The sequence below is a fragment of the Acomys minous genome, assembly GCF_964271855.1.
Source record: "Acomys minous genome assembly, chromosome: 14".
Taxonomy (NCBI): Eukaryota; Metazoa; Chordata; class Mammalia; order Rodentia; family Muridae; genus Acomys; species Acomys minous.
In genome coordinates this window covers 34,037,048-34,598,660 of record NC_140496.1, presented here as the reverse complement: position 1 = coordinate 34,598,660, position 561,613 = coordinate 34,037,048, and the positions used below count along the sequence as shown (strand labels likewise).

General features: G+C 43.3%; 19 protein-coding genes and 3 pseudogenes across 23 annotated transcripts in view; 8 read left to right on the top strand and 14 right to left on the bottom strand.

The window, feature by feature from the left end:
- The window catches only part of LOC311583112 (liver carboxylesterase-like), a 34,910-nt pseudogene extending 23,510 nt beyond the window's left edge, over nucleotides 1-11,400 (bottom strand). Inside the window, exon 1 of the transcript in view lies at nucleotides 11,320-11,400. The product of the transcript in view is annotated as a liver carboxylesterase-like (transcript). The remainder of the gene's footprint in view (nucleotides 1-11,319) is intronic.
- A 1,481-nt stretch (nucleotides 11,401-12,881) lies between these two features.
- LOC311583111 (uncharacterized protein) lies at nucleotides 12,882-15,238 on the bottom strand (the record flags this gene model as incomplete). Its single annotated transcript, XM_084756428.1, has 3 exons — nucleotides 12,882-13,790; nucleotides 14,934-14,994; nucleotides 15,205-15,238. 3 exons carry the CDS (start codon nucleotides 15,236-15,238, stop codon nucleotides 12,896-12,898), a joined length of 990 nt encoding a protein of 329 aa, XP_084612554.1. The 3' UTR covers nucleotides 12,882-12,895.
- Nucleotides 15,239-30,980: 15,742 nt separating this feature from the next.
- LOC311583110 (large ribosomal subunit protein eL8-like) lies at nucleotides 30,981-31,737 on the top strand (the record flags this gene model as incomplete). The annotated part of the gene is made up of 1 exon (XM_084756427.1): nucleotides 30,981-31,737. Exon 1 carries the CDS (start codon nucleotides 30,988-30,990, stop codon nucleotides 31,735-31,737), a length of 750 nt encoding a protein of 249 aa, XP_084612553.1. The 5' UTR covers nucleotides 30,981-30,987.
- Nucleotides 31,738-43,234: 11,497 nt separating this feature from the next.
- Nucleotides 43,235-47,062, bottom strand: LOC311583826 (uncharacterized protein). The gene is made up of 3 exons (XM_084757739.1): nucleotides 47,045-47,062; nucleotides 46,774-46,834; nucleotides 43,235-45,633 (listed from the first exon to the last, which is right to left on the bottom strand). Exons 2-3 carry the CDS (start codon nucleotides 46,778-46,780, stop codon nucleotides 43,526-43,528), a joined length of 2,115 nt encoding a protein of 704 aa, XP_084613865.1. The 5' UTR covers nucleotides 46,781-46,834; nucleotides 47,045-47,062; the 3' UTR covers nucleotides 43,235-43,525.
- Nucleotides 47,063-75,760: 28,698 nt separating this feature from the next.
- Nucleotides 75,761-325,714, bottom strand: LOC311583834 (uncharacterized protein). 2 transcript variants are annotated; one of them, XM_084757752.1, is made up of 4 exons: nucleotides 325,585-325,714; nucleotides 106,452-106,578; nucleotides 78,733-78,793; nucleotides 75,761-77,646 (listed from the first exon to the last, which is right to left on the bottom strand). In XM_084757752.1, the coding sequence occupies exons 1-4, from the start codon at nucleotides 325,585-325,587 to the stop codon at nucleotides 76,350-76,352; spliced, it is 1,488 nt and encodes a 495-aa protein (XP_084613878.1). In that variant the 5' UTR covers nucleotides 325,588-325,714; the 3' UTR covers nucleotides 75,761-76,349. The 2 variants fall into 2 exon arrangements, with proteins under 2 accessions (XP_084613878.1, XP_084613877.1); XM_084757751.1 differs by lacking the exons at nucleotides 106,452-106,578; nucleotides 325,585-325,714 and adding exons at nucleotides 79,004-79,130; nucleotides 87,026-87,290.
- Nucleotides 127,314-128,054, top strand: LOC311583856 (large ribosomal subunit protein eL8-like). The gene has a single exon (XM_084757774.1). It carries the CDS (start codon nucleotides 127,326-127,328, stop codon nucleotides 128,028-128,030), a length of 705 nt encoding a protein of 234 aa, XP_084613900.1. The 5' UTR covers nucleotides 127,314-127,325; the 3' UTR covers nucleotides 128,031-128,054.
- LOC311583838 (uncharacterized protein) lies at nucleotides 139,770-188,972 on the bottom strand. The gene is made up of 4 exons (XM_084757756.1): nucleotides 188,824-188,972; nucleotides 178,023-178,149; nucleotides 177,752-177,812; nucleotides 139,770-141,553 (listed from the first exon to the last, which is right to left on the bottom strand). Exons 1-4 carry the CDS (start codon nucleotides 188,824-188,826, stop codon nucleotides 140,341-140,343), a joined length of 1,404 nt encoding a protein of 467 aa, XP_084613882.1. The 5' UTR covers nucleotides 188,827-188,972; the 3' UTR covers nucleotides 139,770-140,340.
- On the top strand, nucleotides 192,951-193,699 carry LOC311583065 (large ribosomal subunit protein eL8-like; annotated as a pseudogene). Its single transcript has one exon. The product of its transcript is annotated as a large ribosomal subunit protein eL8-like (transcript).
- On the top strand, nucleotides 197,673-198,397 carry LOC311583064 (THO complex subunit 4-like; annotated as a pseudogene). Its single transcript has 2 exons — nucleotides 197,673-197,718; nucleotides 197,846-198,397. The product of its transcript is annotated as a THO complex subunit 4-like (transcript).
- On the top strand, nucleotides 216,254-219,347 carry LOC311583063 (large ribosomal subunit protein eL8-like; the record flags this gene model as incomplete). Its single annotated transcript, XM_084756411.1, has 2 exons — nucleotides 216,254-216,323; nucleotides 218,638-219,347. 2 exons carry the CDS (start codon nucleotides 216,254-216,256, stop codon nucleotides 219,345-219,347), a joined length of 780 nt encoding a protein of 259 aa, XP_084612537.1.
- Nucleotides 237,037-251,963, bottom strand: LOC311583844 (uncharacterized protein). The gene is made up of 4 exons (XM_084757762.1): nucleotides 251,682-251,963; nucleotides 240,280-240,406; nucleotides 240,010-240,070; nucleotides 237,037-238,829 (listed from the first exon to the last, which is right to left on the bottom strand). Exons 1-4 carry the CDS (start codon nucleotides 251,682-251,684, stop codon nucleotides 237,797-237,799), a joined length of 1,224 nt encoding a protein of 407 aa, XP_084613888.1. The 5' UTR covers nucleotides 251,685-251,963; the 3' UTR covers nucleotides 237,037-237,796.
- Nucleotides 271,777-286,407, bottom strand: LOC311583839 (uncharacterized protein). Its single transcript, XM_084757757.1, has 4 exons — nucleotides 286,033-286,407; nucleotides 275,358-275,484; nucleotides 275,087-275,147; nucleotides 271,777-273,896 (listed from the first exon to the last, which is right to left on the bottom strand). Exons 1-4 carry the CDS (start codon nucleotides 286,108-286,110, stop codon nucleotides 272,846-272,848), a joined length of 1,317 nt encoding a protein of 438 aa, XP_084613883.1. The 5' UTR covers nucleotides 286,111-286,407; the 3' UTR covers nucleotides 271,777-272,845.
- Nucleotides 290,601-291,352, top strand: LOC311583062 (large ribosomal subunit protein eL8-like; the record flags this gene model as incomplete). Its single annotated transcript, XM_084756410.1, has 1 exon — nucleotides 290,601-291,352. The coding sequence occupies exon 1, from the start codon at nucleotides 290,606-290,608 to the stop codon at nucleotides 291,350-291,352; it is 747 nt and encodes a 248-aa protein (XP_084612536.1). The 5' UTR covers nucleotides 290,601-290,605.
- LOC311583061 (uncharacterized protein) lies at nucleotides 311,854-315,050 on the bottom strand (the record flags this gene model as incomplete). Its single annotated transcript, XM_084756409.1, has 3 exons — nucleotides 311,854-312,513; nucleotides 313,660-313,720; nucleotides 315,020-315,050. The coding sequence occupies 3 exons, from the start codon at nucleotides 315,048-315,050 to the stop codon at nucleotides 311,859-311,861; spliced, it is 747 nt and encodes a 248-aa protein (XP_084612535.1). The 3' UTR covers nucleotides 311,854-311,858.
- Nucleotides 325,715-329,712: 3,998 nt separating the features above from the next.
- On the top strand, nucleotides 329,713-330,540 carry LOC311583853 (large ribosomal subunit protein eL8-like). Its single transcript, XM_084757771.1, has one exon. It carries the CDS (start codon nucleotides 329,733-329,735, stop codon nucleotides 330,531-330,533), a length of 801 nt encoding a protein of 266 aa, XP_084613897.1. The 5' UTR covers nucleotides 329,713-329,732; the 3' UTR covers nucleotides 330,534-330,540.
- A 14,728-nt stretch (nucleotides 330,541-345,268) lies between these two features.
- On the bottom strand, nucleotides 345,269-359,990 carry LOC311583830 (uncharacterized protein). The gene is made up of 4 exons (XM_084757747.1): nucleotides 359,870-359,990; nucleotides 349,150-349,276; nucleotides 348,878-348,938; nucleotides 345,269-347,729 (listed from the first exon to the last, which is right to left on the bottom strand). The coding sequence occupies exons 1-4, from the start codon at nucleotides 359,945-359,947 to the stop codon at nucleotides 346,097-346,099; spliced, it is 1,899 nt and encodes a 632-aa protein (XP_084613873.1). The 5' UTR covers nucleotides 359,948-359,990; the 3' UTR covers nucleotides 345,269-346,096.
- A 45,072-nt stretch (nucleotides 359,991-405,062) lies between these two features.
- On the bottom strand, nucleotides 405,063-527,643 carry LOC311583833 (uncharacterized protein). The gene is made up of 4 exons (XM_084757750.1): nucleotides 527,631-527,643; nucleotides 408,280-408,406; nucleotides 408,011-408,071; nucleotides 405,063-406,697 (listed from the first exon to the last, which is right to left on the bottom strand). Exons 1-4 carry the CDS (start codon nucleotides 527,631-527,633, stop codon nucleotides 405,398-405,400), a joined length of 1,491 nt encoding a protein of 496 aa, XP_084613876.1. The 5' UTR covers nucleotides 527,634-527,643; the 3' UTR covers nucleotides 405,063-405,397.
- On the bottom strand, nucleotides 453,195-456,815 carry LOC311583831 (uncharacterized protein). The gene is made up of 3 exons (XM_084757748.1): nucleotides 456,769-456,815; nucleotides 456,498-456,558; nucleotides 453,195-455,351 (listed from the first exon to the last, which is right to left on the bottom strand). Exons 1-3 carry the CDS (start codon nucleotides 456,800-456,802, stop codon nucleotides 453,749-453,751), a joined length of 1,698 nt encoding a protein of 565 aa, XP_084613874.1. The 5' UTR covers nucleotides 456,803-456,815; the 3' UTR covers nucleotides 453,195-453,748.
- On the bottom strand, nucleotides 480,281-483,164 carry LOC311583859 (uncharacterized protein). The gene is made up of 3 exons (XM_084757779.1): nucleotides 482,782-483,164; nucleotides 482,512-482,572; nucleotides 480,281-481,368 (listed from the first exon to the last, which is right to left on the bottom strand). Exons 1-3 carry the CDS (start codon nucleotides 482,813-482,815, stop codon nucleotides 480,828-480,830), a joined length of 636 nt encoding a protein of 211 aa, XP_084613905.1. The 5' UTR covers nucleotides 482,816-483,164; the 3' UTR covers nucleotides 480,281-480,827.
- Nucleotides 498,501-499,335, top strand: LOC311583852 (large ribosomal subunit protein eL8-like). The gene has a single exon (XM_084757770.1). It carries the CDS (start codon nucleotides 498,507-498,509, stop codon nucleotides 499,305-499,307), a length of 801 nt encoding a protein of 266 aa, XP_084613896.1. The 5' UTR covers nucleotides 498,501-498,506; the 3' UTR covers nucleotides 499,308-499,335.
- Nucleotides 513,653-517,935, bottom strand: LOC311583060 (uncharacterized protein; the record flags this gene model as incomplete). Its single annotated transcript, XM_084756408.1, has 4 exons — nucleotides 513,653-515,413; nucleotides 516,507-516,567; nucleotides 516,777-516,903; nucleotides 517,897-517,935. 4 exons carry the CDS (start codon nucleotides 517,933-517,935, stop codon nucleotides 514,201-514,203), a joined length of 1,440 nt encoding a protein of 479 aa, XP_084612534.1. The 3' UTR covers nucleotides 513,653-514,200.
- An 18,828-nt stretch (nucleotides 527,644-546,471) lies between the features above and the next one.
- On the bottom strand, nucleotides 546,472-561,349 carry LOC311583109 (uncharacterized protein; the record flags this gene model as incomplete). Its single annotated transcript, XM_084756426.1, has 5 exons — nucleotides 546,472-547,841; nucleotides 549,046-549,106; nucleotides 549,317-549,443; nucleotides 559,259-559,317; nucleotides 561,307-561,349. 5 exons carry the CDS (start codon nucleotides 561,347-561,349, stop codon nucleotides 547,049-547,051), a joined length of 1,083 nt encoding a protein of 360 aa, XP_084612552.1. The 3' UTR covers nucleotides 546,472-547,048.
- Between the last annotated feature and the right edge of the window lie 264 nt (nucleotides 561,350-561,613).

Below are 561,613 nucleotides of genomic sequence, written 5' to 3'. Positions count from 1 at the left end.
TAATCTGGCTTCCTCCCAGTGTGAATCCCCAGACACTTGCACTGTATGGATGTCTCTGCTCCAGCTGCTCATTTCTCATGGATGCTGCTGGACCTCTGCTGTGGATGAATCCTCATAGTCCTCTCTTTTCCTTCCCCTCACCAAGCTGGCAGGAAATCCATTCCTATTCCCTGCTTGGCTTAGTGATTGGCTGTTAAGCTGTTTTATTGGTATTATGAGAGGACAATTGGGGGAGGGAAAGTTTAGACAGCCTGAAGACAGTACATTCTCAGAACAAAGATTGAAACCAGCCTGGCAGGGAGAGCACAGAAATAAACATTATAATCTTTACACAGTACACATTGACATAATGTCTATGAGAGAAAGAGAGGGAGAGAGGGAGGGAGGAAAAGACAGAGAGAGAGACATAGAGAGAGACAGAGAGAATGAGAGAGAGAGAGAGAGAAGAGGAAGGGAGAGTAGAGGAGTGGAGGGGAGAGAAGAGCAGAGGAGAGGAGAGGAGAGGAGAGGAGAGGAGAGGACAGGAGAGGAGAGGAGAGAGGGGGCACCCATGGGAACCGCTGTCATTCAAACCATGTCAGTCCTATACTTGAAGCATCTAGAGGCTAGGAAAGGATGACTGCTTCCTCCCAGGTGCTGAGACCACTCTGGGTACCACAGTCAGCATCTGCCTGCAACTCAGCATCAGCAGCTCACCAGCATCTGCACACCCCAGTGCACCCTATGATTATTATAATCTAGGCTACTCAGCTTGGTTCCTGTACTTATTGTTGAGAGTCTTGTTGTATACCCAGCTGCCCTCATGGGAATCCTCCTGCCTGCAACACCACTCCCAGCTTTAATCAATTTTAATAGAAAATATTTAAAAATCAGAGACAGGATCTTATTTCTCTCTCTCTCTCTCTCTCTCTCTCTCTCTCTTTTGGTTTTTCGAGACAGGGTCTCTCTGTGTTAGCCTTGGCTGTCCTGGACTCACTTTGTCGACCAGGCTGGTCTCAAACTAACAGCGATCCGCCTGCCTCTGCCTCCAGAGTGCTGGGATTAAAGGCATGCACCACCACACCCAGCTAGCATCTTATCTATCTTTCATCTCATCATGCTATCTGTGTTACACACTTATCTGGTTGTTCTCATAAGATATCCTGACTAAGGCCATGTGAGAGTCATAGGGTATGTTCTGATGTCCAGTTGGAGAGGAAGTCCATCCTGGAGAAGGCATGACATCAGGAGCCTGATGCATTTGGTCTAGTGTCCAGAGGATCAGAAAGGTGAACATACCTCTGCAGCTTTTGTTTGCTTTTTGTTCGGTCCAGGACCCCAGCATATGGGATACAGCCATACACATAGCTAAGGTGGGTTTCCTCATTCCAATGAACTTAATCTAGAAGATCCTTCACAGGCTTGCTTGCCCTAGGCTTGTGTCCTGAATCCCTCTAGATCACAGCAAGTTGACAGCATCAACTAGCACACTGTCCAATCAGCAGTCACTATAATATGTTGAGTGATCATGGCTTAACATTACTCAGTTTAGTATTAGTATCTACAGTGAGCACTTTACACACATTCCCACAAGAACACAGAAGTTGGGCATTACTGCACTAATAATACCAGCGAAAATCAGAAGACAACATGCTCGGTACCTAAGGTCTAACAAGAAGAATGTGCAAGGCTCATCTTCTTGAATACTTTGGCTTGTGCTATAGCTTCCAGGCAAATACCTCTGGGAATCATGGGGGGTTTTTGTTTTGTTTTGTTTTCTTTGGTGTTTTGTATTTTTATTTGTTTGTTTGGGGACACTGGATTTAAAAAGAAGAGTGGAGACTAGCTTGCCCACACTGAGAGAATGCTGTTTTGTGTGGACAAGGGAGTATTGACTTTACATGGGGAATTCCAGGGGCTTTTAACACATGCAAACAGGATGCTGTAGGTTCTCCTATGGACTCCCAGCCACATTCAGAACCTGCCTTTGCCCAGAGTCTCCCACTGTGGACTGCTTGATGTCTAAAGTTGAGATGACAGATTTGTGTTGTTTAAAATTGTCATCCTTTCAGCAGTTTAAAAATTGCTGCTCTGGAAGTACCAGGAAGTTTTCCTTACATAGACTTAGTTCCTTGTTTCTGCTCTGTAGGACGTGCTTCTGTTCTTTGCCTATTCTCAGAATGACAGGAGGGGATATGTTCCTGTTGCTGTGGACTAGGGGCTGGGCAGCTTCCTTCATTCCTTACCAATGGTAGTATCACCCTGTTCTCTGTCTCCTGAGTGCAACTGTATTATTGCCAGTTTTGCTATTTCAAAGGGACACAGCTCTGGCTCCCTTTATTGTCTCTTCTGTACACAGGGAAGTGTTTCTAGCAGGAGAGTAAGTTGATAACTGGCTGGTATGCAGTCAGGGACCCTCTTGAGGGGAGCAACATTGTAGATTGTAGGGAGCATAGCTCATTTCTATCCTTGCCTGTGTGGAATTGCTCATGGGAGTGGATCTGCAGCTACATAGTCCACAGCAACACAATCAACACAAATTTCTGTCAATACATTTTGTACTTTAATTTTGACTATTTGAGAATTTCATAATGGCACCTTCTTTAATTTTAATATGTGTTTCCCTGTGGGTCCCCCAGAATGCATGTATGTTGTTGATAGTTTGTTTGTTCTTTTCCTTACACAGCCAAGATGATGTGGAACAGTGTGGGAGAGACAGGCCTGATTGCTCAGCACAATGCCTCATGGGAAAGCATCACTGGAGCCTTATAGCATTTGCCTATTAAATATGATTATTAAACTGAATCAACTTGAAGTGCTGTTCACATAGGGATCTACTCAATGAGTCCTTGTGAAGGAGGTACAGATTGTTCTCACTTACATAATTTAAATGTTACTTAAGGCTACAGAAGTGCTCAGACTTGGATGTGACTTTCACAAAGGTCTCCTGCATCGCGCTGTTGTTCATGTGGTAATCACATGTTGATGTCACAGATGTACTTTTCAGTAAGCAACAAACACAGTTTTAACCAGCTCCCCTATGGAGAAAGGAAAGCTAACAAGGAGGATGCCACCACGACCTCCTTTACAAGTACTAAATTTTCAGGAACAAGCATACTGATAGACAATCACTTGTCAGTGGTGGATCCGGCATTCACTCCCAGGGTCCTCAGGTTGAAGAGTGAGATGACACATCACTGGTTAAAGGGCCTGAGTAGGCCGGGCGTGGTGGCGCATGCCTTTAATCCCAACACTCGGGAGGCAGAGGCAGGCGGATCGCTGTGAGTTCGAGGCCAGCCTGGTCTACAAAGTGAGTCCAGGACAGCCAGGGCTACATAGATAAACCCTGTCTCGATAAACCAAAATAAATAAATAAATAAATAAATAAATAAATAAATAAAATAAATAAAATAATAAAGGACCTGTGTAGAGACATTTGTGCTCCTCCTATAGTTCTGGGCTCTGAGATGCTCCTTTGGGCCAAAGTGGAAGGCAGAAAAGACCTGATATACAGCTGTGGTACCTCTGCATCCCTCTAGTGGACTTATCCTGAATTGCATGGGGGAGAAGCACAGCTCCTCAGAACTGCATACATAAAATGCTATAAGAAGTGGCTTTCTTCAGTTCACCTTATAAAGCTTATTGCAGCCCATGCGTTTATTCATATCATGGGGGTGGGACAACTGCTTGCTTTCCCACAACACTCATAGAGGTCAGAGGACATCTTGGGTGACTTGATTCTGGCCTTTTGTCCTGTGGGGCTCAGGGATTTCACTGAGGTTTTGGATTTTCCAGTGACCAGCTCACCAGGCTGAGCCCTGTCATGTGTCCCCTATTTGACTTAAAATTATCAAGTTATAGTGACCAAATAAATGTGCAGCATTGATAAACCACATATGGTATGGATTTTCTGTAGACGCAGTATTGAAAACAGATTGTTGGTAACTGAAAAAAGCAGTTAAAAGCACATTTAAATATCTGGAGTTGCAGCTTTGTTCTCTCTGTCTTGCAGAGTTTACAGAAAGAGCCGTTCCTCTAACTATTTTTAAAGTCTTTTCTCAAATAACAGCTAATTTATTTGGTTTTCTACAATTAAATAATGAGTGTTATTTAGTTCTCTGATACAGTGTAATTGTTAAAGAAAAAGTTTTGACTCAATACAAACCCTTTTTACTTTTCAAAGTGCTTTCAGACTACTGGTACAAAAGATCACAGTGGTTTCCACAGTTTTAGTGTCTACAGAAGTTTGTTGTGCTCTGGAACCATACATCTAACTACAAAGAAAAGTACCTGAACCCATAGGTTTCTATTTCAGTAGGACCAAAGAACTGTAACCTTAAGGAAAAAGCTCAATGGATCCATACACCATACATAAAGTACTCATTGATTCTGTAACCCCCATCTGCCTTCATGTTTTGACTGACCTCAAAGCCAAAAGCAAACCCTACTGATAAAGGGGAAATCTGAGCTCTTCCGCCAGTGGTTTATGGCCTTGGATCAGTGTGGATAAGGTATCTCAAAGTAGACTAAGGGATCCTTCAGCCACCAGGAGGACAACACAAGAGTACCAACCTAGAGTCAGCTGCCACGTAATTACACTTTGATATCAGAAGGCTGGACCAGAAGTGTCAGCAGGCACCTGAGCAGAGGTAACCTAAGTCCTCACTCTGCATGGCAACTTCAACAGCAGCATGGAGCCATTAGCCCTAAGAATCCAGAGGTGAAATGGAAAGATAAAGAGGGAGCCTGTGCTCTCTCTGAAGAGCCAGCAGAGCTTTGGAAGAGGTTGAAACTGGAGCAGAGTGAAATGCAGCTTGGATGTGAAGAATCTAAGAAAGATCAACTATGGAAACCTCAGGAAGAAGATCCAAGACAACTAAAGCAGCAAGTGTGCAAAGACTATCAGGAACTGGGTAGGATGAGGTGAAGTTTGCACATGGGATGAAAGGTCACTAGTGCCCTAGTACAAGGAAAGTGTTCAGTAACACCACGAGAAAAGTCTCTAATGTTGTTGCAACACCTTCAGACTGGTGATCAACTGCACTCTGACAGTCACAGAGATCACACAAGCCCTGTGGACACCTACAGGAAGATGAGATTCTATATTGCAGTTTCATAGATCAGAAACAACACAAGCAAGTGAAAACAGTGCCTGTGCAGGAACAAGGGCAGGACACTAGCCAGTTAAAAGTGAAAAGAGAAGTTCAGTGGAGAAAATTTCTTACACTGAGAAGAGTGAAAACAAGTTTTCTGGGACAAACACAGGTACAATGTGCATACACGGTAGCAGCAACGCCATTCTCAACAACTACATCTCAAGACCAACCCCTGAGGCCGGGAAAAGGATAGTGAGGACCAAGAGATGGGCAGTGGACACCATCAGAGCCCTGATGTCACAGCAGGCATGGAAAAGAATATTAGAAGTGAAGTAGCCCCATGGACACAAGGTGAGATCCTAAGTGCAGCCTCAAACTTCAAATTCCTGGAGGAGACAAGCAGATGCCAAAGGACACCCAGAGCTCAAACATGACATCATCAACTTTTAAATGAGCCTTCTCATGGAAAGAAATGAAAACCAGATACCCAAGAGTTCACACATTTAACACGTGATGTTCTCCTACCATTTCTGGAATGTAATTAAGATAAGGGTCATCCTGAAACAAGGCTTTATGACAAAGACACAGAGAAGGACATTTTCGCTCAATGAACTGCCTGTCTTCCTGAGGAGAGTTGTCAGACCAGGACTTTTCTGATATTGAAGAAAAACAAAGGACAGACTGCCTTTGCTTAAAAATTGTTTATATAATGGTAAAAAGTCTGTACAGTATTTCCAAGGAAAGGATGGTGGTTTTATGTTAAATATAAAAAAGTAAAAGCAAAAAAAAAATTAAACAAGAGACTGAGATTTGGGCTTCCATAGAAAGATGAGGTATTTATAACAGGCTAACTAAATGATGCAGGAAAAGCTTAATAGAACAGGTTGTAGGAAATAACTTCTGACCTATTAACTCTCTGCCAAACTTAAAAAGGGCCAAACTAAACAGAGCCATCTTGTCTAGCACTTCTGTAAACTCAAGGCTTATGGCACCAATCTTTTTGTTTGTTTGATTTTTTATTTAATTAATTTATTCAGATTCCATCTCAATTGGTATCCCCTCACTTGTATCTTCCTGTTCCTCACTCCCTCCTTCTTTCACCCTATTCTACTCCCCTAGGTCTGTGACAGAAGAGGACATCCTTCCTCACCATATGGTCATAGCATATCAAGTCTCACCCTGGTATCCTGTTTATCCTTTCTCTGAGTGCCACCAGGCCTCCCCACCAAGGGACAGTGGTCAAATATGGGGCACCAGAGCTCGTGTCGGATTCATCCCCAATCTCCACACAAATGTGGAGAATGTGCTCTTCATTGGCTAGATCTGAATAGGGGTGCTAGGTTTACTGTATGCATTGTCTTGGTTGGTAGAGTAGCTTGAGCAGACCCTCCTAGGTCCAGATCTCCCAGCCTTGATGGTCCTCTTGTAGGTTTCTAGGACACTCTGGTCCTTCTATTTCCCCATTCTCCCATACTTCTGCTACCCAGAGTCCCAATAGGAAGTCTCCACATCTATCCCAATCTCCTGCTAAGGGAAGACTTTCAACACAGCCCTTTTGGGGTAGTGTCCAATTTTAAATGAGGATATACCATGTGTGTCTCTATGGATCTAGGTTAACTCACTCAGGACAATCATTTCTAGTTCCTTACATTTCCCCACAAATTTCAGAATTTCCTTGTTTTCAATAGCTGAGTAGTATTCCATAGTGTAAATGTGCCACAGTTTCTTTATCCATTCTTCCACAGAGTGACATCCAGGTTGGCATTCCAAATAAGGCAGCTATGAACATGATTGAGCTATGACATCCATCTTAAAGAAAAAAGACACCTAGTTAAAAGAAAACTGATTGTATCATAATGCTAATTTTTAGTTCTTATAAAAGTTGTTGTTTGCTCACTTTGTTTTGGTTAGTTTAATATGCTTATGTAATTAAGGAAGATATTTTTTCACTGTACTATAAAATGTTTGAAATAAATGATCAAAGTTAATGAGGAAATGATTTTGTGTATAAAGACACAGGTGAAAGACACAGGTTGTCAGAGAAGGCTGATGTGCTTCCTCTCTGTCCCTCTCTCATAGAACAATAGTAAAAGGTGTCCCTTGTCTGATTCCTTCATTGCCACTCTTGCAGCCCGGTCCTCACCCTGAGCTGGACTCCAGCACATATGCATAAACCAAGCTGCATTATGAGATCTACAGCTGATTGCTGATTATCCTGCTTCATTACCTCTCTACCAGATAGACAAAATGCTGCCTTGAGTACACATGAGGTACTTAATGTTCCTTTTTTTTTTCAAGACAGGGTCTTTCTGTGTAGCCTTGGCTGTCCTGGACTCGCTTTGTAGACCAGGCTGGCCTCGAACTCACAGCGATCCGCCTGCCTCTGGCTCCCGGATGCTGGGATTAAAGGCGTGCACCACCACGCCTGGCTTTACTTAATGTTTCTTATATTCTCTTCTAATAACCATTTTAACGTTATATTGTTAAATGTGTTGACAAAACAGGACACATTGGGGGTACATCTCCTACTCCTGGTCTTGTAGTAAGGAGGCTGACCCATGAGAATCAAGAGGTCCAATGGAGCCTTGACTAATAACTGACATGCAAACCAGGCTGGATAACAAACAACATCTCAAGGGAATTGTGAAAATATGAAAACTAAAACCAGGACAACTACCCACCACCTTTTCACAGACACCACAACAGCAAAAGTATGATCACAACCTGACTTATATATAAATGAAAAATGGACCACTTAGGTGATGGGATCCCATCCTATACACTGCAGCAGAAAAGTACTTGTCATCACGGGACAGTGCAGTGCAAACAGAAGATGAACAGAAGACACAGGAAGCATGTAAGGATGTCCTAATAAAGTCTGTAAATGGACTTGCCACGTGATATCTAAAGTCTTTCTCTCTCTCTCTCTCTCTCTCTCTCTCTCTCTTTTTTTTGGTTTTTCAAGACAGGGTTTCTCTATGTATCCTAGGCTGTCCTAGACTCGCTTTTGTAGACCAGGCTGGCCTCGAACTCACAGCGATCTGCCTGCCTCTGCCTCCCGAGTGCTGAGATTAAAGGCATGCGCCACCATGCCCGGCCTAAAGTCTTTCTCAAAGCATTCATACAAATAGGGTTTTTCTCATATATGAGTTTTTTCCTACTGCCTGATATCAAAGGTGTTAAAATACTTCAGACCTAGGGACATAGCTGAGCAAGTTCATTCCCAGAACCAAGGTGAGCTTTTTGATAACTTCCTGTTATTCCTGCTACAAGGAGATTAAAAGGATTAATCCTCTTGGAAACCAGCACACAGATGCTCAGTCTCTCTCTCTCTCTGTCTCTCTCTCTCTCTCTGTCTCTCTCTCTCTCTCTGTCTCTCTCTCTCTCTTTCTCTCTTCCTCTCTCTCTCTCCGTCTCTGTCTCTCTCTCCCTCCCCTCTCTAACACACACTTACACTCACATGCACACTGACATTACATAATAAATTAAAACAAGTAGTTAAGCAAATATTTTTACCCATAATTATTTTTCTCATTCGTTCCTGTAACTCAGGTGTTGAGGCACCTAAAGGCTTGTTTACCTACAGAGTTTTCCTCTATCATAAATTGGTTCATGTAACAGAGAGCAAGCATGTAGGCTTGAAGTCAGAGAAATCAATCCTTCTCAGTTGGTGGTATCATTTGGGAACTCTTAAGAAATGCTGCCCTGCTGGAGGAAATACATCACTTGGCATGATTAGCTTTCTCAGTTCCCACTCTCTGCTTCATGCTGCAGGTGCAAGGTGTGAGCTCTGAGCTTCCTGCTTGGATGGCTGATGTGTCACACTTCTTGCATGCTGTTCATGATGATCCCATATCCCACGAAACATAAGCCAAATTAAACTTATAAATGAACCTTACAAGGCAACTTATAAGTTACCTTAGACATTATGTTTGGTCACAGCAACAGAAAAGGCACTAATACACAACCATAAAGTTTTACACCTGCATGCGTTATTTTAGGTAATTGAAGGGAACTGTGAAAGCTAAGTGAGTTACCTTATTGTTTAAATTCACTGGGCGCTGTCCATAGGAGTTTGTAGTCCAAAGATAACAGAGAGGGGCATCATACTGTTTGAATAGGTTGTTGATGCATGTCCCATTCTTTTCTCCAAAATAAATATTCTATGTAATTCAATGAAAGTCTGTACGCGGAAAATCTTACCAAATACTTTTTATTCATAGACTCCTGACAGTAGGAATCTTTTCAGGTCCTGAAAAACATTGTGATATGCAAAGGCTTTAACACACTGATTACACACAAAAGGTTTTGTGTTTGTTTCTGCTTTTGGTTTTTCGAAACAGGGTTTCTCTGTGTAGCCTTGGCTATCGAAGACTCATTTTGTAGTATTGCTTTTTTGTTGTCAGCCTATGTCTTCCCTAGTGTTATTATTGCTGCAAAGAAACATGACCAAAAAACAAGTTGTAAGAAAAGCTTATTCAGGGTACACTTCCAGATTGCATTCTATCACTAGGGCAAGCAGGCATGGAAGTCAAGCAGGACTGGAAACTGGAGGCAGGAGCCGATGCAGAGGACATGGAGGAAAGCTGCTTAGTTTCTTGCTCTCCTTGGCTTGCTGACTCAGCCTTCTTTGAGAAGCCAGGACCACCAGCCCAAAGGGGGCAACACCTACAATAGACCTTCCCCAGGGATCACTAACAGAGAAAATGTCTTATAGCTGGAACTCATGGAGGCATTTTCTCAACTGAGGTTCTCCACGCCTGAAGACTCTAGCTTGTGACAAGGTGCAACAAAAAAAAAACAACCAACACAGCCTCCATTTAATCATAGGTTGAAACTAAGCTCAAGTTCCCAGGTCCTAGGGGAGCTCTGGACTTCACAATAGCGGACCAGATTCTATTAGTCATCTTTGTACGTCAGTGCGTAAAAAAGCGGCTCTGTGGAGGATAGGTCCTTGGGATTGTGAGGTCATGAAGCATTGGTGAACAGAGATAGGCAAGTAACAAACAGAGCAACTCAAAATTGAGTGTATTTTGCAGCTAAGTAGTCTCAGTTGTTAAACATACATCACAAAAGCAGAGGCGCTGTGGTTACATTTTCCCACAGAGCAGGCTCAAGGAAGTCAGTGAGCAATCAGGCACACACAGTTCAGGTGCAGAATGCAAAGTTGTTGTGTTGTCATCTTTTGAACTACAACTTAGAATGAAACAATACAAGGGACAGACACACAGCAAAGACATCATCACTTCTACGTTCCTGGCTTGGGATCAATATGTATGTGTTCCCTTTGTCCAGGGTCAACATTCTACCCCTAACAAAACCTGCGCCTAGCACCTGTGTGCCAAGACAGTTTTTTCCTTTTCTTTAGTTCCATTATCTCACAACTGAGCATCATGATTTGGAATTTTTGAAATCCACTCTTTCTTTGTAAGCCATAATATAACTTATTAACTAATGATTAATTTCTACTTACACCTCTTTCAATAAGAGGAAGTGAAGCAGAACTACTCTGGACCTGGGCAGCACCTGGCTGCAATCCCGAGTCAGGGTCGGGTCGTCTCAAAGGAACGCTCCTGCTAAAATGTCCAGATTTGGGAGTACAGTAGTGGTAAGAAGAAAGAACAGATTCCAGCACAATGAGGGAAAAGAACTTCAGGTTTTCTCCTGGCAGAAACGTTAGTGCCAGTCCAGGACTCTCTCACCTTTTGAGGGGTAGTGGCCTCAGGCCTGTGTAGTATTTGTAATACAGACTCCACTGGAGGGAGGAGTAATGATTCCTCCTAACCACAATTTCTCTTACTCATCTTTTATTCCTCAAAACATAATGCCTCTTGTTAATCACACACACACACACACACACACACACACACACACACACACACACACATACACACACACACAGAACAAAAACCCAAATGGGTATGATTGGTTAGACTGAAAAACCTACATCTGGTTTCCATTGACAAAGATCACCTGCATAAGGAAAGCCCCTATCCCTAAATCCTGATGGGTGGCAAAATGTAGCTGTAACTCCCCTCAGATGATTATGGTTTTCAAGTTTAAAAGCTCTCTAACGTTCTGGCTCAGGGGTGGAGGTCTGTGTGTTGTAGTTCAGGTCCCATGTATGTTCAGTGGTCCTGATCCATCAGTAGTGCCTTGATTACTATACACTCTTGTGTGTTTCAGTGACTTGGGGTGTGAGCTGTGTTGGATCTCAGTAGACCCCATAACACAAAGGCCTTACCTCATTCTTTCCATTCACAGAACTTCTCTCCAGTACAACTTCCTTCATGATGATGAGCATTATAGAAATGTACAGCGGCATCACGATGTAAATACTTTCATTAGGCTGTTCTTCCTTATGAATTCTTTCATGATGGAATGTACAAAAGCCTTATCATATTCATTGCACTCATGTTTCTCTCCTGTATGAATTCCTTCATGTTTTTGAAGATGCCTGCGACATGCAAAGGCTTTACCACATTGGTTACATTCATAGGGTTTCTCTCCAGTGTGTGTTCTTTTATGTACTGAGTGACTACTGTGACATGCAAAGGGTTTACCACTTCGATAGGGCTTTTCTCCAGTATGTATTCTTTTATGCCTTTGAAAATGACAGTTATACACAAACTTTCTACCACATTGGAGATTTTCATTAGGTTTCTCTCTGCTATGAGTTAATTTATGTATTGGGAGACTTTTTTTTTTACTACAAAGACCCTCAATTTGAAACTAAATTAAACATATAAATGGACATTAAAGCTAATGGCATAGCAATTTAGGAGCTTAAGGCAAGATTTAATCTAAAGGAATTTAGAAAAATAATGAAGGCATGTAATTTGAAATATAGATTGTGCAAAAATATGAAATGCATCAATAACTTAAAGTAGTTTTTGAAGCCTACACTACTGGGGAAAAGAGGCTTATGATCTTAATGCCAGTATTAAAACAGACAGAAGCAGTGCAGAGCTAATGAACAACTCACTATTTACAGAAGGATGGCAACAACATTCACACCATGTGATCTTGCTGACTGCCGGACTGAAAGCTCTTGGCTAGAAGCAACAGAGAAAATGCACCAACATGTTACTTTAGAAAATAAAGGGTCACTTTAATAAAGTAATTCTGCCAGAGGAAATAAAGCCCTGAGTGTAAACATGGGCTGAGCTCTACAACACCAAATCCCAACCAATCCATTCATAGTACTAAATATACAAAGTCAGCATGGTCTTTTTAACACAGTACTGTTTATAATAGTTCAAACACAATCCTTACCATGCTCAACTTCAAATATATAACAAATATTTTTTTTTGAGACACAGGGTATTTGTTTATGAATTATAAGACCTATATACAATGAATGACATACCTACACAATCAAGTATTTTAATATGCTTCTTAAATGCAGTGACCTTATTCACACTATTCTGAATTGACCTCGTCAGGTTTCAAAATGTATTTGGAAACTATTATAGTGTGCAATGTCATTACGATATTGGATACGTTCACAGGATTTGCTTCCAGTGTGTGTTCTCTCATGCCATTGAAAATCACTGTGACATAAAAGGCTTTAGCACATTGCTTACATTCATGGAGTTTCTCTCCAGTGTGTGCTCTTTTATGTACGTGGAGACTATGAGATATGGAAAGGATTTACAACACTGCTTATATTAATACGGCTTCGCTCCACTGTGTATTCTTTTATGTATTTGGAAATTACTGCATTGTGTAAAAGCTTTACCACATTGACTACATTCATAGCGTTTCTTTCCACTGTGTGTTCTTTCATGATTTTTTAGACAACTGTGTTGGGCAAAGGCCTAACCACATTGGTTACATTCGTAGGGTTTCTCTCCAGTGTGTGTTCTTTTATGTATGTGAAGACTACTCTGATGTGCAAAGGCTTTACCACATTGCTTACATTCATAGGGTTTCTCTCCAGTATGTGTTCTTTCATGATTTTTAAGATGACTGTTTTTCACAAAGGATTTACTACATTGCTTACATTCATAGGGTTTCTTTCCAGTATGTGTTCTTTCATGAGTTTGAAGAGTACTGTGATGTGCAAAGGCTTTACCACATTGCTTACATTCATAGGGTTTCTCTCCAGTATGTGTTCTTTCATGAATTTGAAGATGTCTACGCTGTGCAAAGGCTTTACCACATTGCTTACATTCATAGGGTTTCTCTCCACTGTGTGTTCTTTCATGAGATTGAAGACTATTGTGATGTGCAAAGGCTTTACCACATTGCTTACATTCATAGGGTTTCTCTCCAGTGTGTGTTCTTTCATGAGTCTTAAAATGACTGTGTTGGGCAAAGGCTTTACCACACTGCTTACATTCATAGGGTTTCTCTCCAGTATGTATTCTTTTATGAGTTTGAAGATTACTGTGCTGTGCAAAGGCTTTACCACATTGCTTACATTCATAGGGTTTCTCTCCACTGTGTGTTCTTTCATGAATTTGAAGATGAATGTGCTGTGCAAAGGCTTTACCACATTGCCTACATTCATAGGGTTTCTCTCCAGTGTGTGTTCTTTTATGCTTTCGGAGATTATTTTGACATGTAAAGGATTTATCACACTGGGTACATTCATAGAGTTTCTCTCCAGTATCAACTCTTTCAACTCTTTTAGGATGACTGTGATATGCAAAGGCTTTATCACATACAGGATATTCGAAGGGTTTTTCTCCCGTTTGCTTTCCCTCGTTTCTGCAAAGATAATGGGCACATTTGAAAATTTATTACTTTCAGTACACTTATGAATCATTTATCTGTATGAACAAATTTTACAGTTTGGTCTAATGATAAAAAATAATCAGATCTTATCACTTTGTTTACGTTTATGGTGCTCCCCTTCTTTGTGGGTTGTTTTGAGACTTTGGGGATAACTGTGATGGTAAGAGCATTTATTACATGGTTCACGTTTATAGCACCCTTTTTCTATAGGCTTTCATGTACTTAAAGAAAACAAGAAGAACTCAGAGCTTTACCACATTGATTCCATTCATAAAATTCCCTAAGGTGTGAGTCATACAGTTACAAGGTGAACCAGAACAAAAAGAATCTCCACATTCTTAGCACTCATAGGGATTTCCTGCATCGTGAGTCTCTGGATGGTTCTAACAAAGGTGGAAAACCAGTGAACTGAAAACTTGCATGACATTCAGAAAGTCTACTCAAAAGTGGGGACTACTACATAGCTTCTCGTTGTTCTGGGCAACAGAGGTATGGTGCTTCTTTTAATACCGCTTTGCTCACATGGCCTGTATCCATTGTGACATAAGATATAGCTATTAAAAGAGGAATAACAAGTGAAAGGGCTCCACATTGCAGTCACACACTTAGATCTTTGTTCCTCATAGACATGTGGTGTAAGGATTAAGGTTTCTCCACAACAACCTTCTTGACTCTCACAAACTGTCCCCTCACTAAACTGCTTTACTATGGACTATGTGCTTATTAGAAAGTGTTGAACATATACTTATCACTTATCCCATAGGTATACCTTCTGTGCACATTGAGATACATGCTACACATATAACACGCTATGACACTAAGGGAGCCAGGTGTGGTGGCACACACCTTTAATCCCAGCACTTGGGAGGCAGAGGCAGCTAGAGTGCTGTGAGTTCCAGGCTAGCTTGGTCTACAAAGTGAGTCTAGGATAGTCAAGGTTACACAAAGGAACCCTGTCTTGAAACACCAAAAAAAAAAAAAGGCCTTCATGGACATGGTTTTGTGAGAATGTATTCATCCCCAATACACATAAAGCAGTGCTTTCCTTTAATATATGCAGGACATGTTACATTTTCTTGGGATGCATATTCATATCAGCTTGCACATGAGAATTACCTTGCATATCTTCTTGATCTTTGACACTGTTCTTCAATAGTGTGGTCTCTCCAATTGTATCCTAAAACATAGTACCAGAAAATATATGATATATCTTTGGAAATTGGGTCAAACTTACTATACTATCTTCAGTGACTCTTAGAACCATGCCTGACTTAATCACCTCATCCCTCCTCACTTTCAATTCAAATTACAAAAAAGCATCAATACTAAAGAAACACTTGCCCTGTATTTTAAAAATGGAAAACAAAAACTTTTGTAACAGTCTTACCTATAGTGGTGAGATTCCAATAGGTCTCCAGCATCACATCTTTGTAGAGATTTTTCTGGGAAAGATCCAGCAAAGCCCACTCTTCCCGAGTGAAGTTCACATGCACATCATCCAAGTTCACTGCACCCTAAAATGTCCCATACATGTGTACAACAGGAAGCATGATAGTGACCACACTGGAAATGTATAATTCTCTGACATAGAATTCATATAATTCTGGGCTTTGTTCACTTATTTCCTGACACAGAAGCTCTAATGTACTCAGCAGTCATGTTAGGTGACTTAGGTCACCTAGGAAATAGAATAAGATTCTTCTGTATCATTTTTGAACTCTTTGAATAGGATATAGCCTTTCAAGAGAAATGAAAATTAACAGATAAGAATAGAGAGAGAGAGAGAGAGAGAGAGAGAGAGAGAGAGAGAGAGAGAGAGAGAGGATTGTGAGAAGCATCAACAGTCCTGAGGCTACATCAGAAAAACTGTGTGAACTATTACTGAAGACGAAAAAGAAAAGGAAAGAAAAGAAAAAAGGACAAGCTGGTTTACTGGATCATCTCTTTAATAAGAGGGCTCAGGAGGCAGAGGCAGGTGCATCTCATTGAGTTGGATGACAGACTGGTCTATGCCATGAGCTCAGGGACACACAGAGGTACTTATTAAGACCTGACTCCTCTACAAAAATCAAGGAATGAAACAGAAATAGCCCAGATGACTTTACTGAAGTTCCTACAAAGAATTACACACTCACTCTAGTTCTGTATTCATCTTACAGATTCCTGAAGTGCCCAGCTTAAACTGTAACACTGATAAGATCGTACTACCAGCAAATGCATGTTACACATGGACAGATTTTTGGGAACCAGGCAAAGAAACTAATTCTCAGTACTCTCATTTTTTCTTTTCAGACTCTACCCATAAGGTTGAGGTGCCTAGAGCATCTCCATGCTGCCCCCATTCTGTTGGAAACCCCCTACTGTAAATTCCTCCTAGTTTCAAGAATAAATGTTTATGGCCCAAACACTTAAGATAAAAATTGCTGCATTGTGAATACAGCCTTGAAGAGAAAGCTCACCTCCCATCCTATGTGTTCCCTCCCTACTATAGCTTCTGCCTACATCCTGACCAAGCCTGGTACTCAAGGACAACTTCTCCATCTTGTTGGCAGGGCCAATCAGGTTCATGTTCCCAGGTCCAGAAGGCCACTCCTATCCTGATTGATGGAAACTTCCTGGCTCAACCCCTGAATCAAAATATGATTGGACAATGTTCTGGTTCCCCTTCCTCCACCTTTTTTTCCCCATCCTTTAAAAATATTGTACAGTCTCTGTTCAAGGATGCAGTTCAGATCCCAATGTGGCCGCATCCCTGTGCTCAGAAAATAAAGGTTTCATTTTCAGTTGTTCTACCTATAGTGAGTGTTTTTTGCTTCCACCTCAAACACAACAAGATAAAATATTAGCAATATAAATGTTGATTTCCTTTTTGATTTTTTTTTGTTTCTTTTTTTTTTTCCGAGACAGGTATTTTCTGTGTAGCTTCACTGTTCTGTTCTTCCTTCTTTAGACCATGCTGGCCTCAAATACATAGCAATCCACCTGCCTCTGCATCCTTGAGGACTGGGATTAAAGGTGTGCTCCACCACACCTGGATGCAAGGGTTAGTATTAAATGAATTACATGGGCAGGAGAGATGTCTCTGCAGTTCAGAGATCTTGATGATCTTGCAAATAATTAGCTTCAATGGCCACTACTTACATGCCTGCTCAAAACGACCCATTATTCCAAGTTCATGAGTTCTGAGGCCACCTACTGACTACTGTGAAGTCCAGGCACACATGGGGTGCACTGTAAACATGTTTTGGTTTTGATCACAAGTGTGGGATGAGAAACTGCCTTGTGTGAGGGTGTTTGGTGTTTGTCTATTACAAAAAGAACTGCCTCATGCGGGGAAATGTTCTTTACCATTTGAAAAACATCCTGTATGGACTATGGGAGAGTAAATATAGTCCAAATACGAAAGATAAATCCCTTTTGCATCGCTTTATATGGCCTGGCTACTCAGAATTGCTCCTGCCTTGAGATGCTCTTCAACAGAAACGCTTCTGAGAAGTCTGCCAGGATTCCGCTGTTGTCACTGCAGTCACATTTGCACTTTGGGTTTGCTATTTAATAGGTCAGCCGGAATCCTGATAGCTAAGAGTGGAACCTCCCTCCAAGGAACTGAGTGTAAGAAGGTGACCTCCATAGTCCCTATCAGCCTTTTTCTCTCCTAATGTGAATTGCTGGGTTGAAAGGGTGAGAGAGGCATTAATGAGCCCCAAATAAAGTAGGATTTTTAAAAAATTATTTATTTACTATTATGAATACATTGTTCTACCTGCATGTACACTTGCAAGACAGAAGAGGGCATTACGGATAGGTGTGAGCCACCATGTTGTTGCTGGAAATTGAACACGGGATGTTTGAAGAGCATGTGGTGCTCTTAACCACTGCTCCATCTTCCCTCCAGCCCTAAAGCAGGTTTTAAAAACATCAAAGCCTACAGTGCATATTCATGCCATAGGCAAAGACTCATATTCAGTCAAAAAAAATTCAAGACAAACACAAAAGGTAGGAAAAATGCCACACACCTGCAATCTAACAATTCAGAAGGCTCATCGAGTATTAATGTCAGGAATACACGCAATTCTGAGAAAGAGAATATATAGAATCTGCCAAATTTCAATATCCAAGATGTGGATGAAGGTCAGCACAACAGCATGTGCTTCACAAGTACAAGACCCTACGTTCCAGGCACATCAGACACTAATATACACGAAAAGAAACCAAAAGCCAGCAATGGTGGCCCATATCTAATCCCAGCACTCTGAAGAGAGTCAGGTAAACCTCTAGCTGGAGGTCAGTTTGGTCTACATAATTACTTTCAGGACAGCCAGAGCTAAACAGTTTGTCTTCAAAAACAAAAACAACAAAACTAACATTAGAACTACATTCGGCTAGCATAATAGCTTAGCACTGAAGAGCACTTGCATCCACTGTATCTCATGTCACTTAGGAAGCCTCTACAATGGTGAGGGCTTGAGCAGGGTACTGAGTGATCAGTTTCAACCACAGCACAGTAAACACAAAGACAGGAAGTAGGTTGAGTCTACAGACACTCAAGTCACATCCTGAAAGCCACAAATCACAATCAAGTGTTCAAAGACATCATCCTTTCTGGGAGTGTTTGTGTTTTTATTCCATCTGACTCTTGTCACCTTGGGCTCATGGTCATCCCATGATGAAAATGCATTTAGTCAACTTCAATGATCTGAATTGTCTGCAACAGCCTGGACACTGTCCAAATGTCCAAAGTCTCTTCTGACTCTCAAGACAATCTCTTGATGGCCACATCTTGTCAATTCAGAAAACAAGCTACAACTTTCTAATCTTCACTGGCATAGGATAGCCCTTCCCTTTTCAAAGAGAGGAATGTGTGCTGAGTGAGGGAAGATAGGACCAAGGCGAGAAACCATGATAGAAGGCAAAGAACAAATCCTCTAAGTCCGTCACAGGGCTTCAGTCTCATGGGGTTTAGATGTCCCTATCCCTAAAACCAATCTCTCAGATTGGTTACTTCCACTCCGTACATGCCTCTTACCATGGCTGACTTCTCATAGCTCAGTTAACTCAACATCTTGTCGTCTCCAAATACAACCCAGGCTTTTTTATCCTATGCCTTCAAGCAATGAACTCTCACAGTCTCCTCACTGGGGCTATGACTGTGGAAATAGAGAGCAGGAATAGTGCTAAACTGAAACCACAGAGGAAGAAGCCTCTTCCTTCCAGGAACAGTATAGCATGGGTGGGTGGTGCTGTAAATTGGGCTTCTATATTGGGATGGCTCATATCTTGCTTAGACCACAGTTAAAGCAGGTTTTGTATGAAGTTGCTTCCTGGGACTAGAAATAACTTGGCCTACCCTTCCCTTAATTCAAGACTTAAGAGGATCAAGTGTCACCCTTAGGGCATCTTCTTAGGCTTCCAATCCAGAGCAAAAGCCTGCCCTGGAATGGTGACCACCTCCTTGAAAGTTCCTGCCTCGGTTTCAGCATTGGACTGCATCTGATACTACCTACTGCGGTTCTTTTTCTACAAACCACAGACTCTGTGTTTATTTCTACACCATTTGTTACTTTTTTTACATTGCAGTCCTTAATGAGCCACTAGTAAAAATCATCCAAAGAGTCAATAGTCCACTTAGGAAATCAGCCCATTATTTAAAAATTCTGCCTTACTCACTTTCTCAGGGTAGGAGAAGATTAACAAAGATTTTGGACCCAAATATCACACAAATGACCACTAGCTGAAGAATTATGGCATCTATTTTCTACTGAAATCCTCTGGCCTGGACTTCCTCTGTCTGCATTGCTCTCAACACTCCTGATCGTCCACGTCCTAAAAGAACAGCTAATTAAACTCTGTATACACATTTCTATGACTTTTCCCATCTCTAGTCCTGATGTTTTCCATATTCGCCCAAAAGAGACCATCACCAGGTTCTGTCCGGCAGCAGCATCACTATTTGTGTACCACTTTTTAAAAAGTAACTTGCTACTCTGCTGCTGTGATTGAATCTTCTAACCTAAAGAAACTCAGGTAGCAAATGAGTTATTTGGATGGTTCTGTACAATCACAGCCCATTGTTTCAGGAGCTTAGGATACAAACTCATGCAAAAAGAAATGAAGTAAATAACTATGGGCAAACACGGCGTCCTCACTTTCTCTCTTGCTTGGCCACTGTCCCATGCTCAGCCAGCTCCCTTATCCAGCCCACGCCCACTTGCTTAGGGACACTGCCATTCTCATTGGAAAAGCCTTGCTATACCAAGGCTCTTCCTAGTTGTCCTCCTAGTTATAGGGTGTGGAGCCCCACTGATGGCTGAGCCTTATCTGCAGGTTGGTCCTGGCTGTAAAGATGTTGGCAGATGCAGTTGTTTGGGTTGCCAGTGGAACCCGCCCCAAGCTGGAGATTAGGTAGGATGTGTAGCCTGTTTGCTTTGAGATTAACATCTGGAGAAGGGGAGGCACAGAAGCTGGACTGACAAAGAAAAAACAGGACTTTGATTCTGCTGCCAAAAGTCCTTCACTGGGGGGCTGGAGAGATGGCTCAGAGGTTGAGAGCACTGACAGCTCTTCCCGAAGTCCTGAGTTCAATTCCCAGCCACCACGTCATGGCTCTCAACCATCTATAATGTGATCTGATGCCCTCTTCTGGCCTGTAGGTGTACATGCAGGCAGAGCACTGTATATGGAATAAATAAATAAATCTAAACAAACAAAGTCCTTCACTGGACAAGTAGAAGTGTCACCTCATGGCTGCACATGCTTTGATTTAGCTGTCTGTAGCCTGGGCTCAGACTCTTAGTTTGTCCCTCTGCTCATGGCTCAGTCTTCAGATTCTTCTTGGAAGTTCTTTGGTCTTGTTCCAAAGATAAGTTACTCACTGTCAGGCCCTGTCAAGAGCCCACAGTGTTTACTGTATGGCGTATTGTTTGCACATTAGGTGATCTCTCTCAAAGGCTGTGTTTACCTCTCCTTTGCCTTTCTGTGTCCCAGCTAGGCACACAACAGGGCCTTAATCAATGTTTACTCAATGAACCAAGACTGCATGATCCCTTCTACTATTTTTTCATACCCTAAAAAAAGGCTATTCCTGAGTCTTCAATAATTTTATTGAGAAACCAATACAATTGTTGACAGACAGAGCAAGCAGCCAGTCCGGTAGGGGCACGCCATCAACTGATGAATGTAGACACAGAAATGTTGTGAAATGAAGCTAATAAGGACACAAAGCAATAATATATCAGAAAGTGTTTAAAAACCTCAAAAAATTTGTTAACCATAGCAATCAATTTTACTACAAATCCAGCAAACACTGATTACTGCAAAAACTAGCAAATACAGATGTGCCACGAAAAGAGGAAAGGGGAGGCTCTGAGATCAAGAAAAGAAAATTAAAACTGTTTCTCCACAGAAATTCTTCAAACCAACAAAAACTCAAGGAACTCATAACATAATATAGTAAATCTTCAGAAGACAAAGATAAGTGAAGGTGCAAAGGAACATTGATTCCCCAGATGCAATTGTGAGGCTTCCTCCCTCTGTTTGTTAACCTAGGCCAACTATGTTTCCTGAGTCTTACTGCTGAATAAGCTCACCTGAAGACACCACATTAAGAGCAGTCAGACTCCATTTTGTGACAAGCATCTACACTTCCTTGTTAGCACATAGACCTCTACCCTGGTCCTGGGAGAATTCCCTGGACAGGGTCAGGCTCACCAAGAACTACTGATCACTAATAACGTTCCTACTCTAGGAAAATGGTTTGTGCCTTCAGTGCTGGGAAAAGTCTCTGTATCGGGTCAGGTTGACCACAAACTATGTTTATGTTCAGCATACTCTGAGACCTTGTTAATCCACAGACATTCCCCAGACCCCGCTCCCCAAGACCAACCCCAGGAACTGCATAGAGGAGAGAAGAGAGGTAGATCTGTAGCAGGGAGAACTGAGCAGGCAGTTTGCTTAAGGGAAACCAAGCGTTGATTGAACAACTAGCTAGAGGAACTAGTTGTTGAGATGGTGAGGAATGGAGGAAAAGGAAATACTCAGGCATAAGCGGTAGAAGCTGAAGGTCTTGAAGCCCAGGAGAACTTTTCTTCTGCCTCTCTATCTGTCTCCATCTCTGTCTCCTTTGCTGTCTGTCTGACTTCTCTCACCTTCCTTGCTTGCTGTCCTGCTATCTTCTTTCTTGCTGTTACCCATCTATCCATCCCTCTTGCCATTCCCTATCTATCCCCCTCTCTTGCTGTTCCCCATCTCACTCTAGCTTACTCTCTCATGTCTCTTACTTGCTTGCCCTCTCCTTGGGCCAACCCCAGATTTTATTGAAATGACGTTCAATTATTATGCTGTTACAGATTACATGATGATTTTTTCCTATCATTAACAATCACTAGGGCAATCAAAAATTAACAGAGTAACAAGGAAATATAAAAGTTCTGCAACCTAGAACAAAACATTTAACAAAAATCAATCAATTTTCAAGCAATGGGCAGCATGACCTCATCTTTATTTTTTAAACAATACACAGGAAAGTTTAATCATACATTTCCCCAGGCTACAGCCAATGTGTTTACAAGGTGCTCAGAGGATCATCATACCTTGAGCTAAATATTATTGAAAGAAAAACTTGACCTACTTCCAGTCTCAGACCAACAGCTGTGCTCTCCTAGGCTAACTGCCAAGGGATCCTCTGTCGTAAAATATCTGTAAAGCATGATGATCCAAACCCCATTCTAGGGCTCTCAAAACATATTCTAACAAATATTTCTACAGGTGACAGTATCTAGCCCGGTACTGTTAGGTCAAGGTCTTAACTTTCGTTCCTGCAGGTTCTGCTTGGGTGCTCACAGTCAGAGCAAGAATCTCTATCATTGTCTCAAGACTTTCGCAAGATGCTTTTTTCAGCATTCTCTGTGGGAAAGTTTTCCCTGTATGAACTTTCTAAGGGAAAAAACAGTTTTAGGAGAAACAGCAGATTTCTAAACAGCTTTACACTTGGACCATGCATAATATTCAGGGACAGTAGTGATCAGCCAGAGATCCTTGGAACTTTGTTGATCCAAGCCTCAACAGCTGTTCTAGATGTCTAGAGATCATGGTGGAGTGTCAGAGGCCTCTGGAATTTTACCAAGCAAATCCTCTATGACCTATCCTCCTGTCTGCGACAAGCAGCTACATATGCTGCTGTCCCTGGCCACAAGCTGGCCAGGACCAATCAAAGATCAGTTAGAAATGCTTTGTCTAGTTACTAAAAGGATCTGGAGTCAGAGCCTACCACCCTGTTGTCCTTACAACCCCCTGACTGAGCTGCTTGTGGTAAATAATTGAACCCTGAGAACATGATGGCTCACTATGAAGACATTGTGCATGGGACTAGGTGGGATGCCTCCAGACCTTCCCCACTCTCTGGTACCTGAGACCCAGTCACTACTCAGTGTTGGCCCTAGAGACGCTTCTTCCTCTCTTCCTGTCATCAGCACAGACCATCCCCATCCGCCCTTCTCCTCCTACCTCATCTCTTTGCCTGAGCCACTAACTATGGGCACACACACCCTGCTCAACCACAAGCCCTGATGGACAGATGACCAGGTAGCCTGCCCAAAGAGAGCCCACTATGTGTTTCTGTACACCCAATTCTCACACACTGTACAGAATACCAGGGAAAGCTTCCTCCCCACTTTCCATGTCTCCTGTGGAGAAAACAGACCATACCAACTGCCTCATATCTGAGTCAAGCCCCTATTTGGGCAGACACATTCCTGATCAACCACATTCCATGCCTGCCCAAAGCATAGGTAGGCTGTCAACAGATCTACAACCTTATCTTCTCAGCCCAGACCTTGATTTTCACAATTGCCCCAAGCACTGGACTGGACACCAGAGGCACCTTCCTCTAGCCCATCCCAGCCACACCTCCTGTGGATCCCTAAAGCCATCTCTCCCTGAACTCCTTTTGCCCAGCCTCTAAGAACAACAAACATTCTCCATGAACACAGCAGCCAAGCAGGACAGTAAAAAATCCAATACTCAGCCAAGACACTCTCAGACTATCCAGGGAGCAAACAGAAACCCGGAAACAATACTCCCACCTCTACAACACAAACCCAGAAATCAACACCTACACCAATAATCATGTCAAACCTAGATACCTAGATCGCAGCACAGGAGCATAATCAATAACAGGCAGGAGCTGTGTCACCAACAAGCACAAGCTATCATGGCACAGCAGGTCCTGAACATCCCAACATAGCTGAAGGCACCAGAAAAATACCTTCATAGAGATCTTTAAAGGAAATGAATACATCCCTTAAAGAGATCCAGGAAAATGCAAACAAGTAGAAAAACCCAATAAACCCCTTAAATAAAACTAAGATACACTAAAGAATGCTTGAATGAAGACATAAAACAGTGAAAATCTAAAAATGGAAATAGAAACAATAAAGAAGGCTGAAAATGGGGGAATCCTGGAAATGAAAGTCTTAGGACTACAAGGAAGGACAGTGGCAGGATTCCCTCTCAGATTGTGTATGAAAGGGAAATCTCAGGCACTGATGATACAATAGAAGAAAATGGAGACATTAGTTGAAAAAAAAGGATACAACCTAAATTTCCTGGCACAAAACATCTGGGGACTCTGGGATCTTATGAGAAGACCAAAACTATGACTAACTGCAATAGAGGAAGGAGAAAAATACCACCTCAGAGGTCCAGAAAATAGTTTCAACAAATCTATAAAAAGAAAAATTTCCTAACTTAAAGAGGATGTCTATCAAGGTACAAGAAGCACGCAAGCTGGGAGGTGCTGACGAACGCCTTTAATCTCAGCACTCGGGAGGCAGAGGCAGGCGAATCGCTTTGAGTTCAAGGCCAGCCTGGTCTACAAAGTGAGACCAGGACAGCCAAGGCTACACAGAGAAACCCTATCTTGAAAAACAAACAAACAAACAAAAAGAAGCATGCAAAATAACAAGATAGATTGGTCCAGGAAAGAAATACCCTATGCCACATAATAATAAAAACACTAGATATGAGAAAGAATATGAAAAGCTGCAACAAAATATAAAACACAACAACCAAGTAAAATATACAGGCTGACTTCTTAGAATTGTATCTGTCTCTCAATGCAGACTCTAAAAGCAGAACTGCTTGGACACATGTGCTTCAACCCGGATTACCATACAAGAAAAGTTTCAATCACCATAAATGGATAAAATAAGATATTCTCTGATAAAGTCAATTTTTAACAATATTTATCTACAAACATGGCCTGATACAACTTGGTAGAAGGAAAAATCCAACTCAAGGAAGTTAACAACGCCCATGAAGACACTGGACATAAATAACCTCACATTAGCAAAACCAAAAGAACAGAAGGTGTACATACATGCCATACACTTGCGACATACACACACACATATATATACACACTAACACACCACAACCAACAACAAAACACCAGGGATTAATAATCATTTTTCATTCATATCTGTCAATATCTACGACCTCAACTTACCAATAAAAAGACTCCGGCTTCCAGAATGGATGCTAAAACAGAATCCATCCTTCTACTGCCTACAACAAATACAGTTCAACAGCAAGGACAGACATCGCCTCAAGGCAAAGGGCGGCAAAAAGGGACTCTGAGCAAATGGACCTAAGAATCAAGCTGCTATGGCCACTTTAATATCTAAAAAATACACTTCAAACAAAAAGTCATCGAGAGATGGGAAGGACATATTCAAAGAAAAGAGTATCATGATATCTTTTAAATTCTTAACATCTGTGTCCCAACACCAGAGCACCCAACACCGTTAAAGAAACAGCCTTAAATCGCCATAGACCTTCATGCACTAATAGTGGGAGACTTCAGTATCTCACTCTTACCAAGAAACGGGTCCTTTAGGGGGAAAAAAAAACCCGATACCTACCCCAGGTAACCAAAGTTAAAAGCTAAAACAACCAAAGTTATATTTACAGAACATTCTACCCAAACACAATTGAATATACCCCCATCTCACAACTCATGCAACACTCTCCAAAATTAATGATACTCAAACGCAGTGCAAGTCTCAACAGATACAAAGACACTGTAAGTGACCTTGCAAACTATCAGAGCACCAAGGATTAAAGGGGCACACCATCACCAACAGACACAAGACAAAGCTTAGAAACTCATGGAAACTGAACAACTCTCCACAGAATGAAAAAAGGGTGAAGATAGCAGTGTGCAGGATGTGGTGGTGCATGCCCGCAATCCCAGCACTCTGGGGGGCAGAGGCAGGAGGATCTCTGTGAGCTCCTGGCCAGCCTGGTCTACAAACTGAGTCCAGGACAGCCAGCGCTAACCAGAGAAACCCTGTCTCAGAAACAGAAAAGAAAAAGAAAAAAGAAGAAATACAGTGTTAGTAAACAGGCTGCAATGGAGCCACCCCTAGAGGCACTGATGACCATGGAAAAACGGAAAATGCAAAGCCGCCCAGGAAGCATGTCTTCTGAAACAAGCCACCACCAGCAGGCAGGATTCAGGTCTATTAAAGCACGTGGGCCCCTTGTGTGCATGCGTGTGCACTTTCTGCACACGAGCGAGATAGACTTGTAGAGGGAATTCCTCCCATCCCCTCCACCACACCTGTACTCCAGCACATGAGCTTGCACCTTCTGCACTAAGAAGAATTGTAGAAGAAATTCCTCCCATTCTCCAAGCCACTTCCTTCTCTAGTCAGTCTCCAAAGACTGTCTCGGTATTCCCTTCCCATTAAAAAAAAAAAAAAACAAAAAAAAAAACAACCAAACAAGCAAACAAAAAACTAGTATGGATCTGCCGCATTGCGGGATTTCTTTTTCAGCGTACAGCCAGGCTGCATACATGCTAATATAAAGACTATAGAAACCAATGACAATGACTCCTCAATCTATGCAAACTAATAGAACACAATGAGCAGTCCCCATTCAGAGGCCACAGTCTGGTCCAAAGACTGACTAGGACCACCCCAGGGAGGACCTGCCGCATCAGCTCCCGCTGCTCAGCTGCCTGCTCCTCCTGGTTGTGGGCAGTGACCCTGTGCTCACCATGTCTCGGCTTCGGAGCTAGCGGGAGCTCCCCTCACAGCACACAGCAGTTGCTTTCACCACATCACTCCAAACCATTAAAGCCTGCTCAGCTAGAGTGGAACCTACAACATGGGACCAGGAATAACTCTCCTCCTCTTCCTGCTGACAATTCTGCCTCATGGCTCTGATTGGCTAGTGAGTCTTGAGTGACATGAGCAGAAAGGAAACAGCACAGTGCGCCCTGGTCCAGGCTTCCAGCCTAGGGCCAGTCCTTTTCCGGATCTGCAGAGCTTTTCATTTCCATAGCGCTTGTGCCTGTCCTCCTATACTCAACCCCTTTGTCTTCTCACCCTGCCCCAGGGAGGACCAGCCACTCCAGCTACTGCTGCTCAGCCGCCTGCTCCTCCCTCGGTGTGCAGTGACCATGCCTTCAACGGCTTGGGACTGTGGAGCTTGTCTCAGCTCCCTTCAAGGCCCTCAGCAGGCACTTGCCCTTCTTCCTCCTGGAAGCAAGGAAGATAACATATATGGCCCATTACTCAGCTGCCATGGACTTAACCCTCTGTATCCCGGCCTGCCGGGGTTCGAGTCACGCTCAGGGGGAGAATTTTCCTGTATGAGGACAGAACACAAGACACGAAGAAGGAGGCAAGTGTAGATTCTGATCAACTCCATTCATTGAAAAATTTCACAGAGTTTATATAGGCACGGAGGCATGGGTTTTCACGTAAGCAAGGGTTGCTATGGATACCTAACTCTGGAGTGCTCCTGCAGGTATCTACTTTTAGCTCTGCTCTAATTGCAGGAGAGAAATTCCAGAGAGAGAAAGAAGTTGGGAAAATCTGGTTAGTCAGGAAAACATTCCCGGAACTGTTGCTCGCAGGCAGCTGTCCTTTAATCTGATCTCACCAGAGTCTTACTGGAAAAGCTAGTTTATAGCCAGAAAGGAGTAGCTCAGGAGTCTTAGAATGACCAGCCCCCACCATAAACCACGACAAGTCTAACTGCCAAACCAGGACAGGGCCAGCTGGCTTCGGGTAAATGGCAGACTGCTGGAGAAATAGGAACTAGACTCCGACAAGATGGCTCAACATTGGCCATATAGCCTGTCCCCTACACGTCTGCCCCATAACTGCCCAGAATGTTAACACTTAAAGAGTTTAGGAAACAAGATTTTTATTTTGTGGCTGCATGCAGGGTTCAGGTAAACTGTAGCTACTTTTCACCTGGTACACATTGGACAATACTGGGGGGATGTGAGAAGCAAGAAACAGATTCTGTGTGTGTATGTCTGTATGTGTGTGTGTAGATACTGTAAGGCTCTCTCTCAGCCAGCCTGAGAACGTGACCCAGACAAGCTTGGAAAAATGACCCAGAGAGAATTAAAGGCCAGCTTAGCTTCAGTTTCTGAGATCAAGGTGGCCAACCGAGATAAACAATTTGAACTAAGATAAACAATTACCATCTGGAAATTCTCTGGAAACTCCTCAACACCCCTCTTTGCCAAGAACAGCTCCCGAGGCCAACGACCCCTGCAATAGCCAATAATAATTAGACAAGCACCCCTAGCGACCACCAGAGCCAATCCTAACATAGGGCAGGCAGCCCCTCCTAACCTTTGCGGTTTTAGCCTTTAAAAATAGTCTGTAACAATGACTCAGGGTGCCTGCCTCCCGAGTGAGTGCTGAGGCCCCCTGACGTGCGTCAACAATAAACCTTGTGCTTTTACATCAACACTGTGGTCCTCCAGTGGTCTCTCGCGACGACCCCCTACTACCCGAGTAAACTCTAGGGTCCAACAATACGTGTATAGGTAGGCAAATGTATCTCCAGCACACACCAAAACAAAAACACAGCTGTATTATGAAGGTTCTCTGCATGAACAGACCTGATATAATGAATCTACATATGTAGAAAGTGGATTTAAGGGCTGGGCAGTGGTGGCAGAAGCCTTTAATCTCAGCACTTGCAAGGCAGAAGTAGGAAGATCTATGTGAGTTCAAGGCCAGCCTGGGCTACAGAGTGAGTTCCAGGACAGCCAGAGCTGTTACACAGAGAAACTCTGTCTATAAAACAAAACAAAAAAACACACCAAAAGTGGATTTAAGCTGTGAGAGACAAGGAGGTACCCTGGTCAAGTTCCAGGAATCGGTGGGAGATGCGAGGCAGCTATAGACACAGGCTCTCATGTCACCACCCTCTCCCTCCTGCACTAATGCTCTGTTTCTCTGTCATTCATGAAGTAGGGGCTGCTAAACTGAGCTCCCCACCCCCACCCCATACTCTGTGCACTGTCTGGGTAAGATAAGAACTCTGAAACCGCCATTAAAGAGGTGGATCAGGAGTCCAAGGGCAGCTTCACCTTTGAGACCAGCTTACAATGTGAGACTGTGTCTCAAATAAGCAAACAGACAAAAATCCAGAAAGATGGTGCTTTAAAGAAAATGATACTTTTATTTCCTGAGCCAGGTGTCAAGGTTCAAATAGTGAACATTGTGGAATACTGAGTTTCCTTGTGGGAGAGACTACAGGAACTTTTAAAACAGAAGGAGGAGGGAGGAGAAGGAGGAAGAGGAGGAGGAAGAGGAGGAGGAGGAAACAACAACATCATAGTCAATCCATTTCTTAGTCCATTTGTGGCTCCAGGCTTCACACCATCATCTTATTTGCCTGGACTAAAGTGAAGGCAGAGGACAATGTCTCTTTCAGATAAAAACCTCAAGACAAATACTACATCTCTGAAGAGCAGTGGAGGCCCAAGTCAATGTGTCCTGAGTGGGACTGGCCTGGCCTCCACAGTCCAGCACTTGCTGTGTCTCTTGCTTCTCTGTCTTCATCCCTCAGCTGGCTTTCTCTCCTCACTGGTGGCTCCTGCTTCTTCCTGCATGGGAGCTTCAGGCAGAAGCAGACCAGTGGCTTGCTCCCTCCATTTTTTATATAAGATTTTTCTTTCATCTTTCAATAGTTAACTGAGTACCAAAGAACACACAGGCAACCACGCAGAGACCTGATGCTCAAGGAATCTTCTTCCTGGAGTGCACAGGTTGGGAACCGGAGCTCATCTGTCCTTGGATGCCCTTACTGACTCCAGCCTTTCAGCCTTGTGCTGGGGATAGGTGATGCTGATCTCAGGTTAGTAAGAATGTAACCTCAGAGCTGTAGGGCTCTGCTGGTTAAGGTTGAAATCTGGTCTTCAATGTATATCCAATTGTAAGCTGGGACTATGAGGAATGAACTCCCTTTCTCAGCTGAGGCCCCTCACTCCACCTGATCTGGTGACCTAAGAAGAATCCAGCTCTTCTCTGTAGTCCCTTAGTTTATTCCTGCCCCAGGATCCCATCAAGGACACAGGATACACTTAATCTTTTCCCTGAGTTCCTCTCTCACAGAGCACTGTACAACAGTTGCTTCCAGGACCAGAGTTCATTAGCTGTGCAAACCAGTCTTATACTCTGTGTACTGAGCCAGCTTGATGGTTAACACTCTATTTCTCACAACAATACTGTACAGTAGGTGTTATTGTCATCATTTGAATGGCAAGGGAAATGAGACAAGAGCAGAGAAGGGACGTTACCCAAGGTTAAACTGCTGCACAGTGGCTGGGCAGGGAGTCTGACTCTAGGAATCCAATTCCCGAGGCTGTGCTCTGAGGTAACAGACTCCACGAAACATGCATAAACCTGGGTCGGTTTCCTTCCTGTAGACGGTCCTACCATACCTGAACATAGCTCCTGCTGAGGGCAGGATGGCAGAGACATCCAGAAGATGAATGGCCACAGAGACCATGAGAGGAACTAGTGTGTGTCACTCTCTGTACATTCCCTCATGGACAACCGAAACTCAAAGAAAATGCTGGCCTAAATATAGAATGGTGCATAATTATTTATGCAGTAGGTGTGTGAGGAGCAGAGATTGCTGTGTATAACTAAAACTCCCCAGGAACAATAAATGCAGTCTGGAAATCCATCCCATCGAGACATTTGCTCACACATTTGGAAACAGCCATGAGCACTTCAAAATCAAGTGCACCAGATGCTCAGGTAATCCTGCAGTGACAGCAGGAAGGCATTTTCCCTCATCCTAGCAGGACAGTATGGAAACTGTCTTTTGAAGAGACACAAAAACACAGATGTGCTCTCTCCTCCAGCCCAGCAAGATGCCCAAGGGAAAGAAAGCCAAGGGGAAGAAGGTGGCCCCGGCCCCCGCCGTGGTGAAGAAACAGGAGGACAAGAAGGTGGTCAACCCTCTGTTTGAAAAGCGGCCCAAGAACTTCGGCATCGGGCAGGACATCCAGCCCAAAAGAGATCTCACTCGCTTCATCAAATGGCCCCGCTACATCAGACTGCAGCGGCAGAGGGCCATCCTCTACAAGCGGCTCAAGGTACCTCCCGCCATTAACCAGTTCACCCAGGCCCTGGACCGGCAGACAGCTGCCCAGCTGCTTAAGCTCGCGCTCAAGTACAGGCCAGACACAAAGCCTGAGAAGAACATAAGGCTGCTGGCGCGAGCGGAGAAGAAAACCGCTGGGAAAGGGGACGTCCCGACTAAGAGACCACCTGTCCTTCGAGCAGGGGTCAATACAGTCACTACCTTGGTGGAGAACAAGAAGGCTCAGCTGGTGGTGATTGCCCATGATGTAGACCCCAATGAGCTGGTGGTCTTCCTGCCTGCCCTATGTCAAAAGATGGGGGTCCCCTACTGCATCATCAAGGGAAAGGCCAGGCTGGGGCGGCTGGTCCACAGGAAGACTTGCACCACTGTTGCCTTCACACAAGATAACACGGAAGACAAGGGTGCTCTGGCTAAGCTGGTGGAAGCTATCAGGACCAATTATAACGACAGATATTTCAAGATTTCCTTGAGGTTGATAGGTGAATAATATTCCAGTGTGTAAATATACCACAGTTTCTTTATCCATTCTTCAGTTGAGGTACATCTAGGTTGTTTCCAGATTCTGGATATTACAAATAAAACTGCTATCAACATAATTGAGCAAATGTCCTTGTTGTGTGATTGGAGAATCATTTGGGCATATGCTCAGGAGTCGTATAGATGGGTCTTGAGGTAGCACTATTCCCAATTTTCTGAGAAAAGACAAGATTGATTATCAAAGTAGTTATGCAAGTTTGTAATCCCACCAACATAGGAGGTGTGTTGCCCTTTCTTCACATCCTTGCCAGCATGTGATGTCACTTGAGTTTTTGATCTTAGCCATTGTAAGATGGAATCTCAAAGTTGCTTGATTTGCATTTCCATGATGACTAGGGACATTGAGCATTTCTTTAACTGTTTCTTGGCCATTCAATATTCCTTTGTTGGGAACTCTCTGTTTAGTTCTGTACCCCAGTTTTAATTGTATTGTTTGACTTGGTAGTTTTTAATTTCTTAAATTCTTTATATATAATTTGGATATTAGGGGATATTAGCCCTCTGTCAGAAAGAGGTCAGGTTAGTTTTTTAAAGTGATGCTGTTATAAAATGGGTCCATTCTCTATTTTTCAAATGTTTTTAAAAATAATATTGGAATCTTCACAGAAAAAAATCTGTGCACTCAGCATTAAAAGTACAATATTTTGAAATTTTTATTTTGGTTATTGGGGCTATATGTAATTCTTGCCAAGACTGCATAAAACCCAGTGCTTGTAACAGAATTTATTAATGTGTCAGGAGAAAAAAAATCCCAGCATGGAAAGCATACGAAGAGTTTGTGCCTTCAAGAAATAGTGGATAAGCCTGCAGTGGTGGCACATGCCTTTAATCTCACCACTTGGGAGGCAGAGGCAGGTGTATCTCTGTGAGTTCAAGGCCAGCCTGGTCTACAGAGCTAGTTCCTGGACAGCCATAGTTGTTACACAGAGAAATTCTGTCTAACCCCCCCCCCCCAAAGGGTGGGATAAACAAAACCATTTACAGTAACAAGAAAGAGTTATAAATTGGGATATTGGAAAGTAACCACAAGCTATGAGACACATGGAGAAAGGAATACAGAGGTAAACAAATATTTTCTTCTAAATGTGGACAAAGTGTCTTGTGATATCCCCAGAAGACCAGATGACCATCTGATGGGGGTCTGAGAGGACAGCCTATCAGTCTCTTTCTGGTAAGTCACTCTTGCCTGGGTCATGGGATTCCATCACTATTACACCTGGGAAGGGTCATCTCTCAGTCAAAAGGCCTTTCTTTCTCTGTACTTTGAGAAAGAAAGATGAATAGAATCCAAATTGGCCATAATGTGGGTCTCTGGGTATCATTTTCTGAATCCCAGCAAAATATCAATAGACTAACAAAATGGCAAAATATGATAGCAAAGAGCAAGCAAGCCTTTCTTTCTTTCTTTATTAAAATATTTATTTATTTATTATGAACACAGTGTTCTGCCTGCATGTACTCCTGCAGGCCAGAAGAGGGCACCACATCTCATTATAGATGGTTGTGAGTCAGTATGTTGTTGCTGGGAACTGAACTCAGGATGTTTGGAAAAGCAGACACTGCTCCTTAACCTCTGAGCCATCTGCCCAACTCCACCTTCCTAGTTTTCGTACCCGGTTGTGAGAAGTCATGATATGGGGTCTTGATACTACTGGTCTATATGACAAATACCAGGCCAGCCAGGGCCACATAATAAGACCCTACCTCAACAACCAAAAGTTAAATAAAAATAATAGTCGCACTTGAACAAATCAAAATAAATTCAGTTTATCAGTCAGTAGTGTATGCTCAATTTTCTTAACCAATATATTTTATTAACAACTTAGTGAGCAAGCATATGTCACTTACAACCCGACTAACCAAAACAATAGCAAATGAGGATTAATGGACACAATAACAAAACTGTAAGGATATCAGTTCCGAGGAACGATACTCCTGGCACAATCTGGAAGATTTCTTCTGCTGAATCCTAGAGTAATCAGAACCTGGAACCTCAGCAGGAGCCGGAGCCCCCAAGCCTTCCCTCAAGCAGTTCTCTCTAGGAGCGTCTTGAACTGCAATGATGAACAGCCAAAACTATCGCAAGTCTCCAAAAAGCCCCGCCTCCAGTTCTGGGCTCATTTATATATCTCCTCCCAGAGTCTGGTCACAGGATCTTTTTTTTTTTTTCGGTTTTTCGAGACAGGGTCTCTCTGTGTTAGCCTGGGCTGTCCTGGACTCTCTTTGTAGACCAGGCTCGCCTCGAACTCACAGCGATCCGCCCGCCTCTGCCTCCCGAGTGCTGGGATTAAAGGCGTGTGCCACCATGCCTGGCCACACAGGATCTTTTCAACTGGCAACAATTAAGGTCCCGCATGAGGTGGCTGGTCTTCTAGTGGATTAACCTCACCTATCTCTCACAAGACCCTTCCAATCCTGCACTTGGGATCCTAAAACACAGGTTTATCTCTCCTTCACAGTAGTATTTTCAAATGTCAAAACAAAGCTCAAATTGCTAGGAAAAGTGGAAGTTCCCTGTGGTGCTTCCATGTCCTGCAACACTCCATATCAGAGAATATTTGGTATACTAATGAAATAATGGCTAATGGTATTAATTAGTTATTGATATGATAAAATTAAGTAAACACTGAAAGTCATAGGAATATATACTGATTATTCCCAGTGCTAGAGATGGAAACTACATTCCTGTCCCTTCTCGACACTTTACCACTATCCTACAGTCTTTGCATTGTTCAACCTCATATTTTGAAAATTATAAATATATATGTGCATATATACATATGCCGCTGTGGTTATGAGTATCCATCGTTAAAATTAACAACCTTTGATAGACATTTACATTTCAAATATTACTAGCCACACACTGCGCTCCTGGAGCACAGCGACAAGCCGACACACAAAAGGACCAAGCAGCTGCTCCCATCCTTACCTTCGACTTGGCTTTGCTTCTTGGCTACGATCTTCTTCTCATTTTTGAATGTGCTCAGTGTGACCCTTCTCCAGCTGCTTCGGACTTGCTTTCAATGGACAATTTCTTTCTGCCAGTCCTCCTTGGAAAGCTAAAGGAATCTCCCTTTGGCCTCTGTTCAGACTCCAGCCAATGCCGGGCTCCTGCCGTGCAGGCCACAGTTGCCTCCAGTCCTGACTGCTAAATGGAAGGGATGCAGCCTTGGGCTGTCGTTCAAAGGGATGGATGGCAGTTACCTTTCGAATTCGCTCAGCGGTTTCGAAGGGCAGCGGGGGTGTTAATGCTCAGAAGCATCTGCTTCAGCACAGTGGAATTACTGTCTAAGGAGGCTACTCAGCATCCTCTGCTTCCCAGGTCTCCAGGCACCTGGGCTCTTTTTCTAGGCTGCCATTTGGCTCCTGCTGCCCCCTAGCGGCCACAATGATACATTCCCTAGAAACCATGCTCCTGCCCTCCAACCAATCAGTGCTGTTTGTGCTGGGACTCTGGCAGGGAGAGAATGGCTCTTTCTGCCTTAGACTACCTAGGCCAGGTGTGGGTCCTGTGGTGGGAGGAGACAGCACTCATGAGCCTAACCCTGGCCTCTGCTCTTGGGTCGTCCTGGAAAATGTCTGCTTTTGTGGCCAAGCCGAACAGGTCCCTGTCATCCTGAGGTTGATGAAAGCATTTAACTGGGGGACTGCGTACACTGTCAGAAGATGAGGCCATGACCATCCTGAAGGTGAGCATGGAAACAGGCAGACATATGGCTGGAATAGCAGCTGGGAGCTTATATCATGAGAAAAAAACAAAGAGGCTGATAGACACACACACACACACACACACACACAGAGAGAGAGAGAGAGAGAGAGAGAGAGAGAAAGAGAGAGAGAGAGAGAGAGAGAGAGACAGAGACAGAGACAGAGACAGAGAGACAGAGAGACAGAGACAGAGACAGAGCGACAGACAGAGAGGCAGAGACAGAGACAGATGTTAATGACTGTTTTACAAATGTGTGTGTTCCCGGGATGGCCGACGAAATGGACATCATTAATGTGAACCTGAGCCAGTTAGGCAGCAGCTTAGGAGGGGCCGGGGTCACAGGGCAGCCACAGTGGCACAGTGCATGCAACCGCGCGGGTGAACCGAGGCTGTGGGCCCTCAAAACCTGCCTGCCATCGCTCTTGGCGCTGTAGACCTTAGCAGAAACCAGCCTGAACCATACAGCACACCTAACAGCTCCCTGACAAGTAGCAGCAGGACCTGTTCCACAGAGGCTTCTGGGATGGAGCCGGCATGGAGATGGGTGAGAAGCTGCTGGTGTCAAACGTCGGAGTGCCAGACGCTGGTATTCAGGAACTCTTTGCTGAATTTGGAACGTTGAAGAGAGCAGCTGTGCACTAAGGTCACTCTGGATGAAGTTTAGGGACAGCAGATGAACGGAAGCCCAACGCCCTGAAGGCTATGAGCAGTATAACGGTGTCCCTCCGGATGGCCATCCTATGACATCCAGCTTGTCACATCATAGCGTGATACACAGGGAAGTCCAGCACGAAAGCATTGATAGAGGTATCATGGCAGGAAAACGTAGATCGGGGGTTTTGGTGGCGGCGACACCAGGAGAGGAACCCGTGGAGGCAGCCAGGGAAGAGGTAGAGGCATTTGCGGGAACTCAAAGCAACATCTTTCTGCTGAGGAGCTGGATGTACAGCTGGATGCTTAGAAGGCAAGGATGGACACCAGCTAAACAGCTGAGCAAATCCGCACGCGTAACTGGACTCAGGAGCCTTGGCCATGATCTCTAGAGGGAAAAATGGCAACTGCACTGTGTGGGCAATGGTGGGTTTGTTTCTCGGTTTTCCCCCCACTCTTTGAAAATAGGGTCTAAAAACTCACGTAAAGGCTTCCTCCTTCCCTTTTAAAATTCTAAAACAGACCTGTTTTGTACAGAGTTATTTTTGAAGTAAGTTTTGCTGATTGCAGTTGGGGAGAATGTGTCACTTTCACTTTTGCCATAATAAAATAGAAATGTGTGCAAAAAAATAAAAAATAATAAAAAATAAAATGTCGGTGTTTGTTGTGCTTTCTCTATTCAACTGGCTAGCACCCAAATAATTGAGTCTGGCCTACTATATTTGTGTAGTAAGCTTGACTGCACATGAACTGAGCAGTGTTAATCTTCTCCTCACACTCTGTGCTAATCTGGCTTCTTCCCAGTGTGAATCCCCAGACACTTGCACTGTATGGATGTCTCTGCTCCAGCTGCTCATTTCTCATGGAGGCTGCTGGACCTCTGCTGTGGATGAATCCTCTAAGTCCTCTCTCTTCCTTCTCCTTCCTGAGCTGCCAGGAAGTCCATTCCTATCCCCTGCTCGGCTTAGTGATTGGCTGTTAAGCTGTTTTAATGGTATTAGGAGAGGACAATTGGGGAACAAAGTTTAGACAGCTTGAAGACAGTACATTCTCAGAACAAAGATTGCACCTAGCTTTGGGGGAGGGAAGCAGAGATATAAACATTTGAATCTTTACACAGTACACATTGACATAATGTCTTTGAGAGAAACAGAAGGTGGTGTCCAATTTGAAGTGAGGATATACCATGTGTGTCTCTATGGATCTGGGTTAACTCACTCAGTATGATCATTTCTAGTTCCATCCATTTGCCCACAAATTTCAGGATTTCCTTGTTTTTAATAGCTGAGTAGTATTCCATAGTGTAAATGTGCCAAGTTTCTTTATCCATTCTTCCACAGAGTGACATCCAGGTTGGCATTCCAAATAAGGCAGCTATGAACATGATTGAGCTATGGCATCCATCTTAAGGAAAAAAGACACCTAGTTAAAAGAAAACTGATTGTATCATAATGCTAATTTTAATTCTTATAAAAGTTGTTGTTTGCGCACATTGTTTGCTCTCTACCAGATAGACGAAAATGCTGCCTTGAGTACACATAAGGTACTTAATGTTCCTTTTTTTTTTGGTTTTTTTTTTGGTTTTTCGAGACAGGGTCTTTCTGTGTAGCCTTGGCTTCCTGGACGTGCTTTGTAGAGCAAGCTGGCCTCGAACTCACAGTGATCTGCCTGCCTCTGCCTCTCGGGTGCTGGGATTAAAGGCGTGCACCACCACGCCCGGCTCTACTTAATGTTTCTTATATTCTCTTCTAATAACCATTTTAACGTTAATATTGTTAAATGTGTTGACAAAACAGGACATATTGGTGGTACATCTCCTACTCCTGGTCTTGTAGTAATGAGGCTGACCCATGAGAATCAAGAGGTCCAATGGAGCCTTGACTAATAACTGACATGCAAACCAGGCTGGATAACAAACAACATCTCAGAGGAATTGTGAAAATATGAAAACTAAAACCAGGACAACAACCCACCACCTTTTCTCAGACATCACTACAGGAAAAGTATGATCACAACCTGACTTATACATAAATGAACAATGGACCACTTAGATGATGGGATCCCATTCTATACACTGCGGCAGGAGAATACCTGTCACCACGGGACAGTGCAGTGCAAACAGAAGATGAACCAAAGGCACAGGAAGCATGTAAGGATGTCCTAATAAAGTCTGTAAATGAATTTGCCACGTGATATCTAAAGTCTTTCTCAAAGCATTCATACAAATGGGGTTTTCTCATATATGAGTTCTTTCCTACTGCCTGACATCAAAGGTGTTAAAATACTTCAGAGCTAGGGACATGGCTGAGCAAGTTCATTCCCAGGGCCAAGGTGAGGTTTTTGATAACTTCCTGTAACTCCTGCTAAAAGAAGATTAAAAGAATTAATCCTCTTGGAAACCAGCACACAGGTACACACATGCTCAGTCTCTCTCTCTCTCTCTCTCTCTCTCTCTCTCTCTCTCTCTCTCTCTCTCTCTCTCTCTCTCTCTCTCTCCCCCCCCTCTCTCTAACACACATATACACACACCTGCACACTGACATTACATAATAAATTAAAACAAGTAGTTAAGCAAATACTTTTACCCATGAATGTTTTTCTCATTCGTTCCTGTAAGTCAGGTGTTGAGGCACCTAAAGGCTTGCTTACCTACAGAGTTTTCCTGTATCATGTATTGGTTCATGTAACAGAGAGCAAGCATGTAGGCTTGATGTCAGAGAAATCAATCCTTCTCAGTTGGTGGTATCATTAGGGAAGACTTAGGAAATGCTGCCCTGCTGGAGGAAATACATCACTTGGCATCCTCAGCTTTCTCAGTTCCCACACTCTGCTTCATGCTGCAGGTGGAAGGTGTGAGCTCTGAGCTTCCTGCTTGGACCCCCAATATGTCACACTTGTTGCATTGCTGCTTTCACAATGATCCCATATCCCACGAACCATAAGCTGAATTAAACTTATAAATTAACCTTACAAGGCAACTTATAAGTTACCTTAGACATTATGTTTGGTCACAGCAACAGAAAAGGCACTAACACACAACATAAAGTTTTACACTTGGATGCGTTATTTTAGGTAATTGAAGGGAACTGTGAAAGCTAAGTGAGTTACCTTATTGTTAAATTCACCGGGCGCTGTCCATAGGAGTTTGTAGTCCAAAGATAACAGAGAGGGGCATCATGCTGTTAGAATAGGTTGTTGATGCATGTCCCATTCTTTTCTCCATAATTAATATTTTATGTAACTCAATGGAAGTCTGTACGCTAAAGATCTTACCAAATACTTTCTAGTCATAGACTCCTGACAGTAGGAATCTTTTCAGGTCCTCAAAAAAACTGTGATATGCAAAGGCTTTAACACACTGATTACACACTAAAGGTTTTGTGTTTGTTTCTGCTTTTGGTTTTTCGAGACAGGGATTCTCTGTGTAGCCTTGGCTATCGGAGACTCATTTTGTAGTCCAGAGTGGCCTCAAATTCACAGTGATCTACCTGATCCTGCCTCCCAAGTGCTGGGATTAAAGGTGTGAGCACACTAAAGACTTTACTATTGTGTACAGAAACCATGATGTGCAAAATATTATCACACCGACTACAATTATGGCTTTTCTCTGCAGCACGACCACTTCTAAATATTGCCAAGACTACTGCTACATGCAAAGACTTTACCACATCGCTTATTCCTATGCACACATCTCCACTACATGTTCTTTCTGCATTAGTAGGTAAGGGTGCTGTGAAGAGACTTTACCGCATGGACTACATTTGTAAGGTTTCTCTCCAATGTATTTTCTTTTATTTATTTGAAGACGACAGTGGTTTACAAATGGTGGCAACAGGAGGGGAAAGCCTGTCTCAAGTATTGCTTTTTTAGCCGGGCATGGTGGCCCACGCCTTTAATCCCAGCACTCGGGAGGCAGAGGCAAGCGTATTGCTGTGAGTTCAAGGCCAGCCTGGTCTACAAAGCGAGTCCAGGACAGCCAAGGCTACACAGAGAAACCCTGTCTCAAAAAAACCAAAAAAAAGTATTGCTTTTTTGTTGTCAGCCTATGTCTTCCCTAGTGTTACTATTCCTGCAAACAAACATGACCAAAAGGCAAGTTGTAAGAAAAGTTTATTCAGGGTACACTTCCAGATTGTATTCTATCACTGGGGCAAGAAGGCATGGAAGTCAAGCAGGGCTGGAAACTGGAGGCAGGAGCTGATGCTGAGGACATGGGGGAAAGCTGATTAGTTTCTTGCTCTCCTTGGCTTGCTCAGTCAGCCTTCTTCGAGAAGCCAGGACCACCAGCCCAAAGGGGGCAACACCCACAATGGACCTTACCCCATGGATCACTAACAGAGAAAATGTCTTACAGCTGGATCTCATGGAGGCATTTTCTCAACTGAGGTTCTTCATGCCTGATGACTCTAGCTTGTGACAAGTTGAAACACAAAACCAACCAACACAGCCTCCATTTAATCCTAGGTTGAAACTAAGCTCAAGTTCCCAGGTCCTAGGAGAGCTGTGGACTTCACAATAGCTGACCAGATTCCATTAGTCATCTTTGTACCTCAGTGCGGTACAAGGCGGCTCTGTTGAGGAGAGGTCCTTGGGATTGGGAGGTCTTGAAGCATTGGTGAACAGAGATGGGCAAGTGACAAACAGAACAACTCAAAATTGAGTGTATTTTGCAGCTAAGTAGTCTCAGTTGTTAAACATACATCTCAAAAGCAGGGGGGCTTGTGGTTACCTTTTCCCACAGAGCAGATTCAAGGAAGTCAGTGAGCAATCAGGCACACACAGTTCAGGTGCAGAATGCAAAGTTGTTGTGTTGTCATCTTTTGAACTACAACTTTGAATGAAACAATACAAGATACAGAACACACAGCAAAGACATCATTACTTCTACCTTACTGGCTTGGGATCAATATGTATGTGTTCCCTTAGTCCAGGGTCAACGTTCTACGCCTAACAAAACCTGTGCCTAGCACCTGTGTGCCAAGACAGATTTTTCCTTTTCTTTAGTTCCATCATCTCACATCTGAGCATCATTATTTGGAATTTTTGAAATACACTTTCTTTGTAAGCCATAATATAACTTATTAACTAATGATTAATTTCTACTTACGCCTCTTTCAATAAAAGGAAGTGAAGCAGAACTACTCTGGACCTGGTCAGCACCTGGCTGCAATCCTGAGTCAGGGTCGGGTCGTCTCAAAGTAACGCTCCTGATAAAATGTCCAGATTGGGAGTGCAGTAGAGGTAAGAAGAAAGAACAGATTCCAGCACAATGAGGGAAAAGAACTTCAGGTTTTCTCCTGGCAGAAACATAAGCGCCAGTCCAGGACACTCTCACCTTTGGAGGGGTCGTGGTCTCAGGCCTGTGTAGTATTTGTAATACAGACTCCACTGGAGGGAGGAGTAATAACTCTTCCTAACCAGAGCTTCTCTTACTCATCTTTTATTCCTCAAGACATAATGCCTCTTCTTAATCACACACATACACACTCTAAATAAATAAAAATAAAAAAACCCAAATGGGTATGATTGTTTAGACTGTAAACTCTATATTTGGTGTCAGTTGACATAGATCACCTGCATAAGGAAAGCCCCTATCCCTAATCCTGATGGGTGGCAAAATGTAGCTGTAACTTGCCTCAGATGATTATGGTTTTCAAGTGTAAAAGCTCTGTAACATTCTGGCTCAGGAGTGGAGGTCTGTGTGTTGTAGTTCAGCTCCCATGTATGTTCAGTGGCCCTGATCAATCAGTAGTGCCTTGATTACTATACACTCTTGTGTGTTTCATTGACTTTGGGAGTGTGAGTTGTGTTGGATCTCAGCAGACCCCATAACACAAAGGCCTTACCTCATTCTTTCCATTCACAGAACTTCTCTCCAGTACAACTTCCTTCATGATGATGAGCACTATAGAAATGTACATTGGCATCACCATGTAAATACTTTCATTAGGTTGTTCTTCCTTATGAATTCTTTCATGATGGAATGTACAAAAGCTTCATCATATTCACTGCACTCATCATGTTTCTCTCCTGTATGAATTCCTTCATGGTTTTGAAGATGCCTGCGACATGCAAAGTCCTTACCACATTGGTTACATTGATAGGGTTTCTCTCCAGTATGTGTCCTTTTATGTATTGAGAGACTACTGTGACATGCAAAGGGTTTACCGCATTGAAAGGCGTTTTCTCCAGTATGTATTCTTTTATGTCTTTGAAAATGACAGTGATATGCACACTTTCTACCACATTGGATATTTTCATTGGGTTTCTCTCTGGTATGAGTTATTTTATGTATTTGGAGACTAATTTTTTTTACTACACAGAACCTGAATTTGAAACTAAGTTAAACATACAAATGGACATTAAAGCTAATGGCAAAGCATTTTGGGAGCTTAAGGCAAGATTTCATCTAAATGAATATAGAAAAGTGCTGAAAAGATGTAATTTCAAATATAGATTATGCAGAAATATGAAATGCATCAGTAACTTAAAGTAGTTTTGAAAGCCTACAATACTGGGGAAAAGAGGCTTATGATCTTAATGCCTGCATTAAGACAGGCGGAAGCCATGCAGAGTTAATGATGAACTCACTATTTACAGAAGGATGGCAAAAAACATTCACACCATGTGATCATGTTGATTGCCGGACTGAAAGCTCTTAGCTAGAAGCAACAGAGAAAATGTACCAACATGTTACTTTAGAAAATAAAGGGTCATTTTAATAAAGTATTTCTGATGGAGGAAATAAGGCCTTAAGTGTAAGCATGTGAGCTCTACAACACCAAATCCCAACCAATCCATTCATAGTACTAAATATACAATGTCAGCATGGACTTTTAACACATTATTCTTTTTAATAGTTCAAACACAATCCTTACCATGCACAACTTCAAATATAACAAATATTTTTATTTTGAGACACAGGGTATTTGTTTATGAATTATAAGACCTATATACAATGAAAGACATACCTACACAATCAAGATTCTTAATATACTTCTTAAATGCAGTGACATTCTTCAGACTTTTTTGAATTGACCACATCAGTTTTCAAAATGTATTTGGAAACTGTTATGATGTCCAAAGTTGGATATGTTCACAGGATTTCCCTCCAGTGTGTGTTCTCTCAGGCCTTTGAAGATCACTGTGACATAAAAAGGCTTTAGCACATTGCTTACATACATAGGGTTTCTCTCCAGTATGTGTTCTTTCATGACACTGAAGATCAAGGTGCTGTGCAAAGGCTTTACCACATTGTTTACATTCATAGGGTTTTCTTCCGGTGTGTGTTCTTTCATGATTTTGAAGATAACTGTACTGTGCAAAGGCTTTATAGCACATTGCTTACATTCATAAGGTTTCTCTTTAGGGTGTGTTCTTATGTAACTTCATTGATAACGGTGCTGTGCAAAGGGTTTACCACATTGCTTACATTCATAGGGTTTCTCTTCAGTATGTGCTCTTTCATTACTTTGAAGATGAATATGCTGTGCAAAGGCTTTACCACATTGCTTATATTAATACGGTTTCTCTCCACTGTGTGTTCTTTTATGTATTTGGAGGTTACTATGATGTGCAAAGGCTTTACCACATTGCTTACATTCGTAGGGTTTCTCTCCACTGTGTGTTCTTTTATGTATTTGGAGATTACTGTAATGTGCAAAGGCTTTACCACATTGCTTACATTCAAAGGGTTTCTCTCCAGTATGTGTTCTTTCATGAGTTTGAAGAGTACTGTGATGTGCAAAGGCTTTACCACATTGCTTACATTCATAGGGTTTCTCTCCAGTATGTGTTCTTTCATGAGTTTGAAGAGTACTGTGATGTGCAAAGGCTTTACCACATTGCTTACATTCATAGGGTTTCTCTCCAGTATGTGTTCTTTCATGAATTTGAAGATGACTAAGCTGTGCAAAGGCTTTATCACATTGCTTACATTCATAGAGTTTCTTTCCAGTATGTGTTCTTTCATGATTTTGAAGATAACTGTACTGTACAAAGGCTTTACCACATTGCTTACATTCATAGGGTTTCTCCCCACTGTGTGTTCTTTTATGTGTTTGGAGATTACTGTGATGTGTAAAGGCTTTACCACATTGCTTACATTCATAGGGTTTCTCTCCAGTGTGTGTTCTTTCGTGACTTTGAAGACTACTGTGATGTGCAAATACTTTACCACATTGCTTACATTCATAGGGTTTCTCTCCAGTATGTGTTCTTTCGTGAGTTTGAAGATGACTGTGCTGTGCAAAGGCTTTACCACACTGCTTACATTCATAGGGTTTCTCTCCAGTATGTGTTCTTTCGTGACATTGAAGATGACTGCGCTGTGCAAAGGTTTTACCACATTGCTTACATTCATAGGGTTTCTCTCCACTGTGTGTTTTTTTATGTGTTTGGAGATTACTGTGCTGTAGAAAGGCTTTACCACATTGCTTACATTCATAGGGTTTCTCTCCAGTGTGTGTTCTTTTATGTATTTGGAGATTACTGTAATATGCAAAGGCTTTACCACATTGCTTACATTCATAGGGTTTCTCTCCAGTGTGTGTTCTTTTATGTACTTGGAGATTACTGTAATATGCAAAGGCTTTACCACATTGCTTACATTCATAGAGTTTCTCTCCAGTATGTGTTCTTTCGTGATTTTTAAGATGACTGTTTTGCATAAAGGCTTTACTACATTGCTTACATTCATAGGGTTTCTCTCCAGTATGTGTTCTTTCATGAGTTTGAAGAGTACTGTGATGTGCAAAGGCTTTACCACATTGCTTACATTCATAGGGTTTCTCTCCAGTATGTGTTCTTTCATGAATTTGAAGATGACTATGCTGTGCAAAGTCTTTATCACATTGCTTACATTCATAGAGTTTCTCTCCAGTATGTGTTCTTTCATGATTTTGAAGATAACTGTACTGTACAAAGGCTTTACCACATTGCTTACATTCATAGGGTTTCTCCCCACTGTGTGTTCTTTTATGTGTTTGGAGATTGCTGTGATGTGCAAAGGCTTTACCACATTGCTTACATTCATAGGGTTTCTCTCCAGTGTGTGTTCTTTCGTGACTTTGAAGACTACTGTGATGTGCAAATACTTTACCACATTGCTTACATTCATAGGGTTTCTCTCCAGTATGTGTTCTTTCATGACTTTGAAGATGACTGTGCTGTGTAAAGGCTTTACCACATTGCTTACATTCATAGGGTTTCTCTCCAGTATGTATTCTTTCGTGACTTTGAAGATGACTGCGCTGTGCAAAGGTTTTACCACATTGCTTACATTTATAGGGTTTCTCTCCACTGTGTGTTTTTTTATGTGTTTGGAGATTACTGTGCTGTAGAAAGGCTTTACCACATTGCTTACATTCATAGAGTTTCTCTCCAGCATCAACTCTTTCAAGTCTTTCACGATGAAGGTGATATGCAAAGGCTTTATCACATACAGGATATTCGAAGGGTTTTTCTCTTGTTTGATTTCTCTTCTTCCTGCAAAGATAATTGGCACATGTGAAAATTTATCACTTTCAGTACACTTATAAATCATTTATCTGTATGAATTAATTTTAAAATATGGTCTAATGATAAAAAAGAATCAGATCTTATCACTTTGTTTCCATTTATGGTGCTCCCCTTCTTTGGGGGTCGTTTTGAGATTTTGAAGATATCTGTGATGTTCAGAGCATTTATTACATGGTTTACATTTGTAGCATTCTTTTTCTATAGGTTTTCATATACTTAAAGAAAACAAGAAGAACTCAGAGCTTTACCACATTGATTCCATTCATAAAACTCTCTAAGGTGTGAGTTATACATTTACAAGGTGAACCAGAACAAAAAGAATCTTCACATTCCTAGTATTCATAGGGATTTCCTGCATCGTGAGTCTGGGATGGTTCCAATGAAGTTGGAAAACCAGTGAACTGAAAACTTGCATCACATTCAGAAAGTCTACTCAAAAGTGGGGACTACAACATAGCTTCTGTTTGTTCTGGGACACAGAGGTACTGTGCTTCTTTTAATACCGCTTTGCTCACATGGCCTGTATCCATTGTGACATAAGATATAGCTATTAAAAGAAGAATAACAAGTGAAAGGGCTCCACATTGCCGTCACACACTTTGATGTTTGTTCCTCATAGACATGTGGTGTAAGAATTAAGGTTTCTCCACAACAACCTTCTTGACTCTCACAAACTGTCCCCTCACTAAACTGCTTTACTATGGACTATGTGCTTATTAGAAAGTGTTGAACATATACTTATCACTTATCCCATAGGTATACCTTCTGTGCACATTGAGATACATGCTACACATATAACACGCTATGACACTAAGGGAGCCAGGTGTGGTGGCACACACCTTTAATCCCAGCACTTGGGAGGCAGAGGCAGGCAGAGTGCTGTGAGTTCCAGGCTAGCTTGGTCTACAAAGTGAGTCTAGGATAGTCAAGGTTACACAAAGAAACCCTGTCTTGAAACAGCAAGAAAAAAAAAGGCCTTCCTGGACATGGTTTGTGAGAATGTATTCATCCCCAATACACATAAAGCAGTGCTTTCCTTTAAAATATGCAGGACATGTTACATTTTCTTGGCATGCATATTCATATCAGCTTGCACATGAGATTTACCTTTCATATCTTCTTGACCTTTGACACTGTTCTTCAATAGTGTGGTCTCTCCAATTGTATCCTAAAACATAGTACCAGAAAATATATGATATATCTTTGGAAATTAGGTCAAAATTACGATACTCCCTTCAGTGAATCAGACAACCATGCCTGACTTAATCACCTCATCCCTCCTCACTTTCAATTCAAATTACAAAACAGCATCAATACCAAAGAAACAGTTTCCCTGTATTTTAAAAATTGAAAACAAAAAATTTTGTCACAGTCTTACCTATAGTGGTGAGATTCCAATAGGTCTCCAGCATCACATCTTTGTAGAGATTTTTCTGGGAAGGATCCAGCAAAGTCCACTCTTCCTGAGTGAAGTTCACATGCACATCATCCAAGTTCACTGCACCCTAAAATGTCCCATACATGTGTCGAACAGGAAGCATGATAGTGACCACACTGGAAATGTATAATTCTCTGACATAGAATTCATATAATTCTGGGCATCTTCCACTTATTTCCTGACACAGAAGCGCTAATGTCCTCAGCAGGTCACGTTAGGTGACTTAGGTCACCTAGGAAATAGAATAAGATTCTTCTGTATTATTTTTGAACTCTTTGAATAGGATATAGCCTTTCAAGAGAAATAAAAATTAACAGATAAGGAGAGAGAGAGAGAGAGAGAGAGAGAGAGAGAGAGAGAGAGAGAGAGGGAGAGAGGATTGTGAGAAGCATCAACAGTCCTGAGGCTACATCAGAATAACTGTATGAACTATTACTGAAGACAAAAAAGAAAAGAAAAAAGGACAAGCTGGTTTACTGGATCATCTCTTTAATAAGAGGGCTCAGGAGGCAGAGGCAGGGTCATCTCATTGAGTTGGATGACAGACTGGTCTATGCCATGAGTTCAGGGACACACAGAGGTAGTTATTAAGACCTTGACTCCTATACAAAACTCAAGGAATGAAACAGAAAGACCCCAGAGGACTTTACTGAAGTTCCTACAAAGAATTGCACACTCACTCTAGTTCTGTATTCATCTTACAGATTCCTGAAGTGCCCAGCTTAAACTGTAACACTGATAAGATCGTACTAACAGGAATTGCATTTTACACATGCACAGATTTTTGGGAACCAGCCAAAGAAACTAATTCTCAGTACTCTCATTTTTGTTTTCAGATTCTAACCATAAGGATGAGAGGCCTAGAGCATCTCCATGCCACCCCCATTCTGTTGGAAGCCCCCTACTGTAGATTTCCCCTAGTTACAAAAAAAACATTTCTTGGTCAAAACACTTAAAATATAAATTGTTGCATTGTGAATACAGCCTTGAAGAAAAAGCTCACTTCCCTTCCCATGTGTTCCCTCCCTACTATAGCTTCTGCCTACATCCTGGCCAAGCCTGTACTCAAGGACAACTTCTCCATCTTGTTGGCAGGGCCAATCAGATTCATATTCCCAGGTCCAGAAGCCATTCCTATCCTGATTGATGGAAACTTCCTGGCTCAACCCTTGAGTCAAAATATGATTGGACAATGTTCCGGCTCCACTTTCTCCAGCTTTTTGTTCCCATCCTTTAAAAATATTGGACAGTCTCTGTTCAAGGATGCGGTAAAGATCCCAATGTGGCCGCCGCCCTGTGCTCAGGAAATAAAGGGTTCATTTTCAGTTGCTCTATCTAAAGTGAGTTTTCTTGGCTTCTATCCCAAACACAACAAGATGAATATATTAGCAATATAAATGTTGACTTCATTTTTGTTCTATTTTTCCCTTTTTTTTCAAGACAGTGTAGGCTTCCCTGTCCTGTTCTTCCTTTTTAGACCAGGCTGACCTTGAGCTCACAACAATCCACCTGCCGCTGCCTCCTTGAAGGATGGGATTAAAGGTGTGCTCCACCACACCTGGCTGCAAGGGTTGGTATTAAATGAGTAACAGGGGCAGGAGAAATGTCTCAGCAGTTCAGAAATCTTGATGATCTTGCAAATAATTAGCTTCAATGGCCATACTTACATGGCTGCTCACAACTACACTTTATTCCAAGTTCATGAGTTCTGAGGCCACCTACTGACTACTGTGAAGTCCAGGCACACATGGGGTGCACTGTAAACATGTTTTGGTTTTGATCCCAAGGGTGGGATGAGAAACTGCCTTGTGTGAGGGTGTTTGGTGTTTGTCTGTTGCAAAAAGAACGGCCTCATGCGGGGAAATGTTCTTTGCCATTTGAAAAACATCCTGTATGGACTATGGGAGAGTAAATACAGTCCAAATCAGAAAGATCAATCCCTTTTGCATCACTTTATATTGCCTGGCTGCTCAGAATTGCTCCTGCCTTGAGATGCTCTTCAACAGAAACGCTTCTGAGAACTCTGCCAGGTTTCCGCTGTTGTCACTGCAGTCACATTTGCTGAACTTTGGGTTTGCTATTTAATAGGTCAGCCGAATCCTGATAGCTAAGAGTGGAACCTCCCTCCAAGGAACTGAGTGTAAGAAGATGACCTCCATAGTCCCTATCAGCCCTTTTCTCTCCTAATGTGAGGTGCTGGGTTGAAAGGGTGAGAGAGGCATTAATGAGTCCCAAATAAAGTAGGATTTTAAAAAAATTATTTACTTACTATTATGAATACATTGTTCTACCTGCATGTACACTTGCAAGACAGAAGAGGGCATTACGGATAGGTGTGATCCACCATGTTGTTGCTGGAAATTGAACACGGGATGTTTGGAAGAGCATGTGGTGCTCTTAACCACTGAGCCATCATCCCTCCAGCCCTAAAGCAGGTTTTAAAAAGATCAAAGCCTACTGTGCATATTCATGCCCATAGCCAAAGACTCATATTCAGTCAAAAAATTTGAAGACAAACACAACAGGTAGGAAAAATGCCACACACCTGCAATCTAACAATTCAGAAGGCTCATCGAGTATTAATGTTAGGAATACACGCTATCCTGAGAAAGAGAATATATAGAATCTGCCAAATTTCAATATCCAAGATGTGGATGAAGGACAGCACAACAGCATGTGCTTGACAAGTACAAGACCCTACGTTCCAGGCACATCAGACACTAATATACATGAAAAGAAACCAAAAGACAGCAAAGTTGGCCCATATCTAATCCCAGAACTCTGGAGAGAGTCAGGTGGACCTCTAGCTGGAGGTCAGCTTGGTCTACATAATTACTTTCAGGACAGCCAGAGCTAAACAGTTTGTCTTCAAAAACAAAAACAACAAAGCTAACATTAGAACTACATTCGGCTAGCAAAATAGCTTAGCACTGAAGAGCACTTGCATCCACTGTATCTCATGTCATTTAGCAAGACTCTACAATGGTGAGGGCTTGAGCAGGGTACTGAGTGATCAGTTTCAACCACAGCACAGTAAACACAAAGACAGGAAGTAGGTTGAGTCTACAGACACTCAGTTCACATCCTGCAAGCCACAAATCACAAACAAGTGCTCAAAGACATCATCCTTTCTGGGAGTGTTTGTGTTTTTATTCCATCTGACTCTTGTCACCTTGGGCTCATGGTCATCCCATGATGAAAATGCATTTAGTCAACTTCAATGATCTGAATAGTCTGCAACAGCCTGGACACTGTCCAAATGTCCAAAGTCTCTTCTGACTCTCAAGACAATCTCTTGATGGCCACATCTTGTCAATTCAGAAAACAAGCTACAACTTTCTAATCTTCACTGGCATAGGATAGCCCTTCCCATTCCAAAGAGAGGAATGCGTGCTGAATGAGGGAAGATAGGACCAAGGCGAGAAACCATGATAGAAGGCAAAGAACAAATCCTCTAAGTCCGTCACAGGCCTTCAGTCTAAAAGGGTTTAGATGTCCCTATCCCTGAAACCGGTCACACATCTCTCAGACTGGTTACTTCCACTCCCTACATGCATCCCTCCATGGCTGACTTCTCATAGCTCAGTTAACTCAACATCTTGTGGTCTCCAAATACAACCCAGGCTTTTTTATCCTATGCCTTCAGGCAATGAACTCTCACAGTCTCCTCACTGGGGCTATGACTCTGGAAATAGAGAGCAGAAATAGCGCTGAACTGAAACCACAGAGGAAGAAGCCTCTTCCTTCCAGGAACAGTATAGCATGGGTGGGTGGTGCTGTCAATTGGGCTTCTATATTGGGATGGATCATACCTTGCTTGGACCACAGTTAAAGCAGGTGTTGTATGAAGTTGCTTCCTGGGACTAGAAATAACTTGGCCCACCCTTCCCTTAATTCAAGACTTAAGAGGATCAAGTGTTACCCTTAGGCATCTTCTTAGGTTTCCAACCAGAGCAAGGGCCTGCCCTGGAATGGTGACCACCTCCTTGAAAGTTCCTGCCTCGGTTTCAGCATTGGACTGCATCTGATACAACCTACTGCTGTTCTTTTTCTACAAACCACAAACTTTGTGTTTATTTCTACACCATTTGTCACTTTTTTACATTGTAGTCCTTATGAGCCACTAGTAAAAATCATCCAAAGAGTCAATAGTCCACTTAGAAAAGTAGCCCATTATTTAAAAATTCTGCCTTACTCACTTTCTCAGGGTAGGAGAAGATTAACAAAGATTTTGGACCCAAATATCACACAAATGACCACTAGCTGAAGAATTATGGAGTCTATTTTCTACTGAAATCCTCTGGCCTGGACTTCCTCTGTCTGCATTACTGTCAACACTCCTGATCATCCAGGTCCTACAAGAACAGCTGATTAAACTCTGTATACACATGTCTATGCCTTTGCCATCTCTAGTCCTGATGTTTTCCATATTCATCCAAAAGAGACCATCACCAGGTTCTGTCCGGCAGCAGCATCACTATTTGTGTACCACTTTTTTTTTTTAAACTTGCTACTCTGCTGCTGTGATTGAATCTTCTAACTTAAAGAAACTCAGGTAGCAAACGAGTTATTTGGATGGTTCTGTGCAATCACAGCCCATTGTTTCAGGAGCTTGGGATACAAACTCATGCAAAAAGAAATGAAGTAAATAACTATGGGCAAACACGGCGTCCTCGCTTTCTCTCTTCCTTGGCCACTGTCCCATGCTCAGCCAGCTCCCTTATCCAGCCCACGCCCACTTGCTTAGGGACATTGCCATTCTCATTGGAAGAGCCTTGCCACATCAAGGCTCTTCCTAGTTGTCCTCCTAGTTATAGGGTGTGGAGCCCCACTGATGGCTGAGCCTTATCTGCAGGTTGGTCCTGGCTGTAAAGATGTTGGCAGATGCAGTTGTTTGGGCTGCCAGTGGAACCCGCCCCAAGCTGGAGATTAGGTAGGATGCACAGCATGTTTGCTTTGAGATTAACACCTGAGAAGGGGAGGCACAGAAGCTGGACTGACAAAGAAAAAACAGGACTTTGATTCTGCAGCCAAAAGGCCTTCACTGGGGGGCTGGAGAGATGGCTCAGAGGTTGAGAGCACTGACTGCTCTTCCCGAGGTCCTGAGTTCAATTCCCAATCACCATGTCGTGGCTCTCAACCATCTATAATGTGATCTGATGCCCTCTTCTGGCCAGTAGGTGTACATGCAGGCAGAGCACTGTATATGGAATAAATAAATAAATCTAAAAAAACAAAGTCCTTCACTGGACAAGTAGAAGTGTCACCTCATGGCTGCACATGCTTTGATTTAGCTGCCTGTAGCCTGGGCTCAGACTCTTAGTCTGTCCCTCTGCTGATGCCTCAGTCTTCAGATTCTTCTTGGAAGTTCTTTGGTCTTGTTCCAAAGAAAAGTTACTCACTGTCAGGCCCTGTCAAGAGCCCACAGTGTTTACTGTATGGCGCATTGTTTGCACATTAGGTGATCTCTCTCAAAGGCTGTGTTTACCTCTCCTTTGCCTTTCTGTGTCCCAGCTAGGCACACAACAGGGCCTTAATCAATGTTTACTCAATGAACGAAGACTGCATGATCCCTTCTACTATTTTTTCATACCCTAAAAAAGGGCTATTCCTGAGTCTTCAACAATTGTATTGATGAATGAATACAATTGTTGACAGACAGAGCAAGCAGCCAGTCTGGTAGGGGCACGCCATCAACTGATGACTGTAGACACTGAAATGCTGAGAAATGCAGCTAATAAGGACACAAAGCAATAATATATCAGAAAGTGTGTAAAAACCTCAAAAAATTTGTTAACCATAGCAATCAATTTTACTACCAATCCAGCAAACACTGATTACTGCAAAAACTAGCAAATACAGATGTGCCACGAAAAGAGGAAAGGGGAGGCTCTGAGATCAAGAAAAGAAAACTAAAACTGTTTCTTCACAGAAATTCTTCAAACCAACAAAAACTCAAGGAACTCATAACATAATATAGTAAATCCTCAGAAGACAAAGATAGGTGAAGGTGCAAAGGAACATTGATTCCCCAGATGCAATTATGAGGCTTCCTCCCTCTGTTTGTTAACCTAGGCCAACTATGTTTCCTGAGTCTTACTGCTGAATAAGCTCACCTGAAGAGACCACATTAAGAGCAGTCAGACTCCATTTTGTGACAAGCAGCTAGACTTCCTTGTTAGCACACAGACCTCTACCCTGATCCTGGGAGAATTCCCTGGACAAGGTCAGGCTCACCAAGAACTACTGATCACAAATAATGTTCCTACTCTAAGAAAATGGTTTGTGCCTTTAGTGCTGGGAGAATTCTCTGTATCGGGTCAGGTTGACCACAAACTATGTTTATGTTCAGCACACTCTGAGACCTTGTTGATCCACAGACATTCCCCAGACCCCGCTCCCCAAGACCAACCCCAGGAACTGCATAGAGGAGAGAAGAGAGGTGGATCTGCAGTAGGGAGAACTGAGCAGGCAGTTTGCTTAGGGGAAACCAAGCGTTTGAACAACTAGCTAGAGGAACTAGTTGTTGAGATGGTGAGGAACGGAGGAAAAGGAAATACTCAGGTATAAGCGGTAGAAGTTGCAGGTCTTGAAGCCCAGGAGAACTTTTCTTCTGCCTCTCTATCTGTCTCCGTCTCTGTCTCCTTTGCTGTCTGTCTGACTTCTCTCTCCTTGCTTGCTTCCTTGCCTTGTGTCCTGCTAACTAACTTCTTTCTTGCTGTTACCCATCTACCTATCCCTCTTGCCATTCCCTATCTATCCCCCTCTCTTGCTGTTCCCCATCTCACTCTAGCTTACTCTCTCATGTCTCTTACTTGCTTGCCCTCTCCTTGGGCCAACCCCAGATTTTATTGAAATGACATTCAATTATTATGCTGTTACAGATTACATGATGATTTTTTCCTATCATTAACAATCACTAGGGTAATCAAAAATTAACAGAGTAACAAGGAAATATAAAAGTTCTGCAACCTAGAACAAAACATTTAACAAAAATCAATCAATTTTCAACCAATGGGCAGAATGACCTCATCTTTATTTTTTAAACAATACACAGGAAAGTTTAATCATACATTTCCCCAGGCTACAGCCAATGTGTTTACAAGGTACTCAGAGGATCATCATACCTTGAGCTAAATATTATTGAAAGAAAAACTTGACCTACTTCCAGTCTCAGACCAACAGCTGTGCTATCCAAGCCTAGGCTAATTGCCAAGGGATCCTCTTTCGTAAAATATCTGTAAAGCATGATGATCCAAACCCCATTCTAGGGCTCTCAAAACATATTCTAACAAATATTTCTACAGGTGACAGTATCTAGCCAGGTACTGTTATGTCAAGGTCTTAACTTTCTTTCCTGCAGGCTCTGCTTGGGTGCTCACAGTCAGAGCAAAAATCTCTATCATTATCTCAAGACTTTTGCAAGATGCCCTTTCAGCATTCTCTGTGGGAAAGTTTTCCCTGTATGAACTTTCTAAGGGAAAAAACAGTTTTAGGAGAAACAGCAGATTTCTAAACAGCTTTACACTTAGACCATGCATAATATTCAGGGACAGTAGTTATCAGCCAGAGATCCTTGGAACTTTGTTAATCCAAGCCTCAACAGCTGTTCTAGAAGTCTAGAGATCATGTTGGATTGTCAGAGGCCTCTGGAATTTTACCAAGCAAATCTTCTATGACCTATCCTCCTGTCTGCGACACCCAGCCACATATGCAGCTGTCCCTGGCCACAAGCTGGCCAGGACCAATCAAAGATCAGTTAGAAATGCTTTGTCTAGTTACTAAAAGGATCTGGAGTCAGAGCCTACTACCCTGTTGTCCTGACAACCCCCTGAGTGAGCTGATTGTGGTAAATAATTGATCCCTGAGAACATGATGGCTCACTATGAAGACATTGTGCATGGGACTAGGTGGGATGCCTCCAGACCTTCACCACTCTCTGGTACCTGAGACCCAGTCACTACTCAGGGTTGGCCCTAGAGACGCTTCTTCCTCTCTTCCTGTCATCACCACAGACCATCCCCATCTGCCCTTCTCCTCCTACCTCATCTCTTTGCCTGAGCCACTAACTATGGGCACACACACCCTGCTCAACCACAAGCCCTGATGGACAGATGACCAGGTAGCCTGCCAAAAGAGAGCCCACTATGTGTTTCTGTATACCCAATTCTCACACACTGTATAGAATACCTGAGAAAGCTTCCTCCCCACTTTCCATGTCTCCTGTGGAGAAAACAGACCATACCAACTGACTCATATCTGAGTCAAGCCCCTATTTGGGCAGACACATTCCTGATCAACCACATTCCATGCCTGACCAAAGCCTAGGTTGGCTGTCAACAGATCTACAACCTTATCTTCTCAACCTAAACCTTGATTTTCACAATTGCCCCAAGCACTGGACTGGACACCAGAGGCACCTTCCTCTAGCCCATCCCATCCACACCTCCTGTGGATCCCTAAAGCCCTCTCTCCCTGAACTCCTTTTGCCCAGCCTCTAAGAACAACAAACATTCTCCATGAACACAGCAGCCAAGCAGGATAGTAAAAAATCCAATACTCAGCCAAGACACTCTTAGACTATCCAGGGAGCAAACAGAAACCCGGAAACAATGCTCCCACCTCTACAAGACAAACCCAGAAATCAACACCTACACCAATAATCATGTCAAACCTAGATACCTAGATAGCAGCACAGGAGCATAATCAATAACAGCCAGGAGCTGTGTCTCCAACAAGCACAAGCTATCATGGCACAGTAGGTCCTGAATATTCCAACATAGCTGAAGGCACCAGAAAAAGACCTTCATAGAGATCTTTAAAGGAAATGAATACATCCCTTAAAGAGACCCAAGAAAATACAAATAACTGGAGAAACCCAATAAACCCCTTAAATAAAACCAAGATACATTAACAATGCTTGAATGAAGCCATAAAACAGTTCAAATATCTAAAACTGGAAATAGAAACAATAAAAAAAGCTGAAAATGGGGGAATCCTGGAAATGAAAGTCTTAGGACTACAAGGAAGGACAGTGGCAGGATTCCCTCTCAGATTGTGTATTAAAGGGAAATCTCAGGCACTGGTGATACAATAGTAAAAAATGGAGACATTAGTTTAAAAAAATTGATACAACCTAAATTTCCTGGCACAAAACATCTGGGGACTCTGGGATCTTATGAGGAGACCAAAACTATGACTAACTGCAATAGAGGAAGGAGAAAAATACCACCTCAGAGGTCCAGAAAATAGTTTCAACAAATCTATAAAAAGAAAAATTTCCTAACTTAAAGAGGATGTCTATAAAGGTACAAGAAGCATGCAAGCTGGGAGGTGGTGACGAACACCTTTAATCTCAGCACTCGGGAGGCAGAGGCAGGCGAATCGCTGTGAGTTCGACGCCAGCCTGGTCTACAAAGTGAGACCAGGACAGCCAAGGCTACACAGAGAAACCCTATCTTGAAAAACAAACAAACAAACAAAAAGAAGCATGCAAAATAACAAAATAGATTGGTCCAGGAAAGAAATACCCTATGCCACATAATAATAAAAACACTAGATATGAGAAAGAATATGAAAAGCTGCAACAAAATATAAAACACAACACCCAAGTACAATATACAGGCTGACTTATTAGAATTGTATCTGTCTCTCAATGCAGACTCTAAAAGCAGAAGGGCTTGGACACATGTGCTGCAAGCCGGATTACTATACAAGAAAAGTTTCAATCACCATAAATGGATAAAATAAGATATTCTCTGATAAATTAAATTTTTAACAATATTTATCTACAAACATAGCCTGACACAACGTGGTAGAAGGAAAAATCAAACTCAATGAAGTTAACAATGCCCATGAACACAGTGGACATAAATAACCTCACATTAGCAAGACCAAAAGAACAGAAGGTGTACATACATGCCATACACTTGCGACATACACACACACATATATATACACACTAACACACCACACCCAACAACAACAACAAAACACCAGGAATTAATGATCATTTTTCATTCCTATCTGTCAATATCACGACCTCAACTTACCAATAAAACGACCCCAGCTTCCAGAATGGATGCTAAAACAGAATCCATCCTTCTACTGCCTACAACAAATACAGTTCAACAGCAAGGACAGACATCGCCTCAAGGCAAAGGGCGGCAAAAAGAGACTCTGAGCAAATGGACCTAAGAATCAAGCTGCTATGGCCACTTTAATATCTAAAAAATACACTTCAAACAAAAAGTCATGGAGAGATAGGAAGGACACTACGTATTCAAAGAAAAGAGTATCATGATATCTTTTAAATTCTTAACATCTATGTCCCAACAGCAGAGCACCCAACACTGTTAAAGAAACTGAGGCTTAAATTGCCATAGACCTTCATGCATTAATAGTGGGAGACTTCAGTATCTCACTCTTACCAAGAAACGGGTCCTTTAGGGGAAAAGAAAAAAAAACCCGATAACTACCCGAGGTAACCAAAGTTAAAAGCTAAAACAACCAAAGTTATATTTACAGAACATTCTACCCAAACACAAAAGAATATACCCCCTTCTCACAACTCATGCAACACTCTCCAAAAGTAATGATACTCAAACGCAGTGCAAGTCTCAACAGATACAAAGACATTGTAGTGACCTTGCAAACTATCAGACCACCAAAATTAAAGGGGCACACCATCACCAACAGACACAAGACAAAGCTAAGAAACTCATGGAAACTGAACAACTCTCCACAGAATGAAAAAAGGGTGAGGATAGCAGTGTGCAGGGTGTGGTGGTGCACGCCTGCAATTCCAGCACTCTGGGGGGCAGAGGCAGGAGGATGTCTGTGAGCTCCAGGCCAGCCTGATCTACAAAGTGAGTCAAGGACAGCCAGCGCTAAAGAGAGAAATCCTGTCTCAGAAACAGAAAAGAAAAAGAAAAAAGAAGAAATACAGTGTTAGTAAACAGGCAGCAATGGAGCCACCCCTAGAGGCACTGATGACCATGGAAAAACGGAAAATGCAAAGCTGCCCAGGAAGCATGTCTTCTGAAACAAGCCACCACCAGCAGGCAGGATTCAGGTCTATTAAAGCACGTGGGCCCCTTGTGTGCATGCGTGTGCACTTTCTACACACGAGCGAGATAGACTTGTAGAGGGAATTCCTCCCATCCCTTCCACCACACCTGTACTCCAGCACATGAGCTTGCACCTTCTGCACTAAGAAGACTTGTAGAAGGAATTCCTCCCATTCCCCAACCATTTCCTTCTCTAGTCAATCTCCAAAGACTGTCTCGGTATTCCCTTCCCATTAAAAAAAATAATAAAACCAACCAAACAAGCAAACAAAAAACTAGTATGGATCTTCACATGGCGGGATTTCTTTTTCAGCGTACAGCCCGGCTGCATACATGCTAACATAAAGACTATAGAAACCAATGACAATGACTCCTCAATCTATGCAAACTAATAGAACACAATGAGCAGTCCCCATTCAGAGGCCACAGTCTGGTCCAAAGAGTGACTAGGACCACCCCAGGGAGGACCCGCTACACCAACTACCACTGCTCAGCTGCCTGCTCCTCCTGGTTGTGGGCAGTGACCCTGTGCTCACCATGTCTCGGCTTCAGAGCTAGCGGGAGCTCCCCTCACAGGACACAGCAGTTGCCTCACCACATCACTCCAAACCATTAAGCCTGCTCAGCTAGAGTGGAACCTGCAGCAGGGGACCAGGAATAACTCTCCTCCTCTTCCTGCTGACAATTCTGCTTCAAGGCTCTGATTGGCTAGTGTGTCTTGAGTGACATGAGCAGAAGGGAACCAGCACAGTGCGCCCTCGCCCAGGCTTCCAGCCCAGGCCCAGTCCTTTTCCGAATCTGCAGAGCTTTTCATTTCCATAGCGCTTGTGCCTGTCCTCCTATACTCAACCCCTTTGTCTTCTCACCCTGCCCCAGGGAGGACCAGCCACTCCAGCTCCTGCTGCTCAGCTGCCTGCTCCTCCCTAGGTGTGCAGTGACCACGCCTTCAACGCCTTGGGACTTTGGAGCTTGTCTCAGCTCCCTTCAAGGCCCCCAGCAGGCACTTGCCCTTCTTCCTCCTGGAAGCAAGGAAGATAACATATATGGCCCATTACTCAGCTGCCATGGACTTAACCCTCTGTGTCCCGGCCCGCCAGTGTTGGACTCACGCTCAGGGGGAGAATTTTCCTGTATGAGGACAGAACACAAGACACGAAGAAGGAGGCAAGTGTAGATTCTGATCAACTCCATTTATTGAAAATTTTCAGAGTTTATATAGGCACAGAGGCATGAGTTTTTGTGTAAGCAAGGGTTGCTATGGATACTTAACTCTGGAGTGCTCCTTCCTTTACCGCTGCTCTAATTGCAGGAGAGAAATTCCAGAGAGAGAAAGAAGTTGGGAAATCTGGTTAGTCAGGAAAATGTTCCCGGAACTGTTGCTCGCAGGCATCTGGCCTTTAATCTGATCTCACCAGAGTCTTACTGGAAAAGCTAGTTTATAGCCAGAAAGGAGTAGCTCGGGAGTCTTAGAATGACCAGCCCCCACCATAAACCACGACAGGTCTAACTGCCAAACCACGACAGGGCCAGCTGGCTTCGGATAAATGGCAGACTGCTGGAGAAATAGGAACCTAGACTCCGACAAGATGGCTCAACATTGGCCATATAGCCTGTCCCCTACAAGTCTGCCCCACAACTGCCCAGAATGTTAACACTTAAAGAGAGAATTTAGGAAACAAGATTTTTATTTTGTGGCTGCATGCAGGGTTCAGGTAAACTGTAGCTACTTTTCACCTGGTACACATTAGACAGTACTGGGGGGGGGGGGTGTGGGAAGCAAGATTCTGTGTATGTATGTCTGTATGTGTGTGTGTAGATACTGTAAGGCTCTCTCTCAGCCAGCCTGAGAACGTGACCCAGACAAGCTTGGAAAAATGACCCAGAGAGAATTAAAGGCCAGCTTAGCTTCAGTTTCTGAGATCAAGGTGGCCAACCGAGATAAACAATTTCAACTAAGGTAAGCAATTACAATCTGGAAATTCTCTGGAAACTCCTCAACACCCTTCTTTGCCAAGAACAGCTCCCGAGGCCAACGACCCCTGCAATAGCCAATAATAATTACACAAGCACCCCTAGCGACCACCAGAGCCAATCCTAACATAGGGCAGGCAGCCCTTTCTAACCTTTGCGGGTTTAGCCTTTAATAGTAGTCTCTGTAACAGTGACTCGGGGTGCCTGCCTCCCGAGTGAGTGCTGAGGCCCCCTGACATGCGTCAACAATGAACCTTGTGCTTTTACATCAACACTGTGGTCCTCGAGTGGTCTCTCGCGACGACCCCCTACTACCCAAGTAAACTCTAGGGTCCAACAATACGTGTATAGGTAGGCAAATGTATCTCTAGGACACAACAAAACAAAAACACAGCTGTATTATGAAGGTTCTCTGCATGAACAGACCTGATATAATGAATCTACATATGTAGAAAGTGGATTTAAGGGCTGGGCAGTGGTGGCACAAGCCTTTAATCTCAGTACTTGCAAGGCAGAAGCAGGAAGATCTATGTGAGTTCAAGGCCAGCCTGGGCTACAGAGTGAGTTCCAGGACAGCCAGAGCTGTTACACAGAGAAACTCTGTCTATAAAACAAAACAAAACAAACACACCAAAAAGTGGATTTAAGCTGTGAGGGACAGGGAGGTCCCCTGGTCAAGTTCCAGGAATCAGGGTGGGAGATGCGAGGCAGCTATAGACACAGGCTCTCATGTCACCACCCTCTCCCTCCTGCACTAATGCTCTGTTTCTCTGTCATTCATGAAGTAGGGGCTGCTAAACTGAGCTCCCCATCCCCACCCCATGCTCTGTGCACTGTCTGGGTAAGATAAGAACTCTGAAACTGCCTTTAAAAAGGTGGATCAGGAGTCCAAGGACAGCTTCACCTTTGAGACCAGGTTACAATGTGAGACTGTGTCTCAAATAAGCAAACAGACAAAAATCCAGAAAGACAGTGCTTTAAAGAAAATGATACTTTTATTTGCTGAGCCAGGTGTCAAGGTTCAAATAGTGCACATTGTGGAATACTGAGTTTCCTTGTGGGAGAGACTACAGGAACTTTTAAAACAGAAGAAGGAGGGAGGAGAAGGAGGAGGAGGAGGAGGAAGAGGAGGAGGAGGAAACAACAACATCATAGTCAATCCATTTCTTAGTCCATTTGTGGCTCCAGGCTTCACACCATCATCTTATTTGCCTGGACTAAAGTGAAGGCAGAGGACAATGTCTCTTTCAGATAAAAACCTCAAGACAAATACTACATCTCTGAAGAGCAGTGGAGGCCCAAGTCAATGTGTCCTGAGTGGGACTGGCCTGGCCTCCACAGTCCAGCAATTGCTGTGTCTCTTGCCTCTGTCTTCATCCCTCAGCTGGCTTTCTCTCCTCACTGGTGGCTCCTGCTTCTTCCTGCATGGGAGCTTCAAGCAGAAGCAGACCAGTGGCCAGCTCCCTCCATTTTTTATAAAAGATTTTTCTTTCATCTTTCAATGGTTAACTGAGTACCAAAGAACACACAGGCAACCACGCAGAGACCTGATGCTCAAGGAATCTTCTTCCTGGAGTGCACAGGTTGGGAACCGGAGCTCATCTGTCCTTGGATGCCCTTAGTGACTCCAGCCTTTCAGCCTTGTGCTGGGGATAGGTGATACTGATCTCAGGTTAGTAAGAATGTAACCTCAGAGCTGTAGGGCTCTGCTGGTTAAGGTTGAAATCTGGTCTTCAATGGACATCCAATTCTAAGCTGGGACTATGAGGAATGAACTCCCTTTCTCAGCTGAGGCCCCTCACTCCACCTGATCTGGTGGCCTAAGAAGAATCCAGCTCTTCTCTGTAGTCCCTTAGTTTATTCCTGCCCCAGGATCCCATCAAGGACACAGAATACACTTAATCTTTTCCCTGAGTTCCTCTCTCATAGAGCACTATACAACAGTTGCTTCCAGGACCAGAGTTCATTAGCTGTGCAAACCATTCTTATACTCTGTGTACTGAGCCAGTTTGATGGTTAACACTCTATTTCTCACAACAATACTGTACAGTAGGTGTTATTGTCATCATTTGAATGGCAAGGGAAATGAGACAAGATCAGAGAAGGGACGTTACCCAAAGTTAAACTGCTGCACAGTGGCCGGGCTGGGAGTCTGACTCTAGGAATCCAATTCCCGAGGCTGTGCTCTGAGGTACCAGACTCCACGAAACATGCATAAACCTGGGTCGGTTTCCTTCCTGTAGATGGTCCTCCCATACCTGAACATAGCTCCTGCTGAGGGCAGGATGGCAGAGACATCCAGAAGATGAATGGCCACAGAGACCATGAGAGGAACTAGTGTGTGTCAGCACACAGCACTCTCTGTACATTCCCTCACGGACAACCGAAACTCAAAGAAAATGCTGGCCTAAATATAGAATGGTGCATAATTATTTATGCATTAGGTGTGTAAGGAGCAGAGATTGCTGTGTATAACTAAAACTCCCCAGGAACAATAAATGCAGTCTGGAAATCCATCCCATCCAGACATTTGCTCACACATTTGGAAACAGCCATGAGCACTTCAAAATCAAGTGCACCAGATGCTCAGGTAATCCTGCAGTGACAGCAGGAAGGCATTTTCCCTCATCCTAGCAGGACAGTATGGAAACTGTCTTTTGAAGGGACACAAAAACACAGATGTTTCTTCTCCACGTCTGCAAACATAGCACTTTCTGTGTCACTTGACTAGGAAGGAGCCCCCAATCTCTGTAATGACTGAAGATTGAAAGGAAGGACCAGTCAAACCTAAGCCTGACAGCAGAGTCAGCACCCATCCTTGCAAGGGAATCCCGTGAGCTCCATGGATGAGGTATAGAAGGCAAGGGTGTCATAGTGTGGCTGTGTGTCTTGCAAAGAAGGCAGAATGGACAAGCTGAGTGGAGTCTTTGAGTGGGGCCTTCCTTGACTTAGTGTCTGAGAGAGGCTTGACAAAAGGGTAAATCATCACGTCTTTCTGCTTTACTGCCTGTCAGTGTGGTTGCTTGTATTACAGACTCTTCTATTCCCAGAGGTTGATGCCTTCCTAGTGAGTTGTACACGGGCTGATATGTTTGAGATTTCACAACTTTGAGAATAGTAAATCTTTTTCTGCATAAAATACCAAGCCTAGCCAGGCATGGTGGCGCACGCCTTTAATCCCAGCACTCGGGAGGCAGAGGCAGGTGGATCGCTGTGAGTTCGAGGCCAGCCTGGTCTACAAAGCGAGTCCAGGACAACCAAGGCTAACACAGAGCGACCCAGTCTTGAAAAAAAACAACAACAACAACAAAAAAAAACAAAAAACAAAAATAAAATAAAATACCAAGCCTGAAACATTTTCTTACAACAACAAAGCATAATACAATTGTGATATTTCTTCAGTTTCGTCTAGTAAGTTTAAATTTTTTAAAAATTTATTATAATTTATCCTCATTCTGTCCCAATCGTTGTCTACTTGCTCTTATCTTCCCGTCCAACTCTCCCTCCCTCTTCCACCATATTCCCCTCCCCTAGGTATCAGATGACTTAGGGGATAGCCCCCACCTTCTGAGCTCAGCCTATCAGTTCTCATGAGGATAGCCTGCATACCCTTTCTCTGTGTCCCCCAAGGCCACCTTGCCAAGGGGCAGTGATCAAATCACCAGCACCTGAGTTCTTGTCAGAGCCAGTTCCTGCTCTTCTCCCCCTGCCAATATGGAGAATGAGCTGTCCATCTGCTAGGGCTGAACAGGGCTTCTGGTTCTCTGTTTGCAATGTCCTTGGTTGGTGTATCAGTTTGTGCAGCCCACACTCACACCCTGGTCCAGATCTGTCGAGACTGATGGCCTCCATGAGGGGCGCCTGAGCTCTCTGGGTCCTTCTATCCCCATTTTCCATACCACTCTCAGAGCTCTGTTCAGAGTCCAGCAGCCAGACCCAGCATCTGTCCCAATCCCCTGCAGGGTGGAGTTTCTCAGAGGACATCTATGTTGGGCTAGTATCTATTTATAAGTGAGCACATACCATTTGGGTCTTTCAGGGTTGAATTACCTCATTCAGGATGACTGTGTCTTGATCCATCCATTTGTCTGCAAATTTCAAGATTTCCTTGAGTTTGATAGGTAAGTAATATTCCAGTGTGTAAGTATACTACAGTTTCTTTATCCATTCTTCAGTTGAGGGACATCTAGGTTGTTTCCAGATTCTGGATATTACAAATGAAACTGCTATCAACATAATTGAGCAAATAAATGTCCTTGCTGTGTGGTTGGAGAATCGTTGGGGCATATGCCCAGGAGTCGTATAGATGGGTCTTGAGGTAGCACTATTCCCAATTTTCTGAGAAAAGACAAGATTGATTATCAAAGTAGTTATACAAGTTTGTAATCCCACCAACATAGGAGGTGTGTTGCCCTTTTTTCACATCCTTGCCAGCATGTGATGTCACTTGAGTTTTTGACCTTAGCCATTCTGATAGATGTAAGATGGAATCTCAAAGTTGCTTGATTTGCATTTCCATGATGACTAGGGACATTGAGCATTTCTTTAACTGTTTCTTGGCCATTCAATATTCCTTTGTTGGGAACTCTCTGTTTAGTTCTGTACCCCATTTTTAATTGTATTGTTTGACTTGGGAGTTTTTAATTTCTAAAATTCTTTATATATAATTTGGATATTAGGGGATATTAGCCCTCTGTCAGAAAGAGATCATGTTAGTTTTTTAAAGTGATGCTATTATAGAAATGGGTCCATTCTCTATTTTTAAATGTTTTTAAAAGTAATATTGGAATCTTCTACACAAAAAAAATCTATGCACTCTGCATTAAAAGTACAATATTTTGAAATTTTTATTTTGGTTATTGGGGCTATATATAATTCTTGCCAAAATTGCATCATACCCAGTCCTTGTAACAGAATTTATTAATGTGTCAGGAGAAAAAAAACCCAGCATGGAAAGTCTACGAAGAGTTTGCGCCTTCAAGAAATAGTGAATAAGCCTGCAGTGGTGGCACGTGCCTTTAATCTCACCACTTGCTATGCAGAGGCAGGTGTATCTGTGTGAGTTCAAGGCCAGCCTGGTCTACAGAGCTAGTTCCTGGACAGCCATAGTTGTTACACAGAGAAACTCTGTCCCCAAAGGTAAGATAAACAAAACCATTTACAGTAACAAGAAAGAGTTATAAATTGTGATATTGGAAAGTAACACAAGCTATGAGACACATGGAGAAAGGAATACAGAGGTGAACAAATATTTTCTTCTCAATGTGGACAAAGTGTCTTGTGATATCCCCAGAAGACCAGATGACCATCTGATGGGGGTCTCAGAGGACAGACTATCAGTCTCTTTCTGGTAAGTCAGTCTTCCCTGGGTCATGGGATTCCATCACTATTACAACTGGGAAGGGTCATCTCTCAGTCAAAAGGCCTTTCTTTCTCTGTACTTTGGGAAAGAAAGATGAATAGAATCCAAACTGGCCATAATGTGGGGCTCTGGGTATCATTTTCTGAATCCCAGCAAAATATCAATAGACTAACAAAATGGCAAAATATGATACCAAAGAGCAAGGAAGCCCTTCTTTCTTTCTTTATTAAAATATTTATCTATTTATTATGTACACAGTGTTCTGCCTGCATGTACTCGTGCAGGCCAGAAGAGGGCACCACATCTCTTGGTGAGATGGTTGTGAGTCAGTATGTTGTTGCTGGGAACTGAACTCAGGACGTTTGGAAAAGCAGACACTGCTCCTTAACCTCTGAGCCATCTGCCCAACTCCACCTTCTTATTTTACGTACCTGGTTGTTAAAAGTCATGATATGGGGTCTTGATACTACTGGTCTATATAGCAAATACCAGGCTAGCCAGGGCCACATAGTAAGACCCTACCTCAACAACCAAAAGTTAAATAAAAATAATGGGCGCACTTGAACAAATCAAAATAAATTCAGTTTATCAGTCAGTAGTGTATGCTCAATTTTCTTAACCAATACATTTTATTAACAACTTAGTGACCAAGCATATGTCACTTATAACCCGACTAACCAAAACAATAGCAAATGAGGATTAATGGACACAATAACAAAACTGTAAGGATATCAGTTCCGAGGAACAATTCTCCTGGCACAATCTGGAAGATTTCTTCTGCTGAATCCTAGAGTAATCAGAACCCAGAACCTCAGCAGGAGCTGGAGCCCCAAAGCCTTCCCTCAAGCAGTTCTCTCTAGGAGCGTCTTGAACTGCAATGATGAACAACCAAAACTATCCCAAGTCTCCAAAAAGCCCCGCCTTCAGTTCGGGTCTCATTTATATATCTCCTCCCAGAGTCTGGTCACAGGATCTTTTTTTGTTTGTTTGTTTGTTTTTTCGAGACAGGGTCTCTCTGTGTTAGCCTGGGCTGTCTTGGACTCACTTTGTAGACCAGGCTGGCCTGGAACTCACAGCAATCCGCCCGCCTCTGCCTCCCGAGTGCTGGGATTAAAGGCGTGTGCCACCCCGCCAGGCCACACAGGATCTTTTCAACTGGCAACAATTAAGCTCCCACATGAGGTGGTTGGTCTTCTAGTGGATTAACCTCACCTGTTCTCTCACAAGACCCTTCCAATCCTGCACTTAGGATCCTAAAACACAGGTTTATCTCTCCTTCACTGTAGTATTTTCAAATGTCAAAACACAGCTCAAATTGCTAGGAAAAGTGGAAGTTCCCTGTGGTGCTTCCATGTCCTGCAATACTACATATCAGAGAATATTTGGTATACTAATGAAATAATGGCTGCTGGTATTAATTAGTTATTGATATGATAAAATTAAGTAAACACTGAAAGTCATAGGAATATATACTGATTATTCCCAGTGCTAGAGATGGAAACTACATTCCTGTCCCTTCCAGACAAACACTTTACCACTATCCTACAGCCTTTGCATTGTTTAACCTCATATTTTGAAAATTACAGATATATATGTGCATATATACATATGCCGCTGTGGTTATGAGTATCCATCGTTAAAATTAACAACCTTTGATAGACATTTACATTTCAAATATTGCTAGCCACACACTGCGCTCCTGGAGCACAGTGACAAGCTGACACACAAAAGGCCCAAGCAGCTGCTCCCATCCTTACCTTCGACTTGGCTTTGCTTCTTGGCTACGATCTTCTTCTCATTTTTGAATGTGCTCAGTGTGACCCTTCTCCAGCTGCTTCGGACTTGCTTTCAATGGACAATTTCTTTCTGCCACTCCTCCTTGGAGAGCTAAAGGAATCTCCTTTTGCCCTCTGCCCAGACTTTAGCCAATTCTTGGCTCCTGCCGTGCAGGCCACAGTTGCCTCCAGTCCTGCCTGCTAAATGGAAGGAATGCAGCCTTGGGCTGTCGTTCAAAGGGAAGGATGGCAGTTACCTTTCGAATTCGCTCAGCAGTTTCGAAGGGCAGCGGGGGTGTTAATGCTCAGAAGCATCTGCTTCAGCACAGTGGAATTACTGTCTAAGGAGCCTACTCAGCATCCTCTGCTTCCCAGGTTTCCAGGCACCTGGGCTCTTTCTAGGCTGCCATTTGGCTCCTGCTGCCCCCTAGCGGCCACAATGATACATTCCCTAGAAACCATGCTCCTGCCCTCCTACCAGGCAGTGCTGTTTGTGCTGGGACTCTGGCAGGGAGAGAATGGCTCTTTCTGGCCTAGACTACCTAGGCCAGGTGTGGGCCCTGTGGTGGGAGGAGACAGCACTCATGAGCCTAACCCTGGCCTCTGCTCTTGGGTCGTCCTGGAAAATGTCTGCCTTTTGTGGCCAAGCCGAACAGGTCCCTGTCATCCTGAGGTTGATGAAAGCATTTAACTGGGGGACTGTGTACACTGTCAGAAGATGAGGCCATGACCATCCTGAAGGTGAGCATGGAAACAGGCAGACATATGGCTGGAATAGCATCTGGGAGCTTATATCATGAGACAAAAACAAAGAGACTGAAAGACACACTCACATACACACACACACACACACACAGAGAGAGAGAGAGAGAGAGAGAGACAGACAGACAGACAGACAGACAGACAGACAGAGACAGAGGGACAGACAAAGAAGCAGAGACAGAGGGACAGACAGAGAGGTAGAGACGGAGTGACAGAGAGGCATAGACAGAGAGAGATGTTAGTGACTGTTTTACAAATGTGTGTGTTCGCGGGATGGCCGACGAAATGGACACCATTAATGTGAACCTGAGCCAGCTAGGCAGCAGCTGAGGAGAGGCTGGGGTAACAGGGCAGCCACAGTGGCACAGCGCACGCAACCGCGCGGGTGAACCGAGGCTGTGGGCCCTTGAAACCTGCCTGCCATCGCTCTTGGTGCTGTAGACCTTAGCAGAAACCAGCCTGCACCATACAGCAGACCTAAACAGCTCCCTGACAAGTGGCAGCAGGACCTGTTCCACAGAGGCTTCTGGGGTGGAGCCGGCATGGAGATGGGTGAGAAGCTGCTGGTGTGAAACGTCGGAGTGCCAGACGCTGGTATTCAGGAACTCTTTGCTGAATTTGGAACGTTGAAGAGAGCAGCTGTGCACTAAGGTCACTCTGGATGAAGTTTAGGGACAGCAGATGAACGGAGCCCAACGCCCTGAAGGCTATGAGCAGTATAACTGTGTCCCTCCGGATGGCCATCCTATGACATCCAGCTTGTCACATCATAACGTGATACACAGAGAAGTCCTGCACAAAAGCATTGACAGAGGTATCATGGCAGGAAACCGTGGAACGGGGGTTTTGGTGGTGGCGACACCAGGAGAGGAACCCGTGGAGGCAGCCAGGGAGGAGGTAGAGGCATTTGCGGGAACTCAAAGCAACATCTTTCTGCTGAGGAGCTGGATGTACAGCCGGATGCTTAGATGGCAAGGATGGACACCAGCTAAATAGCTGAGCAAATCCGCACACGTAACTGGACTCAGGAGCCTTGGCCATGATCCCTAGAGGGAAGGATGGCAACTGCACTGTGTGGGTTTGTTTCTCGGTTTTCCCCCCACTCTTTGAAAATAGAGTCTAAAAACTCACGTAAAGGCTTTCCCCTCCCCCTTTTAAAATTCTGAAACAGACCTGTTATGTACTGAGTTATTTTTGAGGTAAGTTTTACTGATTGCAGTCAGGGAGAAGGTGTCACTTTCACTTTTGCCATAATACAATAGAAATGTGTGCAAAAAATAAAAAAAAAATGTCTGTTGTTTTTGTGCTTTCTCTATTCAACTGGCTAGCACCCAAATAATTGAGTCTGGCCTACTATATTTGTCTAGTAAACTTGTCTGCACATGAACTGAGCAGTGTTAATCTTCTCCTGACACTCTGTGCTAATCTGGCTTCCTCCCAGTGTGAATCCCCAGACACTTGCACTGTATGGATGTCTCTGCTCCAGCTGCTCATTTCTCATGGAGGCTGCTGGACCTCTGCTGTGGATGAATCCTCTAAGTCCTCTCTCTTCCTTCTCCTTCCCAAGCTGGCAGGAAGTCCATTCCTATCCCCTGCTCAGCTTAGTGATTGGCTGTTAAGCTGTTTTAATGGTATTAGGAGAGGACAATTGGGGAACAAAGTTTAGACAGCCTGAAGACAGTACATTCTCAGAACAAAGATTGCACCTAGCTTTGGGGGAGGGAAGCAGAGATATAAACATTTGAATCTTTACACAGTACACATTGACATAATGTCTATGAGAGAAACAGAAGGTGGTGTCCAATTTTAAGTGAGGATATACCATGTGTGTCTCTATGGATCTGGGTTAACTCACTCAGTATGATCATTTCTAGTTCCATCCATTTGCCCACAAATTTCAGGATTTCCTTGTTTTTAATAGCTGAGTAGTATTCCATAGTGTAAATGTGCCAAGTTTCTTTATCCATTCTTCCACAGAGTGACATCCAGGTTGGCATTCCAAATAAGGCAGCTATGAACATGATTGAGCTATGGCATCCATCTTAAGGAAAAAAGACACCTAGTTAAAAGAAAACTGATTGTATCATAATGCTAATTATTAGTTCTTATAAAAGTTATTATTTGCTCACTTTGTTTGCTCTCTATCAGATAGACGAAAATGCTGCCTTGAGTATACATGAGGTACTTAATGTTCCTTTTTTTTTTTTTTTGGTTTTGGTTTTTCGAGACAGGGTCTTTCTGTGTAGCCGTGGCTGTCCTGGACGTGCTTTATAGAACATGCTGGCCTTGAACTCACAGTGAACCGCCTGCCTCTGCCTCCCGGGTGCTTGGATTAAAGGCGTGCGCCACCACGCCCGGCTCTACTTAATGTTTCTTATATTCTCTTCTTATAACCATTTTAACGTTAATATTGTTAAATGTGTTGACACAACAGGACACATTGGGAGTACATCTCCTACTCCTGGTCTTGTAGTAAGGAGGATGACCCATGAGAATCAAGAGGTCCAATGAAGCCTTGACTAATAACTGACATGCAAACCAGGCTGGATAACAAACAACATCTCAAGGGAATTGTGAAAATATGAAAACTAAAACCAGGACAACTACCCACCACCTTTTCACAGACACCACTACAGGAAAAGTATGATCACAACCTGACTTATACATAAATGAACAATGGACCACTTAGATGATGGGATCCCATTCTATACACTGCGGCAGGAGAATACCTGTCACCACGGGACAGTGCAGTGCAAACAGAAGATGAACAGAAGGCACAGGAAGCATGTAAGGATGTCCTAATAAAGTCTGTAAATGGATTTGCCACGTGATATCTAAAGTCATTCTCAAAGCATTCATACAAATAGGGTTTTCTCATAAATGAGTTCTTTCCTACTGCCTGACATCAAAGTTGTTAAAATACTTCAGAGCTAGGGACATGGCTGAGCAAGTTCATTCCCAGGACCAAGGTGAGGTTTTTGATAACTTCTGTAACTCCTGCTACAAGAAGATTAAAAGGTTTAATCCTCTTGGAAACCAGCACACAGGTACACACATGCTCAGTCTCTCTCTCTCTCTCTCTCTCTCTCTCTCTCTCTCTCTCTCTCTCTGTCTCTCTCTGTCTCTCTCTGTCTCTCTCTCTCTCTCTCTCTCTCTCTCTCTCTCTGTCTGTCTCCTTCTCTGTCTCTCTCCCCCTCTCTCTAACACACACATACACTCACATGCACACTGACATAATTAAATTAAAACAAGTAGTAAAGCAAATATTTTTAACCATGAATATTTTTCTCATTCGTTCCTGTAACTCAGGTGTTGAGGCACCTAAAGGCTTGCTTACCTACAGAGTTTTCCTCTATCATGAATTGGTTCATGTAACAGAGAGCAAGCATGTAGGCTTGAAGCCAGAGAAATCAATCCTTCTCAGTTGGTGGTATCATTTGGGAAGACTTAGGAAATGCTGCCCGGCTGGAGGAAATACATCACTTGGCATACACAACTTTCTCAGTTCCCACTCTCTGCTTCATGCTACAGGTGGAAGGTGTGAGCTCTGAGCTTCCTGATTGGACCCCCGATATATCACACTTGTTGTATTGCTGCTTTCATAATGATCCCATATCCCATGAACCATAAGCTGAATTAAACTTATAAATTAACCTTACAAGGCAACTTATAAGTTACCTTAGACATTATGTTTTGTCACAGCAACAGAAAAGGCACTAACACACAACATAAAGTTTTACACCTGCATGTGTTATTTTAGGTAATTGAAGGGAACTGTGAAAGCTAAGTGAGTTATCTTATTGTTAAATTCACCGGGCGCTGTCCATAGGAGTTTGTAGTCCAAAGATAACAGAGAGGGGCATCATGCTGTTAGAATAGGTTGTTGATGCATGTCCCATTCTTTTCTCCAAAATTAATATTCTATGTAACTCAATGGAAGTCTGTACGCTGAAGATCTTACCAAATACTTTCTAGTCATAGACTCCTGACAGTAGGAATCTTTTCAGGTCCTCAAAAACACTGTGATATGCAAAGGCTTTAACACACTGATTACACACTAAAGGTTTTGTGTTTGTTTTTGCTTTTGGTTTTTCGACACAGGGTTTCTCTGTATAGCCTTGGCTATCGGAGACTCATTTGCAGACCAGAGTGGCCTCAAATTCACAATGATCTACCTGCTTCTGCCTCCCAAGTGCTGGGATTAAAGGTGTGAGCACACTAAAGACTTTACTATTGTGTACAGAAACCATGATGTGCAAAATATTATCACACAGACTACAATTACGGGTTTTCTCTGCAGCACGGCCTCTTCTCAATATTGCCAAGACTACTGCTACATGCAAAGACTTTACCACATCGCTTATTCCTATGCACACATCTCCACTACATGTTCTTTCTGCATTAGTAGTAAGGGTGCTGTGAAAAGGCTTTACCATATTGATTACATTTGTAAGGTTTCTCTCCAATGTATGTTCCTTTATTTATTTGCAGACGACAGTGGTTTACAAATGTTGGCAACAAGGAGGGGAAAGCCTGTCTCAAGTATTGCTTTTTTAGCTGGGGGTGGTGGCCCACGCCTTTAATCCCAGTACTCGGACGGCAGAGGCAGGCGGATTGCTGTGAGTTCAAGGCCAGCCTGGTCCACAAAGCGAGTCCAGGACAGCCAAGGCTACACAGAGAAACCCTGTCTCACAAAAACCAAAGAAAAAAGTATTGCTTTTTTGTTGTCAGCCTATGTCTTTCCTAGTGTTACTATTGCTGCAAAGAAACATGACCAAAAGGCAAGTTGTAAGAAAAGTTTATTCAAGTACACTTCCAGATTGTATTCTATCACTGGGGCAAGCAGGCATGGAAGTCAAGCAGTCCTGGAAACTGGAGGCAGGAGCTGATGCAGAGGACATGGAGGAAAGCTGCTTAGTGTCTTGCTCTCCTTGGTTTGCTCAGTCAGCCTTCTTTGAGAAGCCAGGACCACCAGCCCAAAGGGGGCAACACCCACAATGGACCTTCCCCCATGGATCGCTAACAGAGAAAATGTCTTACAGCTGGATCTCATGGAGGCATTTTCTCAGCTGAGGTTCTCCACGCCTGATGACTCTAGCTTGTGACAAGTTGAAACACAAAACCAACCAACACAGCCTCCGTTTAATCCTAGGTTGAAATGAAGCTCAAGTTCCCAGATCCTAGGAGAGCTGTGGACTTCACAATAGCTGACCAGATTCCATTAGTCATCTTTGTGCCTCAGTGCGGTACAAAGCGGCTCTGTTGAGGATAGGTCCTTGGGATTGGCAGGTCTTGAAGCATTGGTGAACAGAGATCGGCAAGTGACAAACAGAGCAACTCAAAATTGAGTGTATTATGCAGCTAAGTAGTCTTAGTTGTTAAACATACATCTCAAAAGCAGGGAGGCTTGTGGTTACCTTTTCCCACAGAGCAGATTCAAGGAAGTCAGTGAGCAATCAGGCACACACAGTTCAGGTGCAGAATGCAAAATTGTTGTGTTGTCATCTTTTGAACTACAACTTTGAATGAAACAATACAAGGTACAGAACACACAGCAAAGACATCATCTCTTCTAAGTTACTGGCTTGGGATCAATATGTATGTGTTCCCTTTGTCCAGGGTCAACGTTCTACGCCTAACAAAACCTGCGCCTAGCACCTGTGTCCCAAGACAGTTTTTTTCTTTTCTTTAGTTCCATTATCTCATATCTGAGCATCATGATTTGGAATTTTTGAAATACACTTTCTTTGTAAGCCATAATATAACTTACTAACTAATGATTAATTTCTACTTACGCCTCTTTCAATAAGAGGAGGTGAAGCAGACCTACTCTGGACCTGGGCAGCACCTGGCTGCAATCCCGAGTCAGGGTTGGGTCGTCTCAAAGTAAAGCTCCTGATAAAATGTCCAGATTTGGGAGTGCAGTAGAGGTAATAAGAAAGAACAGATTCCAGCACAATGAGGGAAAAGAACTTCAGGTTTTCTCCTGGCAGAAACATAAGCGCTAGTCCAGGACTCTCTCACCTTTTGAGGGGTCGTGGCCTCAGGCCTGTGTAGTATTTGTAATACAGACTCCACTGGAGGGAGGAGTAATGACTCTTCCTAACCACAGCTTCTCTTACTCATCTTTTATTCCTCAAAACATAATGCCTCTTGTTAATCACACACACACACACACTAAATAAATAAAAATTAAAAAAAACCAAATGGGTATGATTGTTTAGAGTGTAAACCCTACATTTGGTTTCAGTTGACATAGATAACCTGCATAAGGAAAGCCCCTATCCCTAAATCCTGATGGGTGGCAAAATGTAGCTGTAACTTGCCTCAGATGATTATGGTTTTCAAGTTTAAAAGCTCTCTAACATTCTGGCTCTGGGGAAGAGGTCTGTGTGTTGTAGTTCAGCTCCCATGTATGTTCAGTGGCTTTGATCAATCAGTAGTGCCTTGATTACTATAAACTCTTGTGTGTTTCATTGACTTGGGAATGTGAGCTGTGTTGGATCTCAGTAGACCCTATAACACAAAGGCCTTACCTCATTCTTTCCATTCACAGAACTTCTCTCCAGTACAACTTCCTTCATGATGATGAGCACTATAGAAATGTACAGCGGCATCACCATGTAAATACTTTCATTAGGCTGTTCTTCCTTATGAATTCTTTCATGATGGAATGTACAAAAGCTTCATCATATTCATTGCACTCATCATGTTTCTCTCCTGTATGAATTCCTTCATGGTTTTGAAGATGCCTGCGACATGCAAAGGCTTTACCACACTGCTTACATTCATAGGGTTTCTCTCCAGTGTGTGTTCTTTTATGTATTGAGAGACTACTGTGACATGCAAAGGGTTTACCGCATTGATAGGCGTTTTCTCCAGTATGTATTCTTTTATGCCTTTGAAAATGACAGTGATATGCCCACTTTCTACCACATTGGATACTTTCATTGGGTTTCTCTCTCGTATGAGTTATTTTATGTATTTGGAGACTATTTTTTTTTACTACACAGAACCTGAATTTGAAACTAAGTTAAACATATAAATGGACATTAAAGCTAATGGCAAAGCATTTTGGGAGCTTAAGGCAAGATTTCATCTAAATGAATTTAGAAAAGTGCTGAAAAGATGTAATTTCAAATATAGATTATGCAGAAATATAAAATGCATCAATAACTTAATGTAGTTTTCAAAGCCTACACTACTGGGGAAAAGAGGCTTATGATCTTAATGCCTGCATTAAGACTGGCAGAAGCCATGCAGAGTTAATGATGAACTCACTATTTACAGAAGGATGGCAAAAAACATTTACACCATGTGATCATGCTGATTGCCGGACTGAAAGCTCTTGGCTAGAAGCAACAGAGAAAATGTACCAACATGTTACTTTAGAAAATAAAGGGTCATTTTAATAAAGTAATTCTGCCGGAGGAAATGAGGCCCTGAGTGTAAGCATGTGCGCTCTACAAACCCAAATTCCAACCAATCCATTCATAGTACTAAATATACAAGGTCAGCATGGTCGTTTTAACACATTAATCTTTTTTTTTTTTTTTTGGTTTTTTGAGACAGGGTTTTTCTGTGTAGCCTTGGCTGTCCTGGACTCACTCTGTAGACCAGCACATTATTCTTTATAATAGTTCAAACACAATCCTTACCATGCACAACTTCAAATAAAACAAATATTTTTATTTTGAGACACAGGGTATTTGTTCATGAATTATAAGACCTATATACAATGAAAGACATACCTACACAATCAAGATTCTTAATATGCTTCTTAAATGCAGTGACATTCTTCAGACTTTTTTGTATTGACCACATTAGTTTTCAAAATGTATTTGGAAACTGTTATGATGTCCAAAGTCTTTACGATATTGGATATGTTCACAGGATTTCCCTCCAGTGTGTGTTCTCTCATGCCTTTGAAGATCACTGTGACATAAAAAGGCTTTAGCACATTGCTTACATACATAGGGTTTCTCTCCAGTGTGTGTTCTTCCATGACACTGAAGATCAAGGTGCTGTACAAAGGCTTTACACATTGTTTACATCATAGGGTTTTCTTCCGGTGTGTGTTCTTTCATGATTTTGAAGATAACTGTACTGTGCAAAGGCTTTATAGCACATTGCCTACATTCATAAGGTTTCTCTTTAGGGTGTGTTCTTATGTAAGTTCATTGATAACGGTGCTGTGCAAAGGGTTTACCACATTGCTTATATTCATAGGGTTTCTCTTCAGTATGTGCTCTTTCATTACTTTGAAGATGAATATGCTGTGCAAAGGCTTTACCACATTACTTATATTAATACGGTTTCTCTCCACTGTGTGTTCTTTTATGTATTTGGAGGTTACCATGATGTGCAAAGGCTTTACCACATTGCTTACATTCATAGAGTTTCTCTCCACTGTGTGTTCTTTTATGTATTTGGAGATTACTGTAATGTGCAAAGGCTTTACCACATTGCTTACATTCATAGGGTTTCTCTCCAGTATGTGTTCTTTCATGATTTTTAAGATGACTGTTTTGCACAAAGGCTTTACTACATTGCTTACATTCATAGGGTTTCTCTCCACTGTGTGTTCTTTTATGTATTTGGAGATTACTGTAATGTGCAAAGGCTTTACCACATTGCTTACATTCATAGGGTTTCTCTCCAGTATGTGTTCTTTCATGATTTTTAAGATGACTGTTTTTCACAAAGGCTTTACTACATTGCTTACATTCATAGGGTTTCTCTCCAGTATGTGTTCTTTCATGACTTTGAAGATATCTGTGCTGTGCAAAGGCTTTACCACATTGCTTACATTCATAGGGTTTCTCTCCAGTATGTGTTCTTTCATGAATTTGAAGATGACTACGCTTTGCAAAGGCTTTATCACATTGCTTACATTCATAGAGTTTCTCTCCAGTATGTGTTCTTTCATGATTTTGAAGATAACTGTACTGTGCAAAGGCTTTACCACATTGCTTACATTCATAGGGTTTCTCCCCACTGTGTGTTCTTTCATGTGTTTGGAGATTACTGTAATATGCAAAGGCTTTACCACATTGCTTACATTCATAGGGTTTCTCTCCAGTGTGTGTTCTTTCATGAGTTTGAAGACTACTGTGATGTGCAAAGGCTTTACCACATTGCTTACATTCATAGGGTTTCTCTCCAGTATGTATTCTTTTATGACTTTGAAGATATCTGTGCTGTGCAAAGGCTTTACCACACTGCTTACATGCATAGGGTTTCTCTCCAGTATGTGTTCTTTTGTGACTTTGAAGATGACTGTGCTGTGCAAAGGTTTTACCACATTGCTTACATTCATAGGGTTTCTCTCCACTGTGTGTTTTTTTATGTGTTTGAAGATTACTGTGCTGTGTAAAGGCTTTACCACATTGCTTACATTCATAGGGTTTCTCTCCAGTGTGTGTTCTTTTATGCCTTTGGAGATTATCTTGACGTGTAAAGGATTTACCACACTGGGTACATTCATAGAGTTTCTCTCCAGCATCAACTCTTTCAAGTCTTTCACGATGAAGGTGATATGCAAAGGCTTTATCACATATAGGATATTCGAAGGGTTTTTCTCTTGTTTGATTTATCTCCTTCCTGCAAAGATAATTGACACATGTGAAAATTTATCACTTTTAGTACACTTATGAATCATTTTATCCTTTTGAATTAATTTTACAACTTGGTCTAATGATAGAAAAGTATCAGATCTTCTCACTTTGTTTCCATTTATGGTGCTCCCGTTCTTTGGGGGTTGTTTTGAGAATTTGAAGACCGCTGTGATGTTCAGAGCATTTATTACATGGTTTACATTTGTAGCATCCTTTTTCTATAGGTTTTCATGTACTTAAAGAAAACAAGAACTCAGAGATTTACTACATTGATTCCATTCATAAAATTCCCTTTGATTTACAACATTGATTCCATTCATAAAATTCATTGGATGGTTCCAATGAAGTTGGAAAACCAGTGAACTGAAAACTTGTATCACATTCAGAAAGTCTACTCAAAAGTGGGGACTACAACATAGTTTCTGTTTGTTCTGGGACACAGAGGTATGGTGCTTCCTTTAATACCGCTTTGCTCACATGTCCTGTATCCATTGTGACATAAGATATAGCTATTAAAAGAAGAATAACAAGTGAAAAGGCTCCATATTGCAGTCACACACTTAGATGCTTGTTCCTCATAGACAGGTGGTGTAAGGATTAAGGTTTCTCCACAATCACGTTCTTGACTCTCACAAACTGTCCCCTCACTAAACTGCTTTACTATGGACTATGTGCTTATTAGAAAGTTTTGAACATATACTTATCACTTATCCCATAAGTGTACCTTCTCTGCACATTGAGATACATGCTACACATATAACACGCTATGACACTAAGGGAGCCAGGTGTGGTGGCACACACCTTTAATCCCAGCACTTGGGAGGCAGAGGCAGGCAGAGTGCTGTGAATTCCAGGCTAGCTTGGTCTACAAAGTGAGTCTAGGATAGTCAAGGTTACACAAAGGAACCCTGTCTTGAAACACCAAAAAAAAAAAAAAGACCTTCATGGACATGGTTTTGTGAGAATGTATTTGTCCCCAAAACACATAAAGGAGTGCTTTCCTTTAAAATATGCAGGACATGTTACATTTTCTTTGGAGGTATATATATATCAGCTTCCACATGAGAATTACCTTTCATATCTTCTTGACCTTTGACACTGTTCTTCAATAGTGTGGTCTCTCCAATTGTATCCTAAAACATAGTACCAGAAAATATATGATATATCTTTGGAAATTAGGTCAAACTTACGACACTACCTTCAGTGAATCTGACAACCATGCCTGACTTAATCACCTCATCCCTCCTCAGTTTCAATTCAAATTACAAAACAGCATCAATAGCAAAGAAACAGGTGCCTTGGATTTTAAAAATTGAAAACAAAAAATTTTGTCACAGTCTTACCTATAGTGGTGAGATTCCAATAGGTGTCCAGCATCACATCTTTGTAGAGATTCTTCTGGGAAGGATCCAGCAAAGCCCACTCTTCCCGAGTGAAGTTCACATGCACATCATCCAAGTTCACTGCACCCTAAAATGTCCCAAACATGTGTACAACAGGAAGCATGATAGTGACAACACTGGAAGTGTATAATTCTCTGACATAGAATTCATATAATTCTGGGCTTCTTCCACTTATATCCTGACACAGAAGCTCTAATGTACTCAGCAGGTCACGTTAGGTGACTTAGGTCACCTAGGAAAGTGAATAAGATTCTCCTCTATCATTTCTGAACTCTTTGAATAGGATATAGCCTTTCAAGAGAAATGAAAATTAACAGATAAGGAAACAGAGAGAGAGGAGAGAGAGAGAGAGAGAAAGGTAAGAAACATCAACAGTACTGAGCCCTCATCAGAGAAACTGTATGAACTGTTACTAAAGAATAAAAACAAAACAAAAGAAAAGAAAAAAGGACAAGCTGGTTGTACTGGCTCATCCCTTTAATAAGAGTACTCATGAGGCACAGGCAGGTGCACCTCATTGAGTTGGATGACAGACTGGTCTATGCCATGAGCTCAGGGACACACAGAGGTAGTTATTAAGACCTAACTCCTACAAAAATCAAGGAATGAAACAGAAAGACCCCAGAGGACTTTACTGAAGTTGCTACAAAGAATTGCACACTCACTCTAGTTCTGTATTCATCTTAAAGATTCCTAAAATGCCCAGCTTAAACTGTAACAATGATAAGATCGTACTAACAGCAAATGCATGTTTCACATGGACAGAGTTTTGGGAACCTGGGAAAGAAACTAATTATCAGTACTCTCATTTTTGTTTTCATACTCTACGCATAAGGTTGAGGGGCCTAGAGCATCTCCATGCTGCCCCCATTCTGTTGGAAACCCCCTACTGTAAATTCTTCCTAGTTTCAAGAATAAATGTTTCTTGGCCCAAACACTTAAGATAAAAATTGCTGCATTGTGAATACAGCCTTGAAGAGAAAGCTCACCTCCCTTCCCATGTGTTCCCTCCCTACTATAGCTTCTGCCTACATCCTGACCAACCCTGGTACTCAAGGACAACTTCTCCATCTTGTTGGCAGGGCCAATCAGGTTCATGTTCCCAGGTCCAGAAGGCCACTCCTATCCTCATTGATGGAAACTTCCTGGCTCAACCCCTGAATGAAAATATGATTGGACAATGTTCTGGTTCCCCCTTCCTCCACCTTTTTTTCCACATCCTTTAAAAATATTGTACAGTCTCTGTTCAAGGATGCTGTTCAGATCCCAATGTGGCCGCATCCCTGTGCTCAGGAAATAAAGGTTTCATTTTCAGTTGTTCTACCTATAGTGAGTTTTCTTTGCTTCCACCTCAAACACAACAAGATAAAATATTAGCAATATAAATGTTGATTTCCATTTTGTTTTCCTTTTTTTTACCGAGACAGGTATTTCCTGTGTAGCCTTCACTGTTCTGTTCTTCCTTCTTTAGACCAGGCTGGCCTCAAACACATAGCAATCCACCTGCATCTGCATCCTTGAGAGTGGGATTAAAGGTGTGCTCCACCACGCCTGTGTGCAAGGGTTGATATTAAGTGAATTACATGGGCACAAGAGATGTCTCAGCAGTTCAGAGATCTTGATGATCTTGCAAATAATTAGCTTCAATGGCCAGTACTTACATGGTTGCTCACAACTACCCATTATTCCAAGTTCACGAGTTCTCAGGCCATCTACCGACTACTGTGAAGTCCAGGCACACATGGGGTGCACTGTAAATATGTTTTGGTTTTGATCCCAAGCGTGGAATGTGAAACTGTCTTGTGTGAGGGTATTTGGTGTTTGTCTATTAGAAAAAGAACTGCCTCATGCGGGGAAATGTTCTTTGCCAGTAGAAGAACATCCTGTATGGACTATGGGAGAGAAAATATAGTCCAAATATGAAAGATCAATCCCTTTTGCATCGCTTTATATTGCCTGGCTGCTCAGAGTTGCTCTTGCTTTGAGATGCTCTTAGAGAGATACAGTCCTGGGAACCCTTCCAGGTTTCAGCTGTTGCCATTGCACTCATGTTTGCTGAATGTTGGGTTTGCTGATGAAGGGATCAGCTGGAATCCTGATAACTAAGAGTGGAACCTCCCTCCAAGGAACTGAGTGAAAGAAGGTGACCTCCATAGTCCCTATCAGCCCTTTTCTCTCCTAATGTGAGTTGCTGCATTGAAAGTGTGATAGAGGCATTAATGAGCCCCAAATAAAGTAGGCTTTTAAAAAATTATTTATTTATTATTATGAATACAGTGTTCTGCCTGCATGTACACTTGCAGGACAGAAGAGGGCATTACCTCACATTACAGATGATTTAGAGCCACCATGTGGTTGCTGGAAATTGAACACGGGAAGTTTGGAAGAGCACGTGGTGCTCTTAACCACTGAGCCATCCCTCCAGCTATAAAGCAGGCTTTAAAAAGATCAAAGCCTGCATTGCATAATCATACTCATAGGCAAAGACTCATATTCATCAAAAAAATTTAAGACAAACACAACATGTAGGAAGAATGCCACACACCTGCAATCTAACAACTCAGAGGCTCAGGGAGTATTAATGTCATGAACACATGCCATCCTGAGAAAGAGAATATATAGTCTCTGCCAAATTTCAATATCCAACATGTGGATGAAGGTCAGCAAACAGCATCTGCTTGACAAGTACAAGAACCTACATTCCAGGCACATCAGACACTAACATAACATGAAAAGAAACCAAAAGCCAGCAAAGTTGGCCTACATCTAATCCCAGCACTCTGGAGAGAGTCAGGTGGACCTCTAAGCTGGAGGCCTGCCTGGTCTACGTATAGAGAAACTTTGACTTCAAAAACAACAACAACAAAACTAACATTAGAACAACTTTGGCTAGCAAATTAGCTTAGCACTGAACAGCAATTGCATCTACTGTATTTTATATCATTTAGGAATAGTCTACAATGGTGAGGTCTTGAGAAGGAAACTGATGAGTTTCAACCACAACACAGTAGACAGGAAGACAGGAAGTGGGGTGAGTACACAGACACTCAAGTCACACCCCCAATAAGGAATCTAGAGAGGATCCGACTACAAAAACTTCCATAAGCTTCTCCAATAACCCACAAATCACAAACAAGTGTGCAAAGACATCATCCTTTCTGGGAGTGTTTGTGTTTTTATTCCATCTGACTCTTGTCACCTTGGGCTCATGGTCATCCCATGATGAAAATGCATTTAGTCAACTTCAATGATCCTAGTAGTCTGCAACAGCCTGGACACTATTCAAATGTCCAAAGTCTCTTCTGACTCTCTAGACAATCTCTTGATGGCCACATCTTGTCAATTCAGAAAACAAGCTATAACTTTCTAATCTTCACTGGCATGGAATAGTCCTTCCCATTCCAAATAGAGGAATGTGTGCTGAGTGAGGGAAGATAGGACCAAGGCAAGAAAGCATGATAGAAGGCAAAGCACAAATCCTCTATCTCTGTCTCAGATACATGCGGCTTCAGTCTCAAAGGGTTTAGATGTCCCTATCCCTGAAACCCGTCACACATCTCTCAGATTGGTTACTTCCACTCCCTACATGCATCTCTCCATGGCTGACTTCTCATAGCTCAGTTAACTCAACATCTTGTGGTCTCCAAATACAACCCAGGCTTTCTTATCCTTATGCCTTCAAGCAATGAACTCTCACAGTCTCCTCACTGGGGCTATGACTCTGGAAATAGACAGCGGGAATACTGCTGAACTGAAACCACAGAGGAAGAAGCCTCTTCCTTCCAGGAACAGTATAGCATGGGTGGGTGGTCCTGTCAATTGGGCTTCTATCTTGGAATGGCTCATACCTTGCTTTGCCCACCTAAAGCAGATTTTGTAGGAAGTTCCTTCCTGGGACTAGAAATAACTTGGCCTACCCTTCCCTTAATTCAAGACTTAAAAGGATTAAGTGTCACCCTTAGGGCATCTTCTTAGGCTTCCAATCCAGAGCAAGGGCCTGCCCTGGAATGGTGACCACCTCCTTGAAAGTTCCTGCCTCGGTTTCAGCATTGGACTGCATCTGATACAACCTACTGCTCTTCTTTCCCTACAAACCACAGACATGTGTTTATTTCTACACCATTTGTTACTTTTTTACAGTGTGGTCCTTAATGAGCCACTAGTAAAAATCATCCAAAGGGTCAATAGTCCATTTCGGAGTTCTGTAACCTACATCAAAAGTCAATCAATTTTCAAGCAATGGGTAGCATGACCCGATATTTATTTTTTTAAACAATACACAGGAAAGTTTCATCATACATTTCCCCAGGCTACTGCCAATGTGTTTACAAGATGCTCATAGCATCATCATTCCTTTAGCTAAATATGATTGAAAGAAAAAGTTGACCTACTTCCAGTCTCAGACCAACAGCTATGCTATGCAAGCCTAGGCTAACTGCCAAGGGGGCCTCTGTCATAAAATATCTGTAAAACTCGATGATCCAAGCTCCCTTCTGGGGCTCTCAAAGCATATTCTAACAAATGTTTCTACAAGTAACAGTACCTAGCCAGGTACTGTTGTGTCAAGGTCCTAACTTTCTTTCCTGCAGTTTCTGCTTGGGTGCTCACAGTCAGAGCAAAAAACTCTATTTTCTTAAGACTTTAGCAAGATGTCATTTCAATATTTTCTGTGGGAAAAAGTTTTCCATGTATGAAATTTCTAAGGGCCGAGAAATAAAGAGAAAAAAAAGTTTTAGGAGAAATAGCAGATTTCTAAACAGTTTTACACTTGGACCACACATAATATTTAGGGACAGTAGTGATCAGCCAGAGATCTTTGGAACTTGGTCAATCAAAGACTCATGCTGGAGAGATGGCTCAGAGCTTAAGAGCACAGTCTGTTCTTTCAAAGGTCCTGAGTTCAATTCCCAGCAACCACATGGCTGCTCACAACCATCTACAATGACATCTTGTGCCCTCTTGTGGCAGGCAGGCGCATGTGTGAAGAGAATATGTATAAATAAATAAATAAATATTTGCCGGGCGGGGTGGTGTATGCCTTTAATCCCAGCACTTGGTAGGCAGAGGCAGGCAGATTGCAGTGAGTTCGAGGCCAGCCTGGTCTACAAGGCGAGTCCAGGACAGCCAAGGCTACACAGAGAAACACTGTCTCAAAAATTAAAAATAATTAAAAAAATCAAAGCCTCCACAGTTGTTCTAGATGTCTGGAGATCATGTTGGATTGTCAGAGGCCTCTGGAATTTTGCCAAGAAAAACCTTTATGACCTGTCTTCCTGTCTGTGACACCCAGCTACATATACAGCTGCCCCTGGCCACAAGCTGGCCAGGACCAATCAAAGGTCAGTTGGAACTGGTGTGTCGCCGGGCGTGGTGGCGCACGCCTTTAATCCCAGCACTCGGGAGGCAGAGGCAGGCGGATTGCTGTGAATTCGAGGCCAGCCTGGTCTACAAGGTGAGTCCAGGATGGCCAAGGCTACACAGAGAAACCCTGTCTCAAAAACGCAAAAAAAAAAAAAGAACTACATTGTCTAGTTAGTAAAAGGATCTGGAGTCAGAGCCTACCACCTTGTTCCACTGACAACCCCTGACTGAGCTGATTGTGGTAAATAATTGATCTCTGAGAACATGATGGCTCACTATGAAGACATTGTGCATGGGACTAGGTGGGATGCATCCAGACCTTCACCACTCTCTGGGACCTGAGACCCAGTCACTACTCAGGGTTGGCCCTAGAGACGCTTCTTCCTCTCTTCCTGTCATCACCACAGACCATCCCCATCTGCCCTTCTCCTCCTACCTCATCTCTTTGCCTGAGCCACTAACTATGGGCACACACACCCTGCTCAACCACAAGCCATGATGGACAGATGACCAGGTAGCCTGACCAAAGAGAGCCCACTATGTGTTTCTGTACACTCAATTCTCACACACTGTATAGAATACCTGAGAAAGCTTCCTCCCCACTTTCCATGTCTCCTGTGGAGAATTCAGACCGTACCAACTGCCTCATATCTGAGTCAAGCCCCTATTTGGGCAGACACATTCCTGATCAACCACATTCCATGCCTGCCCAAAGCCTTACACAAGGTGCTAGAAGAAAAATCCGACTCGAGGTTAACTACACCCATGTAGACACAGGGCATGAATAACTTCACATGAGCAAAACCAAAAGAACAGAAGGTGTACACACATGCCATACACTTGGGCCATGCACATATACACAGACACACCACAACCACCACCAACAAAACACCAGGGATTAATAATCACTGTTCATTGATATCTGTCAATACCATGACCTCAACTTACGAATAAAAAGACTCCGGCTTCCAGAATGGAGGCTAAAACACAATCCGTCCTTCTACTGCCTACAACAAATACAGTTCAACAGCAAGGACAGACATCGCCTCAAGGCAAAGGGCGGCAAAAAGAGACTCTGAGCAAATGAAGAGAATCAAGCTGCTATGGCCACTTTAATATCTAAAAATACACTTCAAACAAAAAGTCATTGAGATGGGCAGGACACTGCATCAAAGAAAAGTCTACCACGATATCTTTTAAATTCTTAACATCGGCCGGCTACACAGCCAAGGCTACACAGAGAGACTCTGTCTCGAAAAACCAAAAAAAAAAAAAAAAAAATCTTAACATCTATGTCCCAACACCAGAGCACCCAACATTGTAAAAGAAAGTGCAGCTTGCCGGGCGTGGTGGCACCCACCTTTAATCCCAGCACTTGGGAGGCAGAGGCAGGTAGATCACTGTGAGTTTGAGGCCAGCCTGGTCCACAGAGTGAGTCTAGGACAGCCAAGAGAGACCCTGTCTCAAAGAAAAAAAAAAAACCGAAAAAAAAAAAAAAAAAAGAAAGTGCAGCTTAAATTACCATAGACCTTCATGTACTAATAGTAGAAGACTTCAGTATCTCTCTCTTACCAAAAAACGGGTCCTTTAGGAAAAATAAACAGAGAACTACTCCAGGTAACCAAAGTTAAAAGCCAAAACAACCAAACTGATATTTACAGACCATTCCATCCAAACAGAAAATAATATACCCCCTTCCCAGCAACTCATGCAACGTTTTCCAAAACTGATGATACCCAAACACAGCACAAGTCTCAACAACTACAAAGAAGTTGTAGTGACCCTTGTAAAGTATCAGATCACCAAGGATAAATGGGGCACACCATCACCAACAGACACAAGAGAAAGCTTAGACACTCATGGAAACTGAACAACTCTCCACAGAATGAAAAAAGGGTGAAGATAGCAGTGTGCAGAGTGTGGTGGTGCATGCCTGCATTTCCAGCACTCTGGGAGGCATAGGCTCTGTGAGCTCCAGGCCAGCCTGGTCTACAAAGTGAGTCCGGGACAGTCAGGGCTAAACAGAGAAACTCTGTCTCAGTAAAAGAAAATAAACAAAAAGAAAAAAGAAGAAATACAGTGTTAGTAAACAGGCAGCAATGGAGCCACCCCTAGAGGCACTGATAACCATGGGAAAACGGAAAATAAAAAGCGGCCCAGGAAGCATGTCTTCTGAAACATGCCAGCACCAGCAGGCAGGATTCAGGTCTATTAAGCCACGTGGGCACCTTGTGTGCATGCGTGTGCACTTTCTGCACTAGACGAGGTAGACCCAAGCCATCTCCTAACCATCTCCAAAGACTGTCTTGGTATTCCCTTCCCATTAAAAAAAAAAAAAAAAACCCCTCTAGTATGGATCTGCCACGTGGTGTGATCTCTTTTTCAGCGCAGAGCCCGGCTGCATACATGCTAATATAAAGACTATAGAAACCAATGACAATAGCTACTATGCTAACTAATGGAACACCATGATCAGTCCTCATTCAGAGGCCACAGTCTGGTCCAAAGAGTGACTAGGACCAGCCCAGGGAGGACCCGCTGCACCAGCTCCTGGGGCTCAATTCTCTGCTTCTCCTGGTTGGGCAGTGACCCTGTGCTCACCATGTCTCGGCTTCGAAGCTAGCGGGAGCTCCCCTCACAGCACACAGCAGTTGCCCTCAGCACATCACACCGAAGCATTAAAGCCCGTTCAGCTACAGAGTGGAACCTGCAGCATGGGACCAGGAATAACTCCCCTCCTTTTCCTGCTGACAATTCTGCCTCAAGGCTCTGATTGGCTAGTGTGTCTTGAGTGACATGAGCAGAAGGGAAACAGCACAGTGGGCCTGGCCCAGGCTTCCAGGCCAGGACCAGCCCTTTTCCGGATCTGCAGAGCTTTTCATTTCCATAGAGCTTGTGCCTGTCCTCCTATACTCAACCCCTTTGTCTTCTCATCCTGCCCTAGGGAGGACCAGCCACTCCAGCTCCTGCTGCTCAGCTGCCTGCTCCTCCCTAGGTGTGCAGTGTCCACGCCTTCAACGCCTTGGGACTTTGGAGCTTGTCTCAGCTCCCTTCAAGGCCCTCAGCAGGCACTTGCCCTTCTTCCTCCTGGAATCAAGGAAGAAACCATGTATGGCCATTACTCAGCTGGCCATGGACTTATCCGTCAGCCCCAGAACTGCCCAGAAAATTAACACTTAAAGAGAGAGTTTAGGAAACAAGACTTTTATTTTGTGATTTCATGCAGGGTTCAGGTAGACTGTAGCTACTTTTCGCCTGGTACGCATTGGACAATACTGTGGAGTTGTGAGAAGCAAGAAACAGATTGTTTTGTTTTTGGGTTTTGTGTGTGTGTATGTGTGTGTGTGTGTGTGTGTGTGTGTGTGTGTGTGTGTGTAAATGTATAGATACGTGTATAGGAAGGTATCTATATGTCCAGCACACACTAAAACAAAAACACAGCTGTATTAGAGAAGGTTCTCTGCATGAACAGAACTGATATAATGAATCTACATTTATAGAAAGTGGATTTAAGGGCTGGGCAGTGGTGGCACACGCCTTTAATCCCAGCACTTGCAAGGCAGATGTAGACAGATCTATGTGAGTTCAAGGCGAGCCTGATCTACACAGTTCTGCAGGCTGTACACACTTGCTAGATTTGCTAAGAGGATGGAAAGAAGTAAAGTAACTAAGAGAGGGCTTGCTTGCCCGAGGGGATTAATGGTTGCTACAGGAGCATTGGGAGGGAAATAACCACAGTGCATGTCTTCTTATCTGATCATATGACCTCATCTCATGCTCTCTGGGATGGAGGCACGGCCAATTTCCAAACTATGATTCTACAGTGACAGACCAGTGTGTGGACACCCAGAGAAGAATGTCATGTATAGGACACATAGTTTATCACACATGCCCTCAAGCTTGGAAAAGGGAGGGAAAGGCAAACCTGTGTGAACCGCGTTTGTGTGCACTGAAGTATAGTTGAAGGACTGAGGCCCTGCACATTCTGGGTAAGATTAGAACTCTGAAATCCCCAATCAGGAATCTAAGGACAGCTTCACCTTTGAGACCAGCTTACAATGTGAGACTCTTTCTCAAATAAGCAAACAGACAAAAATCCAGAAAGATAGTGCTTTAACAAAAATGATACTTTATTTCCTGAGCCAAATATGAGGAATCAAGGCTCAAATAGTGAACATTGTGGAATAGTGAGTTTCTTTGTGAGAGGTGCTATGGTAACATTTTAAAACAGAAGAAGAGGAAGAAGAAGAAGAAGAAGAAGAAGAAGAAGAAGAAGAAGAAGAAGAAGAAGAAGCAGAAGAAGAAGAAGAAGAAGGAATAGAAGGACGACAACAACAACATCATAGTCAATCCATTTCATAGTCCATTTGTGGCTCCAGGCTTCATACCATCATCTTATTTGCCTGGACTAAAGTGAAGGCAGAGGACAATGCTTCTTCCAGATAAAAACCTCAAGACAAACACTACATCTCTGAAGAGCAGTGGAGGCCCAAGTCAATTTGCCCTTAGTGGGACTGGCCTGGCCTCCACAGTACAGAAATTGCTGTGTTTTTGCTTCTGTCTTCAGCTCTCAGCTGGCTTTCTCTCCTCACTGGTGGTTCCTGCTGCTTCCTGCATTGGAGCTTCAGGCAGAAGCAGACCAGTGGCCAGCTCCCTCCAATCTTTATAACAGATTTATCTTTCATCTTTCAATGGCAAACTGAGTCCCAACGAATACGCAGGCAACCAAGCACAGATCTGATGCTCAAGGACTCTCCTTCCTGGAGTGCACAGGTTGGGAATCAGGGCTCATCTGTCCCTGTAAGCCCTTACTGACTCCAGCCTTTCAGCCTTGTGCTGGGGTTAGGTGATGCTGATCTCAGGTTAATAAGAATGTAACCTCGGAGCTGTAGAGTTCTGCAGGTTAAGGTTGAAGTCTGGTCTTCTCTGGATATCTGATTGCGAGCTGGCTCTATGAAGAATGGACTCCCTTTCTCAGTGGGGGCCCTCACTCCACCTGATCTGGTGACCTCAGAATTTTGTAAGGAGCATCACATAGGAAATACAGACGTGACCTTGCCTGATATCAAGCCCAGGGAATTCAAGGAAGTACCCTACCCTGTGCTGAGCTCTGAGCCTCCAACAAATGGTCTTTAATTGTATCTAGGCACCAACTCCATCTCCTAACACCCACGATAATTAAATACTGCCTTCCTTCCTGTGATAAAGGCCCATGTTACTAATATACAGTATAGTGCATCACTGTATTCTGGCACACAGAGCTCTAGCGAATCAGATACATTCACCCTCACTGCCCAGGGTTTATAACTTCCTAGTTCACAAGTAAAGTTGCCTTAGTCTCCTCACTTCATATGACTGTCTCAGACTCCTCATTCTGGGAAGAGCTTTTAGCTGTTTGCTGACGCGCAGAGTCACGGGTTCCATTGGGGCAAGGCCAAGGCGAACAGCTGGGAAAGCACTGGAGGAGAGGCAGTCTTGTTCTGACAGCCAGTGGGTCACAGGCATTACAGGTGTCCTTTTGAATCCCCTATCATGCTGTGCAGAGTATGAACGAAAGAGGTGTGACATTTGTGGAGCACCCATGTCCCCAGTCCTTGTTAAGACCAGTGGTCACATTCTAAAGGAACTGGCTCAATTTTCACATACCCCGCCTAGGTGTCTAAGTGACCTGAGTACTTTTTTTTCCCAAGGGAGAGTTTCTCTGTGTTGCCTTGGCTGTCCTGGACAAACTTTGTAGATGAGGCTGGCCTCAAACTCACAGAGATCTGCCTGCCTCTGACTCCTGAGTGCTGGGATTAAAGGCGTGTGCCACCACAACCCCAACAGCTCTTATTTCCTATGCACTTTAAACCTGATATTTTAAGCCAGGCATGGTGGAGCACACCTTCAATCCCAGCACTTGGGAGGTAGAGAAGTTAGGGTCTCTGTGAGTTCCAGGGTGGCCTGGTCTACAAAGCAAGTTCTAGGATACTGGAGAAACCATGCCTCAGGGAAAAATTAAAAAAGAAGAAGATGAAGATGAAGAAGAAGAAGAAGAAGAAGAAGAAGAAGAAGAAGAAGAAGAAGAAGAAGAAGAAGAGAATATTTTGAGTCACTGATGGCATATAGATTTAAACCCAGCACTCAGGAGGCCGAGGCAATTGTAGGAGAGGTTTATGTGTTAGAAGCCAGCCTGGTCTTAGAAGTGAGTTGGAGAAAAGCTAGCAGAGAAAGCCTGTGCCAGGAGAGAGGGAAACAAACAAACAAACAAAAACCTGAAAAAAATCAATAACAACAACCCATAAAAAAAAACAAAACACCACCAAAGTCAATAATGTAGTCAGTTGCCCAAAATGAGTTGGGTCTTGAATCCACTGGGGCTCCAGCCAGCTCTTGCATTCCACCTCCAGCTGAGACACCATCACTTTCCCTGCTCACTCTCACTGTCCCACCCCTACCTCAGGACAATAGGCCTGTAGGGAGCCATGATAAATTCTGTCCTGTTAGAAATCCCTTGCTTAGGCTGCATGCTGTGACTTTCCAGTTGCTGACCTTTGCCAGAGGAGGCCTTGTGTTCTAAGTTATCCTAGGACTATTTACCTTTGGAAGAAGTAGGGAAGTCCCTACTGGGAACCACCAGAGGGTCAAGGAAGTTCTTAGAGTCAGCTACTCAGAGAAGTAGGAAGTTTTTACAGGGAGCTATTCAGGCCATTGTATTCTTGCCTGGGGACTAGGGAGAGTGGGATCAGAATAGATCCTATTGATATATATTCTTGTGTGCATTAAAGAGGGTCTTGATCAGAAATTTCCATATTTGACACATTATGTTTCGCATCTCTGCACCCCACTTTCAATCCCCACTCCCTCTTTTATGTGAACCCTGGTTCAATTTGTCCCATGGGCTGGGACAAGTCATAGACCTACTTAGCACAAGGCTTGTTGTGTCTTTCTTTCTCTAGTCCCCTGTCTCTAGTCTCTGTCTAGGTGCAGGCTGGCACCTCAGTGGATTCAAATCCTACCCTCATCTTGGGTAAGTGACTATGCCTCAGTTTCCGCTTTTCTACTGTGGAGATAATAAATAATCCTTACCTCACTGTAAGCACCTATGAGAGCTCTAACATCATGCCATCACAAGGGACATGCAGTGGGGATGCCACCAGAGGTGACTGTGTCAGCACTAGGATTGGTTTTTGTAACCTGGTCACACTTCCCTTTTAGTTTTCCTGAAAGCAGGGTCTCCAAGCCCAGCTGTCACCACAGGGCAAGCTCTGAGAGCTGTGCATGCTCATGTAAACTGAGCAGGTGGCTGGGGGCTCCATGCTTGGCACCCCTTCTGCACTGGACCCCTAGAACCCAAAGGATCAGGAGGCATGAGTGGGCAGGCTTCCTAGAACTTGTCCCAGACCCCGGAACAGACCCTTTCCTCCCAACCCAGTATGCTCATTCTAAGTTCTGGGAAAAAAGAGGGGTTCCGGGAGAGGGGGCAGGGGAAATCTGTGCTATCTGTGTCCCATGTGTATGTGCAGACTGAGGCTCAGGCTGTTGGACCACTTCAGGTGGTGTGTCATCTGGGCAAACTTTTTGAGCTTCCCCCAATACCTTCCACCTATACAGTCAGCTCTTCACACACTTCAAGCCATCCTGCCTCCTCCTAGCAGTCTACACTGCCTATCTCTTCCTGGTCTTCAACCACCACCTCTACCACCTACTGACTCTCCAGAGATATTCACAGAGCTTGGGTCCCTCCAAAGTGGGCAATGTTGTTCTGGACCCACCTCAGTGAAGCCACCTAGTGCAAGTGACCCCAGTTCTACCTGTTGCGCTCACTTGCTGTGCTGCAAGAAAATAGGGTGAAGTATGAACAGATACGTCTTGGCATGTTCCGAGGACCACAGATTGTCTAGAAGTTCTCCAACCTTTCTGGAATAAGGTTGATTCTGTGTCCCTCACACAGGGACCTAAGTCTTCCTCTCCTCCTTAAGCATCTAAGTGAGGATTCCTCTCCCAGGAAGTGTGTGCTGAGGAGCCATTATGTAAGGAAGAGTGGTCTCGGTTGTGAACCTGTGTGAGTCTAACAAGCCTTACACAAGGATCACATATCAGATATCCGGTATATCAGGTATTTGCATTATGATTTCTAACAGTACCGAAATTACTTATGAATTAGCAATGAAAATAAATTTATAGTTGTGGATCTCTAATTTGGAAAATAACTATTAATAAAGCAACAGTTTTCTTTAACCCCACAAGCTTCCAAAATAATTGGCACCGAGAAACTATGGTTTATTTTACAAGCTTAAAGCATTGGAGCTGGGCAGATTTCAACCCTCTCAGCTAGCTAGCTTTCTCTCAGCTACACAAGTGACTTGCCAAAAACTCATCCTTTCTGGGCTGCATCTGCTCCATCAGGCCATGTGTTCTTAGTTCATCTTCTGTTCCTTCCCTCTCCTCCTCTCCCTGCCTCATGGCCTCCCAACCCAAACCCAGGAACTTAAACTCCTCCTCTCTCTCTTCTGCCAAGTCAGCAGCTTCAGCACTTTTTATTAACCAATCAACTTTAAATTTGTTACAGTAAGCTTTATACAACAAAGTCAGGTGTTTGTGAGACTGTGCTTATCTAGGCAGGAGCAAGATCTTGGGGGGCAGCAATTAGCACTAGAATACACGGCATCAGACAAAGTCCCAACAAAGACAAGTATTAAAGGGTCTCAGCATTAGGTAGGCTGAAAATCAGTGCTCTGGGCTCTTCCTTAAGGGCACTAATGTCACTCACAAGGGCTTGACCCTCCCTAAGCTACAAACCTCCCACAGACTACCTCCTCATGGATTTCAACATTGTAATATGTTTGGGTTTGAGAGTAGTCCAACATTCAGTTCACAACATAGATAGCTCATCTCCAGTGTAAAATCTTCTGTACTGGCTTTAAGTTCATTGTTTAAGGAAGACATCATAATATATTTTTCACCTTTTGTTAGTTATGTTTTCTTTGTTTGAAAACAATACTTCTGTGTGACCACACACCCTCTTGTGTTGGCCATTGGTTCAGTGGTCAGCAGAAGGTGGACTACATAACCTCATTGTCTTATTGAAACACATGTGCCACCTGGAGTTTCCTCAACATTTGTAATGGACACTTGATTGACCAGGCCTACCAGGGTTGGATTATGTCTCCTGCATAGGGACAGAACACAAGACACAAAGAAGGAGAGCAAGTCTTTGATCAAGCTCTCAAATTTTATTGTTCAGGTAGAAGGTTTTATAAGGCAGGGGGCAGGGAAGCATATTGCTATGGCAACCCAGCTGCAGGCTATCTCCAGATTCGAGGAATTCCAACAGGTCACAATGTTTTGCTGACTTTTGCTCTCTTTATCAGACCTAACCTCTAAACTACAATAGGGTGGCTCCGTCTAAATTTTATCTTTAGTCTAACTGCTGAACCACCACAGGGTCAGCTGGTTTCTGGTAAATAAAAGACTGCTGGAGAGATAGAAACCTAGGCTCTGACAAGATGGCTGAACATTGGCCATATGGCCTACTTTCCCCAACACTTGATCACCTTTGCTATCTGCAGCCTCTTTCCTTGATGGCCAAACAAGTTTTAAAGATGTTTAACATAACAGTGTTGAGCAAGGTTTTTTCTTTTCAGCATAGCCTTTCACAGTCGTTTTACTATGCTAGTGGAGATGTGGGTGTACAATGAGGGCATAGAGCATGGGGTTAATTAAATTTCATTGTTATGTGTGGGTGAATCACAGATACTGAGTGTCTAAAAACCTCCAGACATAATCATTGGCATAAAAAAACCCAAACATTTCTTTGTCCAAAACAGAATACTGCTTCATCCTGAGAGTCTTCAGGAACTCAGCATCACTGTGCTCTGAGAGCCCATCCTCCAGCAGCTGATGGGTGGAAGTGCAGCCAAACATTAGGTGAAGCTTAGGGAATCCTCAGAGGAGGGGGAGGGAGGATTAAAGGAGCCAGAGAGGTCAAGGACATTGCAAGAAAAACTACAGAACCAGCTGTCCTAAGCCAATAGGGGCCCAAGAGGCTGAACCAGCAACCAAAGATCATGCATGGAATGGTACTAACTCCCATGCACATGTGTAACATATGTACTTCTTGGTCTTCATGTGGGACCCCTAACCACTGGAGCAGGGACTGTCACTGACGCTATGGCCTGCCTTTGGACCCCTTTCCTCTAAGTGGGGTGCCTTGTCTACCCTCAGTAGGAAAAGATGTGCCTACTCCTACAGTAATTTAATATGCCAGGACACATTAATATCCACAGGAGACTGTCAGGAGCCAACCCAAGGTCACTCAAGGCTAAAAAAATCTACTGGCTATGGAAAAATACTGATGGCCCATTCCAAAGCTACCTTCCTCCTTTCACCCCTTGCAGATGTTGTTCAGCAGGATAGCTCGGGACTTTCCAAGAGATAGTGTTCCGAGATAAACCACAGGATGTTCCCCTGATGGCATCATCCGGAGGCATTCTCAGACCCCACCCCTGCTGCTCAGCCCCTGCCTCCACCCCATATAAGCTTTTGCTCTTGATTCAATAAACAGACCTTGATAGGAACTCTACTTGGTCTTGCCTCCTTTCTTTCTCGTCCCATCTTTCAGGTATGGCTCCCCTCGCGACCCCGTAATTACTGGTCCTGCTGTACGGGACAGGAGACCTGTGCTTCTCAGAGGTCAAGAGGAAGGGAAGTGGGTAGAGGAGAGGATATATATAAAATTTACCACTTATTAGGAACTCTTCAACCTATACAATGACACAAGATACCAATGCATTCTTCTAATGATTCATTTTATCATCAATGTGGGAAACATTAGTACACTGGATTTATTTTTATTTATTTATTTATTTATTTATTTGTTTGTTTGTTTATTTATTTTTTGAGACAGGGTTTCTCTGTGTAGCCTTGGCTGTCCTGGACTCCCTTTGTAGTCCAGGCTGGCCTCAAACTCACAGCGATCCGCCTGCCTCTGCCTCCCGAGTGCTGGGATTACAGTCGTTCACCACCATGCCCGGCTAGTACACTGGATTTAATCTATAAGTTTTTAGTCTGTTTTCAGTATTTGATGTGTTTGCTCACATCACTAGCTAGTTAAGAGTGGTTGTTTTGCAGTGCTTTTGAACCTTTAACTCTAAATTACTGAATTGAACTATGGCTATCCCTCACCAGGAGGATGGACAGAAGAAATGGGGTAGATTAACACAATAGAGCATTACCCAACTGTCCAAAAAATGACATAAATGCAATGTACAGAAAGCAGAGCATCTCCAGCCAGCTGACAGGCTACATTAAGGCAGGAACAACATCTTCATGCTCTACACAAGCTATCAACAGTTTTGTTTCTACAATCATAGCACAGTACACTTAACCTCTAAACACAGTGTTCACCATCCTACTTTGTATATGCTTATGTAGTGTCAGCATGTGTGTGTGTGTGTGTGTGTGTGTGTGTGTGTGTGTACATGCAAGTGTTCACAAAAGAGCCCACAAGTGGAGCACAAGTAGAGTTAACAAGTTTTGATTCTCTCCTTCTTAGATCTCCAGCAATTGAGCTCAGGGTATCAGGCTTAGCAGCAAGCAAGAGACCTGAGTTAGTCTAAAGGGCGTGGTGTTGCCCTGCAAAGGCAACCCAGAGATAGAATCTGGCCTGCCAAAAGGTGTCTGAAGCCGGGCGTGGTGGCGCACGCCTTTAATCCCATCACTCGGGAGGCAGAGGCAGATGGATTGCTGTGTGTTCGAGGCCAGCCTGGTCTACAAAGGGAGTCCAGGACAGCCAAGACTACACAGAGAAACCCTGTCTCAAAAAAACAACAACAAAAAAAAAGAAAGAAAAGGTGTCTGATTGTGGGGGTTCAACTTTAATATTTACCAAACCTTCAAAAGAAAAGCAAAAGTTTAAGGTCTCCCTGCAGAATGTTTTAATAACCATGGAAGTTAAATGACTAGAGCTAAAATTCACAGGGTCGACCAAAGAAAAGGTCGAGACAGGAGAAGCCTAACTCAAGGATATATGTATGTATATGTATATATAGTCAGAGTTATAGTTATGTAGCTAATTATATACTTATGTATGTATATGTATGTATATCATGTTTGGCTCTGAAGGGACTATATCAGAGAAAAAAAAAGGAAAGGAGGAAGGAAGGAAAGATGAAACGTTGGAAAGAAAGAATAAAATGTAAGAAAAGGAGAGAATGAGGGAGAAAGGGAGGAAAATGAGGAAATGAGGCGAAAGGAAGGGAGGAAGACAAAGACAGAGAGGAAGAGGAAAAGGAAAGGAGGGAGAGGGAGGGAAAGAAAAGAGAAAGAGAGAAGAGGGCTGCACACGTGGGACATTTTGGGACAGACACCACATTTCTTCAGTTTACCTGTATGTATCTAAAAGAATCCAGCTCTTCTCTGTAGTCCCTTAGTTTATTCCTGGCCCAGGAATCCATCCAGGATACAGGATACACTTAGTCCTCTTTCTGAGTTCCTCTCTCACAGAGCACTATACAACATTTGCTTCCAGGACCGGAGTTCATTAGCTGCGTATGCCAGTCTTATGCTGTGTGTACTGAGTCAGTTTGATGGTTAACACGCTATTTCTCACAACAATACTCTGCAGTAGGTAGTATTGTCCTCATCTTGTGGATGTCTGCCGTCCTGCCCTCAGCAGGAGCTGTGTTCAGATATGGTAGGACACTCCACAGGAAGGACACCTCACAGGTTTATACAGAACAGTGTGGTGTGTTCTTTTACCGACTCCTCTGCTCCAGACACTGATGCTTTCCTAGTGAGTTCCACACTGACGTAATATGCTTGAGCTTTCCCAACGGTGAGCTTCATAAGTCTTTTTTCTATATAACATACCCAGCATTGGACATTTCCTTACAACAGCAAATAATAATACAATTGTGATATTTCTTCAAGTTAATTAAAAGTTTTTCATTTATTGTACGTTATTCACATGGCATCCCAATTGTTCTTATCTCACTGGTATCTTCCCATTTCCACCCTCCCTCCCTCTTCTGACATATTCCCTAGACCTCTAACAACTGGGGAGTTCGCGCCCACCTTCTGACCTCAGCCTATCAGGTCTCTTCAGGATAGCCTGCATACCCTTCCCCTGTGTTCCCCCAATGCTGTGCTGCCAAAAGTCAGTGATCAAATCACCAGCACCTGAGCTCTTGTCAGAGCCAGTTCCTGATATGGGGTCTTGATACTGGTCTATACAGCAAGTAACAGGCCAGCCAGGCCCACATAGTCAGACCCTGCCTCAACGACAAAAAGTTAAATAAAAATAATGTGTACACTTGAAAAACATCAAAATAAATTCAGTTGTCCAATCAATAGTATTTTCAAACGTCAGAACAGAAGCTATAGATAGAAAAATGTCTGTGGTGTAACAGACAACATACTAACATGAACAACACAGGAAAAATGGAAACTTACAAATCATTAGGCAAAATTATGAGTAAGAACTTTAGTTATGAAAACAAATACCATATTTTTTGGACCACAGGATATACTTTTATCCAACCAAAAATCGGGGGAAATTAGGATGTGCTTTATGGTCCAATGGCTGTTTTTACTGTTTTTCTTGTTTTACTGCTCTGAAAACTGGGTGTGTCTTATGGTCTCAAAAATAGGGTACCCCGGGTTCATGTGCAAAGTTTTCTCTCAGTAGCAATCATTGGCACTCAAATTAATACAAACAGCATTTTACTAGAAGACTGCCTCTCCAAAAAAATGTTTTCATTGCAAGTGAAGGCAGGCACTTAAGTTACCTATCTCTTTGCAGGTCACTGGGGTATGCCTAGGCACAGGGATGGCTAGCAATGAGTGGGACAAAATTTCTCAGTGTCCTTCGCAGCAAGCTGTGACCATGTGACTTCTCATTGTCCTACTAGTTACATCAGTGGAACATCTATGTCCTCTGAGTGCTTGGATTTCAACAGCTTGTACCTGCTTTTCCCTTGGGCAAGCCAGAATACAAACAAATTCAAGACTCAGTTTCAGACAGGAAGCCATGTCACAGCTCTAGACTCTGGTAGTAGTGCAAAGTGGGAGGAGCCTGAGTAAAATGACTGAAGCTAAGGGATCCTAGCAGGGGGGGGCAACACACCTCCATATTTACATGAGCAAGGAAGAGACTTCTCCTGAGGAATGGTGAGAGCACAGTTCTAATCTCAGCCATTCAGGGGCCTAAGGTGGGAGACTGTTATGAGTCCAAGAGCAGCCTGAGCTACTAAGTGAGATCTAGGCTATCCTGAGCTACACTGAGACTGTCTCAAAATAACAATGATAATTAACAATCAACAATCATGATAATGGAAGCATCTATATTTTAGGCCACAGTTTAATATTATTAGTAGTACAATTTATGTTTTTGATTATATATGTAGATACATACATACAAGTACATATGTAATTATGTATGTGTATTTATGTATGTTTTTATGTCTGCATGTATATTAATTGTATGTAGCCCTGGCTGTCCTGAAACTTGCTATGTAGTGCAGGCTGGCTTCAAACTCAGAAATCTGTCTGCCTCTGTCTCCTCAATTCTGTAATTTCATGTATGTACCACTATGTCCAACTTTTTTTCTCTTATGGAAAAATACAGACAGCACCTTAACTAATGTGTAGGTCAATATTTGCTTCTTTTGCATAATCGTGTTGAATTCTCACGCTCCCCTGGTACGAGCATGAATTCCATAAGTGTATCAGACACGTGGAGCGTTGCTATGGGATGGCTACTCAGAGAAGCAAAAGTACAAACAGCTCACACTTCTAGGAAAAGAGGAGAACCCTGTGGTGTTTTCATGCTCTGCACTACTACATATCAGAAAATATTTGGTATACTAATGAAGTAATGGCAGCTTATATTAATTAGGTATCGATATCATAAAATTAAGTACATACGGAAAGTCATAGGAATATATACTGAGGATCTCCAGTTCTAGAGATGGAAATTTCATTCTTGTCCCTTCTAGACAAACACTTTACCACTAACCTACAGCTTTACCAGTTTTAAAATTTCATAATTGGAAAATTACATACACACACACACACACACACACACACACACACACACACATATATATATATATATATATATATATATATACATCTGCAGACTCACAGTTTGAGCACCCAATAATGTTAGCTCTGGTTGTGAATATCCATAATTAAAATTAACAACCTTTGATAGACCTTTACATTTCAAATATTACTAGTTACACACTGCGCTCCTGGAGCACAGCGACAAGCCAACACACAAAAGGACCAAGCAGCTGTTCCCATCCTTACCTTCGACTTGGCTTTGCTTCTTGGCTGTGATCTCCTTCTCATTTTTGAATCTGCGCCGTGTGACCCTTCTCCAGCTGCTCCGGACTTGCTTTCCAAGGACAATTTCTTTCTGCCTGTCCTCCTTGGAGAGGCAAGGCAATCTCCTCTTTGGCCTCTGCGCAGACTCCAGCCAGTGCTGAGATCTTGCCAAGCCTGCCACAGCTGTCTCCCATCCTGCCTGCTGAATGGAAGGGATGCAGCCCTGGGCTGTCGTTCAAAGGGATGGATGGCAGTGACCTTGCGAATTCGCTCAGCGGTTTCGAAGGGCAGCGGGGGTGTTAATGATCAGAAGCACCTGCTTCAGCATAGTGGAGTTAGTGTCTAAGGAGTCTACCTTGCATCCTGTTTCCCAGGTCTCCAGGCACCTGGGCTCTTCCTAGGCAGTCATTTGGCTCCTGCTGCCGCCCTGTGGCCACAAGGATACATGACCCAGGCGCCATGTTCCTGCCCTCCATCCAATAGGGGCTATTTGTGCTAGGATTTTCTGGCAGGGAGGGACTGGCTGTTTCTGGCCAGGCCTACCTAGGCCAGGTGTGGCCCTGTGGTGGGACGAGAGTGCAACCCTGGTCCCTGCTCTTGGGTGGTCCTGGAAAATGTATGCCCTTTGTTGCCAACCCGAACATGTCTCTGCTCATCCAGAGGTTGTCCTGAGCATGGGTCACCTGTACCTTGCTCCTCTGTGGTCTGTAAGAGGCCTACATTGAAAAACCCTCTAAAATCTGGTGACACAGCTCTGTGTGCCATTCATGTGCGCTACGATGAGGCTCTTATTCAGTGGTTGAAGTTCAGACTTAACTGTCACTCAACATTCTAAGATGTGGGGCCACAGGAGGAAAACTGAACACTGTGTTGTTTTGGGCCTCTGGTTTAGGCTTTGTCTTTGTTACTGTTGTATTGCTATGAAGAAACACAAGGGCCAAAGCAAATTATAAAGGAAAGCATGTAATTGCTTGTGTGCACCGTCAGAGGATGAGGCCATGGCCATCATGAAGGTCAGCATGGCAACAGGCACACACATGACTGGGAAAAAGAGTTGGGAGCTTACATCAGGAGACAACAACAAAGAACAAAGACACACACACACACACACACACAGAGAGAGAGAGAGAGAGGGAGAGAGAGAGAGAGAAAGAGAAAGAGAGAGATCTTTAGTGGCTGTTTTAAAAGTGTGTTTGTTGTGTTTTCTCTCTCTCTCTCTCTTTTTTTTTTTTTTTTTTGAGACAGGGTTTCTCTGTGATAGCCTTGGCTGTCCTGGACTCACTTTGTAGACCAGGCTGGCCTCAAACTCACAGCAATCTGCCTGCCTCTGCCTCCTGAGTGCTGGGATTAAAGGCTGTGTTTTCTCTCTTAAACTGACTAGCACTATTCTACTTGTATAATAAGCTTGTCTGCACATGAACTGAGCAGTGTTAATCATCTCCTGACACTCTATGCTAATCTGGCTTCCTCTCAGTGTGAATCCCCAGACACTTGCACTGTATGGATGTCTCTGCTCCAGCTGCTCATTTCTCATGGAGGCTGCTGGACCTCTGCTGTGGATGAATCCTCTAAGTCCTCTCTTTTCTTTCTCCTCACCAAGGTGCCAGGAAGTCCATACCTATTCCCTGCTCGGCTTAGGGATTGGCTGTTAAGCTGTTTTAATGGTATTAGGAGAGGACAAATGGGGAACAAAGTTTAGACAGCCTGAAGACAGTACATTCTCAGAACAAAGATAGCAACTAGCTTGGGGGAGGGAAGCAGAGAAATAAACATTTGAATCTTTACACAGTACACAATGACATAATGTCTATGAGAGAAACAGAGAAAGAAAGGGAAGGAGAAAGAGACAGAGAGAGAAAGAATGAGAGAGAGAGAGAGAGAGAGAGAGAGAGAGAGAGAGAGAGAGAGAGGAGAGGAGAGGAGAGGAGAGAGCATGCATGCATGGGAATCGCTGTCATTCAAACCATATCAGTCATATACTTGAAGCATCTAGAGGCTCTGAAAGGATGACTGCTTCCTCCCAGGTATTGAGGCCACTCAGGGTACCATAGTCACCATCTGCCTGCAACCACAGCAACAGTAGCTCACCAGCTTCTGCACAGCCCAGTGCACACTGTCATTATTATAATCTAGGCTAGTCAGCTTGGCTCTTGTACTTATAGTTGAGAGTCTTGTGTTTACCCAGCTGCCCGCATGGAAATCCTCCTGCCTCCAACACCACTACCAGCTTTAATCAATTTTAACAGAAAATATTTAAAAATCAGAGACAGGATACCTATCTTCATCTCATCATGCTATCTGTGTTACACACTTATCTGGCTGTTATCATAAGATATCCTGACAAAGGCAATGTGAGAGTCATAGGCTTTATTCTGACTTCCATTTGGAGAGGAAGTCCATCCTGGGGAAGGCATGACATCAGGAGCCTGATGTATTTGGTCCAGTGTCCAGAGGTTCAGAAGGTGAACACACCTCTTCAGCTTTTGTTTGCCTTTTGTTCAGTCCAGGACCCCAGCCTATGGGATACAGCCACACATATGGCTAAGATGGGTTTCCTCATTCCAATGAACTTAATTTAGGAGATCCCTCACAGGCATGCTTGCCCTAGGCTTGTGTCCTGAATCCCTCTAGATCCCAGCAAGTTGACAACATCAACTATCACAGTGTTCAATCAACAGTCACTATAATATGTTGACTGATCATGGCTTAACATTACTCATTTTAGTATTAGTATCTACAGTTAGCACTTTACACACATTTCCCCAAGAACACCGAAGTTGGGCATTACTGCAATAATGTTGTGTTGGATCTCAGTAGACCCCATAACACAAAGGCCTTACCTCATTCTTTCCATTCACAGAACTTCTCTCCAGTACAACTTCCTTCATGATGATGAGCACTATAGAAATGTACAGCGGCATCACCATGTAAATACTTTCATTAGGTTGTTCTTCCTTATGAATTCTTTCATGATGGAATGTACAAAAGCTTCATCATATTCACTGCACTCATCATGTTTCTCTCCTGTATGAATTCCTTCATGGTTTTGAAGATGCCTGCGACATGCAAAGGCTTTACCACATTGCTTACATTTATAGGGTTTCTCTCCACTGTGTGTTCTTTTATGTATTGAGAGACTACTGTGACATGCAAAGGGTTTACCACATTGAAAGGCGTTTTCTATCCAGTATGTATTCTTTTATGCCTTTGAAAATGACAATGATATGCAAACTTTCTACCACATTGGATACTTTCATTGGGTTTCTCTCTGGTATGAGTTATTTTATGTATTTGGAGACTATTTTTTTTTCATTACAGAGAACTTGAAAGTGAAACTACATTAAACATACAAATGTACATTAAAGCTAATGGCAAAGCAATCTGGGGGCTTAATGCAAGATTTAATCAAAATGAATTTAGAAAAAATGATGTAAAGATGTAACTATAAGTATAGATTATGCAAAAATATGAAATGCATGAATAACTTAAAGTAGTTTTCAAAGCCTGCACTACTGGAGAAAAGAGGGTATGATCTTAATGCCAGCATTAAGACAGACAGAAGCAGTGCAGAGCTAATGAAGAACTCACTATTTACAGAAAGATGGCAACAATACTAATACCACGTGATCTTGTTAATTGCCAGACTGAAAGCTCTTGGCTAGAAGCAACAGAGAAAATGTACCACCAACATGCTTATTTATTTATTTATTTATTTATTATTTTCAGAGACAGGGTCTCTCTGTGTTAGCCTTGGCTGTCCTGGACTCGCTTTGTAGACCAGGCTGGCCTCGAACTCACAGCGATCCGCCTGCCTCTGCCTCCCAAGTACTGGGATTAAAGGCGTCTGCCACCACGTCCAGCTCAACATGCTTCTTTAAAAAATAAAGGGTCAGCTGGGCGAGAGGGCACATGCCTTTAATCCCTGCACTCGAGAGGCAGAGGCAGGTGGATCACTGTGAGTTCAAGGCCAGCCTGGACTACAAAGTGAGTCCAGGACAGTCAAGGCTACACAGAGAACCCTGTCTCGAAAAACCAAAAAAAAATAATAATAATAATAATAAATAAAGGGTCACTTTAAGAAGTTAATTCCGCCAGAGGAATAGAGCCCTGAGAGTGTAAACAAGTGAGCTATATAACAACAAATCCCAACCAATCCATTCATAATACTAAATATACAAGGTCAGCATGCTCTTTTTTTTTAAACACATTATTGTTTATAATAGTTCAAACACAATCCATACCATGCACAACTTCAAATATATAACAAATGTTTTTATTTTGAGACACAGGGTATTTGTTTATGAATTATAAGACCTATATACAATGAAAGACACACCTACACAGTCAAGTATCTTAATATGCTTTTTAAATGCAATGACCATATTCAGAGTTTTCTGAATTATGATGTGCAAAGTTCTTACCATATTGGATACAGTCACTGGATTCCTCTCCAGTGTGTGTTCTCTCATGCCTTTGAAGACTACTGTGACATAAAAAGGCTTTAACCACATTGGTTACATGCATAGGGTTTCTCTCCAGTGTGTATTATCTTATGCGTTTGAAGATAATGGTGCTGTGCAAATGCTTTACCACATTGCTTACGTTCATACGATTTCTCTCCGATATGTGTTCTTTTATGAATTTGAAGATGACTATGCTGTGCAAAGGCTTTACCACATTGCTTACATTCATAAGGTTTCTCTCCACTGTGTGTTCTTTTATGCATTTGGAGATGACTGTGACATACAAAGGCTTTACCATATTGATTTTATTCATAGGGTTTCTCTCCAATATGTGTTCTTTCATGACTTTGAAGACCACTTTGCTGTGCAAAGGCTTTACCACACTGCTTACATTCATAGGGTTTCTCTCCAGTATGTGTTCTTTCATGACTTTGAAGACCACTTTGCCGTGCAAAGGCTTTACCACACTGCTTACATTCATAGGGTTTCTCTCCACTGTGTGTTCTTTTATGTGTTTGGAGATTACTATGCTGGGCAAAGGCTTTACCACACTGGTTACATTCAAAGGACTTCTCTGGCATATGAACTCTTTCATGTCTTTGTGGATGACTGTGATATGCAAAGGCTTTATCACATACAGGATATTCAAAGGGTTTTTCCCCTGTTTGATTTCTCTCGTTCCTGCAAAGATAATTGACACATGTGAAAATTTAGCACATTCATTACACAGATGAATCGTTTTATCTGTATGAGTTAATTTTACAGTTTGGTCTAATGATAAAGAGGAATCAGATCTTATCACTTTGTTTACATTTCTGGTGCTCCCCTTCTTTGAGGGTTGTTTTGAGTCTTTAAGATAACTATAATGATTAGAGCATTTATTACATGGTTCACGTTTTTAGCATCCTTTTTTTATAGGTTTTCTTATACTTAAAGAAAACAAGAAGAACTCAGAGCTTTACCACATTGATTCCATTCATAAAATTCCCTAAGGTGTGAGTCATACAGTTACAAGGTGAACCAGAACAAAAAGAATCTCCACATTCCTAGTACTCATAGGGATTTGCTGCATCGTGAGTCTCTGGATGGTTCCAATGAAGTTGGAAAACCAGTGAACTGAAAACTTGTATCACATTCAGAAAATCTGCTCAAAAGTGGGGACTACAACATATCTTCTCTTTGTTCTGGGCCACAGAGGTACGGTGCTTCTTTCAATATCGGTGTGCTCATCATGGCCTGTATCCATTGTGACATAAGATATAGCTATTAAAAGAAGAATAACAAGTGAAAGGGCTCCACATAGCAGTCACACACTTTGATGTTTTGTTCCTCATAGACATGTTGTGTAGGGATTAAGGTTTCTCCACAACAACCTTCTTGACTCTCACAAACTGTCCCCTCACTAAACTGATTTACTATGGACTATGTGCTTATTAGAAGTTTTGAACATATACTTATCACTTATCCCATAGGTGTACCTTCTCTGCACATTGAGATACATGCTACACATATAACACGCTATGACACTAAGGGAGCCAAGTGTGGTGGCACACACCTTTAATCCCAGCACTTGGGAGGCAGAGGCAGGCAGAGTGCTGTGATTTCCAGGCTAGCTTGGTCTACAAAGTGAGTCTAGGATAGTCAAGGTTACACAGAGAAATCCTGTCTCAAAAAGCAAAACAATATAGCCGGGCATGGTGGCACATGCCTTTAATCCCAACACTCAGGAGGCAGAGGCAGGGGTATCGCTGTGAGTTCGAGGTCAGCCTGGTCTACAAAGTGAGTCCAGGACATCCAAGGATACACAGAGGATCCCTGTCTCAAAAACTCAAAAACAAAACAAAATAAGACACTGAGGGACATGGTTTTGTGAGAATGTATTCATCCCCAATACATATAAAGCAGTACTTTCCTTTAAAATACGCAGGACATGTCAAATTTTCTTGAGAGTGATATTCATATCAGCTTGCACATGAGAATTACCTTTCATATCTTCTAGATATTAGACAATGTTCTTCAATAGTGTGGGCTTCCCAATTGTATCCTAAAACAAGGTAACAGAAAATATATGATATATCTTTGGAAATTAGGCCAAACTTATGATACTATCTTCAGTGAATCTTAGAACCATGCCTGATTTAATCACCTCATCCCTCCTCAGTTTCAATTCAAATTACAAAACAGCACCAATACTAAAGAAACAGTTGCCTTGTATTTTAAAATTTGAAATAAAATTTGTGTCACAGGCTTACCTATAGTGGTGAGATTCCAATAGGTCTCCAGCATCACATCTTTGTAGAGATTCTTCTGGGAAGGATCCAGCAAAGCCCACTCTTCCCGAGTGAAGTTCACGTGCACATCACTCAAGTTCACTGCACCCTAAAATATCCCATACATGTGTACAACAGGAATCACGAGAGTGACAACACTATAAATATGTTATTCACTGATGTAATTCATATAATTCTGGGCTTCTTACACTTATTTTGTTACACAGAAGTTCGAAAGTAATCACCAAGTCACATTAGGTGACTTAGGTCACCTAGGAAAGTGAATACACTTCTCCTCTATCCTTCCTGAACTCTTTGCATAGGATATAGCCTTTTAAGAGAAAGGCAATTAACACCTAAGGAAAGAGAGAGAGTTAGAGAGAGAGAAAGAGAGAGACAGAGACAGAGACAGACATGAGAATCATCAACCATACTGAGCCCACATCAGGGAAACTGCATGAAATATTACTGAAGACAAAAACAAAACAAAGCAAAACAAAACGAAACAAAAGAAATAAGGACAAGCTGGTTGTACTGGTTCATCCCTTTAATAGGAGTGCTCAGGAGGCAGAGGCAGGTGCATCTCATTGAGTTGGATGACAGACTGGTCTATGCCATGAGTTCAGGGACACACAGAGGTAGTTATTAAGACCAGACTCGTCTACAAAAAACAAGGAACAAAACAGAAAGACCTCAGAGGACATTACTGAAGTTCCTACAAAGAATTGCACACTCACTCTAGTTCTGTTTTCATCTTACAGAATCCTGAAGTACCCAGCTTAAACTGTAACATTGGTAAGATCGTACTAACAGGAAATGCATGTTACACATGAACAGATTTTTGGGAACCAGCCAAAGAAACTAATTATCAGTACTATCATTCTTGTTTTCAGACTCTAATTATAAGGATGAAGGGCCTAGAGCATCTCCATGCCACCCTCATTCTGTTGGAACCCCCCTACAGTAGAGTCCCCCTAGTTACAAGAAAAACGTTTCTAGGCCCAAACACTTAAGATAAAAATTGCTGCATTGTGAATACAGCCTTGAAGAGAAAGCTCACTTCCCTTCCCATGTGTTCCCTCCCTACTATAGCTTCTGCCTACATCCTGACCAAGCCTGGTACTCAAGGACAACTTCTCCATCTCATTGTCAGGGACAATCAGGTTCATGTTCCCAGGTCCAGAAGGCCACTCCTATCCTGATTGATGGAAACTTCCCCTCTCAACCTTTGAGTCAAAATACGATTGGCCAATGTTCCGGCTCCTCTTCCTTCACCTTTTTGGTTCCATCATTTAAAAATATTGTAGAGTCACTGTTAAAGGATGCAGTTAAGATCCCAATGTGGCTGCCTCCCTGTGCTCAGGAAATAAAGGTTTCATTTTCAGTGGCTCTATCTAAAGTGAGTTTTCTTGGCTTCCACCCCAAACACAACAAGAAGAAAATATTAGCAATATAAATGTTGATTTCATTTTTGTTCTTTCTGTTTTTTCCTTTTGGTGTTTTTTTAAGACAGGTATTTTCTGTGTAGCCTTGACTGTCTTTTTCCTTATTAGACCAGGATGGCCTAAAACTCACAGCAATCCACCTGCCTCTGCCTCCTTGAGGGATGGGATTAAAGGTGTGCTCCACCACACCTGGGTGCAAGGGTTGGTCTTAAATGAGTAACAGGGGCAGGAGAGATGTCTCAGCAGTTCAGAGATCTTGATGATCTTGCAGATAATTAGCTTCAATGGCCAGTACGTATATGGCTGCTCACAACTACCCAGTATTCCAAGTTCACGAGTTCTGAGGCCACCTACTGACTACTGTGAAGTCCAGGCACACATGGGGTGCACTGTAAACATGTTTTGGTTTTGATTCCAAGTGTAGGATGAGAAACTAACTTGTGTGAGGGTGTTTGCTGTTTGTCTGTTAGAAAAAGAACTGCCTCATGTGAGGAAATGTACTTTGCCATTTGAAGAACATCCTGTATAGTCTATGGGATAGTAAATATAGTCCAAAATATGAAAGATCAATCCCTTTTGCATCGCTTTATATTGCCTGGCTGCTCAGAGTTGCTCCTGCTTTGAGATGCTCTTAGAGAGATACAGTCCTGAGAACCCTTCCAGGTTTCCGCTGTTGCCATTGCACTCACGTTTGCTGAACTCTGGGTTTACTGTTTAAGGCATCAGCAGGAATCCTGATAACAAAGAGTGTAACCTCCCTCCAAGGAACTGAGTGTAAGAAGGTGACCTCCATAGTCCCTATCAGCCCTTTTCTCTCCTAATGTGAGTTGCTGCGTTGAAAGGGTGATAGAGGCATTAATGAGCCCCAAATAAAGGAGGCTTTTAAAAAATTATTAATTTATTATTATGAATACAGTGTTCTGCCTGCATGTACACCTGCAGGACAGAAGAGAGCATTACATCACATTACAGACGGTTGTGAGCCACCCTGTGGGGCTGTAAATTTCACACGGCATTTTTAGAAGAGCAGGTGGTGCTCTTAACCACTGAGCCATCCCTCCAGCAATAAATCAGGCTTTAAAAAGATCAAAGCCTACAGTTCATATTCATGCTGATAGGCAAATACTCATATTCATCAAAAAATTCAAGACAAACACAACATGTAGGAAGAATGCCACACACCTGCAATCTAACAACTCAAAGGCTCAGGGTGTATTAATGTCGGGAATACATGCCATCCTGAGAAAGAGAATATATAGAATCTGCCAAATTTCAATATACAACATGTGGATGAAGGTCAGCACAACAGCATATGCTTCACAAGTACAAGACCCTACGTTCCAGGCACATCAGCTACTAATATACATGAAAAGAAACCAAAAGCCAGCAAAGTTGGCCTACATCTAATCCCAGCACTCTGGAGAGAGTCAGGTGGACCTCTAAGGTGGAGGCTTGCCAGGTCTATGTATAGAGAAACTTTGTCTTCAAAAACAACAACAACAACAAACTATCATTACAACAACATAAGGCTAGAAAAATAGCTTGGCACTGAGCAGCAATTGCATCTACTGTATTTTATGTCATTTTGGAATACAGTGTACAATGAATGGTGAGGGCTTGAAAAGGAAACTGACTGATCAGTTTCAACCACAACACAGTAGACAGGAAGACAGGAAGTGGGTTGAGTCCACAGACACTCAAGTCACATCCCCAATAAGGAATCTAAAGAGGGTCCGACTACAATAACCTCCATAAACTCTTCCCAAAAGCCTCATATCACAAACAAGTGTGCAAAGACATCATCCTTTCTGGGAGAGTTTGTGTTTTTATTCCATCTGACTCTTGTCACCTTGGGCTCATGGTCATCCCATGATGAAAATGCATTTAGTCAACTTCAATGATCCTAGTAGTCTGCAACAGCCTGGACACTGTTCAAATGTCCAAAGTCTCTTCTGACTCTCAAGACAATCTCTTGATGGCCACATCTTGTCAATTCAGAAAACAAGCTACAACTTTCTAATCTTCACTGGCATAGGATAGCCCTTCCCATTCCAAAGAGAGGAATGTGTGCTGAGTGAGGGAAGATAGGACCAAGGCAAGAAACCATGATAGAAGGCAAAGCATAAATCGTCTATCTCTGCCTCACAGACATCTCAAAGATGTCCCAATCTCTGAAACTTGTCATACATCTCTCAGATTGGTTACTTCCACTCCCTACATGCATCTCTCCATGGCTGACTTTTCATAGCTCAGTTAACTCAATATCTTGTGGTCTCCAAATACAACCCAGGCTTTCTTATCCTTCTGCCTTCAGGCAATGAACTCTCACAGTCTCCTCACTGGGGCTATGACTCTGGAAATAGACAGTGGGAATAGTGCTGAACTGAAACCACAGAGGAAGAAGCCTCTTCCTTCCAGGAACAGTATAGCATGGGTGGGTGGTCCTGTCAATCTGGCTTCTATATTGGGATGGCTCATACCCTGCTTGGACCACAGTTAAAGCAGGTTATGTAGGAAGTTCCTACCTGGGACTAGAAATAACTTGGTCTACCCTTCCCTTAATTCAAGATGTCAGAGGATCAAGTGTCACCCTTAGGGCATCTTCTTAGGCTTCCAATCCAGAGCAAGGGTCTGCCCTGGAATGGTGACCACCTCCTTGAAAGTTCCTGCCTCGGTTTCAGCATTGGACTGCATCTGATACTACCTACTGCTGTTCTTTCCCTACAAACTACAGATATGTGTTTATTTCTACATGATTTGTTACTTTTTTACATTGTGGTCCTTAATGAGCCACTAGTAAAAATCATCCAAAGAGTCAATATTCCATCTAGGAATTCAGTCCATTATTTAAAAATTCTGCCTTAATCACTTTCTCAGGGCAGGAGAACATTAACAAACACTTTGGACCAAAATATCACACAAATGACCACTAGCTGAAGAATTATGGAGTCTATTTTCTACTGAAATCCTCTGGCCTGGACTTCCTCTGTCTGCATTACTCTCAACACTCCTGATTGTCCACGTCCTATAAGAACAGCTGATTAAACTCTGTATATACATTTCCATGCCTTTGCCATCTCAAGTCCTGATGTTTTCCATATTCCTCCAAAAGAGACCATCACCAGGTTCTGTCTGGCAGCAACATCACTATTTGTGTACCACATTTTTTTTTTAAATAACTTGCTACTCTGCTGCTGTGATTGAATCTTCTAACCTAAAGAAAATCAGGTAGCAAACGAATTTTTTGGATGGTTCTGTCCAATTACAGCCCATTGTTTCGGGAGCTTAGGATACAAACTCATGCAAAAAGAAATGAAGTAAATAACTATGGGCAAACATGGCGTCCTAGCTTTCTCTCTTGCTTCGCCTCTGTCCCATGCTCAGCCAGCTCCCTTATCCAGCCCACACTCACTTGCTTAGGGACATTGCCATTCTCATTGGAAGAGCCTTGCCACATCAATTGTGTTGGTGAATCAATACAATTGTTGACTGACAGAGCAACCAGCAGTTCTGGTAAGGGCATGCCCTCAGCTGATGACTATAGACACTGAAATGTTCTGAAATGAACCTAATTAGGACACTCAGCAATAATATATCAGAATGTTTTTTAAAACCTCAAAAAATGTGTTAACCATGTCAATTTTACTACCAATCCAGCAAGCATTGATTATTGCAAAAACTAGAAAACACAGATTTGCCACAAAAAGAGCAAAGGGAGGCTCTAAGATCAAGAAAACTAAAACTGTTTCTCCACAGAAATTCTTCAAACCAACAAAAACTCAAGGAACTCATAACATAATATAGTAAATCTTCAGAAGACAAAGATAGGTGAAGGTGCAAAGGAACATTGATTCCCCAGATGCAATTGTGAGGCTTCCTCCCTCTGTTTGTTAACCTAGGCCAATTATGTTTCCTGAGTCTTACTGCTGAATAAGCTCACCTGAAGACACCACATCAAGAGCAGTCAGACTCCATTTTGTGACAAGCAGCTACACTTCCTTGTTAGCACACAGACCTCCACCCTGGTCCTGGGAGAATTCCCTGGACATAGTCTGGCTCACCAAGAACTACTGATTACAAATAATGTTCCTACTCTAGGAAAAGTGTTTGTACCTTCAGTGCTGGGAGAATTCTCTGTATCGGGTCAGGTTGACCACAAACTATGTTTATGTTCAGCACACTCTGAGGCCTTGCTAATCCACAGACATTCCCCAGCCCCCGCTCCCCAAGACCAACCCCAGGAATTGCATAGAGGAGGAAAGAGAGGTAGATCTGCAGCAGGGAAAACTGAACAGGTGGTGAAGGGCTCATTAAGGAAAACCAACCATTGGTTGAACAACAAGCTAGAGGAACTAGTTGTTGAGATGTTGAGGAACAGAGGAAAAGGAAATACTCAGCCATAAGCGGGAGAAGTTCAAGGTCTTTAAGCCCAGGAGAACTTTTTTTTTTTTTTTGGCTCTCTATCTGTCTCCATCTCTGTCTCGTTTGCTGTCTGTCTGACTTCTCTCTCCTTGCTTTGTGTCCTGCTAACTATCTTCTTTCTTGCTGTTACCCATCTACCTATCCCTCTTGCCATTCCCTATCTATCCCCCTCTCTTGCTGTTCCCCATCTCACTCTAGCTTACTCTCTCATGTCTCTTACTTGCTTGCCCTCTCCTTGGGCCAACCCCAGAATTTTATTGAAATGAAGTCCAATTATTTTGTTGTTACAGATTACATCATGATTTTTTCTCATCATTTAAACTCAGTAGGGTGATCGATAATCAACAGAGTAACATGGAAATACAAAAAAGTTCTGTAACCTATAACAAAAAATCAATCAATTTTCAAGCAAAGGGTAGCATGACCTGATTTTTATTTTTTAAACAACACACAGGAAAGTTTAATCATACATCTTCCCAGGCTACAGCCAATGTGTTTCCAAGGTCATAGCATCATCATACCTTGAACTAAATATGATTGAAAGAAACACTTGACCTACTTCCAGTCTCAGACCAACAGCTGTGCTATCCAAGCCTAGGCTAACTGCCAAGGGGTCCTCTGTCGTAAAATATCTGAAAACAGGATGATCCAAGCTCCTGTCTAGGGCTCTCACAGCATATTCTAACAAATGTTTCTACAGGCAACAGTACCTAGCCAGATACTGTTGTGTCAAGGTCTTAACTTTCTTTCCTGCAGTTTCTGCTTGGGTTCTCATAGTCAGAGCAAAAAACTCTATTTTCTTAAGACTTTAGCAAGATGCCGTTTCAACATTCTCTGTGGGAAAAAGTTTGCCATGTATGAAATTTCTAAGGGCTGAGAAATAAAGAGAAAAAAAGTTTTAGGAGAAATAGCAGATTTCTAAACAGTTTTACACTTGGACCATACATAATATTTAGGGACAGTAGTGATCAGCCAGAGATCTTTGGAACTTTGTCAATTAAAGACTCATGCTGGAGAGATGGCTGAGAGCTTAAGAGCACGGTCTGTTCTTCCAAAGGTCCCGAGTTCAATTCTCAGCAACCACATGGCGGCTCACAACCATCTATAATGAGATCTGGTGTCCTCTTGTGACAGGCAGGTGCACATGTGAAGAGAATATGTACAAATAATAAATAAATAAATATTTGCTGGGCGTGGTGGAGCACGCCTTTAATCCCAGCACTCGGGAGGCAGAGGCAGGAGGACTGCTGTATGTTCGAGGCCAGCCTGGTCTACAAGGAGAGTCCAGGACAGCAAACAGTACACAGAGAAACCCTGTCTCAAAAAACCAAAAATAAATAAATAAATAAATAAATTAATTAATTAATTAATTAATTAATAAAAATCAAAGCCTCCACAGTTGTTCTAAATGTCTGGAGATCATGTTGGATTGTTGGAGGCCTCTGGAATTTTGCCAAGAAAAACATTTATGACCTTTCCTTCTGTCTGTGACACGCAGCTCAAACCCTGTCTTAAAAAAAAAATCAAAGCCTCCACAGTTGTTCTAGATGTCTAAAGATCATGTTGGATTGTTGGAGGCCTCTGGAATTTTGCCAAGAAAAACCTTTATGACCTGTCCTCCTGTCTCTGACACCTAGCTCCATATGCCGCTGCCCCTGGCCAGGACCAATCAAAGGTTAGTTAGATATGCTTTGTCTAGTTAGTAAAAGGATCTGGAGTCAGAGCCTACCACCCTGTTCCTGTGACAACCCCCTGACTGAGCTGATTGTGGTAAATAATTGATCCATGAGAACATGATGGCTCACTATGAAGACATTGTGCATGGGACTAGGTGGGATGCATCCAGACCTTCACCACTCTCTGGTACCTGAGACCCAGTTACTTCAGGATGCCCTTAGAGATGCATCTTCCTCTTCCCCTGTCCATGCTTCCGGTGATCACCACAAACCATCACCATCTGCCCTTCTCCTCCTACCTCATTTCTTTGCCTGAGCCACTAACTATGGGCACACACACCCTGCTCAACCACAAGCCCTGAAGGACAGAAGACCAGGTCTTAGCTCCAAAGATATCCCACAATTGGATACCACAGACTCAATTCTCACACCCTGTACAGAATACCAGGGAAAGCTTACTCCCACTTTCCATGTCTCCTGTAGAGAACACAGACCATACCCAACTGCCTCCTCTCTGTGTCCAAGCCCCTATCTGGGCAGACACATTCCTGATGGATCACATTCCATGATTGCCCAAAGCCCAGGTAGGCTGTCAACAGATCTACAACCTTATCTCCTCAGCACAGACCTTGATTTTCATAATTGAACCAAGCACTAGACTGGACACCAGAGGGACCTTCCTCTAGCCCATCCCATCCACACCTCCTGTGGATCCCTAAAGCCATCTCTCCCTGAACTCCTTTTCCCCAGCATCTAAGAACAGCAAGCATTCTCCATGAACACAGCAGCCAAGCAGGACAGTAAAAAGGCCAATACTCAGCCAAGACACTCTCAGAATATCCAGGGAGGAAACATAAACCCAGAAACAATACTCCCACCTCTACAAGACAAACCCAGAAATCAACACCCACACCAATAATCACATCAAACTCAGATGCCTAGATACCAGCATAGGAGTGTAATCAATAACAGCCAGGAATTATGTCACCAACAAGGACAAGCTATCCTATCACAGCAGGTCCTGAATATCCCAACATAGCTGAAGGCACAAGAAAAAGACCTTCATAGATGTCCTTAAAGGAAATTAACACATCCCTTGAAGAGATCCTGGAAAACACAATCAAACAACTGGAGAAACACAATAAACCCCTTGAATAAAGCCAAGATACACTAAACAACATTTGAATGAAGACATAAAACTCTTCAAAATCCAAAAATGGAAATAGAAACAATAAAGAAAGCTGAAAATGGGGGAATCCTGGAAATGAAAGTTTTAGGACTACAAGGAAGGACAGTGGCAGGATTCCCTCTCAGATTGTATATGGAGAGACGAATCTCACACTGATGATACAATAGAAAAAATGGATACATCATTAAAAAATAAAAAAGGATAAAACCTAGGTTTCCTAGCACAAAACATCCAGGGACTCTGCCATCTTATCAGAAGACCAAAACTGTGACTAATTACAATAGATGAAGGAGTAGAATACCACCTCAGAAGTCCAGAAAATATTTTCAACAAATCCATGAACAGAAAAATTTCCTAACTTAAAGAAGATGTCTCTCAAGATACAAGAAGTATGCAAAATAACAAATAGATTTGTGCAGAAAAGAAAGTCCCCTTGCCATATAATAATAAAAACACTAGACATGAGAAAGAATATGAAAAGCTGCAACAGAAATTAAAACACAACAACAAAGTAACATATACAGGCTGACTTATTAGAATTGCATCTGTCTTTCAATGCAGACTCTAAAGGAGAAGAGCTTGGACACATGTGCTGCAGGCTTTAAGAAACTACAGATGACAACCCGGATTACTATACAAGAAAAGTTTCAATCACCATAAATGGATAAAATAGTATCAGATAAAGTCAAATTTTAACAAAATTTATCTACAAATATTGCTTTACACCAGGTGCAAGAAGGAAAAATCCAACTCGAGGTTAACTACCCCCATGAAGACACAGGACATAAATAACCTCACATTAGCAAAACCAAAAGAACAGAAGGTGTACATACATGCCATACACTTGGGCCATGCACATAGACACACACTCCACAACCACCACCAACAACAAAATACTAGGGATTAATAATCATTTTTCATTGATATCTGTCAATATCACAACTTCAACTTACCAATAAAAAGACTCCAGCTACCAGAATGAAGGCTAAAACAGAATCCGTTCTTCTACTGCCTACAACAAATACAGTTCAACAGCAAGGACAGACATCGCCTCAAGGCAAAGGGCGGCAAAAAGAGAATCTGAGCAAATGGTCCTAAGAATCAAGCTGGTAATGCCAGTTTAATATCTAGAAAATACACTTCAAACAAAAATTCATCAAGGGATAGGGAAGGACACTGTATATTCATCAAAGAAAAGTCTACCACAATATCTTTTACATTCTTAACATCTATGCACCAATACCAGAGCACCCAACATTGTAAAAGAAAGTGCAGCTTAAATCACCATAGACCTTAATGCAATAATAGTGGGAGACTTCAGTATCTTTCTCTTACCAAGAAACGAGTCCTTTAGGAAAAAACAGAGAACTAACCCAGGTAACCAATGTTAAAAGCTAAAACAGCCAAACTGATATTTACAGACCATTTCACCCAAACACAAAAGAATATACCCCCTTCTCAGCAACTCACGCAACTTTCTCCAAAATTAATTATACTCAAACACAGCACAAGTCTCAACAGATACAAAGAAGTTGTCCTGACCCTTGCAAACTATTAGATCACCAAGGATTAAAGGGGCACACCATCACCAAAAGACACAAGAGAAAGCTTAGAAACTCATGGAAACTGAACAACTCTCCACAGAATGAAAAAAGGGTGAAGATAGCAGTGTGCAGGGTGTGGCGGTTCACGCCTGCAATTCCAGCACTCTGGGGGGCAGAGGCAGGAGGAGCTCTGTGAGCTCCAGGCCAGCCAGGTCTACAAAGTGAGTTCAGGACAGCCAGGGCTGAAGAGAGGGAGTCTGTCTCAAAAAAAGAAAATAAAGAAAAAGAAAAAAGAAGAACTACAGTGTTGGTAAAAAGGCAGCAATGGAGCCACCCCTAGAGGCACTGATGACCATGGGAAAACGGAAAATACAAAGCCGCCCAGGAAGCATGTCTTCTGAAACATGCCAGCACCAGCAGGCAGGATTCAGGTCTATTCAACCACGTGGACACCTTGTGTGCATGCGTGTGCACTTTCTGCTCATGACCTAGGTAGATCTGTAAGGATTTTACTCCCACCTCTTCCACACACACCTGTACACCCGCACATGGTCAGACACTTTCTGCACATGCGCTAAGTAGACTTGTAGAAGGAATTCCTCCCATTCCCCAAGCAATTTCCTTCTCTAGTCTGTCTCCAAAGACTGTCTCTGTATTCCTTTCCCATTTGAAAAAAATTCTAGTATGGATCTGCCGCATGGCGTGATCTCTTTTTCAGCGTATAGCCCGGCTGTACACATGCTAACATAAAGACTATAGACCCAATGACAATGACTCCTCAATCTACGCAAACTAATGGAACACAATGAGCAGTCCCCATTCAGAGGCCACAGTCGGGTCCAAAGAGTGACTAGGACCACCCCAGGGAGGACCCACCACACCAGCTCCCGCTGCCCAACTGCCTGCTCCTCCTGGTTGTGGGCAGTGACCCTGTGCTCACCATGTCTCGGCTTCGAAGCTAGCGGGAGCTCCCCTCACAGCACACAGCAGCTGCCCTCAGCACATTACACCCAAGCATTAAAGCCAGCTCAGCTACAGAGTGGAACCTGCAGCATGGGACCAAGAATAACTCCCCTCCTTTTCCTGCTGACAATTCTGCCTCAAGGCTCTGATTGGCTAGTGTGTCTTGAGTAACATGAGCAGACCAGAAATAGCACAGTGGGCCTGGCCCAGGCTTCCAGCCCAGGGCCAGTCCTTTTCCGGATCTGCAGAGCTTTTCATTTCCATAGCGCATGTGCCTGTCCTCCTATACTCAACCCCTTTGTCTTCTCACCCTGCCCCAGGGAGGACCAGCCACTCCAGCTCCTGCTGCTCAGCTGCCTGCTCCTCCCTAGGTGTGCAGTGACCACGCCTTCAATGCCTTGGGACTTTGGAGCTTGGCCCAAGCAGGCACTTGCCCTTCTTCCTCCTGGAAGCAAGGAAGATACCGTGGATGGCCCATTACTCAGCTGGCCATGGACTTATCCGTTGACCCCAATACTGCCCACAATATTAACACTTAAAGAGAGAGTTTAAGAAACAAGATTTTTATTTTGTGGCTTCATGCAGGGTTCAGGTAAACTGTAGCTACTTTTCCCTGGTACACATTGGGGAATACTGGGGGGTGGTTGGAAGCAAGAAACAGATTGTGTGTGTGTGTGTGTGTGTGCGCGTGTGCGTGTGCGTGTGCATGTGTGTCTAGCACAAACCAAAACAGAAACACAGCTGTATTAGTGAATGTTCTTTACATGAACAGAACTGTATAATGAAACTACATATATAGAAAGTGAGGGGAAAAAAAGAAAGTGGATATAAGGGCGTCGCAGTGGTGGCACTAGCCGTTAATCCCAGCAATTGCAAGGCAGAGGCAGGCAGATCTATGTGAGTTCGAGGCCAGCCTGGTCTACACAGTGAGTTCCAGGACAGCCAGAGCTGTTACACAGAGAAACCCTGTCTCTCAAAACAAAACAAAACAAACAAACAAAGAAATCAAAAAGTGGATTTAAGCCTGGCTGTGCTGCCACATGCCTTTAATCACTGCACTCAGGAGGTAGAGGCAGATACATCCTTGAGTTCAAGGCCAGCCTGGTGTACAGTGTGTCTTCAGAGTAGCTAACAACCTGCCCAAGGTTAACAAGTTCTGCAGGCTGTACACACTTGCTAGATTTGCTAAGAGGATGGAAAGAAGTAAAGTAACTAAGAGAGGGCTTGCTTGCCTGCGGGGATTAATGGTTGCTACAGGAGCATCGGGAGGGAAATAACCTCAGTGCCTGTCTTTTTATCTGATCATATGACCTCATCTGAAGCTCTCTGGGATGGAGGCACGGCCAATTTCCAAACTATGATTCTGCAGTGAGTGAGACAGACCAGTGTGTGGACACCCACAGAAGAATGTCATGTATAGGACACATAGTTTTATCATAAATGCCCTCAAGCCTGGAAAATGGAGGGAAAGGCAAACCTGTGTGAACCGTGTTTGTGTGCACTGAAGTGCAGCTGAAGGACCGAGGCAAGAATGAGGACCAGAGAAAGAGGGCAAAGCACTCCATGTTAATCCTTTCTTCAAAGCTCCCTCCTCAGGCTCCTCTCCAGGGAGTACCCAGAACTACAAAGAAACTGCAGGAATTAGCACGCTGACAACCACTCCAGTGTTGGCTGAGACACAGGGAGGTCCCCTGGTCAAGTTCCAGGAATGAGGGTGCGAGATGAGAGGCAGCCATGACACAGGCTCTCATGTCACCACCCTCTCCCTCCTGCACTAATGCTCTGTTTCCCTGTCATTCATGAAGTAGGGGCTGCTAAACTGAGCTCCCCACCCCCACCCCATACTCTGTGCACTGTCTGGGTAAGATAAGAACTCTGAAACCCCCAGTCAGGAGGTGGATCAGGAGTCCAAGGGCAGCTTCACCTTTGAGACCAGCTTACAATGTGAGACTCTTTCTCAAATAAGCAAACAGACAAAAATCCAGAAAGACAGTGCTTAAAGAAAATGATACTTTATTTACTGAGCCAAATATGAAGAATCAAGGCTCAAATAGTGAACACTGTGGAATAGTGAGTTTCATTGTGGGAGATGCTATGGGAACTTTTTAAAACAGAAGTAGGAGGAGGAGGAGGAGAGGAAGAAGGAGGAGGAGTAGGAGGAGGAGAAGAAGCAGAAGAAAAGAAGTAGAAGAAGAAGAAGAAGAAGAAGGAATAGAAGAATGACGACAACAACATCATAGTCAATCCATTTCTTAGTCCATTTGTGGCTCCAGGCTTCACACCATCATCTTATCCTCAGGACAGCCTGCATACCCTTCCCCTGTGTCCCCCCAGTACTGTGGTGCCAACGGTCAGTGATCAAATTACCAGCACCTGAGCTCTTGTCAGAGCCAGTTTCTCATATGGGGTCTTGATACAGGTCTATACAGCAAGTCACAGGCCAGCCAGGCCCACATAGTCAGACCCTGCCTCAACAACAAAAAGTTAAATAAAAATAATGTGTACACTTGAAAAAGCCCAAATAAATTCAGTTTACCATTCAATAGTATTTTCAAATGCCAGAACAGAAACTATAGACACAATTATGTCTCTGGAGTAACAGACAACATATTAACATGAACAACATATGAAAAATGGAAACTCACAAATCATTAAGAGGCAAAAACATCAGAGAAACCCTGTCTCAAAAAACCAAAAAAAAAAAAAAAAAAAAGAGGCAAAAACATGAGTAAGTACTTTAGTTATGAAAACCAATACCATATTTTTTAGACCATAGTATTCACTTTTATCCAACCAAAAGAGAGGGGAAATAAGGATGTGCTTTATGGTCCAATGGCTGTTTTTACTATTTTTCTTGTGTTTTACTGCTCTAAAAACTGGGTGTGTCTTATGGTCTCAAAAATAGGGTATCCCATGTTCATGTGCAAAGTTTTCTCTCAGTTGCAATCAACGGCAAACAAATTAACATGAAAATAGCATTTCACTAGAAGACTGCCTCTCCAAAAAAATGTTTTCATTGCAAGTGAAGGCAGCACTTAAGTTACCTAGCTCCTTGCAGGTCTCTGGGGTATCTTAGTTACAGGGATGGCTAGCAATGAGTGGGACTATATTTCCCAGTGTCCTTTGCAGCAAGCTGTGACCATGGGACTTCTCACTGTCCTACCAGTTACATCAGTGGAACATCTATGTCCTCTGAGTGCTTGGATTTCAACAGCTTGTACCTGCTTTTCCCTTGCATAAGCCAGAATACAAACAAATTCAAGACTCGGTTTCAGACAGGAAGCCATGTCACAGCTCTAGACTCTGGTAGTACTGCAAAGTGGGAGGAGCCAGAATAAATGACTGAAGCTAAGGGATCCTAGCAGGGGGACAACACACCTCCACATTTACATGAGCAAGGAAGAGACTTCTCCTGAGGAATGGTGAGAGCACAGTTCTAATCTCAGCCATTCAGGGGCCTAAGGTGGGAGACTGTTGTGACTCCAAGAGCAGCCTGAGCTACTAAGTGAGATCTAGGCTATCCTGAGCTACACTGAGACTGTCTCAAAATAACAATGATAATTAACAATCAACAATCATGATAATGGAAGCATCTATATTTTAGGCCACAAGTTTAATATTATTAGTAGTACAATTTATGTTTTTTATTTTATATGTATATACATATGTACATACAAATGTATGTATGTATGTATGTGTGTATGTTTATGTATGTTTGTATGTCTACATGTATATTCATTGTATGTAGCCCTGGTTGAACTGCAACTTGCAATGTAGTGCAGGCTGGCTTCAAACTCAGAAATCTGTCTGCCTCTGTCTCCTCAATTCTGTAATTTCATGTATGTACCACTATGTCCAACTTTTTTCTTTTATGGAAAAATATAGACAGCACCTTAACTAATGTGTTGGTCAATATATGTTTCTTTTGCATAATTGTGTTGAATTCTCACGCTCCCCTGGCACGAGCATGAATTCCATAAGTGTATCAGACACGTGGAGCGTTGCTATGGGAAGGCTACTCAGAGAAGCAAAAGTACAAACAGCTCACACTTCTAGGAAAAGAGGAGAACCCTGTGGTGTTTTCATGCTCTGCAATACTACATATCAGAGCATGTTTGGTATACTAATAAAGTAATGGCTGCTGATATTAATGGTATTGATATCATGAAATTAAGTAAATATGGAAAGTCACAGGAATATATATTGATGATCTCCAGTGCTAGAGATGGAAACTACATTTTTGTCCCTTCTAGACAAACACTTTACCACTAACCTAACAGCTTTACCATTTTTAAAATTTCATAATTGGAAAATTACAAAAATATATACATATATGCATATGTACATATGCAGACTCACGTTCTGAGCATCCAAAAATGTTAGCTCTGGTTATGAATATCCATAATTAAAACCTTTGATAGACCTTTACATTTCAAATATTACTAGCTACACACTGCACTCCTAGAGCACAGTGACAAGCCGACACACAAAAGGACCAAGCAGCTGCTCCCATCCTTACCTTCGACTTGGCTTTGCTTCTTGGGTACGATCTCCTTCTCATTTGAATCTGCTCTGTGTGACCCTTCTCCAGTTGCTCCGTACTTGCTTTCAAAGGACAATTTCTTTCTGCCAGTCCTCCTTGGAGAGGCAAGGCAATCTCCTCTTGGGCCTCTGCGCAGACACCAGCCAGTGCTGGGATCTTGCCAAGCCTGACACAGCTGCCTCCCATCCTGCCTGCTGAATGGAAGGGATGCAGCCCTGGGCTGTCGTTCAAAGGGATGGACGGCAGTTACCTTGCGAATTCGCGCAGGGGTTGTGTCAATGCCCAGAAGCACCTGCTTCAGCACAGTGGAGTTAATGTCTAAGGAGTCTACTTTGCATCCTGTTTCCCAGGTCTCCAGGCACCTGGGCTCTTTCTAGGCAGCCATTTGGCTCCTGCTGCCCCCTAGCGGCCACAAGGAAACATGACCCAGGAGCCATGCTCCTGCCCTCCATCCAATCTGGGCTATTTGTGCTAGGACTTTCTGGCAAAGAGAGAATGGCTGTTAGTGGCCAGGCCTGCCTAGGCCAGGTGTGACCCTGTGGTGGGAGGAGAGTCTAACCCTGATTCTTGGTCTTTGGTGGTTTTGGAAAATGTATGCCCTTTGTGGCCAACCCGAACAGGTTGGCCTCTGCTCATCCAGAGATCATCCTGAGCATGGGCCACCTGTGCCTTGCTCCTCTGTGGTCTGTAAGGGGGCTACATTGAAAAACCCTCTAAAATCTGGTGACACAGCTCTTTGTGCCATTCATGTGTACTACGATGAGGCTCTTATTCAGTGGTTGAAGTTCAGATTTAACTGTCACTCATAACATAGGAGGAAAACTTAACACTGTATTGTTTTGGGCCTCTGGTTTAGGCTTTGTCTTTGTTACTGTTGTATTGCTATGAAGAGACACAAGAGCTAAAGCAACTTATAAAAAAAAAGTATTTAACGGGGGGGGGGGGCTTGTGTGCACTGTCAGAGGATGAGGCCATGGCCATCATGAAGGCCAGCATGGCAAGAGGCACACACATGGCTGGGACAAGAGCTGGGAGCTTACATCAAGAGACAACAACAAAGACACACACAAACAGAGAGAGAGAGAGAGAGAGAGAGAGAGAGAGAGAGAGAGAGAGAGAGAGAGAAGAGAGAGGAGGGAGAGAGAGAGAGGGATGTTAGTGACTGTTTTAAAAGTGTGTTTGTTGTGTTTTCTCTCTTAAGCTGGCTAGCACCCAAATAACTGAGTCTGGCCTACTATATTTGTCTAGTAAGCTTGACTGCACAAGAACTGAGCAGTGTTAATCTTCTCCTGACACTCTATGCTAATCTGGCTTCCTCCCAGTGTGAATCCCCAGACACTTGCACTGTATGGATGTCTCTGCTCCAGCTGCTCATTTCTCATGGAGGCTGCTGGACCTCTGCTGTGGATGAATCCTCATAGTCCTCTCTCTTCCTTCTCCTCACCAAGGAGTGTGTGTGTGTGTGTGTGTGTGTGTGAGAGAGAGAGAGAGAGAGAGAGAGAGAGAGAGAGAGAGAGAGAGAGAATAAGAGAGAGAGCAGAGAAGAGGAGAGGAGAGGAGAGGAGAGGAGAGGAGAGGAGAGGAGAGGAGAGAAGAGGAGAGGAGAGGAGAGGAGAGGAGAGGAGAGGAGAGGAGAGGAGAGGAGAGGAGAGGAGAGAGGGGGCACCCATGGGAACCGCTGTTATTCAAACCATGTCAGTCCTATACTTGAAGCATCTACAGGCTAGGAAAGGATGGCTGCTTCCTCCCAGGTGTTGAGACCACTCTGGGTACCACAGTCAGCATCTGCCTGCAACCACAGCAACAGCAGCTCACCAGCTTCTGCACACACCAGTGCACACTATCATTATTATAATCTAGGCTAGTCAGCTTGGCTCTTGTACTTATTGTTGAGAGTCTTGTTGTATACCCAGCTGCCCTCATGGGAATCCTCCTGCCTGCAACACCACTCCCAGCTTTAATCAATTTTAATAGAAAATATTTAAAAATCAGAGACAGGATCTTACCTATCTTTCATCTCATCATGCTATCTGTGTTACACACTTATCTGGCTGTTATCATAAGATATCCTGACAAAGGCAATGTGAGAGTCATAGGGTTTATTCTGACTTCCAGTTGGAGAGGAAGTCCATCCCGGGGAACGCAAGACATTCGGAGCCTGATGTATTTGGTCCAGGGTCCAGAGGTTCAGAAGGTGAACACACCTCTTCAGCTTTTGTTTGCCTTTGTTCAGTCCAGGACCCCAGCCTATGGGATACAGCCACACACATGGCTATGGTGGGTTTCCCCATTCCAATGAACTTAATTTAGGAGATCTCTCACAGGCACGCTTTCCCTAGGCTTGTGTCCTGAATCCTAGGTCCCAGCAAGTTGACAACACCAACTAATACAGTGCCCAATCAACAGTCACTATAATATGTTGACTGATCATGGCTTAACATTACTCATTTTAGTATTAGTATCTACGGTGAGCACTTTACACACATTCCCACAAGAACACAGAAGTTGGGCATTACTGCACTAATAATACCAGCGAGAATCAGAAGACAACATGCTTGGTAACTAAGATCTAACAAGAAGAAATGTGCAAGGCTCATCTTCCTGAATACTTTGGCTTGTGCTATAGCTTCCAGGCAAACACCTGTATTTTTGAATTTAAAGATTTTTTTATTATTATGTATACAGTGCTCTGCCTTCATGTACAGAAGAAGGCATCAGATCACATTATTGATGGTTGTGAGCCTCCATGTGGTTCCTGGGGAATGAACTTATGACCTATGGAAGAACAGTCCGTGTTCTTAACCACTGAGCCATCTCTCTAGCCCATAAACAACTCTTTCAATCTTGAGTTGTTGTTGCTTTTTCTTTCTTTGTTTGTTTGTTTGTCATTTTGTGTTTGTTTGCTTATTTTGGGACACCGGTTTTAAAAAGAAGAGTAGAGAATATCTTACTCTACACTGAGAGAATGTTGTCTTGTGTGGACAGTGGGGTATTGACTTTACATGGGGAATTCCAGGGGCTTTTAACACCTGCAAACAGGATGCTGTAGGTTCTCCTATGGACTCCCAGCCACATTCAGAACCTGCCTTTACCCAGAGTCTCCCACTGTGGACTGCTGATGTCTAAAGTTGAGATGACAGATTTGTGTTGTTTAAAACTGTCATCCTTTCAGCAGTTAAAAAAACTGCTGCTCTGGAAGTACCAGGAAATTTTCCTTACATAGACTTAGTTCCTTGTTTCTGCTCTGTAGGACGTGCTTCTGTTCTTTGCCTATTCTCAGAATGACAGGAGGGGATATGTTCCTGTTGCTGTGGACTAGGGGCTGGGCAGCTTCCTTCATTCCTTACTAATGGTAGTATCACCCTGTTCTCGGTCTCCTCAGTGCGGCTGTATTATTGCAGGTTTTGCTATTTCAAGGGAACCAGCTCTAGTTCCCTTTATTGTGTCCTTCTGTGCACGTGGAAGTGTTTCTAACAAGAGAGTAAGTTGATAACTGGCTGGTATTCACCCAAGGACCCTCTTGAAGGGAGCAACATTGTAGATTGTAGGGAGCATAGCTCATTTCTATCCTTGCCTGTGTGGAATTGCTCATGGGAGTGGATCTGCAGCTACATAGTCCACAGCAACACATATCAACACAAATTTCTGTCAATAAATGTTGTACTTCAATTTTGACTATTTGAGAATTACATAATGGCACCTTCTTTAATTTCAACATGTGTTTCCCTATGGGTCCCCCAGAATGCATGTATGTTGTTGGTAGTTTGTTTGTTCTTTTCCTTACACAGGATGGTGTGGAACAGTGTGGGAGAGACAGGCCTGATTGCTCAGCACAATGCCTCATGGGAAAGCATCACTGGAGTCTTATAGCATTTGCCTATTAAATATGATTATTAAACTGAATCAACTTGAAGTGCTGTTCACATAGGGATCTACTCAATGAGTCCTTGTGAAGGAGGTACAGATTGTTCTCACTTACATAATTTATTTTTTTAAAGATTTATTTATTTTATTTATTGCATATGAGTGCTTTATCTGCAGAAGAGGGTATCAAATTACATTATAGATGGCTGTGAGCCACCATGTGGTTGCTGGGAATTGAACTCAGGACCTCTGGAAGAGCAGACAGTGCTCTTAACCACTGAGCCATCTCTCCAGCCCCTCACTTACATAATTTAAATGTTACTTAAGGCTACAGAAGTGCTCAGACTTGGATGTGACTTTGACAAAGGTCTCCTGCATCGCGTTGTTGTTCATGTGGTAATCACATGTTGATGTCACAGATGCACTTTTCAGTAAGCAGCAAACACAGTTTTACCCAGCTCCCCTATGAGGAAAGGAAAGCTAACAAGGAGGATGCCACCACGACCTCCTTTACAAGTACTAAATCCTCAGAAACAAGCATATTGATAGACAATCACTTGTCAGTGGTGAATCCGGCATTTACTCCCAGGGTGCTCAGCTTGAAGAGTGTGAGATGACGCCTCACTGGTTAAAGGACCTGTGTAGAGGCATTTGTGCTCCTCCTGTAGTTCTGGGCTCTGAGATGCTCCTCTGGGCCAGAGAGCAAGGCAGAAAAGAGCTGATATACAGGCTAGTCACTGTGGTACCTCTGCCTCCCTCTAGTGGACTTATCCTGAATTGCATGGGGGAGAAGCACAGCTCCTCAGAACTGCATACATAAAAGGCTATAAGAAGTGGCTTTCTTCAGTTCACCTTATAAAGCTTATTGCAGTCCATGCGTTTATTCATATCATGGGGGTGGGACAACTGCTTGCTTTCCCAGAACACTCTTGGAGGTCAGAGGACATCTTGGGTGACTTGATTCTGTCCTTTTGTCCTGTGGGGCTCAGGGATTTCACTGAGGTTTTGGATTTTCCAGTGACCAGCTCACCAGGCTGAGCCCTGTCATGTGTCCCCTATTTGATTTGAAATTATCAAATGCGCCAGATTCTCAGGTAATCATGCAGTGACAACAGGAAGGCATTTTCCCTCATCCTAGTAGGATAGTATGGAAACTGTCTTTTGAAGAGACACAAAAACACAGATGTGCTCTCTCCTCCAGCCGAGCAAGATGCCCAAGGGAAAGAAAGCCAAGGGGAAGAAGGTGGCCCCGGCCCCCGCCGTGGTGAAGAAACAGGAGGCCAAGAAGGTGGTCAACCCTCTGTTTGAAAAGCGGCCCAAGAACTTCGGCATCGGGCAGGACATCCAGCCCAAAAGAGATCTCACTCGCTTCATCAAATGGCCCCGCTACATCAGACTGCAGCGGCAGAGGGCCATCCTCTACAAGCGGCTCAAGGTACCTCCCGCCATTAACCAGTTCACCCAGGCCCTGGACCGGCAGACAGCTGCCCAGCTGCTTAAGCTCGCGCACAAGTACAGGCCAGACACAAAGCAGGAGAAGAACATAAGGCTGCTGGCGCGAGCGGAGAAGAAAACCGCTGGGAAAGGGGACGTCCCGACTAAGAGACCACCTGTCCTTCGAGCAGGGGTCAATACAGACACTACCTTGGTGGAGAACAAGAAGGCTCAGCTGGTGGTGATTGCCCATGATGTAGACCCCATTGAGCTGGTGGTCTTCCTGCCTGCCCTATGTCAAAAGATGGGGGTCCCCTACTGCATCATCAAGGGAAAGGCCAGGCTGGGGCGGCTGGTCCACAGGAAGACTTGCACCACTGTTGCCTTCACACAAGTTAACTCAGAAGACAAGGGTGCTCTGGCTAAGCTGGTAGAAGCTATCAGGTCAATTATAACGACAGATATTTCAAGATTTCCTTGAGGTTGATAGGTGAATAATATTCCAGTGTGTAAATATACCACAGTTTCTTTATCCATTCTTCAGTTGAGGGACATCTAGGTTGTTTCCAGATTCTGGATATTACAAATAAAACTGCTATCAACATAACTGAGCAAATGTCCTTGTTGTGTGGTTGGAGAATCATTTGGGCATATGCCCAGGAGTCGTATAGATGGGTCTGGAGGTAGCACTATTCCCAATTTTCTGAGAAAAGATAAGATTGATTATCAAAGTAGTTATACAAGTTTGTAATCCCACCAACATAGGAGGTGTGTTGCCCTTTCTTCACATCCTTGCCAGCATGTGATGTCACTTGAGTTTTTGATTTTAGCCATTGTAAGATGGAATCTCAAAGTTGCTTGATTTGCATTTCCCTGATGACTAGGGACATTGAGCATTTCTTTAACTGTTTTTTGGCCATTCAATATTCCTTTGTTGGGAACTCTCTGTTTAGTTCTGTACCCCAGTTTTAATTGTATTGTTTGACTTGGTAGTTTTTAATTTCTTATATTCTTTATATATAATTTGGATATTAGGGGATATTAGCCCTCTGTCAGAAAGAGGTCAGGTTAGTTTTTTAAAGTGATGCTGTTATAAAATGGGTCCATTCTTTATTTTTCAAATGTTTTTAAAAATAATATTGGAATCTTCTTCACAGAAAAAATCTGTGCACTCAGCATTAAAAGTACAATATTTTGAAATTTTTATTTTGGTTATTGGGGCTATATGTAATTCTTGCCAAGACTGCATAAAACCCAGTGCTTGTAACAGAATTTATTAATGTGTCAGGAGAAAAAAAATCCCAGCATGGAAAGTATACGAAGAGTTTGCGCCTTCAAGAAATAGTGGATAAGCCTGCAGTGGTGGCACGTGCCTTTAATCTCACCACTTGGGAGGCAGAGGCAGGTGTATCTCTGTGAGTTCAAGGCCAGCCTGGTCTACAGAGCTAGTTCCTGGATAGCCATAGTTGTTACACAGAGAAATTCTGTCTAACCCCCCCAAAGGGTAGGATAAACAAAACCATTTACAGTAACAAGAAAGAGTTATAAATTGGGATATTGGAAAGTAACCACAAGCTATGAGACACATGGAAAAAGGAATACAGAGGTGAACAAATATTTTCTTCTAAATGTAGACAAAGTGTCTTGTGATATCCCCAGAAGACCAGATGACCATCTGATGGGGGTCTCAGAGGACAGCCTATCAGTCTCTTTCTGGTAAGTCACTCTTGCCTGGGTCATGGGATTCCATCACTATTACACCTGGGAAGGGTCATCATGTCTCAGTCAAAAGGCCTTTCTTTCTCTGTACTTTTGGAAAGAAAGATGAATAGAAACCAAACTGGCCATAATGTGGGGCTCTGGGTATCATTTTCTGAATCCCAGCAAAATATCAATAGACTAACAAAATGGCAAAATAGGATACCAAAGAGCAAGCCTTTCTTTCTTTCTTTCTTAAAATATTTATTTATTTATTTATTATGAACACAGTGTTCTGCCTGCATGTACTCCTGCAGGCCAGAAGAGGGCACCACATCTCATTATAGATGGTTGTTAGTCAGTATGTTATTGCTGGGAACTGAACTCAGGACGTTTGGAAAAGCAGACACTGCTCCTTAACCTCTGAGCCATCTGCCCAACTCTACCTTCCTAGTTTTCGTACCTGGTTGTGAGAAGTCATGATATGGGGTCTTGATACTACTGGTCTATATAGGAAATACCAGGCCAGCCAGGGCCACATAGTAAGACCCTACCTCAACAACCACAAGTTAAATAAAAATAATGGGCGCACTTGAACAAATCAAAATAAATTCAGTTTATCAGACAGTAGTGTATGCTCAATTTTCTTAACCAATACATTTTATTAACAACTTAGTGACCAAGCATATGTCACTTATAACCCGACTAACCAAAACAATAGGAAATGAGGATTCATGGACCCAATAACAAAACTGTAAGGATATCAGTTCCGAGGAACAATTCTCCTGGCACAATCTGGAAGATTTCTTCTGCTGAATCCTAGAGTAATCAGAACCTGGAACCTCAGCAGGAGCTGGAGCCCCAAACCCTTCCCTCAAGCAGTTCTCTCTAGGAGCGTCTTGAACTGCAACGATGAACAGCCAAAACTATCCCAAGTCTCCAAAAAGCCCCGCCTCAGTTCTGGGCTCATTTATATATCTCCTCCCAGAGTCTGGTCACAGGATCTTTTTTTTTTTTTTTCCGAGACAGGGTCTCTCTGTGTTAGCCTGGGCTGTCCTGGACTCACTTTGTAGACCAGGCTCGCCTCGAACTCACAGCGATCCACCTGCCTCTGCCTCCCGAGTGCTGGGATTAAAGGCGTGGGCCACCACGCCCAGCAACACAGGATCTTTTCAACTGGCAACAATTAAGTTCCCGCATGAGGTGGTTGGTCTTCTAGTGGATTAACCTCACCTGTTCTCTCACAAGACCCTTCCAATCCTGCACTTGGGATCCTAAAACACAGGTTTATCTCTCCTTCACAGTAGTATTTTCAAATGAGAAACACAGCTCAAATTTCTAGGAAAAGTGGAAGTTCCCTGTGGTGCTTCCATGTCCTGCAATACTACATATCAGAGAATATTTGGTGTACTAATGAAATAATGGCTGCTGGTATTAATTAGTTATTGATATGATAAAATTAAGTAAATACTGAAAGTCATTGGAATATATACTGATTACTCCCAGTGCTAGAGATGGAAACTACATTCCTGTCCCTTCTAGACAAACACTTTACCACTATCCTACAGCCTTTGCATTGTTTAACCTCATATTTTGAAAATTACAAATATATATGTGCACATATACATATGCCGCTCTGGTTATGAGTATCCATCGTTAAAATTAACAACCTTTGATAGACATTTACATTTCAAATATTACTAGCCACACACTGCGCTCCTGGAGCACAGTGACAAGCCGACACACAAAAGGACCAAGCAGCTGCTCCCATCCTTACCTTCGACTTGGCTTTGCTTCTTGGCTACGATCTTCTTCTCATTTTTGAATGTGCTCAGTGTGACCCTTCTCCAGCTGCTTCGGACTTGCTTTCAATGGACAATTTCTTTCTGCCAGTCCTCCTTGGAAAGCTAAAGGAATCTCCCTTTGGCCTCTGTTCAGACTCCAGCCAATGCCGGGCTCCTGCCGTGCAGGCCACAGTTGCCTCCAGTCCTGACTGCTAAATGGAAGGGATGCAGCCTTGGGCTGTCGTTCAAAGGGATGGATGGCAGTTACCTTTCGAATTCGCTCAGCGGTTTCGAAGGGCAGCGGGGGTGTTAATGCTCAGAAGCATCTGCTTCAGCACAGTGGAATTACTGTCTAAGGAGGCTACTCAGCATCCTCTGCTTCCCAGGTCTCCAGGCACCTGGGCTCTTTTTCTAGGCTGCCATTTGGCTCCTGCTGCCCCCTAGCGGCCACAATGATACATTCCCTAGAAACCATGCTCCTGCCCTCCAACCAATCAGTGCTGTTTGTGCTGGGACTCTGGCAGGGAGAGAATGGCTCTTTCTGCCCTAGACTACCTAGGCCAGGTAGGGGCCCTGTGGTGGGAGGAGACAGCACTCATGAGCCTAACCCTGGCCTCTGCTCTTGGGTCGTCCTGGAAAATGTCTGCCTTTTGTGGCCAAGCCGAACAGGTCCCTGTCATCCTGAGGTTGATGAAAGCATTTAACTGGGGGACTGTGTACACTGTCAGAAGATGAGGCCATGACCATCCTGAAGGTGAGCATGGAAACAGGCACACATATGGCTGGAATAGCAGCTGGGAGCTTTTATCATGAGACAAAAACAAAGAGACTGAAAGACACACTCACACACACACACACACACACACACACACACACAGAGAGAGACAGACAGAGACAGAGGCACAGGGAGGTAGAGACAGAGTGACAGAGAGGCAGAGACAGAGAGAGATGTTAGTGACTGTTTTACAAATGTGTGTGTTCGCGGGATGGCCGACGAAATGGACATCATTAATGTGAACCTGAGCCAGCTAGGCAGCAGCTGAGGAGGGGCAGGGGTCACAGGGCAGCCACAGTGGAACACTGCATTCAACCGTGCGGGTGAACCGACGTTGTGGGCCCTTGAAACCTGCCTGCCATCGCTCTTTTTTTGGCGCTGTAGACCTTAGCAGAAACCAGCCTGCACCATAGAGCAGACCTAAACAGCTCCCTGACAAGTAGCAGCAGGACCTGTTCCACAGAGGCTTCTGGGGTGGAGCCGGCATGGAGATGGGTGAGAAGCTGCTGGTGTCAAACGTCGGAGTGCCAGACGCTGGTATTCAGGAACTCTTTGCTGAATTTGGAACGTTGAAGAGAGCAGCTGTGCACTAAGATCACTCTGGATGAAGTTTAGGGACAGCAGATGAACGGAAGCCCAACGCCCTGAAGGCTATGAGCAGTATAACGGTGTCCCTCCGGATGGCCATCCTATGACATTCAGCTTGTCACATCATAACGTGATACACAGAGAAGTCCTGCACGAAAGCATTGATAGAAGTATCATGGCAGGAAACCGTGGATCGGGGGTTTTCGTCACAGAGGCAGAAGAAGAGGAACTCGTGGAGGAAGCCAAGGAAGAGGTAGAGGCATTTGCGGGAACTCAAAGCAACATTTTTCTGTTGAGGAGCAGGATGTACAGCTGGATGCTTAGAAGGCAAGGATGGACACCAGCTACACAGCTGAGCAAATCCGCACGCGTAACTGGACTCAGGAGCCTTGGCCATGATCTCTAGAGGGAAGGATGGCAACTGCACTATGTGGGCAATAGTGGGTTTGTTTCTCGGATTTCCCCCCACTCTTTGAAAATAGAGTCTAAAAACTCACGTAAAGGCTTTCCCCTCCCCCTTTTAAAATTCTGAAACAGACCTGTTATGGACTGAGGTATTTCTGAGGTAAGTTTTACTGATTGCAGTTGGGGAGAAGGTGTCACTTGCACTTTTGCCATAATAAAATAGAAATGTGTGCAAAAAAATAAAAAATAATAAAAAATAAAATGTCTGTTTTTGTTGTGCTTTCTCTATTCAACTGGCTAGCATGCAAATAATTGAGTCTGGCCTACTATATTTGTCTAGTAAGCTTGACTGCATAAGAACTGAGCAGTGTTAATCTTCTCCTGACACTCTTTGCTAATCTGGCTTCCTCCCAGTGTGAATCCCCAGACACTTGCACTGTATGGATGTCTCTGCTCCAGCTGCTCATTTCTCATGGAGGCTGCTGGACCTCTGCTGTGGATGAATCCTCTAAGTCCTCTCTCTTCCTTCTCCTTCCCGAGCTGCCAGGAAGTCCATTCCTATTCCCTGCTTGGCTTAGTGATTGGCTGTTAAGCTGTTTTAATGGTATTAGGAGAGGACAATTGGGGAACAAAGTTTAGACACCCTGAAGACAGTATATTCTCAGAACAAAGATTGCACCTAGCTTTGGGGGAGGGAAGCAGAGAAATAAACATTTGAATCTTTACACAGTACACATTGACATAATGTCTATGAGAGAAACAGAAGGTAGTGTCCAATTTTAAGTGAGGATATACCATGTGTGTCTCTATGGATCTGGGTTAACTCACTCAGTATGATCATTTCTAGTTCCATCCATTTGCCCACAAATTTCAGGATTTCCTTGTTTTTAATAGCTGAGTAGTATTCCATAGTGTAAATGTGCCAAGTTTCTTTATCCATTCTTCCACAGAGTGACATCCAGGTTGGCATTCCAAATAAGGCAGCTATGAACATGATTGAGCTATGGCGTCCATCTTAAGGAAAAAAGACACCTAGTTAAAAGAAAACTGATTGTATCATAATGCTAATTTTTAGTTCTTATAAAAGTTGTTGTTTGCTCACTTTGTTTGCTCTCTACCAGATAGACGAAAATGCTGCCTTGAGTACACACGAGGTACTTAATGTTCCTTTTTTTGTTTGTTTTGGTTTTTCGAGACAGGGTCTTTCTGTGTAGCCTTGGCTGTCCTGGACGTGCTTTGTAGAGCAAGCTGGGCTCGAACTCACAGTGATCCGCTTGCCTCTGCCTCCCGGGTGCTGGGATTAAAGGCGTGCGCCACCACGCCCGGCTCTACTTAATGTTTCTTATATTCTCTTCTAATAATCATTTTAACGTTAATATTGTTAAATGTGTTGACAAAACAGGACACATTGGTGGTACATCTCCTACTCCTGGCCTTGTAGTAAGGAGGCTGACCCATGAGAATCAAGAGGTCCAATGGAGCCTTGACTAATAACTGACATGCAAACCAGGCTGGATAACAAACAACATCTCAAGGGAATTGTGAAAATATGAAAACTAAAACCAGCACAACTACCCACCACCTTTTCACAGACACCACTACAGGAAAAGTATGATCACAACCTGACTTATACATAAATGAACAATGGACCACTTAGATGATGGGATCCCGTTCAATACACTGCAGCAGGAAAATATCTGTCACCACGGGACAGTGCAGTGCAAACAGAAGATGAAGAGAAGGCACAGGAAGCATGTAAGGATGTCCTAATAAAGTCTGTAAATGGATTTGCCACGTGATATCTAAAGTCTTTCTCAAAGCATTCATACAAATAGGGTTTTCTCATATATGAGTTCTTTCCTACTGCCTGACATCAAAGGTGTTAAAATACTTCAGAGCTAGGGACATGGCTGAGGAAGTTCATTCCCAGGACCAAGGTGAGGTTCTTGATAACTTCCTGTAACTCCTGCTACAAGATTAAAAGGATTAATCCTCTTGGAAACCAGCAAACAGGTACACACATGCTCAGTCTCTCTCTCTCTCTCTCTCTCTCTCTCTCTCTCTCTCTCTCTCTCTCTCTCTCCCCCTTTCTCCCCTTCTCCTTCTCTGTCTCTCTCCCTCTCTCTGTAACACACACACACACTCACATGCACACTGACATAATTAAATTAAAAGAAGTAGTTAAGCAAATATTTTTACCCATGAATGTTTTTCTCATTCGTTTCTGTAACTCAGGTGTTGAGGCACCTAAAGGCTTGCTTACCTACAGAGTTTTCCTCTATCATAAATTGGTTCATGTAACAGAGAGCAAGCATGTAGGCTTGAAGTCAGAGAAATCAATCCTTCTCAGTTGGTGGTATCATTTGGGAAGACTTAGGAAATGCTGCCCTGCTGGAGGAAATACAGCACTTGGCATACACAACTTTCTCAGTTCCCACTCTCTGCTTCATGCTGCAGGTGCAAGGTGTGAGCTCTGAGCTTCCTGCTTGGACCCCCAATATATCACACTTGTTGCATTGCTGCTTTCATAATAATCCCATATCCCACTAACCATAAGCCAAATTAAACTTATAAATTAACCTTACAAGGCAACTTATAAGTTACCTTAGACATTATGTTTGGTGACAGCAACAGAAAAGTCACTAACACACAACATAAAGTTTTACACCTGGATGCGTTATTTTAGGTAATTGAAGGGAAGTGTGAAAGCTAAGTGAGTTACCTTATTGTTAAATTCACCGGGCGCTGTCCATAGGAGTTTGTAGTCCAAAGATAACAGAGAGGGGCACCATGCTGTTAGAATAGGTTGTTGATGCATGTCCCATTCTTTTCTCCAAAATAAATATTCCATGTAACTCAATGGAAGTCTGTACGCTGTAGATCTTACCAAATACTTTCTAGTGATAGACTCCTGACAGTAGGAATCTTTTCAGGTCCTCAAAAACACTGTGATATGCAAAGGTTTTAACACACTGATTACACACTAAAGGTTTTGTGTTTGTTTTTGCTTTTGGTGTTTCGAGACAGGTTTTCTCTGTGTAGCCTTGGCTATCAGAGACTCATTTTGTAGACCAGAGTGGCCTCAAACTCACAATGACCTACCTGCTTCTGCCTCCCAAGTGCTGGGATTAAAGGTGTGAGCACACTGAAGATTTTAATATTGTGTACAGAAACCATGATGTGCAAAATATTATCACACCGACTACAATTATGGGTTTTCTCTGCAGCACGACTTCTTCTCAATATTGCCAAGACTACTGCTACATGCAAAGACTTTACTACATCGCTTATTCCTATGCACACAGCTCCACTACATGTTCCTTCTGCATTAGTAGGTAAGGGTACTGTGAGAAGGCTTTGCCACATTGATTATGTTTATAGGGTTTCTCTCCAATGTATGTTCTTTTATTTATTCGAAGATGACAGTGGTTTACAAATGTTGGCAACAAGGAGGGGAAAGCCTGTCTTAAGTATTGTTTTTTTGTTGTCAGCCTCTGTCTTCCCTAATGTTACTATTGCTGCAAAGAAACATGACCAAAAGGCAAGTTGTAAGAAGTTTATTCAGGGTACACTTCCAGATTGTATTCTATCACTGGGGCAAGCAGGCATGGAAGTCAAGCAGGGCTGGAAACTGGAGGCAGGAGCTGATGCAGAGGACATGGAGGGAAGCTGCTTAGTTGCTTGCCTTCCTTGGCTTGATCAATCAGCCTTCTTTGAGAAGCTAGGACCACCAGCCCAAAGGGGGCAACACCAACTATAGACCTTCCCCCATGGATCACTAACAGAGAACATGCCTTACAGCTGGATCTCATGGAGGCATTTGCTCACCTGAGGTTCTTCATGCCTGATGACTCTAGCTTGTGACAAATTGCAACACAAAACCCATCAATACAGCTTCCATTTAATCACAGGTTGAAATGAAACTCAAGTTCCCAGGTCCTAGGAGAGCTGTGGACTTCACCATAGCTGACCAGATTTCATTAGTCATCTTTGTACCTCAATGCGGTACAAAGCGGCTCTGTTGAGGAGAGGTCCTTGGGATTGGGAGGTCTTGAAGCATTGGTGAACAGAGATAAGCAAGTGACAAACAGAGCAACACAAAATTGAGTGTATTATGCAGCTAAGTAGTCTCTGTTGTTAAACATACACCTCAAAAGCAGGGGGGCTTGTGGTTACATTTTCCCACAGAACAGATTCAAGGAAGTCAGTGAGCAATCAGGCACACACAGTTCAGGTGCAGAATGCAAAGTTGTTGTGTTGTCATCTTTTGAACTACAACTTAGAATGAAACAATACAAGGTACAGAACACACAGCAAAGACATCGTCACTTGTACGTTATTGGCCTGGGATCAATATGTATGTGTTCCCTTTGTCCAGGGTCAACGTTCTACCCCTAACGAAACCTGAGTCTAGAATGGTGTGCCACGACAGTTTTTTTCCTTTTCTTTAGTTCCATCACCTCACATCTGAGGATCATGATTTGGAATTTTTGAAATCCACTCTTTCTTTGTAAGCCATAATATAACTTATTAACTAATGATTAATTTCTACTTACGCCTCTTTCAATAAGAGGAGGTGAAGCAGAACTACTCTGGACGTGGGCAGGACCTGGTTGCAATCCCGAGTCAGGGTCGGGTCATCTCAAAGGAACGCTCCTGGTAAAATGTCCAGATTTGGGAGTGAAGTAGAGGTAATATGAAAGAATAGATTGGGGGCTGGAGAGTTGGCTCAGTGGTTAAGAGAACCATCTGCCTTTCCAAAGGTCCCCAGTTCAATTCCCATCACCCACATGGCAGCTCACAACTGTCTGTAAATCCAAGATCTAACACCCTCACACAAATGCACGTAAATTTAAAAATAAAAAAAAGAAAAGAAAGAATAGATTCCAGCACAATGAGGAAAAAGAACTTCAGGTTTTCTCCTGGCAGAAACATAAGCGCCAGTCCAGGACACGCTCCCCTTTTGAGAGGTCCTGGCATCAGGCCTGTGTAGTATTTGTAATACAGACTCCACTGGAGGGAGGAGTAATGACTCCTCCTAACCACAGCTTTTACTCATCTTTTATTCCTCAAAACATAATGCCTCTTGTTAATCACACACACACACACACACAGACACACACACACACACACACACACACACACACACAAACACAAACAAATCAAAATAAAACAAATGGGTATGATTGGTTAGAGTGTAAACCCTACATCTGGTTTCCGTTGACATACATCACCTGCATAAGGAAAGGCCCTATCCCTAAATCCTGATGGGTGGCGAAATGTAGCTGTAACTTGCCTCAGATGATTATGGTTTTCAAGTTTAAAAGGTCTCTAACGTTCTAGCTCAGGAGCGGAGGTCTGTGTGTTGTAGTCAGCTCCCATGTATGTTCAGTGGCCCTGATCAATCAGTAGTGCCTTGATTACTATACACTCTTCTGTGTTTCATTGACTTGGGGGTGTGAGTTGTGTTGGATCTCAGTAGACCCCATAACACAAAGGCCTTACCTCATTCTTTCCATTCACAGAACTTCTCTCCAGTACAACTTCCTCCATGATGATGAGCACTATAGAAATGTACAGTGGCATCACCATGTAAATACTCTCATTAGGTTGTTCTTCCTTATGAATTCATTCATGATGGAATGTACAAAAGCTTCATCATATTCATTGCACTCATGATGTTTCTCTCCTGTATGAATTCCTTCATGGTTTTGAAGATGTCTGCGACATGCAAAGGCTTTACCACATTGGTTACATTCATAGGGTTTCTCTCCAGTATGTGTTCTTTTATGTATTGAGAGACTACTATGGCATGCAAAGGGTCATAGGCGCATTGATAGGCGTTTTCTCCAGTATGTATTCTTTTATGCCTTTGAAAATGAGTGATATGCAAACTTTCTACCACATTGGATATTTTCATTGGGTTTCTCTCTGGTATGAGTTATTTTATGTATTTGGAGACTATTTTTTTTTTACTACACAGAACCTGCATTTGAAACTAAATTAAACATATAAATGTACATGAAAGCTAATGGCAAAGCAATTGGGAGCTGAATGCAAGATTGAATCTAAATGAATATAGAAATATGATGAAAAGATGTAATTTTAAATATAGTTAATGCAAAAATATCAAATTCATCACTACTGGAGAAAGAGGTGTATGATCTTATTGCCTGCATTAAGACAGACAGAATCAGGGCTGGAGAAATGGCTCAGTGGTTAAGAGCACCGCCTGCTCTTCCAAAGGTTCTGAGTTCAATTCCCAGCAACCACATGGTGGCTCACAACCATCTATAATGTAATCTGATGCCCTCTTCTGGCCTGCAGGTGTACATGCAGACAGAGCATTGTATACATAATAATAAATAAATAAAATCTTTAAAAAAAAAAAAGCGCCGGGCGTGGTGGTGCACGCCTTTAATCCCAGCACTTGGGAGGCAGACGCAGGCGGATCACTGTGAGTTCCAGGCCAGCCTGGTCTACAAACTGAGTCCAGGATGGCCAATGCTACACAGAGAAACCCTGTCTCGAAAAACCAAAACCAAAAATAAAATAAAATAAAATAAAAGAGACAGACAGAAGCAGTTCCAGAGCTAATGATGAACTCACTATTTACAGAAGGATGGCAACAACATTCACACCATGTGATCTTGCTGACTGCCGACTGCAAGCTCTTGGCTAGAAGCAACAGAGAAAATGCACCAACATGTTACTTTAGAAAATAAAGGGTCACTTTAATAAAGTAATTCTGCCAGAGGAAATAAAGCCCTGAGTGTAAACATGTGAGCTCTACAACACCAAATATCAACCAATCCATTCATAGTACTAAATATACAAAGTCAGCATGGTCTTTTTAACACAGTACTGTTTATAATAGTTCAAACACAATCATTACCATGCACAATTTCAAATATATAACAAATATTTTTATTTTGAGACTCAGGGTATTTGTTTATGAATTATGAGACCTATATACAATGAAAGTCATACCCACACAATCAAGTATTTTAATATGCTTCTTAAATGCAGTGACCTTATTCACACTTTTCTGAATTGGCCACATCAGTTTTCAAAATGTAATTGGAAACTATTATGATGTGCAATGTCATTACGATATTGGATACGTTCACAGGATTTGCTTCCAGTGTGTGTTCTCTCATGCCTTTGAAAATCACTGTGACATAAAAGGCTTTAGCACATTGCTTACATTCATGGAGTTTCTCTCCAGTGTGTGCTCTTTTATGTACGTGGAGACTATGAGATATGCAAAGCATTTACAACACTGCTTATATTAATACGGCTTCGCTCCACTGTGTATTCCTTTATGTATTTGGAAATTACTGTATTGTGCAAAAGCTTTACCACATTGCATACATTCATAGTGTTTCTCTCTAGTACATGTTTTTTTATGCCTTTGAAGATCACGGTGCTGTGCAAAGGCTTTACCACATTGTTTACATTCATATGGTTTTCTTCCAGTGTGTTCTTTCATGATTTTGAAGATAACTCTGCTGTGCAAAGGCTTTAGCACATTGCTTACATTAATAGGGTTTCTCTGCAGTATGTGTTCTTTCATGGTATTTAAGATGACTGTGTTGGGCAAAGGCTTTACCACATTGGTTACATTCATAGGGTTTCTCTCCAGTATGTGTTCTTTTATGTATGTAAAGACTATAGTGATGTGCAAAGGCTTTACCACATTGCTTACATTCATAGGGTTTCTCTCCACTATGTGTTCTTTCATGACTTTGAAGACTGCTGTGCTGTGCAAAGGCTTTACCACACTGCTTACATTCATAGGGTTTTTCTTCACTGTGTGTTCTTTTATGTTTTTGGAGATTACTGAGACATGCAAAGGCTTTACCACATTGCTTACATTCATAGGGTTTCTCTCCACTATGTGTTCTTTGATGAATTTGAAGATTAATGTGCTGTGCAAAGGCTTTACCACATTGCTTACATTCATATGGTTTCTCCCCAGTATGTGTTCTTTCATGAGTTTTAAGATGACTGTGGTGGGCAAAGGCTTTACCACATTCCTTACATTCATAGGGTTTCTCTCCAGTATGCATTCTTTCATGAGTTTGAAGACTCATGTGATGTCTAAAGGCTTTATCACACTGCTTACATTCATAGGGTTTTTCTCCACTGTGTGTTCTTTTATGTTTTTGAAGACTACTCTGATGTGCAAAGGCTTTAGCACATTGCTTACATTCATAGGGTTTCTCTCCAGTATGTGTTCTTTCATGATTTTTAAGATTAATATGTTGGGCAAAGGCTTTACCACATTGCTTACATTCGTAGGGTTTCTCTCCACTATGTGTTCTTTCATGACTTTGAAGTTTATTGTGCTGTGCAAAGGCTTTACCACATTGCTTACATTCATAGGGTTTCTCTCCGTGGTGTGTTCTTTCATGAGTTTGAAGATAAGTGTACTGTACAAAGGCTTTACCACATTGCTTACATTCATAGGGTTTCTCTGCAGTGTGTGTTCTTTTATGTATGTGAAGACTATAGTGCTGTGTAAAGGCTTTACCACATTGCTTACATTCATAGGGTTTCTCTCCAGTGTGTGTTCTTTTATGCTTTTGGAGACTATTTTGACATGTAAAGGATTTATCACACTGGGTACATTCATACAGTTTCTCTCCAGGATCAACTCTTTCAAGTCTTTGAGGATGACTGTGATATTCAAAGGCTTTATCAAATACAGGATATTCGAAGGGTTTTTCTCCCATTTGATTTCCCTCGTTCCTGCAAAGATAATTGGCACATGTGAAAATGTGTCACTTTCATTACACTTATGATTCGTTTTATCTGTATGAATTAATTTTACACTTTGGTCTAATGATAAAAAAAATCAGACCTTATCACTTTGTTTACATTTATGGTGCTCCCCTGTTTTGGGGGTTGTTTTGAGACTTTGAAGATAACTGTGATGGCCAGAGCATTTATTACATGGTTCATGTTTGTAGCATCCTTTTTCTATAGGTTTTCATGTACTTAAAGAAAACAAGAAGAACTCAGAGCTTTCCCACATTGATTCCATTCATAAAATTCCCTAAGGTGTGAGTCATACATTAACAAGGTGAACCAGAACAAAAAGAACCTCCACATTCTTAGTACTCATAGGGATTTGCTGTATCGTGAGTCTCTGGATGGTTCCAATGAAGTTGGAAAACCAGTGAACTGAAAATTTGTATCACATTCAGAATGTCTACTCAAAAGTGGGGACTACTACATAGCTTCTGTTTGTTCTGGGACACAGAGGTACGGTGCTTCTTTTGATACTGTTTGCTCACAAGGCCTGTATCCATTGTGACATAAGATATAGCTATTAAAAGAAGAATAACAAGAGAAAGGGCTCCACATTGCAGTCACACACTTTGATGTTTGTTCCTCATAGACATGTGGTGTAAGGATTAAGGTTTCTCCACAACAACCTTCTTGACTCTCACAAACTGTCCCCTCACTAAACTGCTTTACTCTAGACTATGTGCTTATTAGAAGTTTTGAACATATACTTATCATTTATCCCATAGGTGTACTTTCTGAGCACATTGAGATACATGCTACACATATAACATGCAATGACACTAAGGGAGCCAGGTGTGGTGGCATACACCTTTAATCCCAGCACTTGGGAGGCAGAGGCAGGCAGAGTGCTGTGAGTTCCAGGCTAGTTTGCTTGGTCTACAAAGTGAGTCTAGGACAGCCAAAGTTACACAGAGAAACCATGTCTTGAAACACGAAAAAAAAAAAAAAAAGACGTTGAGTGACATGGTTTTGTGAGAATGTATTCATCCCCAATACACATAAAGCAGTGCTTTCCTTTAAAATACGCAGGACATGTTAAATTTCCTTGGGAGGCATATTCATATCAGCTTGCACATGAGATTTACCTTTCATAGCTCCTAGATCTTTGACACTGTTCTTCAATAGTGTGGTCTCGCCAATTGTATCCTAAAACATAGTAACACAAAATATATGATATATCTTTGGAAATTAGGTCAAAATTACGATACTCCCTTCACTGAATCAGACAACCATGCGTGACTTAATCACCTCATCCCTCCTCATTTTCAATTCAAATTATAAAACAGCATCAATACTAAAGAAACACTTGCCCTGTATTTTAAAAATTGAAAACAAAAAATTTTGTCACAGTCTTACCTATAGTGGTGAGATTCCAATAGGTGTCCAGCATCACATCTTTGTAGAGATTCTTCTGGGAAGGATCCAGCAAAGCCCACTCTTCCCGAGTGAAGTTCACATGCACATCATCCAAGTTCACTGCACCCTAAAATGTCCCGTACATGTGTACAACAGGAAGCATGATAGTGACCACACTGGAAATGTATAATTCTCTGACATAGAATTCATATAATTCTGGGCTTCGTTCACTTATTTCCTGACACAGAAGCTCTAATGTCCTTACCAAGTCATGTTAGGTGACTTAGGTCACCTAGGAAAGTGAATAAGATTCTCCTCTATGATTTCTGAACCCTTTGAATAGAGTATAGCCTTTAAGAGAAATGAAAATTAACAGATAAGGAAACAGAGAAAGAGAGCATGAGAGAGAGAGAGAGAGAGAGGATTGTGAGAAGCATCAACAGTACTGAAGCCACATCGAAAAACTGTATGAACTATTACTGAAGACAAAAAAGAAAAGGAAAGAAAAGAAAAAAGGACAAGCTGGTTTACTGGATCATCTCTTTAATAAGAGGGCTCAGGAGGCAGAGGCAGGGTCATCTCATTGAGTTGGATGACAGACTAGTCTATACCATGAGTTCAGGGACACACAAAGGTAGTTATTAAAACCTTGACTCCTCTACAAAAATCAAGGAATGAAACAGAAAGACCCCAGAGGACTTTACTGAAGTTCCTACAAAGAATTGCACACTCACACTAGTTCTGTATTCATCTGACAGATTCCTGAAGTGCCCAGCTTAAACTGTAACACTGATAAGATCGTACTAACAGCAAATGCATGTTACACATGGACAGATTTTTGGGAACCAAGGAAAGAAACTAATTCTCAGTACTCTCATTTTTGTTTCCGGGCTCTACTCATAAGGTTGAGGGGCCTAGAGCATCTCCATGCTGCCCCCATTCTGTTGGAAACCTGGCTACAAGGGTTGGTATTAAATGAGTGACAGGGGCAGGAGAGATGTCTCTGCAGTTCAGAGATCTTGATGATCTTGCAAATAATTAGCTTCAATGGCCAGACGTACATGGCTGCTCACAACTACCCATTATTCCAAGTTCACGAGTTGTAAGGCCACCTACTGACTACTGTGAAGTCCCGGCACACATGGGGTGCACTGTAAACATGTCTTTGTTTTGATCCCATGCGTGGAATGTGAAACTGTCCTGTGAAGGTGTGCCTCATGTGAGGAAATGTTCTTTGCCATTTGAAAAACATCCTGCATGGACTATGGGAGAGTAAATATAGTCCAAATACGAAAGATCAATCCCTTTTGCATACCTTTATATTGCCTGTCTGCTCAGAGATGCTCTTGCTTTGAGATGCTCTGAGAGATACAGTCCTGAGAACCCTTCCAGGTTTCCGCTGTTGCCATTGCACTCACGTTTGCTGAATGTTGGGTTTGCTGATGAAGGGATCAGCTGGAATCCTGATAGCTAAGAGTGGAACCTCCCTCCAAGGAACTGAGTGTAAGAAGGTGACCTCCATAGTCCCTATCAGCCCTTTTCTCTCCTAATGTGAGTTGCTGCGTTGAAAGGGTGATAGAAGCATTAATGAGCCCCAAATAAAGTAGGCTCTTTAAAAAAGTATTTATTTATTATTATGAATACAATGTTCCGCCTGCATGTACACTTACAGGACAGAAGAGGGCGTTACCTCACATTACAGATGATTTTGAGCCACCATGTGGTTGCTGGAAATTGAACACGGGAAGTTTGGAAGAGCAGGTGGTGCTCTTAACCACTGAGCCATCCCTCCAGCTCTAAAGCAGGCTTTAAAAAGATCAAAGCCTGCATTGCATAATCATGCTCATAGGCAAAGACTCATATTCATCAAAAAAATTCAAGACAAACACAACATGTAGGAAGAATGCCACACACCTGCAATCTAACAACTCAGAAGGCTCAGGGTGTATTAATGTCATGAACACATGCCATCCTGAGAAAGAGAATATATAGTCTCTGCCAAATTTCAATATCCAATATGTGGATGAAGGTCAGCAAACAGCATATGCTTGACAAGTACAAGACCCTACATTCCAGGCACATCAGACACTAACATAACATGAAAAGAAACCAAAAGCCAGCAAAGTTGGCCTACATCTAATCCCAGCACTCTGGACAGAGTCAGGTGGACCTCTAAGCTGGAGGCCTGCCTGGTCTACGTATACAGAAACTTTGTCTTCAAAAACAACAACAACAAAACTAACATTAGAACAACATTCGGCTAGCAAATTAGCTTAGCACTGAACAGCAATTGTATCTACTGTATTTTATGTCATTTAGGAATAGTCTACAATGGTGAGGGCTTGAGAAGGAAACTGATGAGTTTCAACCACAACACAGTAGACAGGAAGACAGGAAGTGTGGTGAGTCCACAGACACTCAAGTCACATCCCCAATAAGGAATCTAGAGAGGGTCCGACTACAAAAACTTCCATAAGCTCCTCCCATAACCCACAAATCATAATCAAGTGTACAAAGACATCATCATCCGTTCTGGGAGTGTTTGTGTTTTTATTCCATCTGACTCTTGTTACCTTGGGCTCATGGTCATCCCATGATGAAAATGCATTTAGTCTAACTTCAATGATACGAATAGTCTGCAACAGCCTGGACACTGTTCAAATGTCCAAAGTCTCTTCTGACTCTCAAGACAATCTCTTGATGGCCACATCTTGTCAATTCAGGAAACAAGCTACAACTTTCTAATCTTCACTGGCATAGGATAGCCCTTCCCATTCCAAAGAGAGGAATGTGTGCTGAGTGAGGGAAGATAGGACCAAGGCAAGAAACCATGATAGAAGGCAAAGAATAAATTCTCTATCTCTGTCTCAGATACATGCAGCTGCAGTCTCAAAGGGTTTAGATGTCCCTATCCCTGAAACCTGTCACACATCTCTCAGATTGGTTACTTCCACTCCCTACATGCATCTCTCCATGGCTGACTTCTCATAGCTCAGTTAACTCAACATCTTATGGTCTCCAAATACAAACCAGGCTTTTTTATCCTCATGCCTTTAGGCAATGAACTCTCACAGTCTCCTCACTGGGGCTATGACTCTGGAAATAGAGAGCAGGAATAGTGCTGAACTGAAACCACAGAGGAAGAAGCTTCTTCCTTCCAGGAACAGTATAGCATGGGTGAGGGCTCCTGTCAATTTGGCTTCTATATTGGGATGGCTCATACCTTCCTTGGACCACAGCTAAAGCAGGTTTTGTAGGAAGTTCCTTCCTGGGACTAGAAATAACTTGGCCTACCCTTCCCTTAATTCAAGACTTAAGAGGATCAAGTGTCACCCTTAGGGCATCTTCTTAGGCTTCCAATCCAGAGCAAGGGCCTGCCCTGGAATAGTGACCACCTCCTTGAAAGTTCCTGCCTCGGTTTCAGCATTGGACTGCATCTGATACTACCTACTGCTCTTCTTTCCCTACAAACCACAGACTTTGTGTTTATTTCTACACCATTTGTTACTTTTTTACATTGTGGTCCTTAATGAGCCACTAGTAAAAATCATCCAAAGAGTCAATAGTCCATCTAGAAAATCAGCTCATTATTTAATTATCCTGCCTTACTCAATTTCTCAAGGCAGGAGAAGAGTAAGAAACATTTTGGACCAAAATATCACACAGATGAGTACTGGCTGCAGAACTATGGAGTCTGTTTTCTACTGAAATTCTATGACCTGGACTTCCTTTGTCTGCATTACTCTCAAAACTCCTTATCTTCCACGTCCTACAAGAACAGCTGATTAAACTCTGTAAACACATTTCTAAGCCTTTTGCCATTTCATGTCCTGACGTTTTCCATATTCCTCCAAAAGAGAGCATCATCAGTTCTGTCCAGCTGCAACATCACTATTTGTGTACCACTATTTTATTTTTAATAACTTGCTACTCTGCTGCTTTGACTGAATTCTCTAACCTAAACCAACTCCGGTAACAAACGAGTTTTTGGATGGTTCTTTCGAATCACAGCCCATTTTTTTCGGGAGCTTAGGATACAAACTCATGTAAAAAGAAATGTAGTAGGGCTGGAGAGATGGCTAGAGTTTAAGACCACTGACTGTTTTTCCTTCCAGAAGTCCAGAGTTCAATTCCCAGCTACCACATGGTGGCTCAGAGCCATCTATAATGTGATCTGACGCCCTCTTCTGGTCTGCAGGTGTACATGCAGGTAGAGCACTGTATGCATAATTAATTAACTATGGGCAAACATGGTGTCCTAGCTTTCTCTCTTGCCTGGCCACTGTCCCATGCTCTGCCAGCTCTCTTATCCAGCCCACGCCCACTTGCTTAGAGACATAGCCATTCTCATCGGAAGAGCCTTGCCACATCGATTGTGTTGATGAATCAATACAATTGTTGACTGACAGAGCAACCAGCCAGTGTGGTAGGGGCAAGCCCTCAACGGATGACTGTAGATACTACAATGTTCTGAAATGAACCTAATAAGGACACACAGGAATAATATATCAGAAAGTGTTTAAAACCTTAAAATATGTGTTAAACATAGCAATCAACATTGATTATTGCAAAAACTAGCAAATACAGATGTGCCACGAAAAGAGCAAAGGGGAGGCTCTAAGATTAAGAAGAGAAAACTCTTTGTCTCACAGAAATTCTTCAACCCAACAAAAACTCAAGGAACTCATAACATATTATAGTAAATCTTCAGAAGACAAAGACAGGTGAAGGTGCAAAGGAACATTGATTCCCCAGATGCAATTGTGAGACTTCCTCCCTCTGTTTGTTAACCTAGGCCAACTATGTTTCCTGAGTCTTACTGCTGAATAAACTCACCTGAAGATACCACATTAAGAGCAGTCAGACTCCATTTTGTGACAAGCAGCTACACTTCCTTGTTAGCACACAGACCTTTACCCTGGTCCGGGAGAATTCCCTGGACAAGATCAGGCTCATCAGGAACTACTGATTACAAATAACGTTCCTACTCTAGGAAAAGTGTTTGTGCCTTCAGTGCTGGGAAAAGTCTCTGTATCGGGTCAGGTTGACCACAAACTATGTTTATGTTCAGCATACTCTGAGGCCTTGTTAATCCACAGACATTCCCCAGCCCCCTGCTCCCCAAGACCAAACCCAGGAACTGCATAGAGGAGAGAAGAGAGGTAGATCTGTAGCAGGGAGAACTGAGCAGGCAGTTTGCTTAAGGGAAACCAAGCGTTGTTTGAACAACTAGCTAGAGGAACTAGTTGTTGAGATGGTGAGGAATGGAGGAAAAGGAAATACTCAGGCATAAGCGGTAGAAGCTGAAGGTCTTGAAGCCCAGGAGAACTTTTCTTCTGCCTCTCTATCTTTCTCCGTCTCTGTCTCCTTTGCTGTCTGTCTGACTTCTCTCACCTTGCTTGCTTGCTGTCCTGCTAACTATCTTCTTTCTTGCTGTTACCCATCTACCTATTCCTCTTGCCATTCCCTATCTATCCCCCTCTCTTGCTGTTCCCCATCTCACTCTAGCTTACTCTCTCATGTCTCTTACTTGCTTGCCCTCTCCTTGGGCCAACCCCAGAATTTTATTGAAATGAAGTTCAATTATTTGTTGTTACTAATTACATCATGATTTTCCCATCATTTACAGTCACTAGGGCAATCAAAAATCAACAGAGTAACAAGGAAATATAAAAGTTCTGTAACCTACAACAAAAAATCATTTTTAAGGCAATGGGCAGCATCACCTGATCTTTATTTTTTAAACGATACAGAGGAAAGTCTAATCATACATTTCCCCAGGCTACAGCCAATGTGTTTACAAGGTCATAGCATCATCATACCTTCAGCTAAATATTATTGAAAGAAACACTTGACCTACTTCCAGTCTCAGACCAACAGCTGTGCTATCCAAGCCTAGGCTAACTGCCAAGTGGTCCTCTGTCGTAAAATATCTGTAAAACATGATGATCCAAGACCCTTCTAGGGTTATAACTTCCTAGTTCACAAGTAAAGTTGCCTTAGTCTCCTCACTTCACATGACTGTTGCAGACTCCTCATTCAGGGAAGGACTTTTAGCTGCTTGCTGATGCTCAGAGTTGGCCCAAGGCCAACAACTTGGAAAACACTGGAGGAGACGATGCCTTGTCCTAACAGCCAGTGAGTCACAGACATTACAGGTGTCCTTCTGAATCGCCTATTGTTGGACCCTGGTCCAAAATGTTGGACCTTGGGAGTCCAATTCTGGAAGGGGGTTGCCGCGAGAGTCCACTCAAGTCACACCAGCTGAGAGATAGGTAAAATTTATTACTGACACACCAGAAGTCCCAATTGTTGATGTGTCAGGGTCCCTCAGCACTGGGGAGGTGAAGGACCTCGAGTAGCTGTTACAGGCTAGTTTTAAAGGCAAAAACCATAAAGCAGATGGGGTTGCTTATCACTGGAAACCATATGGACATTAGGACATCTGGCCTGGGGGAACCTCTTGTGCAGACATCTGATATCTGCAAATTTGCATGTAACTATTCTGGGAATTAGGGTGGAACTCTTGAGGTTAGCACAACTGGGAGAGCACTGGAGGAGAGGCTGTCTTGTCCTGACAGCCAGTGGGTCACAGACATTACAGGTATCCTTCTGAATCCTTTATCATGCCAGCCACAAAATGAACCAAAGAGCTGTGACATTTGTGGAGCACCCGTGTTCCCAGTCCCTCTTAAGACCAGTGGTCACATTCCAAAAGAGCTGGCTCAGTTTTCACATACCCCAGCTAGCTGTATAAGTGACCTGAGTACTTTTTTTTCCAAGGGAGAGTTTCTCTGTGTGGCCTTGGCTGTCCTGGACTTACTTTGTAGACGAGGCTGGCCTCGAACTCACAGAGATCTGACTGCCTCTGCCTCCTGAGTGCTGGGATTAAAGGCATGCACCACCACCACCCCAACAGTTCTTATTTCTATGCACTTTAAACCTGATGTTTTAAGCCAGGCATGGTGGAGCACACCTCCAACCCCAGCACTTGGGAGGTAGAGGAGTGAGGGTTTCTGTGAGCTCCAGGCTGGCCTGGGCTACAAAGCAAGTTCCAGGATACTGGAGAAACCATGCCTCGGGGGAAATTTTTTTTTAAAAAAAGAAGATAAGAAATATTTTGAGGGTCACTGATGGCATATAGCTTTAAACCCAGCATTCAGGAGGCCGAGGCAATTGTAGGAGGATCTCTGTGAGTTTGAAGCCAGCCTAGTCTTAGAAGTGAGTTGGAGAAAAGCTAGCAGAGAAAGCCTGTGCCAGGAGAGAGGGAAACAAACAAACAAACAAAAACCTGAAAAAAATCAATAACAACAGCCCATAAAAAAACAAAACAGCACCAAAGTCAACAATATAGTCACTTGCCCAAAATGAGTTGGGTCTTGAATCCACTGGGGCTCCAGCCAGCTCTTGAATTCCACCTCCAGCTGAGACACCATCACTTTCCCTGCTCACTCTCACTGTCCCACCCCTACCTCAGGACAATAGGCCTGTAGGGAGCCATGCTAAATTCTGTCCTGTTAGAAATCCCTTGCTTAGGCTGCATGCTGTGACCTTCCAGTTGCTGAGCTTTGCCAGAGGAGGCCTTGTGTTCTAGGCTATCCTAGGACTATTTACCTTTGAAAGAAGTAGGGAAGTCCCTACTGGGAACCACCCAAGGGTCAAGGAAGTTCTTAGAGTCAGCTACTCAGGAAGTAGGAAGTTTCACGTGTTGTTAGTTATTTTTTCTTCGTTTGAAAACAATACTTCTGTGTGACCACAAACCCTCTTGTGTTGGCCTTTGGTTCAATGGTCAGCAGAAGGTAGACTATATAACCTCATTGTCTTATTGAAACACATGTGCCACCTGGATTTTCCTCATCATTTGTAATGGACACTTGATTGACCAGGCCTGCCGGGGTTCAATTAACGCTCGGGAGGAGAATTCTCCTATATAGGGACAGAACACAAGACACGAAGAAGGAGAGCAAGTCTTTGATCAAGCTCTCAAATTAGGTGGAAGGTTTTATAAGGCAGGGGTCAGGGAAGCATATTGCTATGGCAACCCAGCTGTAGGCTATCGCCAGATTCGAGGAATTCCAAGCAGGTCACAGTGTTCTGCCACACTGAATATTTTGCTATCTTTATCAAATCTCACAACTAAACTACACCAGGGTGGCTCCGTCTCAATTTTATCTTTTGTCTAACTGCTGAACCATGACAGGGTCAGCTGGTTTCTGGTAAATGACAGACTGCTGGAGATATAGAAACCTAGGCTCTGACAAGATGGCTGAACATTGGCCATATGGCCTACTGTCCCCAACACTTAATCACCTTTGCTATATGTAGTCTCTTCCCTTGATGGCCAAACAAGTTTTTTGTTTGTTTGTTTGTTTGTTTTGAGACAGGGTTCCTCTGTGTAGCCTTGGTTGTTCTGGACTCGCTTTGTAGACCAGGCTGGCCTCGAACTCACAGCGATCCGCCTGCCTCTGCCTCCCGAGTGCTGGGATTAAAGGCATGTGCCACCATGCCCGGTGTTCAAACAAGTTTTAAAGATGTTTAACATAACAGTGTTGAACAAGATTGTTTTTTCAGCATAGGCCTTTCACAGTGGTTTTACTCTGCTAGTGGAAATGTGGGTGTACAATGAGCGCATATACCATGGGTTTGATTAAATTTCATTGTTATGTGTTGGTGAATCATCCTTTGCAGCAAGCTGTGACCATGGGACTTCTCACTTTCCTACCAGTTTCATCAGTGGAATTTCTATGTCTTCTGAGTGCTTGATTTTCAACAGCTTGTACCTGCTTTTCCCTTGCATAAGCGGTTTCGAAAGGCAGCGGGGTGTTTTGTTTTTTGTTTTTCGGCAGCGGGGGTGTTAATGCTGAGAAGCACCTGCTTCTGCACAGTGGAGTTAGTGTCTAAGGAGTCTACCTTGCATCCTGTTTCCCAGGTCTCCAAGCACCTGGGCTTTTTCTTGGCAGCCATTTGGCTCCTGCTGCCCCCTAGCGGCCACAAGGAAACATGACCCAGGAGCCATGCTCCTGCCCTCCATCCAATCTGGGCTATTTGTGCTAGGACTTTCTGGCAAAGAGAGAATGGCTGTTAGTGGACAGGCCTGCCTAAGCCAGGTGTGGCCCTGTGGTGGGAGGAGAGTCTAACCCTGATTCTTGGTCTTCGGTGGTTTTGGAAAATGTATGCCCTTTGTGGCCAACCTGAACAGGTGTCTGCTCATCCAGAGATCATCCTGAGCATGGGCCACCTGTGCCTCCCTCCTCTGTGGTCTGTAAGGGGGCTACACTGAAAAACCCTCTAAAATCTGGTGACACAGCTCTTTGTGCCATTCATGTGCGCTACGATGAGGATCTTATTCAGTGGTTGAAGTTCAGAATTAACTGTCACTCAACATTCTAAGATGTGGGGCCACAGGAGGAAAACTGAACACTGTATTGTTTTGGGCCTCTGCTTTGTCTTTGTTACTGTTGTATTGCTATGAAGAGACACAAGGGCTAAAGCAACTTATAAAAGAAAGCATGTAACTGCTTGTGTGCACAGTCAGAGGATGAGGCCATGGCCATCATGAAGGTCAGCATGGCAACAGGATAACACACATGGCTGGGACAAGAGCTAGGAGCTTACATCAGGAGACAAGAACACACACACAGAGTTGTTAGTGGCTGTTTTAAAAGTGTGTTTGTTGTGTTTTCTCTCTTAAGCTGGCTAGCACCCAAATAATTGAAACTGGACTATTCTACTTGTTTAATAAGCTTGACTGCACAAGAACTGAGCAGTGTTAATCTTCTCCTGACACTCTATGCTAATCTGGCTTCCTCCCAGTGTGAATCCCCAGACACTTGCACTGTATGGATGTCTCTGCTCCAGCTGCTCATTTCTCATGGAGGCTGCTGGACCTCTGCTGTGGATGAATCCTCATAGTCCTCTCTTCTCCTTCCCCTCACCAGGCTGGCAGGAAATCCATTCCTATTCCCTGCTTGGCTTAGTGATTGGCTGTTAAGCTGTTTTATTGGTATTATGAGAGGACAATTGGGGGGGGAAGTTTAGACAGCCTGAAGACAGTACATTCTCAGAACAAAGATTGAAACCAGCCTGGTAGGGAGAGCACAGAAATAAACATTATAATCTTTACACAGTACATATTGACATAATGTCTATGAGAGAAAGAGAGGGAGAGAGGGAGGGAGGAAAAGACAGAGAGAGAGACATAGAGAGAGAGAGACAGAGAGAATGAGAGAGAGAGAGAGAGAGAGAGAGAGACAGAGAGAATGAGAGAGAGAGAAAAGAGGAAGGGAGAGTAGAGGAGTGGAGGGGAGAGAAGAGGAGAGGAGAGGAGAGGACAGGAGAGGACAGGAGAGGAGAGGATGAAAGACCCCATTTCTAAATATTGTTTAGTCAAGTAATTTAAGGCTTGTACAATGCTATTTTGTAAGGCTATTTTGTCAGAGTGGAAAAATACCACCATGTCACAAGGCTTGTGGTCACCCACCATTTCACAAGGCCTGTACAAACGGTTCTGGGAAACTGCCCTGGGGCCAAGTTATTGGAAAAACAGGATGTATGGTCTGTTAGGATGTATGGTCTGTGAGTAGGCTTCTGGTAAAAATAGCCTAACCATTTCCCGATTCCAAAGCCCTGACCAGAGCTAAATCTAGCCGCATTAAATTAGCCAACCAAAACCCTGTAATTATGCCTCTCGCTTCTGTAACCCTGCTTCCTGCTTTCCACCCTATAAAAGGGTCTCCTCCCCTTCACTCGGTGCGCCAGTCATCCGATAGACTGAGTCACCAGGGTACCCGTGTATTCAATAAAGCCTCTTGCGTTTGCAACCGGACTTTGGTTTCGCTGGTTCTTGGGGAGGGTCTCCCTGACGAAGGACAGTCCGTGAGGAGGGTCTTTCATTTGGGGGCTTGTCCGGGATCGAGCCCCCCACCCAGGGACCACCGACCCAAAATCGGGAGGTAAGTTCTCCGCTGCTGGCATTGTGGGTATTGTGTGTCTTGTTTGTCTCCTGGTTGTCCTCCATCTCTGTGCTACTCTGAGACTCAATTGGGTCATTAGTATCTGGTGGAGGCTAGAAGGAGTTGACGAACTCGGACTTCTCCTCCACACCCCTGGGAGACGTCCCACGGGGGTATCCGGGGTCCTTAGGACCCATCTGAGAGGACGATCCGACTCGGCTTGGTTGGGGCTTCGCCCCTGGTCAACGGATACGCTCCTCGTCTGGGAGACGGGGAAACCGGAACCCCAACGCCGTCTCCAATTGGTTTACTTTCATTTTGGTGCCGGCACCGCACAGCGCGATCTATCTCTTTTGGTTTGTTGTTAATCTTTCTTGTCACTCTGTGTACACTCCCTTTCTCTGCAGACATGGGCCAGACAGTTACCACCCCGCTAACCTTAACCCTTAAACATTTCAAGGAAGTCCGGACCATCGCACACAACCAATCTGTGGAGGTCCGTAAGGACCGATGGCAAACGTTCTGTGCATCCGAATGGCCAACCTTCAATGTTAACTGGCCACCGGAGGGCTCTTTTAACCTGACTCTCATTTTACAGGTCAAAACAAAGGTGATGGACCCAGGCCCTCAGGCCACCCTGACCAAGTCCCATACATCATTACTTGGGAGACTCTGGTCCGTGACCCGCCCCCTTGGGTTAAGCCTTTCCTTTCCTCACCACCTGCATCAGCTCCACCGGCCTTACCACTCCCTTTGACTCCTACGCCCGCCCCCCAGACAGGACTATACCCCGCGGTCCTCAGACCCCCTCCCAAGGTCCTTCCCCCCGAGGACAGGACCCTCCTAGACCTCCTGTCCGAGGAACCACTCCCTCCACCTTACCAGGGCCCTCAGCCCCCGGCGAGTGCTGCACCTCCCGCCGCTCCGGAGGCACCTCCCCAATCCCAAGCAGCCGCTTCCTCCCATGTGGTGGGCCGCTTGCGGAACCGCTGGGAACAAACCCCGGAAGCCACCTCCCAGGCTTTTCCCTTGCGAGCAGGCAATGGAGGACAAATTCAATATTGGCCTTTCTCTGCCTCAGACCTCTACAACTGGAAAAATAATAACCCTCCTTTTTCTAAGGATCCCACTAGACTCACTTCCTTGATCGAGTCTATTTTAGTGACTCACCAGCCTACCTGGGACGACTGCCAGCAGCTCCTGCAGACGCTCCTGACCACCGAGGAACACCAGCGAGTCATTCAAGAGGCACGGAAGAGTGTCCCAGGAGAGAACGGGCGGCCAACCCAGCTGCCCAACGAGATCAATAGTGTTTTTCCCTTGGAACGCCCTGAATGGGACTTCAATACGACGGAGGGTAAGAATCACCTGCGCCTCTATCGCCAGTTGCTCATAGCGGGTCTCCAAAAGGCTGCTAGGCGGCCCACGAATTTGGCCCAGGTCAAGATGGTTACACAAAAATCTGATGAAACCCCTTCCGCCTTCTTAGAAAGACTGAAGGAAGCTTATAGGGTCTATACACCATATGACCCTGAGGACCCCCTCCAGGCCACCACTCTGGCCATGTTGTTTGTATGGCAATCAGCACCAGATATAAGGTGGAAGCTAGAGAGACTAGAGGAATTGAAAGAGAGCACAGTGCAGGATTTGCTGAAGGAAGCTGAGAAAGTGTATAATAAGAGAGAGACTCCAGAAGAAAGAGAGGATCGGATCAGGAGAGAGAATGAGGAAAGGGAAGAAAAACTGAGAAAGGAGGCAGAGGAAAGAGAAAATATTCGGGACAGGAAAAGGAACAGGGAAATGAGCAGATTGCTGGCCACCGTTGTAACAGGACAGACACAGGGTAGACAGGAACCTGGAGAGCGGAGGGGGCCACGGGTGGATAAGGACCAATGCGCCTATTGTAAGGAAAAAGGCCATTGGGTCCAAGACTGCCCCAGACGGCCAAAGGGAACCAGAAGACCCCAGACCTCTACCACTCTCTTGAACTTGGAAGATTAGGGCCGTCAGGGCCAGGAGCCTCCCCCTGAGCCCAGGTTAACCCTTAATGTGGGGGGGCAACCAGTGACCTTCTTGGTTGACACGGGGGCACAGCACTCGGTCCTTACATCTGCACCAGGGCCTTTGACCAACAAGACTGCCTGGGTGCAAGGCGCAACCGGCACAAAGACATACCGATGGACCACCGAAAGAAAGATCCAGCTCGTGACCGGTAAGGTCTTGCATTCTTTTCTACATGTCCCTGACTGCCCCTATCCTCTTCTGGGCTTCTGAAGTTAAACCTTCTGACTAAGTTAAAAGCGCAAATTTACTTTGAGGATGGGAAGGCCCATGTAACCGGGCCACAAGGAAAACCAATCCATGTCTTGGCCTTGGATGTGGAAGAAGAATATAGGCTCTACGAAGCTGAATCCGAAAGGCAGCCACCCTTAACATGGCTGGAGCATTTTCCCTCGGCCTGGGCTGAAACTGGTGGAATGGGGCTGGCATCTAACCAGCCCCCCCTGATGGTCACCCTAAAAGCTACGGCAACCCCAGTTTCTATAAAGCAGTATCCCATGTCTCAGGAAGCCTACCAAGGCATACGGCCCCATATTCAGAGATTGCTGGACCAAGGGATACTGGTGCCATGCCAATCCCCCTGGAACACCCCCTTACTTCCTGTCAAGAAGCCCGGGACTAATGACTATCGCCCAGTCCAGGACTTAAGGGAAGTTAATAGGCGGGTTGAGGACATCCACCCAACTGTGCCAAATCCCTATAACCTCCTGACCAGCCTGCCCCCATCACACATCTGGTATACGGTCCTAGATTTAAAGGATGCCTTCTTCAGCCTAAGGCTCCACCCGGACAGCCAACCCATCTTTGCCTTCGAATGGAAGGACCCAGAAAAGGGACTGTCCGGGCAGCTAACTTGGACTAGACTACCCCAAGGATTTAAAAACAGCCCTACCCTGTTCGATGAAGCCTTGCATAGAGACCTGGCGGACTTCCGAGTCCAACACCCAACCTTAATCTTGTTGCAATATGTTGATGACCTTTTATTGGCCGCCCAGACTGAGGATGATTGTTGGGCTGGGACAGAGGCCCTCTTGAAGACTCTTGGACACTTGGGATATCGGGCCTCATTTAAAAAGGCCCAAATCTGTCAGTCCCAGGTAACTTATTTGGGATACCAGATCAGAGAGGGGAAAAGGTGGCCAACTCAGGCAAGAAAGCAAGCAATCCTCCAGATCCCCGTGCCCAAGACCCAGAGACAACTCCGGGAATTCCTGGGTACAGCAGGCTTCTGCCGGCTCTGGATCCCAGGATTCGCAGAGATGGCAGCCCCTTTATACCCCCTGACCAAGCAAAGTACCCTCTTTACCTGGAAAGAACCCCAGCAACAGGCATTCGATGCCATCAAAGAAGCCTTACTTTCCTCCCCAGCTCTGGGACTTTCAGACCTGACAAAACCCTTTGAACTGTACGTTGACGAAAGGTTTGGGTATGCAAAAGGGGTGCTCACGCAAAAGCTCGGGCCATGGCGGCGTCCCATCACGTATCTATCCAAAAAGTTAGATCCAGTGGCCTCAGGGTGGCCACCATGTCTCCGCATGGTGGCAGCAGTGGCCATCTTGGTCAAAGACTCTGGCAAGTTGACAATGGGACAGCCTCTCACCATCCTGGCTCCTCATGCCATGGAAGCCTTAATCAGGCAGCCGCCTGACAGATGGTTGTCTAATGCCCAGATGACCCATTATCAGACTCTTTTGCTGGACTCTGAAAAAGTCACTTTCGGACCCCCTGTGACTCTGAACCCTGCCTCCCTACTTCCCTCGCCCGAGCCCCCTGATAACCATGATTGTCTGCAGATACTGGCTGAGACTCACGGGACCCGCCCTGATCTAACCGACCAGCCCCTCCGGAATGCTGACTGCACCTGGTTTACGGACGGCAGCAGTTTCCTGGAAAATGGAGAACGGCAAGCAGGAGCTGCCGTAACAACCACCAAGGATGTAATTTGGTCCAGCCCTCTCCCCCCGGGGACATCAGCCCAGCGTGCCGAGCTGATAGCTCTGACCAAAGCACTGCAGCTGGCCAGCGGTAAATGCCTCAACGTATACACTGACAGCAGGTATGCCTTTGCCACAGCCCATATCCATGGAGAAATTTACCGGAGGAGGGGCCTACTGACCTCGGAGGGCAAAGAAATTAAAAATAAGACTGAGATACTGGCCCTGCTAAAAGCCCTACACTTGCCCCGTGAACTCAGCATCATACACTGCCCCGGGCACCAGAAAGGAACTTCCCTGGAGGCAGAGGGAAACAGGATGGCCGATAAAGCCGCTCACTTGGCAGCACTCTCCGGGGAAAGGGCTAGCAAACTTCTGGTCACCGCCGACCAAACCTCCGAAGGCTCCCAGTCAGATTCCCAAGCCTGCCGAGGCTGGGAATACACGGAAAAAGACATTCACCTGCTACAGAAAATGGGGGCCACCTGTGATGCCCCTGATCAATGGACCTACCAGGGCAAGGTCGTGGCCCCACTCAAGGCCACTGCCTACTTGATTGACTTTTTCCATAAGCTAACCCATCTGAGTGCACGGAAAATGAACACACTCCTGAAGAGGGAAGAGACTGGATTATTCCTATTAGGAAAGGAGGAGGCCATCAAACGGGCAACAGACTCCTGCGTGGCCTGTGCCCAGGTCAACGCTAGTAAAAACCCTCTTGCGCAAGGGGCTAGTCTGAGGGGGCACCGCCCCGGCACCCATTGGGAGATCGACTTCACTGAGATCAAGCCCGGTATGTATGGCTATAAGTACCTACTAGTTTTTATAGATACCTTCTCCGGATGGATTGAAGCCTTCCCCACCAAGCATGAGACAGCTAAGGTGGTCTCGAAGAAGCTCCTGGATGACATCTTTCCCCAGTACGGAATGCCCCAGGTAATAGGGTCGGACAATGGCCCCGCCTTCGTCTCCCAGGTAAGCCAGTTGGTGGTCCAGCTATTGGGGATCGATTGGAAATTACATTGTGCCTACCGCCCCCAGAGTTCAGGTCAGGTAGAACATGCTAATAGAACCATCAAGGAGACTTTAACTAAATTAACGCTTGCAACTGGCACTAGAGACTGGGTGACCCTCCTCCCCTTAGCATTATATCGTGCCCGTAATACCCCAGGGCCACACGGACTCACACCCTTTGAAATCATGTATGGCTTACCCCCTCCTATTGTTAACTTCCTAGATTCTGACATTGCCTCCTCTGCCAACAGCCCCCTGCAGATGGTCCAGAAAGAGGTATGGAAACCACTAGCAGAGGCTTACAAAGAACAGGCTAACAAACCCTTGGTTCCCCATTCCTACCAGGTTGGCGACTCCGTGTGGGTCAGGCGTCACAACTCCAAGACCCTAGAGCCGCGCTGGAAGGGGCCATACACCATTCTCCTAACCACTCCCACCGCACTCAAAGTAGACGGGATCGCCGCCTGGATCCACGCTTCCCACGTAAAGGCGGCCCAAACCAGCCCGGACAGCCCGGCACTCAGGGAACCAACTGAGAAGAGATGGCATCTCCAGCAGACTCCAAACCCGCTCAAGATAAGACTCACTCGTTCTTAATCCTCCTCTACCTTGCCCTGTTGATCCCAGGGACCTTAGCTGGCCCACACGTGCCCAAGTTCCAAACCTGGGAAGTTCTAAACAACCAGGGAGATGTCATATGGTCCACTACTGGAACTCACGCCCTATGGACCTGGTGGCCGGACTTGACACCAGACCTCTGTAAGTTGGCAGGCGAGTCATCCGCCTGGTTCCCCGGCCCTAATCTCCCTGACCTCGATGAGACTCCATGCTCTAGGGACAGCTCTTCATCAGGCACCCTCCCCATCTGTATACCCTCCGACCAGTATGGATGTGGGAATCAGTACACCCGGGCTAACCTCCGGTCTGCTGAGTTCTATGTATGCCCGGGGCAAGGTCAATCTCGACAGCTTAGACGTCAATGTGGGGGGATCACTAATTTCTATTGTGCTTCATGGGGTTGTGAAACTACAGGCGAGGCCTCCTGGAACCCTTCCTCTAGCTGGGACCTGATTATAGTAAAGAAAAATAACACCAATGACCCTAACTGCCCTCAACCTTGCCGAAATAGCTATTGCAACCCTTTGGTCATTAAGTTTACAGAGAAAGGAAAACAAAATCACCACTGGCTTCAGGGGAACAAGTGGGGGCTGCGATTATATGCTCCGGGAAAAGACCCAGGACTAACTTTTAAGATCAAGTTAACCCTAACTACAGCTTCCACTCTGGCTATAGGCCCAAACCCCGTCCTAACTGAGCCATGTCAGGCCCAGCCAAGACCACAGGTACTACCCCAACCCACGACATCAATGCCATATTCAATACCTGGTTCCTCTCCTATGCCCACACCCTACCCAGGGACAGAAGAGCGCCTCCTACAAATCTTAGAAGGGGCCTTTTTAACCCTGAACTTTTCTGACCCTCGTAAAACCCAGGAATGCTGGCTGTGTTTGAGCTCAGCCCCACCTTATTACGAGGGAATTGCGGTAACAGGAGAGTACTCCAATTACACCTCGGCCCCCTCCAGCTGTTCTCAGAGCAGCAGACACAAGTTAACCCTACCCGAAGTTACTGGGAAAGGGCTCTGCTTAGGAAAGGTGCCCCACTCCCATCAGGCCCTGTGCAACAAAACCCTCACAATCTATCCCGGCAAATATTGGCTCACCGGGCCTAATGGAACTCAATGGGCCTGCAACTTGGGACTAACCCCCTGTGTGTCAACCACAGTACTCAACCAAACCAATGACTTCTGTGTTCTAGTTGAAATCTGGCCCAGAGTTACCTACCACCACCCTAGTTATATATACTCTCATTATGAAGAAATGACCAGGTATCCCAGAGAACCCGTTTCCCTCACTCTAGCCTTGTTGTTAGGCGGTCTCACTGTTGGAGGTATAACTGCAGGGATAGGAACAGGAGCCACCGCCCTAGCTGAAACATACCAGTTTAGACAGCTCCAGCAGGCCATGCACACCGATCTTGTGGCACTAGAAGAATTCATATCGGCCCTAGAAAAATCATTAACCTCACTCTCTGAGGTGGTCCTCCAGAACAGGAGAGGACTGGATATTCTGTTCCTTCAAGAGGGTGGCCTCTGTGCAGCTCTAAAAGAAGAATGCTGTTTCTATGCGGACCATACTGGGCTAGTCAGAGATAGTATGAGCAAATTAAGAGAGAGACTAAAGCAGAGACAGCATCTTTTTGAGTCAGGCCAGTCGTGGTACGAGAGGTGGTTTAATGGGTCCCCCTGGTTTACTACCCTAATCTCCTCCCTGCTGGGACCAATCATTATTATACTCTTAATTCTCCTATTTGGACCCTGCATCCTCAACAGATTAGTCCAGTTCATGAAAGATAGGTTATCCATAATCCAGGCGATGGTCCTCACCCAACAATACCATCGCCTGAGACAGGAAATGGAGACTGAAATAGAATGAAAGATTCCATTCTAGTTCATAGAAGAAGAGGGGAATGAAAGACCCCATTTCTAAATATTGTTTAGTCAAGTAATTTAAGGCTTGTACAATGCTATTTTGTAAGGCTATTTTGTCAGAGTGGAAAAATACCACCATGTCACAAGGCTTGTGGTCACCCACCATTTCACAAGGCCTGTACAAACGGTTCTGGAAAACTGCCCTGGGGCCAAGTTATTGGAAAAACAGGATGTATGGTCTGTTAGGATGTATGGTCTGTGAGTAGGCTTCTGGTAAAAATAGCCTAACCATTTCCCGATTCCAAAGCCCTGACCAGAGCTAAATCTAGCCGCATTAAATTAGCCAACCAAAACCCTGTAATTATGCCTCTCGCTTCTGTAACCCTGCTTCATGCTTTCCACCCTATAAAAGGGTCTCCTCCCCTTCACTCGGTGCGCCAGTCATCCGATAGACTGAGTCACCAGGGTACCCGTGTATTCAATAAAGCCTCTTGCGTTTGCAACCGGACTTTGGTTTCGCTGGTTCTTGGGGAGGGTCTCCCTGACGAAGGACAGTCCGTGAGGAGGGTCTTTCAAGGAGAGGAGAGGACAGGAGATGAGAGGAGAGGAGAGGAGAGGAGAGGAGAGGAGAGGAGAGGAGAGGAGAGGACAGGAGAGGAGAGGAGAGGAGAGGAGAGAGCCCCATGGGAACCACTGTCATTCAAACCATGTCAGTCCTATACTTGAAGTATCTACAGGCTAGGAAAGGATGACTGCTTCCTCCCAGGTGCTGAGACCACCCTGGGTACCACAGTCAGCATCTGCCTGCAACTACAGCATCAGCAGCTCACCAGCATCTGCACACCCCAGTGCACACTATGATTATTATAATCTAGGTTACTCAACTTGGTTCTTGTACTTATTATTGAGAGTCTTGTTGTATACCCAGCTGCCCTCATGGGAATCCTCCTGCCTGCAACACCACTCCCAGCTTTAATCAATTTTAATAGAAAATATTTAAAAATCAGAGACAGGATCTTATATCTCTCTCTCTCTCTCTCTCTCTCTCTCTCTCTCTCTCTCTCTCTCTCTCTTTTTGGTTTTTCGAGACAGGGTCTCTCTGTGTTAGCCTTGGCTGTCCTGGACTCACTTTGTCGACCAGGCTGGTCTCGAACTAACAGCGATCCGCCTGCCTCTGCCTCCAGAGTGCTGGGATTAAAGGCATGCACCACCACACCCAGTTAGCATCTTATCTATCTTTCATCTCATCATGCTATCTGTGTTACACACTTATCTGGTTGTTCTCATAAGATATCCTGACTAAGGCCATGTGAGAGTCATAGGGTATATTCTGATGTCCAGTTGGAGAGGAAGTCCATCCTGGGGAAGGCATGACATCAGGAGCCTGATGCATTTGGTCCAGTGTCCAGAGGGTCAGAAAGGTGAACACACCTCTTCAGCTTTTGTTTGCCTTTTGTTCAGTCCAGGACCCCAGCATATGGGATACAGCCACACACATGGCTAAGGTGGGTTTCCCCATTCCAATGAACTTAATCTAGAAGATCCCTCACAGGCATGCTTTCCCTAGGCTTGTGTCCTGAATCCCTCTAGATCCCAGCAAGTTGACAGCATCAACTAGCACACTGTCCAATCAGCAGTCACTATAATATGTTGACTGATCATGGCTTAACATTACTCAGTTTAGTATTAGTATCTACAGTGAGCACTTTACACACATTCCCACAAGAACACAGAAGTTGGGCATTACTGCACTAATAATACCAGTGAGAATCAGAAGACAACATGCTCGGTACCTAAGGTCTAACAAGAAGAATGTGCAAGGTTCATCTTCCTGAATACTTTGGCTTGTGCTATAGCTTCCAGGCAAATACCTCTTGGAATCATGGGGGGTTTTTGTTTTGTTTTGTTTTCTTTGGTGTTTTGTATTTTTATTTGTTTGTTTTGGGACACTGGATTTAAAAAGAAGAGTGGAGACTAGCTTGCCCACACAGAGAGAATGCTGTTTTGTGTGGACAAGGGAGTATTGACTTTACATGGGGAATTCCAGGGGCTTTTAACACCTGCAAACAGGATGCTGTAGGTTCTCCTATGGACTCCCAGCCACATTCAGAACCTGCCTCTACCCAGAGTCTCCCACTGTGGACTGCTGATGTCTAAAGTTGAGATGACAGATTTGTGTTGTTTAAAACTGTCATCCTTTCAGCAGTTTAAAAATTGCTGCTCTGGAAGTACCAGGAAGTTTTCCTTACATAGACTTAGTTCCTTGTTTCTGCTCTGTAGGACATGCTTCTGTTCTTTGCCTATTCACAGAATGACAGGAGGGGATATGTTCCTGTTGCTGTGGACTAGGGGCTGGGCAGCTTCCTTCATTCCTTACTAATGGTAGTATCACCCTGTTCTCTGTCTCCTGAGTGCAACTGTATTATTGCCAGTTTTGCTATTTCAAAGGGACACAGCTCTGGTTCCCTTTATTGTCTCTTCTGTGCATGTGGAAATGTTTCTAACAGGAGAGTAAGTTGATAACTGGCTGGTATGCAGTCAGGAACCCTCTTGAAGGGAGCAACATTGTAGATTGTAGGGAGCATAGCTCATTTCTATCCTTGCCTGTGTGGAATTGCTCATGGGAGTAGATCTGCAGCTACATAGTCCACAGCAACACAATCAACACAAATTTCTGTCAATACATTTTGTACTTTAATTTTGACTATTTGAGAATTTCATAATGGCACCTTCTTTAATTTTAATATGTGTTTCCCTGTGGGTCCCCCAGAATGCATGTATGTTGTTGATAGTTTGTTTGTTCTTTTCCTTACACAGCCAGGATGATGTGGAACAGTGTGGGAGAGACAGGCCTGATTGCTCAGCACAATGCCTCATGGGAAAGCATCACTGGAGCCTTATAGCATTTGCCTATTAAATATGATTATTAAACTGAATCAACTTGAAGTGCTGTTCACATAGGGATCTACTCAATGAGCCCTTGTGAAGGAGGTACAGATTGTTCTCACTTACATAATTTAAATGTTACTTAAGGCTACAGAAGTGCTCAGACTTGGATGTGACTTTGACAAAGGTCTCCTGCATCGCGCTGTTGTTCATGTGGTAATCACATGTTGATGTCACAGATGTACTTTTCAGTAAGCAGCAAACACAGTTTTAACCAGCTCCCCTATGGAGAAAGGAAAGCTAACAAGGAGGATGCAACCACGACCTCCTTTACAAGTACTAAATTTTCAGTAACAAGCATATTGATAGACAATCACTTGTCAGTGGTGGATCCGGCATTCACTCCCAGGGTCCTCAGGTTGAAGAGTGTGAGATGACACATCACTGGTTAAAGGGCCTGTGTAGGCTGGGCGTGGTGGTGCATGCCTTTAATCCCAGGACTCGAGAGGCAGAGGCAGGCGGATTGCTGTGAGTTCGAGGCCAGCCTGGTCTACAAAGTGAGTCCAGGACAGCCAGGGCTACACAGAGAAACCGTGTCTCGAAAAACCAAAATAAATAAATAAATAAATGAATGAATAAATGACCTGTGTAGAGACATTTGTGCTCCTCCTATAGTTCTGGGCTCAGAGATGCTCCTTTAGGCCAAAGAGGAAGGCAGAAAAGACCTGATATACAGCTGTGGTACCTCTGCATCCCTCTAGTGGACTTATCCTGAATTGCATGGGGGAGAAGCACAGCTCCTCAGAACTGCATACATAAAATGCTATAAGAAGTGGCTTTCTTCAGTTCACCTTATAAAGCTTATTCCAGCCCATGCGTTTATTCATATCATGTGGGTGGGACAACTGCTTGCTTTCCCAAACACTCATGGAGGTCAGAGGACATCTTGGGTGACTTGATTCTGTCCTTTTGTCCTGTGGGGCTCAGGGATTTCACTGAGGTTTTGGATTTTCCAGTGACCAGCTCACCAGGCTGAGCCATGGCATGTGTCCCCTATTTGATTTGAAATTATCAAGTTATATTCACCAAATAAATGTGCAGCATTGATAGACCACATATGGTATGGATTTTCTGTAGACGCGGTATTGAAAACAGATTGTTGGTAACTGAAAAAAGCAGTTAAAAGCACATTTAAATATCTGGAGTTGCAGCTTTGTTCTCTCTGCCTTGCAGAGTTTACAGAAAGAGCCGTTCCTCTAACTATTTTTAAAGTCTTTTCTCAAATAACAGCTAATTAATTTGGTTTTCTACAATTAAATAATGAGTGTTATTTAGTTCTCTGATACAGTGTAATTGTTAAAGAAAAAGTTTTGACTCAAACAAACCCTTTTTACTTTTCAAAGTGCTTTCAGACTACTGGTACAAAAGATCACAGTGGTTTCCACAATTTGAGTGTCTACAGAGGTTTGTTGTGCTCTGGAACCATACATCTAACCACAAAGAAAAGTACCTGAACCCATGGGTTTTTATTTCAGTAGGACCAAAGAACTGTAACCTTAAGGAAAAAGCTCAATGGATCCATACACCATACATAAAGTACTCATTGATTCTGTAACCCCCATCTGCCTTCATGTTTTGACTGACCTCAAAGCCAAAAGCAAACCCTACTGATAAAGGGGAAATATGAGCTCTTCCTCCAGTGGTTTATGGCCTTGGATCAGTGTGGATAAGGTATCTCAAAGTAGACTAAGGGATCCTTCAGCAACCAGGAGGACAACACAAAAGTACCAACCCAGAGTCAGCTGCCACGTAATTACACTTTGATATCAGAAGGCTGGACCAGAAGTGTCAGCAGGCATCTGAGCAGACATAACCTAAGTCCTCACTCTGCATGGCAACCTCAACAGCAGCATGGAGCCATTAGCCCTAAGAATCCAGAGGTGAAATGGGAAGATAAAGAGGGAGCCTGTGCTCTCTCTGAAGAGCCAGCAGAGCTTTGGAAGAGGTTGAAACTGGAGCAGAGTGAAATGTAGCTTGGATGTGAAGAATCTGAGAAAGATCAACTATGGAAACCTCAGGAAGAAGATCCAAGACAACTAAAGCAGCAAGTGGGCAAAGACTATCAGGAACTGGGTAGGATGAGGTGAATTTTGCACATGGGATGAAAGGTCACTAGTGCCCTAGTACAAGGAAAGTTTTCAGTAACACCACGAGAAAAGTCTCTAATGTTGTTGCAAAACCTTCAGACTGGTGATCAAGTGCGCTCTGACCGTCACAGAGATCACACAAGCCCTGTGGACACCTACAGGAAGATCAGATTCTATATTGCAGTTTCATAGATCAGAAACAACAGAAGCAAGTGAAAACAGTGCCTGTGCAGGAATAAGAGCAGGACACTAGCCAGTTAAAAGTGAAAAGAGAAGTTCAGTGGAGAAAATTTCTTACACAGAGAAGAGTGAAAACAAGTTTACTGGGACAAACACAGGTACAATGTGCATACACAGTAGCAGCAACGCCATTCTCAACAACTACATCTCAAGACCAACCCCTGAGGCCGGGAAAAGGATAGTGAGGACCAAGAGATGGGCAGTGGACACCACCAGAGCCCTGATGTCACAGCAGGCATGGAAAAGAATATTAGAAGTGAAGTAGCCCCATGGACACAAGGTGAGATCCTAAGTGCAGCCTCAAACTTCAAATTCCTGGAGGAGACATGCACATGCCAAAGGACACCCAGAGCTCAAACATGACATCATCAACTTTTAAATGAGCCTTCTCATGGAAAGAAATGAAAACCAGATACACAAGAGTTCACACATTTAACATGTGATGTTCTCCTACCATTTCCGGAATGTAATTAAGATAAGGGTCATCCTGAAATAAGGCTTTATGACAAAGACACAGAGAAGGACATTGTGGCTCAATGAACTGCCTGTCTTCCTGAGGAGAGTTGTCAGACCAGGACTTTTCTGATATTGAAGAAAAACAAAGGACAGACTGCCTTTGCTTAAAAATTGTTTATATAATGGTAAAAAGTCTGTACAGTATTTCCAAGGAAAGGATGGTGGTTTTATGTTAAATATAAAAAAGTAAAAGCAAAAAATAAATTAAACAAGAGACTGAGATTTGGGCTTCCATAGAAAGATGAGGTATTTATAACAGGCTAACTAAATGATGCAGGAAAAGCTTGATAGAACAGGTTGTAGGAAATAACTTCTGACCTATTAACTCACTGCCAAACTTAAAAAGGGCCAAAAACACAGAGCCATCTTGTCTAGCACTTCTGTAAACTCAAGGCTTATGGCACCAATCTTTTTGTTTGTTTGATTTTTTTTATTTAATTAATTTATTCAGATTCCATCTCAATTGGTATCCCCTCATTTGTATCTTCCTGTTTCTCACTCCCTCCTTCTTTCACCCTATTCTACTCCCCTAGGTCTGTGACAGAAGGGGACCTCCTTCCTCACCATATGGTCATAGCATATCAAGTCTCATCCTGGTAGCCTGCTTATCCTTTCTCTGAGTGCCACCAGGCCTCCCCACCAAGGGAAAGTGGTCAAATATGGGGCACCAGAGCTCGTGTCGGATTCATCCCCAATCTCCATACAAATGTGGAGAATGTGCTCTTCATTGGCTACATCTGAATAGGGTGCTAGGTTTACTGTATGCATTGTCTTGGTTGGTAGAGTAGTTTGAGCAGACCCTCCTAGGTCCAGATCTCCCAGCCTTGATGGTCCTCTTGTAGGTTTCTAGGACACTCTGGTCCTTCTATTTCCCCATTCTCCCATACTTCTGCTGCCCAGAGTCCCAGTAGAAGTCTCCATATCTATCCCAATCTCCTGCTAAGGGAAGACTTTCAACACAGCCCTTTTGGGGTAGTGTCCAATTTTCAGTGAGGACATACTATGTGTGTCTCTATGGATCTGGGTTAACTCACTCAGGACAATCATTTCTATTTCCTTACATTTGCCCACAAATTTCAGGATTTCCTTGTTTTTAATAGCTGAGTAGTATTCGATAGTGTAATGTGCCACAGTTTCTTTATCCATTCTTCCACAGTGTGACATCCAGGTTGGCATTCCAAATAAGGCAGCTATGAACATGATTGAGCTATGGCATCCATCTTAAGGAAAAAAGACACCTAGTTAAAAGAAAACTGATTGTATCGTAATGCTAATTTTTAGTTCTTATAAAAGTTGTTGTTTGCTCACTTTGTTTTGGTTAGTTTAATATGCTTATGTAATCAAGGAAGATATTTTTTCACTGTACTATAAAATGTTTGAAATAAATGATCAAAGTTAATGAGGAAATGATTTTGTGTATAAAGACACAGGTTGTCAGAGACGGCAGGTGTGCTTCCTCTCTGTCCCTCTCTCATAGAACAATAGTAAAAGGTGTCCCTTGTCTGATTCCTAAATTGCCACTCTTGCAGCCCTGTCCTCACCCTGAGTTGGACTCCAGCACATATGCATAAACCAAGCTGCATTATGAGATCTACAGCTGATTGCTGATTACCCAGCTTCATTACCTCTCTACCAGATAGACGAAATGCTGCCTTGAGTACACATGAGGTACTTAATGTTCCTTTTTTTTTTTTTTTTTTTTTTGGTTTTTGGTTTTTCGAGACAGAGTCATTCTGTGTAGCCTTGGCTGTCCTGGACGGGCTTTGTAGAGCAGGCTGGCCTCGAACTCACAGCGATCCACCTGCGTCTGTCTCCCAGGTGCTGGGATTAAAGGCGTGCACCACCACGCCCGGCTCTACTTATGTTTCTTATATTCTCTTCTAATAACCATTTTAACGTTAATATTGTTAAATGTATTGACAAAACAGGAGACATTGGGGGTACATCTCCTATCTTGGTCTTGTAGTAAGGAGGCTGACCCATGAGAATCAAGAGGTCCAATGGAGCCTTGACTAATAACTGGCATGCAAACCAGGCTGGATAACAAACAACATCTCAAGGGAATTGTGAAAATATGAAAACTAAAACCAGGACAACTACCCACCACCTTTTCACAGATACCACTACAGGAAAAGTATGGTCACAACCTGACTTATACATAAATGAACAATGGATCACTTAGGTGATGGGATCCCATTCTATACACTGCGGCAGAAAAATACCTGTCACCACGGGACAGTACAGTGCAAACAGAAGATGAACAGAAGGCACAGGAAGCATGTAAGGATGTCCTAATAAAATCTGTAAATAGATTTGCCACATGATATCTAAAGTCTTTCTCAAAGCATTCATACAAATAGGGTTTTTCTCATATATGAGTTCTTTCCTACTGCCTGACATCAAAGGTGTTAAAATACTTCAGAGCTAGGGACATGACTGAGCAAGTTCATTCCCTGGACCAAGGTGAGGTTTTTGATAACTTCCTGTAACTCCTGCTACAAGAAGATTAAAAGGATTAATCCTCTTGGAAACCAGAACACAGGTATACACATGCTCAGTCTCTCTGTCTCTCTGTCTGTCTCTGTCTCTCTGTCTCTCTCTGTCTCTCTCTCTCCGTCTCCTTCCCTGTCTCTCTCTTCCCCCTCTCTCTAACACACACATACACTCACATACACACTGACATTACATAATAAATTAAAACAAGTAGTTAAGCAAATATTTTTTACCCATGAATGTTTTTCTCATTCGTTTCTGTAACTCAGGTGTTGAGGCACCTAAAGGCTTGCTTACCTACAGAGTTTTCCTCTATCATGAATTGGTTCTTGTAACAGAGAGCAAGCATGTAGGCTTGAAGCCAGAGAAATCAATCCTTCTCAGTTGGTGGTATCATTTGGGAAGACTTAGGAAATGCTGCCCTGCTGGAGGAAATACATCACTTGGCATGCTCAGCTTTCTCAGTTCCCACACTCTGCTTCATACTGCAGGTGGAAGATGTGAGCTCTGAGCTTCCTGCTTGGACCCCTGATGTGTCACACGTGTTGCATGCTGCTTTCATGATGATCCCATATCCCACGAACCATACGCCAAATTCAACTTATAAATTAACCTTACAAGGCAACTTATAAGTTACCTTAGACATTATGTTTGGTCACAGCAACAGAAAAGGCACTAATACAAAACATAAAGATTTACACCTGGATGCGTTATTTTAGGTAATTGAAGGGAACTGTGAAAGCTAAGTGAGTTACCTTATTGTTAAATTCACCGGGCGCTGTCCATAGGAGTTTGTAGTCCAAAGATGACAGAGAGGGGCATCATGCTGTTAGAATAGGTTGTTGATCCATGTCCCATTCTTTTCTCCAAAATTAATATTCTATGTAACTCAATGGAAGTCTGTACGCTGAAGGTCTTACCAAATACTTTCTAGTCATAGACTCCTGACAGTAGGAATCTTTTCAGGTCCTCAAAAACACTGTGATATGCAAAGGCTTTAACACACTGATTACACACTAAAGGTTTTGTGTTTGTTTCTGCTTTTGGTTTTTCGACACAGGGTTTCTCTGTGTAGCCTTGGCTATGGGAGACTCATTTTGTAGACCAGAGTGGCCTCAAATTCACAATGATCAACCTGCTTCTGACTCCCAAGTGCTGGGATTAAAGGTGTGAGCACAGTAAAGATTTTAATATTGTGTACAGAAACCATGATGTGCAAAATATTATCACACCGACTACAATTATGGGTTTTCTCTGCAGCACAGCCTCTTCTCAATATTGCCAAGACTACTGCTACATGCAAAGACTTTACCACTTCGCTTATTCCTATGCACACATCTCCACTATATGTTCTTTCTGCATTAGTAGGTAAGGGTGCTGTGAAAAGGCTTTACCGCATTGATTATGTTTATAGGGTTTCTCTCCAATATATGTTCTTTTATTTATTTGAAGAATACAATGGCATACAAATGTTGGGAACAAGGAGGGAAAAGCCTGTTTTAAGTATTGCTTTTTTGTTGTCAGCCTCTGTCTTCCCTAATGTTACTATTGCTGCAAAGAAACAACATGACTAAAAAGCAAGTGGTAAGAAAAGAGTTTATTCAGGGTACACCTCCAGATTATATTCTATCACTGGGGCAATCAGGCATGGAACTCAAGCAGGGCTGGACACTGGAGGCAGGAGCTTATGCAGAGGACATGGAGGACAGCTGCTTAGTTGCTTGCTTTCCTCGGCCTGCTCAGCTGCCTTCTTTGAGAAGCCAGGACCACCAGCCCAAAGAGGGCAACATCCACAATGGACTTTCCCCCATTGATCACTAACAGAGAAATTGCCTTACAGCTGGATCCCATGGAGGTATTTTCTCAACTGAGGTTCTTCATGTCTGATGACACTAGCTTGTGACAAGTTGCAACACAATACTAACCAACACAGCCTCCATTTAATCATCGGTTGAAACTAAGCTCAAGTTCCCAGATCCTAGCAGAGCCGTGGACTTCACAATAGCTGAACAGATACCATTAGACATCTTTGTGCCTCACTGAGGCTCTGTCTGGGGTCGGACCATGGGAATGGGAGGTCTTGAAGCATTGGTGAACAGAGATGGGCAAGTGACAAACAGAGCAACTCAAAATTGAGTTTGTGTCTGCAGCTATGTAGTCTAAGTTGTTAAACATGCATCTCAAAAGCAGGGGGGCTAGTGGTTACATTTTCCCACAGAGCAGGTTCAAGGAAGTCAGTGAGCAATCAGGCACACACAGTTCAGGTGCAGAATGCAAAGTTGTTGTGTTGTCATCTTTTGAACTACAACTTTGAATGAACACACAGCAAAGACATCATCACTTCTACTTTATTGGCTTAGGATCAATATGTATGTGTTCCCTTTGTCCAGGGTCAACGTTCTACCCCTAACGAAACCTGTGCCTAGCACCTGTGTGCCAAGACAGTTTTTTCCTTTTCTTTAGTTCCATCATCTCACATCTGAGCATCATGATTTGGAATTTTTGAAATCCACTCTTTCTTTGTAAGCCATAATATAACTTATTAGGTAATGATTAATGTCTACTTATGCCTCTTTCAATACGAGGAAGTAAAGCAGAACTACTCTGGACCTGGGCAGCTCCTGGCTGCAATCGCGAGTCAGAGCCAGGTTGTCTCAAAGTAACGCTGCTGGTAAAATGTCCGGATTTGGGAGTGCAGTAGAGGTAATAAGAAAGAACAGATTCCAGCACAATGAGGGAAAAGAACTTCAGGTTTTCTCCTGGCAGAAACATAAGCGCCAGTCCAGGACTCTCTCACCTTTTGAAGGGTCGTGGCCTCAGGCCTGTGTAGTATTTGTAATACAAACTCCACTGGAGGGAGGAGTAATGACTCCTCCTAATCACAGCTTCTCTTACTCATCTTTTTTTAAAATAAGATTTATTTTTGACATATACAGTGCTCTGCCTGCTTGTACCCCTGCAGGCCAGAAGAGGGCATCAAATCACATTATAGATGGTTGTGAACCACCATGTGGTTGCTGGGAATTGAACTCAGGACCTCTGGAAGAACAGACAGTGCTCTTAACCTCTGAGCCATCTCTCCAGCCCCACTCTTACTCATCTTTTATTCCTCAAAACACAATGCCTCTTGTTAATCACACACACACACACACACACACACACACACACACACACACACACACACCAAACAAACAAACAAAAAACAACAACAAAAAACCCAAATGGGTATGATTGTTTAGACTGTAAAACCTACATCTGGTTTCAGTTGACATAGATCACCCGCATAAGGAAAGCCCCTATCCCTAAATCCTGATGGGTGGGAACTGTAGCTGTAACTTGCCTCAGATGATTATGGTTTTCAAGTTTAAAAGCTCTCTAACGTTCTCACTCAGGGGCAGAGGTCTGTGTGTTGTAGATCAGCTCCCATGTATGTTCAGTGGCCCTGATCAATCAGTAGTGCCTTGATTGCTATACACTCTTGTGTGTTTCATTGACTTGGGGGTGTGAGTTGTGTTGGATCTCAGTAGACCCCATAACACAAAGGCCTTACCTCATTCTTTCCATTCACAGAACTTCTCTCCAGTACAACTTCTTTCATGATGATGAGCACTATAGAAATGTACAGCGGCATCACCATTTAAATACTTTCATTAGGTTGTTCTTCCTTATGAATTCATTCATGATGGAATGTACAAAAGCTTCATCATATTCATTACACTCATGTTTCTCTCCTGTATGAATTCCTTCATGTTTTTGAAGATGCCTGCGACATGCAAAGGCTTTACCACATTGGTTACATTCATAGGGTTTCTCTCTAGTGTGTGTACTTTTATGTATTGAGAGACTACTGTGACATGCAAAGGGTTTACCGCATCGATAGGGCTTTTCTCCAATATGTATCCTTTTATGCCTTTGAAAATGACAGTGATGCCGGGCGTGGTGGCGCACACCTTTAATCCCAGGACTCGGAGGCAGAGGCAGGTGGATCGCTGTGAGTTCGAGGCCAGCCTGGTCTACAAAGTGAGTCCAGGATTGCCAAGCCTACACAGAGAAACTCTGTCTCGAAAAACAAAAACAAAAACAAAAACAAAAAGAAATAGAAAATGACAGTGATATGCAAACTTTCTACCACATTGGAGATTTTCATTAGGTTTCTCTCTGCTATGAGTTAATTTATATATTGGGAGACTTTTTTTTTTACTACACAGAACCTGATTTTGAAACTAAATTAAACATATACATGTACATTAAAGCTAATGGCATCGCAATTTGGGAGTTTAAGGCAAGATTTAATCTAAATGAATTAAGAAAAATGATGAAGGGATGTAATTTGAAATATAGATTGTGCAAAAATATGAAATGCATCAATAACTTAAAGTAGTTTTCAAAGGCTACACTACTGGGGAAAAGAGGCTTATGATCTTAATGCCAGCATTAAGACAGACAGAAGCAGTGCACAGCTAATGAACAACTCACTATTTACAGAAGCATGGCAAGAACATTCACACCATGTGACATTGCCGACGGTCAAACTGATAGAAGCAACAGAGAAAATGCACCAACATGTTACTTTAGAAAATAAAGGGTCACTTTAATAAAGTAATTCTGCCAGAGGAAATAAAGCCCTGAGTGCAAACATGTGAGCTCTACAACACCAAATCCCAACCAATCCATTCATAGTACTAAATATACAAAGTCAGCATGGTCTTTTTAACACAGTACTGTTTATAATAGTTCAAACACAATCCTTACCTTGCTTAACTTCAAATATATAACAAATATTTTTTTTGAGACACAGGGTATTTGTTTATGAATTATAAGACCTATATACAATGAATGACATACCTACACAATCAAGTATTTTAATATGCTTCTTAAATGCAGTGACCTTATTCACACTATTCTGAATTGACCACATCAGTTTTCAAAATGTATTTGGAAACTATTATAGTGTGCAATGTCATTACGATATTGGATACGTTCACAGGATTTGCTTCCAGTGTGTGTTCTCTCATGCCTTTGAAAATCACTGTGACATAAAAGGCTTTAGCACATTGCTTACATTCATGGAGTTTCTCTCCAGTGTGTGCTCTTTTATGTACGTGGAGACTATGAGATATGCAAAGCATTTACAACACTGCTTATATTAATATGGCTTCTCTCCACTGTGTATTCCTTTATGTATTTGGAAATTACTGTATTGTGCAAAGGCTTTACCACATTGATTACATTCATAGGGTTTCTCTGCAGTATGTGTTCTTTCATGACTTTGAAGATGACTTTGTTGAGCAAAGGCTTTACCACATTGCTTACATTCATAGGGTTTCTCTCCAGTACATGTTTTTTTATGCCTTTGAAATCACGGTGCTGTGCAAAGGCTTTACCACATTGTTTACATTCATATGGTTTTCTTCCAGTGTGTTCTTTCATGATTTTGAAGATAACTCTACCGTGCAAAGGCTTTACCACATTGCTTACATTCATAGGGTCTCATTTCACTATGTGTTCTTTCACTACTTAGAAGATAACTGTACTGTGCATAGGCTTTACCACACTGCTTACATTCATAAGGTTTCTCTTCACTGTGTGTTCTTTTATGTTTTTGGAGATTACTGAGATATGCAAAGGCTTTACCACATTGCTTACATTCATAGGGTTTCTCTCAGTATGTGTTCTTTCATGACTTTGAAGATTATTGTGCTGTGCAAAGGCTTTACCACATTGCTTACATTCATATGGTTTCTCCCCAGTATGTGTTCTTTCATGAATTTTAAGAACACTGTATTGGGCAAAGGCTTTACCACATTCCTAATATTCGTAGGGTTTCTCTCCAGTGTGTGTTCTTTCATGACTTTGAAGATAACTGTACTGTGCAAAGGCTTTACCACATTGTTTACATTCATAGGGTTTCTCTCCACTGTGTGTTCTTTTATGTTTTTGAAGACTACACTGATGTGCAAAGGCTTTACCACATTGTTTACATTCATAGGGTTTCTCTCCAGTATGTGTTCTTTCATGAATTTGAAGATGAATGTGCTGTGCAAAGGCTTTACCACATTGCGTACATTCATAGGGTTTCTCTCCAGTATGTGTTCTTTCATGACTTTGAAGATAACTGTACTGTGCAAAGGCTTTACCACATTGTTTACATTCATAGGGTTTCTCTCCACTGTGTGTTCTTTTATGTTTTTGAAGACTACACTGATGTGCAAAGGCTTTACCACATTGCTTACATTCATAGGGTTTCTCTCCAGTATGTGTTCTTTCATGAATTTGAAGATGAATGTGCTGTGCAAAGGCTTTACCACATTGCTTACATTCATAGGGTTTCTCTCCAGTATGTGTTCTTTCATGATTATTAAGATGACTGCATTGGGCAAAGGCTTTACCACATTGTTTACATTCATAGGGTTTCTCTCCACTGTGTGTTCTTTTATGATTTTGAAGACTCCTATGATGTGCAAAGGCTTTACCACATTGCTTACATTCATAGGTTTTCACTCCAGTATGTGTTCTTTCATGACTTTGAAGATTACTGTGCTGTGCAAAGTCTTTACCACACTGCTTACATTCATAGGGTTTCTCTCCAGTATGTGTTCTTTCATGAATTTGAAGATGAATGTGCTGTGCAAAGGCTTTACCACATTGCTTACATTCATAGGGTTTCTCTCCAGTGTGCGTTCTTTTATGCTTTCGGACATTAGTTTGATGTGTAAAGGATTTATCACACTGGGTACATTCATACAGTTTCTCTCCAGTATCAACTCTTTCAACTCTTTGAGGATGACTGTGATATGTAAAGGCTTTATCACATACAGGATATTCGAAGGGTTTTTCTCCCGTTTGATTTCCCTCGTTGATGCAAAGATAATGGGCACATTTGAGAATTTATCACTTTCAGTACACTTATGAATCATTTTATCTGTAAAATAAATTTTAGAGTTTGGTCTAATGATAAAAAAGAATCAGATCTTATCACTTTGTTTACATTTATGGTGCTCCCCTTCTTTGGGGGTTGTTTTGAGACTTTGAAGATAACTGTGATGGTAAGAGCATTTATTACATGGTTCACGTTTGTAGCATCCTTTTTCTATAGGTTTTCATGTACTTAAAGAAAACAAAAAGAACTCAGAGCTTTCCCACATTGATTCCATTCATAGAATTCCCTAAGGTGTGAGTCATACATTAACAAGGTGAACCAGAACAAAAAGAATCTCCACATTCCTAGTACTCATAGGGATTTGCTGCATCGTGAGTCTCTGGATGGTTCTAACGAAGTTGGAAAACCAGTGAACTGAAAACTTGCATCACATTCAGAAAGTCTACTCAAAAGTGGGGACTACTACATAGCTTCTGTTTGTTCTGGGACACAGAGGTACGGTGCTTCTTTTAATACCGCTTTGCTCACATGGCCTGTATCCATTGTGACATAAGATATAGCTATTAGAAAAAGAATAACAAGAGAAAGGGCTCCACATTGCAGTCACACACTTTGATGTTTGTTCCTCATAGACATGTGGTGTAGGTATTAAGGTTTCTCCACAACAACCTTCTTGACTCTCACAAACTGTCCCCTCACTAAACTGCTTTACTCTAGACTATGTGCTCATTAGAAAGTTTTGAACATATACTTATCACTTCTCCCATAGGTGTACTCTCTGTGCACATTGAGATACATGCTACACGTATAACATGGTATGACACTAAGGGGGCCAGATGTGGTTGCACACACCTTTAATCCCAGCACTTGGGAGGCAGAGGCAGGCAGAGTGCTGTGAGTTCCAGGCTAGTTTGCTTGGTCTACAAAGTGAATCTAGAACAGCCAAGGATACACAGAGAAACCCATTCTTGCAACAAATACACACACACACACACACACACACACACACACACACACACACACACACAAAGACGTTGAGGGACATGGTTTTGTGAGAATGTATTCATCCCCAATAGACATAAAGCAGTGCTTTCCTTTAAAATACACAGGACATATTAAATTTTCTTGGGAGGCATATTCATATCAGCTTGCACATGAGATTTACCTTTCATATCTCCTAGATCTTTGACACTGTTCTTCAATAGTGTGGTCTTCCCAATTGTATCCTAAAACATAGTACCAGAAAATATATGATATATCTTTGGAAATTAGGTCAAACTTACGATACTCCCTTCAGTGAATCAGACAACCATGCCTGACTTAATCACCTCATCCCTCCTCAGTTTCAATTCAAATTACAAAACAGCATCAATACTAAGGAAACAGTTGCCCTGTATTTTAAAAATAGAAAACAAAAAATTTTGTCACAGTCTTACCTATAGTGGTGAGATTCCAATAGGTCTCCAGCATCACATCTTTGTAGAGATTCTTCTGGGAAGGATCCAGCAAAGCCCACTCTTCCCGAGTGAAGTTCACATGCACATCATCCAAGTTCACTGCACCCTAAAATGTCCCATACATGTGTACAACAGGAAGCATGATAGTGACCACACTGGAAATGCATAATTCTCTGACATAGAATTCATATCATTCTGGGCTTCGTTCATTTATTTTCTGACACAGAAGCTCTAATGTCCTCACCAAGTCATGTTAGGTGACTTAGGTCACCTAGGAAAGTGAATAAGATTCTCCTCTATCATTTCTGAACTCTTTGAATAGGATATAGCCTTTCAAGAGAAATGAAAATTAACAGATAAGGAGAGAGAGAGAGAGAGAGAGAGAGAGAGAGGTGGGTGGGGGTAAGAAACATCAACAGTACTGAGCCCACATCAGAGAAACTGTATGAACTATTACTAAAGACTAAAAACAAAACAAAAGAAAAGAAAAAAGGACAAGCTGGTTGTACTGGCTCATCCCTTTAATAAGAGTACTCAGGAGGCAGAGGCAGGGTCATCTCATTGAGTTGGATGACAGACTGGTCTATGCCATGAGCTCAGGGACACACAGAGGTAGTTATTAAGACCTGACTCCTACAAAAATCAAGGAATGAAACAGAAAGACCCCAGAGGACTTTACTGAAGTTCCTACAAAGAATTGCACACTCACTCTAGTTCTGTATTCATCTGACAGATTCCTGAAGTGCCCAGCTTAAACTGTAACACTGATAAGATCGTACTAACAACAAATGCATGCTACACATGAACAGATTTTTGGGAACCAGGCAAAGAAACTAATTATCACTACTCTCATTTTTGTTTTCAGACTCTACCCATAAGGTTGAGGGGCCTAGAGCATCTCCATGCTGCCCCCATTCTGTAGGAAACCCCCTACAGTAAATTCCTTCTAGTTTCAAGAATAAATGTTTATGGCCCAAACAGTTAAGGTAAAAATTGCCGCATTGTGAATACAGCCTTCAAGAGAAAGCTCACCTCCGTTCCCATGTGTTCCCTCCCTACTATAGCTTCTGCCTACATCCTGACCAAGCCTGGTACTCAAGGACAACTTCTCCATCTTGAGGGCAGGGCCAATCAGGTTCATGTTCCCAGGTCCAGAAGGCTACTCCTGTCCTGATTGATGGAAACTTCCTGGCTCAACCCCTGAATCAAAATATGATTGGACAATGTTCTGGTTCCCCTCCTCCACCTTTTCCCCCATTCTTTAAAAATATTGTAGAGTCTCTGTTCAAGGATGCAGTTCAGATCCCAATGTGGCCGCATCCCTGTGCTCAGAAAATAAAGGTTTCATTTTCAGTTGTTCTAGCTATAGTGAGTTTTCTTTGCTTCCACCTCAAACACAACAAGATAAAATATTAGCAATATAAATGTTGATTTCCTTTTTCCTTTTTTTTTTCCGAGACAGGTATTTTCTGTGTAGCCTTCACTGTTCTGTTCTTCCTTCTTTAGACCAAGCTGGCCTCAAACACATAGCAATCCACCTGCCTCTGCCTCCTTGAGGGATGGGATTAAAGGTGTGCTCCACCACGATTGGGTGCAAGGGTTGGTATTAAATGAATTATATGAGCAGGAGAGATGTCTCTGCAGTTCAGAGATCTTGATGATCTTGCAAATAATTAGCTTCAATGGCCAGTACTTACATGGCTGCTCACAACTACCCATTATTCCAAGTTCATGAGTTCTGTGGCCACCTACTGACTACTGTGAAGTCCAGGCACACATGGGGTGCACTGTAAACATGTTTTTGTTTTGATCCCAAGCGTGGAATGTGAAACTGTCTTGTGTGAAGGTGTTTGCTGTATGTCTATTAGAAAAAGAACTGCCTCATGTGGGGAAATGTTCTTTGCCATTTGAATAACATCCTTCATGGACTATGGGAGAGAAAATATAGTCCAAATACGAAAGATCAATCCCTTTTGCATACCTTTATATTGCCTGGCTGCTCAGAGTTGCTCCTGCTTTGAGATGCTCTTAGAGAGATACAGTCCTGAGAACCCTTCCAGGCTTCTGTTGTTGCCATTGCACTCACGTTTGCTGAATGTTGGGTTTGCTGTTTCAGGCACCAGCTGAAATCCTGATAGCTAAGGGTGGAACCTCCCTCCAAAGAGCTGAGTGTAAGAAGGTGACCTCCATAGTTCCTATCAGCCCTTTTCTCTCCTAATGTGAGTTGCTGGGTTGAAAGGGTGAGAGAGGCATTAATGAACCCCAAATAAAGTAGAATTTTTTAAAAAATTCTTTATTTATTATTATGAATACAGTGTTCTGCCTGCATGTACACTTGCAGGACAGAAGAGGGCATTACCTCACATTACAGACGGTTGTGAGCTACCATGTGGTTGCTGGAAATTGAACATGGGAAGTTTGGAAGAGCAGGTGGTGCTCTTAACCACTGAGCCATCCCTCCAGCCCTAAAGCAGGCTTTAAAAAGATCAAAGCCTGCATTGCATCATCATGCTCATAGGCAAAGTCTCATATTCATCAAAAAATTTCAAGACAAACACAACATGTAGGAAGAATGCCGCACCCCTGCAATCTAACAACTCAGAAGGGTCAGGGTGTATTAATGTCATGAACACATGCCATCCTGAGAAAGAGAATATATAGTCTCCACCAAACTTCAATATCCAACATATGGATGAAGGTCAGCAAACAGCATATGGTTGACAAGTACAAAACCCTACATTCCTGGCACATCAGACACTAATATAACATGAAAAGAAACCAAAAGCCAGCAAAGTTGGCCTACATCTAATCCCAGCACTCTGGAGAGAGTCAGGTGGACCTCTAAGCTGGAGGCCTGCCTGGTCTATGTATAGAGAAACTTTGTCTTCAAAAACAACAACAAAACTAACATTAGAACAACTTTCGGCTAGCAAATTAGCTTAGCACTGAACAGCAATTGCATCTACTGTATTTTATGTCATTTAGGAATAGTCTACAATGGTGAGGGCTTGAGAAGGAAATGATGAGTTTCAACCACAACACAGTAGACAGGAACACAGGAAGTGTGGTGAGTCCACAGACACTCAAGTCACATCCCCAATAAGGAATCTAGAGAGGGTCCGACTACAAAAACTTCCATAAGCTCCTCCCATAACCCACAAATCACAATCAAGTGTGCAAAGACATCATCCTCTCTGGGAGTGTTTGTGTTTTTATTCCATCTGACTCTTGTCACCTGGGGCTCATGGTCATCCCATGATGAAAATGCATTTAGTCAACTTCAATGATCCGAAGAGTCTGCAACAGCCTGGACACTGTTCAAATGTCCAAAGTCTCTTCTGACTGTCAAGACAATCTCTTGATGGCCACATCTTGTCAATTCAGAAAACAAGCTATAACTTTCTAATATTCGCTGGTATAGAATAGGCCTTCCCATTTCCAAGAGAGGAATGTGTGCTTAGTGAAGGAAGATAAGACCAAGGCGAGAAACCATGATAGAAGGCAAAGAACAAATCATCTATCTCTTTCTCAGATACATGCGGCTTCAGTCTCAAAGGGTTTAGATGTCCCTATCCCTGAAACTTCTCACAAATCTCTCAGATTGGTTACTTCCACTCCCTACATGCAGCTCTCCATGACTGACTTCTCATAGCTCAGTTAACTCAACTCCAATACAACCCAGGCTTTTTTATCCTTATGCCTTCAGGCAATGAACTCTCACAGTCTCCTCACTGGGGCTATGACTCTGGAAATAGGCAGCAGGAATAGTGCTGAACTGAAACCACAGGGGAAGAAGCCTCTTCCTTCCAGGAACAGTATAGCCTGGGTGGGTGGTCCTGTCAATTTGGCTTGGACCACAGTGAAAGTAGGTTTTGTATGAAGTTCCTTCCTGGGACTAGAAATAATTTTGGTTACCCTTCCCTTAATTCAAGATGTCAGAGGATCAAGTCTCACCCTTAGGGCATCATCTTAGGCTTCCAATCCAGAGCAAGGGCCTGCCCTGGAATGGTGACCACCTCCTTGAAAGTTCCTGCCTCGGTTTCAGCATCAGACTGCATCTGATACTACCTACTGATCTTCTTTCCCTACATACCACAGACATATGTTTATTTCTAAACCATTTGTTACTTTTTTACATTGTGGTCCTTAATGAGCCACTACTATCATCCAAAGAGTCAATATTCCATGTACGAAATCAGCCCATTATTTAAAAATTCTGCCTTACACAATTTCTCAGGACAGGAGAAGATTAGGAAACATTTTGGACCAAAATATCGCACAAATGACTACTAGCTGTAGAATTATGGAGTGTATTTTCTACTGAAATCCTATGACCTCAACTTCCTCTGTCTTCATTACTCTCAACAATCCTGATCTTCCAAATCCTACAAGAACAGCTGATTAAGCTCTGTATACACATTTCTATGCCTTTTCCCATCTCAAGTCCTGATGTTTTCCATATTCCCTCAAAAAAGACCATCACCAGGTTCTCTCCGGCAGCAACATCACTATTTGTATATCACTTTTTTTTTTAAATAACTTGCTACTCTGGTGCTGTGATTGAATCCTCTAACCACAAGCAACTCAGGTAACAAACCAGTATTTTGGATGGCTCTGCCCAATCACAATCCATTATTTCGGGAGCTTAGGATACAAACTCATGCAAAAAGAAATGAAGTAAATAACTACACACAAATATGGCATCCTACCTTTCTCTCTTGCTTGACCCCTGTCCCATGCTCAGCCAGCTCCCTTATCCAGCCCACACTCACTTGCTTAGGGACATTGCCATTCTCATTGGAAGAGCCTTGCCACATCAATTGTGTTGGTGAATCAATACAATTGTTGACTGACAGAGCAACCAGCAGTTCTGGTAAGGGCATGCCCTCAGCTGATGACTATAGACACTGAAATGTTCTGAAATGAACCTAATTAGGACACTCAGCAATAATATATCAGAATGTTTTTTAAAACCTCAAAAAATGTGTTAACCATGTCAATTTTACTACCAATCGAGCAAGCATTGATTATTGCAAAAACTAGAAAACACAGATTTGCCACAAAAAGAGCAAAGGGAGGCTCTAAGATCAAGAAAACTAAAACTGTTTCTCCACAGAAATTCTTCAAACCAACAAAAACTCAAGGAACTCATAACATAATATAGTAAATCTTCAGAAGACAAAGATAGGTGAAGGTGCAAAGGAACATTGATTCCCCAGATGAAATTGTGAGGCTTCCTCCCTCTGTTTGTTAACCTAGGCCAACTATGTTTCCTGAGTCTTACTCCTGAATAAGCTCACCTGAAGAGACCACATCAAGAGCAGTCAGACTCCATTTTGTGACAAGCAGCTACACTTCCTTGTTAGCACACAGACCTCTACCCTGGTCTGAGAGAATTCCCTGGACAAAGTCAGGCTCACCAAGAACTACTGATCACAAATAATGTTCCTACTCTAGGAAAAGTGTTTGTGCCTTCAGTGCTGGGAGAATTCTCTGTATCGGGTCAGGTTGACCACAAACTATGTTTATGTTCAGCATACTCTGAGGCCTTGTTAATCCAGAGACATTCCCCAGCCCCTGCTCCCCAAGACCAACCCCAGGAACTGCAGAGAGGACAGAAGAGAGGTAGATCTGCAGCACGGAGAACTGAGCAGGCAGTTTGCTTAAGGGAAACCAAGTGTTGGTTGAACAACTAGCTAGAGGAACTAGTTGTTGAGATGGTGAGGAACGGAGGAAAAAGAAATACTCAGGCATAAGCGGTAGAAGCTGAAGGTCTTGAAGCCCAGGAGAACTTTTCTTCTGCCTCTCTATCTTTCTCCGTCTCTGTCTCCTTTGCTGTCTGTCTGACTTCTCTCACCTTCCTTGCTTGCTGTCCTGCTAACTAACTTCTTTCTTGCTGTTACTCATCTACCTATCCCTCTTGCCATTCCCTATCTATCCCCCTCTCTTGCTGTTCCCCATCTCACTCTAGCTTACTCTCTCATGTCTCTTACTTGCTTGCCCTCTCCTTGGGCCATCACCAGAATTTTATTGAAGTCCTATTATTTGTTGTTAAAGATTACAGCATGATTTTTCCCTTCATTTATAATCACTAGGGCAATCAAAAATCAACAGAGTAACAAGGAAATACAAAAGTTCTGTAACCTACAACGAAAATCAGTTTTCAAGCAATGGGCAGCATGACCTGATCTTTATTTTTTAAACAATACACAAGAAAGTTTAATCATACATTTCCCAAGGCTACAGCCAATGTGTTTACAAGGTGCTCAGAGGATCATCATACCTTGAGCTAAATATTATTGAAAGAAAAACTTGACCTACTTTCAGTCTCAGGACAACAGCTGTGCTATCCAAGCCTAGGCTAACTGCCAAGGGGTCCTCTGTCGTAAAATATCTGTAAAGCATGATGATCCAAGCCCCTTTCTAGGGCTCTCAAAACATATTCTAACAAATATTTCTACAGGTGACAGTATCTAGCCAGGTACTGTTATGTCAGGGTCTTAACTTTCTTTCCTGCAGGTTCTGCTTGGGTGCTGACAGTCAGAGCAAAAAACTCTATCATTATCTCAAAACGTGAGCAAGATGCCGTTTCAACATTCTCTGTGGGAAAAAGTTTTCCCTGTATGAAAATTTTAAGAGCCAAAGAAAAAGGTGAAAAAAATAAACAGTTTTAGGAAAAATAGTATATGTCTAAAACAGCTTTACACTTGGAACATACATGATATTTAGGGACAGTAGTGATCAGCCAGAGATCCTTGGATCTTTGTCAATCAAAGCATCAATAGTTGTTCTACATGTCTAGAGATCATGTTGGATTGTTGGAGTCTCTGGAATTTTGCCAAGAAAAACCTTTACGACCTGTCGTCCTGTCTGTGACACCCAGCTACATATAAAGCTGCCCTTGGCCACAAGCTGGCCAGGACCAATCAAAGATCAGTTAGAACTTCCTTTGTCTAGTTAGTAAAAGGATCTGGAGTAGAGCCTACCACCTTGTTCTCCTGACAACCCCCTGACTGAGGGGATTGTGGTAAATAATTGATCCCTGAGAACATGATGGCTCACTATGAAGACATTGTGCATGGGACTAGGTGAGATGCCTCCAGACCTTCCCCACTCTCTGTTACCTGAGACCCAGTAACTAATCAGGGTTGCCCCTAGAGATGCATCTTCCTCTCCCCTGTCCATGCTTTCTGTCATCACCTCAAACCATCCCCACCTGCCCTTCTCCTCCTACCTCATCTCTTTGCCTGAGCCTCTAACTATGGGCGCAGACACGCTGCTCAACCACAAGCCCTGATGGACAGAAGACTAGGTAGTCTGACCAAAGATATCCCACTATCTGTTACTGCACACTAAATTCTCAAACACTGGACAGAATACCAGGGAAAGCTTCCTCCTCACTTTCCATGTCTCCTGTAGAAAACACAGACCATACAAAACTGCCTCATCTCTGTGCCCAAGCCCCTACTTAGGCAGACACATTCCTGATCAACCACATTCCATGCCTGCCCGAAGCCCAGGTAGGCTGTCAACAGATCTACAACCTTATCTTCTCATCCCAGACCTTGATTTTCACAATTGCCCCAAGCACTGGACTGGACAACAGAGGCATCTTCCCCTCCCCCATCCCATCCCTAAAGCCATCTCTCCCTGACCTTCCTTTTCCCAGCCTCTAAGAACAGCAAGCATTCTCCATGAACACAGCAGCCAAGCACAACAGTAAAAAGTCCAATACTCAGCCAAGACACTCTCAGAATATCCAGGGAGCAAACAGGAACCCAGAAACAATACTCCCACCTTTCCAAGACAAACCCAGAAATCAACACCTACACCAATAATCACATCAAACTTAGATGCATAGATACCAGCATAGGAGCATAATCAATAACAGCCAGGAGCTGGGTCTCCAACAAGGACAAGCTATCCTATCACAGCAGGTCCTGAATATCCCAACATAGCTGAAGGCACTAGAAAAAAACCTTCATAGAGGTCCTCAAAGGAAATGAATACATCCCTTGAAGAGATTCAGGAAAACACAATCAAACAACTGGAGAAACCCAATAAACCCCTTAAATAAGGCCAAGATACACTAAACAACGCTTGAATGAAGACATAAAACTGTTGAAAATGTACAATTGGAAATAGAAACAATAAAGAAAGCTGAAAATGGGGGAATCCTGGAAATGAAAGTCTTAGGACTACAAGGAAGGACAGTGGCAAGATTCCCTCTCAGATTGTGTATGAAAGGGAAATCTCAGGCACTGATGATACAATAGAAAAAAATGGATACATTAGTTTAAAAAAAAGGATACAACCTAAATTTCCTGGCACAAAACATCTGGGGACTCTGAGATCTTAGGAGAAGACCAAAACTATGACTAACTGCAATAGAGGAAGGAAAAGAATACCACTTCAGAGGTCCAGAAAATAGTTTCAACAAATCTATAAAAAGAAAAATTTCCTAACTTAAAGAAGATGTCTATCAAGGTACAAGAAGCATGCAAGCTGGGAGGTGGTGACGAACGCCTTTAATCTCAGCACTCGGGAGGCAGGCGAATTGCTGTGAGTTCAAGGCCAGCCTGGTCTACAAAGTGAGACCAGGACAGCCAAGGCTACACAGAGAAACTTTATCTTGAAAAACAAACAAACAAACAAACAAAAAGAAGCATGCAAAATAACAAAATAGATTGGTCCAGGAAAGAAATTCCCCTTGCCACATCATAATAAAAACACTAGACATGAGAAAGAACATGAAAAACTGCAACAAAATATAAAACACAACAACCAAATAAAATATACAGGCTGACTTCTTAGAATTGTATCTGTCTCTCAATGCAGACTCTAAAAGCAGAAGGGCTTGGACACATGTGCTGCAACCCGGATTACTATACAAGAAAAGTTTCAATCACCATAAATAGATAAAATAAGATATTCTCTGATAAAGTCAATTTTTAACAATATTTATCTACAAACATAGCCTTACACAACGTGGTAGAAGGAAAAATCCAACTCAATGAAGTTAACAATGCCCATGAAAACACTGGACATATAAACTCACATTAGCAAAACCAAAAGAACAGAAGGTATACATACATGCCACACACTTGCGACATACACACACATATATATATACACACTAACACACCACAACCAACAACAACAACAAAACACCAGGAATTAATAATCATTTTTCATTGATATCTGTCAATATCTACGACCTTAACTTAGCAATAAAAAGACTCCGGCTTCCAGAATGGATGCTAAAACAAAATCCATCCTTCTACTGCCTACAACAAATACAGTTCAACAGCAAGGACAGACATTGCCTCAAGGCAAAGGGCGGCAAAAAGAGACTCTAAGCAAATGGACCTAAGAATCAAGATGCTATGGCCACTTTAATATCTAAAAAATACACTTCAAACAAAAAGTCATCGAGAGATGGGAAGGACACTACGTATTCAAAGAAAAGAGTACCATGTTATCTTTTAAATTCTTAACATCTATGTCCCAACACCAGAGCTCCCAACACCGTTAAAGAAACAGGCTTAAATCGCCATAGATCTTCATGCACTAATAGTGGGAGACTTCAGTATCTCTCTCTTACAAAGAAACGGGTCCTTTAGGGGGAAAAAAAACCCGATAACTACCCCAGGTAACCAAAGTTAAAAGCTAAAACAATCAAAGTTATATTTACAGAACATTCTACCCAAACACAAAAGAATATACCCCCGTCTCACAACTCATGCAACACTCTCCAAAATTAATGATACTCAAACGCACCACAAGTCTCAACAGATACAAAGACGCTGTAGTGACCTTGCAAACTATCAGACCACAAAGGATTAAAGGGACACACCATCACCAACAGACACAAGACAAAGCTTAGAAACTCATGGAAACTGAACAACACTCCACAGAATGAAAAAAGGGTGAGGATAGCAGTGTGCGGGGTGTGGTGGTGCACGCCTGTAATTCCAGCACTCTGGGGGGCAGAGGCAGGAGGATCTCTGTGAGCTGCAGGCCAGCCTGATCTACAAGGTGAGTCCAGGACAGCCAGGGCTAAACAGAGAAACCCTGTCTCAGAAACAGAAAAGAAAAAGAAAAAAGAAGAAATACAGTGTTAGTAAACAGGCAGCAATGGAGCCACCCCTAGAGGCACTGATGTCCATGGGAAAACGGAAAATACAAAGCCGCCCAGGAAGCATGTCTTCTGAAACAAGCCACCACCAGCAGGCAGGATTCAGGTCTATTAAAGCACGTGGGCACCTTGTGTGCATGCCTGTGCACTTTCTGCACACGAGCGAGATAGACTTGTAGAGGGAATTCCTCCCATCCCCTCCACCACACCTGTACTCCAGCACATGAGCTTGCACCTTCTGCGCTAAGAAGACTTGTAGAAGGAATTCCTCCCATTCCCCAAGCCATTTCCTTGTCTAGTCAGTCTCAAAAGACTGTCTCGGTATTCAATTCCCATTTAAAAAAAAAAAAAACCAACCAACCAAACAAGCAAACAAAAAACTAGTATGGATCTGCCGCATGGCGGGATTTCTTTTTCAGCGTACAGCCCGGCTGCATACATGCTAATATAAAGACTATAGAAACCAATGACAATAACTCCTCAGTCTATGCAAACTAATGGAATACAATGAGCAGTCCCCATTCAGAGGCCACAGTCTGGTCCAGAGAGTGACTAGGACCACCCCAGGGAGGACCCGCCACACCAGCTCCCCCTGCTCAGCTGCCTGCTCCTCCTGGTTGTGGGCAGTGACCCTGTGCTCACCATGTCTCGGCTTCAGAGCTAGCGGGAGCTCCCCTCACAGCACACAGCAGTTGCCTTCACCACATCACTCCAAATCATTAAAGCCTGCTCAGCTAGAGTGGAACCTGCAACATGGGACCAGGAATAACTCTCCTCCTCTTCCTGCTGACAATTCTGCCACATGGCTCTGATTGGCTAGTGTGTCTTGAGTGACATGAGCAGAAGGGAAGCAGCACAGTGCGCCCTGGCCCAGGCTTCCAGCCCAGGGCCAGTCCTTTTCCGGGTCTGCAGAGCTTTTCATTTCCATAGCGCTTGTGCCTGTCCTCCTATACTCAACCCCTTTGTCTTCTCACCGTGCCCCAGGGAGGACCAGCCACTCCAGCTCCTGCTGCTCAGCTGCCTGCTCCTCCCTAGGTGTGCAGTGACCACGCCTTCAACGCCTTGGGACTGTGGAGCTTGTCTCAGCTGCCCTCAAGGCCCTCAGCAGGCACTTGCCCTTCTTCCTCCTGGAAGCAAGGAAGATAACATATATGGCCCATTACTCAGCTGGCATGGACTTAACCCTCTGTGTCCCGGCCCGCCGGGGTAGGACTCACGCTTAGGGGGAGAACTTTCCTGTATGAGGACAGAACACAAGACACGAAGAAGGAGGCAAGTCTGGATTCTGATCAACTCCATTTATTGAAAATTTTCACAGAGTTTATATAGGCACAGAGGCATGGGTTTTTGCGTAAGCAAGAATTGCTATGGATACCTAACTCTGGAGTGCTCCAGCAGGTATCTATGTTTACCGCTGCTCTAATTGAAGGAGAGAAATTCCAGAGAGGGAAAGAAGTTGGGAAAATCTGGTTAGTCAGGAAAAAGTTCCCGGAACTGTTGCTCGCAGGCAGCTGGCCTTTAATCTGATCTCACCAGAGTCTTACTGGAAAAGCTAGTTTATAGCCAGAAAGGAGTAGCTCAGGAGTCTTAGAATGACCAGCCCCCACCATAAACCACGACAGGTCTAACTGCCAAACCACAACAGGGCCAGCTGGCTTCGGATAAATGGCAGACTGCTGGAGAAATAGGAACTAGACTCAGACAAGATGGCTGAACATTGGCCATATAGCCCATCCCCTACACGTCTGCCCCACAACTGCCCAGAATGTTAACACTTAAAGAGAGAGTTTAGGAAACAAGATTTTTATTTTGTGGCTGCATGCAGGGTTCAGGTAAACTGTAGCTACTTTTCACCTGGTACACATTAGACAATACTGGGGGGATGTGGGAAGCAAGAAACATATTCTGTGTATGTATGTCTGTATGTGTGTGTGTAGATACTGTAAGGCTCTCTCTCAGCCAGCCTGAGTACGTGACCCAGACAAGCTTGGAAAAATGACCCAGAGAGAATTAAAGGCCAGCTTAGCTTCAGTTTCTGAGATCAAGGTGGCCAACCGAGATAAACAATTTCAACTAAGGTAAACAATTACCATCTGGAAATTCTCTGGAAACTCCCCAACACCCCTCTTTGCCAAGAACAGCTCCCGAGGCCAACGACCGATGCAATAGCCAATAATAATTAGACAAGCACCCCTAGCGACCACCAGAGCCAATCCTAACATAGGGCACGCAGCCCCTCCTAACCTTTGTGGTTTTAGCCTTTAAAAATAGTCTCTAACAGTGACTCGGGGTGCCTGCCTCCCGAGTGAGTGCTGAGGCTCCCTGACGTGAGTCAACAATAAACCTTTTGCTTTTACATCAACACTGTGGTCCTCGAGTGGTCTCTCGCGATGACCCCCTACTACCCAAGTAAACTCTAGGGTCCAACAATACGTGTATAGGTAGGCATATGTATCTCCAGCACACACCAAAACAAAAACACAGCTGTATTATGAAGGTTCTCTGCATGAACAGAACTGATATAATGAATCTACATATGTAGAAAGTGGATTTAAGGGCTGGGTAGTGGTGGCACAAGCCTTTAATCCCAGCACTTGCAAGGCAGAAGCAGGCAGATCTATGTGAGTTCAAGGCCAGCCTGGGCTACAGAGTGAGTTCAAGGACAGCCAGAGTTGTTACACAGAGAAACTCTGTCTATAAAAACAAAACAAAACAAACAACCCAAAAAGTGGATTTAAGCTGTGAGACACAGGGAGGTCCCCTGGTCAAGTTCCAGGGATAAGGGTGGGAGATGGGAGGCAGCTATAGACAGAGGCTCTCATGTCACCACCCTCTCCCTCCTGCACTAATGCTCTGTTTCTGTCATTCATGAAGTAGGGGCTGCTAAACTGAGCTCCCCACCCCCACCCCATACTCTGTGCATTGTCTGGGTAAGATAAGAACTCTGAAACCCCCAGTCAGGAGGTGGATGAGGAGTCCAAGGGCAGCTTCACCTTTGAGACCAGGTTACAATGTGAGACTGTGTCACAAATAAGCAAACAGACAAAAATCCAGAAAGATGGTGCTTTAAAGAAAATGATACTTTTATTTCCTGAGCCAGGTATCAAGGTTCAAATAGTGAACATTGTGGAATACTGAGTTTCCTTGTGGGAGAGACTACAGGAACTTTTAAAACAGAAGAAGGAGGGAGGAGAAGGAGGAGGAGGAGGAGGAAGAGGAGGAGGAGGAAACAACAACATCATAGTCAATCCATTTCTTAGTCCATTTGTGGCTCCAGGCTTCACACCATCATCTTATTTGCCTGGACTAAAGTGAAGGCAGAGGACAATGTCTCTTCCAGATAAAAACCTCAAGACAAATACTACATCTCTGAAGAGCAGTGGAGGCCCAAGTCAATGTGTCCTGAGTGGGACTGGCCTGGCCTCTACAGTCCAGCACTTGCTGTGTCTCTTGCCTCTGTCTTCATCCCTCAGCTGGCTTTCTCTCCTCACTGGTGGCTCCTGCTTCTTCCTGCATGGGAGCTTCAGGCAGAAGCAGGCTAGTGGCTAGCTCCCTCCATTTTTTTATAAAAGATTTTTCTTTCATCTTTCAATGGTTAACTGAGTACCAAAGAACACACAGGCAACCAAGCAGAGACCTGATGCTCAAGGACTCTCCTTTCTGGAGTGCACAGGTTGGGAACCGGAGCTCATCTGTCCCTGGATACCCTTACTGACTCTAGCCTTTCAGCCTTGTGCTGGGGATAGGTGATGCTGATCTCAGGTTAGTAAGAATGTAACCTCAGAGCTGTAGGGCTCTGCTGGTTAAGGTTGAAATCTGGTCTTCAATGGATATCCGATTCTAAGCTGGGCCTATGAGGAATGAACTCCCTTTCTCAGCTGAGGCCCCTCATTCCACCTGATCTGGTGACCTAAGAAGAATCCAGCTCTTCTCTGTAGTCCCTTAGTTTATTCCTGCCCCAGGATCCAATGCAGGATACAGGATACACTTAGTCCTCTCACTGAGTTCCTCTCTCACAGAGCACTATACGACATTTGCTTCCAGGACCAGAGTTCATTAGCTGTGTAAACCAGTCTTATACTCTGTGTACTGAGCCAGTGTGATGGTTAACACTCTATTTCTCACAACAATACTCTGCAGTAGGTGTTATTGTCATCATTTGAATAGCAAGGGAAATGAGACAAGATCAGAGAAGGGACGTTACCCAAGGTTAAACTGCTGCACAGTGGCTGGGCTGGGAGTCTGACTCTAGCAGTCCAATTCCAGAGGCTGTGCTCTGAGGTACCAGACTCCACGAAACATGCATAAACCTGGGTCGGTTTCCTTCCTGTAGACGGTCCTACCATACCTGAACATAGCTCCTGCTGAGGGCAGGATGGCAGAGACATCCAGAAAATGAATGGCCACAGAGACCATGCGAGGAACTAGTGTGTGTCAGCACACAGCACTCTCTGTACATTCCCTCATGGACAACCGAAACTCAAAGGAAATGCTGGCCTAAATATAGAATGGTGCATAATTATTTATGCATTAGGTGTGTAAGGAACAGAGATTGCTGTGTATAACTAAAACTCCCCAGGAACAATAAATGCAGTCTGGAAATCCATCCCATCCAGACATTTGCTCACACATTTGGAAACAGCCATGAGCACTTCAAAATCAAGTGCACCAGATGCTCAGGTAATCATGCAGTGACAACAGGAAGGCATTTTCCCTCATCCTAGCAGGACAGTATGGAAACTGTCTTTTGAAAAGACACAAAAACACAGATGTACTCTCTCCTCCAGCCCAGCAAGATTCCCAAGGGAAAGAAAGCCAAGGGGAAGAAGGTGGCCCCGGCCCCGGCCGTGGTGAAGAAACAGGAGGCCAAGAAGGTGGTCAACCCTCTGTTTGAAAAGCGGCCCAAGAACTTCGGCATCGGGCAGGACATCCAGCCCAAAAGAGGTCTCACTCGCTTCATCAAATGGCCCCGCTACATCAGACTGCAGCGGCAGAGGGCCATCCTCTACAAGCGGCTCAAGGTACCTCCCGCCATTAACCAGTTCACCCAGGCCCTGGACCGGCAGACAGCTGCCCAGCTGCTTAAGCTCGCGCACAAGTACAGGCCAGACACAAAGCAGGAGAAGAACATAAGGCTGCTGGCACGAGCGGAGAAGAAAACCGCTGGGAAAGGGGACGTCCCGACTAAGAGACCACCTGTCCTTCGAGCAGGGGTCAATACAGACACTACCTTGGTGGAGAACAAGAAGGCTCAGCTGGTGGTGATTGCCCATGATGTAGACCCCATTGAGCTGGTGGTCTTCCTGCCTGCCCCATGTCAAAAGATGGGGGTCCCCTACTGCATCATCAAGGGAAAGGCCAGGCTGGGGCTGCTGGTCCACAGGAAGACTTGCACCACTGTTGCCTTCACACAAGTTAACTCAGAAGACAAGGGTGCTCTGGCTAAGCTGGTAGAAGCTATCAGGTCAATTATAACGACAGATATTTCAAGATTTCCTTGAGGTTGATAGGTGAATAATATTCCAGTGTGTAAATATACCACAGTTTCTTTATCCATTCTTCAGTTGAGGGACATCTAGGTTGTTTCCAGATTCTGGATATTACAAATAAAACTGCTATCAACATAACTGAGCAAATGTCCTTGTTGTGTGGTTGGAGAATCATTTGGGCATATGCCCAGGAGTCGTATAGATGGGTCTTGAGGTAGCACTATTCCCAATTTTCTGAGAAAAGATAAGATTGATTATCAAAGTAGTTATACAAGTTTGTAATCCCACCAGCATAGGAGGTGTGTTGCCCTTTCTTCACATCCTTGCCAGCATGTGATGTCACTTGAGTTTTTGATCTTAGCCATTGTAAGATGGAATCTCAAAGTTGCTTGATTTGCATTTCCCTGATGACTAGAGACATTGAGCATTTCTTTAACTGTTTCTTGGCCATTCAATATTCCTTTGTTGGGAACTCTCTGTTTAGTTCTGTACCCCAGTTTTAATTGTGTTGTTTGACTTGGTAGTTTTTAATTTCTTAAATTCTTTATATATAATTTGGATATTAGGGGATATTAGCCCTCTGTCAGAAAGAGGTCAGGTTAGTTTTTTGAAGTGATGCTGTTATAAAATGGGTCCATTCTCTATTTTTCAAATGTGTTTAAAAATAATATTGGAATCTTCTTCACAGAAAAAATCTGTGCACTCAGCATTAAAAGTACAATATTTTGAAATTTTTATTTTGGTTATTGGGGCTATATGCAACGCTTGCCAAGACTGCATAAAACCCAGTGCTTGTAACAGAATTTATTAATGTGTCAGGAGAAAAAAAAACCCAGCATGGAAAGTATACGAAGAGTTTGCACCTTCAAGAAATAGTGGATGAGCCTGCAGTGGTGGCACGTGCCTTTAATCTCACCACTTGGGAGGCAGAGGCAGGTGTATCTGTGTGAGTTCAAGGCCAGCCTGGTCTACAGAGCTAGTTCCTGGATAGCCATAGTTGTTACACAGAGAAATTCTGTCTAACCCCCCCCCAAAGGGTAGGATAAACAAAACCATTTACAGTAACAAGAAAGAGTTATAAATTGGGATATTGGAAAGTAACCACAAGCTATGAGACACATGGAAAAAGGAATACAGAGGTGAACAAATATTTTCTTCTAAATGTGGACAAAGTGTCTTGTGATATCCCCAGAAGACCAGATGACCATCTGATGGGGGTCTCAGAGGACAGCCTATCAGTGTCTTTCTGGTAAGTCACTCTTGCCTGGGTCATGGGATTCCATCACTATTACACCTGGGAAGGGTCATCTCTCAGTCAAAAGGCCTTTCTTTCTCTGTACTTTGGGAAAGAAAGATGAATAGAAACCAAACTGGCCATAATGTGGGGCTCTGGGTATCATTTTCTGAATCCCAGCAAAATATCAATAGACTAACAAAATGGCAAAATAGGATACCAAAGAGCAAGCCTTTCTTTCTTTCTTTCTTAAAATATTTATTTATTTATTATGAACACAGTGTTCTGCCTGCATGTACTCCTGCAGGCCAGAAGAGGGCACCACATCTCATTATAGATGCTTGTGAGTCAGTATGTTATTGCTGGGAACTGAACTCAGGACGTTTGGAAAAGCAGACACTGCTCCTTAACCTCTGAGCCATCTGCCCAACTCTACCTTCCTAGTTTTCGTACCTGGTTGTGAGAAGTCATGATATGGGGTCTTGATACTACTGGTCTATATAGCAAATACCAGGCCAGCCAGGGCCACATAGTAAGACCCTACCTCAACAACCAAAAGTTAAATAAAAATAATGGGCGCACTTGAACAAATCAAAATAAATTCAGTTTATCAGACAGTAGTGTATGCTCAATTTTCTTAACCAATATATTTTATTAATAACTTAGTGACCAAGCATATGTCACTTATAACCCGACTAACCAAAACAATAGGAAATGAGGATTAATGGACACAATAACAAAACTGTAAGGATATCAGTTCCGAGGAACAATTCTCCTGGCACAATCTGGAAGATTTCTTCTGCTGAATCCTAGAGTAATCAGAACCTGGAACCTCAGCAGGAGCTGGAGCCCCAAAGCCTTCCCTCAAGCAGTTCTCTCTAGGAGCGTCTTGAACTGCAACGATGAACAGCCAAAACTATCCCAAGTCTCCAAAAAGCCCCGCCTCAGTTCTGGGCTCATTTATATATCTCCTCCCAGAGTCTGGTCACAGGATCTTTTTTTTTTTTTTCCGAGACAGGGTCTCTCTGTGTTAGCCTGGGCTGTCCTGGACTCACTTTGTAGACCAGGCTCGCCTCGAACTCACAGCGATCCACCCGCCTCTGCCTCCCGAGTGCTGGGATTAAAGGCGTGGGCCACCACGCCCGGCAACACAGGATCTTTTCAACTGGCAACAATTAAGCTCCCACATGAGGTGGTTGGTCTTCTAGTGGATTAACCTCACCTGTTCTCTCACAAGACCCTTCCAATCCTGCACTTGGGATCCTAAAACACAGGTTTATCTCTCCTTCACTGTAGTATTTTCAAATGAGAAACACAGCTCAAATTTCTAGAAAAAGTGGAAGTTCCCTGTGGTGCTTCCATGTCCTGCAATACTACATATCAGAGAATATTTGGTGTACTAATGAAATAATGGCTGCTGGTATTAATTAGTTATTGATATGATAAAATTAAGTAAACACTGAAAGTCATAGGAATATATACTGATTATGCCCAGTGCTAGAGATGGAAACTACATTCCTGTCCCTTCTAGACAAACACTTTACCACTATCCTACAGCCTTTGCATTGTTTAACCTCATATTTTGAAAATTACAAATATATATGTGCATATATACATATGCCGCTCTGGTTATGAGTATCCATCGTTAAAATTAACAACCTTTGATAGACATTTACATTTCAAATATTACTAGCCACACACTGCGCTTCTGGAGCACAGTGACAAGCCGACACACAAAAGGACCAAGCAGCTGCTCCCATCCTTACCTTCGACTTGGCTTTGCTTCTTTGCTATGATCTTCTTCTCATTTTTGAATGTGCTCAGTGTGACCCTTCTCCAGCTGCTTCGAACTTGCTCTCCAAGGACAATTTCTTTCTGCCAGTCCTCCTTGGAGAGCTAAAGGAATCTCCTTTTGGCCTCTGCTCAGACTCCAGCCAATGCTGGGCTCCTGCCGTGCAGGCCACAGTTGCCTCCAGTCCTGCCTGCTAAATGGAAGGGATGCAGCCTTGGGCTGTCGTTCAAAGGGATGGATGGCAGTTACCTTTCGAATTCGCTCAGCAGTTTCGAAGGGCAGCGGGGGTGTTAATGCTCAGAAGCATCTGCTTCAGCACAGTGGAATTACTGTCTAAGGAGCCTACTCAACATCCTCTGCTTCCCAGGTTTCCAGGCACCTGGGCTCTTTCTAGGCTGCCATTTGGCTCCTGCTGCCCCCTAGCGGCCACAATGATACATTCCCTAGAAACCATGCTCCTGCCCTCCAACCAATCAGTGCTGTTTGTGCTGGGACTCTGGCAGGGAGAGAATGGCTCTTTCTGCCCTAGACTACCTAGGCCAGGTGTGGTCCTGTGGTGGGAGGAGACAGGACTCATGAGCCTAACCCTGGCCTCTGCTCTTGGGTCGTCCTGGAAAATGTCTGCGTTTTGTGGCCAAGCCGAACAGGTCCCTGTCATCCTGAGGTTGATGAAAGCATTTAACTGGGGGACTGTGTACACTGTCAGAAGATGAAGCCATGACCATCCTGAAGGTGAGCATGGAAACAGGCAGATATATGGCTGGAATAGCAGCTGGGAGCTTATATCATGAGACAAAAACAAAGAGACTGAAAGACACACTCACATACACACACACACACACACACACACAAACACACACACACACACACGGAGACAGACAGAGACAGAGGCACAGAGAGGTAGAGACAGAGTGACAGAGAGGCAGAGACAGAGAGAGATGTTAGTGACTGTTTTACAAATGTGTGTGTTCGCGGGATGGCCGACGAAATGGACATCATTAATGTGAACCTGAGCCAGCTAGGCAGCAGCTGAGGAGGGACCGGGGTCACAGGGCAGCCACAGTGGCACAGTGCATTCAACCGTGCGGGTGAACCGACGTTGTGGGCCCTTGAAACCTGCCTGCCATCGCTCTTTTTTTGGCGCTGTAGACCTTAGCAGAAACCAGCCTGCACCATACAGCAGACCTAAACAGCTCCCTGACAAGTGGCAGCAGGACCTGTTCCACAGAGGCTTCTGGGGTGGAGCCGGCATGGAGATGGGTGAGAAGCTGCTGGTGTCAAACGTCGGAGTGCCAGACGCTGATATTCAGGAACTCTTTGCTGGATTTGGAACGTTGAAGAGAGCAGCTGTGCACTAAGATCACTCTGGATGAAGTTTAGGGACAGCAGATGAACGGAAGCTCAACGCCCTGAAGGCTATGAGCAGTATAACGGTGTCCCTCCGGATGGCCATCCTATGACATCCAGCTTGTCATATCATAACATGATACACAGAGAAGTACTGCACGAAAGCATTGACAGAGGTATCATGGCAGGAAACTGTGGACCGGCGGTTTTGGTGGCGGCGGCACCAGGAGAGGAACCCGTGGAGGCAGCCAGGGAAGAGGTAGAGGCATTTGCGGGAACTCAAAGCCACATCTTTCTGCTGAGGAGCTGGATGTACAGCTGGATGCGCAGAAGGCAAGGATGGACACCAGCTAAACAGCTGAGCAAATCCGCATGTGTAACTGGACTCAGGAGCCTTGGCCATGATCTCTAGAGGGAAGGATGGCAACTGCACTATGTGGGCAATGGTGGGTTTGTTTCTCGGTTTTCCCCCTACTCTTTGAAAATAGAGTCTAAAAACTCACGTAAAGGCTTTCCCCTCCCCCTTTTAAAATTCTGAAACAGACCTGTTATGGACTGAGGTATTTCTGAGGTAAGTTTTACTGATTGCAGTTGGGGAGAAGGTGTCACTTTCACTTTTGCCATAATAAAATAGAAATGTGTGCAAAAAAATAAAAAATAAAATGTCGGTGTTTGTTGTGCTTTCTCTATTTAACTGGCTAGCATGCAAATAACTGAGTCTGGCCTACTATATTTGTGTAGTAAGCTTGACTGCACAAGAACTGAGCAGTGTTAATCTTCTCCTGACACTCTTTGCTAATCTGGCTTCCTCCCAGTGTGAATCCCCAGACACTTGCACTGTATGGATGTCTCTGCTCCAGCTGCTCATTTCTCATGGAGGCTGCTGGACCTCTGCTGTGGCTGAATCCTCTAAGTCCTCTCTCTTCCTTCTCCTTCCCGAGCTGCCAGGAAGTCCATTCCTATTCCCTGCTCGGCTTAGTGATTGGCTGTTAAGCAGTTTTAATGGTATTAGGAGAGGATAATTGGGGAACAAAGTTTAGACAGCCTGAAGACAGTACATTCTCAGAACAAAGATTGCACCTAGCTTTGGGGGAGGGAAGCAGAGAAATAAACATTTGAATCTTTACACAGTACACAGTGACATAATGTCTATGAGAGAAAGAGAAGGTGGTGTCCAATTTTAAGTGAGGATATACCATGTGTGTCTCTATGGATCTGGGTTAACTCACTCAGTATGAACATTTCTAGTTCCACCCATTTGCCCACAAATTTCAGGATTTCCTTGTTTTTAATAGCTGAGTAGTATTCCATAGTGTAAATGTGCCAAGTTTCTTTATCCATTCTTCCACAGAGTGACATCCAGGTTGACATTCCAAATAAGGCAGCTATGAACATGATTGAGCTATGGCATCCATCTTAAGGAATAAAGACACCTAGTTAAAAGAAAACTGATTGTATCATAATGCTAATTTTTAGTTCTTATAAAAGTTGTTGTTTGCTCACATTGTTTGCTCTCTACCAGATAGACGAAAATGCTGCCTTGAGTACACATGAGGTACTTAATGTTCCTTTTTTTTTTTTTTTTTTTTGGTTTTGGTTTTTCGAGACAGGGTCTTTCTGTGTAGCCTTGGCTGTCCTGGACGTGCTTTGTAGAGCAAGCTGGCCTCGAACTCACAGTGATCCGCCTGCCTCTGCCTCCCGGGTGCTGAGATTAAAGGCGTGCACCACCACGCCCGGCTCTACTTAATGTTTCTTATATTCTCTCCTAATAACCATTTTAACGTTAATATTGTTAAATGTGTTGACAAAACAGGACATATTGGGGGTACATCTCCTACTCTTGGTCTTGTAGTAAGGAGGCTGACCCATGAGAATCAAGAGGTCAAATGGAGCCTTGACTAATAACTGACATGCAAACCAGGCTGGATAACAAACAACATCTCAAGGGAATTGTGAAAATATGAAAACTAAAACCAGGACAACTACCCACCACCTTTTCACAGACCACTACAGGAAAAGTATGATCACAATCTGACTTATACATAAATGAACAATGGACCACTTAGATGATGGGATCCCATTCTATACACTGTGGCAGGAGAATACCTGTCACCACGGGACAGTGCAGTGCAAACAGAAGATGAACAGAAGGCACAGGAAGCATGTAAGGATGTCCTAATAAAGTCTGTAAATGGATTTGCCACGTGATATCTAAAGTCTTTCTCAAAGCATTCATACAAATAGGGTTTTCTCATATATGAGTTCTTTCCTACTGCCTGACATCAAAGGTGTTAAAATACTTCAGAGCTAGGGACATGGCTGAGCAAGTTCATTCCCAGGACCAAGGTGAGTTTTTTATAACTTCCTGTAACTCCTGCTACAAGCAGATTAAAAGGATTAATCCTCTTGGAAACAAGCACACAGGTACACACATGCTCAGTCTCTCTCTCTCTCTCTCTCTCTCTCTCTCTCTCTCTCTCTGTCTCCTTCTCTGTCTCTCCCCCCCTCTCTCTAACACACACATACACTCACATGCACACTGACATAATTAAATTAAAACAAGTAGTAAAGCAAATATTTTTACCCATGAATGTTTTTCTCATTCGTTCCTGTAACTCAGGTGTTGAGGCACCTAAAGGCTTGCTTACCTACAGAGTTTTCCTCTATCATAAACTGGTTCATGGAACAGACAGCAAGCATGTAGGCTTGAAGCCAGAGAAATCAATCCTTCTCAGTTGGTGGTATCATTTGGGAAGACTTAGGAAATGCTGCCCTACTGGAGGAAATACATCACTTGGCATGCTCAGCTTTCTCAGTTCCCACTCTCTGCTTCATGCTGCAGGTGGAAGGTGTGAGCTCTGAGCTTCCTGTTTGGACCCCTGATGTGTCACACTTGTTGCATGCTGCTTTCATGATGATCCCATATCCCACGAACCATACGCCAAATTCAACTTATAAATTAACCTTACAAGGCAACTTATAAGTTACTTTAGTCATTATGTTTGGTCACAGCAACAGAAAAGGCACTAATACACAACATAAAGTTTTACACCTGGATGCGTTATTTTAGGTAATTGAAGGGAACTGTGAAAGCTAAGTGAGTTACCTTATTGTTAAATTCACCGGGCTCTGTCCATAGGAGTTTGTAGCCCAAAGATGACAGAGAGGGGCATCATGGTGTCAGAATAGGTTGTTGATGCATGTCCCATTCTTTTCTCCAAAATTAATATTCTATGTAACTCAATGGAAGTCTGTACGCTGAAGATCTTACCAAATACTTTCTAGTCATAGACTCCTGACAGTAGGAATCTTTTCAGGTCCTCAAAAACACTGTGATATGCAAAGGCTTTAACACACTGATTACACACTAAAGGTTTTGTGTTTGTTTCTGCTTTTGGTTTCTCGACACAGGGTTTCTATGTGTAGCCTTGGCTATCGGAGACTCATTTTGTAGTCCAGAGTGGCCTCAAATTCACAATGACCTACCTGATTCTGCCTCCCAAGTGCTGGGATTAAAGGTGTGAGCACACGAAAGACTTTACTATTGTGTACAGAAACCATGATGTGCAAAATATTATCACACCGACTACAATTATGGGTTTTCTTTGCAGCACGACCTCTTCTCAATATTGCCAAGACTACTGCTACATGCAAAGACTTTACCACATCGCTTATTCCTATGCACACAGCTCCACTACATGTTCTTTCTGCATTAGTAGGAAGGGTGCTGTGAAAAGGCTTTACCGCATTGATTACATTTGTAAGGTTTCTCCCCAATATGTTCTTTTATTTATTTGAAGACGACAGTGGTTTACAAATGTTGGCAACAAGGAGGGGAAAACCTGTCTCAAGTATTGCTTTTTTAGCCGGGCGTGGTGGCCCACGCCTTTAATCCCAGCACTCAGGAGGCAGAGGCAGGTGGATTGCTGTGAGGTCAAGGCCAGACTGGTCCACAAAGTGAGTCCAGGACAGCCAAGGCTACACAGAGAAACCCTGTCTCACAAAAACCAAAGAAAAAAGTATTGCTTTTTTGTTGTCAGCCTATGTCTTCCCTTGTGTTATTATTGCTGCAAAGAAACATGACCAAAAGGCAAGTTGTAAGAAAAGTTTATTCAGGGTACACTTCCAGATTGTATTCTATCACTGGGGCAAGCAGGCATGGAAGTCAAGCAGGGCTGGAAACTGGAGGTAGGAGCTGATGCAGAGGACATGGGGGAAAGCTGCTTAGTGTCTTGCTCTCCTTGGCTTGCTCAGTCAGCCTTCTTTGAGAAGCCAGGACCACCAGGCCAAAGGAGACAACACACACAATGGACCTTCTCCCATGGATCACTAACAGAGAAAATGCCTTACAGCTGGATCTCATGGAGGCATTTTCTCAACTGAGGTTCTCCACGCCTGATGACTCTAGCTTGTGACAAGTTGTAACACAAAACCAACCAACACAGCCTCCATTTAATCCTAGGTTGAAACTAAGCTCAAGTTCCCAGGTCCTAGGAGAGCTGTGGACTTCACAATAGCTGACCAGATTCCATTATTCATCTTTGTGCCTCAGTGCGGTACAAAGCGGCTCTGTTGAGGAGAGGTCCTTGGGATTGGGAGGTCTTGAAGCATTGGTGAACAGAGATAGGCAAGTAACAAACAGCAACTCAAAATTGAGTGTATTTTGCAGCTAAGTAGTCTCAGTTGTTAAACATACATCTCAAAAGCAGGGGGGCTTGTGGTTACCTTTTGCCACAGAGCAGGTTCAAGGCAGTCAGTGAGCAATCAGGCACACACAGTTCAGGTGCAGAATGCAATGTTGTTGTGTTGTCATCTTTGAACTACAACTTTGAATGAAACAATACAAGGTACAGAACACACAGCAAAGACATCATCGCTTCTACGTTCCTGGCTTGGGATCAATATGTATGTGTTCCCTTTGTCCAGGGTCAACGTTCTACGCCTAACAAAACCTGTGCCTAGCACCTGTGTGCCCAGACAGTTTTTTCCTTTTCTTTAGTTCCATCATCTCACATCTGAGCATCATTATTTGGAATTTTTGAAATCCACTCTTTCTTTATAAGCCATAATTTAACTTACTAACTAATGATTAATTTCTACTTACGCCTCTTTCAATAAGACAAGTGAAGCAGAACTACTCTGGACCTGGGCAGAACCTGGCTGCAATCCCAAGTCAGGGTCGGGTCGTCTCAAAGTAACGCTCCTAATAAAATGACCAGATTTGGGAGTGCAGTAGAGGTAATAAGAAAGAATAGATTCCAGCACAATGAGGGAAAAGAACTTCAGGTTTTCTCCTGGCAGAAACATAAGCGCCAGTCCAGGACTCTCTCACCTTTTGAGGGGTCGTGGCCTCAGGCCTGTGTAGTATTTGTAATACAGACTCCACTGGAGGGAGAAGTAATGACTCCTCCTAATCACAGCTTCTCTTACTCATCTTTTATTCCTCAAGACATAATGCCTCTTGTTAATCACACACACACACACACACACACACACACACACACACACACACACACACTAAATAAATAAAAATTAAAAAAACAAAATGGGCATGATTGTTTAGACTGTAAACCCTACATTTGTTTTCAGTTGACATAGATCACCTGCATAAGGAAAGCCCCTATCCCTAAATCCTGATGGGTGGCAAAATGTAGCTGTAACTTGCCTCAGATGATTATGGTTTTCAAGTTTAAAAGCTCTCTAACATTCTGGCTCTGGGGCAGAGGTCTGTGCGTTGTAGTTCAGCTCCCATGTATGTTCAGTGGCCCTGATCAATCAGTAGTGCCTTGATTACTATACACTCTTGTGTGTTTCATTGACTTGGGGGTGTGAGTTGTGTTGGATCTCAGTAGACCCCATAACACAAAGCACTTACCTCATTCTTTCCATTCACAGAACTTCTCTCCAGTACAACTTCTTTCATGATGATGAGCACTATAGAAATGTACAGTGGCATCACCATGTAAATACTTTCATTAGGTTGTTTTTCCTTATGAATTCTTTCATGATGGAATGTACAAAAGCTTCATCATATTCATTGCACTCATCATGTTTCTCTCCTGTATGAATTCATTCATGGTTTTTTTTTTTCGAGACAGGGTCTCTCTGTGTTAGCTTAGGCTGTCCTGGACTCACTTTGTAGACCAGGCTGGCCTCGAACTCACAGCGATCAACCCGCCTCTGCCTCCCGAGTGCTGGGATTAAAGGCGTACGTCACCATGCCCGGCCTACTTCATGTTTTTGAAGATGCCTGCGACATGCAAAGGCTTTACCACATTGGTTACATTCATAGGGTTTCTCTCCAGTGTGCGCTCTTTTATGTATTCTGAGACTACTGTGACATGCAAAGGGTTTACCACATTGATAGGCGTTTTCACAAGTATGTATTCTTTTATGCCTTTGAAAATGACAGAGATATGCACACTTGTGACCACATTGGATATTTTCACTGGGTTTCTCTCTGGTATGAGTTATTTTATATATTTGGAGACTATTTTTTTTTACTACACAGAACCTAAATTTGAAAATAAATTAAACATATAAATGTACATTAAAGCTAATGGCAAAGCAATTTGGGAGCTTAAGGCAAGATTTAATCTAAATGAATTTAGAAAAGTGATGAAAAGATGTAATTTTAGATATAGATTATACAAAGTATGAAATGCACCAATAACTTAAAAGAGTTTTCAAAGCCTACACTACTGGGGAAAAGAGGCTTATGCTCTTAATGCCAGCATTAAGACAGACAGAATCAGTGCAGAGCTAATGAACAACTCACTATTTACAGAAAGATGGCAACAACATTCACACCATGTGATCTTGCTGACTGCCAGATAGAAAGCCCTTGGCTAGAAGCAACAGAGAAAATGTAGCAACATGTTACTTTTAAAAATAAAGGGTGGCCAGGCGTGGTGGGGCACACCTTTAATCCCAGCACTCGGGAGGCAGAGGCAGGCGGATCGCTGTGAGTTCAAGGCCAGCCTAGTCTACAAAGTGAGTCCAGGACAGTCAATGCTTCACAGAGAAACCCTGTCTCGAAAAACCAAAAACCAAAAACCAAAATAAAATAAAATAAAGGGTCACTTTAATAAGGTAATTCCACCACAGGAAATAAGGCCCTGGGTGTAGACATGTGAGCTGTCCAACACCAAATATCAACCATTCCATTCAAAGTACTAAATATACAAGATCAGCATGGTCTTTTTAACACATTATTGTTTATAATAGTTCAAACACAATCCTTACCATGCACAACTTCAAATATAACAAATATTTTTATTGTGAAACACAGGGTATTTGCTTATGAATTACAATATCTATATACAATGAAAGACATACCTACAGAATCAAGTATCTTAATATGCTTCTTAAATGCAGTGACCTTATTCAGACTTTTCTGAATTGACCACATCAGTTTTCAAAATATATTTGGAAACTATTATGATGTGGAAAGTCATTACGATATTGGATATGTTCACAAGATTTTCTTCCAGTGTGTGTTGCCTCATGACGATCATTGTGACATAAAAAGGCTTTACCACATTGCTAACATTCATAGGGTTCTCCTCCAGTGTGTGTTCCTTCATGAGTCTGAAATAACTGTACTGTGCAAAGGTTTTACCACATTGCTGACATTCACAAGGTTTCTCTGCAGGGTGTGTTCTTATGTAACTTCAAAGATAATAGTGCTGTGCAAAGGCTTTACCACATTGCTTATATTAATATGATTTCTCTCCACTGTGTGTTCTTTTATGTATTTGGAGGTTACTATGATATGCAAAGGCTTTACCACATTGCTTACATTCATAGGGTTTCTCTCCACTATGTGTTCTTTCGTGATTTTTAAGACGACTGTGTTGGGCAAAGGCTTTACTACATTCCTTACATTCATAGGGTTTCTCTCCAGTATGTATTCTTTCATGAATTTGAAGATAACTACGCTGTGCAAAGGCTTTATCACATTGCTTACATTCATAGAGTTTCTCTCCAGTGTGTGTTCTTTTATGTATTTGGAGATTACTGTGACATGTAAAGGCTTTACTACATCGCTTCCATTCATAGGGTTTCTCTCCACTGTGGGTTCTTTTATGTATTTGGGGGTTACGATGATATGCAAAGGCTTTACCACATTGCTTACATTCATAGGGTTTCTCTCCACTGTGTGTTCTTTTATGTACTTGGAGATTACTGTAATGTGCAAAGGCTTTACCACATTGCTTACATTCATAGGGTTTCTCTCCAGTATGTGTTCTTTCATGATTTTTAAGATGACTGTTTTGCACAAAGGCTTTACTACATTGCTTACATTCATAGGGTTTCTCTCCAGTGTGTGTTCTTTCATGATTTTTTAGATAACTGTACTGTGCAAAGGCTTTACCACACTCCTTACATTCATAGGGTTTCTCCCCACTGTGTGTTCTTTTATGTGTTTGGAGATTACTCTGCTGTGTAAAGGCTTTACCACATTGCTTACATTCATAGGGTTTCTCTCCAGTATGTGTTCTTTCGTGACTTTGAAGATGACTGTGCTGTGCAAAGGTTTTGCCACATTGCTTACATTCATAGGGTTTCTCTCCACTGTGTGTTTTTTTATGTGTTTGGAGATTACTGTGATATGCAAAGGCTTTACCACATTGCTTACATTCATAGGGTTTCTCTCCAGTGTGTGTTCTTTTATGCTTTTGGAGATTATTTTGACGTGTAAAGGATTTACCACACTGGGTACATTCATAGAGTTTCTCTCCAGCATCAACTCTTTCAAGTCTTTCACGATGACGGTGATATGCAAAGGCTTTATCACATACAGGATATTCGAACGGTTTCTCTCTTGTTTGATTTCTCTCCTTCCTGCAAAGATAATTGGCACATGTGAAAATTTATCACTTTCAGTACACTTATGAATCAATTTATCTTTATGAATTAATTTTACAATTTGGTCTAATGATAAAAAAGTATCAGATCTTCTCACTTTGTTTCCATTCATGGTGCCCCCCTTCTTTGGAAGTTGTTTTGAGACTCTGAAGACCTCTGTGATGTTCAGAGCATTTATTACATGGTTTACATTTGTAGCATCCTTTTTCTATAGGTTTTCATGTACTTAAAGAAAACAAGAACTCAGAGCTTTACAACATTGATTCCATTCATAAAATTCCCTTTGACTTACAACATTGATTCCATTCATAAAATTCATTGGATGGTTCTAATGAAGTTGGAAAACCAGTGAACTGAAAACTTGTATCACATTCAGAAAGTCTACTCAAAAGTGGGGCCTACAACATAGCTTCTGTTTGTTCTGGGACACAGAGGTATGGTGCTTCCTTTAATACCGCTTTGCTCACATGGCCTGTATCCATTGTGACATAAGATATAGCTATTAAAAGAAGAATAACAAGTGAAAAGGCTCCATATTGCAGTCACACACTTAGATGCTTGTTCCTCATAGACAGGTGGTGTAAGGATTAAGGTTTCTCCACAACAACCTTCTTGACTCTCACAAACTGTCCCCTCACTAAACTGCTTTACTATGGACTATGTGCTTATTAGAAAGTTTTGAACATATATTTATCACTTATCCCATAGGTGTACTTTCTGTGCACATTGAGATACATGCTACACATATAACATGGTATGACAGTAAGGGAGCCAGGTGTGGTGGCACACACCTTTAATCCCAGCACTTGGGAGGCAGAGGCAGGCAGAGTGCTGTGAGTTCCAGGCTAGCTTGGTCTACAAAGTGAGTCTCGGATAGTCAAGGTTACATAAAGGAACCCTGTCTTGAAACACCAAAAAAAAAAAAAAAAGCCCTTTATGGACATAGTTTTGTGAGATTGTATTCATCCCCAATACACATAAAGCAGTGCTTTCTTTTAAAATATGCAGGACATGTTACATTTTCTTGGGATGCATATTCATATCAGCTTGCACATGAGAATTACCTTTCATATCTTCTTGATCTTTGACACTGTTCTTCAATAGTGTGGTCTTCCCAATTGTATCCTAAAACATAGTACCAGAAAATATATGATATATCTTTGGAAATTAGGTCAAACTTACGATACTCCCTTCAGTGAATCTGACAACCATGCCTGACTTAATCACCTCATCCCTCCTCAGCTTCAATTCAAATTACAAAACAGCATCAATAGTAAAGAAACAGGTGCCTTGGATTTTAAAAATTGAAAACAAAAAATTTTGTCACAGTCTTACCTATAGTGGTGAGATTCCAATAGGTCTCCAGCATCACATCTTTGTAGAGATTCTTCTGGGAAGGATCCAGCAAAGCCCACTCTTCCCGAGTGAAGTTCACATGCACATCATCCAAGTTCACTGCACCCTAAAATGTCCCAAACATGTGTACGACAGGAAGCATGATAGTGACAACACTGGAAGTGTATAATTCTCTGACATAGAATTCATATCATTCTGGGCTTCTTCCACTTATTTCCTGACACAGAAGTTCTACTGTACTCAGCAGGTCACGTTAGGTGACTTAGGTCACCTAGGAAAGTGAATAAGATTCTTCGGTATCATTTCTGAACTCTTTGAATAGGATATAGCCTTTCAAGAGAAATGAAAATTAACAGATAAGGAAACAGAGAGAAAAGACAGACAGAGAGAGAGAGAGAGAGAGAGAGAGAGAGAGAGAGAGAGAGAGAGACAGTGAGAGAGAGAGAGAGAGAGAGAGAGAGAGAGAGAGAGAGAGAGAAAGATAAGAAACATCAACAGTACTGAGCCCTCATCAGAGAAACTGTATGAACTATTACTAAAGACTAAAAACAAAACAAAAGAAAAGAAAAAAGGACAAGCTGGTTGTACTGGCTCATCCCTTTAATAAGAGTATTCAAGAGGCAGAGGCAGGTGCACCTCATTGAGTTGGATGACAGACTGGTCTATGCCATGAGCTCAGGGACACACAGATGTAGTTATTAAGACCTGACTCCTACATAAATCAAGTAATGAAACAGAAAGACCCCAGAGGACTTTACTGAAGTTCCTACAAAGAATTACACACTCACTCTAGTTCTGTATTCATCTGACAGATTCCTGAAGTGCCCAGCTTAAACTGTAACACTGATAAGATCGTACTAACAGCAAATGCATGTTACACAAGAACAGATTTTTGGGAACCAGGCAAAGAAACTAATTCTCAGTACTCTCATTTTTTGTTTTCAGACTCTACCCATAAGGTTGAGGGGCCTAGAGCATCTCCATGCTGCCCCCATTCTGTTGGAAACCCCCTACTGTAAATTCCTCCTAGTTTCAAGAATAAATGTTTCTTGGCCCAAACACTTAAGAAAAAATTGCTGCATTGTGAATACAGCCTTCAAGAGAAAGCTCACCTCCCATCCTATGTGTTCCCTCCCTACTATAGCTTCTGCCTACATCCTGATCAAGCCTGGTACTCAAGGACAACTTCTCCATCTTGTTGGCAGGGCCAATCAGGTTCATGTTCCCAGGTCCAGAAGGCCACTCCTATCCTGATTGATGGAAACTTCCTGGCTCAACCCCTGAATCAAAATATGATGGGACAATGTTCTGGTTCCCCTTCCTCCACCTTTTTTTCCCCATCCTTTAAAAATATTGTACAGTCTCTGTTCAAGGATGCAGTTCAGATCCCAATGTGGCCGTATCCCTGTGCTCAGAAAATAAAGGTTTCATTTTCAGTTGTTCTACCTATAGTGAGTTTTTTTTGCTTCCACCTCAAACAGAACAAGAAAAAATATTAGCAATATAAATGTTGATTTCCTTTTTGCTTTTTTTTGTTTCCCTTTTTTTTTTTTTCCGAGACAGGTATTTTCTGTGTAGCCTTCACTGTTCTGTTCTTCCTTCTTTAGACCAGGCTGGCCTCAAACACATAGCAATCCACCTGCCTCTGCATCCTTGAGGGATGGGATTAAAGGTGTGCTCCACCACGCCTGGGTGCAAGGGTTGGTATTAAATGAATTACATGGGCATGAGAGATGTCTCTGCAGTTCAGAGATCTTGATGATCTTGCAAATAATTAGCTTCAATGGCCATACTTACATGGCTGCTCACAACTACCCATTATTCCAAGTTCATGAGTTCTGAGGCCACCTACTGACTACTGTGAAGTCCACGCACACATGGGGTGCACTGTAAACATGTTTTGGTTTTGATCACAAGTGTGGGATGAGAAACTGTCTTGTGTGAGGGTGTTTGGTGTTTTTCTATTACAAAAAGAACTGCCTCATTCTGGGAAATGTTCTTTGCCATTTGAAAAACATCCTGTATGAACTATGGGAGAGTAAATATAGTCCAAATACAAAAGATCAATCCCTTTTGCATCGCTTTATATTGCCTGGCTACTCAGAATTGCTCCTGCCTTGAGATGCTCTTCAACAGAAACGCTTCTGAGAATTCTGCCAGGATTCCGCTGTTGTCACTGCAGTCACATTTGCTGAACTTTGGGTTTGCTATTTAATAGGTCAGCTGAATCCTGATAGCTAAGAGTGGAACCTACCTCCAAGAAACTGAGTGTAAGAAGGTGACCTCCATAGTCCCTATCAGCCCTTTTCTCTCCTAATGTGAGGTGCTGGGTTGAAAGGGTGAGAGAGGCATTAATGAGCCCCAAATAAAGTAAGATTTTTTAAAAATTATTTATTTTCTATTATGAATACATTGTTCTACCTGCAAGTACACTTGCAAGACAGAAGAGGGCATTACAGATGGTTGTGAGCCACCATGTTGTTGCTGGAAATTGAACATGGGATGTTTGGAAGAGCATGTGGTGCTCTTAACCATGGCTCCATCATCCCTCCAGCCCTAAAGCAGGTTTTAAAAAGATCAAAGCCTACTGTGCATATTCATGCCCATAGGCAAAGACTCATATTCAGTCAAAAAAATTCAAGACAAACACAAAAGGTAGGAAAAATGCCACACACCTGCAATCTAACAATTCAGAAGGCTCAGCGAGTATTAATGTCAGGAATACACGCTATCCTGAGAAAGAGAATATATAGAATCTGCCAAATTTCAATATCCAAGATGTGGATGAAGGTCAGCACAACAGCATGTGCTTGACAAGTACAAGACCCTACGTTCCAGGCACATCAGCCACTAATATACATGAAAAGAAACCAAAAGCCAGCAAAGTTGGCCCATATCTAATCCCAGCACTCTGGAGAGTCACATGGACCTCTAAGCTGGAGGTCAGCTTGGTCTACATAATTACTTTGAGAACAGCCAGAGCTAAACAGTTTGTCTTCAAAAACAAAAACAATAAAACTAACCTTAGAACTACATTCAGCTAGCAAAATAGCTTAGCACTGAAGAGCACTTGCATCCACTGTATCTCATGTCATTTAGCAAGACTCTACAATGGTGAGGGCTTGAGCAGGGTACTGAGTGATCAGTTTCAACCACAGCACAGTAAACACAAAGACAGGAAGTAGGTTGAGTCTACAGACACTCAAGTCACATCCTGAAAGCCACAAATCACGAACAAGTGTTCAAAGACATCATCCTTTCTGGGAGTGTTTGTGTTTTTATTCCATCTGACTCTTGTCGCCTTAGGCTCATGGTCATCCCATGATGAAAATGCATTTAGTCAACTTCAATTATCTGAATAGTCTGCAACAAAGTCTCTTCTGACTCTCAAGACAATCTCTTGATGGCCACATCTTCTCAATTCAGAAAACAAGCTACTACTTTCTAATCTTCACTGGCAAAGGATAGCCCTTCCCATTCCAAAGAGAGGAATGTGTGTTGAGTGAGGGAAGATAGGACCAAGGCAAGAAACCATGATAGAAGGCAAAGAATAAATCCTCTAGCTCCGTCTCAGTTACACAGGGCTTCAGTCTCAAAGGGTTTAGATGTCCCCATCCCTGAAACTTGTCATACATCTCTCAGATTGGTTACTTCCACTCCCTACATGCATCTCTCCATGGCTGACTTCTCATAGCTCAGTTAACTCAACATCTTGTGCTCTCCAAATACAACCCAGGCTTTTTTATCCTAAGCCTTCAAGCAATGAATTCTCACAGTCTCCTCACTGGGGCTATGACTCTGGAAATAGAGAGCAGGAATAGTGCTGAACTGAAACCACAGAGGAAGAAGCTTCTTCCTTCCAGGAACAGTATAGCATGGGTGGGTGGTGCTGTCAATTGCGCTTCTATATTGGGATGGATCATACCTTGTTTGGACCACAGTTAAAGCAGGTGTTGTATGAAGTTGCTTCCTGGGACTAGAAATAACTTGGTCTACCCTTCCCTTAATTCAAGACTTAAGAGGATCAAGTGTCACCCTTAGGGCATCTTCTTAGGTTTCCAACCAGAGCAAGGCCCTGCCCTGGAATGGTGACCACCTCCTTGAAAGTTCCTGACTCGGTTTCAGCATTGGTCTGCATCTGATACTACCTACTGTTGTTCTTTTTCTACAAACCACAGACCCTGTGTTTATTTCTACACCATTTGTTACTTTTTTACATTGTGGTCCTTAATGAGCCACTAGTAAAAATCATCCAAGGATCAATAGTACACTTAGGAAATCAGCCCATTATTTTAAAATTCTGCCTTACTCACTTTCTCAGGGCAGGAGAAGATTAACAAAGATTTTGGACCCAAATATCACACAAATGACTACTAGCTGAAGAATTATGGCGTCTATTTTTTACTGAAATCCTCTGGCCTGGACTTCCTCTGTCTGCATTGCTCTCAACACTCCTGATCGTCCACGTCCTACAAGAACAGCTGATTAAACTCTGTATACACATTTCTATGACGTTTCCCATCTCAAGTCCTAATGTTTTCCATATTCGGCCAAAAGAGACCATCACCAGGTTCTGTCCGGCAGCAGCATCACTATTTGTGTACCACTTTTTAAAAAGTAACTTGCTACTCTGCTGCTGTGATTGAATCTTCTAACCTAAAGAAACTCAGGTGGCAAACAAGTTTTTTGGATGGTTCTGTCCAATCACAGCCCATTGTTTCGGGAGCTTAGGATACAAACTCATGCAAAAAGAAATAAAGTAAATAACTATGGGCAAACATGGCGTCCTAGCTTTCTCTCTTGCTTGGCTACTGTCACATGCCAAGCCAGCTCCCTTATCCAGCCCACGCCCACTTGCTTAGAGACATTGCCATTCTCATTGGAAGAGCCTTGCCACATCAAGGCTCTTCCTAGTTGTCCTCCTAGTTATAGGGTGTGGAGCCCCACTGATGGCTGAGCCGTGTCTGCAGGTTCGTCTTGGCTGTAAAGATGTTGGCAGATGCAGTTGTTTGGGCTGCCAGTGGAACCCGCCCCAAGCTGGAGATTAGGTAGGATGCATAGCCTGTTTGCTTTGAGATTAACACCTGGAGAAGGGGAGGCACAGAAGCTGGACTGACAAAGAAAAAACAGGACTTTGATTCTGCTGCCAAAAGTCCTTCACTGGGGGACTGGAGAGATGGCTCAGAGGTTGAGAGCACTGACTGCTCTTCCCGAGGTCCTGAGTTCAATTCCCAGTCACCACATCGTGGCTCTCAACCATCTATAATGTGATCTGATGCCCTCTTCTGGCCTGTAGGTGTACATGCAGGCAGAACACTGTATATGGAATAAATAAATAAATCTAAACAAACAAAGTCCTTCACTGGACAAGTAGAAGTGTCACCTCATGGCTGCACATGCTTTGATTTAGCTGTCTGTAGCCTGGGCTCAGACTCTTAGTTTGTCCCTCTGCTCATGCCTCAGTCTTCAGATTCTTCTTGGAAGTTCTTTGGTCTTGTTCCAAAGAAAAGTTACTCACTGTCAGGCCCTGTCAAGAGCCCACAGTGTTTACTGTATGGCGTATTGTTTGCACATTAGGTGATCTCTCTCAAAGGCTGTGTTTACCTCTCCTTTGCCTTTAGTGTCCCAGCTAGGCACACAACAGGGCCTTAATCAATGTTTACTCAATGAACCAAGACTGCATGATCCCTTCTACTATTTTTTTCATATCGTAAAAAAAGGCTATTCCTGAGTCTTAAACAATTGTATTGTTTAATCAACACAATTGTTGACATACAGAGCAACCAGCCAGTCTGGTAGGGGCACGCCATCAACTGATGACTGTAGACACTGAAATGCTGAGAAATGAAGCTAATAAGGACACAAAGCAATAATATATCAGAAAGTGTTTAAAAACCTCAAAAAATTTGTTAACCATAGCAATCAATTTTACTACCAATCCAGCAAACACTGATTACTGCAAAAACTAGCAAATACAGATGTGCCACGAAAAGAGGAAAGGGGAGGCTCTGAGATCAAGAAAAGAAAACTAAAACTGTTTCTCCACAGAAATTCTTCAAACCAACAAAAACTCAAGGAACTCATAACATAATATAGTACATCTTCAGAAGACAAAGATAGGTGAAGGTGCAAAGGAACATTGATTCCCCAGATGCAATTGTGAGGCTTCCTCCCTCTGTTTGTTAATCTAGGCCAACTGTGTTTCCTGAGTCTTACTGCTGAATAAGCTCACCTGAAGACACCACATTAAGAGCAGTCAGACTCCATTTTGTGACAAGCATCTACACTTCCTTGTTAGCACACAGACCTCTACCCTGGTCCTGGGAGAATTCCCTGGACAGGGTCAGGCTCACCAAGAACTACTGATCACGAATAATGTTCCTACTCTAGGAAAAGGGTTGTGCCTTCAGTGCAGGGAGAATTCTCTGTATCGGGTCAGGTTGACCACAAACTATGTTTATGTTCAGCATACTCTGAGACCTTGTTAATCCACAGATATTCCCTGGCCCCCGCTCCCCAAGACCAACCCCAGGAACTGCATAGAGGAGAGAAGAGAGGTAGATCTGTAGCAGGGAGAACTGAGCAGGCAGTTTGCTTAAGGGAAACCAAGCGTTGATTGAACAACTAGCTAGAGGAACTAGTTGTTGAGATGGTGAGGAACGGAGGAAAAGGAAATACTCAGGCATAAGCGGTAGAAGCTGAAGGTCTTGAAGCCCAGGAGAACTTTTCTTCTGCCTCTCTATCTTTCTCCGTCTCTGTCTCCTTTGCTGTCTGTCTGACTTCTCTCTCCTTGCTTGCTTCCTTGCTTTGTGTCCTGCTAACTAACTTCTTTCTTGCTGTTACCCATCTACCCATCCCTCTTGCCATTCCCTATCTATCCCCCTCTCTTGCTGTTCCCCATCTCACTCTAGCTTGCTCTCTCATGTCTCTTACTTGCTTGCCCTCTCCTTGGGCCAAACCCAGATTTTATTGAAATGACGTTCAATTATTATGCTGTTACAGATTACATGATGATTTTTTCCTATCATTAACAATCACTAGGGCAATCAAAAATCAAAAGAGTAACAAGGAAATATAAAAGATCTGCAACCTACAACAAAACATTTAACAAAAATCAATCAATTTTCAAGCAATGGGCAGAATGACCTCATCTTTATTTTTTAAACAATACACAGGAAAGTTTAATCATACATTTCCCCAGGCTACAGCCAATGTGTTTATAAGGTGCTCAGAGGATCATCATACCTTGAGCTAAATATTATTGAAAGAAAAACTTGACCTACTTCCAGTCTCAGACCAACAGCTGTGCTATCCAAGCTAGGATAACTGCCAAGGGATCCTCTGTTGTAAAATATCTGTAAAGCATGATGATCCAAACCCCCTTCTAGGGCTCTCAAAACATATTCTAACAAATATTTCTACAGGTGACAGTATCTAGCCAGGTACTGTTATGTCAAGGTCTTAACATTCTTTCCTGCAGGTTCTGCTTGGCTGCTCACAGTCAGAGTAAAAATCTCTATCATTGTCTCAAGACTTTGGCAAGATGCCCTTTCAGCATTCTCTGTGGGAAAGTTTTCCCTGTATGAAATTTCTAAGGGAAAAAACAGTTTTAGGAGAAACAGCAGATTTCTAAACAGCTTTACACTTGGACCATGCATAATATTCAGGGACAGTAGTTATCAGCCAGAGATCCTTGGAACTAATCCAAGCCTCAACAGCTGTTCTAGATGTCTAGAGATCATGTTGGATTGTCAGAGGCCTCTGGAATTTTACCAAGCAAAATCTCTATGACCTGTCCTCCTGTCTGCGACACCCAGCTACATATGCAGCTGTCCCTGGCCACAAGCTGGCCAGGACCAATCAAAGATCAGTTAGAAATGCTTTGTCTAGTTACTAAAAGGATCTGGAGTCAGAGCCTACCACCCTGTTCCCTGACAACCCCCTGACTGAGCTGATTATGGTAAATAATTGATCCCTAAGAACATGATGGCTCACTATGAAGACATTGTGTATGGGACTCGGTGGGATGCCTCCAAACCTTCACCATTCTCTGGTACCTGAGACCCAGTCACTACTCAGGGTTGGCCCTAGAGACGCTTCTTCCTCTCTTCCTGTCATCACCACAGACCATCCCCATCTGCCCTTCTCCTCCTACCTCATCTCTTTGCCTGAGCCACTAACTATGGGCACACACACCCTGCTCAACCACAAGCCCTGATGGACAGATGACCAGGTAGCCTGCCCAAAGAGAGCCCACTATGTGTTTCTGTACACCCAATTCTCACACACTGTATAGAATACCTGAGAAAGCTTCCTCCCCACTTTCCATGTCTCCTGTGGAGAAAACAGACCATACCAACTGCCTCATATCTGAGTCAAGCCCCTATATGGGCAGACACATTCCTGATCAACCACATTCCATGCCTGCCCAAAGCCTAGGTAGGCTGTCAACAGATCTACAACCTTATCTTCTCAGCCCAGACCTTGATTTTCACAATTACCCCAAGCACTGGACTGGACACCAGAGGCACCTTCCTCTAGCCCATCCCATCCACACCTCCTGTGGATCCCTAAAGCCATCTCTCCCTGAACTCCTTTTGCCCAGCCTCTAAGAAAAACAAACATTCTCCATGAACACAGCAGCCAAGCAGGATAGTAAAAAAATCCAATACTCAGCCAAGACACTCTCAGACTATCCAGGGAGCAAACAGAAACCCGGAAACAATACTCCCACCTCTACAAGACAAACCCAGAAATCAACACCTACACCAATAATCATGTCAAACCTAGATACCTAGATAGCACCACAGGAGCATAATCAATAACAGTCAGGAGCTGTGTCTCCAACAAGCACAAGCTATCATGGCACAGCAGGTCCTGAATATCCCAACATAGCTGAAGGCACCAGAAAAAGACCTTCATAGAGATCTTTAAAGGAAATGAATACATCCCTTAAAGAGATCCAGGAAAATACAAACAACTGGAGAAACCCAATAAACCCCTTAAATAAAACTAAGATACACTAAACAATGCTTGAATGAAAACATAAAACAGTGAAAATCTAAAAATGGAAATAGAAACAATAAAGAAAGCTGAAAATGGGGGAATCCTGGAAATGAAAGTCTTAGGACTACAAGGAAGGACAGTGGCAGGATTCCCTCTCAGATTGTGTATGAAAGAGAAATCTCAGGCACTGATGATACAATAGAAGAAAATGGAGACATTAGTTTAAAAAAAAATGATACAACCTAAATTTCCTGGCAAAAAAAATCTGGGGAATCTGGGATCTTATGAGGAGACCAAAACTATGACTAACTGCAATAGAAAAAGGAGAAAAATACCACCTCAGAGGCCCAGAAAATAGATTCAACAAATCTATAAAAAGAAAAATTTCCTAACTTAAAGAAGATGTCTATCAAGGTACAAGAAGCATGCAAGCTGGGAGGTGGTGACGAACGCCTTTAATCTCAGCACTCGGGAGGCAGAGGCAGGCGAATCGCTGTGAGTTCGAGGCCAGCCTGGTCTACAAAGTGAGACCAGGACAGCCAAGGCTACACAGAGAAACCCTATCTTGAAAAACAAACAAACAAACAAACAAAAGAAGCATGCAAAATAACAAAATAGATTGGTCCAGGAAAGAAATACCCTATGCCACATAATAATAAAAACACTAGATATGAGAAAGAATATGAAAAGCTGCAACAAAATATAAAACACAACAACCAAGTAAAATATACAGGCTGACTTCTTAGAATTGTATCTGTCTCTCAATGCAGACTCTAAAAGCAGAAGGGCTTGGACACATGTGCTGCAACCCGGATTACTATACAAGAAAAGTTTCAATCACCATAAATGGATAAAATAAGATATTCTCTGATAAAGTCAATTTTTAACAATATTTATCTACAAACATAGCCTGACACAACGTGGTAGAAGGAAAAATCAAACTCAATGAAGTTAACAATGCCCATGAACACACTGGACATAAATAACCTCACATTAGCAAGACCAAAAGAACAGAAGGTGTACATACATGCCATACACTTGTGACATACACACACACATATATATACACACTAACACACCACAACCAACAACAACAACAAAACACCAGGAATTAATAATCATTTTTCACTCATATCTGTCAATATCACGACCTCAACTTACCAATAAAAAGACTCCGGTTTCCAGAATGGATGCTAAAACAGAATCCATCCTTCTACTGCCTACAACAAATACAGTTCAACAGCAAGGACAGACATCGCCTCAAGGCAAAGGGCGGCAAAAAGAGACTCTGAGCAAATGGACCTAAGAATCAAGCTGCTATGGCCACTTTAATATCTAAAAAATACACTTCAAACAAAAAGTCATCGAGAGATGGGAAGGACACTACGTATTCTTTTGGGACATCCAGCCCAAAAGAGATCTCACTCGCTTCATCAAATGGCCCCGCTACATCAGACTGCAGCGGCAGAGGGCCATCCTCTACAAGCGGCTCAAGGTACCTCCCGCCATTAACCAGTTCACCCAGGCCCTGGACCGGCAGACAGCGGCCCAGCTGCTTAAGCTCGCGCACAAGTACAGGCCAGACACAAAGCAGGAGAAGAACATAAGGCTGCTGGCGCGAGCGGAGAAGAAAACCGCTGGGAAAGGGGACGTCCCGACTAAGAGACCACCTGTCCTTCGAGCAGGGGTCAATACAGTCACTACCTTGGTGGAGAACAAGAAGGCTCAGCTGGTGGTGATTGCCCATGACGTATTCCCCATTGAGCTGGTCGTCTTCCTGCCTACCCTATGTCGAAAGATGGGGGTCCCCTACTGCATCATCAAGAGAAAGGCCAGGCTGGGGCGGCTGGTCCACAGGAAGACTTGCACCACTGTTGCCTTCACACAAGTTAACTCAGAAGACAAGGGTGCTCTGGCTAAGCTGGTGGAAGCTATCAGGACCAATTATAACGACAGATATGATGAGATCCGTCGCCACTGGGGAGGCAACGTACTGGCTCCTAAATCTGTGGCTCGAATTGCCAAACTGGAAAAGGCAAAGGCTAAAGAGCTCGCCACTAAGCTGGGCTAAATGTACAATAAGTTTTCTGTACATAAATATAATTTCGAAATTAAACAAACAAACAAACAAACAAAAAACACAGATGTTTCTTCTCCACATCTGCAAACATAGCACTTTCTGTGTCACATGACTAGGAAGGAGCCCCCAATCTCTGTAATAACTGAAGATGGAAAAGAAGGAACAGTCAAACCTAAGCCTGACAGCAGAGTCACCACCCATCCTTGCAAGGGAATCCCGTGAGCTCCATGGATGGGGTACAAAAGGAAAGGGTGTCATAGTGTGGCTGTGTGTCTTGCAAAGAAGGCCGAATGGACAAGCTGAGTGGAATCTTTGAGTGGGGCCTTCCTTGACTTAGTGTCTGAGAGAGGCTTGACAAAAGGGTAAATCATCACGTCTTTCTGCTTTACTGCCTGTCAGTGTGGTTGCTTGTGTTACAGACTCTTCTATTCCCAGAGGTTGATGCCTTCCTAGTGAGTTCTACACGGGGTAATATGTTTCAGATTTCACATCTTTGAGAATAGTAAATCTTTTTTCTACATAAAATACCAAGCCTGAGACATTTCCTTAGAACAACAAAACATAACACATTTGTGATATTTCTTCAGTTTCGTCTAGTCAGCTTAAAATTTTTAAATTTATTATAATTTATCCACATTCTGTCCCAATTGTTGTCCCCTTGCTCTTATCTTCCTGTCGAACTCTCCCTCCCTCTTCCACCATATTCCCCTCCCCTAGGTATCAGATGTCGTGGGGGATAGCCCCCGCCTTCTGATCTCAGCCTATCAGTTCTCATGAGGATAGCCTGCATACCCTTTCTCTGTGTCCCCCCAAGGCCACCGTGACAAGGGTCAGTGATGAAATCACCAGTACCTGAGTTCTTGTCAGAGCCAGTTCCTGCTCTCCTTCCCCTGCCAATGTGGAGAATGAGCTGTCCATCTGCTAGGGCTGAACAGGGCTTCTGGTTCTCTGTTTGCAATGTCCTTGGTTGGTGTATCAGTTTGTGCAGCCCACACTCACACCCTTGTCCAGATCTGTCGAGACTGATGGCCTCCATGAGGGGTGCCTGAGCTCTCTGGGTCCTTCTATCCCCATTTTCCATACCACTCTCAGAGCTCTGTTCAGAGTCCAGCAGCCAGACCCAGCATCTGTCCCAATCCCCTGCAGGGTGGAGTTTCTCAGAGGACATCTATGTTGGGCTAATATCCATTTATAAGTGAGCACATACCATTTGGGTCTTTCAGGGTCTGGGTTACCTCACTCAGGATGACTGTGTCTTGATCCATCCATTTGTCTGCAAATTTCAAGATTTCCTTGAGTTTGATAGGTAAATAATATTCCAGTGTGTAAATATACCACAGTTTCTTTATCTATTCTTCAGTTGAGGGACATCTAGGTTGTTTCCAGATTCTTGATATTACAAATAAAACTGCTATCAACATAACTGAGCAAATGTCCTTGTGGTGTGGTTGGAGAATCGTTTGGGCATATGCCCAGGAGTCGAATAGATGGGTCTTGAGGTAGCACTATTCCCAATTTTCTGAGAAAAGACAAGATTGATTATCAAAGTAGTTATACAAGTTTGTAATCCCACCAACATAGGAGGTGTGTTGCCCTTTCTTCACATCCTTGCCAGCATGTGATGTCACTTGAGTTCTGGACCTTAGCCATTCTGATAGATGTAAGATGGAATCTCAAAGTTGCTTGATTTGAATTTCCGTGATGACTAGGGACATTGAGCATATCTTTAACTGTTTCTTGGCCATTCAATATTCCTTTGTTGGGAACTCTCTGTTTAGTTCTGTACCCCATTTTTAACTGTATTGTTTGACTTGGTAGTTTTTAATTTCTTAAATTCTTGATATATAATTTGGATATTAGGGGATATTAGCCCTCTGTCAGAAAGAGGTCAGGTTAGTTTGTTAAAGTGATGCTATTATAGAAATGGGTCCATTCTCTATTTTTAAATGGTTTTAAAAATAATATTGGAATCTTCTTCACAAAAATATCTGTACACTCAGCATTAAAAGTACAATATTTTGAAATTTTTATTTTGGTTATTGGGACTATATGTAATTCTTGCCAAGATTGCTTGTAACAGAATTTATTAATGTGTCAGGAGAAAAAACACCCAGCATGGAAAGTATACGAAGAGTTTGTGCCTTCAAGAAATAGTGGATAAGCCTGCAGTGGTGGCACATGCCTTTAATCTCACCACTTGGGAGGCAGAGACAGGTGTATCTGTGTGAGTTCAAGGCCAGCCTGGTCTACAGAGCTAGTTCCTGGACAGCCATAGTTGTTACACAGAGAAATTCTGTCTAACCCCCCCCAAAGGGTGGGATAAACAAAACCATTTACAGTAACAAGAAAGAGTTATAAATTGGGATATTGGAAAGTAACCACAAGCTATGAGACACATGGAGAAAGGAATACAGAGGTAAACAAATATTTTCTTCTAAATGTGGACAAAGTGTCTTGTGATATCCTCAGAAGACCAGATGACCATCTGATGGGGGTCTGAGAGGACAGCCTATCAGTCTCTTTCTGGTAAGTCACTCTTGCCTGGGTCATGGGATTCCATCACTATTAAACTGGGAAGGGTCATCTCTCAGTCAAAAGGCCTTTCTTTCTCTGTACTTTGGGAAAGAAAGATGAACAGAATCCAAATTGGCCATAATGTGGGGCTCTGGGTATCATTTTCTGAATCCCAGCAAAATTTCAATTGACTAACAAAATGGCAAAATATGATATCAAAGAGCAAGTCTATCTTTCTTTCTTTATTAAAATATTTATTTATTTATTTATTTATTTATTTATTTATTTATTATGTACACAGTGTTCTGCCTGCATGTACTCCTGCAGGCCAGAAGAGGGCACCACATCTCATTATAGATGGTTGTGAGTCAGTATGTTGTTGCTGGGAACTGAACTCAGGACGCTTGGAAAAGCAGACACTGCTCCTTAACTTCTGAGCCATCAGCCCAACTCCACCTTCCTAGTTTTCGTACCTGGTTGTGAGAAGTCATGATATGCGGTCTTGATACTACTGGTCTATATAGCAAATACCAGGCCAGCCAGGGCCACATAGTAAGACCCTACCTCAATAACCAAAAGTTAAATAAAAATAATGGGTGCATTGAACAAATAAAAATAAATTCAGTTTATCAGACAGTAGTGTATGCTCAATTTTCTTAACCAATATATTTTATGAACAACTTAGTTACCAAGCATATGTCACTTATAACACGACTAACCAAAACAATAGGAAATGAGGATTAATGGACACAATAACGAAACTGTAAGGATATCAGTTCCGAGGAACAATTCTCCTGCCACAATGTGCAGGATTTCTTCTGCTGAAACCTAGAGTAACCAGAACCCAGAACCTCAGCAGGAGCCGGAGCCCCAAAGCCTTCCCTCCAGCAGTTCTCTCTAGGAGCGTCTTGAACTGCAACGATGAACAGCCAAAACTATCCCAAGTCTCCAAAAAGCCCCGCCTACAGTTCTGGGCTCATTTATATATCTCCTCCCAGAGTCTGGTCACAGGATCTTTTCAGCCGGCAACAATCAAGCTCCCGTATTAGGTGTTTGGTCTTCTAGTGGATTAACCTCACCTGTTCTCCCACAAGACCCTTCCAATCCTGCACTTGGGATCCTAAAACACAGGTTTATCTCTCCTTCACAGTAGTATTTTCAAATTCAAAACACAAGGTATAGACAGAGAGAATTATGTCTGTGGTGGAACAGACACCATACTAACATCAACAATACATGAAAAATGGAAACTCACAAATCATTAAGAGGCAAAATCACGAGTAAGTACTTTAGCTATGGAAACAAATAGCCTGTGAGCATGTGCAAAGTTTTCTCTCAGTAGCATCAGAGGCACATATATTAAGAAAAAATATCATTTCACTAGAAGACTCCCTCTCCAAAAGATGTTTTCATGGCAACTGACAGGAAGGCACTTAAGTTTCCTATCTCCTTGCCATCACTGGGGTATGCTTAGGTACAGGGATGGCTAGCTATGAGGGGAACTACATTTCCCAGAGCCCTTTGCAGCAAGCTGTGACCATGGGACTCATCAGTTTCTTACCAGTTACATCAGTGGAATGTCTGGGTGCTCTGAGTGCTTGGATTTCAACAGTTTGTGTCTGCTCTTCCCTTGGGCAAGCCAGAATACAAACAAATTCAAGACTCGGTTTCAGACGGGAAGTCATGTCACAGCTCTAGACTCTGGTAGTAGTGCAAAGTGGAAGTAGCCTGAATAAATGAATGAAGCAAAGGGATCCTAGCAGGGGGACAACACACCTCCACATTTACATGAGCAAGGAAGAGACTTCTCCTGAGGAATGGTGAGAGCACAGTTCTAATCTCAGCCATTCAGGAGCCTAAGGTGGGAGACTGTTGTGACTCCAAGAGCAGCCTGAGCTACTAAGAGAGATCTAGGCTATCCTGAGCTACACTGAGACTGTCTCAAAATGACAACGACAATGCAAATAGAAGGCTCTATATTTTAGGTCACAGTTTAATATTACTGCTACGACTACTATTAGTTATTCTCATTTGTAATTAGATATGTGTAAACACAGACATACATATATGTAGGTCTGTATGTATACTCTCACTCTATGCCCTGGCTGTCCTGCAACTTACTATGTAGTGCAGGCTGGCTTCAAATCAGAGTTCTGTCTTCCTCTCTCCTCAGTTGTGAAATTTCATGTATGCACCACCATGTCCAGCGTTTTTCTTTTTCTTAGAACAATATAGATGGTCCATTAACTAACACATTGGTCGATTCTTGTGACTGTTGCATGTAGTGTGTTGTGTTCTCACGCTCCCATGGTAGAAGCATAAAAACCCCAAGTGTGACAGACACGTGGAGCGTTGCTATGGTATGGCTACTCAGGATTGCAAAACTACAAACAGCTCACATTTCTAGGAAAAGTGGAATTTCCCTGCGGTGCTTCCACGTCCTGCAATACTATTTATCAGAGAATATTTGGTATACTAATGAAATAATGGCTGCTGGTATTAATTAATTATTGATATGATGAAATTAAATAAACACTGAAAGTCATAGGAATATATACTGATTATTCCCAGTGCTAGAGATGGAAACTACATTCCTGTCCCTTCCAGACAAACACTTTACCATTATCCTACAACCTTTGCATTGTTAAACTTCATATTTTGAAAATTACAAATATATATGTGCATATATACATATGCAGCTCTGGTTATGAGTATCCATCATTAAAATTAACAACCTTTGATAGACATTTACATTTCAAATATTTCTAGTTACACACTGCGCTCCTGGAGCACAGCGACAAGCCAACACACAAAAGGCCCAAGCAGCTGCTCCCGTCCTTACCTTCGACTTGACTTTGCTTCTTGGCTACGATCTTCTTCTCATTTTTGAATGTGCTCAGTGTGACCCTTCTTCAGCTGCTCCAGACTTGCTTTCAATGGACAATTTCTTTCTGCCAGTCCTCCTTGCAGAACAAAAGGAATCTCCCTTTGGCCTCTGCTCAGACTCCAGCCAGTGCTGGGATCCTGCCATGCAGGCCACAGTTGCCTCCCGTCCTGCCTGCTAAAAGGAAGGGGTGCAGCCCTGGGCTGTCGTCCAAAGGGATGGATGGCAGTTACCTTGCGAACTCGCTCAGCGGTTTAGAAGGGCAGCGAGGGTGTTAATGCTCAGAAGCACCTACTTCAGCACAATGGAGTTACTGTGTAAGGAGCCTACTCAGCATCCTCTGCTTCCCAGGTTTCCAGGCACCTGGGCTCTTTCTGTGCTGCCTCTTGGCTCCTGCTGCCACCTAGCGGCCACAATGATACATTCCCTAGAAACCATGCTCCTGCCCTCCAACCAATCAGTGCTGTTTGTGCTGGGACTCTGGCAGGGAGAGAATGGCTGTTTCTGGCCTAGACAACCTAGGCCAGGTGTGGCCCTGTGGTGGGAGGAGACAGGACTCATGAGCCTAACCCTGGCCTCTGCTCCTGGAAAATGTCTGCCTTTTGTGGCCAAGCTGAACAGGTCCCTGTCATCCTGAGGTTGATGAAAGCATTTAACTGGGGGACAGTGTACACTGCCAGAAGATGAGGCCATGACCATCCTGAAGGTGAGCATGGAAACAGGCAGACATATGGCTGGAATAGCAGCTGGGAGCTTATATCATGAGACAAAAACAAAGAGGCTGATAGACACACTCACATACACACACACACACACACACACAGAGAGAGAGAGAGAGAGAGAGAGAGAGAGAGAGAGAGAGAGACAGAGACAGAGACAGAGACAGAGACAGAGACAGAGACAGAGACAGAGACAGAGCGACAGACAGAGAGGCAGAAACAGAGAGAGATGTTAGTGACTGTTTTAAAAATGTGTGTGTTCACAGGATGGCCGACGAAATGGACATCATTAATGTGAACCTGAGCCAGCTAGGCAGCAGCTGAGGAAGGACCGGGGTCACAAGGCAGCCACAGTGGCACAGTGCAAACAACCGCGCGGGTGAACCGACGTTGTGGGCCCTTGAAACCTGCCTGCCATCGCTCTTGGTGCTGTAGACCTTAGCAGAAACCAGCCTGCACCATACAGCAGACCTAAACAGCTCCCTGACAAGTGACAGCAGGACCTGTTCCACAGAGGCTTCTGGGGTGGAGCCGGCATGGAGATGGGTGAGAAGCTGCTGGTGTCAAACGTCGGAGTGCCAGACGCTAATATTCAGGAACTCTTTGCTGAATTTGGAACGTTGAAGAGAGCAGCTGTGCACTAAGATCACTCTGGATGAAGTTTAGGGACAGCAGATGAACGGAAGCCCAACGCCCTGAGGGCTATGAGCAGTATAACGGTGTCCCTCCGGATGGCCATCCTATGACATCCAGCTTGTCACATCATAACGTGATACACAGAGAAGTCCGGCACAAAAGCATTGACAGAGGTATCATGGCAGGAAACCGTGGAACGGGGGTTTTGGTGGCAGCGGCAGAAGGAGAGGAACCCGTGGAGGCAGCCAGGGAGGAGGTAGAGGCATGTGCGGGAACTCAAAGCAACATCTTTCTGCTGAGGAGCTGGATGTACAGCTGGATGCGTAGAAGGCAAGGATGGACACCAGCTAAACAGCTGAGCAAATCCGCACACGTAACTGGACTCAGGAGCCTTGGCCATGATCTCTAGAGGGAAGGATGGCAACTGGACTGTGTGGGCAATGGTGGGTTTGTTTCTCGGTTCCCCCGCCCCTTTAAAATAGGATCTAAAAACTCTCATAAAGGATTTCCCCTTCCCCTTTTAAAATTCTGAAACAGACCTGTAATGTACTGAGTTATTTTTGAGGTAAGTTTTACTGATTGCAGTTGGGGAGAAGGTGTCACTTTCACTTTTGCCATAATAAAATAGAAATGTGTGCAAAAAAATAAAAAATAAAATGTCGGTGTTTGTTGTGCTTTCTCTATTCAACTGGCTAGCATGCAAATAACTGAGTCTGGCCTACTATATTTGTGTAGTAAGCTTGACTGCACAAGAACTGAGCAGTGTTAATCTTCTCCTGACACTCTGTGCTAATCTGGCTTCCTCCCAGTGTGAATCCCCAGACACTTGCACTGTATGGATGTCTCTGCTCCAGCTGCTCATTTCTCATGGAGGCTGCTGGACCTCTGCTGTGGATGAATCCTCTAAGTCCTCTCTCTTCCTTCTCCTTCCCGAGCTGCCAGGAAGTCCATTCCTATTCCCTGCTCAGCTTAGTGATTGGCTGTTAAGCTGTTCAATGGTATTAGGAGAGGACAATTGGGGAACAAAGTTTAGACAGCTGAAGACAGTACATTCTCAGAACAAAGATTGCAACTAGCTTTGGGGGAGGGAAGCAGAGAAATAAACATTTGAATCTTTACACAGTACACATTGACATAATGTCTATGAGAGAAACAGAGGGAGAGAGAGAGCGAGAAAGAGACAGAGACAGAGAGAGAGAGAAAATGAGACAGAGAGAGAGAGAGAGAGAGAGAGAGAGAGAGAGAGAAGAGAAGAGGAGAGGAGAGGAGAGGAGAGGAGAGGAGAGCAGAGGAGAGCAGAGGAGAGGAGAGGAGAGGAGAGGAGAGGAGAGGAGAGCAGAGGAGAGCAGAGGAGAGGAGAGGAGAGAGGGGGCACGCATGGGAACCGCTGTCATTCAAATTACATCAGTCCTATACTTGAAGCATCTAGAGGCTCGAAAAGGATGACTGCTTCCTCCCAGATGTTGAGACCACTTTGGGTACCGCAGTCAGCATCTTTCTGCAACCACAGCAACAGCAGCTCACCAGCTTCTTCACACACCATTGCACACTATCATTATTATAATCTAGGCTAGTCAGCTTGGCTCTTGTACTTATAGTTGAGAGTCTTGTTGTATACCCAGCTGCCCTCATGGGAATCCTCCTGCCTGCAACACCACTCCCAGCTTTAATCAATTTTAATAGAAAATATTTAAAAATCAGAGACAGGATCTTACCTATCTTCATCTCATCATGCTATCTGTGTTACACACTTATCTGGCTGTTGTCATAAGATATCCTGACAAAGGCAATGAGAGTCATAGGATTTATTCTGACTTCCAGTTGGAGAGGAAGTTCATCCTGGGGAAGGCATGACATCAGGAGCCTGATGTATTTGGTCCAGTGTCCAGAGGTTCAGAAGGTGAACACACCTCTTCAGCTTTTGTTTGCCTTTTGTTCAGTCCAGGACCCCAGCCTATGGGATACAGCCACACACATGGCTAAGGTGGGTTTCCTCATTCCAATGAACCTAATTTAGGAGATCCCTCACAGGCATGCTTGCCCTAGGCTTGTGTCCTGAATCCCTCTAGATCCCAGCAAGTTGACAACATCAACTAGCACAGTGTCCAATCAGCAGTCACTATAATATGTTGACTGATCATGGCTTAACATTACTCAGTTTAGTATTAGTATCTACAGTGAGCACTTTACACACATTCCCACAAGAACACAGAAGTTGGGCATTACTGCACTAATAATACCAGCGAGAATCAGAAGACAACATGCTCGGTACCTAAGGTCTAACAAGAAGAATGTGCAAGGCTCATCTTCCTGAATACTTTGGCTTGTGCTATAGCTTCCAGGCAAACACCTCTTTATTTTAATTTAAAGATTTTTTTATTATTATGTATACAGTGCTCTGCCTGCATGTACAGAAGAAGGAAACAGATCACATTATTGATGGTTGTGAGCCTCCATGTGGTTCCTGGGGAGTGAACTTATGACCTCTGGAAGAGCAGTCAGTGTTCTTAACCACTGAGCCATCTCTCCAGCCATAAACAACTCTTTCAATCTTGAGTTGTTGTTGCTTTTTCTTTGTTTGTTTGTTTGGTATGTTGTGTTGTTTGTTTATTTTGGGACACCGGATTTAAAAAGAAGAGTGGGGAATATCTTGCGCCACACTGAGAGAATGTTCTCTTGTGTGCACAATGGCGTATTGACTTTACATGGGGAATTCCAGGGGCTTTTAACACCTGCAAACAGGATGCTGTAGGTTCTCCTATGGACTCCCAGCCATATTCAGACCCTGCCTTTACCCAGAGTCTCCCATTGTGGACTGCTGATGTATAAAGTTGAGATGACAGATTTGTGTTGTTTAAAACAGTCATACTTTCAGCAGTTTAAAAATTGCTGCTCTGGAAGTACCAGGAAGTTTTTCTTACATAGACTTAGTTCCTGGTTTCTGCTCTGTAGGATGTGCTTCTGTTCTTTGCCTATTCTCAGAATGACAGGAGGGGATATGTTCATGTTGCTGTGTACTAGTGGCTGGGCAGCTTCCTTCATTTCTTACTAATGAATTGGAGCAGAGTGAAATGTTGCTTGGATGTGAAGAATCTGGGAAAGATCAACTATGGAAACCTCAGGAAGAAGATCCAAGACAACTAAAGCAGCAAGTGTGCAAAGACTATCAGGAACTCTGTACGAGGAGGTGAACTTTGCACATGGGGTGAAAGGTCACTAGTGCCCTAGTACAAGGAAAGTGTTCAGTAACACCACAAGAAAAGTCTCTAATGTTGTTGCAACACCTTCAGACTGGTGATCAAGTGCACTCTGACCGTCACAGAGATCATACAAGCCCTGTGGACACCTAAAGGAAGATGAGATTCTATATTGCAGTTTCATAGATCAGAAACAACACTATCAAGTGAAAAGAATCTGCCTGTCCTCACACAAGAGCAGGACACTAGCCAGGAAAAAGTGAAAAGAGAAGTTCAGTGGAGAAAATTTCTTACACAGAGAAGAGTCAAAACAAGTTTTCTGGGACAAGCACAGGTACAATGTGCATACACGGCAGCAGCAACGCCATTCTCAACAACTACATCTCAAGACCAACCCCTGAGGCCAGGAAAAGGATAGTGAGGACCAAGAGATGGGCAGTGGACACCACCAGGGCCCTGATGTCACTGCAGGCATGGAAAAGAATATTAGAAGTGAAGTAGCCCCATAGACACAAGGTGAGATCCTAAGTGCAGCCTCAAACTTCAAATTCCTGGAGGAGACATGCAGACGCCAAAGGACACCCAGAGCTTAAACATGACATCATCAACTTTTAAATGAGCCTTCTCATGGAAAGAAATGAAAACCAGATACCCAAGAGTTCACACATTTAACATGTGATGTTCTCCGGAATGTAATTAAGATAAGGGTCATACTGAAACAAGGCTTTATGACAAAGACACAGAGAAGGACATTTTGGCTCAATGAACTGCCTGTCTTCCTGAGGAGAGTTGTCAGACCAGGACTTTTCTGATATTGAAGAAAAACAAAGGACAGACTGCCTTTGCTTAAAAATTGTTTATATAATGGTAAAAAGTCTGTACAGTATTTCCAAGGAAAGGATGGTGGTTTTATGTTAAATATAAAAAAGTAAAAGCAAAAAAAAATTAAACAAGAGACTGAGATTTGGGCTTCCATAGAAAGATGAGGTATTTATAACAGGCTAACTAAATGATGCAGGAAAAGCTTGATAGAACAGGTTGTAGGAAATAACTTCTGACCTATTAACTCTCTGCCAAAATTAAAAAGGGCCAAACACACAGAGTCATCTTGTCTAGCACTTCTGTAAACTCAAGGCTTATGGCACCAATCTTTTTGTTTGTTTGATTTTTTTATTTAATTAATTTTGTTCAGATTCCATCTCAATTGGTATCCCCTCACTTGTATCTTCCTGTTCAGCACTCCCTCCTTCTTTCACCCTATTCTACTTTCCTAGGTCTGTGACAGAAGGGGACCTCCTTCCTCACCATATGGTCATAGCATATCAAGTCTCATTCTGGTATCCTGTTTATCCTTTCTCTGAGTGCCACCAGGCCTCCCCACCGAGTGAAAGTGGTCAAATATGGGGCACCAGGGCTCGTGTCGGATTCATCCCCAATCTCCACACAAATGTGGAGAATGTGCTCTTCATTGACTAGATCTGAATAGGGTGCTAGGTTTACTGTATGCATTGTCTTGGTTGGTAGAGTAGTTTGAGCAGACCCTCCTAGGTCCAGAATCTCCTAGCCTTGATGGTCTTCTTGTAGGTTTCTAGGACACTCTGGTCCTTCTATTTCCCCATTTTCCCATACTTCTGCTACCCAGAGTCCCAATAGGAAGACTCCACATCTATCCCAATCTCCTGCTAAGGGATACTTTCAACACAGTCCTTTTGGGGTAGTGTCCAATTTTAAGTGAAGATATACCATGTGTGTCTCTATGGATCTGGGTTAACTCACTCAGGATAATCATTTCTATTTCCTTGCGTTTGCCCACAAATTTCAGAATTTCCTTGTTTTTAATAGCTGAGTAGTATTCCATAGTGTAAATGTCCCACAGTTTCTTTATCCATTCTTCCACAGAGTGACATTCAGGTTGGCATTCCAAAGAAGGCAGCTATGAACATGATTGAGCTACGGCATCCATCTTAAAGAAAAAAGAAACCTAGTTAAAAGAAAACTGATTGTATCATAATGCTAATTTTTAGTTCTTATAAAAGTTGTTGTTTGCCCACTTTGTTTTGGTTAGTTTAATATGCTTATGTAATCAAGGAGGATATTTTTTCACTGTACTATAAAATGTTTGAAATAAATGATCAAAGTAAATGAGGAAATTATTTTGTGTATAAAGACACAGGTGAAAGACACAGGTTGTCAGCCAGGCGTGGTGGCGCACGCCTTTTATCCCATCACTCGGGAGGCAGAGGCGGGCGGATCGCTGTGAGTTCGAGGCCAGCCTGGTCTACAAAGTGAGTCCAGGATGGCCAATGCTAACACAGAGAGACCTTGTCTCGAAAAAAAAAACAATCCCCCCCCCAAAAAAATACACAGGTTGTCAGAGAAGGCAGATGTTCTTCCTCTCTGTCCATCTCTCATAGAACAATAGTAAAAGGTGTCCCTTGTCTGATTCCTCCATTGCCACTCTTGCAGCCCGGTCCTCACCCTGATTGGACTCCAGCACATACGCATAAACCAAGCTGCATTATGAGATCTACAGCTGATTGCTGATTACCCTGCTTCATTACCTCTCTACCAGATAGACGAAAATGCTGCCTTGAGTACACATGAGGTAATTAATGTTCCTTTTTTTCCCTGGTTTTTCCAGACAATGTCACTCTGTGTAGCCTTGGCTGTCCTGGACAGGCTTTGTAGAGCAGGCTGGCTGGGAACTCACAGCGATCCGCCTGCCTCTGTCTTCCGGGTGCTGGGATTAAAGGCGTGCGTCACCACTCCCGGCTTTACTTAATGTTTCTTATATTCTCTTCTAATAACCATTTTAACGTTAATATTGTTAAATGTATTGACAAAACAGGACACATTGGGAGTACATCTCCTACTCCTGGTCTTGTAGTAAGGAGGCTGACCCATGAGAATCAAGAGGTCCAATGGAGCCTTGACTAATAACTGGCATGCAAACCAGGCTGGATAACAAACAACATCTCAAGGGAATTGTGAAAATATGAAAACTAAAACCAGGACAACTACCCACCACCTTTTCATAGACATCACTACAGGAAAAGTATGATCCCAACCTGACTTATACATAAATGAACAATGGATCACTTAGATGATGGGATCCCATTCTATACACTGCGGCAGGAAAATACCTGTCACCACGGGACAGTGCAGTTCAAACAGAAGATGAACAGAAGGCACAGGAAGCATGTAAGGATGTCCTAATAAAGTCTGTAAATGGATTTGCCACGTGATATCTAAAGTCTTTCTCAAAGCATTCATACAAATAGGGTTTTTCTCATACATGAGTTATTTCCTACTGCCTGACATCAAAGGTGTTAAAATACTTCAGAGCTAGGGACATGGCTGAGCAAGTTCATTCCCAGAACCAAGGTGAGCTTTTTGATAACTTCCTGTAACTCCTGCTACAAGAAGATGAAAAAAATTAATCTTCTTGGAAACCAGAACACAGATGCTCAGTCTCTCTCTCTCTCTCTCTCTCTCTCTCTCTCTCTCTCTCTCTCTCTGTCTCCTTCTCTGTCTCTCTCTTCCCCCTCTCTCTAACACACACATACACTCACATGCACACTCACATTACATAATAAATTAAAACAAGTAGTTAAGCAAATATTTTTACCCATGAATGTTTTTCTTATTCGTTCCTGTAACTCAGGTGTTGAGGCACCTAAAGGCTTGCTTACCTACAGAGTTTTCCTCTATCATGAATTGGTTCATGTAACAGAGAGCAAGCATGTAGGCTTGAAGTCAGAGAAATCAATCCTTCTCAGTTGGTGGTATCATTTGGGAAGACTTAGGAAATGCTGCCCTGCTGGAGGAAATACAGCACTTGGAATGCACAGCTTTCGCAGATCCCACTCTCTGCTTCATGCTGCAGGTGGAAGGTGTGAGCTCTGAGCTTCCTGCTTGGACGCCTGATGTGTCACACTTGTTGCATGCATTCACGATGATCCCATATCCCACGAACCATAAGCCAAATTAAACTTATAAATTAACCTTACAAGGCAACTTATAAGTTACCTTAGACATTATGTTTGGTCACAGCAACAGAAAAGGCACTAATACAAAACATAAAGTTTTACACCTGGATGCATTATTTTAGGTAATTGAAGGGAACTATAAAAGCTAAGTGAGTTACCTTATTGTTTAAATTCACCGGGCGCTGTCCATAGGAGTTTGTAGTCCAAAGATAACAGAGAGGGGCATCATGCTGTTTGAATAAGTTGTTGATGCATGTCCCATTCTTTTCTCCAAAATTAATATTCTATGTAACTCAATGGAAGTCTGTACGCTGAAGATCTTACCAAATACTTTCTAGTCATAGACTCCTGACAGTAGGAATCTTTTCAGGTCCTCAAAAAAAATGTGATATGCTAAGGCTTTAACACACTGATTACACACTAAAGGTTTTATGTTTGCTTCTGCTTTTGGTTTTTTGACACAGGGTTTCTCTGTGTAGCCTTGGCTATGGGAGACTCATTTTGTAGTACAGAGTGGCCTCAAATTCAGTGATCTACCTGCTTCTGCCTCCCAAGTCCTGGGATTAAAGCAGTGAGCACATTAAAGACTTTACTATTGTGTACAGAAACCATGATGTGCAAAATATTATCACACTGACTACAATTATGGGTTTTCTCTGCAGCACGGCCTCTTCTCAATATTGCCAAGACTACTGCTACATGCAAAGACTTTTCACCACATCGCTTATTCCTATGCACACATCTCCACTACAAATTCTTTCTGCATTAGTAGGTAAGGGTGCTGTGAAAAGGCTTTACCGCATTGATTCCATTTGTAAAGTTTCTCTCCAATGTATGCTCTTTTATTTATTTGAAGAGGACAGTGGTTTACAAATGTTGGGAACAAGGAGGGGAAAGCTTGTCTTAAGTATTGCCTTTTTAGTCGGGCGTGGTGGCGCACGCCTTTAATCCCAGCACTCGGGAGGCAGAGGCAAGTGGATCGCTGTGAGTTCAAGGCCAGCCTGGTCTACAAAGGGAGTCCATGACAGCCAAGGCTACACAGAGAAACCATGTCTCAAAGAAAAACAAAAAAAGTATTGCTTTTTTGTTGTCAGCCTATGTCTTCCCTAGTGTTATTATTGCTGCAGAGAAACATGACCAAAAGGCAAGTTGTAAGAAAAGTTTATTCAGGGTACACTTCCAGATTATATTCTATCACTGGGGCAGGCAGGCATGGAACTCAAGCAGGGCTGGACACTGGAGGCAGGAGCTGATGCAGAGGACATGGAGGAAAGCTGCTTAGTTTCTTGCTCTCCTTGGCTTGCTCAGTCAGCCTTCTTTGAGAAGCCAGGACCACCAGCCCAAAGGGGGCAACACCCACTATAGAACTTCCACAAAGATCATTAACAGAGAAAATGTCTTATAGCTGGATCTCATGGAGGCATTTTCTCAACTGAGGTTCTTCATGTCTGATGACACTAGCTTGTGACAAGTTGAAACACAAAACCAACCAACACAGCCTCCATTTAATCATAGGTTGAAACTAAGCTCAAGTTCCCAGGTCCTAGGGGAGCTGTGGACTTCACAATAGCTGACCAGATTCCATTAGTCATCTTTGTGCCTCAGTGTGGTACAAAGCGGCTCTGTTGAGGAGAGGTCCTTGGGATTGGTAGGTCTTGAAGCATTGGTGAACAGAGATAGGCAAGTAACAAACAAAGCAACTCAAAATTGAGTGTATTTTGCAGCTAAGTAGTCTCAGTTGTTAAACATACATCTCAAAAGCAGAGGCGCGGTGGTTACATTTTCCCACAGAGCAGGTTCAAGGAAGTCAGTGAGCAATCAGGCACACACACTTCAGGTGCAGAATGCAAAGTTGTTGTGTTGTCATCTTTTGAACTACAACTTTGAATGAAACAATACAAGGTACAGACACACAGCAAAGACATCATCACCTCTACGTTACTGGCTTAGGATCAATATGTATGTGTTCCCTTTGTCCAGGGTCAACGTTCTACCCCTAACAAAACCTGCGCCTAGCACCTGTGTGCCAAGACAGTTTTTTCCTTTTCTTTAGTTCCATCATCTCACATCTGAACATCATGATTTGGAATTTTTGAAATCCACTCTTTCTTTGTAAGCCATAATATAACTTATTAACTAATGATTAATGTCTACTTACGCCTCTTTCAATAAGAGGAAGTGAAGCAGAACTACTCTGGACCTGGGCAGCACCTGGCTGCAATCCTGAGTAAGGGTCGAGTCGTCTCAAAGTAACGCTCCTGCTAAAATGTCCAGATTTGGGAGTGCAGTAGAGGTAATAAGAAAGAACAGATTCCAGCACAATGAGGGAAAAGAACTTCAGGTTTTCTCCTGGCAGAAACATAAGCGCCAGTCCAGGACTCTCTCACCTTTTGAGGGGTCGTGGCCTCAGGCCTGTGTAGTATTTGTAATACAGACTCCACTGGAGGGAGAAGTAATGACTCCTCCTAATCACAGCTTCTCTTACTCATCTTTTATTCCTCAAAACATAATGCCTCTTGTTAATCACACACACACACACACACACACACACACACACACACACACACACACACAAAACCCAAACGGGTATGACTGGTTAGACTGTAAACCTACATCTGGTTTCAGTTGTCATAGATCACCTGCATAAGGAAAGTCCTATCCCTAAATCCTGATGGGTGGCGAAATGTAGATGTAACTTGCCTCAGATGATTATGGTTTTCAAGTTTAAAAGCTCTCTAACATTCTGGCTCAGGGGCGGAGGTCTGTGTGTTGTAGTTCAGCTCCCATGTATGTTCAGTGGCCCTGATCAATCAGTAGTGCCTTGATTACTATACACTCTTGTGTGTTTCATTGACTTGGGGTGTGAGCTGTGTTGGATCTCAGTAGACCCCATAACACAAAGGCCTTGCCTCATTCTTTCCATTCACAGAACTTCTCTCCAGTACAACTTCCTTCATGATGATGAGCACTATAGAAACGTACAGTGGCATCACCATGTAAATACTTTCATTAGGTTGTTCTTCCTTATGAAATCTTTCATGATGGAATGTACAAAAGCTTCATCATATTCATTGCACGCATGTTTCTCTCCTGTATGAATTCGTTCATGTTTTTGAAGATGTCTGCGATATGCAAAGGCTTTACCACATTGGTTACATTCATAGGGTTTCTCTCCAGTGTGTGTTCTTTTATGTATGGAGAGACTACTGTGACATGCAAAGGGTTTACCGCATCGATAGGGCTTTTCTCCAATCTGTATTCTTTTATGCCTTTGAAAATGAGTGATAGACAAACTTTCTACCACATTGGAGATTTTCATTAGGTTTCTCTCTGCTATGAGTTAATTTATGTATTGGGAGACTATTTTTTTTTTTACTACAAAGAACCTGAATTTGAAACTAAATTAAACATATAAATGTACATTAAAGCTAATGGCATAGCAATTTGGGAGCTTAAGGCAAGATTTAATCTAAATGAATTTAGAAAAATGATGAAGGGATGTAATTTGAAATATAGATTGTGCAAAAATATGAAATGCATCAATAACTTAAAGTAGTTTTCAAAGCCTACACTACTGGGGAAAAGAGGCTTATGATCTTAATGCCAGCATTAAGACAGACAGAAGCAGTGCACAGCTAATGAACAACTCACTATTTACAGAAGCATGGCAACAACATTCACACCATGTGATCTTGCCGACGGCCGAACTGATAGAAGCAACAGACAAAATGTACCAACATGTTACTTTAGAAAATAAAGGGTCACTTTAATAAAGTAATTCTGCCAGAGGAAATAAAGCCCTGAGTGTAAACATGTGAGCTCTACAATACCAAATCCCAACCAATCCATTCATAGTACTAAATATACAAAGTCAGCATGGTCTTTTTAACACAAAACTGTTTATAATAGTTCAAACACAATCCTTACCATGCTCAACGACAAATATATAACAAATATTTTTCTTTTAAGACACAGGGTATTTATTTATGAATTATAAGACCTATATACAATGAAAGACATACAACACAATCAAGTATTTTAATATGCTTCTTAAATGCAGTGACCTTATTCACACTTTTCTGAATTGACCACGTCAATTTTCAAAATGTATTTGGAAACTATTATGATGTGCAATGTCATTACGATATTGGATACGTTCACAGGATTTGCTTCCAGTGTGTGTTCTCTCATGCCTTTGAAAATCATGTGACATAAAAGGCTTTAGCACATTGCTTACATTCATGGAGTTTCTCTCCAGTGTGTGCTCTTTTATGTACGTGGAGACTATGAGATATGCAAAGGATTTACAACACTGCTTATATTAATACGGCTTCTCTCCACTGTGTATTCTTTTATGTATTTGGAAATCACTGTATTGTGCAAAAGCTTTACCACATTGATTACATTCATAGGGTTTCTCTGCAGCATGTGTTCTTTCATGACTTTGAAGACAACTTTGTTGAGCAAAGGCTTTACCACATTGCTTACATTCATAGGGTTTCTATCCACTGTGTGTTCTTTCATGATTTTTTAGATGACTGTGTTGGCCAAAGGCTTTACCACATTGGTTACATTCATAGGGTTTCTCTTCAGTGTGTGTTCTTTTATGTATGTGAAGACTATTGTGATATGCAAAGGCTTTACCACATTGCTTACATTCATAGGGTTTCTCTCCACTATGTGTTCTTTCATGACGCTGAAGATAACTGTGCTGTGCAAAGGCTTTACCACATTGGTTACATTCATAGGGTTTCTCTCTAGTGTGTGTTCTTTTATGTATGTGAAGACTATTGTGATATGCAAAGACTTTACCACATTGCTTACATTCATAGGGTTTCTCTCCATTGTGTGTTCTTTCATGATTTTTTAGATGACTGTGTTGGCCAAAGGCTTTACCACATTGCTTACATTCATAGGGTTTCTCTCCAGTGTGTGTTCTTTTATGTATGTGAAGACTACTGTGATATGCAAAGGCTTTACCACATTGCTTACATTCATAGGGTTTCTCTCCACTATGTGTTCTTTCATGACTTTGAAGATAACTGTGTTGTGCAAAGGCTTTACCACACTGCTTACATTCATAGGGTTTCTCTCCAGTATGTGTTCTTTTATGAGTTTGAAGATGAATGTGCTGTGGAAAGGCTTTACCACATTGCTTACATTCATAGGGTTTCTCTCCAGTATGTGTTCTTTTATGAGTGTGAAGATTACTGTGCTGTACAAAGGCTTTACCACATTGCTTACATTCATAGGGTTTCTCTCCAATATGTGTTCTTTCATGAATTTGAAGATAACTACGCTGTGCAAAGGCTTTACCACATTGCCTACATTCATAGGGTTTCTCTCCAGTGTGTGTTCTTTTATGCTTTTGGAGACTATTTAGATGTGTAAAGGATTCATCACACTGGGTACATTCATACAGTTTCTCTCCAGTATCAACTCTTTCAAGTCTTTTAGGATGACTGTGATATGTAAAGGCTTTATCAAATACAGGATATTCGAAGGGTTTTTCTCCCGTTTGATTTCCCTCGTTCCTGCAAAGATAATGGGTACATTTGAAAATTTATCACTTTCAGTACACTTATGAATCGTTTTAAATGTATGAATAATTTTACACTTTAGTCTAATGATAAAAAATAATCAGATCTTTTCACGTTGTTTACATTTATGGTGCTCCCCTTCTTTGTGAGTTGTTTTGAGACTTTGAAGATAACTGTGATGGTAAGAGCATTTATTACATGGTTCATGTTTGTAGCATCCTTTTTCTATAGGTTTTCATATACTTAAAGAAAACAAGAAGAATTCAGAGCTTTACCACATTGATTCCATTCATAAAATTCCCTAAGGTGTGAGTCATATATTTACAAGTTGAAACAGAACAAAAAGAATCTCCACATTCCTAGTACTCATAGGGATTTGCTGCATCGTGAGTCTCTGGATGATTCTAATGAAGTTGGAAAACCAGTGAACTGAAAACTTGCATCACAATCAGAAAGTCTACTCAAAAGTGGGGACTACTACATAGCTTCTGTTTGTTCTGGGACACAGAGGTACGGTGCTTCTTTTAATACCGCATTGCTCACATGGCCTGTATCCATTGTGACATAAGATATAGCTATTAAAAGAAGAATAACAAGAGAAAGGGCTCCACATTGCAGTCACACACTTTGATGTTTGTTCCTCATAGACATGTGGTGTAAGGATTAAGGTTTCTCCACAACAACCTTCTTGACTCTCACAAACTGTCCCCTCACTAAACTGCTTTACTCTAGACTATGTGCTTATTAGAAACTTTTGAACATATACTTATCACTTCTCCCATAGGTGTACTTTCTGTGCACATTGAGATACATGCTACACGTATAACATGGTATGGCACTAAGGGAGCCAGGTGTGGTGGCATATATCTTTAATCCCAGCACTTGGGAGTCAGAGGCAGGCAGAGTGCTGTGAGTTCCAGGCTAGTTTGCTTGGTCTACAAAGTGAGTCTAGGACAGCCAAGGATACACAGAGAAACCCAGTCTTGAAACACACACACACACACACACACACACACACACACACACACACACACAAAAAGACGTTGAGGGACATGGTTTTGTGAGAATGTATTCATCCCCAATACACATAAAGCAGTGCTTTCCTTTAAAATATGCAGGACATATTAAATTTTCTTAGGAGGCATATTCATATCAGCTTGCACATGAGATTTACCTTTCATATCTCCTAGATATTTGACACTGTTCTTCAATAGTGTGGTCTCTCCAATTGTATCCTAAAACATAGTACCAGAAAATATATGATATATCTTTGGAAATTAGGTCAAACTTACCATACTATCTTCAGTGACTCTTAGAACCATGCCTGACTTAATCACCTCATCTCTCTCACTTTCAATTCAAATTACAAAACAGCATCAATACCAATGAAACAGTTGCCCTGTATTTTAAAAATTGAAAACAAAAAATTTTGTCACAGTCTTACCTATAGTGGTGAGATTCCAATAGGTCTCCAGCATCACATCTTTGTAGAGATTCTTCTGGGAAGGATCCAGCAAAGCCCACTCTTCCCGAGTGAAGTTCACATGCACATCATCCAAGTTCACTGCACCCTAAAATGTCCCATATATGCGTACAAAAGGAATCATGATAGTGACCACACTGGAAATGTATAATTCTCTGACATAGAATTCATATAATTCTGGGCTTCGTTCACTTATTTTCTGACACAGAAGCTCTAATGTACTCACCAAGTCATGTTAGGTGACTTAGGTCACCTAGAAAAGTGAATAAGATTCTCCTCTATCATGTCTAAACTCTTTGAATAGGATATAGCCTTTCAAGAGAAATGAAAATTAACAGATAAGGAAACAGAGAGAGAGAAGAGAGAGAAAGAGAGAAGAGAGAGAGAGAGAGAGAGAGAGAGAGAGAGAGAGAGAGAGAGAGAGAGAGAAAGGTAAGAACCATCAACAGTACTGAGCCCTCATCAGAGAAACTGTATGAACTGTTACTAAAGACTAAAAACAAAACAAAAGAAAAGAAAAAAGGGCAAGCTGGTTGTACTGGCTCATCCCTTTAATAAGAGTATTCAAGAGGCAGAGGCAGGGTCATCTCATTGAGTTGGATGACAGACTGGTTTATGCCATGAGCTCAGGGACACACAGATGTAGTTATTAAGACCTGACTCCTACAAAAAACAAAGGAATGAAACAGAAAAACCCCAGAGGACTTTACTGAAGTTCCTACAAAGAATTGCACACTCACTCTAGTTCTGTATTCATCTTAAAGATTCCTGAAGTGCCGAGCTTAAACTGTAACACTGATAAGATCGTACTAACAGCAAATGCATGTTACACATGAACAGATTTTTGGGAACCAGGCAAAGAAACTAATTCTCACTACTCTCATTTTTGTTTTCAGACTCTAACCATAAGGAAGAGTGGCCTAGAGCATCTCCATGCTGCCCCCATTCTGTTGGAAACCCCCTACTGTAGATTCTTCCTATTTTAAAGAATAAATGTTTCTTGGCTCAAACACTTAAGAAAAAATTGCTGCATTGTGAATACAGCCTTCAAGAGAAAGCTCACTTCCCTTCCCATGTGTTCCCTCCCTACTATAGCTTCTGCCTACATCCTGACCAAGCCTGGTACTCAAGGACAACTTCTCCATCTTGTTGGCAGGGTCTATCACGTTCATGTTCCCAGGTCCAGAAGGCCACTCCTATCCTGATTGATGGAAACTTCCTGGCTCAACCCCTGAATCAAAATATGATGGGACAATGTTCTGGTTCCCCTTCCTCCACATTTTTCCCCCATTCTTTACAAATATTGTACAGTCTCTGTTCAAGGATGCAGGTCAGATCCCAATGTGGCCGCATCCCTGTGCTCAGGAAATAAAGGTTTCATTTTCAGTTGTTCTAGCTATAGTGAGTTTTCTTTGCTTCCACCTCAAACACAACAAGATAAAATATTAGCAGTATAAATGTTGGTTTCCTTTTTGTTCCTTTTTTTTCCCATTTTTTTTTCCGAGACAGGTATTTTCTTTGTAGCCTTCACTGTTCTGTTCTTCCTTCTTTAGACCAGCCTGGCCTCAAACACATAGCAATCCACCTGCCTCTGCATCCTTGACGGATGGGATTAAAGGTTTGCTCCACCACACCTGGCTGCAAGGGTTGATATTAAGTGAATTACATGGGCAGGAGAGATGTCTCAGCAGTTCAGAGATCTTGATGATCTTGCAAATAATTAGGTTCAATGGCCAGTACTTACATGGCTGCTCACAACTACCAATTATTCCAAGTTCACGAGTTCTGAGGCCACCTACCGACTACTGTGAAGTCCAGGCACATATGGGGTGCACTGTAAACATGTTTTTGTTTTAATCCCAAGCGTGGAATGTGAAACTGTCTTGTGTGAGGTGGTTTGGTGTTTGTCTATTAGAAAAAGAACTGCCTCATGTGGAGAAATGTTCTTTGCCATTTGAATAACATCCTGCATGGACTATGGGAGAGTAAATATAGTCCAAATACGAAAGATCAATCCCTTTTGCATACCTTTATATTGCCTGGCTGCTCAGAGTTGCTCCTGCTTTGAGATGCTCTGAGAGATACAGTCCTGGGAACCCTTGCAGGCTTCCGCTGTTGCCATTGCACTCACGTTTGCTGAATGTTGGGTTTGCTGATGAAGGGATCAGCTGGAATCCTGATAGCTAAGAGTGGAACCTCCCTCCAAGGAACTGAGTGTAAGAAGGTGACCTCCATAGTCCCTATCAGCCCTTTTCTCTCCTAATGTGAGTTGCTGCATTGAAAGGGTGATAGAGGCATTAATGAGCCCCAAATAAAGTAGGCTCTTTAAAAAATTATTTATTTATTATGAATACAGTGTTCTGCCTGCATGTACACTTGCAGGACAGAAGAGGGCATTACCTCACATTACAGATGATTTTGAGCCACCATGTGGTTGCTGGAAACTGAACACGGGAAGTTTGGAAGAGCAGGTGGTGCTCTTAACCACTGAGCCATCCCTCCAGCTCTAACGCAGGCTTTAAAAAGATCAAAGCCTGCATTGCATCATCATGCTCATAGGCAAAGACTCATATTCATCAAAAAAATTAAAGACAAACAAAACATGTAGGAAGAATGCCACACACCTGCAATATAACAACTCAGAAGGCTCAGGGTGTATTAGTGTCATGAATACATGCCATCCTGAGAAAGAGAATATATAGTCTCTGCCAAATTTCAATATCCAACATGTGGATGAAGGTCAGCAAACAGCATATGCTTGACAAGTACAAGAACCTACATTCCAGGCACATCAGACACTAACATAACATGAAAAGAAACCAAAAGCCAGCAAAGTTGGCCTACATCTAATCCCAGCACTCTGGAGAGAGTCAGGTGGACCTCTAAGCTGGAGGCCTGCCTGGTCTACGTATAGAGAAACTTTGTCTTCAAAAACAACAACAACTAATCTAACATTAGAAGAACATTCGGCTAGCAAATTAGCTTAGCACTGAACAGCAATTGCATCTACTCTATTTTATGTCATTTAGGAATAGCCTACAATGGTGAGGGCTTTAGAAGGAAACTGATGAGTTTCAACCACAACACAGTAGACAGGAAGACAGGAAGTTGGTTGAGTCCACAGACACTCAAGTCACATCCCCAATAAGGAATCTAGAGAGGGTCCGACTACAAAAACTTCCATAAGCTCCTCCCATAACCCACAAATCGCAAACAAGTGTGCAAAGACATCATCCTCTCTGGGAGTGTTTGTGTTTTTATTCCATCTGACTCTTGTCACCTTGGGTTCATGGTCATCCCATGATGAAAATGCATTTAGTCTAACTTCAATGATCCGAATAGTCTGCAACAGCCTGGACACTGTTCAAATGTCCAAAGTCTCTTCTGACTCTCAAGACAATCTCTTGATGGCCACATCTTGTCAATTCAGAAAACAAGCTACAACTTTCTAATCTTCACTGGCATAGAATAGCCCTTCCCATTCCAAAGAGAGGAATGTGTGCTGAGTGAGAGAAGATAGGACCAGGGCGAGAAACCATGATAGAAGGCAAAGAATAAATTCTCTATCTCTGTCTCAGATACATGCAGCTGCAGTATCAAAGGGTTTAGATGTCCCTATCCCTGAAACCTGTCACACATCTCTCAGATTGGTTACTTCCACTCCCTACATGCATCTCTCCATGGCTGACTTCTCATAGCTCAGTTAACTCAACATCTTGTGGTCTCCAAATACAACCCAGGCTTTCTTATCCTTATGCCTTCAGGCAATGAACTCTCACAGTCTCCTCACTGGGGCTATGACTCTGGAAATAGACAGCAGGAATAGTGCTGAACTGAAACCACAGAGGAAGAAGCTTCTTCCTTCCAGGAACAGTATATCATGGGTGAGTGCTCCTGTCAATCTGGCTTCTATATTGGGATGGCTCATACCTTCCTTGGACCACAGTTAAAGCAGGTTTTGTAGGAAGTTCCTTCCTGGGACTAGAAATAACTTGGCCTACCCTTCCCTTAATTCAAGACTTAAGAGGATCAAGTGTCACCCTTAGCGCATCATCGTAGGCTTCCAATCCAGAGCAAGGGCCTGCCCTGGAATGGTGACCACCTCCTTGAAAGTTCCTGCCTCGGTGTCAGCATTGGACTGCATCTGATACTACCTACTGCTCTTCTTTCCCTACAAACCACAGACTTTGTGTTTATTTCTACACCATTTGTTACTTTTTTACATTCTGGTCCTTATGAGCCACTAGTAAAAATCATCCAAAGAGTCAATAGTCCATCTAGGATATCAGCTCATTATTTAATTATCCTGCCTTACTCAATTTCTCAAGGCAGGAGAAGATTAAGAAACATTTTGGACCAAAATATCACACAGATGACTACTAGCTGCAGAATTATGGAGTCTATTTTCTACTGAAATCCTATGACCTGGACTTCCTTTGTCTGCATTACTCTCAAAACTCCTTCCACATCCTACAAGAACAGCTGATTAAACTCTGTAAACACATTTCTAAGCCTTTTGCATTTCAAGTCCTGACGTTTTCCATATTCCTCCAAAAGAGAGCATCATCAGGTCTGTCCAGCAGCAACATCACTATTTGTGTACCACTCTTTTTTTTTAATAACTTGCTACTCTGCTGCTTTGACTGAATTCTCTAACCTAAACCAACTCAGGTAACAAACGAGTTTTTGGATGGTTCTTTCGAATCACAGCCCATTTTTTCGGGAGCTTAGGATACAAACTCATGTAAAAAGAAATGTAGTAGGGCTGGAGAGATGGCTAGAGTTTAAGAGCACTGACTGTTCTTCCTTCCAGAAGTCCAGAGTTCAATTCCCAGCTACCACATGGTGGCTCAGAGCCATCTATAATGTGATCTGATGCCCTCTTCTGGTCTGCAGGTGTACATGCAGGTAGAGCACTGTATGCATAATTAATTAACTATGGGCAAACATGGTGTCCTAGCTTTCTCTCTTGCCTGGTCACTGTCCCATGCTCACCCAGCTCCCTTATCCAGCCCACGTCCACTTGCTTAGAGACATTGCCATTCTCATCAGAAGAGCCTTGCCACATCAATTGTGTTGATGAATCAATACAATTGTTGACTGACAGAGCAACCAGCCAGTGTGGTAGGGGCAAGCCCTCAACTGATGACTGTAGATACTGCAATGTTCTGAAATGAACCTAATTAGGACACACAGGAATATCAGAAAGTGTTTAAAACCTTCAAAAATGTGTTAACCATAGCAATCAATATTGATTATTGCAAAAACTAGCAAATACAGATGTGCCACGAAAAGAGCACATTTTGAGGCTCTAAGATTAAGAAGAGAAAACTCTTTGTCTCACAGAAATTCTTCAAACCAACAAAAACTCAAGGAACTCATAACATAATATAGTAAATCTTCATAAGACAAAGACAGGTGAAGGTGCAAAGGAACATTGATTCCCCAGATGCAATTGTGAGGCTTCCTCCCTCTGTTAACCTAGGCCAACTATGTTTCCTCAGTCTTACTGCTGAATAAGCTCACCTGAAGAGACCCCATTAAGAGCAGTCAGACTCCATTTTGTGACAAGCAGCTACACTTCCTTGTTAGCACACAGACCTCTACCCTGGTCCTGGGAGAATTCCCTGGACAGGGTCAGGCTCACCAAGAACTACTGATTACAAATAACGTTCCTACTCTAGGAAGAGTGTTTGTGCCTTCAGTGCTGGGAGAATTCTCTGTATCGGGTCAGGTTGACCACAAACTATGTTTATGTTCAGCACACTCTGAGGCCTTGTTAATCCACAGACATTCCCCAGCCCCTCGCTCCACAAGACCAAACCCAGGAACTGCATAGAGGAGAGAAGAGAGGTAGATCTGCAGCAGGGAGAACTGAGCAGGAAGTTTGCTTAAGGGAAACCAAGTGTTGGTTGAACAACTAGCTAGAGGAACTAGTTGTTGAGATGGTGAGGAACGGAGGAAAAGGAAATACTCGGGCATAAGCGGTAGAAGCTGAAGGTCTTGAAGCCCAGGAGAACTTTTCTTCTGCCTCTCTATCTGTCTCCGCTCTGTCTCCTTTGCTGTCTGTCTGACTTCTCTCTCCTTGCTGCTTCCTTGCTTTGTGTCCTGCTAACTAACTTCTTTCTTGCTGTTCCCCATCTACCCATCCCTCTTGCCATTCCCTATCTATCCCCCTCTCTTGCTGTTCCCCATCTCACTCTAGCTTACTCTCTCATGTCTCTTACTTGCTTGCCCTCTCCTTGGGCCAACCCCAGAATTTTATTGAAATGAAGTTCAATTATTTGTTGTTACTAATTACATCATGATTTTCCCATCATTTACAGTCACTAGGGCAATCAAAAATCAACAGAGTAACAAGGAAATATAAAAGTTCTGTAACCTACAACAAAAAATCATTTTTAAGGCAATGGGCAGCATCACCTGATCTTTATTTTTTAAACGATACAGAGGAAAGTCTAATCATACATTTCCCCAGGCTACAGCCAATGTGTTTACAAGGTCATAGCATCATCATACCTTGAGCTAAATATTATTGAAAGAAACACTTGATCTACTTCCAGTCTCAGACCAACAGCTGTGCTATCCAAGCCTAGGCTAACTGCCAAGTGGTCCTCTGTCGTAAAATATCTGTAAAACATGATGATCCAAGACCCTTCTAGGGCTCTCAAAGCATTTTTTAACAAATGTTTCTACAGGAAACAGTGTCTAGTCAGGTACTGTTATGTCAAGGTATTAAGTTTTTTTCATGCAGTTTCTGCTTGGGTTCTCACAGTCAGAGCAAAAAACTATCATTGTCGCAAGGCGTTGGAAAGATGCCCTTTCAACATTCTCTATGGGAAAAAGTTTTCCCTGTATGAAGTTGCTAAGGGCTGAAGAATAGAGTGAAAAAAAAAAAAACAGTTTTAGGAGAAATGCCAGATTTCTAAAACAGCTTTACACTTGGACCATACCAGATATTTAGGGACAGTAGTGATCAGCCAGAGATCCTTGGAACTTTGTCAATCAAAGCCTCCACAGTTGTTCTAGATGTCTAGAGATCATGTTGGATTGTTAGAGGCTCTGGAATTTTGCCACGAAAAACCATTATGACCTGTCCTCCTGTCTGTGACACCCAGATATATATGGAACTGTCCCCGGCGACAACCTGGCCAGGACCAGTGAAAGGTCAATTAGAACTGCTTTGTCTAGTTAGTAAAAGCATCTGGAGTCAGAGCCTACCACCCTGTTCCATGACAACCCCTGACTGAGCTGATTGTGGTAAATAATTGATTCCTGAGAACATGATGGCTCACTATGAAGACATTGTGCATGGGACTAGGTGGGATGCATCCAGACCTTCACCACTCTCTGGTACCTGAGACCCAGGACCCAGTCCCTTCTCAGCGTTGCCCCTAGAGATGCATCTCCCCCCTCCATGCTTCCGGTCATCAGCACAGACCATCCCCATCTGCCCTTCTCCTCCTACCTCATCTCTTTCCCTGAGCCACTAACTATGGGTGCACACACCCTGCTCAACCACAAGCCCTGATGGACAGAAGACCACGTAGTCTGTCCAAAGATATCCCACTATCTGTTACAACAGACCCAATTCTTACACACTGTTCAGAATACCAGGGAAAGCATCCTCCCCACTTTCCATGTCTCCTAGAGAACACAGGCCATACCCAACTGCCTCATCTCTGTGTCCAAGCCCCTATCTGGGCAGGCACATTCCTGATCAACCACATTCCATGCCTGCCCAAAGCCCAGGTGGGCTGTCAACAGATCTACAACCTTATCTCCTCGGCCCAGACCTTGATTTACTTTTTCTTTTTTTTTTTCTTCGAGACAGGGTTTCTCTATGTATCCTTGGCTGTCCTGGACTCACTTTGTAGACCAGGCTAGCCTCAAACTCCAGCGATCTGCCTGCCTCTGCCTCCCAAGTGCTGGGATTAAAGGCGTGCACCACCACCACCCGGCCAGACCTTGATTTTCACAATTGCCCCAAGCACTGGACTGGACAACAGAGGCAGCTTCCTCTCCCCCATCCCATCCACACCTCCTGTGGATCCCTAAAGCCATCTTTCCCTGAACTCCTTTTGCCCAGCCTCTAAGACCAACAAACATTCTCCATGAACACAGCAGCAAAGCAGAACAGTAAAAAGTTGAATACTCAGCCAAGACACTGTCAGACTACGCAGGGAGCAAACAGAAACCTGGAAACAATACTCCCACATCTATAAGACAAACCCAGAAATCAACACCCACACCAATAATCAGGTCAAACCCACATACCTGGATACCAGCACAGGAGCATAATCAATAATAGCCAGGAATTATGTCACCAACAAGGACAAGCTATCCTATCACAGCAGGTCCTGAATATCCCAACCTAGCTGAAGGCACAAGAAAAAAGCTTCAGGCCGGGCGTGGTGGCTCAGGCCTTTAATCCCAGCACTCAGGAGTCAGAGGCAGGTGGATCGCTGTGAGTTCAAGGCCAGCCTGGTCTACAAAGGGAGTCCAGGACAGCCAAGGCTACACAGAGAAACCCTGTCTCAAAAAAAACCAAAAAAGAAAAAAAGAAAAAAAACCTTCATAGAGGTCCTTAAAGGAAATTAATACATTCCTTGAAGAGATCCAGGAAAACACAATCAAACAACTGGAGAAACACAATAAACCCCTTGAATAAAGCCAAGATACACTAAACAATGCTTGAATGAAGACATAAAACACTCAAAATCTTAAAATGGAATTAGAAACAATAAAGAAAACTGAAAAATTGGGGAATCCTGGAAATGAAAGTCTTAGGATGACAACGTGAACTACAGTGGCAGGAGACCCTCACAGATTGTATATGAAAGGGAGAATCTTGGGAATTGATGATTCAATAGAAAAAAATGGACACATCATTAAAAATAAGAGCGGATCCAACCTAAGTTTCCTGGAGCAAAACGACAAGGGACTCTGCCATCTTATCAGAAGACCAAAACTATGACTAATTGCAATAGAGGAAGGAAAAGAATACCACCTCAGAGGTCCAGAAAATATTTTAACAAATCCATAAAAAGAAAAATTTCCTAACTTAAAGAAGATGTCTCTCAAGGTACAAGAAGCATGCAAAATAACAAATGGATTGGTCCAGAATAGAAAGTCCCCTTGCCACATAATAATAAAAACACTAGACATGAGAAAGAATATGAAAAGCTGCAATAGAAAGTAAAACACAACAACCAGGTAACACATACAGGCTGACGTATTATAATTGCACCTGTCTCTCAATGCAGACTCTAAAAGTAGAAGGGCTTGGACACATGTGCTGCAGGCTTTAAGAAACTACAGATGACAACCCGGATTACTATACAAGAAAAGTTTCAATCACCATAAATGGATAAAATAAGATATTCTCAGGCCAGGCAGTGGTGGGGCACGCCTTTAATCCTAGCACCTGGTAGGAAGAGGCAGGCGGATCGCTGTGAGTTCAAGGTCGGCCTGGTCTACAAAGTGAATCCAGGACAGCCAAGGCTACACAGAGAGTCCCTGTCTCGAAAAACCAAAAAAAAAAAAAAAAAGATATTCTCTGATAAAGCCAAAATTTAACAATATTTATCTACAAATATAGCTTTACACAGGGTGCTACAAAGAAAAATCCAACTCAAGGAGGTTAACTAAACTTATGAAGACACAGGACATAACTAACCTCACATGAGCAAAACCAAAAGAATGGAAGGTGTACATACATATAATACGCTTGAGACATACACATATATACACACACTAACACATCACAACCACCACCAATAACAGCAACAAAACACCAGGAATTAATAGGCACTGTTCATTGATATCTGTCAATATCACGACCTCAACTTACCAATAAAAAGACACCAGCTACCAGAATGGATGCTAAAACAGAATCCATCCTTCTACTGCCTACAACAAATACAGTTCAACAGCAAGGACAGACATTGCCTCAAGGCAAAGGGCGGCAAAAAGAGATTCTGAGCAAATGGACCTAAGAATCAAGCTGCTATGGCCACTTTAATATCTAAAAAATACACTTCAAACAAAAAGTCATTGAGATGGGGAAGGACACTGCATATTCAACAGAGAAAAGTCTACCATGATATCTTTTACATTCTTAACATCTATGCCCCAACACCAGAGCACCCAACATTGTAAAAGAAAGTGCAGCTTAAATCACCATAGACCTTCATGCACTCATAGTGGGGGACTTCATGATCTCACTCTTAACAAGAAACGGGTCCTTTAGGAAAAAACAAAACAAAACAGAGAACTACCCCAGGTAATCGATGTTAAAAGCCAAAACAATCGAATTGATATTTACAGAACATTCCACCGAAACACAAAAGAATATACCCCCTTCTCAGCAATTCAGGCAACTTTCTCCAAAATTGATGATACCCAAACAAAGCGCAAGTCTCAACAGATACAATGAAGTTGTAGTGACCTTGCAAACTATCAGACCACCCAGGATTAAAGGGGCACACCATCACCAACAGACACAAGAGAAAGCATAGAAACTCAGGGAAACTGAACAACTCTCCACAGAATGGAAAAAGGGTGAAGATGGCAGTGTGCAGGGTGTGGTGGTGCATGCCTGCAATTCCAGACTCTGGGGGGCAGAGGCAGGAGGAGCTCTGTGAGCTCCAGGCCAGCCTGGTCTACAAAGTGAGTCCAGGACAGCCAGCGCTAACCAGAGAAACTCTGTCTCAGAAACAGAAAAGAAAAAGAAAAAAGAAGAAATACAGTGTTAGTAAACAGGCAGCAATGGAGCCACCCCTAGAGGCACTGATGACCATGGGAAAACGGAAAATACAAAGCCGCCCAGGAAGCATGTCTTCTGAAACAAGCCACCACCAGCAGGCAGGATTCAGGTCTATTAAACCACGTGGGCACCTTGTGTGCATGCGTGTGCACTTTCTGCACTAGAGCAAGGTAGTTTGTAGAGGGAATTCCTCCCTTTCCCCAAGCCATCTCCTAACCATCTCCAAAGACTGTCTCGGTATTCCCTTCCCATTAAAAACAACAACAACAACAAAAAAAAAAAACAAAGCAAAAACAAAAACAAAAACAAAAACAAAAAACCCAAATCAACCCTCTAGCATGGATCTGTCGCATGGCATGATTTCTTTTTCAGCGTACAGTCCTGCTGCATACATGCTAACATAAAGACTACAGAAAACATTGAAAATGGCTACTCAGTCTATGCAAACTAATAGAACACAATGAGCAGTCCCCATTAAGAGGCCACAGTCCGGTCCAGAGAGTGACTAGTACCACCCCAGGGAGGACCCGCCACACCAGCTCCCACTGCTCAGCTGCCTGCTCCTCCTGGTTGTGGGCAGTGACCCTGTGCTCACCATGTCTCGCCTTCGGAGCTAGCGGGAGCTCCCCGCACAGGACACAGCAGTTGCCTTCAGCACATCACTCCAAACCATTAAAGCCTGCTCAGCTACACAGTGGAACCTGCAGCATGGGACCAGGAATAACTCCCCTCCTTTTCCTGCTGACAATTCTGCCTCAAGGCTCTGATTGGCTAGTGTGTCTTGAGTGACATGAGCAGAAGGGAAGCAGCACAGCGGGTCCTGGCCCAGGCTTCCAGCCCAGGGCCAGTCCTTTTCCGGATCTGCAGAGCTTTTCATTTCCATAGCGCTTGTGCCTGTCCTCCTATACTCAACCCCTTTGTCTTCTCACCCTGCCCCAGGGAGGACCAGCCACTCCAGCTCCTGCTGCTCAGCTGCCTGCTCCTCCCTAGGTGTGCAGTGACCACGCCTTCAATGCCTTGGGACCTTGGAGCTTGTCTCAGCTCCCTTCAAGGCCCTCAGCAGGCACTTGCCCTTCTTCCTCCTGGAAGCAAGGAAGATACCGTGTATGGCCCATTACTCAGCTGCCATGGACTTATCCGTCGGCCCCACAACTGCCCACAGTATTAACACTTAAAGAGAGAGTTTAGGAAACAAGATTTTTATTTTGTGATTTCATGCAGGGTTCAGGTAAACTGTAGCTACTTTTCACCTGGTACACTTTGGACAATACTGTGGAGTTGTGACAAGCAAGAAACAGATTTTGTGTGTCTGTGAGTGTGTGTGTGTGTGTGTGTGTGTGTGTGTGTGTGTGTGTGTGTGTGTGTAGATACGTGTATAGGTAGGTATATATCTATATATCCAGCACACACCAAAACAAAAACACAGCTGTATTAGTGAATGTTCTCTACATGAACAGAACTAATATAGTGAATCTACATTTATAGAAAGTGGGTTTAAGGGCTGGGAAGTGGTGGCACACACCTTTAATCCCAGCACTTGCAAGGCAGAGGCAGGCAGATCTATGTGAGTTCGAGGACAGCCTGGGCTACAGAGTGAGTTCCAGGACAGCCAGAGCTGGTACACAGAGAAACCCTGTCTCTCAAAACAAAACAAAACAAACAAAGAAATCAAAAAGTGGATTTAAGCCTGGCTGTGCTGCCACATGCCTTTAATCACTGCACTCAGGAGGTAGAGGCAGATAGATCCTTGAGTTCAAGGCCAGCCTGGTGTACAGTGTGTCTTCAGAGTAGCTAACAACCTGCCCAAGGTTAACAAGTTCTGCAGGCTGTACACACTTGCTAGATTTGCTAAGAGGATGGAAAGAAGTAAAGTAACTAAGAGAGGGCTTGCTTGCCCTTGGGGATTAATAGTTGCTACAGGAGCATCGGGAGGGAAATAACCTCAGTGAGTGTCTTCTTATCTGATCATATGACCTCATCTGATGTTCTCTGGGATGGAGGCACAGCCAATTTCCAAACTATGATTCTGCAGTGAGTGAGACAGACCACAGAAGAATGTCGTGTATAGGACACATAGTTTGATCACACATACCCTCAAGCCTGGAATATGGAGGGAAAGGCAAACCTGTGTGAACCATGTTTGTGTGCACTGAAGTGCAGCTGAAGGACCGAGGCTCTGCACATTCTGGGTAAGATTAGAACTCTGAAACCCCCAATCAGGAGGTGGGTCAGGAGTCCAAGGGCAGCTTCACCTTTGAGACCAGCTTACAATGTGAGACTCTGTCTCAAATAAGCAAACAGACAAAAATCCAGAAAGACAGTGCTTTAAAGTGCTTTAAAGAAAGTAATATTTTATTTACTGAGCCAAATATGAAGAATCAAGGCTCAAATAGTGAACACTGTGGAATAGTGAGTTTCCTTGTGAGAGATGCTATGGGAACTTTTTAAAACGGAAGAAGAAGAAGAAGAAGAAGGAGGAGGAGGAGGAGGAGGAGGAGGAGGAGGAAGAGGAATAGAAGAATGACGACAGCGACATCATAGTCAATCCATTTCATAGTCCATTTGTGGCTCCAGGCTTCACACCATCATCTTATTTGCCTGGACTAAAGTGAAGGCAGAGGACAATGCCTCTTCCAGATAAAAACCTCAAGACAAATACTACATCTCTGAAGAGCAGTGGAAGCCCAAGTCAATGTGCCCTGAGTGGAACTGGCCTGGCCTCCACAGTCCAGCACTGGCTGTGTCTCTTGCTTCTGTCTTCAGCCCTCAGCTGGCTTTCTCTCCACACTGGTGGCTCCTGCATCTTCCTGCATTGGAGCTTCAGGCAGAAGCAGACCAGTGGCCTGCTCCCTCCAATCTTTATAATAGATTTATCTTTCATCTTTCAATGGCAAACTGAGTCTCAAAGAATAGGCAGGCAACCAAGCAGAGACCTGATGCTCAAGGACTCTCCTTCCTGGTGTGCACAGATTGGGAATCGGGGCTCATCTGTCCCTGTATGCCCTTACTGACTCCAGCCTTTCAGCCTTGTCAGCCAGGTGATGCTGATCTCAGGTTAGTAAGAATGTAACCTCAGAGCTGTAAGGCTTTGCATGTTAAGGTTGAAATCTGCTCTTCTCTGGATATCTGATTTCAAGCTGGCTCCATGAAGAATGGACTCCGTTTCTCAGTGGGGGACCCCTTACTCTACCTGATCTGGTGACCTCAGAATTTTGCAAGGAGCATCACATAGGCAATACAGGCCTGACTTGCCTGATATCAAGCCCAGGGAATTCAAGGAAGTACCCTACCCTGTGCTGAGCTCTGAGCCTCCAACAAATGGTCTTTAATTGTATCTAGGCACCATACCCTGACACATACAATAATTAAATACTGCCTTCCTTCCTGTGATAAAGGCCCATGTTACTAAGACACAGGATAGTGCATCACTGTATTCTGGCACACAGAGCTCTAGCGAATCAGATACATTCACCCTCACTGCCCAGAGTTTATAACTTCCTAGTTCACAAGTAAAGTTGCCTTAGTCTCCTCACTTCACATGACTGTTGCAGACTCCTCATTCTGGGAAGGGCTTTTAGCTGCTTGCTGATGCTCAGAGTTGGCCCAAGGCCAACAACTTGGAAAGCACTGGAGGAGACGATGCCTTGTCCTGACAGCCAGTGAGTCACAGGCATTACAGGTGTCCTTCTGAATCGCCTATTGTTGGACCCTGGTCCAAAATGTTGGACCTTGGGAGTCCAATTCTGGAAGGGGGTCGCCGCGAGAGTCCACTCAAGTCACACCAGCTGAGAGATATAGGTAAAATTTATTACTGACACACCAGAAGTCCCAATTGTTGATGTGTCAGGGTCCCTCAGCACTGGGGAGGTGAAGGACCTCGAGTAGCTGTTACAGGCTAGTTTTAAAGGCAAAAACCATAAAGCAGGTGGGGTTGCTTATCACTGGAAACCATATGGACATTAGGACATCTGGCCTGGGGGAACCTCTTGTGCGGACATCTGATATCTGCAAATTTGCATGTAACTATTCTGGGAATTAGGGTGGAACTCTTGAGGTTAGCACCACTGGGAGAGCACTGGAGGAGAGGCTGTCTTGTCCTGACAGCCAGTGGGTCACAGACATTACAGGTGTCCTTCTGAATCCCTTATCATGCCGGCCACAAAATGAACCAAAGAGCTGTGACATTTGTGGAGCACCCGTGTTCCCAGTCCCTCTTAAGACCAGTGGTCACATTCCAAAAGAGCTAGCTCAGTTTTCACATACCCCAGCTAGCTGTCTAAGTGACCTGAGTACTTTTTTTTTCCAAGGGAGAGTTTCTCTGTGTGGCCTTGGCTGTCCTGGACTTACTTTGTAGACGAGGCTGGCCTCGAACTCACAGAGATCTGCCTGCCTCTGCCTCCTGAGTGCTGGGATTAAAGGCGTGCGCCACCACCACCCCAACAGTTCTTATTTCTATGCACTTTAAACCTGATGTTTTCAGCCAGGCATGGTGGAGCACACCTCCAACCCCAGCACTTGGGAGGTAGAGGAGTGAGGGTTTCTGTGAGCTCCAGGCTGACCTGGGCTACAAAGCAAGTTCCAGGATACAGGAGAAACCATGCCTCGGGGGAAATTTTTTTTTTAAAAAGAAGAAGATAAGAAATATTTTGAGGGTCACTGATGGCATATAGCTTTAAACCCAGCATTCAGGAGGCCGAGGCAATTGTAGGAGGATCTCTGTGAGTTTGAAGCCTGCCTAGTCTTAGAAGTGAGTTGGAGAAAAGCTAGGAGAGAAAGCCTGTGCCAGGAGAGAGGGAAACAAACAAACAAACAAAAACCTGAAAAAAATCAATAACAACAACCCATTAAAAAAACAAAACAGCCCAAAAGTCAACAATATAGTCACTTGCCCAAAATGAGTTGGGTCTTGAATCCACTGGGGCTCCAGCCAGCTCTTGAATTCCACCTCCAGCTGAGACACCATCACTTTCCCTGCTCACTCTCACTGTCCCACCCCTACCTCAGGACAATAGGCCTGTTGGGAGCCATGCTAAATTCTGTCCTGTTAGAAATCCCTTGCTTAGGCTGCATGCTGTGACTTTCCAGTTGCTGAGCTTTGCCAGAGGAGGCCTTGTGTTCTAGGCTATCCTAGGACTATTTACCTTTGAAAGAAGTAGGGAAGTCCCTACTGGGAACCACCCAAGGGTCAAGGAAGTTCTTAGAGTCAGCTACTCAGGAAGTAGGAAGTTTCACGTGTTGTTAGTTATTTTTTCTTTGTTTGAAAACAATACTTCTGTGTGACCACAAACCCTCTTGTGTTGGCCTTTGGTTCAATGTTCAGCAGAAGGTAGACTACATAACCTCATTGTCTTATTGAAACACATGTGCCACCTGGATTTTCCTCATCATTTGTAATGGACACTTGATTGACCAGGCCTGCCGGGGTTTAATTAACGCTCGGGAGGAGAATTCTCCTATATAAGGACAGAACACAAGACACGAAGAAGGAGAGCAAGTCTTTGATCAAGCTCTCAAATTTTATTGTTCAGGTGGAAGGTTTTATAAGGCAGGGGGCAGGGAAGCATATTGCTATGGCAACCCAGCTGTAGGCTATCGCCAGATTCCAGCAATTCCAAGCAGGTCACAACGTTCTGCCACACTGAATATTTTGCTATCTTTATCAAATCTCACAACTAAACTACAACAGGGTGGCTCCGTCTCAATTTTATCTTTTGTCTAACTGCTGAACCATGACAGGGTCAGCTGGTTTCTGGTAAATGACAGACTGCTGGAGATATAGAAACCTAGGCTCTGACAAGATGGCTGAACATTGGCCATATGGCCTACTGTCCCCAACACTTAATCACCTTTGCTATATGTAGCCTCTTCCCTTGATGGCCAAACAAGTGTTTTGTTTGTTTGTTTGTTTGTTTGTTTTTGAGACAGGGTTCCTCTGTGTAGCCTTGGTTGTTCTGGACTCGCTTTGTAGACCAGGCTGGCCTCGAACTCACAGCGATCTGCCTGCCTCTGCCTCCCGAGTGCTGGGATTAAAGGCATGCGACACCATGCCCGGTGTTCAAACAAGTTTTAAAGATGTTTAACATAACAGTGTTGAACAAGATTGTTTTTTCAGCATAGGCCTTTCACAGTGGTTTTACTCTGCTAGTGGAGATGTGGGTGTACAATGAGGGCATATAGCATGGGTTTGATTAATTTTCATTGTTATGTGTTGGTGAATCATCCTTTGCAGCAAGCTGTGAGCATGGGACTTCTCACTTTCCTACCAGTTGCATCAGTGGAATTTCTATGTCTTCTGAGTGCTTGATTTTCAACAGCTTGTACCTGCTTTTCCCTTGCATAAGCGGTTTCGACAGGCAGCGGGGTGTTTTGTTTTTTGTTTTTAGGCAGCGGGGGTGTTAATGCTGAGAAGCACCTGCTTCTGCACAGTGGAGTTAGTGTCTAAGGAGTCTACTTTGCATCCTGTTTCCCAGGTCTCCAGGCACCTGGGCTCTTTCTAGGCAGCCATTTGGCTCCTGCTGCCCCCTAGCGGCCACAAGGAAACATGGCCCAGGAGCCATGCTCCTGCCCTCCATCCAATCTGGGCTATTTGTGCTAGGACTTTCTGGCAAAGAGAGAATGGCTGTTAGTGGCCAGGCCTACCTAGGCCAGGTGTGGCCCTGTGGTGGGAGGAGAGTCTAACCCTGATTCTTGGTCTTCGGTGGTTTTGGAAAATGTATGCCCTTTATAGCCAACCCGAACAGGTGTCTGCTCATCCAGAGATCATCCTGAGCATGGGCCACCTGTGCCTTGCTCCTCTGTGGTCTGTAAGGGGAGCTACACTGAAAAACCCTCTAAAATCTGGTGACACAGCTCTTTGTGCCATTCATGTGTACTACGATGAGGATCTTATTCAGTGGTTGAAGTTCAGAATTAACTGTCACTCATAACATTCTAAGATGTGGGACCACAGGAGGAAAACTGAACACTATATTGTGATGGGCCTCTGGTTTAGAATTTGTCTTTCTTACTGTTGTATTGCTATGAAGAGACACAAGGGCTAAAGCAACTTATAAAAGAAAGCATGTAACTGCTTGTGTGCACAGTCAGAGGATGAGGCCATGGCCATCATGAAGGTCAGCATGGCAACAGGATAACACACATGGCTGGGACAAGAGCTGGGAGCTTACATCAGGAGACAACAACAACAACAACAACAACAACACACACACACACACACACACACACACACAGAGGTGTTAGTGACTATTTTAAAAGTGTGTTTGTTGTGTTTTCTCTCTTAAGCTGGCTAGCACCCAAATAATTGAGACTGGACTATTCTACTTGTTAATAAGCTTGACTGCACAAGAACTGAGCAGTGTTAATCTTCTCCTGACACTCTATGCTAATCTGGCTTCCTCCCAGTGTGAATCCCCAGACACTTGCACTGTATGGATATCTCTGCTCCAGCTGCTCATTTCTCATGGAGGCTGCTGGACCTCTGCTGTGGATGAATCCTCTAAGTCCTCTCTCTTCCTTCTCCTTCCCGAGCTGCCAGGAAGTCCATTCCTATTCCCTGCTCGGGTTAGTGATTGGCTGTTAAGCTGTTAATGGTATTAGGAGAGGACAATTGGGGGGAGGGGAAGTTTAGACAGCCTGAAGACAGTACATTCTCAGAACAAAGATTGAAACCAGCCTGGCAGGGAGAGCACAGAAATAAACATTATAATCTTTACACAGTACACATTGACATAATGTCTATGAGAGAAAGAGAGGGAGAGAGGGAGGGAGGAAAAGACAGAGAGAGAGACATAGAGAGAGAGAGACAGAGAGAATGAGAGAGAGAGAAAAGAGGAAGGGAGAGTAGAGGAGTGGAGGGGAGAGGAGAGGACAGGAGAGGACAGGAGAGGACAGGAGAGGAGAGGAGAGGAGAGGAGAGGACAGGAGAGGAGAGGAGAGGACAGGAGAGGAGAGGAGAGGACAGGAGAGGAGAGGAGAGGAGAGGAGAGGAGAGGAGAGGACAGGAGAGGACAGGAGAGGAGAGGAGAGGACAGGAGAGGACAGGAGAGGAGAGGAGAGGAGAGGAGAGGAGAGGAGAGGAGAGGAGGGGACAGGAGAGGAGAGGAGAGGAGAGGAGAGGAGAGGACAGGAGAGGAGAGGAGAGGAGAGGAGAGGAGAGGAGAGGACAGGAGAGGACAGGAGAGGAGAGGAGAGGACAGGAGAGGACAGGAGAGGACAGGAGAGGACAGGAGAGGAGAGGAGAGGACAGGAGAGGAGAGGAGAGGACAGGAGAGGAGAGGAGAGGAGAGGAGAGGAGAGGACAGGAGAGGACAGGAGAGGAGAGGAGAGGACAGGAGAGGACAGGAGAGGACAGGAGAGGACAGGAGAGGAGAGGAGAGGACAGGAGAGGAGAGGAGAGGACAGGAGAGGAGAGGAGAGGACAGGAGAGGAGAGGAGAGGAGAGGAGAGGAGAGGAGAGGAGAGGAGAGGAGAGGAGAGGAGAGCAGAGGAGAGGAGAGGAGAGGAGAGGAGAGAGGGGGCACCCATGGGAACCGCTGTCATTCAAACCATGTCAGTCCTATACTTGAAGCATCTAGAGGCTAGGAAAGGATGACTGCTTCCTCCCAGGTGCTGAGACCACTCTGGGTACCACAGTCAGCATCTGCCTGCAACTCACCATCAGCAGCTCACCAGGATCTGCACACCCCAGTGCACCCTATGATTATTATAATCTAGGTTACTCAGCTTGGCTCTTGTACTTATTGTTGAGAGTCTTGTTGTATACCCAGCTGCCCTCATGGGAATCCTCCTGCCTACAACACCACTCCCAGCTTTAATCAATTTTAATAGAAAATATTTAAAAATCAGAGACAGGATCTTATCTATCTTTCTCTCTTCTCTCTCTCTCTCTCTCTCTCTCTCTCTCTCTCTCTCTCTCTCTCTCTCTCTTTTTCGGTTTTTCGAGACAGGGTCTCTCTGTGCCTTGGCTGTCCTGGACTCACTTTGTCGACCAGGCTGCTCTCGAACTCACAGTGATCCGCCTGCCTCTGCCTCTCGACTGCTGGGATTAAAGGCGTGCACCACCATGCCCGGCTAGCATCTTACCTATCTTTCATCTCATCATGCCATCTGTGTTACACACTTATCTGGCTGTTCTCATAAGATATCCTGACAAAGCCAATGTGAGAGTCATAGGGTTTATTCTGATGTCCAGTTGGAGAGGAAGTCCATCCTGGGGAAGGCATGACATCAGGAGCCTGATGCATTTGGTCCAGTGTCCAGAGGGTCAGAAAGGTGAACATACCTCTTCAGCTTTTGTTTGCTTTTTGTTCGGTCCAGGACCCCAGCCTATGGGATACAGCCACACACATAGCTAAGGTGGGTTTCCTCATTCCAATGAACTTAATCTAGAAGATCCTTCACAGGCATGCTTGCCCTAGGCTTGTGTCCTGAATCCCTCTAGATCCCAGCAAATTGACAACATCAACTAGCACAGTATCCAATCAGCAGTCACTATAATATGTTGACTGATCATGGCTTAACATTACTCAGTTTAGTATTAGTATCTACAGTGAGCACTTTACACACATTCCCACAAGAACACAGAAGTTGGGCATTACTGCACTAATAATACCAGTGAGAATCAGAAGACAACATGCTCGGTACCTAAGGTCTAACAAGAAGAATGTGCAAGGCTCATCTTCCTGAATACTTTGGCTTGTGCTATAGCTTCCAGGCAAATACCTCTTTGAATCATGGGGGGTTTTTGTTTTGTTTTGTTTTCTTTGGTGTTTTGTATTTTTATTTGTTTGTTTTGGGACACTGGATTTAAAAAGAAGAGTGGAGACTAGTTTGCCCACACTGAGAGGATGCTGTTTTGTGTGGACAAGGGAGTATTGACTTTACATGGGGAATTCCAGGGGCTTTTAACACCTGCAAACAGGATGATGTAGGTTCTCCTATGGACTCCCAGCCACATTCAGAACGTGCCTTTACCCAGAGTCTCCCACTGTGGTCTGCTGATGTCTAAAGTTGAGATGACAGATTTGTGTTGTTTAAAACTGTCATCCTTTCAGCAGTTTAAAAACTGCTGCTCTGGAAGTACCAGGAAATTTTCCTTACATAGACTTAGTTCCTTGTTTCTGCTCTGTAGGACGTGCTTCTGTTCTTTGCCTATTCTCAGAATGACAGGAGGGGATATGTTCCTGTTGCTGTGGACTAGTGGCTGGGCAGCTTCCTTCATTCCTTACTAATGGTAGTATCACCCTGTTCTCTGTCTCCTGAGTGCGACTGTATTATTGCCAGTTTTGCTATTTCAAAGGGACACAGCTCTGGCTCCCTTTATTGTCTCTTCTGTGCACAGGGAAGTGTTTCTAACAGGAGAGTAAATTGATAACTGGCTGGTATGCAGTCAGGGACCCTCTTGAAGGGAGCAACATTGTAGATTGTAGGGAGCATAGCTCATTTCTATCCTTGCCTGTGTGGAACTGCTCATGGGAGTGGATCTGCAGCTACATATTCCACAGCAACACAATCAACACAAATTTCTGTCAATACATTTTGTACTTCAATTTTGACTCTTTGAGAATTTCATAATGGCACCTTCTTTAATTTTAATATGTATTTCCCTATGGGTCCCCAAGAGTGCATGTCTGTTGACAACAGTTTGTTTGTTCTTTTCCTTACACAGCCAGGATGATGTGGAACAGTGTGGGAGAGACAGACCTGATTGCTCAGCACAATGTCTCATGGGAAAGCATCACTGGAGCCTTATAGCATTTGCCTATTAAATATGATTATTAAACTGAATCAACTTGAAGTGCTGTTCACATAGGGATCTACTCAATGAGTCCTTGTGAAGGAGGTACAGATTGTTCTCACTTACATAATTTAAATGTTACTTAAGGCTACAGAAGTGCTCAGTCTTGGATGTGACTTTGACAAAGGTCTCCTGCATCGCGCTGTTGTTCATGTGGTAATCACATGTTGATGTCACAGATGTACTTTTCAGTAAGCAGCAAACACAGTTTTAATCAGCTCCCCTAAGGGGAAAGGAAAGCTAACAAGGAGAATGCCACCACGACCTCCTTTACAAGTACTAAATCCTCAGAAACAAGCATATTGATAGACAATCACTTGTCAGTGGTGGATCCGGCATTCACTCCCAGGGTGCTCAGCTTGAAGAGTGTGAGATGAGGCATCACTGGTTAAAGGGCCTGAGTAGGCCGGGCGTGGTGGCGCATGCCTTTAATCCCAGCACTTGGGAGGCAGAGGCAGGCGGATCGCTGTGAGTTCGAGGCCAGCCTGGTCTACAAAGTGAGTTCAGGACAGTCAAGGCTACACAGAGAAACCCTGTCTCGAAAAACCAAAATAAATAAATAAATAAGTAAATAAATAAATAAATAAATAAATAAAATAATAAAGGACCTGTGTAGAGGCATTTGTGCTCCTCCTGTAGTTCTGGGCTCTGAGATGCTCCTTTGGGCCAGAGAGGAAGGCAGAAAAGATCTGATATACAGCTGTGGTACCGCTGCATCCCTCTAGTGGACTTATCCTGAATTGCATGGGGGAGAAGCACAGCTTCTCAGAACTGCATACATAAAATGCTAAAAGAAGTCGCTTTCTTCAGTTCACCTTATAAAGCGTATTGCAGTCCATGCGTTTATTCATATCATGTGGGTGGGACAACTGCTTGCTTTCCCAGAACACTCATGGAGGTCAGAGGACATCTCGGGTGACTTGATTCTGTCCTTTTGTCCTGTGGGGCTCAGGGATTTCACTGAGGTTTTGGATTTTCCAGTGACCAGCTCACCAGGATGAGCCATGTCATGTGTCCCCTATATGATTTAAAATTATCAAGTTATATTCACCAAATAAATGTGCAGCATTGATAAACCACATATGGTATGGATTTTCTGTAGACGCGGTATTGAATACAGATTGTTGGTAACTGAAAAAAGCAATTAAAAGCACATTTAAATACCGGGAGTTGAAGCTTTGTTCTCTCTGTCTTGCAGAGTTTACAGAAAGAGCCGTTCCTCTATTTTTAAAGTTTTTCTCAAATAACATCTAATTAATTTGGTTTTCTACAATTAAATAATGAGTGTTATTTAGTTCTCTGATACAGTGTAATTGTTAAAGAAAAACTTTTGACTCAATACAAACCCTTTTTACTTTTCAAAGTGCTTTCAGACTACTGGTACAAAAGATCACAGTGGTTTCCACAATTTGACTGTCTACAGAGGTTTGTTGTGCTCTGGAACCATACATCTAACCACAAAGAAAAGTACCTGAACCCATGGGTTTTTATTTCAGTAGGACCAAATAACTGTATCCTTAAGAAAAAAGCTCAATGGATCCATACACCATACATAAAGAACTCATTGATTCTGTAACCCCCATCTGCCTTCATGTTTTGACTGACCTCAAAGACAAAAGCAAACGCTACTGATAAAAGGGAACCTGAGCTTTTCCTCCAGTGGTTATGGCCTTGGATCAGTGTGAATCTGATCTGATCTGACAATAGACTAAGGGATCCTTCAGCCACCAGGAGGACAACAACACAAGAATACCAACAGAGAGTCAGAAGTCAGGTAATTTCACTTTGCTATCAGAAGGCTGGACCAGAAGTATCAGCAGGCACCTGAGCAGAGGTAACCTAAGTCCTCACTCTGCATGGCAACGACAACAGCAGCATGGAGCCATTAGCCCTAAGAATCCAGAGGTGAAATGGAAAGATAAAGAGGAAGCCTGTGCTCTCTCTGAAGAGCCAGCAGAGCTTTGGAAGAGGTTGAAACTGGAGCAGAGTGAAATGTAGCTTGGATGTGAAGAATCTGCGAAAGATCAACTATGGAAACCTCAGGAAGAAGATCCAAGACAACTAAAGCAGCAAGTGTGTAAAGACTATCAGGAACTGGGTACGAGGAGGTGAAGTTTGCACATGGGGTGAAAGGTCACTAGTGCCCTAGTACAAGGAAAGTGTTCAGTAACACCACAAGAAAAGTCTCTAATGTTGTTGCAAAACCTTCAGACTGGTAATTAAGTGCACTCTGACCGTCACAGAGATCACACAAGCCCTGTGGACACCTACAGCAATATCAGATTCTATATTGCAGTTTCATAGATCAGAAACAACACCAATCAAGTGAAAACAGTGCTGTGCAGGAACAAGGGCAGGACACTAGCCAGTTAAGAGTGAAAAGAGAAGTTCAGTGGAGAAAATTTCTTACACAGAGAAGAGTCAAAACAAGTTTTCTGGGACAAACACAGGTACAATGTGCATACACGGCAGCAGCAACGCCATTCTCAACAACTACATCTCAAGACCAACCCCTGAGGCCGGGAAAAGGATAGTGAGGACCAAGCGATGGGCAGTGGACACCAACAGAGCCCTGATGTCACAGCAGGCATGGAAAAGAATATTAGAAGTGAAGTAGCCCCATGGACACAAGGTGAGATCCTAAGTGCAGCCTCAAACTTCAAATTCCTGGAGGAGACATGCAGACGCCAAAGGACACCCAGAGCGCAAACATGACATCATCAACTTTTAAATGAGCCTTCTCATGGAAAGAAATGAAAACCAGATACCCAAGAGTTCACACATTTAACATGTGATGTTCTCCTACCATTTCCGGAATGTAATTAAGGTAGGGGTCAAACTGAAACAAGGCTTTATGACAAAGACACAGAGAAGGACATTGTGGCTCAATGAACTGCCTGTCTTCCTGAGGAGAGTTGTCAGACCAGGACTTTTCTGATATTGAAGAAAAACAAAGGACAGACTGCCTTTGCTTAAAAATTGTTTATATAATGGTAAAAAGTCTGTACAGTATTTCCAAGGAAAGGATGGTGGTTTTATGTTAAATATAATAAAGTAAAAGCAAAAAAAAAAATTAAACAAGAGACTGAGATTTGGGCTTCCATAGAAAGATGAGGTATTTATAACAGGCTAACTAAATGATGCAGGAAAAGCTTGATAGAACAGGTTGTAGGAAATAACTTCTGACCTATTAACTCTCTGCCAAACTTAAAAAGGGCCAAACACACAGAGCCATCTTGTCTAGCACTTCTGTAAACTCAAGGCTTGTGGCACCAATCTTTTTGTTTGTTTGATTTTTTTTATTTAATTAATTTATTCAGATTCCATCTCAATTGGTATCCCCTCATTTGTATCTTCCTGTTTCTCACTCCCTCCTTCTTTCACCCTATTCTACTCCCCTAGGTCTGTGACAGAAGAGGACCTCTTTCCTCACCATATGGTCATAGCATATCAAGTCTCATCCTGGTAGCCTGCTTATCCTTTCTCTGAGTGTCACCAGGCCTCCCCACCAAGGGAAAGTGATCAAATATGGGGCACCAGGGCTCGTGTCGGATTCATCCCCAATCTCCACACAAATGTGGAGAATGTGCTCTTCATTGGCTAGATCTGAATAGGGTGCTAGGTTTACTGTATGCATTGTCTTGGTTGGTAGAGTAGCTTGAGCAGACCCTCCTAGGTCCAGATCTCCCAGCCTTGATGGTCTTCTTGTAGGTTTCTAGGACACTCTGGTCCTTCTATTTCCCCATTCTCCCATACTTCTGCTGCCCAGAGTCCCAATAGGAAGACTCCACATCTATCCCAATCTCCTGCTAAGGGAAGACTTTAAACACAGCCCTTTTGGGGTAGTGTCCAATTTTAAGTGAAGATATACCATGTGTGTCTCTATGGATCTGGGTTAACTCACTCAGGACAATCATTTCTATTTCCTTACATTTGCCCACAAATTTCAGGATTTCCTTGTTTTTAATAGCTGAGTAGTATTCCATAGTGTAATGTGCCACAGTTTCTTTATCCATTCTTCCACAGTGTGACATCCAGGTTGGCATTCCAAATAAGGCAGCTATGAACATGATTGAGCTATGGCATCCATCTTAAGGAAAAAAGACACCTAGTTAAAAGAAAACTGATTGCATCGTAATGCTAATTTTTAGTTCTTATAAAAGTTGTTGTTTGCTCACTTTGTTTTGGTTAGTTTAATATGCTTATGTAATCAAGGAAGATATTTTTTCACTGTACTATAAAATGTTTGAAATAAATGATCAAAGTTAATGAGGAAATGATTTTGTGTATAAAGACACAGGTTGTCAGAGAAGGCAGGTGTGCTTCCTCTCTGTCCCTCTCTCATAGAACAATAGTAAAAGGTGTCCCTTGTCTGATTCCTAAATTGCCACTCTTGCAGCCCTGTCCTCACCCTGAGCTGGACTCCAGCACATATGCATAAACCAAGCTGCATTATGAGATCTACAGCTGATTGCTGATTACCCAGCTTCATTACCTCTCTACCAGATAGACGAAATGCTGCCTTGAGTACACATGAGGTAATTAATGTTCCTTTTTTTTTTTTTTTTGGTTTTTCAAGACAGAGTCACTCTGTGTAGCCTTGGCTGTCCTGGACGGGCTTTGTAGAGCAGGCTGGCCTCGAACTCACAGCGATCCACCTGCGTCTGTCTCCCAGGTGCTGGGATTAAAGGCGTGCACCACCACGCCCGGCTCTACTTATGTTTCTTATATTCTCTTCTAATAACCATTTTAACGTTAATATTGTTAAATGTATTGACAAAACAGGAGACATTGGGGGTACATCTCCTATCTTGGTCTTGTAGTAAGGAGGCTGACCCATGAGAATCAAGAGGTCCAATGTAGCCTTGACTAATAACTGGCATGCAAACCAGGCTGGATAACAAACAACATCTCAAGGGAATTGTGAAAATATGAAAACTAAAACCAGGACAACTACCCACCACCTTTTCACAGACACCACTACAGGAAAAGTATGGTCACAACCTGACTTATACATAAATGAACAATGGATCATTTAGGTGATGGGATCCCATTCTATACACTGCGGCAGAAAAATACCTGTCACCACGGGACAGTACATTGCAAACAGAAGATGAACAGAAGGCACAGGAAGCATGTAAGGATGTCCTAATAAAATCTGTAAATAGATTTGCCACATGATATCTAAAGTCTTTCTCAAAGCATTCATACAAATAGGGTTTTTCTCATATATGAGTTCTTTCCTACTGCCTGACATCAAAGGTGTTAAAATACTTCAGAGCTAGGGACATGACTGAGCAAGTTCATTCCCTGGACCAAGGTGAGGTTTTTGATAACTTCCTGTAACTCCTGCTACAAGAAGATTAAAAGGATTAATCCTCTTGGAAACCAGAACACAGGTATACACATGCTCAGTCTCTCTCTGTCTCTCTCTCTCTCTGTCTCCGTCTCCTTCTCTGTCTCTCTCTTCCCCCTCTCTCTAACACACACATACACTCACATGCACACTCACATTACATAATAAATTAAAACAAGTAGTTAAGCAAATATTTTTACCCATGATTGTTTTTCTCATTCGTTTCTGTAACTCAGGTGTTGAGGCACCTAAAGGCTTGCTTACCTACAGAGTTTTCCTCTATCATGAATTGGTTCATGTAACAGAGAGCAAGCATGTAGGCTTGAAGCCAGAGAAATCAATCCTTCTCAGTTGGTGGTATCATTTGGGAAGACTTAGGAAATGCTGCCCTACTGGAGGAAATACATCACTTGGCATGCTCAGTTTTCTCAGTTCCCACTCTCTGCTTCATGCTGCAGGTGGAAGGTGTGAGCTCTGAGCTTCCTGCTTGGACCCCTGATGTGTCACACTTGTTGCATGCTGCTTTCATGATGATCCCATATCCCACGAACCATACGCCAAATTCAACTTATAAATTAACCTTACAAGGCAACTTATAAGTTACCTTAGACATTATGTTTGGTCACAGCAACAGAAAAGGCACTAATACAAAACATAAAGATTTACACCTGGATGCGTTATTTTAGGTAATTGAAGGGAACTGTGAAAGCTAAGTGAGTTACCTTATTGTTAAATCCACCGGGCGCTGTCCATAGGAGTTTGTAGTCCAAAGATAACAGAGAGGGGCATCATGCTGTTAGAATAGGTTGTTGATGCATGTCCCATTCTTTTCTCCAAAATTAATATTCTATGTAACTCAATGGAAGTCTGTACGCTGAAGGTCTTACCAAATACTTTCTAGTCATAGACTCCTGACAGTAGGAATCTTTTCAGGTCCTCAAAAACACTGTGATATGCAAAGGCTTTAACACACTGATTACACACTAAAGGTTTTGTGTTTGTTTCTGCTTTTGGTTTTTCGACACAGGGTTTCTCTGTGTAGCCTTGGCTATGGGAGACTCATTTTGTAGACCAGAGTGGCCTCAAATTCACAATGATCAACCTGCTTCTGACTCCCAAGTGCTGGGATTAAAGGTGTGAGCACAGTAAAGATTTTAATATTGTGTACAGAAACCATGATGTGCAAAATATTATCACACCGACTACAATTATGGGTTTTCTCTGCAGCACAGCCTCTTCTCAATATTGCCAAGACTACTGCTACATGCAAAGACTTTACCACTTCACTTATTCCTATGCACACATCTCCACTATATGTTCTTTCTGCATTAGTAGGTAAGGGTGCTGTGAAAAGGCTTTACCGCATTGATTATGTTTATAGGGTTTCTCTCCAATATATGTTCTTTTATTTATTTGAAGAATACAATGGCATACAAATGTTGGGAACAAGGAGGGAAAAGCCTGTTTTAAGTATTGCTTTTTTGTTGTCAGCCTCTGTCTTCCCTAATGTTACTATTGCTGCAAAGAAACAACATGACTAAAAAGCAAGTGGTAAGAAAAGAGTTTATTCAGGGTACACCTCCAGATTATATTCTATCACTGGGGCAATCAGGCATGGAACTCAAGCAGGGCTGGAAACTGGAGGCAGGAGCTTATGCAGAGGACATGGAGGACAGCTGCTTAGTTGCTTGCTTTCCTCGGCCTGCTCAGCTGCCTTCTTTGAGAAGCCAGGACCACCAGCCCAAAGAGGGCAACATCCACAATGGACTTTCCCCCATTGATCACTAACAGAGAAATTGCCTTACAGCTGGATCCCATGGAGGTATTTTCTCAACTGAGGTTCTTCATGTCTGATGACACTAGCTTGTGACAAGTTGCAACACAATACTAACCAACACAGCCTCCATTTAATCATCAGTTGAAACTAAGCTCAAGTTCCCAGATCCTAGCAGAGCTGTGGACTTCACAATAGCTGAACAGATACCATTAGACATCTTTGTGCCTCACTGAGGCTCTGTCTGGGATCGGACCATGGGAATGGGAGGTCTTGAAGCATTGGTGAACAGAGATGGGCAAGTGACAAACAGAGCAACTCAAAATTGAGTTTGTGTCTGCAGCTATGTAGTCTAAGTTGTTAAACATGCATCTCAAAAGCATGGGGGCTTGTGGTTACATTTTCCCACAGAGCAGGTTCAAGGAAGTCAGTGAGCAATCAGGCACACACAGTTCAGGTGCAGAATGCAAAGTTGTTGTGTTGTCATCTTTTGAACTACAACTTTGAATGAACACACAGCAAAGACATCATCACTTCTACGTTATTGGCTTAGGATCAATATGTATGTGTTCCCTTTGTCCAGGGTCAACGTTCTACCCCTAACGAAACCTGTGCCTAGCACCTGTGTGCCAAGACAGTTTTTTCCTTTTCTTTAGTTCCATCATCTCACATCTGAGCATCATGATTTGGAATTTTTGAAATCCACTCTTTCTTTGTAAGCCATAATATAACTTATTAGGTAATGATTAATGTCTACTTATGCCTCTTTCAATACGAGGAAGTGAAGCAGAACTACTCTGGACCTGGGCAGCTCCTGGCTGCAATCGCGAGTCAGAGCCAGGTTGTCTCAAAGTAACACTGCTGGTAAAATGTCCGGATTTGGGAGTGCAGTAGAGGTAATAAGAAAGAACAGATTCCAGCACAATGAGGGAAAAGAACTTCAGGTTTTCTCCTGGCAGAAACATAAGCGCCAGTCCAGGACTCTCTCACCTTTTGAAGGGTCGTGGCCTCAGGCCTGTGTAGTATTTGTAATACAGACTCCACTGGAGGGAGGAGTAATGACTCCTCCTAATCACAGCTTCTCTTACTCATCTTTTTTTAAAATAAGATTTATTTTTGACATATACAGTGCTCTGCCTGCTTGTACCCCTGCAGGCCAGAAGAGGGCATCAGATCACATTATAGATGGTTGTGAACCACCATGTGGTTGCTGGGAATTGAACTCAGGACCTCTGGAAGAACAGACAGTGCTCTTAACCTCTGAGCCATCTCTCCAGCCCCACTCTTACTCATCTTTTATTCCTCAAAACACAATGCCTCTTGTTAATCACACACACACACACACACACACACACACACACACACACACACCAAACAAACAAACAAAAACAACAACAAAAAACCCAAATGGGTATGATTGTTTAGACTGTAAAACCTACATTTGGTTTCAGTTGACATAGATCACCCGCATAAGGAAAGACCTTCTCCCTAAATCCTGATGGGTGGGAACTGTAGCTGTAACTTGCCTCAGATGATTATGGTTTTCAAGTTTAAAAGCTCTCTAACGTTCTCACTCAGGGGTAGAGGTCTGTGTGTTGTAGTTCAGCTCCCATGTATGTTCAGTGGCCCTGATCAATCAGTAGTGCCTTGATTGCTATACACTCTTGTGTGTTTCATTGACTTGGGGGTGTGAGTTGTGTTGGATCTCAGTAGACCCCATAACACAAAGGCCTTACCTCATTCTTTCCATTCACAGAACTTCTCTCCAGTACAACTTCTTTCATGATGATGAGCACTATAGAAATGTACAGCGGGTTCACCATTTAAATACTTTCATTAGGTTGTTCTTCCTTATGAATTCATTCATGATGGAATGTACAAAAGCTTCATCATATTCATTACACTCATGTTTCTCTCCAGTATGAATTCCTTCATGTTTTTGAAGACGCCTGCGATATGCAAAGGCTTTACCACATTGGTTACATTCATAGGGTTTCTCTCCAATGTGTGTTCTTTTATGTATTGAGAGACTACTGTGACATGCAAAGGGTTTACCGCATCGATAGGGCTTTTCTCCAATATGTATTCCTTTATGCCTTTTAAAATGACAGTGATGCCGGGCATGGTGGCGCACACCTTTAATCCCAGGACTCGGAGGCAGAGGCAGGTGGATCGCTGTGAGTTCGAGGCCAGCCTGGTCTACAAAGTGAGTCCAGGATTGCCAAGCCTACACAGAGAAACTCTGTCTCGAAAAACAAAAACAAAAACAAAAACAAAAACAAAAAGAAAAAGAAAAAGAAAATGACAGTGATATGCAAACTTTCTACCACATTGGAGATTTTCATTAGGTTTCTCTCTGCTATGAGTTAATTTATATATTGGGAGACTTTTTTTTTTTTACTACACAGAACTTGATTTTGAAACTAAATTAAACATATTACATTACAGCTAATGGCATTTTAGCTGTATGGATTTAATCTAAATGAATTAAGAAAAATGATGAAGGGATGTAATTTGAAATATAGATTGTGCAAAAATATGAAATGCATCAATAACTTAAAGTAGTTTTCAAAGGCTACACTACTGGGGAAAAGAGGCTTATGATCTTAATGCCAGCATTAAGACAGACAGAAGCAGTGCACAGCTAATGAACAACTCACTATTTACAGAAGGATGGCAACAACATTCACACCATGTGATCTTGCTGACTGCCGGACTGAAAGCGCTTGGCTAGAAGCAACAGAGAAAATGCACCAACATGTTACTTTAGAAAATAAAGGGTCACTTTAATAAAGTAATTCTGCCAGAGGAAATAAAGCCCTGAGTGCAAACATGTGAGCTCTACAACACCAAATCCCAACCAATCCATTCATAGTACTAAATATACAAAGTCAGCATGGTCTTTTTAACACAGTACTGTTTATAATAGTTTAAACACAATCCTTACCTTGCTTAACTTCAAATATATAACAAATTTTTTTTGAGACACAGGGTATTTGTTTATGAATTATAAGACCTATATACAATGAATGACATACCTACACAATCAAGTATTTTAATATGCTTCTTAAATGCAGTGACCTTATTCACACTTTTCTGAATTGGCCACATCAGTTTTCAAAATGTAATTGGAAACTATTATAGTGTGCAATGTCATTACGATATTGGATACGTTCACAGGATTTGCTTCCAGTGTGTGTTCTCTCATGCCTTTGAAAATCACTGTGACATAAAAGGCTTTAGCACATTGCTTACATTCATGGATTTTCTCTCCAGTGTGTGCTCTTTTATGTACGTGGAGACTATGAGATATGCAAAGCATTTACAACACTGCTTATATTAATACGGCTTCTCTCCACTGTGTATTCCTTTATGTATTTGGAAATTACTGTATTGTGCAAAGGCTTTACCACATTGATTACATTCATAGGGTTTCTCTGCAGTATGTGTTCTTTCATGACTTTGAAGATGACTTTGTTGAGCAAAGGCTTTACCACATTGCTTACATTCATAGGGTTTCTCTCCAGTACATGTTTTTTTATGCCTTTGAAATCACGGTGCTGTGCAAAGGCTTTACCACATTGTTTACATTCATATGGTTTTCTTCCAGTGTGTTCTTTCATGATTTTGAAGATAACTCTACCGTGCAAAGGCTTTACCACATTGCTTACATTCATAGGGTCTCATTTCACTATGTGTTCCTTCACTACTTAGAAGATAACTGTACTGTGCATAGGCTTTACCACATTGCTTACATTCATAGGGTTTCTCCCCAGTATGTGTTCCTTCATGAATTTTAAGAACACTGTATTGGGCAAAGGCTTTACCACATTCCTAATATTCGTAGGGTTTCTCTCCAGTGTGTGTTCTTTCATGACTTTGAAGATAACTGTACTGTGCAAAGGCTTTACCACATTGTTTACATTCATAGGGTTTCTCTCCACTGTGTGTTCTTTTATGTTTTTGAAGACTACACTGATGTGCAAAGACTTTACCACATTGTTTACATTCATAGGGTTTCTCTCCAGTATGTGTTCTTTCATGAATTTGAAGATGAATGTGCTGTGCAAAGGCTTTACCACATTGCTTACATTCATAGGGTTTCTCTCCAGTATGTGTTCTTTCATGAATTTGAAGATGAATGTGCTGTGCAAAGGCTTTACCACATTGTTTACATTCATAGGGTTTCTCTCCACTGTGTGTTCTTTTATGTTTTTGAAGACTACACTGATGTGCAAAGGCTTTACCACATTGCTTACATTCATAGAGTTTCTCTCCAGTATGTGTTCTTTCATGAATTTGAAGATGAATGTGCTGTGCAAAGGCTTTACCACATTGCTTACATTCATAGGGTTTCTCTCCAGTATGTGTTCTTTCATGATTATTAAGATGACTGTGTTGGGCAAAGGCTTTACCACATTGTTTACATTCATAGGGTTTCTCTCCACTGTGTGTTCTTTTATGATTTTGAAGACTCCTATGATGTGCAAAGGCTTTACCACATTGCTTACATTCATAGGGTTTCACTCCAGTATGTGTTCTTTCATGACTTTGAAGATTACTGTGCTGTGCAAAGGCTTTACCACACTGCTTACATTCATAGGGTTTCTCTCCAGTATGTGTTCTTTCATGAATTTGAAGATGAATGTGCTGTGCAAAGGCTTTACCACATTGCTTACATTCATAGGGTTTCTCTCCAGTGTGCGCTCTTTTATGCTTTCGGACATTAGTTTGATGTGTAAAGGATTCATCACACTGGGTACATTCATACAGTTTCTCTCCAGTATCAACTCTTTCAAGTCTTTGAGGATGACTGTGATATGTAAAGGCTTTATCACATACAGGATATTCGAAGGGTTTTTCTCCCGTTTGATTTCCCTCGTTCCTGCAAAGATAATGGGCACATTTGAGAATTTATCACTTTCAGTACACTTATGAATCATTTTATCTGTAAAATAAATTTTAGAGTTTGGTCTAATGATAAAAAAGAATCAGATCTTATCACTTTGTTTACATTTATGGTGCTCCCCTTCTTTGGGGGTTGTTTTGAGACTTTGAAGATAACTGTGATGGTAACAGCATTTATTACATGGTTCACGTTTGTAGCATCCTTTTTCTATAGGTTTTCATGTACTTAAAGAAAACAAAAAGAACTCAGAGCTTTCCCACATTGATTCCATTCATAAAATTCCCTAAGGTGTGAGTCATACATTAACAAGGTGAACCAGAACAAAAAGAATCTCCACATTCCTAGTACTCATAGGGATTTGCTGCATTGAGAGTCTCTGGATGGTTGTAACGAAGTTGGAAAACCAGTGAACTGAAAACTTGCATCACATTCAGAAAGTCTACTCAAAAGTGGTGACTACTACATAGCTTCTGTTTGTTCTGGGACACAGAGGTACGGTGCTTCTTTTAATACCGCTTTGCTCACATGGCCTGTATCCATTGTGACATAAGATATAGCTATTAGAAAAAGAATAACAAGAGAAAGGGCTCCACATTGCAGTCACACACTTTGATGTTTGTTCCTCATAGACATGTGGTGTAGGGATTAAGTTTTCTCCACAACAACCTTCTTGACTCTCACAAACTGTCCCCTCACTAAACTGCTTTACTCTAGACTATGTGCTCATTAGAAAGTTTTGAACATATACTTATCACTTCTCCCATAGGTGTACTTTCTGTGCACATTGAGATACATGCTACACGTATAACATGGTATGACACTAAGGGGGCCAGATGTGGGGGCATACACCTTTAATCCCAGCACTTGGGAGGCAGAGGCAGGCAGAGTGCTGTGAGTTCCAGGCTAGTTTGCTTGGTCTACAAAGTGAATCTAGAACAGCCAAGGATACACAGAGAAACCCATTCTTGCAACACATACACACACACACACACACACACACACACACACACACACACACACACACACACAAAGACGTTGAGGGACATGGTTTTGTGAGAATGTATTCATCCCCAATACACATAAAGCAGTGCTTTCCTTTAAAATACACAGGACATATTAAATTTTCTTGGGAGGCATATTCATATCAGCTTGCACATGAGATTTACCTTTCATATCTCCTAGATCTTTGACACTGTTCTTCAATAGTGTGGTCTTCCCAATTGTATCCTAAAACATAGTACCAGAAAATATATGATATATCTTTGGAAATTAGGTCAAACTTACCATACTCCCTTCAGTGAATCAGACAACCATGCCTGACTTAATCACCTCATCCCTCCTCGGTTTCAATTCAAATTACAAAACAACATCAATACTAAAGAAACAGTTGCCCTGTATTTTAAAAATTGAAAACAAAAAATTTTGTCACAGTCTTACCTATAGTGGTGAGATTCCAATAGGTCTCCAGCATCACATCTTTGTAGAGATTCTTCTGGGAAGGATCCAGCAAAGCCCACTCTTCCCGAGTGAAGTTCACATGCACATCATCCAAGTTCACTGCACCCTAAAATGTCCCATACATGTGTACAACAGGAAGCATGATAGTGACCACACTGGAAATGCATAATTCTCTGACATAGAATTCATATCATTCTGGGCTTCGTTCACTTATTTTCTGACACAGAAGCTCTAATGTCCTCACCAAGTCATGTTAGGTGACTTAGGTCACCTAGGAAAGTGAATAAGAATCTCCTCTATCATTTCTGAACTCTTTGAATAGGATATAGCCTTTCAAGAGAAATCAAAATTAACAGATAAAGAGAGAGAGAGAGAGAGAGAGAGAGAGAGAGAGAGAGAGAGAGAGAGAGAGAGAGGTGGGTGGGGGTAAGAAACATCAACAGTACTGAGCCCACATCAGAGAAACTGTATGAACTATTACTAAAGACTAAAAACAAAACAAAAGAAAAGAAAAAAGGACAAGCTGGTTGTACTGGCTCATCCCTTTAATAAGAGTACTCAGGAGGCAGAGGCATGTTCATCTCATTGAGTTGGATGACAGACTGGTCTATGCCATGAGCTCAGGGACACACAGAGGTAGTTATTAAGACCTGACTCCTACAAAAATCAAGGAATGAAACAGAAAGACCCCAGAGGACTTTACTGAAGTTCCTACAAAGAACTGCACACTCACTCTAGTTCTGTATTCATCTGACAGATTCCTGAAGTGCCCAGCTTAAACTGTAACACTGATAAGATCGTACTAACAACAAATGCATGCTACACAGGAACAGATTTTTGGGAACCAGGCAAAGAAACTAATTATCACTACTCTCATTTTTGTTTTCAGACTCTACCCATAAGGTTGAGGGGCCTAGAGCATCTCCATGCTGCCCCCATTCTGTTGGAAACCCCCTACAGTAAATTCCTTCTAGTTTCAATAATAAATGTTTCTTGGTCCAAACAGTTAAGGTAAAAATTGCCGCATTGTGAATACAGCCTTCAAGAGAAAGCTCACCTCCGTTCCCATGTGTTTCCTCCCTACTATAGCTTCTGCCTACATCCTGACCAAGCCTGGTACTCAAGGACAACTTCTCCATCTTGAGGGCAGGGCCAATCAGGTTCATGTTCCCAGGTCCAGAAGGCCACTCCTGTCCTGATTGATGGAAACTTCCTGGCTCAACCCCTGAATCAAAATATGATTGGACAATGTTCTGGTTCCCCTCCTCCACCTTTTCCCCCATTCTTTAAAAATATTGTACAGTCTCTGTTCAAGGATGCAGTTAAGATCCCAATGTGGCCGCATCCCTGTGCTCAGGAAATAAAGGTTTCATTTTCAGTTGTTCTAGCTATAGTGAGTTTTCTTTGCTTCCACCTCAAACACAACAAGATAAAATATTAGCAATATAAATGTTGATTTCCTTTTTCCTTTTTTTTTTTCCGAGACAGGTATTTTCTGTGTAGCCTTCACTGTTCTGTTCTTCCTTCTTTAGACCAAGCTGGCCTCAAACACATAGCAATCCACCTGCCTCTGCCTCCTTGAGGGATGGGATTAAAGGTGTGCTCCACCACACCTGGCTGCAAGGGTTGGTATTAAATGAGTAACAGGGGCAGGAGAGATGTCTCTGCAGTTCAGAGATCTTGATGATCTTGCAAATAATTAGCTTCAATGGCCCGTACTTACATGGCTGCTCACAACTACCCATTATTCCAAGTTCACGAGTTCTGTGGCCACCTACTGACTACTGTGAAGTCCCGGCACACATGGGGTGCACTGTAAACATGTTTTTGTTTTGATCCCAAGCGTGGAATGTGAAACTGTCTTGTGTGAGGGTGTTTGCTGTATGTCTATTAGGAAAAGAACGGCCTCATGTGGGGAAATGTTCTTTGCCATTTGAATAACATCCTTCATGGACTATGGGAGAGTAAATATAGTCCAAATACGAAAGATCAATCCCTTTTGCATTGCTTTATATTGCCTGGCTGCTCAGAGTTGCTCCTGCTTTGAGATGCTCTTAGAGAGATACAGTCCTGAGAACCCTTCCAGGTTTCCGTTGTTGCCATTGCACTCACGTTTGCTGAATGTTGGGTTTGCTGTTTCAGGCACCAGCTGGAATCCTGATAGCTAAGAGTGGAACCTCCCTCCAAGGAGCTGAGTGTAAGAAGGTGACCTCCATAGTTCCTATCAGCCCTTTTCTCTCCTAATGTGAGGTGCTGGGTTGAAAGGGTGAGAGAGGCATTAATGAACCCCAAATAAAGTAGAATTTTTAAATTCTAAATTTTTTAATAATTTAATAATTTAAAAATAATTTTAAAAAATTATTATGAATACAGTGTTGTGCCTGCATGTACACTTGCAGGACAGAAGAGGGCATTACCTCACATTACAGACGGTTGGGAGCTACCATGTGGTTGCTGGAAATTGAACACAGGAAGTTTGGAAGAGCAGGTGGTGCTCTTAACCACTGAGCCATCCCTCCAGCTCTAAAGCAGGCTTTAAAAAGATCAAAGCCTGCATTGCATAATCATGCTCATAGGCAAAGACTCATATTCATCAAAAAATTTCAAGACAAACACAACATGTAGGAAGAATGCCACACCCCTGCAATCTAACAACTCAGAACGCTCAGGGTGTATTAATGTCATGAACACATGCCATCCTGAGAAAGAGAATATATAGTCTCCACCAAGCTTCAATATCCAACATATGGATGAAGGTCAGCAAACAGCATATGTTTGACAAGTACAAGACCCTACATTCCAGGCACATCAGACACTAATATAACATGAAAAGAAACCAAAAGCCAGCAAAGTTGGCCTACATCTAATCCCAGCACTCTGGAGAGAGTCAGGTGGACCTCTAAGCTGGAGGCCTGCCTGGTCTATGTATAGAGAAACTTTGTCTTCAAAAACAACAACAAAACTAACATTAGAACAACTTTCGGCTAGCAAATTAGCTTAGCACTGAACAGCAATTGCATCTACTGTATTTTATGTCATTTAGGAATAGTCTACAATGGTGAGGGCTTGAGAAGGAAATGATGAGTTTCAACCACAACACAGTAGACAGGAAGACAGGAAGTGTGGTGAGTCCACAGACACTCAAGTCACATCCCCAATAAGGAATCTAGAGAGGGTCCGACTACAAAAACTTCCATAAGCTCCTCCCATAACCCACAACTCACAAACAAGTGTGCAAAGACATCATCCTTTCTGGGAGTGTTTGTGTTTTTATTCCATCTGACTCTTGTCACCTTGGTCTCATGGTCATCCCATGATGAAAATGCATTTAGTCAACTTTAATGATCCTAGTAGTCTCCAACAGCCTGGACACTGTTCAAATGTCCAAAGTCTCTTCTGACTCTCAAGACAATCTCTTGATGGCCACATCTTGTCAATTCAGAAAACAAGCTATAACTTTCTAATCTTCACTGGCATAGAATAGCCCTTCCCATTCCAAATAGAGGAATGTGTGCTGAATGAGGGAAGATAGGACCAAGGCAAGAAACCATGATAGAAGGCAAAGCACAAATCATCTATCTCTGTCTCAGATACATGCGGCTTAGTCTCAAAGGGTTTTGATGTCCCTATCCCTGAAACCGGTCACACATCTCTCAGATTGGTTACTTCCACTCCCTACATGCATCTCTCCATGGCTGACTTCTCATAGCTCAGTTAACTCAACTCCAAATACAACCCAGGCTTTTTTATCCTTATGCCTTCAGGCAATGAACTCTCACAGTCTCCTCACTGGGGCTATGACTCTGGAAATAGGCAGCAGGAATAGTGCTGAACTGAAACCACAGAGGAAGAAGCTTCTTCCTTCCAGGAACGGTATAGCATTGGTGAGTGCTCCTGTCAATCTGGCTTCTATATTGGGATGGCTCATACCTTCCTTGGACCACAGTTAAAGCAGGTTTTGTAGGAAGTTCCTTCCTGGGACTAGAAATAACTTGGCCTACCCTTCCCTTAATTCAAGATTTAAGAGGATCAAGTGTCACCCTTAGGGCATCTTCTTAGGCTTCCAATCCAGAGCAAGGGCCTGCCCTGGAATGGTGACCACCTCCTTGAAAGTTCCTGCCTCGGTGTCAGCATTGGACTGCACTGATACAACCTACTGCTGTTCTTTCCCCATAAAACACAGACAAGTGATTATTTCTACACCATTTGTTACTTTTTTACCTTGTGGTCCTTAATGAGCCACTAGTAAAAATCATCCAAAGAGTCAATAGTCCATCTAGGAAATCAGCTCATTATTTAATTATCCTGCCTTACTCAATTTCTCAAGGCAGGAGAAGATTAAGAAACATTTTGGCCCAAAATATCACACAGATGAGTACTAGCTGCAGAATTATGGAGTCTATTTTCTACTGAAATCCTATGACCTGGACTTCCTTTGTCTGCATTACTCTCAAAACTCCTTATCTTCCACGTCCTACAAGAACAGCTGATTAAACTCTGTAAACACATTTCTGAGCCTTTTGCCATTTCAAGTCCTGACGTTTTCCATATTCCTCCAAAAGAGAGCATCATCAGGTCTGTCCAGCAGCAACATCACTATTTGCGTACCACTCTTTTTTTTTTTTTTTAATAACTTGCTACTCTGCTGCTTTGACTGAATTCTCTAACCTAAAGCAACTCAGGCAACAAAAAGTTTTTGGATGGTTCTTTCGAATCACAGCCCATTTTTTCAGGAGCTTAGGATACAAACTCATGTAAAAAGAAATGTAGTAGGGCTGGAGAGATGGCTAGAGGTTAAGAGCACTGACTGTTCTTCCTTCCAAAAGTCCAGAGTTCAATTCCCAGCTACCACATGGTGGCTCAGAGCCATCTATAATGTGATCTGATGCCCTCTTCTAGCCTGCAGGTGTACATGCAGGTAGAGCACTGTATGCATAATAAATAAATAAATAAATAAATAAATAAAGTAAATAACTATGGGCAAACATGGTGTCCTCGCTTTCTCTCTTGCCTGGTCACTGTCCCATGCTCAGCCAGCTCCCTTATCCAGCCCACGCCCACTTGCTTAGGGACATTGCCATTCTCATCGGAAGAGCCTTGCCACATCAATTGTGTTGATGAATCAATACAATTGTTGACTGACAGAGCAACCAGCTGTTCTGGTAGGGGCACACCTTCAACTGATGACTATAGACACTGAAATGTTCTGAAATGAACCTAATTAGGACACACAGCAATAATATATCAGAAAGTGTTTAAAACCTTAAAAAATGTGTTAAACATAGCAATCAACATTGATTATTGCAAAAACTAGCAAACACAGATGTGCCACGAAAAGAGCACATTTTGAGGCTCTAAGATCAAGAAGAGAAAACTCTTTATCTCACAGAAATTCTTCAAACCAACAAAAACTCACGGAACTCATAACATAATATAGTAAATCTTCAGAAGACAAAGACAGGTGAAGGTGCAAAGGAACATTGATTCCCCAGATGGAATTGTGAGGCTTCCTCCCTCTGTTTGTTAACCTAGGCCAACTATGTTTCCTGAGTCTTACTGCTGAATAAGCTCACCTGAAGAGACCCCATTAAGAGCACTTAGACTCCATTTTGTGACAAGCAGCTACACTTCCTTGTTAGCACAAAGACCTCTACCCTGGTCCAGGAGAATTCTCTGGACAAGGTCAGGCTCACCAAGAACTACTGATTACAAATAACGTTTATACTCTAGGAAAAGGGTTTGTGCCTTCAGTGCTGGGAGAATTCTCTGTATCGGGTCAGGTTGACCACAAACTATGTTTATGTTCAGCACACTCTGAGGCCTTGTTAATCCACAGACATTCCCCAGCCCCCGCACCCCAGACCAACCCCAGGAACTGCATAGAGGAGAGAAGAGAGGTAGATCTGCAGTAGGGAGAACTGAGCAGGCAGTTTGTTTAAGGGAAACCAAGTGTTGTTTGAACAACTAGCTAGAGGAACTAGTTGTAGAGATGGGGAGGAACGGAGGAAAAGGAAATACTCAGGCATAAGCGGTAGAAGCTGAAGGTCTTGAAGCCCAGGAGAACTTTTCTTCTGCCTCTCTATCTGTCTCCGTCTCTGTCTCCTTTGCTGTCTGTCTGACTTCTATCACCTTCCTTGCTTACTGTCCTGCTAACTAACTTCTTTCTTGCTGTTACCCATCTACCTATCCCTCTTGCCATTCCCTATCTATCCCCCTCTCTTGCTGTTCCCCATCTCACTCTAGCTTACTCTCTCATGTCTCTTACTTGCTTGCCCTCTCCTTGGGCCAATCCCAGAATTTTATTGAAATGAAGTTCAATTATTTGTTGTTATTGATTACATCAAGATTTTTCCCATCATTCACAGTCAGTAGGGCAATCAAAAATCAACAGAGTTACAAGGAAATACAAAAGTTCTGTAACCTACAACAATAAAAAACATTTTTTTTTCGAGACAGGGTTTTTCTGTGTAGCCTTGGCCATCCTGGACTCACTTTGTAGACCAGGCTGGCCTCGAACTCACAGCAATCCACCTGCCTCTGCCTCCCGAGTGCTGGGATTAAAGGCGTGCGCCACCACGCCAGGCTCAAAAAATCATTTTTAAAGCAATGGGCAGCATCACCTGATCTTTATTTTTTAAATGATACAGAGCAAAATTTAATCATACATTTCCCCAGGCTACAGCCAATGTGTTTACAAGGTCATAGCATCATCATACCTTGAGCTAAATATTATTGAAAGAAACACTTGACCTACTTCCAGTCTCAGACCAACAGCTGTGCTATCCAAGCCTAGGCTAACTGACAGGGGTCCTCTGTCATAAAATATCTGAAAATATGATGATCCAAGACCCTTCTAGGGCTCTCACAGCATTTTCTAAACAAATGTTTCTACAGGAAACAGTGTCTAGCCAAGTACTGTTATGTCAAGGTATTAAGTTTCTTTCATGCAGTTTCTGCTTGGGTTCTCACAGTCAGAGCAAAAAACTATCATTGTCTCAAGGCGTTGGCAAGATGCCCTTTCAACATTCTCTATGGAAAAAAGTTTTCCCTGCATGAAGTTGCTAAGGGCCGAAGAATAGAGTGAAAAAACCAGTTTTAGGAGAAATACCAGATTTCTAAAACAGCTTTACACTTGGACGATACCTGATATTTAGGGACAGTAGTGATCAGCCCGAGATCCTTGGAACTTTGTCAGTCAAAGCCTCCACAGTTTTTCTAGATGTCTAGAGATCATGTTGGATTGTTGGAGGCCTCTGGAATTTTGCCAAGAAAAACCTTTATGACCTGTCCGTGACACCCAGCTATATATGCAACTGTCCCTGGCCACAACGTGGCAAGGACCAATGAAAGGTCAATTAGAACTGCTTTTGTCAAGTTAGTAAAAGCATCTGGAGTCAGAGCCTACCACCCTGTTGTCCTGACAACCCCCTGACTGAGCTGATTGCGGTAAATAATTGATCCCTGAGAACATGATGGCTCACTATGAAGACATTGTGCATGGGACTAGGTGGGATGCATCCAGACCTTCACCACTCTCTGGTACCTGAGACCCAGGACCCAGTCCCTTCTCAGCGTTGCCCCTGAGATGCATCTTCCCCCCACCCCCATCCATGCTTCCGGTCATCACCACAGACCATCCCCATCTGCCCTTCTCCTCCTACCTCATCTCTTTGCCTGAGCCACTAACTATGGGCGCACACACCCTGCTCAACCACAAGCCCTGATGGACAGAAGACCACGTAGTCTGTCCAAAGATATCCCACTATCTGTTACCACAGACTCAATTCTCACACACTGTACAGAATACCAGGGAAAGCTTCCTCCCCACTTTCCATGTATCCTGTAGAGAACACAGACCATACCCAACTGCCTCATCTCTGTGTCCAAGCCCCTATCTGGGCAGGCACATTCCTGATCAACCACATTCCATGCCTGCCCGAACCCCAGGTAGGCTGTCAACAGATCTACAACCTTATCTTCTCACCCAGACCTTGATCTTCACAATTGCCCCAAGCACTGGACTGGACAACAGAGGCAGCTTCTTCTATCCCATCCACTCCTCCTGTGGATCCCTAAAGCCATTTCTCCCTGATCGCCTTTTTCCCAGCCTCTAAAAATAGCAAGCATTCTCCATGAACACAGCAGCCAAGCAGGACAGTAAAAAGTCCAATACTCAGCCAAGACACTCTCAGAATATCCAGGGAGCAAACACAAGCCCGGAAACAGTACTCCCACCTCTACAAGACAAACCCAGAAATCAACACCCACAACAATAATCATGTCAAACCCACATACATAGATACCAGCATAGGAGCATCATCAATAACAGCCAGGAGCTGTGTCTCCAACAAGGACAAGCTATCCTATCACAGCAGGTCCTGAATATCCCAACATAGCTGAAGGCACAAGAAAAAACCTTCAGGCTGGGCGTGGTGGCAAAGGCCTTTATTCCCAGCACTCAAGAGTCAGACACAGATACATCATTAAAAATAAGAGCGGATCCAACCTAAGTTCCTGGCGCAAAACAACATGGGCCTCTGCCATCTTATGAGAAGACCAATACTATGACTAATTGCAAGAGATGAAGGAAAAGAATACCACCTCAGAGGTCCAGAAAATATTTTAACAAATCCATAAAAAGAAAAATTTCCTGTGCCGGGCGTGGCGGTGCACGCCTTTAATCCCAGCACTCGGGAGGCAGAGGCAGGAGTATCGCTATGAGTTCGAAGCCAGCCTGGTCTACAAAGTGAGTCCAGGACAGCCAAGGCTACACAGAGAGACCCTGTCTCGAAAAACCAAGAAAAAAAAAAAAGAAGATGACTCTCAAGGTACAAGAAGCATGCAAAATAACAAATGGATTGGTCCAGAATAGAAAGTCCCCTTGGCACATAATAATAAAAACACTAGACATGAGAAAGAATATGAAAAGCTGCAACAGAGAGTAAAACACAACAACCAAGTAACACATACAGGCTGACGTATTATAATTGCACCTGTCTCTCAATGTAGACCCTAAAATCAAATGACCATAAATGGACAAAATAAGATATTCTCAGGCCACGTGGTGGTGGCGCACGCCTTTAATCCCAGCACTTGGTAGGCAGAGGCAGGTGATCGCTGTGAGTTCGAGGCCTGCCTGGTCTACAAAGTGAGTCTAGGATAGCCAAGGCTACACAAAGAGTCCCTGTCTTGAAAAACCAAAAAAAAAAAAATATATATATATATATATATATTCTCTGATAAAGTCAAAATTTAACAATAATTATCTACAAATATAGCTTTACATAGGGTGCTAGAAAGAAAAATCCAACTCAAGGAGATTAACTAAACCCATGAAGACACAGGACATAAATAAAATCACATTAGCAAAACCAAAAGAACGGAAGGTGTACATACATATAATACACTTGGGACATACACATACACACACACACACCACAACCACCACCAATAACAACAACAAAACACCAGGGATTAATAATCACTGTTCATTGATATCTGTCAATATCTACGACCTCAACTTACCAAGAAAAAGACTCCGGCTTCCAGAATGGAGGCTAAAACAGAATCCATCCTTCTACTGTCTACAACAAATACAGTTTAACAGCAAGGACAGACATCGCCTCAAGGCAAAGGGTGGCAAAAAGAGATTCTGAGCAAATGGATCTAAGAGTCAAGCTGCTATGGCCAGGTTAATATCTAAAAAATACACTTCAAACAAAAAGTCATTGAGATGGGGAAGGATACTGCATATTCAACAAAGAAAAGTCTACCATGATATCTTTTACATTCTTAACATCTATGTCCCAACACCAGAGCACCCAACATTGTAAAAGAAAAGTGCAGCTTAAATCACCATAGACCTTCATGCACTAATAGTGGGACACTTCACTATCTCACTCTTAACAAGAAACCGGTCCTTTAGGAAAAAACAAAACAAAAGTGAGAACTACCCCAGGGAACCAAAGTTAAAAGCCAAAACAATCCAATTGATATTTACAAAACATTCTACCCAAACACAAAAGAATATACCCCCTTCTCAGCATTTCAGGCAACTTTCTCCGAAATTGATGATACCCAAACAAAGCGAAAGTCTGAAAAGATACAAAGAAGTTGTAGTGACCTTGCAAAATATCAGACCACCACAGATTAAAGGGGCACACCATCACCAACAGACATAGGACAAAGCTTAGAAACTCATGGAAACTGAACAACTTTCCACAGAATGAAAAAAGGGTGAAGATAGCAGTGTGCAGGGTGTGGTGGTGCACGCCTGCAATTCCAGCACTCTGGGGGGCAGAGGCAGGAGGATCTCTGTGAGCTCCTGGCCAGCCTGGTCTACAAAGTGAGTCCAGGACAGCCAGCGCTAACCAGAGAAACTCTGTCTCAGAAACAGAAAAGAAAGAGAAAAAAGAAGAAATACAGTGTTAGTAAACACGCAACAATGGAGCCACCCCTAGAGGCACTGATGACCATGGGAAAACGGAAAATACAAAGCCGCCCAGGAAGCATGTCTTCTGAAACAAGCCACCACCAGCACGCAGGATTCAGGTGTATTAAAGCACGTGGGCACCTTGTGTGCATGCGTGTGCACTTTCTGCACACGAGCGAGATAGACTTGTAGAGGGAATTCCTCCCATCCCTTCCACCACACCTGTACTCCAGCACATGAGCTTGCACCTTCTGCACTAAGAAGACTTGTAGAAGGAATCCCTCCCATTCCCCAAGCCATTTCCTTCTCTAGTCAGTCTCCAAAGACTGTCTCGGTATTCCCTTCCCATTAAAAAAACAAAACAAAACAAAAACAAAAAACAAAAAAAAACCAACCAACCAAACAAGCAAACAAAAAACTAGTATGGATCTGCCGCATGGCGAGATTTCTTTTTCAGCGTACAGCCCGGCTGCATACATGCTAACATAAAGACTATAGAAACCAACGACAATGACTCAATCTATGCAAACTAATAGAACACAATGAGCAGTCCCCATTCAGAGGCCACAGTCTGGTCCAAAGAGTGACTAGGACCACCCCAGGGAGGACCCGCCACACCAGCTCCCCCTGCTCAGCTGCCTGCTCCTCCTGGTTGTGGGCAGTGACCCTGTGCTCACCATGTCTTGGCTTCGGAGCTAGCGGGAGCTCCCCTCACAGCACACAGCAGTTGCCCTCAGCACATCACTCCAAACCATTAAAGCCTGCTCAGCTAGAGTGGAACCTGCACCATGGGACCAGGAATAACTCTCCTCCTCTTCCTGCTGACAATTCTGCCTCATGGCTCTGATTGGCTAGTGAGTCTTGAGTGACATGAGCAGAAGGGAAGCAGCACAGGGGGTCCTGGCCCAAGCTTCCAGCCCAGGGCCAGTCCTTTTCCGGATCTGCAGAGCTTTTCATTTCCATAGCGCTTGTGCCTGTCCTCCTATACTCAACCCCTTTGTCTTCTCACCCTGCCCCAGGGAGGACCAGCCACTCCAGCTCCTGCTGCTCAGCTGCCTGCTCCTCCCTAGTTGTGCAGTGACCACGCCTTCAACGCCTTGGGACCTTGGAGCTTGCCTCAGCTCCTATCAAGGCCCTCAGCAGGCACTTGCCCTTCTTCCTCCTGGAAGCAAGGAAGATAACATATATGGCCCATTACTCAGCTGGCATGGACTTAACCCTCTGTGTCCCGGCCCGCCGGGGTTCGACTCATGCTCAGGAGGAGAATTTTCCTGTATGAGGACAGAATAAAAGACACGAAGAAGGAGGCAAGTCTGGATTCTGATCAACTCCATTTATTGAAAATTTTCACAGAGTTTATATAGGCACAGAGGCATGGGTTTTTGCGTAAGCAAGGGTTGCTATGGATACCTAATTCTGGAGTGCTCATGCAGGTATCTATGTTTACCTCTGCTCTAATTGCAGGAGAGAAATTCCAGAGAGAGAAAGAAGTTGTGAAAATCAGGTTAGTCAGGAAAACGTTCCTGGAACTGTTGCTCGCAGGCACCTGGCCTTTAATCTGATCTCACCAGAGTCTTACTGGGAAAGCTAGTTTATAGCCAGAAAGGAGTAGCTCGGGAGTCTTAGAATGACCAGCCCCCACCACAAACCACGACAGTTCTAACTGCCAAACCATGACAGGGCCAGCTGGTTTCTGGTAAATGGCAGACTGCTGGAGAAATAGGAACCTAGACTCCGACAAGATGGCTGAACATTGGCCATATAGCCCGTCCCCTACACGTCTGCCCCACAACTGCCCAGAATGTTAACACTTAAAGAGAGAGTTTAGGAAACAAGATTTTTATTTTGTGGCTGCATGCAGGGTTCAGGTAAACTGTGGCTACTTTTCACCTGGTACACATTGGACAATACTGGGGGGATGTGGGAAGCAAGAAACATTCTGTGTGTGTATGTCTGTATGTGTGTGTGTAGATACTGTAAGGCTCTCTCTCAGCCAGCCTGAGAACGTGACCCAGACAAGCTTGGAAAAATGACCCAGAGAGAATTAAAGGCCAGCTTAGCTTCAGTTTCTGAGATCAAGGTGGCCAACCGAGATAAACAATTTCAACTAAGGTAAACAATTACCATCTGGAAATTCTCTGGAAACTCCTCAACACCCCTCTTTGCCAAGAACAGCTCCCGAGGCCAACGACCCCTGCAATAGCCAATAATAATTAGACAAGCACCCCTAGTGACCAGCAGAGCCAATCCTAACATAGGGCACGCAGCCCCTCCTAACCTTTGCGGTTTTAGCCTTTAAAAATAGTCTGTAACAATGACTCAAGGTGCCTGCCTCCCGAGTGAGTGCTGAGGCCCCCTGACATGCGGCAACAATAAACTTTGTGCTTTTACATCAACACTGTGGTCCTCAAGTGGTCTCTCGCGATGACCCCCTACTACCCAAGTAAACTCTAGGGTCCAACAATACGTGTATAGGTAGGCATATGTATCTCCAGCAAACACCAAAACAAAAACACAGCTGTATTATGAAGGTTCTCTGCATGAACAGAACTGATATAATGAATCTACATATGTAGAAAATGGATTTAAAGGCTGGGCAGTGGTGGCACAAGCCTTTAATCCCAACACTTGCAAGGCAGAAGCAGGAAGATCTATGTGAGTTCAAGACCAGCCTGGGCTACAGAGTGAGTTCCAGGACAGCCAGAGCTGTTACACAGAGAAACTCTGTCTATAAAACAAAACAAAACAAACACACCAAAAAGTGGATTTAAGCTGTGAGAGACAGGGAGGTACCCTGGTCAAGTTCCCGGAATCAGGGTGGGAGATGCGAGGCAGCTATAAACACAGGCTCTCATGTCACCACCCTCTCCCTCCTGCACTAATGCTCTGTTTCCCTGTCATTCATGAAGTAGGGGCTGCTAAACTGAGCTCCCCACCCCCACCCCATACTCTGTGCACTGTCTGGGTAAGATAAGAACTCTGAAACTGCCAGTCAGGAGGTGGATCAGGAGTCCAAGGGCAGCTTCACCTTTGAGACCAGCTTACAATGTGAGACTGTGTCTCAAATAAGCAAACAGACAAAAATCCAGAAAGACAGTGCTTAAAGAAAATGATACTTTGTTTCCTGAGCCAGGAATCAAGGTTCAAATAGTAAACATTGTGGAATACTGAGTTTCCTTGTGGGAGAGACTACAGGAACTTTTAAAACAGAAGGAGGAGGGAGGAGAAGGAGGAGGAGGAAGAGGAGGAGGAGGAAACAACAACATCATAGTCAATCCATTTCTTAGTCCATTTGTGGCTCCAGGCTTCACACAGTCATCTTATTTGCCTGGACTAAAGTGAAGGCAGAGGACAATGCCTCTTCCAGATAAAAACCTCAAGATAAACACTACATCTCTGAAGAGCAGTGGAGGCCCAAGTCAATGTGCCCTGCATGGAACTGGCCTGGCCTCCACAGTCCAGCACTTGCTGTGTCTCTTGCCTCTGTCTTCATCCCTCAGCTGGCTTTCTCTCCTCACTGGTGGCTCCTGCTTCTTCCTGCATGGGAGCTTCAGGCAGAAGCAGGCTACTGGCCAGCTCCCTCCATTTTTTATAAGAGATTTATCTTTCATCTTTTAATGGTTAACCGAGTCCCAAAGAACACGCAGGCAACGAAGCAGAGACCTGATGCTCAAGGACTCTCCTTCCTGGAGTGCACAGGTTGGGAACCGGAGCTCATCTGTCCCTGTATGTCCTTACTGACTCCAGCCTTTCAGCCTTGTGCTGGGGATAGGTGATGCTGATCTCAGGTTAGTAAGAATGTAACCTCAGAGCTGTAGGGCTCTGCTGGTTAAGGTTGAAATCTGTTCTTCAATGGACATCCAATTCTAAGCTGGGACTATGAGGAATGAACTCCCTTTCTCAGCTGAGGCCCCTCACTCCACCTGATCTGGTGACCTAAGAAGAATCCAGCTCTTCTCTGTAGTCCCTTAGTTTATTCCTGCCCCAGGATCCCATCCAGGATACAGGATACACTTAGTCCTCTCCCTGAGTTTCTCTCTCACAGAGCACTATACAACAGTTGCTTCCAGGACCAGAGTTCATTAGCTGTGTAAACCAGTCTTATACTGTGTGTACTGAGCCAGTGTGATGGTTAACACTCTATTTCTCACAACAATACTCTGCAGGAGGTGTTATTGTCATCATTTGAATGGCAAGGGAAATGAGACAAGATCAGAGAAGGGACGTTACCCAAGGTTAAACTGCTACACAGTGGCTGGGCTGGGAGTCTGACTCTAGGAATCCAATTCCCGAGGCTGTGCTCTGAGGTACCTGACTCCACGAAACATGCATAAACCTGGGTCGGTTTCCTTCCTGTAGACGGTCCTACCATACCTGAACATAGCTCCTGCTGAGGGCAGGATGGCAGAGACATCCAGAAGATGAATGGCCACAGAGACCATGAGAGGAACTAGTGTGTGTCAGCACACAGCACTCTCTGTATAGTCCCTCATGGACAACCGAAACTCAAAGAAAATGCTGGCCTAAATATAGAATGGTGCATAATTTTTTATGCATTAGGTGTGTAAGGAGCAGAGATTGCTGTGTATAACTTAAACTCCCCAGGAACAATAAATGCAGTCTGGAAATCCATCCCATCCAGACATTTGCTCACACATTTGGAAACAGCCATGAGCACTTCAAAATCAAGTGCACCAGATGCTCAGGTAATCATGCAGTGACAACAGGAAGGCATTTTCCCTCATCCTAGCAGGACAGTATGGAAACTGTCTTTTGAAGAGACACAAAAACACAGATGTGCTCTCTCCTCCAGCCCAGCAAGATGCCCAAGGGAAAGAAAGCCAAGGGGAAGAAGGTGGCCCCGGCCCCCGCCGTGGTGAAGAAACAGGAGGCCAAGAAGGTGGTCAACCCTCTGTTTGAAAAGCGGCCCAAGAACTTCGGCATCGGGCAGGACATCCAGCCCAAAAGAGATCTCACTCGCTTCATCAAATGGCCCCGCTACATCAGACTGCAGCGGCAGAGGGCCATCCTCTACAAGCGGCTCAAGGTACCTCCCGCCATTAACCATTTCACCCAGGCCCTGGACCGGCAGACAGCTACCCAGCTGCTTAAGCTCGCGCACATGTACAGGCCAGACACAAAGCAGGAGAAGAACATAAGGCTGCTGGCGCGAGCAGAGAATAAAACCGCTGGGAAAGGGGACGTCCCGACTAAGAGACCACCTGTCCTTCGAGCAGGGGTCAATACAGTCACTACCTTGGTGGAGAACAAGAAGGCTCAGCTGGTGGTGATTGCCCATGATGTAGACCCCATTGAGCTGGTGGTCTTCCTGCCTACCCTATGTCAAAAGATGGGGGTCCCCTACTGCATCAAGGGAAAGGCCAGGCTGGGGCGGCTGGTCCACAGGAAGACTTGCACCACTGTTGCCTTCACACAAGTTAACACGGGAGACAAGGGTGCTCTGGCTAAGCTGGTGGAAGCTATCAGGACCAATTATAACGACAGATATTTCAAGATTTCCTTGAGGTTGATAGGTGAATAATATTCCAGTGTCTAAATATACCAAGTTTCTTTATCCATTCTTCAGTTGAGGGACATCTAGGTTGTTTCCAGATTCTGGATATAACAAATAAAACTGCTATCAAAATAACTGAGCAAATGTCCTTGCTGTGTGGTTGGAGAATCATTTGGGCATATGCCCAGGAGTCGTATAGATGGGTCTTGAGGTAGCACTATTCCAAATTTTCTGAGAAAAGACAAGATTGATTATCAAAGTAGTTATACTAGTTTGTAATCCCACTAACAGGTGTGTTGCCCTTTCTTCATATCCTTGCCAGCATGTGATGTCACTTGAGTTTTTGATCTTAGCCATTGTAAGATGGAATCTCAAAGTTGCTTGATTTGCATTTCCATGATGACTAGGGACATTGAGCATTTCTTTAACTGTTTCTTGGCCATTCAATATTCCTTTGTTGGGAACTCTCTGTTTAGTTCTGTACCCCATTTTTAATTGTATTGTTTGACTTGGTAGTTTCTAATTTCTTAAATTCTTGATATATAATTTGGATATTAGGGGATATTAGCCCTCTGTCAGAAAGAGGTCAGGTTAGTTTTTTAAAATGATGCTGTTATAAAATGGGTCCATTCTCTATTTTTCAAATGTTTTTAAAAATAATATTGGAATCTTCTTCACACAAAAAATCTGTGCACTCAGCATTAAAAGTACAATATTTTGAAATTTTTATTTTGGTTATTGGGGCTATATGTAATTCTTGCCAAGACTGCATAAAACCCAGTGCTTGTAACAGAATTTATTAATGTGTCAGGAGAAAAAAACACCCAGCATGGAAAGTATACGAAGAGTTTGCGCCTTCAAGAAATAGTGGATAAGCCTGCAGTGGTGGCACATGCCTTTAATCTCACCACTTGGGAGGCAGAGGCAGGTGTATATGTGTGAGTTCAAGGCCAGCCTGGTCTACAGAGCTAGTTCCTGGACAGCCATAGTTGTTACACAGAGAAACTCTGTCTAACCCCCCTCCAAAGGGTAGGATAAACAAAACCATTTACAGTAACAAGAAAGAGTTATAAATTGGGATATTGGAAAGTAACCACAAGCTATGAGACACATGGAGAAAGGAATACAGAGGTGAACAAATATTTTCTTCTAAATGTGGACAAAGTGTCTTGTGATATCCTCAGAAGACCAGATGACCATCTGATGGGGGTCTGAGAGGACAGCCTATCAGTCTCTTTCTGGTAAGTCAGTCTTGCCTGGGTCATGGGATTCCATCACTATTACACCTGGGAAGGGTCATCTCTCAGTCAAAAGGCCTTTCTCTGTATTTTGGGCAAGAAAGATGAATAGAATCCAAATTGGCCATAATGTGGGGCTCTGGGTATCATTTCTGAATCCCAGCAAAATATCAATAGACTAACAAATGGCAAAATATGATATCAAAGAGCAAGCCTTTCTTTATTTCTTTATTAAAATATTTATTTATTTATTTATTATGTACACAGTGTTCTGCCTGCATGTACTCCTACAGGCCAGAAGAGGGCACCACATCTCATTATAGATGGTTATGAGTCAGTCTGTTGTTGCTGGGAACTGAACTCAGGACGTTTGGAAAAGCAGACACTGCTCCTTAACCTCTGAGCCATCTGCCCAACTCCACCTTCCTAGTTTTCATACCTGGTTGTGAGAAGTCATGATATGGGGTCTTGATACTACTGGTCTATATAGCAAATACCAGGCCAGCCAGGGCCACAGAGTAAGACCCTACCTCAACAACCAAAAGTTAAATAAAAATAATGGGCGCACTTGAACAAATCAAAATAAATTCAGTTTACCAGTCAGTAGTGTATGCTCAATTTTCTTAACCAATACATTTTATTAACAACTTAGTGACCAAGCATATGTCACTTATAACCCGACTAACCAAAACAATAGGAAATGAGGATTAATGGACACAATAACAAAACCGTAAGGATATCAATTCCGAGGAACGATTCTCCTGGCACAATCTGCAGGATTTCTTCTGCTGAAACCTAGAGTAACCAGAACCCGGAACCTTAGCAGGAGCCAGAGCCCCAAAGCCTACCCTCGAGCGGTTCTCTCTAGGAGCGTCTTGAACTGCAATGATGAACAGCCAAAACTTTCCCAAGTCTCCAAAAAGCCCTGCCTCCAGTTCTGAGCTCATTTATATATCTCCTCCCAGAGTCTGGTCACAGGATCTTTTCAGCCGGCAACAATCAAGCTCTCGCATGAGGTGGTTGGTCTTCTAGTGGATTAACCTCACCTGTTCTCTCACAAGACCCTTCGAATCCTGCACTTGGGATCCTAAAACACAGGTTTATCTCTCCTTCACAGTAGTATTTTCAAATGTCAAAACACAAGGTATAGACAGAGAGGATTATGTCTGTGGTGGAGCAGACACCATACTAACATCAACAATACATGAAAAATGGAAAGTCACAAATCATTAAGAGGCAAAATCACGAGTAAGTACTTTAGCTATGGAAACAAATAGCCTGTGAGCATGTGCAAAGTTTCCTCTCAGTAGCATCAGAGGCACATATATTAAGAAAAAATATCATTTCACTAGAAGACCCCCTCTCCAAAAAATGTTTTCATGGCAACTGACAGGAAGGCACTTAAGTTTCCTATCTCCTTGCCATCACTGGGGTATGCTTAGGTACAGGGATGGCTAACTATGAGGGAACTACATTTCCCAGAGCCCTTTGCAGCAAGCTGTGACCATGGCACTCATCAGTTTCTTACCAGTTACATCAGTGGAATGTCTGGGTGCTCTGAGTGCTTGGATTTCAACAGCTTGTATCTGCTCTTCCCTTGGGCAAACCAGAATACAAACAAATTCAAGACTCAGTTTTAGACAGGAAGCCATGTCACAGCTCTAGACTCTGGTAGTACCGCAAAGTGGGAGGAGCCTGAGTAAATGACTGCAGCTAAGGGATCCTAGCAGGGGGACAACACACCTCCACATTTACATGAGCAAGGAAGAGACTTCTCCTGAGGAATGGTGAGAGCACAGTTCTAATCTCAGCCATTCAGGAGCCTAGGGTGGGAGACTGTTGTGACTCCAAGAGCAGCCTGAGCTACTAAGTGAGATCTAGGCTATCCTGAGCTACACTGAGACCGTCTCAAAATGACAATGACAATGCAAATAGAAGGCTCTATATTTTATGTCACAGTATAATATTACTGCTACTACTATTATTGCTGCTATTCTCATTTGTAATTAGATATTTGTAAACACAGACATACATATATGTAGGTATGTATGTATAGTCTCACTCTAAGGAGCACTGGCTGTCCTGCAACTTACTATGTAGTGCAGGCTGGCTTCAAATCAGAGTTCTGTCTTCCTCTCTCCTCAGTTGTGAAATTTCATGTATGCACCACCATGTCCAGCGTTTTTCTTTTTCTTAGAACAATATAGACGGTCCCTTAACTACCCAGTTGGTCGATTCCTGTGACTGTTGCATGTAGTGTGTTGTGTCCTCACGCTCCCCTGGTAGAAGCATAAAAACCCCAAGTGTGACAGACGCGTGGAGCGTTGCTATGGTATGGCTACTCAGGATTGCAAAACTACAAATAGCTCACATTTCTAGGAAAAGTGGAAGTTCCCTGTGGTGCTTCCATGTCCTGCAACACTACATATCAGAGAATATTTGGTATACTAATGAAATAATGGCTGCTGGTATTAATTAGTTATTGATATGATAAAATTAAGTAAACACTGAAAGTCATAGGAATATATACTGATTATTCCCAGTGCTAGAGATGGAAACTACATTCCTGTCCCTTCCAGACAAACACTTTACCATTATCCTACAGCCTTTGCATTGTTTAACCTCATATTTTGAAAATTACAGATATATACGTGCATATATACATATGCAGCTCTGGTTATGAGTATCCATCGTTAAACTTAACACCTTTTGATAGACCTTTGCATTTCAAATATTACTAGCCACACACTGCGCTCCTGGAGCACAGCGACAAGCCGACACACAAAGGCCCAAGCAGCTGCTCCCATCCTTACCTTCGACTTGGCTTTGCTTCTTTGCTACGATCTTCTTCTCATTTTTGAATGTGCTCAGTGTGACCCTTCTCCAGCTGCTCCGGAATTGCTTTCAATGGACAATTTCTTTCTGCCAGTCTTCCTTGGAGAGCTAAAAGAATCTCCTCTTTGGCCTCTGCTCAGACTCCAGCCAGTGCTGGGATCCTGCCATGCAGGCCACAGCTGCCTCCTGTCCTGCCTGCTAAATGGAAGGGATGCAGCCCTGGGCTGTCATCCAAAGGGATGGATGGCAATTACCTTGTGAATTCGCTCAGCGGTTTCGAAGGGCAGCGGGGGTGTTAATGCTCAGAAGCACCTGCTTCAGCACAGTGGAGTTACCTTCTAAGGAGCCTACTCAGCATCCTCTGCTTCCCAGGTTTCCAGGCACCTGGGCTCTTTCTGTGCTGCCTCTTGGCTCCTGCTGCCCCCTAGCGGCCACAATGATACATTCCCTAGAAACCATGCTCCTGCCCTCCAACCAATCAGTGCTGTTTGTGCTGGGACTCTGGCAGGGAGAGAAAAGCTGTTTCTGGCCTAGAATACCTAGGCCAGGTGTGGGCCCTGTGGTGGGAGGAGACAGCACTCATGAGCCTAACCCTGGTCTCTGCTCTTGGGTCGTCCTGGAAAATGTCTGCCTTTTGTGGCCAAGCAGAACAGGTCCCTGTCATCCTGAGGTTGATGAAAGCATTTAACTAGGGGACTGTGTACACTGTCAGAAGATGAGGCCATGACCATCCTGAAGATGAGCATGGAAACAGGCAGACATATGGCTGGAATAGCAGCTGGGAGCTTATATCATGAGACAAAAACAAAGAGACTGATAGACACACTCACACACACATACACACACACACAAACACACACACACACACACACACAGAGACAGAGCGACAGACAGAGAAGCAGAGACAAAGGGACAGACAGAGAAGCAGAGACAGAGTGACAGACAGAGAGGCAGAGACAGAGAGAGATGTTAGTGACTGTTTTAAAAATGTGTGTGTTCGCGGGATGGCTGATGAAATGGACATCATTAATGTGAACCTGTGCCAGCTAGGCAGCAGCTGAAACGGGGCCGGGGTCACAAGGCAGCCACAGTGGCACAGTGCATGCAACCGCGCGGGTGAACCAAGGCTGTTGGCCCTTGAAACCTGCCTGCCATCGCTCTTGGCGCTGTAGACCTTAGCAGAAACCAGCTTGTACCATACAGCAGACCTAAACAGCTCCCTGACAAGTGGCAGCAGGACCTGTTCCACAGAGGTTTCTGGGGTGGAGCCGGCATGGAGATGGGTGAGAAGCTGTTGGTGTCAAACGTCGGAGTGCCAGACGCTGGTATTCAGGAACTCTTTGCTGAATTTGGAACGTTGAAGAGAGCAGCTGTGCACTAGGATCACTCTGGATGAAGTTTAGGGACAGCAGATGAACGGAAGCCCAACGCCCTGAAGGCTATGAGCAGTATAACGGTGTCCCTCCGGATGGCCATCCTATGACATCCAGCTTGTCACATCATAGCATGATACACAGAGAAGTCCGGCACGAAAGCATTGACAGAGGTATCATGGCAGGAAACCGTGGATCGGCGGTTTTGGTGGCAGCAACACCAGGAGAGGAACCCGTGGAGGCAGCCAGGGAAGAGGTAGAGGCATTTGCGGGAACTCAAAGCAACATCTTTCTGCTGAGGAGCTGGATGCACAGCTGGACGCTTAGAAGGCAAGGATGGACACCAGCTAAACAGCTGAGCAAATTCGCATGTGTAACTGGACTCAGGAGCCTTGGCCATGATCCCTAGAGGGAAGGATGGCAACTGGACTGTGTGGGCAATGGTGGGTTTGTTTCTCGGTTTTCCCCCCATTCTTTGAAAATAGAGTCTAAAAACTCACGTAAAGGCTTTCCCCTCCCCCTTTTAAAATTCTGAAACAGACCTGTTATGTACTGAGGTATTTCTGAGGTAAGTTTTACTGATTGCAGTTGGGGAGAAGGTGTCACTTTCACTTTTGCCATAATAAAATAGAAATGTGTGAAAAAAATAAAAAATAATAAAAAATAAAATGTCTCTTGTTTGTTGTGATTTCTCTATTCAACTGGCTAGCATGCAAATAATTGAGTCTGGCCTACAATATTTGTCTAGTAAGCTTGACTGCACAAGAACTGAGCAGTGTTAATCTTCTCCTCACACTCTATGCTAATCTGGTTTCCTCCCAGTGTGAATCCCCAGACACTTGCACTATATGGATGTCTCTGCTCCAGCTGCTCATTTCTCATGGAGGCTGCTGGACCTCTGCTGTGGCTGAATCCTCTAAGTCCTCTCTCTTCCTTCTCCTTCCCGAGCCGCCAGGAAGTCCATTCCTATTCCCTGCTCGGCTTAGTGATTGGCTCTTAAGCTGTTTTAATGGTATTAGGAGAGGACACATGGGGAACAAAGTTTAGACAGCCTGAAGACAGTACATTCTCCGAACAAAGATTGCAACTAGCTTGGGGAAGGGAAGCAGAGAAATAAACATTTGAATCTTTACACAGTACACATTGACATAATGTCTATGAGAGAAAGAGAGGGAGAGAGGGAGGGAGAAAGAGACAGAGACAGACAGATAGAGAGAGAGAGAGAGAGAGAGAGAGAGAGAGAGAGAGAGAGAGAGGAGAGGAGAGAAGAGAGAGGAGAGAGGGGGCACACATGGGAACCGCTGTCATTCAAATTACATCAGTCCTATACCTCAAGCATCTAGAGGCTCGAAAAGGATGACTGCCTCCTCCCAGGTGTTGAGACCACTCTGGGTACCACAGTCAGCATCTGCCTGCAACCACAGCAACAGCAGCTCACCAGCATCTGCACACCCCAGTGCACACTGTCATTATTATAATCTAGCCTAGTCAGCTTGACTCTTGTACTTATTGTTGAGAGTCTTGTGTTATACCCAGCTGCCCTCATGGGAATCTTCCTGCCTGCAACACCACTCCCAGCTTTAATCAATTTTAATAGAAAATATTTAAATATCAGAGACAAGATCTTACCTATCTTTCATCTCATCATGCTATCTGTGTTACACACTTATCTGGCTGTTGTCATAAGATATCCTGACAAAGGCACTGTGAGAGTCATAGGGTTTATTCTGACATCCAGTTGGAGAGGAAGTCCATCCTGGGGAAGGCATGACATCAGGAGCCTGATGTATTTGGTCCAGTGTCCAGAGGTTCAGAAGGTGAACACACCTCTTCAGCTTTTGTTTGCCTTTTGTTCAGTCCAGGACCCCAGCCTATGGGATACAGCCACACACATGGCTAAGGTGGGCTTCCCCATTCCAATGAACTTAATTTAGGAGATCCCTCACAGGCATGCTTGCCCTAGGCTTGTGTCCTGAATCCCTCTAGATCCCAGCAAGTTGACAACATCAACAAGCACAGTGTCCAATCAACAGTCATTATAATATGTTGACTGATCATGGCTTAACATTACTCATTTTAGTATTAGTATCTAAGGTGAGCACTTTACACACATTCCCACAAGAACACAGAAGTTGAGCATTACTTCAAAAATAATACCAGTGAGAATCAGAAGACAACATGCTCGGTACCTAAGGTCTAACAAGAAGAATGTGCAAGGCTCATCTTCCTGAATACTTTGGCTTGTGCTATAGCTTCCTGGCAAACACCTCTTTTTTTAATTTAAAGATTTTTTTTTTATTATGTATACAGTGCTCTGCCTTCATGTACACAGAGGGCATCAGATCACATTATTGATGGTTGTGAGCCTCCATGTGGTTCCTGGGGAATGAACTTATGACCTCTGGAAGAGCAGTCCGTGTTCTTAACAGCTGAGCCATCTCTCCATCCCATAAACAACTCTTTCAATCTTGAGTTGTTGTTGCTTTTTCTTTCTTTGCTTGTTTGTTTGGTATTTGTGTTACTTGTTCATTTTGGGACACCGGATTTAAAAAGAAGAGTGGAGAATATCTTGCCCCACACTGAGAGAATGTTGTCTTGTGTGCACAATGGCGTATTGACTTTACATGGGGAATTCCAGGGGCTTTTAACACCTGCAAACAGGATGCTGTAGGTTCTCCTATGGACTCCCAGCCACATTCAGAACCTGCCTCTACCCAGAGTCTCCCACTGTGGACTGCTGACGTCTAAAGTTGAGATGACAGATTTGTGTTGTTTAAAACTGTCATCCTTTCAGCAGGTTAAAAATTGCTGCTCTGGAAGTACCAGGAAGTTTTTCTTACACAGACTTAGTTCCTTGTTTCTGCTCTGTAGGACGTGCTTCTGTTTTTTGTCTATTCTCAGAATGACAGGAGGGGATATGTTCCTGTTGCTGTGGACTAGGGGCTGGGCAGCTTCCTTCATTCCTTACTAATGGTAGTATCACCCTGTTCTCTGTCTCCTGAGTGCGACTGTATTATTGCAGGTTTTGCTATTTCAAGGGGACGCAGCTCTGGTTCCCTTTATTGTGTCCTTCTGTGCACAGGGAAGTGTTTCTAGCAGGAGAGTAAGTTGATAACTGGCTGGTATTCACTCAAGTACCCTCTTGAAGGGAGCAACATTGTAGATTGTAGGGAGCATAACTCATTTCTATCTTTGTCTGTGTGGAATTGCTCATGGGAGTGGATCTGCAACTTCATACTACAGCAACACAATCAACACAAATTTCTGTCAATACATTTTGTACTTCAATTTTGACTATTTGAGAATTTCATAATGGCACCTTCTTTAATTTTAATATGTGTTTCCCTATGGGTCCCCAAGAGTGCATGTCTGTTGAAAACAGTTTATTTGTTCTTTTCCTTACACAGCCAGGATGATGTGGAACAGTGTGGGAGAGACAGGCCTGATTGCTCAGCACAATGCCTCATGGGAAAGCATCACTAGAGCCTTATAGCATTTGCCTATTAAATATGATTATTAAACTGAATCAACTTGAAGTGCTGTTCACATAGGGATCTACTCAATGAGCCCTTGTGAAGGAGGTACAGATTGTTCTCACTTACATAATTTAAATGTTACTTAAGGCTACAGAAGTGCTCAGTCTTGGATGTGACTTTGACAAAGGTCTCCTGCATCGCGCTGCTGTTCATGTGGTAATCACATGTTAAAGTCACAGATGCACTTTTCAGTAAGCAGCAAACACAGTTTTAACCAGCTCCCCTAAGGGGAAAGGAACGCTAACAAGGAGGATGCCACCACGATCTCCTTTACAAGTACTAAATCCTCAGAAACAAGCATATTGATAGACAATCACTTGTAAGTGGTGGATCCGGCATTCACTCCCAGGGTCCTCAGGTTGAAGAGTGTGAGATGAGGCCTCACGGGTTAAAGGACCCGTGTAGAGGCATTTGTGCTCCTCCTGTAGTTCTGGGCTCTGAGATGCCCCTCTGGGCCAGAGAGCAAGGCAGAAAAGAGCTGATATATAGGCTAGTCACTGTGGTACCTCTGCATCCCTCTAGTGGACTTATCCTGAATTGCATGGGGGAGAAGCACAGCTCCTCAGAACTGCATACATAAAAGGCTATAAGAAGTGGCTTTCTTCAGTTCACCTCATAAAGCTTATTGCAGTCCATGCGTTTATTCATATCATGTGGGTGGGACAACTGCTTGCTTCCCAGAACACTCATGGAGGTCAGAGGACATCTCGGGTGACTTGATTCTGTCCTTTTGTCCTGTGGGGCTCATGGATTTCACTGAGGTTTTGGATTTTCCAATGACCAGCTCACCAGGCTGATCCATGGCATGTGTCCCCTATTTGATTTGAAATTATCAACTTATAATCACCAAATAAATGTGCAGTATTGATAGACCACATATGGTATGGATTTTCTGTAGATGCAGTATTGAATACAGATTGTTGGTAACTGAAAAAAGCAGTTAAAAGCACATTTAAATACCAAGAGTTGCAGCTTTGTTCTCTCTGTCTGGCAGAGTTTACAGAAAGAGCCATTCCTCTAACTATTTTTGGTCTTTTCTCAAAAAACACCTAATTTATTTGGTTTTCTACAATTAAATAATGAGTGTTATTTAGTTCTCTGATACAGTGTAATTGTTAAAGAAAAACTTTTGACTTTTTACTTTTCAAAGTGCTTTCAGACTACTGGTACAAAAGATCACAGTGGTTTCCACAATTTGAGTGTCTACAGAGGTTTGTTGCGCTCTGGAACCATACATCTAACCACAAAGAAAAGTACCTGAACCCATGGGTTTTTATTTCAGTAGGACCAAAGAACTGTAACCTTAAGGAAAAAGCTCAATGGATCCATACACCATACATAAAGTACTCATTGATTCTGTAACCCCCATCTGCCTTCATGTTTTGACTGACCTCAAAGCCAAAAGCACACTCTACTGAGAAAGGGGAAATCTGAGCTCTTCCTCCAGTGGTTTATGGCCTTGGATCAGTGTGCATAAGGTATCTCAAAGTAGACTAAGGGATCCTTAAGTCACCAGGAGGACAATAGCACAAGAGTACCAACCCAGAGTCAGATGCCAGGTAATTTCACTTTGCTATCAGAAGGCTGGACCAGAAGTGTCAGCAGGCATCTGAGGAGAGGTAACCTAAGTCCTCACTCTGCATGGCAACCTCAACAGCAGCATGGAGCCATTAGCCTAGGAATCCAGAGGTGAAATGGAAAGATAGAGAGGGAGCCTGTGCTCTCTCTGAATGGCCAGCATAGCTTTGGAAGAGGTTGAAACTGGAGCAGAGTGAAATGCAGCTTGGATGTGAAGAATCTGGGAAAGATCAACTATGGAAACCTCAGGAAGAAGATCCAAGAAAACTAAAGCAGCAAGTGTGCAAAGACTCCCAGGAGCTGCGTACGAGGAGGTGAAGTTTGCACATGGGGTGAAAGGTCACTAGTGCCCTAGTACAAGGAAAGTGTTCAGTAACACCACAAGAAAAGTCTCTAATGTTGTTGTAAAACCTTCAGACTGGTGATTAAGTGCACTCTGACCGTCACAGAGATCACACAAGCCCTGTGACACCTACAGCAATATCAGATTCTATATTGCAGTTTCATAGATCAGAAACAACACAATCAAGTGAAAACAGTGCCTGTGCAGGAACAAGAGCAGGACACTAGCCAGGAAAAAGTGAAAAGAGAAGTTCAGGGGAGAAAATTTCTTACACAGAGAAGAGTCAAAACAAGTTTTCTGGGACAAGCACAGGTACAATGTGCATACATGGCAGCAGCAACGCCATTCTCAACAACTACATCTCAAGACCAACCCCTGAGGCCGGGAAAAGGATAGTGAGGACCAAGAGATGGGCAGTGGACACCACCAGGGCCCTGATGTCACAGCAGGCATGGAAAAGAATATTAGAAGTGAAGTAGCCCCATGGACACAAGGTGAGATCCTAAGTGCAGCCTCAAACTTCAAATTACTGGAGGAGACATCCAGACGTCAAAGGACACCCAGAGCTCAAACATGACATCATCCACTTTTAAATGAGCCTTCTCATGGAAAGAAATGAAAACCATATACCCAAGAGTTCACACATTTAACACGTGATGTTCTCCTACCATTTCCGGAATGTAATTAAGATAAGGGTCATACTGAAACAAGGCTTTATGACAAAGACACAGAGAAGGACATTGTGGCTCAATGAACTGCCTGTCTTCCTGAGGAGAGTTGTCAGACCAGGACTTTTCTGATATTGAAGAAAAACAAAGGACAGACTGCCTTTGCTTAAAAATTGTTTATATAATGGTAAAAAGTCTGTACAGTATTTCCAAGGAAAGGATGGTGGTTTTATGTTAAATATAATAAAGTAAAAGCAAAAAAAAATTAAACAAGAGACTGAGATTTGGGCTTCCATAGAAAGATGAGGTATTTATAACAGGCTAACTAAATGATGCAGGAAAAGCTTAATAGAACAGGTTGTAGGAAATAACTTCTGACCTATTAACTCTCTGCCAAACTTAAAAAGGGCCAAACTAAACAGAGTCATCTTGTCTAGCACTTCTGTAAACTCAAGGCTTATGGCACCAATCTTTTTGTTTGTTTGATTTTTTTATTTAATTAATTTATTCAGATTCCATCTCAATTGGTATCCCCTCATTTGTATCTTCCTGTTTCTCACTCCCTCCTTCTTTCACCCTATTCTACTCCCCTAGGTCTGTGACAGAAGGGGACCTCCTTCCTCACCATATGGTCATAGCATATCAAGTCTCACCCTGGTATCCTGTTTATCCTTTCTCTGAGTGTCACCAGGCCTCCCCACCAAGGGAAAGTGATCAAATATGGGGCACCAGAGCTCGTGTCGGATTCATCCCCAATCTCCATACAAATGTGGAGAATGTGCTCTTCATTGACTAGATCTGAATAGGGGTGCTAGGTTTACTGTATGCATTGTCTTGGTTGGTAGAGTAGCTTGAGCAGACCCTCCTAGGTCCAGATCTCCCAGCCTTGGTGGTCCTCTTGTAGGTTTCTAGGACACTCTGGTCCTTCTATTTCCCCATTCTCCCATACTTCTGCTGCCCAGAGTCCCAATAGGAAGTCTCCCCATCTATCCCAATCTCCTGCTAAGGGAAGACTTTCAACACAGTCCTTTTGGGGTAGTGTCCAATTTTAAGTGAGGATATACCATGTGTGTCTCTATGGATCTGGGTTAACTCCCTCAGGACAATCATTTCTAGTTCCTTCCATTTGCCCACAAATTTCAGAATTTCCTTGTTTTTAATAGCTGAGTAGTATTCCATAGTGTAATGTGCCACAGTTTCTTTATCCATTCTTCCACAGAGTGACATCCAGGTTGGCATTCCAAATAAGGCAGCTATGAACATGATTGAGCTATGGCATCCATCTTAAAGAAAAAAGACACCTAGTTAAAAGAAAACTGATTGTATCATAATGCTAATTTTTAGTTCTTATAAAAGTTGTTGTTTGCTCACTTTGTTTTGGTTAGTTTAATATGCTTATGTAATCAAGGAAGATATTTTTCACTGTACTATAAAATGTTTGAAATAAATGATCATAGTTAATGAGGAAATGATTTTGTGTATAAAGACACAGGTTGTCAGAGAAGGCAGATGTGCTTCCTCTCTGTCCATCTCTCATAGAATAACAGTAAAAGGTGTCCCTTGTCTGATTCCTCCATTGCCACTCTTGCAGCCCAGTCCTCACCCTGAGTTGGACTCCAGCACATCTGCATAAACGAAGCTGCATTATGATATCTACAGCTGATTGCTGATTACCCTGCTTCATTACCTCTCTACCAGATAGACAAAAATGCTGCCTTGAGTACACATGTTCCTTTTTTTTTTTTTTTGTTTTTTGAGACAGAGTCACTCTGTGTAGCCTTGGCTGTCCTGGACGGGCTTTGTAGAGCAGGCTGGCCTCGAACTCACAGCGATCCGCCTGCCTCTGTCTCCCGGGTGCTGGGATTAAAGGCGTGCACCACCACACCCAGCTCTACTTAATATTTCTTATATTTTCTTCTAATAACCATTTTAACGTTAATATTGTTAAATGTATTGACAAAACAGGACATATTGGGGGTACATCTCCTACTCCTGGCCTTGTAGTAAGGAGGCTGACCCATGAGAATCAAGAGGTCCAATGGAGCCTTGACTAATAACTGACATGCAAACCAGGCTGGATAACAAACAACATCTCAAGGGATTGTGAAAATATGAAAACTAAAACCAGGACAACTACCCACCACCTTCTCACAGACACCACTACAGGAAAAGTATGATCACAACCTGACTTATACATAAATGAACAATGGATCACTTAGGTGATGGGATCCCATTCTATACACTGCGGCAGAAAAATACCTGTCACCACGGGACAGTACAGTGCAAACAGAAGATGAACAGAAGGCACAGGAAGCATGTAAGGATGTCCTAATAAAGTCTGTAAATAGATTTGTCACATGATATCTAAAGTCTTTCTCAAAGCATTCATATAAATAGGGTTTTTCTCATATATGAGTTATTTCCTACTGCCTGACATCAAAGGTGTTAAAATACTTCAGAGCTAGGGACATGACTGAGCAAGTTCATTCCCTGGACCAAGGTGAGGTTTTTGATAACTTCCTGTAACTCCTGCTACAAGAAGATTAAAAGGATTAATCCTCTTGGAAACCAGAACACAGGTACACACATGTTCAGTCTCTCTGTCTCTCTGTCTCTCTCTCTCTCTCTCCGTCTCCTTATCTGTCTCTCTCTTCCCCCTCTCTCTAACACACACATACACTCACATGCACACTCACATTACATAATAAATTAAAACAAGTAGTTAAGCAAATATTTTTTACCCATGAATGTTTTTCTCATTCGTTCCTGTAACTCAGGTGTTGAGGCACCTAAAGGCTTGCTTACCTACAGAGTTTTCCTCTATCATAAATTGGTTCATGTAACAGAGAGCAAGCATGTAGGCTTGAAGCCAGAGAAATCAATCCTTCTCAGTTGGTGGTATCATTTGGGAAGACTTAGGAAATGCTGCCCTGCTGGAGGAAATACATCACTTGGCATGCTCAGCTTTCTCAGTTCCCACTCTCTGCTTCATGCTGCAGGTGGAAGGTGTGAGCTCTGAGCTTCCTGTTTGGACCCCTGATGTGTCACACTTGTTGCATGCTGCTTTCATGATGATCCCATATCCCACGAACCATACGCTAAATTCAACTTATAAATTAACCTTACAAGGCAACTTATAAGTTACCTTAGACATTATGTTTGGTCACAGCAACAGAAAAGGCACTAATACAAAACGTAAAGTTTTACACCTGCATGCATTATTTTAGGTAATTGAAGGGAACTGTGAAAGCTAAGTGAGTTACCTTATTATTAAATTCACCAGGCGCTGTCCATAGGAGTTTGTAGTCCAAAGATAACCAAGAGGGGCATCATGCTGTTAGAATAGGTTGTTGATGCATGTCCCATTCTTTTCTCCAAAATTAATATTCTATGTAACTCAATGGAAGTCTGTACACTGAAGGTCTTACCAAATACTTTCTAGTCATAGACTCCTGACAGTAGGAATCTTTTCAGGTCCTCAAAAACACTGTGATATGCAAAGGCTTTAACACACTGATTACACACTAAAGGTTTTGTGTTTGTTTCTGCTTTTGGTTTTTCAAGACAGGGATTCTCTGTGTAGCCTTGGCTATGGGAGACTCATTTTGTAGACCAGAGTGGCCTCAAATTCACAATGATCAACCTGCTTCTGCCTCCCCAGTGCTGGGATTAAAGGTGTGAGCACACTAAAGATTTTAATATTGTGTACCGAAACCATGATGTGCAACATATTATCACACCGACTACAATTATGGGTTTTCTCTGCAGCACGGCCTCTTCTCAATATTGCCAAGACTACTGTTACATGCAAAGACTTTACTACATCGCTTATTCCTATGCACACCTCTGCTCCATGTTCTTTCTGCATTAGTAGGTAAGGGTGCTGTGAAAAGGCTTTACCGCATTGATTATGTTTATAGGGTTTCTCTCCAATATATGATCTTTTATTTATTTGAAGAATACAATGGTATACAAATGTTGGGAACAAGGAGGGAAAAGCCTGTTTTAAGTATTGCTTTTTTGTTGTCAGCCTCTGTCTTCCCTAATGTTACTATTGCTGCAAAGAAACAACATGACTAAAAAGCAAGTGGTAAGAAAAGAGTTTATTCAGGGTACACCTCCAGATTATATTCTATCACTGGGGCAATCACGCATGGAAGTCAAGCAGGGCTGGACACTGGAGGCAGGAGCTTATGCAGAGAACATGGAGGAAAGCTGCTTAGTTGCTTGCTTTCCTCGGCCTACTCAGCTGCCTTCTTTGAGAAGCCAGGACCACCAGCCCAAAGAGGGCAACATCCACAATGGACTTTCCCCCATTGATCACTAACAGAGAAATTGCCTTACAGCTGGATCCCATGGAGGTATTTTCTCAACTGAGGTTCTTCATGTCTGATGACACTAGCTTGTGACAAGTTGCAACACAATACTAACCAACACAGCCTCCATTTAATCATCGGTTGAAACTAAGCTCAAGTTCCCAGATCCTAGCAGAGCTGTGGACTTCACAATAGCTGAACAGATTCCATTAGTCATCTTTGTGCCTCAGTGAGGCTCTGTCTGGGATCGGACCATGGGGATGGGAGGTCTTGAAGCATTGGTGAACAGAGATCGGCAAGTGACAAGCAGAGCAACTCAAAATTGAGTTTGTGTCTGCAGCTATGTAGTCTAAGTTGTTAAACATGCATCTCAAAAGCAGGGGGGCTTGTGGTTACATTTTCCCACAGAGCAGGTTCAAGGAAGTCAGTGAGCAATCAGGCACACACAGTTCAGGTGCAGAATGCAAAGTTGTTGTGTTGTCCTCTTTTGAACTACAACTTTGAATGAACACACAGCAAAGACATCATCACTTCTACGTTACTGGCTTAGGATCAATATGTATGTGTTCCCTTTGTCCAGGGTCAACGTTCTACCCCTAACGAAACCTGTGCCTAGCACCTGTGTGCCAAGACAGTTTTTTCCTTTTCTTTAGTTCCATCATCTCACATCTGAGCATCATGATTTGGAATTTTTGAAATCCACTCTTTCTTTGTAAGCCATAATATAACTTATTAGGTAATGATTAATGTCTACTTATGCCTCTTTCAATATGAGGAAGTGAAGCAGAACTACTCTGGACCTGGGCAGCACCTGGCTGCAATCCCGAGTCAGAGCCAGGTTGTCTCAAAGTAAAGCTGCTGCTAAAATGTCCAGATTTGGGAGTGCAGTAGAGGTAATAAGAAAGAACAGATTCCAGCACAATGAGGGAAAAGAACTTCAGGTTTTCTCCTGACAGAAACATAAGGGCCAGTCCAGGACACTCTCACCTTTTGAGGGGTCGTGGCCTCAGGCCTGTGTAGTATTTGTAATACAGACTCCACTGGAGGGAGGAGTAATGACTCCTCCTAACCACAGCTTCTCTTACTCATCTTTTTTTAAAATAAGATTTATTTTTGACATATACAGTGCTCTGCCTGCTTGTACCCCTGCAGGCCAGAAGAGGGCATCAGATCACATTATAGATGGTTGTGAACCACCATGTGGTTGCTGGGAATTGAACTCAGGATCTCTGGAAGAACAGACAGTGCTCTTAACCTCTGAGCCATCTCTCCAGCCCCACTCTTACTCATCTTTTATTCCTCAAAACACAATACCTCTTGTTAATCACACACACACACACACACACACACACACACACACACACACACAACAAACAAACAAACAAAAAACAACAAGAAAAAACCCAAATGGGTATGACTGTTTAGACTGTAAAACCTACATTTGGTTTCAGTTGACATAGATCACCTGCATAAGGAAAGACCTTCTCCCTAAATCCTGATGGGTGGCAAAATGTAGCTGGAACTTGCCTCAGATGATTATGGTTTTCAAGTTCAAAAGCTCTCTAACATTCTCACTCAGGGGCAGAGGTCTGTGTGCTGTAGTTCAGCTCCCATGTATGTTCAGTGGCCCTGATCAATCAGTAGTGCCTTGATTACTATACACTCTTGTGTGTTTCATTGACTTGGGGGTGTGAGTTGTGTTGCATCTCAGTAGACCCCATAACACAAAGCACTTACCTCATTCTTTCCATTCACAGAACTTCTCTCCAGTACAACTTCCTTCATGATGATGAGCACTATAGAAATGTACAGTGGCATCACCATGTAAATACTTTCATTAGGTTGTTCTTCCTTATGAATTCATTCATGATGGAATGTACAAAAGCTTCATCATATTCATTACACTCATGTTTCTCTCCTGTATGAATTCCTTCATGTTTTTGAAGATGCCTGCGACATGCAAAGGCTTTACCACATTGGTTACATTCATAGGGTTTCTCTCCAGTGTGTGTACTTTTATGTATTGAGAGACTACTGTGACATGCAAAGGGTTTACCGCATCGATAGGGCTTTTCTCCAATCTGTATTCTTTTATGCCTTTGAAAATGACAGTGATGCCGGGCATGGTGGCGCACACCTTTAATCCCAGGACTTGGAGGCAGAGGCAGGTGGATCGCTGTGAGTTTGAGGCCAGCCTGATCTACAAAGTGAGTCCAGGATTGCCAAGCCTACACAGAGAAACTCTGTCTCAAAAAACAAAAACAAAAACAAAAAGAAATAGAAAATGACAGTGATATGCAAACTTTCTACCACATTGGAGATTTTCATTAGGTTTCTCTCTGCTATGAGTTAATTTATGTATTGGGAGACTATTTTTTTTTTTACTACACAGAACCTGATTTTGAAACTAAATTAAACATATACATGTACATTAAAGCTAATGGCATAGCAATTTGGGAGTTTAAGGCAAGATTTAATCTAAATGAATTAAGAAAAATGATGAAGGATGTAATTTGAAATATAGATTGTGCAAAAATATGAAATGCATCAATAACTTAAAGTAGTTTTCAAAGGCTACACTACTGGGGAAAAGAGGCTTACGATTTTAATGCCAGTCTTAAGACAGACAGAAGCAGTGCACAGCTAATGAACAAATCACTATTTACAGAAGGATGGCAACAACATTCACACCATGTGATCTTGCCGACGGTCGAACTGAAAGCACTTGGCTAGAAGCAACAGAGAAAATGCACCAACATGTTACTTTAGAAAATAAAGGGTCACTTTAATAAAGTAATTCTGCCAGAGGAAATAAAGCCCTGAGTGTAAACATGTGAGCTCTACAACACCAAATCCCAACCAATCCATTCATAGTACTAAATATATAAAGTCAGCATGGTCTTTTTAACACAGTACTGTTTATAATAGTTCAAACACAATCCTTACCATGCTCAACTTCAAATATAAAACAAATATTTTTTTGAGACACAGGGTATTTGTTTATGAATTATAAGACCTATATACAATGAATGGCATACCTACACAATCAAGTATTTTAATATGCTTCTTAAATGCAGTGACCTTATTCACACTATTTTGAATTGACCACATCAGTTTTCAAAATGTATTTGGAAACTATTATAGTGTGCAATGTCATTACAATATTGGATACGTTCACAGGATTTGCTTCCAGTGTGTGTTCTCTCATGCCTTTGAAAATCATGTGACATAAAAGGCTTTAGCACATTGCTTACATTCATGGAGTTTCTCTCCAGTGTGTGCTCTTTTATGTACGTGGAGACTATGAGATATGCAAAGGATTTACAACACTGCTTATATTAATATGGCTTCTCTTCACTGTGTATTCTTTTATGTATTTGGAAATTACTGTATTGTGCAAAGGCTTTACCACATTTATTACATTCATAGTGTTTCTCTGCAGTATGTGTTCTTTCATGACTTTGAAGATGACTCTGTTGAGCAAAGGCTTTACCACATTGCTTACATTCATAGTGTTTCTCTCCAGCACATATTTTTTTATGCCTTTGAAATCACGCTGCTGTGCAAAGGCTTTACCACATTGTTTACATTCATATGGTTTTCTTCCAGTGTGTTCTTTCATGATTTTGAAGATAACTCTACCGTGAAAAGGCTTTACCACATTGCTTACATTCATAGGGTTTCTTTTCACTATGTGTTCTTTCATTACTTAGAAGACAACTGTACTGTGCAAAGGCTTTACCTAACTGCTTACATTCATAAGGTTTCTCTTCACTGTGTGTTCTTTTATGTTTTTAGAGATTACTGAGATATGCAAAGGCTTTACCACATTGCTTACATTCATAGTGTTTCTCTCCAGCACATGTTTTTTCATGCCTTTGAAATCACGCTGCTGTGCAAAGGCTTTACCACATTGTTTACATTCATATGGTTTTCTTCCAGTGTGTTCTTTCATGATTTTGAAGATAACTCTACCGTGAAAAGGCTTTACCACATTGCTTACATTCATAGGGTTTCTTTTCACTATGTGTTCTTTCATTACTTAGAAGACAACTGTACTGTGCAAAGGCTTTACCTAACTGCTTACATTCATAAGGTTTCTCTTCACTGTGTGTTCTTTTATGTTTTTGGAGATTACTGAGATATGCAAAGGCTTTACCACATTGCTTACATTCATAGGGTTTCTCTCCAGTATGTGTTCTTTCATGACTTTGAAGATTATTATGCTGTGCAAAGGCTTTACCACATTGCTTACATTCATATGGTTTCTCCCCAGTATGTGTTCTTTCATGATTTTGAAGATGACTGTGTTGGGCAAAGGCTTTACCACATTCCTTACATTCATAGGGTTTCTCTCCAGTATGCGTTCTTTCATGAGTTTGAAGACTAGTGTGATGTCCAAAGGCTTTATCACACTGCTTACATTCATAGGGTTTCTCTCCACTGTGTCTTCTTTTATGTTTTTGAAGACTACTCTGATGTGCAAAGGTTTTACCACATTGCTTACATTCATAGGGTTTCTCTCCAGTGTGTGTTCTTTCATGAGATTGAAGATGTCTGTGCTGTGCGAAGACTTTACCACATTGCTTACATTCATAGGGTTTCTCTCCAGTATGTGTTCTTTCATGATTTTTAAGATGAATATGTTAGGCAAAGGCTTTACCACATTGTTTACATTCATAGGGTTTCTCTCCATTGTGTGTTCTTTTATGTTTTTGAAGACTACACTGATGTGCAAAGGCTTTACCACATTGTTTACATTCATAAGGTTTCTCTCCAGTGTGTGTTCTTTCATGATTATTAAGATGACTGTGTTGGGCAAAGGCTTTACCACATTGTTTACATTCATAGGGTTTCTCTCCACTGTGTGTTCTATTATGTTTTTGAAGACTCCTATGATGTGCAAAGGCTTTACCACATTGCTTACATTCATAGGGTTTCTCTCCAGTATGTGTTCTTTCATGACTTTGAAGACTATTGTGCTGTGCAAAGGCTTTACCACACTGCTTACATTCATAGGGTTTCTCTCCAGTATGTGTTCTTTCATGATTTTGAAGATGAATGTGCTGTGCAAAGGCTTTACCACATTGCTTACATTCATAGGGTTTCTCTCCAGTGTGCGTTCTTTTATGCTTTCGGAGATTATTTTGATGTGTAAAGGATTTATCACATTGGGTACATTCATACAGTTTCTCTCCAGTATAAACTCTTTCAAGTCTTTGAGGATGAGTGTGATATGCAAAGGCTTTATCACATACAGGATATTCGAAGGGTTTTTCTCCCGTTTGATTTCCCTCGTTCCTGCAAAGATAATGGGCACATTTGAGAATTTATCACTTTCAGTCCACTTATGAATCATTTTATCTGTATGAATAAATTTTACACTTTGGTCTAATGATAAAAAAGAATCAGATCTTATCACTCTGTTTATATTTATGGTGCTCCCCTTCTTTGTGGGTTGTTTTGAGACTTTGAAGATAACTGTGATGGTAAGAGGATTTATTACATGGTTCACGTTTGTAACACCCTTTTTTATAGGCTTTCATGTACTTAAAGAAAACAAGAAGAACTCAGAGCTTTACCACATTGATTCCATTCATAAAATTCCCTAAGGTGTGAGTCATACATTTACAAGGTGAACCAGAACAAAAAGAATCTCCACATTCCTAGTACTCATAGGGATTTGCTGCATCATGAGTCTCTGGATCGTTTCAAGGAAGTTGGAAAACCAGTGAACTGAAAACTTGTATCACATTCAGAATGTCTACTCAAAAGTGGGGACTACTACATAGCTTCTCTTTGTTCTGGGCCACAGAGGTACAGTGCTTCTTTCAATATCGCTGTGCTCACATGGCCTGTATCCATTGTGACATAAGATATAGCTATTAAAAGAAGAATAACAAGTGAAAGGGCTCCACATTGCAGTCACACACTTTGATGCTTGTTCCTCATAGACATGTGGTGTAGGGATTAAGGTTTCTCCACAACCACCTTCTTGACTCTCACAAACTGTCCCCTCACTAAACTGCTTTACTATGGTCTATGTGCTTATTAGAAGTTTTGAACATATACTTATCACTTATCCCATAGGTATACCTTCTTTGCACATTGAGATACATGCTACACGTATAACATGCTATGACACTAGGGGAGCCAGGTGTGGTGGCACACAGCTTTAATCCAGGACCTTGGGAGGCAGAGGCAGGCAGAGTGCTGTGAGTTCCAGGCTAGCTTGGTCTATAAAGTGAGTCTAGGATAGTCATGGTTACACAGAGAAACCCTGTCTAGAAACAACAACAACAACAAAAAAAAGACGTTGAGGGACATGGTTTTGTGAGAATGTATTCATCCACAACACACATAAAGCAGTGCTTTCCTTTAAAATATGCAGGACATGTTAAATTTTCTTGGGAGGCATATTCATATCAGCTTGCACATGAGAATTACCTTTCATATCTCCTAGATCTTTGACAACGTTCTTCAATAGTGTGGTCTTCGCAATTGTATCCTAAAACATAGTACCAGAAAATATATGATATATCTTTGGAAATTAGGTCAAACTTATGATACTCCCTTCAGTGAATCTGACAACCATGCCTGACGTAATCACCTCATTCCTCCTCATTTTTTATTCAAATTACAAAACAGCATCAATACCAAAGAAACAGTTGCCCTGTATTTTAAAAATTGAAAACAAAACTTTTGTCACAGTCTTACCTATAGTGGTGAGATTCCAATAGGTCTCCAGCATCACATCTTTGTAGAGATTTTTCTGGGAAGGGTCCAGCAAAGCCCACTCTTCCCGAGTGAAGTTCACATGCACATCATCCAAGTTCACTGCACCCTAAAATATCCAATACATGTGTACAACACTGAAAATGTATAATTCTCTGACATAGAATTCATATAACTCTGGCCTTCTTCCACTTATTTCCTGACACAGAAGTTCTAATGTACTCACCAAGTCAGGTTAGGTCACCCAGGTCACGTAGGAAATAGAATAAGATTCTTCTCTATCATTTCTGAATAGTTTGAATAGGATATAGCCTTTCAAGAGAAATGAAAATTAACAGAGAGAGAGAGAGAGAGAGAGAGAGAGAGAGAGAAAGAGAGAGAGAGAGGATTGTGAGAAGCATCAACAGTCCTGAGGCTACATCAGAAAAACTGTATGAACAATTACTGAAGACAAAAAAGAAAAGGAAAGAAAAGAAAAAAAGACAAGCTGGTTGTACTGGCTCATCCCTTTAATAAGAGTACTCAGGAGGCAGAGGCAGGGTCATCTCACTGAGTTGGATGACAGACTGGTCTATGACATGAGCTCAGGGACACACAGATGTAGTTATTAAGACCTTGACTCCTCTACAAAAATCAAGGAATGAAACAGAAAGAACCCAGAGAACTTTACTGAAGTTCCTACAAAGAATTGCACACTCACTCTAGTTCTGTTTTCATCTTAAAGAATCCTGAAGTGCCCAGCTTAAACTGCAACACTGATAAGATCGTACTAACAGCAAATGCATGTTAACATGAGCAGATTTTTGGGGACCAGCCAAAGAAACTAATTCTCAGTAATCTCATTTTTGTTCCCAGACTCTAACCATAAGGATGAGGGGCCTAGAGCATCTCCATGCTGCCCCCATTCTCTTAGAAGCTCCCTTACTGTAGATTCCCCGTAGTTACAAAAAAAGTTTCTTGGCCCAAACACTTAAGATAAAAATTGCTGCATTGTGAATACAGCCTTCAAGAGAAAGCTCACTTCCCTTCCCATGTGTTCCCTCCCTACTATAGCTTCTTCCTACATCCTGACCAAGCCTGGTACTCAAGGACAACTTCTCCATCTTGTTGGCAGGGCCAATCAGGTTTATGTTCCCAGGTCCAGAGGCCACTCCTATCCTGATTTCCAGCTCAACCCTTGAGCCAAAATATGATTGGACAATGTTCTGGCTCCTCTTCCTCCAGCTTTTTGTTCCTGTCCTTTAAAAATATTGTACAGTCTCTGTTCAAGGATGTGGTTCAGATCTCAATGTGACCACCTCCCTGTGCTCAGGAAATAGAGTGTTCATTTTCAGTTCCTCTATCTAAAGTGAGTTTTCCTGGCTTCTATCCCAAACACAACAAGATGAATATATTAGCAATATAAATGTTGACTTCATTTTTGTTCTATTTTTTTCCTTTCTTTTCAAGACAGTGTAGGCTTCACTGTCCTGTTTTTCCTATTTAGACCAGGCTGACCTTGAGCTCACAACAATCCACCTGCCTCTGCCTCCTTGAGGGCTGGGATTAAAGGTGTGCTCTACCACACCTGGCTGCACGGGTTGGTATTAAATGAGTAACAGGGGCAGGAGAGATGTCTCTGCAATTCAGAGATCTTGATGATCTTGCAAATAATTAGCTTCAATGGCCACTACATACATGGCTGCTCACAACTACCCATTATTCCAAGTTCACGAGTTCTGAGGCCACCTACTGACTACTGTGATGTCTAGGCACACATGGGGTGCACTGTAAACATGTTTTGGTTTTGATTCCAAGTGTGGGATGAGAAACTGCCTTGTGTGAGGGTGTTTGGTGTTTGTCTATTAGAAAAAGAACTGCCTCATGCGGGGAAATGTTCTTTGCCATTTGAAAAACATCCTGTACGGAATATGGGAGAGTAAATATAGTCCAAATATGGAAAATCAATCCCTTTTGCATTGCTTTATATTGCCTGGCTGCTCAGAATTGCTCCTGCCTTGAGATGCTCTTCAACAGAAACGCTCCTGAGAACTCTGCCAGGTGTCCGCTGTTGTCACTGCAGTCACATTTGCTGAACTTTGGGTTTGCTATTTAATAGGTCAGCCACAATCCTGATAGCTAAGAGTGGAACCTCCCTCCAAGGAACTGAGTGTAAGAAGGTGACCTCCATAGTCCCTATCAGCCCTTTTCTCTCCTAATGTGAGGTGCTGGGTTGAAAGGGTGAGAGAGGCATTAATGAGCCCCAAATAAAGTAGGATTTTTAAAAAATTATTTATTTACTATTATGAATACATTGTTCTACCTGCATGTACACTTGCAAGACAGAAGAGGGCATTACGGATAGGTGTGAGCCACCATGTCGTTGCTGGAAATTGAACATGGGATGTTTGGAAGAGCATGTGGTGCTGTTAACCACTGCGCCATCATCCCTTCAGCCCTAAAGCAGGTTTTAAAAAGATCAAAGCCTACAGTGCATATTCATGCCCATAGGCAAAGACTCATATTCAGTCAAAAAATTTGAAGACAAACACAACAGGTAGGAAAAATGCCACACACCTGCAATCTAACAATTCAGAAGGCTCAGCGAGTATTAATGTCAGGAATACACGCTATCCTGAGAAAGAGAATATATAGAATCTGCCAAATTTCAATATCCAAGATGTGGATGAAGGTCAGCACAACAGCATGTGCTTGACAAGTACAAGACCCCATGTTCCAGGCACATCAGACACTAATATACATGAAAAGAAACCAAAAGCCAGCAAAGGTGGCCTATATCTAATCCCAGCACTCTGGAGAGAGTCAGGCGGACCTCTAAGCTGGAGGTCAGCTTGGTCTACATAATTACTTTCAGGACAGCCAGAGCTAAACAGTTTGTCTTCAAAAACAAAAACAACAAAGCTAACATTAGAACTACATTCGGCTAGCAAAATAGCTTAGCACTGAAGAGCACTTGCATCCACTGTATCTCATGTCATTTAGCAAGACTCTACAATGGTGAGGGCTTGAGCAGGGTACTGAGTGATCAGTTTCAACCACAGCACAGTAAACACAAAGACAGGAAGTAGGTTGAGTCTACAGACACTCAAGTCACATCCTGAAAGCCACAAATCACAAACAAGTGTGCAAAGACATCATCCTTTCTGGGAGTGTTTGTGTTTTTATTCCATCTGACTCTTGTCACCTTAGGCTCATGGTCATCCCATGATGAAAATGCATTTAGTCAACTTCAATGATCTGAATTGTCTGCAACAGCCTGGACACTGTTCAAATGTCCAAAGTCTCTTCTGACCCTCAAGACAATCTCTTGATGGCAACATCTTCTCAATTCAGAAAACAAGCTACTACTTTCTAATCTTCACTGGCAAAGGATAGCCCTTCCCATTCCAAAGAGAGGAATGTGTGTTGAGTGAGGGAAGATAGGACCAAGGCAAGAAACCATGGTAGAAGGCAAAGAATAAATTCTCTATCTCTGTCTCAGATACATGCGGCTTCAGTCTCAAAGGGTTTAGATGTCCCCATCCCTGAAACTTGTCATACATCTCTCAGATTGGTTACTTCCACTCCCTACATGCATCTCTCCATGGCTGACTTCTCATAGCTCAGTTAACTCAACATCTTGTGGTCTCCAAATACAACCCAGGCTTTTTTATCCTATGCCTTCAGTCAATGAACTCTCACAGTCTCCTCACTGGGGCTATGATTCTGGAAATAGAGAGCAGGAATAGTGCTGAACTGAAACCGCAGAGGAAGAAGCCTCTTCCTTCCAGGAACAGTATAGCATGGGTGGGTGGTGCTGTCAATTGGGCTTCTATATTGGGATGGATCATACCTTGCTTGGACCACAGTTAAAGCAGGTGTTGTATGAAGTTGCTTCCTGGGACTAGAAATAACTTGGTCTACCCTTCCCTTAATTCAAGACTTAAGAGGATCAAGTGTCACTCGTAGGGCATCTTCTTAGGTTTCCAACCAGAGCAAGGCCCTGCCCTGGAATGGTGACCACCATTCCTGCCTCGGTTTCAGCATTGGTCTGCATCTGATACTACCTACTGCTGTTCATTTTCTACAAACCACAGACCCTGTGTTTATTTCTACACCATTTGTTACTTTTTTACATTGTAGTCCTTAATGAGCCACTAGTAAAAATCATCCAAAGAATCAATAGTCCACTTAGGAAATCAGCCCATTACTTAAAAATTCTGCCTTACTCACTTTCTCAGGGCAGGAGAAGATTAACAAAGATTTTGGACCCAAATATCACACAAATGACTACTAGCTGAAGAATTATGGCATCTATTTTCTACTGAAATCCTCTGGCCTGGACTTCCTCTGTCTGCATTGCTCTCAACAATCCTGATCGTCCACATCCTACAAGAACAGCTGATTAAACTCCGTATACACATTTCTATGACGTTTCCCATCTCAAGTCCTAATGTTTTCCATATTCGTCCAAAAGAGACCATCACCAGGTTCTGTCCGGCAGCAGCATCACTATTTGTGTACCACTTTTTTTTTTTTTAAACTTGCTACTCTGCTGCTGTGATTGAATCTTCTAACCTAAAGAAACTCAGGTAGCAAACGAGTTTTTTGGATGGTTCTGTCCAATCACAGCCCATTGTTTCGGGAGCTTAGGATACAAACTCATGCAAAAAGAAATGAAGTAAATAACTATGGGCAAACATGGCGTCCTAGCTTTCTCTCTTGCTTGGCCACTGTCACATGCTCAGCCAGCTCTCTTATCCAGCCCACGCCCACTTTCTTAGGGACACTGCCATTCTCACTGGAAGAGCCTTGCCACATCAAGGCTCTTCCTAGTTGTCCTCCTAGTTATAGGGTGTGGAGCCCCAGTGATGGCTGAGCCTTGTCTGCAGGTTCGTCCTAGCTGTAAAGATGTTGGCAGATGCAGTTGTTTGGGCTGCCAGTGGAACCCGCCCCAAGCTGGAGATTAGGTAGGATGCATAGCATGTTTGCTTTGAGATTAACACCTGGAGAAGGGGAGGCACAGAAGCTGGACTGACAAAGAAAAAACAGGACTTTGATTCTGCTGCCAAAAGGCCTTCACTGGGGGGCTGGAGAGATGGCTCAGAGGTTGAGAGCACTGACTGCTCTTCCCGAGGTCCTGAGTTCAATTCCCAGTCACCACATTGTGGCTCTCAACCATCTATAATGTGATCTGATGCCCTCTTCTGGCCTGTAGGTGTACATGCAGGCAGAACACTGTATATGGAATAAATAAATAAATCTAAAAAAACAAAGTCCTTCACTGGACAAGTAGAAGTGTCACCTCATGGCTGCACATGCTTTGATTTAGCTGTCTGTAGCCTGGGCTCAGACTCTTAGTTTGTCCCTCTGCTCATGCCTCAGTCTTCAGATTCTTCTTGGAAGTTCTTTGGTCTTGTTCCAAAGAAAAGCTACTCACTGTCAGGCCCTGTCAAGAGCCCACAGTGTTTACTATATGGCGTATTGTTTTCACATTAGGTGATCTCTCTCAAAGGCTGTGTTTACCTCTCCTTTGCCTTTCTGTGTCCCAGCTAGGCACACAACAGGGCCTTATCAATGTTTACTCAATGAACCAAGACTGCATGATCCCTTCTATTATTTTTTTCATACCCTAAAAAAAGGCTATTCCTGAGTCTTAAACAATTGTATTGATTAATCAACACAATTGTTGACAGACAGAGCAACCAGCCAGTCTGGTAGGTGCATGCCATCAACTGATGACTGTAGACACTGAAATGCTGAGAAATGAAGCTAGTAAGGACACAAAGCAATAATATATCAGAAAGTGTTTAAAAACCTCAAAAAATTTGTTAACCATAGCAATCAATTTTACTACCAATCCAGCAAACACTGATTTCTGCAAAAACTAGCAAATACAGATGTGCCACGAAAAGAGGAAAGGGGAGGCTCTGAGATCAAGAAGAGAAAACTAAAACTGTTTCTCCACAGAAATTCTTCAAACCAACAAAAACTCAAGGAACTCATAACATAATATAGTAAATCTTCAGAAGACAAAGATAGGTGAAGGTGCAAAGGAACATTGATTCCCCAGATGCAATTGTGAGGCTTCCTCCCTCTGTTTGTTAATCTAGGCCAACTGTGTTTCCTGAGTCTTACTGCTGAATAAGCTCACCTGAAGACACCACATTAAGAGCAGTCAGACTCCATTTTGTGACAAGCAGCTACACTTCCTTGTTAGCACACAGACCTCTACCCTGGTCCTGGGAGAATTCTCTGGACAGGGTCAGGCTCACCAAGAACTACTGATCACGAATAATGTTCCTACTCTAGGAAAAGGGTTGTGCCTTCAGTGCTGGGAGAATTCTCTGTATCGGGTCAGGTTGACCACAAACTATGTTTATGTTCAGCATACTCTGAGACCTTGTTAATCCACAGATATTCCCTGGCCCCCGCTCCCCAAAACCAACCCCATGAACTGCATAGAGGAGAGAAGAGAGGTAGATCTGTAGCAGGGAGAACTGAGCAGGCAGTTTGCTTAAGGGAAACCAAGCGTTGTTTGAACAACTAGCTAGAGGAACTAGTTGTTGAGATGGTGAGGAATGAAGGAAAAGGAAATACTCAGGCATAAGCGGTAGAAGCTGCAGGTCTTGAAGCCCAGGAGAACTTTTCTTCTGCCTCTCTATCTTTCTCCGTCTCTGTCTCCTTTGCTGTCTGTCTGACTTCTCTCTCCTTGCTTGCTTCCTTGCCTTGTGTCCTGCTAACTAACTTCTTTCTTGCTGTTACCCATCTACCCATCCCTCTTGCCATTCCCTATCTATCCCCCTCTCTTGCTGTTCCCCATCTCACTCTAGCTTACTCTCTCATGTCTCTTACTTGCTTGCCCTCTCCTTGGACCAACTCCAGATTTTATTGAAATGACGTTTAATTATTATGCTGTTACAGATTACATGATGATTTTTTCCTATCATTAACAATCACTAGGGCAATCAAAAATCAAAAGAGTAACAAGGAAATATAAAAGTTCTGCAACCTAGAACAAAACATGTAACAAAAATCAATCAATTTTCAAGCAATGGGCAGCATGACCTCATCTTTATTTTTTAAACAATACACAGGAAAGTTTAATCATACATTTCCCCAGGCTACAGCCAATGTGTTTACAAGGTGCTCAGAGGATCATCATACCTTGAGCTAAATATTATTGAAAGAAAAACTTGACCTACTTCCAGTCTCAGACCAATAGCGGTGCTATCCAAGCCTAGGCTAACTGCCAAGGGATCCTCTGTTGTAAAATATCTGTAAAGCATGATGATCCAAACCCCCTTCTAGGGCTCTCAAAACATATTCTAACAAATATTTCTACAGGTGACAGTATCTAGCCAGGTACTGTTATGTCAAGGTCTTAACATTCTTTCCTGCAGGTTCTGCTTGGCTGCTCACAGTCAGAGTAAAAATCTCTATCATTGTCTCAAGACTTTGGCAAGATGCCCTTTCAGCATTCTCTGTGGGTAAGTTTTCCCTGTATGAACTTTCTAAGGGAAAAAACAGTTTTAGGAGAAACAGCAGATTTCTAAACAGCTTTACACTTGGACCATGCATAATATTCAGGGACAGTAGTTATCAGCCAGAGATCTTTGGAATTTTGTTAATCCAAGCCTCAACAGCTGTTCTAGATGTCTAGAGATCATGTTGGATTGTCAGAGGCCTCTGGAATTTTACCAAGCAAATCCTCTATGACCTGTCCTCCTGTCTGCGACACCCAACTACATATGCAGCTGTCCCTGGCCACAAGCTGGCCAGGACCAATCAAAGGTCAGTTAGAAATGCTTTGTCCAGTTACTAAAAGGATCTGGAGTCAGAGCCTACCACCCTGTTCCCTGACAACCCCCTGACTGAGCTGATTGTGGTAAATAATTGATCCCTAAGAACATGATGGCTCACTATGAAGACATTGTGTATGGGACTCGGTGGGATGCCTCCAGACCTTCACCATTCTCTGGTACCTGAGACCCAGTCACTACTCAGGGTTGGCCCTAGAGACGCTTCTTCCTCTCTTCCTGTCATCACCACAGACCATCCCCATCTGCCCTTCTCCTCCTACCTCATCTCTTTGCCTGAGCCACTAACTATGGGTACACACACCCTGCTCAACCACAAGCCCTGATGGACAGATGACCAGGTAGCCTGCCCAAAGAGAGCCCACTATGTGTTTCTGTACACCCAATTCTCACACACTGTATAGAATACCTGAGAAAGCTTCCTCCCCACTTTCCATGTCTCCTGTGGAGAAAACAGACCATACCAACTGCCTCATATCTGAGTCAAGCCCCTATTTGGGCAGACACATTCCTGATCAACCACATTCCCTGCCTGCCCAAAGCCTAGGTAGGCTGTCAACAGATCTACAACCTTATCTTCTCAACCCAAACCTTGATTTTCACAATTGCCCCAAGCACTGGACTGGACACCAGAGGCACCTTCCTCTCCCCCATCCCATCCACACCTCCTGTGGATCCCTAAAGCCATCTCTCCCTGAACTCCTTTTGCCCAGCCTCTAAGAACAACAAACATTCTCCATGAACACAGCAGCCAAGCAGGATAGTAAAAAATCCAATACTCAGCCAAGACACTCTCAGACTATCCAGGGAGCAAACAGAAACCCGGAAACAATACTCCCACCTCTACAAGACAAACCCAGAAATCAACACCTACACCAATAATCATGTCAAACCTAGATACCTAGATAGCAGCACATGCGCATAATCAATAACAGCCAGGAGCTGTGTCACCAACAAGCACAAGCTATCATGGCACAGCAGGTCCTGAATGTCCCAACATAGCTGAAGGCACCAGAAAAAGACCTTCATAGAGATCTTTAAAGGAAATGAATACATCCCTTAACGAGATCCAGGAAAATACAAACAACTGTAGAAACCCAATAAACCCCTTAAATAAAACTAAGATACACTAAACAATGCTTGAATGAAAACATAAAACAGTGAAAATCTAAAAATGGAAATAGAAACAATAAAGAAAGCTGAAAATGGGGGAATCCTGGAAATGAAAGTCTTAGGACTACAAGGAAGGACAGTGGCAGGATTCCCTCTCAGTTTATGTATTAAAGGGAAATCTCAGGCACTGATGATACAATAGTAAAAAATGGAGACATTAGTTTAAAAAAAAGGATACAACCTAAATTTCCTGGCACAAAACATCTGGGGACTCTGGGATCTTATGAGGAGACCAAAACTATGACTAACTGCAATAGAAAAAGGAGAAAAATACCACCTCAGAGGCCCAGAAAATAGATTCAACAAATCTATAAAAAGAAAAATTTCCTAACTTAAAGAAGATGTCTATCAAGGTACAAGAAGCATGCAAGCTGGGAGGTGGTGACGAACGCCTTTAATCTCAGCACTCGGGAGGCAGAGGCAGGCGAATCGCTGTGAGTTCGAGGCCAGCCTGGTCTACAAAATGAGACCAGGACAGCCAAGGCTACACAGAGAAACCCTATCTTGAAAAACAAACAAACAAACAAACAAACAAAAGGAAGCATGCAAAATAACAAAATAGATTGGTCCAGGAAAGAAATACCCTATGCCACATAATAATAAAAACACTAGATATGAGAAAGAATATGAAAAGCTGCAACAAAATATAAAACACAACAACCAAGTAAAATATACAGGCTGACTTATTAGAATTGTATCTGTCTCTCAATGCAGACTCTAAAAGCAGAAGGGCTTGGACACATGTGCTGCAACCCGGATTATTATACAAGAAAAGTTTCAATCACCATAAATGGATAAAATAAGATATTCTCTGATAAAGTCAATTTTTAACAATATTTATCTACAAACATAGCCTGACACAACGTGGTAGAAGGAAAAATCAAACTCAATGAAGTTAACAATGCCCATGAACACACTGGACATAAATAACCTCACATTAGCAAGACCAAAAGAACAGAAGGTGTACATACATGCCATACACTTGCGACACACACACACACACATATATATACACACTAACACACCACAACCAATAACAACAACAAAACACCAGGAATTAATAATCATTTTTCATTCATATCTGTCAATATCACGACCTCAACTTACCAATAAAACGACCCCGGCTTCCAGAATGGATGCTAAAACAGAATCCATCCTTCTACTGCCTACAACAAATACAGTTCAACAGCAAGGACAGACATCGCCTCAAGGCAAAGGGCAGCAAAAAGAGACTCTGAGCAAATGGACCTAAGAATCAAGCTGCTATGGCCACTTTAATATCTAAAAAATACACTTCAAACAAAAAGTCATCGAGAGATGGGAAGGACACTACGTATTCAAAGAAAAGAGTATCATGATATCTTTTAAATTCTTAACATCTATGTCCCAACACCAGAGCACGCAACACCGTTAAAGAAACTGAGGCTTAAAACGCCATAGACCTTCATGTACTAATAGTGGGAGACTTCAGTATCTCACTCTTACCAAGAAACAGGTCCTTTAGGGGGAAAAAAAAACCCCTGATAACTACCCCAGGTAACCAAAGTTAAAAGCTAAAACAACCAAAGTTATATTTACAGAACATTCTACCCAAACACAAAAGAATATACCCCCTTCTCACAACTCATGCAACACTCTCCAAAAGTAATGATACTCAAACGCAGTGCAAGTCTCAACAGATACAAAGACGTTGTAGTGACCTTGCAAACTATCAGAGCACCAAGGATTAAAGGGGCACACCATCACCATCAGACACAAGACAAAGCTTAGAAACTCATGGAAACTGAACAACTCTCCACAGAATGAAAAAAGGGTGAGGATAGCAGTGTGCAGGGTGTGGTGGTGCATGCCTGCAATTCCAGCACTCTGGGGTGCAGAGGCAGGAGGATGTCTGTGAGCTCCTGGCCAGCCTGGTCTACAAAGTGAGTCCAGGACAGCCAGCGCTAAACAGAGAAACCCTGTCTCCGAAACGGAAAAGAAAAAGAAAAAAGAAGAAATACAGTGTTAGTAAACAGGCAGCAATGGAGCCACCCCTAGAGGCAATGATGACCATGGGAAAACGGAAAATACAAAGCCGCCCAGGAAGCATGTCTTCTGAAACAAGCCACCACCAGCAGGCAGGATTCAGGTCTATTAAAGCACGTGGGCACCTTGTGTGCATGCGTGTGCACTTTCTGCACACGAGCGAGATAGACTTGTAGAGGGAATTCCTCCCATCCCTTCCACCACACCTGTACTCTAGCACAATAGCTTGCACCTTCTGCACTAAGAAGACTTGTAGAAGGAATTCCTCCCATTCCCCAAACCATTTCCTTCTCTAGTCAGTCTCCAAAGACTGTCTCGGTATTCCCTTCCCATTAAAAAAACAACAACAACAACAACAACCAAACAAGCAAACAAAAAACTAGTATGGATCTGCCGCATGGCGGGATTTCTTTTTCAGCGTACAGCCCGGCTGCATACTTGCTAACATAAAGACTATAGAAACCAATGACAATGACTCCTCAATCTATGCAAACTAATGGAACACAATGAGCAGTCCCCATTCAGAGGCCACAGTCTGGTCCAAAGACTGACTAGGACACCCCAGGGAGGACCTGCTACACCAACTCCCACTGCTCAGCTGCCTGCTCCTCCTGGTTGTGGGCAGTGACCCTGTGCTCACCATGTCTCGGCTTCGGAGCTAGCGGGAGCTCCCCTCACAGCACACAGCAGTTGCCTTCACCACATCACTCCAAACCATTAAAGCCTGCTCAGCTAGAGTGGAACCTGCACCATGGGACCAGGAATAACTCTCCTCCTCTTCCTGCTGACAATTCTGCCACATGGCTCTGATTGGCTAGTGTGTCTTGAGTGACATGAGCAGAAGGGAACCAGCACAGTGCGCCCTGGCCCAGGCTTCTAGCCCAAGGCCAGTCCTTTTCCGGATCTGCAGAGCTTTTCAATTCCATAGCGCTTGTGCCTGTCCTCCTATACTCAACCCCTTTGTCTTCTCACCCTGCCCCAGGGAGGACCAGCCGCTCCAGCTCCTGCTGCTCAGCTGCCTGCTCCTCCCTAGGTGTGCAGTGACCACGCCTTCAATGCCTTGGGACCTTGGAGCTAGTCTCAGCTCCCTTCAAGGCCCTCAGCAGGCACTTGCCCTTCTTCCTCCTGGAAGCAAGGAAGATAACATGTATGGCCCATTATTCAGCTGCCATGGACTTAACCCTCTGTGTCCCGGCCCGCCGGGGTTGGACTCACGCTCAGGGGGAGAATTTTCCTGTATGAGGACAGAACACAAGACACGAAGAAGGAAGCAAGTATAGATTCTGATCAACTCCATTTATTGAAAAATTTCACAGTGTTTATATAGGCACAGAGGCATGGGTTTTTGCGTAAGCAAGGGTTGCTATGGATACCTAACTCTGGAGTGCTCCTTCAGGTATCTACCTTTACCGCTGCTCTAATTGCAGGAGAGAAATTCCAGAGAGAGAAAGAAGTTGTGAAAATCTGGTTAGTCAGGAAAAAGTTCCCGAAACTGCTGCTCGCAGGCAGCTGGCCTTTAATCTGATCTCACCAGAGTCTTACTGGAAAAGCTAGTTTATAGCCAGAAAGGAGTAGCTCAGGAGTCTTAGAATGACCAGCCCCCACCATAAACCACGACAGGTCTAACTGCCAAACCACGACAGGGCCAGCTGGCTTCGGATAAATGGCAGACTGCTGGAGAAATAGGAACTAGATGCCGACAAGATGGCTCAGCATTGGCCATATAGCCTGTCCCCTACACGTCTGCCCCACAACTGCCCAGAATGTTAGCACTTAAAGAGAGAGTTTAGGAAACAAGATTTTTATTTTGTAGCTGCATGCAGGGTTCAGGTAAACTGTAGCTACTTTTCACCTGGTACACATTAGACAGTACTGGGGGGATGTGGGAAGCAAGAAACAGATTCTGTGTATGTATGTCTGTATGTGTGTGTGTAGATACTGTAAAGCTCTCTCTCAGCCAGCCTGAGTACGTGACGCAGACAAGCTTGGAAAAATGACCCAGAGAGAATTAAAGGCCAGCTTAGCTTCAGTTTCTGAGATCAAGGTGGCCAACCAAGATAAACAATTTCAACTAAGGTAAGCAATTAACATCTGGAAATTCTCTGGAAATTCCTCAACACCCCTCTTTGCCAAGAACAGCTCCCGAGGCCAACGACCCCTGCAATAGCCAATAATAATTAGACAAGCACCCCTAGCGACCACCAGAGCCAATCCTAACATAGGGCAGGCAGCCCCTTCTAACCTTTGCGGGTTTAGCCTTTAAAAGTAGACTGTAACAATGAGTAGGGGTGCCTGCCTCCCGAGTGAGAGCTGAGGCCCCCTGACATGCGTCAACAATGAACCTTGTGCTTTTACATCAACACTGTGGTCCTCGAGTGGTCTCTCGCGACGACCCCCTACTACCCAAGTAAACTCTAGGGTCCAACAATACGTGTATAGGTAGGCAAATGTATCTCCAACACACACCAAAACAAAAACACTGCTGTGTTATGAAGGTTCTCTGCATGAACAGACCTGATATAATGAATCTACATATGTAGAAAGTGGATTTAAGGGCTGGGCAGTGGAGGCACAAGCCTTTAATCTCAGCACTTGCAAGGCAGAAGCAGGAAGATCTATGTGAGTTCAAGGCCAGCCTGGGCTACATAGTGAGTTCCAGGACAGCCAGACCTGTTACACAGAGAAACTCTGTCTATAAAACAAAACAAACAAACACACCAAAAAGTGGATTTAAGCTGTGAGAGACAGGGAGGTACCCTGGTTAAGTTCCAGGAATCAGGGTGGGAGATGCGAGGCAGCTATAGACACAGGCTCTCATGTCACCACCCTCTCCCTCCTGCACTAATGCTCTGTTTCTGTCATTCATGAAGTAGGGGCTGCTAAACTGAGCTCCCCACCCCCACCACATACTCTGTGCACTGTCTGGGTAAGAAAAGAACTCTAAAACCCCCAGTCAGGAGGTGGATCAGGAGTCCAAGGGCAGCTTCACCTTTGAGACCAGCTTACAATGTGAGACTGTGTCTCAAATAAGCAAACAGACAAAAATCCAGAAAGACAGTGCTTTAAAAAAAATGATACTTTTATTTCCTGAGCCAGGTATCAAGGTTCAAATAGTGAACATTGTGGAATACTGAGTTTCCTTGTGGGAGAGACTACAGGAACTTTTAAAACAGAAGGAGGAGGGAGGAGGAGGAGGAGGAGGAGGAAGAGGAGGAGGAGGAAACAACAACATCATAGTCAATCCATTTCTTAGTCCATTTGTGGCTCCAGACTTCACACAATCATCTTATTTGCCTGGACTAAAGTGAAGGCAGAGGACAATGCCTCTTCCAGAAAAAAACCTCAAGACAAATACTACATCTCTGAAGAGCAGTGGAGGCCCAAGTCAATGTGTCCTGACTGGGACTGGCCTGGCCTCCACAGTCCAGCACTTGCTGTGTCTCTTGCCTCTGTCTTCATCCCTCAGCTGGCTTTCTCTCCTCACTGGTGGCTCCTGCTTCTTCCTGCATGGGACCTTCAGGCAGAAGCAGACCAGTGGCCAGCTCCCTCCATTTTTTATAAAAGATTTTTCTTTCATCTTTCAATGGTTAACTGAGTACCAAAGAACACACAGGCAACCAAGCAGAGACCTCATGCTCAAGGACTCTCCTTTCTGGAGTGCACAGGTTGGCAACCGGAGCTCATCTGTCCCTGGATGCCCTTACTGACTCCAGCCTTTCAGCCTTGTGCTGGCGATAGGTGATGCTGATCTCAGGTTAGTAGGAATGTAACCTCAAAGCTGTAGGGCTCTGCTGGTTAAGGTTGAAATCTGGTTTTCAATGGATATCCAAATCTAAGCTGGGACTATAAGGAATGAACTCCCTTTCTCAGCTGAGGCCCCTCACTCCACCTGATCTGGTGACCTAAGAAGAATCCAGCTCTTCTCTGTAGTCCCTTAGTTTATTCCTGCCCCAGGATCCCATCCAGGATACAGGATACACTTAGTCCTCTCCCTGAGTTCCTCTCTCACAGAGCACAATACAACAGTTGCTTCCAGGACCAGAGTTCATTAGCTGTGTAAACCAGTCTTATACTCTGTGTACTGAGCCAGTGTGATGGTTAACACTCTATTTCTCACAACAATACTCTGCAGGAGGTGTTATTGTCATCATTTGAATGGCAAGGGAAATGAGACAAGATCAGAGAAGGGATGTTACCAAAGGTTAAATTGCTGCACAGTGGCTGGGCTGGGAATCTGACTCTAGCAGTCCAATCCCCAAGGCTGTGCTCTGAGCTACCAGACTCCACAAAACATGCATAAACCTGGGTCGGTTTCCTTCCTGTAGACGGTCCTACCATACCTGAACATAGCTCCTGCTGAGGGCAGGATGGCAGAGACATCCAGAGGATGCATGGCCACAGAGACCATGAGAGGAACTAGTGTGTGTCAGCACACAGCACTCTCTGTAGATTCCCTCATGTACAACGGAAACTCAAGAAAAATGCTGGCCTAATTATAGAATGGTGCATAATTATTTATGCATTAGGTGTGTAAGGAACAGAGATTGCTGTGTATAACTAAAACTCCCCAGGAACAATAAATGCAGTCTGGAAATCCATCCCATCCAGACATTTGCTCACACATTTGGAAACAGCCATGAACACTTCAAAATCAAGTGCACCAGATGCTCAGGTAATCATGCAGTGACAACAGGAAGGCATTTTCCCTCATCGTAGCAGGACAGTATAGAAACTGTCTTTTGAAGGGACACAAAAACACAGATGTGCTCTCTCCTCCAGCCCAGCAAGATGCCCAAGGGAAAGAAAGCCAAGGGGAAGAAGGTGGCCCCGGCCCCCGCCGTGGTGAAGAAACAGGAAGCCAAGAAGGTGGTCAACCCTCTGTTTGAAAAGCGGCCCAAGAACTTCGGCATCGGGCAGGACATCCAGCCCAAAAGAGATCTCACTCGCTTCATCAAATGGCCCCGCTACATCAGACTGCAGCGGCAGAGGGCCACCCTCTACAAGCGGCTCAAGGTACCTCCCGCCATTAACCAGTTCACCCAGGCCCTGGACCGGCAGACAGCTGCCCATCTGCTTAAGCTCGCGCACAAGTACAGGCCAGACACAAAGCAGGAGGAGAACATAAGGCTGCTGGCGCGAGCGGAGAAGAAAACCGCTGGGAAAGAGGACGTCCCGACTAAGAGACCACCTGTCCTTCGAGCAGGGGTCAATACAGACACTACCTTGGTGGAGAACAAGAAGGCTCAGCTGGTGGTGATTGCCCATGATGTATTCCCCATTGAGCTGGTGGTCTTCCTGCCTACCCTATGTCGAAAGATGGGGGTCCCCTACTGCATCATCAAGAGAAAGGCCAGGCTGGGGCGGCTGGTCCACAGGAAGACTTGCACCACTGTTGCCTTCACACAAGTTAACTCAGAAGACAAGGGTGCTCTGGCTAAGCTGGTGGAAGCTATCAGGACCAATTATAACGACAGATATGATGAAATCCGTCGCCACTGGGGAGGCAACGTCCTGGCTCCTAAATCTGTGGCTCGAATTGCCAAACTGGAAAAGGCAAAGGCTAAAGAGCTCGCCACTAAGCTGGGCTAAATGTACACTAAGTTTTCTGTACATAAATATAACTACGAAATTAAACAAACAAACAAACAAAAAAAACACAGATGTTTCTTCTCCACATCTGCAAACATAGCACTTTCTGTGTCACATGACTAGGAAGGAGCCCCCAATCTCTGTAATGACTGAAGATGGAAAGGAAGGAACAGTCAAACCTAAGCCTGACAGCAGAGTCACCACCCATCCTTGCAAGGGAATCCCGTGAGCTCCATGGATGGGGTACAAAAGGAAAGGGTGTCATAGTGTGGCTGTGTGTCTTGCAAAGAAGGCAGAATGGACAAGCTGAGTGGAGTCTTTGAGTGGGGCCTTCCTTGACTTAGTGTCTGAGAGAGGCTTGACAAAAGGGTAAATCATGTCTTTCTGCTTTACTGCCTGTCAGTGTGGTTGCTTGTGTTACAGACTCTTCTATTCCCAGAGGTTGATGCCTTCCTAGTGAGTTCTACACGGGGTGATATGTTTCAGATTTCACAACTTTGAGAATAGTAAATCTTTTTTCTACATAAAATACCAAGCCTGAGACATTTCCTTAGAACAACAAAACATAACACATTTGTGATATTTCTTCAGTTTCGTCTAGTCAGCTTAAAATTTTTAAATTTATTATAATTTATCCACATTCTGTCCCAATTGTTGTCCCCTTGCTCTTATCTTCCCATCGAACTCTCCCTCCCTCTTCCACCATATTCCCCTTCCCTAGGTATCAGATGTCGTGGGCGATAGCCCCTGCCTTCTGATCTCAGCCTATCAGTTCTCATGAGGATAGCCTGCATACCCTTTCTCTGTGTCCCCCCAAGGCCACCGTGCCAAGGGTCAGTGATCAAATCACCAGTACCTGAGTTCTTGTCAGAGCCAGTTCCTGCTCTCCTCCCCCTGCCAATGTGGAGAATGAGCTGTCCATCTGCTAGGGCTGAACAGGGCTTCTGGTTCTCTGTTTGCAATGTCCTTGGTTGGTGTATCAGTTTGTGCAGCCCACACTCACACCCTGGTCCAGATCTGTCGAGACTGATGGCCTCCATGAGGGGTACCTGAGCTCTCTGGGTCCTTCTATCCCCATATTCCATACCACTCTCAGAGCTCTGTTCAGAGTCCAGCAGCCAGACCCAGCATCTGTCCCAATCCCCTGCAGGGTGGAGTTTCTCAGAGGACATCTATGTTGGGCTAGTATCTATTTATAAGTGAGCACATACCATTTGGGTCTTCCAGGGTTGGGTTACCTCATTCAGGATGACTGTGTCTTGATCCATCCATTTGTCTGCAAATTTCAAGATTTCCTTGAGTTTGATAGGTGAATAATATTCCAGTGTATAAATATACCACAGTTTCTTTATCCATTCTTCAGTTGAGGGACATCTAGGTTGTTTCCAGATTCTGGATATTACAAATAAAACTGCTATCAACATAATTGAGCAAATGTCCTTGTTGTGTGGTTGGAGAATCATTTGGGCATATGCCCAGGAGTCAAATAGATGGGTCTTGAGGTAGCACTATTCCCAATTTTCTGAGAAAAGACAAGATTGATTATCAAAGTAGTTATACAAGTTTGTAATCCCACCAACATAGGAGGTGTGTTGCCCTTTCTTCACATCCTTGCCAGCATGTGATGTCACTTGAGTTTTTGACCTTAGCCATTCTGATAGATGTAAGATGGAATCTCAGAGTTGCTTGATTCGCATTTCCATGATGACTAGGGACATTGAGCATTTCTTTAACTGTTTCTTGGCCATTCAATATTCCTTTGTTGGGAACTCTCTGTTTAGTTCTGTATCCCATTCTTAATTGTATTGTTTGACTTGGTAGTTTTTAATTTCTTAAGTTCTTTATATATTATTTGGATATTAGGGGATATTAGCCCTCTGTCAGAAAGAGATCATGTTAGTTTTTTAAAATGATGCTATTATAGAAATGGGTCCATTCTCTATTTTTAAATGGTTTTAAAAGTAATATTGGAATCTCCTCACAAAAAAATCTGTGCACTCTTCATTAAAAGTACAATATTTTGAAATTTTTATTTTGGTTATTGGGGCTATATATAATTCTTGCCAAAATTGCATCAAACCCAGTGCTTGTAACAGAATTTATTAATGTGTCAGGAGAAAAAAAACCCAGCATGGAAAGTATATGAAGAATTTGCGCCTTCAAGAAATAGTGGATAAGCCTGCAGTGGTGGCACGTGCCTTTAATCTCACCACTTGGGAGGCAGAGGCAGGTGTATCTGTGTGAGTTCAAGGCCAGCTTGGTCTACAGAGCTAGTTCCTGGACAGCCATAGTTGTTACACAGAGAAACTCTGTCAAAACCCCCTCAAAGGGTAGGATAAACAAAACCATTTACAGTAACAAGAAAGAGTTATAAATTGGGATATTGGAAAGTAACCACAAGCTATGAGACACATGGAGAAAGGAATACAGAGGTGAACAAATATTTTCTTCTAAATGTGGACAAAGTGTCTTGTGATATTCTCAGAAGACCAGATGACCATCTGATGGGGGTCTCAGAGGACAGACTATCAGTCTCTTTCTGGTAAGTCAGTCTTGCCTGGTTCATGGGATTCCATCACTATTACACCTGGGAAGGGTCATCTCTCAGTCAAAAGGCCTTTCTCTGTACTTTGGGCAAGAAAGATAAACCGAATCCAAATTGGCCATACTGTGGGGCTCTGGGTATCATTTTCTGAATCCCAGCAAAATATCAATAGACTAACAAATGGCAAAATATGATATCAAAGTGGAAGCCTTTATTTATTTATTTATTAAAATATTTATTTATTTATTTATTTATTTATTTATTTATTTATTTATTATGAACACAGTGTTCTGCCTGCATGTACTCCTGCAGGCCAGAAGAGGGCACCACATCTCATTATAGATGGTTGTGAGTCAGTATGTTGTTGCTGGGAACTGAACTCAGGACGTTTGGAAAAGCAGACACTGCTCCTTAACCTCTGAGCCATCTGCCCAACTCCACCTTCCTAGTTTTCGTACCTGGTTGTGAGAAGTCATGATATGGGGTCTTGATACTACTGGTCTATATAGCAAATACCAGGCCAGCCAGGGCCACATAGTAAGACCCTACCTCAACAACCACAAGTTAAATAAAAATAATGGGCGCACTTGAACAAATCAAAATAAATTCAGTTTATCAGTCAGTAGTCTATGCTCAATTTTCTTAACCAATACATTTTATTAACAACTTAGTGATCAAGCATATGTCACTTATAACCCGACTAACCAAAACAATAGGAAATGAGGATTAATGGACACAATAACAAAACCGTAAGAATATAAGTTCCGAGGAATGATTCTCCTGGCACAATCTGCAGGATTTCTTCTGCTGAAACCTAGAGTAACCAGAACCCGGAACCTCAGCAGGAGCCAGAGCCCCAAAGCCTTCCCTCGAGCGGTTCTTTCTAGGAGCATCTTGAACTGCAGCGATGAACAGCCAAAACTATCCCAAGTCTCCAAAAAGCCCCGCCTCCAGTTCTGGGCTCATTTATATATCTCCTCCCAGAGTCTGGTCACAGGATCTTTTCAGCCGGCAACAATCAAGCTCCCACATGAGGTGGTTGGTCTTCTAGTGGATTAACCTCACCTGTTCTCTCACAAGACCCTTCCAATCCTGCACTTGGGATCCTAAAACACAGGTTTATCTCTCCTTCACTGTAGTATTTTCAAATGTCAAAACTCAAGGTATAGACAGAAAGAATTATGTCTGTGGTGGAGCAGACACCATACTAACATCAACAACACAGGAAAAATGGAAACTCACAAATCATTAAGAGGCAAAATCACGAGTAAGTACTTTTGCTATTGAAACAAGTAGCCTGTGAGCATGTGCAAAGTTTTCTCTCAGTAGCATCAGAGGCACATATATTAAGAAAAAATATCAGTTCACTAGAAGACCCCCTCTCCAAAAAAGGTTTTCATGGCAACTGACAGGAAGGCACTTAAGTTTCCTATCTCCTTGCCATCACTGGTGTATGCTTAGGTACCTGCATGGCTAGCTATGAGGGGAACTACATTTCCCAGAGTCCTTTGTAGCAAGCTGTGACCATGGGACTCATCAGTTTCTTACCAGTTACATCAGTGGAATGTCTGGGTGCTCTGTGTGCTTGGATTTCAACAGCTTGTATCTGCTCTTTCCTTGGGCAAACCAGAATACAAACACATTCAAGACTCGGTTTCAGACGGGAAGTCTTGTCACAGCTCTAGACTCTGGTAGTACTGCAAAGTGGAAGGAGCCTGAATAAATGAGTGAAGCAAAGGGATCCTAGCAGGGGGGGACAACACACCTCCACATTTACATGAGCACGGAAAAGACTTCTCCTGAGGAATGGTGAGAGCACAGTTCTGATCTCAGCCATTCAGGAGCCTAAGGTGGGAGACTGTTGTGAGTCCAAAGCAGCCTGAGCTACTAAGTGAGATCTAGGCTATCCTGAGCTACACTGAGACTGTCTCAAAATGACAATGACAATGCAAAAGAAGGCTCTATATTTTATGTCACAGTTTAATATTACTGCTACTACTACTATTACTGTTATTCACATTTGTAATTAGATATGTGTAAACACAGACATACATATATGTAGGTATGTATGTATAGTCTCACTCTATGTAGCCCTGGCTGTCCTGCAACTTACTATGTAGTGCAGGCTGGCTTCAAATCAGAGTTCTGTCTTCCTCTCTCCTCAGTTGTGAAATTTCATGTATGCACCACCATGTCCAGCGTTTTTCTTTTTCTTGGAACAATATAGATGGTCCATTAACTAACACATTGGTCGATTCCTGTGACTGTTGCATGTAGTGCGTTGTGTTCTCACGCTCCCATGGTAGAAGCATAAAAACCCCAAGTGTGACAGACGCATGGAGCGTGGCTATGGTATGGCTACTCAGGATTGCAAAACTACAAACAGCTCACATTTCTAGGAAAAGTGGAAGTTCCCTGTGGTGCTTCCACGTCCTGCAATACTATATATCAGATAATATTTGGTATACTAATGAAATAATGGCTGCTGGATTAATTACTTTTTGATATGAGAATATTAAGTAAACACTGAAAGTCATAGGAATATATACTGATTATTCCCAGTGCTAGAGATGGAAACTACATTCCTGTCCCTTCCAGACAAACACTTTACCATTATCCTACAACATTTGCATTGTTAAACTTCATATTTTGTAATTACAAATATATATGTGCATATATACATATGCAGCTCTGGTTATGAGTATCCATCATTAAAATTAACAACCTTTGATAGACATTTACATTTCAAATATTCCTAGTTACACATTGCGCTCCTGGAGCACAGCAACAAGCCAACACACAAAAGGCCCAAGTAGCTGCTCCCGTCCTTACCTTCGACTTGACTTTGCTTCTTGGCTACGATCTTCTTCTCATTTTTGAATGTGCTCAGTGTGACCCTTCTTCAGCTGCTCCAGACTTGCTTTCAATGGTCAATTTCTTTCTGCCAGTCCTCCTTGGAGAGCTAAAGGAATCTCCCTTTGGCCTCTGCTCAGACTCCAGCCAGTGCTGGGATCCTGCCATGCAGGCCACAGTTGCCTCCCGTCCTGCCTGCTAAAAGGAAGGGATGCAGCCCTGGGCTGTCGTCCAAAGGGATGGATGGCAGTTACCTTGCGAATTCGCTCAGCGGTTTAGAAGGGCAGCGAGGGTGTTAATGCTCAGAAGCACCTGCTTCAGCACATTGGAGTTACTGTGTAAGGAGCCTACTCAGCATCCTCTGCTTCCCAGGTTTCCAGGCACCTGGGCTCTTTCTGGGCTGCCTCTTGGCTCCTGCTGCCCCCTAGCGGCCACAATGATACATTCCCTAGAAACCATGCTCCCGCCCTGCAACCAATCAGTGCTGTTTGTGCTGGGACTCTGGCAGGGAGAGAATGGCTATTTCTGGCCTAGACTACCTAGGCCAGGTGTGGGCCCTGTGGTGGGAGGAGACAGCACTCATGAGCCTAACCCTGGCCTCTGCTCTTGGGTCGTCCTGGAAAATGTCTGCCTTTTGTGGCCAAGCCGAACAGGTCCCTGTCATCCTGAGGTTGATGAAAGCATTTAACTGGGGGACTGTGTACACTGTCAGAAGATGAGGCCATGACCATCCTGAAGGTGAGCATGGAAACAGGCAGACATATGGCTGGAATAGCAGCTGGGAGCTTATATCCTGAGACAAAAACAAAGAGGCTGATAGACACACTCACATACACACACACACACACACACACACAGAGAGAGAGAGAGAGAGAGAGAGAGAGAGAGAGAGAGAGAGAGAGAGAGAGAGAGACAGAGAGACAGAGAGACAGAGAGACAGAGAGACAGAGAGAGAGAGAGAGAGACAGAGACATAGACAGAGACAGAGACAGAGCGACAGACAGAGAGGCATAGACAGAGAGAGATGTTAGTGACTATTTTTAAAATGTGTGTGTTCTTGGGATGGCCGACGAAATGGACATCATTAATGTGAACCTGAGCCATCTAGGCAGCAGCTGAGGAGGGACCGGGGTCACAGGGCAGCCACAGTGGCACAGTGCATGCAACCGCGCAGGTGAACCGAGGTTGTGGGCCCTCATGACCTGCCTGCCATCGCTCTTGGCGCTGTAGACCTTAGCAGAAACCAGCCTGCACCATAGAGCAGACCTAAACAGCTCCCTGACAAGTGGCAGCAGGACCTGTTCCACAGAGGCTTCTGGGGTGGAGCCGGCATGGAGATGGGTGAGAAGATGCTGGTGTGAAACGTCGGAGTGCCAGACGCTGGTATTCAGGAACTCTTTGCTGGATTTGGAACGTTGAAGAGAGCAGCTGTGCACTAAGGTCACTCTGGATGAAGTTTAGGGACAGCAGATGAACGGAAGCCCAACGCCCTGAAGGCTATGAGCAGTATAACGGTGTCCCTCCGGATGGCCATCCTATGACATCCAGCTTGTCACATCATAGCGTGATACACAGAGAAGTCCGGCACGAAAGCATTCACAGAGGTATCATGGCAGGAAACCCTGGAACAGGGGTTTTGGTGGCGGCGACACCAGGAGAGGAACCCGTGGAGGCAGCCAGGGAAGAGGTAGAGGCATTTGCGGGAACTCAAAGCAACATCTTTCTCTGAGGAGCTGGATGTACAGCTGGATGCTTAGAAGGCAAGGATGGACACCAGCTAAACAGCTGAGCAAATCTGCATGCGTAACTGGACTCAGGAGCCTTGGCCATGATCTCTAGAGGGAAGATGGTGTAAGACCCCCGACACGGCGGTCTTAACGCGGAGACCCCCACCAAGAACCAACGAGACCAAGGCTTCGGCTGCAACAAGCAAGAGGCTTTATTATTAAGGGGACGGGTACCCGGGCGTTTCAGTCTCCCGAGAGGCTGGCGCGCCCAGCGAGTTTTTAGGGGGTCCTTTATAGGGAGTTTGGCGGGAAGCTTGGTTACAGAAGCGAAAAAGCATAGTTACAGGGCTCTGATTGGTAAATTTAAATGAGGCGAGGTTATAGTCCGGTCATTAGGTGGGCTCTGGGAACAGGGGAGTTTATCCGTTCTCTGGGCCAGGTGGCCATCCATAAATATCTTGTTTGACATGGAGCGAGGTTATGGCCCGGCCATCGGATGGGAACAGGGGAGTTTGCCCACTCCCTGGGCCAGATGGCCAACCATAAATATCTTGTTTGACAAGGACAAGCAGCTTTCATCTGAGCCCCAGGCCTTATCTTACCCCGGGAACCTATTATTCTAGTCTTGCCTTGCAAGATAGCGTTACTGCTGCTATGCTTGCTATGTCGGGTGCACAGGGGAGGGGGTCTTACAATGGCAACTGTACTGTGTGGGCAATAGTGGGTTTGTTTCTCAGTTTTCCCCCCACTCTTTAAAAATAGGATCTAAAAACTCACATAAAGGCTTTCCCCTTCCCCTTTTAAAATTCTGAAACAGACTTGTTATGTACTGAGTTATTTTTGAGGTAAGTTTTACTGATTGCAGTTGGGGAGAAGGTGTCACTTTCACTTTTGCCATAATAAAATAGAAATGTGTGCAAAAAAAATAATAAATAATAAATAATAAAATGTCTATTGTTTGCTGTACTTTCTCTACTCAACTGGCTAGCATGCAAATAATTGAGTCTGGCCTACTATATTGGTGTAGTAGGCTTGACTGCATAAGACCTGAGCAGTGTTAATCTTCTCCTGACACTCTATGCTAATCTGGCTTCCTCCCAGTGTGAATCCCCAGAGACTTGCACTGTATGGATGTCTCTGCTCCAGCTGCTCATTTCTCATGGAGGCTGCTGGACCTCTGCTGTGGCTGAATCCTCTAAGTCCTCTCTCTTCCTTCTCCTTCCCGAGCTGCCAGGAACTCCATTCCTATCCCCTGCTTGGCTTAGTGATTGGCTGTTAAGCTGTTTTAATGCTATTAGGAGAGGACAATTGGGGAACAAAGTTTAGACAGCCTGAAGACAGTACATTCTCAGAACAAAGATTGCAACTAGTTTGGGGGAGGGAAGCAGAGAAATAAACATTTGAATCTTTACACAGTACACATTGACATAGTGTCTATGAGAGAAACAGAGGGTAGTGTCCAATTTTAAGTGAGGATATACCATGTGTGTCTCTATGGATCTGAGTTAACTCACTCAGTATGATCATTTCTAGTTCCATCCATTTGCCCACAAATTTCAGGATTTCCTTGTTTTTAATAGCTGAGTAGTATTCCATAGTGTAAATGTGCCAAGTTTCTTTATCCATTCTTCCACAGAGAGACATCCAAGTTGGCATTCCAAATAAGGCAGCTATGAACATGATTGAGCTATGACATCCATCTTAAGGAAAAAAGACACCTAGTTAAAGGAAAACTGATTGTATCATAATGCTAATTTTTAGTTATTATAAAAGTTGTTGTTTGCTCACTTTCTTTGCTCTCTACCAGATGGACGAAAATGCTGCCTTGAGTATACATGAGGTACTTAATGTTCCTTTTTTTTTGTTTGTTTGTTTGTTTTGGTTTTTCGAGACAGGGTCTTTCTGTGTAGCCTTGGCTGTCCTGGATGTGCTTTGTAGAGCAAGCTGGCCTCGAACTCACAGCGATCTGCCTGCCTCTGCCTCCCGGGTGCTGGGATTAAAGGAGTGAACCACCACGCCCGTCCCTACTTAATGTTTCTTATATTCTCTTCTAATAACCATTTTAACGTTAATATTGTTAAATGTGTCGACAAAACAGGACACATTGGGAGTACATCTCCTACTCCTGGTCTTGTAGTAAGGAGACTGACCCATGAGAATCAAGAGGTCCAATGTAGCCTTGACTAATAACTGACATGCAAACCAGGCTGGATAACAAACAACATCTCAAGGGAATTGTGAAAATATGAAAGCTAAAACCAGCACAACTACCCACCACCTTTTCACAGACACCACTACAGGAAAAGTATGATCACAACCTGACTTATACATAAATGAACAATGTACCACTTAGATGATGGGATCCCATTCTATACACTGCGGCAGGAGAATACCTGTCACCACGGGACAGTGCAGTGCAAACAGAAGATGAACAGAAGACACAGGAAGCATGTAAGGATGTCCTAATAAAGTCTGTATATGGATTTGCCACCTGATATCTAAAGTCTTTCTCAAAGCATTCATACAAATAGGGTTTTTCTCATATATGAGTTCTTTCCTACTGCCTGACATCCAAGTTGTTAAAATACTTCAGAGCTAGGGACATGGCTGAGCAAGTTCATTCCCAGGGCCAAGGTGAGGTTTTTGATAACTTCCTGTAACTCCTGCTACAAGAAGATTAAAAGGATTAATCATCTTGGAAACCAGCACACAGGTACACACATGCTCAGTCTCTCTCTCTCTCTCTCTCTCTCTCTCTCTCTCTCTCTCTCTCTCTCTCTCTCTCTCTGTCTCTCTGTCTCTCTCTGTCTTTCTGTGTGTGTCTCCCTCCCTGTCTCCTTCTCTGTCTCTGTCCCCCTCTCTCTAACACACACATACACTCACATGCACACTGACATACATAAATTAAAACAAGTAGTTAAGCAAATATTTTTACCCATGAATGTTTTTCTCATTCGTTCCTGTAACTCAGGTGTTGAGGCACCTAAAGGCTTGCTTACCTACAGAGTTTTCCTCTATCATGCATTGGTTCATGTAACAGAGAGCAAGCATGTAGGCTTGAAGTCAAGGAAATCAATCCTTCTCAGTTGGTGGTATCATTTGGGAAGACTTAGGAAATGCTGCCCTGCTGGAGGAAATACATCACTTGGCATACACAACTTTCTCAGTTCCCACACTCTGCTTCATGCTGCAGGTGGAAGGTGTGAGCTCTGAGCTTCCTGCTTGGACCCCCAATATATCACACTTGTTGCATTGCTGCTTTCATAATGATCCCATATCCCACAAACCATAAGCTGAATTAAACTTATAAATTAACCTTACAAGGCAACTTATGAGTTACCTTAGACATTATGTTTGGTCACCACAACAGAAAAGGCACTAACACACAACATAAAGTTTTACACCTGCATGTGTTATTTTAGGTAATTGAATGGAACTGTGAAAGCTAAGTGAGTTACCTTATTGTTAAATTCACCGGGCACTGTCCATAGGAGTTTGTAGTCCAAAGATAACAGAGAGGGGCATCATGCTGTTAGAATAGGTTGTTGATGCATGTCCCATTCTTTTCTCCAAAATTAATATTCTATGTAATTCAATGGAAGTCTGTACGCTGAAGATACATTCTAGTCATAGACTCCTGACAGTAGGAATCTTTTCAGGTCCTCAAAAAAACTGTGATATGCAAAGACTTCAACACAATAATTACACACTAACGGTTTTGTGTTTGTTTTTGCTTTTGGTTTTTCGAGACAGGGTTTCTCTGTGTAGCCTTGGCTATCGGAGACTCATTTTGTAGTCCAGAGTGGCCTCAAATTCACAATGACCTACCTGATTCTGCCTCCCAAGTGCTGGGATTAAAGGTGTGAGCACACTAAATATTTTACTGTTGTGTACAGAAACCATGATGTGCAAAATATTATCACACCGACTACAATTATGGGTTTTCTCTGCATTACGGCTTCTTCTCAATATTGCCAAGACTACTGCTACATGCAAAGACTTTACCACATCGCTTATTCCTATGCACACAGCTCCACTACATGTTCTTTCTGCATTAGTAGGAAGGGTGCTGTGAAAAGGCTTTACCGCATTGATTACATTTGTAAGGGTTCTCTCCAATATATGTTCTTTTATTTATTTGAAGACGACAGTGGTTTACAAATGTTGGCAACAAGGAGGGGAAAGCCTGTCTTAAGTATTGCTTTTTTAGCCCGGCGTGGTGGCGCACGCCTTTAATCCCAGCACTCAGGAGGCAGAGGCAGGTATATCACTGTGAGTTCAAGGCCAGCCTGGTCTACAAAGCAAGTCCAGGACAGCCAAGGCCACACAGAGAAACCGTGTCTCAAAAAAAAAAAAAAAAACCAACAAAAATGTATTGCTTTTTTGTTGTCACCCTATGTCTTCCCTAGTGTTACTATTGCTGCAAACAAACATGACCAAAAGGCAAGTTGTAAGAAAAGTTTATTCAGGGTACACTTCCAGATTGTATTCTATCACTGGGGCAAGCAGGCATGGAAGTCAAGCAGGGCTGGAAACTGGAGCCAGGAACTGATGTAGAGGACATGGAGGAAAGCTGCTTAGTTTCTTGCTCTCCTTGGTTTGCTCAGCCAACCTTCTTTGAGAAGCCAGGACCACCGGCCCAAAGAGGGCAACACCCACAATAGACTTTCCCCCATGGATCACTAACAGAGAAAATGCCTTACAGCTGGATCTCATGGAGGCATTTTCTCAACTGAGGTTCTCCACGCCTGATGACTCTAGCTTGTGACAAGTTGCAACACAAAAACAATCCAACACAGCCTCCATTTAATCCTAGGTTGAAACTAAGCTCAAGTTCCCAGGTCCTAGGAGAGCTGTGGACTTCACAATAGCTGACCAGATTTCATTAGTCATCTTTGTGCCTCAGTGCGGTACAAAGCGGCTCTGTTGAGGAGAGGTCCTTGGGAATGGGAGGTCTTGAAGCATTGGTGAACAGAGATAAGCAAGTGACAAACAGAGCAACTCAAAATTGAGTGTATTATGCAGCTAAGTAGTCTCAGTTGTTAAATATACATCTCAAAAGCAGGGAGGCTTGTGGTTACATTTTCCCACAGAGCAGCTGCAAGGAAGTCAGTGAGCAATCAGGCACACACAGTTCAGGTGCAGAATGCAAAGTTGTTGTGTTGTCATCTTTTGAACTACAACTCTGAATGAAACAATACAAGGTACAGAACACACAGCAAAGACATCACTTCTATGTTATTGGCTTGGAATCAATATGTATGTGTTCCCTTTGTCCAGGGTCAACGTTCTACCCCTAACGAAACCTGAGCCTAGAATGGTGTGCCCAGACAGTTTTTTTCCTTTTCTTTAGTTCCATCACCTCACATCTGAGGATCATGATTTGGAATTTTTGAAATCCACTCTTTCTTTGTAGGCCATAATATAACTTATTAACTAATGATTAATGTCTACTTACGCCTCTTTCAATAAGAGGAGGTGAAGCAGAACTACTCTGGACGTGGGCAGGACCTGGTTGCAATCCCGAGTCAGGGTCGAGTCATCTCAAAGGAACGCTCCTGGTAAAATGTCCAGATTTGGGAGTGAAGTAGAGGTAATATGACAGAATAGATTTTGGGCTGGAGAGTTGGCTCAGTGGTTAAGAGCACCATCTGCCTTTCCAAAGGTCCCCAGTTCAATTCCCATCACCCACATGGCAGCTCACAACTGTCTGTAAATCCAAGATCTAACACCCTCACACAAATGCACGTAAATTTAAAAATAAAAAAAAGAAAAGAAAGAATAGATTCCAGCACAATGAGGAAAAAGAACTACAGGTTTTTTCGAGGCAGAAACGTAAGCACCAGTCCAGGACACTCTCCCCTTTTGAGAGGTCGTGGCCTCAGGCCTGTGTAGTATTTGTAATACAGACTCCACTGGAGGGAGGAGTAATGACTCCTCCTAACCACAGCTTTTACTCATCTTTTATTCCTCAAAACATAATGCCTCTTGTTAATCACACACACACACACACACACACACACACACACACACACACACACACACACACACAAATAAATCAAAACAAAACAAATGGGTATGATTGGTTAGAGTGTAAACCCTACATCTGGTTTCCGTTGACATACATCACCTGCATAATGAAAGCCCCTATCCCTAAATCCTGATGGGTGGCGAAATGTAGCTGTAACTTGCCTCAGATGATTATGGTTTTCAAGTTTAAAAGCTCTCTAACGTTCTAGCTCAGGAGCGGAGGTCTGTGTGTTGTAGTTCAAGTCCCATGTATGTTCAGTGGCCCTGATCAATCAGTAGTGCCTTGATTACTATACACTCTTGTGTGTTTCATTGACTTTGGGGTGTGAGTTGTGTTGGATCTCAGCAGACCCCATAACACAAAGGCCTTACCTCATTCTTTCCATTCACAGAACTTCTCTCCAGTACAACTTCCTTCATGATGATGAGCACTATAGAAATGTACAGCGGCATCACCATGTAAATACTTTCATTAGGTTGTTCTTCCTTATGAATTCATTCATGATGGAATGTACAAAAGCTTCATCATATTCATTGCACTCATCATGTTTCTCTCCTGTATGAATTCCTTCATGTTTTTGAAGATGTCTGCGACATGCAAAGGCTTTACCACATTGGTTACATTCATAGGGCTTCTCTCCAGTGTGTGTTCTTTTGTGTATTGAGAGACTACTATGACATGCAAAGGGTCATAGGCACATTGATAGGCGTTTTCTCCAGTATGTATTCTTTTATGCCTTTGAAAATGACAGTGATATGCAAACTTTCTAACACATTGGATATTTTCATTGGGTTTCTCTCTGGTATGAGTTATTTTATGTATTTGGAGACTATTTTTTTTTACTACACAGAACCTGAATTTGAAACTAAATTAAACATATAAATGTACATGAAAGCTAATGGCAAAGCAATTGGGAGCTGAATGCAAGATTCAATCTAAATGAATATAGAAATATGATGAAAAGATGTAATTTTAAATACAGTTAATGCAAAAATATCAAATGCATCATTACTGGAGAAAGAGGTGTATGATCTTATTGCCTGCATTAAGACAGACAGAAGCAGGGCTGGAGAAATGGCTCAGTGGTTAAGAGCACCGCCTGCTCTTCCAAAGGTTCTGAGTTCAATTCCCAGCAACCACATGGTGGCTCACAACCATCTATAATGTAATCTGATGCCCTCTTCTGGCCTGCAGGTGTACATGCAGACAGAGCATTGTATACATAAAAATAAATAAATAAAATCTTAAAAAGAAAAAAGCGCCGGGCGTGGTGGTGCACGCCTTTAATCCCAGCACTTGGGAGGCAGACGCAGGCGGATCACTGTGAGTTTCAGGCCAGCCTGGTCTACAAAGTGAGTCCAGGATGGCCAAGGCTACACAGAGAAACCCTGTCTCGAAAAACCAAAACCAAAAAAATAATAAAATAAAATAAAAGAGACAGACAGAAGCAGTTCCAGAGCTAATGATGAACTCACTATTTACAGAAGGATGGCAACAACATTCACACCATGTGATCTTGCTGACTGCCGACTGCAAGCTCTTGGCTAGAAGCAACAGAGAAAATGCACCAACATGTTACTTTAGAAAATAAAGGGTCACTTTAATAAAGTAATTCTGCCAGAGGAAATAAAGCCCTGAGTGTAAACATGTGAGCTCTACAACACCAAATCCCAACCAATCCATTCATAGTACTAAATATACAAAGTCAGCATGGTCTTTTTAACACAGTACTGTTTATAATAGTTCAAACACAATCATAACCATGCACAATTTCAAATATATAACAAATATTTTTATTTTGAGACACAGGGTATTTGTTTATGAATTATAAGACCTATATACAATGAAAGTCATACCTACACAATCAAGTATTTTAATATGCTTCTTAAATGCAGTGACCTTATTCAGACTTTTCTGAATTGGCCACATCAGTTTTCAAAATGTAATTGGAAACTATTATGATGTGCAATGTCATTACGATATTGGATACGTTCACAGGATTTGCTTCCAGTGTGTGTTCTCTCATGCCTTTGAAAATCACTGTGACATAAAAGGCTTTAGCACATTGCTTACATTCATGGAGTTTCTCTCCAGTGTGTGCTCTTTTATGTACGTGGAGACTATGAGATATGCAAAGGATTTACAACACTGCTTATATTAATACGGCTTCGCTCCACTGTGTATTCCTTTATGTATTTGGAAATTACTGTATTGTGCAAAAGCTTTACCACATTGCTTACATTCATAGTGTTTCTCTCTAGTACATGTTTTTTTATGCCTTTGAAGATCACGGTGCTGTGCAAAGGCTTTACCACATTGTTTACATTCATATGGTTTTCTTCCAGTGTGTTCTTTCATGATTTTGAAGATAACTCTACTGTGCAAAGGCTTTAGCACATTGCTTACATTAATAGGGTTTCTCTGCAGTATGTGTTCTTTCATGATATTTAAGATGACTGTGTTGGGCAAAGGCTTTACCACATTCCTTACATTCATAGGGTTTCTCTCCAGTGTGTGTTCTTTTATGTATGTGAAGACTATAGTGATGTGCAAAGGCTTTACCACATTGCTTACATTCATAGGGTTTCTCTCCACTATGTGTTCTTTCATGACTTTGAAGACTGCTGTGCTGTGCAAAGGCTTTACCACACTGCTTACATTCATATGGTTTCTCCCCAGTATGTGTTCTTTCATGATTTTTAAGATGACTGTGTTGGGCAAAGGCTTTACCACATTCCTTACATTCATAGGGTTTCTCTCCAGTATGCATTCTTTCATGAGTTTGAAGATTCATGTGATGTCTAAAGGCTTTATCACACTGCTTACATTCATAGGGTTTCTCTCCACTGTGTGTTCTTTTATGTTTTTGGAGATTACTGAGACATGCAAAGGCTTTACCACATTGCTTACATTCATAGGGTTTCTCTCCACTATGTGTTCTTTCATGACTTTGAAGATTAATGTGCTGTGCAAAGGCTTTACCACATTGCTTACATTCATATGGTTTCTCCCCAGTATGTGTTCTTTCATGATTTTTAAGATGACTGTGTTGGGCAAAGGCTTTACCACATTCCTTACATTCATAGGGTTTCTCTCCAGTATGCATTCTTTCATGAGTTTGAAGATTCATGTGATGTCTAAAGGCTATATCACACTGCTTACATTCATAGGGTTTCTCTCCACTGTGTGTTCTTTTATGTTTTTGAAGACTACTCTGATGTGCAAAGGCTTTACCACATTGCTTACATTCATAGGGTTTCTCTCCAGTATGTGTTCTTTCATGATTTTTAAGATTAATATGTTGGGCAAAGGCTTTACCACATTGCTTACATTCGTAGGGTTTCTCTCCACTATGTGTTCTTTCATGACTTTGAAGTTTATTGTGCTGTGCAAAGGCTTTACCACATTGCTTACATTCATAGGGTTTCTCTCCGTGGTGTGTTCTTTCATGAGTTTGAAGATAAGTGTACTGTACAAAGGCTTTACCACATTGCTTACATTCATAGGGTTTCTCTGCAGTATGTGTTCTTTCATGCTTTTTAAGATGACTGTGTTGGGCCAAGGCTTTACCACATTGCTTACATTCATAGGGTTTTCCTCCAGTATGCGTTCTTTCATGAGTTTGAAGATTACTGTGATATGCAAAGGCTTTACCACACTGCTTACACTCATAGGGTTTTTCTCCAGTATGTGCTCTTTTATGTACTTGGAGATTACTGTGTTGTGAAAAGGATTTACCACATTGGTTACATTCATAGGGTTTCTCTGCAGTGTGTGTTCTTTTATGCATGTGAAGACTATAGTGCTGTCTAAAGGCTTTACCACATTGCTTACATTCATAGGGTTTCTCTCCAGTGTGTGTTCTTTTATGCTTTTGGAGACTATTTTGACATGTAAAGGATTTATCACACTGGGTACATTCATACAGTTTCTCTCCAGGATCAACTCTTTCAAGTCTTTGAGGATGACTGTGATATTCAAAGGCTTTAGCAAATACAGGATATTCGAAGGGTTTTTCTCCCATTTGATTTCCCTCGTTCCTGCAAAGATAATTGGCACATGTGAAAACGTGTCACTTTCATTACACTTATGAATCGTTTTATCTGTATGAATTAATTTTACACTTTGGTCTAATGATAAAAAAAAATCAGACCTTATCACTTTGTTTACATTTATGGTGCTCTTCTGTTTTGGGGGTTGTTTTGAGACTTTGAAGATAACTGTGATGGCCAGAGCATTTATTACATGGTTCATGTTTGTAGCATCCTTTTTCTATAGGTTTTCATATACTTAAAGAAAACAAGAAGAACTCAGAGCTTTCCCACATTGATTCCATTCATAAAATTCCCTAAGGTGTGAGTCATACAGTTACAAGGTGAACCAGAACAAAAAGAATCTCCACATTCCTAGTACTCATAGGGATTTGCTGCATCGTGAGTCTCTGGATGGTTCCAATGAAGTTGGAAAACCAGTGAACTGAAAACTTGCATCACATTCAGAAAGTCTACTCAAAAGTGGGGACTACTACATAGCTTCTGGTTGTTCTGGGACACAGAGGTACGGTGCTTCCTTTATTATTGCTTTGCTCACATGGCCTGTATCCATTGTGACATAAGATATAGCTATTAAAAGAAGAATAACAAGAGAAAGGGCTCCACATTGCAGTCACACACTTTGATGTTTGTTCCTCATAGACATGTGGTGTAAGGATTAAGGTTTCTCCACAACAACCTTCTTGACTCTCACAAACTGTCCCCTCACTAAACTGCTTTACTCTAGACTATGTGCTTATTAGAAGTTTTGAACATATACTTATCACTTATCCCATAGGTGTACTTTCTGAGCACATTGAGATACATGCTACACGTATAACATGGTATGACACTAAGGGAGCCAGGTGTGGTGGCATACACCTTTAATCCCAGCACTTGGGAGGCAGAGGCAGGCAGAGTGCTGTGAGTTCCAGGCTAGTTTGCTTGGTCTACAAAGTGAGTCTAGGACAGCCAAAGTTACACAGAGAAACCATGTCTTGAAACACCAAAAAAAAAAAAAAAACGTTGAGTGACATGGTTTTATGAGAATGTATTCATCCCCAATACACATAAAGCAGTGCTTTCCTTTAAAATACGCAGAACATGTTAAATTTCCTTGGGAGGCATATTCATATCAGCTTGCACATGAGATTTACCTTTCATATCTCCTAGATCTTTGACACTGTTCTTCAATAGTGTGGTCTCGCCAATTGTATCCTAAAACATAGTACCAGAAAATATATGATATATCTTTGGAAATTAGGTCAAAATTACGATACTCCCTTCAGTGAATCAGACAACCATGCGTGACTTAATCACCTCATCCCTTCTCAGTTTCAATTCAAATTACAAAACAGCATCAATACTAAAGAAACACTTGTCCTGTATTTTAAAAATTGAAAACGAAAAAATTTTGTCACAGTCTTACCTATAGTGGTGAGATTCCAATAGGTCTCCAGCATCACATCTTTGTAGAGATTCTTCTGGGAAGGATCCAGCAAAGCCCACTCTTCCCGAGTGAAGTTTACATGCACATCATCCAAGTTCACTGCACCCTAAAATGTCCCATACATGTGTACAACAGGAAGCATGATAGTGACCACACTGGAAGTGTATAATTCTCTGACATAGAATTCATATAATTCTGGGCTTCGTTCACTTATTTCCTGACACAGAAGCTCTAATGTCCTTACCAAGTCATGTTAGGTGACTTAGGTCACCTAGGAAAATGATTAAGATTCTCCTCTATGATTTCTGAACCTTTTGAATAGGGTATAGCCTTTAAGAGAAATGAAAATTAACAGATAAGGAAACAGAGAAAGAGAGCATGAGAGAGAGAGAGAGAGAGAGAGAGAGAGAGAGAGAGAGAGAGAGAAAGAGAGAGAGAGAGAGAGAGAGGGGGGATTGTGAGAAGCATCAACAGTACTGAAGCCACATCGAAAAACTGTATGAACTATTACTGAAGACAAAAAAGAAAAGGAAAGAAAAGAAAAAAGGACAAGCTGGTTTACTGGATCATCTCTTTAATAAGAGGGCTCAGGAGGCAGAGGCAGGGTCATCTCATTGAGTTGGATGACAGACTGGTCTATGCCATGAGTTCAGGGACACACAAAGGTAGTTATTAAAACCTTGACTCCTCTATAAAAATCAAGGAATGAAACAGAAAGACCCCAGAGGACTTTACTGAAGTTCCTACAAAGAATTACACACTCACTCTAGTTCTGTATTCATCTGACAGATTCCTGAAGTGCCCAGCTTAAACTGTAACACTGATAAGATGGTACTAATAGCAAATGCATGTTACACATAGACAGATTTTTGGGAACCAAGGAAAGAAACTAATTCTCAGTAATCTCATTTTTGTTTCCAGGCTCTACTCATAAGGTTGAGGGGCCTAGAGCATCTCCATGCTGCCCCCATTCTGATGGAAACCTGGCTGCAAGGGTTGGTATTAAATGAGTAACAGGGGCAGGAGAGATGTCTCTGCAGTTCAGAGATCTTGATGATCTTGCAGATAATTAGCTTCAATGGCCAGATGTACATGGCTGCTCACAACTACCCATTATTCCAAGTTCACGAGTTGTAAGGCCAACTACTGACTACTGTGAAGTCCCGGCACACATGGGGTGCACTGTAAACATGTCTTTGATTTATCCCATGTGTGGAATGTGAAACTGTCCTGTGAAGGTGTGCCTCATGTGAGGAAATGTTCTTTGCCATTTGAAAAACATCCTGCATGGACTATGGGAGAGTAAATATAGTCCAAATACGAAAGATCAATCCCTTTTGCATTGCTTTATATTGCCTGTCTGCTCAGAGATGCTCTTGCTTTTAGATGCTCTGAGAGATACAGTCCTGGGAACCCTTCCAGGTTTCCGCTGTTGCCATTGCACTCACATTTGCTGAATGTTGGGTTTGGTGATGAAGGGATCAGCTGGAATCCTGATAGCTAAGAGTGGAACCTCCCTCCAAGGAACTGAGTGTAAGAAGGTGACCTCCATAGTCCCTATCAGCCCTTTTCTCTCCTAATGTGAGTTGCTGCGTTGAAAGGGTGATAGAAGCATTAATGAGCCCCAAATAAAGTAGGCTCTTTAAAAAAGTATTTATTTATTATTATGAATACAATGTTCCGCCTGCATGTACACTTGCAGGACAAAAGAGGGCGTTACCTCACATTACAGATGATTTTGAGCCACCATGTGGTTGCTGGAAATTGAACACGGGAAGTTTGGAAGAGCAGGTGGTGCTCTTAACCACTGAGCCATCCCTCCAGCTCTAAAGCAGGCTTTAAAAAGATCAAAGCCTGCATTGCATAATCATGCTCATAGGCAAAGACTCATATTCATCAAAAAAAAATTCAAGACAAACACAACATGTAGGAAGAATGCCACACACCTGCAATCTAACAACTCAGAAGGCTCAGGGTGTATTAATGTCATGAACACATGCCATCCTGAGAAAGAGAATATATAGTCTCTGCCAAATTTCAATATCCAACATGTGGATGAAGGTCAGGAAACAGCATATGCTTGACAAGTACAAGAACCTACATCCCAGGCACATCAGACACTAACATAACATGAAAAGAAACCAAAAGCCAGCAAAGTTGGCCTACATCTAATCCCAGCACTCTGGAGAGAGTCAGGTGGACCTCTAAGCTGAAGGCCTGCCTGGTCTACGTATACAGAAACTTTGTCTTCAAAAACAACAACAACAAAACCAACATTAGAACAACATTCGGCTAGCAAATTAGCTTAGCACTGAACAGCAATTGCATCTACTCTATTTTATGTCATTTAGGAATAGTCTACAATGGTGAGGGCTTGAGAAGGAAACTGATGAGTTTCAACCACAACACAGTAGACAGGAAGACAGGAAGTGGGTTGAGTCCACAGACACTCAAGTCACATCCCCAATAAGGAATCTAGAGAGGGTCCGACTACAAAAACTTCCATAAGCTCCTCCTAAAAGCCTCATATCACAAACAAGTGTACAAAGACATCATCATCCGTTCTGGGAGTGTTTGTGTTTTTATTCCATCTGACTCGTGTCACCTTGGGCTCATGGTCATCCCATGATGAAAATGCATTTAGTCTAACTTCAATGATCTGAATAGTCTGCAACAGCCTGGACACTGTTCAAATGTCCAAAGTCTCTTCTGACTCTCAAGACAATCTCTTGATGGCCACATCTTGTCAATTCAGAAAACAAGCTATAACTTTCTAATCTTCACTGGCATAGGATAGCCCTTCCCATTCCAAAGAGAGGAATGTGTGCTGAGTGAGGGAAGATAGGACCAAGGCAAGAAACCATGATAGAAGGCAAAGAATAAATTCTCTATCTCTGTCTCAGATACATGCCGCTGCAGTCTCAAAGGGTTTAGATGTCCCTATCCCTGAAACCTGTCACACATCTCTCAGATTGGTTACTTCCACTCCCTACATGCATCTCTCCATGGCTGACTTCTCATAGCTCAGTTAACTCAACATCTTGTGGTCTCCAAATACAAACCAGGCTTTTTTATCCATCTGCCTTCAGGCAATGAACTCTCACAGTCTCCTCACTGGGGCTATGACTCTGGAAATAGACAGCAGGAATAGTGCTGTACTGAAACCACAGAGGAAGAAGCTTCTTCCTTCCAGGAACAGTATAGCATGGGTGAGGGCTCCTGTCAATTGGGCTTCTATATTGGGATGGCTCATACCTTCCTTGGACCACAGTTAAAGCAGGTTTTGTAGGAAGTTCCTTCCTGGGACTAGAAATAACTTGGCCTACCCTTCCCTTAATTCAAGACTTAAGAGGATCAAGTGTCACCCTTAGGGCATCTTCTTAGGCTTCCACTCCAGAGCAAGGGCCTGCCCTGGAATGGTGACCACCTCCTTGAACGTTCCTGCCTCGGTTTCAGCATTGGACTGCATCTGATACTACCTACTGCTCTTCTTTCCCTACAAACCACAGACTTTGTGTTTATTTCTACACCATTTGTTACTTTTTTACATTGTGGTCCTTAATGAGCCACTAGTAAAAATCATCCAAAGAGTCAATAGTCCATCTAGAAAATCAGCTCATTATTTAATTATGCTGCCTTACTCAATTTCTCAAGGCAGGAGAAGATTAAGAAACATTTTGGACCAAAATATCACACAGATGAGTACTGGCTGCAGAACTATGGAGTCTGTTTTCTACTGAAATCCTATGACCTGGACTTCCTTTGTCTGCATTACTCTCAAAACTCCTTATCTTCCACATCCTACAAGAACAGCTGATTAAACTCTGTAAACACATTTCTAAGCTTTTTGCCATTTCAAGTCCTGACGATTTCCATATTCCTCCAAAAGAGAGCATCATCAGGTCTGTCCAGCTGCAACATCACTATTTGTGTACCACTATTTTACTTTTAATAACTTGCTACTCTGCTGCTTTGACTGAATTCTCTAACCTAAACCAACTCCGGTAACAAACGAGTTTTTGGATGGTTCTTTCGAATCACAGCCCATTTTTTTCGGGAGCTTAGGATACAAACTCATGTAAAAAGAAATGTAGTAGGGCTGGAGAGATGGCTAGAGTTTAAGACCACTGACTGTTTTTCCTTCCAGAAGTCCAGAGTTCAATTCCCAGATACCACATGGTGGCTCAGAGCCATCTATAATGTGATCTGACGCCCTCTTCTGGTCTGCAGGTGTACATGCAGGTAGAGCACTGTATGAATAATTAATTAACTATGGGCAAACATGGTGTCCTAGCTTTCTCTCTTGCCTGGCCACTGTCCCATGCTCTGCCAGCTCTCTTATCCAGCCCACGCCCACTTGCTTAGAGACATAGCCATTCTCATCGGAAGAGCCTTGCCACATCAATTGTGTTGGTGAATCAATACAATTGTTGACTGACAGAGCAACCAGCCAGTGTGGTAGGGGCAAGCCCTCAACTGATGACTGTAGATACTACAATGTTCTGAAATGAACCTAATAAGGACACACAGGAATAATATATCAGAAAGTATTTAAAACCTTAAAAAATGTGTTAAACATAGCAATCAACATTGATTATTGCAAAAACTAGCAAATACAGATGTGCCACGAAAAGAGCAAAGGGGAGGTTCTAAGATTAAGAAGAGAAAACTCTTTGTATCACAGAAATTCTTCAACCCAACAAAAACTCAAGGAACTCATAACATATTATAGTAAATCTTCATAAGACAAAGACAGGTGAAGGTGCAAAGGAACATTGATTCCCCAGATGCAATTGTGAGGCTTCCTCCCTCTCTTTGTTAACCGAGGCCAACTATGTTTCCTGAGTCTTACTGCTGAATAAGCTCACCTGAAGAGACCCCATTAAGAGCAGTCAGACTCCATTTTTTGACAAGCAGCTACACTTCCTTGTTAGCACACAGACCTTTACCCTGGTCCGGGAGAATTCCCTGGACAAGAAAAGGCTCACCAAGAACTACTGATTACAAATAACGTTCCTACTCTAGGAAAAGTGTTTGTGCCTTCAGTGCTGGGAAAAGACTCTGTATCGGGTCAGGTTGACCATAAAATATGTTTATGTTCAGCATACTCTGAGGCCTTGTTAATCCACAGACATTCCCCAGCCCCCCGCTCACCAAGACCTAACCCAGGAATTGCATAGAGGAGAGAAGAGAGGTAGATCTGCAGTAGGGAGAACTGAGCAGGAAGTTTGCTTAAGGGAAACCAAGCGTTGTTTGAACAACTAGCTAGAGGAACTAGTTGTTGAGATGGTGAGGAATGGAGGAAAAGGAACTACTCAGGCATAAGCGGTAGAAGCTGAAGGTCTTGAAGCCCAGGAGAACTTTTCTTTTGCCTCTCTATCTGTCTCCGTCTCTGTCTCCTTTGTTGTCTGTCTGACTTCACTCTCCTTGCTGCTTCCTTGCTTTGTGTCCTGCTAACTAACTTCTTTCTTGCTGTCACCCATCTACCCATCCCTCTTGCCATTCCCTATCTATCCCCCTCTCTTGCTGTTCCCCATCTCACTCTAGCTTACTCTCTCATGTCTCTTACTTGCTTGCCCTCTCCTTGGGCCAACCCCAGAATTTTATTGAAATGAAGTTCAATTATTTGTTGTTACTAATTACATCATGATTTTCCCATCATTTACAGTCACTAGGGCAATCAAAAATCAACAGAGTGACAAGGAAATATAAAAGTTCTGTAACCTACAACAAAAAATTATTTTAAGGCAATGGGCAGCATCACCTGATCTTTATTTTTTTAAACGATACAGAGGAAAGTCTAATCATACATTTCCCCAGGCTACAGCCAATGTGTTTACAAGGTCATAGCATCATCATACCTTGAGCTAAATATTATTGAAAGAAACACGTGACCTACTTCCAGTCTCAGTCCAACAGCTGTGCTATCCAAGCCTAGACTAACTGCCAAGTGGTCCTCTGTCGTAAAATATCTGTAAAACATGATGATCCAAGACCCTTCTAGGGCTCTCAAAGCATTTTCTAAACAAATGTTTCTACAGGAAACAGTCTCTAGCCAAGTACTGTTATGTCAAGGTATTACATTTCTTTCATGCAGTTTTGCTCACAGTCAGAGCAAAAAACTATCATTGTCTCAAGGCGTTGGGAAGATGCCCTTTCAACATTCTCTACGGGAAAAAGTTTTCCCTGTATGAAGTTGCTAAGGGCTGAAGAATAGAGTGAAAAGAAAAACAGTTTTAGGAGAAATGCCAGATTTCTAAAACAGCTTTACACTTGGACCATACCTGATATTTAGGGACAGTAGTGATCAGCCAGAGATCCTTGGAACTTTGTCAATCAAAGCCTCCACAGTTGTTCTAGATGTCTAGAGATCATGTTGGATTGTTGGAGGCCTCTGGAATTTTGCCAAGAAAAACCTTTATGACCTGTCCTCCTGTCTGTGACACCCAGATATATATGGAACTGTCCCCAGCCACAACCTGGCCAGGACCAGTGAAAGGTCAGTTAGAACTGCTTTGTCTAGTTAGTAAAAGGATCTGGAGTCAGAGCCTACCACCCTGTTCCCTGACAACCTCTGACTGAGCTGATTGTGGTAAATAATTGATCTCTGAGAACATGATGGCTCACTATGAAGACATTGTGCATGGGACTAGGTGGGATGCCTCCAGACCTTCACCACTCTCTGGTACCTGAGACCCAGGACCCAGTCCCTTCTCAGCGTTGCCCCTAGAGATGCATCTCCCCCTTCCATGCTTCCGGTCATCACCACAGACCATCCCCATCTGCCCTTCCCCTCCTACCTCATCTCTTTCCCCGAGCCACTAACTATGGGTGCACACACCCTGCTCAACCACAAGCCCTGATGGACAGAAGACCACGTAGTCTGTCCAAAGATATCCCACTATCTGTTACCACAGACCCAATTCTCACACACTGTACAGAATACCAGGGAAAGCGTCCTCCCCACTTTCTATGTCTCCTAGAGAACACAGACCATACCCAACTGCCTCATCTCTGTGTCCAAGCCCCTATCTGGGCAGGCACATTCCTGATCAACCACATTCCATGCCTGCCCAAAGCCCAGGTGGGCTGTCAACAGACGTACAAACTTATCTCCTCGGCCCAGACCTTGATTTTCTTTCTTTTTTTTTTTTTTTTTTTTTTTTGGTTTTTTCAAGACAGGGTTTCTCTATGTAGCCTTGGCTGTCCTGGACTCACTTTGTAGACCAGGCTAGCCTCAAACTCACAGCGATCTGCCTGCCTCTGTCTCCCAAATGCTGGGATTAAAGGCGTGCACCACCACCACCCGGCCAGATCTTGATTTTCACAATTGCCCCAAGCACTGGACTGGACAACAGCGGCAGCTTCCTCTCCCCCATCCCATCCACACCTCCTGTGGATCCCTAAAGCCATCTCTCCCTGAACTCCTTTTGCCAGCCTCTAAGAACAGCAAGTATTCTCCATGAACACAGCAGCAAAGCAGAACATTAAAAAGTTGAATACTCAGCCAGACACTGTCAGACTATCCAGGGAGCAAACAGAAACCTGGAAACAATACTCCCACATATACAAGACAAACCCAGAAATCAACACCCACACCAATAATCATGTCAAACCCACATACCTAGATACCAGCATAGGAGCATAATCAATAACAGCCAGGAGCTGTGTCTCCAACAAGGACAAGCTATCCTATCACAGAAGGTCCTGAATATCCCAACATAGCTGAAGGCACAAGAAAAAAGCTTCAGGCCAGGCGTGGTGGCTCACGCCTTTAATCCCAGCACTCAGGAGTTAGAGGCAGGTGGATCGCTGTGAGTTCAAGGCCAGCCTGGTCTACAAAGGGAGTCCAGGACAGCCAAGGCTATACAGAGAAACCCTATCTCAAAAAAACCAAAAAAGAAAAAAAGAAAAAAAACCTTCATAGCGGTCCTTCAAGGAAATTAATACATTCCTTGAAGAGATCCAGGAAAACACAATCAAACAACTGGAGAAACACAATAAACCCCTTGAATAAAGCCAAGATACACTAAACAACGCTTGAATGAAGACATAAAACACTCAAAATCTTAAAAAGGAATTAGAAACAATAAAGAAAACTGAAAAATTGGGGAATCCTGGAAATGAAAGTCTTAGGATGACAACGTGAACTACAGTGGCAGGAGACCCTCACAGATTGTATATGAAAGGGAGAATCTTGGGAGTGGATAATTCAATAGAAAAAAATGGATACATCATTAAAAATAAGAGCGGATCCAACCTAAGTTTCCTGGCGCAAAACAACAAGGGACTCTGCCATCTTATCAGAAGACCAAAACTATGACTAATTGCAATAGAGGAAGGGGTAGAATACCACCTCAGAGGTCCAGAAAATATTTTAGCAAATCCATAAAAAGAAAAATTTCCTAACTTAAAGAAGATGTCTCTCAAGGTACAAGAAGCATGCAAAATAACAAATGGATTGGTCCAGAATAGAAAGTCCCCTTGCCACATAATAATAAAAACACTAGACATAGGAAGAATATGAAAAGCTGTAACAGAAAGTAAAACACAACAACCAGGTAACACATACAGGCTGACATATTATAATTGCATCTGTCTCTCAATGCAGACTCTAAAAGCAGAAGGGCTTGGACACATGTGCTGCAGTCTTTAAGAAACTACAGATGACAACCCGGATTACTATACAAGAAAAGTTTCAATCACCATAAATGGATAAAATAAGATATTCTCAGGCCAGGTGGTGGTGGCGCACGTGTTTAATCCTAGCACTCGGTAGACAGAGGCAGACGGATCGCTGTGAGTTCAAGGTCAACCTGGTCTACAAAGTGAGTCCAGGACAGCCAAGGCTACACAGAGAGTCCCTGTCTCGAAAAAACAAACAAACAAAAAAAGATATTCTCTGATAAAGCCAAAATTTAACAATATTTATCTACAAATATAGCTTTACACAGGGTGCTAGAAAGAAAAATCCAACTCAAGGAGGTTAAGTAAACCCATGAAGACACAGGACATAACTAACCTCACATGAGCAAAACCAAAAGAATGGAAGATGTACATACATATAATACGCTTGGGACATACACATATATACACACGCTAACACACCACAACCACCACCAATAACAACAACAAAACACCAGGAATTAATAGGCACTGTTCATTGATATCTGTCAATATCACCACCTCAACTTACCAATAAAAAGACACCGGCTACCAGAATGGATGCTAAAACAGAATCCATCCTTCTACTGCCTACAACAAATACAGTTCAACAGCAAGGACAGACATTACCTCAAGGCAAAGGGCGGCAAAAAGAGATTCTGAGCAAATGGACGTAAGAATCAAGCTACTATAGCCACTTTAATATCTAAAAAATACACTTCAAACAAAAAGTCATTGAGATGGGGAAGGACACTGCATATTCAACAAAGAAAAGTCTACCATGATATCTTTTACATTCTTAACATCTATGCCCCAACACCAGAGCACCCAACATTGTAAAAGAAAGTGCAGCTTAAATCGCCATAGACCTTCATGCACTAATAATGGGGGACTTCATGATCTCACTCTTAACAAGAAACGGGTCCTTTAGGAAAAAACAAAACAAAACAGAGAACTACCCCAGGTAATCGATGTTAAAAGCCAAAACAATCAAATTGATATTTACAGAACATTCCACCCAAACACAAAAGAATATACCCCCTTCTCAGCAATTCAGGCAACTTTCTCCAAAATTGATGATACCCAAACAAAGCTCAAGTCTCAACAGATACAAAGAAGTTGTAGTGACCTTGCAAACTATCAGACCACCCAGGATTAAAGGGGCACACCATCACCAACAGACACAAGAGAAAGCATAGAAACTCATGGAAACTGAACAACTCTCCACAGAATGAAAAAAGGGTGAAGATAGCAGTGTGCAGGGTGTGGTGGTGCATGCCTGCAATTCCAGACTCTGGGGGGCAGAGTCAGGAGGATCTCTGTGAGCTCCAGGCCAGCCTGATCTACAAAGTGAGTCCAGGACAGCCAGCGCTAACCAGAGAAACTCTGTCTCAGAAACAGTAAGGAAAAAGAAAAAAGAAGAAATACAGTGTTAGTAAACAGGCAGCAATGGAGCCACCCCTAGAGGCACTGATGACCATGGGAAAATGGAAAATACAAAGCCGCCCAGGAAGCATGTCTTCTGAAACAATCCACCACCAGCAGGCAGGATTCAGGTCTATTAAACCACGTGGGCACTTTGTGTGCATGCGTGTGCACTTTCTGCACTAGAGCAAGGTAGATTATAGAGGGAATTCCTCCCATTCCCCAAGCCATCTCCTAACCATCTCCAAAGACTGTCTTGGTATTTTCTTCCCATTAAAAAAAAAAAAACAAGGTAAAAACAAAAAACAAAAAAAACAAAACAACAAAAAAAACCCAAACCAACCCTCTAGTGTGGATCTGTCGCATGGCACGATTTCTTTTTCAGCGTACAGTCCTGCTGCATACACGCTAATAAAAAGACTACAGAAAACATTGAAAATGGCTACTCAGTCTATGCAAACTAATGGAATACAATGCGCAGTCCCCATTAAGAGGCCACAGTCTGGTCCAGAGAGTGATAGGACCACACCAGGGAGGACCCGCCACACCAGCAGCTCCCACTGCTCAGCTGCCTGCTCCTCCTGGTTGTGGGCAGTGACCCTGTGCTCACCATGTCTCGGCTTCGGAGCTTGCAGAAGCTCCCCTCACAGCACACAGCAGTTGCCCTCAGCACATCACCCCAAACCATTAAAGCCTGCTCAGCTACACAGTGGAACCTACAGCATGGGACCAGGAATAACTCCCCTCCTTTTCCTGCTGAGAATTCTGCCTCATGGCTCTGATTGGCTAGTGTGTCTTGAGTGACATGAGCAGAAGGGAAGCAGCCCAGGGGGTCCTGGCCCAGGCTTCCAGCCCAGGGCCAGTCCGTTTCCGGATCTGCAGAGCTTTTCATTTCCATAGCGCTTGTGCCTGTCCTCCTATACTCAACCCCTTTGTCTTCTCACCCTGCCCCAGGGAGGACCAGCCACTCCAGCTCCTGCTGCTCAGCTGCCTGCTCCTCCCTAGGTGTGCAGTGACCACGCCTTCAACGCCTTGGGACTTTGGAGCTTGTCTCAGCTCCCTTCAAGGCCCTCAGCAGGCACTTGCCCTTCTTCCTCCTGGAAGCAAGGAAGATACCGTGTATGGCCCATTACTCAGCTGCCATGGACTTATCCATCGGCCCCCCAACTGCCAAGAAAATTAACACTTAATGAGAGAGTTTAGGAAACAAGATTTTTATTTTGTGATTTCATGCAGGGTTTGAAAGACCCTCCTCACGGAGTGTCCTTCGTCAGGGAGACCCTTCCCAAGAACCAGCGAAACTAAAGTCCGGTTGCAAACGCAAGAGGCTTTATTGAATACACGGGTACCCGGGCGACTCAGTCTATCGGATGACTGGCGCGGAGTGAAGGGGAGGAGACCCTTTTATAGGGTGGAAAGCAGGAAGCAGAGTTACAGAGGCGAGAGGCATAGTTACAGGGTCTTGATTGGCTAATTTAATGCTGCTAGATTTAGCTCTGGTTAGGGCTTTGGAATCAGGAAATGGTTGGGCTATTTTTACCAGTAGCCTACTCACAGATCATACATCCTGTTTTCCTTCCCTGAACCGTTTATGCAGGCCTTGTGAAATGGTGGGTGACCACGAGTCTTGTGACATCTGCGAGCCTTGTGACATGGTGGTATTTTTCCAGTCTGACTGGGCCTTTCAGGTGACCTCCCTGAACCATTGTACAAGCCTTACAAAATAGCATTACACAAGCCTTAAACTATTTGACTAAACAACATTTAGAAATGGGGTCTTTCATTCCCCTCTTTTTCTATGAACTAGAATGGAATCTTTCATTCTATTTCAGTTTCCATTTCCTGCCTCAGGCGATGGTATTGCTGGGTGAGGACCATCGCCTGGATTATGGATAACCTATCTTTCATGAATTGGACTAATCTGTTGAGGATGCAGGGTCCAAATAGGAGAATCAAGAGTATAATAATGATTGGTCCCAGCAGGGAGGAGACTAGGGTGGTAAACCAGGGGGACCCATTAAACCATCTCTCGTACCACGACTGGCCTGACTCGAAAAGATGTTGTCTCTGCTTTAGTCTCTCTCTTAATTTGCTCATACTATCTCTGACTAGCCCAGTATGATCTGCATAGAAACAACATTCTTCTTTCAGAGTTGCACAGAGACCACCATCTTGAAGGAACAGAATATCCAGTCCTCTCCTGTTCTGGAGGACCACCTCAGAGAGTGAGGTTAATGATTTTTCTAGGGCCGATATGGATTCTTCTAATGCCACAAGATCGGTGTGCATGGCCTGCTGGAGCTGTCTAAACTGGTATGTTTCAGCTAGGGCGGTGGCTCCTGTTCCTATCCCTGCAGTTATACCTCCCATGGTGAGACCGCCTAACAACAAGGCTAGGGTGAGGGAAACGGGTTCTCTGGGATACCTGGTCGTTCCTTCATAATGAGAGTATATATAACTAGGGTGATGGTAGGTAACTCTGGGCCAGACTTCAACTAGAACACAGAAGTCATTGGTTTGGTTGAGTACTGTGGTTGACACACAGGGGCTGAAAGACCCTCCTCACGGAGTGTCCTTCGTCAGGGAGACCCTCCCCAAGAACCAGCGAAACCAAAGTCCGGTTGCAAATGCAAGAGGCTTTATTGATTACACGGGTACCCGGGCGACACAGTCTATCGGATGACTGGCGCGCCGAGTGAAGGGGAGGAGACCCTTTTATAGGGTGAGAAGCAGGAAGCGGGGGTTACAGAAGCGAGAAGCATAGTTACAGGGTCTTGATTGGCTAACTTAATGCGGCTAGATTTAGCTCTGGTTAGGGCTTTGGAATCAGGAAATGTTTAGGCTAGCCTATTTACTGACCATACATCCTGTTTTTTCAATAACTTGGCCAGAACCACTTGTGTAGACCTTGTGAAATGGTGGGTGACCATGAACCTTGTGACGTCTGCGAGCCTTGTGACATGGTGGTATTTTTCCAGTCTGACTGAGCCTTTCAGGTGACCTCCCTTAACCATTGTACAAGCCTTACAAAATAGAATCATTTACAAAATAGCAAGCCTTGACTAAACAACATTTAGAAGTGGGGTCTTTCATTCCCCTCTTTTTCTATGAACTAGAATGGAATCTTTCATTCTATTTCAGTTTCCATTTCCTGCTTCAGGCGATGGTATTGCTGGGTGAGGACCATCGCTTGGATTATGGATAACCTATCTTTCATGAATTGGACCAATCTGTTGAGGATGCAGGGTCCAAATAGGAGAATCAAGAGTATAATAATGATTGGTCCTAGCAGGGAGGAGATTAGGGTGGTAAACCAGGGGGACCCATTAAACCATCTCTCGTACCATGACTGGCCTGACTCAAAGAGACGCTGTCTCTGCTTTAGTCTCTCTCTTAATTTGCTCATACTATCTCTGACTAGCCCAGTATGATCCGCATAGAAACAGCATTCCTCCTTCAGAGCTGCACAGAGTCCACCTTCTTGAAGGAACAGAATGTCCAGTCCTCTCCTGTTCTGGAGGACCACCTCAGAGAGTGAGGTTAATGATTTTTCTAGGGCCGATATAGATTCTTCTAATGCCACAAGATCGGTGTGCATGGCCTGCTGGAGCTGTCTGAACTGGTATGTTTCAGCTAGGGCGGTGGCTCCTGTTCCTATTCCTGCAGCTATTCCTCCCACGGTGAGACCACCTAACAACAAGGCTAGGGTGAGGGAGACAGGTTCTCTGGGATGTCTGGTCATTCCTTCATAATGAGAGTATATATAACTAGGGTGATGGTAGGTAACCCTGGGCCAGACTTCGACCAGAACACAGAAGTCACTGGTTTGGTTAAGCACTGTGGCTGACACACAGGGGGTTAGTCCCGAGTTGCAGGCCCATTGAGTCCCAGTAGGCCCGGTGAGCCAATATTTGCCGGGATAGATCGTGAGGGTTTTGTTGCATAGGGCCTGATGGGAGTGGGGCACTTTTCCTAAGCAGAGCCCTTTTCCAGTAACTTCGGGTAGGGTTAACTTGTGTCTGCTGTTCTGAGAGCAGCTTGAGGGGGCCGAGGTGTAATTGGAGTAATTTCCTGTTACCGCAATTCCCTCGTAATAAGGTGGGGCTGAGCTCAAACACAGCCAGCATTCTTGGGTTCTACGAGGGTCAGAAAAGTTTAGGGTTAAAAAGGCCCCTTCTAAGACCTGCAGGAGGCGATCCCCTGTCCCTGGGTAGGGGGTGGACATAGGAGAGGAGTTAGGTACAGGAGAGGAATCAGGTACTGAATATGACCTTGATGGTGTGGGTTGGGGTAGTACCTGTGGTTTTGGCTGGGCCTGACGCGGCTCAGTGAGGACGGGATTCGGGCCTATAGCCAGAGTGGAAGCTGTAGTTAGGGATAATTTGATTATAAAAGTCAATCCAGGGTCTTTTCCCGGGGCATATAATCGCAGTCCCCACTTGTTTCCCTGGAGCCAGTGACGATTTTGTCTTCCTTTGTCTGTAAACTTAATGACCAAAGGGTTGCAATAGCTATTCCAGCAAGGTTGAGGGCAGTTAGGGTTATTGGTGTGATTTTTCTTTACTACAATTAAGTCCCAGCTAGAGGAAGGGTTCCAGGAGGCCTCGCCTGTAGTTTCGCATCCCCATGAAGCACAATAGAAATTAGTAATCCCTCCACATTGACTTCTAAACTGTCGGGATTGACCTTGCCCTGGACATACATAGAACTCAGCAGACCGGAGGTTAGTCCGGGTGTAATGATTTGAACATCCATACAGATCGGATGGTATACGGATGGGGAGGTTGCCTGATGGAGGGCTGTCCTTAGAGCATGAAGTCTCACTGAGTTCAGGGAGATTAGGGCCAGGGAACCAGACAGGTGACTCGCCTGCCATTTTACAGAGGTCTGGGGTCAAATCCGGCCACCAAGTCCATAGGGCGTGAGTTCCAGAAGTGGACCATATGACATCTCCCTGGTTGTTTAGAACTTCCCAGGTTTGGGACTTGGGCACGTGCGGGCCAGCTAAGGCCCCTGGGATCCACAAGACAATATAGAGGAGGATTAAGAACGAGTGAGTCTTATCTTGAGCGGGTTTGGAGTCCGCTGGAGATGCCATCTCTCTTCAGTTGGTTCCCCGGGGGCCGGGTTGTCCGGGCTGGTTTGAGCTGCCTTTACGTGGGAAGCGTGGATCCAGGCGGCGATCCCGTCTACTTTGAGTGCGGTGGGAGTGGTCAGGAGAACCGAGTAGGGTCCTTTCCAACGTGGTTTCAGGGTCTTGGAATTGTGTCGTCTGACCCATACAGAGTCCCCCACCTGGTAGGGGTGAGGAACCAAAGGTTTGTTAAGCTGTTCTCTATATGCTGCTGCTAGAGGTTTCCATACCTCTTTCTGGACCATCTGTAGAGCCTTTAGGTGGGCCCATAGGGAGGGACTGTTGGCATAATCGGCAACTTCAGAATCTAGGAAATTAACAATAGGAGGGGGTGAGCCATACATGATTTCAAAGGGTGTGAGTCCGTGTGGCCCTGGGGTGTTACGGGCACGATATAATGCTAAGGGGAGGAGGGTCACCCAGTCTCTAGTGCCAGTTGCAAGCGTTAATTTAGTTAAAGTCTCCTTGATGGTTCTATTAGCTCGTTCTACCTGACCTGAACTCTGGGGGCGGTAGGCACAATGTAATTTCCAATCGATCCCCAATAGCTGGACCACCAACTGACTTACCTGGGAGATGAAGGCGGGGCCGTTGTCCGACCCTATTACCTGGGGCATTCCGTACCGGGGAAAGATGTCATCCAGGAGCTTCTTCGAGACCACCTTAGCTGTCTCATGCTTGGTGGGGAAGGCTTCAATCCATCCAGAGAAGGTATCTATAAAAACTAGTAGGTACTTATAGCCATACATACCGGGCTTGATCTCAGTGAAGTCGATCTCCCAATGGGTGCCGGGGCGGTGCCCCCTCAGTCTAGCCCCTTGCGCAAGAGGGTTTTTACTAGCGTTGACCTGGGCACAGGCCACGCAGGAGTCTGTTGCCCGTTTGATGGCCTCCTCCTTTCCTAATAGGAATAATCCAGTCTCTTCCCTCTTCAGGAGTGTGCTCATTTTCCGTGCACTCAGATGGGTTAGCTTGTGGAAAAAATCAATCAAGTAGGCAGTGGCCTTGAGCGGGGCCACGACCTTGCCCTGGTAGGTCCATTGATCAGGGGTAGCACAGGTGGCCCCCATTTTCTGTAGCAGGTGAATGTCTTTTTCCGTGTATTCCCAGCCTCGGCGGGCTTGGGAATCTGACTGGGAGCCTTCGGAGGTTTGGTCGGCGGTGACCAGAAGTTTGCTAGCCCTTTTCCCGGAGAGTGCTGCCAAGCGAGCGGCTTTATCGGCCATCCTGTTTCCCTCTGCCTCCAGGGAAGTTCCTTTCTGGTGCCCGGGGCAGTGTATGATGCTGAGTTCACGGGGCAAGTGTAGGGCTTTTAGCAGGGCCAGTATCTCAGTCTTATTTTTAATTTCTTTGCCCTCCGAGGTCAGTAGGCCCCTCCTCCGGTAAATTTCTCCATGGATATGGGCTGTGGCAAAGGCATACCTGCTGTCGGTGTATACGTTGAGGCGTTTACCGCTGGCCAGCTGCAGTGCTTTGGTCAGAGCTATCAGCTCGGCACGCTGGGCTGATGTCCCCGGGGGGAGAGGGCTGGACCAAATTACATCCTTGGTGGTTGTTACGGCGGCTCCTGCTCGCCGTTCTCCATTTTCCAGGAAACTGCTGCCGTCCGTAAACCAGGTGCAGTCAGCATTCCGGAGGGGCTGGTCGGTTAGATCAGGGCGGGTCCCGTGAGTCTCAGCCAGTATCTGCAGACAATCATGGTTATCGGGGGGCTCGGGCGAGGGAAGTAGGGAGGCAGGGTTCAGAGTCACAGGGGGTCCGAAAGTGACTTTTTCAGGGTCCAGCAAAAGAGTCTGATAATGGGTCATCCGGGCATTAGACAACCATCTGTCAGGCGGCTGCCTGATTAAGGCTTCCATGGCATGAGGAGCCAGGATGGTGAGAGGCTGTCCCATTGTCAACTTGCCAGAGTCTTTGACCAGGATGGCCACTGCTGCCACCATGCGGAGACATGGTGGCCATCCTGAGGCTACTGGATCTAACTTTTTGGATAGATAAGCGATGGGACGCCGCCATGGCCCGAGCTTTTGCGTGAGCACTCCTTTTGCATACCCAGACCTTTCATCAACGTACAGTTCAAAGGGTTTGGTCAGGTCTGGAAGTCCCAGGGCTGGGGAGGAAAGTAAGGCTTCTTTGATGGCATCGAATGCCTGCTGCTGGGGTTCTTCCCAGGTAAAGAGAGTACTTTGCTTGGTGAGGGGGTATAAAGGGGCTGCCATCTCTGCGAATCCTGGGATCCAGAGCCGGCAGAAGCCTGCTGTACCCAGGAATTCCCGGAGTTGTCTCTGGGTCTTGGGCACGGGGATCTGGAGGATTGCTTGCTTTCTTGCCTGGGTTAGCCACCTTTTCCCCTCTCTGATCTGGTATCCCAAATAAGTCACCTGGGGCTGACAGATTTGGGCCTTTTTAAATGAGGCCCGATATCCCAAGTGTCCAAGAGTCTTCAAGAGGGCCTCTGTCCCAGCCCGACAATCATCCTCAGTCTGGGCGGCCAATAAAAGGTCATCAACATATTGCAACAAGATTAAGGTTGGGTGTTGGACTCGGAAGTCCGCCAGGTCTCTATGCAAGGCTTCATCGAACAGGGTAGGGCTGTTTTTAAATCCTTGGGGTAGTCTAGTCCAAGTTAGCTGCCCGGACAGTCCCTTTTCTGGGTCCTTCCATTCGAAGGCAAAGATGGGTTGGCTGTCCGGGTGGAGCCTTAGGCTGAAGAAGGCATCCTTTAAATCTAGGACTGTATACCAGATGTGTGATGGGGGCAGGCTGGTCAGGAGGTTATAGGGATTTGGCACAGTTGGGTGGATGTCCTCAACCCGCCTATTAACTTCCCTTAAGTCCTGGACAGGGCGATAGTCATTAGTCCCGGGCTTCTTAACAGGAAGTAAGGGGGTGTTCCAGGGGGATTGGCATGGCACCAGTATCCCTTGGTCCAGCAATCTCTGAATATGGGGCCGTATGCCTTGGTAGGCTTCCTGAGACATGGGATACTGCTTTATAGAAACTGGGGTTGCCATAGCTTTTAGAGTGACCATCGGGGGGGCTGGTTAGATGCCAGCCCCATTCCACCAGTTTCAGCCCAGGCCGAGGGAAAATGCTCCAGCCATGTTAAGGGTGGCTGCTTTTCGGATTCAGCCTCGTAGAGCCTATATTCTTCCTCCACATCCAAGGCCAAGACATGGATTGGTTTCCCTTGTGGCCCGGTTACATGGGCCTTCCCATCCTCAAAGTAAATTTGCGCTTTTAACTTAGTCAGAAGGTCTCTGCCCAGAAGAGGATAGGGGCAGTCAGGGACATGTAGGAAAGAATGCAAGACCTTACCGGTCGCAAGCTGGATCTTTCTTTCGGTGGTCCATCGGTATGTCTTTGTGCCGGTTGCGCCTTGCACCCAGGCAGTTTTGTTGGTCAAAGGCCCCGGTGTAGATGTAAGGACTGAGTGCTGTGCCCCCGTGTCAACCAAAAAGGTCACTGGTTGCCCCCCCCACATTAAGGGTTAACCTGGGCTCAGGGGGAGGCTCCTGGCCCTGACGGCCCTAATCTTCCAAGTTCAAGAGAGTGGTAGAGGTCCGGGGTCTTCTGGTTCCCTTTGGCCGTCTGGGGCAGTCTCGGACCCAATGGCCTTTTTCCTTACAATAGGCGCATTGGTCTTTATCCACCCGTGGCCCCCTCCGCTCTCCAGGTTCCTGTCTACCCTGTGTCTGTCCTGTTACAACGGTGGCCAGCAATCTGCTCATTTCCCTGTTCCTTTTTCTGTCCCGAATATTTTCTCTTTCCTCTGCTTCTTTTCTCAGTTTTTCTTCCCTTTCCTCACTCTCTCTCCTGATCCGATCCTCTCTTTCTTCTGGAGTCTCTCTCTTATTATACACTTTCTCAGCTTCCTTCAGCAAATCCTGTACTGTGCTCTCTTTCAACTCTTCTAATCTCTCTAGCTTCCGCCTTATATCTGGGGCTGACTGCCAAACAAACGACATGGCCAGAGTGGTAGCCTGGAGGGGGTCCTCAGGGTCATATGGTGTATAGACCCTATAAGCTTCCTTCAGTCTTTCTAAGAAGGCGGAAGGGGTTTCATCAGATTTTTGTGTAACCATCTTGACCTGTGCCAAATTCGTGGGCCGCCTAGCAGCCTTTTGGAGACCCGCTATAAGCAACTGGCGATAGAGGCGTAGGTGATTCTTACCCTCCTGTGTATTGAAGTCCCATTCGGGGCGTTCTAAGGGAAAAGCGCTATTAATCTCGTTGAGCAGCTGGGTTGGGCGCCCGTTCTCTCCTGGGACATTTTTCCGTGCCTCTTGAATGACTCGCTGGTATTCCTCGGTGGTCAGGAGCGTCTGCAGGAGTTGCTGGCAGTCGTCCCAGGTAGGCTGGTGAGTCACTAAAATAGACTCGATCAAGGAAGTAAGTCTAGTGGGATCCTTAGAAAAAGGAGGGTTATTATTTTTCCAGTTGTAGAGGTCTGAGGCAGAGAAAGGCCAATATTGAATTTGTCCTCCATTGCCTGCTCGCAAGGGAAAAGCCTGGGAGGTGGCGTCCGGGGTTTGTTCCCGGCGGTTCCGCAAGTGGCCCGCCACAGGGGAGGAAGCGGCTGCTTGGGATTGGGGAGGTGCCTCCGGAGCGGCGGGAGGTGCAGCACCCGCCGGGGGCTGAGGGCCCTGGTAAGGTGGAGGGAGTGGTTCCTCGGACAGGAGGTCTAGGAGGGTCCTGTCCTCGGGGGGAAGGACCTTGGGAGGGGGTCTGAGGACCGCGGGGTATAGTCCCGTCTGGGGAGTGGGTGTGGGAGTCAAAGGGGGTGGTAAGGCCGGTGGAGCCGACGGAGGTGGCGAGGAAAGGAAAGGCTTAACCCAAGGGGGTGGGTCGCGGACCAGAGTCTCCCAAGTAATGATGTATGGGACTTGGTCAGGGTGGCCATGAGGGCCTGGGTCCATCACCTTTGCCTTAACCTGTAAAATGAGAGTCAGGTTAAAAGAGCCCTCCGGTGGCCAGTTAACATTGAAGGTTGGCCATTCGGAGGCACAGAACGTTTGCCATCGGTCCTTATGGACCTCCACAGATTGGTTGTGTGCGATGGTCCGGACTTCCCTGAAATGTTTAAGGGTTAAGGTCAGCGGGGTGGTAACTGTCTGGCCCATGTCTGCAGAGAAAGGGAGTGTACACAGAGTGACAAGAAAGATTAACAACAAATCAAAAGAGATGGATCGCGCTGCGCGGTGCCGGCACCAAAATGAAAGTAAACCAATTGGAGACTGCGTTGGGGTTCCGGTTTCCCCGTCTCCCAGATGAGGAGCGTATCCGTTGACCAGGGGCGAAGCCCCAACCAAGCCGAGTCAGATCGTCCTCTCAGATGGGTCCTAAGGACCCCGGATACCCCCGTGGGACGTCTCCCAGGGGTGTGGAGGAGAAGTCCGAGTTCGTCAACTCCTTCTAGCCTCCACCAGATACTAATGACCCAATTGAGTCTCAGAGTAGCACAGAGATGGAGGACAACCAGGAGACAAACAAGACACACAATACCCACAATGCCAGCAGCAGAGAACTTACCTCCCGATTTTGGGTCGGTGGTCCCTGGGCGGGGGTCTCTATCCCGGACGAGCCCCCAAATGAAAGACCCTCCTCACGGAGTGTCCTTCGTCAGGGAGACCCTCCCCAAGAACCAGCGAAACCAAAGTCCGGTTGCAAATGCAAGAGGCTTTATTGATTACACGGGTACCCGGGCGACACAGTCTATCGGATGACTGGCGCGCCGAGTGAAGGGGAGGAGACCCTTTTATAGGGTGAGAAGCAGGAAGCGGGGGTTACAGAAGCGAGAAGCATAGTTACAGGGTCTTGATTGGCTAACTTAATGCGGCTAGATTTAGCTCTGGTTAGGGCTTTGGAATCAGGAAATGTTTAGGCTAGCCTATTTACTGACCATACATCCTGTTTTTTCAATAACTTGGCCAGAACCACTTGTGTAGACCTTGTGAAATGGTGGGTGACCATGAACCTTGTGACGTCTGCGAGCCTTGTGACATGGTGGTATTTTTCCAGTCTGACTGAGCCTTTCAGGTGACCTCCCTTAACCATTGTACAAGCCTTACAAAATAGAATCATTTACAAAATAGCAAGCCTTGACTAAACAACATTTAGAAGTGGGCTTAGTCCCGAGTTGCAGGCCCATTGAGTCCCATTAGGCCCGGTGAGCCAATATTTGCCGGGAGAGATTGTGAGGGTTTTGTTGCACAGGGCCCGATGGGAGTGGGGCACCTTTCCTAAGCAGAGCCCTTTTCCAGTAACTTCGGGTAGGGTTAACTTGTGTCTGCTGCTCTGAGAACAGCTTGAGGGGGCCGAGGTGTAATTGGAGTAATTTCCTGTTACCGCAATTCCCTCGTAATAAGGTGGGGCTGAGCTCAAACACAGCCAGCATTCCTGGGTTTTACGAGGGTCAGAAAAGTTTAGGGTTAAAAAGGCCCCTTCTAAGACTTGCAGGAGGCGATCCCCTGTCCCTGGGTAGGGGGTGGACATAGGAGAGGAATCAGGTACTGAATATGACATTGATGGCGTGGGTTGGGGTAGTACCTGTGGTCTTGGCTGGGCCTGACGTGGCTCAGTTAGGACGGGGTTCGGGCCTATAGCCAGAGTGGAAGCTGTAGTTAGGGATAACTTGATCATAAAAATTAATCCAGGGTCTCTTCCCGGGGCATATAATTGCAGTCCCCACTTGTTTCCCTGAAGCCAGTGACGATTTTGTTTTCCTTTCTCTGTAAACTTAATGACCAAAGGGTTGCAATAGCTATTTCGGCAAGGTTGAGGGCAGTTAGGGTCATTGGTGCTATTTTTCTTTACTATAATCAGGTCCCAGCTAGAGGAAGGGTTCCAGGAGGCCTCGCCTGTAGTTTCACAGCCCCATGAGGCACAATAGAAATTAGAGATCCCTCCACATTGACGTCGAAGCTGTCGGGATTGACCTTGCCCTGGGCATACATAGAACTCGGCAGACTGGAGGTTAGTCCGGGTGTACTGATTTGAACATCCATACTGGTTGGATGGTATACGGATGGGGAGGGTGCCTGATGAAGGGCTGTCCCTAGAGCATGAAGTCTCACCGAGTTCAGGGAGATTAGGGCCAGGGAACCAGTCGGGTGACTCGCCTGCCAACTTACAGAGGTCTGATGTCAAGTCCGGCCACCAGGTCCATAGGGCGTGAGTTCCAGTAGTGGACCATATGACATCTCCCTGGTTGTTTAGAACTTCCCAGGTTTGGAACTTGGGCACGTGCGGGCCAGCTAAGGTCCCTGGGACCAACAAGACAATATAGAGGAGGGTTAAGAACGAGTGAGTCTTATCTTGAGCGGGTTTGGAGTCCTCTGGAGATGCCATCTCTCCTCAGTTGGTTCCCTGAGTGCCGGGCTGTCCGGGCTGGTTTGGGCCGCCTTTACGTGGGAAGCGTGGATCCAGGCGGCGATCCCGTCTACTTTGAGTGCGGTGGGAGTGGTTAGGAGAATGGTGTATGGCCCCTTCCATCGTGGCTCTAGGGTCTTGGAGTTGTGACGCCTGACCCATACGGAGTTGCCAACCTGGTAGGAATGGGGAACCAAGGGTTTGTTAGCCTGCTCTTTGTAAGCCTCTGCTAGAGGTTTCCATACCTCTTCCTGGACCATCTGCAGGGCCTTGAGATGTGCCCAAAGAGAAGGGCTGCTGGCAGAGGAGGCAATATCAGAATCTAGAAAGTTAACAATAGGAGGAGGTGAGCCATACATGATCTCAAAAGGTGTAAGTCCGTGTGGCCCTGGGGTGTTGCGGGCCCGATATAATGCCAAGGGGAGGAGGGTCACCCAGTCTCTAGTGCCAGTTGCAAGCGTTAATTTGGTTAAAGTCTCCTTTATGGTTCTATTAGTACGTTCTACCTGGCCTGAACTCTGGGGGCGATAGGCACAATGTAATTTCCAATTAATCCCCAGAAGCTGAACCACCAACTGGCTTACCTGGGAGACGAAGGCGGGACCATTGTCCGACCCTATCACCTGGGGCATCCCGAATCGGGGAAATATGTCGTCCAGGAGCTTCTTCGAGACCATCTTAGCTGTCTCATGTTTGGTGGGGAAGGCTTCAATCCATCCGGAGAAGGTATCTACAAAAACTAGGAGGTACTTATAGCCATACATACCAGGCCTTACTTCAGTGAAATCGACCTCCCAGTGTGTGCCAGGGTGGTGTCCTCTTTGTCTGGTCCCTTGGGCAAGAGGGTTCTTATTAGCGTTGACCTGGGCGCAGGCTGTGCAGGAGTCTATTGCCCGTTTGATGGCCTCTCTTTTTCCTAATAGGAATAGTCCACTTTCCTCCCTTTCCAGGAGTGTGTTCATTTTTCGTGCACTCAGATGGGTTAACTTATGGAAGAAGTCAATCAGGTAGGCCATGGCCTTAAGTGGGACTATGACCTTGCCCTGGTAGGTCCACTGATTTGGGGCCTCACAGGTGGCCCCCATTTTTTGTAGCAGGTGAATATCTTTTTCAGTGTATTCCCAGCCCCAGCGGGTCTGGGAGTCTGGTTGGGAGTTCTCGGAAGTTTGGTCGATGTTGACCAGAAGTTGGCTGGCCTTTTCCCCGGAGAGTGCTGCCATGCGAGCGGCTTTATCGGCCATTCTGTTTCCCTCTGCCTCCAGGGAAGTCCCTTTCTGGTGCCCGGGGGCAGTGTATGATGCTGAGTTCACGGGGCAAGTGTAAGGCCTTAAGCAGGGCCAATATCTCAGTCCTTGCCCTCTGAGGTCAGTAGGCCCCTCCTTCGGTAAATTTCTCCATGGATATGGGCTGTGGCAAAGGCGTACCTGCTATCGGTGTATACGTTGAGGTGTTTACCACTGGCCAGTTGCAGCGCTTTGGTCAGAGCTATCAGCTCGGCACGCTGGGCTGATGTCCCCGGGGGGAGAGGGCTGGACCAAATTACATCCTTGGTGGTTGTTACGGCGGCTCCTGCTCGCCGTTCTCCATTTTCCAGGAAACTGCTGCCGTCCGTAAACCAGATGTAGTCAGCATTCCGGAGGGGCTGGTCGGTTAGATCAGGGCGGGTCCCGTGAGTCTCAGCTAGTATTTGCAGACAATCATGGTTATCGGGGGGCTCGGGCGAGGGAAGCAAGGAGGCAGGGTTCAGTGTCACAGGGGGTCCGAAAGTGACTTTTTTGGAGTCCAGCAAAAGAGTCTGATAATGGGTCATCTGGGCATTAGACAACCATCTGTCAGGCGGTTGCCTGATTAAGGCTTCCATGGCATGTGGAGCCAGGATGGTGAGAGGCTGTCCCATTGTTAACTTGCCAGAGTCTTTGACCAAGATGGCCACTGCTGCCACCATGAGGAGACATGGTGGCCATCCTGAGGCCACTGGATCCAACTCTTTGGATAGATAAGCGATGGGATGCCGCCATGGCCCGAGCTTTTGCGTGAGCACCCCTTTTGCATACCCAGACCTTTCGTCAACGTACAGTTCAAAGGGTTTGGTCAGGTCTGGAAGTCCCAGGGCTGGGGAGGAAAGCAGGGCTTCTTTGATGGCATCGAATGCCTGCTGCTGGGGTTCTTCCCAGGTAAAGAGAGTACTTTGCTTGGTGAGGGGGTATAAAGGGGCTGCCATCTCTGCGAATCCCGGGATCGAGAGTCGGCAGAAGCCTGCTGTACCCAGGAATTCCTGGAGTTGTCTTTGGGTCTTGGGCACGGGGATTTGGAGGATTGCTTGTTTTCTTGCCTGGGTTAGCCATCTTTTTCCCTCTCTGATTTGGTATCCCAAATAAGTCACCTGGGACTGACAGATTTGGGCCTTTTTAAATGAGGCCCGATATCCCAAGCGTCCAAGAGTCTTTAAGAGGGCCTCTGTCCCAGCCCGACAAGCATCCTCAGTCTGGGCGGCCAATAGGAGGTCATCAACATATTGTAACAGGATTAAGGTTGGGTGTTGGACTCGGAAGTCCGCCAGGTCTCTATGCAAGGCTTCATCAAACAGGGTAGGGCTGTTTTTAAATCCTTGGGGTAGTCTAGTCCAAGTTAGCTGTCCGGACAGCCCCTTTTCTGGGTCCTTCCATTCGAAGGCAAAAATGGGTTGGCTGTCCGGGTGGAGCCTTAGGCTGAAGAAGGCATCTTTCAAATCTAGGACCGTATACCAGATGTGTGATGGGGGCAGGCTGGTCAGGAGGTTGTAGGGATTTGGCACCGTTGGGTGTATGTCCTCAACCCACCTATTAACTTCCCTTAAGTCCTGGACTGGGCGATAGTCATTAGTCCCGGGCTTTTTGACAGGAAGTAAGGGGGTGTTCCAGGGTGATTGGCATGGTACCAGTATCCCTTGATCCAGCAATCTCTGAATATGGGGCCGTATGCCTTGGTAGGCTTCCTGAGACATGGGATACTGTTTTATGGAAACTGGGGTTGCCGTAGCTTTTAGAGTGATCATCGGGGGGGGGGGGGCTGGTTGAGTGCCAGCCCCATTTTACCAGTTTCAGCCCAGGCCGAGGGAAAATGTTCCAGCCATATTAAGGGTGGCTGCCTTTCGGGTTCAGCCTCGTAGAGCCTATATTCCTCCTCTACATTCAAAGCCAAGACATGGATAGGTTTCCCTTGTGGCCCGGTCACATGGGCCTTTCCATCCTCAAAGTAAATTTGCGCTTTTAACTTAGTCAGAAGGTCTCTGCCCAGAAGAGGATAGGGGCAGTCAGGGACATGTAGAAAAGAATGTAAGACCTTACCGGTTGCAAGCTGGATCTTTCTTTCGGTGGTCCATCGGTATGTCTTTGTGCCGGTTGCGCCTTGCACCCAGGCAGTCTTGTTGGTCAAAGGCCCCGGTGTAGACGTAAGGACCAAGTGCTGTGCCCCCGTGTCAACCAAGAAGGTCACTGGTTGCCCCCCCCCACATTAAGGGTTAACCTGGGCTCAGGGGGAGGCTCCTGGCCCTGACGGCCCTAATCCTCCAAGTTCAAGAGAGTGGTAGAGGTCCGGGGTGGTCTTCTAGTTCCCTTTGGCCGCTTGGGGCAGTCTCGGACCCAATGGCCTTTTTCCTTACAATAGGCACATTGGTCCTTATCCACCCGTGGCCCCCTCCGCTCACCAGGTTCCTGTCTACCCTGTGTCTGTCCTGTTACAATGGTGGCCAGCAATCTGCTCATCTCTCTGTTCCTTTTCCTGTCCCGAATATTTTCTCTTTCCTCATTCTCTCTCCTGATCCGATCCTCTCTTTCTTCTGGAGTCTCTCTCTTATTATACACTTTCTCAGCTTCCTTCAGCAAATCCTGTACTGCGCTCTCTTTCAATTCCTCTAATCTCTCTAGCTTCCGCCTTATATCTGGTGCCGATTGCCAAACAAACGACATGGCCAGAGTGGTGGCCTGGAGGGGGTCCTCAGGGTCATATGGTGTATAGACCCTATAAGCTTCCTTCAGTCTTTCTAAGAAGGCGGAAGGGGTTTCATCAGATTTTTGTGTAACCATCTTGACCTGGGCCAGATTCGTGGGCCGCCTAGCAGCCTTTTGGAGACCCGCTATAAGCAACTGGTGATAGAGGCGCAGGTGATTCTTACCCTCCGGCGTATTGAAGTCCCATTCAGGGCGTTCCAGGGGAAAAGCGCTTTGATCTCGTTGGGCCTCCTGAATGACTCGCTGGTGCTCCTCGGTAGTCAGGAGCGTCTGCAGGAGCTGTTGGCAGTCGTCCCAGGTAGGCTGATGAGTCACTAAAATAGACTCGATTAAGGAAGTGAGTCTAGTGGGATCCTTAGAAAAAGGAGGATTATTATTTTTCCAGTTGTAGAGGTCTGAGGCAGAGAAAGGCCAATATTGAATTTGCCCTCCATTGCCTGCTCGCAAGGGAAAAGCCTGGGAGGTGGCATCTGGGGCTTGTTCCCGGCGGTTCCTCAAGCGGCCCGCCACAGGGGAGGAAGCGGCCGCCTGGGGTTGGGGAGGTGCCTCCGGAATGACGGGAGGTGCATCATTCGCTGGGGGCCGAGGGCCCTGGTAAGGTGGAGGGAGTGGTTCCTTGGACAGGAGGTCTAGAAGGGTCCCGTCCTCGGGGGGAAGGACCTTGGGAGGGGGTCTGAGGACCGCGGGGTATAGTCCCGTCTGGGGAGCGGGTGTGGGAGTCAAAGGGAGTGGTAAGGCCAGTGGAGCCGATGGAGGTGGCGAGGAAAGGAAAGGCTTAACCCAAGGGGGCGGGTCACGGACCAGAGTCTCCCAAGTAATGATGTATGGGACTTGGTCAGGGTGGCCATGAGGGCCTGGGTCCATCACCTTTGCCTTAACCTGTAAAATGAGAGTCAGGTTAAAAGAGCCCTCCGGTGGCCAGTTAACATTGAAGGTTGGCCATTCGGATGCACAGAATGTTTGCCATCGGTCCTTACGGACCTCCACAGATTGGTTGTGTGCGATGGTCCGGACTTCCCTGAAATGTTTAAGGGTTAAGGTTAGCGGGGTGGTAACTGTCTGGCCCATTTCTGCAGAGAAAGGGAGTGTACACAGAGTGACAAGAAAGGTTAACAACAAACAAAAAGAGATAGATCGCACTGCACGGTGCCGGCACCAAAATGAAAGTAAACCAATTGGAGACTGCGTTGGGGCTCCGGTTTCCCCGTCTCCCGGATGAGGAGCGTATCCGTTGACCAGGGGCGAAGCCCCAACCAAGCCGGGTCAGATCGTCCTCTCAGATGGATCCTAAGGACCCCGGATACCCCCGTGGGACGTCTCCCAGGGGTGTGGAGGAGAAGTCCGAGTTCGTCAACTCCTTCTAGCCTCCACCAGATACTAATGACCCAATTGAGTCTCAGAGTAGCATAGAGACGGAGGACAACCAGGAGACAAACAAGACATACAATACCCACAATGCCAGCGGCAGAGAACTTACCTCCCGATTTTGGGTCGGTGGTCCCTGGGCGGGGGTCTCTATCCCGGACGAGCCCCCAAATGAAAGACCCTCCTCACGGAGTGTCCTTCGTCAGGGAGACCCTTCCCAAGAACCAGCGAAACCAAAGTCCGGTTGCAAACGCAAGAGGCTTTATTGAATACACGGGTACCCGGGCGACTCAGTCTATCGGATGACTGGCGCGCCGAGTGAAGGGGAGGAGACCCTTTTATAGGGTGGAAAGCAGGAAGCAGAGTTACAGAGGCGAGAGGCATAGTTACAGGGTCTTGATTGGCTAATTTAATGCTGCTAGATTTAGCTCTGGTTAGGGCTTTGGAATCAGGAAATGGTTGGGCTATTTTTACCAGTAGCCTACTCACAGATCATACATCCTGTTTTCCTTCCCTGAACCATTTATGCAGGCCTTGAGAAATGGTGGGTGACCACGAGTCTTGTGACATCTGCGAGCCTTGTGACATGGTGGTATTTTTCCAGTCTGACTGGGCCTTTCAGGTGACCTCCCTGAACCATTGTACAAGCCTTACAAAATAGCATTACACAAGCCTTAAACTATTTGACTAAACAACATTTAGAAATGGGGTCTTTCAGGTTCAGGTAAACTGTAGCTACTTTTCACCTGGTACACATTGGACAATACTGTGGAGGTGTGAGAAGCAAGAAACAGATTTTGTGTGTCTCTCTGTGTGTGTGTGTGTGTGTGTGTGTGTGTGTGTGTGTAAATACATGTATAGGTAGGTATATATCTATATATCCAGCACACACCAAAACAAAAACACAGCTGTATTAGTGAATGTTCTCTACATGAAAAGAACTGATTTGATGAATCTAAGTATGTAGAAAGTGGGTTTAAGGGCTGGGCAGTGATGGCACACACCTTTAATTCCAGCACTTGCAAGGCAGAGGCAGGCAGATCTATGTGAGTTCGAGGCCAGCCTGGGCTCCAGAGTGAGTTCCAGGACAGCCAGAGCTGGTACACAGAGAAACCCTGTCTCTAAAAACAAAACAAAACCAAACAAACCAAAAAGTGGGTTAAAGCTTGCTGTGCTGCCACATGCCTTTAATCACTGCACTCAGGAGGTAGAGGCAGATAGATCCTTGAGTTCAAGGCCAGCCTGATGTACAGTGTGTCTTCAGAGTAGCTAACAGCCTGCCCAAGGTTAACAAGTTCTGCAGGCTGTACACACTTGCTAGATTTGCTAAGAGGATGGAAAGAAGTAAAGTAACTAAGAGAGGGCTTGCTTGCCTGCAGGGATTAATAGTTGCTACAGGAGCATCAGGAGGGAAATAACCTCAGTGCGTGTCTTCTTATCTGATCATATGACCTCATCTCATGCTCTCTAGGATGGAGGCACGGCAAATTTCCAAACTACGATTCTGCAGTGAGTGAGACAGACCACAGAAGAATGTGATGTATAGGACACATAGTTTGATCACACATGCCCTCAAGCCTGGATTATGGAGGGAAAGGCAAACCTGTGTGAACCATGTTTGTGTGCACTGAAGTGCAGCTGAGGGACAGAGGCTCTGCACATGCTGGGTAAGATTAGAACTCTGAAACCGCCAGTCAGAAGGTGGATCAGGAGACCAAGGGCAGCTTCACCTTTGAGACCAGGTTACAATGTGAGACTCTGTCTCAAATAAGCAAACAGACAAAAATCCAGAAAGACAGTGCTTTAAAGAAAGTGATACTTTATTTACTGAGCCAAATATGAAGAATCAAGGCTCAAATAGTGAACACTGTGGAATAGTGAGTTTCCTTGTGAGAGATGCTATGGGAACTTTTTAAAACAGAAGAAGAGGAAGAAGAAGAAGAAGAAGAAGAAGAAGAAGAAGAAGAAGAAGAAGAAGAAGAAGAAGAAGAAGAAGGAATAGAAGAATGACGACAGCGACATCATAGTCAATCCATTTCATAGTCCATTTGTGGCTCCAGGCTTCACACCATCATCTTATTTGCCTGGACTAAAGTGAAGGCAGAGGACAATGCCTCTTCCAGATAAAAACCTCAAGACAAATACTGCATCTCTGAAGAGCAGTGGAAGCCCAAGTCAATGTGCCCTGAGTGGAACTGGCCTGGCCTCCACAGTCCAGCACTGCCTGTGTCTCTTGCTTCTGTCTTCAGCCCTCAGCTGGCTTTCTCTCCACACTGGTGGCTCCTGCGTCTTCCTGCATTGGAGCTTCAGGCAGAAGCAGACCAGTGGCCAGCTCCCTCCAATCTTTACAATAGATTTATCTTTCATCTTTCAATGGCAAACTGAGTCCCAAAGAATAGGCAGGCAACCAAGCAGAGACCTGATGCTCAAGGACTCTCCTTCCTGGTGTGCACAGATTGGGAATCGGGGCTCATCTGTCCCTCTTTGCCCTTACTAACTCCAGCCTTTCAGCCTTGTCAGCCAGGTGATGCTGATCTCAGGTTAGTAAGAATGTAACCTCAGAGCTGTAAGGCTTTGCATGTTAAGGTTGAAATCTGCTCTTCTCTGGATATCTGATTTCAAGCTGGCTCCATGAAGAATGGACTCCGTTTCTCAGCGGGGGACCCCTTACTCCACCTGATCTGGTGACCTCAGAATTTTGCAAGGAGCATCACATAGGAAATACAGGCCTGACTTGCCTGATATCAAGTCCAGGGAATTCAAGGAAGTACCCTACCCTGTGCTGAGCTCTGAGCCTCCAACAAATTGTCTTTAATTGTATCTAGGCACCATCCCCTGACACATACAATAATTAAATACTGCCTTCCTTCCTGTGATAAAGGCCCATGTTACTAAGACACAGGATAGTGCATCACTCTATTCTGGCACACAGAGCTCTAGCGAATCAGATACATTCACCCTCACTGCCCAGGGTTTATAACTTCCTAGTTCACAAGTAAAGTTGCCTTAGTCTCCTCCCTTCACATGACTGTTGCAGACTCCTCATTCTGGGAAGGGCTTTTAGCTGCTTGCTGATGCTCAGAGTTGGCCCAAGGCCAACAACTTGGAAAGCACTGAAGGAGACGATGCCTTGTCCTGACAGCCAGTGAGTCACAGGCATTACAGGTGTCCTTCTGAATCGCCTATTGTTGGACCCTGGTCCAAAATGTTGGACCTTGGGAGTCCAATTCTGGAAGGGGGTCGCCGCGAGAGTCCACTCAAGTCACACCAGCTGAGAGATATAGGTAAAATTTATTACTGACACACCAGAAGTCCCAATTGTTGATGTGTCAGGGTCCCTCAGCACTGGGGAGGTGAAGGACCTCGAGTAGCTGTTACAGGCTAGTTTTAAAGGCAAAAACCATAAAGCAGGTGGGGTTGCTTATCACTGGAAACCATATGGACATTAGGACATCTGGCCTGGGGGAACCTCTTGTGCGGACATCTGATATCTGCAAATTTGCATGTAACTATTCTGGGAATTAGGGTGGAATTCTTGAGGTTAGCACCACTGGGAGAGCACTGGAGGAGAGGCTGTCTTGTCCTGACAGCCAGTGGGTCACAGACATTACAGGTGTCCTTCTGAATCCCTTATCATGCCGGCCACAAAATGAACCAAAGAGCTGTGACATTTGTGGAGCACCCGTGTTCCCAGTCCCTCTTAAGACCAGTGGTCACATTCCAAAAGAGCTGGCTCAGTTTTCACATACCCCAGCTAGCTGTCTAAGTGACCTGAGTACTTTTTTATTCCAAGGGAGAGTTTCTCTGTGTGGCCTTGGCTGTCCTGGACTTACTTTGTAGACGAGGCTGGCCTCGAACTCACAGAGATCTGCCTGCCTCTGCCTCCTGAGTGCTGGGATTAAAGGCGTGCGCCACCACCACCCCAACAGTTCTTATTTCTATGCACTTTAAACCTGATGTTTTAAGCCAGGCATGGTGGAGCACACCTCCAACCCCAGCACTTGGGAGGTAGAGGAGTGAGGGTTTCTGTGAGCTCCAGGCTGGCCTGGGCTACAAAGCAAGTTCCAGGATACTGGAGAAACCATGCCTCGGGGGAAATTTTTTTTTTAAAAAAGAAGATAAGAAATATTTTGAGGGTCACTGATGGCATATAGCTTTAAACCCAGCATTCAGGAGGCCGAGGCAATTGTAAGAGGATCTCTGTGAGTTAGAAGCCAGCCTAGTCTTAGAAGTGAGTTGGAGAAAAGCTAGCAGAGAAAGCCTGTGCCAGGAGAGAGGGAAACAAACAAACAAAAAAAAACCTGAAAAAAATCAATAACAACAACCCATAAAAAAAACAAAACAGCACCAAAGTCAATAATGTACTCACTTGCCCAAAATGAGTTGGGTCTTGAATCCACTGGGGCTCCAGCCAGCTCTTGAATTCCACCTCCAGCTGAGACACCATCACTTTCCCTGCTCACTCTCACTGTCCCACCCCTACCTCAGGACAATAGGCCTGTAGGGAGCCATGCTAAATTCTGTCCTGTTAGAAATCCCTTGCTTAGGCTGCATGCTGTGACCTTCCAGTTGCTGAGCTTTGCCAGAGGAGGCCTTGTGTTCTAGGCTATCCTAGGACTATTTACCTTTGAAAGAAGTAGGGAAGTCCCTACTGGGAACCACCCAAGGGTCAAGGAAGTTCTTAGAGTCAGCTACTCAGGAAGTAGGAAGTTTCACGTGTTGTTAGTTATTTTTTCTTTGTTTGAAAACAATACTTCTGTGTGACCACAAACCCTCTTGTGTTGGCCTTTGGTTCAATGTTCAGCAGAAGGTAGACTACATAACCTCATTGTCTTATTGAAACACATGTGCCACCTGGATTTTCCTCATCATTTGTAATGGACACTTGATTGACCAGGCCTGCTGGGGTTCAATTAACGCTCGGGAGGAGAATTCTCCTATATAGGGACAGAACACAAGACACGAAGAAGGAGAGCAAGTCTTTGATCAAGCTCTCAAATTTTATTGTTCAGGTGGAAGGTTTTATAAGGCAGGGGGCAGGGAAGCATATTGCTATGGCAACTCAGCTGTAGGCTATCGCCAGATTCGAGGAATTCCAAGGAGGTCACAACGTTCTGCCACACTGAATATTTTGCTATCTTTATCAAATCTCACAACTAAACTACAACAGGGTGGCTCCGTCTCAATTTTATCTTTTGTCTAACTGCTGAACCATGACAGGGTCAGCTGGTTTCTGGTAAATGACAGACTGCTGGAGAGATAGAAACCTAGGCTCTGACAAGATGGCTGAACATTGGCCATATGGCCTACTGTCCCCAACACTTAATCACCTTTGCTATATGTAGCCTCTTCCCTTGATGGCCAAACAATTGTTTTGTTTGTTTGTTTGTTTGTTTGTTTTTGAGACAGGGTTCCTCTGTGTAGCCTTGGTTGTTCTGGACTCGCTTTGTAGACCAGGCTGGCCTCGAACTCACAGCGATCCGCCTGCCTCTGCCTCCCGAGTGCTGGGATTAAAGGCGTGTGCCACCATGCCCGGTGTACAAACAAGTTTTAAAGATGTTTAACATAACAGTGTTGAACAAGATTTTTTTTTCAGCATAGGCCTTTCACAGTGGTTTTTACTCTGCTAGTGGAGATGTGGGTGTACAATGAGGGCATATAGCATGGGTTTGATTAAATTTCATTGTTATGTGTTGGTGAATCATCCTTTGCAGCAAGCTGTGACCATGGGACTTCTCACTTTCCTACCAGTTGCATCAGTGGAATTTCTATGTCTTCTGAGTGCTTGATTTTCAACAGCTTGTACCTGCTTTTCCCTTGCATAAGCGGTTTCGAAGGGCAGCAGGGGTGTTTTGTTTCTTGTTTTTTGGCAGCGGGGGTGTTAATGCTGAGAAGCACCTGCTTCTGCACAGTGGAGTTAGTGTCTGAGGAGTCTGCTTTGCATCCTGTTTCCCAGGTCTCCAGGCACCTGGGCTCTTTCTAGGCAGCCATTTGGCTCCTGCTGCCCCCTAGCGGCCACAAGGAAACATGACCCAGGGGCCATGCTCCTGCCCTCCATCCAATCTGGGCTATTTATGCTAGGACTTTCTGGCAAAGAGAGAATGGCTGTTAGTGGCCAGGCCTACCTAGGCCAGGTGTGGCCCTGTGGTGGGAGGAGAGTCTAACCCTGATTCTTGGTCTTCAGTGGTTTTGGAAAATGTATGCCCTTTGTGGCCAACCCGAACAGGTGTCTGCTCATCCAGAGATCATCTTGAGCATGGACCACCTGTGCCTTGCTCCTCTGTGGTCTGTAAGGGGCATACATAAAAACCCTCTATAATCTGGTGACACAGCTCTTTGTGCCATTCATGGGCACTACGATGAGGCTTTTATCCAGTGGTTAAAGTTCAGACTTGACTGTCACTCATAACATTCTAAGATGTGGGGACACAGGAGGAAAAGTGCACACTGTATTGTGATGGGCCTCTGGTTTAGGCTTTGTCTTTGTTACTGTTGTATTGCTATGAAGAGACACAAGGGCTAAAGCAACTTATAAAAGAAAGCATGTAACTGCTTGTGTGCACCATCAGAGGATGAGGCCATGGCCATCATGAAGGTCAGCATGGCAATAGGATAACACACATGGCTAGGAAAAGAGCTGAGAGCTTACATCAGGAGACAACAACAAAGACACACACACACACACACACACACACAGAGAGAGAGAGAGAGAGAGAGAGAGAGAGAGGTTATAGTGGCTGTTTTAAAAGTGTGTTTGTTGTATTTTCTCTCTTAACTGACTAGCACCCAAATAATTGAGTCTGGCCTACTATATTTGTCTAGTAAGCTTGACTGCATAAGAACTGAGCAGTGTTAATCTTCTCCTGACACTCTGTGCTAATCTGGCTTCCTCCCAGTGTGAATCCCCAGACACTTGCACTGTATGGATGTCTCTGCTCCAGCTGCTCATTTCTCATGGAGGCTGCTGGACCTCTGCTGTGGCTGAATCCTCTAAGTCCTCTCTCTTCCTTCTCCTTCCCGAGCTGCCAGGAAGTCCATTCCTATTCCCTGCTTGGCTTAGTGATTGGCTGTTAAGCTGTTTTAATGCTATTAGGAGAGGACAATTGGGGAACAAAGTTGAGACAGCTGAAGACAGTACATTCTCAGACCAAAGATTGCAACTAGCTTTGGGGGAGGGAAGCAGAGAAATAAACATTTGAATCTTTACACAGTACACATTGACATAATGTCTATGAGAGAAAGAGAGGGAGAGAGGGAGGGAGGAAAAGACAGAGAGAGACATAGAGAGAGAGAGACAGAGAGAATGAGGGAGAGAGAAAAGTGGAAGGGAGAGGAGAGGAGAGGAGAGAGCGGGCACCCATGGGAACCGCTGTCATTCAAACCATGTCAGTCCTATACTTGAAGCATCTACAGGCTAGGAAAGGATGACTGCTTTCTCCCAGGCGCTGAGACCACTCTGGGTGCCACAGTCAGCATCTGCCTGCAACTACAGCAACAGCAGCTCACCAGCATCTGCACACCCCAGTGCACGCTATGATTATTATAATCTAGGCTACTCAGCTTGGTTCCTGTACTTATTGTTGAGAGTCTTGTTGTATACCCAGCTGCCCTCATGGGAATCCTCCTGCCTGCAACACCACTCCCAGCTTTAATCAATTTTAATAGAAAATATTTAAAAATCAGAGACAGGATCTTATCTCTCTCTCTCTCTCTCTCTCTCTTTTTGGTTTTTCGAGACAGGGTCTCTCTGTGTTCTCTGTGTTAGCCTTGGCTGTCCTGGACTTACTTTGTACACCAGGCTGGTCTCGAACTCACAGTGATCTGCCTGCCTCTGCCTCCCGAGTGCTGGGATTAAAAGTGTGCACCACCACGCCCGGCTAGCATCTTACCTATCTTTCATCTCATCATGCTATCTGTGTTACACACTTATCTGGCTGTTCTCATAAGATATCCTGACTAAGGCCATGTGAGAGTCATAGGGTATATTCTGATGTCCAGTTGGAGAGGAAGTCCATCCTGGGGAAGGCATGACATCAGGAGCCTGATGCATTTGGTCCAGTGTCCAGAGGGTCAGAAAGGTGAACACACCTCTTCAGCTTTTGTTTGCCTTTTGTTCAGTCCAGGACCCCAGCCTATGGGATACAGCCACACACATGGCTAAGGTGGGTTTCCTCATTCCAATGAACTTAATCTAGAAGATCCTTCACAGGCATGCTTGCCCTAGGCTAGTGTCCTGAATCCCTCTAGATCCCAGCAAGTTGACAACATCAACTAGCACACTGTCCAATCAGCAGTCACTATAATATGTTGACTGATCATGGCTTAACATTACTCAGTTTAGTATTAGTATCTACAGTGAGCACTTTACACACATTCCCACAAGAACACAGAAGTTGGGCATTACTGCAAAAATAATACCAGGGAGACTCAGAAGACAACATGCTCGGTACCTAAGGTCTAAGAAGAAGAATGTGCAAGGCTCATCTTCCTGAATACTTTGGCTTGTGCTATAGTTTCCAGGCAAATACCTCTTGGAATCGTGGGGGGGGTTTTGTTTTGTTTTGTTTTCTTTGGTGTTTTGTATTTTTATTTGTTTGTTTTGGGACACTGGATTTAAAAAGAAGAGTGGGGAATATCTTGCCCCACACTGAGAGAATGTTGTCTTGTGTGGACAGTGGGGTACTGACTTTACATGGGGAATTCCAGGGGCTTTTAACACCTGCCAACAGTATGCTGTATGTTCTCCTATGAACTCCCAGCCACATTCAGAACCTGCCTTTACCCAGAGTCTCCCATTGTGGACTGCTCGATGTCCAAAGTTGAGATGACAGGTTTGTGTTTTTTAAAACTGTCATCCTTTCAGCAGTTTAAAAACAGCTGCTCTGGAAGTACCAGGAAATTTTCCTTACATAGATTTAGTTCCTTGTTTCTGCTCTGTAGGACGGGCTTCTGTTCTTTGCCTATTCTCAGAATGACAGGAGGGGATATGTTCCTGTTGCTGTGGAGTAGTGGCTGGGCAGCTTCCTTCATTTCTTACTAATGGTAGTATCACCCTGTTCTCTGTCTCCTGAGTGCGACTGTATTATTGCCAATTTTGCTCTGGCTCTGGCTCCCTTTATTGTCTCTTCTGTGCACAGGGAAGTGTTTCTAGCAGGAGAGTAAATTGATAACTGGCTGGTATGCAGTCAGGAACCCTCTTGAAGGGAGCAACATTGTAGATTGTAGGGAGCATAGCTCATTTCTATCCTTGCCTGTGTGGAATTGCTCATGGCAGTGGATCTGCAGCTACATATTTCACAGAAACACAATCAACACAAATTTCTGTCAATACATTTTGTACTTCAATTTTGACTATTTGAGAATTTCATAATGGCACCTTCTTTAATTTTAATATGTGTTTCCCTATGGGTCCCCAAGAGTGCATGTCTGTTGACTACAGTTTGTTTGTTCTTTTCCTTACACAGCCAGCATGATGAGGAACAGTATGGGAGAGACAGGCCTGATTGCTCAGCACAATGCCCCATGGGAAAGCATCACTGGAGCCTTATAGCATTTGCCTATTAAATATGATTATTAAACTGAATCAACTTGAAGTGCTGTTCACATAGGGATCTACTCAATGAGCCCTTGTGAAGGAGGTACAGATTGTTCTCACTTACATAATTTAAATGTTACTTAAGGCTACAGAAGTGCTCAGTCTTGGATGTGACTTTGACAAAGGGCTCCTGCATCGCGCTGTTGTTCATGTGGTAATCACATGTTGATGTCACAGATGCACTTTTCAGTAAGCAGCAAACACAGTTTTAATCAGCTCCCCTAAGGGGAAAGGAAAGCTAACAAGGAGGATGCCACCACGACCTCCTTTACAAGTACTAAATCCTCAGAAACAAGCATATTGATAGACAATCACTTGTCAGTGGTGGATCCGGCATTCACTCCCAGGGTGCTCAGCTTGAAGAGTGTGAGATGACGCATCACTGGTTAAAAGGTCTGTGTAGGCCGGGCATGGTGGCGCATGCCTTTAATCCCAGCACTTGGGAGGCAGAGGCAGGTGGATCGCTGTGAGTTCGAGGCCAGCCTGGTCTACAAAGTGAGTCCGGGACAGTCAAGGCTACACAGAGAAACCCTGTCTCAAAAAACCAAAATAAATAAATAAATAAATAAATAAATAAATAAATAAAATAAAGGACCTGTGTAGAGGCATTTGTGATCCTCCTGTCGTTCTAGGCTCTGAGATGCTCCTTTGGGCCAGAGTGCAAAGCAGAAAAGTGCTGATATACAGCTGTGGTACCTCTGCATCCATCTAGTGGACTTATCCTGAATTGCATGGGGGAGAAGCACAGCTCCTCAGAACTGCATACATAAAATGCTATAAGATGTCACTTTCTTCAGTTCACCTTATAAAGCTTATTGCAGTCCATGTGTTTATTCATATCATGTGGGTGGGACAACTGCTTGCTTTCCCAGAACACTCATGGAGGTCAGAGGACATCTTGGTTGACTTGATTCTGTCCTTTTGTCCTGTGGGGCTCAGGGATTTCACTGAGGTTTTGGATTTTCCAGTGACCAGCTCACCAGGATGAGCCATGTCATGTGTCCCCTATTTGACTTAAAATTATCAAGTTATATTCACCAAATAAATGTGCAGCATTGATAAACCACATATGGTATGGATTTTCTGTAGATGCGGTATTGAATACAGATTGTTGGTAACTGAAAAAAGCAGTTAAGGGCACATTTAAATATCGGGAGTTGCAGCTTTGTTTTCTCTGTCCTGCAGAGTTTACAGAAAGAGCCGTTCCTCTAACTATTTTTAAAGTCTTTTCTCAAATAACAGCTAATTAATTTGGTTTTCTACAATTAAATAATGAGTGTTATTTAGTTCTCTGATACAGTGTAATTGTTAAAGAAAAACTTTTGACTCAATACAAACCCTTTTTACTTTTCAAAGTGCTTTCAGACTACTGGTACAAAAGATCACAGTGGTTTCCACAATTTGAATGTCTACAGAGGTTTGTTGTGCTCTGGAACCATACATCTAACCACAAAGAAAAGTACCTGAACCCATGGGTTTTTATTTCAGTAGGACCAAAGAACTGTAACCTTAAGAAAAAAGCTCAATGGATCCATACACCATACATAAAGTACTCATTGATTCTGTAACCCCCATCTGCCTTCATGTTTTGACTGACCTCAAAGCCAAAAGCACACTCTACTGAGAAAGGGGAAATCTGAGCTCTTCCTCTAGTGGTTTATGGCCTTGGATCAGTGTGGATAAGTGATCTCAAAGTAGACTAAGGGATCCTTCAGCCACCAGGAGGACAACACAAGAGTACCAACCCAGAGTCAGCTGCCATGTAATTACACTTTGCTATCAGAAGGCTGGACCAGAAGTGTCAGCAGGCACCTGAGCAGAGGTAACCTAAGTCCTCACTCTGCATGGCAACCTCAACAGCAGCATGGAGCCATTAGCCTTAAGAATCTAGAGAAAGTCCAATGGTGAAATACAAAGATAAAGAGGGAGCCTGTGCTCTCTGAAGAGCCAGCAGAGCTTTGGAAGAGGTTGAAACTGGAGCAGAGTGAAATGTAGCTTGGATGTGAAGAATCTGGGAAAGATCAACTATGGAAACCTCAGGAAGAAGATCCAAGGCTACTCAGAGAATCCCTGTCTCGAAAAACAAAACAAAAAGGTAAAAGACAACTCTATCATAAAGAATGGAGGGAGCTGACCACTGGTCTGCTTCTGCCTGAAGCTCCAATGCAGGAAGAAGCAGGAGACACCAGTGAGGAGAGAAAGCCAGGTGAGGGCTGAAGACAGAGGCAAGAGACACAGCCAGTGCTGGACTGTGGAGGCCAGGCCAGTCACACTCAATGCACATTGTCATGGGCCTTCACTGCTCTTCAGAGTTGTAGTATTTGTCTGGAGGTTTTTATCTGAAAGAGACATTGTCCTGTGCCTTTACTTTAGTCCAGGCAAATAAGATGATTGTGTGAAGCCTGGAGCCACAAATAGACTAAGAAATGGATTGACTATGATTTTGTTGTTGTCATCCTTCTATTTCTTCTTCTTTTTCTTCTTCTTCTTCTTCTTCTTCTTCTTCTTCTTCTTTTCTGCTTCTCCTCTTCCACCTCCTTCTTCTTCCTCCTCTCCTTCTCCTCCATCTCTTCCTCCTCCCCAACCACCTCCTCCTCCTACTTCTGTTTTAAAAAGTTCCCATAGCATCTCCCACAAGGAAACTCAGTACTCCACAATGTACACTATTTGAGCCTTGGTTCCTCATAACTGGCTCAGGAAATAAAGTATCATTTGCATCAAAGCAATATCTTTCTGGATTTTTTTATGTTTACTTATTTGAGACAGAGTCTCACATTTTAAGCTGGTCTCAAAGGTGAAGCTGTCCTTGGACTCCCGATCCACCTCCTGACTGAGGGTTTCAGAGTTCTTATCTTACCCAGACAGTGTACAGCCTCAGCTGCACTTCAGTGCACACAAGTAAGGTTCACACAGGTTTGCCTTTCCCTCTATTTTCCAAGCTTGAGGGCATGTGTGATCAAACTATGTGTCCTATACATCACATTCTTCTGCAGGTGCCCACACTCTGGTCTGTCTCTGCAGAATCTTAGTTTGGAAATTGGCCATGCCTCCATCCCAGAGAGCATCAGATGAGGTCATATGATCAGATAAGAAGACACGCACTGAGGTTATTTCCCTCCCGATGCTCCTGTAGCAACCATTAATCCCCGCGGGCAAGCAAGCCCTCTCTTAGTTACTTTACTTCTTTCCATCCTCTTAGCAAATCTAGCAAGTGTGTACAGCCTGCAGAACTTGTTAACCTTGGGCAGGCTGTTAGCTACTCTGAAGACACACTGTAGACCAGGCTGGCCTTGAACTCAAGGATCTATCTGCCTCTACCTCCTGAGTGCCAGTGATTAAAGGCATGTGGCAGCACAGCCAGGCTTAAATCCACTTTTTGGTTTGTTTGGTTTGTTTTACTTTTAGAGACAGGGTTTCTCTGTGTACCAGCTCTGGCTGTCCTGGAACTCACTCTGTAGCCCAGGCTGGCCTCGAACTCACATAGATCTGCCTGCCTCTGCCTTGCAAGTGCTGGAATTAAAGGTGTGTGCCATCACTGCCCAGCCCTTAAACCCACTTTCTATAAATGTAGATTCATTATATTAGTTCTGTTCATGCAGAAAACCTTCATTAATACAGCTGTGTTTTTGTTTTGGTGTGTGCTGGAGATATATAGACCTACCTATACACGTATCTACACACACACACACACACACACACACACACACACACACACACACACACACACACTGTTTCTTCCTTCCCACAATCCCCCAGTATTGTCCAATGTGAACCAGATGAAAAGTAACTACAGTTTACCTGAACCCTGCATGAAATCACAAAATAAAAATCTTGTTTCCTAAACTCTCTCTTTAAGTGTTAATTTTCTTGGCAGTTGGGGGGCCGACGGATAAGTCCATGGCAGCTGAGTAATGGGCCATACACAGTATCTTCCTTGCTTCCAGGAGGAAGAAGGGCAAGTGCCTGCTGAGGGCCTTGAGGGCAGCTGAGACAAGCTCCAAGGTCCCAAGGCATTGAAGGCATGGTCACTGCACACCTAGGGAGGAGCAGGCAGCTGAGCAGCAGGAGCTGGAGTGGCTGGTCCTCCCTGGGGCAGGGTGAGAAGACAAAGGGGTTGAGTATAGGAGGACAGGCACAAGCGCTATGGAAATGAAAAGCTCTGCAGATCCGGAAAAGGACTGGCCCTGGGCTGGAAGCCCGAGCCAGGACTCACTGTGCTGCTTCCCTTCTGCTCATGTCACTCAAACACACGGCACAATCAGAGCCTTGAGGCAGAATTGTCAGCAGGAAGAGGAGGGGAGTAATTGTTGGTCCCCTGCTGCAGGTTCCACTCTGTAACTGAGCAGGATTTAATGGTTTAGGGTGATGTGCTGAGGGCAACTGCTGTGTGCTGTGAGGGGAGCTCCTGCTAGCTCGGAAGCCTAGACATGGTGAGCACAGGGTCACTGCCCACAACCAAGAGGAGCAGGCAGCTGAGCAGCGGGAGCTGGTGTGGCGTGTCCTCCCTGGGGTGGTCCTAGTCGCTCTTTGGACCAGACTGTGGCTTCTGAATGGGGACTGCTCATTGTGTTCCATTAGTTTGCATAAATTGAGTAGCCATTTTCCTTGGTTTCTATAGTCTTTATATTAGCATGTGTGCAGCTGGGCTGTACGCTGAAAAAAAAATTATGCCACATGGCCGATCCATACTAGAGGATTGGTGGGTTTTTGTTTTTGTTTTAATGGAAAGGGAATACCGAGAGAGTCTTTGGAGATGGTTATATGACTTGGGGAATGGGAGGAATTCCTTCTACAAGTCTACCTCGTCCTTGTGCAGAAAGTGCACACACAGGCATACAAGGTGCTCACATGGTTTAATAGACCTTTATCCTGCCTGCTGGTGGTGGCTTGTTTCAGAAGACATGCTTCCTGGGCGGCTTTGTATTTTCCGTTTTCCCATGGTCATCAGTGCCTATAGGGGTAACTCCATTGCTGCCTGTTTACTAACACTGTATTTCTTCTTTTTTTTTTTCTTTTTCTTTTTCTTTTTTTGTTTTTTGTTTTTTGTTTTTTGTTTTTGATTTTTTCGAGACAGGGTTTCTCTGTGAAGCCCTGACTGTCCTGGACTCACTTTGTAGACCAGGCTGGCCTTGAACTCACAGAGATCCTCCTGCTTCTGCCTCCCAGAGTCCTGGAATTGCAGGCGTGCACCACCAAACCCTGCACACTGCTATCCTTACCCTTTTTTTATTCTGTGGAGATTTGTTCAGTTTCCATGAGTTTCTAAGCTTTCTCTTGTGTCTGTTGGTGATGGTGTGCCCCATTTATCTTTGGTGATCTGCTAGTTTGCAAGGGTCACTACACCTTCGTTGTATCTGTTGAGACTTGCGCTGTGTTTGGGTATCATCAATTTTGGAGAAAGTTGCTTGAGTTGCTGAGAAGGGGATATATTCTTTTGTGTTTGGGTGGAATGTTCTGTAAATATCAGATTGGTTGTTTGGCTTTTAATTTTGGTTACCTCGGGTACTTCTATGTTTTGTTTTGTTTTTCCTAAAGGACCGGTTTCTTGTTAAGAGTGAGATACTGAAGTCTCCCACTATAAGTGCTTGAAGGTCTATGGTGATTTTTTGTTGTTTGATTTTTGCAAGACACGGTCTCTCTGTGTAGCCTTGGCTGTCCTGGACTCTCTTTGTAGACCAGGCTGGCCTCGAACTCACAGTGATCCGCCTGCCTCTGCCTCCCGAGTGCTGAGATTAAAGCCGTGTGCCACCACGCCCCGCAGGTCTATGGTGATTTAAGCTGCACTTTCTTTTACAATGTTGGGTGCTCTGGTTTTGCGCATAGATGTTAAGAATGTAAAAGATATCGTGGTAGACTTTTCTCTGTTGAATATGCAGTGTCCTTCCCCATCTCAATGAATTTTGGTTTGAAGTCTATTTTTTAGATATTAAAGTGGCCATAGCAGCTTGATTCTTAGGTCCATTTGCTCAGAATCTCTTTTTGCCGCCCTTTGCCTTGAGGCAATGTCTGTTCTTGATGTTGAACTGTATTTGTTGTAGGCAGTAGAAGGATGGATTCTGTTTTAGGATCCATTCTGGTAGCCGGTGTCTTTTTATTGGTAAGTTGAGTTCATTGACCTCAATAGATATCAATGAACAGTGATTATTAATCCCTGGTGTTTTGTTATTGGTGGTGGTGGTTGTGGGGTGTGTGTGTGTGTGTGTGTGTGTGTGTGTGTGTGTGTGTGTGTGTGTCTATGTATGGCTCAAGTGTATGTCATGTATGTATACCTTCTGTTCTCTTGGTTTTGCTCATGTGAGGTTATTTATGTCCTGTGTCTTCATGGGGGTAGTTAACCTCCTTGAATTGCATTTTTCCTTCTAGCACCCTGTGTAAGGCAATATTTGTAGATAAATATTTTTAACATTTGACTTTATCAGAGAATATCTTATTTTATCCATTTATGGTGATTGAAACTTTTTTTGTATAGTAATCCGGGTTGTCATCTGTAGTTTCTCAAAGCCTGCAGCACATGTGTCCAAGCCCTTCTGCTTTAGAGTCTGCATTGAGAGACAGGTGCAATTCTAATAAGTCTGCCTGTATATGTTACTTGGTTGTTGTGTTTTAATTTCTGTTGCAGCTTTTCTTATTCTTTCTCATGTCTACTGTTCTTATTATTTGTTTTTTTGTTTTGTTTTGTTTTTCGAGACAGGGTCTCTCGTTGTTAGCCTTGGCTCTCCTGGACTCTCTAGACCAGGCTGGCCTCGAACTCACAGCTATCCGCTCGCCTCTGCCTCCCGAGTGCTGGGATTAAAGGCGTGCACCACCATGCCCGGCTGTAGTGTTTTTATTATTATGTGGTAAGGGGACTTTTTTTTCTGGACCAATCCATTTGTTATTTTGCATGCTTCTTGTACCTTGAGAGACATCTTCTTTAAGTTAGGAAAATTTTCTTTTTATGGATTTGTTGGAAATATTTTCTGGACCTCTGAGGTGGTATTCTTCTCCTTTGTCTATTGTAATTAGTCATAGTTTTGGTCTTCTGATAAGATGCAGAGTCCCTGGATGTTTAGTGCCAGGAAATTTAGGTTGTATCCTTTCTTATTCTTAATGATGTATCCATTTTTTTCTATTGTATCAACAGTTCCCAGGATTCTCCCTTCCATATACAATCTGAGAGGGAATCCTGCCACTGTAGTTCCTCGTTGTAGTCCTAAGACTTTCATTTCCAGGATTCTCCCATTTCTCAGCTTTCTTCATTGTTTGTGTTTCCATTTATAGATTTTGAACAGTTTTGTTGTTGTTGTTGTTTGGTTTTTCGAGACAGGGTTTCTCTGTGGAGCCTTGGCTGTCCTGAACTCACTTTGTAGAACAGGCTGGCCTCGAACTCACAGCAATCCACCTGCCTCTGCCTCCCAAGTGCTGGTATTAAAGGCGTGCACCACCACGCCTGGTGTTTTTAACAGTTTTATGTCTTCATTCCAGCATTATTTAGTGTATCTTGGCTTTATTTAAGGGATTTATTGGGTTTCTCCAGTTGTTTGATTGTGTTTTCCTGGATCTCTTTAAGGGGTTTGTTCACTTCCTTTAATATCCTCCATGAAGGTCTTTTTCTTGTGCCTTCAGCTATGTTGGGATATTGATGACCTGTTGTGATTGGATAGCTTGTCCTTGTCAGTGACATAGCTCCTGGTATTCATTATGCTCCTATGCTGCTATCTAGACATCTGGGTTTGAAATGATTATTGATGTAGGTGTTGATTTCTGGGCTTGTCTTGTATAGGCGGGAATATTGTTTCCATGTATTTGTGTGCTCCCTGGATATTCTGAGAGTGTCTTTGCTGAGTATTGGGCTTTTTACTATCCTGCTTGGCTGCTGTGTTCATGGAGAATGCTTGCTGTTCTTAGAGGCTGGGCAAAAGGAGTTCAGGGAGAGATGGCTTTAGGGATGGGATGGGCGAGAGGAAGCCCCCTCTGGTGTCCAGGCTAGTGCTTGGGGCAATTGTGAAAATCAAGGTCTGGGTTGAGGAGATAAGGTTGTAGATCTGTTGACAGCCTACCTGGGCTTCGGGCAGGCATGGAATGTGGTTGATCAGGAATGTGTCTGCCCAAGTAGGGGGCTTGGACTCAGATGAGGCAGTTGGGTATGGTCTGTGTTTTCTATAGGAGACATAGAAAGTGGGGAGGAAGCGTTTCCTGGTATTCTGTACAGTGTGTGAGAATTGGGTCTGTGGTAACAGTGGGCTATCTTTGGACAGACTACTTGGTCTTTTGTCAGTCAGGGTTTGGGGTCGAGCAGGGTGTGTGCCCATAGTTACTCGCTCTGGCAAAGAGATGAGGTAGGAGGAGAAGGGCAGATGGGAACGGTCTGTGGTGATGACAGAAAGCATGGACAGGGAGAGAGGAAGATGCATCTCCTGGAGCAACCCTGAGTAGTGGTGGGGTCTCAGGTTACAGAGAGTGGGGAAGGTCTGGAGGCATCCCACCTAGTCTCCTAAAACAGTTTTTTTTCTCATTATTACTCAGCCCTTAGCAATTTCATACAGGGAAAACTTTTTTCCACAGAGAATGTTGCAAGGGCATCTTGCCAACGTTTTGAGACAATGATAGAGGTTTTTTGTTTTTGTTTTTGTTTTTGTTTTTGTTTTTGTTTTTCAAGACAGGGTCTCTCTGTGTTAGCCTTTGCTTTCCTGGACTCGCTTTGTAGACCAGGCTGGCCTCGAACTCACAGCAATCCATCTGCCTCTGCCTCCCGAGTGCTGGGATTAAAGGCATGGGCCACCATGCCCAGCTCAAAACTACTTTAAGTTATTGATGCATTTGATATTTTTGCATAATCTATATGTCAAATTACACCTTTTCATCATTTTTCTAAATTCATTTAGATTAAATCTTGCCTTAAGCTCTCAAATTGCTTTGCCATTAGCTTTAATGTACATTTATATGTTTAACTTAGTTTCAAATTCAGGTTCTGTGTAGTACATATACATATACAAGCACACACACACACACACACACACACACACACACACACACACACACAGGCTGACACTACATAAGCATATACAAAGTAGGATGGTGAACACTGTGTTTAGAGGTTAAGTGTACTGTGCTATGATTGTAGAAACAAAACTGTTGATAGCTTGTGTAGAGCATGAAGATGTTGTTCCTGCCTTAATGTAGCCTGTCAGCTGCCTGGAGATGCTCTGCTTTCTGCACATTGCATTTATGTCATTTTTTGTACAGTTGGGTAATGCTCTATTGTGTTAATCTACCCCATTTCTTCTGTCCATTCTTCTAGTGAGGGATAGCCATAGTTCAATTCAGTAATTTAGAGTTTAAGGTTCAAAAACACTGCAAAACAACCACTCTTAACTAACTAAAACTTGTGACCAAACACAGCAAATACTGAAAACAGACTAAAAACTGATAGATTAAATCCAGCGTACTAATGTTTCCCACATTGATAATAAAATAAATCATTAAAAGAATGCATTGGGTATCTTGTTTTATGGTATAGGTTGAAGAGTTTCTAATTAGTGGAAAATTTTATATACATCCTCCCCTCTACCCACTTCCTTTCCTCTTGACCTCTGGGAAGCACAGGCCTCCCGTGGATATTAATGTGTCCTGGCATATTAAGTTACTGTAGGAGTAGGCACATCTTTTCCTACTGAGGGTAGACAAGGCACCGCACTTAGAGCAAAGGGGTCCAAAGGCAGGCCATAGCATCAGTGACAGCCCTTGCTCCAGTGGTTAGGGGTCCCACATGATGACCAAGAAGCACATATGTTACACATGTGCATGGGAGCTAGTACCATTCCATGCATGATCTTTGGTTGCTGGTTCAGCCTCTTGGGTCCCTAGGGGATTAGGACAGCTGGTTCTATAGTTTTTCTTGCAATGTCCTTGACCTCTCTGGCTCCTTTAATCCTACCTGCGCCTCCCCTGAGGATTTCTTAAGCTCCACCTAATGTTTGGCTGCACTTCTGTAGGGGACGGGCTACATGGCTTTGTCATAGGTTAGCAGTTAGTCACCTGTTGTGGTTTATTGTGGGGGCTGGTCATTCTAGACCCTCGAGCTACTCCTTTTCTGGTTAGACTACTGATAAGATCAGATTAAAGGCCAGCTGCCTGCGAGCAGCAGTTCCGGGAGCTTTTTCCTGACTAACCAGAGCCTTCACGACTTTCCTGGAATTTTTCTTTCCTGCAATTATAGGAGTTGTAAAGGTAGATACCTGCTGGAGCATTCCAGAGTAAGGTATCCATAGCAACCCTTGCTTACGCAAATACCCATGCCTCTGTGCCTATATAAACTCTGTGAAATTTTTCAATAAATGGGGTTTGATCAGAATGCAGACTTGCCCTTTTCTTCGTGTCTAGTGTTCCGTCTCTATACAGGAAAATTCTCCCGAGCTTTAGTCGAACCCCGGTAGGCCCGGGCAGTTTGGCCCCAATGATTAGGGCTCAGAGAACGGAACATTCACCTGTCCGTTACCCTTCTGGACTGGCCGGTCACCCTGGATCGCCACGGACTTCGTGCCTGTGAGACAGATCAACTTGGACTGCCACAGAATATCACCCGCCCTCCATGAGACAGATGGACTTGGATCGCCACAACACCCCTAATCCTGAGACAGATGGACAAAGTTAAGCAACGGCGATACACATATGGGACAGTCACTCAGCAAACATGAATTATTTATTAAGGAACTCAAAACCTCCCTCAAGACACGAGGAATGCAGGTAAAGAAAAAGGGCTTAGTAAAAATTTTCCTCTTTATCGATGATATTTGCCCTTGGTTTCCCCAAGAAGGCAATGTGGATGAAAAACGCTGGCAACAAGTGAGGGATTGCCTTCGTGATTATTATAGGTCTATTGGGCCTGAAAAGGTCCTGGTGTCTGCCATAACTTACTGAAATCTCATTAATGATATTATTGGATCGCCACAGACTTCATGTCTGTGAGTCAGATCGACACAGAATACCACGGGCTTCATGCCTGTGAGTCAGATCACCACAGATCGCCACAGACTTTATTCCCATGAGTCAGATCACCACAGATCCCCACGGACTTCATGCCTGTGAGTCAGATCGCCACGGACTTCGTGTCCTTTAGACAGATCGACTTGGATCACCACGATTCTCCTAATTGTGAGACAGATCGATTAAGGTAAGGCACAATGAAACACACACATATGGGACAGGCATTAAGTAAGCATTAGCTTTTCTTACAGGGATTCAAACAGTCCCTCAGGACACAGGGAACTCGGGTATTGCTTTATAATCATCATGTCAAATTTTATGTCTATGTCTGTAAATTTGTTCTATTTTTAAAATATTGTTTCATTTTTTCTATGGCTTGAGAAAGGGCCAAGCTTTACTCGTTGGCCAATTTTCTAAAACAGTGCAGCCCAACATGGCATGCACATCTCATGAGACAGTAAGAGTATTGCCTCTGCGACAGGAGCAGGCTTGACTCTTACAAAACAGGCATGGCTGTGAACACGTGGCAGGTTGGAGAAGTACAGTCTAAGGAATAGAATTTATCGCCTAAAACTTAAAATTTTCTTGCTTAGTTTTTAACTTGTAAGAGACTAACAGTTTTCCAAACTGGTCTAGCAAATAGAGTTAATTCCAAACTCCTTAGCTACAAGGTGTTTATAATTTTCTTGTTTCTTTGCTTAATGTTTACTTATAATATTTCTAAAATTTTTTAGATTCTCAAATAAGAGATGCAAATAAACTTTGTCCTTGGAAACAATTACAGCTGGGAGTTTCCAGCTTAGATCCAACTAGCTAAACAAGCCCAGGGCTAAAATTTCCTTGGGCCAGATAATTTTACAGACACTGCTCCTAGTTATCTGTGGGCTTGACTCCTACAGAACAGAGATGGCTACAGACATGTGGCTAGTTGGAGAGGCAGAACTAGGAGGCTTATGGTTTTCTAAACTAGGCTAGGGAATGTAGTTAACTACCTAGAACTTAGAATTTTCTTATTTTCTTGGTTAATTTTGTTTGAGATGTTTAAAGTTTTTTTTTTTTTTACTAAAACTGAGATGAAATAATTAAACAAGGTTCGGTGGCACATGCCTTTAATCCCATCACTCGGGAGGCAGAGGCAGATGGATCTTTGTGACAAGGCATGGTGGTGCACACCTTTAATCCCAACACTTGGGTATTAACACAGACAAAACTCTTGAGTTCAAAGCTGGTCTCCACAGGGTGTAATCTACTTATAAGCTAAGTTACTTACACAGACTTGCGACTTCCAACTTATGAGAACATTACAGCCTGGACGCCCTCTCCTATGGCCGTTCCCAAAAATATTTTCAAATTTGTCATAGACCTTAAGGATTGTTTTCTCACTGTTCCCTTGCATCCAAAAGATTGCCATAGCTTTGCTTTCAGTAGGCAGTCTGTGAATTCCAGAGAGCCAATGAAGAGATATCATTGGCAGGTTTTGCCTCAGAGAATGGCTAACAGTCCCACCCTGTGTCAGAAATTTGTAGCTACAGCTTTACAAAAGGTTAGAAAAAATATATACTAATTTATATATCATATACTTATTGCTGAAAAAGATTGACAACAAGTGCTTTTGTGTTATGCTTTTATGGAAACCCAATTATCTCACTCTGGTCTACAAATAGCTCCTAAAAAGTCCAAAAGTTGGTCCATATTTGTATTTGAGATTCGAGCTTTTCCTTCTCAGGTAAAACACCAAAAGAACACATTGAGAGTGAGCCATTTAAAAACTTTAAATGATTTTCAAAAGTTGCCTGGTGATATAAATTGGCTTAGACCTTATTTAAAATTAACAACTAGAGATTTATGGCCCTTATTCAAAATCTTACGAGGAGATTCCTCTCCAAATTCACCCTGAGAGTTTACAGAGAAAGCTGGGAAAGCCTTGGCATTTGTAAAAGAGGCTGTCTCCAATCAATTCATAACCTATATAGATTATGACAAGCCTCTAGGGTATGTCAGCAAAGCTTTTCAAAACTTTTGTGACTTTTTTTCATAAAGCATGTTACAGGTATTCTTTATAACCTTCAAGGACCAAGTATGGTGGAACGAGCTCATTCCACCACAAAAACCTCTTTACAAAAAGTAAAGAAAGGGCAACTTTACCCCCAATCACCTAAAATGCTTTGAGTCATGTTCTCTTTATTTTAAAATTGTTGCTGCTTGATGCCAAAGGAAATTCCACAGCTGATCCATTCTGGCACTCAGTCATCCTTTGCTCGAGTGAAATGGAAAGATCCTTTCACTGTGGTCCAGTGGAATGGACCTGACCCTGTATTAATATGGGGTGGAGGCTCTGTTTGTGTTTTCTTACAGGAACATGATGCTGCACACTGGCTGCCTGAAAGGCTTGTGTGTCAAGTGGATGCTGGCATGGATGAGTTTGCCGGTGATGTTCGGATCGTTGGAGATAAGATTAAAAAGCTACAAGAAGACCTGGAAAAGCAGCGAAAAGAGCTCCTCCATAATCCCCTTTGGAATGGGCTCTATGGGTTCCTCCCATATCTTCTCCCGCTTTTAGGTCCCTTGCTTGGCTTATTAATATTACTATCGCTAGGACCCTTTCTCTTCAACAAACTCATGGCCTTTGTCAAACAGCAAGTGGATGCCATATGGGCAAAACCTATACAGGTCCATGTTCACAGGCTGGAGCTTGCAGACTAAGGCTATTCAGATGAAAAGCAGGCCACACCTTAGGCTTTTAGATGCCTTACTGCCTTACCGGCTTTGTAAAACAGCAGCTAGATGCTCAAGATGCCCGAGCGTTACAGTTGCATGATCATAGACTTCCTTGGTAGACGATGGCCAAGATGAGCTTGAACACTAATGTGCTTCCGTTCCCCCTTTCTTGGCCTGGTGAGAATGGCTTATACTCAGATAGTGCCTGCCATAAGGCATAGGCACCTGCAAGGGGGGTGTAGGACAAGGTACCGAAGGGGGAAGACCTGATCGTCTGACTCTGAGTCCCCTGAGAAGTAAACCTGATTGCATAGAGGTTAATGTCAAAAACTGTCTTGTTCGCTGTATGTTGGGGATGCCCATAGACAGCAGACCAGGATCTCCCTCTCCTCCTCAAAAAGGCATTTTGGCAGGCCAATCTGGGCCTAGGAGCATCAGGTCAATGCTTCCCCCCTCTGGGTAATGCCCGCTCCCTCCGGGGACCAAAGCTCACCCATATATGATGGATCTATCTACCTTCTCTTTTTAAAAAGAGAGGAGATGTAGGGGATGGGCTACATGGCCACTGTTCAGCCATCTTGTCAGAGCCTAGTTCCTATTTCTCCAGCAGTCTGCCATTCACTAGAAACCAGCTGACCTTGCCGTAGGTCGGCAGTTAGACACCTGTCGTGGTTTATTGTGGGGGCTGGTCATTCTAGACCCCCAAGCTACTCCTTTTCCGGTAAGACTACTGATAAGATCAGACTAAAGGCCAGCTGCCTGCAAGCAGCAGCTCTGGGAGCTTTTTCCTGACCAACCAGATCCTTCATGACTTTCCTGGAATTTTTCTCTTTGCAATTATAGCAGCTGTAAAGGTAGACACCTACTGGACCATTCCAGAGTTGGGTATCCATAGCAACCCTTGCTTACACAAATATCCATGCCTCTGTGCCTATATAAACACTTTGAAATTTTTCAATAAACGGGGTTTGATAAAAATGCAGACTTGCCCCCTTCTTCATGTCTTGTGTTCTGTCCCTATACAGGAAAATTCTCCTCCTGAGTGTTAGTCGAACCCCGGCAAGCCGGGGACCCGAGCATTAGTCAAACCCCAGCAGGATGGGTCACTAAGTGAGTTACCTTATTGTTTAAAGTCACAGGGCTTTGTCCATAGGAGTTTGCAAGTCCAAAGAAAATAAAGAGGGACATCATGATATTTGATTAGATTGTTGGTGCATGTCACATTCTTTTCTCCAAAATAAATAATCTATGTAACTCAATGGAAGTGTGTAGGCTAAAGATCTTAACAAATCCTTTATCGTCATAGATTCCTGACAGTAGGAATCTTTTCAGCTCCTCAAGGAAAACTCTGATATGCACAAAAGGATTTTTGTTTGTTTTTGCTTTTGGTGTTTTGACACAGGGTTTCTGTGTAGCCTTGGCTATCCTAGACTTATTTTGTAGACCAGAGTGGCCTCAGCCTCACAACGATCTACCTGCTTCTGCCCCCAAGTGCTGGGATTAAAGGTGTGAGCACACGAAAGATTTTAAGATTGTATAAAGAAACCATGAAGTGCAAAACATTACCACACTGACTACATTTATGGGTTTTCTCTGCAACATGGCCTTTTCTCAGTATTTCTAAGACTACTGCTACATGCAAAGACTTTACCACATCACTTATTCCTATGCACACATCTCCACTATGTGTCCTTTTCTGCATTAGTAAGTGAGGGTGCTGTGAAAAGGCTTTATCACGTTGATTACATTCATAGTGTTTCTCTCTGATATATGTTCTTTTATGTATTTGAAGATGACTATGGTATACAAATGTTGGGAATAAGGGGAGAGGGGAAGCTGGTCTTCAGTATTTCTTTTTTGCTGTCAACCTGTCGTCACTAATGTTTATATTGCTGTGAAGAAACAGCATGACCAAAAAGCAAGATGTGAAAAAAGGGTTTATTCAGCATACACTTGCAGATTATATGCTATCACTGGGGCAAGCCAGGGCTGGAAACTGGAGGCAGGAGCTGATGCACAGGACATGGAGGGATGCTGCTTAGTGGCTTGCTTTGCTTGGCTTGCTCAGCCTGCCTACTTTAGTAGCCAGGACCACCAGCCCATAGGGGGCAACACCCACAATGGACCTTCCCCCATTGATCACTAACAGAGAACATGCCTTACAGCTGGATCTCATGGAGGCATATTCTCAACTGAGGTTCTTCATGTCTGATGACTCTAGCTTGTGACAAACCAACCAACACAGCCTCCCTTTAACCATAGGTTGAAACTTAGCTCAAGTTCCCAGGTCCTAGGAGAGCTGTGGACTTCACAATAGCTGACCAGATTCCATTAGTCATTTTTGTAGGCCACTGCCATGCTCCGGCTCTGCCAGTGATAGGTCCTTGGGAATGGGAGTTCCTGAAGCATTGGTGAACAGAGCTAGGCAAGCGACAAACAGAGAAACTCCAGTTTGTGTTTGTGTCTGAGTGTATTTTACAGCTAAGTAGTCTACGTTTTTAAATATACATTTCAAAAGCAGGGGGGCAGTGAGCAATCAGACACACAGAGCTCAAGTGCAGAATGCGAAGATATTGTGTTGTCATCTTTTGATTACAACTTTGAAGGAAACAACACAGGGTACAGAACATACAGCAAAGATTTCACATGGAGGTTTTGACACCCAAAAATGTAATGACTTTTCCTAACCACAGCTCCTCTTACTCATCTTTTATTCCTCAAAACATAATGCCTCTTCTTAATCACAAAGGAACAAATGGGTATGATTGTTTAGACTGTAAACCCTACATCTGGTTTCCGTTGACAAAGATCACCTGCATAAGGAAAGCCCCTATCCCTAAATCCTGATGGGTGGCAAAATGTAGCTGTAACTTGCCTCAGATGATTATGGTTTTCAAGTGTAAAAGCTCTCTAACGTTCTGGCTCAGGGGCAGAGGTCTGTGTTTTGTAGTTCAGCTCCCATGTATGTTCAGTGGCCCTGATCAATCAGTAGTGCCTTGATTACTATACACTCTTGTGTTTTTCATTGACTTGGGGAGTGTGAGTTGTGTTGGATCTCAGCAGACCCCATAACACAAAGGCCTTACCGCATTCTTTCCATTCACAGAATTTCTCTCCAGTACAACTTCCTTCATGATGATGAGCACTATAGAAATGTACAGCGGCATCACCATGTAAATACTTTCATTAGGTTGTTCTTATGAATTCTTTCATGATGGAATGTACAAAACCTTCATCATATTCATTGCACTCATCATGTTTCTCTCCTGTATGAATTCCTTGGTAATTTTGAAGATGAATATGACATGCAAAGGCTTCACTACATTGGTTACATTCATAGGGTTTCTCTCCAGTGTGTGTTCTTTTATGTATTGAGAGACTACTGTGACATGCAAAGGGTTTACCACATTGAAAGGCATTTTCTATCCAGTATGTATTCTTTTATGCCTTTGAAAATGACAATGATATGCAAACTTTCTACCACATTGGATACTTTCATTGGGTTTCTCTCTGGTATGAGTTATTTTATGTATTTGGAGACTATTTTTTTTTCATTACAGAGAACTTGAATGTGAAACTACATTAAACATACAAATGTACATTAAAGGTAATTTCAAAGCAATCCGGGGGCTTATTGCAAGATTTAATCAAAATGAATTTAGAAAAAAGGATGCAAAGATGTAACTATAAGTATAGATTATGCAAAAATATGAAATGCATGAATAACTTAAAGTAGTTTTCAAAGCCTGCACTACTGGAGAAAAGAGGCTATGATCTTAATGCCAGCATTAAGACAGAAAAAAGCAGTGCAGAGCTAATGAAGACCTCACTATTTACAGAAGGATGGCAACAAAACTAATACCACGTGATCTTGTTAACTGCCAGACTGAAAGCTCTTGGCTAGAAGCAACAGAGAAAATGTACCACCAACATGCTTATTTATTTATTTATTTTTTATTTTCAGAGACAGGGTCTCTCTGTGTTAGCCTTGGCTGTCCTGGACTCGCTTTGTAGACCAGCCTGGCCTCGAACTCACAGCGATCCGCCTGCCTCTGCCTCCCGAGTGCTGGGATTAAAGGTGAGTGCCACCACGCCCTGCTCAACATGCTTATTTAAAAAATAAAGGGTCAGCCGGGCGAGAGGGCACACGCCTTTATTCCCAGCACTCGAGAGGCAGAGGCAAGTGGATCACTGTGAGTTCGAGGCCAGCCTGGACTACAAAGTGAGTCCAGGACAGTCAAGGCTACACAGAGAACCCTGTCTCGAAAAACCAAAAAAAAAAAATAATAATAACAAATAAAGGGTCACTTTAAGAAGGTAATTCCGCCAGAGGAATAGAGCCCTGAGAGTGTAAACAAGTGAGCAATATAACAACAAATCCCAACCAATCCATTCATAGTACTAAATATACAAGGTCAGCATGCTCTTTTTTTTAACACATTATTGTTTATAATAGTTCAAACACAATCCGTACCATGCACAACTTCAAATATATAACAAATGTTTTTATTTTGAGACACAGGATATTTGTTTATGAATTATAAGACCTATATACAATGAAAGACACACCTACACAATCAAGTATCTTAATATGCTTTTTAAATGCAATGACCATATTCAGAGTTTTCTGAATTATGATGTGCAAAGTTCGTACCATACTGGATACATTCACTGGATTCCTCTCCAGTATGTGTTCTCTCATGCCTTTGAAGACTACTGTGACATAAAAAGGCTTTAACCACATTGGTTACATGCATAGGGTTTCTCTCCAGTGTGTATTATCTTATGCATTTGAAGATAATGGTGCTGTGCAAATGCTTTACCACATTGCTTACGTTCATAGGATTTCTCTCCGGTATGTGTTCTTTTATGAATTTGAAGATGACTGTGCTGTGCAAAGGCTTTACCACATTGCTTACATTCATAGGGTTTCTCTCCACTGTGTGTTCTTTTATGCATTTGGAGATGACTGTGACATATAAAGGCTTTACCATATTGATTTTATTCATAGGGTTTCTCTCCAATATGTGTTCTTTCATGACTTTGAAGACCACTATGCTCTGCAAAGGCTTTAACACACTGCTTACATTCATAGGGTTTCTCTCCACTGTGTGTTCTTTTATGTTTTTTAAGACTACTATGATCTACAAAGGTTTTACCATATTGCTTACATTCATAGAGTTTCTCTCCAGTATGTGTTCTTTCATGAGTTTGAAGATAACTGTACACTGCAAAGGCTTTACCACATTGCTTACATTCATAGGGTTTCTCTCCACTGTGTGTTCTTTTATGTATTTGAAGACTACTGTAGTGTGTAAAGGCTTTACCACATTGCTTACATTCATAGGGTTTCTCTCCAGTATGTGTTCTTTCATGACTTTGAAGACCACTTTGCTGTGCAAAGGCTTTAACACACTGCTTACATTCATAGGGTTTCTCTCCAGTATGTGTTCTTTCATGGTTTTGAAGATGACTGTACTGTGCAAAAGCTTTACCACATTGCTTACATTCATAGGGTTTCTCTCCACTGTGTGTTCTTTTATGTTTTTTAAGACTACTGTGATCTACAAAGGCTTTACCACATTGCTTACATTCATAGAGTTTCTCTCCAGTATGTGTTCTTTCATGAGTTTGAAGATAACTGTACACTGTTAAGGCTTTACCACATTGTTTACATTCATAGGGTTTCTCTCCACTGTGTGTTCTTTTATGCATTTGAAGACTACTGTAGTGTGTAAAGGCTTTACCACATTGCTTACATTCATAGGGTTTCTCTCCAGTATGTGTTCTTTCATGACTTTGAAGACCACTTTGCTGTGCAAAGGTTTTACCACACTGCTTACATTCATAGGGTTTCTCTCCAGTATGTGTTCTTTCATGGTTTTGAAGATGACTGTACTGTGCAAAAGCTTTACCACACTGCTTACATTCATAGGGTTTCTCTCCAGTATGTGTTCTTTCATGACTTTGAAGACCACTTTGCTGTGCAAAGGTTTTACCACACTGCTTACATTCATAGGGTTTCTCTCCAGTATGTGTTCTTTCATGGTTTTGAAGATGACTGTACTGTGCAAAAGCTTTACCACACTGCTTACATTCATAGGGTTTCTCTCCACTGTGTGTTCTTTTATGTGTTTGGAGATTACTATGCTGGGCAAAGGCTTTACCACATTGGTTACATTCAAAGGATTTCTCTGGCATATGAACTCTTTCATGTCTTTGTGGATGACTGTGATATGCAAAGGCTTTATCACATACAGGATATTCAAAGGGTTTTTCCCCTGTTTGATTTCTCTCTTTCCTGCAAAGATAATTGACACATGTGAAAATTTAGCACATTCATTACACAGACGAATCATTTTATCTGTATGAGTTAAGTTTACACTTTGGTCTAATGATAAAGAGGAATCAGATCTTATCACTTTGTTTACATTTCTGGTGCTCCCCTTCTTTGAAGGTTGTTTTGAGTCTTTAAGATAACTATAATGATTAGAGCATTTATTACATGGTTTATATTTGTAGCATCTTTTTTCTATAGGTTTTCATATACTTAAAGAAAAGACGAAGAACTCAGAGCTTTACCACACTGATTCCATTCATAAAATTCCCTAAGGTGTGAGTCATACATTTACAAGGTGAACCAGAACAAAAAGAATCTCCACATTCCTAGTACTCATAGGGATTTGCTGCATCGTGAGTCTCTGGATGGTTCCAATGAAGTTGGAAAACCAGTGAACTGAAAACTTGCATCACATTCAGAAAATCTGCTCAAAAGTGGGGACTACAACATATCTTCTCTTTGTTCTGGGCCACAGAGGTACAGCGCTTCTTTCAATATCGCTGTGCTCACATGGCCTGTATCCATTGTGACATAAGATATAGCTATTAAAAGAAGAATAACAAGTGAAAGGGCTCCACATTGCAGTCACACACTTTGATGCTTGTTCCTCATAGACATGTGGTGTAAGGATTAAGGTTTCTCCACAACAACCTTCTTGACTCTCACAAACTGTCCCCTCACTAAACTGCTTTACTATGGACTATGTGCTTATTAGAAAGTTTTGAACATATACTTATCGCTTATCCCATAGGTGTACCTTCTGTGCACATTGAGATACATGCTACACGTATAACACGCTATGACACTAAGGGAGCCAGCTGTGGTGGCACACACCTTTAATCCCAGGCCTCGGGAGGCAGAGGCAGGCAGAGTGCTGTGAGTTCCAGGCTAGCTTGGTCTACAAAGTGAGTCTAGGATAGTCAAGGTTACACAGAGAAATCCTGTCTCAAAAAGGAAAACAATATAGCCGGGCATGGTGGCACATGCCTTTAATCCCAGCACTCAGGAGGCAGAGGCAGGGGGATCGCTGTGAATTCAAGGCCAGCCTTGTCTACAAAGTGAGTCCAGGACAGCCAAGGCTACACAGAGGAACCCTGTCTCAAAAAAACCAAAAACCAAACAGAAACCAAACAAAATAAGACATTGAGGGACATTGTTTTGTGAGAATGTATTCATCCCCAATACATATAAAGCAGTACTTTCCTTTAAAATATGCAGGACATGTCAAATTTTCTTGGGAGGCATATTGATATCAGCTTGCACATGAGAATTACCTTTCATATCTTCTAGATATTAGACAATGTTCTTCAATAGTGTGGGCTTCCCAATTGTATCCTAAAACAAGGTAACAGAAAATATATGATATCTCTTTGGAAATTAGGCCAAACTTATGATACTATCTTCAGTGAATCTTAGAACCATGCCTGATTTAATCACCTCATCCCTCCTCAGTTTCAATTCAAATTACAAAACAGCACCAATACTAAAGAAACAGTTGCCTTGTATTTTACAATTTGAAATAAATTTTGTGTCATAGTCTTACCTATAGTGTTCAGATTCCAATAGGTCTCCAGCATCACATCTTTGTAGAGATTCTTCTGGGAAGGATCCAGCAAAGCCCACTCTTCCCGAGTGAAGTTCACATGCACATCACTCAAGTTCACTGCACCCTAAAATATCCCATACATGTGTACAACAGGAAGCACGATAGTGACCATACTATAAATATGTTATTCACTGACGTAATTCATATCATTCTGGGCTTCTTACACTTATTTTGTGACACAGAAGTTCGAAAGTAATCACCAAGTCACATTAGGTGACTTAGGTCACCTAGGAAAGTGAATACAGTTCTCCTCTATCCTTCCTGAACTCTTTGCCTAGGATATAGCCTTTTAAGAGAAAGGCAATTAACACCTAAGGAAAGAGAGAGAGAAAGAGAGAGACAGAGACAGAGACAGACATGAGAATCATCAACCATACTGAGCCCACATCAGGGAAACTGCATGAAATATTACTGAAGACAAAAAAAAAAAGGATTAGCTGGTTGTACTGGCTCATCCCTCTAATAAGAGTGCTCAGGAGGCAGAGGCAGGTGCATCTCATTGAGTTGGATGACAGACTGGTCTATGCCATGAGTTCAGGGACACACAGAGGTAGTTATTAAGACCTTGACTCCTCTACAAAAATCAAGGAACAAAACAGAAAGACCCCAGAGGACTTTACTGAAGTTCCTACAAAGAATTGCACACTCACTCTAGTTCTGTTTTCATCTTACAGAATCCTGAAGTACCCAGCTTAAACTGTAACATTGGTAAGATCGTACTAACAGGAAATGCATGTTACACATGGACAGATTTTTGGGAACCAGCCAAAGAAACTAATTCTCAGTACTCTCATTTTTGTTTTCAGACTCTAACTATAAGGATGAGGGGCCTAGAGCATCTCCATGCCGCCCTCATTCTGTTGGAAACCCCCTACTGTAGAGTCCCCCTAGTTACAAGAAAAACGTTTCTAGGCCCAAACACTTAAGATAAAAATTGCTGCATTGTGAATACAGCCTTCAAGAGAAAGCTCACTTCCCTTCCCATGTGTTCCCTCCCTACTATAGCTTCTGCCTACATCCTGACCAAGCCTGGTACTCAAGGACAACTTCTCCATCTCATTGGCAGGGCCAATCAGGTTTATGTTCCCAGGTCCAGAAGGCCACTCCAATCCTGATTGATGGAAAATTCCACCTCTCAACCTTTGAGTCAAAATACGATTGGCCAATGTACTGGCTCCTCTTCCTTCACCTTTTTGCTTCCATCATTTAAAAATATTGTACAGTCCCTGTTCAAGGATGCAGTTAAGATCCCAATGTGGCTGCCTCCCTGTGCTCAGGAAATAAAGGTTTCATTTTCAGTTGCTCTATCTAAAGTGAGTTTTCTTAGCTTCCACCCCAAACACAACAAGAAGAAAATATTAACAATATAAATGTAGATTTCATTTTTGTTCTTTCTGTTTTTTCCCTTTGGTTTTTTTTTTTTTTGAAGACAGGTATTTTCTGTGTAGCCTTGACTGTCTTTTTCCTTATTAGACCAGGATGGCCTAAAACTCACAGCAATCCACCTGCCTCTGCCTCCTTGAGGGCTGGGATTAAAGGTGTGCTCCACCACACCTAGGTGCAAGGGTTGGTCTTAAATGAGTAACAGGGGAAGGAGAGATGTCCCAGTAGTTCAGAGATCTTGATGATCTTGCAAATAATTAGCTTCAATGGCCAGTACGTACATGGCTGCTCACAACTACCCAGTATTCCAAGTTCACGAGTTCTGAGGCCACCTACTGACTACTGTGAAGTCCCGGCACACATGGGGTGCGCTGTAAACATGTTTTGGTTTTGATTCCAAGTGTGGGATGAGAAACTAACTTGTGTGTGGGTGTTTGCTGTTTGTCTGTTAGAAACAGAACTGCCTCATGTGGGGAAATGTTCTTTGCCATTTGAACTAGATCCTGTATGGTCTATGGGATATTAAATATAGTCCAAAATATGAAAGATCAATCCCTTTTGCATCGTTTTATATTGCCTGGCTGCTCAGAGTTGCTCCTGCTTTGAGATGCTCTGAGAGATACAGTCCTGGGAACCCTTCCAGGTTTCCACTCTTGCCATTGCACTCACGTTTGCTGAACTCTGGGTTTTTTTTTTTTTTTTTTGGTTTTTCAAGACAGAGTCTCTCTGTGTAGCCTTGGCTGTCCTGGACTCACTTTGTAGACCAGGATGGCCTGGAACTCACAGCAATCTGCCTGCCTCTGCCTCCCAAGTGCTGGGATTAAAGGTGTGTGCCACCACGCCCGGCCCGAACTCTGGGTTTTATGTTTAAGGCATCAGCTGAAATCCTGATAACAAAAAGTGGAACCTCCCTCCAAGGAACTGAGTGTAAGAAGGTGACCTCCATAGTCCCTATTAGCCCTTTTCTCTCCTAATGTGAGTTGCTGCGTTGAAAGGGTGTTAGAGGCATTAATGAGCCCCAAATAAAGGAGGCTCTTTAAAAAATTATTAATTTATTATTATGAATACAGTGTTCTGCCTGCATGTACACCTGCAGGACAGAAGAGAGCATTACATCACACTACAGACGGTTGTGAGCCACCCTGTGGGGCTGTAAATAACACACGGCATTTTTAGAAGAGCAGGTGGTACTCTTAACCACTGAGCCATCCCTCCAGCAATAAATCAGGCTTTAAAAAGATCAAAGCCTACAGTTCATATTCATGCTCATAGGCAAATACTCATATTCATCAAAAAATTTCAAGACAAACACAACATGTAGGAAGAATGCAACACACCTGCAATCTAACAACTCAAAAGGCTCAGGTGTATTAATGTCGGGAATACATGCCATCCTGAGAAAGAGAATATATATAATCTGCCAAATTTCAATATACAACATGTGGATGAAGGTCAGCAAACAGCATATGCTTGACAAGTACAAGACCCTATGTTCCAGGCACATCAGCTACTAATATACATGAAAAGAAACCAAAAGCCAGCAAAGTTGGCCTACATCTAATCCCAGCACTCTGGAGAGAGTCAGGTGAACCTCTAAGCTGGAGGCTTGCCAGGTCTATGTATAGAGAAACTTTGTCTTCAAAAACAACAACAACAACAACAACAAACTATCATTACAACAACATTCGGCTAGAAAAATAGCTTAGCACTGAGCAGCAATTGCATCTACTGTATTTTATGTCATTTTGGAATACAGTGTACAATGAATGGTGATGGCTTGAAAAGGAAACTGACTGATCAGTTTCAACCTCAACACAGTAGACAGGAAGACAGGAAGTGGGTTGAGTCCACAGACACTCAAGTCACATCCCCAATAAGGAATCTAGAGAGGGTCCGACTACAATAACCTCCATAAGCTCTTCCCAAAAGCCTCATATCACAAACAAGTGTACAAAGACATCATCCTTTCTGGGAGTGTTTGTGTTTTTATTCCATCTGACTCTTGTCACCTTGGGCTCATGGTCATCCCATGATGAAAATGCATTTAATCAACTTCAATGATCCGAATAGTCTGCAACATCCTGGACACTGTTCAAATGTCCAAAGTCTCTTCTGACTCTCAAGACAATCTCTTGATGGCCACATCTTGTCAATTCAGAAAACAAGCTACAACTTTCTAATCTTCACTGGCAAAGGATAGCCCTTTCCATTCCAAAGAGAGGAATGTGTGCTGAGTGAGGGAAGATAGGACCAAGGTGAGAAACCATGATAGAAGGCAAAGCACAAATCGTCTATCTCTGTCTCACAGACATGCGGCTTCAGTCTCAAAGATGTCCCTATCTCTGAAACTTGTCATACATCTCTCAGATTGGTTATGTCCACTCCCTACATGCATCTCTCCATGGCTGACTTCTCATGGCTCAGTTAACTCAATATCTTGAGGTCTCCAAATACAACCCAGGCTTTCTTATCCTTATGCCTTCAGGCAATGAACTCTCACAGTCTCCTCACTGGGGCTATGACTCTGGAAATAGAGAGCAGGAATAGTGCTGAACTGAAACCACAGAGGAAGAAGCCTCTTCCTTCCAGGAACAGTATAGCATGGGGGGGTGGTCCTGTCAATCTGGCTTCTATATTGGGATGGCTCATACCTTGCTTGGACCACAGTTAAAGCAGGTTTTGTAGGAAGTTCCTACCTGGGACTAGAAATAACTTGGCCTACCCTTCCCTTAATTCAAGATGTCAGAAGATCAAGTGTCACCCTTAGGGCATCTTCTTAGGCTTCCATTCCAGAGCAAGGGCCTGCCCTGGAATGGTGACAACCTCCTTGAAAGTTCCTGGCTCGGTTTCAGCATTGGACTGCATCTGATACTACCTACTGCTGTTCTTTCCCTACAAACCACAGACATGTGTTTATTTCTACACGATTTGTTACTTTTTTACATTGTGGTCCTTAATGAGCCAGTAGTAAAAATCATCCAAAGAGTCAATATTCCATCTAGGAATTAAGTCCATTATTTAAAAATTCTGCCTTACTCACTTTCTCAGGGCAGGAGAACATTAACAACAAGTTTGGACCAAAATATCACACAAATGACCACTAGCTGAAGAATTATGGAGTCTATTTTCTACTGAAATCCTCTGGCCTGGACTTCCTCTGTCTGCATTGCTCTCAACACTCCTGATTGTCCACGTCCTACAAGAACAGCTGATTAAACTCTGTATACACATTTCTATGCCTTTGCCATCTCAAGTCCTGATGTTTTCCATATTCCTCCAAAAGAGGCCATCACCAGGTTCTGTCCGGCAGCAGCATCACTATTTGTGTACCACTTTTTTTTTAAATAACTTGCTACTCTGCTGCTGTGATTGAATCTTCTAACCTAAAGAAACTCAGGTAGCAAACGAGTTTTTTGGATGGTTCTGTCCAATCACAGCCCATTGTTTCGGGAGCTTAGGATACAAACTCATGCAAAAAGAAATGAAGTAAATAACTATGGGCAAACATGGCATCCTAGCTTTCTCTCTTGCTTCGCCTCTGTCCCATGCTCAGCCAGCTCCCTTATCCAGCCCACGCCCACTTGCTTAGGGACATTGCCATTCTCATTGGAAGAGCCTTGCCACATCAATTGTGTTGGTGAATCAATACAATTCTTGACTGACAGAGCAACCAGCAATTCTGGTAAGGGCACCCCCTCAGCTGATGACTATAGACACTGAAATGTTCTGAAATGAACCTAATTAGGACACACAGCAATAATATATCAGAATGTTTTTTAAAACCTCAAAAAATGTGTTAACCATGTCAATTTTACTACCAATCCAGCAAGCATTGATTATTGCAAAAACTAGAAAACACAGATGTGCCACAAAAAGAGCAAAGGGAGGCTCTAAGATCAAGAAGAGAAAACTAAAACTGTTTCTCCACAGATATTCTTTAAACCAACAAAAACTCAGGGAACTCATAACATAATATAGTAAATCTTCAGAAGACAAAGATAAGTGAAGGTACAAAGGAACTTTGATTCCCCAGATGCAATTGTGAGGCTTCCTCCCTCTGTTTGTTAACCTAGGCCAACTATGTTTCCTGAGTCTTCCTGCTGAATAAGCTCACCTGAAGGGACCACATCAAGAGCAGTCAGACTCCATTTTGTGACAAGCAGCTACACTTCCTTGTTAGCACACAGACCTCTACCCTGGTCTGAGAGAATTCCCTGGACAAAGTCAGGCTCACCAAGAACTACTGATCACAAATAATGTTCCTACTCTAGGAAAAGTGTTTGTGCCTTCAGTGCTGGGAGAATTCTCTGTATCGGGTCAGGTTGACCACAAACTATGTTTATGTTCAGCACACTCTGAGGCCTTGCTAATCCAGAGACATTCCCCAGCCCCTGCTCCCAAGACCAACCCCAGGAACTGCATAGAGGAGGAAAGAGAGGTAGATTTGCAGCAGGGAAAACTGAACAGGTGCTGAAGGGCTCATTAAGGAAAACCAACCATTGGTTGAACAACTAGCTAGAGGAACTAGTTGTTGAGATGGTGAGGAACAGAGGAAAAGGAAATACTCAGCCATAAGCGGTAGAAGTTCAAGGTCTTGAAGCCCAGGAGAACTTTTTTTTTTTTTTTGGCTCTCTATCTGTCTCCATCTCTGTCTCGTTTGCTGTCTGTCTGACTTCTCTCTCCTTGCTTTGTGTCCTGCTAACTATCTTCTTTCTTGCTGTTACCCATCTACCTATTCCTCTTGCTAGTCCCGTTATATCCCTCTCTCTCGCTGTTCCCCATCTCACTCTATCTTACTCTCTCGTGTCTGTTACTTGCTTGCCCTCTCCTTGGGCTAACCCCAGAATTTTATTGAAATGAAGTCCAATTATTTTGTTGTTACAGATTACATCATGATTTTTTCTCATCATTTAAACTCAGTAGGGTGATTGAAAATCAACAGAGTAACATGGAAATACAAAAAAGTTCTGTAACCTACAACAAAAATCAATCACTTTTCAAGGAAAGGGTAGCATGACCTGATCTTTATTTTTAAACACCACACAGGAAAGTTTAATCATACATCTCCCCAGGCTACAGCCAATGTGTTTACAAGGTCATAGCATCATCATACCTTGAACTAAATATGATTGAAAGAAACACTTGACCTACTTCCAGTCTCAGACCAACAGCTGTGCTATCCAAGCCTAGGCTAACTGCCAAGGGGTCCTCTGTCGTAAAATATCTGAAAACACGACGATCCAAGCTCCTGTCTAGGGCTCTCACAGCATATTCTAACAAATGTTTCTACAGGAAACAGTACCTAGCCAGGTACTGTTGTGTCAAGGTCCTAACTTTCTTTCCTGCAGTTTCTGCTTGGGTTCTCATAGTCAGAGCAAAAAACTCTATTTTCTTAAGACTTCAGCAAGATGCCGTTTCAACATTCTCTGTGGGAAAAAGTTTTCCATGTATGAAATTTCTAAGGGCTGAGGAATAAAGAGAAAAAAGTTTTAGGAGAAATAGCAGAGTTCTAAACAGTTTTACACTTGGACCATACATAATATTTAGGGACAGTAGTGATCAGCCAGAGATCTTTGGAACTTTGTCAATCAAAGACTCGAGCTGGAGAGATGGCTCAGAGCTTAAGAGCACGGTCTGTTCTTCCAAAGGTCCTGAGTTCAATTCCCAGCAACCACATGGTGGCTCACAACCACCTATAATGAGATCTGGTGCCCTCTTGTGGCAGGCAGGCGCACATGTGAAGAGACTATGTATAAATAATAAATAAATAAATATTTGCTTGGCGTGGTGGAGCACGCCTTTAATCCCAGCACTCGGGAGGCAGAGACAGGAGGACTGCTGTGAGTTTGAGGCCAGCCTGGTCTACAAAGAGAGTCCAGGACAGCAAAGGCTACACAGAGAAACCCTGTCTCAAAAAACCAAAAATAAATAAATAAATAAATTAATTAATTAATTAATAAAAATCAAAGCCTCCACAGTTGTTCTAGATGTCTGGAGATCATGTTGGATTGTTGGAGGCCTCTGGAATTTTGCCAAGAAAAACATTTATGACCTTTCCTTCTGTCTGTGACACCCAGCTCAAACCCTGTCTCAAAAATTAAAAATAAAAAAAAATCAAAGCCTCCATAGTTGTTCTAGATGTCTAAAGATCATGTTAGATTGTTGGAGGCCTCTGGAATTTTGCCAAGAAAAACCTTTATGACCTGTCCTCCTGTCTGTGACACCTAGCTCCATATGCAGCTGCCCCTGGCCAGGACCAATCAAAGGTTAGTTAGATATGCTTTGTCTAGTTAGTAAAAGGATCTGGAGTCAGAGCCTAACACCCTGTTCCTGTGACAAGTCCCTGACTGAGCTGATTGTGGTAAATAATTGATCCCTGAGAACATGATGGCTCACTATGAAGACATTGTGCATGGGACTAGGTGGGATGCCTCCAGACCTTCCCCACTCCCTGTTACCTGAGACCCAGTTACTTCAGGGTTGCCCTTAGAGATGCATCTTCCTCTTTCCCTGTCCATGCTTCCAGTGATCACCACAAACCATCACCATCTGCCCTTCTCCTCCTACCTCATTTCTTTGCCTGAGCCACTAACTATGGGCACACACACCCTGCTCAACCACAAGCCCTGAAGGACAGAAGACCAGGTCTTAGCTCCAAAGATATCCCACAATTGGGTACCACAGACTCAATTCTCACACCCTGTACAGAATAGCAGGGAAAACTTACTCCCACTTTCCATGTCTCCTGTAGAGAACACAGGCCATACCCAACTGCCTCCTCTCTGTGTCCAAGCCCCTATATGAGCAGACACATTCCTGATGGATCACATTCCATGATTGCCCAAAGCCCAGGTAGGCTGTCTACAGATCTACAACCTTATCTCCTCAGCACAGACCTTGATTTTCACAATTGACCCAAGCACTAGACTGGACACCAGAGGCACCTTCCTCTAGTCCATCCCATCCACACCTCCTGTGGATCGCTAAAGCCATCTCTCCCTGAACTCCTTTTTCCCCAGCATCTAAGAACAGCAAGCATTCTCCATGAACACAGCAGCCAAGCAGGACAATAAAAAGGCCAATACTCAGCCAAGACACTCTCAGAATATCCAGGGAGGAAACAGAAACCTGGAAACAATACTCCCACCTCTCCAAGACAAACCCAGAAATCAACACCTACACCAATAATCACATCAATCTCAGATGCCTAGATACCAGCATATGAGTATAATCAATAACAGCCAGGAATTATGTCACCAACAAGGACAAGCTATCCTATCACAGCAGGTCCTGAATATCCCAACATAGCTGAAGGCACAAGAAAAAGACCTTCATAGATGTCATTAAAGGAAATTAACACATCCCTTGAAGAGATCCTGGAAAACACAATCAAACACCTGGAGAAACACAATAAACCCCTTGAATAAAGCCAAGATACACTAAACAACATTTGAATGAAGACATAAAACTCTTCAAAATCTAAAAATGGAAATAGAAACAATAAAGAAAGCTGAAAATGGGGGAATCCTGGAAATGAAAGTCTTAGGACTACAAGGAAGGACAGTGGCAGGATTCCCTCTCAGATTGTATATGGAGAGACGAATCTCACACTGATGATACAATAGAGAAAAATGGATACATCATTAAAAAATAAAAAAGGATAAAACCTAGGTTTCCTAGCACAAAACATCCAGGGACTCTGCAATCTTATCAGAAGACCAAAACTATGACTAATTACAATAGATGAAGGAGTAGAATACCACCTCAGAAGTCAAGAAAATATTTTCAACAAATCCATGAAAAGAAAAATTTCCTAACTTAAAGAAGATGTCTCTCAAGGTACAAGAAGTATGCAAAATAACAAATAGATTGGTGAAGAAAAGAAAGTCCCCTTGCCATATAATAATAAAAACACTAGACATGAGAAAGAATATGAAAAGCTGCAACAGAAATTAAAACACAACAACAAAGTAACATATACAGGCTGACTTATTAGAATGGCATCTGTCTCTCAATGCAGACTCTAAAAGCAGAAGAGCTTGGACACATGTGCTGCAGGCTTTAAGAAACTACAGATGACAACCCGGATTACTATACAAGAAAAGTTTCAATCACCATAAATGGATAAAATAAGATATTATCAGATAAAGTCAAATTTTAACAAAATTTATCTACAAATATTGCTTTACACAAGGTGCAAGAAGGAAAAATCCAACTCGAGGTTAACTACACCCATGAAGACACAGGACATAAATAACCTCACATGAGCCAAACCAAAAGAACAGAAGGTGTACATACATGACATACACTTGGGCCATGCATATAGACACACACCCCACAACCACCACCACCAACAAAACACTACGGATTAATAATCATTTTTCATTGATATCTGTCAATATCATGACTTCAACTTACCAATAAAAAGACTCCAGCTACCAGAATGGATGCTAAAACAGAATACGTTCTTCTACTGCCTACAACAAATACAGTTCAACAGCAAGGACAGACATCGCCTCAAGGCAAAGGGCGGCAAAAAGAGACTCTGAGCAAATGGACCTAAGAATCAAGCTGGTAATGCCAGTTTAATATCTAGAAAATACACTTCAAACAAAAATTCATCAAGGGATAGGGAAGGACACTGTATATTCATCAAAGAAAAGTCTACCACGATATCTTTTACATTCTTAACATCTATGCGCCAATACCAGAGCACCCAACATAGTAAAAGAAAGTGCAGCTTAAATCACCATAGACCTTCATGCACTAATAGTGGGACACTTCAGTATCTCTCTCTTACCAAGAAACGGGTCCTTTAGGAAAAAACAAAACAAAACAGAGAACTAACCCAGGTAACCAATGTTAAAAGCTAAAACAGCCAAACTGATATTTACAGACCATTCCACCCAAACACAAAAGAATATACCCCCTTCTCAGCAACTCACGCAACTTTCTCCAAAATTAATTATACTCAAACACAGCACAAGTCTCAACAGATACAAAGAAGTTGTCCTGACCCTTGCAAACTATTAGATCACCAAGGATTAAAGGGGCACCCCATCACCAACAGACACAAGAGAAAGCTTAGAAACTCATGGAAACTGAACAACTCTCCACAGAATGAAAAAAGGGTGAAGATGTCAGTATGCAGGGTGTGGTGGTGCATGCCTGCAATTTCAGCACTCTGGGAGGCAGAGGCAGGAGCTCCAGGCTAGCCTGGTCTACAAAGTGAGTCCAGGACAGCTAGGACTGAAGAGAGGGAGTCTGTCTCGAAAAAAGAAAATAAAGAAAAAGAAAAAAGAAGAACTACAGTGTTGGTAAAAAGACAGCAATGGAGCCACCCTTAGAGGCACTGATGACCATGGGAAAACGGAAAATACAAAGCCGCCCAGGAAGCATGTCTTCTGAAACATGCCAGCACCAGCAGGCAGGATTCAGGTCTATTAAACCACGTGGGCACCCTGTGTGCATGCGTGTGTACTTTCTGCTCATGACCTAGGTAGATCTGTAAGGATTTTACTCCCACCTCTTCCACACACACCTGTACACCTGCACATGGTCAGACACTTTCTGCACATGCGCTAAGTAGACTTGTAGAAGGAATTCCTCCCATTCCCCAAGCAATTTCCTTCTCTAGTCTGTCTCCAAAGACTGTCTCTGTATTCCTTTCCCATTCGAAAAAAAAAAATTCTAGTATGGATCTGCCGCATGGCGTGATCTCTTTTTCAGCGTACAGCCCGGCTGCACACATGCTAACATAACAGAACACAGCTGTATTAGTGAAGGTTCTCTACATGAACAGAACTGTATAATGAAACTACATATATAGAAAGTGAGGGGAAAAAAAGAAAGTGGATATAAGGGCGTCGCAGTGGTGGCACTAGCCGTTAATCCCAGCAATTGCAAGGCAGAGGCAGGCAGATCTATGTGAGTTCGAGGCCAGCCTGGGCTACACAGTGAGTTCCAGGACAGCCAGAGCTGGTACACAGAGAAACCATGTCTCTCAAAACAAAACAAAACAAACAAACAAAGAAATCAAAAAGTGGATTTAAGCCTGGCTGTGCTGCCACATGCCTATAAGCACTGCACTCAGGAGGTAGAGGCAGATAGATCCTTGAGTTCAAGGCCAGCCTGGTCTACAGTGTGTCTTCAGAGTAGCTAACAGCCGGCCCAAGGTTAACAAGTTCTGCAGGCTGTACACACTTGCTAGATTTGCTAAGAGGATGGAAAGAAGTAAAGTAACTAAGAGAGGACTTGCTTGCCCGTGAGGATTAATGGTTGCTACAGGAGCATCGGGAGGGAAATAACCTCAGTGCCTGTCTTTTTATCTGATCATATGACCTCATCTGAAGCTCTCTGGGATGGAGGCACGGCCAATTTCCAAACTATGATTCTGCAGTGAGTGAGACAGACCAGTGTGTGGGCGCCCAGAGAGGAATGTCATGTATAGGACACATAGTTTTATCATAAATGCCCTCAAGCCTGGAAAATGGAGGGAAAGGCAAACCTGTGTGAACCGTGTTTGTGTGCACTGAAGTGCAGCTGAAGGACCGAGGCAAGAATGAGGACCAGAGAAAGAGGGCAAAGCTCTCCATGTTAATCCTTTCTTCAAAGCTCCCTCCTCAGGCTCCTCTCCAGGGAGGACCCAGAACTACAAAGAAACTGCAGGAATTAGCAAGCTGACACCCACTCCAGTGTTGGCTGTGAGACACAGGGAGGTCCCCTGGTCAAGTCCAGGAATGAGGGTGGCAGATGAGAGGCAGCTATAGACACAGGCTCTCATGTCACCACCCTCTCCCTCCTGCACTAATGCTCTGTTTCCCTGTCATTCATGAAGTAGGGGCTGCTAAACTGAGCTCCCCACCCCCACCCCATACTCTCTGTGCACTGTCTGGGTAAGATAAGAACTCTGAAACCCCCAGTCAGGAGGTGGATCAGGAGTCCAAGGGCAGCTTCACCTTTGAGACCAGCTTACAATGTGAGACTCTGTCTCAAATAAGCAAACAGACAAAAATCCAGAAAGACAGTGCTTTAAAGAAAACGATACTTTATTTACTGAGCCAAATATGAAGAATCAAGTCTCAAATAGTGAACACTGTGGAATAGTGAGTTTCATTGTGGGAGATGCTATGGGAACTTTTTAAAACAGAAGTAGGAGGAGAAGGAGGAGATGGAGGAGGAGAGGAAGAAGGAGGAGGAGTAGGAGGAAGAGAAGAAGCAGAAGAAAAGAAGAAGAAGAAGAAGAAGAAGAAGAAGAAGAAGAAGAAGAAGGAATAGAAGGATGACAGAACAACATCATAGTCAATCCATTTCTTAGTCCATTTGTGGCTCCAGGCTTCACACCATCATCTTATCCTCAGGATAGCCTGCATACCCTTCCCCTGTGTCCCCCCAGTACTGTGGAGCCAAGAGTCAGTGATCAAATTACCAGCACCTGAGCTCTTGTCAGAGCCAGTTTCTCATATGGGGTCTTGATACAGGTCTATACAGCAAGTCACAGGCCAGCCAGGCCCACATAGTCAGACCCTGCCTCAACAACAAAAAGTTAAATAAAAATAATGTGTACACTTGAAAAAACCCAAATAAATTCAGTTTACCATTCAATAGTATTTGCAAATCTCAGAACAGAAGCTATAGACAGAATTATGTCTCTGGAGTAACAGACAACATATTAAACTGAATCACCTTGAAGTGCTGTTCACATAGGGATCTACTCAATGAGTCCTTGTGAAGGAGGTACAGATTGTTCTCACTTACATAATTTAAATGTTACTTAAGGCTACAGAAGTGCTCAGTCTTGGATGTGACTTTGACAAAGGTCTCCTGCATCACGCTGTTGATCATGTGGTAATCACATGTTGATGTCACAGATGCACTTTTCAGTAAGCAGCAAAGACAGTTTTAACCAGCTCCCCTAAGGGGAAAGGAAAGCTAACAAGGAGGATGCCACCATGACCTCCTTTACAAGTACTAAATCCTCAGAAACAAGCATATTGATAGACCATCACTTGTCAGTGGTGGATCCAGCATTCACTCCCAGGGTGCTCAGCTTGAAGAGTGTGAGATGACGCCTCACGGGTTAAAGGACCTGTGTAGAGGCTTTTGTTGACCTCCTATAGTTCTGGGCTCTGAGATGCTCCTTTGGGCCAGAGTGCAAAGCAGAAAAGAGCTGATATACAGGCTAGTCTCTGTGGTACCTCTGCATCCCTCTAGTGGACTTATCCTGAATTGCATGGGGGAGAAGCACAGCTCCTCAGAACTGCATACATATAATGCTATAAGAAGTGGCTTTCTTCAGTTCACCTTATAAAGCTTATTGCAGTCCATGCGTTTATTCATATCACGTGGGTGGGACAACTGCTTGCTTTTCCAGAACACTCATGGAGGTCAGAGGACATCTTGGGTGACTTGATTCTGTTTTTTTGTCCTGTGGGGCTCAGGGATTTCACTGAGGTTTTTTTATTTTCTAGTGATCAGCTCACCAGGATGAGCCATGGCATGTGTCCCCTATTTGATTTTAAATTATCAAGTTATAGTCACCAAATAAATGTGCAGCATTGATAAACCACATATGGTATGGAATTTCTGTAGACCTAGTATTGAATACAGATTGTTGGTAACTGAAAAAAGTAGTGAAAAGCATATTTAAATACCGGGAGTCGCAGCTTTGTTCTCTCTGTCTTGCAGAGTTTAGAGAAAGAGCCGTTCCTCTAACTATTTTTAAAGTCTTTTCTCAAATAACAGCTAATTAATTTGGTTTTCTACAATTAAATAATGAGTGTTATTTAGTTCTTTGATACAGTGTAATTGTTAAAGAAAAAGTTTTGACTCAAACAAACCCTTTATACTTTTCAAAGTGCTTTCAGACTACTGGTACAAAAGATCACAGTGGTTTCACAGTTTTAGTGTCTACAGAGGTTTGTTGTGCTCTCGAACCATACATCTAACCACAAAGAAAAGTACCTGAACCCATGGATTTTTATTTCAGTAGGACAAAAGAACTGTAACCTTAAGGAGAAAGCTCAATGGATCCATACACCATACATAAAGTACTCATTGATTCTGTAACCCCCATCTGCCTTCATGTTTTGACTGACCTCAAAGCCAAAAGCAAATCCTACTGATAAAGGGGAAATCTGAGCTCTTCCTCCAGTGGTTTATGGCCTTGGATCAGTGTGGATAAGAGATCTGACAGTAGACTAAGGGATCCTTCAGCCACCAGGAGGACAACAACACAAGAGTACCAACCCAGAGTCAGATGTCAGGTAATTTCACTTTGCTATCAGAAGGCTGGACCAGAAGTGTCAGCAGGCATCTGAGCAGACGTAACCTAAGTCCTCACTCTGCATGGCAACCTCAACAGCAGCATGGAGCCATTAGCCCTAAGAATCCAGAAGTGAAATGGGGAGATAAAGAGGGAGCCTGTGCTCTCTCTGAAGAGCCAGCAGAGCTTTGGAAGAGGTTGAAACTGGAGCAGAGTGAAATGCAGCTTGGATGTGAAGAATCTGAGAAAGATCAACTATGGAAACCTCAGGAAGAAGATCCAAGACAACTAAAGCAGCAAGTGTGTAAAGACTATCAGGAACTGGGTACGAGGAGGTGAAGTTTGCACATGGGGTGAAAGGTCACTAGTGCCCTAGTACAAGGAAAGTGTTCAGTAACACCACAAGAAAAGTCTCTAATGTTGTTGCAAAACCTTCAGACTGGTGATCAAGTGCACTCTGACCATCACAGAGATCACACAAGCCCTGTGGACACCTACAGGAAGATCAGATCTATACTGCAGTTTCATAGATCAGAAACAACACAATCAAGTGAAAACAGTGCCTGTGCAGGAATAAGGGCAGGATACTAGCCAGTTAAAAGTGAAAAGAGAAGTTCTGTGGAGAAAATTTCTTACACAGAGAAGAGTGAAAACAAGTTTTCTGGCACAAACACAGGTACAATGTGCATACACAGTAGCAGCAACGCCATTCTCAACGACTACATCTCAAGACCAACCCCTGAGGCCAGGAAAAGGATAGTGAGGACCAAGAGATGGGCAGTGGACAACACCAGAGCACTGATGTCACAGCAGGCATGGAAAAGAATATTAGAAGTGAAGTAGCCCCATGGACACAAGGTGAGATCCTAAGTGCAGCCTCAAACTTCAAATTACTGAAGGAGACATGCACATGCCAAAGGACACCCAGAGTTCAAACATGACATCATCAAATTTTAAATGAGCCTTCTCATGGAAAGAAATGAAAACCAGATACCCAAGAGTTCACACATTTAACACGTGATGTTCTCCTACCATTTCTGGAATGTAATTAAGATAAGGGTCATCCTGAAACAAGGCTTTATGACAAAGACACAGAGAAGGACATTTTGGCTCAATGAACTGCCTGTCTTCCTGAGGAGAATTGTCAGACCAGGACTTTTCTGATATTGAAGAAAAACAAAGGACAGACTGCCTTTGATTAAAAATTGTTTATATAATGGTAAAAAGTCTGTACAGTATTTCCAACGAAAGGATGGTGGTTTTATGTTAAATATAAAAAAGTAAAAGCAAAAAAAAAATTAAACAAGAGACTGAGATTTGGGCTTCCATAGAAAGATGAGGTATTTATAACAGGCTAACTAAATGATGCAGGAAAAGCTTAATAGAACAGGTTGTAGGAAATAACTTCTGACCTATTAACTCTCTGCCAAACTTAAAAAGGGCCAAACTAAACAGAGTCATCTTGTCTAGCACTTCTGTAAACTCAAGGCTTATGGCACCAATCTTTTTGTTTGTTTGATTTTTTTATTTAATTAATTTATTCAGATTCCATCTCAATTGGTATCCCCTCACTTGTATCTTCCTGTTCCTCACTCCCTCCTTCTTTCACCCTATTCTACTCCCCTAGGTCTGTGACAGAAGAGGACCTCCTTCCTCACCATATGGTCATAGCATATCAAGTCTCACCCTGGTATCCTGTTTATCCTTTCTCTGAGTGCCACCAGGCCTCCCCAGCGAGGAGAACTAGCCAAATATGGGGCACCAGAGCTCGTGTCAGATTCATCCCCAATCTCCATACAAATGTGGAGAATGTGCTCTTCATTGACTAGATCTGAATAGGGGTGCTAGGTTTACTGTATGCATTGTCTTGGTTGGTAGAGTAGTTTGAGCAGACCCTCCTAGGTCCAGATCTCCCAGCCTTGATGGTCCTCTTGTAGGTTTCTAGGACACTCTGGTCCTTCTATTTCCCCATTCTCCCATACTTCTGCTGCCCAGAGTCCCAATAGGAAGTCTCCACATCTATCCCAATCTCCTGCTAAGGGAAGACTTTCAACACAGCCCTTTTGGGGTAGTGTCCAATTTTAAGTGAGGATATACCATGTGTGTCTCTATGGATCTGGGTTAACTCACTCAGTACGATCATTTCTAGTTCCTTACATTTGCCCACAAATTTCAGAATTTCCTTGTTTTTAATAGCTGAGTAGTATTCCATAGTGTAAATGTGCCACAGTTTCTTTATCCATTCTTCCACAGAGTGACATCCAGGTTGGCATTCCAAATAAGGCAGCTATGAACATGATTGAGCTATGGCATCCATCTTAAAGAAAAAAGACACCTAGTTAAAAGAAAACTGATTGTATCATAATGCTAATTTTTAGTTCTTATAAAAGTTGTTGTTTGCTCACTTTGTTTTGGTTAGTTTAATATGCTTATGTAATTAAGGAAGATATTTTTTCACTGTATTATAAAATGTTTGAAATAAATGATCAAAGTTAATGAGGAAATTATTTTGTGTATAAAGACACAGGTGAAAGACACAGGTTGTCAGAGAAGGCTGATGTGCTTCCTCTCTGTCCATCTCTCATAGAACAATAGTAAAAGGTGTCCCTTGTCTGATTCCTCCATTGCCACTCTTGCAGCCCGGTCCTCACCCTGAGCTGGATTCCAGCACATATGCATAAACCAAGCTGCATTATGATATCTATAGCTGATTGCTGATTACCCTGCTTCATTACCTCTCTATCAGATAGACGAAAATGCTGCCTTAGTACACATGAGGTACTTAATGTTCCTTTGGTCTTTCTGTGTAGCCTTGGCTGTCCTGGACTCGCTTTGTAGACCAGGCTGGCCTCGAACTCACAGCTATCTGCCTGCCTCTGTCTCCCGGGTGCTGGGTTTAAAGGCGTGTACCACCACGCCCGGCTCTACTTAATGTTTTATATTCTCTTCTAATAATCATTTTAACGTTAATATTGTTAAATGTGTTGACAAAACAGGACATATTGGGGGTACCTCTCCTACTCTTGGTCTTGTAGTAAGGAGGCTGACCCATTAGAATCAAGAGGTCAAACGTAGCCTTGACTAATAACTGACATGCAAACCAGGCTGGATAACAAACAACATCTCAAGGGAATTGTGAAAATATGAAAACTAAAACCAGGACAACTACCCACCACATTTTCACACACACCACAACAGGAAAAGTATGATCACAACCTGACTTATATATAAATGAACAATGGACCACTTAGGTGATGGGATCCCATCCTATACACTGCAGCAGAAAAATACTTGTCACCATGTGACAATGCAGTGCAAACAGAAGATGAACAGAAGACACAGGAAGCATGTAAGGATGTCCTAATAAAGTCTGTAAATGGATTTGCCACGTGATATCTAAAGTCTTTCTCTCTCTCTCTCTCTCTCTTTTTTTTTTTTTTTTTTTTTTTTTTTTTGGTTTTTCAAGACAGGGTTTCTCTATGTATCCTAGGCTGTCCTAGACTCGCTTTTGTAGACCAGGCTGGCCTCGAACTCACAGCGATCTGCCTGCCTCTGCCTCCCGAGTGCTGAGATTAAAGGCGTGTGCCACCATGCCCGGCCTAATGTCGTTCTCAAAGCATTCATACAAATAGGGTTTTTCTCATATATGAGTTTTTTCCTACTGCCTGACATCAAAGGTGTTAAAATACTTCAGACCTAGGGACATGGCTGAGCAAGTTCATTCCCAGAACCAATGTGAGCTTTTTGATAACTTCCTGTAACTCCTGCTACTTGAAGATTAAAAGGATTAATCCTCTTGGAAACCAGAACACAGATGCTCAATATCTCTCTCTCTCTCTCTCTCTCTCTCTCTCTCTCTCTCTCTCTCTCTCTCTCTCTCTCCGTCTGTGTCTCTCTCTCCCCCCCCTCTCTAACACACACATACACTCACATGCACACTGACATTACATAATAAATTAAAACAAGTAGTTAAGCAAATATTTTTACCCATGAATGTTTTTCTCATTCGTTCCTGTGACTCAGGTGTTGAGGCACCTAAAGGCTTGCTTACCTACAGAGTTTTCCTCTATCATAAATTGGTTCATGTAACAGAGAGCAAGCATGTAGGCTTGAAGTCAGAGAAATTAATCCTTCTCAGTTGGTGGTATCATTTGGGAACTCTTAAGAAATGCTGCCCTGCTGGAGGAAATACATCACTTGGCATGCTCAGCTTTCTCAGTTCCCACTCTCTGCTTCATGCTGCAAGTGGAAGGTGTGAGCTCTGAGCTTCCTGCTTGGACGGCTGATGTGTCACACTTCTTGCATGCTGTTCATGATGATCCCATATCCCACGAACCATAAGCCAAATTAAACTTATAAATTAACCTTACAAGGCAACTTAAAAGTTACCTTAGACATTATGTTTGGTCACAGCAACAGAAAAGGCACTAATACACAACATAAAGTTTAACACCTGGATGCGTTATTTTAGGTAATTGAAGGGAACTGTGAAAGCTAAGTGAGTTACCTTATTGTTTAAATTCACCGGGCGCTGTCCATAAGAGTTTGTAGTCCAAAGATAACAGAGAGGGGCATCATGCTGTTTGAATAGGTTGTTGATGCATGTCCCATTCTTTTCTCCAAAATAAATATTCTCTGTAACTCAATGGAATTCTGTACGCTGAAGATCTTACCAAATACATTCTAGTCATAGACTCCTGAAAGTAGGAATCTTTTCAGGTCCTCAAAAACACTGTGATATGCAAAGGCTTTAACACACTGATTACACACTAAAGGTTTTGTGTTTGTTTCTGCTTTTGGTTTCTTCACACAGGGTTTCTCTGTGTAGCCTTGGCTATCGAAGACTCATTTTGTAGTATTGCTTTTTTGTTGTCAGCCTATGTCTTCCCTAGTGTTATTATTGCTGCAAAGAAACATGACCAAAAAGCAAGTTGTAAGAAAAGTTTATTCAGGGTACACTTCCAGATTGTATTCTATCACTGGGGCAAGCAGGCATGGAAGTCAAGCAGGGCTGGAAACTGGAGGCAGGAGCTGATGCAGAGGACTTGGAGGAAAGCTGCTTAGTTTCTTGCTCTCCTTGGCTTGCTGACTCAGCCTTCTTTGAGAAGCCAGGACCACCAGCCCAAAGGGGGTAACACCCACAATAGACCTTCCCCAAGTATCACTAACAGAGAAAGTGTCTTATAGCTGGATCTCATGGAGGCATTTTCTCAACTGAGGTTCTCCACGCCTGATGACTCTAGCTTGTGACAAGTTGAAACACAAAACCAACCAACACAGCCTCCATTTAATCCTAGGTTGAAACTAAGCTGAAGTTCCCAGGTCCTAGGGGAGCTGTGGACTTCACAATAGCTGACCAGATTCCATTAGTCATCTTTGTGCCTCAGTGCGGTACAAAGCGGCTCTGTTGAGGAGAGGTCCTTGGGACTGGGAGGTCTTGAAGCATTGGTGAACAGAGATCGGCAAGTGACAAACAGAGCAACTCAAAATTGAGTGTATTTTGCAGCTAAGTAGTCTCAGTTGTTAAACATACATCTCAAAAGCAGAGGTGCTGTGGTTACATTTTCCCACAGAGCAGATTCAAGGAAGTCAGTGAGTAATCAGGCACACACAGTTCAGGTGCAGAATGCAAAGTTGTTGTGTTGTCATCTTTTGAACTACAACTTAGAATTAAACAATACAAGGGACAGACACACAGCAAAGACATCATCACTTCTACCTTATTGGCTTGGGATCAATATGTATGTGTTCTCTTTGTCCAGGGTCAACTTTCTACACCTAACAAAACCTGCGCCTAGCACCTGTGTGCCACGACAGTTTTTTCCTTTTCTTTAGTTCCATTATCTCAAATCTGAGCATCATGATTTGGAATTTTTGAAATCCACTCTTTCTTTGTAAGCCATAATATAACTTATTAGGTAATGATTAATGTCTACTTAGGCCTCTGTCAATAAGAGGAAGTGAAGCAGAACTACTCTGGACCTGGGCAGCACCTGGCTGCAATCCCGAGTCAGGGTCGGGTCGTCTCAAAGTAACACTCCTGCTAAAATGTCCAGATTTGGGAGTACAGTAGTGGTAAGAAGAAAGAACAGATTCCAGCACAATGAGGGAAAAGAACTTCAGGTTTTCTCCTGGCAGAAACGTAAGTGCCAGTCCAGGACACTCTCACCTTTTGAGTGGTCGTGGCCTCAGGCCTGTGTAGTAATTGTAATACAGACTCAACTGGAGGGAGGAGTAATGACTCCTCCTAACCACAGTTTCTCTTACTCATCTTTTAGTCCTCAAAACATAATGCCTCTTGTTAATCACACACACACACACACACACACACACACACACACACACACACACAAAACAAAAACCCAAATGGGTATGATTGGTTAGACTGAAAAACCTACATCTGGTTTCCGTTGACAAAGATCACCTGCATAAGGAAAGGTCCTATCCCTAAATCCTGATGGGTGGCAAAATGTCGCTATATCTCGCCTCAGATGATTATGGTTTTCAAGTTTAAAAGCTCTCTAACATTCTGGCTCAGGGGTGGAGGTCTGTGTGTTGTAGTTCAGCTCCCATGTATGTTCAGTGGTCCTGATCCATCAGTAGTGCCTTGATTACTATACACTCTTGTGTGTTTTGTTGACTTGGGGGTGTGAGTTGTGCTGCATCTCAGTAGACCCCATAACACAAAGGCCTTACCTCATTCTTTCCATTCACAGAACTTCTCTCCAGTACAACTTCCTTCATGATGATGAGCACTATAGAAATGTACAGTGGCATCACCATGTAAATACTTTCATTAGGTTGTTCTTCCTTATGAATTCTTTCATGAGAGAATGTACAAAAGCTTCATCATATTCATTGCACTCATCATGTTTCTCTCCTGTATTAATTCCTTCATGTTTTTGAAGATTTCTGCGATATGCAAAGGCTTTACCACATTGGTTACATTCATAGGGTTTCTCTCCAGTGTGTGTTCTTTTATGTACTGAGTGACTACTGTGACATGCAAAGGGTTTACCGCATCGATAGGGCTTTTCTCCAATATGTATTCTTTTATACCTTTGAAAATGACAGTGATAGGCAAACTTTCTACCACATTGGAGATTTTCATTAGGTTTCTCTCTGCTATGAGTTATTTAATGTATTTGGAGACTATTTTTTTTTACTACAAAGACCCTGACTTTGAAACTAAATTAAACATATAAATGTACATTAAAGCTAATGGCATAGCAATTTAGGAGCTTAAGGCAAGATTTAATCTAAATGAATTTAGAAAAATAATGAAGGGATGTAATTTGAAATATAGATTGTGCAAAAATATGAAATGCATCAATAACTTAAAGTAGTTTTTGAAGCCTACACTACTGGGGAAAAGAGGCTTATGATCTTAATGCCGGTATTAAAACAGACAGAAGCACTGCACAGCTAATGAACAACTCACTATTTACAGAAGGATGGCAACAACATTCACACCATGTGATCTTGCTGACGGTCGAACTGAAAGCACTTGGCTAGAAGCAACAGAGAAAATGCACCAACATGTTACTTTAGAAAATATAGGGTCACTTTAATAAAGTAATTCTGCAAGAGGAAATAACGCCCTGAGTGTAAGCATGTGAGCTCTACAACACCAAATCCTAACCAATCCATTCATAGTACTAAATATACAAAGTCAGCATGGTCTTTTTAACACAGTACTGTTTATAATAGTTCAAACACAATCCTTACCATGCTCAACTTCAAATATATAACAAATATTTTTCTATGAGACACAGGGTATTTGTTTATGAATTATAAGACCTATATACAATGAATGACATACATACACAATCAAGTATTTTAACATGCTTCTTAAATGCAGTGACCTTATTCACACTATTCTGAATTGACCATGTCAGTTTTCAAAATGTATTTGGAAACTATTATAGTGTGCAATGTCATTACGATATTGGATACGTTCACAGGATTTGCTTCCAGTGTGTGTTCTCTCATGCCTTTGAAAATCATGTGACATAAAAGGCTTTAGCACATTGCTTACATTCATGGAGTTTCTCTCCAGTGTGTGCTCTTTTATGTACGTGGAGACTATGAGATATGCAAATGATTTACAAAACTGCTTATATTAATATGGCTTCTTTCCACTGTGTATTCTTTTATGTATTTGGAAATTACTGTATTGTGCAAAAGGTTTACCACATTGATTATATTCATAGGGTTTCTCTGCAGCATGTGTTCTTTCATGACTTTGAAGATGACTTTGTTGAGCAAAGGCTATACCACATTGCTTACATTCATAGTGTTTCTCTCCAGTACATTTTTTTATGCCTTTGAAGATCACAGTGCTGTGCAAAGGCTTTACCACATTGTTTACATTCATATGGTTTTCTTCCAGTGTGTTCTTTCTTGATTTTGAAGATAACTCTACTGTGCAAAGGCTTTACCACACTGCTTACATTCATAAGGTTTCTCTTCACTGTGTGTTCTTTTATGTATTTGGAGACTACTGAGATATGCAAAGGCTTTACCACATTGCTTACATTCATAGGGTTTCTCTCCACTATGTGTTCTTTCATGACTTTGAAGATTAATGTGCTGTGCAAAGGCTTTACCACATTGCTTACATTAATATGGTTTCTCCCCAGTATGTGTTCTTTCATGATTTTTAAGATGACTGTGTTGGGCAAAGGCTTTACCACATTGGTTACATTCATAGGGTTTCTCTCCAGTATGCGTTCTTTTATGAGTTTGAAGACTCATGTGATGTCCAAAGGCTTTATCACACTGCTTACATTCATAGGGTTTCTCTCCACTGTGTGTTCTTTTATGTTTTTGAAGACTACTCTGATGTGCTAAGGCTTTACCACATTGCTTACATTCATAGGGTTTCTCTCCAGTATGTGTTCTTTCATGATTTTTAAGATTAATATGTTGGGCAAAGGCTTTACCACATTGCTTACATTCGTAGGGTTTCTCTCCACTATGTGTTCTTTCATGACTTTGAAGATTATTGTGCTGTGCAAAGGCTTTACCACATTGCTTACATTCATATGGTTTCTCCCCAGTATGTGTTCTTTCATGATTTTTAAGATGACTGTGTTGGGCAAACGCTTTACCACATTCCTTACATTCATAGGGTTTTTCTCCAGTATGTGTTCTTTCATGATTATTAAGATGACTGTGTTGGGCAAAGGCTTTACCACACTGTTTACATTCATAGGGTTTCTCTCCACTGTGTGTTCTTTTATGTTTTTGAAGACTCCTATGATGTGCAAAGGCTTTACCATATTGCTTACATTCATAGGGTTTCTCTCCAGTATGTGTTCTTTCATGACATTGAAGATTATTGTGCTGTGCAAAGGCTTTACCACACTGCTTACATTCATAGGGTTTCTCGCCAGTATGTGTTCTTTCATGAATTTGAAGATAACTACACTTTGCAAAGGCTTTACCACATTGCTTACATTCATAGGGTTTCTCTCCAGTGTGCGTTCTTTTATGCTTTCGGAGATTTTTTTGATGTGTAAAGGATTTATCACACTGGGTACATTCATACAGTTTCTCTCCAGTATCAACTCTTTCAACTCTTTGAGGATGACTGTGAAATGTAAAGGCTTTATACCATACAGGATATTCGAAGGGTTTTTCTCCCGTTTGATTTCCCTCGTTCCTGCAAAGATAATGGGCACATTTGAAAAATTATCACTTTCAGTACACTTATGAATCGTTTTATCTCTATGAATAAATTTTAGAGTTTGGTCTAATGATGAAAAAGAATCAGATCTTATCACTTTGTTTACATTTATGGTGCTCCCTTTCTTTGTGAGTTGTTTTGAGACTTTGAAGAAAACTGTGATGGTAAGAGCATTTATTACATGGTTCACGTTTGTAGCATCCTTTTTCTATAGGTTTTCATGTACTTAAAGAAAACAAAAAGAACTCAGAGCTTTACCACATTGATTCCATTCATAAAATTCCCTAAGGTGTGAGTCATACATTTACAAGGTGAACCAGAACAAAAAGAATCTCCACATTCCTAGTACTCATAGGGATTTGCTGCATCGTGAGTCTCTGGATGGTTCTAATGAAGTTGGAAAACCAGTGAACGGAAAACTTGCATCACATTCAGAAAGTCTACTCAAAAGTGGGGACTACTACATAGCTTCTGTTTGTTCTGGGACACAGAGGTACAGTGCTTCTTTTAATACCGCTTTGCTCACATGGCCTGTGTCCAATGTGACATAAGATATAGCTATTAAAAGAAGAATAACAAGTGAAAGGGCTTCACATTGCAGTCACACTCTATGATGTTTGTTCCTCATAGACAGGTGGTGTAAGGATTAAGGTTTCTCCACAACAACCTTCTTGACTCTCACAAACTGTCCCCTCACTAAACTGCTTTACTATGGACTATGTGCTTATTAGGAAGTTTTGAACATATAATTATCACTTATCCCATAGGTGTAGTTTCCGTGCATATTGAGATACATGCTACACATATAACACGCTATGACACTAAGGGAGCCAGGTGTGGTGGCACACACCTTTAACCCAGGACTTGGGAGTCAGAGGCAGGCAGAGTGCTGTGAGTTCCAGGCTAGCTTGGTCTACAAAGTGAGTCTAGGATAGTCAAGGTTACACAAAGGAACCCTGTCTTGAAATACCAAAAAAAAAAAAAAAGACCTTCATGGACATAGTTTTGTGAGAATGTATTTGTCCCCAATACACATAAAGGAGTGCTTTCCTTTAAAATATGCAGGACATGTTACATTTTCTTGGGATGCATAGTCATATCAGCTTGCACATGAGATTTACCTTTCATATCTTCTTGATCTTTGACACTGTTCTTCAATAGTGTGGTCTTGCCAATTGTATCCTAAAACATAGTACCAGAAAATATATGATATATCTTTGGAAATTAGGTCAAACTTACGATACTATCTTCAGTGACTCTTAGAACCATGCCTGACTTAATCACCTCATCCCTCCTCACTTTCAATTCAAATTACAAAACAGCATCAATACCAATGAAACAGTTGCCCTGTATTTTAAAAATTGAAAACAAAAAATTTTGTCACAGTCTTACCTATAGTGGTGAGATTCCAATAGGTCTCCAGCATCACATCTTTGTAGAGATTCTTCTGGGAAGGATCCAGCAAAGCCCACTCTTCCCGAGTGAAGTTCACATGCACATCATCCAAGCTCACTGCACCCTAAAATGTCCCATACATGTGTACAACAGGAAGCATGATAGTGACCACACTGGAAATGTATAATTCTCTGACATAGAATTCATATAATTCTGGGCATCTTCCACTTATTTCCTGACACAGAAGCTCTAATGTCCTCAGCAGGTCACGTTAGGTGACTTAGGTCACCTAGGAAATAGAATAAGATTCTTCTGTATCATTTTTGAACTCTTTGAATAGGATATAGCCTTTCAAGAGAAATGAAAAAATAACAGAGAGAGAGGGGGGGATTGTGAGAAGCGTCAACAGTCCTGAAGCCACATCAGAAAAACTGTATGAATTATTACTGAAGACAAAAAAGAAAAGGAAAGAAAAGAAAAAAGGACAAGCTGGTTTACTGGATCATCTCTTTAATAAGAGGGCTCAGGAGGCAGAGGCAGGGTAATCTCATTGAGTTGGATGACAGAATGTTCTATGCCATGAGCTTAGGGACACACAGAGGTAGTTATTAAGACCTTGACTCCTCTACAAAAATCAAGGAATGAAACAGAAAGACCCCAGAGGACTTTACTGAAGTTCCTACAAAGAATTGCACACTCACTCTAGTTCTGTATTCATCTGACAGATTCCTGAAGTGCCCAGCTTAAACTGAAACACTGATAAGATCGTACTAACAGCAAATGCATGTTACACATGGACAGATTTTTGGGAACCAAGGAAAGAAACTAATTCTCAATATTCTCATTTTTGTTTCCAGACTCTACTCATAAGGTTGAGGGGCCTAGAGCATCTCCATGCTTCCCCCATTCTGTTGGAAACCCCCTACTGTAAATTCCTCCTAGTTTCAAGAATAAATGTTTCTTGGCCCAAACACTTAAGATAAAAATTGCTGCATTGTGAATACAGCCTTCAAGAGAAAGCTCACTTCCCTTCCCATGTGTTCCCTCCCTACTATAGCTTCGGCCTACATCCTGACCAAGCCTGGTACTCAAGGACAACTTCTCCATCTTGTTCGCAGGGCCAATCAGGTTCATGTTCCCAGGTCCAGAAGGCCACTCCTATCCTGATTGATGGAAAATTCCTAGCTCAACCCCTGAGTCAAAATATGATTGGACAATGATCTGGCTCCTCTTCCTCCAGCTTTTTATTCCTATCCTTTAAAAATATTGGACAGTCTCTGTTCAAGGATGCAGTTCAGATCTCAATGTGGCCCCCTCCCTGTGCTCAGGAAATAAAGGGTTCATTTTCAGTTGTTCTACCTAAAGTGAGTTTTCTTGGTGTCCTCTCAAACACAACAAGATAAAATATTAGCAATATAAATGTACCTTTCATTTTTGTTCCTTTTTGTTTCCCTTTGTTTTTGTTTCTGGTTTGTTTTTGTTTTTTTTTTCGAGATAGGTATTTTCTGTGTAGCCTGTGTAGACTGTTCTGTTGTTCCTTCTTTAGACCACGCTAGCCTCAAACAGATAGCAATCCACCTGCCTCTGCCTCATTGAGGGCTGGGATTAAAGGTGTGCTCCACCATACCTGAGTGCAAGGGTTGGTATTAAATGAGTAACAGCGGCAGGAGAGATGTCTCTGCAGTTCAGAGATCTTGATGATCTTGCAAATAATTAGATTGAATGGCCAGTACGTACATGGCTGCTCACAACTACCCAGTATTCCAAGTTCACGAGTTCTGAGGCCACCTACTGACTACTGTGAAGTCCTGGCACACATGGGGTGCACTGTAAACATGTCTTTGTTTTGATCCCATGCGTGAAATGTGAAACTGTCCTGTGAAGGTGTGCCTCATGCGGGGAAATGTTCTTTGCCATTTGAAGAACATCCTGCATGGAGTATGGGAGAGAAAATATAGTCCAAATATGAAAGATCAATTCCTTTTGCATACCTTTATATTGCCTGGCTGCTCAGAGTTGCTCCTGCTTTGAGATGCTCTTAGATACAGTCCTGGGAACACATCCAGGCTTCCGCTGTTGCCATTGCACTCACGTTTGCTGAATGTTGGGTTTGCTGATGAAGGGATCAGCTGGAATCCTGATAGCTAAGAGTGGAACCTCCCTCCAAGGAACTGGGTGTAAGAAGGTGACCTCCATAGTCCCTATCAGCCCTTTTCTCTCCTAATGTGAGTTGCTGCGTTGAAAGGGTGATAGAGGCATCAATGAGCCCCAAATAAAGGAGGCTTTTAAAAAATTATTAATTTATTATTATGAATACACTGTTCTGCCTGCATGTACACTTGCAGGACAGAAGAGGGCATTACCTCACATTACAGATGATTTTGAGCCACCATGTGGTTGCTGGAAATTGAACATGGGAAGTTTGGAAGAGCAGGTGGTGCTCTTAACCACTGAGCCATCCCTCCAGCCCTAAAGCAGGCTTTAAAAAGATCAAAGCCTGCATTGCATAATCATGCTCATAGGCAAAGACTCACATTCATCAAAAAAATTCAAGGCAAACACAACAGGTAGGAAGAATGCCACACACCTGCAATCTAACAACTCAGAAGGCTCAGGGTGTATTAATGTCATGAACACATGCCATCCTGAGAAAGAGAATATATAGTCTCTGCCAAATTTCAATATCCAACATGTGGATGAAGGTCAGCACAACAGCATATGCTTGACAAGTACAAGAACCTACATTCCAGGCACATCAGACACTAACATAACATGAAAAGAAACCAAAAGCCAGCAAAGTTGGCCTACATCTAATCCCAGCACTCTGGAGAGAGTCAGGTGGACCTCTAAGCTGGAGGCCTGCCTGGTCTATGTATAGAGAAACTTTGTCTTCAAAATCAACAACAACTAATCTAACATTAGAACAACATTCGGCTAGCAAATTAGCTTAGCACTGAACAGCAATTGTATCTACTGTATTTTATGTCATTTAGGAATAGTCTACAATGGTGAGGGCTTGAGAAGGAAACTGATGAGTTTCAACCACAACACAGTAGACAGGAAGACAGGAAGTGGGTTGAGTCCACAGACACTCAAGTCACATCCCCAATAAGGAATCTAGAGAGGGTCCGACTACAAAACTTCCATAAGCTCCTCCCATAACCCACAAATCGCAAACAAGTGTGCAAAGACATCATCCTCTTTGGGAGTGTTTTTATTCCATCTGACTCTTGTCACCTTGGGCTCATAGTCATCCCATGATGAAAATGCATTTAGTCTACCTTCAATGATCCGAATAGTCTGCAACAGCCTGGACACTGTTCAAATGTCCAAAGTCTCTTCTGACTCTCAAGACAATCTCTTGATGGCCACATCTTGTCAATTCAGAAAACAAGCTACAACTTTCTAATCTTCACTGGCATAGGATAGCCCTTCCCATTCCAAAGAGAGGAATGTGTGCTGAGTGAGGGAAGATAGGACCAAGGCGAGAAACCATGACAGAAGGCAAAGAATAAATTCTCTATCTCTGTCTCAGATACATGCCGCTGCAGTCTCAAAGGGTTTAGATGTCCCTATCCCTGAAACCTGTCACACATCTCTCAGATTGGTTACTTCCACTCCCTACATGCCTCTTTCCATGGCTGACTTCTCATAGCTCAGTTAAGTCAACATCTTGTGGTCTCCAAATACAACCCAGGCTTTTTTATCCTTCTGCCTTCAGGCAATGAACTCTCACAGTCTCCTCACTGGGGCTATGACTCTGGAAATAGAGAGCAGGAATAGTGCTGAACTGAAACCATAGAGGAAGAAGCTTCTTCCTTCCAGGAACAGTATAGCATGGGTGAGTGCTCCTGTCAATTTGGCTTCTATATTGGGATGGCTCATACCTTGCTTGGACCACAGTTAAAGCAGGTTTTGTAGGAAGTTCCTTCCTGGGACTAGAAATAACTTGGCCTACCCTTCCCTTAATTCAAGACTTAAGAGGATCAAGTGTCACCCTTAGGGCATCATCGTAGGCTTCCAATCCAGAGCAAGGGCCTGCCTTGGAATGGTGACCACCTCCTTGAAAGTTCCTGGCTCGGTTTCAGCACTGGACTGCATCTGATACTACCTACTGCTGTTCTTTCCCTACAAACCACAGACTTTTTGTTTATTTCTACACCATTTGTTACTTTTTTACATCTGGTCCTTATGAGCCACTAGTAAAAATCATCCAAAGAGTCAATAGTCCATCTAGGATATCAGCTCATTATTTAATTATCCTGCCTTACTCAATTTCTCAAGGCAGGAGAAGATTAAGAAACATTTTGGACCAAAATGAGTACAAAATGAGTACAAAATAAGTACAATTGGACAAATGACTACTAGCTGCAGAATTATGGAGTCTATTTTCTACTGAAATCCTATGACCTGGACTTCCTTTGTCTGCATTCCTCTCAAAACTCCTTATCTTCCACGTCCTACAAGAACAGCTGATTAAACTCTGTAAACACATTTCTAAGCCTTTTGCCATTTCAAGTCCTGACGTTTCCCATATTCCTCCAAAAGAGAGCATAATCAGGTCTGTCCAGCAGCATCACTATTTGTGTACCACTCTTTTTTTTTTAATAACTTGCTACTCTGCTGCTTTGACTGAATTCTCTAACCTAAACCAACTCAGGTAACAAACGAGTTTTTGGATGGTTCTTTCAAATCACAGCCCATTTTTTCAGGAGCTTAGGATACAAACTCATGTAAAAAGAAATGTAGTAGGGCTGGAGAGATGGCTAGAGGTTAAGAGCACTGACTGTTCTTCCTTCCAGAAGTCCAGAGTTCAATTCCCAGCTACCACATGGTGGCTCAGAGCCATCTATAATGTGATCTGACGCCCTCTTCTGGCCTGCAGGTGTACATGCAGGTAGAGCACTGTATGCATAATTAATTAACTATGGGCAAACATGGTGTCCTAGCATTCTCTCTTGCCTGGCCACTGTCCCATGCTCAGCCAGCTCCCTTATCCAGCCCATGTCCACTTGCTTAGGGACATTCCCATTCTCATCGGAAGAGCCTTGCCACATCAATTGTGTTGATGAATCAATACAATTGTTGACTGACAGAGCAACCAGCCAGTGTGGTAGGGGCAAGCCCTCAACTGATGACTGTAGATACTACAATGTTCTGAAATGAACCTAATTAGGACACACAGGAATATCAGAAAGTGTTTAAAACCTTCAAAAATGTGTTAACCATAGCAATCAACATTGATTATTGCAAAAACTAGCAAATACAGATGTGCCACGAAAAGAGCAAAGGGGATGCTCTAAGATTAAGAAGAGAAACCTCTTTGTCTCACAGAAATTCTTCAAACCAACAAAAACTCAAGGAACTCATAACATATTATAGTAAATCTTCATAAGACAAAGATACGTGAAGGTGCAAAGGAACATTGATTCCCCAGATGCAATTGTGAGGCTTCCTCCCTCTGTTTGTTAACCTAGGCCAACTATGTTTCCTGAGTCTTACTGCTGAATAAGCTCACCTGAAGAGACCCCATTAAGAGCAGTCAGACTCCATTTTGTGACAAGCATCTACACTTCCTTGTTAGCACATACATTTCCCCAGACTACCTCCAATGTGTTTACAAGGTCATAGCATCATCATACCTTGAGCTAAATATTATTGAAAGAAACACTTGACCTACTTCCAGTCTCAGACCAACAGCTGTGCTATCCAAGCCTAGGCTAACTGCCAAGGGGTCCTCTGTCGTAAAATATCTGTAAAACATGATGATCCAAGACCCTTCTAGGGCTCTCAAAGCATTTTCTAAACAAATGTTTCTACAGGAAACAGTGTCTAGCCAAGTACTGTTATGTCAAGGTATTAAGTTTCTTTCATGCAGTTTCTGCTTGGGTTATCACAATCAGAGCAAAAAACTATCATTGTTTCAAGGCGTTGGAAAGATGCCCTTTCAACATTCTCTATGGGAAAAAGTTTTCCCTGTATGAAGTTGCTAAGAGCTGAAGAATAGTGTGAAAAAAAAAAACAGTTTTAGGAGAAATGCCAGATTTCTAAAAAGCTTTACACTTGGACCATACCTGATATTTAGGGACAGTAGCGATCAGCCAGAGATCCTTGGAAATTTGTCAATCAAAGCCTCCACAGTTATTCTAGATGTCTAGAGATCCTGTTGGATTGTTGGAGGCCTCTGGAATTTTGCCAAGAAAAACCTTTATGACCTGTCCTCCTGTCTGTGACACCCAGATATATATGCAACTGTCCCTGGCCACAACCTGGCCAGGACCAGTGAAAGGTCAGTTAGAACTGCTTTCGTCTAGTTAGTAAAAGGATCTGAAGTCAGAGCCTACCATCCTGTTCCCTGACAACCCCCTGACTGAGCTAATTGTGGTAAATAATTGATTCCTGAGAACATGATGGCTCACTATGAAGACATTGTGCATGGGACTAGGTGGGATGCATCCAGACCTTCACCACTCTCTGGTCCCTGAGACCCAGGACCCAGTCCCTTCTCAGCGTTGCCCCTAGAGATGCATCTCCCCCCTCCATGCTTCCGGTCATCACCACAGACCATCCCCATCTGCCCTTCTCCTCCTACCTCATCTCTTTCCCTGAGCCACTAACTATCGGTGCACACACCCTGCTCAACCACAAGCCCTGATGGACAGAAGACCATGTAGTCTGTTCAAAGATATTCCACTATCTGTTACCACCGACCCAATTCTCACACACTGTACAGAATACCAGGGAAAGCGTCCTCCCCACTTTCCATGTCTTCTCCTAGAGAACACAGATCATACCCAACTGCCTCATCTCTGTGTCCAAGCCTCTATCTGGGCAGGCACATTCCTGATCAACCACATTCCATGATTGACCAAAGCCCAGGTGGGCTGTCAACAGACCTACAACCTTATCTCCTCGGCCTAGACCTTGATTTTCTTTTTTCTTTCTTTTCTTTACTTTTTTTTTTGGTTTTTTCGAGACAGGGTTTCTCTATGTAGCCTTGGCTGTCCTGGACTCACTTTGTAGACCAGGCTAGCCTCGAACTCACAGCGATCCGCCTGCCTCTGACTCCTGAGAGCTAGGTTTAAAGGCGTGAGCATCCACGCCCGGCCTGAAGGTTTTTTCTTGTGCCTTCAGCTATGTTGGGATATTCAGGACCTGCTGTGATAGGATAGCTTGTCCTTGTTGGTGACATAATTCCTGGCTGTTATTGATTATGCTCCTGTGCTGCTATCTAGGTATGTGGGTTTGACATGATTATTGGTGTGGGTGTTGATTTCTGGGTTTGTCTTGTAGATGTGGGAGTATTGTTTCCAGGTTTCTGTTTGCTCCCTGGATAGTCTGACAGTGTCTTGGCTGAGTATTGGACTTTTTACCTTCATAGAGGTCCTTAAAGGAAATTAATACATTCCTTGAAGAGATCCAGGAAAACACAATCAAACAACTGGAGTCTTAGGATTACAACGTGAACTACAGTGGCAGGAGTCCCTCACAGATTGTATATGAAAGGGAGAATCTTGGGAATGGATGATTCAATAGATAAAAATGGATACATCATTAAAAATAAGAGCGGATCCAACCTAAATTTCCTGGCGCAAAACAACAAGGGACTCTGCCATCTTATCAGAAGACCAAAACTACGACTAACTGCAATAGATGAAGGAGAAGAATACCACCTCAGAGGTCCAGAAAATATTTTAACAAATCCTTAAAAAGAAAAATTTCCTAACTTAAATAAGATGTCTCTCAAGGTACAAGAAGCATGCAAAATAACAAATGAATTGGTCCAGAATAGAAAGTCCCCTTGCCATATAATAATAAAAACACTAGACATGAGAAAGAATATGAAAAGCTGCAACAGAAAGTAAAACACAACATCAAGGTAACACATACAGGCTGACGTATTATACTTGCATCTGTCTCTCAATGCAGACTCTAAAGCAGAAGGGCTTGGACACATGTGCTGCAGGCTTTAAGAAACTGCAGATGACAACCCGGATTACTATACAAGAAAAGTTTCAATCACCATAAATGGATAAAATAAGATATTCTCAGGCCAGGCGGTGGTGGCACACGCATTTAATCCCAGCACTTGGTAGGCAGAGGCAGGCGGATCGCTGTGAGTTCAAGGCCAGCCTTGTCTACAAATTGAGTCCAGGACAGCCAAGGCTACACAGAGAGTCCCTGTCTCGAAAAACCAAAAAAAAAAAAAAAAAAAAAGATATTCTCTGATAAAGCCAAAATTTAACAATATTTATCTACAAATATAGCTTTACACAGGGTGCTAGAAAAAAAAACCAAGTCAAGGAGGTTAACTAAACCAATGAAGACACAGGACATAAATAAACTCACATGAGCAAAACCAAAGAATGGAAGGTGTACATACAAATAATACGCTTGAGACATACACATATATACACACACTAACACACCACAACCACCACCAATAACAACAACAAAGCACCAGGAATTAATAGGCACTGTTCATTGATATCTGTCAATATCACGACCTCAACTTACCAATAAAAAGACACCGGCTACCAGAATGGATGCTAAAACAGAATCCATCCTTCTACTGCCTACAACAAATACAGTTCAACAGCAAGGACAGACATTGCCTCAAGGCAAAGGGTGGCAAAAAGAGATTCTGAGCAAATGGACCTAAGAATCAAGCTACTATAGCCACTTTATTATCTAAAAAATACACTTCAAACAAAAAGTCATTGAGATGGGGAAGGACACTGCATATTCAACAGAGAAAAGTATACCATGATATCTTTTACATTCTTAACATCTATGCCCCAACACCAGAGCACCCAACATTGTAAAAGAAAGCGCAGCTTAAATCACCATAGACCTTCATGCATTAATAGTGGGGGACTTCATGATCTCACTCTTAACAAGAAACGGGTCCTTTAGGAAAAAACAAAACAAAACAGAGAACTAACCCAGGTAATCGATGTTAAAAGCCAAAACAATCAAATTCATATTTACAGAACATTCTACCCAAACACAAAAGAATATACCCCCTTCTCAGCAAATCAGGCAACTTTCTCCAAAATTGATGATACCCAAACAAAGCGCAAGTCTCAACAGATACAAAGAAGTTGTAGTGACCTTGCAAACTATCAGACCACCCAGGATTAAAGGGGCACACCATCACCAACAGACACTAGAGAAAGCTTAGAAACTCATGGAAACTGAACAACTCTCCACAGAATGAAAAAAGGGTGAAGATAGCAGTGTGCAGGGTGTGGTGGTGCATGCCTGCAATTCCAGACTCTGGGGGGCAGAGGCAGGAGGATCTCTGTGAGCTCCAGGCCAGCCTGGTCTACAAAGTGAGTCCAGGACAGCCAGGGCTGAAGAGAGGGAGTCTGTCTCGAAAAAAGAAAAGAAAGAAAAAGAAAAAAGAAGAAATACAGTGTTAGTAAACAGGCAGCAATGGAGCCACCCCTAGAGGCACTGATGACCATGGGAAAATAGAAAATACAAGCCGCCCAGGAAGCATGTCTTCTGAAACAAGCCACCACCAGCAGGCAGGATTCAGGTCTATTAAAGTACGTGGGCACCTTGTGTGCATGCGTGTGCACTTTCTGCACTAGAACAAGGTAGATTGTAGAGGGAATTCCTCCCTTTCCCCAACCATCTCCTAAGCATCTCCAAAGACTGTCTCGGTATTCCCTTTCCATTAAAACAAACAAACAAACAAACAAACCCTCTAGTATGGATCTGTCGCATGGCGTGATTTCTTTTTCAGCGTACAGTCCTGCTGCATACATGCTAACATAAAGACTACAGAAAACATTGAAAATGGCTACTCAGTCTATACAAACTAATAGAACACAATGAGCAGTCCCCATTCAGAGGCCACAGTCTGGTCCAGAGAGTGACTAGGACCACCCCAGGGAGGACCCGCCACACCAGCTCCCACTGCTAAGCTGTCTGCTCCTCCTGGTGGTGGGCAGTGACCCTGTGCTCACCATTTCTCTTCTTCGGAGCTAGCAGGAGCTCTCCTCACAGGACACAGCAGTTGCCCTCAGCACATCACCCCAAACCATTAAAGCCTGCTCAGCTTCACAGTGGAACCTGCAGCATGGGACCAGGAATAACTCCCCTCCTTTTCCTGATGACAATTGTGCCTCATGGCTCTGATTGGCTAGTGTGTCTTGAGTGACATGAACGGAAGGGAAGCAGCACAGTGCGCCCTGGCCCAGGCTTCCAGCCCAGGGCCAGTCCTTTTCCGGATCTGCAGAGCTTTTCATTTCCATAGAGCTTGTGCCTGTCCTCCTATACTCAACCCCTTTGTCTTCTCACCCTGCCCCAGGGAGGACCAGCCACTCCAGCTCCTGCTGCTCAGCTGCCTGCTCCTCCCTAGGTGTGCAGTGACCACGCCTTCAACGCCTTGGGACCTTGGAGCTTGTCTCAGCTCCTATCAAGGCCCTCAGCAGGCACTTGCCCTTCTTCCTCCTGGAAGCAAGGAAGATACCGTGTATGGCCCATTACTCAGCTGCATTGGACTTATCCGTCGGCCCCCCAACTGCCAAGAAAATTAACTCTTAAAGACACAATTTAGGAAACAAGATTTTTATTTTGTGATTTCATGCAGGGTTCAGGTAAACTGTAGCTACTTTTCACCTGGTACACATTGTACAGTACTGTGGAGTTGTGAGAAGCAAGAAACAGATTTTGTGTGTCTGTGAGTGTGTGTGTGTGTGTGTGTGTGTGTGTGTGTGTGTGTGTGTGTAGATATGTGTATAGGTAGGTATATATCTATATATCCAGCACACACCAAAACAAAAACACAGCTGTATTAGTGAATGTTCTCTACATGAAAAGAACTGATTTGATGAATCTACATATGTAGAAAGTGGGTTTAAGGGCTGGGCAGTGGTGGCACACACCTTTAATTCCAGCACTTGCAAGGTAGAGGCAGGCAGATCTATGTGAGTTCGAGGCCAGCCTGGGCTACAGAGTGAGTTCCAGGACAGCCAGAGCTGGTACACAGAGAAACCCTGCCTCTAAAAACAAAACAAAACCAAACAAACCAAAAAGTGGATTTAAGCCTGGCTGTGCTGCCACATGCCTTTAATCACTGCACTCAGGAGGTAGAGGCAGATAGATCCTTGAGTTCAAGGCCAGCCTGGTCTACAGTGTGTCTTCAGAGTAGCTAACAGCCTGCCCAAGGTTAACAAGTTCTGCAGGCTGTACACACTTGCTAGATTTGCTAAGAGGATGGAAAGAAGTAAAGTAACTAAGAGAGGGCTTGCTTTCCTGTGGGGATTAATGGTTGCTACAGGAGCATTGGGAGGGAAATAACCACAGTGCCTGTCTTTTTATCTGATCATATGACCTCATCTGATGCTCTCTGGGATGGAGGCATGGCCAATTTCAAAACTATGATTCTACAGTGAGTGAGACAGACCAGTGTGTGGGCGCCCAGAGAGGAATGTCATGTATAGGACACATAGTTTTATCACAAATGCCCTCAAGCCTGGAAAATGGAGGGAAAGGCAAACCTGTGTGAACCATGTTTGTGTGCATTGAAGTGCAGCTGAAGGACCGAGGCTCTGCACATGCTGGGTAAGATTAGAACTCTGAAACCGCCAGTCTGAAGTTGGATCAGGAGTCCAAGGGCAGCTTCACCTTTGAGACCAGCTTACAATATGAGACTGTGTCTCAAATAAGCAAACAGACAAAAATCCAGAAAGACAGTGCTTTAAAGAAAGTGATACTTTATTTACTGAGCCAAATATGAAGAATCAAGGCTTAAATAGTGAACACTGTGGAATAGTGAGTTTCCTTGTGAGAGATGCTATGGTAACATTTTAAAACAGAAGAAGAGGAAGAAGAAGAAGAAGAAGAAGAAGAAGAAGAAGAAGAAGAAGAAGAAGAAGAAGAAGAAGAAGAAGGAATAGAAGAATGACGACAACAACATCATAGTCAATCCATTTCATAGTCCATTTGTGGCTCCAGGCTTCACACCATCATCTTATTTGCCTGGACTAAAGTGAAGGCAGAGGACAATGCCTCTTCCAGATAAAAACCTCAAGACAAATACTACATCTCTGAAGAGCAGTGGAGGCCCAAGTCAATGTGTCCTGAGTGGGACTGGCCTGGCCTCTACAGTCCAGCAATTGCTGTGTCTCTTGCCTCTGTCTTTAGCCCTCAGCTGGCTTTCTCTCCTCACTGGTGGCTCCTGCTTCTTCCTGCATGGGAGCTTCAGGCAGAAGCAGGCCAGTGGCCAGCTCCCTTCATTCTTTGTGATAGATTTATCTTTTGTCTTTTTTTTTATTTTTTATTTTTTGGTTTTTTGAGACAGGGATTCTCTGAGTAGCCTTGGATCTTCTTCCTGAAGTTTCCATAGTTGATCTTTCCCAGATTCTTCACACCCAAACTACATTTCACTCTGCTCCAGTTTCAACCTCTTCCAAAGCTCTGCTGACTCTTCAGAGAGCACAGGCTCCCCATTTATATTTGCATTTCACCTCTGGATTCTTAGGGCTCATGGCTCCATGCTGCTGTTGAGGTTGTCATGCAGAGTGAGGACTTAGGTTACCTCTGCTGAGGTGCCTGCTGACACTTCTGGTCCAGCCTTCTGATATCAAAGTGAAATTACCTGGCAACTGACTCTGTGTTGTCACTCTTGTGTTGTTGTCCTCCTGGTGGCTGTAGGATTCCTTAGTCTACTTTGAGATACCTTATCCACACTGATCCAAGGCCATAAACCACTGGATGAACAGCTCAGATTTCCCCTTTATCAGTAGGGTTTGCTTTTGGCTTTGAGATCAATCAAAACATGAAGGCAGATGGAAGTTACAGAATCAATGAGTACTTATGTAAGGTGTATGGATCCATTGAGCTTTTTCCTTAAGGTTACAGTTCACTAGGCCTACTGAAATAAAAATCCATGGGTTCAGGTACTTTTCTTTGTGGTTAGATGTATGGTTCCAGAGCACAACAAACCTCTGTAGACACTCAAATTGTGGAAACCACTGTGATCTTTTGTACCAGTCGTCTGAAAGCACTTTGAAAAGTAAAAAGGGTTTGTATTGAGTCAAAAGTTTTTCTTTAACAATTACACTGTATCAGAGAATTAAATAACACTCATTATTTAATTGTAGAAAACCAAATAAATTAGCTGTTATTTGAGAAGAGGCTTTAAAAATATTTAGAGGCACTGTTCTTTCTGTAAACTCTGCAAGACAGAGAGAACAAAGCTGCAACTCCCGGTATTTAAATGTGCTTTTCACTACTTTTTTCAGTTACCAACAATCTGTATTCAATACTGCGTCTACAGAAAATCCATACCATATGTGGTTTATCAATGCTGCACATTTATTTGGTGACTATAACTTGATAATTTAAAATCAAATAGGGGACACGTGACATGGCTCATCCTGGTGAGCTGATCACTGGAAAATCCAAAACCTCAGTGAAATCCCTGAGCCCCACAGGACAAAAGGACAGAACCAAGTCACCCAAGATGTCCTCTGACCTCCATGAGTGTTCTGGGAAAGCAAGCAGTTGTCTCACCCACATGATATGAATAAACTCATGGACTGCAATAAGCTTTATAAGGTGAACTGAAGAAAGCCACTTCTTATAGCATTTTATGTATGCAGTTCTGAGGAGCTGTGCTTCTCCCCCATGCAATTCAGGATAAGTCCACTAGAGGGATGCAGAGGTACCACAGAGAATAGCCTATATATCAGCTCTTTTCTGCCTTGTTCTCTGGCCTAGAGGAGCATCTCAGAGCACAGAACTACAGGAGGAGCACAAATGCCTCTACACAGGTCCTTTAACCAGTGATGCGTCATCTCACACTCTTCAAGCTGAGCACCTGCTCTTCCAGAGGTCATTAGTTCATATCCCAGAAACCACATGGAGGCTCACAACCTTCAATAATGTGATCTGATGCCCTCTTCTGTACATGCAGGCAGAGCACTGTATACATAATAATAAAAAAAATCTTTAAATTAAAAAAAGAGGTGTTTGCTTGGAAGCTATAGCACAAGCCAAAGTATTCAGGAAGATGAGCCTTGCACATTTCTTCTTGTTAGACCTTAGGTACCGAGCATGCTGTCTTCTGATTCTCACTGGTAGTATTAGTGCAGTAATGCCCAACTTCTGTGTTCTTGTGGGAATGTGTATAAAGTGCTCATCTTAGATACTAATGCTAAACTGAGTAATGTTAAGCCATGATCAGTCAACATAGTATAGTGACTGCTGATTGGATACTGTGATAGTTGATATTGTCAACTTGCTGGGACCTAGAGGGATTCAGGACACAAACCTAGGGCAAGCATGCCTGTGAAGGATCTTCTAGATTAAGTTCATTGGAATGAGGAAACCCTCCTTAGCCATGTGTCTGGGTGTATCCCATAGGCTGGGGTCCTGGACTGAACAAAAGGCAAACAAAAGCTGAAGAGGTGTGTTCACCTTCTGAACCTCTGGACACTGGACCAAATACATCAGGCTCCTGATGTCATGCCTTCCCCAGGATGGACTTCCTCTCCAACTGGAAGTCAGAATAAACCCTATGACTCTCACATGGCCTTTGTCAGGATATCTTATGACAACAGCCATTTAAAGATGTAACAAGGATACCATGATGAGATGAAAGATAGGTAAGATCCTATCTCTGATTTTTAAATATTTTCTGTTAAAATTGATTAAAGCTGGGAGTGGTGTTGCAGGCAGGAGGATTCCCATGAGGGCAGCTGGGTATAACACAAGACTCTCAACAATAAGTACAAGAGCCAAGCTGACTAGTCTAGATTATAATAATGATAGTGTGCAAGAGTGTGTGCAGAAGGTGGTGAGCTGCTGTTGCTGTGGTTGCAGGCAGATGCTGACTGTGGTACCCAGAGTGGTCTCAACACCTGGTAGAATCAGTCACCCTTTCTGAGCCTCTAGATGCCTCAAGTATAGAACTGACGTAACTTGAATGACAGCGGTTCCCATGCATGCCTGCTCTCTCCCCTTGCTTCTCTCCACTCCTCTCCTGTTATCTCTCTCTCTCTTTCTCTCTCTCTCTCTCTCTCTTTCTCTCTCTCTCTCTCTCTCTCTCTCTCTCTCTCTCTCTCTCTCTGTCTCTCTCTGTCTCTATCTCTGTCTCTTTCTCCTTCGCTCTGTCCCTCTCTTTCTCTCATAGACATTATGTCAATGTGTACTGTGTAAAGATTCAAATGTTTATTTCTCTGCTTCCCTCCCCCAAAGCTAGTTGCAATCTTTGCTCTGAGAATGTACTGTCTTCAGCTGTCTAAACTTTGTTCTCCATTTGTCCTCTCATAATACCATTAAAACAGCTTAACAGCCAATCACTAGGCCCCGCAGGGAATAGGAATGGATTTCCTGCCAGTTCGGGAAGGAGAAGGAAGAGAGAGGACTTAGAGGATTCATTCACAGCAGAGGTCCAGCAGCCTCCATGAGAAATGAGCAGCTGGAGCCGAGACATCCATACAGTGCAAGTGTCTGGGGATTCACACTGAGAGGAAGCCAGATTAGCATAGAGTGTCAGGAGAAGATTAACACTGCTCAGTTCTTATGCAGACAAGCTTACTACACAAATATAGTAGGCCAGACTCAATTATTTGGGTGCTAGCCAGCTTAAGAGAGAAAACACAACAAACACACTTTTAAAACAGCCACTAACATCCCTCTCTCCCTCCCTCCCTCTCTCTCTTCTCTCTCTTCCTCTGTGTGTATGTGTGTATGTGTGTGTCTTTGTTGTTGTCTCCTGATGTAAGCTCCCAGCTCTTGTTCCAGCCAAGTGTGTGCCTGTTGCCACGCTGACCTTCATGATGGTCATGGTCTCATCCTTTGACGGTGCACACAAGCCCCCCGTTAAATGCTTTTTTTTATAAGTTGCTTTAGCCCTTGTGTCTCTTCATAGCAATACAACAGTAACAAAGACAAAGCCTAAACCAGAGGCCAAAACAATACAGTGTTCAGTTTTCCTCCTGTGGCCCTACATCTTAGAATGTTGAGTGACAGTTAAGTCTGAACTTCAACCACTGAATAAGACCCTCATCGTAGCACACATGAATGGCACAAAGAGCTGTGTCACCAGATTTTAGAGGGTTTTTCAATGTAGCCCCTTACAGACCACAGAGAAGCAAGGCACAGGTGGCCTATGCTCAGGACAACCTCTGGATGAGCAGAGACATGTTCGGGTTGGCAACAAAGGGCATACATTTTCCAGGACCACCCAAGAGCAGGGACCAGGGTTACACTCTCGTCCCACCACAGGGCCACACCTGGCCTAGGTAGGCCTGGCCAGAAACAGCCAGTCTCTCCCTGCCAGAAAGTCCTAGCACAAATAGCCCATATTGGATGGAGGGCAGGAACATGGCGCCTGGGTCATGTATCCTTGTGGCCGCTAGGGGGCAGCAGGCGCCAAATGACTGACTAGAAAGAGCCCAGGTGCCTGGAGACCTGGGAAACAGGATGCAAAGTAAGCTCCTTAGACACTAACTCCACTATGCTGAAGCAGGTGCTTCTAAGCATTAACGTTCCTGCTGCCCTTCGAAAGCACTGAGCGAATTCTAAGGTAACTGCCATCCATCCCTTTGGACGACAGCCCAGGGCTGCATCCCTTCCATTCAGCAGGCAGGATGGGAGACAGCTGTGGCAGGCTTGGCAAGATCCCAGCACTGGCTGGTGTCTGCGCAGAGGCCAAAGAGGAGATCGCCTTGCCTCTCCATGGACTGGCAGAAAGAAATTGTCCTTTGAAAGTTAAGTCCGAGCCGGGCGTGGTGGCGCACGCCTTTAATCCCAGCACTCGGGAGGCAGAGGCAGGCGGATCGCTGTGAGTTCGAGGCCAGCCTGGTCTACAAAGTGAGTCCAGGATGGCCAAGGCTACACAGAGAAACCCTGTCTCGAAAAACCAAAGAAAGAAAGTAAGAAAGAAAGAAAGAAAGAAAGTCCGGAGCAGCTGGAGAAGGTTCACATGGCGCAGATTCAAAAATGAGAAGGAGATCATAGCCAAGAAGCAAAGCCAAGTTGAAGGTAAGGATGGGAGCAGCTGCTTGGTCCTTTTGTGTGTCGTCTTGTCGCTGTGCTCCAGGAGCATAGTGTGTAGCTAGTAATATTTGAAATGTAAAGGTCTATCAAAGATTGTGAATTTCAATTATGGATGTTCATAACCAGAGCTAACAGTATTGGGTGCTCAAACTGTGAGTCTGCATACGTACATATGCGTTTATGTATATATTTTTGTAATTTTCCAATTATAAAATTTTAAAAATGGTAAAGCTGTAGGTTAGTGGTAAAGTGTTTGTCTAGAAGGGACAAAAATGTAGTTTCCATCTCTAGCACTGGAGATCATCAGTATATATTCCTGTGATTTTCCGTATTTGCTTAATTTCATGATATCAATATCATTAATATCAGCAGCTATTACTTTATTAGTATACAAAATATTCTCTGATATGTAGTATTGCAGAGCATGAAAACACCACAGGGTTCTGCTCTTTTCCTAGAAGTGTGAGTGTTTGTACTTTTGCTTCTCTGAGTAGCCATCCCATAGCAACGTTCCACGTGTCTGATACACTTATGGAATTGATGCTCATACCAGGGGAGCGAGAGAATTCAACACGATTAGGCAAAAGAAACAAATATCGACCAACACATTAATTAAGGTGCTGTCTGTATTTTTTCAATGAAAAAGAAAAAAGCTGGACATAGCATAGTGGTACCTAAATGAAAATTAAAAATTGAGTTGACAGAGGCAGACAGATTTCTGAGTTTGAACACAGATGATTATGGTTTTCAAGTTTAAAAGCTCTCTAACATTCTGGCTCAGGGGCAGAGGTCTGTGTGTTGTAGTTCAGCTCCCATGTATGTTCAGTGGCCCTGATCAATCAGTTGTGCCTTGATTACTATCAATTCTTCTGTGTTTCATTGACTTGGGGTGTGACCTGTGTTGGATCTAAGTAGACCGCATAACACAAAGGCCTTACCTCATTCTTTCCATTCACAGAACTTCTCTCCAGTACAACTTCCTTCATGATGATGAGCACTATAGAAATGTACAGCGGCATCACCATCATTAGGTTGTTCTTCCTTATGAATTCTTTCATGATGGAATGTACAAAAGCTTCATCATATTCATTGCACCCATCATGTTTTTCTCCTGTATGAATTCCTTCATGGTTTTTTGTTGTTGTTGTTGTTGTATTTTTTTTTTCGAGACAGGGTTTCTCTGTGTTAGCTTGGGCTGTCCTGGACTCACTTTGTAGACCAGGCTGGCCTCGAAATCACATCAATCAACCCGCCTCTGCCTCCCGAGTGCTGGGATTAAAGGCGTCCGTCACCACGCCTGGCCTCCTTCATGTTTTTTGAGATGCCTGCAACATGCAAAGGCTTTACCACATTGGTTACATGCATAGGGTTTCTCTCCTGTGTGTGTTCTTTTATGTACTCAGAGACTACTATGACATGCAAAGGGTTTACGCATTGATAGGGCGTTTCTCCAGTATGTATTCTTTTATGCCTTTGAAAATGACAGTGATATGCACACTTTCTACCACATTGGATATTTTCATTGGGTTTCTCTCTGGTATGAGTTATTTTATGTATTTGGAGACTATTTTTTTTTACTACACAGAACCTGAATTTGAAACTAAGTTAAACATATAAATGGACATTAAAGCTAATGGCAAAGCATTTTGGGAGCTTAAGGCAAGATTTCATCTAAATGAGTTGAGAAAAGTGCTGAAAAGATGTAATTTTAAATATAGATTATGCAGAAATATGAAATGCATTAATAACTTAAAGTAGTTTTGAAAGCCTACAATACTGGGGAAAAGAGGCTTATGATCTTATTGCCTGCATTAAGACAGGCAGAAGCCATGCAGAATTAATGATGAACTCACTATTTACAGAAGGATGGCAAAAAACATTCACACCATGTGATCATGCTGATTGCCAGACTGAAAGCTCTTGGCTAGAAGCAACAGAGAAAATGTACCAACATGTTACTTTAAAAAATAAAGGATCACTTTAATAAAGTAATTCTGCCAGAGGAAATAAAGCCCTGAGTGTAAATATGTGAGCTCTACAACACCAAATCCCAACCAATCCATTCATAGTACTAAATATACAAGGTCAGCATGGTCGTTTTAACACATTATTCTTTATAATAGTTCAAACACAATCCTTACCATGCACAACTTCAAATATAACAAATATTTTTATTTTGAGACACAGGGTATTTGTTTATGAATTATAAGACCTATATACAATGAAAGACATACCTACACAATCAAGAATCATAATATGCTTCTTAAATGCAATGACATTCTTCAGACTTTTTTGAATTGACCACATCAGTTTTCAAAATGTATTTGGAAACTGTTATGATGTCCAAAGTCTTTACGATATTGGATATGTTCACAGGATTTCCCTCCAGTGTGTGTTCTCTCAGGCCTTTGAAGATCACTGTTGACATAAAAAGGCTTTAGCACATTGCTTACATACATAGGGTTTCTCTCCAGTATGTGTTCTTTCATGACACTGAAGATCAAGGTGCTGTACAAAGGCTTTACCATATTGTTTATATTCATAGGCTTTTCTTCCGGTGTGTGTTCTTTCATGATTTAAGATAACTGTACTGTGCAAAGGCTTTATAGCACATTGCTTACATTCATAAGGTTTCTCTTTAGGGTGTGTTCTTATGTAACTTCATTGATAACGGTGCTGTGCAAAGGGTTTACCACATTGCTTATATTAATACAGTTTCTCTCCACTGTGTGTTCTTTTATGTATTTGGAGGTTATGATGATGTGCAAAGGCTTTACCACATTGCTTACATTCATAGGGTTTCTCTCCACTGGGTGTTCTTTTATGTATTTGGAGGTTATGATGATGTGCAAAGGCTTTACCACATTGCTTACATTCATAGGGTTTCTCTCCACTGGGTGTTCTTTTATGTATTTGGAGGTTATGATGATGTGCAAAGGCTTTACCACATTGCTTACATTCATAGGGTTTCTCTCCACTGTGTGTTCTTTTATGTATTTGGAGATTACTGTAATGTGCAAAGGCTTTACCACATTGCTTACATTCATAAGGTTTCTCTCCAGTATGTGTTCTTTCATGATTTTTAAGATGACTGTTTTGCACAAAGGCTTTACTACATTGCTTACATTCATAGGGTTTCTCTCCAGTATGTGTTCTTTCATGAGTTTGAAGATGACTACGCTGTGCAAAGGCTTTACCACACTGCTTACATTCAAAGAGTTTCTCTCCAGTATGTGTTCTTTCATGATTTTGAAGATAACTGTACTGTACAAAGGCTTTACCACATTGCTTACATTCATAGGGTTTCTCCCCACTGTGTGTTCTTTTATGTGTTTGGAGATTACTGTGATGTGCAAAGGCTTTACCACATTGCTTACATTCATAGGGTTTCTCTCCAGTGTGTGTTCTTTCATGAGTTTGAAGACTACTGTGATGTGAAAATACTTTTCCACATTGCTTACATTCATAGGGTTTCTCTCCAGTATGTGTTCTTTCGTGACTTGAAGATGACTGGTCTGTGCAAAGGCTTTACCACACTGCTTACATTCATAGGGTTTCTCTCCAGTATGTGTTCTTTCCTGACTTTGAAGATGACTGCGCTGTGCAAAGGTTTTACCACATTGCTTACATTCATAGGGTTTCTCTCCACTGTGTGTTCTTTTATGTGTTTGGAGATTACTGTTCTGTAGAAAGGCTTTACCACATTGCTTACATTCATAGGGTTTCTCTCCAGTATGTGTTCTTTCATGAATTTGAAGATGACTGCGCTGTGCAAAGGCTTTACCACACTGCTTACATTCATAGGGTTTCTCCCCACTGTGTGTTCTTTTATGTGTTTGGAGATTACTGTGATATGCAAAGGCTTTACCACACTGCTTACATTCATAGGGTTTCTCTCCAGTATGTGTTCTTTCATGAATTTTAAGATGACTACGATGTGCAAAGGTTTTACCACATTGCTTACATTCATAGGGTTTCTCTCCACTGTGTGTTCTTTTATGTGTTTGGAGATTACTGTGCTGTAGAAAGGCTTTACCACATTGCTTACATTCATAGGGTTTCTCTCCAGTGTGTGTTCTTTTATGCTTTTGGAGACTATTTTGACGTGTAAAGGTTTTACCACACTGGGTACATTCATAGAGTTTCTCTCCAGCATCAACTCTTTCAAGTCTTTCAGGATAACGGTGATATGCAAAGGCTTTATCACATACAGGATATTCGAAAGGTTTTTCTCTTGTTTGATTTCTCTCCTTCCTGCAAAGATAATTGGCACATGTGAAAATTTAACACTTTCAGTACACTTATGAATCATTTTATGTTTTTGAATTAATTTTACAATGTTTTCTAATGATAAAAAAGAATCAGATCTTATCACTTTGTTTCCATTTATGGTGCTCCCCTTCTTTGGGGGTCATTTTGAGACTTTGAAGATATCTGTGATGTTCAGAGCATTTATTACATGGTTTACATTTGTAGCATCCTTTTTCTATAGGTTTTCATGTACTTGAAGAAAACAAGAAGAACTCAAAGCTTTCCCACATTGATTCCATTCATAAAATTCTCTGAGGTGTGAGTCATACATTTACAAGGTGAACCAGAACAAAAAGAATCTCCACATTCCTAGTACTCATAGGGATTTTCTGCATCGTGAGTGTGGGATGGTTCCAATGAAGTTGGAAAGCCAGTGATCGGAAAACTTGCATCACATTCAGAAAGTCTACTCAAAAGTGGGGACTACTACATAGCTTCTGTTTGTTCTGGGACACAGAGGTACGGTGCTTCTTTTAATACCGCTTTGCTCACATGGCCTGTATCCATTGTGACATAAGATATAGCTATTAAAAGAAGAATAACAAGTGAAAGAGCTCCATAATGCAGTCACACACTTACATGCTTGTTCCTCATAGACAGGCGGTGTAAGGATTAAGGTTTCTCCACAACGACCTTCCTGACTCTGACAAACTGTCCCCTCACTAAACTGCTTTACTATGGACTATGTGCTTATTAGAAAGTTTTGAACATATACTTATCACTTATCCCATAGGTGTACTTTCTGTGCACATTGAGATACATGCTACACGTATAACACGCTATGACACTAAGGGAGCCAGGTGTGGTGGCACACACCTTTAATCTCACCACTTGGGAGGCAGAGACAGGCAGAGTGCTGTGAGTTCCAGGCTAGCTTGGTCTACAAAGTGAGTCTAGGATAGTCAAGGTTACACAAAGGAACCCTGTCTTGAAACACCAAAAAAAAAAAAAAAAGACCTTCATGGACATGGTTTTGTGAGAATGTATTTGTCCCCAATACACATAAAGGAGTGCTTTCCTTTAAAATATGCAGGACATGTTACATTTTCTTGGGATGCATATTCATATCAGCTTACACATGAGAATTACCTTTCATATCTTCTTGATCTTTGACACTGTTCTTCAATAGTGTGGTCTCTCCAATTGTAACCTAAAACACAGTACCAGAAAATATATGATATATCTTTGGAAATTAGGTCAAACTTATGATACTCCCTTCAATGAATCTGACAGCCATGCCTGACGTAATCACCTCATCCCTCCTCATTTTCAATTCAAATTACAAAACAGCATCAATAGCAAAGAAACAGTTGCCCTGGATTTTAAAAATTGAAAACAAAAAATTTTGTCACAGTCTTACCTATAGTGGTGAGATTCCAATAGGTCTCCAGCATCACATCTTTGTAGAGATTCTTTTGGGAAGGATCTAGCAAAGCCCACTCTTCCCGAGTGAAGTTCACATGCACATCATCCAAGTTCACTGCACCCTAAAATATCCAATACATGTGTACAACAGGAAGCATGATAGTGACCACACTGGAAGTGTATAATTCTCTGACATAGAATTCATATAATTCTGGGCTTCTTCCACATATTTCCTGACACAGAAGTTCTAATGTACTCAGCAGGTCATGTTAGGTGACTTATGTCACCTAGGAAAGTGAGTAAGATTCTCCTCTATTATTTCTGAACTCTTTGAATAGGATATAGCCTTTCAAGAGAAATGAAAATTAACAGATAAGGAAACAGAGAGAGAGAAAAGAAAGAGAGAGAGAGAGAGAAAGAAAGAAAGGTAAGAAACATCAACAGTACTGAGCCCTCATCACAGAAACCGTATGAACTGTTCTTAAGACTAAAAACAAAACACACCCCTGCAATCTAACAACTCAGAAGGCTCAGGGAGTATTAATGTCATGAACACATGCCATCCTGAGAAAGAGAATATATAGTCTCTGCCAAATTTCAATATCCAACATGTGGATGAAGGTCAGCACAACAGCATATGCTTGACAATTACAAGAACCTATATTCCAGGCACATCAGCCACTAATATGACATGAAAAGAAACCAAAAGCCAGCAAAGTTAGCCTACATCTAATCCCAGCACCCTGGAAAGAGTCAGGTGGACCTCTAAGCTGGAGGCCTGCCTGGTCTACGTATATAGAAACTTTGACTTCAAAAACAACAACAACAAAACTAACATTAGAACAACTTTGGCTAGCAAATTAGCTTAGCACTGAACAGCAATTGTATCTACTGTATTTTATGTCATTTAGGAACAGTCTACAATGGTGAGGGCTTGAGAATGAAACTGATGAATTTCAACAACAACACAGTAGACAGGAAGACAGGAAGTGGGGTGAGTCCACAGACACTCAAGTCACATCCCCAATAAGGAACCTAGAGAGGGTCCGACTACAAAAACTTCCATAAGCTCCTCCCATAACCCACAAATCACAAACAAGTGTGCAAAGACATGATGCTTTCTGGGAGTGTTTGTGATTTTATTCCATCTGACTCTTGTCACCTTGGGCTCATGGTCATCCCATGATGAAAATGCATTTAGTCAACTTCAATGATCCTAGTAGACTGCAACAGCCTGGACACTGTTCAAATGTCCAAATTATCTTCTGACTCTCAAGACAATCTCTTGATGGCCACATCTTCTCAATTCAGAAAACAAGCTACAACTTTCTAATCTTCACTGTCATAGGATAGCCCTTCCCATTCCAAAGAGAGGAATGTGTGCTGAGTGAGGGAAGATAGGACAAAGGCGAGAAACCATGATAGAAGGCAAAGAACAAATCCTCTAGCTCTGTCTCTGATACATGCCGCTGCAGTCTCAAAGGGTTTAGATGTCCCTATCCCTGAAACTTGTCATACATCTCTCTGATTGGTTACTTCCACTCCCTACATGCCTCTTTCCATGGCTGACTTCTCATAGCTCAGTTAACTCAACATCTTGTGGTCTCCAAATACAACCCAGGCTTCTTTATCCTTATACCTTCAGGCAATGAACTCTCACAGTCTCCTCACTGGGGCTATGACTCTGGAAATAGACAGCGGGAATAGTGCTGAACTGAAACCACAGAGGAAGAAGCCTCTTCCTTCCAGGAACAGTATAGCATGGGTGGGTGGTCCTGTCAATTGGGCTTCTATCTTGGAATGGCTCATACCTTCCTTTGCCCACCTAAAGCAGATTTTGTATGAAGTTCCTACCTGGGACTAGAAATAACTTGGCCTACCCTTCCCTTAATTCAATACTTAAAAGGATTAAGTGTCACCCTTAGGGCATCTTCTTAAGCTTCCAATCCAGAGCAGGGGCCTGCCCTGGAATGGTGACCACCTCCTTGAAAGTTCCTGCCTCGGTCTCAGCATTGGACTGCATCTGATACTACCTACTGCTCTGCTTTCCCTACAAACCACAGACATGTGTTTATTTCTACACTATTTCTTACTTTTTACATTGTGGTGCTTAATGAGCCACTAGTAAAAATCATCCAAAGAGTCAATAGTCCATTTCGGAGTTTTGTAACCTACAACAAAAATCAATCAATTTTCAAGCAATGAGTAGCATGACCCGATATTTATGTTTTTAAACAATACACAGGAAAGTTTAATCATACATTTCCCCAGGCTGCTGCCAATGTGTTTTCAAGATGCTCATAGCATCATCATTCCTTTAGCTAAATATGATTGAAAGAAAAAGTTGACCTACTTCCAGTCTCAGACCAACAGCTATGCTATGCAAGCCTAGGCTAACTGCCAAGGGGGCCTCTGTCATAAAATATCTGTAAAACTCGATGATCCAAGCTCCCTTCTAGGGCTCTCAAAGCATATCTAACAAATGTTTCTACAAGTAACAGTACCTAGCCAGGTACTGTTGTGTCAAGGTCCTAACTTTCTCTCCTACAGTTTCTGCTTGGGTGCTCACAGTCAGAGCAAAAAACTCTATTTTCTTAAGACTTTAGCAAGATGCCGTTTCAATATTCTCTGTGGGAAAAAGTTTTCCATGTATGAAATTTCTAAGGGCCGAGAAATAAAGAGAAAAAACACTTTTAGAAGAAAATACAGATTTCTAAACAGTTTTACACTTGGACCACACATAATATTTAGGGACAGTAGTGATCAGCCAGAGATATTTGGAACTTGGTCAATCAAAGACTCATGCTGGAGAGATGGCTCAGAGCTTAAGAGCACAGTCTGTGCTTTCAAAGGTCCTGAGTTCAATTCCCAGCAACCACATGGCTGCTCACAACCATCTACAATGACATCTTGTGCCCTCTTGTGGCAGGCAGGCGCACGTGTGAAGAGAATATGTATAAATAAATAAATAAATAAATATTTGCCGGGCGGGGTGGTGTATGCCTTTAATCCCAGCACTTGGTAGGCAGAGGCAGGCAGATTGCAGTGAGTTCGAGGCCAGCCTGGTCTACAAGGCGAGTCCAGGACAGCCAAGGCTACACAGAGAAACACTGTCTCAAAAATTAAAAATAAATAAAAAAATCAAAGCCTCCACAGTTGTTCTAGATGTCTGGATATCATGTTGGATTGTCAGAGGCCTCTGGAATTTTGCCAAGAAAAACCTTTATGACCTGTCCTCCTGTCTGTGACACCCAGCTGCATATACAGCTGCCCCTGGCCACAAGCTGGCCAGGACCAATCAAAGGTCAGTTGGAACTGCTTTGTCGCCGGGTGTGGTGGCGCACGCCTTTAATCCCAGCACTCGGGAAGCAGAGGTAGGCAGATCGCTGTGAGTTCGAGGCCAGCCTGGTCTACAAAGTGAGTCCAGGATGGCCAAGGCTACACAGAGAAACCCTGTCTCAAAAACGCAAAAAAAAAAAAAAAAGAACTGTTTTGTCTAGTTAGTAAAAGCATCTGGAGTCAGAGCCTACCACCTTGTTCCCCTGACAACCCCTGACTGAGCTGATTGTGGTAAATAATTGATCCCTGAGAACATGATGGCTCAGTATGAAGACATTGTGCATGGGACTAGGTGGGATGCATCCAGATCTTCCCCACTCTCTGGTACCTGAGACCCAGTCACTACTCAGGGTTGCTCCTGGAGATGCATCTTCCTCTCCCCCTGTCCATGCTTCCAGTCATCACCACAGACCATCCCCATCTGCCCTTCTCCTCCTACCTCATCTCTTTGCCTGAGCCACTAACTATGGGCACACACACCCTGCTCAACCACAAGCCCTGATGGACAGAAGACCAGGTAGTCTGCCCAACAACATCCCAATATCTGTTACCACACACCCAATTCTCACACACTGTACAGAATGCCAGGGAAAGCTTCCTCCCCACTTACCATGTCTCCTGTAGAGAACACAGACCATACCCAACTGCCTCCTCTCTGTGTCCAAGCCACTATCTGGGCAGACACATTCCGGATGGATCACATTCCATGATTGACCAAAGCCCAGGTAGGCTGTCAACAGATCTACAACCTTATCTTCTCAGCCCAGACCTTGATTTTCACAATTGACCCAAGCACTGGACTGGACACCAAAGGCACCTTCCTCTCGCCTATCCCATCCACACCTGCTGTGGATCCCTAAAGGCATCTCTCCCTGTACTCCTTTTTCCCAGCCTCTACGGACAGCAAGCATCCTCCATGAACACAGCAGCCAAGCAGGACAGTAAAAAGGCCAAAACTCAGCCAAGACACTCTCAGAATATCCAGGGAGGAAACACAAACCTGGAAATAATACTCCCACCTCTACAAGACAAACCCAGAAATCAACACCTACAACAATAATCACATCAAACCCACATACCTAGATACCAGCATAGGAGCATAATCAAAAATAGCCAGGAATTAAGTCACCAACAAGGACAAGCTATCCTATCACAGCAGGTCCTGAATATCCCAACATAGCTGAAGGCATAAGAAAAAAGCTTCACAGAGGTCCTCAAAGGAAATGAATACATTCCTTGAAGAGATCCAGGAAAACACAATCAACCCCTTAAATAAAGCCAAGATACACTAAACAACATTTGAATGAAGACATAAAACTCTTCAAAGTCTAAAAATGGAAATAGAAACAATAAAAAAAGCTGAAAATGGAGGAATCCTGGGAATGAAAGTCTTAGGACTACAATGAGGAACTACAGTGGCAGGATTCCCTCACAGATTGTGTATGGAGGGGAGAATCTCACACTGATGATACAATAGAAGAAATGGATCCATCATTAAAAAATAAAAAAGGATAAAACCTAGGTTTCCTGGCATAAAACATCCAGGGACTCGAGGATCTTATGAGAAGACCAAAACTGTGACTAATTGCAATAGACGAAGGAGTAGAATACCACCTCAGAGGTGCAGAAAATATTTTAATAAATCCATAAAAAGAAAAACTTCCTGACTTAAAGAAGATGTCTCTCAAGGTACAAGAAGCATGCAAAAGCCAGGTGTGGTGGTGCACGCCTTTAATCCCAGCACTCGCGAGGCAGAGGCAGGTGGATCGCTGTGAATTCTAGGCCAACCTGGTCTTCCAAGTGAATCCAGGACAGTCAAGGCTACACAGAGAAACCCTGTCTCAAAAAACAACAAAAAAAAAAGCATGCAAAATAACAAATAGATTGGTGCAGAGAAGAAAGTCCCCTTGCCACATAATAATAAAAACACTAGACATGAGAAAGACTATGAAAAGCTGCAACAGAAATTAAAAAAAACAACCAAGTGACACATACAGGCTGAGTTATTAGAATTGCACCTGTCTCTCAATGCAGACTCTAAAAGCAGAAGGGCTTGGACACATGTGCTTCAGGCTTTGAGAAACTACAGATGACAACCCGGATTACTATACAAGAAAATTTCAATCACCATAAAGGGATAAAATAAGACATTATGAGGTAAAGTCAAATTTTAACAACATTTATCTACAAATATTGCCTTACACAAGGTGCTAGAAGAAAAATCCGACTCGAGGTTAACTACACCCATGAAGACACAGGACATAAATAACCTCACATGAGCAAAACCAAAAGAACAGAAGGTGTACACACATGCCATACACTTGGGCAATGCACATATACACACACACACCACAACCACCACCAACAACAACAAAACACCAGGGATTAATAATCACTGTTCATTGATATCTGTCAGTACAACGACCTCAACTTACCAATAAAAAGACTCTGGCTTCCAGAATGGATGCTAAAACAGAATCCGTCCTTCTACTGCCTACAACAAATACAGTTCAACAGCAAGGACAGACATCGCCTCAAGGCAAAGGGCGGCAAAAAGAGAATCTGAGCAAATGAAGCGAATCAAGCTTCTATGGCCACTTTAATATCTAAAAAATACACTTCAAACAAAAAGTCATTGAGATGGGGAGGACACTGCATCAAAGAAAAGTCTACGACGATATCTTGTAAATTCTTAACATCTATGTCCCAACACCAGAGCACCCAACATTGTAAAAGAAAGTGCAGCTTGCAGGGCGTGGTGCTGTCCACCTTTAATCCCAGCACTTGGGAGGCAGAGGCAGGTAGATCACTGTGAGTTTGAGGCCAGCCTGGTCTACAGAGTGAGTCCAGGACAGCCAAGAGAGACCCTGTCTCAAAGAAAAAAAAAAACGAAAAAAAAAAGAAAGTGCAGCTTAAATCACCATAGACCTTCATGTACTAATAGTAGAAGACTTCAGTATCTCTCTCTTACCAAAACACGGGTCCTTTAGGAAAAATAAACAGAGAACTACCGCAGGTAACCAAAGTTAAAAGCCAAAACAACCAAACTGATATTTACAGACCATTCCATCCAAACAGAAAATAATATACCCCCTTCCCAGCAACTCATGCAACATTTTCCAAAACTGATGATACCCAAACACAGCACAAGTCTCAACAACTACAAAGAAGTTGTAGTGACCCTTGTAAAGCATCAGATCACCAAGGATAAATGGGGCACACCATCACCAACAGACACAAGAGAAAGCTTAGACACTCATGGAAACTGAAGAACTCTCCACAGAATGAAAAAAGGGTGAAGATAGCAGTGTGCAGGGTGTGGTGGTGCATGCCTGCAATTCCAGCATTCTGGGAGGCAGAGGCTCTGTGAGCTCCAGGCCAGCCTGGTCTACAAAGTGAGTCCAGGACAGCCAGGGCTAAACAGAGAAACTCTGTCTCAGTAAAAGAAAATAAACAAAAAGAAAAAAGAAGAAATACAGTGTTAGTAAACAGGCAGCAATGGAGCCACCCCTAGAGGCACTGATGACCATGGGAAAACGGAAAATACAAAGCCACCCAGGAAGCATGTCTTCTGAAACATGCCAGCACCAGCAGGCAGGATTCAGGTCTATTAAGCCACGTGGGCACCTTGTGTGCATGCGTGTGCACTTTCTGCACTAGACGAGGTAGACCCAAGCCATCTCCTAACCATCTCCAAAGACTGTCTCGGTATTCCCTTCCCATTAAAAACAAACAAACAAACAAACAAAAAAACCCTCTAGTATGGATCTGCCACGTGGCATGATCTCTTTTTCAGGGTACAGCCCGGCTGCATACATGCTAATATAAAGACTATAGAAACCAATGACAATACCTACTATGCTAACTAATGGAACACCATGATCAGTCCCCATTCAGAGGCCACAGTCTGGTCCAAAGAGTGACTAGGACCACCCCAGGGAGGACCCGCTGCACCAGCTCCTGGGGCTCAATTCTCTGCTCCTCCTGGTTGTGGGCAGTGACCCTGTGCTCACCATGTCTAGGCTTCGAAGCTAGCGGGAGCTCCCCTCACAGCACACAGCAGTTGCCCTCAGCACATCACACCGAAGCATTAAAGCCCGTTCAGCTACAGAGTGGAACCTGCAGCATGGGACCAGGAATAACTCCCCTCCTTTTCCTGCTGACAATTCTGCCTCAAGGCTCTGATTGGCTAGTGTGTCTTGAGTGACATGAGCAGAAGGGAACCAGCACAGGGGGTCCTGGCCCAGGCTTCCAGCCCAGGGCCAGTCCTTTTCCGGATCTGCAGAGCTTATCATTTCCATAGCGCTTGTGCCTGTCCTCCTATACTCAACCCCTTTGTCTTCTCACCCTGCCCCAGGGAGGACTCCAGCTCCTGCTGCTCAGCTGCCTGCTCCTCCCTAGGTGTGCAGTGACCACGCCTTCAACGCCTTGGGACTTTGGAGCTTGTCTCAGCTCCCTTCAAGGCCCTCAGCAGGCACTTGCCCTTCTTCCTCCTGGAAGCAAGGAAGATACCGTGTATGGCCCATTACTCAGCAGGCCATGGACTTATCCGTCAGCCCCAGAACTGCCCAGAAAATTCACACTTAAAGAGAGAGTTTAGGAAACAAGACTTTTATTTTGTGATTTCATGCAGGGTTCAGGTAGACTGTAGCTACTTTTCGCCTGGTACGCATTGGACAATACTGTGGAGTTGTGAGAAGCAAGAAACAGATTGTTTTGTTTTTGGGTTTTGTGTGTGTGTGTGTGTGTGTGTGTGTGTGTGTGTGTGTGTGTGTGTGTGTAAATGTGTGGATACATGTATAGGAAGGTATCTATATCTCCAGCACACACTAAAACAAAAACACAGCTGTATTAGAGAAGGTTCTCTGCATGAACAGAACTGATATAATGAATCTACATTTATAGAAAGTGGATTTAAGGGCTGGGCAGTGGTGGCACAAGCCTTTAATCCCAGCACTTGCAAGGCAGAGGCAGACAGATCTATGTGAGTTCAAGGCCAGCCTGGTCTACACAATGAGTTCCAGGACAGCCAGAGCTGGTACACAGAGAAATTCTGCCTCTAAAAACAAAACGAAACCAAACAAACCAAAAAGTGGATTTAAGCCTGGCTGTGCTGCCACATGCCTTTAATCACTGCACTCAGGAGGTAGAGGCAGATAGATCCTTCAGTTCAAGACCAGCCTGGTGTACAGTGTGTCTTCAGATTAGCTAACAGCCTGCCCAAGGTTATCAAGTTCTGCAGGCTGTTCACACTTGCTAGATTTGCTGAGAGGATGGAAAGAAGTAAAGTAACTAAGGGAGGGCTTGCTTGCCCGCTGGGATTAATGGTTGCTACAGGAGCATTGGGAGGGAAATAACCTCAGTGCGTGATTTCTTATATGATCATATGACCTCATCTGATGCTCTCTGGGATGGAGGCATGGCCAATTTCCAAACTATGATTCTACGGTGAGACAGACCCATGTGTGGACACCCAGAGAAGAATGTCATGTATAGGACACATAGTTTATCACACATGCCCTCAAGCTTGGAAAAGGGAGGGAAAGGCAAACCTGTGTGAACCGCGTTTGTGTGCACTGAAGTACAGTTGAAGGACTGAGGCTCTGCACATTCTGGGTAAGATTAGAACTCTGAAATCCCCAATCAGGAATCTAAGGACAGCTTCACCTTTGAGACCAGCTTACAATGTGAGACTCTGTCTCAAATAAGCAAACAGACAAAAATCCAGAAAGATAGTGCTTTAACGAAAAATGATACTTTATTTCCTGAGCCAAATATGAGGAATCAAGGCTCAAATAGTGAACATTGTGGAATAGTGAGTTTCCTTGTGAGAGATGCTATGGTAACATTTTAAAACAGAAGAAGAAGAAGAAGAAGAAGAAGAAGAAGAAGAAGAAGAAGAAGAAGTAGAAGAAGAAGAAGAAGAAGAAGAAGGAATAGAAGGATGACGACAACAACATCATAGTCAATCCATTTCATAGTCCATTTGTGGCTCCAGGCTTCACACCATCATCTTATTTGCCTGGACTAAAGTGAAGGCAGAGGACAATGCCTCTTCCAGATAAAAACCTCAAGACAAACACTACATCTCTGAAGAGCAGTGGAGGCCCAAGTCAATTTGCCCTTAGTGTGACTGGCCTGGCCTCCACAGTACAGAAATTGCTGTGACTTTTGCTTCTGTCTTCAGCCCTCAGCTGGCTTTCTCTCCTCACTGGTGGCTCCTGCTGCTTCCTGCATTGGAGCTTCAGGCAGAAGCAGACCAGTGGCCAGCTCCCTCCAATCTTTATAATAGATTTATCTTTCATCTTTCAATGGCAAACTGAGTCCCAAAGAATAGGCAGGCAACCAAGCACAGATCTGATGCTCAAGGACTCTCCTTCCTGGAATGCACAGGTTGGGAATCAGGGCTCATCTGTCCCTGTAAGCCCTTACTGACTCCAGCCTTTCAGCCTTGTCCTGGGGTTAGGTGATGCTGATCTCAGGTTAATAAGAACGTAACCTTGGAGCTGTAGGGCTCTGCAGGTTAAGGTTGAAGTCTGGTCTTCTCTGGATATCTGATTGTGAGCTGGCTCCATGAAGAATGGACTCCCTTTCTCAGTGGGGGCCCTCAGTCCACCTGATCTGGTGACCTCAGAATTTTGTAAGGAGCATCACATAGGAAATACAGACCTGACCTTGCCTGATATCAAGCCCAGGGAATTCAAGGAAGTACCCTACCCTATGCTGAGCTCTGAGCCTCCAACAAATGATCTTTAATTGTATCTAGGCACCAACCCAATCTCCTAACACTCACGATAATTAAATACTGCCTTCCTTCCTGTGATTAAGGCCCATGTTACTAAGACACAGGATAGTGCATCACTGTGTTCTGGCACACAGAACTCTAGCGAATCAGATACATTCACCCTCACTACCCAGGGTTTATAACTTCCTAGTTCACAAGTAAAGTTGCCTTAGTCTCCTCACTTCATATGACTGTCTCAGACTCCTCATTCTGGGAAGGGCTTTAGCTGTTTGCTGACGCGCAGAGTCACGGGTTCCATTGGGGCAAGGCCAAGGCGAACAGCTGGGAAAGCACTGGAGGAGAGGCAGTCTTGTTCTGATGGCCAGTGGGTCACAGGCATTACAGGTGTCTTTTTGAATCACCTATCATGCTGTGCAGAGTATAAACCAAAGAACTGTGACATTTGTGGAGCACCCATGTCCCCAGTCCTTGTTAAGACCAGTGGTCACATTCTAAAGGAACTGGCTCAGTTTTCACATACCCCGGCTAGGTGTCTAAGTGACCTGAGTACTTTTTTTTCCCAAGGGAGAGTTTCTCTGTGTGGCCTTGGCTGTCCTGGACTTACTTTGTAGACGAGGCTGGCCTCACACTCACAGAGATCTGCCTGCCTCTGCCTCCTGAGTGCTGGGATTAAAGGCGTGTGCCACCACAACCCCAACAGCTCTTATTTCCTATGCACTTTAAACCTGATATTTTAAGCCAGGCATGGTGGAGCACACCTTCAATCCCAGCACTTGGGAGGTAGAGAAGTGAGGGTCTCTGTGAGTTCCAGGCTGGCCTGGTCTACAAAGCAAGTTCCAGGATACAGGAGAAACCATGCCTCAGGGAAAAATTAAAAAAAAAAAAGAAGAGAAATATTTTGAGGGTCACTAATGGCATATAGATATAAACCTAGCACTCAGGAGGCCGAGGCAATTGTAGGAGGAGTTTGTGTGTTAGAAGCCAGCCTGGTCTTAGAAGTGAGTTGGAGAAAAGCTAGCAGAGAAAGCCTGTGCTAGGAGGGAGGGAAACAAACAAACAAACAAACAAAAAAGCTGAAAAAAATCAATAACAACAACCCATAAAACAAAACAGCACCAAAGTCAATAATGTAGTCACTTGCCCAAAATGAGTTGGGTCTTGAATCCACTGGGGCTCCAGCCAGCTCTTGAATTCTGCCTCCAGCTGAGACACCATCACTTTCCCTGCTCACTCTCACTGTCCCACCCCTACCTCAGGACAATAGGCCTGTAGGGAGCCATGCTAAATTCTGTCCTGTTAGAAATCTCTTGCTTAGGCTGCATGCTGTGACCTTCCAGTTGCTGAGCTTTGCCAGAGGAGGCCTTGTGTTCTAGGCTATCCTAGGACTATTTACCTTTGAAAGAAGTAGGGAAGTCCCTATTGGGAACCACCCAAGGGTCAAGGAAGTTCATAGAGTCAGCTACTCAGAGAAGTAGGAAGTTCTTACAGGGAGCTATTCAGGCCATTGTATTCTTGCCTGAGGGCTAGGGAGAGTGGGATTAGAATAGATCCTATTGATATATATTCTTGTGTGCATTAAAGAGGGTCTTGATCAGAAATTTCCATATTTGACACATTATGTCTCGCATCTCTGCACCCCACTTTCAATCCCCACTCTCTCATTTATGTGAACCCTGGTTCAATTTGTCCCATGGGCTGGGACATATCATAGGCCTACTTAGCACAAGGCTTGTGTCTTTCTTTCTCTAGTCCCCTGTCTCTAGTCTCTGTCTAGGTGCGGGCTGGCACCTCAGTGGATTCAAATCCTACCCTCATCTTGGGTAAGTGACTATGCCTCATTTTCCACTTTTCTACTGTGGAAATAATAAACAGTCCTTACCTCACTGTAAGCAACTATGAGAGCTCTAACATCATGCCATCACAAGGGATATGCAGTGGGGATGCCACCAGAGGTGACTATGCCTGGGTAAGGATTGGTTTTTGTAACCTGGTCACATTTCCCTTTTAGTTTTCCTGAAAGCAGGGTCTCTAAGCCCAGCTGTCACCACAGGGCAAGCTCTGAGAGCTGTGCATGCTCATGTAAACTGAGCAGGTGGCTGGGGGCTCCATGCTTGGTACCCCTTCTGCACTGTGTCCCTAGAACCCAAAGGATCAGGAGACATGGGTGGGCAGGCTTCCTAGAACTTGTCCCAGACGCCGGAACAGACCCTTTCCTCCTGAAAGGGAAAATTTTTAATTAGCATTAAAGCAACCAGAACAGCAGAGCTCTCTAACTCAGAAGTGCAGGTCGACAGGTATGCTAGCCCAAGGTCCCAGATGATAAGTAACAAAAAATGGGGAGATAGGAGACAAAGGCCTATTGAGTGTTCCAGGGACCGGCTGGCCATAAAAGATAGGGAGGATACACAAGGACAAATTCCTGAGAGAAACAGGTACCGGACATGGTCGAGGGAGTAATGAGCCAAGACCCCTCATCCAATCTTATGGTATCTGCTTAATCCCCCCTTGAGGCCCGTACACAATGTTCCAGGTTTGAGTTTAACCAGATGTGTCGTTAGCTCAGATAAACATCTACCCTCGGGTTCCGAGTAAAACAGGAACCAAGGACTGTTCCCATGTGATTAAGTCTGAGCTTACCCCAGATCTGCCTACACAATTTGCTGATGTTCAAATGTTTGAAACAACCAATCGTGTGTGGCCGCGCCAAAACTTCCCACTCCCCCCGACCCTTGCCCATATAAACCCCTAAACCCTGGGTCGACCCCTCTGTCTCCTGCATGAGGTATGTGTCGACCTGGAGCTCCGCCAATAAACTGCCTCATGTGTTTACAGCAAGACAGTCATTTGTGAGTCTTTGGGTGCGCGCCATCCCGAGGCTTGAGTGAGGGTCTCCCTTCGGGGGTCTTTCACTCCCAACCCAGTATGCTCATTCTAAGTTCTGGGCAAAAAAAAGGGGGTTCCGGGAGAGGGGGAGGAATCTGTGCTATCTGTGTCCCATGTGTATGTGCAGACTGAGGCTCAGGCTGTTGGACCACTTCAGGTGGTGTCTCAACTGGGCAAACTTTTTGAGCTTCCCCCAATACCTTCCACCTATAAAGGCAGCTCTCCACACACTTCAAGCCATCCTGCCTCCTCCTAGCAGTCTACACTGCCTATCTCTTGCTGGTCTTCAATCACTACCTCTACCACCTACTGACTCTCCAGAGATATTCACAGAGCCTGCGTCCCTACAAAGTGGGCAATGTTGTTCTGGACCCACCTCAGTGAAGCCACCTAGTGCAAGTGACCCCAGTTCTACCTGTTGCGCTCACTTGCTCTGCTGCAAGAAAATAGGGTGAAGTATGAACAGATACATCATGGCATGTTCCGAGTACCACAGATTGTCTAGAAGTTCTCAGTGTGGGCTTTCTGGAACAAGGTTGATTCTGCGTCCCTCACACAGGGACCTAAGTCTTCCTCTCCTCCTTAAGCATCTAAGTGAGGATTCCTCTCCCAGGAAGTGTGTGCTGAGGAGCCATTATGTAAGGAAGAGTGGTCTCGGTTGTGAACCTGTGTGGGTCTAACAAGCCTTACACAAGGATCACATATCAGACATCCGGTATATCAGGTATTTGCATTGTGATTTCTAACAGTACCAAAATTAGTTATGAATTAGCAATGAAAATAAATTTATGGTTGTGGGTCTCTATTTGGAAAATAACAATTAATAAAGCAACAGTTTTCTTTAACCCCACAAGCTTCCAAAATAATTGGCACAGAGAAACTAAGGTTTATTTTACAAGCTTAAAGCATTGGAGCTGGGCAGATTTCAACCCTCTCAGCTAGCTAGCTATCTCTCAGCTACACAAGTTACTTGCCAAAAACTCATCCTTTCTGGGCTGCATCTGCTCCATCAGGCCATGTGTTCTTAGTTCATCTTCTGTTCCTTCCCTCTCCTCCTCTCGCTGCCTCATGGCCTCCCAACCCAAACCCAGGAACTTAAACTCCTCCTCTCTCTCTTCTGCCAAGTCAGCAGCTTCAGCACTTTTTATTAACAATCAACTTTAAATTTGTTACAGTAAGCTTTATACAACAAAGTCAGGTGTTTGTGAGACTGTGCTTATCTAGGCAGGAGCGAGATCTTGGGGGACAGCAATTAGCACTAGAATACACCGAATCAGACCAAGCCCCAACAAAGATAAGCATTAAAGGGTCTCAGTATTAGGTAGGCTGAAAATCAGTGCTCTGGCGTCTCTTTCTTAAGGGCACTAATGTCACTCACAAGGGCTTGACCCTCCCTAACCTACTAACCTCCAATAGACTACCTCCTCATGGATTTCAACATTGAAACATGTTCAGGTTTGAGAGGAGTCTAACATTCAGTTCACAACATAGATAGTTCTTCTCCAGTGTAAAATCTTCTGTACTGGCTTTAAGTTCACTGTCGTAGTCACCATTATTTAAGGAAGACATCATAATATATTTTTCACCTTTTGTTAGTTATGTTTTCTTTGTTTGAAAACAATACTTCTGTGTGACCACACACCCTCTTGTGTTGGCCATTGGTTCAATGGTCAGCAGAAGGTAGACTACATGACCTCAATGTCTTATTGAAACACATGTGCCACCTGGATTTTCCTCAACATTTGTAATGGACACTTGATTGACCAGGCCTGCCAGGGTTGGATTATGTCTCCTGCATAGGGACAGAACACAAGACACAAAGAAGAAGAGCAAGTCTTTGATCAAGCTCTCAAATTTTATTGTTCAGGTGGAAGGTTTTATAAGGCAGGGGGCAGGGAAGCATATTGCTATGGCAACCCAGCTGCAGGCTATCTCCAGATGCGAGGAATTCCAACAGGTCACAATGTTTTGCTGACTTTTGCTCTCTTTATCAGACTTAACCTCCAAACTACAATAGGGTGGCTCCGTCAAAATCTTATCTTTAGTCTAACTGCTAACCACCACAGGGTCAGCTGGTTTCTGGTAAATAACAGACTGCTGGAGAGATAGAAACCTAGGCTCTGACAAGATGGCTGAACATTGGCCATATGGCCTACTTTCCCCAACACTTGATCACCTTTGCTATCTGCAGCCTCTTTCCTTGATGGCCAAACAAGTTTTAAAGATGTTTAACATAACAGTGTTGAGCAAGGTTTTTTCTTTTCAGTATAGCCTTTCACAGTAGTTTTACTATGCTAGTGGAGATGTGGGTGTACAATGAGGGCATATAGCATGGGGTTAATTAAATTTCATTGTTATGTGTGGGTGAATCACAGATACTGAGTGTCTAAAAACCTCCAGACATAATCATTGGCATAAAAAAACCCAAATATTTCTTTGTCCAAAACAGAATACTGCTTCATCCTGAGAGTCTTCAGGAACTCAGCATCACTGTGCTCTGAGAGCACATCCTCCAGCAGCTGATGGGTGGAAGTGCAGCCAAACATTAGGTGAAGCTTAGTAAATCCTCAGAGGAGGGGGAGGGAGGATTAAAGGAGCCAGAGAGGTCAAGGACATTGCAAGAAAAACTACAGAACCAGCTGTCCTAATCCCATAGGGACTCAAGAGGCTGAACCAGCAACCAAAGATCATGCATGGAATGGTACTAACTCCCATGCACATGTATAACATATGTACTTCTTGGTCTTCATGTGGGATCCCTAACCACTGGAGCAGGGGCTGTCACTGACGCTATTGCCTGCCTTTGGACCCCTTTCCTCTAAGTGGGGTGCCTTGTCTACCCTCAGTAGGAAAAGATGTGCCTACTCCTACAGTAATTTAATATGCCAGGACACATTAATATCCACGGGAGACTGTCCAGAGCCAACTCAAGGTCACTCAAGGCTAAAAGAATCTACTGGCTATGGAAAAATATTGATGGCTCATTCCAAAGCTACCTTCCTCCTTTCACCCCTTGCAGATGTTGTTCAGCAGGATAGCTCGGGACTTTCCAAGAGATAGCGTTCCGAGATAAACCACAGGATGTTCCCCTGATGGCATCGTCCTGAGGCATTCTCAGGCCCCACCCCTGCTGCTCAGGCCCTGCCTCTACCCCATATAAGCTTTTGCTCTTGATTCAATAAACAGACCTTGATAGGAACTCTACTTGGTCTTGCCTCCTTTCTTTCTCATCCCATCTTTCAGGTATGGCTCCACTCGTGACCCCGTAATTACTGGTCCTGCTGGACGGGACAGGAGACCTGTGCTTCTCAGAGGTCAAGAGGAAGGGAAGTGGGTAGAGGAGAGGATATATATAAAATTGACCACTTATTAGGAACTCTTCAACCTCTACAGTGACACAAGATACCAATGCATTCTTCTAATGATTCATTTTATCATCAATGTGGGGAACATTAGTACACTGGATTTATTTATTTATTTATTTATTTATTTATTTATTTATTTATTTATTTTTTGAGACAGGGTTTCTCTGTGTAGCCTTGGCTGTCCTGGACTCCCTTTGTAGTCCAGGCTGGCCTCAAACTCACAGCGATCCGCCTGCCTCTGCCTCCCGAGTGCTAGGATTAAAGTCGTGCACCACCACGCCCGGCTAGTACACTGGATTTAATCTATAAGTTTTTAGTCTGTTTTCAGTATTTGATGTGTTTGCTCACATCACTAGCTAGTTAAGAGTGGTTGTTTTGCAGTGCTTTTGAACCTTTAACTCTAAATTACTGAATTGAACTATGGCTATCCCTCACCAGGAGGATGGACAGAAGAAATGGGGTAGATTAACACAATAGAGCATTACCCAACTGTCCAAAAAATGACATAAATGCAATGTGCAGAAAGCAGAGCATCTCCAGCCAGCTGACAGGCTACATTAAGGCAGGAACAACATCTTCCTGCTCTACACAAGCTACCAACAGTCTTGTTTCTACAGTCATAGCACAGTACACTTAACCTCTAAACACAGTGTTCACCATCCTACTTTGTATATGCTTATGTAGTGTCAGCATGTGTGTGTGTGTGTGTGTGTGTGTGTGTGTGTGTGTGTGTATGTACATGTAAGTGTTCACAAAAGAGCCCACAAGTGGAGCACAAGTAGAGTTAACAAGTTTTGATTCTCTCCTTCTTAGATCTCCAGCAATTGAGCTCAGGGTATCAGGCTTAGCAGCAAGCAAGAGACCTGAGTTAGTCTAAAGGGCGTGGTGTTGCCCTGCAAAGGCAACGCAGAGATAGAATCTGGCCTGCCAAAAGGTGTCTGAAGCCGGGCGTGGTGGCGCACGCCTTTAATCCCATCACTCGGGAGGCAGAGGCAGATGGATTGCTGTGTGTTCGAGGCCAGCCTGGTCTACAAAGGGAGTCCAGGACAGCCAAGACTACACAGAGAAACCCTGTCTCAAAAAAACAACAACAAAAAAAAAAGAAAGAAAAGGTATCTGATTGTGGGGGTTCAACTTTAATATTTACCAAACCTTCAAAAGAAAAGCAAAAGTTTAAGGTCTCCCTGCAGAATGTTTTAATAACCATGGAAGTTAAATGACTAGAGCTAAAATTCACAGGGTCGACCAAAGAAATGGTCGAGACAGGAGAAGCCTAACTCAAGGATATATGTATGTATATGTATATATAGTCAGAGTTATAGTTATGTAGCTAATTATATACTCATGTATGTATATGTATGTATATCATGTTTGGCTCTGAAGGGACTATATCAGAGAAAAAAAAAAAAGAAGGAAGGAAGGAAAGATGAAACATTGGAAAGAAAGAATAAAATGTAAGAAAAGGAGAGAATGAGGGAGAAAGGGAGGAAAATGAGGAAATGAGGCGAAAGGAAGGGAGGAAGACAAAGACAGAGAGGAAGAGGAAAAGGAAAGGAGGGAGAGGGAGGGAAAGAAAAGAGAAAGAGAGAAGAGGGCTGCACACATGGGACATTTTGGGACAGACACCACATTTCTTCAGTTTACCTGTATGTATCTAAAAGAATCCAGCTCTTCTCTGTAGTCCCTTAGTTTATTCCTGGCCCAGGAATCCATCCAGGATACAGGATACACTTAGTCCTCTTTCTGAGTTCCTCTCTCACAGAGCATTATACAACATTTGCTTCCAGGACCGGAGTTCATTAGCTGCGTATGGCAGTCTTATGCTGTGTGTACTGAGCCAGTTTAATGGTTAACACGCTATTTCTCACAACAATACTCTGCAGGAGGTAGTATTGTCCTCATCTTGTGGATGTCTGCCGTCCTGCCCTCAGCAGGAGCTGTGTTCAGATATGGTAGGACACTCCACAGGAAGAACACCTCACAGGTTTATACAGAACAGTGTGGTGTGTTCTTTTACTGACTCCTCTGCTCCAGACACTGATGCTTTCCTAGTGAGTTCCACACTGACGTAATATGCTTGAGCTTTCCCAACGGTGAGCTTCATAAGTCTTTTTTCTATATAACATACCCAGCATTGGACATTTCCTTACAGCAGCAAATAATAATACAATTGTGATATTTCTTCAAGTTAATTAACAGTTTTTCATTTATTGTACGTTATTCACATGGCATCCCAATTGTTCTTATCTCACTGGTATCTTCCCATTTCCACCCTCCCTCCCTCTTCTGACATATTCCCTAGACCTCTAACAACTGGGGAGTTCGCCCCCACCTTCTGACCTCAGCCTATCAGGTCTCTTCAGGATAGCCTGCATACCCTTCCCCTGTGTTCCCCCAATGCTGTGCTGCCAAAAGTCAGTGATCAAATCACCAGCACCTGAGCTCTTGTCAGAGCCAGTTCCTGATATGGGGTCTTGATACTGGTCTATACAGCAAGTTACAGGACAGCCAGGCCCACATAGTCAGACCCTGCCTCAATGACAAAAAGTTAAATAAAAATGATGTGTACACTTGAAAAAACATCAAAATAAATTCAGTTGTCCAATCAATAGTATTTTCAAATGTCAGAACAGAAGCTATAGACAGAAAAATGTCTGTGGTGTAACAAACAACATACTAACGTGAACAACACATGAAAAATGGAAACTTACAAATCATTAAGAGGCAAAATTATGAGTAAGAACTTTAGTTATGAAAACAAATACCATATTTTTTGGACCACAGGATATACTTTTATCCAACCAAAAATCGGGGGAAATTAGGATGTGCTTCATGGTCCAATGGGTGTTTTTACTGTTTTTCTTGTTTTACTGCTCTGAAAACTGGGTGTGTCTTATGGTCTCAAAAATAGGGTACCCCGGGTTCATGTGCAAAGTTTTCTCTCAGTAGCAATCATTGGCACTCAAATTAACACAAATAGCATTTTACTAGAAGACTGCCTCTCCAAAAAATGTTTTCACTGCAAGTGAAGGAGGGCACTTAAGTTACCTATCTCCTTGCAGGTCTCTGGGGTATCTTAGGTACAGGGATGGCTAGCAATGAGTGGGACTATATTTCCCAGTGTCCTTCACAGCAAGCTGTGACCATGGGACTTCTCACTGTCCTACCAGTTACATCAGTGGAACATCTATGTCCTCTGAGTGCTTGGATTTCAACAGCTTGTACCTGCTTTTCCCTTGCGTAAGCCAGAATACAAACACATTCAAGACTCGGTTTCAGACAGGAAGTCATGTCACAGCTCTAGACTCTGGTAGTACTGCAAAGTGGGAGGAGCCAGAATAAATGACTGAAGCTAAGGGATCCTAGCAGGGGGACAACACACCTCCACATTTACATGAGCAAGGAAGAGACTTCTCCTGAGGAATGGTGAGAGCACAGTTCTAATCTCAGCCATTCAGGAGCCTAAGGTGGGAGACTGTTGTGAGTCCAAGAGCAGCCTGAGCTACTAAATGAGTTCTAGGCTATCCTGAGCTACACTGAGACTGTCTCAAAATGACAATGATAACTAACAATCAACAATCATGATAATGGAAGCATCTATATTTTAGGCCACAGTTTAATATTATTAGTAGTACAATTTATGTTTTTGATTATATATGTAGATACATACATACAAGTACATATGTAATTATGTATGTGTATTTATGTATGTTTTTATGTCTGCATGTATATTAATTGTATGTAGCCCTGGCTGTCCTGAAACTTGCTATGTAGTGCAGGCTGGCTTCAAACTCAGAAATCTGTCTGCCTCTGTCTCCTCAATTCTGTAATTTCGTGTATGTACCACTATGTCCAACTTTTTTTCTCTTATGGAAAAATACAGACAGCACCTTAACTAATGTGTTGGTCAATATTTGCTTCTTTTGCATAATCGTGTTGAATTCTCACGCTCCCCAGGTACGAGTATGAATTCCATAAGTGTATCAGACACGTGGAGCGTTGCTATGGGATGGCTACTCAGAGAAGCAAAAGTACAAACAGCTCACACTTCTAGGAAAAGAGGAGAACCCTGTGGTGTTTTCATGCTCTGCAATACTACATATCAGAGAATATTTGGTATACTAATGAAGTAATGGCAGCTTATATTAATTAGGTATCGATATCATAAAATTAAGTACATACGGAAAGTCACAGGAATATATACTGAGGATCTCCAGTTCTAGAGATGGAAATTACATTCTTGTCCCTTCTAGACAAACATTTTACCACTAACCTACAGCTTTACCAGTTTTAAAATTTCATAATTGGAAAATTACATATATATACATATATATACACATATATATACACATATATATATATGGATAGATACATCTGCAGACTCACAGTTTGAGCACCCAATAATGTTAGCTCTGGTTGTGAATATCCATAATTAAAATTAACAACCTTTGATAGATCTTTACATTTCAAATATTACTAGCCACACACTGCGTTCCTGGAGCACAGCGACAAGCAGACACACAAAAGGACCAAGCAGCTGCTCCCATCCTTACCTTCGACTTGGCTTTGCTTCTTGGCTATGATCTCCTTCCCATTTTTGAATCTGCTCCGTGTGACCCTTCTCCAGCTGCTCCGGACTTGCTTTCCAAGGACAATTTCTTTCTGCCAGTCCTCCTTGGAGAGGCAAGGCAATCTCCTCTTTGGCCTCTGCGCAGACTCCAGCCAGTGCTGGGATCTTGCCAAGCCTGCCACAGCTGTCTCCCATCCTGCCTGCTGAATGGAAGGGATGCAGCCCTGGGCTGTCGTACAAAGGGATGGATGGCAGTGACCTTGCGAATTCGCTCAGCGGTTTCGAAGGGCAGCGGGAGTGTTAATGCTCAGAAGCACCTGCTTCAGCACAGTGGAGTTAGTGTCTAAGGAGTCATAGGATTTATTCTGACTTCCAGTTGCAGAGGAAGTCCATCCTGGGGAAGGCATGACATCAGGAGCCTGATGTATTTGGTCCAGTGTCCAGAGGTTCAGAAGGTGAACACACCTCTTCAGCTTTTGTTTGCCCTTTGTTCAGTCCAGGACCCCAGCCTATGGGATACAGCCACACATATGGCTAAGGTGGGTTTCCTCATTCCAATGAACTTAATTTAGGAGATCCCTCACAGGCATGCTTGCCCTAGGCTTCCTGAATCCCTCTAGATCCCAGCAAGTTGACAACATCAACTATCACAGTGCTCAATCAACAGTCACTATAATATGTTGACTGATCATGGCTTAACATTACTCATTTTAGTATTAGTATCTACGGTGAGCACTTTACACACATTTCCACAAGAACACAGAAGTTGGGCATTACTGCAATAATGTTGTGTTGGATCTCAGTAGACCCCATAACACAAAGGCCTTACCTCATTCTTTCCATTCACCGATCTTCTCTCCAGTACAACTTCTTTCATGATGATGAGCACTATAGAAATGTACAATGGCATCACCATGTAAATACTTTCATTAGGTTGTTCTTCCTTATGAATTCTTTCATGATGGAATGTACAAAAGCTTCATCATATTCATTGCACTCATCATGTTTCTCTCCTGTATGAATTCATTCATGGTTTTTTGTAAGGCGCCAGCCACGACCCTGCCAGCCGCATGCAATAATGGCACTGGTCTGTGTGCTGTTACCTGTAAACAATTGCCAGTGAGCATGCGGTTTTCAAAGTGGTCTCCTTCACCCCTCCCTAAGGGGATTATGCTAATTGTAATTACGCTTGTGAAAGCTGTTGACCTATCTGCATTCATATGTTAATTAGGCATTCTGCCTGAACCTGTGAGGTGCTAACACGCCGCTTTAGATGGTATTTAAGTCCAAGCTCTAGGGGAATTCGGGGTCTTTCACTTTAGCTTCAAGGGCGCTCCCAATAAAGCGTGTTTGGGAAGAATCCTGGTGTCAAGCGTCTTTCCTGCTGGCAGGCGGTCGCGTCAGTTTTTTTTTTTTCGAGACAGGGTCTCTCTGTGTTAGCTTGGGCTGTCCTGGACTCACTTTGTAGACAAGGCTGGCCTCGAACTCACAGCGATCAACCCGCCTCTGCCTCCCTAGTGCTGGGATTAAAGGCATGCGTCACCACGCCCGGCCTACTTCATGTTTTTGAAGATGCCTGCGACATGCAAAGGCTTTACCACATTGGTTACATTCATAGGGTTTCTCTCCAGTATGTGTTCTTTTATGTATTGAGAGACTACTCTGACATGCAATGGGTTTACCGCATTGAAAGGGGTTTGCTCCAGTATGTATTCTTTTATGCCTTTGAAAATGACAGTGATATGCACACTTTTTACCACATTGGATACTTTCATTGGGTTTCTCTCTGGTATGAGTTATTTTATGTATTTGGAGACTATTTTTTTTTTTTTACTACACAGAACCTGAATTTGAAACTAAGTTAAACATATAAATGGACATTAAAGCTAATGGCAAAGCATTTTGGGAGCTTAAGGCAAGATTTCACCTAAATGAATTTAGAAAAGAGATGAAAAGATGTAATTTTAGATATAGATTATACAAAGTATGAAATGCACCAATAACTTAAAAGAGTTTTCAAAGCCTACACTACTGGGGAAAAGAGGCTTATGCTCTTAACGCCAGCATTAAGAAAGACAGAAGCAGTGCAGAGCTAATGATGAACTAACTCACTATTTACAGAAGGATGGCAACAACATTAACACCATGTGATCTTGCTGACTGCCAGACAGAAAGCCCTTGGCTAGAAGCAACAGAGAAAATGTAGCAACATGTTACTTTAAAAAATAAAGGGTCTCTGGGCATGGTGGCCCACGCCTTTAATCCCAGCACTCGGCAGGCACAGGCAGGCGGATTACTGTGAGTTCAAGGCCAGCCTGGTCTACAAAGTGAGTCCAGGCAGTCAAGGCTTCACAGAGAAACCCTGTCTTGAAAAAACAAAAAACAAAAACAAAAAACAAAAATAAAATAAGATAAAATAAAATAAAGGGTCACTTTAATAAGGTAATTCCACGAGAGGAAATAAGGCCCTGAGTGTAAACATGTGAGCTGTCCAACACCAAATATCAACCAATCCATTCATAGTAATAAATATACAAGATCAGCATGGTCTTTTTAACACATTATTGTTTATAATAGTTCAAACACAATCCTTACCATGCACAACTTCAAATATAACAAATATTTTTATTGTGAAACACAGGGTATTTGTTTATGAATTACAAGACCTATATACAATGAAAGACGTACCTACACAATCAAGATTCTTAATATGCTTCTTAAATGCAGTGACCTTATTCAGAGTTTTCTGAATTGACCACATCAGTTTTCAAAATGTATTTGGAAACTATTATGATGTGGAAAGTCATTACGATATTGGATATGTTCACAAGATTTTGTTGCAGTGTGTGTTCCCTCATGAAGATCATTGTGACACCAAAAGGCTTTACCACATTGCCTACATTCATAGGGTTCTCCTCCAGTGTGTGTTCCTTCATGACTTTGAAATAACTGTACTGTGCAAAGGTTTTACCACATTGCTTACATTCACAAGGTTTCTCTGCAGGGTGTGTTCTTATGTAACTTCCAAGATGATAGTGCTGTGCAAGGCTTTACTACATTGCTTACATTAATAGGGTTTCTCTCCAGTAGGTGTTCTTTCATGAATTTTAAAGATGAATGTGCTGTGCAAAGGCTTTATCACATTGCTTATATTAATATGATTTCTCTCCACTGTGTGTTCTTTTATGTATTTGGAGGTTACTATGATATGCAAAGGCTTTACCACATTGCTTACATTCATAGGGTTTCTCTCCAGTATGTGTTCTTTCATGACTTTGAAGATTATTGTGCTGTGCAAAGGCTTTACCACACAGCTTACATTTATAGGGTTTCTCTCCAGTATGTATTCTTTCATGAATTTGAAGATAACTACACTGTGCAAAGGCTTTACCACATTGTTTACATTCATAGGGTTTCTCTCCACTGTGTGTTCTTTTATGTGTTTGGAGATTATTGTGCTGTAGAAAGGCTTTACCACATTGCTTACATTCATACGGTTTTTCGCCAGTGTGTGTTCTTTTATGCTTTTGGAGACTATTTTGATGTTTAAAGGATTTATCACACTGGGTACATTCATAGAGTTTCTCACCAGCATCAACACTTTCAAGTCTTTTAGGATGACTGTGATATGCAAAGGCTTTTTTACATACAGGATATTCGAAGGGTTTTTCTCCCATTTGATTTCTCTCCTTCCTGCAAAGATAATTGGTACATGTGAACATTTATCACTTTCAGTACACTTATGAATCATTTTATCTGTATGAATTAATTTTACAATTTGGTTAATGATTAAAAAGAATCAGATATTATCACTTTGTTTACGTTTATGGTGCTCCTCTTCTTTGTGGGTTGTTTTGAGACTTTGAAGATAACTGTGATGGTAAGAGCATTTATTACATGGTTCACGTTTGTAGCATCTTTTTTCTATAGGTTTTCATGTACTTAAAGAAAACAAGAAGAACTCAGAGCTTTACGACATTGATTCCATTCATAAAATTCCCTAAGGTGTGAGTCAGACATTTACAAGGTGAAGCAGAACAAAAAGAATCTCCACATTCCTAGTACTCATAAGGATTTGCTGCATCGTGAGTCTCTGGATGGTTCCAATGAAGTTGGAAAACCAGTGAACTGAAAACTTGTATCACATTCAGAATGTCTACTCAAAAGTGGGGACTACTACATAGCTTCTGTTTGTTCTGGGACACAGAGGTACGGTGCTTCTTTTAATACCGCTTTGCTCACATGGCCTGTATCCATTGTGACATAAGATATAGCTATTAAAAGAAGAATAACAAGTGAAAGGGCTCCACATTGCAGTCACACACTTTGATGCTTGTTCCTCATAGACATGTGGTGTAGGGATTAAGGTTTCTCCATAACAGCCTTCTTGACTCTCACAAACTGTCCCCTCACTAAACTGCTTTACTATGGACTATGTGCTTATTAGAAAGTTTTGAACATATACTTATCACTTATCCCATAGGTATACCTTCTCTGCACATTGAGATGCATGCTACACGTATAACATGCTATGACACTAAGGGAGCCAGGTGTGGTGGCACACATCTTTAATCCAGGCCCTTGGGAGGCAGAGGCAGGCAGAGTGCTGTGAATTCCAGGCTAGCTTGGTCTACAAAGTCAGTCTAGGATAGTCAAGGTTACACAGAGAAACCCTGTCTTGAAACACCAAAAAAAAAAAAAAGCTTTGAGGGACATGGTTTTGTGAGAATGTATTCATCCCCAACACACATGAAGCAGTGCTTTCCTTTAAAATATGCAGGACATGTTAAATTTTCTTGGGAGGCATATTCATATCAGCTTGCACATGAGAATTACCTTTCATATCTCCTAGATATTTGACAATGTTCTTCAATAGTGTGGTCTTGCCAATTGTATCCTAAAACATAGTACCAGAAAATATATGATATATCTTTGGAAATTAGGTCAAACTTATGATATTCCCTTCAGTGAATCTGACAACCATGCCTGACGTAATCACCTCATTCCTCCTCATTTTCAATTCAGATTACAAAACAACATCAATAGCAAAGAAACAGTTGTCCTGTATTTTAAAAATTGAAAACAAAAATTTTGTCACAGTCTTACCTATAGTGGTGAGATTCCAATAGGTCTCCAGCATCACATCTTTGTAGAGATTCTTTTGGGAAGGATCCAGCAAAGCCCACTCTTCCCGAGTGAAGTTCACATGCACATCATCCAAGTTCACTGCACCCTAAAATATCCAATACATGTGTACAACACTGAAAATGTATAATTCTCTGACATAGAATTCATATAACTCTGGCCTTCTTCCACTTATTTCCTGACACAGAAGTTCTAACGTACTCATCAAGTCAGGTTTGGTGACCCAGGTCACGTAGGAAATAGAATAAGATTCTTCTCTATCATTTCTGAATAGTTTGAATAGGGTATAGCCTTTCAAGAGAAATGAAAATTAACAGAGAGAGAGAGAGAGAGAGAGAGAGAGAGAGAGAGAGAGAGAGAGAAGCATCAACAGTCCTGAGGCTACATCAGAAAAACGGTATGAACTATTACTGAAGACAAAAAAGAAAAGAAAAGAAAAGAAAAAAGGACAAGCTGGTTTACTGGATCATCTCTTTAATAAGAGTGCTCAGGAGGCAGAGGCAGGGTCATCTCATTGAGTTGGATGACAGACTGGTCTATGCCATGAGCTCAGGGACACACAGATGTAGTTATTAAGACCTTGACTCCTCTACAAAAATCAAGGAATGAAACAGAAAGACCCCAGAGGACTTTACTGAAGTTCCTACAAAGAATTGCACACTCACTCTAGTTCTGTATTCATCTTAAAGATTCCTGAAGTGCCCAGCTTAAACTGTAACACTGATAAGATCGTACTAACAGCAAATGCATGTTACACATGGGCAGATTTTTGGAAACCAAGGAAAGAAACTAATTCTCAGTAATCTCATTTTTGTTCCCCGACTCTAACCATAAGGATGAGGGACCTAGAGCATCTCCATGCCGACCTCATTCTGTTGGAAACCCCCTACTGTAGATTCCCCGTAGTTACAAAAAACGTTTCTTGGTCCAAACACTTAAGAAAAAAATTGCTGCATTGTGAATACAGCCTTGAAGAGAAAGCTCACCTCCCTTCCCATGTGTTCCCTCCCTACTATAGCTTCTGCCTACATACTGACCAAGCCTGGTACTCAAGGACAACTTCTCCATCTTGTTGGCAGGGCCAATCAGGTTTATGTTCCCAGGTCCAGAGGCCACTCCTATCCTGATTGATGGAAACTTCCTGGCTCAACCCTTGAGTCAAAATATGATTGGACAATGTTCTGGCTCCACTTTCTCCAGCTTTTTGTTCCCATCCTTTAAAAATATTGGACAGTCTCTGTTCAAGGATGCGGTTAAGATCTCAATGTGGCCGCCTCCCTGTGCTCAGGAAATAAAGGGTTCATTTTCAGTTGCTCTATCTAAAGTGAGTTTTCTTGGCTTCTATCCCAAACACAACAAGGTGAATATATTAGCAATATAAATGTTGACTTCATTTTTGTTCTATTTTTTTTTTCAAGACAGTGTAGGCTTCACTGTCCTGTTCTTCCTTTTTAGACCAGGCTGACCTTGAGCTCACAACAATCCACCTGCCTCTGCCTCCTTGAGGGCTGGGATTAAAGGAGTGCTCCACCACACCTGGCTGCAAGGGTTGGTATTAAATGAGTAACAGGAGCAGGAGAAATGTCTCAGCAGTTCAGAGATCTTGATGATCTTGCAAATAAATAGCTTCAATGGCCACTACTTACATGGCTGCTCACAACTACCCATTATTCCAAGTTCACGAGTTCTGAGGCCACCTACTGACTACTGTGAAGTCCAGGCACACATGGGGTGCACTGTAAACATGTTTTGGTTTTGATCCCAAGTGTGGGATGAGAAACTGCCTTGTGTGAGGGTGTTTGGTGTTTGTCTATTAGAAAAAGAACGGCCTCATGCGGGGAAATGTTCTTTGCCATTTGAAAAACATCCTGTACGGAATATGGGAGAGTAAATATAGTCCAAATATGAAAGATCAATCCCTTTTGCATCGCTTTATATTGCCTGGCTGCTCAGAATTGCTCCTGCCTTGAGATGCTCTTAGACAGAAATGCTTCTGGGAACTCTGCCAGGTTTCCTCTGTTGTCACTGCAGTCACATTTGCTGAACTTTGGGTTTGCTATTTAAAAGGTCAGCTGGAATCCTGATAGCTAAGAGTGGAACCTCCCTCCAAGGAACTGAGTGTAAGAAGGTGACCTCCATAGTCCCTATCAGCCCTTTTCTCTCCTAATGTGAGGTGGTGGGTTGAAAAGGTGAGAGAGGCACTAATGAGCCCCAAATAAAGTACACTTGCAAGACAGAAGAGGGCATTACAGATGGTTGTGAGCCACCATGTTGTTGCTGGAAATTGAACATGGGATGTTTGGAAGAGCATGTGGTGCTCTTAACCACTGCGCCATCATCCCTCCAGCCCTAAAGCAGGTTTTAAAAAGATCAAAGCCTACAGTGAATATTCATGCCCATAGGAAAAGACTCATATTCAGTCAAAAAAATTGAAGACAAACACAACAGGTAGGAAAAATGCCACACACCTGCAATTTAACAATTCAGAAGGCTCAGCGAGTACTGATGTCAGGAATACATGCTATCCTGAGAAAGAGAATATATAGAATCTGCCAAATTTCAATATCCAAGATGTGGATGAAGGTCAGCACATCAGTATATGCTTGACAAGTACAAGACCCTACGTTCCAGGCACATCAGACACTAATATACATGAAAAGAAACCAAAAGACAGCAAAGTTGGCCCATATCTAATCCCAGCACTCTGCAGAGAGTGTGTGGACCTCTAAGCTGGAGGTCATCTTGGTCTACATAATTACTTTCAGGACAGACAGAGCTAAACAGTTTGTCTTCAAAAACAAAAACAACAAACTAACATTAGAACTACATTCGGCTAGCAAAATGCTGAGCACTGAAGTGCACTTGCATCCACTGTATCTCATGTCATTTAGGAAGACTCTACAATGGTGAGGGCTTGAGCAGGGTACTGAGTGATCAGTTTCAACCACAGCACAGTAAACACAAAGACAGGAAGTAGGTTGAGTCTACAGACACTCAATTCACATCCTGAAAGCCACAAATCACAAACAAGTGTTCAAAGACATCATCCTTTCTGGGAGTGTTTGTGTTTTTATTCCATCTGACTCTTGTCACCTTGGGCTCATGGTCATCCCATGATGAAAATGCATTTAGTCAACTTCAATGATCTGAATTGTCTGCAACAGCCTGGACACTGTTCAAATGTCCAAAGTCTCTTTTGACTCTCAAGACAATCTCTTGATGGCCACATCTTGTCAATTCAGAAAAGAAGCTATAACTTTCTAATCTTCACTGGCATAGGATAGCCCTTCCCATTCCAAAGAGAGGAATGTGTGCTGAGTGAGGGAAGATAGGACCAAGGCAAGAAACCATGATAGAAGGCAAAGAACAAATCCTCAAAGTCTGTCTCAGATACACAGGGCTTCAGTCTCAAAGGGTTTAGATGTCCCTATCCCTGAAACTTGTCATACATCTCTCAGATTGGTTACTTCCACTCCCTACATGCCTCTTACCATGGCTGACTTCTCATAGCTCAGTTAACTCAACATCCTGTGGTCTCCAAATACAACCCAGGCTTTTTTATCCTAAGCCTTCAAGCACTGAATTCTCACAGTCTCCTCACTGGGGCTATGACTCTGGAAATAGAGAGCAGGAATAGTGCTGAACTGAAACCACAGAGGAAGAAGCCTCTTCCTTCCAGGAACAGTATAGCATGGGTGGGTGGTGCTGTCAATTGGGCTTCTATATTGGGATGGCTTATACCTTGCGTAGACCACAGTTAAAGCAGGTGTTGTATGAAGTTGCTTCCAGGGACTAGAAATAACTTGGCCTACCCTTCCCTTAATTCAAGATTTTAGAGGATCAAGTGTCACCCTTAGGGCATCTTCTTAGGTTTCCAACCAGAGCAAGGGCCTGCCCTGGAAGGGTGACCACCTCCTTGAAAGTTCCTACCTCAGTTTCAGCATTGGACTGCATCTGATACTACCTACTGCTGTTCTTTTTCTACAAACCACTGACTCTGTGTTTATTTCTACACCATTTGTTACTTTTTTACATTGTAGTCCTTAATGAGCCACTAGTAAAAATCATCCAAAGAGTCAACAGTCCACTTACGAAATCAGCCCCTTATTTAAAAATTCTGCCTTACTCACTTTCTCAGGGTAGGAGAAGATTAACAAAGATTTTGGACCCAAATATCACACAAATGACCACTAGCTGAAGAATTATGGCATCTATTTTCTACTGAAATCCTCTGGCCTTGACTTCCTCCGTCTGCGTTGCTCTCAACACTCCTGATCGTCCACGTCCTACAAGAACAGCTGATTAAACTCTGTATACACATTTCTATGACTTTTCCCATCTCTAGTCCTGATGTTTTCCATATTCGTCCAAAAGAGACCATCACCAGGTTCTGTCCGGCAGCAGCATCACTATTTGTGTACCACTTTTTAAAAAGTAACTTGCTACTCTGCTGCTGTGATTGAATCTTCTACCCTAAAGAAACTCAGGTAGCAAACAAGTTTTTTGGATGGTTCTGTCCAATCACAGCCCATTGTTTTGGGAGCTTAGGATACAAACTCATGCAAAAAGAAATGAAGTAAGTAACTATGGGCAAACACGGCGTCCTCGCTTTCTCTCTTGCTTGGCCACTGTCCCATTCTCAGCCAGCTCCCTTATCCAGCCCACGCCCACTTACTTAGGGACATTGCCATTCTCATTGGAAGAGCCTTGCCATATCAAGGCTCTTCCTAGTTGTCCTCCTAGTTATAGGCTGTGGAGCCCCACTGATGGCTGAGCCTTGTCTGCAGGTTGGTCCTGGCTGTAAAGATGTTGGCAGATGCAGTTGTTTGGGCTGCCAGTGGAACCCGCCCCAAGCTGGAGATTAGGTAGGATGTGTAGCCTGTTTGCTTTGAGATTAACACCTGGAGAAGGGGAGGCACAGACGCTGGACTGACAAAGAAAAAACAGGACTTTGATTCTGCTGGCAAAAGGCCTTCACTGGGGGGCTGGAGAGATGGCTCAGAGGTTGAGAGCACTGACTGCTCTTCCCGAGGTCCTGAGTTCAATTCCCAGTCACCACATCGTGGCTCTCAACTATTTATAATGTGATCTGATGCCCTCTTCTGGCCTGTAGGTGTACATACAGACAGAACACTGTATATGGAATAAATAAATAAATCTAAAAAAAAAAAAGTCCTTCACTGGACAAGTAGAAGTGTCACCTCATGGCTGCACATGCTTTGATTTAGCTGTCTGTAGCCTGGGCTCAGACTCTTAGCCTGTCCCTCTGGTGATGCCTCAGTCTTCAGATTCTTCTTGGAAGTTCTTTGGTCTTGTTCCAAAGTTACTCACTGTCAGGCCCTGTCAAGAGCCCACAGTGTTTACTGTATGGCGCATTGTTTGCACATTAGGTGATCTCTCTCAAAGGCTGTGTTTACCTCTCCTTTGCCATTCTGTGTCCCAGCTAGGCACACAACAGGGCCTTAATCAATGTTTACTCAATGAACGAAGACTGCATGATCCCTTCTACTATTTTTTCATACCCTAAAAAAGGGCTATTCCTGAGTCTTAAACAATTGTATTGGTGAATCAATACAATTGTTGACAGACAGAGCAACCAGCCAGTCTGGTAGGGGCACGCCATCAACTGATGACTGTAGACACTGAAATGTTGAGAAATGAAGCTAATAAGGACACAAAGCAATAATATATCAGAAAGTGTTTAAAAACTTCAAAAAATTTGTTAACCATAGCAATCAATTTTACTACCAATCCAGCAAACACTGATTACTGCAAAAACTAGCAAATACAGATGTGCCACGAAAAGAGGAAAGGGGAGGCTCTGAGATCAAGAAAAGAAAACTAAAATTGTTTCTTCACAGAAATTCTTCAAACCAACAAAAACTCAAGGAACTCATAACATAATATAGTAAATCTTCAGAAGACAAAGATAGGTGAAGGTGCAAAGGAACATTGATTCCCCAGATGCAATTGTGAGGCTTCCTCCCTCTGTTTGTTAACCTAGGCCAACTATGTTTCCTGAGTCTTACTGCTGAATAAGCTCACCTGAAGACACCACATTAAGAGCAGTCAGACTCCATTTTGTGACAAGCAGCTAGACTTCCTTGTTAGCACACAGACCTCTACCCTGGTCCTGGGAGAATTCCCTGTACAGGGTCAGGCTAACCAAGAACTACTGATCACAAATAATGTTCCTACTCTAGGAAAAGGGTTTGTGCCTTCAGTGCTGGGAGAATTCTCTGTATCGGGTTAGGTTGACCATAAACTATGTTTATGTTCAGCATACTCTGAGACCTTGTTAATCCACAGACATTCCCCAGCCCCCGCTCCCCAAGACCAACCCCAGGAACTGCATAGAGGAGAGAAGAGAGGTAGATCTGTAGCAGGGAGAACTGAGCAGGAAGTTTGCTTAAGGGAAACCAATCGTTGGTTGAACAACTAGCTAGAGGAACTAGTTGTTGAGATGGTGAAATGGAGGAAAATGAAATACTCAGGTATAAGCGGTAGAAGCTGAAGGTCTTGAAGCCCAGGAGAACTTTTCTTCTACCTCTCTATCTTTCTCTGTCTCTGTCTCCTTTGCTGTCTGTCTGACTTCTCTCTCCTTGCTTGCTTGCTGTCCTGCTAACTAACTTCTTTCTTGCTGTTACCCATCTACCTATCCCTCTTGCTACTCCCGTTATATCCCTCTCTCTTGCTGTTCCCCATCTCACTCTAATTTACTCTCTCATGTCTCTTACTTGCTTGTCCTCTCCTTGGGCCAACCCCAGATTTTATTGAAATGACGTTCAATTATTATGCTGTTACAGATTACATGATGATTTTTTCCTATCATTAACAATCACTAGGGCAATCAAAAATTAACAGAGTAACAAGGAAATATAAAAGTTCTGCAACCTAGAACAAAACATTTAACAAAAATCAATCAATTTTCAAGCAATGGGCAGCATGACCTTTCTTTATTTTTTAAACAATACACAGGAAAGTTTAATCATACATTTCCCCAGGCTACAGCCAATGTGTTTACAAGGTGCTCAGAGGATCATCATACCTTGAGCTAAATATTATTGAAAGAAAAACGTGACCTACTTCCAGTCTCAGACCAACAGCTGTGCTATCCAAGCCTAGGCTAAGTGCCAAGGGATCCTCTGTCATAAATATCTGTAAAGCATGATGATCCAAACCCACTTCTAGGGCTCTCAAAACATATTCTAACAAATATTTCTACAAGTGACAGTATTTAGACAGGTACTGTTATGTCAAGGTCTTAACATTCTTTCCTGCAGGTTCTGCTTGGCTGCTCACAGTCAGAGCAAAAATCTCTATCATTGTCTCAAGACTTTGGCAAGATGCCCTTTCAGCATTCTCTGTGGGAAAGTTTTCCCTGTATGAACTTTCTAAGGGAAAAAACAGTTTTAGGAGAAACAGCAGATTTCTAAACAGCTTTACACTTGGACCATGCATAATATTCAGGGACAGTAGTGATCAGCCAGAGATCCTTGGAACTTTGTTAATCCAAGCCTCAACAGCTGTTCTAGATGTCTAGAAATCATGTAGGATTGTCAGAGGCCTCTGGAATTTTACCAAGCAAATCCTCTATGACCTATTTTCCTGTCTGCGACACCCAGCTACATATGCAGCTGTCCCTGGCCACAAGCTGGCCAGGACCAATCAAAGATCAGTTAGAAATGCTTTGTCTAGTTACTAAAAGGATCTGGAGTCAGAGCCTACCACCCTGTTGTCCTGACAACCCCTGACTGAGCTGATTGTGGTAAATAATTGATCCCTGAGAAGATGATGGCTCACTATGAAGACATTGTGCATGGGACTAGGTGGGATGCCTCCAGACCTTCACCACTCTCTGGTACCTGAGACCCAGTCACTACTCAGGGTTGGCCCTAGAGACGCTTCTTCCTCTCTTCCTGTCATCACCACAGACCATCCCCATCTGCCCTTCTCCTCCTACCTCATCTCTTTGCCTGAGCCACTAACTATGGGCACACACACCCTGCTCAACCACAAGCCCTGATGGACAGAAGACCAGGTAGCCTGCCCAAAGATAGCCCACTATGTGTTTCTGTACACCCAATTCTCACACACTGTATAGAATACCTGAGAAAGCTTCCTCCCCACTTTCCATGTCTGCAGTGGAGAAAACAGACCATACCAACTGCCTCATATCTGAGTCAAGCCCCTACTTGGGCAGACACATTCCTGATCAACCACATTCCATGCCTGCCCAAAGCCTAGGTAGGCTGTCAACAGATCTACAACCTTATCTTCTCAGCCCACACCTTGATTTTCACAATTGCCCCAAGCACTGGACTGGACACCAGAGGCACCTTCCTCTAGCCCATCCCATCCACACCTCCTGTGGATCCCTAAAGCCATCTCTCCCTGAACTCCTTTTGCCCAGCCTCTAAGAACAACAAACATTCTCCATGAACACAGCAGCCAAGCAGGATAGTAAAAAATCCAATACTCAGCCAGGGAGCAAACAGACTATCCAGGGAGCAAACAGAAACACGGAAACAATACTCCCACCTCTACAAGACAAACCCAGAAATCAACACCTACACCAATAATCATGTCAAACCTAGATACCTAGATACCAGCATAGGAGCATAATCAATAACAGCCAGGAGCTGTGTCACCAACAAGCACAAGCTATCATGGCACAGCAGGTCCTGAATATCCCAACATAGCTGAAGGCACCAGAAAAAGACCTTCATAGAGATCTTTAAAGGAAATGAATACATCCCTTAAAGAGATCCAGGAAAATACAAATAACTGGAGAAACCCAATAAACCCCTTAAATAAAACCAAGATACACTAAACAATGCTTGAATGAAAACATAAAACAGTTCAAAAATCTAAAAATGGAAATAGAAACAATAAAGAAAGCTGACAATGGGGAATCCTGGAAATGAAAGTCTTAGGACTACAAGGAAGGACAGTGGCAGGATTCCCTCTCAGATTGTATATTAAAGGGAAATCTCAAGCATTGATGATACAATAGAAGAAAATGGAGACACTCGTTTAAAAAAAAGGATACAATCTAAATTTCCTGGCACAAAACATCTGGGGACTCTGGGATCTTATGAGAAGACCAAAACTATGACTAACTGCAATAGAGGAAGGAGAAAAATACCACCTCAGAGGTCCAGAAAATAGTTTCAACAAATCTATAAAAAGAAAAATTTCCTAACTTAAAGAGGATGTCTATCAAGGTACAAGAAGCATGCAAGCTGGGAGGTGCTGACGAACGCCTTTAATCTCAGCACTCAGGAGGCAGAGGCAGGCCAATCGCTGTGAGTTTGAGGCCAGCCTGGTCTACAAAGTGAGACCAGGACAGCCAAGGCTACACAGAGAAACCCTATCTTGAAAAACAAACAAACAAACAAACAAAAAGAAGCATGCAAAATAACAAAATAGATTGGTCCAGGAAAGAAATTCCCCTTGCCACATAATAATAAAAACACTAGATATGAGAAAGAACATGAAAAACTGCAACAAAATATAAAACACAACAACCAAGTAAAATATACAGGCTGACTTCTTAGAATTGTATCTGTCTCTCAATGCAGACTCTAAAAGCAGAAGGGCTTGGACACATGTGCTGCAACCTGGATTACTATACAAGAAAAGTTTCAATCACCATAAATGGATAAAATAAGATATTCTCTGATAAAGTCAATTTTTAACAATATTTATCTACAAACATAGCCTGACACAACCTGGTAGAAGGAAAAATCCAACTCAAGGAAGTTAACAATGCCCATGAAGACACTGGACATAAATAACCTCACATTAGCAAAACCAAAAGAACAGAAGGTGTACATACATGCCATACACTTGTGACATACACACACACATATATATACACACTAACACACCACAGCCAACAACAACAACAAAACACCAGGAATTAATAATCATTTTTCATTGATATCTGTCAATATCTACGACTTCAACTTACCAATAAAAAGACTTCGGCTTCCAGAATGGATGCTAAAACAGAATCCATCCTTCTACTGCCTACAACAAATACAGTTCAACAGCAAGGACAGACATCGCCTCAAGGCAAAGGGCGGCAAAAAGAGGCTCTGAGCAAATGGACCTAAGAATCAAGCTGCTATGGCCACTTTAATATCTAAAAAATACACTTCACTTCAAACAAAAAGTCATCGAGAGATGGGAAGGACACTACGTATTCAAAGAAAAGAGTACCATGATATCTTTTAAATTCTTAACACCTATGTCCCAACACCAGAGCACCCAACACCGTTAAAGAAACAGCCTTAAATCGCCAAGGACCTTCATGCACTAATAGTGGTAGACTTCAGTATCTCACTCTTACCAAGAAACGGGTCCTTTAGAAGGGAAAAAAACCCGATAACTACCCCAGGTAACCAAAATTAAAACCCAAAACAACCAAAGTTATATTTACAGAACATTCTACCCAAACACAAATGAATATACCCCACCCCCCCCCCCGTCTCACAACTCATGCAACACTCTCCAAAATTAATGATACTCAAACGCAGCGCAAGTCTCAACAGATACAAAGACGCTGTAGTGACCTTGCAAACTATCAGACCACCAAGGATTAAAGGGGCACACCATCACCAACAGACACAAGACAAAGCTTAAAACTCATGGAAACTGAACAACTCTCCACAGAATGAAAAAAGGGTGAGGATAGCAGTGTGCAGGGTGTGGTGGTGCACGCCTGCAATTCCAGCACTCTGGGGAGCAGAGGCAGGAGGATCTCTGTGAGCTCCAGGCCAGCCTGATCTACAAAGTGAGTCTAGGACAGCCAGCGCTAAACAGAGAAACTCTGTCTCAGAAACAGAAAAGAAAAAGAAAAAAGAAGAAATGCAGTGTTAGTAAACAGGCAGAAATGGAGCCACCCCTAGAGGCACTGATGTCCATGGGAAAACGGAAAATACAAAGCCGCCCAGGAAGCATGTCTTCTGAAACAAGCCACCACCAGCAGGCAGGATTCAGGTCTATTAAAGCACGTGGGCACCTTGTTTGCATGCGTGTGCACTTTCTGCACACGAGCGAAGATAGACTTGTAGAGGGAATTCCTCCCATCCCCTCCACCACACCTGTACTCCAGCACATGAGCTTGCACCTTCTACGCTAAGAAGACTTGTAAAAGGATTTCCTCCGATTCTCCAAGCCATTTCCTTGTCTAGTCAGGCTCCAAAGACTGTCTCAGTATTCCCTTCCTATTAAAAAAAAAAACCAAACAAACAAACAAGCAAACAAAAAACTAGTATGGATCTGCCGCATGGCGGGATTTCTATTTCAGCGTACAGCCCGGCTGCATACATGCTAATATAAAGACTATAGAAACCAATGACAATGACTCCTCAATCTACGCAAACTAATAGAGCACAATGAGCAGTCCCCATTCAGAGGCCACAGTCTGGTCCAAAGAGTGACTAGGACCACCCCAGGGAGGACCCGCCACACCAGCTCCCCCTGCTCAGCTGCCTGCTCCTCCTGGTTGTGGGCAGTGACCCTGTGCTCACCATGTCTCTACTTCCGATCTAGCGGGAGCTCCCCTCACAGTACACAGCAGTTGCCTTCACCACATCACTCTAAACCATTAAAGCCTGCTCAGCTACAGAGTGGAACCTGCACCATAGGACCAGGAATAACTCTCCTCCTCTTCCTGCTGACAATTCTGCTTCATGGCTCTGATTGGCTAGTGTGTCTTGAGTGACATGAGCAGAAGGGAAGCAGCTCAGTGCGTCCTGGCCCAGGCTTCCAGCCCAGGGCCAGTCCTTTTCCGGATCTGCAGAGCTTTTCATTTCCATAGCGCTTGTGCCTGTCCTCCTATACTCAACCCCTTTGTCTTCTCACCCTGCCCCAGGGAGGACCAGCCACTCCAGCTCCTGCTGCTCAGCTGCCTGCTCCTCCCTAGGTGTGCAGTGACCACGCCTTCAACGCCTTGGGACCTTGGAGCTTGTCTCAGCTCCCTTCAAGGCCCTCAGCAGGCACTTGCCCTTCTTCCTCCTGGAAGCAAGGAAGATAACATGTATGGCCCATTACTCAGCTGCCATGGACTTAACCCTCTGTGTCCCGGCCCGCCGAGGTTCGACTCACGCTCAGGAGGAGAATTTTCCTGTATGAGGACAGAACACAAGACACGAAGAAGGAGGCAAGTCTGGATTCTGATCAATTACATTTATTGAAAAATTTCACAGAGGTTATATAGGCATAGAAGCATGGGTTTTTGCATAAGCAAGGGTTGGTATGGATACCTAACTCTGGAGTACTCCTGCAGGTATCTACCTTTACCGCTGCACTAATTGCAGGAGAGAAATTCCAGAGAGAGAAAGAAGTTGGGAAAATCCGGTTAATCAGGAAAAAGTTCCCGGAACTGTTGCTCGCAGGCAGCTGGCCTTTAATCTGATCTCACCAGAGTCTTACTGGAAAAGCTAGTTTATAGCCAGAAAGGAGTAGCTTGGGAATCTTAGAATGACCAGCCCCCACAATAAACCACGAAAGGTCTAACTGCCAAACCACGACAGGGCCAGCTGGTTTCAGGTAAATGGCAGACTGCTGGAGAAATGGGAACCTAGACTCCGACAAGAAAGCTGAACATTGGCCATATAGCCCGTCCCCTACACGTCTGCCCCACAACTGCCCAGAATGTTAACACTTAAAGAGAGAGTTTAGGAAACAAGATTTTTATTTTGTGGCTGCATGCAGGGTTCAGGTAAACTGTAGCTACTTTTCACCTGGTACACTTTGGACAATACTGGGGGGATGTGGGAAGCAAGAAACAGATTCTGTGTGTGTATGTGTGTATGTGTGTGTGTAGATACTGTAAGGCTCTCTCTCAGCCAGCCTGAGTACTTGACCCAGACAAGCTTGGAAAAATGACCCAGAGAGAATTAAAGGCCAGCTTAGCTTCAGTTTCTGAGATCAAGGTGGCCAACTGAGATAAACCATTTCAACTAAGGTAAACAATTACCATCTGGAAATTCTCTGGAAACTCCTCAACACCCCTCTTTGCCAAGAACAGCTCCCGAGGCCAACGACCCCTGCAATAGCCAATAATAATTAGACAAGCACCCCTAGCGACCACCAGAGCCAATCCTAACATAGGGCATGCAGCCCCTTCTACCCTTTGCGGGTTTAGCCTTTAAAAGTAGTCTGTAACAATGATTCGGGGTGCCTGCCTCCCGAGTGAGTGCTGAGGCCCCCTGACATGCGTCAACAATAAACCTTGTGCTTTTACATCAACACTGTGGTCCTCGAGCGGTCTCTTGCGACGACCCCCTACTACCCAAGTAAACTCTAGGGTCCAAAAATACGTGTATAGGTAGGCAAATGTATCTCCAGCACACACCAAAACAAAAACAGAGCTGTATTATGAAGGTTCTCTGCATGAACAGAACTGATATAATGAGTCTACATATGTAGAAAGTGGATTTAAGGGCTGGGCAGTGGTGGCACAAGCCTTTAATCCCAGCACTTGCAAGGCAGAAGCAGGCAGATCTATGTGAGTTCAAGGCCAGCCTGGGCTACAGAGTGAGTTCCAGGACAGCCAGAGCTGTTACACAGAGAAACTCTGTCTATAACACAAAACAAAAAAACACACCAAAAAGTGGATTTAAGCTGTGAGACACAGGGAGGTCCCCTGGTCAAGTTCCAGGAATCAGGGTGGGAGATGCGAGGCAGCTATAGACACAGGCTCTCATGTCACCACCCTCTCCCTCCTGCACTAATGCTCTGTTTCTCTGTCATTCATGAAGTAGGGGCTGCTAAACTGAGCTCCCCATCCCCACCCCATACTCTGTGCACTGTCTGGGTAAGATAAGAACTCTGAAACCCCCAGTCAGGAGGTGGATCAGGAGTCCAAGGGCAGCTTCACCTTTGAGACCAGGTTACAATGTGAGACTGTGTCTCAAATAAGCAAACAGACAAAAATCCAGAAAGACAGTGCTTTTAAAAAAATGATACTTTTATTTCCTGAGCCAGGTATCAAGGTTCAAATAGTGAACATTGTGGAATACTGAGTTTCCTTGTGGGAGAGACTACAGGAACTTTTAAAACAGGAGGAGGAGGGAGGAGAAGGAGGAGGAGGAGGAAGAGGAGGAGGAGGAAACAACTACATCATAGTCAATCCATTTCTTAGTCCATTTGTGGCTCCAGGCTTCACACCATCATCTTATTTGCCTGGACTAAAGTGAAGGCAGAGGACAATGCCTCTTCCAGATAAAAACCTCAAGACAAACACTACATCTCTGAAGAGCAGTGGAGGCCCAAGTCAATGTGTCCTGAGTGGGACTGGCCTGGCCTCCACAGTCCAGCAATTGCTGTGTCTCTTGCCTCTGTCTTCATCCCTCAGCTGGCTTTCTCTCCTCACTGGTGGCTCCTGCTTCTTCCTGCATCGGAGCTTCAGGCAGAAGCAGACCAGTGGCCAACTCCCTCCATTTTTTATAAAAGATTTATTTTCACCTTTCAATGGTTAATTGAGTAGCAAAGAACACACAGGCAACCAAGCAGAGACCTGATGCTCAAGGACATCCTGGAGTGCACAGGTTGGGAACCGGAGCTCATCTGTCCCTGGATACCCTTACTGACTCCAGCCTTTCAGCCTTGTGCTGGGGATAGGTGATGCTGATCTCAGGTTAGTAAGAATGTAACCTCAGAGCTGTAGGGCTCTGCTGGTTAAGGTTGAAATCTGGTCTTCAATGGATATCCAAATCTAAGCTGGGACTATGAGGAATGAACTCCCTTTCTCAGCTGAGGCCCTTCACTCCACCTGATCTGGTGACCTAAGAAGAATCCAGCTCTTCTCTGTAGTCCCTTAGTTTATTCCTGCCCCAGGATCCCATCCAGGATACAGGATACACTTAATCTTCTCCCTGAGTTCCTCTCTCACAGAGCACTATACAACAGTTGCTTCCAGGACCAGAGTTCATTAGCTGCATAAACCAGTCTTATACTCTGTGTACTGAGCCAGTTTGATGGTTAACACTCTATTTCTCACAACAATACTGTACAGTAGGTGTTATTGTCATCATTTGAATGGCAAGGGAAATGAGACAAGATCAGAGAAGGGACGTTACCCAAGGTTAAACTGCTGCACAGTGGCTGGGCTGGGATTCTGACTCTAGCAGTTCAATTCTCGAGGCTGTGCTCTGAGGTACCAGACTCCACGAAACATGCATAAACCTGGGTCGGTTTCCTTCCTGTAGATGGTCCTACCATACCTGAACATAGCTCCTGCTGAGGGCAGGATGGCAGAGACATCCAGAAGATGAATGGCCACAGAGACCATGAGAGGAACTAGTGTGTGTCAGCACACAGCACTCTCTGTACATTCCCTCATGGACAACCGAAACTCAAAGAAAATGCTGGCCTAAATATAGAATGGTGCATAATTATTTATGCAGTAGGTGTGTAAGGAGCAGAGATTGCTGTGTATAACTAAAACTCCCCAGGAACAATAAATGCAGTCTGGAAATCCATCCCATCCAGACATTTGCTCACACATTTGGAAACAGCCATGAGCACTTCAAATTCAAGTGCACCAGATGCTCAGGTAATCATGCAGTGACAACAGGAAGGCATTTTCCCTCATCCTAGCAGACAGAATGGAAACTGTCTTTTGAAGAGACACAAAAACACAGATGCGCTCTCTCCTCCAGCCGAGCAAGATGCCCAAGGGAAAGAAAGCCAAGGGGAAGAAGGTGGCCCCGGCCCCCGCCATGGTGAAGAAACAGGAGGACAAGAAGGTGGTCCACCCTGTGTTTGAAAAGTGGCCCAAGAACTTCGGCATCGGGCAGGACATCCAGCCCAAAAGAGATCTCACTCGCTTCATCAAATGGCCCCGCTACATCAGACTGCAGCGGCAGAGGGCCATCCTCTACAAGCGGCTCAAGGTACCTCCCGCCATTAACCAGTTCACCCAGGCCCTGGACCGGCAGACAGCTACCCAGCTGCTTAAGCTCGCGCACAAGTACAGTCCAGATACAAAGCAGGAGAAGAACATAAGGCTGCTGGCGCGAGCGGAGAAGAAAACCGCTGGGAAAGAGGACGTCCCGACTAAGAGACCACCTGTCCTTCGAGCAGGGGTCAATACAGTCACTACCTTGGTGGAGAACAAGAAGGCTCAGCTGGTGGTGATTGCCCATGATGTAGACCCCATTGAGCTGGTGGTCTTCCTGCCTACCCTATGTCGAAAGATGGGGGTCCATTACTGCATCATCAAGAGAAAGGCCAGGCTGGGGTGGCTGGTCCACAGGAAGACTTGCACCACTGTTGCCTTCACACAAGTTAACTCAGAAGACAAGGGTGCTCTGGCTAAGCTGGTGGAAGCTATCAGGACCAATTATAACGATAGATATGATGAGATCCGTCGCCACTGGGGAGGCAACGTCCTGGCTCCTAAATCTGTGGCTCGAATTGCCAAACTGGAAAAGGCAAAGGCTAAAGAGCTCGCCACTAAGCTGGGCTAAATGTACACTAAGTTTTCTGTACATAAATATAATTACGAAATTAAACAAACAAACAAAAAAACCACAGATGTTTCTTCTCCACATCTGCAAACATAGCACTTTCTGTGTCACATGACTACGAAGGAGCTCCCAATCTCTATAATAACGGAAGATGGAAAAGAAGGAACAGTCAAAACTAAGCCTGACAGCAGAGTCACCACCCATCCTTGCAAGGGAATCCCGTGAGCTCCATGGATGAGGTACAGAAGGCAAGGGTGTCATAGTGTGGCTGTGTGTCTTGCAAAGAAGGCACAATGGACAAGCTGAGTGGAGTCTTTGAGTGGGGCCTTCCTTGACTTAGTGTCTGAGAGAGGCTTGAAAAAGGGTAAATCATCACATCTTTCTGCTTTACTGCCTGTCAGTGTGGTTGCTTGTGTTACAGACTCTTCTATTCCCAGAGGTTGATGCCTTCCTAGTGAATTCTACACGGGGTAATATGTTTCAGATTTCACAACTTTGAGAATAGTAAATCTTTTTTCTACATAAAATACCAAGCCTGAGACATTTCCTTAGAACAATAAAACATAACACATTTGTGATATTTCTTCAGTTTCGTCTAGTCAGCTTAAAATTTTTAAATTTATTATAATTTATCCACATTCTGTCCCAATTGTTGTCCCCTTGCTCTTATCTTCCCGTCCAACTCTCCCTCCTTCTTCCACCATATTCCCCTCCCCTAGGTATCAGATGACTTGGGGGACAGCCCCCACCTTCTAAGCTCAGCCCATCAGTTCTCATGAGGATAGCCTGCATACCCTTTCTCTGTGTCCCCCCAAGGCCACCGTGACAAGGGTCAGTGATCAAATCACCAGCACCTGAGTTCTTGTCAGAGCCAGTTTCTGCTCTCCTACCCTGCCAATGTGGAGAATGAGCTGTCCATCTGCTAGGGCTGAACAGGGCTTCTGGTTCTCTGTTTGCAATGTCCTTGGTTGGTGTATCAGTTTGTGCAGCCCACACTCACACCCTGGTCCAGATCTGTCGAGACTGATGGCCTCCTAACGGGGCGCCTGAGCTCTCTGGGTCCTTCTATCCCCACTTTCCATACCACTCTCAGAGCTGTGTTCAGAGTCCAGCAGCCAGACCCAGCATCTGTCCCAATCCCCTGCAGGGTGGAGTTTCTCAGAGGACATCTATGTTGGGCTAATATCCACTTATAAGTGAGCACATACCATTTGGGTCTTTCAGGGTTGGGTTACCTCACTCAGGATGACTGTGTCTTGATCCATCCATTTGTCTGCAAATTTCAAGATTTCCTTGAGTTTGATAGGTGAATAATATTCCAGTGTGTAAATATACCACAGTTTCTTTATCCATTCTTCAGTTGAGGGACATCTAGGTTGTTTCCAGATTCTGGATATTACAAATAAAACTGCTATCAACATAATTGAGCAAATGTCCTTGTTGTATGGTTGGAGATTCGTTTGGGCATATGCCCAGGAGTCGTATAGATGGGTCTTGAGGTAGCACTATTCCCAATTTTCTGAGAAAAGACAAGATTGATTATCAAAGTAGTTATACAAGTTTGTCATCCCACCAACAGGTGTGTTGCCCTTTCTTCACATCCTTGCCAGCATGTGATGTCACTTGAGTTTTTGATCTTAGCCATTGTAAGATGGAATCTCAAAGTTGCTTGATTTGCATTTCCATGATGACTAGGAATATTGAGCATTTCTTTAACTGTTTCTTGGCCATTCAATATTCCTTTGTTGGGAACTCTCTGTTTAGTTCTGTACCCCATTTTTAATTGTATTGTTTGACTTGGTAGTTTTTAATTTCTTAAATTCTTTATATATAATTTGGATATTAGGGGATATTAGCCCTCTGTCAGAAAGTGGTCATGTTAGTTTTTTGAAGTGATGCTGTTATAAAATGGATCCATTCTCTATTTTTCAAATGTTTTTAAAAATAATATTGGAATCTTCTTCACACAAAAAATCTGTGCACTCTGCATTAAAAGTACAATAATTTGAAATTTTTATTTTGGTTATTGGGGCTATATGTAATTCTTGCCAAGATTGCTTGTAACAGAATTTATTAATGTGTCAGGAGAAAAAAAACCCAGCATGGAAAGTACATGAAGAGTTTGTGCCTTCAAGAAATAGTGGATAAGCCTGCAGTGGTGGCACATGCCTTTAATCTCACCACTTGGGAGGCAGAGACAGGTGTATCTGTGTTAGTTCAAGGCCAGCCTGGTCTAGAGATCTAGTTCCTGGACAGCCATAGTTGTTACACAGAGAAACTCTGTCTAACCTCCTCCCAAAAGGGTTGGGTTACCTCACTCAGGATGACTGTGTCTTGATCCTTCCATTTGTCTGCAAATTTCAAGATTTCCTTGAGTTTGATTGGTGAATAATATTCCAGTGTGTAAATATACCACAGTTTCTTTATCCATTCTTCAGTTGAGGGACATCTAGGTTGTTTCCAGATTCTGGATATTACAAATAAAACTGCTATCAACATAACTGAGCAAATGTCCTTGTTGTGTGGTTGGAGAATCGTTTGGGCATATGCTCAGGAGTCGTATAGATGGGTCTGGAGGTAGCACTATTCCCAATTTTCTGAGAAAAGACAAGATTGATTATCAAAGTAGTTATACAAGTTTGTCATCCCACCAACATAGGAGGTGTGTTGCCCTTTCTTCACATCCTTGCCAGCATGTGATGTCACTTGAGTTTTTGATCTTAGCCATTGTAAGATGGAATCTCAAAGTTGCTTGATTTGCATTTCCCTGATAACTAGGGACATTGAGCATTTCTTTAGCTGTTTCTTGGCCATTCAATATTCCTTTGTTGGGAACTCTCTGTTTAGTTCTTTATCCCATTTTTAATTGTATTGTTTGACTTGGGAGTTTTTAATTTCTTAAGTTCTTTATATATAATTTGGATATTAGGGGATATTAGCCCTCTGTCAGAAAGAGATCATGTTAGTTTTTTAAAGTGATGCTATTATAGAAATGGCTCCATTCTCTATTTTTAAATGTTTTTAAAAATAATATTGGAATCATCTTCACAAAAAAATCTGTGCACTCTGCATGAAAAGTACAATGTTTTGAAATTTTTATTTTGGTTATTGGGGCTATATATAATTCTTGCCAAAATTGCATCAAACCCAGTGCTTGTAACAGAATTTATTAATGTGTCAGGAGAAAAAAAACAGAGCATGGAAAGTATACGAAGAGTTTGCGCCTTCAAGAAATAGTGGATAAGCCTGCAGTGGTGGCACATGCTTTTAATCTCACCACTTGGGAGGCAGAGGCAGGTGTATCTGTGTTAGTTCAAGGCCAGCATGGTCTAGAGATCTAGTTCCTGGACAGCCATAGTTGTTACACAGAGAAACTCTGTCTAACCCCCCCAAAAAAGTAGGATAAACAAAACCATTTACAGTAACAAGAAAGAGTTATAAATTGTGATATTGGAAAGTAACCACAAGCTATGAGACACATGGAGAAAGGAATACAGAGGTGAACAAATATTTTCTTCTAAATGTGGACAAAGTGTCTTGTGATATCCCTAGAAGACCAGATGACCATCTGATGGGGGTCTGAGAGGACAGCCTATCAGTCTCTTTCTGGTAAGTCACTCTTGCCTGGGTCATGGGATTCCATCACTATTACACCTGGGAAGGGTCATCTCTCAGTCAAAAGGCCTTTCTTTCTCTGTACTTTGGGAAAGAAAGATGAATAGAATCCAAACTGGCCATAATGTGGGGCTCCGGGTATCATTTTCTGAATCCCAGCAAAATATCAATAGACTAACAAAATGGCAAAATATAATACCAAAGAGCAAGCCTTTCTTTCTTTCTTTATTAAAATATTTATTTATTTATTATGAACACAGTGTTCTGCCTGCATGTACTCCTGCAGGCCAGAAGAGGGCACCACATCTCATTATAGATGGTTGTGAGTCAGTATGTTGTTGCTGGGAACTGAACTCAGGACGCTTGGAAAAGCAGACACTGCTCCTTAACCTCTGAGCCATCTGCCCAACTCCACCTTCCTAGTTTTCGTACCTGGTTGTGAGAAGTCATGATATGGGGTCTTGATACTACTGCTCTATATAGCAAATACCAGGCCAGCCAGGGCCACATAGTAAGACCCTACCTCAACAACCAAAAGTTAAATAAAAATAATGGGCGCACTTGAACAAATCAAAATAAATTCAGTTTATCAGTCAGTAGTGTATGCTCAATTTTCTTAACCAATACATTTTATTAACAACTTAGTGACCAAGCATATGTCACTTATAACCCGACTAACCAAAACAATAGGAATTGAGGATTAATGGACACAATAACAAAACTGTAAGGATATCAGTTCCGAGGAACAATTCTCCTGGCACAATCTGGAAGATTTCTTCTGCTGAATCCTAGAGTAATCAGAACCTGGAACCTCAGCAGGAGCCGGAGCCCCAAAGCCTTCCCTCAAGCAGTTCTCTCTAGGAGCATCTTGAACTGCAACGATGAACAGCCAAAATATCCCAAGTCTCCAAAAAGCCCCGCCTCCAGTTCTGGGCTCATTTATATATCTCCTCCCAGAGTCTGGTCACAGGATCTTTTTTTTGTTTGTTTGTTTTTTCGAGACAGGGTCTCTCTGTGTTAGCCTGGGCTGTCCTGGACTCACTTTGTAGACCAGGCTCGCCTCGAACTCACAGCGATCCGCCCGCCTCTGCCTCCCGAGTGCTGGGATTAAAGTCGTGCGCCACCCCGCCCGGCCACACAGGATCTTTTCAACTGGCAACAATCAAGCTCCCGCATGAGGTGGTTGGTCTTCTAGTGGATTAACCTCACCTGTTCTCTCTCAAGACCCTTCCAATCCTGCACTTGGGATCCTAAAACACAGGTTTATCTCTCCTTCACTGTAGTATTTTCAAATGTCAAAACACAGCTCAAATTTCTAGGAAAAGTGGAAGTTCCCTGTGGTGCTTCCATGTCCTGCAACACTACATATCAGAGAATATTTGGTATACTAATGAAATAATGGCTGCTGGTATTAATTAGTTATTGATATGATAAAATTAAGTAAACACTGAAAGTCATAGGAATATATACTGATTATTCCCAGTGCTAGAGATGGAAACTACATTCCTGTCTCTTCAAGACAAACACTTTACCACTATCCTACAGCCTTTGCATTGTTTAACTTCATGTTTTGAAAATTACAAATATATATGTGCATATATACATATGCCGCTGTGGTTATGAGTATCCATCGTTAAAATTAACAACCTTTGATAGACATTTACATTTCAAATATTACCAGCCACACCCTGCGCTCCTGGAGCACAGCAACAAGCCAACACACAAAAGGACCAAGCAGCTGCTCCCATCCTTACCTACGACTTGGCTTTGCTTCTTGGCTACGATCTTCTTCTCATTTTTGAATGTGCTCAGTGTGACCCTTCTCCAGCTGCTTCGGACTTGCTTTCAATGGACAATTTCTTTCTGCCAGTCTTCCTTGGAGAGCTAAAGGAATCTCCTTTTGGCCTCTGCTCAGACTCCAGCCAATGCTGGGCTCCTGCCATGCAGGCCACAGTTGCTTCCAGTCCTGCCTGCTAAATGGAAGGGATGCAGCGTTGGGCTGTCGTTCAAAGGGATGGATGGCAGTTACCTTGCGAAGTCGATCAGCAGTTTCGAAGGGCAGCGGGGGTGTTAATGCTCAGAAGCATCTGCTTCAGCACAGTGGAATTACTGTCTAAGGAGCCTACTCAGCATCCTCTGCTTCCCAGGTTTCCAGGCACCTGGGCTCTTTCTAGGCTGCCATTTGGCTCCTGCTGCCCCCTAGCGGCCACAATGATACATTCCCTAGAAACCATGCTCCTGCCCTCCAACCAATCAGTGCTGTTTGTGCTGGGACTCTGGCAGGGAGAGAATGGCTCTTTCTGGCCTAGACTACCTAGGCCAGGTGTGGCCCTGTGGTGGGAGGAGACAGCACTCATGAGCCTAACCCTGGCCTCTGCTCTTGGGTCGTCCTGGAAAATGTCTGCCTTTTGTGGCCAAGCAGAACAGGTCCCTGTCATCCTGAGGTTGATGAAAGCATTTAACTGGGGGACTGTGTACACTGCCAGAAGATGAGGCCATGACCATCCTGAAGGTGAGCATGGAAACAGGCAGACATATGGCTGGAATAGCAACTGGGAGCTTATATCATGAGACAAAAACAGAGACTGAAAGACACACTCACACACACACACACACACAGAGAGAGAGAGAGACAGACAGAGACAGAGGGACAGACAGAGAAGCAGAGACAGAGGGACAGACAGAGAGGCAGAGACAGAGAGAGATGTTAGTGACTGTTTTAAAAATGTGTGTGTTCACGGGATGGCTGACGAAATGGACACCATTAATGTGAACCTGAGCCAGCTAGGCAGCAGCTGAGGAGAGGCCGGGGTCACAGGGCAGCCACAGTGGCACAGTGCATGCAACCGTGTGGGTGAACCGAGGCTGTGGGCCCTTGAAACCTGCCTGCCATCGCTCTTGGCACTGTAGACCTTAGCAGAAACCAGCCTGCACCATACAGCAGACCTAAACAGCTCCCTGACAAGTGGCAGCAGGACCTGTTCCACAGAGGCTTCTGGGGTGGAGCCGGCATGGAGATGGGTGAGAAGCTGCTGGTGTCAAACGTCGGAGTGCCAGACGCTGATATTCAGGAACTCTTTGCTGAATTTGGAACGTTGAAGAGAGCAGCTGTGCACTAAGATCACTCTGGATGAAGTTTAGGGACAGCAGATGAACGGAAGCCCAACGCCCTGAAGGCTATGAGCAGTATAACGGTGTCCCTCCGGATGGCCATCCTATGACATCCAGCTTGTCACATCATAGCGTGATACACAGAGAAGTCCTGCACAAAAGCATTGACAGAGGTATCATGGCAGTAAACCGTGGATTGGGGGTTTTGGTGGCGGCGGCACCAGGAGAGGAACCCGTGGAGGCAGCCAAGGAAGTCAAAGCAACATCTTTCTGCTGAGGAGCTGGATGTACAGCTGGATGCTTAGAAGGCAAGGATGGACACCAGCTAAACAGCTGAGCAAATCCACACGCGTAACTGGACTCAGGAGCCTTGGCCATGATCTCTAGAGGGAAGGATGGCAACTGCACTTTGTGGGCATTGGTGGGTTTGTTTCTCGGTTTTCCCCCCACTCTTTGAAAATAGAGTCTAAAATCTCACGTAAAGGCTTTCCCCTCCCCTTTTTAAAATTATGAAACAGACCTGTTATGGACTGAGTTATTTTTGAGGTAAGTTTTACTGATTGCAGTTGGGGAGAAGGTGTCACTTTCATTTTTGCCATAATAAAATAGAAATGTGTGCAAAAAATAAAAAATAATAAAAAATAAAATGTCAGTGTTTGTTTGTGCTTTCTTTATTCAACTGGCTAGCATGCAAATAATTGAGTCTGGCCTACTATATTTGTGTAGTAAGCTTGACTGCATAAGAACTGAGCAGTGTTAATCTTCTCCTGACACTCTTTGCTAATCTGGTTTCCTCCCAGTGTGAATCCCCAGACACTTGCACTGTATGGATGTCTCTGCTCCAGCTGCTCATTTCTCATGGAGGCTGCTGGACCTCTGCTGTGGATGAATCCTCTAAGTCCTCTCTCTTCCTTCTCCTTCCCGAGCTGCCAGGAAGTGTGGCTAGCGTTACCGTCTCGTCAGCAAGAACGACTCTGCACACACAAACAGGATCCTTCTGCAGTAAAGCTTTAATGCCTCTTGAGAGGAAGAGCATAAGCTTACAACACGAAAAACGGAGACAGAGAGCGCAAACAGCAGAAACCCCTCCCTTATATAGGAAACTGTCCTCCGCTTAGGATGTGTCAGTCCCTGATTGGCTGTTGCTCATCGGGCGAGATGATGCCACGGGAGAGGCAGAGCACAACGAGTGGAAAATCCCTTCGCACATGCGCAGATTAGTTGTTTGTCAGCATGGGACACAGGGTGTCAGCGCCATCTTGTAATGGCGAATGTGGGCGCAGCTTCCCACAAGGAAGTCCATTCCTATTCCCTGCTCAGCTTAGTGATTGGCTGTTAAGCTGTTTTAATGGTATTAGGAGAGGACAATTGGGGAACAAAGTTTAGACAGCCTGAAGACAGTACATTCTCAGTGCAAAGATTGCAACTACCTTTGGGGGAGGGAAGCAGAGAAATAAACATTTGAATCTTTACACAGTACACATTGACATAATGTCTATGAGAGAAACAGAAGGTGGTGTCCAATTTTAAGTGAGGATATACCATGTGTGTCTCTATGGATCTGGGTTAACTCACTCAGCATGATTATTTCTAGTTCCATCCATTTGCCCACAAATTTCAGGATTTCCTTGTTTTTAATAGCTGAGTAATATTCCATAGGGTAAATGTGCCAAGTTTCTTTATCCATTCTTCCACAGAGTGACATCCAGGTTGGCATTCCAAATAAGGCAGCTATGAACATGATTGAGCTATGGCATCCATCTTAAGGAAAAAAGATACCTAGTTAAAAGAAAACTGATTGTATCATAATGCTAATTTTTAGTTCTTATAAAAGTTGTTGTTTGCTCACTTAGTTTGCTCTCTACCAGATAGACAAAAATGCTGCCTTGAGTACACATGAGGTACTTAATGTTCATTTTTTTTTTTTTGGTTTTGGTTTTTCGAGACAGGGTCTTTCTGTGTAGCCTTGGCTGTCCTGGACGCGCTTTGTAGAGCAAGCTGGCCTCGAACTCACAGTGAACCGCCTGCCTCTGCCTCCCGGATGCTTGGATTAAAGGCGTGTGCCACCACGCCCGGCTCTACTTAATGTTTCTTATATTCTCTTCTAATAACCATTTTAACATTAATATTGTTAAATGTGTTGACAAAACAGGACACATTGGGGGTACATCTCCGACTCCTGGTCTTGTAGTAAGGAGGATGACCCATGAGAATCAAGAGGTCCAATGGAGCCTTGACTAATAACTGACATGCAAACCAGGCTGGATAACAAACAACATCTCAAGGGAATTGTGAAAATATGAAAACTAAAACCAGGACAATTACCCACCACCTTTTCACAGACACCACTACAGGAAAAGTATGATCACAACCTGACTTATACATAAATGAACAATGGACCACTTAGATGATGGGATCCCATTCTATACACTGCGGCAGGAGAATACCTGTCACCATGGGACAGTGCGGTGCAAACAGAAGATGAACAGAAGGCACAGGAAGCATGTAAGGATGTCCTAATAAAGTCTGTAAATGGATTTGCCACGTGATATCTAAAGTCTTTCTCAAAGCATTCATACAAATAGGGTTTTCTCATATATGAGTTCTTTCCTACTGCCTGACATCAAAGTTGTTAAAATACTTCAGAGCTAGGGACATGGCTGAGCAAGTTCATTCCCAGGACCAAGAGAGGTTTTTGATAACTTCCTGTAACTCCTGCTACAAGAAGATTAAAAGGATTAATCCTCTTGGAAACCAGCACACAGGTACACACATGCTCAGTCTCTCTCTCTCTCTCTCTCTCTCTCTCTCTCTCTCTCTCTCTCTCTCTGTCTCTCCTTCTCTGTCTCTCTCCCCCTCTCTCTAACACACACATACACTCACATGCACACTGGCATAATTAAATTAAAACAAGTAGTTAAGCAAATATTTTCACCCATGAATGTTCTTCTCATTCGTTCCTGTAACTCAGGTGTGAGACACCTAAAGGCTTGCTTACCTACAGAGTTTTCCTCTATCATGAATTGGTTCATGTAACAGAGAGCAAGCATGTAGGCTTGAAGCCAGAGAAATCAATCCTTCTCAGTTGGTGGTATCATTTGGGAAGACTTTGGAAATGCTGCCCTGCTGGAGGAAATACATCACTTGGCATACACAACTTTCTCAGTTTCCACTCTCTGCTTCATGCTACAGGTGGAAGGTGTGAACTCTGAGCTTCCTGATTGGACCCCCGATATATCACACTTGTTGTCTTGCTGCTTTCATAATGATCCCATATCCCATGAACCATAAGCTGAATTAAACTTATAAATTAACCTTACAAGGCAACTTATAAGTTACCTTAGACATTATGTTTGGTCACAGCAACAGAAAAGGCACTAACACACAACATAAAGTTTTACACCTGCATGTGTTATTTTAGGTAATTGAAGGGAACTGTGAAAGCTAAGTGAGTTATCTTATTGTTAAATTCACCGGGCGCTGTCCATAGGAGTTTGTAGTCCAAAGATGACAGAGAGGGGCATCATGGTGTCAGAATAGGTTGTTGAGGCATGTCCCATTCTTTTCTCCAAAATTAATATTCTATGTAACTCAATGGAAGTCTGTACGCTGAAGATCTTACCAAATACGTTCTAGTCATAGACTCCTGACAGTAGGAATATTTTCAGGTCCTCAAAAAAAACCTGTGATATGCAAAGGCTTTAACACACTGATTACACACTAAAGGTTTTGTGTTTGTTTCTGCTTTTGGTTTCTCGACACAGGGTTTCTCTGTGTAGCCTTGGCTATGGGAGACTCATTTTGTAGTCCAGAGTGGCCTCAAATTCACAATGATCTACCTGCTTCTGCCTCCCAAGTGCTGGGATTAAAGGTGTGAGCACACTAAAGACTTTACTATTGTGTACAGAAACCATGATGTGCAAAATATTATCACACCGACTACAATTATGGGTTTTCTTTGCAGCACGACCTCTTCTCAATATTGCCAAGACTACTGCTACATGCAAAGACTTTACCACATCGCTTATTTCTATGTACACATCTCCACTACATATTCTTTCTGCATTACTAGTAAGGGTGCTGTGAAAAGGCTTTACCGCATTGATTACATTTGTAAGGTTTCTCTCCAATGTATGTTTCTTTATTTATTTGAAGACGACAGTGGTTTACAAATGTTGGCAACAAGGAGGGGAAAGCCTGTCTCAAGTATTGCTTTTTTAGCCGGGCGTGGTGGCCCATGCCTTTAATCCCAGCACTCGGGAGGCAGAGGCAGGCAGATTGCTGTGAGTTCAAGGCCAGCCTGGTCCACAAAGTGAGTCCAGGACAGCCAAGGCTACACAGAGAAACCCTGTATCCCAAAAACCAAAGAAAAAAGTATTGCTTTTTTGTTGTCAGCCTATGTCTTCCCTTGTGTTACTATTGCTGCAAAGAAACATGACCAAGAGGCAAGTTGTAAGAAAAGTTTATTCAGGGTACACTTACAGATTGTATTCTATCACTGGGGCAAGCAGGCATGGAAGTCAAGCAGGGCTGGAAACTGGAGGCAGGAGCTGATGCAGAGGACATGGAGGAAAGCTGCTTAGTGTCTTGCTCTCCTTGGCTTGCTCAGTCAGCCTTCTTTGAGAAGCCAGGACCACCAGGCCAAAGGGGGCAACACACACAATGGACCTTCCTCCATGGATCACTAACAGAAAAAATGCCTTACAGCTGGATCTCATGGAGGCATTTTCTCAACTGAGGTTCTCCACGCCTGATGACTCTAGCTTGTGACAAGTTGAAACACAAAACCAACGAACACAGCCTCCATTTAATCCTAGGTTGAAACGAAGCTCACGTTCCCAGGTCCTAGGAGAGCTGTGGACTTCACAATAGCTGACCAGATTCCATTAGTCATCTTTGTGCCTCAGTGCGGTACAAAGCGGCTCTGTTGAGGAGAGGTCCTTGGGATTGGGAGGTCTTGAAGCATTGGTGAACAGAGATCGGCAAGTAACAAACAGAGCAACTCAAAATTGAGTGTATTTTGCAGCTAAGTAGTCTCAGTTGTTAAACATACATCTCAAAAGCAGAGGCGCTGTGGTTACTTTTTCCCACAGAGCAGATTCAAGGAAGTCAGTGAGCAATCAGGCACACACAGTTCAGGTGCAGAATGCAAAGTTGTTGTGTTGTCATCTTTTGAACTACAACTTTGAATGAAACAATACAAGGTACAGAACACACAGCAAAGACATCATCACTTCTACGTTCCTGGCTTGGGATCAATATGTATGTGTTCCCTTTGTCCAGGGTCAACGTTCTACGCCTAACAAAACCTGTGCCTAGCACCTGTGTGCCAAGACAGTTTTTTCCTTTTCTTTAGTTCCATCATCTCACATCTGAGCATCATGATTTGGAATTTTTGAAATCCACTCTTTCTTTGTAAGCCATAATATAACGTACTAACTAATGATTAATTTCTACTTACGCCTCTTTCAATAAGAGGAAGTGAAGCAGACCTACTCTGGACCTGGGCAGCACCTGGCTGCAATCCCGAGTCAGGGTCGGGTCGTCTCAAATTAACGCTCCTGATAAAATGACCAGATTTGGGAGTGCAGTAGAGGTAATAAGAAAGAATAGATTCCAGCACAATGAGGGAAAAGAACTTCAGGTTTTCTCCTGACAGAAACATAAGCGCCAGTCCAGGACTCTCTCACCTTTTGAGGGGTCGTGGCCTCAGGCCTGTGTAGTATTTGTAATACAGACTCCACTGGAGGGAGGAGTAATGACTCTTCCTAACCACAGCTTCTCTTTCTCATCTTTTATTCCTCAAGACATAATGCCTCTTGTTAATCACACACACACACACACACACACACACACACACACACACATACACACACACACCCTAAATAAATAAAAATTAAAAAAACCAAATGGGGATGATTGTTTAGACTGTAAACTCTACATTTGTTTTCACTTGACATAGATCACCTGCATAAGGAAAGCCCCTATCCCCAAATCCTGATGGGTGGCAAAATGTAGCTGTAACTTGCCTCAGATGATTATGGTTTTCAAGTTTAAAAGCTCTCTAACATTCTGGCTCTGGGGCAGAGGTCTGTGTGTTGTAGTTCAGCTCCCATGTATGTTCAGTGGCCCTGATCAATCAGTAGTGCCTTGATTACTATACACTCTTGTGTGTTTCATTGACTTGGGGGTGTGAGTTGTGTTGGATCTCAGTAGACACCATAACACAAAGGCCTTACCTCATTCTTTCCATTCACAGTTCTTCTCTCCAGTACAACTTCTTTCATGATGATGAGCACTATAGAAATGTACAGTGGCATCACCATGTAAATACTTTCATTAGGTTGTTCTTCCTTATGAATTCTTTCATGATGAAATGTACAAAAGCTTCATCATATTCATTGCACTCATCATGTTTCTCTCCTGTATGAATTCATTCATGGTTTTTTTTTTCGAGACAGGGTCTCTCTGTGTTAGCTTGGGCTGTCCTGGACTCACTTTGTAGACCACGCTGGCCTCGAACTCACAGCGATCAACCCGCCTCTGCCTCCCGAGTGCTGGGATTAAAGGCATGCGTCACCATGCCCGGCCTACTTCATGTTTTTGAAGATGCCTGCGACATGCAAAGGCTTTACCACATTGGTTACATTCATAAGGTTTCTCTCCAGTGTGTGTTCTTTTATGTATTCAGAGACTACTGTGACATGCAAAGGGTTTACCACATTGATAGGCATTTTCTCCAGTATGTATTCTTTTATGCCTTTGAAAATGACAGCGATATGCACACTTTTGACCACACTGGATATTTTCACTGGATTTCTCTCTGGTATGAGTTATTTTATATATTTGGAGACTTTTTTTTTTTTTACTACACAGAACCTAAATTTGAAAATAAATTAAACATATAAATGTACATTAAAGCTAATGGCAAAGTAATTTGGGAGCTTAAGGCAAGATTTAATCTAAATGAATTTAGAAAAGTGATGAAAAGATGTAATTTTAGATATAGATTATACAAAGTATGAAATGCACCAATAACTTAAAAGAGTTTTGAAAGCCTACACTACTGGGGAAAAGAGGCTTATGCTCTTAATGCCAGCATTAAGACAGACAGAAGCAGTGCAGAGCTAATGATGAACTCACTATTTACAGAAGGATGGCAACAACATTCACACCATGTGATCTTGCTGACTGCCAGACAGAAAGCCCTTGGCTAGAAGCAACAGAGAAAATGTAGCAACATGTTACTTTAAAAAATAAAGGATCCCGGGCGTGGTGGCGCATGCCTTTAATCCCAGCACTCGGGAGGCACAGGCAGGCGGATCGCTGTGAGTTCAAGGCCAGCCTGGTCTACAAAGTGAGTCCAGGACAGTCAAGGCTTCACAGAGAAACCCTGTCTCGAAAAACCAAAAACAAAAAACAAAAATAAAATAAAATAAAGGGTCACTTTAATAAGGTAATTCCACCAGAGGAAATAAGGCCCTGAGTTTAAACATGTGAGCTGTCCAACACCAAATATCAACCAATCCATTCAAAGTACTAAATATACAAGATCAGCATGGTCTTTTTAACACATTATTGTTTATAATAGTTCAAACACAATCCTTACCATGCACAACTTCAAATATAACAAATATTTTTATTGTGAAACACAGGGTATTTGCTTATGAATTACAAGATCTATATACAATGAATGACATACCTACACAATCAAGTATCTTAATATGCTTCTTAAATGCAGTGACCTTATTCAGACTTTTCTGAATTGACCACATCAGTTTTCAAAATATATTTGGAAACTATTATGATGTGGAAAGTCATTACGATATTGGATATGTTCACAAGATTTTCTTCCAGTGTGTGTTGCCTCATGACGATCATTGTGACATAAAAAGGCTTTACCACATTGCTAACATTCATAGGGTTCTCCTCCAGTGTGTGTTCCTTCATGAGTCTGAAATAACTGTACTGTGCAAAGGTTTTACCACATTGCTTACATTCACAAGGTTTCTCTGCAGGGTGTGTTCTTATGTAACTTCCAAGATAATAGTGCTGTGCAAATGCTTTACTACATTGCTTACATTAATAGGGTTTCTCTCCAGTAGGTGTTCTTTCATGAATTTTAAAGATGAATGTGCTGTGCAAAGGCTTTACCACATTGCCTATATTAATATGATTTCTCTCCACTGTGTGTTCTTTTATGTATATGGAGGTTACTATGATATGCAAAGGCTTTACCACATTGCTTACATTCATAGGGTTTCTCTCCACTATGTGTTCTTTCGTGATTTTTAAGATAACTGTGTCGGGCAAAGGCTTTACTACATTGCTTACATTCATAGGGTTTCTCTCCAGTATGTATTCTTTCATGAATTTGAAGATAACTACGCTGTGCAAAGGCTTTATCACATTGCTTACATTCATAGAGTTTCTCTCCAGTGTGTGTTCTTTTATGTATTTGGAGATTACTGTGACATGTAAAGGCTTTACCACATTGCTTACATTCATAGGGTTTCTCTCCACTGTGTGTTCTTTTATGTATTTGGAGGTTAGGATGATATGCAAAGGCTTTACCACATTGCTTACATTCATAGGGTTTTGCTCCACTGTGTGTTCTTTTATGTATTTGGAGATTACTGTAATGTGCAAAGGCTTTACCACATTGCTTACATTCATAGGGTTTCTCTCCAGTATGTGTTCTTTCATGATTTTTAAGATGACTGTTTTGCACAAAGGCTTTACTACATTGCTTACATACATAGGGTTTCTCTCCAGTGTGTGTTCTTTCATGAGTTTGAAGATGACTGCGCTGTGCAAAGGCTTTATCACATTGCTTACATTCATAGAGTTTCTCTCCAGTATGTGTTCTTTCATGATTATTTAGATAACTGTACTGTGCAAAGGCTTTACCACACTGCTTACATTCATAGGGTTTCTCCCCACTGTGTGTTCTTTTATGTGTTTGGAGATTACTCTGCTGTGTAAAGGCTTTACCACATTGCTTACATTCATAGGGTTTCTCTCCAGTATGTGTTCTTTCGTGACTTTGAAGATGACTGTGCTGTGCAAAGGTTTTGCCACATTGCTTACATTCATAGGGTTTCTCTCCACTGTGTGTTTTTTTATGTGTTTGGAGACTACTGTGATATGCAAAGGCTTTACCACATTGCTTACATTCATAGGGTTTCTCTCCAGTGTGTGCTCTTTTATGCTTTTGGAGACTATCTTGACGTGTAAAGGATTTACCACGCTGGGTACATTCATAGAGTTTCTCTCCAGCATCAACTCTTTCAAGTCTTTCATGATTACGGTGATATGCAAAGGCTTTATCACATATAGGATATTCGAACGGTTTCCCTCTTGTTTGATTTCTCTCCTTCCTGCAAAGATAATTGGCACATGTGAAAATTTATCACTTTCAGTACACTTATGAATCATTTTATCTTTTTGAATTAATTTTACAATTTGGTCTAATGATAAAAAAGAATCAGATCTTCTCACTTTGTTTCCATTTATGGTGCTCCCCTTCTTTGGAAGTTGTTTTGAGACTCTGAAGACCTCTGTGATGTTCAGAGCATTTATTACATGGTTTACATTTGTAGCATCCTTTTTCTATAGGTTTTCATGTACTTAAAGAAAACAAGAACTCAGAGCTTTACAACATTGATTCCATTCATAAAATTCCCTTTGATTTACAACATTGATTCCATTCATAAAATTCATTGGATGGTTCTAATGAAGTTGGAAAACCAGTGAACTGAAAACTTGTATCACATTCAGAAAGTCTACTCAAAAGTGGGGCCTACAACATAGCTTCTGTTTGTTCTGGGACACAGAGGTATGGTGCTTCCTTTAATACCGCTTTGCTCACATGTCCTGTATCCATTGTGACATAAGATATAGCTATTAAAAGAAGAATAACAAGTGAAAGGGCTCCATATTGCAGTCACACACTTAGATGCTTGTTCCTCATAAACAGGCAGTGTAAGGATTAAAGTTTCTCCACAACAACCTTCTTGACTCTCACAAACTGTCCCCTCACTAAACTGTTTTACTATGGACTATGTGCTTATTAGAAAGTTTTGAACATATACTTATCACTTATCCCATAGGTGTACTTTCTGTGCACATTGAGATACATGCTACACATATAACATGGTATGACAGTAAGGGAGCCAGGTGTGGTGGCACACACCTTTAATCCCAGCACGTGGGAGGCAGAGGCAGGCAGAGTGCTGTGAATTCCAGGCTAGCTTGGTCTACAAAGTGTGTCTAGGATAGTCAAGGTTACACAATGGAACCCTATCTTGAAACACCAAAAAAGAAAAAAAAAAAAAAGCCCTTCATGGACATAGTTTTGTGAGAATGTATTCATCCCCAATACACATAAAGCAGTGCTTTCTTTTAAAATATGCAAGACATGTTACATTTTCTTGGGATGCATATTCATAGCAGCTTGCACATGAGAATTACCTTTCATATCTTCTTGATCTTTGACACTGTTCTTCAATAGTGTGGTCTTCCCAATTGTATCCTAAAACATAGTACCAGAAAATATATGATATATCTTTGGAAATTAGGTCAAACTTACGATACTCCCTTCAGTGAATCACACAACCATGCCTGACTTACTCACCTCATCCCTCCTCAGTTTCAATTCAAATTACAAAACAGCATCAATAGCAAAGAAACAGGTGCCTTGGATTTTAAAAATTGAAAACAAAAATTTTGTCACAGTCTTACCTATAGTGGTGAGATTCCAATAGGTCTCCAGCATCACATCTTTGTAGAGATTCTTCTGGGAAGGATCCAGCAAAGCCCACTCTTCCCGAGTGAAGTTCACATGCACATCATCCAAGTTCACTGCACCCTAAAATGTCCCAAACATGTGTACGACAGGAAGCATGATAGTGACCACACTGGAAGTGTATAATTCTCTGACATAGAATTCATATAATTCTGGGCTTCTTCCACTTATTTCCTGACACAGAAGTTCTAATGTACTCAGCAGGTCACGTTAGGTGACTTAGGTCACCTAGGAAAGTGAATAAGATTCTCCTCTATCATTTCTGAACTCTTTGAATAGGATATAGCCTTTCAAGAGAAATGAAAATTAACAGATAAGGAAACAGAGAGAGAGAGAAAAGAGAGAGAGAGAGAGAGAGAGAGAGAGAGAGAGAGAGAGAAAGGTGAGAAACATCAACAGTACTGAGCCCTCATCAGAGAAACTGTATGAACTGTTACTAAAGAATAAAAACAAAACAAAGGAAAAGAAAAAAGGACAAGCTGGTTGTACTGGCTCATCCCTTTAATAAGAGTGCTCAGGAGGCAGAGGCAGGGTCATCTCATTGAGTTGGATGACAGACTGGTCTATGCCATGAGTTCAGGGACACACAGAGGTAGTTATTAAGACCTGACTCCTACAAAAATCAAGTAATGAAACAGAAAGACCCCAGAGGACTTTACTGAAGTTCCTACAAAGAATTACACACTCACTCTAGTTCTGTATTCATCTGACAGATTCCTGAAGTGCCCAGCTTAAACTGTAACACTGATAGGATTGTACTAACAGCAAATGCATGTTTCACATGAACAGATTTTTGGGAACCAGGCAAAGAAACTAATTCTCAGTATTCTCATTTTTTTTTTCAGACTCTACCCATAAGGTTGAGGGGCCTAGAGCATCTCCATGCTGCCCCCATTCTGTTGGAAACCCACTACTGTAAATTCCTCCTAGTTTCAAGAATAAATGTTTCTTGGCCCAAACACTTAAGATAAAAATTGCTGCGTTGTGAATACAGCCTTCAAGAGAAAGCTCACTTCCCTTCCCATGTGTTCCCTCCGTACTATACCTTCTGCCTACATCCTGACCAAGCCTGGTACTCAAGGACAACTTCTCCATCTTGTTGGCAGGGCCAATCAGGTTCCCATTCCCAGGTCCAGAAGCCACTCCTATCCTCACTGATGGAAACTTCTTGGCTCAACCCCTGAATCAAAATATGATTGGACAATGTTCTGGTTCCCCTTCCTCCACCTTTTTTTCCCCATCCTTTAAAAATATTGTACAGTCTCTGTTCAAGGATGCAGTTAAGATCCCAATGTGGCCGCATCCCTGTGCTCAGGAAATAAAGGTTTCATTTTCAGTTGTTCTACCTATAGTGAGTTTTCTTTGCTTCCACCTCAAACACAACAAGATAAAATATTAGCAATATAAATGTTGATTTCCTTTTTGTTCCTTTTTGTTTCCCATTTTTTTTTCTGAGACAGGTATTTTCTTTGTAGCCTTCACTGTTCTGTTCTTCCTTCTTTAGACCAGGCTGGCCTCAAACACATAGCAATCCACCTGCCTCTGCATCCTTGAGGGATGGGATTAAAGGTGTGCTCCACCACACCTGGCTGCAAGGGTTGATATTAAATGAGTAACAGGGGCAGGAGAGATGTCTCTGCAGTTCAGAGATCTTGATGATCTTGCAAATAATTAGCTTCAATGGCCAGTACTTACATGGCTGCTCACAACTACCCATTATTCCAAGTTCACAAGTTCTGAGGCCACCTACTGACTACTGTGAAGTCCCGGCACATGGGGTGCACTGTAAACATGTTTTTGTTTTGATCCCAAGCGTGGAATGTGAAACTGTCTTGTGTGAGGGTGTTTGGTGTTTGTCTATTAGAAAAAGAACTGCCTCATGCGGGGAAATGTTCTTTGCCAGTTGAAGAACATCCTGCATGGACTATGGGAGAGTAAATATAGTCCAAATATGAAAGATCAATCCCTTTTCCATCACTTTATATTGTCTGGCTGCTCAGAGTTGCTCCTGCTTTGAGATGCTCTTAGAGAGACACAGTCCTGAGAACCCTTCCAGGTTTCTGCTGTTGCCATTGCACTCACGTTTGCTGAATTTTGGGTTTGCTGATGAAGGGATCAGCTGGAATCCTGATAGCTAAGAGTGGAACCTCCCTCCAAGGAACTGAGTGTAAGAAGGTGACCTCCATAGTCCCTATCAGCCCTTATCTCTCCTAATGTGAGTTGCTGCGTTGAAAGGGTGATAAAAGCATTACTGAGCTTCAAATAAAGTAGGCTCTTTAAAAAATTATTTGTTTATTATGAATACAGTGTTCTGCCTGCATGTACACTTGCAGGACAGAGGAGGGCATTACCTCACATTACAGATGATTTTGAGCCACCATGTGGTTGCTGGAAATTGAACACGGGAAGTTTGGAAGAGCAGGTGGTGCTCTTAACCACTGACCCATCCCTCCAGCTCTAAAGCAGGCTTTAAAAAGATCAAAGCCTGCATTGCATAATCATGCTCATAGGCAAAGACTCATATTCATCAAAAAAATTCAAGACAAACACAACATGTAGGAAGAATGCCACACACCTGCAATCTAACAACTCAGAAGGCTCAGGGTGTATTTATGTCATGAATACATGCCATCCTGAGAAAGAGAATATATAGTCTCTGCCAAATTTCAATATACAACCTGTGGATGACGGTCAGCAAGCAGCATCTGCTTGACAAGTACAAGAACCTACATTCCAGGCACATCAGACACTAACATAACATGAAAAGAAACCAAAAGCCAGCAAAGTTGGCCTACATCTAATCCCAGCACTCTGGAGAAGGTCAGGTGGACCTCTAAGCTGGAGGCCTGCCTGGTCTACGCGTATAGAGAAACTTTGTCTTCAAAAACAACAACAAAACTAACATTCGAACAACTTTCGGCTAGCAAATTAGCTTAGCACTGAACAGCAATTGCATCTACTGTATTTTATGTCATTTAGGAATAGTCTACAATGGTGAGGGCTTGAGAAGGAAACTGATGAGTTTCAACCCCAACACAGTAGACAGGAAGACAGGAAGTGGGGTGAGTCCACAGACACTCAAGTCACATCCCCAATAAGGAATCTAGAGAGGGTCCGACTACAAAAACTTCCATAAGCTCCTCCCATAACCCACAAATCACAAACAAGTGTGCAAAGACATCATCCTTTCTGGGAGTGTTTGTGTTTTTATTCCATCTGACTCTTGTCACCTTGGGCTCATGGTCATCCCATGATGAAAATGCATTTAGTCAACTTCAATGATCCTAGTCGTCTGCAACAGCCTGGACACTGTTCAAATGTCCAAAGTCTCTTCTGACTCTCAAGACAATCTCTTGATGGCCACATCTTGTCAATTCAGAAAACAAGCTACAACTTTCTAATCTTCACTGGCATGGAATAATCCTTCCCATTCCAAAGAGAGGAATGTGTGCTGAGTGAGGGAAGATAGGACCAAGGCAAGAACCATGATAGAAGGCAAAGAACAAATTCTCTATCTCTGTCTCAGATACATGCGGCTTCAGTCTCAAGGGTTTAGATGTCCCTATCCCTGAAACTGGTCACAAATCTCTCAGATTGGTTACTTCCACTCCCTACATGCATCTCTCCATGGCTGACTTTTCATAGCTCAGTTAACTCAATATCTTGTGGTCTCCAAATACAACCCAAGTTTTTTTATCCTTCTGCCTTCAGGCAATGAACTCTCACAGTCTCCTCACTGGGGCTATGACTATGGATATAGGCTGCAGGAATAGTGCTAAACTGAAACCACAGAGGAAGAAGCTTCTTCCTTCCAGGAACAGTATAGCATGGGTGGGTGGTCCTGTCAATCTGGCTTCTATATTGGGATGGCTCATACCTTCCTAGGACCACAGTTAAAGCAGGTTTTGTAGGAAGTTCCTTCCTGGGACTAGAAATAACTTGGCCTACCCTTCCCTTAATTCAAGACTTAAGAGGATCAAGTGTCACCCTTAGGGCATCTTCTTAGGCTTCCAATCCAGAGCAAGGCCCTGCCCTGGAATGGTGACCACCTCCTTGAAAGTTCCTGCCTCGGTCTCAGCATTGGACTGCATCTGATACAACCTACTGCTGTTCTTTCCCCACAAAGCACAGACTCTGTGTTTATTTCTACACCTTTTGTTACTTTTTTACAGTGTGGTCCTTAATGAGCCACTAGTAAAAATCATCCAAAGAGTCAATAGTCCATCTAGGAAATCAGCTCATTATTTAATTATCCTGCCTTACTCAATTTCTCAAGGCAGGAGAAGATTAAGAAACATTTTGGACCAAAATATCACACAAATGAGTACTAGCTGCAGAATTATGGAGTCTGTTTTCTACTGAAATCCTATGACCTGGACTTCCTTTGTCTGCATTACTCTCAAAACTCCTTATCCTCCACGTCCTACAAGAACAGCTGATTAAACTTTGTAAACACATTTCTGAGCCTTTTGCCATTTCAAGTCCTGACGTTTTCCATATTCCTCCAAAAGAGAGCATCATCAGGTCTGTCCAGCAGCAACATCACTATTTGCGTACCAAAAGTCCAGAGTTCAATTCCCAGTTACCACATGGTGGCTCAGAGCCATTTATAATGTGATCTGACGCCCTCTTCTGGCCTGCAGGTGTACATGCAGGTAGAGCACTGCATGCATAATAAATAAATAAATAAATAAATAAATAAATAAATAAATAAAGTAAATATCTAAGGGCAAACATGGTGTCCTAGCTTTCTGTCTTGCCTGGCCACTGTCCCATGCTCAGCCAGCTCCCTTTTCCAGCCCACGCCCACTTGCTTAGGGACATTGCCATTCTCATCGGAAGAGCCTTGCCACATCAATTGTGTTGATGAATCAATACAATTGTTGACTGTCAGAGCAACCAGCCGTTCTGGTAGGGGCACACCCTCAACTGATGACTACAGACACTGAAATGTTCTGAAATGAACCTAATTAGGACACACAGCAATAATATATCAGAAAGTGTTTAAAGCCTTAAAAACTGTCCTAACCATAGCAATCAACATTGATTATTGCAAAAACTAGCAAACACAGATGTGCCACGAAAAGAGCAAATTTTGAGGCTCTAGGATCAAGAAGACAAAACTCTTTGTCTCACAGAAATTCTTCAAACCAACAAAAACTCAGGGAACTCATAACATAATATAGTAAATCTTCAGAAGACAAAGACAGGTGAAGGTGCAAAGGAACATTGATTCCCCAGATGCAATTGTGAGGCTTCCTCCCTCTGTTTGTTAACCTAGGCCAACTATGTTTCCTGAGTCTTACTGCTGAATAAGCTCACCTGAAGACACCACATTAAGAGCAGTCAGACTCCATTTTGTGACAAGCAGCTACACTTCCTTGTTAGCACACAGACCTTTACCCTGGTCCGGGAGAATTCTCTGTATCGGGTCAGATTGACCACAAACTATGTTTATGTTCAGCATACTCTGAGGCCTTGTTAATCCACAGACATTCCCCAGTCCCTGCTCCCCAAGACCAACCCCAGGAACTGCATAGAGGAGAGAAGAGAGGTGGATCTGCAGCAGGGAGAACTGAGCAGGCAGTTTGCTTAAGGGAAACCAAGCGTTCTTTGAACAACTAGCTAAAGGAACTAGTTGTTGAGATGGTGAGGAATGGAGGAAAAGGAAATACTCGGGCATAAGCGGTAGAAGCTGAAGGTCTTGAAGCCGAGGAGAACTTTTCTTCTGCCTCTCTATCTGTCTCCATCTCCGTTTCCTTTGCTGTCTGTCTGACTTCTCTCACCTTCCTTGCTTACTGTCCTGCTAACTATCTCCTTTTTTGCTGTTACCCATCTACCCATCCCTCTTACCATTCCCTATCTATCCCCCTCTCTCGCTGTTCCCCATCTCACTCTAGCTTACTCTCTCATGTCTCTTACTTGCTTGTCCTCTCCTTGGGCCAACCCCAGAATTTTATTGAAATGAAGTTCAATTATTTGTTGTTACTGATTACATCATGATTTTCCCCATCATTTACAGTCACTAGGGCAATCAAAAATCAACAGAGTAAAAGGAAATACAAAACTTCTGTAACCTACAACAAAAAAAACTTTGTTTTTTTTTTTTTTGGTTTTTTTTTTTTTTTTTTTTGGTTTTTTGAGACAGGGTTTCTCTGTGTAGCCTTGGCCATTCTGGACTCACTTTTTGACCAGGCTGGCCTCGGACCCACAGCAAACACCTGCCTCTGCCTCCCCCAAGTGCTGGGATTAAAAGGTGTGCACCACCACGCCCGGCTCAAAAAATCATTTTTAAACCAATGGGCAGCATCACCTGATCTTTATTTTTTAAACGATACATAGGAAAGTCTAATCATACATTTCCCCAGGCTACAGCCAATGTGTTTACAAGGTCATAGCATCATCATACCTTGAGCTAAATATTATTGAAAGAAACACTTGACCTACTTCCAGTCTCAGACCAACAGCTGTGCTATCCAAGCCTAGGCTAACTGCCAAGGGGTCCTCTGTCGTAAAGTATCTGAAAACATGATGATCCAAGACCCTTCTAGGGCTCTCAAAACATTTTCTAAACAATGTTTCTACAGGAAACAGTGTCTAGCCAAGTGCTGTTATGTCAAGCAATTAAGTTTCTTTCAAGCCAGTTTCTGCTTGGGTTCTCACAGTCAGAGCAAAAAACTATCATTGTCTCAAGGTGTTGGCAAGATGCCCTTTCAACATTCTCTATGGAAAAAAGTTTTCCCTGTATGAAGTTGCTAAGGGCCGAAGAATAGAGTGAAAAAAAAAAAACAGATTTAGGAGAAATACCAGATTTCTAAAACAGCTTTACACTTGGACCATACCTGATATTTAGGGACAGTAGTGATCAGCCAGAGATCCATGGAACTTTGTCAGTCAAAGCCTCCACAGTTTTTCTAGATGTCTAGAGATCATGTTGGATTGTTGGAGGCCTCTGGAATTTTGCCAAGAAAAACCTTTATGACCTGTCCTCCTGTCTGTGACACCCAGCTATATATGCAACTGTCCCTGGCCACAACCTGGCCAGGACCAATGAAAGGTCAATTAGAAGTGCTTTTCTCAAGTTAGTAAAAGCATCTGGAGTCAGAGCCTACCACCCTGTTCCCTGACAACCCCCTGACTGAGCTGATTGTGGTAAATAATTGATCCCTGAGAACATGATGGCTCACTATGAAGACATTGTGCATGGGACTAGGTGGGATGCCTCCAGACCTTCACCACTCTCTGGTACCTGAGACCCAGGACCCAGTCCCTTCTCAGCGTTGCCCCTGGAGATGCATCTTCGCCCCCCTATCCATGCTTCCGGTCATCACCACAGACCATCCCCATCTGCCCTTCTCCTCCTACCTCATCTCTTTGCCTGAGCCACTAACTATGGGCGCACTAACCCTGCTCAACCACAAGCCCTGATGGACCACAGACCCAATTCTCACACACTGTACAGAATACCAGGGAAAGCTTCCTCCCCACTTTCCATGTATCCTGTAGAGAATACAGACCATACCCAACTGCCACATCTCTGTGTCCAAGGCCCTATCTGGGCAGGTACATTCCCGATCAACCACATTCCATGCCTGCCCAAAGCCCAGGTAGGCTGTCAACAGATCTACAACCTTATCTCCTCACCCAGACCTTGATCTTCACAATTGCCCCAAGCACTGGACTGGACTACAGAGGCAGCTTCTTTTCTATCCCATCCACACCTCCTGTGGATCCCTAAAGCCATTTCTCCCTAATGGCTTTTTTCCCAGCCTCTAAAAACAGCAAGCATTCTCCATGAACACAGCAGCACAGCAGGACAGTAAAAAGTCCAATACTCAGCCAAGACACTCTCAGAATATCCAGGGAGCAAACACAAACCCAGAAACAGTACTCCCACATCTACAAGACAAACCCAGAAATCAACACCCACAACAATAATCATGTCAATCCCACATACCTAGATACCAGCATAGGAATGTAATCAATAACAGCCAGGAGCTGTGTCTCCAACAAGGACAAGCTATCCTATCACAGCAGGTCCTGAATATCCCAACATAGCTGAAGGCACAAGAAAAAACCTTCAGGCCGGGCGTGGTGGCGCAGGCCTTTAATCCCAGCACTCAGGAGTCAGAGGCAGATACATTATTACAAATAAGAGCGGATCCAACCTAAGTTTCCTGCCGCAAAACAACATGGGACTCTGCCATCTTATGAGAAGACCAAAACTATGACTAATTGCAAGAGAGGAAGGAAAAGAATACCACCTCAGAGGTCCAGAAACTATTTTAACAAATCCATAAAAAGAAAAATTTCTTGTGCCGGGCGTGGTGGTGCACGCCTTTAATCCCAGCACTCGAGAGGCAGAGGCAGGCGGATCGCTGTGCGTTCGAAGCCAGCCTGGTCTAAAAAGCGAGTCCAGGACATCGAAGGCTACACAGAGAGACCCTGTCTCAAAAAACCAAGAAAAAAAAAAAAAGAAGATGACTCTCAAGGTACAAGAAGCATGCAAAATAACAAATGGATTGGTCCAGAATAGAAAGTCCCCTTGGCAAATAATAATAAAAACACTAGACATGAGAAAGAATATGAAAAGCTGCAACAGAAAGTAAAACACAACAACCAAGTAACACATACAGGCTGACGTATTATAATTGCACCTGTCTCTCAATGCAGACTCTAAAATCAGAAGGGCTTGGACACATGTGCTACAGGCTTTAAGAAATTACAGATGACAGCCCAGATTACTATACAAGAAAAGATTCAATGACCATAAATGGACAAAATAAGATATTCTCAGGCCACGTGGTGGTGGCGCACGCCTTTAATCCCAGCACTTGGTAGGCAGAGGCAGGCAGATCGCTGTGAGTTCGAGGCCAGCCTGGTCTACAAACTGAGTCTAGGATAGCCAAGGCTACACAGAGAGTCCCTGTCTTGAACAACCAAAATATATATATATATTCTCTGATAAAGTAAAAATTTAACAATATTTATCTACAAATATAGCTTCACATAGGGTGCTAGAAAGAAAAATCCAACTCAAGGAGATTAACTAAACCCATGAAGACACAGGACATAAATAAAATCACATTAGCAAAACCAAAAGTACAGAAGGTGTACATACATATAATACACTTGGGACATACACATACACACACACACACACCACAACCACCACCAATAACAACAACAAAACACCAGGGATTAATAATCACTGTTCATTGATATCTGTCAATATCTACGACCTCAACTTACCAAGAAAAAGACTCCACCTTCCAGAATGGAGGCTAAAACAGAATCCGTCCTTCTACTGCCTACAACAAATACAGTTCAACAGCAAGGACAGACATCGCCTCAAGGCAAAGGGTGGCAAAAAGAGATTCTGAGCAAATGGATCTAAGAGCCAAGCTGCTATGGCCAGGTTAATATCTAAAAAATACACTTCAAACAAAAAGTCATTGAGATGGGGAAGGACACTGCATATTCAACAAAGAAAAGTCTACCATGATATCTTTTACATTCTTAACATCTATGCCCCAACACCAGAGCACCCAACATTGTAAAAGAAAGCGCAGCTTAAATTACCATAGACCTTCATGCACTAATAGTGGGACACTTCACTATCTCACTCTTAACAAGAAACCGGTCCTTTAGGAAAAAACAAAACAAAACAGAGAACTACCTCAGGTAACCAAAGTTAAAAGCCAAAACAGTCCAATTGATATTTACAAAACATTCTACCGAAACACAAAAGAATATACCCCCTTCTCAGCAATTCAGACAACTTTCTCCAAAATTGATGATACCCAAACAAAGTGCAAGTCTCAACAGATACAAAGAAGTTGTAGTGACCTTGCAAAATATCAGATCACCACGGATTAAAGGGGCACACCATCACCAACAGACACAGGACAAAGCTTAGAAACTCATGGAAACTGAACAACTCTTCACAGAATGAAAAAAGGGTGAGGATAGCAGTGTGCAGGGTGTGGTGGTGCACGCCTGCAATTCCAGCACTCTGGGGGGCAGAGGCAGGAGGATGTCTGTGAGCTCCAGGCCAGTCTGGTCTACAAAGTGAGTCCAGGACAGCCAGGGTTGAAGAGAGGGAGTCTGTCTCGAAAAAAGAAAAGAAAGAAAAAGAAAAAAGAAGAACTACAGTGTTGGTAAAAAGGCAGCAATGGAGCCACCCCTAGAGGCACTGATGACCATGGGAAAACGGAAAATACAAAGCCGCCCAGGAAGCATGTCTTCTGAAACATGCCAGCACTAGCAGGCAGGATTCAGGTCTTTTAAAGCACGTGGACACCTTGTGTGCATGCGTGTGCACTTTCTGCTCATGACGGAGGTAGATCTGTAAGGATTTTACTCCCACCTCTTCCACACACACCTGTACACCTGCACATGGTCAGACACTTTCTGCACATGCGCTAAGTAGACTTCTAGAAGGAATTCCTCCCATTCCCCAAGCAATTTCCTTCTCTAGTTGTCTCCAAAGACTGTCTCTGTATTCCTTTCCCATTTGAAAAAAATTCTAGTATGGATCTGCCGCATGGCGTGATCTCTTTTTCAGCGTACAGCCCGGCTGTACACATGCTAACATAAAGACTATAGAAACCAATGACAATAACTCCTCAATCTATGCAAACTAATAGAACACAATGAGCAGTCCCCATTCAGAGGCCACAGTCGGGTCCAAAGAGTGACTAGGACCACCCCAGGGAGGACCCGCCACACCAGCTCCCGCTGCTCAGCTGCCTGCTCCTCCTGGTTGTGGGCAGTGACCCTGTGCTCACCATGTCTCGGCTTCGGAGCTAGCGGGAGCTCCCCTCACAGCACACAGCAGCTGCCCTCAGCACATTACACCCAAGCATTAAAGCCAGCTCAGCTACAGAGTGGAACGTGCAGCATGGGACCAAAAATAACTCCCCTCCTCTTCCTGCTGACAATTCTGCCTCAAGGCTCTGATTGGCTAGTGAGTCTTGAGTGACATGAGCAGACCGGAAATAGCACAGTGGGCCTGGCCCAGGCTTCCAGCCCAGGGCCAGTTCTTTTCCGGATCTGCAGAGCTTTTCATTTCCATAGCGCTTGTGCCTGGCCTCCTATACTCAACCCCTTTGTCTTCTCACCCTGCCCCAGGGAGGACCAGCCACTCCAGCTCCTGCTGCTCAGCTGCCTGCTCCTCCTTAGGTGTGCAGTGACCACGCCTTCAACGCCTTGGGACTTTGGAACACGGCCCAAGCAGGCACTTGCCCTTCTTCCTCCTGGAAGCAAGGAAGATACCGTGTATGGCCCATTACTCAGCTGGCCATGGACTTATCCGTTGACCCCAAAACTGCCCACAATATTAACACTTAAAGAGAGAGTTTAGGAAACAAGATTTTTATTTTGTGGCTTCATGCAGGGTTCAGGTAAACTGTAGCTACTTTTCCCTGGTGCACATTGGGGAATACTGGGGGGTGGTTGGAAGCAAGAAACAGATTGCGTGTGCGTGTGCGTGTGCGTGTGTGTGTGTGTCCAGCACAAACCAAAACAGAAACACAGCTGTATTAGTGAATGTTCTGTACATGAACAGAACTGTATAATGAAACTACATATATAGAAAGTGAGGGGGAAAAAAGAAAGTGGATATAAGGGCGTCGCAGTGGTGGCACTAGCTGTAAATCCCAGCAATTGCAAGGTAGAGGCAGGCAGATCTATTTGAGTTCGAGGCCAGCCTGGTCTACACAGTGAGTTCCAGGACAGCCAGAGCTGTTACACAGAGAAACCCTGTCTCTCAAAACAAAACAAAACAAACAAAGAAATCAAAAAGTGGATTTAAGCCTGGCTGTGCTGCCACATGCCTTTAATCACTGCACTCAGGAGGTAGAGGCAGATACATCCTTGAGTTCAAGGCCAGCCTGGTCTACAGTGTGTCTTCAGAGTAGCTAACAACCTGCCCAAGGTTAACAAGTTCTGCAGGCTGTACACACTTGCTAGATTTGCTAAGAGGATGGAAAGAAGTAAAGTAACTAAGAGAGTACTTGCTTGCCCGTGAGGATTAATGGTTGCTACAGGAGCATCGGGAGGGAAATAACCTCAGTGCGTGTCTTCTTATCTGATCATATGACCTCATCTGATGCTCTCTGGGATGGAGGCATGGCCAATTTCAAAACTATGATTCTGCAGTGAGTGAGACAGACCAGTGTGTGGACACCCAGAGAAGAATGTCATGTATAGGACACATAGTTTTATCATAAATGCCCTCAAGCCTGGAAAATGGAGGGAAAGGCAAACCTGTGTGAACCATGTTTGTGTGCACTGAAGTGCAGCTGAAGGACCGAGGCAAGAATGAGGACCAGAGAAAGAGGGCAAAGCACTCCATGTTAATCCTTTCTTCAAAGCTCCCTCCTCAGGCTCCTCTCCAGGGAGGACCCAGAACTACAAAGAAACTGCAGGAATTAGCAAGCTGACAACCACACCAGTGTTGGCTGTGAGACACAGGGAGGTCCCCTGGTCAAGTTCCAGGAATGAGGGTGGCAGATGAGAGGCAGCTATAGACACAGGCTCTCATGTCACCACCCTCTCCCTCCTGCACTAATGCTCTGTTTCCCTGTCATTCATGAAGTAGGGGCTGCTAAACTGAGCTCCCCACCCCCACCCCATACTCTCTGTGCACTGTCTCGGTAAGATAAGAACTCTGAAACCCCCAGTCAGGAGGTGGATCAGAAGTCCAAGGACAGCTTCACCTTTGAGACCAGCTTACAATGTGAGACTGTGTCTCAAATAAGCAAACATACAAAAATCCAGAAAGACAGTGCTTTAATGAAAATGATACTTTATTTCCTGAGCCAATTATGAGGAACCAATGCTCAAATAGTGAACATTGTGGAATAGTGAGTTTCCTTGTGGGAGATGCTATGGGAACTTTTTAAAACAGAAGTAGGAGGAGGAGGAGGAGGAGATGGAGGAGGAGAGGAAGAAGGAGGAGGACGAGGAGGAGGAGAAGAAGCAGAAGAAAAGAAGAAGAAGAAAACAAGAAGAAGAAGAAGAAGAAGAAGAAGAAGAAGAAGAAGAAGAAGGAATAGAAGGATGACAGAACAACATCATAGTCAATCCATTTCATAGTCCATTTGTGGCTCCAGGCTTCACACCATCATCTTATCCTCAGGACAGCCTGCATACCCTTCCCCTGTGTTCCCTCAGTACTGTTGTGCCAAGGGTCAGTGATCAAATTACCAGCACCTGAGCTCTTGTCAGAGCCAGTTTCTCATATGGGGTCTTGATACAGGTCTATACAGCAAGTCACAGGCCAGCCAGGCCCACATAGTCAGACCCTGCCTCAACAACAAAAAGTTAAATAAAAATAATCTATACACTTGAAAAAACCCAAATAAATTCAGTTTACCATTCAATAGTATTTTCAAATGCCAGAACAGAAACTATAGACAGAATTATGTCTCTGGAGTAACAAACAACATACTAACGTGAACAACACATGAAAAATGGAAACTCACAAATCATTAAGAGGAAAAAACATCAGAGAAACCCTGTCTCAAAAAACCAAAAAAAAAAAAAAAAAGAGGCAAAAACATGAGTAAGTACTTTAGTTATGAAAACCAATACCATATTTTTTAGACCATAGGATTCACTTTTATCCAACCAAAAGAGAGGGCAAATAAGGATGTGCTTTATGGTCCAATGGCTGTTTTTACTATTTTTCTTGTGTTTTACTGCTCTAAAAACTGGGTGTGTCTTATGGTCTCAAAAATAGGGTATCCCATGTTCATGTGCAAAGTTTTCTCTCAGTAGCAATCAGCGGCACACAAATTAACATGAAAATAGCATTTCACTAGAAGACTGCCTCTCCAAAAAATGTTTTCATTGCAAATGAAGGCAGGCACTTAAGTTACCTATCTCCTTGCAGGACTCTGGGGTATGCTTAGGTACAGGGATGGCTAGCAATGAGTGGGACTATATTTCCCAGTGTCCTTCACAGCAAGCTGTGACCATGGGACTTCTCACTGTCTACCAGTTACATTAGTGGAACATCTATGTCCTCTGAGTGCTTGGATTTCAACAGCTTGTACCTGCTTTTCCCTTGCGTAAGCCAGAATACAAACAAATTCAAGACTCAGTTTCAGACAGGAAGCCATGTCACAGCTCTAGACTCTGGTAGTACTGCAAAGTGGGAGGAGCCAGAATAAATGACTGAACCTAAGGGATCCTAGCAGGGGGACAACACACCTCCACATTTACATGAGCAAGGAAGAGACTTCTCCTGAGGAATGGTGAGAGCACAGTTCTAATCTCAGCCATTCAGGAGCCTAAGGTGGGAGACTGTTGCGACTCCAAGAGCAGCCTGAGCTACTAAGTGAGATCTAGGCTATCCTGAGCTACACTGAGACTGTCTCAAAATAAAAATGATAAGTAACGATCAACAGTCATGATAAATGAAGCATCTATATTTCAGACCACAGTTTAATATTATTAGTAGTACAATTTATGTTTTTTATTTTATATGTATATACATATGTACATACAAATGTATGTATGTATGTATGTGTGTATGTTTATGTATGTTTGTATGTCTACATGTATATTCATTGTATGTAGCCCTGGTTGAACTGCAACTTGCAATGTAGTGCAGGCTGGCTTCAAACTCAGAAATCTGTCTGCCTCTGTCTCCTCAATTCTGTAATTTCATGTATGTACCACTATGTTCAACTTTTTTCTTTTATGGAAAAATATAGACAGCACCTTAACTAATGTGTTGGTCAATATTTGTTTCTTTTGCATAATCGTGTTGAATTCTCACGCTCCCCTGGTACGAGCATGAATTCCATAAGTGTATCAGACACGTGGAGCGTTGCTATGGGATGGCTACTCAGAGAAGCAAAAGTACAAACAGCTCACACTTCTAGGAAAAGAGGAGAACCCTGTGGTGTTTTCATGCTCTGCAATACTACATATCAGAGCATATTTGGTATACTAATAAAGTAATGGCTGCTGATATTAATGGTATTGATATCATGAAATTAAGTAAATATGGAAAGTCACAGGAATATATACTGATGATCTCCACTGCTAGAGATGAAAACTACATTTTTGTCCCTTCTAGACAAACGCTTTACCACTAACCTAACAGCTTTACCATTTTTAAAATTTCATAATTGGAAAATTACAAAAATATATACATATATGCATATGTACATATGCAGACTCACGTTCTGAGCATCCAATAATGTTAGCTCTGGTTATGAATATCCATAATTAAAACCTTTGATAGACCTTTACATTTCAAATATTACTAGCTACACACTGCACTCCTAGAGCACAGCTACAAGCCGACGCACAAAAGGACCAAGCAGCTGCTCCCATCCTTATCTTCGACTTGACTTTGCGTCTTGGGTACGATCTCCTTCTCATTTGAATCTGCTCTGTGTGACCCTTCTCCAGTTGCTCCGTATTTGCTTTCAAAGGACAATTTCTTTCTGCCAGTCCTCCTTGGAGAGGCAAGGCAATCTCCTCTTGGGCCTCTGCGCAGACTCCAGCCAGTGCTGGGATCGTGCCAAGCCTGCCACAGCTGTCTCCCATCCTGCCTGCTGAATGGAAGGGATGCAGCCCTGGGCTGTCGTCCAAAGGGATGGATGGCAGTTACCTTGCGAATTCGCGCAGGGGTTGTGTCAATGCCCAAAAGCACCTGCTTCAGCACAGTGGAGTTACTGTCTAAGGAGTCTACTTTGCATCCTGTTTCCCAGGTCTCCAGGCACCTAGGCTCTTTCTAGGCAGCCATTTGGCTCCTGCTGCCCCCTAGCGGCCACAAGGAAACATGACGCAGGAGCCATGCTCCTGCCCTCCATCCAATCTGGGCTATTTGTGCTAGGACTTTCTGGCAAAGAGAGAATGGCTGTTAGTGGCCAGGCCTACCTAGGCCAGGTGTGGCCCTGTGGTGGGACGAGAGTCTAACCCTGATTCTTGGTCTTCGGTGGTTTTGGAAAATGTATGCCCTTTGTGGCCAACCCGAACAGGTGTCTGCTCATCCAGAGATCATCCTGAGTATGGGCCACCTGTGCCTTGCTCCTCTGTGGTCTGTAAGGGGGCTACATTGAAAAACCCTCTAAAAACTCGAGACACAGCTCTTTGTGCCATTCATGTGTACTACGATGAGGCTCTTATTCAGTGGTTGAAGTTCAGATTTAACTGTCACTCATAACACAGGAGGAAAACTGAACACTGTATTGTTTTGGGCCTCTGGTTTAGGCTTTGTCTTTGTTACTGTTGTATTGCTATGAAGAGACACAAGAGCTAAAGCAACTTATAAAAAAAAAGTATTTAACGGGGGGCTTGTGTGCACCGTCAGAGGATGAGGCCATGGCCATAATGAAGGCCAGCATGGCAACAGGCACACACATGGCTGGGACAAGAGCTGGGAACTTACATCAAGAGACAACAACAAAGACAGAGAGAGAGAGAGAGAGAGAGAGAGAGAGAGAGAGAGAGAGAGAGATAGAGAGAGAGAGAGAGAGAGAGAGAGAGAGAGAGAGAAGAGAGAGGAGGGAGAGAGAGAGAGGGATGTTAGTGGCTGTTTTAAAAGTGTGTTTGTTGTGTTTTCTCTCTTAAGCTGGCTAGCACCCAAATAATTGAGTCTGGCCTACTATATTTGTCTAGTAAGCTTGACTACACAAGAACTGAGCAGTGTTAATCCTCTCCTGACACTCTGTACTAATCTGGTTTCCTCCCAGTGTAAATCCCCAGAGACTTGCACTGTATGGATGTCTCTGCTCCAGCTGCTCATTTCTCATGGAGGCTGCTGAACCTCTGCTATGGATGAATCCTCTAAGTCCTCTCTTTTCCTTCTCCTTCCCGAGCCACCAGGAAGTCCATTCCTATTCCCTGCTTGGCTTAGTGATTGCTGTTAAGCTCTTTTAATGGTATTATCAAGGGACAAATGGGGAACAAAGTTTAGACAGCCTGAAGATAGTACATTCTCAGAACAAAGATTGCAACCAGCTTGCGGGGGTGGGGGTGAGACCACTGAAATAAACATAATCTTTACACAGTACACATTGACATAATGTCTATGAGAAAAAGAAAGAGAGGGAGAGAGGGAGGGAGGAAGAGACAGAGAGAGAGAGAGAGAAACAGAGAGAGAGAATGTGTGTGTGTGTGTGTGAGAGAGAGAGAGAGAGAGAGAGAGAGAGAGAGAGAGAGAGAGAGAGAGAGAGAGAATAAGAGAGAGAGAAGAGAAGAGGAGAGGAGAGGAGAGGAGAGGAGAGGAGAGAGGGGGCACCCATGGGAACCGCTGTCATTCAAACCATGTCAGTCCTATACTTGAAGCATCTAGAGGCTAGGAAAGGATGACTGCTTCCTCCCAGGTGTTGAGACCACTCTGGGTACCACAGTCAGCATCTGCCTGCAACCACAGCAACAGCAGCTCACCAGCTTCTGCACAGCCCAGTGCACACTATCATTATTATAATCTAGGCTAGTCAGCTTGGCTCTTGTACTTATTGTTGAGAGTCTTGTGTTGTACCCAGCTGCCCTCATGGGAATCCTCCTGCCTGCAACACCACTCCCAGCTTTAATCAATTTTAATAGAAAATATTTAAAAATCAGAGACAGGATCTTACCTCTCTTTCATCTCATCATGCTATCTGTGTTACACATTTATCTGGCTGTTATCATAAGATATCCTGACAAAAGCAATGTGAGAGTCATAGGGTTTATTCTGACTTCCAGTTGGAGAGGAAGTCCATCCCGGGGAACGCAAGACATTCGGAGCCTGATGTATTTGGTCCAGTGTCCAGAGATTCAGAAGGTGAACACACCTCTTCGGCTTTTGTTTGCCTTTTGTTCAGTCCAGGACCCCAGCCTATGGGATACAGCCACACACATGGCTAAGGTGGGTTTCCCCATTCCAATGAACTTAATCTAGAAGATCTCTCACAGGCACACTTTCCCTAGGCTTGTGTCCTGAATCCTAGGTCCCAGCAAGTTGACACCAACTAACACAGTGCCCAATCAACAGTCACCATAATATGTTGACTGATCATGGCTTAACATTACTCATTTTAGTATTAGTATCTACGGTGAGCACTTTACACACATTCCCACAAGAACAGAGAAGTTGGGCATTACTGCACTAATAATACCAGCGAGAATCAGAAGACAACATGCTTGGTAACTAAGATCTAACAAGAAGAATTGGGGCAAGGCTCATCTTCCTGAATACTTTGGCTTGTGCTATAGCTTCCAGGCAAACACCTGTTTTTTTGAATTTAAAGATTTTTTTATTATTATGTATACAGTGCTCTGCCTTCATGTACAGAAAAAGGCATCAGATCACATTATTGATGGTTGTGAGCCTCCATGTGGTTCCTGGGGAATGAACTTATGACCTATGGAAGAACAGTCCGTGTTCTTAACCACTGAGCCATCTCTCTATCCCATAAACACCTCTTTCAATCTTGAGTTGTTGTTGCTTTTTCTTTGTTTGTTTGTTTGTTTGTCATTTTGTGTTTGTTTGCTTATTTTGGGACACCGGTTTTAAAAAGAAGAGTAGAGAATATCTTACTCTACACTGAGAGAATGTTGTCTTGTGTGGACAGTGGGGTATTGACTTTACATGGGGAATTCCAGGGGCTTTTAACACCTGCAAACAGGATGCTGTAGGTTCTCCTATGGACTCCCAGCCACATTCAGAACCTGCCTCTACCCAGAGTCTCCCACTGTGGACTGGTGATGTCTAAAGTTGAGATGACAGATTTGTGTTGTTTAAAACTGTCATCCTTTCAGCAGTATAAAAACTGCTGCTCTGGAAGTACCAGGAAGTTTTCCTTACATAGACTTAGTTCCTTGTTTCTGCTCTGTAGGACGTGCTTCTGTTCTTTGCCTAATCTCAGAATGACAGGAGGGGATATGTTCCTGTTGCTGTGTACTAGTGGCTGGGCAGCTTCCTTCATTTCTTACTAATGGTAGTATCACCCTGTTCTCTGTCTCCTGAGTGCGGCTGTATTATTGCAGGTTTTGCTATTTCAAGGGAACCAGCTCTGGTTCCCTTTATTGTCTCCTTCTGTGTACAGGGAAGTGTTTCTAGCAGGAGGGTAAATTCATAACTGGCTGGTATGCAGTCAGGAACCCTCTTGAAGGGAGCAACATTGTAGATTGTAGGGAGCATAGCTCATTTCTATCCTTGCCTGTGTGGAATTGCTCATGGCAGTGGATCTGCAGCTTCATACTACAGCAACACAATCAACACAAATTTCTGTCAATACATTTTGTACTTCAATTTTGACTCTTTGAGAATTTCATAATGGCACCTTCTTTAATTTTAATATGTGTTTCCCTATGGGTCCCCCAGAATGCATGTATGTTGTTGATAGTTTGTTTGTTCTTTTCCTTACACAGGACGGTGTGGAACTGTGTGGGAGAGACAGGCCTGATTGCTCAGCACAATGCCTCATGGGAAAGCATCACTGGAGCCTTATAGCATTTGCCTATTAAATATGATTATTAAACTGAATCAACTTGAAGTGCTGTTCACATAGGGATCTACTCAATGAGTCCTTGTAACAGAGGTACAGATTGTTCTCACTTACATAATTTATTTTTTAAAAGATTTCTTTATTTTATTTATTGCATATGAGTGCTTTATCTGCAGAAGAGGGTATCAAATTACATTATAGATGGTTGTGAGCCACCATGTGGTTGCTGGGAATTGAACTTAGGACCTCTGGAAGAGCACACAGTGCTCTTAACCACGGAGCCATCTCTCCAGCCCCTCACTTACATAATTGAAATGTTACTTAAGGCTACAGAAGTGCTCAGACTTGGATGTGACTTTGACAAAGGTCTCCTGCATCGCGCTGTTGTTCATGTGGTAATCACATGTTGATGTCACAGATGCACTTTTCAGTAAGCAGCAAACACAGTTTTAACCAGCTCCCCTAAGGGGAAAGGAAAGCTAACAAGGAGGATGCCACCACGACCTCCTTTACAAGTATTAAATCCTCAGAAACAAGCATATTGATAGACAATCACTTGTCAGTGGTGGATCCGGCATTCACTTCCAGGGTGCTCAGCTTGAAGAGTGTGAGATGACGCCTCACGGGTTAAAGGACCTGTGTAGAGGCATTTGTGCTCCTCCTGTAGTTCTGGGCTCTGAGATGCTCCTCTGGGCCAGAGAGCAAGGCAGAAAAGAGCTGATATACAGGCTAGTCACTGTGGTACCTCTGCATCCCTCTAGTGGACTTATCCTGAATTGCATGGGGGAGAAGCACAGCTCCTCAGAACTGTGTCCATAAAAGGCTATAAGAAGTGGCTTTCTTCAGTTCACCTTATAAAGCCTATTGCAGTCCATGAGTTTATTCATATCATGTGGGTGGGACAACTGCTTGCTTTCCCAGAACATTCATGGAGGTCAGAGGACATCTTGGGTGACTTGATTCTGTCCTTTTGTCCTGTGGGGCTCAGGGATTTCACTGAGGTTTTGGATTTTGCAGTGATCAGCTCACCAGGCTGAGCAATGGCATGTGTCCCCTATTTGATTTGAAATTATCAAGTTATATTCACCAAATAAATGTGCAGCATTGATAAACCACATATAGTATGGATTTTTTGTAGACCTAGTATTGAATACAGATTGTTGTTAACTGAAAAAAGTAGTGAAAAGCACATTTAAATAACGGGAGTTGCAGCTTTGCTTTCTCTGTCTTGCAGAGTTTACAGAAAGAGCCATTCCTCTAACTATTTTTAAAGTCTTTTCTCAAATAACAGCTAATTTATTTGTTTGTCTACAATTAAATAATGAGGGTTATTTAGTTCTCTGATACAGTGTAATTGTTAAAGAAAAACTTTTGACTCAATACAAACCCTTTTTACTTTTCAAATTGCTTTCAGACTACTGGTACAAGGCCGGGCGTGGTGGCGCACGCCTCTAATCTTAGCACTCAGGAGGCAGAGGCAGGCGGATCACTGTGAGTTCGAGGCCAGCCTGGTCTACAAAGCGAGTCCAGGAAAGCCAGGGATACACAGAGAAACCCTGTCTTAAAAAACAAACAAACAAACAAACAAAACCAGACAAAAAAAACAAACAGACTACTGGTACAAAAGATCACAATGGTTTCCACAATTTGAGTGTCTACAGAGGTTTGTTGTGCTCGGGAACCATACATCTAACCACAAAGAAAAGTACCTGAACCCATGGATTTTTATTTCTGTAGGACCAAAGAACTGTAACCTTACAGAAAAAGCTCAATGGATCCATACACCATACATAAAGAACTCATTGATTCTGTCACCTCCATCTGCCTTCATGTTTTGACTGACCTCAAAGTCAAAAGCAAACCCTACTGATAAAGGGGAAATCTGAGCTCTTCCTCCAGTGGTTTATGGCCTTGGATCAGTGTGGATAAGAGATCTCACAGTAGACTAAGGGATCCTTCAGCCACCAGGAGGACAACACAAGAGTACCAACCCAGAGTCAGCTGCCACGTAATTACACTTTGATATCAGAAGGCTGGACCAGAAGTGTCAGCAGGCACCTGAGCAGAGGTAACCTAAGTCCTCACTCTGCATGGCAACCTCAACAGCAGCATGGAGCCCTTAGCCCTAAGAATCCAGAGGTGAAATGGGAAGATAAAGAGGGAGCCTGTGCTCTCTCTGAAGAGCCAGCAGAGTTTTGGAAGAGGTTGAAACTGGAGCAGAGTGAAATGTAGCTTGGATGTGAAGAATCTGAGAAAGATCAACTATGGAAACCTCAGGAAGAAGATCCAAGACAACTAAAGCAGCAAGTGTGCAAAGACTATCAGGAACTGGGTAGGATGAGGTGAAGTTTGCACATGGGATGAAAGGTCACTAGTGCCCTAGTACAAGGAAAGTGTTCAGTAACACCACGAGAAAAGTCTCTAATGTTGTTGCAACACCTTCAGACTGGTGATCAAGTGCACTCTGACCATCACAGAGATCACACAAGCCCTGTGGACACCTACAGGAAGATGAGATTCTATATTGCAGTTTCATAGATCAGAAACAACACAATCAAGTGAAAACAGTGCCTGTGCAGGAACAAGGGCAGGACACTAGCCAGTTAAAAGTGAAAAGAGTTCAGTGGAGAAATTTTCTTACACAGAGAAGAGTCAAAACAAGTTTTCTGGGACAAACACAGGTACAATGTGCATACACGGTAGCAGCAACGCCATTCTCAACAACTACATCTCAAGACCAACCCCTGAGGCCGGGAAAAGGATAGTGAGGACCAAGAGATGGGCAGTGGACACCATCAGGGCCCTGATGTCACAGCAGGCATGGAAAAGAATATTAGAAGTGAAGTAGCCCCATAGACACAAGGTGAGATCCTAAGTGCAGCCTCAAACTTCAAATTACTGGAGGAGACATGCAGACACCAAAGGACACCCAGAGCTCAAACATGACATCATCAACTTTTAAATGAGCCTTCTCATGGAAAGAAATGAAAACCAGATACCCAAGAGTTCACACATTTAACATGTGATATTCTCCTACCATTTCCGGAATGTAATTAAGATAAGGGTCATACTGAAACAAGGCTTTATGACAAAGACACAGAGAAGGACATTGTGGGTCAATGAACTACCTGTCTTCCTGAGGAGAGTTGTCAGACCAGGACTTTTCTGATATTGAAGAAAAACAAAGGACAGACTGCCTTTGCTTAAAAATTGTTTATATAATGGTAAAAAGTCTGTACAGTAGTTCCAAGGAAAGGATGGTGGTTTTATGTTAAATATAAAAAAGTAAAAGCAAAAAAAAATTAAACAAGAGACTGAGATTTGGGCTTCCATAGAAACATGAGGTATTTATAACAGGCTAACTAAATGATGCAGGAAAAGCTTGATAGAACAGGTTGTAGGAAATAACTTCTGACCTATTAACTCTCTGCCAAACTTAAAAAGGGACAAATTAAAAAAAAAAGCCAAACTAAACAGAGTCATCTTCTCTAGCACTTCTGTGAACTCAAGGCTTATGGCACCAATCTTTTTGTTTGTTTGATTTTTTTATTTAATTAATTTATTCAGATTCCATCTCAATTGGTATCCCCTCACTTGTATCTTCCTGTCCATCACTCCCTCCTTCTTTCACCCTATTCTACTCCCCTAGGTCTGTGACAGAAGGGGACCTCCTTCCTCACCATATGGTCATAGCATATCAAGTCTCATCCTGGTATCCTGCTTATCCTTTCTCTGAGTGCCACCAGGCCTCCCCACCGAGGGAAAGTGGTCAAATATGGGGCACCAGGGCTCGTGTCGGATTCATCCCCAATCTCCACACAAATGTGGAGAATGTGCTCTTCATTGGCTAGATCTGAATAGGGTGCTAGGTTTACTGTATGCATTGCCTTGGTTGGTAGAGTAGTTTGAGCAGACCCTCCTAGGTCCAGAATCTCCCAGCCTTGATGGTCTTCTTGTAGGTTTCTAGGACACTCTGGTCCTTCTATTTCCCCATTCTCCCATACTTCTGCTACCCAGAGTCCCAATAGGAAGACTCCACATCTATCCCAATCTCCTGCCAAGGGAAGACTTTCAACACAGTCCTTATGGGGTAGTGTCCAATTTTAAGTGAAGATATACCATGTGTGTCTCTATGGATCTGGGTTAACTCACTCAGGATAATCATTTCTATTTCCTTGCATTTGCCCACAAATTTCAGAATTTCCTTGTTTTTAATAGCTGAGTAGTATTCCATAGTGTAAATGTGCCACAGTTTCTTTATCCATTCTTCCACAGTGTGACATCCAGGTTGGCATTCCAAATAAGGCAGCTTTGAACATGATTGAGCTATGGCATCCATCTTAAAGAAAAAAGAAACCTAGTTAAAAGAAAACTGATTGTATCGTAATGCTAATTTTTAGTTCTTATAAAAGTTGTTGTTTGCTCACTTTGTTTTGGTTAGTTTAATATGCTTATGTAATCAAGGAAGATATTTTTTCACTCTACTATAAAAGGTTTGAAATAAATGATCAAAGTTAATGAGGAAATTATTTTGTGTATAAAGACACAGGTGAAAGACACAGGTTGTCAGCCGGGCGTGGTGGCGTACGCCTTTAATCCCAGCACTCGGGAGGCAGAGACTGGCAGATCGCTGTGAGTTCGAGGCCAGCCTGGTCTACAAAGTGAGTCAAGGATGGCCAATGCAGACACAGAGAGACCGACCCTGTCTCGAAAAAAAAACCAAACCCCACCCCCCCCCCCCAAAAAGACACAGGTTGTCAGAGAAGGCAGATGTTCTTCCTCTCTTTCCCTCTCTCATAGAACAATAGTAAAAGGTGTCCCTTGTCTGATTCCTCCATTGCCACTCTTGCAGCCCGGTCCTCACCCTGAGTTGGACTCCAGCACATACGCATAAACCAAGCTGCATTATGATATCTACAGCTGAATGCTGATTACCCTGCTTCATTACCTCTCTACCAGATAGACGAAAATGCTGCCTTGAGTACACATGAGGTAATTAATGTTCCTTTTTTTCTGGTTTTTCCAGACAATGTCACTCTGTGTAGCCTTGGCTGTCCTGGACGTGCTTTGTAGAGCAGGCTGGCCTCGAACTCACAGCGATCCGCCTGCCTCTGTCTCCCGGGTGCTGTGATGAAAGGCATGCGCCACCACGCCCGGCTCTACTTAATGTTTCTTATATTCTCTTCTAATAACCATTTTAACGTTAATATTGTTAAATGTATTGACAAAACAGGACACATTGGGAGTACATCTCCTACTTCTGGTCTTGTAGTAAGGAGGCTGACCCATGAGAATCAAGAGGTCCAATGGAGCCTTGACTAATAACTGGCATGCAAACCAGGCTGGATAACAAACAACATCTCAAGGGAATTGTGAAAATATGAAAACTAAAACCAGGACAACTACCCACCACCTTTTCACAGACATCACTACAGATAAAGTATGGTCACAACCTGACTTATACATAAATGAACAATGGACCACTTAGGTGATGGGATCCCATTCTATACACTGCAGCAGAAAAATAATTGTCACCACGTGACAGTGCAGTTCAAACAGAAGATGAACAGAAGGCACAGGAAGCATGTAAGGATGTTCTAATAAAGTCTGTAAATGGATTTGCCACGTGATATCTAAAGTCTTTCTCAAAGCATTCATACAAATAGGGTTTTTCACATATATGAGTTCTTTCCTACTGCCTGACATCAAAGTTGTTAAAATACTTCAGAGCTAGGGACATGGCTGAGCAAGTTCATTCCCAGAACCAAGGTGAGCTTTTTGATAACTTCATGTAACTCCTGCTACCAGAAGATTAAAAGGATTAATCCTCTTGGAAACCAGCACACAGATGCTCAGTCTCTCTCTCTCTCTCTCTCTCTCTCTCTCTCTCTCTCTCTCTCTCTCTCTCTCTCCCTCCCTCTCCCCCCCGTCTCTGTGTCTCTCTCCCCCCTCTCTCTAACACACACATACACTCACATGCACACTGACATTACATAATAAATTAAAACAAGTAGTTAAGCAAATATTTTTCCCCATGAATGTTTTTCTCATTCGTTCCTGTAACTCAGGTGTTGAGGCACCTAAAGGCTTGCTTAGCTACAGAGTTTTCCTCTATCATGAATTGGTTCATGTAACAGAGAGCAAGCATGTAGGCTTGAAGTCAGAGAAATCAATTCTTCTCCGTCGGTGGTATCATTTGGGAAGACATAGGAAATGCCCTGCTGGAGGAAATACATCACTTGCCATGCACAGCTTTCTCAGTTCCCACTCTCTGCTTCATGCTGCAGGTGGAAGGTGTGAGCTCTGAGCTTCCTGCTTGGACGCCTGATGTGTCACACTTGTTGCATTGCTGCTTTCATGATGATCCCATATCCCACGAACCATAAGCCAAATTAAACTTATAAATTAACCTTACAAGGCAACTTATAAGTTACCTTAGACATTATGTTTGGTCACAGCAACAAAAAAGGCACTAATACACAACATAAAGTTTTACACCTGGATGCGTTATTTTAGGTAATTGAAGGGAACTATAAAAGCCAAGTGAGTTACCTTATTGTTTAAATTCACCGGATTCTGTCCATAGGAGTTTGTAGTCCAAAGATAACAGAGAGGGGCATCATGCTGTTTGAATAAGTTGTTGATGCATGTCCCATTTTTTTCTCCAAAATTAATATTCTATGTAACTCAATGGAAGTCTGTACACTGAAGATCTTACCAAATACGTTCTAGTCATAGACTCCTGACAGTAGGAATCTTTTCAGGTCCTCAAAAAAACTGTGATATGCAAAGGCTTTAACACACTGATTACACACTAAAGGTTTTTGTTTGTTTCTGCTTGTGGTTTTTCGAGACAGGGTTTCTCTGTGTAGCCTTGGCTATCGGAGACTCATTTTGTAGTCCAGAGTGGCCTCAAATTCACAGTGATCTACCTGATTCTGCCTCCCAAGTGCTGGGATTAAAGGTGTGAGCACATTAAAGACTTTACTATTGTGTACAGAAACCATGATGTGCAAAATATTATCACACCGACTACAATTATGGGTTTTCTCTGCAGCACGGCCTCCTCTCAATATTGCGAAGACTACTGCTACATGCAAAGACTTTACCACATCGCTTATTCCTATGCTCACATCTCCACTACATATTCTTTCTGCATTAGTAGGTAAAGGTGCTGTGAAAAGGCTTTACCGCATTGATTCCATTTGTAAAGTTTCTCTCCAATGTATGTTCTTTTATTTATTTGAAGATGACAGTGGTTTACAAATGTTGGGAACAAGGAGGGGAAGCCTGTCTTAAGTATTGCCTTTTTAGTCGGGCGTGTTGGCGCACGCCTTTAATCCCAGCACTCGGGAGGCAGAGGCAGGTGGATCGCTGTGAGTTCAAGGCCAGCCTGGTCTACAAAGGGAGTCCAGGACAGCCAAGGCTACACAGAGAAACACTGTCTCAAAGAAAAACAAAAAAAAGTATTGCTTTTTGTTGTCTGCCTATGTCTTCCCTAGTGTTATTATTGCTGCAAAGAAACATGACCAAAAGGCAAGTTGTAAGAAAAGTTTATTCAGGGTACACTTCCAGATTGTATTCTATCACTGGGGCAAGCAGGCATGGAAGTCAAGCAGGCCTGGAAACTGGAGGCAGGAGCTGATGCAGAGGACATGGAGGAAAGCTGCTTAGTTTCTTGCTCTCTTTGGCTTGCTCAGTCAGCCTTCTTTGAGAAGCCAGGACCACCAGCCCAAAGGGGGCAACACCCACTATACACCTTCCCCAAGGATCACTAACAGAGAAAATGTCTTATAGCTGGATCTCATGGAGGCATTTTCTCAAGTGAGGTTCTCCACGCCTGATGACTCTAGCTTGTGACAAGTTGCAACACAAAACCAACCAACACAGCCTCCATTTAATCATAGGTTGAAACTAAGCTCAAGTTCCCAGGTCCTAGGGGAGCTGTGGACTTCACAATAGCTGACCAGATTCCATTAGTCATCTTTGTGCCTCAGTGCGGTACAAAGCGGTTCTGTTGAGGAGAGGTCCTTGGGATTGGGAGGTCTTGAAGCATTGGTGAACAGAGATCGGCAAGTGACAAACAGAGCAACTCAAAATTGAGTGTATTTTGCAGCTAAGTAGTCTCAGTTGTTAAACATACATCTCAAAAGCAGAGGCGCTGTGGTTACATTTTCCCACAGAGCAGGTTCAAGGAAGTCAGTGAGCAATCAGGCACACACAGTTCAGGTGCAAAATGCAAAGTTGTTGTGTTGTCATCTTTTGAACTACAACTTTGATGAAACAATACAAGGTACAGAACACACAGCAAAGACATCATCACTTCTACGTTCCTGGCTTGGGATCAATATGTATGTGTTCCCTTTGTCCAGGGTCAACGTTCTACCCCTAACAAAACCTGCGCCTAGCACCTGTGTGCCATGACAGTTTTTTCCTTTTCTTTAGTTCCATTATCTCACATCTGAGCATCATGATTTGGAATTTTTGAAATCCACTCTTTCTTTGTAAGCCATAATATAACTTATTAACTAATGATTAATGTCTACTTACGCCTCTTTCAGTAAGAGGAAGTGAAGCAGACCTACTCTGGACCTGGGCAGCACCTGGCTGCAATCCCTAGTCAGGGTCGTGTCGTGTCAAAGTAACGCTCCTGCTAAAATGTCCAGATTTGGGAGTGCAGTAGAGGTAATAAGAAAGAACAGATTCCAGCACAATGAGGGAAAAGAACTTCAGGTTTTCTCCTGGCAGAAACATAAGCGCCAGTCCAGGACTCTCTCACCTTTTGAGGGGTCGTGGCCTCAGCCTGTGTAGTATTTGTAATACAGACTCCACTGGAGGGAGGAGTAATGACTCCTCCTAACCACAGCTTCTCTTACTCATCTTTTATTCCTCAAGACATAATGCCTCTTGTTAATCACACACACACACACACACACACACACACACACACACACACACACAAACACACACACACACACAAACACACACACACACAAACACACACACACTATGACTGGTTAGACTGTAAACCTACATCTGGTTTCAGTTGACAAAGATCACCTGCATAAGGAAAGTCCTATCCCTAAATCCTGATGGGTGGGAGCTGTAGCTGTAAGTTGCCTCAGATGATTATGGTTTTCAAGTGTAAAAGCTCTCTAACATTCTGGCTCAGGGGCAGAGGTCTGTGTGTTGTAGTTCAGCTCCCATGTATGTTCAGTGGCCCTGATCAATCAGTAGTGCCTTGATTACTATACACTCTTCTGTGTTTCATTGACTTGGGGTGTGAGCTGTGTTGGATCTCTGTAGACCCCATAACACAAAGGCCTTACCTCATTCTTTCCATTCACAGAACTTCTCTCCAGTACAACTTCCTTCATGATGATGAGCACTATAGAAATGTACAGCGGCATCACCATGTAAATACTTTCATTAGGTTGTTCTTCCTTATGAATTCTTTCATGATGGAATGTACAAAAGCTTCATCATATTCACTGCACTCATCATGTTTCTCTCCTGTATGAATTCCTTCATGGTTTTGAAAATGCCTGCGACATGCTAAGGCTTTACCACATTGGTTACATTCATAGGGTTTCTCTCCAGTGTGTGTTCTTTTATGTATTGAGAGACTACTGTGACAAGCAAAAGGTTTACCGCATCGATAGGGCTTTTCTCCAATCTGTATTCTTTTATGCCTTTGAAAATGACAGTGATAGGCAAACTTTCTACCACATTGGAGATTTTCATTAGGTTTCTCTCTGCTATGAGTTAATTTATGTATTTGGAGACTATTTTTTTTTTTTACTACAAAGAACCTGAATTTGAAACTAAATAAAACATACAAATGTACATTAAAGCTAATGGCATAGCAATTTGGGAACTTAAGGCAAGATTTAATCTAAATGAATTTAGAAAAATGATGAAGGGATGTAATTTGAAATATAGATTGTGCAAAAATATGAAATGCATCAATAACTTAAAGTAGTTTTCGAAGCCTACACTAATGGGGAAAAGAGGCTTATGATCTTAATGCCATTATTAAGACAGACAGAAGCAGTGCACAGCTAATGAACAACTCACTATTTACAGAAGGATGGCAACAACATTCACACCATGTGATCTTGCCGACGGTCGAACTGATAGAAGCAACAGAGAAAATGCACCACCATGTTACTTTAGAAAATAAAGGGTCACTTTAATAAAGTAATTCCGCCAGAGGAAATAAAGCCCTGAATGTAAAAATGTGAACTCTACAACAACAAATCCCAACCAATCCATTCATAGTACTAAATATACAAAGTCAGCATGGTCTTTTTAACACAGTACTGTTTATAATAGTTCAAACACAATCCTTACCACAGTCAATGTCAAATATATAAGAAATATTTTTCTTTTGAGACACAGGGTATTTGTTTATGAATTATAAGACCTATATACAATGAAAAACATACCTACACAATCAAGTATTTTAATATGCTTCTTATATGCAGTGACTTTATTCACACTTTTCTGAATTGACCACGTCAATTTTCAAAATGTATTTGGAAACTATTATGATGTGCAATGTCATTACGATATTGGATACATTCACAGGATTTGCTTCCAGTGTGTGTTCTCTCATGCCTTTGAAAATCACTGTGACATAAAAGGCTTTAGCACATTGCTTACATTCATGGAGTTTCTCTCCCTGTGTGCTCTTTTATATAGGTGGAGACTATGAGATATGCAAAGGATTTACAACACTGCTTATATTAATATGGCTTCTCTCCACTGTGTATTCTTTTATGTATTTGGAAATTACTGTATTGTGCAAAAGCTTTACCACATTGATTACATTCATAGGGTTTCTTGCCAGTGTGTGTTCTTTTATGTATGTGAAGACTATTGTGATGTGCAAAAACTTTACCACATTGCTTACATTCATAGGGTTTCTCTCCACTGTGTGTTCTTTCATGATTTTTTAGATGACTGTGCTGGCCAAAGGCTTTACCACATTGGTTACATTCATAGGGTTTCTCTCCAGTGTGTGTTCTTTTATGCATGTGAAGACTATTGTGATGTGCAAAGGCTTTACCACATTGGTTACATTCATAGGGTTTCTCTCCAGTGTGTGTTCTTTTATGTATGTGAAGACTATAGTGATGTGCAAAGACCTTACCACATTGCTTACATTCATAGGGTTTCTCTCCACTATCTGTTCTTTCATGACTTTGAAGATAACTGTGATGTGCAAAGGCTTTACCACATTGCTTACATTTATAGGGTTTCTCTCCAATATGTGTTCTTTCATGACTTTGAAGATGAATGTGCTGTGCAAAGGCTTTACCACATTGCCTACATTCATAGGGTTTCTCTCCAGTGTGCGTTCTTTTATGCTTTTGGAGACTATTTAGATGTGTAAAGGATTCATCACACTGGGTACATTCATACAGTTTCTCTCCAGTATCAACTCTTTCAAATCTTTTAGGATGACTGTGATATGTAAAGGCTTTATCACATACAGGATATTCGAAGGATCTTTCTCCGGTTTGATTTCCCTCGTTCCTGCAAAGATAATGGGCACATTTGAAAATTTATCACTTTCATTACACTTATGAATCGTTTTAAATGTATGAATTAATTTTACAGTTTGGTCTAATGATAAAAAAGAATCAGATATTATCACTTTGTTTACATTTATGGTGCTCCCCTTCTTTGTGAGTTGTTTTTGAAACTGTGAAGATAACTGTGATGGTCAGAGCATTTATTACATGGTTCACATTTGTAGCATCCTTTTTCTATAGGCTTTCATGTACTTAAAGAAAACAAGAAGAACTCAGAGCTTTACCACATTGATTCCATTCATAAAAGTCCCTAAGGTGTGAGTCATACATTTACAAGGTGAACCAGAACAAAAAGAATCTCCACATTCCTAGTACTCATAGGGATTTTCTGCATCGTGAGTCTCTGGATGGTTCCAAGGAAGTTGGAAAACCAGTGAACTGAAAACTTGCATCACATTCAGAAAGTCTACTCAAAAGTGGGGACTACTACATAGCTTCTGTTTGTTCTGGGACACAGAGGTACGGTGCTTCTTTTAATACCGCTGTGCTCACATGGTGATATTGTGACATAAGATATAGCTATTAAAAGAAGAATAACAAGAGAAACGGCTCCACATTGCAGTCACACACTTTGATGTTTGTTCCTCATAGACATGTGGTGTAGGTATTAAGGTTTCTCCACAATCACCTTCTTGACTCTCACAAACTGTCCACTCACTAAACTGCTTTACTCTAGACTATGTGCTTATTAGAAAGTTTTGAACATACACTTATCACTTATCCCAGAGGTGTACTTTCTGTGCACATTGAGATACATGCTACACGTATAACATGGTATGACACTAAGGGGGCCAGGAGTGGTGGCATACATCTTTAATCCCAGCACTTGGGAGGCAGAGGCAGGCAGAGTGCTGTGAGTTCCAGGCTAGTTTGCTTGGTCTACAAAGTGAGTCTAGGACAGCCAAGGATACACAGAGAAACCCAGTCTTGAAACACACACACACACACACACACACACACACACACACACACACACACACGCACACACACACAAACACACAACAAAAAAAGACCTTGAGGGACATGGTTTTGTGAGAATGTATTCATCCCCAATACACATAAAGCAGTGCTTTCCTTTAAAATATGCAGGACATATTAAATTTTCTTGGGAGCCATATTCATATCAGCTTGCACATGAGAATTACCTTTCATATCTTCTTGATCTTTGAGACTGTTCTTTAATAGTGTGGTCTTCCCAATTGTATCCTAAAACATAGTACCAGAAAATATATGATATATCTTTGGAAATTAGGTCAAACTTACGATACTCCCTTCAGTGAATCAGACAACCATGCCTGACTTAATCACCTCATCCCTCCTCGGTTTCAATTCAAATTACAAAACAGCATCAATACTAAAGAAACAGTTGCCCTGTATTTTAAAAATTGAAAACAAAAAATTTTGTCACAGTCTTACCTATAGTGGTGAGATTCCAATAGGTCTCCAGCATCACATCTTTGTAGAGATTCTTCTGGGAAGGATCCAGCAAAGCCCACTCTTCCCGAGTGAAGTTCACATGCACATCATCCAAGTTCACTGCACCCTAAAATGTCCCATACATGTGTACAGCAGGAAGCATGATAGTGACAACACTGGAAGTATATAATTCTCTGACATAGAATTCATATCATTCTGGGCTTCGTTCACTTATTTTCTGACACAGAAGCTCTAATGTCCTCACCAAGTCATGTTAGGTGACTTAGGTCACCTAGGAAAGTGAATAAGATTCTCCTCCATCATTTCTGAACTCTTTGAATAGGATATAGCCTTTCAAGAGAAATGAAAATTAACAGATAAGGAAACAGAGAGAGAAGAGAGAGAGAGAGAGAGAGAGAGAGAGAGAGAGAGAGAGAAAGGTAATAAACATCAACAGTACTGAGCCCTCAGCAGAGAAACTGCATAAACTGTTACTAAAGACTAAAAACAAAACAAAAGAAAAGAAAAAAGGACAAGTTCGTTGTACTGGCTCATCCCTTTAATAAGAGTGCTTAGGAGGCAGAGGCAGAGGCATCTCATTGAGTTGGATGACAGACTGGTCTATGCCATGAGCTCAGGGACACACAGAGGTAGTTATTAAGACCTGACTCCCACAATAATCAAGGAATGAAACAGAAAGACCCCAGAGGACTTTACTGAAGTTCCTACAAAGAATTGCACACTCACTCTAGTTCTGTATTCATCTTAAAGATTCCTGAAGTGCCCAGCTTAAACTGTAACACTGATAAGATCGTACTAACAGCAAATGCATGTTACACATGAACAGATTTTTGGGAACCAGGCAAAGAAACTAATTCTCAGTACTCTCATTTTTGTTTCCAGACTCTAACCATAAGGTTGAGGAGCCTAGAGCATCTCCATGCTGCCCCCATTCTGTTGGAAACGCCCTACTGTAAATTCCTCCTAGTTTCAAGAATAAATGTTTCTTGGCCCAAACACTTAAGATAAAAATTGCTGCATTGTGAATACAGCCTTCAAGAGAAAGCTCACCTCCCTTCCCATGTGTTCCCTCCCTACTATAGCTTCTGCCTACATCCTGACCAAGCCTGGTACTCAAGGACAACTTCTCCATCTTGTTGGCAGGGCCAATCAGGTTCATGTTCCCAGGTCCAGAAGGCCACTCCTATCCTGATTGATGGAAACTTCCTGGCTCAACCCCTGAATCAAAATATGATGGGACAATGTTCTGATTCCCCTTCCTCCACCTTTTCCCCCCATCCTTTACAAATATTGTACAGTCTCTGTTCAAGGATGCAGGTCAGATCCCAATATGGCCGCATCCCTGTGCTCAGGAAATAAAGGTTTCATTTTCACTTGTTCTAGCTATAGTGAGTTTTCTTTGCTTCCACCTCAAACACAACAAGATAAAATATTAGCAATATAAATGTTGATTTCCTTTTTGTTTCCCATTTTTTTTTCCGAGACAGGTATTTTCTTTGTAGCCTTCACTGTTCTGTTCTTCCTTCTTTAGACCAGGCTGGCCTCAAACACATAGCAATCCACCTGCCTCTGCATCCTTGAGGGATGGGATTAAAGGTGTGCTCCACCACACCTGGCTGCAAGGGTTGATATTAAATGAGTAACAGGGGCAGGAGAGATGTCTCTGCAGTTCACAGATCTTGATGATCTTGCAAATAATTAGCTTCAATGGCCAGTACTTACATGGCTGCTCACAACTACCCATTATTCCAAGTTCACGAGTTCTGAGGCCACCTACTGACTACTGTGAAGTCCCGGCACACATGGGGTGCACTGTAAACATGTTTTTGTTTTGATCCCAAGCGTGGAATGTGAAACTGTCTTGTGTAAGGGTGTTGGCTGTATGTCTATTAGAAAAAGAACTGCCTCATGTGGGGAAATGTTCTTTGCCAGTTGAAGAACATCCTGCATGGACTATGGGAGAGTAAATATAGTCCAAATATGAAAGATCAATTCCTTTTGCATCGCTTTATATTGCCTGGCTGCTCAGAGTTGCTCCTGCTTTGAGATGCTCTTAGAGAGATACAGTCCTGAGAACCCTTCCAGGTTTCCGCTGTTGCCATTGCAGTCACGTTTGCTAAATTTTGGGTTTGCTGATGAAGGGATCAGCTGGAATCCTGATAACTAAGAGTGTAACCTCCCTCCAAGGAACTGAGTGTAAGAAGGTGACCTCCATAGTTCCTATCAGCCCTTTTCTCTCCTAATGTGAGTTGCTGCGTTGAAAGGGTGATAGAAGCATTAATGAGCTCCAAATAAAGTAGGCTCTTTAAAAAATTATTTGCTTATTATGAATACAGTGTTCTGCCTGCATGTACACTTGCAGGACAGAAGAGGGCGTTACCTCACATTATAGATGATTTTGAGCCACCATGTGGTTGCTGGAAATTGAACACGGGAAGTTTGGAAGAGCAGGTGGTGCTCTTAACCACTGAGCCATCCCTCCAGCTCTAAAGCAGGCTTTAAAAAGATCAAAGCCTGCATTGCATAATCATGCTCATAGGCAAAGACTCATATTCATCAAAAAAATTCAAGACAAATACAACATGTAAGAAGAATGCCACACACCTGCAATCTAACAACTCAGAAGGCTCAGGGTGTATTTATGTCATGAATACATGCCATCCTGACAAAGAGAATATATAGTCTCTGCCAAATTTCAATATCCAACATGTGGATGAAGGTCAGCAAACAGCATATGCTTGACAAGTACAAGAACCTACATTCCAGGCACATCAGACACTAACATAACATGAAAAGAAACCAAAAGCCAGCAAAGTTGGCCTACATCTAATCCCAGCACTCTGGAGAAGGTCAGGTGGACCTCTAAGCTGGAGGCCTGCCTGGTCTACGTATAGAGAAACTTTGTCTTCAAAAACAACAACAAAACTAACATTCGAACAACTTTCGGCTAGCAAATTAGCTTAGCACTGAACAGCAATTGCATCTACTGTATGTTATGTCATTTAGGAATAGTCTACAATGGTGAGGGCTTGAGAAGGAAACTGATGAGTTTCAACCACAACACAGTAGACAGGAGGACAGGAAGTGGGTTGAGTCCACAGACACTCAAGTCACATCCCCAATAAGGAATCTAGAGAGGGTCCGACTACAAAAACTTCCATAAGCTCCTCCCATAACCCACAAATCACAAACAAGTGTGAAAAGACATCATCCTTTCTGGGAGTGTTTGTGTTTTTATTCCATCTGACTCTTGTCACCTTGGGGTCATGGTCATCCCATGATGAAAATGCATTTAGTCAACTTCAATGATCCTAGTAGTCTGCAACAGCCTGGACACTTTTCAAATGTCCAAAGTCTCTTCTGACTCCCAAGACAATCTCTTGATGGCCACATCTTGTCAATTCAGAAAACAAGCTACAACTTTCTAATCTTCACTGGCATGGAATAGTCCTTCCCATTCCAAAGAGAGGAATGTGTGCTGAGTGAGGGAAGATAGGACCAAGGCAAGAACCATGATAGAAGGCAAAGAACAAATCCTCTATCTCTGTCTCAGATACATGCGGCTTCAGTCTCAAAGGGTTTAGATGTCCCTATCCCTGAAACTGGTCACAAATCTCTCAGATTGGTTACTTCCACTCCCTACATGCATCTCTCCATGGCTGACTTTTCATAGCTCAGTTAACTCAATATCTTGTGGTCTCCAAATACAACCCAGGCTTTTTTATCCTTCTGCCTTCAGGCAATGAACTCTCACAGTCTCCTCACTGGGGCTATGACTCTGGATATAGGCTGCAGGAATAGTGCTGAACTGAAACCACAGAGGAAGAAGCTTCTTCCTTCCAGGAACAGTATAGCATGGGTGGGTGGTCCTGTCAATCTGGCTTCTATATTGGGATGGCTCATACCTTCCTAGGACCACAGTTAAAGCAGGTTTTGTAGGAAGTTCCTTCCTGGGACTAGAAATAACTTGGCCTACCCTTCCCTTAATTCAAGACTTAAGAGGATCAAGTGTCACCCTTAGAGCATCATCTTAGGCTTCCAATCCAGAGCAAGGCCCTGCCCTGGAATGGTGACCACCTCCTTGAAAGTTCCTGCCTCGGTCTCAGCATTGGACTGCATCTGATACAACCTACTGCTGTTCTTTCCCCACAAACCACAGACTCTGTGTTTATTTCTACACCATTTGTTACTTTTTTACCTTGTGGTCCTTAATGAGCCACTAGTAAAAATCATCCAAAGAGTCAATAGTCCATCTAGGAAATCAGCTCATTATTTAATTATCCTGCCTTACTCAATTTCTCAAGGCAGGAGAAGATTAAGAAACATTTTGGACCAAAATATCACACAAATGAGTACTAGCTGCAGAATTATGGAGTCTATTTTCTACTGAAATCCTATGACCTGGACTTCCTTTGTCTGCATTACTCTCAAAATTCCTTATCTTCCACGTCCTACAAGAACAGCTGATTAAACTCTGTAAACACATTTCTGAGCCTTTTGCCATTTCAAGTCCTGACGTTTTTCATATTCCTCCAAAAGAGAGCATCATCAGGTCTGTCCAGCAGCAACATCAATATTTGCGTACCACTCTTTTTTTTTTTTTAATAACTTGCTACTCTGCTACTTTGACTCAATTCTCTAACCTAAAGCAACTCAGGTAACAAACAAGTTTTTGGATGGTTCTTTCGAATCACAGACCATTTTTTCGGGAGCTTAGGATACAAACTCATGTAAAAAGAAATGTAGTAGGGCTGGAGAGATGGCTAGAGGTTAAGAGCACTGACTGATCTTCCTTCCAGAAGTCCAGAGTTCAATTCCCAGGCATCACATGGTGGCTCAGAGCCATTTATAATGTAATCTGATGACCTCTTCTGGACTGCAGGTGTACATGCAGGTAGAGCACTGTATGCATAATAAATAAATAAATAAATAAATAAATAAATAAATAAAGTAAATATCTAAGGGCAAACATGGTGTCCTAGCTTTCTGTCTTGCCTGGCCACTGTCCCATGCTCAGCCTGCTCCCTTTTCCAGCCCACGCCCACTAGCTTAGGGACATTGCCATTCTCATCGGAAGAGCCTTGCCACATCAATTGTGTTGATGAATCAATACAATTGTTGACTGTCAGAGCAACCAGCCGTTCTGGTAGGGGCACGCCCTCAACTGATGACTACAGACACTGAAATGTTCTGAAATGAACCTAATTAGGACACACAGCAATAATATATCAGAAAGTGTTTAAAACCTTCAAAAATGTGTTAACCATAGCAATCAACATTGATTATTGCAAAAACTAGCAAACACAGATGTGCCACGAAAAGAGCAAATTTTGAGGCTCTAGGATCAAGAAGAGAAAACTCTTTGTCTCACAGAAATTCTTCAAACCAACAAAAACTCAAGGAACTCATAACATAATATAGTAAATCTTCAGAAGACAAAGACAGGTGAAGGTGCAAAGGAACATTGATTCCCCAGATGCAATTGTGAGGCTTCCTCCCTCTGTTTGTTAACCTAGGCCAACTATGTTTCCTGAGTCTTACTGCTGAATAAGCTCACCTGAAGACACCACATTAAGAGCAGTCAGACTCCATTTTGTGACTAGCAGCTACACTTACTTGTTAGCACACAGACCTTTACCCTGGTCCGGGAGAATTCTCTGTATCGGGTCACGTTGACCACAAACTATGTTTATGTTCAGCACACTCTGAGGCCTTGTTAATCCACAGACATTCCCCAGTCCCCGCTCCCCAAGACCAACCCCAGGAACTGCATAGAGGAGAGAAGAGAGGTGGATCTGCAGCAGGGAGAACTGAGCAGGCAGTTTGCTTAAGGGAAACCAAGCGTTCTTTGAACAACTAGCTAGAGGAACTAGTTGTTGAGATGGTGAGGAACGGAGGAAAAGGAAATACTCAGGCATAAGCGGTAGAAGCTGAAGGTCTTGAAGCCGAAGAGAACTTTTCTTCTGCCTCTCTATCTGTCTCCGTCTCCGTTTCCTTTGCTGTCTGTCTGACTTCTCTCTCCTTGCTTGCTTCCTTGCTTTGTGTCCTTCTAACTATCTCCTTTCTTGCAGTTACCCATCTACCTATTCCTCTTGCCATTCCCTATCTATTCCCCTCTCTTGCTGTTCCCCATCTCACTCTAGCTTACTCTCTCATGTCTCTTACTTGCTTGTCCTCTCCTTGGGCCAACCCCAGATTTTATTGAAATGAAGTTCAATTATTTGTTGTTACTGATTACATCATGATTTTCCCCATCATTTACAGTCACTAGGGCAATCAAAAATCAACAGAGTAAAAGGAAATACAAAAGTTCTGTAACCTACAACAAAAAAACCTTTTTTTTTTGGTTTTTTGAGACAGGGTTTCTCTGTGTAGCCTTGGCCATTCTGGACTCACTTTTTGACCAGGCTGGCCTCGGACCCACAGCAAACACCTGCCTCTGCCTCCCAATTGCTGGGATTAAAGGTATGCACCACCACGCCCGGCTCAAAAAATCATTTTTAAACCAATGGGTAGCATCACCGAATCTTTATTTCTTAAACGATACAGAGGAAAGTCTTATCATACATTTCCCCAGGCTACAGCCAATGTGTTTACAAGGTCATAGCATCATCATACCTTGAGCTAAATATTATTGAAAGAAACACTTGACCTACTTCCAGTCTCAGACCAACAGCTGTGCTATCCAAGCCTAGGCTAACTACCAAGGGGTCCTCTGTCGTAAAATATTTGAAAACATGATGATCCAAGACCCTTCTAGGGCTCTCAAAACATTTTCTAAACAATGTTTCTACAGGAAACAGTGTCTAGCCAAGTACTGTTATGTCAAGGAATTAAGTTTCTTTCAAGCCAGTTTCTGCTTGGGTTCTCACAGTCAGAGCAAAAAACTATCATTGTCTCAAGGTGCTGGCAAGATGCCCTTTCAACATTCTCTATGGAAAAAAGTTTTCCCTGTATGAAGTTGCTCAGGGCCGAAGAATAGAGTGAAAAAAAACAGATTTAGGAGAAATACCAGATTTCTAAAACAGCTTTACACTTGGACCATACCTGATACTTAGGGACAGTAGCAATCAGCCAGAGATCCTTGGAACTTTGTCAATCAAAGCCTCCACAGTTGTTCTAGATGTCTAGAGATCATGTTGGATTGTTGGAGGCCTCTGGAATTTTGCCAAGAAAAACCTTTATGACCTGTCCTCCTGTCTGTGACACCCAGATATATATGCAACTGTCCCTGGCCACAACCTGGCCAGGACCAATGAAAGGTCATTTAGAACTGCTTCTGTCTAGTTACTAAAAGGATCTGGAGTCAGAGCCTACCACCTTGTTCCCTGACAACCCCCTGACTGAGCTGATTGTGGTAAATAATTGATCCCTGAGAACATGATGGCTCAGTATGAAGACATTGTGCATGGGAGTAGGTGGGATGCCTCCAGATCTTCCCCACTCTCTGGTACCTGAGACCCAGTCACTACTAAGGGTTGCTCCTGGAGATGCATCTTCCTCTCCCCCTGTCCATGCTTCCTGTCATCACCACAGACCATCCCCATCTGCCCTTCTCCTCCTACCTCATCTCTTTGCCTGAGCCACTAACTATGGGCGCACACACCCTGCTCAACCACAAGCCTTGATGGACAGAAGACCAGGTCTTCTGTCCAAAGATATCCCACTATCTGTTACCACAGACCCAATTCTCACACAGTGTACAGAATACCAGGGAAAGCGTCCTCCCCACTTTCCATGTCTCCTGTAGAGAACACAGACCATACCCAACTGCCTCCTCTGTGTCCAAGCCCCTACTTAGGCAAACACATTCCTGATCAACCACATTCCATGCCTGCCCAAAGCCCAGGTTGGCTGTCAACAGATCTACAACCTTATCTCCTCAGCACAGACCTTGATCTTCACAATTGCCCCAAGCACTGGTCTGGACTACAGAGGCAGCTTCTTCTCGCCTATCCCATCCACACCTCCTGTGGATCCCTAAAGCCATTTCTCCGTGATCGCCTTTTTCCCAGCCTCTAAAAATAGCAAGTATTCTCCATGAACACAGCAGCCAAGCAGGACAGTAAAAAGTCCAATACTCAGCCAAGACACTCTCAGAATATCCAGGGAGCAAACACAAACCCGGAAACAGTACTCCCACAACTACAAGACAAACCCAGAAATCAACACCCACACCAATAATCATGTCAAACCAACATACCTAGATACCAGCATAGGAGCATTATCAATAATAGCCAGGAGCTGTGTCTCCAACAAGGACAAGTATCCTATCACAGCAGGTCCTGAATATCCCAACATAGCTGAAGGCACAAGAAAAAACCTTCAGGCCGGGCGTGGTGGCACAGGCCTTTAATCCCAGCACTCAGGAGTCAGAGGCAGGTGGATCGCTGTGAGTTCAAGGCCAGCCTGGTCTACAAAGGGAGTCCAGGACAGCCAAGGCTACACAGAGAAACCTTGTCTCAAAAGAAAACAAAAAAGAAAGAAAGAAAAAAAAGGAAAAAAACCTTCATAGAGGTCCTTAAAGGATATTAATACATTCCTTGAAGAGATCCAGGAAAACACAATCAAACAACTGGAGAAACACAATAAACACCTTGAATAAAGCCAAGATACACTAAACAATGTTTGAATGAAGACATAAAACACTCAAAATCTTAAAATGGAATTAGAAACAAAAAGAAAACTGAAAAATTGGGGAATCCTGGAAATGAAAGTCTTAGGATTACAACGTGAACTACAGTGGCAGGAGACCCTCACAAATTGTATATGAAAGGGAGAATCTTTGGAATCAATGATTCAATAGAAAAAACTGGATACATCATTAAAAATAAGAGCAGATCCAACCTAAGTTTCCTGGTGTAAAACAACATGGGACTCTGCCATCTTATGAGAAGACCAATACTATGACTAATTGCAATAGAGGAAGGAAAAGAATACCACCACAGAGGTCCAGAAAATATTTTAACAATTCCATAAAAATAAAATTTTCCTGAGCTGGGCGTGGTGGTGCACGCCTTTAATCCCAACACTCGGGAGGCAGAGGCAGGTGGATCGCTGTGAGTTCGAGGCCAGCCTGGTCTACAAAGTGAGTCCAGGACAGCCAGGGCTACACAGAGAGACCCTGTCTCGAAAAACCAAAAAAAAAAAAAAAAGAAGATGTCTCTGAAGGTACAAGAAGCATGCAAAATAACAAATGGATTAGTCCAGAATAGAAAGTCCCCTTGCCATATAATAATAAAAACACTAGACATGAGAAAGAATATGAAAAGCTGCAACAGAAAGTAAAACACAACAACCAAGTAATACATACAGGCTGACGTATTATAATTGCACCTGTCTCTCAATGCAGACCCTAAAATCAGAAGGGCTTGGATACATGTGCTGCAGGCTTTAAGAAATTACATATGACAGCCCGGATTACTACACAAGAAAAGTTTCAATCACCATAAATGGACAAAATAAGATATTCTCAGGCCAGGTGGTGGTGGCGCACGCCTTTAATCCCAGCACTTGGTAGGAAGGGGAAGGCAGATCGCTCTGAGTTCAAGGCCAGCCTGGTCTACAAAGTGAGTCTAGGATAGCCAAGGCTACACAAAGAGTCCCTGTCATGAAAAACCAAAAAAAAGAAAAAAGGTATTCTCTGATAAAGTAAAAATTTAACAGTATTTATCTACAAATATGCTAGAAAAAAAAATCCAACTCAAGGAGGTTAACTAAACCCATGAGGACAGAGGACATAAATAAAATCACATTAGGAAAACCAAAAGAACGGAAGGTGTACATACATATAATACACTTAGGACATACACATACACATACACACATACACCACAACCACCACCAATAACAACAACAAAACTCCAGGGATTAATAATCACTGTTCATTGATATCTGTCAATATCTACGACCTCAACTTACCAAGAAAAAGACTCCGGCTTCCAGAATGGATGCTAAAACAGAATCCGTCCTTCTACTGCCTACAACAAATACAGTTCAACAGCAAGGACAGACATCGCCTCCAGGCAAAGGGTGGCAAAAAGAGTTTCTGAGCAAATGGATCTAAGAGTCAAGCTGCTATGGCCAGGTTAATATCTAAAAAATACACTTCAAACAAAAAGTCATTGAGATGGGGAAGGACACTGCATATTCAACAAAGAAAAAGTCTACCATGATATCTTTTACATTCTTAACATCTATGCCCCAACACCAGAGCACCCAACATTGTAAAAGAAAGTGCAGCTTAAATCACCATAGACCTTCATGCACTAAAAGTGGGACACTTCACTATCTCACTCTTAACAAGAAACCGGTCCTTTAGGAAAAAACAAAACAAAACAAAACAGAGAACTACCCCAGGTAACCAAAGTTAAAAGCCAAAACAATCCAATGATATTTACAAAACATTCTACCCAAACACAAAAGAATATACCCCCTTCTCAGCAATTCAGGCAACTTTCTCCAAAATTGATATCCAACAAAGCGCAAGTCTCAACAGATACAAAGAAGTTGTAGTGACCTTGCAAAATATCAGATCACCTCGGATTAAAGGAGCACACCCTCACCAACAGACACAGGACAAAGCTTAGAAACTCATGGAAACTGAACAACTTTCCACAGAATGAAAAAAGGGTGAAGATAGCAGTGTGCAGGGTGTGGTGGTGCACGCCTGCAATTCCAGCACTCTGGGGGGCAGAGGCAGGAGGATCTCTGTGAGCTCCAGGACAGCCAGGTCTACAAAGTGAGTCCAGGACAGCCAGCGCTAACCAGAGAAACTCTGTCTCAGAAACAGAAAAGAAAAAGAAAAAAGAAGAAATACAGTGTTAGTAAACAGGCAGCAATGGAGCCACCCCTAGAGGCACTGATGACCATGGGAAAACGGAAAATACAACGCCCACCAGGAAGCACGTCTTCTGAAACAAGCCAGCACCAGCAGGCAGGATTCAGGTCTATTAAAGCACGTGGGCACCTTGTGTGCATGCGTGTGCACTTTCTGCACACGAGCGAGATAGACTTGTTGAGGGAATCGTCCCATCCCTTCCACCACACCTGTACTCCAGCAAATGAGCTTGCACGTTCTGCGCTAAGAAGACTTGTAGAAGGAATTCCTCCCATTGCCCAAGCCATTTCCTTCTCTAGTCAGTCTCCAAAGACTGTCTCGGTATTCCCTTCCCACTAAAAAAAAAAAAAAAAAAAAAAAAAAAAAAAACCAACCAAACAAGCAAACAAAAAACTAGTATGGATCTGCCGCATGGCGGGATTTCTTTTTCAGCGTACAGCCGGGCTGCACACATGCTAACATAAAGACTATAGAAACCAATGACAATGACTCCTCAATCTATGCAAACTAATAGAACACAATGAGCAGTCCCCATTCAGAGGCCACAGTCTGGTCCAAAGAGTGACTAGGACCACCCCAGGGAGGACCCGCCACACCAGCTCCTGCTGCTCAGCTGCCTGCTCCTCCTGGTTGTGGGCAGTGACCCTGTGCTCACCATGTCTCGGCTTCGGAGCTAGCGGGAGCTCCCCTCACAGCACACAGCAGTTGCCTTCACCACATCACTCTAAACCATTAAAGCCTGCTCAGCTAGAGTGGAACCTGCAGCAGGGGACCAGGAATAACTCTCCTCCTCTTCCTGCTGACAATTCTGCCTCATGGCTCTGATTGGCTAGTGAGTCTTGAGTGACATGAGCAGAAAGGAAGCAGCACAGTGCGCCCTGGCCCAGGCTTCCAGCCCAGGGCCAGTCCTTTTCCGGAACTGCAGAGCTTTTCATTTCCATAGCGCTTGTGCCTGTCCTCCTATACTCAACCCCTTTGTCTTCTCACCCTGCCCCAGGGAGGACCAGCCACTCCAGCTCCTGCTGCTCAGCTGCCTGCTCCTCCCTAGGTGTGCAGTGACCACGCCTTCAACGCCTTGGGACTTTGGAGCTTGTCTCAGCTCCCTTCAAGGCCCTCAGCAGGCACTTGCCTTCTTCCTCCTGGAAGCAAGGAAGATAACAAGTATGGCCCATTACTCAGCTGCCATGGACTTAACCCTCTGTGTCCCGGCCCGCCGGGGTTCGACTCACGCTCAGGAGGAGAATTTTCCTGTATGAGGACAGAACACAAGACACGAAGAAGGAGGCAAGTCTGGATTCTGATCAACTACATTTATTGAAAATTTTCACACAGGTTATATAGGCACATAAGCATGGGTTTTTGCATAAGCAAGGGTTGCTATGGATACCTAACTCTGGAGTGCTCCTGCAGGTATCTACCTTTACTGCTGCTCTAAT

What these genes read in the sequence shown, in the direction of transcription:
- LOC311583856 (XM_084757774.1), top strand. Translation starts at nt 127,326, where the DNA reads ATGCCCAAGGGAAAGAAAGCCAAGGGGAAGAAGGTGGCCCCGGCCCCC.
- LOC311583838 (XM_084757756.1), bottom strand. An exon ending in TTGGAATCTCACCACTATAG is followed by an intron (nt 177,813 to 178,022) that starts GTAAGACTGTGA and finishes ACTATGTTTTAG; the next exon opens with GATACAATTGGGAAGACCAC. An exon ending in AGATCTAGGAGATATGAAAG is followed by an intron (nt 141,554 to 177,751) that starts GTAAATCTCATG and finishes TTATCTTTGCAG; the next exon opens with GAACGAGGGAAATCAAATGG.
- LOC311583844 (XM_084757762.1), bottom strand. An exon ending in TTGGAATCTCACCACTATAG is followed by an intron (nt 240,071 to 240,279) that starts GTAAGACTGTGA and finishes ACTATGTTTTAG; the next exon opens with GATACAATTGGAGAGACCAC. An exon ending in ATATCTAGGAGATATGAAAG is followed by an intron (nt 238,830 to 240,009) that starts GTAAATCTCATG and finishes TTATCTTTGCAG; the next exon opens with GAACGAGGGAAATCAAACGG.
- LOC311583839 (XM_084757757.1), bottom strand. Translation starts at nt 286,110, where the DNA reads ATGGCTTGGGGAATGGGAGGGATTCCTTCTACAAGTCTTCTTAGTGCA. An exon ending in TTGGAATCTCACCACTATAG is followed by an intron (nt 275,148 to 275,357) that starts GTAAGACTGTGA and finishes ACTATGTTTTAG; the next exon opens with GATACAATTGGGAAGACCAC. An exon ending in AGATCTAGGAGATATGAAAG is followed by an intron (nt 273,897 to 275,086) that starts GTAAATCTCATG and finishes TTATCTTTGCAG; the next exon opens with GAACGAGGGAAATCAAACGG.
- LOC311583834 (XM_084757752.1), bottom strand. An exon ending in TTGGAATCTCACCACTATAG is followed by an intron (nt 78,794 to 106,451) that starts GTAAGCCTGTGA and finishes ACTATGTTTTAG; the next exon opens with GATACAATTGGAGAGACCAC. An exon ending in AGGTCAAGAAGATATGAAAG is followed by an intron (nt 77,647 to 78,732) that starts GTAATTCTCATG and finishes TTATCTTTGCAG; the next exon opens with GAAGGAGATAAATCAAACAA.
- LOC311583853 (XM_084757771.1), top strand. Translation starts at nt 329,733, where the DNA reads ATGCCCAAGGGAAAGAAAGCCAAGGGGAAGAAGGTGGCCCCGGCCCCC.
- LOC311583830 (XM_084757747.1), bottom strand. Translation starts at nt 359,947, where the DNA reads ATGGTTTGGGGTGATGTGCTGAGGGCAACTGCTGTGTGCTGTGAGGGG. An exon ending in AGCTCCGAAGCCGAGACATG is followed by an intron (nt 349,277 to 359,869) that starts GTGAGCACAGGG and finishes GGGACATTTTAG; the next exon opens with GGTGCAGTGAACTTGGATGA. An exon ending in AGATCTAGGAGATATGAAAG is followed by an intron (nt 347,730 to 348,877) that starts GTAAATCTCATG and finishes TTATCTTTGCAG; the next exon opens with GAACGAGGGAAATCAAATGG.
- LOC311583831 (XM_084757748.1), bottom strand. Translation starts at nt 456,802, where the DNA reads ATGCTGGAGACCTATTGGAATCTCACCACTATAG. An exon ending in TTGGAATCTCACCACTATAG is followed by an intron (nt 456,559 to 456,768) that starts GTAAGACTGTGA and finishes ACTGTGTTTTAG; the next exon opens with GTTACAATTGGAGAGACCAC. An exon ending in AGATCAAGAAGATATGAAAG is followed by an intron (nt 455,352 to 456,497) that starts GTAATTCTCATG and finishes TTATCTTTGCAG; the next exon opens with GAAGGAGAGAAATCAAACAA.
- LOC311583859 (XM_084757779.1), bottom strand. Translation starts at nt 482,815, where the DNA reads ATGCTGGAGACCTATTGGAATCTCACCACTATAG. An exon ending in TTGGAATCTCACCACTATAG is followed by an intron (nt 482,573 to 482,781) that starts GTAAGACTGTGA and finishes ACTATGTTTTAG; the next exon opens with GATACAATTGGCAAGACCAC. An exon ending in ATATCTAGGAGATATGAAAG is followed by an intron (nt 481,369 to 482,511) that starts GTAATTCTCATG and finishes TTATCTTTGCAG; the next exon opens with GAAGGAGAGAAATCAAATGG.
- LOC311583852 (XM_084757770.1), top strand. Translation starts at nt 498,507, where the DNA reads ATGCCCAAGGGAAAGAAAGCCAAGGGGAAGAAGGTGGCCCCGGCCCCC.
- LOC311583833 (XM_084757750.1), bottom strand. An exon ending in TTGGAATCTGAACACTATAG is followed by an intron (nt 408,072 to 408,279) that starts GTAAGACTATGA and finishes ACCTTGTTTTAG; the next exon opens with GATACAATTGGGAAGCCCAC. An exon ending in ATATCTAGAAGATATGAAAG is followed by an intron (nt 406,698 to 408,010) that starts GTAATTCTCATG and finishes TTATCTTTGCAG; the next exon opens with GAAAGAGAGAAATCAAACAG.